Here is a 576716-nt window from a genome sequence, read left to right on the forward strand (position 1 = left end):
TAATGATAAGTTCAGTCAAATATATTCTAAAAAGTTAGAGAATTACATATTAATCTATTTCAACAATGAAATTAAGTATACATACCATTCTTATAAATAGCATAGTAAACAAAGCACCAACATCGACGGTTTCATGCTGAAATGTGGATTAAGATGATGCCAGATTTTTCGAAGAGGTTTAAATTTCTTGTTCTTCGATGATTTTAACGTATTTTTTGTTGAATTTAAAATTATATACGAAGTTAAGCGATCACAAAAGGACATTTGAGCAATAAGCTAAGAACAATCAATCATTGAGAGATTATGAAAAGCAAACTCTTTGCTCCGTAGAGCGTAGATTAATAGGATTATCGTTAAATTAATCTTTCTTTAGTTCCCTAATTTTAGTCCGGCTAAGACATGTGGAGTTGCTTTCTTCAGAAGCGAAGCAAATGGGTCTAGTAGGGAACGAAGGCAAGACGAAATATCTCCTGTCGATAAAACGATGAGCTGCACGAGATGTATGACTACATTTACATAATTCTGTTATGTCATGTCGTCTGAAGAGATGAAAACATTCCAACTTTGACAGTGTTCGAAGCAGTACCCACCGGGGAGGAAGAAGACGGGGAAAACCTCTACTTTGTTATAAGGTCAGGTGAAGAAGAATCTGGCTACACTTGGTGATAAACAGCGAATAGGAAGAACGATTGGCGCACTGTTGTAAACTCAGCCATAATCGCGCAAACTGTGAATACGTCAATAAAGAACACATGTGAAGTGCAAATTCTTAACTTTAGTTAAATGTTTTAACATAGAAAAGGTAAAACGTTCTTAGTAAAATATATGACAAATTGATTTAGTATACCTATGTATATTTTCCCAAACTTTTATTCTTTGAAACGATCGATAATGAGAATTCAAAGAGGGAAAATGCTTATTAGAGGTATTAGGATTCATATATGAGATTTTACATATGCATTCTTAAGATGTAGTAATTGAAATTAACACTACTCAACCAAACTGAAAGAAAATATTGGAACTGTTGCACGAAGAGGAGGGATTTGAAATGAAACATTTTGCATCAATTTTAACAACCCATAATAATAAGCAAGAAACAGTCTCTATCATCACAGTCGCCAAATTTAAATTAAAAGTAATTACCTTTATGTTAACCGAAAGAGAAATTATTGATATTGAATTTAGTTTGATCCTGAGAGTGAACGAACCTGCTTTTGTTGAATTGAATTTTATTACACTTTAATCGTCCTCGAGAAAATTTTATTATAGAAATAATTGCTGTGCTAATATCATTCGAGGCTCAACTCAATTTGTAAACTTTAGAAAGCATTCACGGCAAGTTTTAACAGTTGTAATACAATATTTAAAGTTATTTAATACAATAAAAACGAAAATATTTTATAAGTTCGAAGTTGCATTTCGTTGAAGCTTATTGTTCTGAAAACTTTCTATTTCGCAACGAAACTATTATTATTTAATATGTCTCTAAAATTTTAAATAAAGTTATAAAATATTATAATCCATACATGTAAGGATATAACTGCATTTGAATTCGTAATCCTTCCTTTAGAATGTAGAGAGTGTATACGTTTTTATAGAGACCGGCTTTTTCAGTTACTCTCTCAACAGTGCATATGTTTTTGTGAGAGATATTCAAAACAAACCACACACATACCACGACAGCTGTGAGCGAACGTAAGCGTCATAAGAGAGCAAGAGCTCAAGAGTACACATACATTTGCAAATTCCGTCAAACTGATAAGGGAGAACGAAATGGCAACAACAACAAATTATAGAAAAAAAAACAAATGGCACAATCATTAAAAAATACGAATAAAAAAATTATAATTTATGTATTGCTAAAAATAATTTAATTTATTTCAATATACCTACATAAATTATTAAAAAAAATATTAATTTTATATAATTTTTATGGTGACAGACCAAAGAAAACTCATATGTTTTTTTTTCTGCTCTCAACAACTTCCCACTACACCTGTTCGGCCGCTTTGCATACGCCACTCTCGCAGCTGCTTATTCGTTTGGATTTGCGCGCCCGACGAAAGAGTCCGCTATTGCGCTGCTAAACAACCGAATGAATGGATGAATGGGTGGATTTTTGGATTCCGGTTTCAACCACCCTAACCCAACCGACGGAAATGCCGATTATGCGAGTGCGAAAGAGTCAACGGATACACAAGCGCTATTTGATAATGCGTTGTAGTGTTTGCCAAAGTGGCATTGGCAATGGTGGCGGCAGCATTAGCGTTGGCGTTGAAAGTGTCGGGCGTCAATTGTTGTTGCTTTTGTGTTGGCGAAATTCGCGTTGAAGTATTGTAGGTCGACAGCAAAGCGAATGCATACAAAATAAAGCTAAAGCAACACCCACTCCTGCGCACTATTTTTGGTTGTCTCATTTTTCCTTGATGTTCTTTGGCGTACATATGCTTATATGTGTGTATGAGTGTGTTATATATGTGCACGATTTCAGGTTTAGTAGCAATGTGCAATGTAGCTTGTTGGTCCTTTTCCCGATTGTTGTTGCTACAACATTGTTATTGTTGCTTACATTTATTTGCGATTTTGTTATACTTGTTGGTGCTTAGCTTCGTGCGCGTTGTTGTAGTTAAGAGAGCAGATAATGCGCGCGCATTACATGCGATTAGGTGCCGTACGAAGGATTTAGCCAACCAAATACAAAAGCTGCACAGCACATAGCAAGTTGCGTTGGTATGCGAGTGGGTATATAAGCAGACGTATAACTTGACAAAAAATATTGCTATATACTCAGATGAATGGGTTTGCATATACTATAAGGAAAAATGTTCTCAATTTGCTTAACAAATTTAATAAATCATAAATAGCGATGGAAATAATTTTCTACTTTAAATTAACGCTCACATATACATACATACATACTATGTGCAATATTTAATATTTTAAGAAAAGATATTAACCCAAAAATATTTTTTACAGTAAATTGCAAACTAATCAAAAATTGTAATTATTGAATTGTTCAAATTATTTTGTATTGAAGTTAAAAGTATTTTGTACCTATGTACTCGTATACATATGTATGTATATGAACGTGTCATCGTTTTATATCAGATTTTTTTGTGTTGTGAAGCGTTTTTCTTGCAACTCACGTTTTCAAAGCTGACGCCCTTCATCCTCTTGAAATTTCGAACAATATTTATGTACACTATTTACAGGTGCGGATACAGAAATAGTTTTTTGGGGGGATATAAACATTTACGTGAAACATGAAGATTAGTATATTAAATATAGTAGTATATTTATACAGCTTAATATTATGGTGGTAAAATTTCAAATCGACATTCAAATATTCTACTAAATTGAAAAAAAAAAACACATTATAAGTCGTAGACGTTCGGTCAAGTTTTGAGAGTCTTTCGAAAACTTCTTCTGCAGTGACTTCAATGTCATTATGAGTGTGCAACGCCAGGCCGATCAATCTATCTTGAAGCATGTTTGTCCTCAGCCACGTTTACAAGAGGCTAAGTGTCGAAAAAAAGCGTTCAGAGCTCGCATTCGTCAAAACAAATATGCATAATATCGAAGGAAACTGTGAATTGTGGGGTATTGGACTTCATCGAAGTTCTTCAACGTTTGCAAGGCAGTAGTCGGTAACTTGTTGTCTTTTGACTCTTGCTTCTGGCACCAATGTCACTGCCATTGATCAAGTTCACCTTTGAGCTTCAATCGTCGCACGACGTTGTCATTTGAATCTACATATGTATATACATACATATCTATCAAGCAGTCAATAAGATTTTTAATTTCTTTGGTTTTCAAAGCACATACTTTTTCTGGAAGTAGCAAACTTATTTCCCCCCTTTGAAACCGCCACTGCTACTTACGAGGTAACGTCGGATTTTATTAAAAAATTGTTTTTACAATAACAAATTAGCAAAAACTCGTAATTTTTCTTTCAAATGCTATAAAAAAAATAAAAAAAATTTCGAAAAAAAGTCTATGGAAACTATATAATAACGATTTTTTAATGAATGAACCTTAATTTTTGGAATTCACTTGTCCCAGTACCAAGTTATGAGAAACTCCACAATCCTAATTTTTTCGGAGACATGTTCGAATAATTGCTGCGTATGAAATGTATTACAGCTTTGTTTTAGCCGATTGTCTGTACTTATGACTATAATAAGTATGTTACTCTTTTCAGTAAATTAGCACAGTAAAAGAATGAAATAAAAAATCAATATTAAGAAAATTCAAATAGCCACGATTAGCTCAAATACATGACAGATCTCTAGAATATGTTTAAACAAAATTTGAGAAGCAAATATTTGTTTTAATTTCTTGAATTTACATTGATAATTACTAGTCTAATAGAGCAACGATACTTTATAAAAATATTAAACTAATATGCCGTTGTTAAATATTTTTGAGAATATTAAATACCTTTTATAAAAATTGGTTCAAAATCCTTCGGCATATGCAAATTATTTTCACCTACTTGGAAGTTGAGCTCTGTAGTAAAATGAGGAATTTTATATTATTGTGAATAAAAAACCTGTTAGTTGTACTAGAAAACTCGTGCAAATATTACAATAATTATTTACATAACTGATTCATACTTAATTGGGGTATTTTTCAAAAAGCTTCCTGATTTTTACTACCGAGAACTGAAACTAAATAATTATTAACAAAAATATTAATAATAAGAAGAAAGTCGATAATGTACATATGTACATTCATATATGAACCTGCATACATACATCTATATACTATAATGTATATGTTTATGTTTATTCATAAGCGTTATTTTATAAGTAAGTCTATGTGTGGTACAACTCCTCCAATTAATTAAATCCTCCTCGTACAAAACTCGCTCCAACAAAACAAATAAATCAGCGCTTTCTGCTGCCTCACACCTCCCAGTGCATATCAGTGCAGTCAAATGTGTGTATACATTGTATATACATTCATATACATAAAAATCTCTAAGTAGACATGTAAAAGCATGTACTTCGTTAAATTGGCAGGTGTACATGTGTGCGCTGTACGCGATTCACTCATTCGTTCGGCCGCACAACAGTATTTTTCGTGTTCATATAGCGACAAGTATTTTTTGTTGTTTCTACGCAACTGCATTGGCGCAGATTATCGCGCGCATCGTTGGTTTTGTTATTTTTATTCTCACTGCTTTTACTTGCTTTATCCCACCGCCCAAACTAAACAGTACATAAGCGCGAACACGCACACCAACACGACAGTGTTTCGGTGTGTAAGTATATGTGCATGAGTTCCTTTGCGTAAATGAACCATTTCACACAGTTCTAGTTAATGTTGTTGTTGATGGATTATTGTGCGCTCATCGGTAGCAAGAGAGCGCCTGTTTAGCACCTCGTATGCTTTGAATTGGAACCAACAGTGGAGCCAGAGAGGCAGCCGTCGGTGATTTGCTTTTGGTGCGACAGAGTGAGAGCTAAACACGCGATAACCCACCCTACCCCCAAAAACTTAAAGCCAGAGCGACAATAAAAACAGGCAATCGCCAGCTGAGACGAACGCATACACTGAACAAAAACGTAAATAAATAAATTTAAAAAAATAAGTAGAGCAAAAGCACAAAAATACAACAGTACTAATGCTGCTGCTGCTGTATTAATACATGTGCAGCAACAACAACAGCGCTCGTGGTGGGAAAAAATCGAGAAAAACCTGTTTGCCATGACTCCGCCTTCGCTGCAAGCTGATTGGCTTAGCTTGTCTGTATCTCATCGTTTGCATTTTTGTTGCGTTTGTTGGCCATCGTTGCTGCTATTGCCATTTGTGTTGTTGTTGTGTGATGTTATTTCAGCAGTTGTTCGTAACGAGCGCACTGTTGTTGTTGTTCTTATTTATATTTGTGTAAGTAAGCGCCTACACGTCGAGGGGGTAGGGTTTATCTGCGCCTGGCACACTGACGTTGCAGGATTTTTGCTTCGCTAAAATTTCGGGGCCAAAATACTGACAATATGTTTGTGTGTATGTGTGTGTGGGTTGTCAGGCGCCCATACAAACTTTATTTACCAGCAGCGCCGCTGCTTTCGCCATTTTCCCCTATGGATTGTGTGATGCTGCAGTGTAGTGCTGTCATTGCGGTTACTGTTATTATTGTAGTTGGTGTAGTTTTGTTCACTAAACCCCCCCTAATGTTTTTCTGTACTGCTAGATATCATCTTCCGTGCCCCAATCCTTCTCTTTTTCCGCCATTATTTTCTTTTCATTTATTTTGCAATTTATTTCGTTTATCTTAAGTGGTTTTTGTGATAATTTTATATGTTGCTGATGATGTTGGCGGTTTTGTCTTCCCCTATCTACATACATAGTACATATATTCTATGATATATACATACATACATATGTATATTCCGCCCGCATTCTCCCGCCAGCCCTCACACTCTCCTCGCTCTAAGGCATTATAGTTTTCTTTTTTAGTGCAGTTGTTAAGCTTTGCTTTTGCTTGGTTTCTTCATTGCCAGCTTTTATGTATTTTCTCATTTTATTTGTGACGTTCTTAAAACCCCAGCGATTCATTATCGTGGAAAGGCTTTTGGCATTGCATTTTCCATTTGACGCTTAACCAGCGGAAAATTCTCGGAAACGACAGCACACTCAAATGGTTGGGAAGTGTGCGAGGGCGGCGAAATGTGGTGTGCGGTGGCTGCAGTGGCAAGCATTAAGTACCAGCATTAAGTGGTATATTAAATTTAAATATTCCATTTTGGCATTCTTAAGCGCAGAAAGTTTTAATCACTACTTCTCCTGGGTGGTAACACATAATGGAAGTTTGTTTCTGGTGTTCCGGTGTAATGATCATCTTGAGCTTGTCTTTTTAGATATTACATCATAATGAGTAAACGGTTTTCCAATTATATCTATATTATATTTTTCTAAAATATCAGTTTCATGACTATTAATTTTTTTCCGTGAATTATTCATTTACTTTGATGTTTACTGATTTAAAATTCGAGAGAAAGGTTCTGCGGAAAATTTATGGTTCTTTGCGCACTCTTCCCAGCGAATACCGCAATCGATGGAATGATGAGCTGTACGAGATATAGGGCGACTTTGACATAGTTCAGCGAAGTGTAAGACAGCGGCTACGCTGGCTAGGTCATGTTGTCCAAATTAATTAGAGCACTCTAGGTCTGAGAGTATTCGACGTAGTACCTGCCGGGGGAAGCATAAAAGAGGAAGACCTCCACTACGTTGGAAATACTAGGTGGAAAAGGACCTGGGACAATGGAGGAGAATGTTTATAGAAATTAATACATTTCTTTCTTCCAAACAACTTTGAAAAAGAATGCCTATTGGACAAAGAAGAGATGAGAATTTCAGCGTTTCTCTGATACGCCTCTTTTATAAACCACTCCTGCATGAGACTTAGGATGATCTTCGCAGCAATGCACCTGTCGACAATATCAACGGGTACTATTGATGATGTAGTCCGTTGTGCACCGGAGATGCCGGACGCGTTTAAGCTTTTTAGCGACAGTAGCCTTTTCGAATGCTCTCTATCAGATGACTACCACCTTTGACGAGAGTAACCATATCTTCCCTATGACTCCTATATAAAACCTTTCTATCTCCACAATATTTGGACGATACGAAATATATTTAGACGCTTGCCAAAAGAATGAAATTCCATTCAAATTAAGTCGACAAACAAAATAGTACATATTTGAGCAACATAATATCATTCGAACGGTGCTAAATCCTTTAATTAAATACAAAAATAATTAATTTGTTTTTAGTAGGCATTTTTAGTATGTTTTCCTTTGAATCTTTCTATCTCATCTTCTTCCAAGTAACTTATGCAACAGGCGTTCAGAAGAATTTTAATCCTACCACAAGAATCCCGATCGGATAGTGTTCAGCAAGAAGTCCTACAACCACTGAAAGTTGGACTTTTCTGAAGGCAAAAAGCTCAACAGATATCTTACGATTTATCCTGATACCCAATCCATACGCAGCTGGTGTTACTGAACCTCATCAGGCTTACATTTTCCTGCAATAACGCTATGGCCAGGCACCCAAACTATGTAATCTAATCATGCAGTAACTTGACGTTAGAGTAATCTAAATCTGCTCTGTAGAAGAAGATCTGCTTCTGCCCTTATTTACAATAGAAGCGTTATAAGGTGAACCGGAAGTTTATTTAATATAGGGTGGGCCATATAAAATTTTAAATTTCGAAGATAGGGCGTAAAAGATTGAGTGTAGCGTTTGCTGTATGGCACGTAGCGCCATCCTGCTGGAACCAAATGTTGTCCAAGTCTTCCTCTTCAATTTGCTTGAAGAAAAATTCGGTTAACATTGCGCGATATCGCTCACCATTGATGGTTACGGCGGTTCCTTCTTCATTTTCGAAGAAAAATGGGCCGATGATTCCACCACATCAAAATCCCCACCATGGAGTGATTCGTGCTGGGTGCATTGGCTTCTCGACGATTACGTGCGGGTTTTCTGTGCCCCAAATGCGACAATTCTGCTTGTTAACGTAACCATCGAGGTGGAAATGAGCCTCGTCTGAAAAGATGATTTTTCGGTAAGTTTGATCATCCTCGGTCAAACGATCTTCTGCCCAATCTGCGAACTTTAGAATAGTGAATAGCGACCCATTTCGTAAATTTTAGACTCTTTACTGAATATCTGTCACTTTCCGAATGGTGTTTGACGTTTCCAATGTCGAAATATGTATAGATAATTCAAATTTAAAACGTTAGATGGCCCACCCGTTACTTATATTGGACTTATGGAGGCCAAGAGAAGCGATGACACAATTTAACTAATTTTTGGCGCAAGCTATAGTACGATGTCAACAGTTTTGGGCGTAAGACTAAATGCCTTAAGAACAATATATCGCTCATTTGCTGCAAGACCGGCATAAATCAAAAAACGTGATTTTTGAGTTAATGCTGCAAAATTGTTCGTTATATCATACTTCATGTTGAGTGAAAAATTCATATGAATACCTCTTATATGCTCCGCTTGAGAAGAGGTGTAAGGTTGGAGTCACCGTGTAAGGTTGTAGTAAGTTGAAAACTTTAAACGCGTTTTCTGGAGAATCGATTTTTTTGACTTATGCCGGTCTTGCAGCAAATGAGCGATATGTGCAAAGTTTTACTCGAATAACTTTGTTGATATTTGGTTTGTATACTGTTAAATGAAAAAATCAGATTAAATTATAAAGGTTATTATGTCAGAAGTAGGCATCATTGTAATCTCATTTCGTCCATTTACAAAGCGTACAATGCGCGTTTTGTGGCTGATTATGCCCATCCTCGAACTCTTGCTTACTTTTTTGCCACAGAACGCGCATACCAAGTTTCATTAAGATATTTTAATTTTTACTGAAGTTGCAGCTTACATGGACGGACCGGAAGACAGACAGCCACCCGAAATTCAACTCATCTCGATATCTTGATCATTTGTATGTGTAAAATGTGACCCATTTTGAAGTTCCCTACTTATTTTTTAAGAAAAAACACAGAAACTTAATGGCAATATTTATTAACTTTCGAAAGAAAATTCTTTGTTCTTTCGAACGTTTTGTAAACATGTTTCAGGTAAGTCTTTCAATAATGAAATCCCAAACAATCCTGAAAAAAGTTATATGACCGCTTCAAAAAAATGCTTTTGAAAAAATTACCTCTACTTGCACCACCCGTTATAATTACTTCTGTTTTACCAACTTATAAATTCCTTGTATGGGTTGGATACCTTTGTAAGTATTAAAAAAAATAGATGCGAGTAGTTCCATGATTCTTAGAAGAATATAAATTTTGCTTTCTCTGAATTTGAAAGCATTTACATGCTTTTAATAGTGCACTTCTAGTGAAAAAACAGAATCAATAACTCTTTTATTCGTGAATAGAAAAATTATTAAATTCAATGTTATAAAGAGCTAAAATAAAGTATAATAGATCCCATTTTAAAATTATAACTTTATAATTGACTATCAAATATGATAGACTGAGCGTACTGAATTAAAGTAGACAATAAATTTAAAGCGCACGTGTACAAAAAACTCTATTTTATGATTATTAAAGTATAAAAAGTACGAAACTCCTAAATAGTTAGGGCAAAAGTGAGCCTTAATGTTGTTGTACGACGCGTCTGTGTGTTAAAATGAAAAAGTTTTTATGTACATATGTATATATATTTATACTACATAAATATAACAAAAACACGCACTTGTATATGTACATAGTAAGTTCCAATACCGACATTTATGAAACTCGCTCGCACTTTGCTGCCCGTCAGTAGGGGTCTGAGTCCTTTTTTGCCCCACCATTGCGCCGCGACATCAACGTCAGCTCAGTGTCACCCGCCAGCGTTTATACATGCATACATATTTGGATGCCGACCGTCGCAACGAAGTCACCGTCAAGTAAAAAATCAATAAATTTATTAAAGTTTAAAACAAATTTGAACTTTTCCACATTTCCATGCATTTGCTACGTCATCAAATTGTAGCGTTTACTATGAAAACGAGTATATATTGTATCTGAAACTTGGCACACACTTTTCCCTCCTGCTGTGACCGTTGCAGCAAAGTTCAAACACACAGTTTTAGCACAGGATATGCCAAGTGTCTGCCACAGTTATACATCTGCTTGGGTGGTATTCACCTTATTTTATGTTTAGGTATCACTTTTTTCGCTTTCATTATGATTTCTGTCATTTAATATTATCGACTTCAATGCCATCAGCAGCCAGCAGCCAGCATAAAGGCGGTAACCAAGCGATCAGACCGCCAGCGTCAACACATCATCAACTAAGCACTCATACAATCGGGTACTTGTGCTTCAACGGCACAAAAGGACATTCATTAAGTTTTTGATTTCTGATTTTCATTGTTGATTAGCTGCGTAACGGTATAATACGCTGTGCTCCTGCACCAATTCGCAGTTGGGACGTTAGCGTTGACGCGCCGTTATGTGGGCATTATGTGTTTAGCCAGACTAGGTTGTGGTGATGAGCAGCGATTGTCGTACTTCCGCTCGAAAATGTCAAGTTGATGTTTCCGGTTTGGTTGAAAAGCGTTTCATTAAAGGAATTCTTACTTCGACTAAAGAGCAAAGAGGGTGGGTCAAATTATTCGATTTGTAATAGTCGTGTGGTTCTGTTGTTATGAAATAATCTCTTTATTTTTGAGAATTTCAAGTAAAATCAACACAAGGGAGTGCCTTAGCTGTATGACTGGGTGATTCACCCTGATTAATAGGTAACGCTTCACATTACAGGCACTAAAAATTCATAACGAGAGAGTAATTTTGAGAGTGTCAAACATTGTCAAGATATTACAAAACATGTTGTACTGCGCAAGAAAGTGAACCCTAATTCTAAAAATTATTTAGTAAGCAATTTCCGTTAATCCTGTACTATATACCCAGTTCCGCAAAATGAGAAAAAATTAACAAATTAGTCAGCTAAGATACCAAAATGTATTTCTTTTTCTTTCGATTAAAAATATTATTGTGTGATCGCTTTGATCAGCTTACTTCTGAAGTTCTTCAGTTTTTGATATATCAATCCCAAGTTATGCACACGTCCTTTTCTTTTCAAGAAGCTATTAGTTGTCAGAACCTTTTTAAAACCTGACCGATCAAAAAAAAGTGTTTTTTTTTATTTGACCACAAATCTTCATCTAAGGCTCCTCAACATCGCATAAAAGGTATTCGAGCGTATTGTGTGAAAGATTAAAGCTCCCCGTCAACAAATTTATTGGACTTTATCAGTGTAGCTGTAGGCCTGTAATCTGACGTTGAACAATACCAAAAGCTCCGTCAGGATCGGCAAGGACCTCTCCGAGCCGTTCGATACCAAACGAGATTCTAGACAAGGCGACTCCCTATCATGCGACTTCTTCAATCTACTTTTGGAGATAATTATTCCAGCTGCAGAGCTTAATCGAGCAGACACAATCTTCTGTAAGACTGTACAACACAACGTGCCGTAAGTCCCGCTTTCTCCTGACTAGATAAGAAAGCGAAGAAAATGGCTCTGCCAGTGAACGAGGGAAAGAAGAAATATCTCCTGTCATCAAATAAATAGTCCTCGCACTCGTGAGTATTCTCCCACGTCACCCTTTCGTCAGCCTCAGTTGGTACTTCGCGTTCTGCAGGCAAATGAGAAGTAAAGTCCTCTCGAACAAAGACCAAACTCTTCACTCATCATCCCAATCCTCTTAAATGTATCGCATTCGATGGAACGATGAGCTGTACGAGACATAAGATGTCATCGACATAGTTCAGCGAATTAAGGACATCGGTTACGCTGGCTTGGTCATGTCGTCCAAATCATTCAAAACGTTCCTGCTCTGAAAGTATCTGACTCAGTACCCGCCGGGGGAAGCAGAGGAAGAGCAACACCTGCATTCCATTGGAGAGATCAGGTGGAGAAAGACCTAGCTGCACTTGGTATCTCGAATTGGCGCGACATTGCTGATAGAAGAGACGACTGGCGTGTTTTTGTAAGCTCGGCTATAACCGCGTAAGCGGTGTTTTCGCCAATAAAGAAATATATTTTCACGAAATTTGACATAAGTTATAGTCTAAATAAAGATTACAACTTTCGAAGATAGTCTTCCGACCTCAATACTATTGCAAATAGCTGCAGAATAGACTGACCGAACAAAATCAAGGTAAAGATCTTGAAAAAAATACGTTTCCATATTAGTTAACTGTAAAAGAAATGGTCGCTAGACTAACTATGATCAGTGTGGACATTCGTAAGCTGTCTCTAGACGCTCACTTTCCAGGTAAACCTTGCCTGGACTGCGCCTACTTTTCGAGTTTTTTGAATGAGCATCACCTGACATGGGAGATCAACTCTGCTAAAACATTCCAGCCCTCAGGACCAGATGGCATCAGACCAGCGCAACTGTAGAGAGCTGTAAAGCTTTCGTTTTTTTCGTGGCTGTTACCCATCCCCATACAAGAAAATTTTGTTCAATGATGAAGCTAACTTTTGATTGAAGGAATACTTTAATGCAAAAATTGTCGTGTTTGAATTGATGATAATCTACAAGTCGTTGAGACGTCAATAATATTTACATTATCACTGTGTGTTGTGCACTATGGACCGAGGGATCATTGGTCCATATTCCTTCGGAAATGAAGCCGGTAGTCAAGGGCTATAAAGCCATTATTAATAACTTTTTCGTACTTGAATTGGAATATTTTGATTTGGGCGACCGTTTCTTCCAGCAAGACGGCGTTACATGTTATACAGTCAAGGAAACAATAAATTTATTGAAGAAAACTTGCGCATTATCTCGCGTCGTGGGTCTGAGAGTGGTCTCCCAGATCGTGCGATTAACAACACTGAGCTATTTTGTTGGGGTTTCCGCGAAGTTGCTTGTCTAAGCAGATAATAACAAAACAAATTACCCTTTAGAAGAAAATATTCACCGCTCTATTGTTCATGTACGGTCTCTATTGGTGAAAAGGATGACCGAAATAATTTCTGAAATGTAGTGGCACTCCCTTATATTTAAAGTAAATGTTAATTCTTCGCCATAACTTTAAATTAAATGAGTTTTATTTCTTCTTGAAATCTATATGTGCAAAACAAACACTCGTTACTGTTATACAAGAGATATGTTATGTATATACTTATATATGGATTTAAGATTACAAGATTTCAGTAACAGTTCTACAAATATAATAAAAATATGCTATTGCTCGAATTAATTGGTGCTGAGGTTTACACATACAAACTGCATTGGAAAGACAGTGTCAAAAAAAATTTATCGAATTTACCCTAAAACCTTACATTTGCATTTACATGCGTATGAACCAGGACTTAGGATCCTACCACTTGCAAATAAAAAGTGTTCGAGTAGCGAATCTTTTATGAATAGCAATTTCAATGCCAAAACTTCCTAGCAACAGCGGAATTTCAAATTCACGTTACGCAAAGGAAAAATTTTATTAAACGAATATGTACGACTAACTAGCTAAAAATTCCAACACACTCCTATACATATGTACACATATATTGTAATATACGTATATACATTAATAAAAAATGTACAAAGCGATTAACAATTAGTGCAAATACGTGTAAAAGGGACATTAGTATATAAGAAACCACATTTAAATACATGCTTCTTTCTATATACCATACATATACTCATACAATGACAAACAGTTAAACTGTTAGAAGACACAGGAAGGTGTTTGTGGGTTTAATGTGTATTTGCGAATACCCACTCAGCTTCGTATCCCGTTGGCTGTGGCACTCGGTGTGTTGGTTGTGTTGGGCGTGTGGTTGCGTAGGGAGTGCCTAATGCAAAAACAAAGCGTAAGAAAATTTATCCATGTACTTGAGAGCGCTTGCGCTGAATTTGCTTTGGCAATTTGCTCCTTGGCGTTTACACCTACAAATATCTACATTAATGTGTATGTGTGTCGACATGTGACTGTGATTATGAAATATAAGTTTTGTACAGGATTTAGAAAAAACTTTGTTGAAAACGATATAAAAAGTTTAAACGTTTTAATATCATTCTTTATTAGCACTATATTAATAACTACTATATTAGCGAGAGGATCCTTCGTCTGTTTCAATGTTAACTAGATATGTTTTCCTAATTTGATAATAGTTGCTCATATTCTTATGAGAAAATCGTAACAAGCAACAAGGAATAAGAAGATAATTAGAGGATGTACCAAGCGCAACAGTCTCAAAAATTTTGGACTTTTGGGAATCTAAAAACAAAAAAAATAATGCATCAATTCTTTCATTCTTAAAATTAAAAAAAAATTGAATTTCACTAAAATATTTGGTTCTTTTTGGCCTGTCAATATATGGAGTGCTGTAACGAATATGCAGACAAATAGTTGATAATCATACTATTGATATAAGTAAAAATAATTTAAAAGTTTATAATATAATGTCTAATTGGTACGGTAGTAAAAACAAAATTCTCAATATATTAAATTTCAATTTTTTTAAGGGGTTATATACCTTCTTTGTCGAAGAAAAAAGGGAAACTTTGAATTTTTTTTAGGTATATAGCAATATTTCATTACACAAATGTTCACTAGAAATTTCACTAAAAAATTCATTTCGGCGAAAAAAAAGTTTGTGCGGAAAAGTCGATCGTTCAAGCACAGAAAAATTTGAAGAAAATCGGTTCAGTAGTTTTCTGTCAATCCATGTCTCCGCCAAATCATTTTTCAAAAAAACACCATTTCGAGATATTCGACGAGGCGTGGTTAGAAGTGCTGTAACTTTTTTTCTACTGCTCGAATCTTTATGAAAATGTTCTCAATGAGTTGTTCTTTAAGATAAAGCAACAAAAAATTTCGATTTTTTGAAATTAAAAAAGGTATATAACCCCTTAATAGAAAATTCAGAAACCTTATCCAACACAAAACTTTTTTAAAAAAGCTAAGAAAAATAATGATCCAATTGCCAATTAAACAAGAAAAACTAACATAAGTGATACGAGTATATATGTATACCCTTACCATTTTTCCGAATTTTCTCTTAAATAATAAATATCATAAAATTCTTAAGGGTTTACATACAATTGCTTGGCAAAATGGGAATTTAGTGTAATAGAATCACCATTCACTGTGATAAATTTTGGATTCCTTTAAACCTGTAGCCGAGCTTCAGGAGAACCTCCGAAAAAATATTGTTACATTGGATAAATACAAGTAATGATCGAAGTATATTCAATATCTAAATGTATAAAACAATATATGTACGTATAGAAAAATACTAGAAATGCTTTATTTGAGATAAGTTTGAATGAACCAATAATAAAGGGTGATCCATTTCGACGTTGCCATGTTTTTTTAAGAAAATACAGAGACTTCAAACTTAATGAGGAATATTTATTATCATTCGAAAGAACATTCTTTGGTATTTATTTTTTCAAGATTATCTCTTTCAAACGTTGGCCGTGGCTACGTCTCAGATGGTCCACTCGCTGAGTCCAATTTTCGATGACTCATTCGAACACTTCGACTGGAAACTGGCAAATGGCACGCGTGAAAAATGCCTGATTCGAAGCAAGATTGTCCGCGTAGACTTTAGACTTTACATATCCCTACATAAAAAAGTCTACAGGTGTGATATCACACGATCTTAGTGGCTAATCGACTGACCCATAACGTGAGATCACCTAAGTGTTCCCTTAATAAATCCATTGGTTGACGCCATCTATGTCACCGAGATCACGAGCTTCAATTTGAGGAATGAAATAGTCGGTTATCATGGCGCGATAACGGTCGGCTTTGACGATTACGTTCTCACCGGCATCCTTTTCAAAGAAATGTGAGTCGATGATTCCACCGGCCCATAAACCACATCAAACCGTTGTTTTTCCTGGATGAAATGCCGCTCTTCAGGCTATTCCTCGTCCCAAATGTGACAATTTTGCTTGTTTACATACCCATTGAGCCAGAAATGGGCCTCACCGCTAAAAAAAATTTTGCTCGAAAACGTCGGGTTTTCTTTGAACTATTCAAGAGCCCACAGAGCGAAGCGATGTGTCTTCGAAGGTCGAGCGGCAAGAACTAAAGCACAAGCTGTATTCTGTACACGTTCAATTTAAAATCTCGACATAAAGTTCGATAAGTCGACAGTCGCCGAATCGACTCTCCACGGTCTTCGTTCTACCAGTGCTATATTGTCTTCACTGCGTGCTGGACATGGTGTCAAGATAGGTGATGGTGTTGCGAATAGTACGCTCAGTAGGCCGATTATGTTGACTATAAGTTGAGCGAAGCGAGCAAAACACATATTTTACAGAACAATGAATTTTCGTAATAAAGTTGAACGATTTATTGTTCAGGCGTAAGTATTTTAATCATGAAATGCACAACAATTCTGAACAGAAATAAATAGCGGCTTGACACGACTGACACGTGATCTGACAAAAAAGGCCATTGACAAGTGCCTCTACTTGGCTCACCCTATATAATAAATACAACGCAACGTGTTTGCAAAAATGAGTAATAAGGATCACCCAACCCAGTGAGTTCTAATAATAAAAGGAAAAAAGTTCCGTAGTTATAACTGTTATTATGTACAATTGTTATACTAATAAAATTTCTCCCGAATTATGGGCTTCCCATAGCGCCATTTAATGATTATTCATACCTCTATTTGGGTCCGCCTTCTCGAGTAAAGCTTACATCTCAAGTTTTATTGCATGTTTCGAAAGTACGCAGGGAAAAAATTTGTTTCTCGACTATGGTAAAGTATGGGTGGACTTATATTTTTCATTTCTAAGGTTGATTATTCGTAGGGAATTTAATTCAAAAAACCTTTTATTTAAATCTAAAACTTGCTAAAAACAACGTAACCTGAGTTTAAAAGCGACTTAAAATATAAATTGAATTTAAATTTAACCTAAATTTTTTTACAAAAAAAAAATTTGTATAAGGGCTAAAGCAGGATCTGAGAACAACAATTCCTCAAAGCACTTTTAAGAAAAATTTAACATTTCATATGAGTTTCCACTGATCCATGGAGAGCTACTTAGGAAGCACTGAAATCAGCAATAGTCTATCTATAGTGGAAAATATATAATACGATTGAGTATTTATTTGTTTTTTTATGTAAGGAACAATTTCAAGAGCACACAATTGTTTCATAAGCAAAGCAATCAAATTATTATTAAGAGAGCTGCAATTATTAGCAATCCTTAAATTATATAACCCAAACATATATTCTTAAGTGTTATTCACATATATTAGCATTTAATTATATCTCAAGATCAACGTTTTAGTTCATTATCACATTCTTGATCAACACTTGGCGCTGCAGATTGCTAATGTTGTTTATCTCTAGCTGAATCTAATTGCATTTCAGTTTAAGTGCATTTGTATGTATCTAGAATATTGTAAATATGTTCGTATTTACACACAGATAAACACCTACACTTCAACGTTTATTTACCCAAATATATGTACGTATTTGTTGGAGATATGGATATAGTAACGGGTGGGCCATCTAACGTTTTAAATTTGAATTATCTATATGTCGACATTGGAAACGTCAAATTCCATTCGGAAAGTGACAGATATTCAGTAAAAAGTCTAAAATTTACGAAATGGGTCGCTATTCACTGTTCTACAGTTCGCAGATTGGGCAGAAGATCGTTTGACCGAAAAATCATCTTTTCGGACGAGGCTCATTTCCACCTCGATGGTTGCGTTAACAAGCAGAATTGTCACATTTGGGGCACAGAAAACCTGTACGTAATCGTTGAGAAGCCAATGCACCCAGCGCGAATCACTGTATGGTGCGGATTTTTGTCTGGTGGAATCATCTGCCCATTTTTCTTTGAAAATGAAGAAGGAGCCATAACCATCAATGGTGAGCGATATCGCGCAATGTTAACCGAATTTTTCTTCAAGCAAATTGAAGAGGAAGACTTGGACAATATTTGGTTCTAGCAGGACGGCGCTACGTGCCATACAGCAAACGCTACACTCAATCTTTTACGCCCTATTTTCGAAATTTAAAATTTTATATGGCCCACCCTATACATTTCTGCATGCAGGCATTTGAATTTTCTAATTATTCTTCTTTATCATCGCTTGGCAGCGCCGCAAACAGGTGAACACAATAGCTACGCAAATAAAAGTGATTTAAAGTCAACAGTAATCAGCGTAAAAGTAAATCGAAATCTTATCGAAAATCAACCAGCTAACAATTAAACAACTATAACGGCAAAAACAATAACACCGAGGCAAGCTACAAGTCACAATCGTTTTTGTTAGCGATTGTGTAATCACCGAGCGATCTCAAAGTAAAATCACCGTCAGTTTTATAAAGCCCCTTTCGCTACTTTCCGACAGTTTGCGAGTTGATCACGAGCGATTGATCGTCGGTAATTTTGAAGCATTGTTTATTCATTGAATATATCAATAGTGTATAGTGTATTGTTAATGGTTCATGTAATCATCTTGGAAAAATAAAGTTTATGAAAAAAAATTAAATTCATTTCGGTCCTTGATTTTTAATCCAAACCCTTACCCTATTCTCGTTTCAGGCTCTAGTCGAGTGAAATTGAATCTTTAGACTTTTGTGAAGAATGGTGAGATTTTTTATTTATAACCAATTTTTTTTGTAATGTGCGAAGTTTATAAATTTTCAGTTTATAAATCTACAGGGTTTGTCCCGAAAGTAATAGGACTGAGTCGATTTTAAAGGTTAAAGTAATCCTTACAATTCTTTAAAAACTTTTAAAATAGACTCCTTCTGCGTAACTGCAGCGCTGTCAGCGCGGTTTCAAAGCATTGAAGGCGTGACGGATGGCATTTTCCGGAATAGCCTTGAGACCCGAAGAAGAAAATTATTAATTTCCGGACAAACCCTATATATTCGTCAGAAGTTAATCTGACAAGAGATCACGTAACTATTGCTTAAGCCAGTTGAATAAATGTATGTCTATAACTAAGTATGTCTAACATACTTCGTAAGTGATTTTCAATGTCAGGAACTCCCGTTTGAACAATCCGGTTCCAGATCGTTAGATTATATTCTATAGAGAATAAAATCCTATTTTCTTCAGATGGTTAGATCATTTTAAGAATATCTCTATTCAATCTGTGACGAAATACATACATATGTATCACATATGAAGAGTTAGTTATATGGTAATTGCTAAATCATGCAAAATACGCTCCCATGTCAGCCATGTCCTTATTAGCCTTTCTCCACTTACGCTTACGCCGTACTATGCTCGTACATGAGATTTTCACATTTTCCGCGCTGTTTGTATTGGTTTTAAAAACTGTGACGTTTTTTGTTTGTATGCATACTTAAATACAATAACAACAACAGCAACAAAAAGATTGCTTTAACAAAGAGGGCACATCAAACAGTGTGTCACAAAATTGTCCTTTTTGGTCGCAGTTCAACCGCAGCGTTAACCAGTTCCGGGTAGATAAACAACAACGCTGGTCAATGATTGTGTCAACAACGTCAAGTGGGTCACAACGGCCGCCAACGATGCTCATCAATGGCGTAGAACGTATTTTTTGTTGTTTTCCTTATTTTTGTTCAGCGAAATGAGTCGTACATATATGTAACCATGAGTGTGTATGCATTTAAGTACAAATGTATGTATGTACATATATACCTGGCGCCGCTTGGTATTGCTATAGCGCCCCGCAAATCTTCACCATGTCCAAAGCGCGCGATTTACTTTGATTTGATTATTGCTTTGATTAAGTTGGCAAGTCCAAGTGCGTTTTAAAGTTTATTCAACACTTCACTGCCGTAATTAATTTGATGAATTTGCTTTCCAGTTGAAGCTAAATCAAATGCCACTTAAGCGATATGCGACACAGGTGTAAGGATGTGTGTGTGCGTGTGTAAATTCAATTCGATTTATCACAAAAGTAATACAAATAGATTTAATGGTTTCACGTTTTTGTTTTGTGATTCTCAAATGCTGGCTGTTCATTTCGCAACCGTACTTCACCTTCAGAGCGCGTTACATGAGACTGATATTCCCATCGCTGCTTCTCACAAAAACAGTCACTTATTTGTTTTGTTTGTTTGACTTTTGTATTTCATTTCATAAACCAACGAAGAGTTTACCTTTGACGTCAAAAATCAAAGTGATCTTTCTTATCCTCTACAAATATTTATTTTTAAAGGATTCGGATTCAAGTATCTTGTGATTATTTCAGAGAAAGTAAACGATAATATCGTTGTTTTGAATGAAACTAAGCGTGATATAGAGCAAGGAATTTTTTTTTCAGGAAAAGAAATTTTAGATTAGCGAAATTTTTATTTCGTTATTTTTAAATTAGAGAAAATGAAAAGGATCAGGAAATGCTTATATTATATGAAAAATTGTCTCATGCGAGTCATCGATCCACCTCTGTTAATGACGAAAACATAGAAACAGTTAAAGAATCTTCTTCTTCTCTTTACTGACGTAGTCATCGCTTACCGGGTTTCCAATAGCGCACTAGCTTCTTCTTTTCGCTACTTGCCCCCTACAGCTCATTCAGCATTATTCGCCGTTGGCAATACGCAGAGAACTATAAATCTTCCCCAAAACATTTATTTCGAACCCAAACCCATTATCAGATGATGTATTTATCCATGCCTCTGTACCATTTAGCAAGACGGAAACTTTTGTTCGTCTAGGGAGCTCTGCAGCTCGTATACAGCAATAGATTGAAGAAGTCACACGACAGGGAGTCTCCTTGTATGAAACCTCGCTTGATATCGAACGGCTACGTTCAGAGATTTTTCCGGATTCTGACGTAGCTTTTGGCGTTGGTCAACGTCAGCTTACACAACCGTATTACCTTTGAGGGGACACCAAGTTCAGACATGGTGACATAGAGGCTCTTCCGTTTCATGCTGGAAGAGGTGGTGTGTGTCGATCTTCCTTTCTGGTCCATACTAAATTTTCCATGACTTAAGCCACACTTACAATCAATTTGATGACGGTGGGCTTCAACACACTACGCTCGATAAGGCCTTATATGCGATATTAGGGAGGCTTAACCCATGGTAATTGGCGCAGATTGTGGAGTCCCCCTTTCCGCCATTTTTGAGTAGCTTGGCCGTTAATACATACATCTAGGGGTCATAAAACAATTACTTGACAAAGAAACTGTGGACCTACCTTCTTCAAAAGCGTCATCTTTGATGACAAGACCTCAGATTATGAATATGACGAAGAAATTGTCCTACAAACCGAAGGAAATGAAATTCGATGGCGATAATAGTTTTTTTTTTATGCAGCAATCACACTTGTCAGTCCGGGTCAAATTTGATCACATGGTATAGTGCTCTGCAGTGATGAACCTAGGTCTAATTTTTCCCAAATGTTGGAGAAATATACCTCATATATGTTTTGTTGCACCAAACAAGTTGTAAGTTGAAAATGATAAAACACAGATCAAGCGTGGTTTGCGGTTCTTTTTCCTAGCACCATGAGGGCCAGAGTTTGAAAATACAAGGAAAAATTTAATATATATAAAAAACATATTAGTACATTCGTTTTTTTTTCATATAGCTTATCAATTACATACTTCAATATAATAAAGATACAAAGCACACTTTGAGGTTAGTTAAGAGCGAGCTTCTCGATCAAAATAAGTTTCTTTCTCAAAAAATGGAAACCAAACACGCTAAATTTACATTTTGCGTGGCCGGAAGACCAAGACTTCAATAAAAACAAACTTAAAAAAATGTTTTTATTTATTAAATTAGATTTATTCCCAATCCAATTTTGGTATTTGTAAAAATCGCAGATTAAAGTAAAAATTAAAATAAAATAATTACAACTTTTTTTCCATACATATTCAAAAAAGACCTTATGGAGACTCACTGTCTCGGCCTTTCGCAACTGATTACCTCAAGCAAAAATATTAATTAGATGAATGCATCCCAAACTAAGCAGAATAGCCTCAATCATCAGCGTATACTACAGTTAGATGAAATTAAAACTGTTGTCAGCTACACATGTCTGTGTGAAAGCCACGAGCGGTATTTATCTGAGAGACAATACGCGCTTGATAAGCAATAGAGTTCTCGTCAACAATGTTTGGCGGCAACACCAAAGGCATGCACGAGTTGCTATTTAGCTCATTTCTACTTTCCGGTGTGTGTAGCTACAAGAAAAACTCCGCTTATTTCTATTTTCAAAATCAATTGCTTATCACAAACAATGTCAACAACGGCAACGTCGTCGCAGACCCATCACTTTACCGTTTGCACTGAAAGTGGCGTTGAAGTTTTCCTCTTCCACTTTTCTCTAGCTGCCGAATAGCTGCAGTTTCGCTTGGTTTGCTTTGAGCGTGCTGCCACCAACGCGACAGACACTTCACCTGTGCACCGCCAACAATAGCAATAACAATAAGGTGAATCGAGTGTGTTTGTTGTGTGTCTTGTGGTGGCCTTATCGTTGAAATTTACAAATCGATATCGTGTTCGAAAATATGTTTCGTCTATTTTTACTCACAACTTAGTCGCTGACTGCGCAGCGCCGCGCCGTTGCTTGTGATAGCAAATGATTATGATAACGATGATGAACATAATGATTGGTTTGATTGTTAAGATGGTGTGTGGCGGTTTTTTGATACAATATAATATGAAGATGATGATTTCTTAGATTGGCTTGTGTTTTGTGCTGTGCTAACAACAACAATCACAAGCAAAGCGATATGCGATAGGTATTGTCGACATTCGTCTTGACATTCATCAAGTACAGATTCGTATGTATGTAAGTGTGTGTGCGCAGTTCATACGGATATTAAGTTATTCCGCTAGAAATCTTTATGTGTGGTGTATGTATGTAGCAGGAGTAAAATTTTGTAGACACGCAGTCGGCATCACACATTTGATATAAGTTCGCTTATATAACAAAAATAATACATACATTATACATACATACATACATGTATAGTATACATCATACTCTGTGTCGGCTGTTATTGATTTGCGCGTGTTTCCGCTAGTTTGTCCAATTATTATAATTTTTTTCTAGTACATATCACATAAATCAATTATACTTTTAAGTGGAATTTTCATTAATTACATAAAGTGATTTCCATTCAACATACGGAAAACATATACATAAGTGTTTGAGCGGCAGCGACAGAGATAATAGTCATAATGATAATTTCTCTTCACAATATACATTTCGTATATTATATGTATTGATGTTTTTTTTTGTTTTACGGTGAGGAAGCTTCGAAAACTTGAACCACTTGTTAGTGTGGAGTTTTAATCATACGTTTGTCATAGTCCCAATGCGTTCAATTACAAAGTGCACTTACTTCACCCCACCTCTGTTGAATTCTGCTCTCGCCTCCGTCAAATAATCATTCCCATATTATTTAGTTGTTTTGGTTTGCGTTTACTTGTTCCGCGTTCTAGTGGTCGGTTTAGTTTTGAAGCTCTCTTCTCTACTCCTGCGGTCGGGCTCTTAGGGTTTTTATGATTTTGGCGGCTATTTCGTACTACTAGGTCTTCTGGTGATGTGTTCATACCGAATACACGCTTGCCTTTGGCAACTTTTAACGTCTTTGCTCGGACTTTTTCCTTTACCATTCTGGGTGGTAAGTCCGTTATTGGTTTTTTAGTCTCTTTGGTAAGAGATCTAAAGAGAGTAAGCCCGCGTTTACAAGGGCAGCGTCGTCTGACATTGTACGAAATGCGGAGGAACGAAAAAGGCCATGCGGCCGCGATTTTGTTTTGAGTACTTTTTTCTAGGTGTCATGTGTAGAGGTTGATATCAGCCTCAACATCGTTAGTCCTGCTTTCTCCAGACTGGACAAGGAAGCAAAGCAAATGGGTCGAAGTGTCAAGAGTATTCGACGCAGTACTTGTCGGGGTAAGCAGAAGAGGAAGACCACTCCGTTGGAAATACCAGATGGGGAAAGACCTGGCTTCGCTTGGAATATCCAATTGGAAAAGAAGAAACGACTGGCACATTTTTGAAGCCTTTCGCAGGTATAGGCTAGTTGTATAGGTATTTAAGTACTGGTTGTGTAGTGAAACTACTCACTGAATGTAACCTTTCTGCGGGTTTCAAGCCCATCATTAATTAATGATATTGTTCTACTGGTTATCGAAACAATATCTTCAGTGTGTTTGTTACCACAACAGCAATATTATCTGCAACATGCGGATTTTTTTGTCGTAGATTATTTTCCAAAGCAACGATCCGAGTACAGTTGGTACGCCATCGGTAACTTTATATTCTTTGTAGTCTTTGCTTGTGTTGTAGCTTGGATTACAGGTACGGAGGCACAGATAAACTTTTTATAACAGTCAATATGACAATGCCAGGATACTGAGTTGAATACACGTATGTATGTCCGGGGTTACGATCATACAGTATAGCATTGTTTCGCCCTTCCATCGTTTCCCACTAATACCCTTTCGGCCAGTGTCTTTACTGAATCCAAATTTATACGGGGATAAGCCACCAGCGTCATCGATGATTTTATTTAGGCGTTGGTATATAGTATAATTCACCGATCTGGATTGGATCTTTAGATGGCTTTAACCGACAACCTTCTTCCCGAACCTCTTCGTTCGAAACGGTCGGTATATCTGGCGCAAATTCCATAATCCCTTCATAAATTTGGGGTCGGATTGAGAAGAGTACCAATACTATACTGGCCAGGATTGAGGAGGAGGTTGGAATTTGTTCACGAGAACGGAGTTTTTCCATCACCACCTTGTATGCTAGCCCCCATGCATTGATTTCAGCGCTGTCGCAAAGTTTCAGAAAGCATTCTTGTTTGCTTTTCTTAATTTTGTTCTTGAACAGCCTTTGGAGAAGCATATGCTCTGATGTTCTACGTGATCTTTGATACGAACGCTTGGCATTCTTTTCAAAGTTTCGCAATCGTGTCGTTTCACCAATATACAGGGGGTTATGGTTGCGTCATGTATGCTCGGCCATTGATTCGATGCTCTCTTAAGGCGACTTATAATTATGGAGGTGGAACTATTAGCCGAAAGCGGATACTCAGGTAGAGTACTTAGTTTAAAGATATCTTCGAATAATATATGTACATAAGTATATATATATTTTTAAAATCTTTATTTTATAGACAATTTTATTTATTGGAATTTAGAATCCTACACTTGAATTGTGTGTAAAGTGGATATGAATGGATAGAAGAAGTTTGTTGAATCTTTATATTCAGATATTTTAAAATCTATAAGATCCCCGCGGCTGTATTTATATATTTTCTTAAATTTTCCATCTCGTACATACATTTTTGGCACTTTTAGTCAATGGTGGTGGTTGAACCTTTCACCCCTTGATTATAACACAAAAAATCCTACCATATTTGGTTCTAGTAACCCAAAATTAGCAAGAAACAGCCTTTAACATCACAGTCGCAAAATGACTTCTTGGATGTTGCATTAAAAAGTTTTTTAGGGCATTTAATGTGGTTTTAAATCATAGTAATATAAAATGTCATACTAAATATAAAATAAATATTGGTAAATCAAAACAGTTCTTCACAAAATATATTTTCCAGCAACAATTTCTTTGCAGAATTTCTTTTCACCTGCTCTTCCCATGAACTTACCCCCCCTAGTCACAGAGAGGTACATATAATATATAAATTGGTGTAATAAAAAATTATTTCTATCTTCCATTGAATCAAAGTACTCATCAAATGCTGTTCAGTTAAGCAAACAGAATTGCGCAATAAACTCAAATAAACGACCACTACATAATATCCACGCTTAATATCCTTTCATTTGCTATTATATGCGTGTGCATACGAATGATTGTGTAAATATGTATGTATGTATGTGTAACGCCCGACGTCCAATTCAAGGCAATAAACTTTATCATACAATTAAGAACGAATTATACTGCTAATAGAATAATTAATGCAATTTCCCACAACATTAGGCACAGCGAGTGCGTACAAACATACAGAAACACACACACACATACAATTATTGTCGTTATGGGCGCTCCAACTAAACGGCTAAAAATCAAGATGCGTTCTTGCAAATATTGTATGTGGCATTCAAACAAAGCGCGAGGGTAAGCACACACACACTCATACCTACATGCGAAAGCTGCGCATCAACCGCCTTGAAGGGAAAGCAAATGAGTTTAAGACTGAGCAGCTTTAGCCTGAACGAATGGGTAGTGGGACAAATCATCACTGGCACTTAAGTAAACAAACATACGCACATATACACGCGCACACGGCGGCGCACAGCTCATAGACTCACAGTCGCCTTGAGTCATTGCGACAATCACATTTCTCACCCAGACAGCCCAGAACCAGCTAAAGTAAACTCCACTAAACGATGCGCATAAACAACTTGGCCCTTGGGGCGGTTTTCGCACATTTGCCCAACCGCCAACAACAACAAAAACAATAACACAAAAAATATGAGGCAACAACAACAGCAACTTATGGCGCACATTTTGTCGCCACAAGATGTAGAATCGAATTGGTTGTGGGGTGTGTGGTGAGTCTTTCTTGTTGCGGGATACACGCCTTTGTGCAATAGCCACGAGTAGGCAGCTCGAACGCCCACCCCACACACATGGCAGCGCAAGCTACCCCTTCGCCACATGCTTGGTAGTTTAGCGTAGTGCTGCTAATGAAAATGTCAAGGAAATTTCTACTTTCGTCCGGATACCATGGCAGAGATATCGACTTAACTATCTTCTACTCAACCGAATGTATCAAGACTACCTGCCTGCCTGCTTGCCGGTCTGTCTGTCGCTTTGTGCTAGTGAATTGTCAATTTCATTGTCGTTGTTGTAGCTGCAATAGTTCTCGAAGCGTTCGGTGTTGGGGAGGGCGTGAAAGCAAGTCAAGTCAAGCAAACAGTAGCAAGCTTGATATAAAGTTAGTTTCCGTTCCATGTCACTTTTTGTGTATTTCGGTTGAATCCTGCTCATTGCTGTGCTGATTTTTCTTCTTTTTTTCCAACGTCTATCCTTTTCCTTGCCAGTTTATTTATTTACTGTGCTTTTTAATGCAGCATATATGTATGTGTGTCTATAAATTTAAGTAGTCTATTAAAAATGCACTCACCTATGAATTTATTTCACTTTTGTTGTTGCTTCACATTCATTCGAAGATTTATCAAGCTTGTCACAACAGCATCATTTAATTTGTTGCGCTATACTCGTGTCTGTGCATGAATGTGTGGGAGTGTTAACTGTCTTTGCGGTCACAGTGTGTGCTACACTTGCGAGTTGATTTTTAGTATTTGTTGTTGCCCCAAATGGGAATTTTGTGAGTAACATGTGTACCGTTAGCTGTCTGACATGAAAGAAGCAAGAGCTGTTTCCTTTCTTGGCTAAGTACTCCTTCAAAAAAAAAAAAGATTTAACTTCCAGTTCTAAGGACTTCGTGTTGAAAGTTGAATTTCAAGAAAATCTCAGACAGTCAATCTCAGAAATAATGTTCATTATTTGTTATCGGATGACTGAGTGAAATTTTACCTAGAATGTTATATGTACATATATAAATTTTTCTTATGAAATTCTGTATTTCGTCCCACAAACCGCAACAAATCGGAATTTTTTCGAGATGAAATGGTGACTCATGGAGTTCATGTGGATTGCTGCCTGAGCCATAGTACATATTTTGCTTATTGACGAAGCCATTCAGCCTGAAATCAGCTTCATCGCTGAAGATGAAATTGTTGCTCAAACTAATTTTCGAGCATACTTCGATTCTGGTGGTCAATAATATACTTGTATATCGTCACCCGAAATAAAATAACGTATCATCAAAAAATTCGGAGATGAGTGTCTCTTTGATTACTCTTCACTACTTCAAATTACACACATAATATTACATATGTTCAACATTTTCAGGTTCTGCAGTTAGATATACGCCAGTTTTAACCAATATTAAAATTTTGGTTCACTCATGTTCCATTTTATTTCGTGTTTCATTCATGCCACTTTAAATTTCCGAAAATGTTGTTACGTTATTTTGCATTTCAGGTGACGATATGTATAATGAAAATTTCTGATTTCTATCCTTTATATGTTAAGGGGACCTTGCTCTTATGCAACATTTCCTTAAAGAACCTTCGATTTTTCCATGCGAGGTATGAGCATCTTCGCTTTCGGAAAGTCGGGATGCAGCTACGCTCCCCTATCTTCCTTTTCTTCATTCTTCTAACGTTATTTGGTTTCAACAAACAACTGCCTTTTGAACTTAATCTTTGCAGATAAGTCTTTTCTGGCCTTTGACCGCTGCTTTGTATATAGTTTTCGCCTTTATGTAAGGGGGGGTTACTGGATTGGATCGGGCATAGTCGGTGTCGTTGAACCGGCCATTTCGCGGAAAACGTAGAAAAACTTCCACTCCTATTGCGTTTACGTTTCACCAAATTCGACATCCGAGTCTTCATGGACTTTTTAACCTCTACGTTATAATGCGAGTATAGCAGCTGTAAACCAATTCCTTCACAGCAGCGGTATAGCCGATGGCGATCGATATTTTCACCGGGGATAGCAGCCACTTCTCCCACCTACGTGCTGATATTCCAGTCTGTATTTGTTCATTCTTGAACTTCTCTCATATTTTGAAGAGACTTCTATCTTTATCGTTTTATACCTAGCGCCAGGTATCTCATTAGTAATGGCAGGATATACATCTGCACCGCCCGTTTCCACTGGCAAAACCTGCTCTAGAAACTAGCCCAGATGTCAGCAGAATTTTTTCCGATGTTTGAAATACTTTGACAAATTTTGAAATCCTAAAAAATTATCTTCAAAACTTATATTTATATTTCTACCGACGATTGAATAAATGTTTCTTAGTGGTCCTCATAAGGATTATAGCCTTATCGCTGTGAACTGTTGTGAAAAGAATCAAATTTATACAAAATTAAACTGAAAGAAAACCATTACTTCTGGATTTTATTTGCAAAAAAAGTTGTAATTGTATTGTAAATGAGAACGTCTGGTACACAAAATTATTGTATATTGATTCACTTCTATCTCTAGGTCCCATAAGATGAGTCTGCTTGACTTTTCACTATATATTTATGACACAAAGAACAGTATCTTAATGAAACTAAGTACACATATTGCCTGTAATGCCTTACTTCTTCTATTAAATTTTAAAAATTCTTTCTTCGAATATTTTGTAATGTAAAATATTACAACCACATGCATATATGTATGTATGTATATTTAATAAGAACAATAGAAACTACAAAATGGAAAGGATTTATTTTGTGGTTTTAACTCTTTTGTGCATTGACAAAACTTCCCTTAAAAGCTTGGTAAGCACACTTTTGTTACAAATAATTATTATGCCATATATGTATATATGTACATATGTATGTATGATGTTAACAAAAGCATATGTAATTCATGACGTTAAGTGTACCTGACTACAAACATAAGTATAGAAAATAAAGTGTATTCTGATATTTCTAAGGCATTATGTATAATATGAAGTGCTTTCCATTTAAAAAGGTACATTACTTAAGAAAATAATAGAAAGAACAAGAATACTCAAACCGAAAAACGCAAACTATTTACTTATGTATAGAAGGAAAAATAGAAATGAAAAAGAGCTGGAGTGAACTCTAAGAGTACACTAATTAAAAGCTTAGAAATTGTCTTACTTTGAACTCATCATAGAATTCGTGTATAATAAGTTTGCCTGACATAAGTGTGTATGTACATGCATATTCAAAGCTAGATCGAGCGCGCCTAAAAGTATGCAGTAGTTGATTAGTGATTGGATTTATTGAGATCTTCAGACCAAAAGTAAGAAAGTCGCCAAGTTAGTGGATTTTTGATTACTACATTTGCTTGTGCGATGTTTCGGGATGGAACTATACTAGAACTTGATTGGAAACCGGTCACACAAATCAAATATCGAAAAATAAGTCACCAAAAATCGCCTTTTTCAAACTACCAGACTAGGACTACTTTAAGAAAACCTTTAAGGAAAACATATGTCCAAAATATCATGGAAATAATTTTCGATCTTATGTTGCCAATTAAGCTTTTCCATATTTTTTTAAATAATACAATCTACTTTCCAACCCTTTCCTCTAATATTGATTAAATTTACTTTAAGCAATATGAATCGACCCTCAAGGAAACACCTTCCCTTTCTTGTCATTTATTAATAACATTATTTAATTAGCACAATTTATGTAGAGAAGAATCGCATGTACCACTGATAACTTAATATCATATGGCACAAGGCGTTAATGTAAAACTGAAATCAAAACCAAGCATCTCATGGCTTTATCTAATAAACCATCTACAGCACTTTTGCGCCAGTGGCCATCCATAGCTTGAGATGCGCCAAGAGATACGCCCACCTATTAACAAAATTCTTATAGCACCAGCAACAATAACAACTACAAGCCTTGGTATTTAAGAGGAAGTAAACAAAAGGCGCTGTAAATATGTATGCGGATAACTTAGTTTTCGAGCAAATGCCTCCAGTTCGTGCCACAACAATGACATGGGAGGGAAATGTGCCAAACAAGACGTAACATAAGGAAGTACACGCGATAGCATGAAGATAAGTGTATCTGTAGGTGTGTGTGAAAGCACGGAAACAATCCATCGATTGCTTGACTTGACTGTGTGACAACAGCAACCCTTTCGCGATTTTTCGTTACAGACACACAAATACATTTACATAAGCATAAGATATGTTGACATATTAACAGCTCCAACGTGGAAGCTTTAAGTGGCAAAATATAAATGGTACTTACTTGGTGCACCCCTCAGCAGTTGCTGGCTCAAATGATGACAGGCTTTAGCTTGTCACTGGCATCGTCAGCGCCATCATCAGCTCCATCTTGATAAGATTAATCAAATTTCCATAAAATTTTCAACAAAGCAACTGAAAGTAGCAAAAAGAAGCGGCACACTTAGATATTTGGCGTGTTGAAAGGATTTAAACATAATTACAAGCAGTGACATGAATGTGTATGTGTGTGTGTGGCAAGCGTAATAATTATATGTTGGTGTGCGAGAAAGTTAAAAGGTTGATTCAAAGTCTAATAAAATCATAAGGAATAATTAGAAAGAGTTAAGTTATAGTGTGTGTCACGGGCATATTGAAGAGATTTTTGGAGGGGAGGGCCGATTTAATGCAGGATGTAGTCGTTTGGCGAGTATTTTGAAAATCAAGGTGGCAAGAAAGTTATTAAAAATAAATTAGAGGGAGCAAAATATTGCATATTTTTTAACAACTTGTGGTAAGTTGAAATTTAGTCTTCAATATATTGAGACAAGTGTATTCTTCAAGTTTATAGGTATAATTGATTTTCAGCCTCTCTTCGGTTGATCGATATTTATTTCAAAAGATGAGATAATTTATTGTTTCTTGTCTTGTTCCTGACATTTCCAGCAGATATCTCGATCTATCAGCCCCATTCCGCAGGCGCGTGGCACCACAAGGCTTAGTCAGTGAATTTTTGATCTACTGTTTTGCATATGATATTTGCTGTTTTACATCATAATAGATCAATTGATAATAGATTAATTGAATTTAAACCTTCCTTGTCCTTCCTCTTCTCCAGATCATCGTAAAAATATTGCATGGGCTTACCAATGTCGGTGGCAATCTCGTCCACTACTTATTTCATTTGAATTCAAATACATTTCTTTATTTATCATCTAACATTTTGGTCGATTTCTTTTTGTCATTTTTCCGCTAGAGCCATTATTCCATCAGCGTAAAACTTGTCTGGTTTCTCCGCGAAAAACTGCGGCAAGCTTTTTACAGACTTCTTTGTAAGCCAACTTTACTCCAGGTTAGGGGTAGTCAGAAGCACGAAAAATGAGACTTTTCAGTATTTTTTTTTGCTATTAAATCGTGTTATTTTACAAAAGTAGTAACATGGCATTATTATAGAATGTGTTGACTTGAAGTCACGAAGATTTCAAAGAAAAATTTAGTTTCAAAATCGGATCAATGTGAAATTTTCAGAGAATATTTTTAAGATATTACACTTAACGAAAATGCAAAAAAAAATAATTTTTTGAAAATTCTGACTACCCCTAACCCCTTAAGGAAGTTCTACATAGACCGAAACATATGGTAGTATGATGTGTAGGGTCAGAGCTATATGGTGGCTGCATCAAAACTTCCCAGCCAAGCTCTCCCAGTTTTTGCCGAGTCATGAAAGATGTGTGTTTTGGCGCAATTCTAGCGTGGTGCTTTTTTGCCTGTTTTTTTCGAATGCTTGGTTCAGTCTCATCAGTTGTTGACAGTAAAATGTAAAATCGATCATTCGACGAGGCTGGTGCAGCTCATAGTGGATGATTCCTTTCCATTCCCACTAAAAACTCAGCACAACCTTTCGAGGCGTCAGTCCTGGCCTTGGGACCATTTCTTGAGTTTCACCATGTTCTGAGCATGACCTTTTTCGCACGTTATTGACGTGTTTGATCCACTTTTTGTCTTCTGTTACCATTCGCTTCAGAAATGGTTTGATTTCATTTCGTTTCAGCAAATAATCGCTGATGTTAATTCGTTCCGTTAAATTTTTCACAGACAATTCATGTGGTATCCAAACATCGAGCTTCTTTTTATAGCCAGCCTTTTTTAAATGGTTCAAAACCGTTTGATGATGAATGTTAAGTACCTTAGCGGTGGACCGGCTCCTTATGTGACGGTCCTGGTCAATTTTTTCCAAAATTTTACCGTGTTTTTCAACGTTAGGTCAACCAGAGCGAGGTGCATCTTTCACATCATCATCCAGAACGGCAGCGAGCGAACCCTTGTTGTGCTACACGAACTGATACAGCGTCTTCTCCGTCTCCGTAATGTTCACAAATTGCATTGATGGCTTGCGTGGTATTCTTCCCTTTTTATACAAAAATTTCAAATTTCTTAATTATTTGCACTCATTTTTGAACAGCTGTAACTTTTTTTCAACTTCCCCGAATATAATTTTAAAAATTTCACCTTTCCTCTTTGGTATGACACAATGTGATTGGTAGCACTTGAGATATACGACTGCAACAACATCTATTGACAAAATACGAAAATATTTTTTCGACTACACAATAAAACATGAATGCATTCTTATTTTCTTAAAATGACATTTTATATACAAATGTTTTTATATAAATAGATATTTATTATTATTGCTCGAAGATTATTATATAAATATATTTAAATATTTAATCAATGGAATTAGGGCCATTCTTCATTTATTATTGCTACGGATTTTATATAAATGTACGAAGCTTTCTTTTCAAACAAATTATTTATACTTAAAAACACTAAAAAATGTATACTTTTAAGTGCGGATCCATTATTTTGAACCCCCATTTAAATTTCAAACAAAAAAAAATATAAGTTTATTGCCACTGAGACATATTTATAAATGAATTGCTACTCAATTTAACAGCTATGTAACGACTGCAAATGTCCAGCAAGTAGCTTATCTATTTATTTTATTTGCCATAAAAATAAAAAAAAACTATAAGAGCACTTTACTCTGCGGCTTTTATCTAATATTCATATATGTAGCTTAAAGCTGGAAATAAATGTATGCCATTAAAAGCGACTTATGCGTCATGCAACCAACAATAATGTATTAAAAATGTGTAACAGCAAGCAAATAAATGCTAAACGTACTCGTATGCTGGTTATTATCTCGGCGCAACGTCAATTGACCATAACAACTGCAGCGATAAAGTCACACATATTCCCATATGATGGCAAATATCTATGCTACAACAACAACGAAAAAGTTAAATGGGCTCCTTGAAGTCAGCGCCTGGTCGTTTGGCTATTTACGTATGCTAAGTAAGCGTTTGCCCACTCTACAATCTCGCATACTCGCTCTAGTACGCATCCTTTGTGAGCATAGTCCATATATCCTACTTGACCGTTTGGCCAATTGATTTCAATTGCTTATTTTTTCACAATTGCTACTGTCATATTCTTATCTCCATATTTTATTTATGCCGTCTTAGAGTCGGTTTTTTATTTGGGTGCCGTATATCAATACCTAAGTGTATGTGTGTAGTAGGGTTGGCGTAGTCAAGCCCTATCAAGACGGATTTCACTATAACTTTGTATTACGAATTTTCGATTTGTACACAACTGACCATCCTTTTTGCGTATTTGAAGGGGCTTGTCCTATGCCAAGCACTTGCCCAGCATTACAAATACAACATAAGCCGCTTGTATCAATATAAATTCGATTATATTTTTATGCTATGATTTATCATCCATCAGCAAGTCTACATGTTGACTTTATCGTCTAACAACTACCAAATGCGACTTTCACAAATAAAGAAGTCAAATGCCAAGCACATAAAAAAACAACAAAGAGGAAAACAGAAAAAGGGCGCGTTGGTGATTTTTAATGCCACATACCAACAACAATAGACACATTGTTAGTCAATAGCCAATGTAGACTTATTGCTGGTTATAACACATGTGTTGTTTTTCTTGTGCGATTCTCACCGGTAAGAACACGAGGCATTTTGCAAAGTTTATACTGGTTGCAAATTGTCAAGCCTTTATCAACTTCCTTTCCTCAAAAATGTCATGAAAAGTTGTTTGAAAACAATCGCTTCTTCGTTGGATCTTCTAATAGAATAAGAAGCTATCGATATCACATTTATGGACCTTTTCGATATTTGTTTCTTCGTAATGGAGAGTTAACCTCAAAAGTAATTTTATGCTATAGTACTAAATACTTCATAAGGAATTTCGAAGCTGGAATACAGGAATGTTGAATATCGTATACAAAATAGAACGTTGAGAATCTGAACACTTCGAGTGTGTTTCATAGGATATGTAGAAATATAACCAAGTCCTTTAGGTTTGAAAGAATTATGGTAATAAAGAAAGATGGGTGATTATAAATACCAAGGCAAGCAGTTTTATCCCGACTATTGTCTAAATCATTACAAATATATTGAAATATGTCAAAAACTGATAGGTCGCTTTTATTATAAGACTTTACCTGGGTTCACAGTCCGTATAATTTATAGTGGGTTTATAAGGGGTTACATGGGTTTACGAGTTTCAAAAATTCGATTTTTATTAAATTCTACAACGCCTCTAGAATATTGTCCTAAATTTTCAAGTTGATCCGAGTAATAGTTTCGGAGATACAGTTTTGAGAACTTGTGGGCAGGTCTTTGTGTTACAATCCCTAAAGACTGAGACGAAGGTTTTTTTTCGATTACAACTATTTTTCCAATTTTTTGGTCACTACTTTTATATGAACAAACTCTAAGCCGAATGTCATCGTATTTGAATGGCTTGGACGGTTTTGGAATTAAAGACGAAGAATATTTTCAGGCGGCTAAACAAGATGGAAATAAATGAAAATATTACTGGAAGAAAAAGTTGCCAAACACAAGACGGATCGCTTAAAATTTTAATCAAGGAAAATGGTTTTATAAATTTTCAAAATATTCAGCATTAACATATACTTTTGCATTGGTTCGATCCAATTATTGAAACCATTTTGTTTTAGTAGATGTGTCGAGAGCTATCACCCTTCTTCGGCAGGAGGATTTCTTGACTTTTTGAAGGACCACTGGAAAACGAACTATACAGTCGACTGCTGTTTCCTTTTGCGCTGATATGTCATAGACGTGTTTCGAAGAACCGCTATGAAATTTGGTTCACATTTCTCTCGAACGAGCTTTTTTTTGAGCGATTGACAAATTGTGTGAGATCCAATGTGAACAAATGGTTTTTTCAATCAAATGGTCATGCAATATTGAATGTATGCTAGTCCCACTAATTCCCATAGTTGCCTCAAACTCATAGTTGTAAAAAATAATCGGCCAGAAATGTTCTCGAATTAATTTATTTTTTAGTCGAGAAGAATATTTGAATAGATTTGTGATCACTTTGAATAGATTTGTGATCAAAAATTCAAACTTTAGGTTAAGATTTTGAGTTTCCAAATTACAACACTTGTGTTGAAAAATTCAGAAATATTATATAACAGGCGACCTATGTAACGAGAAGTTAAACTTGTGAAGCTTCGGTTGGAAAAGCAGCTGTGTACGAAGTTCTTTTCTTTAAGTCCACACCCACTTGGTGCTTTTCTAAGAAACAGAAAACTTATATGCTCATTAATTACCTATTTTTCTTATCAATTAGCAAATTATCAATGATATTCATAAAAATCTATAAGCTGCTGTGCTCAGTAGAAGACAAAGTAAAAATTAACTGCTCGAATATTGTTTATTCATTAGAAAGAATTAAAAACTTTTTCGCGTCTGAGCAAACCCAAATTTTTTAATTAAATAAACGAGAACGTCTCATTAGTTCGATACTTTTAAGTAAGTAAATAAGTAAGTATATGAGCCAGCTTTCAATATCTTTACTAAGCATGAAGCGCACATAAAAGTTCATTAAACAAATAAAAAGTCCACCTAGAAGAAATTAAGTTGGTCAAAGAAAACATGCAAAGATCAAAGAGATATTTCCCATAAATAATCAAAATTAAATAGACAGATTAAGAAATAAAGAAATGAGGAGAAAAAATGTCAAGCGTAAAAAAGCATAATTAAATAAACGAAAAATTAAGAAGCAGAAAGAAAGCGAGACAGCCGAAAGTATAAGCCGTTTGAAGTGTTGAAGGAGTGGGCAGCCGCGCCTGATATACAAATACAAATATAAATAAAGACAAAAAGCAAAAGAAAACCCACCATATTTTTTCGAATGCACGATTAATACCAATTTTTTTCATGGCACTAATTTCACAGAAGTTTCCTTCCCAGCAAAAATCTTAAATGTACAAAGCAGATGCAAAGTTCGGCGTAAGGATGCACAAAAAGAATCCTTGGCCGTTTTTAAACCACTCATTAAATGTGACGCAGCGTTGGGCAAACAAAACGCTCAGCGCACAAAATGCGGCGTACATTTTAATCCGCAGTTAAGTAGCGCGAGGGGAAGGGAAAACGCGTAGACACAAACCCACTCAGTTGGTCTTACATAAAATCAGTGTAGTTAAAAAAAGGATTTCTAAAAATCGCGCTGCGCTTTCAAAACGTTTCGAGGTTTAAAAGCAAATTTGGAACTGCAACAACAACGGCAATGACAGTATTAATAGCAAACCCGCGATTCGAACATATTTGTGACCCGCGCAAAGGCATACATAAGTCAAGGCGTTTAATTAGTAGGGCGCGTGTAAGAACATGTTCTTGTAAGCCACTAAAAATATTTCGACCATCTTAGAATTGTTGAAAAAATACCCATCTACTTATAAATGCGACACGATTGAGACCATCCTTTTGCACGACGCGGCAATCCTTTTTGCTCCATTTGCTATGCTGCCGCGACTTGCGTTTTCCCATTGGCTGCACTTAATAGTCGCGTAATCGTTTACGAAAATTTATATGTTTTTCAATTTTACGCTATTTTCTCTTTCCTATACCTTCGACCGGCGCGCAGCTACCGACAGCAGTAGCCTGCTTGTTAAAAGCTCGTGAAATCACTTCATTGCCATGCTGTGCTCTTCTCTTTGCTTCGCTTTTATTTTATTTTGCTGTAGTAGTGTTGTACTTTTTTTTGTTCTCATCGAACAGTGAAATTGTCACTGTGTGTCAGTTTCTCATTTAACACCCGTTTGCCAGTTTACCCCTTTTCTCTTGGCGTGAGTGTTTTGGGTTGAAAGCTCGTTCGGATATTCGCGTTGCCGGTCATTTCAATAATGGTCTTAAGTCGTTACTCCAAGTATGAATTCGCTTTTCATGCTTCAGCAGAAATAATGGAATTATTGCTGTTTGCTGGTGTCTTCATGAAAAGGGGGTAAATTACTATTGAACCGTTGTGAAAGTGGCATGGGTAAGACGAAAGAACTGGTATACTTAATGGAACGTGCAGATATGCAAGGATCAGTTGAAGAAAGCCGTAGAAAATGCATGACAAATTTATGTTTAATTAGAAAAGTTGGTTGCGGAATTTTTTTCTGTATGACTCTTAATTTGAAAGAAGAAACAAGAAGATATTAACTCGTGTTCTTAAAGGATGGATTTGAAATATATGAATTCGCTTGCCCAAACGTTGAAAGAATATCTTAAAAAAATATTGGGAAACCCATTGAATACTGCCATGATCTCTAAATTTAGACGTATGCTTTAAAGAAAACCTGTTATGCAGCGGATAGCTGTATGCCATAATGAGGTTTTTAGCTCCTTTATCGAGCTAAAAAAATATAAAAATATTGTATTGCTTTTTGGTTCCGTTCCAAAAGCTTTGATTTTCCAAGTCTCTGCAATATAGTCAAGTACAAAACTTTGTCAATTTCCATTTTTATTTCTCGGTTTCCGGAGTTATGGTTTATAGCGGTCATAAAGGAATATTTTTGTTCCTCAGAAGTGAGTTTGACCCCAACATGGGAGGAAACAATTGTATTAAACATTTTTGCAAATGTATTTGCAATTTGCTTACAGTAATCTCCTATTAAATGCTCTTCAATTTATTTCAACAACATAACAACAGCTCGCCAGTTGTTTCTTCTTTTCACTATTTGGTGCCAATTCGAGAGACCAAGTGCAGCCACGTCCTTCTCCACCTGATCTCTTTAACGGAGTGGAGGTTTTCCTCTTCCTCTGCTTCTACCCGCGGTTACTGAATCGAAAACCTTCAAAGCTGGAATGTTCTCTTCCATCCAGATAACATAATCTAGCCAATAGAGCCGCTGCCTCTCGATAATCAAAAGACCATACATCTTCCGCTAAACCTTTCTCTCGAACACTGTTAAAGTCAACTCATCAGATGATGTCATTGTCTATGCGTCCATACAGCAGGAAAGGAATAATGAGGGAGTTATAGAGTTTGACCTTTGTTTGTCGAGAGAGAACTTTCTTAATTTCACTATTAATAATTAATTGGCTTTCCATTAGTGAATATATTTCGTCAAAATCATCCCCTTCACATGCTTCAATTTGGTAATTATTCACCAAAATCTGAAACAAATTCCCAACCTCAATTAACCGGGGTTTACTGTAGCAGTCATTTTTTACTTAGTGCCTCACAAAAACCCGTAGGGATAGGAGTACGAAATGTTAAACTTTCGACGTTCGATACTTTGTAATAACTGCATTAAAACTACTACTCTGCTGTCAATTACCAATCCCAGTCACCCAATGCTAACGGCTATTGGCCGACACATGGAAAAAAGGGCGGAAGGAGAGAAAACGAAAAGTTGAACTGAAAATGAAAAAGGGTCCATTATAGTTTCTTCATTGAATCCGTTCAAAACTTGTATAACGTTAGCTACATGCCGCACAAATTGACTCAAGTCAAAGAGCGGAAAATCGCTAGAAGCTTTTATATAATTTTTAGTTTCTTCCCAACACTGCACCGCACTGCACTTCGTTACATTTCGTGTTGTAATTTCACTTTCCACTTTTTACTCCTTTTCTGCACTTTCTTTCATTAAGTTGGGTATTAGTTTGAAGTTCTCATTCAAATAATTGCGACTTGAAGTGGTAAGCAAAATCAAAAGAAACTTCATATTGGTGGCATGCAATATCGACGAAATCGTTGTGCTGTCAAATTAGCCATTAACGTCGGTCTGTGCTGTGCCTTATCATTTCTTATTTGTATGTAAGCACACAGTTTTGTAAGTAACGTAGGCTTGTAGGGGAAATTTTTTTTAAATTGTTTGTTAGATTTTCAATAGTACTAGTATTACCCAACATATTTGGAAAAAGTGGAAAAATTACTTTTTTAATTAATCATCACAAATTTTAATTATTGCACCTATTGAACTACCCTTGTATATTTGTAAAATTGCATAACTACTTTGAACTTCTAATGAACTTTCATCAAGGATGCTACTCAACAAACATTTTTCTCAACGCACATATGGATATATTTAAATACAATATGTTAATATACTTGCATGTATATGTATGTATATAGAAAGAACTTATATTAATTAATATAAATTAGTAATTGAAAGTTAGTTCTCCACAGTTTTTTTCTTTGAATGAGCAGCGCTTCAAACAGTTCGGTCTCAATTTAATAATTAGAATGTCTGTGATGTTCCATGTCAAATAACATAGCCAAATAAGGTTTTGAACAAAAACCAAAGAATTTGGTGCAATTAAGTATTTATGAAAATGTCAAAAAAATCACCAGGTGTGTTATAGCTATAACCCAGTTAGTAAATAAAAATGTCTGATTATTATATTGGAGTATTGCATGTCTGCCATGTGATCAAATTTTAAAATTTGCCTCAACCTCAACATCTTTTGAAAAAAAGGGCGCTTGACGGTGTAACTGAAGGCTCCATGAATGAATATGAATATTCCCTTGAAACTATGCTAAAATCAATCGATCGCTCAAAAAATGAGTCGAAATTGAAAAAGAACCATCAAATTCGGTTGAAAGTCAAGGCGATGTCCATGGTTTTTTTGATTGTGGTAGTATGGTTCCGCAGGGTCAAATAATCAAAAATACTACTGGTTCGTCTTGAGTCATCTACGTAAAGCCATTCATCGTAAACGAACGGACTTCAACGGAAATTTCAAGAATTTTTCACCACTATAATGCGCCTTCATTTGTTATTATGATGTAATTGTAATTGACTGCTCTTGAATCGGGACGAAGTCCCTTACGTCTTCTTGAAAGTCGCTCAAAAGCTCTCTCTCTCAGTACCGATTTGTAGGCCATCACCTTCCTTTTCGTGAATCCAAAGTTAATTGCCGTGCCACTTCTCAGCGATTCTACTGATTCTTTTGTTAAGATCAACAGAATCTGAGAATTAAGGCTCATTTCGTCTCCATGCCAGATTCCGCTGCGGGGTCTTTGAAGACCTTGAAGAGTTTCCATCCTTCAATTAGTAGATTCAGGTTGCAGGCTCTAATGTCATCTATTATCTGGTCCGACGGCAATGATGTAGCTCGGATCCAAACCCTTACCTATGGTTGGGACAGAAAATCCTTCCTATGTACAGCTACCAGCCTACTCCGGGGTAAACCTCTTCAACCTTGGCTAATGTGGTCTTGTATAGCTGGACGGATCGCTTGTCATCATAGGCTATCATCTTTGTTTGGCCGTGACACCATCCGGCATCCGCGCATGATAGTGGCGCGAATTTAGATTACGTAATAGCACTTGCATTGGCTTGAAGGAATTTTTTCTTCAGCATCTCCGTCATCCAACACCCCTATGATATTGCGGTTCCGGGTCACATCACCAAATAATTTTGGCTTAGTCTCTTCAGCGGACCTCTGTCGTTTGGATGCCGCTGCTGACGATTCAAGCTGAAAATTAGATAAGACTGCTTTCGTACAATCAATGCCTTATTGAACTCTTTCGTTAGCTCCTTATTGGTTGTCGGTTGCAGCTGCACCCTTCACAACAGGTAAGCAGCACGTCGCTTCTTCGGATAACTTGCCTTCGCTGGCTCTTCGCACTCAAAGTTATGCCATTCCCAATGTAGGGGAAAGTACGCCCGATTGTGCATAGCCACAGGTACGTAAACAAGGGTATCTTATTACGGAGGGTGCCAGATATCCGTAAGCTCCTTTCTGGGACTGAGCTATTTAAAGGCCCCTACATAGGTTGATACTGGGCACGGGTAATTTGACACCTCAGCCTTCGGTATCCGGTGCTATTGAGCAGTATTAAACATCCAGATAAAGAGTCTGACCTTACCTAGATACCCCAAAAGTACAAAACGGGGCCAATTGTTACCTGGCAATTCTTGTATCCGACTTAATACAGTGGTATCTATTTTCAGTCGGCATCTTCGGGGAAGAATCGGCCTGGGATTTTTACTAACCAAATGCTTTACGTAAATAATCAAATCTTTATAACCGCTTCTCCCTCAATGAATAAAAACTTCTTAAATAATAACACTCGTTTATAATAAACCGTATTAAGATATAATCATTATTCCATTTTCAGCACTTCTTTTTACCTCCTTTCATATTTATGAGCTAGACAATGAGAACACATTTTTTATTAAAATTCCGTACACACATTGGTCATAAGCCACATTTCTCTTGTAACTGGCTACCCAATTTCGCTGTCAATTTAACAATGTAATTAACGTCCAGCTTACACCAATAGCAAAATGGTAAAAAGGCTACTTCAAATTAAAAAAATAAAATCATGGTAATTTGCTGAAACGGACAATGAAGTCTAGATTAGATTTCTCCACTATCGCCAAGTGATGCGGTAAATTTTTGGTAAAAACGTTTATCGCTTGCATTTTAGGCGCTCTATTATATTTGCTATTTTTGTGGGTGGTTGCTAAAGGTGTGTCTGTGAAGTCAACGTAGACTTGGTGCTTGGAATATGGGATGCAAGCAATGCACGTACGCTCATTAAGGCGTTTGATAAATTAAGCGTTTAAATTGGAAGTGCCAAGCGATGTTAGAGAGGCAGAGAGCTGGAGAGGAAGGGAGCGTGTAACCTGGATGAGGTAAGTACGAATTATAGCAAAAAATAGCTAAGGTTTCTTGGTGTCGGGCGGTATTTACTAGTATATACTATCTTAATTTGGTGAATCTGCTTTAATTGAGATTTATGATTTTGTATACAACAAAAAAAACATTTATTAGACATATTTTTGTGCAATTTTCGGACAATTGGTTCAATAAATATACCTTTTGAAATTACGTACGTATTTTTAATAAATGGAGTGGATTAACAAGTGTTTTATGAACACTGCGCAAGATATAAGCACCTAAGATCTTGACAATAGCGGATGTCCAACAGAGGTTATTTTGGTCGAAAATATTGGGTTGTCTAAAAAGTCTTTTCGTATGTCTAATAAAATTTTAACTTATTTTTCTTTATATTTAATGTAATGTGTAAAACTTTTCTGATTTCTAGGCGAAAAACTGCGACAAGTAATTTTCACGCTTTTCTTAAAGTCAACATAACTCCATTAAGGGAGTTCTGTATTGGACGAAACAAATGGTACTTCGATGATGCAAAGCTAGGCCTATATGGTGGATGCGTCAAAACTTCCCAGCCAAGCTCTCCCAGTTTTTGCCGAGTCATCAAAAATTTGTGTGGTCTAACGTTGTCCTGATGGAAGACGAAGGCCTTTCTGTTGTTCAGTTCTGAGTGCTTTTTTTTCGATTGCTTCCTTCAATCTCATCATTTGTTGACAGAGTTATAATCTCCGAAAAAATTGTTCAGATCGGATTATTATAGCTTCTATATAAACTGAACACATAGTTACTAAAAGAAATGCACCTGTGGAGGGTATATTAGCTTCGGTGCAGCCCAAGTTAACGTTTCTTCTTGTTTTCAACTTCTTTTTCAAGTAGTTTTTACGAGTACAGCAGCTATACCTTTCCATTGTTCCTACAAATATCTCCGACGTTTTCTTCTAGACGAGGCATAATTATTATATCCTGTTCAAGGTATCTATAAAAGAGAGTGGTTCTAGCGATGCGTCAGTTTCTCGAAAATTTTCAATTTCATTTTCAATAAATTGAAATTGGAACAATTTAAACAAATTTTTTACCTTAACAGAACCCATTGCATTACTTTTTTTATTATTTGTCGGCACTGCTAAATCCTTTAAACTAAGTGACTGCATTATCGAATGCCAACAATACTCGCTGCCTCATTATAAAACCATAGAGCATTTTCGGGTTGAAGAAAAAATCTAAAAGCGGGTTCACAGACAATACCAGGATTACATGCTTGACAAGAGCTACTTGATTTTTGGCTGTATTTTTTTCCATTCGTCAAAACTCATTACCGTACACAATTAATCATTATCCTACAAGCATTGCATGGGCATTGAGGCCCATCATTAGTGGAGGGGAAAAAGCAAAAGCCAAAAAATACGCATCTTAATGAGTTCCCTGCTCAAGTGCGTACATTTTAGAGGGTTGTGTGTCCCATTGCAGAATAAATAGGCAACTGGCAATTCACAAAAATGCCACAACAACAAGAGAAAGTAAATATTACAATAGAAAAAATATAAACCTTTCCTTGCATGCCATTAAAAGGATTTCACGATGGCTTAAGCTCAGAAGGTTGCCGTTGCTGTTATTGTAGTGAGTGTTTGGTGAGCGTTATTTTGGAGCTTTAGCGGCACATAACTGCTTTTATAACGCATTTCTTCAGCGCAAAAATTTATAATTCTTTTGTTTGTTTTGGAAAAAATAAAATAGATTTGAAGCAATGATGATTTCAAGTTTTTTTTTTCGCAGTCAGAGTGAAGGAGTAAGTCTGTGTGTGTGTGTTTAGGTGCGTAAGTTCAAATTTCAGCGTGTATCACCTAAGCAACGCTGCAAATTTCTGTGCGTAAATACAAGCGTTTTGCTCGAAATTCCATTGTTGCACGCCACGAGTAGCTATTGTGTTGCAGGGTTAAGGCACATTATTTATTTTATTTTTCAGTTTTTTTTTTTCTTTTTTAACTCCTTTCTTAACCGCTTTATTTCCCTTTACTTGTTTGCATTTTAATTTGGCTGGATTTAGTTGTTCGGCTGTGGGTTTGTCCTCTTACCAGCATGGGTCACGTTTCCGTTTCGACTTAATTCCGTTATTTTTGCTATCATTTTATAATTCTGCAGCTCAATTACAATCGGTTTGTTGTATCACAACTCGCAGTCTCTTTTCTTTTCGTTAAACTAGAGTGTGGTTCTCGGCTACTTTATTGTGGCAACTCGCGCCCACTTAAATATTCTAAGCTCACCACTTAATCCTACTACTCAGTTAGGTGTGTTGTTGTACAACTCAGCATTTTGGTGGTGGTAATTGTGTTGTTGTTTTTCGATTGTGCGGAAAAATAATGTGAATAAATGTAGGAAAATAAGCATTTTCCCCTCAAGAATTTCATCCCGTTTTTTGGAGCGAAATTTCGTGTAGAACTTCGCCGAAAACAAAACCAAACATCAACCAACTAGAACAATATTTCACACTCACACACCCGCACATACAAACAAACGCTTGTTGTAATATTAGAACCCGCACATGTTCTATTTTAGCGTCCGCGTCTGTCTGTCTATCTGCAACTATGCCAGCCTGTCCGTCCGGCCGTCCCGTTGTTGGTGCTTCTGTTGCTGTGTTCGGGTGTTCGGTACGCGCATATCCTTATAAGCAGCTAATTTAAAAAGCAATTTTAAAAACTTAATTTTTCAGCGATTATGTTTGTAAACAGCCAAGCGCCTCTTATTATTCCTTGAATTATGCTTTCATATTTTGCCTTCTACCTTGTTGTTGTTGTTGTTGTTGTTTGTTGTATAATATTCCACAGTTTTTATTATGTGAAATATGGTTTATTTTGCCGCCTGCTTTTCAACACTCGCCTTTACACGCTGGCTGTCTAACGCTTTGTTTTGTTTGCACGCATTGCCTTAAGTCCTTGGCAAAGTGACCCTTTTAATTTTTCCACTTTACGCTTAGCGTCCATAGCAAATATCGTGTTGATGCTATTTTCCGCTTTTTATGCCCCGTTTTTGTTCCATTAAATCGCTATGATTTTAATATATTCATGAGCATATTTTTCAGCGTTTTGACACGCTCCTTCTGGCGTAAGTTCTTGAGGACAGCTAAGGTTTTGCCCTGTGAACTTTGAAGCAGCATTAGCGCTGGAGTGAACTCAATTGGATATTAGGACATATGGTTTGTAGGATCTTGAGGTATTTATTTTTAGGCTTTTGACTAGCTTCTATGTAGGAGTATTTGTAGATATTTTTCGAGGTAGTGTATATAGGATTTAACTACTCTCATTTGTATTAGTATTTCTTAAGGGTTTACATGGATTTCCTCAGGTAAAAAACAGCCTTTTTCAACAATTTTTTCTCGTATGAATTAATTATTTTATTGCTACAAACATCAACAAAGAAATTCTGAAATTTTTGGAAAATAAGAAATTTCCACAAGCCTGCCTAATATAGATGGTATCAGTTCTACGCTGCAACCTACTTTTGGTTATTTATTTTCTATGGACATACGTACGAAGTATAGGAAAGGCCAAATCACTACAGAGGAGGTGCTATCTTCATCCTAGTAAACCTTTTCACGGATCGTTCGAAGCTCAGGTGTCTGATAAGAGCGGAATCTTCTCGTCAGAACCCTTCAGCAACTTTAGCTTCACCTTATCGGATCATTGGTGAGTGACTGTGCAAACTTCACTTGCTGTTCATTCAAAGCTAACCGGAAAGCCCTTTCATTGGATTAGGATCGTGTCGCTGCTCTGTTGTTCTCTTGCGTTCTAGCACTGGATTACGAAAGTCACTTGAAGTGTGCTGAATATGCGAAGAAAACTATGAATTATGGGATTTAGGTCTACATCGCAGTTCTTCAACGTTTCCAATGCACTAGTCGGTATCTTGTTATCTTTTGACTTTTGCTTCAGCTCCCAATGCCACTGCCACTTATCAAGTTCACCTTTGAGCTTCAATCGTCGTATGACATTGTTATTATCCAAAAGGCTTTTAAATCTATAAACAGATCCCCTCTCTGAATCCGTTACTGTGGTTAACGGTGTACACTTCAACAAATATGAGATTTTCTGCTCCAGAAGGGAGCCCAGAAGGCTTATTAAACACTTGCTCTTATCAAAGTTGTTCCTCGCCGCAACTTTAGGATTTTTAACCAGATACTGCCCAATATGTATACATGCGGCGAAGCTACGCTAGGGTCTTGACGGATGAACGTCCAGCTTTCACTGTAGTCTTAACTTCGATGGAAACGTTGATCAGCTAGGATCCGCCTCAAAAAATTAGTGATGTGTTCAAAGCGCTTCATCGATACATGAGGGTCCAGTTATCCATATTATTTTGTTTTTTTTTTTGGTTTCACAGAGGACTGTTGATTAAGCTATACAGGATGGGCAGCCCAGTTAGTTAACTTAACCTACGATATCAACATCATTATTCTTATTCTCTTTTGAGTGTTTCGAAGAAGAAATAATCATGTGGCCTTTACCTATTCCGAAGAGCTTGAGTATCTTGAGTTTTAGTTATTTTCTTTCTTGTTTCCATATTCCATATTGTATTGTATTTTATTGCATTCCAGGAGTTATAAGATTTCTCCTTAACTTTACTGAACTTTATTAAGAATATACTCTACGAAAAAGGTTCTGGAGTTCTGGAATACCTTTTCTCCTCTCCACAAGTAGTAAAATTAAAAGGAACTGCTATCCTCATCCTACTCAGCCATAATTTCTTGAAAAAGATTCGCCATTATGTTAACCTAATGTTGTTGTTGTTTTCTCCAAGCGCGAAGGATTTTTAAAATGTACTTAACTCTAAGGTATAAGGAGATAAATGTCGACATGAAGATGTCGGAAAACCAGACGAAGTGTAAATAAATAAGCACCGAATAGGCTTAAGCGTAAAGCGTAAAACAAAAGCAAGTGAAAAGTGTAATATAAAGCTTCGCACCAAAGCGATGAGAGCGTGAAAGCGACTTAAGTATGCATGTCAGTTAAACACACATACAAAAACACATACAAACACACATACCCACACAGACGTGTAAAGAAAAGTTTGCTAATAAAATAAGTCGGCAAAAAAAGCGCGCAGCAAAAGAAAACTCAGCGTGTGTTTGCGGTTATTTAAAAGTGATTACTTCCTTTGAAGGAAAAAAACACGCAGCAAGGAAAGTGAAAGGGTGCCGGCAAATGTCATGGGGCAATAAACGGAAAATTAACCCCAATTTCCACGCGCACGCACACATGCCACACATGGCAGTGTCTTTGTGTGAGGGTTACAAGGTTAACAGTTGTGTTGTTGTTAGGAAAAAAAACGCGAAGGAACTCTTTATTGGCTTTCACATATGCCAACTCCCATCGAATAATGTAGACATAGCAATGCCTCATATGTATGTCTGTCAATTCATACATTTGTCTGTATGAGTATGTTGGGTATTTTGCACACACCGCCGCATTAGAATGAAGTTATCTCCGAATCCAAACAAAAATCCCGCAAATTCGTAAACATCTTGACACATTAGCGTGCGAAAAGGGCTGTGTGTGCGATAGCGTTTATATGTATGTATAGCATGGAATTTGCTTAGCGAAACGGAAACACAAACGACGCGTCACCGGAAACGGAAATCACTACAAAGTGATGACAAGCACATGAAAAGTTATATGTGTGAGTGAGCTTTTATTTATTATGTGTAGACTGACAGCTACAAACTCACAGTCACACACACACATTCTCTTGGCATATGAGGTGTTTTAGTGGCTTAAGTTTCGCCAGTAATTTGTGAGCTCAAGCGGTTTTCTTACTAAGTATTTGCAGCTCAACTGTGGTTGCCGTACTTTTGCGTATGCAAATTACAATTGTTCATTTGCGTATAGTATGTATGTTTCTCAGTAGGACTGTAACTGGAAGTTGCCTGAATGACTGAGGCCGCTTAAACTCGCAAAATTTTACGCGTCTAAGAATCGCATATATTTCACCTACATATGTGCTTTACAAGCATTTGCAGATGTGAAGATCTATATAAATACATATATTTTAACACTTATGAAGTGCAACTGCTTGTCTGCTAATAGTGTCAATAAGCTGTTTGTATTATAATATTATGCGTGAAATTCACTTAACTACTCATTTATCCGAATCGTTGAATTAAATTAGACATATACACATATGAAAACTAAAATTAAGCAAGGATATAATGGCATGTGTTCTTAAAAGCATCTATTATATTCAAATAGTATTCTAGGCTGTGTTTTATGTACAGTCACCTATTAGCTTATACGAGTCTGTGTCAATGATATACATATTCCGGGTAATGGCGTGAAAACTTAATGAATTAAGATGTTAGAGGAATTACTATTAAATTTGGGTTACAATCCTGAATAAAGACGTTATTTTGGCCTTCCTTGCATAGTTGACTTAACTAAAACGCTCCTAAAGCTAGGCAGCGTTGTTTTATTTTAAGGAAGTCGCATGCCTAAGATCAGCAAGGTCTATAATGGCCTTTAAGCACAGCCAAATTAATTTAGGACATTATGAATATAATTGAGAAACCAGACTTTGCCTTTCGCACAGCCGATTAGCGATATGTACTTTATTGCTTGTTTCAGGAGTGGATCCAGAAATAGTGCGTGTATTGAATATAAAAAAACACTAGTTGAAACATGTAGATTATTATTTAATACCATGGGTCAAAATCTAAAAGTCTTTGGAGAAATTCTTCTGAATTGAAAAACACATTATAAATCTTAGACGCGCGGGCGACATATGTACTTTATTGAATGTACGCCGAGCCGATCAATCTATCTTGAAGCATGTTCGCGTTTTGTTTGTCGGAATCTGTGATTCTTGGTTTTCTTCGTCAACTTTAATTTTTTTCGCGTCGGAATTAATGGACGAAAATGTTCCTTCGCTTATTGTCTTCGATTTGACGGAACGTTACGAGCAGCGTATCCGACGTACTGAGTACTGATTCTGATTGGATATTCAGTGGTATCTTAGCAGTATTTATTGTATTCAAAATGGAAATAGTCTTTAATTTTGTTTCTGATATGACAAATTTCTTCATTATATTTCTGTTACTTTATATTTTTTCAGAGCAGTAAAATTACTAATAATCCATTTAGCCCTTGGGGAGAAGGAAATTTACCCCCTCCGCCACTGCTTGCTTGCGTTCTCCATTTTGTATTTTTTCTAGTGATTAAAGATCATCATTTTATTGATATTTTATCAATGCTCAAAACCAAATTTACAGTCTGGACAACAACCCGCAGATTTGCATTCCTGTTTCAACTCGATTTTAATTCCTTAAAGAATTAATGTGGTAAAATAGATTTTGTTTGTATGGTAAGTCGATCTTAATTATCACTTTAATCGTGCAAAGGCCGGCTAATCGATCAATTAACTCCTGTCCGGAAAGGCTATAAGCCGCTAAAGGTTTGAATTTTAAATAATATTTCCAAATTGAGTCCATTCTGGTATGTTTGTTCAAAGGATCAGGCCAATTAGGAGCCCTCAAAAAAGACCTAAGTTCAACAATTTTTTGATAGTAAGGAAAAAGGATTCGAACATAGTTTTTTATCAGTAAAAGCGAAACGAAGTTGGATCTCATTGAAAAATGTGGATAAAATAAAAACAAAGCAGCGAAAATATATTCTACGGGCGATCTGAGATTGGGAAGACTAATAAAATATAATATGTAGAAGCTGACTGATCCAAATCGAATCTACAGCGAATTCCATAGTGAAAAAATCTTTTGAATATTTCACCAATTTAGTAAAGTTTTTAGGCCCCTAAATTGTAGTTAAACTAAAACAATTTTCTTTTAAATCATTAAAATCTTTCTAAGATCCCCGTCCAAGAAATATTGTATGCCTCTGTTAATATAATACCATAATTCAGATTATAAAATTGCTAATCAATACAATTTTTAAAATTTTCATAGTTAAATTGGCGCATAGTAATACAGTATATCGAGAGTATACTGTATATGTAATCACAGACAATTTCTTTTTCGAAATTAACTCCCTTTGTAAAAGAACACAAAAAAATTACTTTCCCCATTTAAAAAAAAAGAAATCACTGTTTAACCAACTCACCCCTAACTTGTGCAAATGCTAATGAAGCGGTTAGGAAAACCAAACATTTCACGCTGATAAGCGCGTCACTCAGCATTTCCTGTCATTATTACACGCATTTCACTTCAGTCAGCATATTTATGTATGTATTTGTCTTCGTCTCATTGAAAATAAATTGTTTTCTTTTTTTTGTAGCGCTGAAGATAAAAGCTGCTACGCACTGCCGCGCTGCCAGATTTTTATTATTCACTGTCAATTTTATTGCATGTGATTTGCGAATATTATTTATTGTCAACGCATTGCCTACTTTTAGGCATATCAATGACATATATTATGTACCAGCTACACACAAACATACATTGATATGCAAATGAGCGAATCGCGGCTGATTTTTTTGTTTTCGTGATTCTAAGCAGCAATGTACGAGTCAATATGGAGCGGGTAAGCCGCATATGAATTATTTTGAGAAGGGAGGCGAAGTGTAGGAAAGGAGGCATGTATGCCAATTGGCAGTGCAAAATCCTAGCAATCAGCAAAGTGAATCCATACAAACGGCATTTAAGTACAAATTTTTATACATAAGTGCGTAAGTGTCCCAATAGGAAAATTTTGCGAAAAAAACTTATTTTTTTTTTTAGATTAAATAAAATTATTTGGAATACGAAATATTTATATATTAAGGGAATATGTATCATGAATATACATACTTTATATATAAATATATGTCGGATGTTAACTGTACAGAAGAAACATGAAACTAAACTCCAATTTAAACATATTTTCGAATCGCCTTTCTGTCAAAATACACTTCACTATTTATAGTTGTTTTATGTGTTTCCTGTCACTAAAAATTCTTCCCTGTATTTCTTACCATTCACCAAGGTATTATCTCTCGAACGAAAAAGTCATGAAATGGCATTGCATGAAAGTTCCTCAGTGAAATGTTCACTAAAAGTGTCTTAAAGAGTCATCCTTGGTAGAACATCCACTCCTAAAATGAAAAAAAATTGTAATTTCTCCAGAAACATTTTTCCATTTGGGGTGCTCTTTCTTCATTGACAAAGCAAGTAGAGAATATAAACTCAACGACAAAAGAAATGCGTATTTAAACTCGGGGGAGGAGTTGGCAAAAAGAGCAGCGGAGTTGGCATGAGCGATAAAAATTTTGTAATGCCAATGAAGCAGAAAAATATTGCGAATCTGCATATACACATCGCATCCTAAGCACTACTCATCTACTACCACTAATGTGCAAAAGCCAGCATATCGCCAGGGGGAATATGAAAATCAAATTTTCGCAAACAAATGCGGTCCACCATAATTTTATTGAGGCTGCACGCGTTGGCCTTAGAAGCAAACACACACATTCACTGACAAAATTTGCATATGTTCCACGAACTGGATGCTTTTGTTTTCCACCTTGCTTTTGTTTTTTTTTTTGGTTTTGCTCACACTCCGCTGCGTAAGCGCAGCGCACGCGATAAGAATGTCTTCTAGTATTTTTGGTTTTTGTTGTTTTTTATGTTTCGCACAGCCAAATTTGAGGTCTGGCTTGCAACTGAGCGCGTCTTTAAGGCATTTTATTTATGCTCACCGCTTTTTCAAGCACACAAACAAACAAACACTTGCATGTGTGTAAGGAAATTCGCCACCGCCTTCAAGTATGCTACGAATGTGTTCGCTAACATTGAAGGTTGATTGTGTGCATCATATGTATTTTTGAGGGTGTGTGTGCTGGCAAGCATTTTGTTGTCACCAAATGAAGTTGTTTGCCTGCCTTGCTTGTCCGCCTATTTGTATGCTTGTCGTTTCTCCCACCGTTCACTACCACCACCACTCCATGCGCACATTTGTGTGCCCTTAAAAGGCGTATCATGTGTAGTACTTAAAATCAATGAGCTATGCAAAATACTTGTACAATTGCCTTTCGGTATTATATACTTAAGTTCGCATTTATTTATTTGCTTGTACTTATTCGCTACTTTCCCCCTCTTCGTGAAGAGTTTTGCGGCGTATAGCTACGAAAATGTTCGAAAGTAGATCATAAAATTATGCTTTGATTTTTATTGTCGTACACATATGTCCGCCCCGCCATTATTATTGCTATTTCTTGAAAAGTAGTATTGTTGTTTCTGTAAACAAGAGGCGTGTGTGGGATTTGTCTTCAGATTTCAGTAAAGTTAGAGAGCGAGTGTAGTTGGTATTGCTTTTGTTTTGTGTATTTTGAATGGTGTGGGATTATTGAACATACACATGTACATACACACATGCAATGCAGTAAATTTTAAGAAATTATTTTGTAGCAATTTGAAAAGATTTATTATGCCAACGAATTCTTTGTGGTTTTAGTTAATTTATTTACTGTTTTAAAAAACCCAAAGCACGTAGTATATGATAGAGTAAATAAAATAGTTAAAACAGGTTTCAGAGACCTTATATTTATGTTCAGCGCGACTAGCATCGTCGATTCCGCCATGTTCACAAGTATATTGATCTATCTGTCTTTATATACACGAGCTTAGTTTTCAGTCTTTAAGATATGGAACTAAAATTTTGTATCGGCTATTTCTTTCCAAGATGTGAAACCATCGATGTGGGACCGCTTAAGGATGTAGCTGTCGTATAAACTGAACAGTCAAGCTCAAGTTCTTTATATTTGAAAATATATAATTACGAAATGTGGAACAGATAACTAGGCCGAGAAAGCGTTATAATCTTCGAAAAAAAAGTATTCAGATGGGATCACTATAATATAAATCTGTCGTACCGTCATTTAGTTCTTGTATGGAAAACTTTTTATTTGACAAGATATCTTCATCAAATTTTGTTTCGATTATTGTCCAAGGCAACGCTACAAACTCGGAAGACATTACTCAGATATCACATCGACATCATCTGATGCCAATAATTTAAAGGAATTGTTGCTTGAAATTCGCCGATTCGAGTCAAAAATCTTACTGGCATCGTTGGAATATCAGAAGTATCAAGGAAAACCATTTTAAAAGATCATTTGGGCATAAGAAAAGTAAAGTAAAAGCACGATTGGTTCCAAAAACACTCAATGTCATAAAACATATTATTCAGGATGTTATAAAACATATTATTACTGGCGATGAGTCTTGGATTTATGGTTACGACCCGTAAACAGACGATCAATCTGCCAAATATCCGTGCAAAGGTGAGCCGAAGCCGAAAAAACACGTAAAAGCAGGTCCAAAATCAAAGTTATGTTGACAGTTTTCTTCGGTTATCGAGGTGTGGTCCACTTCGAACTCCTTTTGACCGTCCAAAATGTCAACAAGAAATACTATCTGACGCGAAGCTTTTCGTAAAAAGGTGGGCCGCCAACCCTTGGTTTTTGCACCACGATAACGTACCGTCGCATACTGACTTGATTCTTCGCCAAATTTTCAACCTTGTGTCTTCTAGCTATTCTGCAAACTCAAACGACCGCTCCGTGGAAACCGTTTTGAGTCTTTTGATGACATTAAATGTGATTCGCCACGCTCATTTAAGGCTATTCCGGAAATCGACTTTAACAACTATTTCGAGGATTGGAAAAAACTTTGCCACAAGTGTATTGTGGCCAAGGCGGGTTACGACGGCGGGATGACAAAGATTTTAAAGAATAAAATAAGAATTTTAAAATGATGAACAAAGTCTTATTACTTTTTGCTCATAGTAGTATATACATTTATATATTTATTTTGAGTTACGCGTTTAAATAAATGTACATGCATATTTACATGTGTGTAAGATTTCAGTAGCCTATAAATCAGCTCTAAAGTGTTGTCTGTTCCTTAAATTTAAGCAAATACGAGATACTACATTAGTGATTTAGATATCTGACGCTACGACATTTCAAACTTAATAGGTGTGTTGTGTGCGATCCGGCATCTGAGTGCTGTCTTAAGGCGACAATATGCATTTAGCGGCTTGCGGTTTTTCATGTGAGCATATTAAACCAAATGTACTTACAGATGTGTAGCGTAATAAACCCAATCAAACGTAAGAACAATTGTAGGCATACATACACTTTCATACTTATATGCTTCAAACAAAATCATCAGGTTACAAAAGTTCTGTAAATAATATACATATATACATAAATATATATTATATATATATGTATATATGTAAATTAAAGGAAGTAAGTGTACATCATTTCTTACTATGTTAATTTCTTGTAAACAAGTATATTTGTGTTTTGAGTTGTTTTTAAGTTTCATATATACTTGTATTTACATATAGTATGTATATACTTTCTTCATTTTTGCGCTGCTTCGCTTTAGTTAGGCGCTTTTACATTTGCTTATCATTTAAAATAATGATCTTTGTCTTTTGCTCACCATATCTCTCAACTGTCGCATGCTTGAATGAGTAAAACGTTAACAGACGTTCTGAAGGTTACAATTTAAATGTAACTCAGTGTAACTTTCATTTTAGAGAGAAGCATAGTAACAATATATCAGCGCGACTGGTAATACCTTTTTATTACTAGTCCATCAGTATGTGATAGCACAACTCAGTTGCAAATAAAACAAAGAAGAATTGTATGCTACATTTATTTGACAAATTTTCTTTTCTTTGATTTTTTTGAATAAGGAAAAAAATAACTTTTCTATAAACAAATATTGAATACATAAATACACTATTTTTATTACTCTGCCTATAATGATATTCGTGCGTTGTTTTTTTCTTTTGCAATTTTAACCTTTATTTAATAGAAACATGTACATAATTATTATTCAAAGTATTGCCTATTTGAAGCTATAACATTTTCCTATCTTTTTGGCAACATGTCGATTTCATTTGAAAAGAACTAAACAGGCATGGCGACCAAAAATTAATCAACCCAATTTTTTCTGTTCTGATGTGAACTGTATTCTAGGAGAAAGATCTATATCGGCTCGAGTAAAGCCAGCAAGAGTAGGTCTGATTTATATGGTGGGTTTATAACAGGTCTTGAAACACGAGGTTGAGCATGGTTACGATGGAAAATTATTGCTTCGAGTCGAGTCGAAAATTCCGGGCATTTATCGATAATCGTTTGCTTCAATTTTATGAGCTGTTGTGAGTAGCGTTCCTTATTAATGGTTTCACCGGATTTTAAAAGCTCATAATAAAGTACATGCTTCTAAGCCCACCTACTGGAAAGAATTACCTTGGCGTCATGGATATTCAGCTTTGCACTTTCCTTACTTTTGAATATATTCTGCGTACTCTCCCCTGCGTACTCTCCCCTAAAATACTTTTCTTTCTCTTTTCCTTCTTTCAAATGAATGATACATAGACGCTCAAGGCCTTATGTATTTTGAATGAATGGAATAATAATCAGGTTATGTCATGTCTTGAAAACCAATAGAAAGTTGCAATACAAACTTCCAAATTGACCCACCATACGGAAATCGCAACAACTAGTTTGCTTGAAATTTTGTGTTTACACTGATCATGCCTGCAGAATCGTTAAAAATATGGCGGGATATTTTCTTTATCACGATAAAAAGTATTTTCGTTGCCCAAAGCATTTAATGGTCGTGAAGTTAGCGAAAATTTTAATCATGCAATTGGTTCATCCCCCTCTGTTAGTGATAATAACATCGGAAATGTTAAAAAACGTTCCTTGAAAATCATACTGTTGGTATCAGAGAGATAACAGAGAATATTAGCATCTCTTATGGATGGTTAATGTTTTGGGCACGAAGCATATAAAAGTATAAAGTTTAGAATGACTATATTGACTCAAAAGGAGTCTATTTTTAAGGCGACAAAAACGATTTGTATTAAAATACTTTTTTTTCTGCTGTCCGGGTCAAATTTGATCAGATGTTCTAAACTCAACTCTGGAACAGCACAAAACAGAAATCGGCAATTAAAAAGTGTCAACAGCTTATTCAAAATTGTTTTTCTTTTTAACAGAGAATGAAGTAACTTTAAATTTATGCACAGCTGATTGCATGCTGTGAATTGCAACAGATCCGCGCAGTTAGTAGTAACTATAAGCTGCGTAACTATACATACCTATCAGTAATATACATACATATGTATATGAATTTTTCACTGCGCATGCAAGAGTATAAAAATTAGTTATGGGCTATATACTTAGATAGTATATATAACCATGTTTATGTACGCATACACCCATAGATACAGTTATCGCACATCATCACATGTAAATTCCACAACTGATCGCAATTTCTTTTTATCATATCATTCGCTACTTTCTTGAGCTGCGGCGACGCAACGAGACAAATGTTTGCACACCCACATATTCATTTGCTTATATGCAAGTGTATACTCACATAGATATATACATATATGCAGTTAGAAGATCATCTAAGACAGATCGTTTACGGCGAGTTGAACGAATTAATTTTGAAGGCTCAACTTACAAAGTGTGACTTGGTTTTGCGGCGACAACGCGAATACCTTTGTGGGGGGTTGCTTGATTGCATAGGCGGGGGTGATTGTTGCTGCCCGCCGGGCACTTAAGCAATTGAATTATAAATAAAATTTTTATAAAATACAGTAAGAAATGTGTATACGTTTATATTACCTTTAGGAGGCATTCCATGTACATACATATACATGAACATACATGTGCATGTGTCCATGCATGCCTTACTTATTTAGTGATTGATAGTATTTCCAACCATATAGTTACAAATTCATACATATCTAAATACATAGGCAAGTATATTGTCGTTTGCGACATTTTTAGTCTGAATTGAAAAGAATCAGTAGCAGTTAAGTTAGTCGTTGAGCGCGGCTTAGTTGTGACGGTGAATTATTGTTGGTGAACTTGTGGCGATTCTGGGTCTAGCACAAATATTTAAAACTGTTAAAGTGCAGCCCAAGCGTTGAAATAAATGAAGTGAATATTGGAAAACTAAATGGTGATCAGTGTGCATGTTTCATTTGCTATTAAACTTAATGAAAAGTGAAATTTTAATGAAGTAAATTTAAAAAAAAAAATATAAAGTAACTAAACTAAAAACACAAAAGTGAAAATTATTATGAAATAAGTGCTACAGTGAAAAGCAAAATATTGCTTGGTGTTTATGTTAGTGAAAACCGAGTTATTTTATAAAACCATTGTGATAAAAAAATTAGTTGGATTTTTTTCAAACCAAATGTTCTGAATAAAAAGCATAAAATAACAACAACAACATTGATATAAGTATAAAACATAGTAAAATGTGAAGTCAGCAATAATTTTAAATTCGAAAATTTCACACTTTATATGAAAAATTCCAGAGTGTTCCATCTAATAAGTGATTATATCTACCCGCATGTGAGAAAAAGCGCGGTTTTTATAATTTTATTTAGATAGATATTTTTTTTAATAAGAAAAAAAATAAAAAATGCTTTCAGAATTCAATGTATGCACTTTAGGGGTCACATGGGTTTCCTCGGGTAAAAAACAGCCTTTTTGCAACAATTTTTTTCTCATATTATAATTTTTTTTTTACCAACATACTCTATTAACAAAGAAATTCTGAAATTAAAAAAAAAAATATTTTAAGCTCGGCCATTGGGATGCCATTTCCGGTGACCCTTCAGAAAAAAAATGCGCCCCCATCTAGCTAAAACCTTAACTTAGATCTAGGATGGATAAAAACTGAAAATTGAGTTCTTGGCTGACATTTTTACAAAAAAATTAAAATTTCGTAACATTTTTTTTTCCAAGTCTTTAAGAATTGTATCTGAAAAAAGTGTGTAAAATTTTATGAAGATCAGTTGAGTAGTTCTCGAGAAATTTGCCAACCGATTTTAAAACGTAACTCCGTAAAAGGAATCAGGCTGAGTTCGATATACTACTATGAGCCAAAAATTAGCAAGCCTTTGTTCATAATTTTCAAATTCTTATTTTATTCTTCAAAATTTGTGTCGTTCTCAAAGTAATCCTCCTTGGTCCGAATAAACTTGTGCCAACACGCACTTTTAATAGCCTTCAATGCGTAGCGATACGCGTTTAATGTCTGCAATTGACTCAAAACGGTTTCCCCAGAGTGATCGTTTGAGCTTGTTGAATATCCAGAACTCACACGGAGCTAAATCAATCTAATATGGTGGTTGCAGCGCTACATCGGTTAAAAATTTGGCGAAAAACTCACGAAAAATCAAAGCAGCATGTGACGATGCATTGTGGTGGTGCAAAAACTAAGAGTTGTCGGTCTATAATTCCTGCATAATTTTACAAATAGCTTTACAAAAACGACGCTTAGTACTCAAATAGTATTCTTTGTTGACTGCTGGCCGGTCAGAAGGAGTTCGGAGTGCACCACACCTCGATAATCGAAGAAAACTCTCAAATTAACATTGATTTTTGACCTGCTTTGGTGTGATTTTTTCGGCTTTCGCTCACCTTTGCCACGATATTCGGCCAATTGATCGTATGTGTCCGAGTCGTAAGCATAGATCCCAGACCAATCGTCAGTAATAATAAGTTTCATGACATCCTGGCAGTTGAAAAGCATTGTTTTACAGCGCGACGCTGTTTTAAAAAAAATATGAGTGGTTTGCGAACAAATCGTGCCTTCCCTTTTCTTATACCCAAAATGCTCTTTCAAAATGGTTTTCCCTGATCCTTCCGATATTCCAACGTTGTCAATTAGATCTCTGTTAGTCCTGTTTTTTTTTTTTAATTTCTATGCTTAATTTAAATCAACAAAACAACATTTCTATACAATATATGTGTATTAAATATACAAACACAAGTGACAAAGCACATCAACCGCTCTTTGCTGAACGACAAAAATGTTTGTTTAACACTAAGGCACATGTACATATGTACATATTTAAATAATTAAATTGGACTTAAGAAAGCTTAATCAACAAATACGCAAGGCCACATCTTTCTCCGGGTATTATAATCAACTAAAATTTAAATAAACATTTCTTATTTTATCTTTTAATTTATACGTAAGTGGGAAGAAATGCTTTGGTACATATGAGATGTTTGTATGTTTTTAAGTAATTGTTTCTTGGAATTTTGGACGATGTGGCTATTAAATAAGTGCTATTTTTATACCTTTGCTAAGAGCTATGTGTATAAGTGGGTTGATAAATAAGCAAAAGCTTGTTCGATTGCACCGAAGCTATAATAATACCTTTCACAGGTGAATTTTTAATGGCATAAAATGGTGTTAATCCTTTTTGGATTACTGGGACAATATGTACCAACAATTCTCTGTTCTTAAAATCGTAAAATGATTTTGTTTGGGATATATAATCCCAATCGACATTTCAGATGTCGAAAAAGCTAATTCTACAGTTTATTGTGCTTGATGAATTTCAGATGAAAAGTTTTACGAATTTTGAAGCGAATTTGATTCTAATAGTTCTGAACAAGCAAATTTTGCTTCAGAAACTGACTTGCCATGAATTTAACCCTGACGAGAATAACGGAAACCACATGAATCACAAGGACGCTTCGTCTGAACGGCATCCAGACTTCAAGCCGGAGTACCAATTTCCATTAGAACGTGCAAAAAGGTTTTATTTGACATTACTGATAAATGTATTGAGTTTCAAGTATGAAAGACAGTTTTAGGTGAATTACAAAAACATTTTTTCAGTGCGTTGGATGGTTTCTAAAGAATTGTTTTTTCTTTTAAATTGTCTCGGTCAAGTTTTGAAGTAGTTCAGTGCAAAAAAAGGCGGAACTAAAATGCTTATTGACTGTCTGAAAAATTACAGCATTTATAACAAAAAATAGATGAGGTCGCTCGCTCTGACTAGTGGGCAGGATTCTACGATTTCGACGGTAAATTTCAAAGGTGGTGGAGAAGTCTTCCATAAACTTAACAGTAAATCATTGTAACCCCAAGGGCTGAATGCGATGTACATCGCTTGGATAGGATAAACGAGCAAAAATGATATTTCAATGCTTCGTACCATTCCACAAATAAATAAGCACCACTCTAAGATTCAATGAAATTAATTTTCAACTACTTTATGTATTTTACATTCAATTGGATAATATGTCCGACTGAAAATACATATTGTACTTGTTTCAGGATAAAAACGAGTTTATAATTATTCTCCAACCCGAATACTATGGTGGTCCGATAGTGGCCGTTCCGCCAAATAATAATCTTTTTATGGAGAAATGCAATACAGAGTATAATATTATATAAGTATGTATACAAATATTGCATAGAGAATAAAATTACTTATACGCCGCATCTAACCATTTTCTGGTTTGTGTTTTCATGATGACTAAGCTGTTCTTGAAGCGAGTGGAAAGCTTAGTTCAGATTTCAATCGAAAATTTTGCTAATTCGTTTGGCTATATCACTGGCTTTTAAACTCCTTCAGTAAATTTTCATCGACAAACACTTTATAATCTCTTTCAATTTCATGTTTGTTCTTTTAAAATTTAACTTGATGATTTTCAAATTATTGTTAATCCAGACATTACATTACAAATTATGTTAAACAGATCAACAAGACATAAACAAAAGTAATTACGATTAAGATTAGTACATAAATTTAATTTATTTACTCAATTGGAAGGCAGAAAGGCAAATCAAAATAAGTAAGGAAGAGCTAAGTTCAGATGTAACAGAACATTTTATACCGACAAAATTTTTTTTTTGAAAAAACGAAAATCATTATACATGTGTACTATATGGGAGTTGAGGGTAGTAATTACCCGATTTTATCTACCAATACTACAATAATCAGTATCAGTAAAATACGCTCTCACATTTGTATAGAGATAACTCAAATATTGGCCGATATATGAGATATGAGTCACCTGGAATTCCCAAAATCGCTATGTTAGGTATATGGGAGCTATGAGATGTATTGTCACGTTTCAACCCATTTATGCCCCACATGATCCTGAATTTAAAAATTTATTAACAGTTTAATTGTGGCTAGGTTTCTACGTTCCAAGAGATCGTTTGTAATAATCACAGTAGCAGAATACAATATGTATAATGTGCCACATTGTGAACATAAATAAAAAAAAAAAAAGTTTATTAATTTAAATATGTCAACGGTCGATAAGATTTTAAATGTTTACAAAATGTCCGACAGGAGTCATTAAGTGTATCACATCTATTATTTTTACAGTAATAAACCATTTTACAAACATCGGCTCACATTTGTTTGACTACAGTTGATAGTAGCTATAGAGTAGCACTATGTAATAGAATCATAAAACAATGACCCTGTAGGAAAATATTCCAGAAAAACTTGGAATTTATTTATTCGCCGGATTATTATATTAAAAATAAATATATAAATGCTGTGAATGGTGAAAAATTAAGAACATACAGATCTTTATAAAATATAAAAAAATTTAATATGTATATTAATAGTTCCTGGCTTCCAAAATAAAAGATTTCAATAAAAAAAAGGTGTTTTGATATTTCATTAATCCACAATAAAGTATCTCCATTAATTATTCTACTTTTTTAGCCACTGTCAAAAGATTCATTTAGTGGAAACCCTCATAAAGCGACTAATTTTATCTGAGGACTAATTTCCCCTCAGACAGTTTCGAAACCGCGCGTCTCTCATTTCGTGAATAAGATATGGCTTTACACACATACGATATATGAGCAATCCATTTGCCAAATTTAGTTTGATAACAATTCTTCACCTATAAAATCATTATTTGCTGAAAGCCTTCGGAGTAAGATTGAGTAGATGGCGAAGCGACTAGAAATATAATAGATCTTGAATAGTGGAGATCATGTCTAATGCTTTAGTAATGACTTATTTAATATACTTTCATTTGAATTTATAGCAATTTCGACCCAACTTACCAAGCTCCAAACAGATTTTCGAAAAAATTTGCACTAAAAGTGCTTAGAATCTGATCGAAAAAAATAAGTTAAAAGTTTTCAAAAGTGTATAAAAATCACGAAAATAACGAATATAATATAATTTTATCTGATATTTCCTACATACCTCACTATTACTTAGAAAAGGCACAGTCATTCCTATAGCCATAATTCATAACAGTTGTGCGCCTGTATTTATTTAAATTCTTCGCGGATTAAAATTTAAGATAAATTAACACGCTTATATAGCAAAAACACCAACAACATTTTCATAGTGGTTTTTGCATTCGTAACTGACAGAGTGTTTGAGGCAATTAAATGTGTTGTATGTACATGGGTACATAAGTGTGACAAGCAACAACAATATTTGAAAGATTACTAAACGACAACTAAACGCCAAGATTAACTGTGTATACGATTGTTCGGGTGTATAAACGAACTCACCGTTATCCGCCGTCTTACTATTAAATGTGTATAAACTTGCTTACACACACAAACATATGTGCACACTCATATACATACATATGTGCCAAAGACAATATTTGAAACAAATATGTAATCTTCAGATAGGCAACCGACAATTTGACGATCTACTTGACATTTGCTGCTGAAAATCATCGCCAAGGCGTCATCTCTAATGCAAATTTGTTGCTTTGTGTTTGTTTGTGCGCTTGGATGTTACTGACACTTTATCTCCGAGCATATAGAAGGTGCCGTGGAATCTCTCACCGATTGCAAAGAGTTTATAAAATAGAAAGAGTTTTCACACTTTGTTGCCATTTCATAATTTGCCGCTGATGACGCCTACACAACGGTAGTGAAAAAAGAAAAACGCTTAAGAGTCTAACGAAAGGGTTCAAGATTGTCCGAATAAATTATTAAAAGTGTCCGAAGTAATTTCAAAATTGTAACGGTAAATGTGAAACATCGAGTGTGTGTGTGTGTGTTGGTGCATTCGGAAATTCCTTTGAAGTTTTGGTGTATAAAAAGTGCATTTGCAACCATGGTTGAGCTCGAGAAGGATGCACAGGACAACGGTGGTGATACTTATCGTGAAAATGATGTCGCTTCGCGTTTACTCGATAATGGCAACGTCAAAGCAATTGAAAACAAAAATGGTGTACAAAGTAAAGAAAAACAGGATCCTGATACGGATCCAACAATGAGCGAAGAAATTAATAAGTTATTAAGAGATATGCCGTTAACGGATGATCTGACCTGCGGTTTTTGGATATTTAAGGGACGCTTCTTTCAAAGGTAAACACAAAAAGTTAAAAATAAATTTTTTAAGGTATAAAACTACAATTTTTCTTTTTTGAGGAAATGTTGTATATATACGAAATATTGTCTAAATATAATATGTTCGAAAAAAATACTCAAATGAAATCCAGTTCAGTAGATAAACAGATAGATTTTACGAGGAAGAACATATCAGAAGCGGAAAATTTCTAACGAAAGGCACTATATTTGAGTGTAACTGAACATTTGATACTATTACAACTTGCAATAATCAATGCCAAGAAAATGCCTTAAGGCACAAAATGTCAGCCAGAGGAGCGGAATCCAAGCAATTGTATATAACTCACACACTGATCGCCACATCTGAGTTAATTTTGACGAAAATGTGAAAACCTTATATTAGGCATATAGGAGATAGTATTGCCCCGATTTTATCTATTTTTTCCAATACTATATGCAAATGCAATGCCGCAGGCTAATAAAATGCTCTCAAGGTTTCATCAAGGTTTATCACATACAACCACCTAATACATATATGGAGTAAAGTCCGACGGGTTTACGAAAATTTTAAGGGGTCAGTAGGGTAACATTTTTTTCAATTTTTTTTTTGCATTTTCTGTTCTCTTATATCCTAAGGCTTAATGTAGAAACCCACTTTCCATTGAAAGGTTTCGAAAAAGGCCCAAAAATAATAATACCGCTCGACGTTCGGAGCGCTCTGAGTGCACACCTCAAACTTTAAACCCGTTATTCTCAGAACATACTTTTTAAACTGGTGGACATGAATCCGGTCGAACTACTCAATCGATTTTTTAAATGTTCACAAAACGCCTGGCTATCGTCGGAAAAATTAAAAAACTTTAATTACTTTTTTCATTTATCAACATTTTTTCATGATTATAGTAGAGACGATAACCATTCACGTACTTTTTATGAATAAATTGGGTTTTTGTGTTTCAGATGATCCAAACATGAGAAATCGTGTCCGCCAGTGAAAAAACGCATCTCATTCCCCCAGACATTTCTCCGACAGATGTCATAAATTTCGAAAAAAACTTGTTTATACACTTCACGATATACCTCATGATATGTGAAAAAAGTTCTATTGTAGAATAAAAATTTCTATGAAAAAAATGTCAAAAAAACAGGCCAGATTGCCCTACTGACCCCATAATCTAGGAGGCTCTAAAAGGATTCTCTATGAAATTCAATTTAATATCTCACAAATTGGCCGATATTTTTTGTCAAAATTCAACTATGTATACTGGATCCACATATTCAGTACCTAGGGCCTTGAACACTTTTAGTTCGATTTATGCATTTTTTAGTGGCACATTTCGTTCAAAGTTTTATCCTGATATATTGTATTAATTCATTATTGTTGTGTGGGAAGTAGTCCGATTTTTTTCATTTTCACACCGTAATATAAAATATCGTAACAATATCACGTATCAATCAATCGGATCTCGAGATATGTGATTTCAGCTAAAAGTGGGCGCCCGTCGTCCAATGTTTAGCCCGGCTTTTACAAAGTCCTCTCTTACCTTCTCGGGTGTACATATTAATCTCTCTGGCGTATTTGGTAAATGATTTATTGCTGTTTTAGTAGTGATCGGGGTTATCTTCCGATTTCAACCATTTCCACGCTGGCGGTATGAGTTCTTATATCATTTGTGCGAGGCGAATCCAGTTGCTGTGGTATTGAACCTAGTCTTGGGCAATAATGTCTGACAAATTTCGTGAAGATATCTTGTCAGACAAAACATTCATTACGAAATTTGTTCCTAAATATTGATAACCCATAGTTTAATATGCATTTCTGAATCGTTCATACCACATCTAGACCTTCCAAAAGTCCATACTAAGTATAGACCGCAAAGGAATAATTGTTCTTCCTAAACCACAACTAAGCAAAAAGCATATTCATTATCATTAAAAAATTTTGAAACTATTTCATAGATTTGCGAATCAAACCGCCTATGTATTACTCTATGGCATTGTGGGTTGTGTTTTCTCAATGACATATGCCTATTTCAATGGCACGATCACAACTATTGAGAAGCGCTTTAAAATACCATCCAAAAATACCGGTATCATATCGGTGGGCAATGATATTAGTCAAATGATGGTTTCAGCGGTGCTCAGTTATTATGCGGGTAAAGGACATCGACCGCGTTGGATAGGATTTGGTAAGTGAAACTAGCTGCACAGTTACAATTTTTTATTTACACCATTCTCTCTCAGGTCTCTTAACAATTGTTGTCTTCTGTTTAATGACTGCCTTACCGCATCTACTTTATGGACCTGGTGATGATGCGCTAGCGTTAACTGCAGAGTTCGGCGCGCATCCCGCCGAGAATGCCACACTGGAGGCGATTGAAAAACAAGGCCGGAAGACATTATGTCGCCTGAATGGTGGTGGTGCCGAATGTGAGATAGGTGAAGGTAATTTAGCACCACAACTAGTGCTATTCGTTGCACAATTCATCTCTGGCATTGGTGGTTCGCTATATTATACCTTGGGTGTTTCATATATGGACGACAATACGAAGAAGTCGCGTACACCAGTTTTGCTCAGTAAGTATAATATATGGTAGAAATTCAAGTCTTCTTCCTTAAATTAATATATTAGAAACTTTGGTGTTTGGTTCTGTAAACATAAAATTTGTTATCTTCAAAAATCCTTATCGCGCTTAGCTTCTGCTCAACTAAATTGGATGCTGCAAGTAAACCGCCAAGTCAGTTTGGCGTTAAATAATATTTGAGATATAGAAGCTGATAACGAATTATCGCAAAAACAGTTTTTGATAAACAAAGGCGCTCTTCAAGCGTAAATTTATGGAATAAGTAGCTTGACTTCTAATCTTTATGGCTCGGCTATTTATTTAACTAAATTTAGAGCAAAGGTGTAAAATGTAAAATTTGCACTAACACCTTTTATAACGAGACTATGTATCAAAATGTATAAACTTTATTCTAAAAGATAATCAGAATATGTAAATATTGAAATTGCAACGGTTAGCTGTCTGCATTTCTTTTGAAGTGCATTAGATTCAAGCAAATAAGATAAATTTCTGACAGCTATTGTCAGAATGTGGAACAATTTAATATAATTGTTACTAAAGCACAGTTACTCCATGAATAAATATATACTCGTATTAATGTTCTTCTTTTCAATTTCTCCAACTTTCAGGCTTATCCTACTTTCTACGCATGTTGGGACCAGCATTCGGTTATGCGCTCGCCTCCTTTTGCCTGCGCCTCTATATCGCGCCAAATTTGCGTCCGGTTATTAATAACAAAGATCCACGTTGGCTGGGCGCTTGGTGGTTGGGTTGGCTGGTGATTGGTGGTATGATATTTGTTTCGGGTATCTTTCTTACAATGTTTCCGAAACAATTGCCACGCGCTATGGCAAGACGTATGGTCGAAGAGGAGCGTCGTAAACGTAATGCATTGAAGGAAAATGAAGAGAATGGCATTAAAGAACCAACGGAGAAGCATAAATTAACCGCAGAAACGGAGGAGAAACCGAGTGAGGATGCCAAAGCTTCATTTTGGGATATGTTGACAACTTTCAAACGACTTTTAAAAAATAAAACCTTGATGTGTAACAATTTCTCATCGGTTTTCTATCTTTTCGGTTATACACCGTACTGGATATTCACACCGAAATATATTGAAATACAATATCAGCAATCGGCAGCGACTTCGAGGTGAGTATGAACAAGTGAGATTGCGATTGTTTTTTTTAACTTGGTTGAATAGCGAATTTCTGAAACCCGAGAAGGAAACTTCGTTAACTTTAATTATATATACTAGTATATTAATCTAAAAATCAGCTTCCTAAAATGTTTAATTCTACCCTAGGTTCCTTAGATTTCACATTTCAAAATATTAAAGATCTCTAAAATCAGTTGTGAGCTCATCTTAATCTCTTCTTACAACTTTAAGAATTATTCTTCTGCTGATGTCGATATGAACAGTTTGTTTCCTAATTCTAATTCCTAATTATTCAACTTATCAATTTGTTCCCGTGAGAATAATAGCCTCTAAATTGGTCATTAACAACGATATTCTCCTAGAAATCACTTTTAGTCAATGGACTGATCTGATTCCCTCAGTTAAACAGACAAAATAAATGTTTCCAAAGAATATTGTGGACCTCGGAAACTGAAAATTTACTTCAAAAATCTTTTCAACACACATTCTCACTATATTCTTCCAACTTCTCCACAGTTTGGTGACTGGTACCGTTGCGCTAGCTTTCTCCGCCGCTGGTATTTTACTATCAGGCTTTGTAATATCGCACTATAAGCCCCGAGCACGCTATATGGCCGCATGGAATGTGATTGTGGGTTTCTTGACAGTAGCTGGTATCCTGGCATATGCATTTATCGGTTGCCCTGGTAATGAACAATCGGTTATTGTTAATATACATGACAGGTAACTGCTATATAAAATATATAAATATATTAATATGAAACTAAAAATAAAACATTTTTCTTAAAAATATAGCGCTCTGAACAGCACACCCACCTGCAATTCGGTATGCCATTGTGATTATGTGCGCTACTCACCAGTGTGTGGAGAGAATAATATGACTTATATCTCACCATGCCATGCGGGTTGTAAGAAACAATACAAAACTGCCAGTGGAAGGAAGGTAATAAACGAATTAATTTATTATTATTTTTTTTTTTGAATATTTAATAACTTTTAAACTCATTTTCACTCTCGCTTTCATTTTCAGATTTACTACGACTGTTCTTGTATACCTAATGATAGCCGCAATAAGACTTCGAAACCTCTATTTCAACGTCTCACAGTTATGGATTTGAAATCAGAGGAATTAGAGGATGATGAAAATTTCACCACAACGATGATACCCGAAGAGTGGACCACCACAACAGAAGTGTTAACTTTACCCACAACGCTGAGCACGACATATCCTGATGTGAGTAGACTCGAAGGTTCTAAAACACTATCGACTTACAAAACTAACGCTTACATCCTTTATTATACTTTTAGGTTGCACTCGGCGGTCAGGCCATAACTGGCGCCTGTCCGGTAAACTGTTTCGCTCAATTCGTCACCTTCCTATCGGTGATGTGTTGTCTGAAGTTTGTCGGCGCTACAGGGCGCGCTTCGAACTTCTTGGTGTCAGTACGCTGTGTATCTGAAAAGGATAAAACGGCTGCCATGGGTTTCGGCATGATGATGATGTCGATGTTAGCGTTTATACCCAGTCCAATCTTCTTCGGTTGGGTGCTCGATCGTCTTTGCTTGGTGTGGGGAAAAACGTGTACGAACAAGGGCAATTGCTGGCTTTATGATCCTGAATCGCTAAGGTACTCATCTCTTTTGAATATTAATTAAGTTATCTGAGACAATTGTTTAATCATAAAACTTTTTATTTCTCCAGATACACACTCAATATAACCGCTTCCGTATTTGTTGCTATTGGCGCTCTGTTCGATTGGGGTGTTTGGTATTATGTAAAAGATCTAAAAATCTTCGACGAGGAGGTGAAAGATTTCGAAATGAATGTTGTGCAGCATGAGGAAGAGGTGAATTCAATAAAGGATTTGGAAGCATAATTGTCATTGCGCATAAATATTATGGACCTAGTTCGTTGTATGAGAGTGTGCGTCTGTTTGAGTGCGTCTGTTTTGGTTGTGAGTGTGGCTGACGTATATACTAAGTAGACATGTAAATACAAGTTTTTGATCTTCTATTTTTTTTAATACAAGGTTATACAGTTGCGAGTATACAAGTATATAGTAAATAACTAGCTCATTTTGTATATAAACTGAAGAAATAAAACAAAAATAAGCTAATTTACCAAAGTTTTTGCTAAATAATTTTGTTAATGTTTATATATATTTACATACGCGAATTATTTGTTGTTCTTTATGATTAAAAAATATCCTGTATAGCAGAAATTAATTACAAATTGTAGATTTCTAAGAATGAAGTATTAATAGCTAAGTTTTATGTATCAATCTATGTGTCTAATCTTAGTTTAATTATTGTACATATATACATTCGAAAATACATTTACTTCATTCTCAATAAAATAAGAATTTTAAAACTGTTGATTTATTTGTGTCTAACGGGATCACAATAGTATGATCTGTAATTTTTGGAAAATATATTTATTATAAAATATATATAAATTAAAAATAGGTTATAGTAGGTTGGTCTGGTAGGTCAATGAGCGACGCATAGACCAGTTTTGATCATTCACAATACCAGGTGGAACTCAGTTACTAGGTTCATGAAGAGTAGTCATCCTTTAGAATGCCTGCCCTTGTCGCGAATTTCAACAGACCCACATGATCACAGCTTTCTTTAGACATTTCCTGCAGGCTTCTCGATCTGTCAGCCCGGTTCTGTGGACGTGTGCCAACACCTGGTAGTGACCAATTAGTATTCCAATCGTGTTCCTACAGTCTACTTCTTTCGAGTGCCAGTAGGAATTTTGTGTACTTTCGATGTGTGGCATATACATATTCTTTCTATCAAAATATAATCATACAGAGTGTATTTTTTGACGTCTTTTCTAAGATTTTAAGAATAATAAATAACTCTGTAATAGTCGCCCAAGAATTAATAACATCCAAATATTGGGTAGTCGAAAAAGTCTTTTCGTATTTCGCCAATATATGTCGTTGCAGTCAGTTTATCCGCATTGCTACCAATCACATTGTGTCATACCTAGAAAGTTGAAATTTTAAGCTTAGTTTAACCAAAAAATTAAATTCGGGGAAATTGAAAAAAACTTAGAAGGAATAGAAGTAAACACCTGTTCAAAAATGAGTGAAAATAATGAAGAAATTCGCTATATTTTGAAATTTTTGTATAAAAAAGGGAAGAATACTGCGCAAGCCATCAATGAAATTTGTGAAGTTTACGAAGACGATGATTTATCAGTTCGTGTAGTACAACAATGGTTCGCTCGCTTCCGTTCTGGAAATTTCGATGCGAAAGTTGCACCCCGCTTTAGTCGACCTTTCGAAAAAGTCGATGAAATTATGGAAAAGATTGACCAGGACCGTCACATAAGCGGCCATGACATCGTTAAAGAACTTAACCTTCATATGAAAATTATTTTGAACCATTTAAAAAAGGCTGGCTACAAAAAGTAGTGTGAATTTAATGGACCGAATTAACATCTGCGATTCTTTGATAAAACGAAATAAAATCGAACCATTTCTGAAGCGACAGGAGACGAAAAATAGATCAATAATGTGCAAAAAAGATCATGGTCCAATCGTGGTGAAGCTGAGTAAATGGTTATGCTGAGTGTTTGGTGAGATTTGAATGAACGATTGATTCTACATTTTACTGTGAACAACTGATGAGATTGAAGACTAATCAACGGAAAGGGCTTCGTCTACCATCAGAACAACGCTACACCACACACATCTTTCGGCAAAGACTGAGAGAGCTTACCTGGGAAGTTTTAATGCATCCACCATATAGCCCTGATGCACCATCGGACTATCATTTGTTTCGGTCAATGCATAACTCCCTGTTGCCTAAATTGGTCGAAACTTAACAGTTTATTTACTATCTTTATTTGATTTATCTTTATGCCTATCACTATTTGTTGTAATTTCCGACAAATTCAACCGGTTCCTCAAAATTATAACTGCGGGTAGTTACCCAATTAAATGCCATTGGGAAAATAGACTCATATGGAAATTTGTCAGCTCATCAGCTTTCTAGTTTTCAGAGCGATTTTAATTTGAGCGGGAATCCAAATAAGTTTGAAAAAAAAAACGAAACTTGATGCTATTGATAATGAAGACAGACACCTCTAGACTAACATTGAGCTCACAGTCAGCGAACTCAACGCTGGTATTGCCTTGCCGCTATCGGAGTTAACACCCGTCTCCCAGTCGGAGTACTTTCCGCAGACTTTCCACAGAAGGTACTTAACATAAAGATCAGAATGTAGGTAACCCGTCTAAAATTTTATTAGAAGAACTAAATCCACACATAATAATAACTATTACAATTTATAACTGCACTTTATGTACTTTAAAGCGTGCTCCAGGAAACTGCACAACGCAATTAATAATTAAGATAATGCATTATTTAAGATAATACATATTGAGATATCATCAAATATGATAAATGACATAAGTTTCATACGAAAACAGTAGTCTGTCAATTCACAGCCTCAGTTAGTTCCAGCAGCTGTGTCGACACGCGTCTAGCACTCCAACCCATAATGCAAAAATGGTACAACTTTTGGATGATAAATTGAAAACCGATGCGCGAAAAGATAGTGCTGTTGAACTTAATTTGCTAACTGATTCGAGAATGGAAGCTCCAACGGAAGAGTGTACACAGGAGCAACCTAAAAATGCTGAAGAGGTGAGTGACAGCAATAAAAGAGAGATCGATGCCGTTGAACGGGGTATGCCGCTAACGGATGATGTGAGATGTGGTTTTTGGTTTTTCAAAGGAGCATTCTTTCAGAGGTGAGTAAAAGAAACCCGTTTTTATTAATTCGAAACGTCGATCTGTACTGTCCGTATTTTTATTATTTTTTATTGTGTTGTTGTGACAGATTCGCCAATCAAACAACATATGTAATACTCTATGGATTAGTGGGCTGCGTACTCTCCATGACTTATGCCTACTTCAATGGCACGCTGACCACACTTGAAAAACGCTTCAAGATACCATCAAAGAATACAGGCATAATTTCAATTGGAAATAACCTCACTCAAATGTCTGTATCGGCTATGCTAAGCTACTACGCCAGCAAAGGGCATCGTCCACGTTGGATCGGTTTTGGTGAGTGAAAAACAATAGACGATAAAATATTCAAATTTATTTGTCTTTTAACTATCCACGCAGGTATTATGACATATGTCGGTTTCTGCGTGCTAAATGCCTCGCCGCACTTTCTTTATGGTCCCGGCAAAGACGCCCTCGCACTTACAGCCGAATTTGGTGGCGTTGTTAACGAAAATACCACTCAGGATGTGTTGGAAAAACAACACGCCAAAGAGTTATGTCGTGATCGCAGCAATGAGACCGCTTGTGCACTCGAAGATGGTAATTTCGCACCACAGGCGGTACTTTTTCTGGCGCAAGTCGTATCTGGTATTGGTGGTGGACTTTACTATACGCTCGGTATATCCTACATGGATGACAATACGAAGAAGTCTAAAACGCCGGCGCTATTAAGTAAGTACGTCAAGTTTTTATTATAGTGCAAATTAAAATTCGCAGAAAATGCATTATTTGTTAAGGGCTTAGAGTTGTCATGAAGCGAGATAAGAGAAAAATCTATGATATTGATATTATGATAGCCTTCTTCTAAGAGGTAACGACAACAATAGTTTATTTATTGTGAACTTAACAAGTGAGTCAAGTAAAAAATCGGAGTACTTAGATGTCTTATCTAAGTAGTTGACGAAAACATACAATTGATGCATTTCTGACGTTGCGCTTAGTACACCCATAGAGAGAAAATCGGGGGCTGAGGATGATTTAAATTAATTTTTTGTGCATAAATTATGCAAAAAATTGCCCCGCGGCTTTTGTAATAACAAAGACCTCAGCTTGAAATATACGGCAGTGGCCCGGCAACCTAAAAAGTTGCCTTTTGCCTAACTCTGGACCCTATATTCCCGCACCAACTCCATCGTCCATTTTCGAGCCAAAAAAATATAACAAAGTTGAAAGCAATATTTTTTTAATAACATAGATTTTTCTTCACTTCGTAATTATAGTATATTACAAAATTTATACTTCTATCTTTCTCTCGCTATCTAGGCTTGTCGTATTTCTTCCACATGCTGGGCCCCGCCATCGGCTACTCTTTGGCCTCATTCTGTCTGCGTGTCTATATCGCACCGCAATTGAAACCACTCATTAATAATAAAGATCCGCGTTGGGTAGGCGCCTGGTGGATGGGTTGGCTGCTGCTGGGCTCTGCACTCTTTATATCCGGCTTAATATTCAGCATGTTACCACAAGAACTGCCACGCGCAAAAGCACGCCGACTTGTAGAGGAACGTAAACGAAGAGAGGCAAATGCATCGAAAGCCGGTGCAAGTGAAGAACCCGTAGTGTCCAAGGCTTCTATTCGTGACATGGTGGTCACATTCAAACGTCTCGCCACGAATAAGACGCTGATATGTAATAATATATCTTCAATCTTCTATTATTTCGGTTACACGCCTTATTGGATTTTTACGCCGAAATATATTGAGGTGCAATATCGACAATCGGCTGCGACGTCGAGGTAAGCGATACACTCATCTATGTTTCACAATTTTTTATATGATTATTTATAAATATTTTTTTATTTTCTCCAGCATGGTCACCGGCACCGTTGCGTTAGCTTTCTCCGCTCTTGGCGTACTCATTTCCGGTTTCGTCATATCGAGGTTCAAACCAAGCGCTCGTTATATGGCCGCCTGGAATGTACTCGTTGGTTTGCTTTCCGTTGCCGGTTGCATTGCTTATGCTTTTATTGGTTGCCCGGGGAATGAACAGTCGATGGTTGTCAATATACCGGGGAGGTATGTTTGGAAAATACTCATTATTTTAAAAGTTATATTTACGTGGCTCTGCTGTATTCAATTTCAGTGGTCCTAACAGCGTTGCCACCTGTAATTCCGCATGTTATTGCGATTATGTGCCCTTTTCACCAGTTTGCGGCCAGAATAATATGACTTATATATCACCATGCCACGCCGGTTGCAGGCTTTCAATCACCGATAATAGCGGTGCCAAGGTGAGTAACACGTTTTGATGATCATTTTAGAAGCTATACAAATATAAAATTCGTTTCAGACTTTTACTGATTGCGGCTGTATCTCTACAGCTGGTACAACGCCGAATGCAAAGACTAAGCGCTCATTTTTAGAATCGCTGAATATAACAGAGAGCGAGTTGCTGACCAGCTCCAATAATACAATGATCGAAGCAACAACAACAGAGATGATAACAAATGACGGATCCTTTCTCTCACCTGCTACCACAATAACAAAAGTAGGTGAACAACTGAGTGTAAGTACTTATGTCTTTCTTTCACATTTGTGCTCTAATAAACTTAAATTAAGTTCTCTCCTCATCAACAACAGTCCTCATTCGGTGGTTACGCCACCCCTGGCGCTTGTCCCGTTTACTGTTTTAAGCAATTTGTGCTGTTTTTGTCAGTCATGTGTCTATTAAAGTTCATCGGTGCCACTGGACGCGCCTCGAACTTCTTGGTCACGGTGCGTTGTGTGTCGGAACAGGATAAAGCCGCTGCCATGGGTTTTGGCATGATGTTGGCGTGCATGCTGTCCTTTATACCCGCTCCGATATTCTTCGGCTGGCTGTTGGATAGTATGTGCTTGGTGTGGGGCAAGACGTGCAGCAACAAAGGCAATTGTTGGCTATATGATCCACTCGTTATGAGGTAGGCTGATATTTTTTTCAAAGAAATTAAGTTGATGTTTTGGCATTTTAATAATTTTTAAACTAATTTATGTATGTGATACTATCATTTCAGATACATCCTCAATTTAACGGCTGGTGCATTCATTTTTGTTGGTACTGTTTTCGATGGCGGGGTCTGGTTTTTGGTAAAGGATCTTAAAATATTTGATGAAGAGAAGCAGAACACTGAAGAAGGCACCAAAGAAGAGAAGGATGTTATGCTTTTTGAAGAAAAAGACTAAAAATGTATTAATTTTTTATATATTTTTTTAATGTTTAAACATGTTTTTAAATTTATGCATAATTTTTATGGCTCAAAAGCATATAAAAAGGCTTTATAACCAAATAAATTGATCTTTTAATACAAATTTGAAATCATAGAAAATTTTTAAATTTAAGCCTTAGCTCAGAGAATTCCTCGGGTAGCACACAAGTAGATTCTAATTGATTTAATGTGCACATTCTCACCACAGTCGGGTACACGCAACCGGAATGAGCCTGGATATTTATCCGGCCTAAGGCTGTGTGCTTTGAATAAATCATTTTGATACCAAACTTCCTATTCGCTCAAAGTATATATGTATATCGAATTACTACTGTACTTTGTCTGCCTGGTGCAGTTTGAAGTACAGTGTGATAGTAGTGTGGTCTTCAAAATCTATGGTAAATCCGGTTTGTGCCTTTGCTAAACGAACTTACTCCGCTGTGAAGAAGAGTGAACGCAAACCTTGCGCCTGAAGTTAGACAGCAATGCTAATACATACAATAATGTTTTAATCAGCGTACTGTGTGCAATTTTTTAAATATATAACACAAAATTTTTGGTTTAAGCGTTTTTCTATCATTACTCTACTTTATATGAAAAATGTGCAATCGTATGAGATAAGCAACTCTTGGAAATATATACATACATAGGAATTTAAATAATTGAGCTATACGTTCTATTGTAATATGATTGCAATAAATATTATCTACAAAATATAAAATCGCTTTTAACTCTGTTCGAAATGAAAATTGTGAGACTATATTTAAAAGAATTCCACAGCTTTGTAATTGTGAAAAAATACTTCATAATGAAGATAAGCGGGTTTTTGGTTACATATGAGCATGGAAAGCTTACATACATATGTATGTATATACAGTAGTCACTGTTGAAATGTTAACCTACAAAATTTGTATGGCTAAGCTCGACAAAAGTAGAATTTCTATACATATATGCATACAATTTTTTTATTCAAAATTTTTTAATCTATTTCAAAGGTTTTTAATATAAATTTTTTTTTTTTTTATTTTTTTATTTTTTTTTAATTATTTTTCAAAAATTGTTAATTTTTAGTTTAAAAAAATATATAATTTTTTTCAAAATTTTTTAATTATTTTTTTCGAAATTTTTTAATTTTATTTTTCAAAAATATACAACTTTTTTCAAAATTTTTTAATTCTTTTTTTCAAAATTTTTAATTTTTTTTTTAATTATTAATTTTTATTTTTCAAAAATATATTTTTTTCAAAATTTTGTAATTTTTGTTTCAAAATTTTTAATTTTTTTTCAAAATTTTTATTTTAATTTTTAAATTTTTTTACTCATAATTACAATTACCGTACTATATTTCATTTCAAACATGGTGGCAACACTTTTCATAAAAAATTCAAATTTTAAATCGGTTCAATCTACACCACATGTTATAAAAATTATTGCATAGCTCTTAAGTAAACAGAAAAATTTTCCACAGTTATAAAAAATATGATTTTTATACGAATTCTTCTTATTCCTACAAAAAAATCAAAAGCGACGAATAAAGATAAAAGCGAAAAGGAATGCCTACAATTTTATGTAGATAAGTACACATACAAAGGCGCAGTCAGTCAGCTTCGCAGCTCTTTTCATTTCTTATAGGAATAAATAAAGAATAATCAAACTATGGGAGAGTTCAACAGACGCACCTGAATTTATTTATGGCAAATAAATATGATTATGCCCAACAGTACAACAAGAAAACAAGTTAGCCTAGGTTGCACCTTGTCAAATGAAAATGATATCCACACAAGAGCTTGACTTTGATCGTTCAGTTTGTATGCCAGCTGTATGCTATAGTTGTCCAAAAGCGGGGCTTTGGATTGAGGTGAAAAGGATGTGTAAACAATTTCAGATCAATATCTCAAAAACTACCACTAGTTCACTGACATGCCATACAGAGTGACATGGCTAAATCGTCTCAGCTCTTATATTCATATATTTATAGGGTCTCGGGCATATTCTTCTGGGTGTTACAAATTTCGTGGCATTCTTAAAATACTCTGTGCAGGGTATAATAAAATCAAAATGTACATGCCCCATGTTCGTTTTCGGGTCAAAAGATCGAAAATCATATAAAAAACAAAACTGTTTCCATCTTTTTTCTGCTTTTCTAATATACTTATTGCACTAATGCTATAGAAAACATTTGTCGGACTTACTTTCAAAACATCTCTATAGCAAAATAATAAGCTCTTGCTTAAATCCCTACATTCCTCAATGACATTTTGAAGGGTATAAAATTGATTAAAGCCCAAACACTTTAATTGACGATCATAAGAAACGAATTATTTAGGGAGCAGACTATCTATTTGGGCTTGACGTATCCAAACACCTTTCTATATTGCTGATAAGGTTTCTGCATATGATTTTGTTTTTGTTTTTGATTTTGCGTTGATTAAATCAGTTTGAGTGCTTAAACATGCATATTTTACGCTTACCGTGTGAGATAAGATATCAGCGTCATATTTACCATAATTTGTACACGGAATTCGATGTTCCCTCAATGGTGCCAGCCAAAAGGTGGTTGACATCAATACAAACTATAATAAAGATATTAATTTTTTACTCTTCGTTCGAAATGCGCAACTTAAATATTTGATTTATGAGCTGAAATTAACGGTAAAATTTGAATACGTTCAGTCATGCCTGAATTTATGGTATCTATGGACTCAGCGTATTTAGTTGTAAAATATATGAATATTTAAATTACTTATCTGGTATTAAAGTTGATCGATTTTAAAGCAGTATATTTGCTACATTTTTAAAATAGAGCTAATACTGGAAATGTGATCAATAAAACATACATTCCACCTACCGTTGTTCATAGCAACTAGAAAAAGAATTTGTGGTATCACGGTCGGTTGTAACGATCTCCAATAATACCAAAGGGATTTAATGATCACAACAGATATTTGCTGTCATATTGTATTGTATTAACCACCTTATTTGAGTGAAATATTTCTTCAACCGACCAGTTTGGAACTTTGGAAAGAGACGTTGGACAAATCTGGCGAATTTGGTGGATGGGAGCATAGTTCGTAACACAATTATTTTAATTAATTGGTTTATCACTTTTTCATTTGTGAAAATTTAGGAATTATATGACCCTTGCGTTTTTTTGAGTACCAGTGATGTAACCTATAACTTGAGAATGATTGAATGGAACGTCATGAAACTAGGACAATGTTCAATAGATAAAGTCAATAATCAATAACAGCGTTAGATATTTATTATTCGTGGCATGATCTCCGCAAAGTATCGAACCTTTTCGTATGTAGTTTTAAAATATATGAACTCTGCGCTTGAGGGAAATCATTGAAACACTTAAAATGAGCTGGATTTACAGATAGTTAAAAAATTGGAGCCTTCGGAGGATGGGGCCATGTGTAGAAGTTCACATAAGTTAGGAAAGTTCGCAGAGCGCCACTCACTTGACAGAGGTCATAAACGATTATTTTAAATATGGCTCAAGCAGCTCACGAACTCCGGCCTTAGACCAAAAGTCCTCTGTGTAGTCCAAATACATTCGTTTGAAGGCGAGCTAAAGTGAGAAGACGAAACGTATCTCCCTAAGTTATAACTGCGTAAGCGGCATCTACGCCAATAAAGAAGAAGAAGTTCAAAAACTGAGAAATCATTTATATACAGCGTCTACTAATATAGATTATGTGTGTTTTGACAGCTTGTGGCTGCCATGTTTGTTTACGGATTTGTGTAACATTTTCTGTGTGTTCAGTAAAGTTTGCCATTTCATTGGATTGTCCAAGTTTATCATGCATATTTACGTTCTCGGGTGGCTACTGCAAGAGCTCTTTCGTCGAAAATTCATCTGCTCAGATTAGGCACTTTTCTGACTTAATGACTTTGTCAACAAACAAAATTGTCGCTATTGACATCAATCAAGTCCTGGTGTGGTTTAGCAAACATAATTACATCCCCAAATATTGACAGTTTGTGGAATGACAGCATCATCGGGTCTTATTCCTTTCGAAAAAAGGCTGGAAAGCAGTTGCCATCAATAGCAAGCGGTATAAAGCAATATTGATCGTATTTTTCCCCCGAAATTAGATAAAATTGACGGGAACTGATCTATTTCCTACAAGACGGTGCGCTGCGTAATATTTAACGTCTAAACATGAGCACCTTGCGTTCAAAGTTTGGGTAAGTCTAGTCCAATAGCCGTCAAGATCATGCGATTTAACCTCTCTAGACTATTTTCTCTGATGGTATGTGAAATCAAAGGTTTCCGCTAATCAACAAGCAACGTTCGCGAAGCTCGAAGACAAGATTCAGCGCACTATCTCCGAAACTCTTACCGAATGCTGCACCGCGTTAACAAAAATTCATGTAAACGCGTGGAGAAATGCAAACGGAGCTGGGGTAACCATTTTGTTCAAATCAAAAAGGGCATAAAATTGGCTGCAACAAAAATTGTGTTTAATTTGATATTAACATCATGACATTTTTGTTCGTAAACCTCTTATATATTGTATACAGAACCCTCACATTTAACACCAGCCAGAAAAGGATTACTGATGACCTTCAAAGCAACAACTAAGGCAATTGGAAATTACTCTTTACATTACTTCGAAGTACTCATAGTCAAAATCCCAATCAGAACTATTTACAACAACAAATAATTCTCGCCAAGATTTGTAGGCAAACAGTAGCTTTCCAGTTCCTGCTCTGTCGCGATTAGCCAGGGAGATTGGAGCAACAATAACAATCACAGCAGCGGCAAAACAACAACTGCTGCATGTGTTGCCCTAAGAAACAAATGATAAGCACATTCAAGTGCACATACAGAAATGTAAGCGGTAAAAGTGTTAAAGATAGCAGTCAACACCAGTAGTTGCAAAAACAAAAGTAAACAGTGCTTTACAACAACATGTTTCTATGTTGCTCATAATTTTAATTGCATTTTTCATGTCTTTTTTAATTACACACACTTTTTATGAACATTGGGGGGTGGCTTTGGTAAGGGGAAGACAATTTTGTGGGGTTTGGGGAGATGTGAGGCTTTGAAAAACAATAACAATGTAAGTGACATTGTCACTACCACCTATGTATATGTGCATATTTTGTTTAAATACTGTTTTTGTTATTGTTGGTTTTTCGTATTATTGCTGCTTTTTGGCGCTGCCAGTAGCTGTGGTCATCGCTGTTGTTATTGTTATTACCATATTCATCTGCTATCGGCATTTGCTGCCATAGCCGCTGTCTCTGCTGCTGACGTCGCCGTTGACGCCAGCGTTTTAACTTTCTGTATTTATTGTTGTTGTGCTTTTGCTTTTGCTGTTGCTGTCGCGTTGGCTTGGCTTGTGCGAATTTTCATTGCTGTGTAGTATTTGTTTAAACGTTAAAGCGCACACAACGCCAAGCAGTTCACTGCGGATCAACAGGTGTTGTTAGTTGAATAAATCCTCCAGCAGCGGCGTATTAAAATTCGATTTTATTTTATGTCAATAAGACTTTATGTGAAGACGTGCGTGTGTTTTCTGCGAAGCCTGCAATAAGCCAATAATCGTCGCAAAGGTACAAAGAAAATCCCGTTAACTTGAAATTTTAATTAATTTGCGACAAGTGCTTGAAGCAGTTTAAATTTAAATTGATAAAAAATATTTGTGGAACGAGTGTAATTTTTGTTGGAAATTCTACATAAATATTGAGTGAGAATTATTTTTTATGTTTTTGGAAAATTTAATTTTTTTTATTCTTATTTTTTTTATTATTTTCACACACAGTTTCGTTGCAGTTATGTTTTATGGTATATGCATATATGTACATATACAAACATGCATACATCCATTAAAGCCTATGTAACGATTGCGCTAATAATCCGCTAATCGATCTACAGTTTCTTATTGCCATGCAAATTTTGTATCAAAATTTTAAAATTGAATTTTTGAATTTTTTTTAAGTCATTTTAGACTTTTCAAGTGCTAAATTATTGTTTTATATTAGAAGTCATTCATTTTTGTCACGCGTAATACAGATTCCTATCAATTGTTGTTAACCGATCCCATTCAATAACATTGAAGTGGTTGCTCAAGTACTTTTTTGGCTAGATAATCTCTCTTAACGCTGATAAAAAGCACAACGGTGTTATTTTTGGTAGAATATTGGTATTCCAAGTGCTTCGAAACAATTCTAAGGAATGTTAGGCGAACAAAAAAAAAAAAAAAACACGTCGTTGATTTCGCAAACATTTGACATGTCTTTATTTGAAAAAATCACGTTTACTCCATTCGTTTGTAGATATTTTACATTTTTGTAAATGTTTCAATGTTTGCAATTAACAGAAAGAGATATGTTGCTACAACCAATAAGCAACTAAAAGTTGTAAAAAATTCTTAATGTTTACCCATTAACGGCTGCTGCTGAAAATAATTTTATTTTAGCGAAATTATTTGTGACAAAGTGCCGAATCGCTGCTCTGAGAAGCAGCTCCAAAGTTGCACCTTTATTCTATGTTTTACGGTCCGCTGAACAAGTCTATTGATGGAAGTTGACCAGGCTCGCGTGAGGACAGAACGTGCCCATATAGAACATTCATCAGTAAAAATGACATTTTCAAATTCCCTATCAATACTCTCACGCGCTCAAGCGACTCGCTTTGTCACAAGTTTTTCAGTCAACAGAGGCTATTTCATTGTGTGGCGCCATTTCAGATCATGAGTATGAATCCTTTTGCTATTAATTTTGCTTGTCCTTGCCGCAGTGTTAAAGCAGGTTTCCGAGAAAACAGATTCACTATTTTTTCATATTTTTTGTTCACTGTTTCTATCGAACCACGTTCTGGTAAATCATCGACATTTTCAGCCACTTTATATCACTGTATCCACTTCTGTACAAATACCTTCGACTTTCTCATATATTTATTACATCAAGGACAAAGCTTCCCTCTATCGGCTCGCAATGCAATTAGAGCGAAATCTTTCATTAACTGTCGATAAACTCGACCACGCTCTTACTTGACAGACTGCACTCCTTATTTGAAAAAGACACCAGAATCTATGCATTGTTGCCTGAAGAATTTGTTGAAACAACTGCAACCAAAAGTCCTTACAAATCTTCAACTAATTGTAAACTTTTGGGTCTGGTATAGGAAGATTATAATTAAATAGTTTAGAGTTTTTTTATGACGAAAACATCCTATTGTATGGTTACAAACTTACACTATAAGGAAAGAAATTCTGAAATTTTTGGAAAAAAAAATATTTGAAACTTGGCCATTGCGATTCCGGTGACCCATCGGAAAAAAGATGCGCTCGAGTTGACAGGATAGCACTTTACAGGATCGTCTAAAGTGAAAAAATACGTGTTTTAGATAAAATCTTAACATAGAATTAGAACTTGAAAATTTAGGACAATATTTTAGAGGTGCTGTAGAAGTTAATAAAAAAAATGTTGGAATAAAAAACGATTTTTTGAAAACGGTATACCCATATAATACCTTAAATAGGTAAAAAGCCAAAAATTAAAATAACAATAATTTACAGGCAATCTGAGGTCCTATGGCTATCAACCTACCATTTGTAAATGCTTCTACAATTCCAAAAAAAGTGTGTAAATGCTAAAAATAAATAAATTAAAAATAAATGTTTAAATAACTTAATAAAACTATTAACTACCGCGCTCTGTGCCAAAACTATCTTTTATTAGTTCATAATTATTTCAAATCGCAGCTGTCAATATAATAAAAATTTTTTTAATTAACTAGGCATTTTTCGTAGCAAAAATGTATTTTTAGATCGCACGTTATTATTAAAGCTAATTCAATATTTAACCATTCATATTTGCAAGTAATATTTAGTATTTGTACAATTGCTAAAGAGTTTCTTATCATTCTGGCATGGTTTTCCGTTTCGCATGACGTCTAATCTGTGCACATGCCTACATACATGCAGACGTACATATGTACATATATCTCTGCAGTTGAACAAATTGGATTTTTATTATCAAATAGGTGCAGTTTAAGAGCTTGTTAACCGGTACACATTGTATGGCCCTACACCTATTTGTACACACACTTGTACCATACATATTTATATGCAAGAACGAGTGCGCACTTGTGTTTATATAGAAAATTTATAAAAGCTTATCTTTAAATTTCGCGTGACTACTACCGCTCTTGCTGTAAAGCGGTCAGGTGTAGACGCACTTCTTTGAAGCAACTGTAAATATTGTGCAATATTGGCGGGTGAGTTGCGTAAGTAATTGTCTCAATGAAAGTAAGTGCAGGGAAGAACGTTAACTTCGACTACAAGGAAACTATAATACCCTTTCCAGGAACTTTCCTTACAGCAAAGAGTATATAAAAAGATCTTTTTATTGATTTTGATCGATCAGTTTATAAGGCAGAACAATTTCCTCGAAGATTGTGAAATGAAAACCTTTTTCATACTAGCACTTGAATTTGATCGTTCTGCTTGTGATCCGAGCTGAACATTTTGCTTGGAGATCTCAGCATTGTCTTGAACAACAATCCATCTCAAGAACTTGATTTGAATCGACTAGGTATCGACGATTCCGGCAAATTATCAAATTTTTGGGAGAAATGGACGTGTGCAAAATTTCAGACCGATATCTTAAGAGCTGAGGGACTAGTTCTTGTCCAAAGGGACGAACAAACAGACGTATATGGCTAAACTGACTCAGCTCGTCACGTTGATCATTTATACAATATAGGATCCCCCACGTTTCCAGCTGGCAGTTTCGTGGCAAACTTAATATAAATACTTCAAGGTATACAAAAAACAAAATTTACTGTGTTTAAGAACAAAATGCCACATGGAAAGCTTATGAAACATCAAATACAGAAGTCCTCATATATTTAATAAAAAATGTATGAATAACACTTATAAATCTTGAGAACCATAAAAACCTTTATAACAGATTAGGGCTTCAATTCTTATAATGATAATGATTCCCAATTATTTTCTATGAATAATGATGCATATATCGTCTCTGAAATACCACAAAAAATAATTTAAATTTAATTAAAAATTTATTTTATCATTTATACATAAATATATGCATGTGCATGGCGTCATTATAAATAAATTTAAATTTAAAATTCTTATAAAGACATTATCACTATGGAGAAACGTGTCACGCGTGCCACTATCCATTGCTTAATACTTTGACGTTTGTCGGTTGCTACAAGGCGTAAAAGTGTTAATGAGAACTCAATGAGAACAAATGAGTTTCACAGTCCTCTGCTAATTTGTTTATAAATAAGCAAGCAAGTTCAGAGCGTAGAATTGTGGATTGATATGGCGGCAGTTTAAAGTGAAATTTTTTGTAAAGTTCAACTTAATTCCAGATATGTATGAACAATGTTATATTTATGGACATACGCAGATATGTTTATACGCTAAAATGTTTATTAGCAACCACTAATTTTATTAGCATGCCACAAGATGCATAAAACATTTATTTTTGGCTGAAATGAACGATGCAATGAACTTAAAGAAACCGCTAATTTTGCAGAAATGTAATGTCACCACAAATGGTTGAGGTTTTATTGCTTTTGAAGCTATGATGTATATGTATGCTATATATAAGTATGAATAATTTTGATGAGGGAAGAAATGATGTCAATATATGTACTTACTTATATGAAAGTAGGATATGGCATATGTATGTAGTATCTCAAAATATTTTAAATTAATTGAGTTTTAAATCTTTTCTCAAATGCATAAAAATATTAGAATTTATACATAAAAAGTATGAGTGTTTTGTTTTAGTAAAATATTAAAAATTTGTAAATGTACTATTGCATTTCCCAGGGTATATTAAGTTTTGTTTGTGGGAAAAGTCGGAGACTCTATAAAATATATACATATAAGTATATAAATGATCAACATGACAAGCTGAGTCGATGCCCGTCTGTGCGTATAAACACCAATTAGTCCGTAGTTTTTAAATATCGATCTGATCTGACCTGAAATTTTGCACACGTCCTTTCCACTTCAAGAAGCTGCTCATTTGTCGAAACCGGCGATATCGGATCACTTTAGCTTATAGCTGCCATACAAACTGTTCGATCCGAATCAAGTTCTTGTATGGAAAACTTTTTTATTTGATGAGTTGTCTTCACGATATTCAGTATGGATTAATACCTAAGACAATTATCCAAGCTCCTAAGAAATTGTTTAGATCGGACCACAAAGCATATAGCTGCCATACAAACTGAACATTTAGGAATCAAATTCTTTTAAGAAATCTTTTGTAATTTTGAAGGGTATTATTGCTTTGGTACAGCCGAATTTAACGTTTTTACTTGCTTTTAGTTGAATTACCTTTACATTCTTATCCCATTTATTTCTTATATCTATAATGTTTAAGCGATCACTTCAAAATAAACAATAAAATTTTCTACATGTTTCCAAACTTCCACTTTGAAATGTTGCTACCAATTTGTCACAATGCGTTACTGGATATTGCGCTTTCATGTTTTTATAAATGAGTTATTTAAGGTTATGTATATATGTACATATGGAAATAGCAGGTAAAGACTGAGCTAAGCTCGAGGCTATATTTGCGAGTTTGAAATATTCGTGATCTCATCTAACTCCATTTCTAAATACCAAAAAGAAAGTTGCACATTTAGTGGCAGGGATATTATAGAAGTTTCGAATAGATTTATTAATGAATATTTATATTTTTAGGGACTTGTGTACATAACAGAGCGTATTTAGCTTGATTCTGTTACTAGAATCTAACTATAACTCTACGGCAATACAGAAAAAATAATTTTAGTAAACAATTTTTTTTTTAATAATTTGAAATAAAAAAAATTATTTCAAAATAACTCCGAAGACAGGTTGGAATCTTCTCTTTATATTTTCTTACAAAAAATTCTAAAGTGTGTGATTCGCTGTTAGTCATAAACATTTTAGTCACGTTCTGATGACTTTTATAAACGTAGAAAATTTGCATATAAGTATGTATGTATGTAAGGAAAAGGCAAAATAGTACGGAATTCTAGAAATATGTCGCCATTTCAATAAATAGGTTTCAAATGCGTATAAAACATTTTATATAGGCAATTAGACGCACATAAAACCATATTTGCGGCCATATAAAGAGCACATGCATTATTATACATACCTACATATGTATATGTTTATATAAGGAATTTAAATTTACATACCAACATATGTACATATATCGTACAAATACCAGCCTGCCAAATCAACTAGATACAAACTACTCCAAGGTGTAGTTTTCAAGCAGATAGTTTTTCAGAGTAACATTTGGATGTTTCTATTGGCAGATTTCGATCAGAAATATAATACCAGTTCAAACTATGTAAAAAATTGTGACTTCTTTATAAAGAAAACCCACATATAAAATAATAAATATTATATATGAAGTAGTTATAATATAAAACATGGCACATTTTAGTTTGAAAAACTCAGGTTTTCAAAAGTGAATACCATATAAAAAAAAAAATAATATATGATTAAATCTTTCTATAAATGGTAAAGTCTGATGTTTTTTGAACTGATTCCATTTTATTTAAATATTTCTAAATTTAAACTAGTATATTTATGAACTAGTTTGATACTTTACCTTATAAAATATTTTCGTATCTGCATACTTACTGTACTGGAACGTACTGGTAGTAGGCTCCATGACATCTAACGACTGTCAAAAATAAGTGATTGACTGATCGATTACTCAATAAATGAATACATAATTGAACGTGATTTGTAATTGCCTATAAATATTGCGATGATTGTCACAACAAAGCTATTAATTGTTGTGTAGGGATTCAAAATGGCAAAAAAAAAAGAAAAGCGTGGCCTTAGATTTAAATATGACAAACAATATAGTTTTCAAGTTTTAATGAAACCAAACGCAAATTATAATTTCTAATTTATTAATTTATTTAATAGCAATTTCTTAGATTAACAGCGGAAGTTCTCTAAACTTTAGAGGATGGAATTTTCTCTTTAGCTTTGATAAGTATGAATACTTTTCAAATTCGCTGGTGATATGAGCAACTTATTAATCACCTACTATAATTTTACTAAATCTTATTGGTTTTTCATATTCATTTCAAAGCAACTACTTCTCAGTTTTTTTGGTGTCCTTTGAGTAATCACCGCAGCTCAATTCATTCTCGTTGAAGATTCCCTTGAAAAGAAGACCTACTATTGTTGAAAAAATATATTTAAATTTCAATATCAAATAGCCTCAGCTTTATAAGGGTAATCGGTTTGTGCTTCATACTATTATGAGCAAAACATAGTAAGACTTTGTTCATAAGTTTAAAATTCTTAATTTGTTCTTTTAAATCTATGTCGTCCCCCTCAAAGTAATCCCCATTGACCCTGATCCTCGAAACTGTTGTTAAAGTCAATTTTAGCAATAGCCTTAAATGCGCGTAGCGATTCACGTTTAATATCTTCAATTGATTCAAAACAGTCTCCTCGGAGCTAAATCAGGCGAACACGGTGGTTGCGGAATGATATTGGTTGAAAATTTGGAAAAAAATTCGCGAAGAATCAATGCAGTATGCGATGCTGCATTATCGTGGTGCAAAAGCTAGAAATTGTCGGTCCATAACTCCGACCTTTTTTTTCGAATAGCTTAGCGCAAACGACGCCTAATACTCAAATAATACTCCTTGTTGACAGTTTGGCCGCTCGGAAGGAATTCGGAGTGCACCAGAACTCGGTAATCGAAAATAGTCAATATAATCTTGATTTTTGGTCTGCTTTGACGTATTTTTTAAGGCTTTGGCTCAGCTTTGTCACGATATTCGGCCGATTGTTCGTCTGTTTCTGGGTTTTAAAGTAGATCAAAGTCTAATCGCCTGCAGTAAAACGTTTCATGACATTCTGGTGGTCGGAAAGCATTGTTTCAAAATGTCAACAAGACGCTGTTTTTCGAAAACACTGAGTAATTTTGGAATCAAACATGCTTTCACTTTTCTTAGGCCCAAATGATCTTTCAATATAATTTTCACTGATCATTCCGATATTCCAATCATGGGGTTAAGGCCTCTCATTGTTAGACGTCGATTCTCAAGCACCAATTCCTTTATTTTATTGACACGTTGATTGTTGATATTGATGGCCGTATTGGACATCGTTCGTAGTCAACTATTTTTTGTCCTCAGTGATATATTTATCAAAAGTATCATCAATATTTTTTATAATTTCTACAATCTTTCAGGTATTCCCTCGTAATAAAAAATATATGTCATTAGGCCACCCAAGTGATGAAAAATAAGCTTTTAATACTCTCTGTATAGTGCTTTCCAACCATATTTGTACATATAAAGGCATAAGAGTACTCTCTATCTAAATTAGGCTGAATATAACTTTTTCTTCTCCTCCTACTCAATAGGCTACGGCTAATATCTTTCTCCAATATATTGTTTTCCAAATACATACCTATATATATGCATATACGTATATACAAGTACGCTTGCGCAGCTTAACTCATCGTCGCCTTCATGACGTGTGTACATCGTATGTATATACGCTCAATCGCACTGCTGTGTCACGCTTCAAGTGGCAAATATTTATCTGTAGCAGCTTTTTTGCCTTTATTTACCTTATTTTTACATCCATCACATGAATTGATATGAAATGAGCGACTACTTCCCAATGAGCTAAACTCATAAAGCGCGACACAAATGTCAATTGCGATTGCGTCTTTTGTTGTGCTTCATAGTTCTTAATTACTTTGTAGTAGATACTTTTACTTTTTTTACTTCATAAGTGATAAACAGAATAAACAAATATGTACATACATATATATCAACATATATCTATATACATTTATGTCTATATATTTGTATAGAAGATATTTTTGCTTTAGCTCTTACTTTTGTTCACAAATATATTATATCTGTTGTATCACATATCTATATATGACATTATACCATATATATATGTATACATATGTATATATGTACATTTCTGAGCGTATGTAATAAACATTGATATTGGAAAGCAAATTCAATTGTAGATCATAAAAATTGAAACAATTATCCGCAAAAAAAAACTGAGAGGGAAACAAGTATCTCAAACAAGTCTGGCATTCAATATGTCATTCTCTGTATATACAAACTTTTATGAGCATTACATTGCTTGTTACAAATTAACTTGTGGGGGCAACATTTTTATCATTCTGCGATACATTTTTTGAACAATACAATACAAAAATTCATTAGCAAGCTTACTTACTCGTGCGTTACGATCGCGTGTTTGCAATTTTTAAGCAAATTTCGTTGTACACACACACATACACATTCATAATATATTTAGTACATGTTTGCGCACATTCAATGTTTTTAATTTCACTTTTTTTTATTCGTTTTTTTTAAGTCGCTGTGCTTGCTCATGTAGGTAGGTATGTATGTTGTATCTTCAAGTATATTAAAATGCAATTTGAATAACAAAAAATGGAATGATTTACATATGAATTTAGACTGACAATGCTTTAAAAATATATTTAGTCACAGTCATAATTGCCATGAGATCAGTGCTAAGAATTGTTGATGCAAGTGAATGCGAAAATAATTGCTTCAACTTATTATAAGATTGGCAATGAATGTGCTGTTGGTTGAAAGTGAAACAAATTGCAACATTTTGAAGCGGATAGCGTAGTTTATTGACCTTTTTTCTGCCACGAAGGTCAATTAGTAGCACACTAAGAGCTAATTAAGGGTTCTGGTGGATTAATTTCGTATTCTGATTTGTTTGAATTTCCGTGATTTCTAATTTTATGGTGAAAAAAATCTAAATAATAGTAATATATCGTAACTTAAAGTGCAAAAAAAACTTATCTTCAAAAAAATCGAAATTGAGGTCTTTATTGCTTACGATTCACTGCATTACAATATATATAACATCAGATGTAACCAGTATATAACTAATTATATTACGTTTAATTATAACGTTTTTTGTGATGTTACATTATTTTTCAGTAGGTAGCCAGTATGATTATGAGAGAATTTATGTAGCTCTTGCCCGAAAAACCAGATCGCAACCTACTATAATTTCGATTTTTCTTTCGATTTTCATTTTGACTAAAATTTTAATTTTAATTATAATGTTAAACTTAATTGCATTTAAATTAATTTTGAAAAAAAAGTTCTAGATTTAACATAAATTATTTAAATTTTAATTATAATTTTAAACTCAATCACATTTCAATTTAATTGATTTTTTTTAATTTTAATTGAAATTAAAAAATTTTAATTTAAAGTTAATTAAAAATTAAAAAAATATAAATTAAACATTAATTTTTTTGAATTTTAATTTCATTTGCGTTTTTAGTTTATTTTTAATTTAATTTCAATTTTAACTTAATTTTAGTTTTAATTTTAAACTTAATTTTATCCTCATATTCTTATTCGAATTTAAGGAATTAATTTAAATTTAATTAGTTTTTTGAATTAAAATTTCATTTTGATGTTAATCGTTTTATCTGAATATTAATTTTAATATAATTTTAATTAAATATAATTTTTAATTTTTAATTGCAATTTTTTCACATTTTTAATTCAAATTGTACTTTTAAATTTTATTTTAATTAAATTCTAACTTGAATTAAAGTTTTTATTTTTAACTTAAAAATTTCTTAATTAAAATCTTAATTATTATTCGCTTAATTATATAAATAATTTTTGCCCTACTTTAATTAATTTTTTTTTAATTTCCATAATATTTATATTTCATTATGTTAACTATTTAATTAACTTTAGAAGTAATTTCCGTAAATAAACTATAATTATGTACACTCATTTACCTTTGCAGTACATTTCCGCACCAATTAAAAATGCAAAAAGTCCGCAATATTGGCTTTCTGTAATCCAGCATGCACATGAACTTCACACCACTAATGGACACGATTTTAGCACATTCATTCGATATCGCGAATTTCTTATTACAAATTTTTCGTAATACCCACTTTATTTAATAAACCCGCAGATGTATACTCAATTATAACACTTAGAGCTTCGGCGCAAAGTGTTTTTCTCGAGTGCATTCATTCATAGTTTATAGTATTGCCTGCGCTGAAGCTAATTAATCACGAGTTCTAATTGCGATCATTACAACAATTACGCGCGCATTGACAGCCTGACTCAATAAAAAGGTGAAACAATGTAAATTTGATCTGACATATGCATGCACCCTCGGATTTTTGCCATATTTTTACTTTATTGGTTGTCTACGTGAGATATTTGAATGGCATTTCCACTCTGCTCTACCAGCTTTGTAGTGGTGAGATACTATAATTTAATCGATGATAATACAATTACTGTAATGCAATATGAATCATGTAAAAATGTCGGTGATACTTGAGAATACCTCAGTGGTGTTTTAATTGGAAATAGTTAATACATACATATCTAGATTTGTAGATATTTACTTGCCGGTAAATATCGTCAGTGAGTTTGGAAAATTTCAACAAAATTGAGACTAATATTGAATTATTTACCACACTATAAGCGATAGGAAAAAGTCTTGACGATAAAGCTAGTGAGGGTGGAGTAGAAATGGTCTATGGTATATAGCCTTAACTTTGTTATTGTTTATGTAAAGTTCACGCGAACCAAATGACGTCAGTGGAGTCTTAACAATACATATACGTATAAATAATATACATTTGTTTCTTTAATTAAAATTCTCACAAATTTAATCTTACTGTTATTTAATTCCATGACATCATGAGTACAAACACAAAAGCTTGCGCCATTCTAAGAAAGAGTAATAATAAAAATATGTATGTGGAGGTGCGTTCTAATTATCTTATTAAGTCAAGGTCAGCAATTTCTTTCATCTGCAGCTACAAATCTTAATTTTCAAAAACAAATAAATTATGTTAGGTAAGGAGTGGCTATTAACCAATTCAATAGCGGGAATAATAACTAAGTTCCATTTCAATCCAAGGAACCTTCATAGTCTAACTAACAAAATTAATTAAAAATACCTTTCAAATTTGTTAACGAAAGAGTATTTTTCTTTGGGATGAATAACGTATATTCAAAATGAATTGGTAAAGTGAGTAGCTCTTTGGAGCACCGTTAGCCAGATTTTTGGACAGTTTTAACGTCATATTCATAAACCCACGTCTTGTTACCATTAATGATGTGCTTAGTGAATGTAGGGTCCTCAGGGGTCTTCAGGTCTTTTTTTGTATGAGTCTATCATACCGCTTTATACCAAAATTATCCAAAATGTGTTGAGTCGAACCATAAAAGAGGGATCCTCTACTATTTCTCTGACGTCACCACAACGATTCTCAAACAGTTCTTATTTAACTTTTTCGATGTTATCGTCATTAATAGAGGTGGATGAACAACTCACGTGCGGTAAGTTTTCCACTTCAAGTCGTATTTCGTTTAGGTGGTCCAAAACCACTCGTTTTTCCGGAAATTATTAATGTTTTGGATTTGGTCGGAAGAAATGTAAAAAAAATCGTAAAAGATGATAAAACGTGGATTTAAGCGTATTCGCCCGAACGTAAGAATCAGTCGACTACATGGGTCCTTCAAAGTGAGCCGAATTCAACAAGAAATCGACTGAAGCAACGCATTTTTGGAATTTTTCAATACTCAAAACATCAATTTGATGAGTCCTCCATCGTTAGTACTGACTGGAGACCGAATTACTTCTTTTTATTCTTTTTCGTAAAAGGTCAACTATTATGCCAACGTTTTTTGACACCTGATAAGACGGTTGATACCTTCAGAATGCATGTTTTGGAAATACATCAATCAGAGTGGCAAAAAATGCCTCGAAAATTAATTCCACCGCATGTAAAAGTACATAGATCTGAATCGATAATGTTTTGAAAAGCAATAAGACGATTTTTGATGATTAAATTTTTTTTCTTCTCTAAATCCGAAATATAAAGGCAATCTACGTCCACTGGATTGAGAAAGTCTGTTTAATGTATCATATATTTAGTACTGTAACTTTTTGGAAAAAATGGCTGCCATAAACTTAAAATTGTCTCACATATGTTCACCTATCGCAAAATCATATATCTTAAACAGAAAGTCGTAATAAAGCAAATAAGAAATTTAATTTCACTACACTGACAGAAAGCTCTCTGTATTATCTAACAAAATTGTAGAAACCCGATTATTAATTTTATTATTTGTTAATGTCATAAACGCTGACTTAATATAATATAATTTTATTATTTGTTAATGTTATAAACAATGGCTTAATGTAATTGTCGAAGAACAACAATGACAACACTTTATGAACCAGTAGTTCTATTTATATTGAAATGATCGCTCATAATTTAGTCAACCTATAAATTAACAATAATAGTCATTTTATTTTTATTATCTCTTAACAAGTTTGGCTCAACATTCTTATTTGACGCCTAAATGGGAAAATAGCCTTTTTGGCGCATGCGTACGCGCGCCACAAAACAATAGCGCCATAAGCGGTGGATGTGTGTCAGCAACATTTTTATAAACAAAACAACAACTGCCACTGATACTTCCACTTCTCACATATATTAAGCGTATCAGCAGCAAACCGCTTTTATGGCTTTTAGTTTCGGTTTCATTCATAACAAAAAGAATAAAAGCAAACGAATGACTTGGTAAAATGCCAACAAAAACAAATACTCACTTTAAATTGATTTAATGAATTAAGCTTATGAGCGAGCGAGTGAGGTAAGCTCCAGCTGATGATGTTATAAAATTAGCTTTTTTGTTTATTTATATATATTTTTTAATTATTGCTTAATTTTGAGTGTAAATAGTTTGAACATATACAATATGTAGATGTACAGCCGCCAAAGTGCGGTAAACAGTAAAAGAGGCGGATAAATAAAAGCAAAATAGCAGAAAGCTGACATTTGCGCCTATAAATTTTTGTCAACAAAAAAAAACAAACAACAACAAGAATAAATTTTAAGCCACAAACCAAAATAAAATGCGTATAAATGACGACCACAAACACAAAAATTAATTAATCTTACTTATGTATATGTATGTAAGAGTTGTAAGTCATTAGAAATGACCGAGAGGGTTGTGTTAAAAACTAAAAATAGCCAAACATTTGAGACGAGGAAAACTTGTTTTCTTGTTATTCACTTTTGTTGTGTTGCTCATGAAATGTTGTTCTTGAGATGATTTCATTTTTTCTGTTTCTAATTTATGTCGTTTTGTTTTGACGCCGCGTTGTTGTTACGCCTAAAATGTTGCCTGCCTTATAAAAAGTTTGTGTGGAAATGGAAAAATTGCCTCTGATGTGTTGATTTAAATTAAAATATATGACATAATTCACTCTGTTGCAGCGTTGAAATCTAGTTGAGATCATTAACTCAAATCTTGTGTATTGCATACTAAGAGTAAATGTTGATACATAAATGTGGGTATATATGTAGATTATATGGGTCATTGGCAACGATTTAGTATATTTAAACATATAAAGTATTTTTTAAAACAGTAGTTTTGATTTATGATGCTTGAACTGTAATATCTTACTATAATACATATTATAAAATAATATAATATTTTTTGTTTAAATGACTTTTTATCCACGTTATTCATTTTTTTATTGTTGGTTTTTGAATAATTTAGTATGAAAATATTTCGAAACTTTGTGAACTTTGTTTGCAGGGATTTGTTGTATTATCAGCTATAAAAAATATATGACTTCATTTTAACAATAGTATATAAGTAGTTATAGTAGGGGATAGCAGTTATCTTTCAAATAACTGAATTTAAAAGAGAGGGTACTTTACTTTTTCAATTGGGAATGTTTACTATCATTCGAAAGGACATTCTTTGGCATTTATTTTTTGAAACTTATCTCTTTCAAATGTTGACCGCGGCTACTTTTCAAATGGTCCATCCTTTGATTCCACTTTTCGATGACTTGCTCGAGCAGCCCGACTGGTAACAGGCGAATGACACGCGTGATGTTTTGCTCCTAGCCGTGAATCGATAAGGAATTATTCGCATAAAATAGAGTTTACTCAAACCACACCGCACCCTTGTTTTGTCTGGATGAAATGGCACTCTTGAATCTCTTCAGGTTGCTTTTCGTTCTAAATGCGGCAATTTTGCTTATTTACATACTCATTGAGCCAGAAATGAGCTTCATTGATGAAAAATATTTGGCTTGAAAACGTCGGACCTTCTTGGAACTCCATAAAGCCCATAGAGCGTAGCGATGTCGCTTGGAAAGGTCGAACGGCTTCAGTCCATGCACAATCTATATTTATACGCTTTCAAATTAAGATTCACTGCGTGCTGGACGTGGTCTATTCGGTACCTCTACTTGGATAACCCATTAGTCTCTCACACCTTCGTCGCTCAAAAATGATGTTAAACATTTCGAAGCGATTATTTGATCGAGTTTCTATCGAATCTCAAGCTATGTAATACTGTATACATAGTATAAACGAATATTTTTGAAACTTGGTTTGCCAAGGTTGGGTGACATTTGTGGAATATATTGGAACTTCTAATCACAGAAAAACTCTGAAAATTTTTATGTCTCTGTCGATTATTTATTGAAATTTCATACATAAGTTTGAAATAAGAGACACCCTACCAACTAGGACACTTATTGTCATTCTGCATATAGCATGCATATACATAGCCGGAAGGTGTATGACAATGAAAATTGTTATCAGAACCAGCTGGTTCTAAATGTACATGTATCAGCAATCTTCGTAAGCTTTGATTTTGAGCCAGTTCTTTTGAAAACCTCTGGTGATATTTTCCCAGCTTACATATCTGGGAAGGAGATGTGGGTGTGTAGAAACCGCTGAAGGTAGTAAGCTCCTTTACGGAAGTGTCAAAGCTTGGAAAAAGGGTGGTGGAAGAATATTTGTGGAGAAGTAGGTAGATCTATTAATAATTATTTCAAGTTTTCTGAGGTTTCTATCCAGAGTGCAGCCTCCTTCAGAAAAGTGTATCGGAAAGTAGGGGTCGGAACTTCACGCTCTTCGTGCTCTTATAGTATTTGATATCGGGTTTTGGGGATTTGAAAAGCGCTGAGGTAACATTAGCTAGATCTCTTTGCCCTAAATTTAATCGCCAGTGAGCTATTAGTCGTCAGTAATGTTAGCGGCTATAACCGCGTAAGCGCTGTCTAAGTCAATAAAGAAGAAGAAGAATAATGATAACTTTTCCCTAGTTGTTGCGGTTGTAAATGGTGATTGGTCTTTCGGTGTCCATGCGGTAAGGTAGATGAGCTTACCGTTTGCCAGTTGTAGAAGCTATTTAGAGGCAGATGAGGTAGAAAAATCCCCAAAAACACCTTCTTGATAGTTCAACCTTTGAGAGATTAATGCTTCTGGGACACACTTTCAGTTATCTTCCGAACAAAGGAATGCCTAAGAAGTGTGTCCGGATTGAGCATCTGCATTTCGGGTCATGTCTCTGTCGAGGCTTTCAAATACTGTTATCCGCAACACCTAAACGCTTCTGATAAAGACCAGACTTTTGTATGTAGAAACTTTTCTGTTACTAAGGTTATAAAAGGTTGTTGAAAGTCTTTAAAAGAGAAAATTTTTCAATCCGAAACCAAACTTATCAAGAAACCCAATATTAAATGATAGTTCCATTTTTCCTTATATTGTAGTAGAGTTACCATATTTAATTGAAAAAAAATCCAAACGGCACTACTGTCCATTCCGAACCAAACTCTGTTCAAAATGTTGTATAATTTTTGGTGCAAAAAATGCATACAATTTGAAATTAATATTTTTACGAGCGACTCATAAAAATTGTTACTCGTTGAAAAATCATTTTTCAAGTATAGTTGTCTAGTGAATGCAGTGAAATTCACTTTTGCTACTTATTATTAACTGTACTTTTGATGTGCGACGATCTGCAATGAACGGCAACCTTGTCGAGTGAAAATTGTGCATGCAAATCAAAGTGAACAGTAAAATTTAGACACATTTGCAAAAACAAAAAGAAATTTATGCATTTCTGCAGCTAAACGCGCACAACTGGCACGAGCGTTGGAAGACGACACATCCGCAAAAGTCGTTGAATGCAATAAATATGAATGGGCAAGTGGGCGAAAAGGTGTTTATGTGCGATTTTATGTCGTGCAGACTGGCATACGCCAAACCATAGCGGACCAACAAAGTGACAAAATTGACACGCCTACGAATTGTTGACAGTGACAGTGTTTTGCATAAAATATTCAGCCGCTTGACAGTAGCCTATTTAGATATCGGTAGCTGAACCGCAAAATGTAAGTCACGCCTGGTTATAAGCGTTGCTATAAACACGCGTCTGTCGATATGTCAATATGTATGTATTGAAGGCGTCAAATAGTCTCGTCTTAGTAATTAACACGGCAATAAAAGTTTGTGCATACAAGTTTGGTGATAGGCACTGTATAGAAAATTATAAACAAACTCAACGTGTGTTTTTGTTTGCATGTATGTGTGTATAGTGTATAAAACTATGAAAGCACAGCCTAACAACACTTCTTTATTAGTTTGTTTGCCATTTTAAGTAGCGCTTTTTGAGTTATGCATATTAACGACTCATTAGGAAGCGCTTATGCACAAAATTATTATCAGTTTAACAATTTGTTTACAACTACATAAACAAGTAAAATTGTTTTGCTATTTTAATTTTTTCTTTTTTAAATTTTTACATAAATTTTTATATAATTTTTTCATATTTTTTTAATTACAGTAAGAGAAAATCACTGCCGGAAGTTAACTACATACAAAATAGTACTACGTTCAAGCGCATAACCAGCCATGCCAGCTAAATTTGAATACTCACTGGGCATAGATGAGCTAAAGTCAAAGACGCATCGCCTTTGGCAGGCGCTCATAGCCGAATTTTTAGGTAAATGTGGCTTAGAGAGCTTAAAAAATGCGAATATTTCAATTTTTAAAATTAAATGTAATAATAAAAATATTTTTTCAACGCTGATGATGTAATGTATTAAATATTAAATAATATTCAAATTAATTTCTTTTTAAATAAAATAATTTTTTTTTTTATTTTATTTATTAATTTTTTTTCACTTTTAGGCAATTTCCTCTTGAACTTCTTTGCATGCGGCGCGTGTACCCAACCCGAGGATGGTACGTTTAAGGCGTTCGCTTTTGGCTTGGCGGTTTTCATAGCGATTACGGTAAGCATAGAAATAATGATGACAATCAGCCGGCAATTAAGGCAAATATTAAGGAGTGTGTACGTGTAAAGAGACGCATAAGTAGATATTGATTTTATTACTGTTGATTGTTTGTTTAATTTTTTTCTAAAAAGAAAATACGAAAAGTATACAAAAAACAACCAAGAAATTAAAAAAAAAAACAAATCAACAACAGTATACATATGTACAAATTTGGTCTGCTAGAACTTTTTTGCCGACAAGCACTTGCATATCCTTAAATGGTTTGCTGCCTAGCTATGCACAAAAGTAAATTTGTAATGTATGGCAAATCACATATACATACGTACATAATATACATATGTACATGTATGCACATATCGCCGTAAAAATATGTAAGTACAGTATGTTGTTTGCTTGTTTTCCTTGTTCCAAATTCTTTTTAAGAATAGCAGCATAAATAACTGAAATTGACTATTTTTTTGGTAAGTGCTACCACTTTGGGCTTACATGCTACAATAATATGGCTAAATATATCCGAAAAGAGTTAGACGATTTTTGGAATCTTTTACAAGTTTTTGACTGAAATAATTTTTTAAGCGTATTTACATTTAAAAAAAATATATAATAAATTGCTAAAGTTTTTTTTTTTTGACTTTACATAGAAAACTGTCAAAACTTGGTTTTATATAATTTGTAGTTGGACCGCACACAGTGACCCAGTTTTTTTCGAAAAGCACGTTAAGATCCTAATTCGAAGCAATTTCCTCCGAATTTTAAAGTTGAGTTTTCCTAATTTTACTGATCTTCGAACTTCGAAGTCAAATATTTCGATTTCGAAATTCGAAAGTAGAAAAATAACAATTTCATTTTGAACTTCCAACCAATTTCCTCTGAATTTTAAAGTTGAGTATTCCTCATTTTTCCAAATTTCGAATTTTTCGAACTTGGAAGTCAAATATTTCGCTTTTGAAATTCTTTAATTTCGAACTTCGAAGCTATTTCTAGTGAATTTTTTAGCTGAGTATTCCTCATTTTACTAATCTTCGAACCTCGAAGTCAAATATTTCGAATTCGAAATTCGAAAAATAAAAAAAATAACTCTTTAATTTCAAACTTCGAAGCAATTTCAACTGAATTTTCAAGTTGTGTATTCCATTTACTGATCTTCAAACTTTTAAATCAAATATTTCTATTTCGAAATTCGAAAAAGAGAGAAATAACACATTAATTTCGAGCTTTGATGTTAAATATTTCGATTTCGAAATTCGAAAAATATGGAAATAACTCTTTAAATTCTGACTTTTTGGTTTAGTGCAATAATCACAAAGGAATTCGGATTTCATGTTGAAAAATCTAACACAAAAATACAATTTGCATTTCTATTTTTCTTCAAACTTTATGCAAATTGCTGAAGAGTTGGTGTAGTAACATTTCTTATCCAAACATATGTAAATACCTCTTGGTGCCGTATATAGAACCGTTTAGGGTGAAACCAAGGTTTTCTTTCCATATGCCAGTTCCCTGCGTTTGGAATTTAAGTATATTGAAAGCTATATATTGTATTTAATTGTTATAGGTCATATTACTTAAGAAGAGCTGTAGTAACGATTAGTTCTCGCCAAGTTTTTTTCGACAGTCATCAATATCAAAAGTTTAAACCAAATAGCTAATTGCATTGAAGAGTCTCATGTATCATATACTATCGCTTGAATAACTCTTGCGGATCTAATCCTCTTAACCACTGAAAATTTAGGAATTTTGGCTTTTAGTTCTAATTTAACTTTTTTTTTGCAAATTTATGTACTTGAAAGTGGTGATGACTAGAAATATAGAAATAAAAATCTGTATTTTTGGCGTCGTTTCTCATAAAGTCTGCATAGATATACTATAAGTATTATATGTATATATCTTTGCAATGTCTGTTGTAATTTTTTCCCTTCGCCGGTCGCCAAAACTTGCTGTGGTCCATTTCGGCCACAACGAAAATTACTGCGGGAATAGGTAAATATATACGAATATACCTGTAGTAAAATTTTATATGTATATATACAATATAAATAATATATTTGGCGGAAAATTAGTTTCTCAGATAAATTTTGTTGCATTTCACCATAAATCAGAACTTAGAATGCCACAATTTTCAGTAGCAGTAGTAGTAGTAGAATTTAGACATTAAAATGTATTTAAATGAAAATGAGCGGCGAGTGAATTGCCAAGTTTAACTATATGAAATGCAAAATCACAAGTACAAGTATTATATATGCATACATGTGTGTGTTTTTATTCATTTACAACACGAAAGTGAAAGCATGTCTATGCACAAGCACTATAATTACTTAATATTATTAGCATATACTAAATATTAGTGGAGATTATAAACAAGTATGCACACTCTTACTACAAAAGTACTCTTCTAACTAACATTTAAATATTCACTCCCTCAATTGTAAATCTTTATGATTTCCATAATTTTCAATATTTTCAGGTTATTGGCAATATTAGCGGTGGTCACGTTAATCCTGCCGTGACAGTTGGTTTGTTAGTAGCGGGACGTGTAAGCGTTTTACGTGCCGTGCTCTATATCATATTCCAATGTTTGGGCTCCATCGCCGGCACGGCAGCCATTCGTGTGAGTAAAAGCAAAATTGCTTCCTTTTTTATGCCACGAAAATATTATTTGTAAATTTTTGTTTGATTTAATTATAAATGATCCTTTTGCTGTTTTTCAGACCCTCATCGATGAGGTGTACTACAATGGCTTGGGTCACACACATCTAACCCCAAATATTACCGAGCTACAGGGGCTCGGTATTGAATTCTTTTTGGGTCTAGTGTTGGTGCTAACCGTATTTGGCGCTTGTGATGCTCATAAACCAGGTGAGATGGACTCGAGTTTTTTCATTTAATTTGAGGTTAGGTTTTGATTTTTTTTAATTTATTTATTTTATTTTGTATTTTGAATTTAAGTTACATAACCTTTATTTTCTGCATTACAGACTCCCGCTACACCGCCCCACTCGCTATCGGTCTCTCCGTGACACTCGGTCACTTGGGCACCATTCGTTATACCGGTGCCAGCATGAATCCGGCACGTACTTTGGGCACTGCCTTCGCTGTCGACAATTGGGATGCACACTGGGTGTACTGGGTTGGACCCATACTGGGTGGCATCGCAGCTGCGCTCATCTACACACAAGTGCTGGAGAAACCACTGCTGCAGACCAGCGTCAAAGTGATTGAGGTGTCCGAGAAATATCGGACACACGCTGATGAGCGTGAGGTGAGCGTTGTTAAAACCTGGAAAGACTCAGATTTCTACTAAAAACAACAAAAAAAAAGCAAATCACCAAAAATACAAATAAAAAACAGAAGTTGAATTTCCAGTGTTTGATTGAGCGGATAAGCGAAGAGTTGAGTAGAAAATTTAAAAATGCTGCGTGCTTAATTAATGGCGGTTGAAATGTTATATAAGGCATGCTTAGATTATATAACATGCCATCATGTATATATGTATGTATATAATGCGAGCCGTACAATCGAATGCTGGAAATCCGAAAATATATATATATTTATTACTATATTGTTATAAGCGCTTATATGCTGCTAACACACCACAGTCACATACAAACGTCTCCAATACTAAGCACAGCATCAAGCAACATATAAATTCATACTACATACATATGTAAATATATATTATATATAAAACTTACAAATGCAAAATCATAATACCTTCATAACACACACATACATAAACATACTTTTGTGCATACTCCTTTAACTGCTGATCTCATTTGCTTAATTCGCTTATCTTATTTATTTATATCATAGATTTTTGTCTATTAAAACGTGTCTCACCTTTCTTAAAATACAGATGAGAAAACTGGATAGTGCACGTGATTACGCTTAAATACAAATATACAAATACATACAAACAACACAAATAAATGAAATTAATATGTGTCAAAACAAAAGTAATGATTAAATCGCGCTGAGCTGCGTTCCAATATTTATATATAAATATGTGTGTCCACAGAAAAAAAGAAACATTTTACTCTGTTGCAACATGTTGCGAGAGTATAAAAATGAAAGAAAAGCAATATGGAAAATTTAACGGAAGAACTCTGCACATATTGCATACATATACATACTAATTTTTCATTTGCGCCACAACTTGTTGCATGCCACATATATTTGCAACATTTTGTTGCAAGTAAGAAACAACAAAAAAAGTGAGCAGCAATAAATTGCTACAACAACGAATCAACGTACAACGTCATAAACAACAACAACAACCGGCAACAAAGTGGCAATTCAACACAGTCCGGAACAAAGCATATATAACACCGCAAATATACAAGCATAATGCAGTATTTACATAACTACAATCTGTATTTGTACCTATCGTTAACTTTTTGTATTGTCTACTTCCTCCGCTCTCGCAATTGTACTCAAGCATTCATATAATTATTTATGTGTAAATGGAGGATTTCTGCTAGCTTTTAACAATTTCTACACTCATATATATTTTTGTTGTAATTTTAATTTATGTCTTTACAACTAAACTTTTCAGATTTTTGTCTATTTTATTTGTATATGTATGTAAAAGTTTAAAAGTTTGAAAATTTACAATTTATATAAGTAATACATAAGTGCCTATATACAAAAAGAGTATTTTTGCAACAACATAAAACTGCGATTATATCGATATTCGATCATTTAACAACAAAAAACTAACAAAATAAAATATTATAATTATGATAAAGTACTAATTAAGGCGAAGAAAGAAGTTTGTTGAAGTCAAATTGCTTTCAATAAAAAAAATTATAAAATTTAATAAACTTTTTATTTTTTGATTTTATGTCACATTTCTTAAACGAAAAGGTGTTCTTATGCCTTTGTTAGTCTTCAAAAAAAATTTGTAGCATGGTTTTAGGCGCCAATAGAATGCACGCTGAATATGTCGTCTGTATAGGATGTGTCTTAGCTTAGTATTTGGGCATATGTTGCCTTGGAAATCGAATTTTCTATTCACAGTAGTATCAGAGCAGACGTTGATGTGGTCAACTTTTGCATATTTGGAAGCAAAACGCGCCTTATCATTAAAATGATATCAAATATATTAAGTTTCACACCGTTTGAGCCTTAAAAAGTACCTAACTTTATAAAAGACTTGGCATATATGCGCATTCAAACGAAAATAGGGGCATATACATATATGCAACACACTTTAGAATATAAAAAATTAAAAAAAGTATAAAATTTTTTGCCACCCTGTGAGAGAGCACGTGGTGTGTGTCTGTACTACAAGAACTTGTAAGCACTGTTTCAATACGCAAACCACTATCTCAGCTTTTTCGTTTAAGAGTTTAAGAGGCACTGTTCGTTTGCTTCAAATTCCATAGGAAACTTCGATTTTCAAAAAGTATTACGAAAATACTTAATATGTATGTATATTACAAGAATATTTAAAGCCTGAAACAAAATAAATTACGGCAGAATTTTAAGAAGAAGAAACAAAATAAATTACGGTAGTTTTAATACGGTTTTGGAGGGGGTTTCTTGGCGTCTTACTAAAAATATACATTAGATACTGTTGTGCCTTCTATCTATAATAGGTGTAGTAAAAAGAAATCTATTATTTCGAAGCTATATTTGATGACTTTAGTAATCTGTAAAGCGAGATCAGGTTACGTTAAACGGTGGTATTAAAACTACTTCTCAGATAGGTTTATGAATACTTAACTTAAAGGATGGTTACTGTTGGCAAAAAGTGGGTCACTTCTGACAAAGTAAACTGAAAACGATCGTAGTCGAGTTGTGGTAAGCCAGAGCAAACGACGGTCAAGCCAGGATTGACTACCAAGAAGAGAATGCTACGTGTTTGGCGAGATTGATAGAGAAACGTATACTACAATATTTGCTCTTCCCCTATTCCCAAACTCTTAATTTGGATCTGTACTAAAAACAGTTGGACCGTCTTAAGTAAATAATCACCCAGAAGTGACCAGCTTTGACCAATAGGATTGAAAAATATTTGCCTTGAGGACAGGCCATACAATAGATAATGACTCGCCAGAAACTTCCGGAGCTTAGTTAAAAAGTTTTTATATATAGACCTTATAGTCCGAACGTGAAATCAAGTTATTACTAAGGGTCTGCGTATATGGCGAATGATTTTGCTGTGAAAAAATCGTCTCACGGAATTTTTTGAAAATCATTATGCATAGGGAGTGTATTGGAGTTGGTGTAGTATCGACCCGTTTTATCTGTAAGTATTTTACTTTAATTTGCCAATCCCACATACTTTTACCTCTTACTTTATAATAAAATGGTCCTTAAATGTTTCGCTAAATATAATATTCACTCAATATCGTGTCACAACCACCGTATTCGCTTGATTTATCTTCGTGTGAATTCTGGCTCCGGGGAACCCGTTTTAAGCAACATGAAGACATTAATTGAGCAGTTTAAAATTATGAACAAATTCTTACTATTTTTCGCTAATGGTAGTATATATTGCATTTCTTAAAAAATCTTAAACTGCTATTCCATCAAATAATAAATAAAATATCGTTTTCAAAACGAAAAGAAATTCATTGAGTAATCATAAAACTTGACAACTCTTAACTTTGGTCTGCACAATGTTAATATAACACGTACATACATACATGTACATATATCTAATGACAGTTACAAACCCCAAGCAACAAAAGTCAAAAGTTCGGCAACTGTGAAATGTCACTGAGTATACAAGTAAGCCACTTAAAAGATAATTTACAGTTACAAATTAAGCTATTTATAAATAAAATTGCTGTAAAATCTACTTACAAACATATGGATGCGGCGTACAATGAATATGTAGGAATATGTGGGTATGAAAGTGGCTGTCTCGGCGCTTAGAACTCTATATTTTTGCCTCTAACAAAACATTCTAAGCAAAACCATATGTGACACACAGATATCGATGTACGTATGTACATATATTTGTTTGACATGCTACAGCATCCCATTTAGAACAGCGCGCCCCCACAGCACACACATATTGCCACATGCCACTACGCGCCACTGCCTGTTAATGTAAAGAATTCTAGTAATTTATTAAATATGAATGTCAACGAATTAACTCCGTTGCGACTACGCGATCGTCTGCGAGCACGAACGACAAGTATGAAGTGAATGCATAGACACCCCCGCATACAAATTTCATTTGCTTGCCGCACAGACGAGCTGGCGCAACCGACAACAATGGGCCATTGGGCCTCACAGTGAACCTAGACCACAAACATGCGTAGTTTTATGAAAGCTTGGACCAGTGAGGGGGGGAGGTGAATTTTATGAGCAGCACGAAACGCTATCATCGCCTCATTGCACGCAGCGCTGCGTTGTAGGGCGTGCGTGTGTGTCACTTTAACGACCTGTCTGTCCGCCAGCTTGCCTGACTGTCACAATAATAGCGCCTGAAGGGAGCTGCGCGCCTTTCCATTCACTGAACCATGCCAACAATCATACAGCTAGAAGACTGCGAAGCCACCAACTCATAACAACTTGTGCATTAGCCTAAGTGCATGTGTGTGTGTGGTGCGCTAATGCGCTCGTCTGCAGATCCATCCATCGCGATGGGCATCCACCCACGCGGCAGCCACTCGCTGCGCTGAACTGATGAGGAAGTAACTAGAGCGCATAGTAAGATCGTTTGCATATTTTCCTTACTTCCTACAAACTAATTTTCCTTCTCAACATCCACACACACACACTAATACGTGCTAGCGCGATGGCGTGATCTTCTGTGGTGATGGGTTTGACTTGCTTCCATTTGTCACTCACTCGGTCGGAGGGCACGGAGTGGGCATGTTGCCACATAAACACATACATATAGCGATACAAATACACATTTCGTTGACATGAATTTTTCGATTACATGTAATATGTGAAAAATGCAAATAAAACTGCCGCTTATATTGAAGATCTCTGTCAATAAATCTCTATAATGGAAATGCGCCTCTTGCTTTCGGCCGACATATTGATCGATGAGTCGTTTGCATGTGGCATGCGGCGATTGTGGAAATATTTATGGATTTTGTTTTGTCGAATTTGTCATTGGCGCTTTGTTGTTTCCTGCTTTTGTTTTGTCGATTTTAATTTATGTGTTTACAAAAATTATCTATGTTAATTGGAATTAAATATAATGAGTGCAATAAATAATGAATTATCTTTTCCAAAAAAGTTAAAATTTGTTTTGGTGATTTCTGCCTAGAGAGTATGTAATGCAGTGAGAACTTTATTTTTTCTCGAGAATAAAGTCACATTTCTTTCATCCCATACTCCAAGAAATATTTTGGGCTTGGATTGACATTAACAAATAGAAACACACATAGATTATTATAAAAGTACATAATAAATCAGAAGATGCCATCAAATGTGGGTTCCGTACTATAGTCCAGTCGTTTGTACCAGCGCACATCGATTCTACCGCAACCATTGACGTTGTCGTAAGTGATTTACACTTTATCAACCATACCCATCCGCTTCAGAAATGGATCAATTTTTTTGTGATTCAGCAGAGCTTCACAAATGGAAATTCGAACTATGAGATTTGCTTGCGTTAACTTGTGTATTACCCAGCTATCGAGCTTTATTTAAATGATATGAAAGTATTTTTGTTTTGAGTGATCTTTAACATGAAATGTTGGAATATTTATTATCGAAAGAACATTCTTTGGCATTTGTTTCTTGAATATTATTATTATTATTAATATTTCAATATCCATCCATTGAGTCCAATTTTTGGTTGACTGGTAACAGGTGAATGACACGCGTGATCTTCCGCTCTAACTCAATCGAGGCGAGATTGTCTGCATAGACTTAAGACTTTGAAGTCTTACAATTTTTGATTTGACACGATCTTGGTGTCCAATCGACCGTCCCAAAACTTGAAACTATCTGCTTACCGAAGTGTTATCTCAATAAATCCATTGATTGATGCAATGTGTGGAAATTGGCGCCAAGTTGTTGAAACTAAATGTCGCGGAGATCAGGAGCTTCAATTTCTGGCTAACGGTCGCCATTTACGGTTACGTTCTCAGCGGCATGATTTTTAAAGAAATTAGGAACCGATGATCCCATCGTCCCACAAAACCAAACCAAACTATTTTTTCTGGTTGAAATGACTTCTCTTTTCGCGTTCCTCTTCGGCCCCAATGCGGCAATTTTGCATTTACATAAATATCCATTGAGTCAGAAATGGGCCCCATCGCTGAACAAAATTTGGCGCGAAAATGTCAAATCATCATGGAACTTTTCAAGAGCCCATAGAGCGAAGCGATGTCGCGTGGGAAGTTTTAGCGGTATCAGTTCTTGCAAAATTCAGCTTTTGTACGCCTTCAACTTAAGATCTCGACGTAAAATGCGCCAAGTCGTTCCATATGTCAGTTCGAATTGCTGTGAACGACGCCGAATCGACTCTTCACGGTCTTTGTGTACACTCTTAGCTTGGCTGCTATATTTCTTTCACCGCATGCTGGACGTGGTCTAGTTGGTCCAATATTACCAAATAATGAATGGTGGTTCTCATGATGGGTGATGGTATTGGGAAGTAGTATGTTGACCATAAGTTGGAAGCAGCGCGAGAAACATATTCTCTACAGAACGTGACTTTTCGTAATAAATATAGTGGAACGATTTTTTAAAGTCTTTCAATGATGAAATGTAAAAAAATCTGACCAAACATAACATGACAGCTTGACACGACTCACGCGTGGTCTGTCAAAAAAGGCTATTGAAAAATGTACCTCTACTTGTATCCCCTATTACAGTATAATAGAGGGCTTTTGATACAAACAATTAATGTTCAACGTCACCTTATCGGTCTTCGAACTTGAGAAAATATTTTTAGGATAGATCGAGTTTCGGAATCAAAAATTCAAGGAGAGCAGAGAAGTTGCCGGAATGTTTATCAGCTCTGTCAACTTTGTTTTTTTTTTTTTTTTCGAGAATAAAGCCTCTAAACAAGATTTGAAGTGATATCAAAAGTCTAATTGCGGAATTGAGTAAATATACCGAGGATCATTTACTGTTCCAACGCGTTTACATTAAAAAAGTATATGTGAAATATTTTTAACGACTCCATAAATCAGTTTCATACGCAATTCGCTACCGATCGCCACAGGAATTCACCATAAATTTGTTTATTAAATCAGAATGTAAATATTTCACGAACTGCCAAAGACTAACATAACTTAGCACTTACGAGTGAGATTTTCGCAACCAAAAAGCATTTTAAACAAAGTCACCTGTCAGATGACAATGGAAAATTAAGCAATTTTACGATCGAGAGCCAAAGCAAAGAATAAATTTAAGCAAAACACAACAAAAGAGCGTTTATTTTCTTCTGCTGCCGCCACAGTTTTTGCTTAAAGCATTTTTTAAGCAGAAATGGCACTTTTATTACAGCGACCACGCTTGTGTATGCTTTATTTATGCAGAAAGACATGGAAGAACAACAAAAAATAAACAGCAACGTTGGAGAGCCATTAAAGATGAATCAAAGCATTAGCGAAGTTGGCTGGCTGATCGCTGCGGTGGATCGCACAAATACATACATACATATGTATATTTAAAAAGCTTGTGTGTACATATGTAGATGGCCATCAAAATGAAGGCAATAAAATGAAATTAAGAAGCTGCATTGTGTCCCGCGGAAGCTTTCAATTTTCAATTTCAAGTCAAGCAGCGCATTAATACACACACACAGACGCGCACACAAACAACAAACAATAAAATTTCTGCTTCGGAATCAAAAGTAAGCAAGAATGAATAAGCGAAAGAACAAGAAGATAAGCGGCGCTGGCATGCGCTGCACATAAAAAACCAACACGCGGTGGAGCGCTTGATGGTGCAATGCATTTACGAATACAAAAACACCTACATACCCACTTGCACACACACCTACCTGCATGCATCCAAACATGCGCTTATGTGTAACAAAAGTCATAAAGAGAATGTGGAAAAAAGCAATAATGATAATAATAACAATAGCCCGGCTATATTCTATATCCGCATAATAAGCTATCGGGCGATCTAAGATGAAAAGCTGAAAGGCCGCTGTGACGCGCAGGCGCAAAGGCCGCAGAGCAGGAGCGCGGCGTTCGTTGGATATTTGCTCCATTTCAAATGAATGTCGGCCACTAAAGTCAATGCAACAGCAACAACAACAAACGAATGCCAACACGTATCTACAAAAACACAAATTGACAATGGCATTGACTTTGAATGCCGCGTTGCTGTTGTTGTTGTTCTAAAGTGTGGGCTACGCTGCAACGCTGCGGATTGTAGCTGTGGTGTCCAACAATTGACTCGCATGCTCAGACTTTTCTGTATCGACAGTTGAAACCCACAGTTGCATGCCAAGCCATGTATATGAGTATGTGTGTATGTATGTCTGCATTCGTTTGCAAGTTTTTGTTTGTGGAAATTCCTTTGAATGCGATGCAATGCATTGCTCGGCAGCCGCCAACTTTAATTGTTTGTGCGCTTGTAGCGCTGCTCGAAAATATGGCTCAAACGGGCATTAAAGTCGCGGTCAGATGCCAGTTTTGATTGCTCCGACATACTTACAACCATATATACACACATACAAATGCACACACCCGTAAATAGTGCGTTGTTTTTTTTGGTTCAGTGAATGTTGCATGCTTCTACGGCCGTCACTGCCCGAGAACACATTTTTCGCCTTAATATGGCTCTCTCTTTGACTGTTCGCTGTTTGCCGCCATTGACGGCTTTTTGTTGTTAGCTCTTACTAAAGTCCGGGGAGGAGGTGAAATGCGCTTACAAAAAGGGGTTTATCATTACGATTACTTAGAGGCAATTATTCTCAACTTTCTATGCACATTTGTGCTCACATATGCTGGTCCATTGTTCTGGTAAGCGGAAACTACTGCATGCTGCAGGGTTGAATAATTATGATTTTTCATAAGTGAGCTTGCTGGAATGCACAACGGAGCTTAAGGAATAGTGGTTAGTATTTAGAGCAAGGCAACTCGTACATATTTTTTATTATTCCCATTATATTCTTGCAACATGTTTCTACAGAGTATAATAGTTTTGTTCACCTAACGGTTGTATATATTTACATGATCGGGTTGACGAGGCGTGTTGAAATCCGGGTAACTATCTGTCTGTCCTTCCTCTGAAAGTTGGTACATACATATGTTCCAAAGGGCATCTGTGGGCTGAACATTTTGAAAAAGTGGGCTTGACATCCGTTATATCAATCAAGCCTCCGCAGCTTCTAGGGAGTTACTATTGATGTCTGGTGTTGTACTGATGGAACACAATTCCGCTCCTATTGGCAATTGCTTCCTTCAGACGATCTAATTGTTTACAACTTAGGTCCAGATTATGAGTTTTACCTTAGGGAAGCAGCTCATAGATGTTTTCCTGCCAATCCCACAAAACACATAGCAAAACCTTTCAGACCATCAATCCCGACTTAGCCACTGTTTTCTTTCTCTTCTCATCAGTAACCATCCGATTTAGAAATTGATAGACTTTGTTATGTTTCAACTACGATTCACAGATCCAAATTCGGACTATAAGGTGCATTTATGCTGACTTATGTGGTTCCGTACGATTCTTTGTGCCATGTTTAGGTACTGGGCAATCAGGCTTGGGCATGATAAACTGTTACAGTATCAGTCCCATAAACACTTTCAGCTGCCTGTGTTCAAACAATATCAGGTCAAAAAATCACAAAACTGTCAGAAAAGTGGTTTAGTAACCTAACCACACTCATACAACGCGAGATACGGATTATATTGGTTTTGTGTTTACTATATATTATTTTAACGCTTTGATATACAATATTTTAAATTTTATTTTAGGAAAATGTATCATAGTCTACTATCAAAAATATATAAATATATATATACATATCTAGAACTCAAGTATAACTTCTACTTTTCAACACTTCTTGCATTAACTCATACATAATTCAGTTGGCCCATAAATCTTTTACTGCTCCAGCGTGCCGTTCGCTTAGCTACCACCCAAAAGAACGTAACCCCTCACTATACCAGCATTAAAAAGTAATACGTTAATATGCGGTTCATAAAATTATAAGGAAGTTGCCAGTATGCAAGTGAACTTGTGAGTTTCAAGAATTTGCTCCGCTATGAAAATTCCGCCCTCATTTCCGCAGGTGCATGCCACTTATGCAGTCAGCAGTCAAGTTCAGCGGAGTCAAGTTAAACGTCGTTGCGGCAAGTTAACTGTTGCAACCGTCATTTAAAATGCATACGTACATATATACAAATACCATATATAAGTATATAAATATAATTCTTACAACAACCGAGATGTTTTCTTGAATTTTGTGAAGCTTGTGTTGTTTTAGTACATATCTGATGCCATTGTAAGTATTTGTAAAAAGGACATTTTGTATATAAAAATGTATCCATTACTTAGTTATTTTTGCGAAAATAGCTGCATATAAACTCTCTTTGATTCTCAATGGAGAAAATTATTTCTGAATAAAATCTGAATCTTTGAATATCACTTTTAATGAAGACTGTTTATGTAAACAAGCAAAATTGGCGCATTTGGGACGAAGAGCAACCTGAAGAAATTCAAGAGCTGTCATTTCATCCAGAAAAAACAACGGTTTGGTCCAGTTTGTAGGCCGGTGGAATCATCGGATCATTTTTCTTCAAAGCTGATGCCGGTGGTAACCGTCAATGGGGACCGTTATCGCGGCATAATAACCGGTTATTTGACGACTGAAATTAAAGCTCATAATCTCGGCACAATTGGTTTCAACAAGACGGGGCCACTTTCCACACATCGCATCAATAGTCAATCAAGCAATCAATCAATAGTCTTATGGAGAGAACGCTTCGGTGAGCAGATTATTTCCCGTTTTGAGCCGATCGGTTGGCCATCAAGATCGTGTGATATCACACCGTTAAATTTTTCCTGTGGAGATATGTAAAATCTAAGGTCTATGCAGACAATTCCCCTTAGATTCAGGGCTTGGAGGAAAGTACTACACGTGTCAGATTTATATAGTAAGACCCTCAACCAGCCGATTGAATATCATGTTGGAATATTACGTACCGATTATATTTAATTTAAACTTGACGAATCCAAACGTAAAGCTTTTGAGACTTTTTCGTTACTGCTTGGTATCGGTTTACAAAAATCTGTCAGCGATTGGATAAAAAGCAATTAAACAAAAAAAAAGTGGTTTTTCTCGAAAAATAAAGTAAAAAAAGAAAAAAAGGCACTAAAAGCAAATGATAATAATATTATAGTAAACTAGCGCTAAACCAAATTAGCATTTGATAGTCAAAAACTCTGTATAGCAACTGAAGCAGCACTATTTGTACGACCACTTAAACCACTTCATTAGTATTTAAGAAATTTCTGTGTTATCATATATGAAAACATTTACTGCCATTCTGCAACATGCCTCACCGCTGTTAGCAAAGCCATAAAAATTGCCGCATGAACGTATTGAGTAGTAAATGTAAGCACCGCAGGAATGATTCTCATTAAAAACCACTAAAAGAAAAACAACACACAGATTAGTGCAACGGATAAAATGCCGAGGCACTGCATACATATTAATACAGACATTGATATGCTCATATATGTACGTGTATGTATGGGTGTGTATGTGATCAAAGTTACTTTTCACATTAGTATAAGTGCCATCCATTTTTATATATGGATGTGTGTGTGTTTGCATTTTAGCACATTCATCGCACCAACTAACAAGCGACGCGACGCGACGCGCCTATAGCCTCGATCGCTTCTCCAGTCGGCTGATAAATGAGAAAATCGCACTGCACAGCGGTGAGTTTGCATAATAATTGGAAATCGTACGTCGTCAGCCAATTAACGAACCAATGAAGGAGCGAACGGTGCACAAAAAAGTGGCTACTTAATTTTCGCAGCGCCAATGGCGGGAAGTTAACAGCGGCGCAACGGAAACAAAAAAACGAAAAAAATATCAATGGAAATAAATTACATACATACATACGTACATGAAGACAAAAATTCAGCTGTAACAATTCGAAAGCAATTGCCTTTTCGGGATTGCACGGCAAAACGGTGCGGCATGCCACAGCGTGGTGAACGGTTAATGCACCTACACTTTGTAACAGAGCAGCAAAAAACCAAAGCAGTAGCTACAACAACAACAACAGTGGCAGCAGCACAGCAGTAGTGAAAAGCCATAAATGCTGCAACAACAATTAAAACAACAGGATAATAGCAGCGTGATTCCCGATAATTTGTTGGTGCGAGTGCACTTAGTGATGCGACGAATACTTGCCAGAGTAGGCGAATACGCGAATACAATGTATTTGGGTATATAAATACACAGGGTTTGTCCGGGAAGTAATAGGACCGATTTTCTTCCGCCGCGGCCGTACTTCGGAGCATGCGCGTACCGACTGGATTCGGTAGAGGCCAGCGAACGAGCGGCGCAAGCCGATAAGGCAGCGTTTGTTAGAGCAGAGGTACGCGATTAAATTCTGTGTGAAACTCGGTAAATCTGCGACAGAGATATTTACTATGATCAAGCAGGCTTACCCAGATGTTGATTTAGTGTTTCGGTGGCACCAGGCCTCTTTGAAAGGCCGGGAAGAGGTCGCTGATGAAGACCATGCTGGGAGACCTGCGTCTTCGTTAAACCATCTTCTTTGCCATCAAAGGAATAGTCCATCATGAATTTGTTCCTCCTGAACAAACCGTCAACGCCAAGTTTTACGTGAAACTTCTCAAAGACTCAAACGAAAGGTAAATCGGGTCGGACAAGACATCGCCCCGGCTCCCACCGCCTCTCTAGTGAACAGCTACCTAACCAAGGGCGGCAACCCAACGCTTCCGCAACCGACTTACAGCCCAGATGTGCCCTCCCGGACTTTTTTGTTTCCTTGCCTGAAAAGGCCTATGAAAGGCAAGCACTTTGAGATGTCAGAGGGGATTCAAGCAGCATGCACCTCGGTTCTTAAGGCTATTCTAGAGTATGCCTTCTGTGACGACTTTAATGGTTGGAAATCGCGCTGGCAGCGCGACATCGACGCAGAAGAAGCCTATTTTGAAAGTTTTTAAAGAAATTCATGATTGGTTCAATAAATTCTTTTAAATCGACTAAGTCCTATTACTTTCCGGACAAAACCTCTATATATTTGACCATACTATACATATATTTACGAGGCGAGTTATGACTCATAACCTATTTATGTTCGAACGAGTACTAAACTCAGCGTGAGTAACTAAATTTAGGTTAAATATAGTTGGTTGATTAAATTTGGTAGCAGATGTAATCCTTAAGACCAAGTCGTTATCCAATTGGTCCTTCCAAAGTGCCCTGGCAGCCATTTTCCACCCATACATCTCGAATCGAAGGAGTTTTTCACTAGAATTGCCTAACCCGTGCATTTATTAGAGTTTTACGAGTATGTACCTAACTATTTATATCCATGTCGGTGTAGAGCTCATACAGTTCGTGGTTCCATCTTCATTTCCCATGCAGACGACACCTCAGATCTTGCAGAGGTCATTGCTCTCGAATGTTCCTAGTGTTGTTTATTTCGATTCATCACCGTCCATATTTCTGCGCTGTAAAATAGGGCGGGAATGATGAGGGACTTCGTAATTTCTGTTTGTCGGGACAGGCATCTGCTTCTCAATTGCCTACCGATCCGAAAGAAGCACATATTCTGCCCTTAATTTTCAGACTTAGATTATTGGTGGAATTTTTGTTGGTTCTGAAATATATAGAGATCATAACTTTTAGAAATTTATAGCTGCCAACAGTGACGTACTTCCCAAGGCGTGAGGAACCTTTGTAAGCGGGCTAGGTGTATTTTGGCTTGCCCTCGTTTACCACAATACCATGCTCTTTCGCTTCTTTTTCTAGGTTGGAAAAGGCTGCGCTGACGGCCCTGTTTTTAAGGCCTTTGAAGACAATATCATCAGCGTACGCCAGTAGCATTGTACTTTTAGAGTAGGTAGTGCCACTGCGGTTAAGATTAGTGGCGCTTATCACTTTTTCCAGCATTCAATATGAAGAAGATGGATGATCGTCGCAATTAACCTATGAGTTTCAAGTCCAGGAAACCAAATATATTGCTCAAATTTCTGCCGCATATACTTCGGAATAAACTTTCGACCGAAATCGAGTATATACGCACCAACTGTATTCGGAAACATTGCACATGATAATATTACAACAACAAAAACCACACCATATTCTCGGTCCATTGCTGCAGTGGCCAACGCTGATTATCCGTAATGTTGGATACGTTGCCGCTACTGCAGGCAAATATTTGCGCGCAACGGTTGACGATGCGACACTGGCAATGGCGAAACTGGATGGCGAGCGAATGCAATGAGCGTGCAACGCACGGACAGGGCGCGGACGAGGCTCATAACAAAAGTTGTATTGTACGGGCCATTTCCACTATTTATTAGCAATTGCTGGCTGACTGCGAGCAGCTGGCGTGGCGCAAATAGCCACACATACAGGCGAACACCCACCGGCCGGCGAATGGTGGGCAAACAAAGCGAATAAAACAATAATAACAACAGACAAAAGTGCATATATTTTTAAGTTGAGGACAATAAAAACGTTTTCGTGGCTTTTTACGCGGTTTGGCATACACTTTTGCTGTTGTTGTTGTTGTTGATGTTATTGCCGCTGTTCTTGTTGTTTCGCGCGATTGCTTGTGGTGGCAGAGAGATTCCTGCGTTGGCAGCAAGAAAGTTTTCGCTGACTTTGTAGGTTGGCAGATTTGCAGGTTTTCATGTTTACAACTCTCTTGTTCGCTGTCTCTTTCCCTCTTCATTGCTGTGGAAATATGTTGGCTCGTATGCATGGGCGCGTGTTTGTCCGTGTGATTGCTGCATGTTTGCCGTTTAATTGATTATTTGCTTACTGAAATGTCAATGCAATGACAACTCAGCCACCAGGATTCCGTACACATCGCGCATATTTAAATAATAAAACTGGTTATGACTCAATTTCCCGAGTGGCGTGACAGCATTGCGTGCCTCACAGGCAGCAGAGCGCGCGCACACACACGCTCACATGTGCAAACATAATTAAAAACGAGGAAAAGGAGTAACATAAAAGCAGAGATGTTCGCCTGTGGTTTGGCTTGATATCAGGACTGCAATCGGCAACAAATAAAACTCTAATTTATGACATGATAGTGTGGCTAATTGGTCGTCTTGTAGTATTTTTTTCCTCGACTATGTTTGCTCTTGCGTTTCGAGTCCCGTATTGGCTTCCATATTCATTGCGTCTGCTGTGGAGCCGCAGGCTGCCACATACATATACATATGCATATGAGTGTGCTCTATGTCTTGCGTTGATTAAATTTACCTCCAGTTTGTGCGCATGCGCAGTAAATATTTGATTGCTAGCAATGTGTTATTTGTTAGTTGCAGATGCTAGCAGTTTTCGTTGTTCAGCGTGATTGCTCCGGTGTGGCACATGTGTATACGTATGTATGCGTATGTGTGGTATAGTTTGAAGCAATTTCATTAGGTTTTTGTTCACTGTCTTCTTGTGTCAAGCACGGACTCCTTTCGCTATAATCGCACACTGCACAGCGATGTTGCGCTCTTATCTCCTCAGGCTGGTGGAATAATTACTCTTTTATTCAACTGGCATACGAATCTTTGCTTGTTTTAGTGAATACTTAATTGTATATACGTTCATGAATTTACTCCTTGGATATTATAGATTTGTGAAAAGAGAAAAAACTTAGAAAGATCAAAGACAGGGAAAGACAAGTCGCAAATTAACACATATGTAAACAAATATGGTATAAAGTCAGCTCGCATATCATTATGTTTTGATATATAAAGCTGGTATAAGGTTTATCAATTAAGTTCTTTTTCGGGACAAACTGGAGTAAAATGTCTTCCCTTAAATTCGTTAAGATATCCTTATATATGCTTTATCGTATAACATAAAATCAACCTGAAAACCAGAAAAACATCGGTTTTATTGCTTTCAGCCAGCCTTTCCATAATCCAGCATGGATTATTATGCCTGCATAATGCATAATTCGTCAAATAACGGGTGATTTTTTTGAGGTTAGGATTTTCATGCATTAGTATTTGACAGATCACGTGGGATTTCAGACATGGTGTCAAAGAGAAAGATGCTCAGTATGCTTTGACATTTCATCATGAATAGACTTACTAACGAGCAACGCTTGCAAATCATTGAATTTTATTACCAAAATCAGTGTTCGGTTCGAAATGTGTTTCGCGCGCGTGTTTTGTTCAGCGATGAGGCTCATTTCTGGTTGAATGGCTACGTAAATAAGCAAAATTGCCGCATTTGGGGTGAAGAGCAACCAGAAGCCGTTCAAGAACTGCCCATGCATCCCGAAAAATGCACTGTTTGGTGTGGTTTGTACGCTGGTGGAATCATTGGACCGTATTTTTTCAAAGATGCTGTTGGACGCAACGTTACGGTGAATGGCGATCGCTATCGTTCGATGCTAACAAACTTTTTGTTGCCAAAAATGGAAGAACTGAACTTGGTTGACATGTGGTTTCAACAAGATGGCGCTACATGCCACACAGCTCGCGATTCTATGGCCATTTTGAGGGAAAACTTCGGACAACAATTCATCTCAAGAAATGGACCCGTAAGTTGGCCACCAAGATCATGCGATTTAACGCCTTTAGACTATTTTTTGTGGGGCTACGTCAAGTCTAAAGTCTACAGAAATAAGCCAGCAACTATTCCAGCTTTGGAAGACAACATTTCCGAAGAAATTCGGGCTATTCCGGCCGAAATGCTCGAAAAAGTTGCCCAAAATTGGACTTTCCGAATGGACCACCTAAGACGCAGCCGCGGTCAACATTTAAATGAAATTATCTTCAAAAAGTAAATGTCATGAACCAATCTAACGTTTCAAATAAAGAACCGATGAGATTTTGCAAATTTTATGCGTTTTTTTTTTTTAAAAAGTTATCAAGCTCTTAAAAAATCACCCTTTACATTGCCTTGATTTGGACAGATCAGTAAGCTAGTACTACATGCCATAATGCTTGAAGATAGTGTTCCGATCTAAATAATTTGTTTGAAGATTATTTTCGAATTTTACGATTAGTTTTAGGGTTTGCAAAGAACTTTTAAATTATTGATAATATAGCAGGCTCTATGTCAAAAGAAAAATCCTTCCCACGAGAGTAACCAGAATGCTCCCAGATTTTTATTCGGCAGAGGATTATCAACTCGGCATCATTCCTCTAAAGCACTTCAGATATGTTTTCTGCCGCTACAACAAAATTAAAAAAGCAGTCGTACATATGGTCCAGTCCGGATCAAATTTGATCAGAAGATTTAGGTACATTGTTTGAAAAAAAAATGTTTCAGCAAAGAATTAATCTTTCTTAAGAACAAGATATGGAGTTGGCTATGGGTAGTCACAACTTTTTTTGAAGGTAAGTCGTATGTCATGAATAGCACGTTTAATATTGACATCGAAAGCTTGAAGACAGTCTGGTTTATTGCTAAAGACCAATGACTTCAAATAGTCTAATGGTGTTAAATCAAAACTTCAATTCAATGTCCCAATTTCTTAAAATAATCAAATCTTCAAACTATTCTTGCCATAGTTCGATTGCTCCACGTGCTGTGTGGTACGCAGTCTCGGCTTGTTGGAACCAGAAGTTGGCAAGATCAATATCTTCCAATTGCGGCCATAAAAAGTTGGATATCATCGATCTACCGATGATTCTACCAGACCAAAAACCACACTAAACTGTTAATTTAGGTGAATGAAATGGTTGTTCATGAATAATTTAGAAGAAGAAGATAGTGAGCCGCATCGGAGCAGATGATTTTTACAAAAAAATCCAAGACAAAATCAACAAATTCACGACGTTTAAGGTGGTCCAAAGACAACTTTATACGGATGAAAGCCGCATTCCTCTTTTAAAATCCGCCAGGTTGTGGTTTGGGACAGTCGCAATTCTTGAGAACGTCTTGAAATCGACAAGTTGCGGTATTCAGCAACACTAGCCTAACGGCGGCAATATTTTCATTATTAGCGTGGTTCTTTTCATTTTATTATTGACACTTGAATATTTTTAGAGTCAAATAATGTCAATGTTAGAGAAATTCTAAGGCCACTGTAATTTATGAGTAAATATTCCTCCCGAAGTCGACCAGAAGTTCAAATTCATCGCTGACACAGCCACATGTAATATACATATGTCCAAACATCAAGAGTACGTCAAGTTTCTAATTTATGAAGTTCATAAATGAGTATGCAAATTTAGAAGCATGAGGGTGGTCTATAAACTAACAGTTCGAGAACAAGTAATCAACACATGGAGTATCAACAATCGCTGTAAGGCATAGTTCATTATTGTGTTCAAGAGTCATTTGACAGCTCCATTAAATCTTGATTAGTTTTGATCGGTCCTATCACCCGACTCGATCATTAAAAGCTATTATGAATCATAAATTAAATGGCATAGTTAGATTATTTTCGTAATAGAGGCGCCCGCCTACTCGGCCGCCAGCGACAGCACGTTTAGACTATTGTATATGTACGCATGTACGTATGTGCATGCAAAGGCGGCTGTTGTAAATTGCCTCTTTTAACAATTTAATTATGTTATTAAAGAAGCAAATAGCTCTGGCTGCCAACAATTATACGGTACTCGCATGTGTGTGGCGCTTTTAAGCATTTTAAATTTAGTTGTACAACAAGTGTTCGACGCGCATGCGTACATGCTGCACAGCAATAAACATGGTTATCTATACTTTTATATACATCTTACCTTAAATTCGCTACCGATTGTGGTGCGAGCGTGCATTGCCGGGGTAAGTGAGCGTCAGATGGCAAATAAATTGCATGAATTAGCATTTTATGAATGGAAAAAAGGCGAGCGAAAAGAAGATGTATGAAATAAACAAAATGAAAAAAGAAATGACAACGGCAACTGCCAACGCATTTTTACAACGCACTCGGTCTGGCATTCTGTCAATGAGCCATCAACTGCATCATTTCAATGTAAGTAAGAGAGTAAGCCTTGTGTAAGTCGGTGTAGGAGCGGCGTAAGCCTACTCATGCAGCAGTGCCACAACCTGTTGAAAGTTACCGCATTACCGTGTGGCATGCGTCGTTGCTGAATTTAATGAATATTTTTACGCACAACAGCCAACAGTAGTTAACTGTTTGGTGGTTTTGTTGCATGGAAGAGTGCTCCGTTGAAGTAGCTTTGATTGACTGACTGACTTTTATGCATTTCAATGCGGGCCTTCAAACCGGTAAGTGAAAATGTTTGTAGGAGTGTGTGCGCATGAGCACTCTTGCGGTTTTATGCTGATTTTGCGGTAAATTGTTAAACATTTTTGCTTTGCTTTTGTGCGTGTTGCGTGCCGTTGGTCAAACTCAATCAAAACAGATTTATGACTGAGGTTGCTTTCGCCCATCATTCAATAATGATGCTTAATGGTTTTGTTAGTAAATTAAAACTGCTTTGGTTTTATCTAACGTATGGATGTGTCAGTGTGTTCTCTAATGGTTGGCTTTATTACCCCTGCTGCATGTTGCATATATGTAATACCAGTACTTAGTAAGCCATACAATATGTTGGCGGTAAGTATAAACAGTAGTGATATGGTTTATATGAGTGAATAATTTCTATACAGGAAAGTTAACCAGAGTTTATATTGTATAGAAAATAATATTGATTAACTTATTTGAAATATTTACCTAAATTATTTCTACAATATTCGAATTCGATCAGAACATGTCCCTTAAGCAACCAACAGTGTCAAAATACATGAAATCAGGTGATAACCCCACCTACTCCCAATATAACGGTACTGCTAAAAACTACTAAAAGTGCGACAAATAATTTTTGAAGAAATATGAACCAAAGAAATATGAACCTAAATGCGGCAATTTTGCTTGTTAACATATCCATCGAGGCCATCTAGAATTGGGCCTCATCGATGAAGAAAATTTATCTCGAAAACGCTGGATCATCTTAGAACTTTTTAGGAGCCCATAGAGCGAAGCGATGTCGCTTAGGAACGTCGACCGGCTCAGTTCTTGCAGAAGCTGTATTAGGTACGTTTTCAATTTAAGATCTCTACGTAAAAAATGCCAAGTCGTTCCATATGTCTCCATGAGTCTTCACGGTCTTCATGGCAACTCTCAGCCACGGCTGCTATATTTTCTACACTGTATGATGGACGTGATCTATTCGGTAGAATATTATCCAATAATGAATAGTGGGTTTAAAGATGGGTGATGGTAATGCGAATACGACGCTCAGTAGACCGATTTTGTTGATCATAAGTTGAGAGCAGCGCGTAAAACACATTCTTTACAGAACGTTACCATAATTTTCGTAATAAATATGAACAATTTGTAAACAATGTTCAGGCGTAAGCCTTTCCATGAAGAAATGCCAAACACTACTGAACAAAAATAACGTGATAGCTTAACACAATTCACGAATAATTTGTCAAAAAGAGGCTATTGAAAAAAGTACCTCCACTTGGATCACACGTTATAATGTTACCTTGATATTCTTATGTACCAGTGCAAAAGCTAACAAAAGCGAACTACAATTAGATCTACTTCTCATTTAGCACAGCCTTAAATTTTCTCTTTCACGTTCCAGTATGGAAATCAAACCCCAATGTGGGCATACAACTTTTCTCGAATAGTGCGACTAAAGTAGGCATCTTATGATCAAAAATTGTCAAAATCGGACTAAACCTAGTAAAGTTCCCAGATACCGAATATGTGGATAAAAGTTTTATCAAAAATATCGATCAGTCTTTCAGATATATTGTAAAAATTCTGAGAGAATCCTTTTCAAATGATAGTTTGACTGTATGCCAAACATGTGTTGAATCGGATCAATAATTTCGATAGTCCCCATAAACCCAATATCAAAATTTTCGGACTAACAGTTGACTTTAGACTACTAGATCTCCTATACCTTACAAACCTTATTTCTTTGGCATTGATCTTTGCAAGTTGCAAGAGTATAAAATGATAGTTACGATGAACTTAGTCCTTCCTTATTTGTCTTTAAGTCGATAATTTTTATTTTTTAGGCTTCTTATAAGTAGAAGACCGAAACCACAGCAGCGGTCGAAGATCTTAGTATTAGCTTCGACGTTGATCGCGTGTGACTTGAAAAAAGTATATACTCCTTCTATTAAAAAAATATTACTGTATATTCTGACAATATGTATAAATATATCCCTAAAATTTTAAAACAGTTGCTATGGCAGTTTTCTTTTTATGTTCCCAAAAATCGATTTCTTTAAGCAGACACACTAAATGTGCCCTTATCACTCTGGATCGGTAACGGATTGTTCGTATGACCTCCGTTCAGAAGAACATTCCACTAAACACATTATAGAGTTGGTCACTTATCATAGTCGAGACGTCCGATTACCAAGCTTTGTGCACAAAATGTCAACTGTTTCATTTCAGAATAATTTCAAAGTGAAAATGTTCCGGGGTGCCAACATCATGAAGACTAAGGCAAGACCAAAGTCAAGCCAATCTCACAAATATTAATAAAAGGAGATCTAATAGAGTTCGATACCAAAACTTTCTGTCTTCAAATGAAAATTTGTGAAATCTTCGATTTCTATGTTAACTTTCAAAGGGATATAAAGGGTGATTTTTTAAGAGCTTGATAACTTTTTTTAAAAAAAAAACGCATAAAATTTGCAAAATCTCATCGGTTCTTTATTTGAAACGTTAGATTGGTTCATGACATTTACTTTTTGAAGATAATTTCATTTAAATGTTGACCGCGGCTGCGTCTTAGGTGGTCCATTCGGAAAGTCCAATTTTGGGCAACTTTTTCGAGCATTTCGGCCGGAATAGCCCGAATTTCTTCGGAAATGTTGTCTTCCAAAGCTGGAATAGTTGCTGGCTTATTTCTGTAGACTTTAGACTTGACGTAGCCCCACAAAAAATAGTCTAAAGGCGTTAAATCGCATGATCTTGGTGGCCAACTTACGGGTCCATTTCTTGAGATGAATTGTTGTCCGAAGTTTTCCCTCAAAATGGCCATAGAATCGCGAGCTGTGTGGCATGTAGCGCCATCTTGTTGAAACCACATGTCAACCAAGTTCAGTTCTTCCATTTTTGGCAACAAAAAGTTTGTTAGCATCGAACGATAGCGATCGCCATTCACCGTAACGTTGCGTCCAACAGCATCTTTGAAAAAATACGGTCCAATGATTCCACCAGCGTACAAACCACACCAAACAGTGCATTTTTCGGGATGCATGGGCAGTTCTTGAACGGTTTCTGGTTGCTCTTCACCCCAAATGCGGCAATTTTGCTTATTTACGTAGCCATTCAACCAGAAATGAGCCTCATCGCTGAACAAAATTTGTCGATAAAAAATTTTCGAACCGAACACTGATTTTGGTAATAAAATTCAATGATTTGCAAGCGTTGCTCGTTAGTAAGTCTATTCATGATGAAATGTCAAAGCATACTGAGCATCTTTCTCTTTGACACCATGTCTGAAATCCCACGTGATCTGTCAAATACTAATGCATGAAAATCCTAACCTCAAAAAAATCACCCGTTATATGAGAAACCATAATTATTGCTGTTCTTCCAGATGTTTGTAATTCATAAATTCTTTACTTATATTAAATGCTGTAAAGAGTGGAAGACATACAAAAGAAGTCACCACAGATATGCTAAATTTATATCCAATGAAAGGGAGAAAAACACAAATCAGATGGAAACATGATATAATGATGAACTACAGAACCGATACTCACTAAAATCTAATTTTAAACCCAATTTGGCATAATCGCTTAATAGAAAAGAAAATTGTGAATTCAATAATTCTTCAATAATAAGAAAAGTCATACTCAAATCTTTACACAAAACAAGTAATCTATTCAAAATAATTATTTATTAATTAATTTGAAAATCATTTTATAATAACATCAAAGGGTATGCCCACAACCATTTGATTGCATAACCACCTCATTGAACTTGGTAATAAACGCAATAATCATCACATTCTGATTAATATTGGAAAATCTTTTAATTACAAAATGAAAACAGAAAGCTAAAAATCCAAAATCGAAATTCTTATGGACAATACCAACGCAACAACAGCAAGCTAACAAAGTAAGAATGCAACAACAATACATATTATTGTCGAATTAACGTACTATTTCTTAGTATTCTTTCGAAATGATCGACTTCTGGTCTTCAGCAGGAACAAATACACGCACAATAACCGAACCGATTTCCTTGCCTATTCAACATTGAAAATGGATAAATAATAGGGAAAGCCAAAACCAAAACCCAATCGACCACAACCAACACGATTAATCACTTTGGAATGTTGTATTGCAAGCACCATGTGCAGTTGCTGATGCTCTTTTTGCTGCTGTTGAAAGCAACATGCGCTTTTGGTGCGAGTAAAGGATGTTCTTGTTGTTGCTTATGAGTGCATTGAAGATTGCAAAGGAGAACTAGTTATAAAAAGATAAGCAACAATGTGTGGTAATACTTAACTTATTGTTGCACGGTTACACATTCTGTTGGCTGAAGCTTTGCTCCTTGCCGGTGCCTGATGTTCAATATAGAAATAGTGGCTTTGTGGCAGACGTACATACTTGAGGCGAAGAGTGGCAATAAAATATGTATTTAGTGAAACCTTGGCAAGCTTCATTGGCTAGTAAGTGAAAACGTGGAATAACAAAAGGGGCGCTTGATATAAATATGTACTATATGTATTTGTCTTTATCGTATATTGAATGTAATCATTCGGCAAAGGACAATGCACCCTTCAAATACATTAATTGAATTCTTTTAGAGCTCTAGATGCGAGTGGCCGTTGACACTTGAAGAGGCTTTTTAACTGATTGCCTTCTTCTTCTTTATTGGCGTAGACACCGCTTACGCGGTTATAGTTGAGTTTACAACTGCGACAGTCGTTCTTCCTTTTCGCTGTTTGGCACCATTTGGAGATTCCAAATGAAGGCAGGTCCTATTCTGCTTCCCCAGCGAATACTGTGTCGAATACTTTCAGAGCTGGAGTGGTTTCGTCCATTCGGACGGCATGACCTAGCCAGCGTAGCCTCTGTTTTTTTCATTTGCTGAACTATGTCAATATCCTCGCGTATCTCATACAGCTCATCGTCTGCATCTTATAGCAAGACGTGCAATAGTTATTCTGTGTTGGACTTCGAGGCTGATTTTGTTGTTGCTATTGATACTGGTTCCAAGATAAACGGAATTATCTTCGACTTCGAAGTTATGACTGTCGACAGTGACGTGGTAGCCAAGTCGTGTGAAACCTCGTTTGATTTCGAACGGCTCGGAGAGAACCTTCACGATCCTGACGGATCTGTTGGTATACCTCAACGTCAGTTTACACAGCCTTATTGGTTTTATGGGAATACCAAATTCGGATATCGCGAAATAAAGACAGCTTCTTTTCGTGCTGTCAAAAGCAGCTTTTAAATCGACGACGATGTGGTGCATGTCCATTTTCTTTTCATAGGTATTTTCAAAGATTTTGCACATCGTGAATATCTGGCAAGTTGTTGATTTTCCAGGCCTAAAGCCACACTGATAAGGTTCAATCAGTTTCACACAGTACAATATTTCGACAGGCAATCCATCGGACCCCGCCTTTTTGCTGTTCTTCTATTCGAAATTCTTCATAGTCGGGCAATGGAACGGCTTTCTCATCACTGCACACGGCACTCCTTTCTGTTCTTCTGCATTTTCTGAAAACCAATAGTTTCGGTTGTAGCTGTACGTAAGGAGCTTGAAATGCCATCCTACAGTTCCTTTATACCAAGTTGCTGACGAGAGGTTTCCGAGAGCAAAAGTGCAAGTCGAATAGAAAGTTGAGAATCGTTCGGCTCTCTGTTGTGATATCAGCTTCTCGACGACGAACCTTTCCTTGTGTTTGTTGCGTATCTTGGCTGCAACTAGATAGTGATCCGAGTTTATGTTAGGACACTTGAGAAGATGGAATGCCATGTCTTTAGTGGTGAGTAAAAATGGACAAAAATGAAGAAAGAACGAAAGAGAACTGTCAACTGCTACTCGTTTACGGACAAACAGAAGAGGTCGTACATTTTTTTTCGACTCAACGAGTATAAAATCAAATCGGGTATAGAACTGTTAAAATAATACTAAGTGAATCAAAATTTTAGTTGGTATTGATAAATCGTCAAAAGATAGAAATGTATTATATATTTAATAAGGTGTACTTGAACTAATTAGTAACTCGATATTTGATATATGTATATGCATGTAGTGTCATAACTGGTTGGTTATAATTGGTTCCGGTCATTACTACTTGCTTCTGATCAATAGCGGGAAGCAATTAACATAATGCTTTTAAGATTTTTTTTATTGAAATTTCCAATTTATGTATTTGCCAACAGCACAAGTAAATAAAAAGACTTGACACGCAATAGCTGAATTGAAAGCGCTTCAGCGCCATACCACGCTTAGTTGAGTTGCCAATGCAGCAAAGCATCGCAGAGGTGCAACACAAGTGTTTACATACATCAAAATATATATGTATATCGCACCTATGCATATGTGCTGTAAGGTATATACATATAAGTATTTGGAAATCGGCCACAAAAACGCAGACACAATAAATGCACCCGAAAGACTAACTCCAACCAATCGAAGCAATCATTTAGCTACGCTATTTTAATGTGGAGCAAGGGGAAATATCTTTTTATAGCAAAGCATAACCGAATATGTATACCAGGGATATCCTTTGTGCTTACCTGAAGTCGTTTCTATATACATGTATTGTGAATTGGTAATGCTCATATGGGTTTCCTACACTTTGTGGCACTTATACGCATGTGTAAAATACTTCCCCCTTTCACTACGTAGACATTACTTTTTGCATGCATCACTGAAAGTCATTAGACCGATAAATGAATGAGTAAACTTCCAACGAGTGTCACCATAATAAGCGTCGCCAGCTGGCAACACCAAGTCAGAGCAACAAAGAGAACAATCCAACTAACAGCATCAATGAAAGCAATAAGAAGTACAACAATTACGCTTACTTTACTAATACTTATGTACATATGTGTGTATTGGCTGAGCTCCCCCAATTCACGAGTAAATGTGAAGGTTGGAAGTTTGGCTGAAAGCCTGGGAGTGGCATGCAACCTTCAAATGTCAAGCTAAGCGCAGCTCTTTAAGCAGACTTGCATATCTTTGCATCTGTATAAGTAGATGTACATACATACATATGTACATGCGTGGGTAAGTATGCGCACCCTCCAACACATTTGTATGGGATACCTACATACATGCTCGTGTTGGTCTCGTTGTAGTATTCGGTGTTGAGTGCAATCTTGTGTTCAATTTAACAGCATCTTCAAATCGAATTTCAATTTCCTTTATTGCAACTTAACGTTGCAGCAAGAACGTCCTCCTCTCACACGCCTGCCCTCAAACATTCCGGCGCTTTATTTGTCTATTTTCCTATTCTCCCAGGGTTCTGCGGGCGTAATGTTCGCTTTTATTTTCCTTATGTGCTTCATTTTTTACACAGATTTCTGTATGCTCTTTTCACTGCTTTATTTCTTATTTTCATGGAAATGTTGTGCAACAAACATTGTACAGCAGCGGCAGCAGCATATAAACAGCTCAGCTTGCGCAAGCGTCACGACGCGCTGTTGCATGCTGTTTTGCCACAAATGCTTAGCGAAATTGACATTGACACTATGCGCCTGACTTGTTGGCTGACGACTGCTAGCTCGCTGGCCAGCCATACCCCGCAAGGCCCCACTGTCCGACAGACCACCGCGGTTGAGTGCTCATCCGTCTAACTGACTCCCTGCCGGCCAATTGCGTTGCTCTTATTTTGATGCGGCAGTCGTAGCGATTGCAGTCAGTGGAGAAGGTGGTATGGAGCGTAGTATGGAAACATTATCAATTTATAAAACTTTGTTGCTAATTAACTTGGCATACAGTTAGCTGTGAGTTATATAAAGAATATGTTTACAAACAAATGTGAATGGAGTACTACATACTATATGTACAAGTATGTATACCTGTATGCAACCCAATAGAGAATTGTAAGGTAGTTTAAAGGCGTAAATAATGATTTTTCTCATTGTAATGAGAAGAAGACCTTGACTCGGGAATGGTTAGCAAGCAAAATTGGTTAATACGACCTTCTAGAGATCGTCAGGATTCAAAACAAAAGCGGTAACTTCGGGTGCATCGAAGTGATTTGAGCTCAACAATTTTTTCGGAGATTTCATTAGTTTGTTGGAAAGAAAATGACAGGCGCCAAGTTGCAGATTGACGCCTCAGAAACTGAGGGACTAGTTCACTTATGTATATACAGAGAGACGGATGGAGAGACAGACAGACATGGCTAAATCAACTGATGATGATATGGTATATGTTATGGGTCGCCGACATTTCCTTTTAAGTGTTGTTTCATCCTGTTCAGGGGATAACAATGTAAGTGAATGGACTTCAGTTCCCAAATATGAAATCTTAGAAATTAGGAAAAGTCGTTGAGAGCTAATACAGGGTAGGCCATTTAAAGTTGACCCATTTGTTTCTAAAAAAAAAGAACAAAAGAAAACAATGTTTTTTGTTTATTTCAAAAATAATTTATTTTGGTCCAAGGGGATTTGTTTCAGCTAATATTTAAAAATTAGATCGCGTAAATGGGCACCTTTAGCTTTGACAGCTAAATGCACTCTTTTTTCGACATTTTCCATGACTTTGGCCAATGTTTCGGATGATATGGCGGCTGTTTCACGTCGAATGTTGGCTTTCAGTTGAGCTAAGGTCTTTGGCTTATTAGCGTATACCTTGGATTTCAAATAACCCCACAAATAAAAGTCTGGTGGCGTCAAATCTGGTGATCTCGGTGGCCAGTCAACATCACCATTTTTCGATATCAATCACCCGGGGAAAAATGGTCGCAATAAATTGATTGTTGGTCGAGCTGTATGGCATGTAGCCCCGTCCTGTTGAAACCAGAAGTTATCCATGTCATTTTCGCGAATAATGGGTATCACAAAATCCGTTATCATGGCTCGATAACGCTCACCATTGACTGTTGTCGTGGCTCCATCATCGTCTTCGAAAAAATACGGTCCGATGATCATATTCGCGCAAACACCGCACCAAACTGTTACTTTTTGGTCGTAAAGAGGCTGTTCTTCAATTAATTGAGGATTTTCGGTGGCATAAAATCGGCAATTTTGCTTGTTTACGCCTCCATTCAACGAGAAATGTGCCTCGTCTGACATGATGAGTTTTCGCCAAAAGTCAAGTTCGTTTTCAGCCATTTCGATGGCCCATTTGCCAAAATTAAGGCGTCGCGGATAATCAGCTGGGTTTAGTTTTTGTGCCATTTGAATTTTATATGGAAACATCTTCAAATCTTTATGAATTATGCGTCGGAGAGTGGTGCTAGAGATGTCTAATTCCTGAGAGCGGCGATAACTCGATGTCGATGGAGTCTCCTCAATACTGGCTCGTACAGCTTCGATATTTTCATCAGAACGTCTTGTGCGTTGTCTGGATGCATGACTGGCATTACTGAGATTACCGGTGTTCACAAATTTTGCGTATAAAGACTTAATTGTGTTCTTAACTGGAGCACTTTTCACTTTATTTTTTTTGCGAAACGCACGTTGAGTTAACACAATTGAAAAGTTATTTTGAATATAAAGCTGAACAATTTCAGCGCGTTCTTTTGGAGTGTACTGTTCCATGGTATAAATTGTCTTCGAATGACGCTTCTAACGCGGTATGACATTAGCCGATTTGTCAGCGCTGTTAAAAGTTACAGCGTTGCCAGATGGGTCAATTTTAAATGGCCTACCCTGTACTAGCAAAAGAGGTGGAGACTCTCTGTTGAATCGTTCAAATTCGTTATGGTTTTTATCATATATACTTATACATATATATTTATGTAAAATATACTCATGTCACCGTGATGAGCGCTTCTTCTTAAGAAATATGTATATTGATATTTTTCTCTACTGGGTTGTGCTCGTCTGTTGTGAAGTATTTCGTAACCATCATTATGATTTGTGCTACTTGTGTGGCAGTAACGGCTTAATTTGTTAATATGTGCTAACTGTATGATTATATAACTAAATGTACGCATTAAGTCGTAACTCATAATCCAATTAACGCTAATACTTTTCATACTGAGGTAAGATTATATGGTATGACATAATTTTAACAGGGTGGAACTGATATACTAAAGTTAGTTTTTCTGCAGTAAGCACGTGGCCTATAAGTTACGGATTTATAGATAAAAAGTAAGGAAGAGCTAAGTTCGTGTATAACCGAACATTTCATACTCTTGCCACTTTCAAGAAGTCAGGTTTATAAGGCTTGTTAGTTATATCTGGTCTAGGGCGAGTTTTCACACTATTTTATTCATCCCAAGCACAAAGATGCACCGTTATTAGAAAAAACGCACTTTCTCAATTTTATTCCGATAACTCACATATTGACCGATATATGCAGTATAAGTCACCTTAAAGTTCGAAAATCTTTATATGAGGTATATGGTGCTCAGGGAAGTATTGGCCCGATTCAATCCATTTGGAAAAAACTTACATACCATTTTAAGAAAAGGTTTATACCCGAATTTAGATTATATATCTCGCATTTGTATAGTGAAAGTGGCATATTTAAATGGAATTTAAGACTGTGTCATATGGGAAGTAGCTGAAGGCTTAGCTCGATTTCGCTTTGTTTCGCACTGCTGTAGTGTCAAGGGAATGTTATGTGCCGAGTTTGGCTGAAATCGGTCAACTAGGTTCTGAGATATGTGAGTTTACTTAAAAGTGGGCGGTGCCATGCCCATTGCCTAATTTTGAACCAGTCTCCTTCAAACTCTTGACCTCTTTTGACCCGATGACTCTAGCTACAGCAATCACCTATGCAAAATTGGTGCTTAGTTATGGAGCTTAGTTGTGAGTCTACATACGTTTTCAGTTAATGGTGTTTAGTGGTTGGATTACGTTCATCTACGAACTTTTTACTCAACTTACAGATCGCACGGACCGACAGACACATAGACAGAGAGTCGCCCAGATTTCAACTCATCTCGTCATCCTGATCATTTGTATATTATATATAACCCTATATCTATCTTGTTTAGTTTTAGGCGATACACACATTCTCCTCCGGTGAATCATATATACATGACATACAACACTTACTACATATAAGCAATTTCTGTTACATATTTTTTTGGTGAAATTTTGTATTAAAACACTATCGGCCTAGATTAAAACCATTTTTTATAAATTATTCGAATTTGGGTCAGTTGCACCTTCAACAATTTGTGAATGCTCTCAAAATTAATTGGATCACACTGCAATAACTTCTGGCCACTTGGCCTACAAGTCAACCCAATTTGTCGGAGTAAAAAGTTTGCAGGCTTAAAATGATTTTTTCCCAATTTCCTGATGAAATTACAAAAATTGCATTTCTTTTGTAAGCAATAAATTCACACGTGTTCGCAGTAACTTGCAATCAATTTGCAGCCTGTCGTTGCTTGTGCTTTGTTTTTGTTTGCGGCAACAGATAAAACTGACGGTTGCAGTGACCGCTGAATATAGAATATTTTCATTTTTAATTGGAAAAACATCAACGATATTAGCAAGCAACTAAGAACAAAAGAGAAGTTCTACTGATAAAATATTTAGCAGCAATACGACTAGAGGATGCCAACAGCCAATAAGCCAAACATATTCGAATACAATCACGCCTGAATTGCTGCCAGCGAGCTGTTTGTTTGAGGGCGCACTAACCGGACTTGAAGTGGCTCGGGTGTGAGGGCCATAATAGCTTAGCAAATTTGTGCCGATTGTGTGAAAGTCAAAAAGTCCCAAACTCCTGACTGCAACGCGGCCAGATAGAGAAGATATGAAGTGGCTGCCATGCTCTGTGTACGTCGCCTGCTGAACTATGCAGACGGCATGCCATCAGGTCGCCGTCGCGTCGCGCCACAGCGTCACATCCTAAGTATTTGCAACTGTTGCAGATTGCAGTGCCGCTGCATGCCGATGCAGGCAGATAACCATGGCGAGGTGAGCGCATAGGCCATGGCCGCCAAAGGCCGACTAGCGCAAGCCGTTAGGCAACACTCGAAGTGTGGCAATTACGGTTGAGGTGAGGTAGCGTGCATAAAGTGGGCGGTGCGGAGTTGGGTGTATGCCCATGGCGTTAGTTAGCGCTAAGCACTGGTCTCTATTTTAATTGCCGGCAATGACAATTTGTAGCCAGCGCTTAGCTTTCAAACGAGCCGAAGTAGCTGCATACTTACATATGTACGAGTACATACTTGTAGAAGTATTCTAAAATATTTTGCTTTAATCTGGGAATTTTTTCCCTTCCTGGTATTCCATATTTCAGTTGGCATTTCGGAATCTTAAATGGTTTAAAAACGCTCGCTCATTCAGAGTCTGAGTGTCCCAAATGATGATGTCCTTCGCAGCACATAACCACACTGGCCCAAAGAAACAATTAGCAAGTGCTCGGAAGTATGCCAGTAGGAGCAATTCATTTACTAAATTCGTTATGGAAATTTTTAATCTAAACTAACAACAACAAAGAAGACATAACCATTTACTTTTCTGATTATATGACGCGTCTCCTAGAAATTTCTTTATTCAGCTTAAATCGCCATAATTGAGTTATGGGTTTTATAAGCACCTCCGCTCCAATATTTGACATTGACTACAGACTTTAGATAAGAGGAATTAATTCCCGAAAAATATCTCAACCAATGTTAAACATACGACCTTGCGACGAGATTGGACCTTTATTGACTAGACCTCGCCTGTCCGTATAAGTTTATTTACTTCGGAAGGTACATGCTTCTTCTGACCGACATTGGTAGCAACGATCTGGTATGATAAGGAAGATCAAACCGATCGATCTATCGGGGTGCACAACTGTAAAAGTCATGGGTAAAGCGTTAGATCTAGAATACTTTCTAATCTCAATATAAGGAACTGTAGGAAAACAGTTGGTCTCAGTCTGGACGTTCAAGGTTTGTCCGTAAAGTAATAGAACTGATTTTCTTCCACCGCGACTGTACTTCGGAGCGTTCGCGCACCGATTGGATTCGGTAGAGGGCGTTCCTAGCTAACGAACAAGCTATTGGTCATTTGTCTCGGGCCATCTGGAGAGTCATTTGATATGTCGTTTGATATGATCAAGCAGGCTTACCCAGATGTTTCTTTAGCAAGAAGTGGTGTGTTTCGGTGGCACCAAGCCTTTTTGGAGGGCCGGCAAGAGGTCGCTGATGAAGACCATAGTGGGAGACCTGCGTCCTCGACAAACCGTCTTCTTTGACGTCAAAGGCATCGTCCACCATAAATTTACTTTGCAGTCGCACCATGGTCGGCTCACACCGCCTTTCTTACGAACAGCTACCTAACCAAGGCCGGCATCCCAATGCTTCCTGAAAAGGCCAATGAAAGAACTTTGAGACGACAGAGGGGATCCAAACATCCTAAAAGACGGCCACTCTTCCTTAACATACCAAACTCTCTTATTTGGCTCCTAAACTAACCTTTAAGAGTATATTCTTCCCTTATTCTCATTTTCGAAGCTCTTCTAAATATGAAGTTAACAAATTATTAGAGAGAGCGCAGTGCTTTCGTCACATTAGCGAATTCCATCCATAACTATATAGTAAGCCGTCATGTCCCACATTCAATCTTTCAAAAAAAACAAAAAAAAACATTCGCGCAAACCAATCGCTGCGACATATTGAAGTCAACAGAAGTTCCAATTTTTTAAATTAATTATCTGAGTGCTATGAAATGGTATGAAATTCTCGGCTGAATTAGTATGTCAACGAATATATTCGGCGGAACGTGTGCACAGTCATGCCGGTGCGCATTGTATTCTCAAGCAATGTGTACTCTCTGGAGCAGACATGGCAACATCTATACAATCCATTGCAGCCACTGCTGCACGGAAGCATTCTTGTTATTTTCAATGGTGTCCGTGAGCGTACGTTGCATGTTGCATGCCATGATTTGCTGGCTGCTGCAACAATTGTGTGCCTTGTTGGCTGCTGCACGCTCCAGAATGCCTGACATGCCACATGGTTGCTAAATACACAATGCTGCCATACATACAATGCTATGTTGTGTGTGTTGGAAAGCAGAACCAGGATGCAGTAAGCTACTTAATCCAATTGAAATTCTCAACTATTAAACTATTTTTATAGGTACAAATATTTAATATTTTTTAACATATTATTATTAAGAATGTTGGTGTGGATTCTGCTTGCAAAGTTGTCGTTGACCTAAAAGGGGCAGCTATCAGCAACAGTTTTATGGCGCTTGCTTTGCAATGCTTTAGTGCTTTAGTCTTACTAGTGTACTCTTTCTTTATATTACATATATTTCGAGCGGTGGCACATCATGTCCGCCCAACAGCTGCTGCTGCTGCTGCCACTGGCGTAGATAATTGCCCGAAAGGCCATCACATAGTCGTTGACAGCTGCAGCGTGCCGCAACTGTTGCCGCCGTTATTGCAACATATCGTGAGTTCAATTTATTACAACAAACCGCTTTTGATTCCTTATGAAATTTGCCGCGGCATGCTTGTTGTTGTATTTATATTGCTAATTGCGCCGTCAATGGCATCAGTGCTGACCGTATCTGCGCAATTATCTTAATTTCAAGTTTCCGACACACCTCTCACCAGCAAAGTTCAACAGCTTGCAACATTCTACACCGTTTTTGAAAGCTTTTTACTAATAATTCTTTAGATCGTTATAAGTTCTTTATTGTGTATAGATATTTAGCTTAGGATATACTTTACGGGAAGGAATTATTTCATCTATGATAAGAGGAAATCGATATCTGGAATATTTTTACCTTTACCTTCGGTTTAACTTAGGACTTCAACGATCTCATTTTGTGTATTCTTAAATTATGTACATATATCAAAATCAATATCTTGCACTGAAGGCATGACAATCGTGCTCGCATTCGCTTTCGGGATGTCGCATACTCTAAAATATTGGGTAATCGAAGAAGTCTTTTCGTATTTTGTCAATCTCCAGTGCTAACATTATGTCATACCATATCGTGTTGGAAAGGTGAGATTTAAAGCTACATTCAACCAAAAATAATTAAATTCGGGGAAGTTGAAAAAATTGAAGAAATTCGATATATTTCGAAATTTTTGTATAAAAAAGGAAAGAATACAACGCAAGCCACCAATGAAATAGTTGAAGTTTACGGAGACGATGCTGTATAAGTTCGTATAGCACGACAAGTGTGTCCACCGAGATACATATTTAAATCTATGCTTGGAAAAATCGGTCAGAGGAAGACAAAAAGATGATTGGCAAAGAGAGTCCGACAAATATTTAGACGCTCCGCGTGTAAACCCTTTGGACAGTATTCAGTCAGAACACCCAAAAATCGCAGAGAGATTGACTTTGCTCTGAAGAAGTAATTCGGAGGGCCTCTTACAGTTCACTCTGAGACTGAAGGAACTCGCTGTGGCACAAGATTTGGTTGTAGAGCAGTGCTTGCTGAGCTCAGCGGAGGTTCATCGCTAGATTGCGAGAGTACATCGTAAAACACTCCAGCTCTGAAAGTATTCGGCGCAGTACACGTCAGGGGAAGCAGAGGAAGAGGAAGACCTCCACTCCGTTGGAAAGATCGGGTGGAGAAGGACCTGAATTCGCTTGGAATCTCCAATTGGCGCCACGTTTCGAAAAGGAGAAACGACTGTCACGCAGTTGTTAACTTGGCTATTAGAACACAAAACATTCAGTGAAAATAGTGAATTCAACGAAAACTTGCTTCATGCGACTCCATCTCGGATAATGACGATAACATCAAAAAAGTTAAAAGAATAGTGCTTGAATTGACATCAGAGATATAGCGTATGAACTCAATATCACCTAAAGATTATGAAGACCTTTGTTTAATGCTGCTTCAAAAGTGAGACGAAGAACCAAAATTCTTTAAAGGACTTCAGAGTCGACGCTTGTAAAGGGTGTATGAAAAGCTGGATTTATCATGTATTAGTTCAGGAACCTCTTTTCAAGACGGTACTATTTTTTTTTTATTAAAATATGTGAAAGCACTTTTTTTCAGTCCGGCCAGTGTTGATATAACTATATCTTGAGCAGGCTATATAAGTTTGCATGAAGTTTGTAACACTCTGAAGGAAACGTCGAAGAGCCTATAATGAGCTGAGTCGATTGAGCTATGTCCATCTGGCCTGTCTATTTATACGTCGCACAGGTCCTTTTATACCCAAAATGCTGCTAATTTGGCGGAATCGACGATATCGGACTACTATAGCATATATTAAGACAAACCAGCATTGGTAACTTGTAATTAAATTCCCTGTGTAAACGATATCTCAAAAAAATGTATTTGGCTAAGTTGGTAGCAGTGATCTCAATTATGCCAAATATGAGCGCAATCTGCCGATCAGTTAAGTCGGTATACCTGAGTAGTGCATTGTGATTTTCACAATGGATAAAAATATCGTAAAAAGAATTTGTTTAAAATATTGTACATATATCGAACGAAATGCCGTGTGCGAAATCATTGCGAATGTTGGAAAAGACTTAGTTTTATCAAAAACTCAAGCCTACGAGTGGTACAAAGCCTCCAAAGACGGTCAAGAGATCATTCAAAACATGCCTCGTTCTAGACGATGTGGTGCTTGAAGTGATCAGGTAAGTGTTAAAGAGTCCGTTCGAATGAGTTTGGTGGATATATTGGGTATGAAAAGTGTTTTTTCTCGACTCATTCCGATAAAGCTTAGTTTTTTCGCATCGAGCCACGATTGCGAGCGAGTTTAAAGCCAAAAACGCAATGAATACAATCGATCAACCACCGTATTCAGCAGATTTGGATCCGTGTGACTTTTTCTTGTTCCCCAAACAGAAATTGCTGATCTATGGAAACCGTTTTCAGTAGCTCGAAGAGATAAAACTAAATTCGCTGAAGGTGCTGAAGGCCATCCCAAAAAGTGCTCTTGAAAAATGTTTAGAGGATTGAAAAAAATCGTTTGCACAATTGTATTCAAATTTTCGGGTACTTTTTTGTCATATTGTATGAATACCATAGAAACTAAAAATCATGTCTTAATAATATTATTATTTTTAGCTTCAGTGCAACCGAAGTTAACGTTTCTTCTATATTTTCTACCTCTAGCACTCTTCTTTTACTAAAATAGTTCGCCTTTTCTCAATGTAAAGTTTCATTATTTATTATTTTATCATTAGCTGCAGCATGAAAGTAATAACAAATGAGTTTGTAAGCAAATACTCATATCTAATTATACGTACGATTTAATACCGTCAGCTTTTGATCCCCTACAACACCCATTTTCCAACGCTTAGCATTGCAATACCTTCAGCAACTTTTACAAGGCAACGGAAGTGCCAGCGGAACTCTTCGCAGTAGTTTTAGTTTATTTTCACTGTTTGCTATTTATTTTCCATCTTTTTTGCATTTTTTAATTGAAGTTAATTAAGTTCGTTACGAAACTTCAGTCAAAAACTAAGTAGTGAGTAAGTAAATAAATACATTCCAATCCATTTAATCACATTTTCTGCATCAGCATATTCTAATCTGACGGAATAAGTGAAGATGGAAAGCTCCAGTACCAGTTGCTGGCGACCAATATGCAAAACGTTATATAACACATATATCTAAAGGGTGATTTTTTAAGAGCTTGATAACTTTTTTAAAAAAAAAAACGCATAAAATTTGCAAAATCTCATCGGTTCTTTATTTGAAACGTTAGATTGGTTCATGACATTTACTTTTTGAAGATAATTTCATTTAAATGTTGACCGCGGCTGCGTCTTAGGTGGTCCATTCAGAAAGTCCAATTTTGGGCAACTTTTTCGAGCATTTCGGCCGGAATAGCCCGAATTTCTTCGGAAATGTTGTCTTCCAAAGCTGGAATAGTTGCTGGCTTATTTCTGTAGACTTTAGACTTGACGTAGCCCCACAAAAAATAGTCTAAAGGCGTTAAATCGCATGATCTTGGTGGCCAACTTACGGGTCCATTTCTTGAGATGAATTGTTGTCCGAAGTTTTCCCTCAAAATGGCCATAGAATCGCGAGCTATGTGGCATGTAGCGCCATCTTGTTGAAACCACATGTCAACCAAGTTCAGTTCTTCCATTTTTGGCAACAAAAAGTTTGTTAGCATCGAACGATAGCGATCGCCATTCACCGTAACGTTGCGTCCAACAGCATCTTTGAAAAAATACGGTCCAATGATTCCACCAGCGTACAAACCACACCAAACAGTGCATTTTTCGGGATGCATGGGCAGTTCTTGAACGGCTTCTGGTTGCTCTTCACCCCAAATGCGGCAATTTTGCTTATTTACGTAGCCATTCAACCAGAAATGAGCCTCATCGCTGAACAAAACACGCGCGCGAAACACATTTCGAACCGAACACTGATTTTGGTAATAAAATTCAATGATTTGCAAGCGTTGCTCGTTAGTAAGTCTATTCATGATGAAATGTCAAAGCATACTGAGCATCTTTCTCTTTGACACCATGTCTGAAATCCCACGTGATCTGTCAAATACTAATGCATGAAAATCCTAACCTCAAAAAAATCACCCGTTATGTATGTATGCACATATGCATTTGTGTTTACATATACGTGTACAAACTTAAGTGTGTGGTGAGTGCGTGTGCTCTCGTCTGTGTCACTATGCCACACATCATAGTCTCTTGAAATTGCTGCTTTGACGATATGCAAAAGTTATCATTTGCAGCACACTTAAGGGAATTAAATGCGGTGGAAGTGCAAACGAACTCAGAAATAACTTCAAGTTTGCGTATGTGTATGTATGTTTGTGTTTGTCTTTTACATGTGCGGCAGCAAAGGGAGCAGCAGTGTTTAAGCAAAATCATTGGCAACTCAACGACTGTCACGTTAACACTATATATGCACGCATACACATACATATGGAATATAAATACAGACATACATATATAATATATGTAAATACATACATATTTCTATGCATAATGAGTTGATTATGCCGGCGCTGCTGTTGCCTGCGCAAATAGTTAGTAATTTTAATAATAATATAGACGCGCTACTATGTTTGCATATTGATGTATTTTAGTAGTGTGTGTGTGGCGTATTAGATAGTCGCACTAAACTCCCGCCCATAATCATTCATTCAGCCATTCATTCAATAGCAGCAGACGGCATAGTGACACATCTACTCATTTCTACTCATTTGTTTGCCACTTTCATTTACGTTGCCATTATCGGCATGCATGCATTTGCCAGCCAGTGTCTGTGTGTGTGTGTGCGATTACATACATATGTATGTGTGCATGTGTAGTTGTTTCAGCCGTTCTGTCGGTAATTGGATGAGTTGTGAAAATGTGCCACAGTTGCGACGCATCTCGTTGCACGTTGTTCTGCCGTAATAGCACTTCATTTGCCATGCATTTTCCTTTCTACTGCGCTCGCAAGTTTCTTTTTAACTTATATGTTTATTTGTTGCTTATTTGCTCATTGCAGTTGCAAGTTCTTTCACTTCTTTTCGCACTTACATAGCGACAACAGGCGTGTGACAACACTTGAAAGTGTGTCTCCTCCAGCTCAGTTGTTGTCTACTATGTGTTTGCTCTTAATATTTGCACGTTGCATGTGCGCGTGTGTGTGTGTGCTTAGTTGCATAATTTCCGTCTCACATTATTGATGCAATAAAATTCAGTCATCACTAAATGCTCACTTCCAAACACCGTTATAAATACTTGTATAATTTATACGTGTATATAATATACTCGTATTTTGTGCAGATGCCTCATCCAATGTGCTGGTAGTGGTGTGCATGCTTGCTGTGTCGGTATTTCCACTATGATTGCTCTTATAAAGGTGAAGGAAACGTTAACATTAATTACTTCACCTTGCAATCAGTTCCGCAATTTCAGTTAAAAGTACACTGAGAGAATTTTTGGTTCCAAAACAGAAAGAGTTTAAGAAAAAAAAGTACAAAATTTTTGGCGCAGCTAAACTATACAAGTACTTCTCAGCTACTAGCAGACTCCCGCCATCTAACATTCAAAGATATTCGAAGAACTTGGTAAGCATAATAGAAGTTGACCACTGTTTCTTTGCGATGCGAAAAGTTTGTCTGGCGAGTTTTTCCATGATAAAAAATTGAACAACGACTTTGCTGACTGAAAGCTGAGAACCTTTTATCCGTCAAAGACATTATGACGAGACAGGGACTTATGAACGGCGCTGTAAAAATGAGCTGAAACCAAAAAAAAAAAAACTAAGAGTCGCTATTCCAATTTATGGTCGTCATAATCGCACTGTCAGATCAACAATTGAGCGTCTAGTGGAAAAATTTGAATCCACAGACACAGTACAAAATATTCCCGAGTCAGTGAGACAAAAAGTGTCCGTAGTGTTGAGTATATTGCTGCCGCTAGCCGAACAATTGAGGAAGACCCAAATCAGTCTCTCACACATCATTCTCAAGCGTTGGGCATCTCTGTGACAACGTTGTGGTGAATTTTTTGAAAAGATCTTGGCTTACATCTTCACAAGATCAACGGCAAGGTCGTGGTGAATTTTTCGATAGGATCTTGGCTTACATCTTCACAATATCAAATTGACACTAGAAATGAAACCACTTGACTACCAGAAACATCGTATGTTCGTCAATTGGGCTGAGCAACAACTTGAAAATGATTTTTCATGAAATGAGTGAATTTTCATCGAAAAAACATCTTCTGTGATGAGGCTCATTTCTGGCTGAATGGCTTCATCAATAAGCAAAATATGCGTTATTTGTCAGGCAACAAGCCACACGTACTCACTGGGTCACCATGAGCCAGTGACGTCATTGTGCCGTACTTCGTTCGTGATGATCAAGACCGGCATGCTACTGTGAATAGGAATCGCTACCGCTCAATGTTTCTCGAATACTTTCGGCGCGAATTGGTTGTTGTGGACTTGGACTTGGACAATATATGGTTCCAAGAGGACGCCGCCACAAGCCACACAGCGATTGTCACAATCGATTTATTTAAAATCAAGTTTGGACAACGTGTTATCTCACGAAGTGACCCAATTAATTGGCCGCCTCGGTCGTGCGATATGAAGCCGTTAAACTATTTCCTGTGAGGCTACGTCAAGTATATAGTTCATGCCAATAAGCCACCGGCTACTGGTGAACTTCGTGCGAATATCGAACGTGAAAATTCATCAGTGATTTATGCTTGAAAACCATCGAAAATTGGGTTCAGCGTCTGGAGATTTCGCAAGCGTGCCCGTGGTGGCCATGCAAAAGAAGTCGAATTTCATACATAATGGCTACGAATGTACTTTCCAAGGAATAAAGAATTGATTGATCACACTGAAGTGTTTATATAGAAAACCTTTTTGATTGATATTACATATATGTAGCTTCACCAAAATTGGTGCTGAATTATTTTCCATGCAACTCTACAATATCCGAACAATTCGGATCGCAGATATAAACTTCAGCTGACGTACATACAGACCGAAACAAATTTTTTGTTACCTTTTTACGCAATAAAGGTGAAGGATATTACAGCTTCGCTGCAATCAAAGTTAACATTTTGCTCCTTATACATTTCACAACAGAATTTCTCTCAGTGCATGCATATTCACATGTCCATAGGAGTTTACACTACTGTAACCGCACAATCCTCACCGCCTCAACCACCATGTTATGTTTGCGGAGTACGCGTTGCTGCTGCTGCAAGTGATGTCTTTGCAGTTAAATTCACAAGTTGATGTGATGTATGAGTATATTTGCATAATTTGCCACGTGATGTTTTGTTGTTAATTAATTCTTAAGTTAAGCGCAACCACTTGCAGGTAGACAAATACAACACACGCCCACACACAGTCACACATACCGGCACATATAACTGTACTTACATAAATAACTGCTAATGCGCCTGTCGACGCTAATGGCAACGGCAATGCTGGCGAATTCCGAGGATAAACGACGGAAGCCCAGATTTAAATGAGCATATCTATATATATATATATACATAGTATATATGCATGTATGAGCTTGTGAGATTACTGTTATATATGTAGTCATATATTTATAGATAAAGGCACGGTAGATCATTATAGTGCAGTTGCAAGCGCGTTGTGGAATCGCAGGCAATTTAAACTGATTACCTGAGATATCAATTTGGTGCTGTGAGGCTGGACTTATTTGCTCCATTGGTACAAATTGATATTTTAAGCAAGCATATCTGCTTAACTGCTTGGCGCTCAATATATTTATTTATGGGGAAAAGTACATACGTATATAACTTATTTCGGTAATATTGTAGATTTAGTGGATTATATGTTAGGTTTGTGTTTACTATGGTATTTAGTTACTGTAGATATACCATAAAAGTTTGCGGCCTTTATTTTTCACAGGAAATTTTTTTAGTAATCGAAAAAATAGTTCTAAATTTTGTATTATATAATCTTAATCACAGTTATAAAATCACAATAACGCCCTTGAAGTATTGTGGCTTGAAAAATTAGCTAACACTATATAATATTGCCTCAAACTCGATTAACAGTTAGTGTATAGTATAGCTAGAATGCCTCAGAATACTTACCACATTGATACGTACTTTTTTCAATAGTTCAACTTTATTACCCAAAACCAAGTTCTCTAAAGAATACGTTTCGCGCGCATCGCTCAACTTATGGCCAACATAATCGTCCTACTGATCGTACTATTCGCAACACCATCACCCGTTTTGGGGCCGGGCATTAATTATTAGATAATATGTCGCTCATTTGCTGCAAGACCGGCATAAATCAAAAAACGTGATTTTTGAGTTAATGCTGCAGAATTGTTCGTTATATCATACTTCATGTTGAGTGAAAAATTCATATGAATACCTCTTATATGCTCCGCTTGGGAAGAGGTGTAAGGTTGGAGTCACCGTGTAAGGTTGCAGTCAGTTGAAAACTTTAAACGCGTTTTCTGGAAAATCGATTTTTTTGACTTATGTCGGTCTTGCAGCAAATGAGCGATATATTCGATCGAATAAACCTCATCCGCCACGCAGGGAGGTACATATAGCAGCCGTAGCTGAGAGTGTACACAAAAACCCTGAAGATTCGATTCGGCGCCATTCGCAGCAACTCGGACTGACGTATGGAACGACTTTGTGTATTTTACGTCAAAATCTTAAATTGAAAGCGTACAAAATACCGCCTGTGCAAGAACCGAAGCCGCTCGAGATTCCCAAGCGGCATCGTTTCGCCTTATGGGCTCTTGAAAAGTTCCCAAAAGATCCCACGTTTTCAATGGATATGCAAACAAGTAAAATTACCGCATTTGGGACTAAGAGCAATCCAAAAAGAGGTTCAAGAGCTGCTGTTTCATCCAGAAAAAAACAACTGTTTGGTGTTATTTGTGGGCCGGTGGTATAATTGGTCCACATTTCTCCAAAAATAATGCCGGTGAGAACGTAACTGTTAATGGCGACCGTTATCGCTCCACGATAACCGACTATTTGATGTCTGAAATTGAAGCTCGTGATCGTTGCGACATTTGGTTTCAACAAGGCGGCGTCACTTCCCACAGAACGCATTAATTAAAGGATTTATTGAGAGTACACTTGGATGAGCAGATAATTTCAAGTTTTGGGCCAGTCGATTGGCCACCAAGATCGTGTGATATCCCACCGTCATACTTTTTAGTACGAGGTTATGTAAAGTCTAAAGTCTATGTGGGTAAACCCGCTTTAATTCAGGCCTTGTTACCGCCGGTTACCAGTCAAAAAGGTCGAACAAGTCATCGAAAACCAATGGATGGATCATCGGATTAGTAGCCGCTGTTTAAATTTGAAAGAGATAAACCTCAAAAAATAAATTCAATAGAGTGTTTTTTCGAGTGATAATAAAGATTTCCTACTAAATTTGAAGTTTCTGTGTTTTTGTTTTAAAAGGGTAGGGAAGCTAAACTAGTAAATTGTTGCTTAAAAAATGGGTGCAGCCTGCAGAGAAACACTCCTTAAATGTTTAAATAAAATTTTAGTGAATTAATTCAATTATTTTTATTTTTGTACTAGACAACAATTTTCTTGCGCAATATTTTAAAAATTCGTTTAGAAATAATCATAATTACTATAAAAAAATATTTATCAACGTTTTTCCGTTGGAAATAATATTTTTTATTCATTTATTAAATTAAAGCTCAAAATTTTCCGTTTAAAAAATTCCACAGCCATTTGCAGTTGCATTTATTTTACTGCAACATAAATAGAAAAAATCGAAATACTAGACGTCCAGTATTTAATAGAATTATGCCACCAAAGTTTGCATCATGCACCGCAAACAAGCCCAATTCCACAGCAACTTAATTTGCCGCAATTAATTAATTTGATTGCCTAAGCCACCAACATAGCTGGCAGTTCATTTGAATTCAATTTAAATAATAACAACAATAATAAACATGATTAATCGTACAATATGCGGTAGAGGCAAGTGATTTAAACGCACAAACACGCGCGCACATAACCACACATGCACGCACAGGCACACACACATGCGTAGCGAGCTCGCGTAACTGCTGACTTTTTAATGCTCGGCATTAATTCGAACGCGCAGAGATTAGCCTTTAAGCCATATACACAATATGATTTGCATAAATCGGCTAAACTATAATTCAACATCACAGTGATGAAGTATGACCAACAACAGCGGTGCATTACGAAAAAACAAACAAATTACAGAATTAAATTTAAAAAAATAAAAAGTAAAAAAAATTATAAAAACTGGTAGTAGGTGTTAACATTAGCTTTATATGGCCAACTGCGGCGTAACTGCATATGCATGTCTACTTATATATTTTTATGGTCCATTGGACTTTTGTGAGCTCATAAATTAATAGCTTTTTCTGCTCAAACTGCGCTCTTCACACTCCCTCGCTTCAATACGAGCCTGGAGACTCTCGACCTCGTTGCATTTATGCAAAAGTGCGTATAACCACTTTTTGTAATAAAAATTAACCAAAGGCGATTAATTTTATATTTATATAAAAAATTAGTTTTGATTTCACATGCATCCTCAGCGGCCACAGTACATTGGATTCGTTTGATTTATGTGTGAAAATATGCTGGCAGCGCAGAGGCAAGGAAAAAAGTGAGAGTGCTTTGCTGTAATGCGCGCTCTGACTTTTGCGACTGGTGGTCCACCATTCATTGTGCTTAGCGCTTTTGTGGCAAGTTGGCTTTGGTTGGATTAATTGCTTTCAAATGCGTTTTTCATGTTTCTTCGCAGTTGTTCGGTTTGGGCATTTACACGGACAATTTCTCATCCGGCTGCCGCTGCCGTTAAGCCGTAGTACGCAATAAATCAAGTGGATTAGATGAAGCATGGTATTTAACACCTACTCTGGCAGGGAAGGTGTTGAAAGTTAGTCTTTGAAAAATTTTGTGAAAAGCTGTAAGAATCACCAGTTGAATGATGTATTTATACGACAGAGTTGTAGACTTTCACTTTGTGACTGAAAGATTTATACAAACATTATCAAAAATAACTGTTTTTTTTAAGGTCTAGAAAGTATTTTTTTTTCACTTTTGTTTTGATATTTAGACCACAAATACAACCGTATATGCATTTAGAAGTGATTAATTGTAATTTTCTTTTATTTATCAGGGAAATTTATAGCTTGAACTATATGCGATTTACGACAAAAAATGTCATGCGATAAAAGGGTAAAAAATAAGAACTTCATAGTCTGTTTTTAAATAAAAATAAGGGAAAAAGGCAACTTTTATTATCTAGTATGTCTCTTAGAAATACAAAAGATTCCTTATATTCCTACGTATGCTAAAGTGACTCGAGCTGAACAAATTCTTCGGAAATTGCATTATTGCCTTAGGCCCATGCCAAATTTGGTGAAGATATCAATGAAAAAGTTTGTCATACAAACCGAACGGCCTGATATCTAATCAGCCCATTCAATGAATTTGAGGCTGACTGTGGCTGCTTTGAGAATATGCAACGGTCGTTTTGATCTTTATTTAAGTGTTCTGGATATCACAAAGAACAAGCGTCTCTAGAAATACAAATGGAATTATTCATGGTCTCAGGCTATTTACAAACCTAACCTACCATTAAACCAAAAATAATAAGATTAGAGAGATAGAAAGATTAGATATTCCAAATTGACTTTGTTAAACTTGTTAACTTTTTAACTACTCAATCTTGAGAAAGATATATACATATATATAACATTCAAGTTCAGCGGCTAAAAATATATATCAAGATCAAGTCATTGCCAGTATTTTTCAATAAGCAAGATTTTCGTGAGAAATTCGTTTAAATAATTTGTCCTACGAAGAAATCTCCTAATTTAATCGCTTCTAATAACACTAGAATGACATATAATATTATATGTTGCACTAACTGTAGTCAATCAAAAAATTCGTACTTAACTCAGTCTTGCACGACGAGACTAATCTCTAGAATACCAGTTATCTTCAGAAATGCCAAATTCATTGTTGATTTCTTCACACTACCATAACCGCTGCCAATAAGGATCTTGAGTACCCGGGTTGTCGATCGATTTGATAAAATTTTTATGAATCGTCGGAGACTCTGTATTTTCGATTTAGCAATGTCCGCCTGTCTGTAACCAGTTCCTCAATTTTTCGAAATTTCGCACACGTCTTTTTTGCGCCGCTAATTTGTCAGAACCGTCGATATCAGACCACTATAGTATATAGTTGTTATACAAACCGAGTGGCCAAAATAATGTCCTTGAATGGAAAATTTTATATAGGGTTACATACAGCTGTTGACAGCCCAAAAATTGTTTTGAATGTGCATAAGCATATACAGAATTTTAAAACTGTTTCCAATGTTACACGCAAAGAAAAAACCTTAAAAACTTCCACAGAAATAGACCACTAAATTACTACCATCGCCCGAAGAGTCTCAAAAAAGAGTTCCACTGACATTCTACATAAAACTCAAGACGAATATAATGACCAAATATTCAAGAAAACAATTTCCAGGCGTTTGGTAGATTTTGGACTTCCTGGTAGGGCAGCACGCAGGAAACCCCTTCTGACTAAAATTCAAATTAAAAAACGCGTAGACTTTTCCAACTCTTGGTGATCTTGGACAACAATTCAATGGCAGTACGAGTATATTGTTTAGAGCGATGTAACCAAATTTAATCACATAGATTCTGATGGTCGAAGGTATGTTCGCCGACCAATCTATCAAGAATTTGATCCTCGCCATGTTTCACGCGGATTGAAGCATGGTGGAGGATCAATCATGGTGTGGGAAATTTTTTCCTGGAATGGTATAGGTCCGCTCCATACGACTGATGTAATTTTAAAAAAGGCGAAATACGTCGACATTTTAAAAATTGTCATTCTACCATGGACTAAGAAGGAATTTGCCTGTTATATGGAAATTTCAACAAAATAACAATCCAAAGCTTACGGGAAAGTTGACATAAAAGATTTTTGTTAAAAATTCCATGAATGTTTAGGGGTGGTGTGAAGAGAACATATCTGGGTTGATGTCAAAAAAGCTGTAGATACCAAAAATATCATAAATGTGTTTGTCTTTTTTGATGAAATTAGGACGGCATGGCAAACAACACTACTGGTGCGCTGTCAGAGTCTTATATCGTTAATTCGCAATCGATGTGAAGCAGTATTAAAGTAAAAGGGTTAAGTAACAAAATACTAACTGAAAGTAAGCAATTTTTTTAATAACAGTATTTTTTGCTTATAAAATATTTTCTTTTCTAATTGGTTGTCGCACTCAAATCGCTGATTCTACACATTTTTGTTAAAATCTTCCAAAAAAAGGATATTTAATTAAAATTTTTACTATTAGAGTTTAAGTTTTTGAGTAAAAAAACAGTAAAACAAACTATGTAGCGTTTCTAATTAACTGTCAACAGCTGTATATATAAACGATCAGGATGACGAGTCGAAATCTGAGGGACCATCTGTCTGTCCGTCCGTTCAGCCCTGTAAACTAATACTCTTTAATACAAATTTGTTTGGTATAAGCGGTAAGTTGTAGAAAAATCAAATCTGTCCAGGAAATTTAAGTCCTCAAAGTACTTGAGCTACAATATAATCGTTCAATTAAATTTATGAACTTGCGATATTTAAGTGTACGTATGAAACTCATAGTCCTTTATTAAGGACTTAAAGGCTGATTCATCAAAATACTTCAAAATAATATATTGGTTATCAACCATGCCGAGTAGCAAGTATTTCTGCATGTAAGCAATTAAGTTATCATAAATGCAGGATAATCAAGGATTACTTGAAGCGGGTGTTCACTGAATTAAAAATGCAAGTCATATTGTTGAAATTTACCGGAAAGAATTTCCAGCGAAAATAAAACCAACATTTACCAATCCAATTTTTCGCATTTCACTGCCTGTGAGAATTTCCCTACGAATTTCAGCGTCGCTTAGGACCTGACCTAACCCAATTCAGCCTACATACTAACAGCTAGTGGCATGTAAATATAAAAGACACAACAATTTTTCAAGACATCTCGGCATTATGACAAGCAAGTGTCTTACATATACTTACACACGTCTTAACAAATTCACACACATATACATAAGTGCCGACTCATTCCCTAGACGTGCAACTCGAAAAACACTTGCCACCTGAGCCTGTGATAAATTTTAAGAAACACAGTTTAACATCATTGACGACAGTCGTACAACAGCAATATCAACAGCAACGGCAACAACAACAAGAAGTAACAATAACAGCGTTGCAGAGCAACTTGCAACAGCATGGCTACAAATTTTTTAATACCAACAGCAAACAAAACAAATACTCGAGGACGATTGAAAGTCACGCTGCATAAACCCAGTGACAACAAACGCGCACCGAGCAACACACATTCATACATATAAACAGAGGTTAAAAAACATTTACGTGTTTGTATGTGTGCTTTTGAGTGAGATTGCGCGCATACAAGCAAAATGCCACAATGTCCCACCGACGCGGGGTGATAATCAGTGACAGCAACAGACAGCAGCAGACAGGATAACAACTGCACTCAGCGCATCGCCGATACCAGCGATGTTGGTGATGATAATACATATTTGTTTGCATGGATGTATGTATGTATGTGCTCGAAGTTATGCCTGTGTGGAGTTGCGTTGACGATGACGACGGCATTGTTGTTGTTTTTAGTCTGCATGATAGCTATGATGATATTGTAGTTGTGGCAACGTCATGGACGCTTGCGTTGACGCTGATGACGTCGCTAAAGTCAACTGGAACACACACACACTCTTTTGCTCTGCCTTTACGTGTTGTAGTTGTTGTATTTTTTCAGCGCGTTAAGCAATAAAAATATTATTATATGCGCGGTGAGTAACGGTAAAGTTTTTTTTTTTGTGAATATTATGACTTATCTTGTAGTCACAGCTGATAAGCATTGAAAGTGGAAGCGAAGCGTTGAAAAAGTTTTATTCGTTGGTTGTTCAATGCATCTAGTTGGTTTTGATTTGGTTCAGTAAGTATTTAAGCTCAAATATAGGTTACTGTGATTTGTTCCGCAAAGGATATGCACCACTTAAGATAGCTGATACAGTAGGCATCTTAAAAGGCAGTGTGCGAGCTGATTAAGAGCAATCCGAAGGAGTTTGTGGGTCCCTACGTGAGCATCTATAAAACATTTATTGAGAAATATGTAAATAATAGAGTCCACGGAAGAGTCAAAGCAGTGAACTACATTCGCCGAACATGCTCCGAAGAAGACGAAGTTAGAAATATCGGCAGAAAAAGGACCTGATTCTTCATGCGGTGTATTTTTTCCATTGATGGCGACTGTTAAAAATTTTGTCTAACGGGTTTCAATATGGTCTCACATCAGCTCTAAACCCGGTAACCAGGTAGAAAACTGATTAAAGATGTACGAGATAGTTTCTTACTGCGGATAACAAACGTAACCGTGAGATCATTTTTCAAAATTCCGAAGAAGTTTCAGGATCACTTCGTGACCATCGATGAAGCATGGGTTAACTCATATACACCAAAGACCAAGGAACAATCAGAACAGTGGACCTCAACCGACGACCGAAGTAGAAGAAGATTTTTCTGTTAGTAGAAAAAGGCATGGTCACGGTTTTCTGAATTTCACAAGGGCGATCTACTTCGATTACTTGAGGAAGGGCGAGCTGGTTCTACAATGCCGAATTATTAATCAGCCGATTTACTGAAATATCAGCAAAGAAAAAAATGGTTTTTCACGAAGGCCAATTGTCAATTTTTTCTACTTAATTGATTGATGTTTTCCAGATTTGTACACAAGCGACTCTGTTTCTTATTTCGAAAAGTCGCTTCTTGGATAGAAATTAGTTAAATGAGGAGGTTATCGCCTCCATGACCTACTTTACGGAGCTCTAGAAAACGTATAAATCAGACGGGTTAGAGAAGTCGTTGGGTTAAGGTCTTCTTTATTGGTGTAGACACAGCTTACGTGGATATAGCTGAGTTCTTCCATTTCGCTGTTTGGCGCCAATTGAAAATTCCAAGTTTAGCCAGGTCCTTGTCCACCTGGTCTTTCCAACAGAGTGGAGGTTTCCACTTCTTCTCTTGCCCCGGCGGATACCGCGTCGAATACTTTCAGGGCTGGAGTCTTTTCATTCATTCGGATAAAATGACCTAGCCAGCGTATATATATCTCATAATTCGTAACGTCGACTCATCAGATGTTGTCATCGTCTATCCCTCCACATCATATAGAAGGGCGGTAGTAATGACTGACTAATAGTGTTGGTTTTTGTTCATCGAAGGAGGACTTTATTTCTCAGTTGCCGACTCAGTCCAAAGTAGCACCTGTTGGCAAAAGTTATTCTGTGTAGGATTTCCAAGCTGAAATTGGTGTTGCTGTTAATACTAATCCTTAATGCGTTTGCAGTGGTCGTCATTAAATAGGAACGTGTTTTACGTGGTGGATGAGTGATTCGCCTTCTTACTTCAGCTCGCCTTCAAGGACATGTTTTTTGGCCTACAAAAAGATATTTGGTCTAAGACCGGAAGCCGTGAGCTGTTGGAGCCACATGTAAAAGACCCGTTGCTGGCCATTTCCAAGTGAATGGTGCTCAGAGAACTTCCCTCACTTACGTGAACTTCTACACATGACTTCATCCTCTGCTGGGTTAAGTGTAACGAGCTAAAAGAAGACTAGGTTGAAAACTATGTTCGTTTCCTTACTTTAGGTAGAGTTCTTGGCAGACCCCTAGAGATATTATGTCCGATTGAAGTTTTTATGATCGCATCACCCAATTAAATCCTTTTCAGATTCCTTCTCCAAATAAACAATAAATAAATACCAAACACTATCATTATTGCATAAAAAATTAAGTCCCATTTCAAATTGGACTAAAGGTTCAATGCAACTTTTTCCAATTATACACACATCTACAAAAAAGTATAAATGCATTCTAAAAGAACAGAGTAAACAATTTCGATTTTTTCTCCTAATATGTCAGAGAAAAGCCATTTCGAACCGCCGAGTGTTTATGGCAGCAACAGTAAGGCAAGATCATCAGAGTGGCGATCATCAAACATCAAAGGTGTGAAAGCCGACATCAACGCCAGCGTGGAGGCTGCGACTGAACCCGATATCTTCAACAACTACCACACTTGCATGCAGTGGATGCTCATACACTTAAGTAGTCATTATTTGTTGTTAGAGCTATTGTATTTTTTCCATATATGTGTATGTAAATGTATGTCCAATTGTCTTTACCTGTTATACGGAGAGCTCTGAGCTCTCGTTTCGGTTGATCACAAGTTGAGGCATTAACATTTGGAAGTGAAATGAAATGAAACAAATCAAGCACAAAACAAAAGAATGAAAATATATTAGTCCATTGACCAAGGCCTTAAGGCAAACACACACAACAATTCTAAGGTCATAACGAGCGGTGAAGCGCCGAGTGCCTAGCGCCGAATGCCAACTGCTAAATGCCGCCTGGGAATATGACAAGCGTAAAGGCAAAAAACCTGTCCAATGTTAATAAGATAACTGCTACGACTGCAGGCTCGTAACATCCAAATTTCTACGCTCATATCCTATGCAGCCGATCCGATGTGTGTGTGTGCGAGTGGGTTGCACAGGTAGAGGAGATGTGTAGAACGTGTGTTGGCTGAGCTCCATGCGGAACTCCCTGTAGACATAAGCAAATCAAAAGCACATAAAACAAAAACTTGAAAAAGTACAACAAAAACAGCCACACAGCAACACAAGCTGCTCGGTGGCCGGCCGTTTGAGCCATCAAATGCCCGAGTGCAATGAAATTGATTGCTACCTGTTTTGATGTTGTTGTTGTTTTTTTTTCTTTCTCCGCTCCTCATTTTTATTTGCTCCTTTGGCTCTGTGAATGCACATTTGTGGTCCAGCTGATGGATGGCGTGCCGTCTCGACCAGCCGACCGACAATTCGAACGTCTGAGGACAGCGCAACAAACAGACCACATACACACACACACACATACTGACACTTCATATAGAGAGTAGTGTAGCAGTAGACTATTTTGGCGTTCAGCACACACCGGCGGCAACAATTGACTCGCAAACAGCTGTGTGCAATGGCTGGCTCGGCGGACTGCGCTCACGGTGCTGGCTATGCTGGTCGAGTAGGCCGCAACCAATCAGCCAACTAACCAAGTGAACGTTCAACTAACCAACCAACTGACCAGCTAACAAACCAAAACAGCCAGTTAACCAGCAATGAAGTGCTGCCGAGTTGCATAGAAACACAATGCAGGCATGCACAAATACACTTGTAGGTATGTATAAGTGACACTCGTATGAATGTGTCATATACGTGTGTTTGTGTGTCTAAAGTGGTGCAGTGTTTAGTTCGCTCGCCTATCCTTCGCTCAGGTTGGCTGCTAAGAAGCATATGTGTCGAAATGCTTTCGGCTATGTTGCACCGTCAACTGATGCGCTGTGGTTGCATGCTGCACGCTTATGCTACATTCATTGTTGTTGCTGTTCCATTTGACGTTTTTGTTATGCTATGTTGTTGTTAGCATATCTGCTATATCTTTGCATGTTAATGTGTTTAACATAAATATAGATGAACATAGCAATGTTATTTAACAGTGTGGTGAATTTCAGTACGTGCAACTTATTGCAGCAACATGTAGTCGTATGTTAGTTCTATGTTTCGTTATATGTTTGAGTATAAGTATTACAACAACAAGAAATGAAGTAGGCCTGTGTGGTGGTGATCACCCCCTCATCCAACACAAATTTCCCTCCGATAAGTGATTTTCAAGTTTGCAGAGAGTGGCAAGGAACCAAAACTATGACAGCGCGTCAGGCGTTCTTCCATTTCGTTGCTTGGTGCCAATTGCAGATCCCAAGCGAAGCCAGTTTCTTCTTCATCTGGTCTTTCAACGTAGGGAAGGTCTTCCTCTTCTACTGCTTTTCCCGACGGGTACCGTATCCAATATTTTCAGAGCTGAAGTGATTTTGTCCATTCGGACGACATGACCTAGCCGACATGGCCTAGCCACCACGGCCGCTGTCTTTTAATTCGCTGAACTATGTCAATGTCCTCGTATACAGCTCATCGTTTCATCGAAAGGACCTTAAATCTTCCGCAGAACCATTCTCTCGAGAACTCATAACGCCGACGCATCACATGTTGTCTTCATCCATACCTTTGCACCATATAGCAAGACGGGGATGATGAGTGACTTGTAGAGTGTGGTCTTTATTCGTCGAGAGAGGACTTTACTTCTTTCGTTGGATTTCGAAGCTGGTGTTGTTGTTGCAGTTAATACTGGTTCCAGGATAGACGATATTATTTACGATTTCGAAGTTATGACATTCAGATGGGCCTCGAACCCGACCAAGATGGTCGCTAATCAACGCATTGATTTGATCCGCTGTGCTTTAGAGCACCGTGGAGTAAGCTGTCGTCAGCAGGTACCCACGATAAACACACCGGACGTTGTCAACAGTGACTGGGAGTCAAGTCGCGAGTGTGACGCCGTTTGTTTGCTGACAGGTCTTGCCCTCGTTCACTACCCGACCCATTTGCCTCACTTCCTTATCCAGACTGGAGAAAGCAGAGCGGATGTTGACGCCAGCAGCTGTACTCTCTTATAAAATATTGTGCATTCTTTATTTAGTCTGAAAACTCACTTGGTATCGAACGTTGGGGAGAGGTCCCTTCCAATCCTTACGCAACTTTTGGTATTGCTCAACGTCAAACTTATAAATATTAAATATTATTTATTCTTTGATCCAATTATTGAATTGTAAATGAGAGAAAATTTTGGAGGGCAAAAACGTTAAGAATAAAAAGTGCGGAAAAAGAGGAAAATTAGCAATTATTTGACAGTTAGGTTGAGGGGAAATGTGCTCTTAGACTCTTAGTCCGCATTAGAAGCGATGAGAATAGATTTTTCAACAGGATTATGGTAAAGAATGAAACCTTCAAACAACAAATACAAAATATTTGACTGACACAAGATTTAACGGAAGTCTTTTATTGGAAGCAATAATTCATAAACATGTTTCTTAAAGAGTCTCAAAATATATTGTATAGTAAGAAAACCCCAGAATATGTCCTAAAAAGCAAATTGTACACTACTTCACCTCGCAAGTTCATACAACTTGTTTCACAATCAACATTTATATCAAAGATACGAAACAAGGTTGCCAGCAACATGTTGCAGCGCAAACAGAAAGAAATGTTCCTACAAAAACAAATAAGTAAAAGTAAACAAAAATGCAAATAAAGCAAAATCAAACATCAAAGCAAAGCAAAGCAAATGTAAACAAAGTCTGGCTATCATTTCACCAACTGCAGCAACAAAGCAACACAAACGCACAAACGAAAATTTAAACAAATACGCACACATGCGCAGCGCAACGAGAAATTCACCACTACCAGCAACATCAAACAACAACAGAACCAGAACCGGTGGTGACTGTGTGCCTGTGTTTGCCACTAAAGGCTGGCTGACTGGATGGCTGGCATTGGCGATGCCATGCAGTCAACGAATCAGTTGTTTACAAACAGAGCGCTCGTACGGATCTCGGTAGCGGATGAAAAAGTCGAAAGCGTACGTTCATTTGAATACACGAGTAGGGAAAAGGAAATGTAAATAAATGCATAGGAAGTGAAAAAGTGTGTGAGCAAGTTATTGCTTAAAAGAAAAGAAAAATAATAAAATTAATATACTCAAACAACAACAACAATAATAAGCAGTGGAAGGTGTTGGTGCCGTTCTTTTAAGGTAAAAAGCTGCATTTTTTTATAAGTGCAGTTTAGAGGTTTGCGCAAACTGCCGACTTGTGCAAACAGTCAATTTGTGCAAACTTAATATATCAATTGATTTAGACGCGCGATTGCAACGAAACGCGAGGCGTAAAAAGTGCTAATTACTATTGCTGTACGTTTAAAATTTTTTTTGGCGCGTGTGAATTTCTATTTGTGTGACTGAGTGTGTGTGCTGGCAGACAGGAAAAATGTTTAAGCTGCCGAGCTTACGATATGCCAGACGCGTTGTCGAACAAGATTAATTAATTAAAAGTGTGCATTTAATTTGTGCGCGCCGAGTGCAATCCGCAAATCGTTCACACTTGCGACAAATACTCACACACACATACATACGCAGACAGGGTTAGTAATATGTGTGTACAAATGATTGTGTTGCGTTTTGTAAGTGAGTAAGTTTTTGTACGTGTGGCAAGTGCAACCTATTGCACTGTCTGTAATATTGCACTAATTAGCCAACGGGTATTGTTGCAACAAAAATACCACATATGTATGTGTGTATGTGTTTCTGGCTGCAGTTTGTCGACTTCGGGCAATAAACGTTATGCATCCTTCTGACCATTGACTGCCATCGGAGCGTTGCGTTGCTTACGCTTTCACTCGCTGCGTAATTACATGTGGTGGCGGCTGCATCAGTCGATGATCCGCAACAAGCAGTGCCGCTGTGCAGCGTCATTTGAGGCGCTTATCGCGTGACCAATACTTAACCCAAGCATAAGTCCATGTACATATATGCATTTGGATGTGGGTATGTGTGTGTAAGGCAATGCTCGCCTACAATTAAATTAATTATTTTGTAAAGAGCGAAACGCTTGCAATTCGATAGCGAAGGCACTCTGGCTGTTGCAACAGGGACAGCAGAGCCTTTAAGAATACCGTGTTGCAAAGCGTAAATAAGAATGATTAAGTTACGACAAATTGGTAAAATGTTGTAAGTGCTTAAAAGGTAAAAATTAAAATAGTAAAATAAAATGTCGTCAATATAAATATAAAAAAAATCAATAATAAAAAAATAAAATAAAAAATAAAAAAAAAATAATAATAATAAAATAAAAATCATAACATTGAAGTTTTCCACGTGAAATAACGGTAAATGCAATAAAACAGCAAATAAAAAGCAATAAAATAAAATAAAAGGTTCACATCAGCGTTGTTGCAAGCCTCGAAAGTCCGTCATAAAGCACATCACAGCAACAAATTGTAGAAATTAAAATAATCACCGAAAATTAGCAAGGATCAACTTTCGGCGCGTTGTATTTGCAGCCGCATGCAGCATGCCGCAAGCGGAAAAACACACAAATAAACACAGGCGCACCGTCAAATGCTCGAGCACAGCTAGTCCTCAGCGCGGTGGCATTGAATTCTGAGAAGCTTCTGCGGCCACCCCTTTCACGCTGATCTAACCGTTTATTTTGGTGGTGGCAAAAAAGGATTTTCAGCGCTGGTAATGTTGCAACGGTTGCCGCATGTTGCAGCACACGTTCAAACAAAGGCATACGCACGAACAAAAAACGCACACACTTGCAGCCAGCTGATAGACAGACAGCCATGGCAAGCAGACAGTAAGCGTAATGCATAAAGGATTAATTATATATGTGTATACACATGTATATAAATATAGACATACACACACACACAGCTACATTGCGATGGCTTTCACTGGAAGCGAGAAAAAATGAAATCAAAGCGTAGCATTTGTGTGGCAAGCGTCGAGGATAAAGTAAAATGAAGCAATAATACAACAAAAAAAATATACATACATAATAAAAGGGATATTGCAACATGCACAAGATATTTAAAAACAGTGTTGCACGACAATTTATTTTTTCACATATTTTTTTGTTGCAACATGCCGATAAAAACAGGCAATATAAAAGTTGTACTTACTTGTAGTTTCAACGAAAAAAATCAAAACCGCTGATGTTGTTCGCCATTTTTTGTTTTTATACTGGTCCACCTCACACTTGCTTGCAACATTAACTAGCTATAAATGCATGTACATACACATATATGCAGCTGCCACATATACGTGGTGTTTGCATTGTTGTATTTCATTTAAATTCAATTAATTACAAAACACTCAACAACAACAGTCAAAGCCACAGCAATAACAAACGCCACAACAATAATGACACAGCAAACTCGATACACCTCTTCGCCGCCCTCAACACCACCACCCACTGCATATACCCCTTATTAAAGTGACGCTGACAAAAGGGAGTGAAGCGATGCATAAGCGCCCTTTCACTGGCATAAATTTAATTGCTGCAAAAGTTCTGCGAAAAAAATGTCACAACAAAGCGGTTTTATGTTCGCTAAAAAATAATTCTGCATGTGTAGTAATTTCATTTCTTTTCTGCTAGACTAGTTAATATTAATAATAAATGGACAGCAAATATGGTTGATGGATGTGTGATGGAGCTTGTTTTTAGACGAATGAGACCTTAGTTTCTTAGATTTCGATTCAGAACTATTTTTCTCCACAATGTATAGACTTAGAACCTATTTTCTCATAAAAGGCAAAACGAATGTTAAAACTCTGAAATTAGATAAACACAAAAATTAGTTTAAATTTTCCATGATTCGGACTCGAAATTTGATTGTGGACTCAATGTAAAACAGACTTGGGGCCTTTCACATAACCTCTACAGGGCAAAAATAGAACTAGACACGTCCTTAAATGCTCAACAAGCCCTAATCAATGCTAATTTCTTTATCTAATTCAAAAGAAAGTACTCGATGTACTATACTTGAATCAGATTGTGGACCCAATGTAGAAAAGTCTCAGGGGTCTCTTTCACATAATATTTAAAAGTAAAAGGAACTTAACGCGTCTTAAAATGCCAAAGACTCCCTAATTATTGCTAAGTTCCTAATCAAAAGCAAAGACGTGATGGGAATGTCTTGTAAATTAGATTCGAACAGTTATGATTAGGACTCAGAATAATTGTGGACCCAAAGTAAAAAAGCTAAAGGGACCTTTCACACAGTCTTTACCGAACAAAAAGTAGGACTAAACACGGCCTAAAATGCTAAAGACTCCCTAATTACTGCTAACCTCCTAATCTATTTCATAAGATAATAATCATTGGAGATGCCTTATAAATTCGTTTCGAACTTTCATGATCAGAATCAGATTGAGGACCCAAAGCAAAAAAGCCTCGGGACCTTTCACACAGTCTTTACAGCCCCAAAAGTAGAACTAAACAGGTCTTAAAGACCTCAATACTCTAATCAGTGCTTAGTTTTTAATCTGTTTCAAAAAAAATTGATGAGTATATCTCAAACATACATATTTGAAAAAGTAATAGTTTACAGCCAGCGTATGTTTTGGTCAGAAGTATTATAGGATATAGCATGAAAGAATTTTATATACTTTCAAATTTGTTGAGATGTTTCGAAACTTCTCAAGGATTAGAACTGTTAAACATTCGTAAAATAAAAACCATTATATCCTATCTTATATCACAACCAAAAATCAAACAAGCAACCCGCTAAAATTTCAAGGCCATTGATCGGTTTTAGATTTATTATAGACAAGGGTAACATCCCTTGTCAAGAAATGTCAATCTACGAACTTAAGATATGTACTATCTTTGTTCTTTATGTATTTGAGCCAAAATGTCTTGGAGAATATGTTTCTCTCCTTTTTTTTGTCAGAAAAAGCAAAGAAAATTTTACGGAAATTAAAAAAGAGATACAAGTTCTGAAAATGCTTTCACCAACAACCAAGAAAAATACGGATTAACCGAAATCATGAATCGCAGGCATTACCAAGTATCAAAAAATCCTCTTAAAATATGAGAGTACGAGTATTTACTCAAAGAGTACTAATTTCGAATACATCAGGCATCAGACAGACTAATTGGGATTGTACTATAATTGAGATTTTATGAAATCAGTTGCATCTGAATATCATATTTGAATCATATTATAATAAGTAATAAAATTTACCCAAAAACTGTCAGCTATTTCGTCATAAGTTCTTATTTTCAATATACATTATTTCTTGGGTATCTAGCGAGTTATACCAGAAAATTTCAGAATTTTTGGAATAGATTCTAACTGCTGGATAAAACCTATTTTAATTGTAATGAATAAATTTACTTTCGAGTCACCACTAATATGACATCCATAGGAACCCATAACCATAGTGTACATACAACCTTTAGGCCAACTTTTGCTTTTATGACACATTCTCTCCATTGACATAAAATATTGCTAAGACACAAGCATGAGCTTCGTGACGCGTTCCTATTAAATACCAGTTACTCATGCTTTCCGCCAAAAAGTTATATCAGCCCAGTAAACTTCCTATTGCCCTACCTTTTTCACTTTTTTCTGCAATCAATTTTTTACCCATTTCCGTTAATTCAAGGCACTGAGGTACCAAGCCGTTATGCGTCAAATGTTTTACTCACCTCTGCATGTCGCTTATCTAACTCATGCCCCGTACAATGTTGCAAGTTTGTGGAAAGTGGCAAAGTTTGCACCATGCGCACACGTTGCAATCGCGTAGCACAAAAAAGGCATGCCGCAAATAAGTGACTAACCTAATAGGAAACTAAAACAGGTTTATATAAATAATAATAAAAAATATAAAATAAAAAACATGACGCCACACCAAGCTTGCCACAGCCATTGCACAATGATAATTAAATTTAATAAAGTGCAAACTGGGTGCATAAAAATTAATAAAAGAAACAAATAACTTGCATTACGATTTTTTTTCCTTATAGCTGACTTGCCACTTTGGCGTCAGCGTGTTGCATGTTGACGCGTGATATAATTTTTACTTTGGCTGCCGTCACATAATTACTTCGAGCCAAGTTGGTGAGCGCATGCCGTGAGTTGGTGAGCGCGCGTGTGTGCGTAAGCATGTTGCACAATTACAGCAGTGAAAGGCATAAGAATGAGTACTGTGTACTTTTACAACAATAACAAGCAATATTTAAAACTGTAAGACATGCTTGTAATTATTTACGAAAATTAGTGAAGAAAATTTCAATTAGCGCACGTCACTGCGTGTGCGGAAATAAGTGCTAAAAAATGTTTGTGGCATGCAAATTACATTGCAACATGCAAAGTGTGGCAGTTAAAGGCGGATACATTATGATTTTGCGTGTGAGAATATGTTTTACATATACATATGTATGCATATGTGTTGGTATAAAAATATGTATGGCAAGAAAAGGGTTGAAAATTTCGTGGAAGTAGTGATTAGCGGTTGAAATTGAAGAAAAATCGGTACTTCGACTAGAAAAAAAATCATAAAAAATATAATAACAAAAAAAATTTACATTAAATATAAATTAAATTATTTAATATAAAAAAAAAATAATTAAATTAAATAACAAAAAATTAATTAAAATAAATTTCAAAAATTAAATAAAATCTGTAAAATTATTTCAATTTAATGATATGATTAAATTAAATTTAAAATTAAAATAAAATGTTTATTTAATAATAATATTAACGGAAATTAAAAGAAAAATTATAAAATAAATTTTAATTAAACTAAAAAGTACAAAATTTAATTAAAATAAAATAAAATTATTATTTAAAATAAAACTCAATATTAAAATTAAAACTATAATTAATAAAATTTAAATTATGTAATTTATAATGAATTAAATTTTATTAAAATTTAAATAAATACAATTGAATAAAAATAAATCATATTAAAATAAATTTAAAATTAAAATTAACACTATAATTAATATTAGCGTTAAAAAAAATTTGAAAAAATTATAAAATAAATTTGAATTAAACTGAATAACAAAAAAAAAATAACTAAATAAAAATAAATACAATTAAATATATCTATATTTAATAATAAAATTAAAAGAAATTAAAAAGAATTATAAAACAAATTTTAATTAAACTAAACAATACAAAATTTAATTAAAATAAATTAAATAAAAAAAAAAAATAAAATTCAAAATTAAAATTAAAATTAACAAAAATTAAACTATTAAATTTCTAATGAATTAAATTTAATATAATTAAAAAAGCAAATTGAAAACTAAAATTAAAACTATTATATAATCATTAAAATTTAAATACTTTAACTTTTAATAAATTAAATTTAATTAAGAATAATTAAATAATAAAATATCAAATTAAATTGCATGAAAGAAATAAAGTAAAATTCAATAAAATTAGTTTTCGTAATGTACAGTAAAATAAAATAAAATAATTTCATACACTAAAAAATTTTAAGCCAAAAACAGATGCACCACATGCATATACACGAAATAAATTAAACTAAAAAAAACCTTGTATCAACGATATGTTTTTGCATAAAAAACGCTCTCCAACGCTTAATTGATGCTCATCTCATTCATCAGTGTCTACTCATACGAAAGGACCTGGAAAGCGCAAAACTTGCTAAATAAATTGGTACGTAAACAGCTCACTATTCACATACAAACTACAATTTTTTTCCTCTACACATATTTACCGTTACCGTATGTACATGAAAGGGTTTTTTCATGCTTGCGCTGTTGTTTTGGACGTGTTTTTAATAAACTTGCAGAACTGAGTAATTGTGTGATTGTAATTGAAAAATTTCATACAACTTTTGTTGCTTTCTTTGCTGGAAAATAATTGTATGAAAAGCAATATCTGAAGAGCACCGAAATGAGAAGTACATACATACATATGTATGTATGTTAGGGTGATTCAAAAAAAAAATTTTTTGTTTTTTTTTATTGGTACTCGGAAAAATGGGTTCCTAGACACCTCTAAGAAATCCTCTCCAAATATGAGTTTTTAATTGTAACGGGAAGGTCCTCCGCCTAACGGTTTTCTATTTTTTCTTATTATCAGATAGAAAAATTTATATCTCGCTTCCAACTACTTAAAAAAATATCTTGTTAATTAGGTTTTGTAGGAAATTGAATGCTCTAAAATATGGTCTCTTATGATTTTTTCGTAAACCCAACCGTTTAAAAGATATTAACGGTTGAAATTTGACTATTTTTGGAAAAATTCTTTATTTCTTATTAATTTTATAACTCAATGAAAAAAAATTATTATGAATGATGAAACACATAGTTTTGTAGGAAATTTACTGCTCTATAAAAATGGTCTACTGTGATTTTTCGATTAAGTTAAGCGTTTACGAGATATTCATCGTCAAACATCAATGCATATTAGGGTGGATCAAAAAAAAAATTATTTTTTTTCGTTTGGTTCTGTGAAAAACAGGTTCCTAGACACCTCTAAGAAATCCTCTCCAAAAACCTATTCATAATAATTTTTTTTCATTGAGTTATAAAATTAATAAGAAATAAAGAATTTTTCCAAAAATAGTCAAATTTCAACCGTTAATATCTTTTAAACGGTTGGGTTTACGAAAAAATCATAAGAGACCATATTTTAGAGCATTCAATTTCCTACAAAACCTAATTAACACGATATTTTTTAAAGTAGTTGGAAGCGAGATATAAATTTTTCTATCTGATAATAAGAAAAAATAGAAAACCGTTAGGCGGAGGACCTTCCCGTTACAATTAAAAACTCATATTTGGAGAGGATTTCTTAGAGGTGTCTAGGAACCCATTTTTCCGAGTACCAATAAAAAAAAACAAAAATTTTTTTTTTTGAATCACCCTAATGTATGTGATTTTGATAGAAAGGTATATCGTTGCGGGTATTAGTGCCTATGTTTGGTTGGACATATCGACATATATGTACATACATACATATGTTGGTTGTAGGAGTGTTGTCAATTAAGCTTTGTTTGAGTTTTTGTGATTTGTACTTTTGTTTTTCATCACTTTTTCGTAGTTGAAAACTGCTGCTTTTTGTGTTCCCGACAATTTCGCTGTAATTACAGGAATCATTTTGTTTTTTCACTATGGAAAAGGAAGGCTTTATTGGAAGCAATATTTTTTTTTGATTTTTTGCTTAAGGACGGATTATAAACTCTCGATTTAGCATTTGCATCCGGTCAATTGGTTTTAAACCTAGAAGCGAGTAATCTGAAATTTCTTGGAAGTCTAATTTTTTGTATTTTGTTTTTGATCTTTCAGTTTTTAAAACGGATATATTCTTACTACTGGCATCTGAACAAAATATCATAAATATAAATATTACTTGCCAAATTTCGTCAGTATTATTTGTCAGATAAAAAAGTTTTTATACACAATTCTGAAAAATATGTTCAAAGATTTTAACGTTGCGTTGGGAATTAATCTGAGGAAAATTTTTAGGAGATACATATTTTGACAAATGAAGAAGTTCTACATCACAAGAACTTGATTTTGACCGGTCAGTTAGTCGTAAATATAACCTACTCAAGAAATAATTTATGTTTTCTAACCTCTATCTCTTTCCCGTTCTCTTCATGCTATGATGAATTCTTGAAGTTCACCTTTAATAAATAAGTGCATAAGGCATATTTGTTCGATAACCTACCAGGAAGTTGGTTATTAGAGATTGTAAATAAGCTTTTTTAACAACCGCAAGACAACTAATATCCATTAGTTGTATTTACCTTTCGAAAACCTAAACATCAGAATCTGTTTGCAAGTGTATAAAGAACTTTTCGAAACCATAACACAAAACTCATAAGGAAATCCAAAAATATGTATGAATATTTACAAACATACAAATTCAATTTCCATAACATGTTAACTGTATGTTTAGTTTGCAAGTTCAAGAGAAATGCTGCAAATTAAACAATTATTGGAAACACTCAGTTTGAAACCTAACCATCAAACACAAAAACAAAAACAAGCTGGCATTCACCGTAAAACTGCATTTCTTTTGTTTTTCTAGGAAAGTTATAAATGAAAGCCATATCAACTGCTGTGGCTGTGGCGTGTGTTTTTTTCTTTACTTCACCTCAACTTAAGTGCTGGGCTATAATTTTTGTAAAACAAATAAACCAAGCAAATAAAAGTTACATGCAAGTACACTAAAATTGTATGTGTATATGCATGAAGGCTTGCTTTTGGAAGGGTGTAATAAAATAAATGCATTAGCAACACAAACATTGTACAGGTGCACAGGTGAGAAGACATTGACGAACGCCTAAAGTTGCTGGGCGGAAGTGAAGTGTGTAATTGGAGAATTTTAAAGTAAAATTTTCTAATTGAAAAAATTAGGTGGTCTTCCTGGAAGTAGCGAGTTCCATGCAATTAAAAATTTGAAATATTCGTCATAATATTTTCATATAAGAAAGATTTCGGCAAAGTGTATCCAGTAGTTGGCTGGGTATTTTTGGGATATTTTTGGAGTTATGATAATATTGGGTAGTCGGAAAAGTCTTTTGGTATTTCTAATCAAACTTCAATTTATTATTTTATATTTATTTTTATATCTATATGGTTTTATAATGAACCAAATTTGTACCATTTTTGCCGACCACTTTTTGCCAGGTTTCCATCAGAGACATTATTCCATCAGAGTAACACATTTCTGTTTTCTCGGCGAAAAACCGCGACAAATAATTTTCACAGGCTTTTGTTCAAGCCAACTTTACTCCTTTTAAAGAGTTCTGCATTGACCGAAACAAATGGTAGTCCGCTGATGCAAGGTCAGGGCCATGCGGTGGATGCATCCAAACTTCCCAGCTAAGCTCTCCCAGTTTTTGCTGAGTCATCAAAGATGTGTGTGGTCTAGCGTTGTCCTAATGGAAGACGAAGTCCTTTCTGTTGATCAGTTCTGGTCGTTTTTTCGATTGCTTGCTTGATAAGATTGAAATCAGTGGTTGAATGTGGAACCAATCGTTCGAATAAGCTGGAGCAGGTCATAGTGAATGATTCCTTTCCAATCCCACCAAACACCCAGAATCTTTCAAGGCGTCAATCCTGGCTTTGCGACTATTTATTGAGCTTTACCGAACTTGGACCAGGATTTTTTCGTATATTATTGTCGCATTTGATCTACTTTTCGTCTCCTGTTACCATTCGCTTCAGAAATAGTTCAATTTTATTTCGTTTCAACAAAGAATCGTAGATGTTAATTTGGTCCTATTCATTTTTTATATGTGGTACCCAAACATCGAGCTTCTTTTTGTAGCCAGCCTTTTTAAATAGTTCAAAACTGAATGATGATGAATGTTAAGTTCCTTAGCGATGTCATGGTTGTTTATGTGACAGTCCTGGTGTGTCTTTTCCATAATTTCATCGACTTTTTCAACGATAGGTCCACCAGATAATTTTTTAATCGGGATTTTACGAGTTTCTCCCTAATGAGGCCTGGTACTATTCCTGTTAGAAAATTATAAATGATTCTTATAACTATTTTTATGATCCTTGAGAGAGAATTAAGCTATTTGTTTGCCTCTAAAATGGTATGGCACATAATTTTGGTTATATTCTGAATTTCAAAGCCGTGAAGCTAGAGGAAATTGAGAAAAATTAAGGATTTCTTTTTTTTTCATTTTAAATGAAATACTTACAGCAAAAACAAAAAAATAAATAAATATGAACGCATTGATATATAAATCCTAATATGTTAGCCTGTAGGAATAACTTTAGCCAGAAATTTTTATTTTTTGAAGGGTTACTATAGCATAAACGCAGGCGCAGTGACGGGATGGCACATAATAAACAACAAACAACAAATTTCAATTAATGATTTGCTTTAAGTACACGGAAGAGTGTAAACGGACAGATCAGCTGCTGCTAATAGTATATACATACATATACTCTTATATATAGAGATATCTGCAGCTTGCAGACTATCAGGTCAACTGTCTCGTCAGCAAACAACCGAGAGGCACTAAAAACTTTTCTACCAAAATGGTAGTATGTAAAAATATTTGTATATCGTGATGGCATAAAGGTGGCCAGAGTGCTGAACGGGTTGTAAAGAAAGAGTTCAAATATATAACTATGTCTGCATGTATGTGTGTGTGTGTGCGTGCTTTTGATAGTTGTGAAAAGTAAACAAATTTGAAAAGTACGAGCATAAGCACGTACACACATACAGAAGAAGGCAAACAAATTTCCTACCAAACTGTTTTATTTGCATTAACACACACACATCTACATATATAAATACTATGTGTGCAATCATGCATGCAACAAATGCAGCAGCAGCAACAATGCTAGCTCGCAGCAATGCAGCATTTGTTGCATTTATTCGACAACAAATTGCAGTTGTCTACTGCACTCACGCACACCAACACAGCAGCACACACACAAAAGTTGCTCGATAAACAAATTCGCTAGCACAAACAGCATTGAGTACTGTTACTGTTGCGGCGACGTCGATTGATGCCACTGCAACGGGTGGCACTGTCTTTTATTTCCATTTTATTTGTATATATTTTTTGTTGTTGTTGCTGCCAGCGCTTTATCGCTTGTTGTTGCCTATTAAACTATTTAGTCGCATGTAGTCGTGGCAACTGAACTGCCGTATGCTGTCCCATTGCATTGATTTATTTGCCTTGCAACGCATGCAGCAAGCGCAGCGTGTTGCAACAACAGCAACAACGTGAATTTCCATTTCGATTGTACCTGCTGCCATTGATGATTGCTGTAGCTTTTGCCGCTTTTGTTGTTCAAATGGAAATTTGTCAATAAAAATGTCTGTGTGTGTTTGTTGATGTGTATGTCTGTGTGTGCTTGTTTATGTGCAAGTGTATGTGTTAATGCTGCGTAAGAGCTGTACCTGTACTACAGCGTCTGTTGCCAGCCACAAATTCATTTCAACTCGTTAATTCGAAATGTGGCAAGGTAGGATGTATAAGAAATAAAAATTGATTGCCTCAACTCTTTGCTATTTGCCTTCAATTTCCAGTCATCATTCAAATCATTCACTTCCTGTTTAATTTGTTTAGTCCTCCGTTTAATTTCCAATTTCGTTTTTTTTTTCTTCATCTCTCTGCTTCTTATACTAACGTTTGCCGCATGCATTCTATTTGTGGCACGGTATTATTGCGTATTGTGCATTGCAATTAAGGAGAATTCTCATCAAAGTCGCTTTTCACCAAAGCCGAAACTCACTCAACTTTCATTGCCACACTTTATTACTCCTTCACTCGTCACCACCGTACTATATACAAACCGCACTGACGCATACATAAACACAATCTCATATACACACACATAGCGGCTATTAACTGTTGCTTGTTGCATTTTGTTTACTTTAGCAGAGTTTTATGCTCATAGAAGCAGTCATAAAAATGTTATAAAAATAAAAAGTTAATTATTCCTGCACTTAGGTTGCTTTGTTTATAAAAAATCTCTACATTTATGCCACAAATTAGAGTTGTAATAGTTTTCCTTGCTACTGCTAATGGCGTGCCACCGCGTTTTCGTGCGCCAGACGCGGCTGTGACTATGGCAGCGAGTTGCCAATTAAAACTGACATCTAAATTTTATAGGATATTGGTAGCCGAAAAAACGGGTAATGAAGAAGACGGTGATTTTCCAACTGACGCTGTTATTCGCGCCACTTTTGCTGCGCTAACAATTTATGTTACCTTAACACGCAATGGTTTTGCGGCATCTCGCTTATTTAGCCGATTTCTTACTGAACAAGAAAGGTGACAAAAGTGAAGTTATAAAAGTTAGACTAGTCTAAGAACATACATACTACGTGCATACATATTTTCGAATATTTACTTAGATTTTTATTGATGCGGGAATATAATCTCCAGAATTAGGCATAAGGCAACCTTTTAAGTTGCCGGGTCACTGCAGTATATTTCAAGCTGAGGTCTTTGCTACTGCGAAAACCACGAAGCTGGCCTCTAATGCAACTGCAGGCTATTCCAGAGTAAACATCTACGTAGACTGCCAAGCAGCAATCAAGCCAGTAACCTCGTATCGTATGTCAGTCAGAAGTGTCTTGGGAAGCTGGGCAGCAGTGAAAAGTGTTGCCAGAAGTAAACAACTTCACTTCTACGGGGTGCCAGGTCACAAAGGCGTCGATAGCAATGAAATAGTGGACAGATTGCCAAGAGTGGTATACGTCTTACATCCGAAAACGTGATCAACCCTGGGAAACCCGTGCAATGTCCATACGACGATCTCGACAAAAGCATGGTAAAGAAAATCAAAACCGACCAGGGTGCGAAACTGTAAAAGTCATGTGCCGAACAGTAGATCGGAAGTACACAAAATTCCAATTGGCACTCGATAGAAGAGACTGTAAGGATATGATCGGAATACTAATCGACCACTGTCTGGTGGCGACACACGCCCGCAAGATGGGGCTACTCCTCTAGGGCTTAGCAGGTGAACTCCATCTGGTATGGACAAGGACCAAATTGATCTATGCGTGTCTTATTGGCCTACCAGATTAACCTAACCTAAATGTTTTTGTGTCTCATATACTTGTAAGATACTTGACCGGGTCTTTCTTTCACTCCTTCTCTCACTCTTCACACTACGGTAAATGTTTCGGACACGATTTCTCAAGTTTGGAACATAAAAACCCAATTTATTCTTTAAAAGTACGTGAATGGTTATCGTCCCTTCTAGAATCGGGAAAAAATGTTGATAAATAAAAAAAGTAATTAAAGTTTTGTTGTTTGTCAATAAATTATGAAAAATTTTGAATCTAGTAGGCGATAGCCTACCGAATCTTTAGAAAAAGTTCATACAATATTTTATACATACATACATACTTTAAAGACAGTGGGGCTGGTGAGATTGCTAAAATCGTAAAAATTTGATAAAGGTAAAGTTCTTCCAACACTGCGTATATTGATGGAAAGTCAATGAAATTTTGGTTTTTGAAGAATATAAAGTTTTCCAAATAGGGTGATTAAATTGTATGTTAAAAAGAATAGAATATAGAACTAACTTTATTGATTAAAGCAGACTACTTTATAACACCTCGTTTTATTACTTTCTAACTTCCGACAGTCCAATTTCCACTGCGCTCTCGAGATATTGTGATCACAACTTTACAAAAAGCCTAATATTTTCTCAAAAAATTTCAAATTTTTTTTTTTATCTGATACTACCAATGGCCACATGCTTCTTTACCATATGCTTGAAAGTCTTTTTACAAAATTGTAGAATAGATTAGAATGGAAGTTTACGTTGCAATATCTAATGATATTTGTTAGATGCTTAATATAAGGTGGTCTTTCATGTGAGCTATGCCAGTAAAAGTTACTAAAATTAGTAAGAATATGGTATCGTTGAGGATTTTTTAAAGAGCAGTGATTTGTTACGAACTTAGCAAGTTTTATTATGCACACATATGTATATGTATATCCCCTGGAAACTATAAAAAGTTTCAAAACAAAGCTTCTACGAAAAACTTTAGACACTGATCATCTGTCTCTTCGTATGCCTCAATATCACTTGAGTGAGATTTCAAGTATTTTGCTCTGGATAGTTTTTCCCATATACCAACGAATTTCTAGTAATTGTAAGTATCGATCCACTGTGATTGATTCACTGGTCTTGAATATGATACTTGATCAATATTATTCTTAAAGATTTAAGCAGCTTGTAAGAAAAAATGTATGCAATTAATTGCAAATTTAATTTTAACCATTTTTTAATGTTTTTTTTGAAAAAAAGAAAATAAGTATTGAAAACCAATTCGCTTAACGAACAGAGCGCGTTTATGTAACCGTGCGATTGACAATTTAAAGTGCGGTAGAAAATTATTCACTTTTTAATCATCAATTCAAATGTTTATACATTTATATACATATCCATATGTATAAATATATATGTACATATATATGCATGTATTTGCCTACAATTGTATGGTATAACTATAGTGCTCTTTGACTGCGTTAACCATTTGTCATTTGCATTCATCAATTTGTTGTGCTGACTTTTGTTTATCAACTTTTAATTAATTTTGTTTTGCGCTCTTGTTTACACTGACATCATATAAAATAAATATTATGATACTATTATCCTGCAAATGATATTCTATGTAAATTGATGAGACACATTTGCATAAAATGCCAAGGCGAGCCGCACACATACATAATTATTCCTATTAAATAAACATTTAAGCCGCTGTATGTGTATGCAGGCATTTTTTTATATGTGTGAGTGTGGTTATGCTCTATACAAATACTAAATGTGTCAATAATAATTTTGTAATATTTATAAATGTGTTGCATCAGTAAATATGCTTAATCACTTTGCGAATTGTTAGCACACTTTATAATGATGCAAGGCCCTGTAGGGTTGCTGTTTAAAATATATTTTCTTTAATTGAAGCTTATTGGAATTCGTATTTGATTTAAGTAGAGGTTTAAAGAGGAGTTAGTGTAAATAAAAGAAATATGTATATATTTTTTATATTAAAAAATGCCTATTTTTCTAAATTGTAAAAAAATATCATTGCTTCATTATCTCATATGGACAAATTTTAGTATGAATAGTTTGAAAATTACTTTAATCATCCTTTATTTTATATTTCACTAATGGGTGTCATACATTAGTGAAATATAAATTAACAGTTGAACATCCATAACTCGAACTTCTATAACTCGAAGTTCTCCATAACTTGAATTCTTCAATTGGCAAGAGAAGTCAAATTTCATACCATTATCGTTCCAAAACTCGAAGTTTCTCTAACTGGCAGAGTTTTTTTTTCAAATATGCTGATTCGAGTTATTTACTTTCAATTGTATTTACTTTCACCCATTATTTTCAATTTCTCAATTTCAATTTCGGTCTCAATTTCTTGCACGGTATTTTTGCTCATTTAAAGTTTTTTAGCTACTGTGCCTCATTTGCATTGTATTGCATTAAACATTGTAGTGGTTTTATTATTACTACTATTGTTACATATGTATAATTAAAATAAACATATACATTATTTGCATATTTATTTATTATGCATTTACATTTTTCCTTATTGAGTTAATTAAGCCATAAACATCAATAAGTGAATTTACATAATTTCGGTTAGCATAATCATCTATTTATATGTCATTTGCGTTACCGGAATGAAAACAGCTGCAAATTTTCGCAAAAATAATAGCTTGTGTTCATATAACTGTGACTGTTTTGAATTAATGTGTTTCATTTTAGTTCACAGTTGCTAAGTTTTTGACAAAAAATTACAGCGGCGCTTCAAGAGTTTACGTTTTAGTTTGCAGAGCTAAACAATTGTAGTTTTAGGTTTAGGCCAGCCCAAAGTAGTAGAATTTAGCGTCTTATTAAGAAATTATTTTAATGTAACTGAAAAACGGTAAAAATGTGTGTATTTCGTAAAATAAAATTGCATTGTTGCCTACTTTCAGGCGCATGAACTTATTGCAGATAAGAAGTTGGAAAGTCTTATAAAAGGTATTGGAACTTAAAAATGCAAAATTTTTTGCATACAAATTTATTGTCGAAAGTGAACAAAGTCAAAAATATATATATAGCGGGTACCTAAGAATATGAGTTTATGTTGTATTAATCTTTAAGTATTATACTTATATATAATACTCTATCAGCTATAACTGTAGTCTTCCCTTCAGAGAAAGGAACAGCTAACAAGCACTGCATGTCAAAATCCAAACAGGGAACCACTTGTTGACAACACATGTCCGAATTGCGAGTTTGGCCGCAGGCGAGTAGCTCATAATATATAATTACCTGTCAATTCCAGAAAATACACATCACTTCCTTTAGCCTGCATTGGCTACCGTTTAAATTAGCTGACCACGCTTCATTCTCACCTAACTTAAGTGACCCACTTTTCATCACCAAAACCCAATCGCCTCAGAAATTAATCGATTTTGTTACGATTAAACTGCTACATACATATTTGTAGATGAAATAAGCACTTCATTCGAACCATGAGGTTTTATGCGCTAACTCATGTGGAACCCATACATCGAGCTTCCTTTTATATCCAACCTTACTGAAGTGATTCCTAACAGTCTTGTGTGCCGTGTTTCGCAATTTTAAAAGGGCTCAGATAATGTTGAGACTCTTATGGTGATTCAGCTTTATCAAAAACACAAGCCTACGAGTAGTAAAAAGCCATCAAAGAGGTCGAGAGATCGTTGAAGTCTTACTTCATTCTGGACGACTTTCGACATCTTAAACTGATGAAAATATTGGGTTGTCAAAAAAGTCTTGCGGTATTTTCGCTAGTTGGCGTTGAAAACGCGTAGTTCTAGTTTTATTGGTTGCATCGGGTCATGCTATACCTTTCTGGAAACTTCATTTCACGCGCTAACACGTGTTTGATTGATTGTCGTTTCTTTTAAGTCGTTCGTGAGTTATAGCGTCGCAAACATAGAGCAAAATAAAGAGAAAATACGGTATATTTTACCGTACTACTACGATAAAGGCAAAAATGCATCTCTAGCCGCCAATAAAATTTGTGCAGTTTATGGACCCGATACAGTTTCCATTTCCACCGCACAACGATGGTTTCAACGTTTTCGTTCTGGTGTAGAGGTGGTCGAAATTGCACCACGCTCCGCAAGGCCCGTCGTCGAAAATTGCGATAAAATCGCTGAATTGGTCGAAAGAGACCGGCATAGTAGAAAAAAAAAGAATAAAAAAAAATAAAATTCAATAAAAATACCGCAAGACTTTTTTGACAACCCAATATTAAAAAAGTGAGAAATATCTTCGAAAATAAATATTTCTTGTGAAGATACTGTCCAGAGTTAGGCATAAGGCCACCTTTTACGGTGCCGGACCACTGCAGTACATATATTTCAAGGTCTTTCCTATTGTGAAAGCAGCGGAGCTGACCTCTAATGCACCGGCGTACCACATATCGGCCAGAAGTATCTTGGAAAGCAGGGCTGCAGTAGAAATGTTGCCAGAAGTAAGCAACTTGCCTTCTACTAGGTTCCAAGCCCCAAAGACATCGAGAGCAATAAAATAGTGGATGAGATTCCCAAGAATGGTAAACATTGGGAAGCCCGTGCATTGTCTATACAAAGATCTCGACAGAAGCATGGTAAATAAAATCAAAATACTATGGAACGAACTACCTGGGTGAAAGACTGCAAAAGTCATGTGCAGAACGGTAGATCGGATGTACATAAAATTCCTATTGACACTTGGTAGAAGAGACTGTGGGAAAATTATCAAAATACTAACTGGTCACCGTCTGGTGGGGCACACACCTGCAAAATGATTCTGACAGATCGAGAAGAATGTGGCAAATGTTTAGAGCAGGACACCAGGGAACACTGGAGCATTGGCATTGGTCCCGTATTGGCAAGACTACACTGTAAAGATCAGATATTATACACTGTAGAAGGTATCGATCGGACTGTTGTTGACTCGGCTATAATCGCGTAAGCGGTGTCTACGCCAGTAAAGAAGAAGAAGAAGAAGGTATCGATAGTGAAGCCGCAGGGTCTGCTAAAATTTGCGTCAAGCGCAGGCATCCTAAAGAATAACTACTTCTCTTGGGCCTAGAAATTGAACTTCATCTGGTATCGCAAAGGACCGAAACTGGTCTATGTGTGGCTTATCGGCGTACTAGTTTAACCTCACCTAATCTAGAGTTAAAACTCCAAAATATCTACATACATACATTTTGCGTAGTCTTGGTACATATGTATCTTGTTTTATTTAAAAACGATTTATCATTAAATAATATAATAAAATTAAAACCCGCTGATAGTTTGAAACTTGAAATCTGCATTTATTTAACGATAATTTTTTGTTGCTATTTGTTGCTATGATAGAGTCGTGTACATACATACATATATTTAGTAGCTATTAAATTGCAGCGGTATTTCAAAGCGCCGATAGTGTTAATTTTACCGTCAAATAATAATTAATTATAATAACTGAATTATTATTATGCAATAAACATGAAATCATTGCTTTGGCTAGCCTTTTAAATATGAATCAGATGCCGACAGCAGCAGGTAAGGCTTTAAATACACATACACATGTACATATACATACATATAGTACAGAGCAAAACAACAAAGGCGCGTTAACAGAAAACATATGTGGCAAACTCGAAATTGACTAATTATGGTTTCTGACACTTTTCACACACACTTGACAGCAGCACAGAGCGCGGCACAGAGCGCGGCACAGAGCACAACCAGCGCTCCCAGCAAGTAGCTGTGTTATGTGCCCATACATGTGTGTGTGTATGTATGCACTTTGTAAATGAAGTCGGCAAACAGCAAAGGCGGCCGTCGTTTGGGGCAATTCTTGGCTGTGAGGCACCCCTTGGTCTCAGATTTATCAAAATAATGCGGTAAAATGAGAGTAAAACAGGCGACTGGTAAAATACACACACACACATATATATACACACAAATAATAAATGATATTTTCATGAAAACGCAACACTAACAATAAAACAAACAACACGTGCAACTATGGCAACAAACGCACACACCCACAAACATACATACAAGTATGTTGGCTATCAATGCACAGAGGCATGATTGAGGCATGCAACAGCGCGTACTTAAACTATTTTTAAGCAGTTTCAAAGAAATATGCAACAAAAATGTATCAAATGCAAGTGCGGCGGCAATTACAAATGCGCTTGCATGCAGTACCGTTTGTTCGGCTGCATATACATATGTATGTATGTGTGTGTGTGTTTTGTGGCAAATTCGCCACTGCAGAGGCCAAGAGCGGCAAACTGGCAGCCAGACAAAGCGCATATGTAGGGTGTTGCAATATTTGTTGTGTTCTGCACTGTTGTTGCATTTATTTTATGCCACCGCATACAGCAGTTGGTGCTATGCAATTAGTGTTGGCTTATGTGGTGCACGTTGCAAATAGCATTGCTTTGAAAATGACACAACATGCCGAACAATTAGTGGTGTCGTAATAATTGCTCATCGCGCTAAAGTGCCACAAAAATGTGCAACAACAACAACAACAAATAATAATGTAGTGACAGCAAAGGGAAATTTCAAAAAAAAAATAATAATAAATTAACAGCAACAACAAAGCATGTACTATAGCACATTATACAAATGCCAACGACGGTGAATGAATGGGTGAGTGGCATGCCACTAGAAAAATGGGCAGACAAATGCCATGGCTGCCATTTAGGAGCGCTCAGCGCGTTGACTCTAAAATGATTTTGGCAAGCTGCCGCACAAAACAGCACTACAACACAAATATTGGTGTTGTTGCTATTGTTGTTGTCAACAGCTGCCAACCGCCAGGCGGCATATGCTCGTACGTTGGCGGAAGGGGGGGTATATGTGGTGGCCAGCAAGCGTCTAAGCGTTTATGAATAAAGTTACAGCAGACGCGCCCACTTTGCATTGGACGCAACGGTGCGGCTACTGCCACTGCTACTGTTGTTGTTGTTGTTGTTGTTCTTATTGTGTGTGCAGTTGGTGAATTTTCGGTGCGGGAAATCACGGCGCGGCAGCAGCACGTCAAATTAAAATTTTCCCAGAAATCCAAGCAGACGGCAAACAGAATTTTGAAAATGCGAAGCAGGGAAGGTAGGAAATGAGAAATCACGATAATGAGCGCGCGAATGCGAGCCGGGAAGGTGCATGGCAGCAGTGTGTCAGGAGTGAGCGGTTCATTTACATACACAAAGAAAAAAATATAAATTGAAATATTCCCTTAAACAAATAAACGAAATCGAAAATATGGAAACAAGCACACGGCGGTTTAATGGGAAATATTTTAATAAAAAAAACAACTCCAGCAGCATATACAAAACTGCTATCAAGAAATATTTGAACTTTATAAATACATATTTACACATACATACAGAGATACATAAATATTCCACCACTTTCAGCACAAAACACCGAACTTTCCGAACGCTCCAAATCGTGATCTAAACGCAGAAAACTGCTGTTGTTGCTGTTGTTGCTGTTCTTGTTGTTGTTGCTGCTGTCGAATGCATTATAGCAGCACAAATTAAACGTAACGAATTGAAAATTTATGTGCAACGCAAGCGAGCACAAAAAATCGGCCAGTCAAGTTGTCGAAAAGTCGAGAAATGTGAATTCAAATAAACGTGCCACAACGAGGCACAAAAACAGAATCTCAAGAAAAAGTTGATAATTTTTTATGCGCTGACAGACGTTGCCAAGTCACCGGTGCATGGCTAAGAAAGCGCCTAAAAACATGCAACACATATACATATGTATACCTATAAAAAACACACGTGAGTATAAACATGCATACATATGTATATCCGAGTTCGCTTAACGGTTTGTATGGCTGATTGGTTGGTCGGCAGGTTGTTTCAAATCATCGAAATCCCCAAAACGGCATAAATGTGTATCCGCTCGCTCATATGCATTTGGCCCCCAAGTCGTTTGAAGCACTTGCTCTGCGTATTTATTGATGAAGCGAAGAAATGGAGCAAGGCGTGCGTACATAATACCTAAGAGAGTGTGTATAACCCAGTGAGCCGTTGAAGTATTGCGGTGTTGACTTTCACAAACATTGTGCAGGAAATCACATTGATACATACGGTAAATATGTGATTTGAAAATTATAAACGTGCGGTATCTACTATATGTATGCATAAATATACATATACTAATGTAATATTGTAGTTATGAGTTCGCCTACATGTATGTACGAGTAGTTAGCGAAAACTTCTAAGCTGTGCGTTGTGAAAACTTTACCACTGATATTGAGCGATTACTCTCATGGGCATCACTTTTCTGTTTTTACATGATGGGTACCAAAGTCATACCACAATCTCAATTTGATGACTCAATATCCGAACTCCAGGCTCACTACCCGGCGGAAGTGAAATGGCAACCCAGGAGCACCTACGTGTTGAATATGTGGCAACTTGAATTAAGCAGAGGGTGAGCTGTTGCTCACCAGAACTGTCCCGGTCAGGCACTTAAATTTGCATGCTCTTTCCTCGGACCAAGGAGGCTTGGAACGCTCTCTAAGTAAGCTTGGAATGTTCTCTAGGATTCACTGGCCAGTTTGGAGATCCGACGAGTGATATAATTTTAATAATCGCTGCTATTTGCGGCTTGATAGAATGTAAAATTGGTAGGATGAAAATATCTCTCTTTTCACTTTTCAACAAAAGTGGAAATAATTTTTTATTCTTTCCTCGTAACAACCTTTTTTAAAATATAATTAAGGAAATCAAGCGATTGAGAAAAGGATAGAGAGAGAGAGAGTTTGAAAACGTTTTTCTCAAAATTTTTTTAATTTCGAAGTAGTTTGGAGTCTTTAACTGGTGGAGGGTTATAGAAAAGACCAAACTTGCAAGAAAACTCGAGAGCGGGCGACGTTCATCAGCATGTGTAGTGCACTAAGGTTCACTCCCACTATGTCACCTAACGCCATATTGCACATAGGGCCGGTTGACATCGTCAATAGGTCTTTGACTGCGAAAGTTGCTATCAGACTCAGAAAATCTGGGTTCCTAAAAGAACACACGTCTGAACACTCGAGAATCCTCACACACTTTGATCTCATACCGGATCACTTCGATCATTGAGTTCCCAAACGGAACTCTGGTGGCTCTTTCGCTGCCAATATAGCGGTGAGTGAGTTGTGTGTAGGAAGAAACCGTTGAAGAAGAGGGACAGTGAGCTTCTTTACAAATGGATCTTAGCTTGGAGAAAAGGTTGGTGACGGAGTTTACTGTCAGGAGCTCTCTATCAACTCCAGCTTCAGACTTCCTGACTGTTGCGGTGATTTCGAAGCCTCCATTCACTCAGATATCAGAGCGGCGATACTAGACTCATTAACAGTGCGTTCAGGGTTGGTCAAGGAGTGCCTAATCTCGCTACCAATAGCAGCGCGTGTCTTTGTGATAAGACTGAGATTGGTACCAAGCCATAGCGCAATCTCAAAAAATCGCAAAACTGGCCCTAGAACCGCTATCGGGCGAGCGGGTCGGTTCTCCCGTATTCTCTAGTGTTCTTGTACTAGATAAGTAGTTGGGTTTTGCGGAGGTTTGGCCAGCGCTTGGCCGCAATCGGACGCAAACGCTTTTTGGCCCAAGATCGATTGCGAAGAGATTTCGAAGGCTTTCGATCATTCCCAATCAGTTTATTATCTGATGACTATAACTTATCAAATAGCATGCTTTATATAATCCAACTTTTTCAGAATATATTTAAAACCCTTAAAACTTCAAGACTGTAGTAGTCCAATAGATATTTAGGAAAGCTCAACTATTAACTTTTTCCACATATTTTCTCAGCCCAAACTTAAAATTGTGAATCTGTCCTTAGAAACAATATTCAAATTCATTACAGTTACACATTTATGTATGTATATACGGTTGCAGTGAATTGGATATGTATTTCTGTGATCTACTAAACTACCAACTGAAGATTGTCATGCACAATTGGAACGATTGTGAGAATAAAAAGAAATAGAGACTAGGCTGCAGCTAAAAATACGACAAATGGACTCACTCACACCCTTAACAAACAAAAAGGTGAGCCTGAGAAATGTACGAGCTCCTGGGTGTTTGCGTGTGCATACAGCAGTCAAGTTACACCGCAATAAAAGTACGTCATGCATAATCGCATAATCGAGTGGAACGTATCGGGACAAAAACGCGTTGCAACATCAAATAGGAGGAATAAAGGAAAATTAAAGGTACAAAAGCGTAGTACACCGTAAGAAGCGGCTGCTGCGCTGACGACCACGCGGAGCGGCACTAAACGCAAAACAGGCTTTTACTAAGCGGCGCAAAAGACGGCCGAAAAAAAAAACCAAATTCCAGCAAGTAATACATAAGAGAAGGCATGTGAAAAGAAACAAAGTAAAAAAGAAAAATATATGCAGACCGCATACCAGGATAGTGGAGTATCCTCCAAGCGACCGTAAGATAATCCACGACTGCAGTGCTGGCTTTGACTGCGTGTGCGCTGCGCGCCAAGAGACTGTGTGGATAGTTACGAGTAGTTAAGAAGGCTTTTGCGATTTTGTAGAATTTCGCTGCAGGCCAAATGCGTTATGCGAAAATATGCGAAATCGAAGTATTCTTAAAGGGAGCATTTCTCATTTCTCATGCTTAAATCGCTCGCACACTGTTTTGCGACTCTTGGGATTTCTTCCACCATCTCTGCCTTATGCTCTGTTCTTCCTACAGCTGATCTGCATTTTACATGTACATATTTTATATACATATTACAAGCAGTTGTTGAAATTTGCTACACCTAATTATTTTGCAATGATGAATGGTGGAAACAACAAAGGTGCACGCCAACACATCCACACAATCGCACACACAGGCACCATAGTGGCTGGCTTTGTGGACTACGCCACAGGAATAACAAGACAGCTGAAAAGTGTGGAAACAAATCGTTTTGTTGTGCAAGTGAAATATACACGCTTCATGCTCAAGTACATACTAGATTTATATCTTGTTATAATAAGCAGTAGGGCATAAATGCTCAGCGACCGCAACTGATCAACTTATGTGTGTATAGTATATAGCGCCGAGGGCGCAGCAGCAGCTGCTCCATGTCCAATGTCGAATCTGTCAGCTAATCAGGGAGCTGCTTCCTTTTTCAACGGGCGTACGTCGACTCTTTTTTTAAAGATGGCAAAATTAATGATATGAAAATATATCATCATTCTTTCATATTCCGCTCAACTCTTTTTCCACCTTTTTCTTTATTTTCGTTTCGGACTTTTTGCGTATTACTTGGTCGAGTCATAATGCTTGTTGACCTTCTTAACCAGACAAAGACCGCAGATAAAGAATCCAAAAAAGAAAAATATTTTGTGTTTTTATGAAAAGATTTTAAAGAGTCTGTAAACATGACCGCAAATATGTCATTATGATGGTATTTATGACTGCGTGTGCATATATTTCATGTACCTTTGCATTTTATTTCAACAGTTTTCAATTTTTGTTTTGTTTTCTTTGTGTATTTGCTCTGTCTTGTGTGTGTGTGCTTTTTGTTTCCTGTCACAAAAACAAATAAAGATCCTTAAAAGTCTACGAAAACAAAGCCAAACAGTTACCCTACCAACAATGAGAGAAGCATTGTTTGTTTGCTTACACATTCTCATATCTTACAATCAAACACAGGCTAAATGGAAGCTGAAATAAGCCGAAATGAAGTTCACGCAAATATTTGAAAGCCGTGTTCGTGATTATCGTAAATCCGGATTAATAAAGTACTTAAAAGCCTTCTTCGAGTTCCCGAATTATAGAATATCGTAAATCCGGATTAATAAAGTACTTAAAAGCCTTCTTCGAGATCCCGAATTATAAAATATCGTAAATCGGGATTAATAATAATGTTGCAAATAAGAGTAATTTTAAAAAATTAATGAATTTAATGACAAAATAACGCTTTTCGGGATCTCGAATCACAAGATTTCGTGAATAGGGATTCATTGTCCTAGTTCAATATATTTTTCTAAATATCTAATGCACCTGTTAAAGAAATGCCGTTATTCCGGACATCAGATTTAACGATTCTTTGAATCGGGATTCAATATTATGCTTTATTATTTTCCCCTTTTTTTCAAAATACATATTTTATAAATAAGTTTTTCGGGATCCCGAATGTCGATATATCTTAACTCGGGATTCAATATCGTTTAATATTATTTTTTAGATATTTAATGAGCCTGTTGACAAAATATCGTTGTTCGGGATCCCGAATCATAAGATCTCTTGAATCGGGATTCATTGCCGTGCTTTTTTATTTTTTTTTTCAGAGTACTTATTTTTTGTGAATATGTTGAAAAAAATAACGTTATTCGGGATCCCGAATCTCAATAAATTTTCAAACCGGGATTCATTACCATACCTTAATATTTTTTTTCTGCATGTTTAATGAACTTCTTGACAAAATAATGTCATCTGATCCCGAATTACAATGTATCTGAAATCGAGATTCCTTATAGTTCTTTTATATATTTTTGTTTTTAACGTTTTTTAATGAACCAGATGAGACATTCGGTATTCCGAATCTTAATCTTTCTAGAATCGGGATTCATTATCGTGCTTTAGTTTTTTTGTTCAAGAGATTTAATGTGCCTAATAACAAATAATGCTATTCGGGATCCCGAATTACAACATTAAAACTTCATATTATCAGATTTATGGAACCAAAGTGTATCTGTATTTAAAAAAAAACTCAGTCCCGATAAGCATTCTTCCGAAATTTTCGGGATTTTCATCACTAAACCTGATTAAATGCCTCAGTTCAGACGTATACTTTATATACTCATATCTATGTGTATCTCTCTACGCACATCTTATGAGCACTTCACTTCTAAACAAAAAGTTCCATCATATTTGTATTCGCATGCACAGATCAGGGATCAGTCCATTAGCGCAAAAGGTAGCAGTCATTTGGTCACAAGTAATGACAGAAAAACAGTGGCAGTTAGGAATTTACAATGCGGTTGAAAAGTAGAAGCACCGAAGGAAGACGAAAACAAACAAAAAGGGACGATTACCAGTAGTACAGTCAGAGATTTTAAAATAAAGCACAACAACAACAGTAACACAGTGCAAATAAATTTTTTGTGCACATACATACGTGTGTGTTTGAAAATAGGTAGCGGTCCACACATTGTAGGCCAGTTTCGTGTTCAGTTTGCTAGTCGGTTCTGCCCTTTTATTCTCTTTCCCCTGCATGAGAATTTATGAGCAATGCAATTTGTATGGAATTTTATAAATTAAGTATATTATGAACATGTAATGTGACTGTGTTAACATGCTGCTAGGACATGTGAACCCTTAAAAATAAATAAAGGACTTAATCTGCAACAATATGATGGGCACAGCTATTGTGTAAGGGCAAATTACAGACACACACATGTACGTATTATATTTCGAAATGTGGTGAGCAACTTTTTAATGAGAACCCCCGTGGTGACACATATTATGTACATACTTACATATAGAGGAAACGAAAAAAGAAATAAAAATGCTAAATATAAAGTACGCGCAATATTTTCAAGTGTTAAGGTTGCTTATAATGGAGATAACATAACGGTTGTAGGGTTCAGAAAGTTTTCTAGGAAAAGGCAAAGTAAATTGAGTGCATGTTGTCAGCTAATCATGGAAGTTTAGATATAATATTCAAGTGGCTAATTTAATATTCTTTTTTGAAATAAAAAAACAATGTATGATATTGTCATTTGTTCAATTAGATCCAAAGATATTTTTTGGAAACTTGTTTACTAAAGAATATTCACAATTGGATTTAGTGAGACTTCGTTGAATTGCATAATTATCAAACTTACCAAAAAGTGGTCTCAAGCATGGTGAGGTAATATGAAGAGTTAAGAGAACTAGGGAAGAGAAAATTATGTAACTTACTAGTGATCATCTCGGAACACTTACCCTTGAGATGTCATCTTTAGAAACTTGGTAATATTATTGGCAGAATACAGTGTCTCATCTTTAGAAGCTTGGTAAAGCCGAAACGGCAGAATGTAGAACACTCATTAAGGACAAATAATCTTAAGAATATTACCTTTACGAATATTTAGCGTTCAGCCGATTAAGACGGGTAGTCTGCCATAGATTTTATATGTAGATCTCAGTGCACTGCTTTGAAATAAGCAGCAATGGTGGGAAAAATCACAGAAATTTTATCTAATGCACTGAGTTATTGAATAGTGATTAATCACTGTCACTTTGGAACAAAAAGCGACTAGTGGGGATTGCTTGCGGATAGGTGACCTCCAAATTTAACCAAATAATCTTATGAACTGAAATTTCGGTTCCAATAGAAAGTCACAGATAAACGAGTAGACACTAATCTTGTAAAATATAGGTATTTTTATCTTTCGGCCGAACAACATTTACAAATCATTCTACTTTAATACAAAAATTCACATTCTTCGCTTAAATTATGGCAGCACTATCACCCATCTTGAAACCCAATCACTATTGGACAATATTCGACCGACTCAAGCAAGTAGTGAAGAAAATATAGCAGCTGTAGCTGGGAGTGTAGGCGAAAACCGTGGAGAGTCCATTCGGCACCGTTTGCAGCAACGGATGAAACGGCTCTGCGCATTTCACGTCGAGATCTTAAACTGAAAGTTTAGTTTGTGTAAGAACTGAAGCCGCTCGACTTTCTCAGGTGTCATCGCTTTGCTCCATGGGTTCTTGAAAAGTTCCAAGATCCGACGCTTTCGATCAAAATTTTTTTCAGCGATGAGGCCCATTTCTGGCTCAATGCAAACAGGAAAAATTGCCGCAATTGGGACCAAGAGCAAAAAGAATGGATTCAAGAATTGGTATTTCACCCAGATAAAAGCGGCCTCATGTTAGCCATTATACCTCAAGTTTAGTTTAATTTTTGAGCAAAAGATGAAAGAAGATGATGAGAGGTTCCCGCTATACAGTAGCTCAACTCATCTTATAGTCTCTCATACCGTAACATATCTTCTGGAGTAATATACGAATACCCACAAACCATTCAAATAAATTTTCAACAGTTTGAAGAAAATATACTAAATTCATGGATATTCATAACCTATAAAAATAACAAACAAAAAAATATAAATGTTGACATGACATGCAGCATTGAACAGCTGTTACCGTTAACACTTAAACTAAGTGGCGCCCACTTGCGTTTAACCCAATTTTCGGCGATGGTGCAGAGCAAAGTCATATCGCACAGAGAGGACGAAAAATAATTCAGAAAGCGACGATAGCCGCGACAGCTGCTTGAAATATTTCACTAAGCATTACATAGCGTGCTGGAGTTATGAAATGAATTTGTTGCATGTCAATATGGCGAAGCAACGTCAACAACAGCAGCTAGCCCCAGCCACACCCACAACCTTTCCACAGCTTTTTCGAGTCTAATGCGCGCCTCTGCATTGGCCTCATTAAGGTATTTATGTTGATATTATGGAAATGGGGCTGCAACTCCACCTGTTCGGAAGGCGTTTACACAGCAAAGGAAGAAATGGGAAAATTACATGGTTAGATAGCTAACGGTACAAGACGCGTGCACCTGCGAGTCATGAAGCCAAGCAACATGCACGACAGCGCAACCAAATCGACGACCGCATCTGTTCACACGAAATGCTGTGTGCTTTTGTGCAACTTCCTACTTTGGCGCGGTTTGCAGTCGAAAGAAATTGGATTTGCCAACACGCCCGCCCGCACCAACGCCCATTGGGTGATTTTACCAGGTCATGCATTTGTAATTTCCTCGAAGAAAACTCTTTAAGCCCAAACAGCTAGCAAATACCTGTGTTGCATGTGAACTCTAGTGGCAACATAAAATGTGGCAAGCTATTACGTGTAAATATACATGTACATATGTGTGTTTGTGTTGACTGCACTTAAATATTATTGCTTGCTGTTTATTTTTAAAATTTATCCATAAATTATGATGCAAGCGCGCGTAACCGAGAGTATCATCGCGTCAGCCGAAATTTCAGCATGCCACATGTCACACGCCACGTCGCAACACGTAGCAATTACCCCTGCATGCATGCATATAATCAGTTGGTGAATGCGGTCAATGGTTGTGCGAGCGCGTGAAAATGGAAAATAATTAAAATAACTACAACAACAATGTTGCGGGGTTTATTTTATGTGCGGGCATTTTTGGTGGTCACCTCGTAAGGTGTTGCGCACACTGGCGTAAATCATGTTGCATACACAATAAGCGCTTTATTTACGCATGTATGTGTGCGCGCAACATGCCACGGCGGATGTGGCATGCTTTATGTTTCAGTATATTAATAATTGAATATTTTAATTGTATACAATTAAATTTGACCCAGCGGACTGCGCTGCGTATTTGAGGCATAGAGTAAAGGTGGAGAGTTTTGCTTGACGAGTAACCGCAAAAGTTACTTGTTTGGGTTGATTGTATGAAATATTAACTACTTTAAAAAATATCTCTTGCATTTCAGTGGATCGGGGAGCATTTTGTTGGTGAAGTCAATTTTAATAATCATAAACCTCAGGTTCTTGTACTATCTGCCAGCAGTTTTGGTGTGTAATATAATTAATTTAGGTTGGAGATGTAAAAGCATGATAAATGAATAGACAAGGAAGATAAAAATATCGTTACACATTATTTATTGGTTGTCGAAAAAGTCTTTTCGTATTTTTCAATAGATGTCATTGCAGTCGTATAATTCAAGTGCTACAAATCACATTGAAATTTGATTAGAAATACGAAAAGACTTTTTCGACTACCCAATATTACACAGTTAATTGCAAATGACGATAGCTTGCTCACGATTGCACCGGAGCAATTTAACCTACAATAACTTTGGAGCTATTTCAGTCTATAGAAATCTAGTCTAGGTAAAAGTGAGAAAACTGTATGGAAAATCGTGATCTATGTTCATCTCACCACATCACGCAATTAAAAATAATAATTACGGTTCAGATACAGTTTCCAGTTCCGGTTAATCTAAGGAGCGCTACATCTAAAAAATTAAAATTTTCGCAGCTTTCTATATTTCCGGTTCTGAAATATTTCCTTTTCCGGAAATTTTTTTCACCTCCAGTTTCCGGTACAGTCCAACCTTAGGGGGTTTGCAGCTAAAAAATCCATTTTCCACAGCACCACTTCTTATAAAAGCCTCAAAGCTGCTTTAGCTTCCTTCTCTCACCATATTTCCGGTTCGGAATAATTTCCTTTCCGGAATTTTTTTCACTTCCGGTTTCCGGTTCCGCTAAGTTCCGCCAAAACTTAGGGGTTTTGCTACTAAAAAATCCAATTTCCACAGCAACAGTTCGTTTGAAACCCTCAAAGCTGATTTAACTTTCTTTTTTTCACATTAAAGAGTGGATCATGATTCCCGGATACGCTATTTTGCCACTACCGGGTGAGTTCTTATTAGCCACGATTATAATATGAGCCCAATAACGCCGTATTGACTCGTTTGAAGGTCAGTAATATTTTGATCGTATAGTACTGTGGGGCGTTCTCGACAGTTTGATAGCAACAGATCCTGCCCTTTATAATAGTTCGATATTTTATCCTCATTTAAGGTATACTCGCATGAAAATGGATATGATTAAAGGTAAATAATGCGTTGAACGATTTAAAATATTATAAAAACTGTTGAGGGATGAATTCACTACTATATCACAAGAGAGTTTATGAATGAATTAAAGCAAACTCGGACGAACTTAGAGGGATTTCATGGGATTGGACAAAATGTAATGATATCCAATGAATTGTTTAAAAAAAAATGCATTAAAAATAAAACAACAAAGATTTTATATGAAGATCAGTCTATGATGGCAATAAATTTGACCGTTATGCTGGCTGCGATAGCAAGAACCGCAAAGTAACATTCCATGTGCATTTCCTGCACGAATTAATTACAGTATTTATATCTTCAGAGTATTTTTTTAAATTTACTGCTACCATTGCAAATAGATGCCGTTTTAATCATTTTTTTTTAGTGGAAACTACCATTCGAACAAACTTCAGGTGGCTCAGCAGAGAAATGCATCTTCTCAAACGTTGCTCTCTTCTAAACAACAACTTTGTCAACAGAAGCAAACATTAAATTAATTTTCTCCGCATCCACCCTTTTGTAGTAAAGTATATCCGCCATGTATTACACGGGCGTGCACATTGCTTTAAATTCAATATGATGTACCGCGCAAGCCCCCACAAGAAGCACATGATGTGCTCCAATTTAAACAATCCTGCTGTTGAGGCGGCCACATTGGCTTGTGGGGTTGCTTTGCACTGCCTTTGCGCTTTGCCGACATCGCTTCGACACGCCGCACGTTGTCTAGGAGCTGGTCTTCGGTCTTGCAGTCTTGCTGCGCTTACACTGGCGCTTACAGCCATTGTCTGAGTAGTGTACACTAACTAATAAATTCATAAAGTCCGCACTAATTTATTCATACACATCATTTTCGAGTGCCGACGCTCCGCAAAAGCGCCATGGACCGCTATGGTAGGCGCTTTGCCGCATAGGCTCAGTGGCTCAGAGGCACTGCAGACTTTGAGTTAGCCTCTTTGCTGGCGGTGCTAGTTGCTGCTTGTTGTTGTTGTGAAGCCAGCTATTTCCTTAGCTGCTATTACTTAATATATTTCTCAAAACAACTCTATATTACGGTGAGTGTATAAACATATAAACATGAATATGTATGCGCTTGCAATCAGGCAACGTGAAAAATGAATGCAAGCTACGGGCGTGCAGACAATAAAAGCAAGAAAAACAATTTTTGCATAAATTATCAACAAACGCTAATGGCAGCTATGAATCTAAGCGTTCTTGCCGTGCTTCACAACATAGCAGCGCAACAACTCTTTTACATCATGCTCGCAGTTACCATCTGACTTGGTGGTATTTGCCGACAGCAAGCAAAAAACGACAAGTGGTAAAGGACTAAGCTCGGCCGGAACCGAATATTTTATACTCCTTTTTTATGTTAAAAACGTAAAGAGTTTGTTATATAACATGGCTATACGTAAATCGATGTCAAGCTACCAAGTCATTTTTTGCTAGGGGTTCGTGTATAAAGAGCTGGGTATTTATCATCAGATTTCTTATAAATTATAAGCGTTTGAAAATACTTTCATAAGTGCTATGAACACCTTTGTCTAAATCTTTGCTATTTTTATATCCTTCGTCGGCATAGTTATTGGCCGTCTCCTGAAGGGCTTCCTAACCGTCTTATATAAAATCAGAGGCCTGATTTTTAGATTTGTGGAAGAGTAAGTCCCCTTTTAGGCATAAATGTTATGCTCTAGATCTGAGACCTGAGTTTAAGTTCTGTTAAGGGGCTTGAGACTCTATTGTTCGGTCGAAATTCTTCATTTTTTATTAAAAGAATATTTTAAGGCCATAAAAATGTTATAAAATTGATAGAATAGGACGAAAAAGAAATTCTTCGATCTTCTTTTCGATAAGTGGTTCTGATAAAGTAAATTTTAAATGCGTTTTTCTCGAAATTGCATTCTTCAAATCAGACGGTGATACTCAGAGACGACCGCACATATCCTTGATATTTTCTTTAATTGGCGCGTAGAGCCCTTTTGAAAAATGTGTTTTTGAAGATTAGTTTATCAAAGCCTGGAAAAGGAAATTTAATTCTTATTTTCAGCTTCGGAGAACGTTTAAGATTCTATATTAATTTAGCCACCTCAGATATTTCACATGTCGGTAAGATTGCTTGTTGCACGTGTAGAAAAACCAATGAACGGACCTCCAGGAATCTATTTGTTTTGTAGCTCTGAAGGGCTTAGTATACAGGGTTTATCCGGAAAGTAATTGAAGGCGTCATGGAAGGCATTCTCCGGAGTAGCCTTGAGAGCCGAGTTGCATGCTGATTGAATCCCCTCTGTCGTCTCAAAATGCTTGCCTTTCATCGGCCTTTTCAGGCAAGGAAACAAAAAAGACCGGGGTGACACACTGGGCTGTAGGGTGGCTGCGGAAGCATTGAGATGCCGGCCTTAGTTAGGTAGCTGTTATTGTGGTGCAACCCCCAATCGGCTGCAATGTCTTGTCGAACCCGATTGATCCTTCATTTGAGTCTCTTGAGGATTTTCACGTAAAAATTTGCGTTTTCGGTTTGTCCAGGAGGAACAAATCCATGATTGACGATGCATTTGATGTCAAAAAAGACAATGAGAATCGTTTTCACCTTGAATTAACCCATTCTTCCGATCTTCATCAGCGACCTCTTCTCGACCCTCCAAAGGGGCCTGGTGCCACTGAAAGACCACTTCCTGCTTTAAACAAAACTTGCATACCTTATGCAACATGTTGCAATGGTTGAACGGAATAGCTCAGATCTCAGCCTTGCCACATTGTGCTCTGCGGCAATGTGAAACTTTCGCAAAACAGCATCTGCGCGACGCGATACCAACTCTTCCTCGTAACTCAACCCAGCACTCACCCCACCAATGTTCCCCACCCGCAACTCCGCAAGTTATCCCGCCCTTTGGCATTTAACATGTCATGGCTTATGGCCCGCTTTCGTCACATTCTCGAACCGTGCAAACCGTCACTGTTGTGGCTCCACGCTTAAAGGCTACACTCCATAATATTTTACTGCAGCATGTTGGATGCCTGCGCAGCGGGGCGTGGCATGCTATGTTAGCATGTTGTTTGTTCTAACAACGTTTGTGCGCTCGTCTCTCTATTATGTTGTACAAGTGGCTGGTATGTAGCAGGTAAGTGTGGCTGCTTGAAGAGTCATGTCATGGTGTAAAGTGCAAACACTTTTGCTATCAATGGGGTCGTCATCAACGTCGCCGTCATTGTTGTTGTCCGCGCCATCAACACACCCGTCACACCATTACTTCCACCATGTACGCTTGTGTAAATGTATACTCCTTTGGCGGCTTGCGCGTCCGTGATCCTTACAACTTTGACTTCACCAACATCAACAATATCATGCTAGCTGCTATTGTTGTTCATCGCCAAGCTGGAAGCGAGCAGCAGCTCACCGGTTATTACTGCCATCACCGATACCGCCGCATGCAGTTCCGGCGCTGCCGGCTGTTTACTACCTCGTCGGCTTGAGGCAAGAGAGTGGCGCTGATAATAGGACACTTGCGTGTCAACTATACAACGGCAAATAGTTTGTGTTGCCCTGACTTCGCTACACCGTTGTACATCAGCGATTAATCGCATTTGTTGTTTTTGCTCCGCCACATTGCTGTGACTTTTATGACGCTTATTGTTTTTGTCTGCCATCGTTTACATATACATTAATGCATACAACTGCATGCACACGCTTATACATAAACCAAAAAATTTTCTTCCACCGCAATCACCTCCTACTTTCTATTTTTTCGTTCCTCTCTCACTTGTTGTTGTCTGTTAGCGTTGCCATATCAGTAAATCGCTTTTTTGACGCTACGTTGACTTTATGCTGTTTGTTGTTGCATGTTGACTGTTTGTTGTATTCGGGTGGGTGTCGCTGTTCCTGTTGTTGTTGTGGTGTGCATTGTTTGCATAAAATTAAATGTCATGCCGTCCTTGTTGTCGTTATTGTCGTTATTGCCGTTGTTTTGTTTGTGTGCTCGCTCGCTACACTTGGTCATGTCATCCTGATTAAACTGCTGGCTGCTTGGTTGCGTCGTTGGTAAACACTAACAGCGCCGATAAAGCATCAATGCAAATTGAATATTGCACAAAAACAACAACAAAAACTATATCAATTGGATATTTGCTGATGGCCAGATGATATTTGTTTTTTAATTGGAAATTAATATTCATCAGTTGAAAAGAAAATGTGAAATTTTGCATAGAGATTTTAAACAACGATAAATGCAGCTGTTGGAAAACATTTTTTAGTAGAAGATAGCGGAAAGTAATCTAACTTGATGGCTTCATTGATATGATCATTGATATAATGTAATTGGCAATTTGGTCTAGTAAAAAATATTTCTCTGGAGAATTGTTCACATGTGTGGCTTTAGTGGTGTGTTGAGAAGAGGAGGTATCAGTTATTTGTAAGAGGTGTGACCTACAATAATGTATATTTTTTAATGAGACGAGATCTTAATAAATCTGGTTGAAACATGATTATTCAAAACGTAATTAGACAAATTTCGAAATCTCTTCGAGTTGAGGACTACGGAGAGAAAACTATATTTGTAGCAGCCTGCATGTACTGTGATATTAAAATATTTACAATTTCCAGTAAATTCTATCTTCTTTCACTCTTTTACTCCTTTCCACTAAAATAAGTTCGAAGTGAAAAAGAATGCTCCTAAATAAATTGTTAACTTCGTTTCCTAACAAAACGATAGAAATACCGTTAGAATGCTTCAACAATTTCAATTTCACCGAAATTTTTATTTTGTACTATCTGATCAAAATTGACCCGGACTGACAAAAAATCTTCATTAACTCTGCTGGGAACGCAACATTCCAAAGAAAGTTAATATCAAAAAACTAAAAATAGATAATCTCCGACCAGAGTTATGACGGATAACTATAATAATCCCTTGGATTAGAAATTGCTGCGAAATAATGGGTTAGTGTGAACTTGGGATATCGTTTCACTCAAAATTTAAAGATGTGTATTATATCCCACCGTGGGAGATATAAGTAGATCCGTGACTGAGACCGACTGATTCAAGACTGGTCTCGCTTTAATTTTCTTCTGCTTATATATATATGTAGATAATCTGGCAGACGCCGGTGTTGTAGTATCCAAACCAGACAATTAACTGAGAGTGATTTCAATCATAATATAGTATCAGCAATAACATTACATTACCGTTAGATTATCAACAAAGTTAACATTACATTCCATTCTAACAATATACTATTTTTGAGTAGTTATAAGATTCAAAGGATATCCATTTTTCGCATATTATTGCTTGCGAATACATAAGTACGTATGTACATATGTATGTACGTATGTATGTAAATAAAGCAGCAGTTGTACACTTAGTCCGTATTTCTGATATAACATACATCCACTCACATTAGTATTTCTATTTTTACCGCTTCGTTTGTTCACATGCTACTTAATCCCTTACAAATCTCAAATGGACATGCAAATATTTCAGTCACTTTCCTTTTCATGCAGAACATAAATTCTTACGTCCAATTAGTGTTGAATTTTGACAAATTGTCAGAGGTAGCATGTGCCAAGTGCTAGTCAAGAAGAGAGCAAATTAAGCATACACATATACATATGTACATGCAAATATACATAAGTACGTACAATTGTCACAATGAGGACTTTCATAGAAATACTTAATCTTACTCACTTTCGTATGCACACAAAATGGACACAAGGCAAACAAAGCTACACAAATGCCATTTTTTACATACATTACCTCGGTAGGTAACCACATACATATATACATATGTACATACAGCAGCAACATCCACATACACTTATATATAGTATGTATATGCACTACGTCTGTGTAAGCTACACTAAATGCTCAAGCAACTGTCAAAGACACAATTTAACAAATAATTTTTGGGTAAACCTCATTTTCTGACACTTGTAATGTCACATATGTCAGTTGTAGACATGTCAAATGCATACAAATATTTACAGATATACTTATTTATGTGACACTATCTGCATATGTCTCTAAGCATGCTAATAGAAAGGAAAAAATGTCACATGAAACTACACAGGTACAGGCACTAATGCAAGGTGACGTGCTCATTAGGGGTGTGCTTATTTATTAGGTGTTACTTTTAGAATTTGTTTGTATTTGTAATTGTCGTAATAAACAAACATTACTAGAAAATCGATTTCATTGCAAAATAAACAAATTCTGGAAGTAATGAATTTTTTTGTCTTTTTTAAATTAGTATTTGCTTTAGCAGCAACCATCTGGATAAGAAAATTATTAATTATTTTAGTCTACATTGAAAATTTTACATAAATTTCGTTCTTCATTAGATGCCCACAAATCTGTTATCCATACTTATGGGTTTCATGAGTCGTTATAAATCGAAAATAGATCTAGAAGTATGGCACAGTCTGTAAATATACTCATTTTGAAAAAATACGTGTTTTAGTTAGAACCTTGACTTGGACCTTGGACGAAGGAGAAAAAATTGAAATTGGATTTTTGGAAGACACTTTTACAAAAAAAATTAAAATTTTGCGACACTTTTTTTCAAATACTTGCAATCGAAAAAAAACCCTTTGTCCAAGTCCTTAAGAATTGTATCTCATAATCCTGTGTAAAATTTCATGAAGATCGGTTGAGTATTTCTCGAGAAATCTTGCCGACCGACTTGAAAAACACAGTTAGAAAAACGCGTTTAAAGACGGTGCACTTATCCTAGCTAGCCTCAAGTGCACAAGTTCTAAAGGCTGTATCTCCAAAACTATTACTCAGATCAACTTGAAAATTTAGGACAATTTCTAGAGGTTTTGTAGAATTTAATAAAGCAATAAGAAATTTCATTTTTTTAAACCCGTAAACCCATGTAAACCCTTAAGCAATAAAAATTGAGTACTAAATATCAAAATTGTTAGGCAATTTTGGTAGCTAATTAATCTTATTATTTCTGTTCGGTAATGTATCGTTTTGGAGTTCTCAAAGGGGTTATTCTAGTCAGTTAATCAATTATATACTTTGAAGACACTAAGTTCAAAGAAAATATTTTTCGGACCTCCTTGTTATTTGATATTATTTTTTTGTCTTTCTAAATCTCTTCTTGCAACCTTTTCTTGTAGTACCCCTCACAAGCAAAAAAATGTTTATAAAATGGTTGATTTTGCTCGGTCTGTTTCAATGACAGCTTATATACTTTAGTGGTCCAAACTGAAGAAAATTATTCGGAGATTGCTACGGGTAATAATATATGCCAAATTTGATAAAAATATCTTATCAAAAAAAAATATTTCCCTTACAATGGCAAGGGCATGATTTTGAACGTTCAGTTTGCATCGCAGCTATGTGCTATAAATATCTGATATCGGTGGTTCCGGAAAATAAAGTCTTGGAGGGGAGTTTCACACGATATCTCAAAACTGAGTGACTAGTTTGGGTATAGGGGAGATGGACATGGCTATATGAACTTAGTTCATCGCGCTAGTCATTTATACAATATATATACTTTGTTGGATCTCCGAATTTCCCCTCGGGCTGGTACAAACGTCATGGAAAACTTCATAAACCCTGTTTAGGATATAAAAATTTTGCTTCACTGGCTCATAGCTATAGTAAACAAGGATTCAAGCTTAAATTTCCTTTTGCTTACTAATTTCCGGTTTTTATTTTAAAGGGTTTTTTAAGAGCTTGATAACTTTTTAAAAAAAAAAAACGCATAAAATTTGCAAAATCTCATCGGTTCTTTATTTGAAACGTTAGATTGGTTCATGACATTTACTTTTTGAAGATAATTTCATTTAAATGTTGACCGCGGCTGCGTCTTAGGTGGTCCATTCGGAAAGTCCAATTTTGGGCAACTTTTTCGAGCATTTCGGCCGGAATAGCCCGAATTTCTTCGGAAATGTTGTCTTCCAAAGCTGGAATAGTTGCTGGCTTATTTCTGTAGACTTTAGACTTGACGTAGCCCCACAAAAAATAGTCTAAAGGCGTTAAATCGCATGATCTTGGTGGCCAACTTACGGGTCCATTTCTTGAGATGAATTGTTGTCCGAAGTTTTCCCTCAAAATGGCCATAGAATCGCGAGCTGTGTGGCATGTAGCGCCATCTTGTTGAAACCACATGTCAACCAAGTTCAGTTCTTCCATTTTTGGCAACAAAAAGTTTGTTAGCATCGAACGATAGCGATCGCCATTCACCGTAACGTTGCGTCCAACAGCATCTTTGAAAAAATACGGTCCAATGATTCCACCAGCGTACAAACCACACCAAACAGTGCATTTTTCGGGATGCATGGGCAGTTCTTGAACGGCTTCTGGTTGCTCTTCACCCCAAATGCGGCAATTTTGCTTATTTACGTAGCCATTCAACCAGAAATGAGCCTCATCGCTGAACAAAATTAAAGCGCGAAACACATTTCGAACCGAACACTGATTTTGGTAATAAAATTCAATGATTTGCAAGCGTTGCTCGTTAGTAAGTCTATTCATGATGAAATGTCAAAGCATACTGAGCATCTTTCTCTTTGACACCATGTCTGAAATCCCACGTGATCTGTCAAATACTAATGCATGAAAATCCTAACCTCAAAAAAATCACCCGTTATTATAACTTTTTTTAATTTTTGCGCGAAACAAAAAACTGATGTGAAATTTTCTTGGTTTCAAATATGTCCCACTGTACACAGACCCTTGGAATTCATTAACATATACTCACACACACATATATTCCATGCCACGAAAGCTTGGCTTGTTCTTTTCGTTGTAAGCAAATACATGACTTTTCTTATTAAATATTTAAAGTTGGCGTTTCTGTGCTTAAACAACTACAAAATAGAGCAAACAAAGCGCATAGGAACAACAACAGCAAAAAAGGGGGCAGACATAAACAAAACTAATGCATGTAAGTAGAAACCACAAAGAGCACAAATAACAGTAATAATAACAATAACACCCAACTATTATGAAATGACAGCACCAACAGTGACAACCGACAGCGACAGCAGCAACAACAATAACAACATTTAACAAAAGCAATGACAAGCAAATTGACATTATTAACGCCGCGGGTGGTTTGACGACTTGACTGACTACACATTTACTAAACGCGCTCATTTGTATGCTTGTATGTGTGTGTGTGTAAATGTGAACTAAAATATAGCACGGAGCTCCTACGAAGGCAGGTTGGTCGGTAGTTGGTACTGCCGCGTGCCTCGGTAATATAATAAATTGCCATTGTCATGATATAAGTTTACCCCACACAAACACACACATGCACACATATCTACATACCCATTCATATGCCACGAACCTAGCTAAAGCTACACCTTCACCATGGTGCTAGCATTGTTGGCATTAGTTTTTGTAACTCCATAACGTGCCACAAAATGTGTCGTACAAAGTGTTTATTTAAATGCTCCGCATTCTGTCTGCTGCATATGAATTTCGTTATTAGGCAGATTCCCACTAAAATACTACACACAGATATAAACACAAACACATACACACTTACATATGTATACCTACCTGAAGCATTCTTGGTACGTGAGGAACTGTCAAGCGAGTTTCCTGGGCACGTGCAGTGGCAGCAGCTATGTGACTGCCTGCATACAAACATACTTGAGTGCGTGTGTATACGAAAGTGCTATTTGATGGAGCGCCCACACACATACAGGTGTAGCGCATAAAATTAACTACGAGACTTGGTGATATAATATTATGATTGGCTGATAACAGATATATGTATGTATGTGCGTTGCTGTGGCATACTAAGATTTATGCTTGGTGTATGTGTAAGTGTGTATTTGCTTAAAGTTACTACTTTAGCTGCAGTAGTGGCAGCAACTTGTTCTTGACATTTTCACTATAAAATTTTACTCACATTTTCAATTACCTGCCATAAACATAAATTGCACACGAGTGTATGTGCCAAATACATACATATATGCTCACAAAACATACATACATATGTACATACATACTCTGTTCAAGCGTACAGAAATATACTGTTGCAAGCAGCTCAAAAATTTAGAATTATTGAGTGTTGTATGCTATGGATTTCGAAAGGATTTATTCACCACATGCAACGAATTTTTTTTCTGCTAGAAAAATGGCTTTTGCATGCAGCTTTTTGTATACATATGTATAATATGTACATGCATAAATACATGTATGCATATACTCGTACTTGCAGCCATTTGTCCGCATTCATGTGTTTGCATATGTGGCAGTAACTTTTTCGATTTTTGTGTGTATAAATCCGATATAATACATGGAGTTAATTAACACTGTATTGTTTTCTAATTTAATACAGGGATTTATTACAATTTCCATTGTAAATTTTCTGAAAGTTACTAAATATTATCCTTAATTGGTAGCTCAAAATTAATATGTAAATTCATAAATATACAGAAGTAGCTTGTTTTCGATAATTTTCAAATCAAATGTAGTTAGTTCGACTGCCATTAGCTGGGATACCTTTTTAATATATCTACATATATTCCTACACAATTTTTTTTTTAAATATTTAAATGGCAGATATTTTTCTAAACACGAGCCTAAATCACTAAAAATTAATTTTAATTTCTCAATATATTCTTGATAGAATTTTTGTTTTAGGATTCATCCACGAAGAAGTACGCAATCATTACAGCAGTGGATAACCTACTTTTGAGCGGACGAGGAATGTTTATTTTTTTCTTTGCAAAATTTACTATTTTTTTTCTTAAAATAAGTATTAGTATAGATTTTTTAATGAACACGCTTAATCGCTTTTTTAGGCTGGTGAATGCAAAAGCAACTTCCAACCAAGCTTCTGGAGAGTTACTACCAATGCATTCGTATTAGGATTGGCTTTGTCTAATGTAACACAATTCTTCTCTTACTGCTCGCTTTGGGGCGATGTACTTACATGTATATGTTTCTATTTTTTTCAGCTTGGCTATAGCAGCAACAAACATTTTTTTAACACTTTCGCTTTTTATGATATGTTATGTTTCTATGTTGTTTTGAGTCTTTAGATCTGAAAACTACCTCGTTGATTGGTGAAATTTCTGTAATACAAATAAGAATGTTCTGAAACAGCTGATATCAGTTTCGGCTATTTCGTCTGGTTCGCTTAAGGTAACGTAAGGTGTTTCAGCCTAAGTCTTGCCAAGGCTGGATAGGGGAGGTGTAAGTTCCTAGATGTTTCCACCTCACCCTCATTCATACTACTTTAACGACTGGCAAGATTTTAAGCTTTATCACATGAATGGCTATTGGACTGTGTCCAGTAAGAACTCCTACGACTGCGACTTTTCCAGAGCATATCCTTCTATATTTTGTTATACAACTTTGCTTCCGCCGTTTTCCAATAGATGTCTCTAGGGTCAAGCACTGGTCGATTAAATCGTTTTATATCGATCTTGGACATTTGTGTCAACATTAACCCAACAAAATATTTGAAGAGATCTGTTTGCATCCTAAACTTATTCTCAACTGAGAATGTCACTTTTTGAGCCGAATTCTCGACATTTGCGGGAAATTTTGCTTTTCTTTTTTAATTCCTAGAAAAGTGCGGCTGAGGACCCGTCCACGCTTTACTGAGGCTGATACATACATAGATAATACTATTATTCCACGACTATCATCTATATGATTTCTATTAGGTATTAAAAAAATATAGAATTTTTGTAAAGCAACTTGTGTTAGTTTACAAAAAATGGATCATAAAGCATTTCGTGTGTTAATTAAGCATTGCTTTTTGAGGGAATAAGGGAAAACACTTTTGGACCGTTTTTATGGGGGTACTCTCATGTGAACGCATACATTTTAACACTTTTAGGAATTTTTTTTTATGCGATAACAAAATTCAATCATTTGAATTTTTTAATATATTTTTATTTGTATTTTGAAAATTATCCATTTTTTTTCGTGTTTTACATGTTTAATATATATATTTTTTAAATCAAAGTAGTCCTCAACAAAAAAAGTAGTTCACTGGTTATGGTGATAGCAGCTGTTCATGTTGTCTGAAATAAAAAAAATCGAATGGATTAATATTCAGTAGTTCTTCTGCTATCGTCCCTACCAAATATAGTCAATTTCATTAAAAAAAATTTCGAACTTCAAAAAAAAGTCACGAAAATCTTGTTTTTTTTCGTTAAAAATCGTTTAAAAAATATGAAAAATATTTTCGAAAATAAACATTTCTGGTAGGGACGATAACTATAAATGAGTAGAAGAACATATGTAAGTTTTAAAGCAATCGGTTGAATACTTTTTTTTAGGACCATGACAGTTTCAGAAAATGATGATTCGAGAAAAATGCTTTTAGAAACGTAGCAGCTGCAGACTTGTCATGGCGCCTGGTAGACAGTCGCTTACGACACGTCGGCGACTATGAGCTGTAACTTATCAAATACTATGAATTTCGGTCTGAATTTTTCACAGCATGTTTTCAATAGGGTTTACTGTCAAAATATAAAAAATCGATTTTTCGAAGTGATTACATGAGAATACCCCCTTATACAATAAAGCCTTGAATTTACCAAAAAATGGCGGAAGCAAAGTTGTAGACCTAATATAAGGCTCAATATTGCTTGATTGCCGCATTACTTGTAAATACTATTCAGTTTGTGAAATTTTGTTGAATGTGAAACCTATTTTATCCGTATATGTATATTGCACAATCCTTGTTGATTTCAATTAATTTTAGTATTTCAAATATGCCACTTGAACTTTGTAAAAGTTAATAAAAGCTCCTTTAATTAATAGCGCACCTTTGTTTTATGATAAATACATAATATTGTGTATACAAACAACAACGCAAACACCCACACACTATTTGATTGGCATTCTTCGCAGCTTCCACACAAATCCCGCTTTCGCCGCCAGCTTCAATGCATTTGCGTACTCCTGCCCCAAAAATGTTTGCTTACATCAAATAAATTGAAAATTAAATCTACAGTGGAAACCCCCAAAAGTATTTTCATTTATTCATTATATCCTTAAAACTCCAACAACTACTCGTCTTCCTTATCTCGCCGTCCGGAACAGAGAGTTCAAACAAGCAATTCACAATTAAATAAAGCAACCACAATTCCACAGCGCCGAGAGCTAAACAGATACGAATGCGAATACAACCGAAGCTGGCGCACCAGCGGAGCATGGCATCGCAAGCCATCTGCTGGCACACGTTTTATCTTCCTTCACCGGCTTTTTGCTCCCCCTCTCATAACCAGCGCACAATCTTTCACCGCTCCAACACTTGCATTCCCATTAATTTTCTCACGTTGTTGTCTCTCCTCAACTTTTATTATTAATTTCATATCATAATCGCGCTTTGCCGTTGCTGCTGCGGCTGCTATTGTTTTTGTTTGCACTGTTTTTTGTTGCTTTTGTAGTATTTGTTGCAGCTTCTGTTGCATGGCATGCCAGCTTGTATATAGTTGCTGCGTCTGCGGCTTACTGGTTGAGATCCAGAGCTCTGCCAGCCACTACTCATTGCCACTCGTCGCGCACTTCGTCGTACTTCTGCTGGCTGTCAACTGCTGTCAATTGTGGCAAGTGCCATAAGATTTATTGTCACATTGCTGCTGTAGAATATGTATGTATATATCATTTTTATTTGTTGTTGTTATTGAAATGTCTTATTGTTGTGAACTGTAGTGAAAATTTGTGATTTGTTTGCGTCACTTCACCATAGTTCACCATCATTTGCGGTTTGTCTCTCACTCATAACTGCGCCAAGAGTTCACGACTGTTTTAACTGGTACATATATATATATATATGTGTATGTATATGTTGTGTATGTGTTTGTGACTATTTCAAATAAATGCATTTTACTGTGTGAATATCGAAATGAGTGATGCTTAAACTTTTAGCTGCACTTCAATTTGGGCGCAAAAAAATCTGTGTTGGTGCTCCAAAAACTTTAAGAAACTTTCCATCTGATTAATTGTTCGTGGTGATAATTAGTTTTGAAGAAATTAGAAGAATCCATCTTTCATAAAAAACTTTTACATTTTTCTTAGAATTTATGATGTTTCCATTATTTTTGATACATGAATGGGTTGGGAATTTTGGTAAAATATGAGTAGATGATGTCTAGCTCAGATTTGAAAGAGTCAACCAGCTCGACAGATTTTTTGTTTTTATAATCAAAATTTTCAATGTAAGAGCATTCTTATGTTTCCTGACTACAGTTAGTCCTACAGCGGTTTCCTCTCCATATATTGATCTAATGTTGAATGTGGTATGCTATAGTATAGTATTAGGTCGAAAAAGTTTTTTCGTATTTTGTCAATAGACGTATATCTCAAGTGCTACCAATCACATTGTGTCATACGATAAAGTGTTGAAAATGTGAGATCTTAAGCTTCAGTTAACCAAACTAAAACCAAAATAAATTCGGGAAAGTTGAAAAAAGTTGCAGCTGTTCAAAAATGAGTGAAAATAACGAAAAACTTCGCTATATTTTGAAATTTTTGTATAAAAAGGGAAGAATTCCACGCAAGCCACCAATGAAATTTGAAGTTTACGGAGACCATTCTATATCAGTTCGTGTAGCACTGATTCGCTCGCTTCCGCTCTGGAAGTTTTCATGTGAAAAATGCACCTCGCTCTGGTCGACCTATCGTTGAATGATTCGATGAAATTATGGAAAGGAACTGAACATTCATCATCAAACGGCCAGAAATGATCAACAGAAAGGGCTTCTTCTTCCATCAGCACAACGCTAGACCACACACATTTTTGATGACTCTGCAAAAACTGGTAGAAATTGGCTGGGAAGTTTTGAAGCATCTACCATATAGCCCTAACCTTGCACCATCGGACTATTATTTGTTTCAGTCAATACAGTACTCCCTTAATGGAGTAAAGTTGGCTTCAAGAGAAGCATCTGAAAATTACTTGTCGCAGTTTTTCGCCGAGAAACCAGAAAAGTTTTACTCTGATGGAATAATGTCTCTAGCGGAAAAATGGCAAAAAAAGCGGATATATATTTGATTCATTAAAGTTCATAAATATATAAAAAATCTTGAAGTTTGGTTAGAAATACGAAAAGACTTTTTCGACAACCAATATTTAAATTCGCTTTGAAAAGTGTGGGAATGGCTTGTATTCTCTCTAATTTTTTTGCCGTTATTCAAATATAATTTTCCTCTTTGCCGGATAGAGCTTTTTATTTTTGTAGGTGGCTTTTATTTGCAATACACTCTGTGCCAGTCGGTAGCAGATTTTCCCACAAAGCCGATGCCCACGCATCCGTTAGTAGGTTACACGCTTAAACAGCCAGTCATGCGTACAAAGAAATGCATACAGGCATACATATGTATGTATATAAAAAATAAAGGTAATCACACCTGCGCAAAGCGATTGCAACAGCGCATGCGTCATACTGCAGCAGGCAAGCAGCCAACAAAATTAAAAGATGAAAATATAAATATCTATTTCAGCAGCAAATAATGATTGCAACGAATGCGCGATACAATGGCAAACGACATTGATGTTGAACTGTCAAATTTACGCCAAATCCACTCAAAATCAGCGGTGCAACAAAATGCTGTGACAAACGTAATGTTTCCACCTCACGGCGCTTGTGCGTCTGAATGCCACTGAATGAGCTGAACTGGCGCGTAATTGAATTTGATGGCGGATGTCGGATGGTGTCGAGCGTGGCGCGCTGGTGGGCGACAGACGTCAGGCTTTAAGTGTCAGATTGTGTTGAAGATAGTGTTGCCACTGTGCACGCAACAACACACGCACATACGAACTCTGATTTGAGATAAAAGATTTGAGGGAGAGATATTATAAAAAATATAAATTATTTATGTGGACGTTGAGCGCTTTTCGTTTATTACTATTGTTATTATATACCGTTATTATTATTTTTATTTATTTAGCTTTGCTAAGTTAAAATAATTATTTTATATTATTTTTTCAAAGCTTCACATGTCTGTTGCATGAGATAAGCTGCTTGAGCTTAAAAAATCAATAAATTTCCTAAATTGGAAGTGAGTATGCAAGCGACAACAGCAAAACAACAACAACGACAAATGAGTCTGCAAGCAATTTGTGAAAACTAATGTATACCGTTAACTGCAACAAAATGCAGCTACTTCTACAAAGCACTTAACGCTCTGCTATTTGCGTTGGCCGCTTGGGACAGCGAAGCACAACACTAAATTACAACAAAATGGTGTAAAATAAAACAAAAAGCCAAATCTTAATAGGCCTCTTAAATAAAATGTGAAAACAGCCAGCCTGAGTGCTGTGATTTCTTACGCATATTATAAATTCAACAAAAGTCTGCCTCCGCTGGACAAACACGCTTGCACCCAAACACATATACAAGCACACACATGCACACACATTCACACATCCATCCGTACAGCTGTCTGCGCCAGCAGCTTTAACTACTGTAAATTATTGTCTGCGCATGCGCCTCGTTTTGGGTTGGCCATCGCATTCGTGCGTCTTCACGCCAACTTGACAAGTGACATGACAGGCGTGTTTGCATTTTATTAGTCCATATTTCATTGTGTTGTTGTTAGTGACCATTTAAAGGCAGCACTTGTGGCATGACCTATCCACACTTCAACAAAACGGTATGTTTATGCAAATGCACAGAAATATTTCTGCTCGCACATACCCACACCTACATACATATGTATAAGCAAATGTATGCGTATTATTATAAATTAACTGTATATGAATTATTTCTTTTGTTCTACAGTTAATGACATTGCTCAACTAGGCATAATTGTGAATTTGTGGAGAAGTGCTTACCTTTTTTCAATGTTGCATAATGCAGTAATTGTGTTGAAGTGTTAGTTTTTTGTTTTCTTTTGTAAATAAAATGATATTTTGCCAACTATTCGATAATAATGAAATACTTTTGTATTTTTTACATTTTTGGAGTTGACTGCATTCAAGATTTCCGAATCTAAATAATTTTAGTAATTTTTACCTTCTGTTGTATGTGAGTCAATATGAAGTATTGAAGGTAAGTCATTTCATAATACTTTTTTTTTTAAACCGTCCATTACTTTCAATTAAAATTGGATATTATACTACAACCCTTACGAGCAATAAAATCAAATGGCGGGATTTAAGTGACAAGGAACCAGTTTTTTATTCAAATTTGATTATTTGTATATTTAGAGAAGAAAATTTTGGAAAATTATATAGAACTTTCGAAAGTCGTTAATTTTTTGGCGGTTTTTTAAACCAACAAAATTTATCACAAGAAATTGTTATTTATCGAAAGCTTTGTTAGGGTGCTGCAAAATAAAAGCCACGAGAAGAATTTTTTATTGACTTATGGGGTTATATACAGTTAGAAGGCCGAAAAAAGCGAAATTTCTAGAATTTTACTGAGAAAACTTCTAAATTTATTGATCCAAAAATTTGTACACATACTATATTATCCTTTAACTGTATTTAGTATTAGCAAAAATATTTATTTGGAACGGAACTACAACTGATCTCCCTGAGCTCCTCTCAAAAAGACGTCTTGTGGTGATCACTATATCTCTGAACTGGATCTTCTGAAATCAAAACACCAAACAGATGAAAATTGTTGAAGAATTAGAACGATTTTTAAAAAGATTCGATTAACATTTCCGTTAATTTTCGGTAATACAAAGTATTAGGAACTGCCTTATTCGAACCAAATGTTGTAAGGTAGGAAATGGATAGGACTGTTTTATATTTGCTTAAAAGGTGTCACCTTAAGATATTTCGAGTATGAAAGAAAAAGCAAAATTTTATTGAAAGTTTGTTTAGACGTTGGACCAGTGTAATTTTCGAAGCTTTTAGTAAATAATTTTTTTTTTCAATTTTAATTCAATTTAAAAATAGTTTTTAACTAAAGACGTTTATACGGGAAAATATACATATATATGTATGTATATAAAGATGTTTCAAACATAAAAAAACATTTATTGAAAAATTTTATTGCAATTTTTTTTAGACGTTGAGTAGTCTAATTTTGGAAACTTTTGATAATTCAAGGAATATTTTTTTTTCCAATTTAGAAATAACTTTAAATATCGACTAGTGGAATTTTCGAAATTTTTGATCATTACAAAAATGGTCATGAAAAGAAAAACATTTTCCATGTATTTTTTGATATGTAGACTTATGTAACAGAGCAACTGGAAAATTATATTTCAAAAATTTTTAAAAATGAAAGTAAATTTGAAAACAATTTGATGAGTTGGCTAGTGTAATTTGAAAAGTGGCTTTGCAAAAAAAGTAAAAGTTAATTTTTGAAAACAATTTTAAACGTTTACTAGTGTAATTCTCGAAGTTTTTAATAATAAAAAAATTTTAATTTCAAAAGTAAAATTTCAAAATTTTTGTTCACAAAATAATACACACATAATTATTATTTATCCTTTTGGTGGGAAATTACATTTCAGAAATTAAAAATAATTTTATATGTTGACTAGTGCAATTTTCAACATTTTTATTAAAATAAAATTATTTTAAAATATGTAATTTCGAATATTTTGTAAATGAGAAAAAAAAAAATTTAATTTATTCCTTTCAGGAGTACGTTCATATTGTAATTGGGAAATACAAATAATTTTAGTCGTTGACTAGCGCAATTTTTTAAGCTTCCGACACTGAAAATATCATATTTAATTTAAAAAAAACTAGTTTTAAACCATGACTACTACAATTTTGGATCCGGGAGAATTAAAATTAATTTTATACTTTCATATTAATTTTCGAATTTTTGATCATGCAAAAATATCTTATTAATATAATTTTTTTACAGTTGATAATTATAGTACGAACATTTTTTTAACCTTTAAAATACTCCTCGATTTTAATTAATTTCTGTAACCAGAAAAATAAAATTTAATAATAAATTATTGTTGTTATACATTAAATGCATTGCACTTCAAAAATTGTTTTTTTTTTAATATAAAGAGCAAAACTATTTTATAAAATAAAATAATTACATTCTTCGATAAGAATACAAAGATCCCAAAATTGATCTCCCTATTTGCCATAACAATAAAAGCAGCAAAATAAGCAAACTTGAAATGCTTTTTCATTTAGCTTTTCCCAGCACGTATCCCACGCTTTCACTTTTCATGTAGCGGTTTATTCTTGCCACGCTTTAGCTGCAACAGCCTTGCGAAGCAATTTCTTCAATACACTCAAACAAATGAAGAGAAACACTTTTTGATGTTGGTGCCGACCAAATGGTCTTGAGAAATGCTGAATAATGGCTACACAGTGAAGAGGATATGCATTTTAAGTACAAATTAAAATCTTTTATTGTCTTTATTAATATTTGTACATACACCCATACACAAGTAGGCTTTCAAGCGCCATTGTTTGCACTCACACACAGACACAAAGACATACACATTTGACCATTTGTGAAAATAGGCTAAGAGCCATTACGGCTACGCGATGGCTTTTGTGTCTGTTACAGAAACTCTGCTGCAATGCGAAAACGCTTATAATATAGACTACATATGTACATATATATATGTATTGGCATGAGAGCGAGCAATTCTGAGTTGCCAAAATGACAACAACTGTCACAAACAAAGTGCAAAAGTGCCTGTTGACACTTTAAAGTTGTTGCCAACAAAAAAATTTAGCCGCACACACATACATACGTAACTACATAAATTCATATTTGCAGCATTGAAGTGCACGAAATGTCAGAATGTTTCTTCATATTCTGCCACTTCTGTCTCGGAATTGTGCATTTTGCATTCAAATTCTAACAAACACACACACACACACCCTCACACTTCGTATAAAAACAGTTTTTGTTTTTGCTAGCTGCTCAGCTATCTTTGTGTGGCATTTGTTGCAAAGTTTTGCGCACCCAATGCGACAGCATGTGGCAAACTGATACTTTAAACTAGTTGTTGTTTGCTTCGTCGTCGTCGGTCGGTCGGTTGCTTCGGTTTGGACGTTGTTGCAAGAGCATCCCGTGCGTCGGAAATTTTCAACTTCACCAGACATAAAGTGCTGAATAATTAATGTTTTGTGCAATGTGGATTTTCATAGCTACTTATGGTGAATGGGTTGTAAAAAGGGCGCGCATGCACACATACACCCACACATACATGTACATGTAAGGATGTAAGTGCATAGGGGCTTGCTGCATACACATATCGTATGCAGCATATTCTGGCTTGTGAGTGAGTCATAAAGCAATTTTGTGACAAATGGATTTAGTCGGATTCCACCAGGAAGAATACTTGATGATATTTCGTGCTTTTTTATTTGAAAATTTTATAGGGTGCATGCCATTTTCTTGCATTTATTACATTAATATGTAAGTGGCAATATTTTCCGTTGACTTGGTCTGGGTGGGTGAGTTTGAATCCCTACTTAAAATTGACTTTCGTAATTGTCTTAGTTTACAGACAGAAATAACTTTGCATAAGCTTGGAAAGGGAAGAGAAGCAAAGAGTTTGGTTAATGCAAAAATAATACCTTTTGAAATCTTATAAGAGGTTTAAAATAAACAAAAATATTTTTTTAAGAAGAAAATCCCACAAGCCAGATGTTTTTCTTGTAGCATTAAAGGACATTAAAAGATCTTTATCTTGATTTTGGTGGGTTGGTTTGTATGGTAGCTATATCCTGTGGCGATCCATTGTAAAAAATTTCTTTAGAAAATGCTGCTCTATTTTGGATAGTAATATAGGTAAAATTTCGCGAAGATATCATGTCATGTACAAAAAAATATTTGGATCGGTCAGTCTATATGACCAACATATGCTATAGTAGTGCAATCTGCACAATATACATATGTTCGGAAATTATAGTGTTGCTTTGGACAACAAGCTCCTCAAATTTTGTTGAAATAGCTTGTTAAACAAAATATTTTCCATCCAAGAACTTGATATGGATAGACCAGTTTTTTGGCAGTTATATGTACTATATACTGCAGTGATACGATAATGAGATATCCGGTAGAGAAGCATAGTTTTGAGAAGAAAAGGACAAAATTTTGAGTTTGTAAGGTTTTAGTTCCCGAATATAAAAAACCACTTAGGAGATGGCTAAATCGACTCAGCTCTTCACGCTGATCTAAACGACCCCATATTCGAGTATGCTTTATAGGGTCTCTGACGTTTCTTTCACAATGTTACAAAGAAAGGGTTACTGGTAGAAACAAGTAGTGTTCGTCGTTAAGTTTCAAAAGCTTCATACAAAATGTATTAACAATTCACATGCTGCTCTTCAATATTTTTAAGGCTAAAATCTCATATACCATCTACGGGATTTTTTTGTTCTGAAAAAGTATTTGGGGCTGTATATTACACAAGGTGCGTTCCAAAGAGAACAGGACTTAAAAAAAAGCAAATGTTTTTTTTTTACAAAATCAATTTATTTTATTCACAGTAGTCTCCTTCTGCTTCAAGACAGCTTTTTGCACGATCCAAAAGCATGTCGAATGAGTGTTTTAGCTCGTTGGCTAGTATGGCCGCCAGTTTGCCGGTGTAAGCCTTTTGAATGGCCTCTACGTCTGCATAACGATTTCCTTTCATGGGCAAATGTATTTTCGCGAAAAGGAAGAAGTCGCACGGTGCCACATCAGGTGAAAACAAGAAGTGGTTAATGGTTAAAATGTGATTTTTGGTCAAATAATCGATCACAAGCGTCCTTCGAATGTTGAATTCTGAATTCTGAGCAATTTTTGGTCGTCAGTCAATTTGTGCGGAACAAACCGTGCACACACATTTCGTAAGCGCAAATGTTCAATCAAAATGCAATAAATCGATGTTTTGGGGATGTTCAATTCATTGCCATGAATTTCAATGATGATTTTGGCTGATTTTTGATGGATTCACGCACAGTTTGATGGAATTTCCGGTGATCACGGATTTTGATTGGCCCACATCTTGATCGTCATTTTTGTCCTCACGACCACTTTGAAAACATTGAAACCACTCGTGCACTCTGGTACGGGATAGGCAATCATCGCTATAAACTTGTTTCATCAATTGAAATGTTTCGGTAATAGTTTTACCTATTTTAAAACAAAATTTAATGTTGGCTCTTTGTTCGAAGCTGATTTTCGCATCGATAACACAAACCTACTGACACTTAAAACGCAATAATTTCACTGCCAATCAATGAAATGTCATGAAATTTTCACTGGACAATCGATAAAGATAACAAACGCACCAGTCGACATATAGATGGCGCCACCAGCGGTTGTTAGATTCAAAAAGTACTGTTTACTTTGGAGCGCACCTTGTAATGATAAAACTGAAAATATTTTGTAGTAGGATAGTCGACAGACTTAAGACTTAAGAGACTAAAACACAAATGAATTATAATGAGAAAAACTTCAAAAAATTTCGCTCATCATATAATATATACTGAAATTACAAGATAAAAGACAAACGTGCTTCCCTTAAGAACTCAAACCTTTAAATATTTAAAGACTCCCAAACAGCTTATCAACCTCAGAGGAAACTAGTTACTACGCAGTTCAGAAGCACCACCTGCCGATACTAAAACGAAGCTACTTTAGCTACTTTGGCAGTAATAGCACTTATGGTGGCTTTCATTTCACCGAAAATGTAATAGAAAGGTATTTGCGTGAAGAAAATGTAATTTAATCAAATAAGTGACTAATGAATGAGTGAATAAATAACTGAAAACCAGAACGCATGCGCGCTAATGCCACAACGAAGTATTTGTTAGCGGATTATTTGCATTGTACTTACTAAGTATTCGCTTGTTTATGGGTTGCCAAGGAAGAAAGGAGCTAATTAATTGAATGAAGGAGATGGGGAAGCGCATAGAAACAGAAGCAAAATAAAATATGCATGAATTTTTTCTGCTAAACTTTAAATCTGCAAAATAAATGTAGATCAAATCGGATTCCAAGAGACACACACATATATGTACATATATAAATGAATACACTTGTTGGCTCACCTGGCTTACATTGCTGACTGTGGAAGTAGACAAGCGAAGTAAGTGAAAGTTTCCAACAAGCATACTTTTGGGCTGTGTGGCGATGTGATTGCTTGTACATGTATATGTTTATAGTATGTATGTGTGTATACATATGTATCTTTGTATGTGCATTGCACAAGTAGCTGCTTAGCGGATTTAAATCGCAAAAAAAAAATATTGAAAAATGTGTTCGCGTGGAGTAAAGGGGTAAAACCAAAGCGTTCGCCACACATGCTAGGCACACATATACTTACATACAAATACATTTATACTAGGATATGTTTTGCGAGAGCACATGGTACTTATCCACGTGTATTGGCAACTTGAAAACGACATAAGTCGCTTAGGGAAAGCAGCTAATGTAATATAGGAGTGAGTAGCTGATAAAAGCGTTCGGTAAATACAAGCCAAGCTGCAGTGCAACAGCACAGCAAACATTGGAATTTACATACAAACATACATGTGGGCGGATGTGTGCGCACATTTGTAACCATAACGGAAGGCACAAACGGGCAAACTTCCTCATCCGCACGGCGTAGCCTTGGCTATATGTTTGCATATATATTTTATTTGCCGCCACATATCCCTCACACTCGACGCCGCTTAATCCCTCGCCATGCTGCATACGCTTAGGACGTCAGTCATTCAGTTCTTTTGCCATTTGTAGGTAAAATAACATTTTAAAGGATTTGCACCTGAGCTTAGCAAACACAAGCGAACCACATACACATACACCCACACAAGCGCAATCCACTAATGCTCAACACGAAAGCGCAATAATAATATGAGAATTCGCCATAACAGGCAGGCACGAGGAATCGCAACACATAATGGAAATAACATAAAATATAAATAAATATCCCAATAAAAGCAAAAAAGCGCAAAAAGGTGCAAAAAATAGAAATTTTCAAAGCCCAAAAAAAATAAAAAATAAATAAAATAAAATGGCAAATCAGTTGAGCATATGGAAATGTGGCATGTTGCAGCACGAACAGCAGGGAATTCCCGCCAGTTAGCTGGCGCACACACACAGTTATACTTACAAGTATGTGTGTGTTAGCACATTTTGTATTTATTTTCAAGTTTCTTTCATTTCTAGTATTTTGTGCGAGCATAGAAAATCCTACTAATACTCGAATGCTCAAATACTTAACTTCTAAATGCGCTTGAGGCTCTAGTGTGCGCCAGTGAAAGGGGTTCATAGCTTCAACTTCCCGGTATGCCTCGTGTCTGCGAGCAGAAAGGCAAATATTGCCAAGCTTTGCTATTCCATTTACTTGTGTGCGGTTGTTGATACTTCCCAGCTACATGGCCAAAATGTTGCCAGCGAATGTGTGTACGCATGTTGCTGTCGTTGTTGCGGAGGTAGTGTTGTAGCGTGTGTAGCAAGTAGGTGTGGGTAGGAAGCAAATATTTTACACCACAATTATTGTTGTGTATTGTTGCTGTGGCTTAGCAGCCCAGCTTCCTGTTAAGTCCTTCAACTGCTAGCGAACATTATTTACCTCACACCCACTGTGGCGAGCAAGTGGCATACTTATTTATCCACTTATAACTAGTTACTTCCTTGCTGCTGCCATACATTGATTTATTGATGATAAGCATTTTACACTTGGCCGTTGTTGGATTTGTGCGAATTGTGTGCTCATAATCGATATATTATGTAAACACTCTGTGTGTGAGTTGGACTTGGTTGGTGAGATGTTGTTAGTTATTACATAATGTTTTAGTATGGCGTGTGTAAGCCTTATGAGATGTTAAAGATGCTTACCATATTAATGTTTTTCCACGTACGGGGCTTATTCATCATCATTACGGGATCGCCTCATTAGTAGAGGTGTACTATATAAGGTCAAGATTTAAAAATATATTTACTTTTGTCAAGAGTTTCAGTTAATTTGAGTTTCAGGCTGCTTGAGATAAATTAAATATTGATTTCTTGTATATCTTAACATTAGCTATCTCCTTTTTGAGTTGCACCTTTCCTAAGCTCTATGCGATTTTGAGTGGAAATTCTTGGAAGCGTTCATATTTTATTAATTTTTGGCACTGCGAAATAAAGGGTATTTAGAAGATAAGGTTGTTTAAGTTTTCAGAATTTTCTAAGTTTTTAATTGCTTTTTTCCAAAAAAATATGAGCTTGCTGACTATGGTTCAGGGTGTTGTTCCAGAAGTTTAAGGTCTAGAAAAACGAGTTTGATCCATGTTGTATGTATACACAGTACATATATATTACGTTTTATAGTATATAATATATTAATTTTAAGTCGGAAGTTTATGTGCAGTTCGGTAACAGAAATCCAATTCATCTCCCAGACCCCGATCCGACCCTCCACCAGAGCTATACATATTTTGATTGTAGAAGACTATCCATGTGATAAATATAATCTTATCAGATTTAGTCTAAACTGTCTCATTTAAGCTGGGCGCTCAAATCGAAAAATATTTTTATTTCTTAAATTGGTTCAATTTTTTTTTTTAAGATCATGTGAAGTTTGATCCTCAAAGAATGAAAAAAATAAAAATGTAATAAGGAATTTGCTTGTATGGAATCGCTACGTAGTGGTTTTGGGGTCTACTTTAGCACGAAAACAATTACTGGAGTGACTCTAAGTATTCAGTAAAGGCAATAGTAGTTGGAAACTTTCCTTAAGGGGCTATACCAGTGTGACACTTTCAAAAAAAAAAAAATTATTTACTTTTTCGATAGCTTATATTTCCATAAATATCCTGTGAATGCGAGAAGGTCGTATCTTGAATAGTTTTTGGATGGCAGCGATATAAAGAGCGACCGCTCGCAGGTGCAAAACACGTTTTTCTCGAATACTACCATTTTTTTACCTAAAAAACGATTTTTTTTTTCAAAATTACGCCCGTTTATTAATTTTTGATATTTTTCAAAGATCGTAAGTCATTGTATAGGAAATACCTTTAAGTTTAATAAACTTTTCCATTTTTTTGTTTTAGCTATTAATTCAGCCGGAATTATGCCAGCAGTTAAGGCACTTTTTTTTGGCACCTCCGAAGACAGCCCATAACTCCGTTATTTTTCAAAATTTTTGTAAAAAAGAAATTTTGTATATAGCTGAAAATGTACCTTATTACCTTCAAAGAAATTTGAAATATTTAATCACCTACTTTCTCTTAAAAAAATTCATGAAAATTGCCTAATTTTTCATGTGTCACTCTGGTATAGCCACTTAAGCAAGTCGTCCACGCATCTCTGTTAATGTCGATAACAACGAAGGAAGTTACAGAAAGAAATCATGAAAATTGTGGTGTTTGCATCAGAGAGATAACAGGGGATCTCAATATCTCTTATGGATCGATTTCATAAATTTTGGTTATTTGGCTAAAGTTTCGGTTAATATTTTGTTTAATGTTTCGGTTAATATTTTGGTTAATGTTTTGAGTATGTAGTGTGTCAATACTAGACTTGTACCAAAATATATGAATTTCCTGCAAAATATGTACATGAAAATGTGTTTTTTTTTGACAGTCCGGATCATATTTGAACAGAGATCAGAACTTAATCAAATTATTAGTCATGGTCATGGCTGTAAATAAAATCATAATGGAATTTATTTTTTTAGTGAGTCCTCACTGGAAATTAAATTGAAAGCATAGTTCTTCATATTTAGGCAGAGTCTCGATATATTTATACATTTTGGTGACATTGTAAAAATATAGCTCATTTTTAATTCTTGTAGTTCATGTGTTAAAATCTCTCTAAATCGTTATTAGGAGCATTAAATATATAAAATAGGTTGTTGTTCCTGTAAATTATAAAATGTGTATCTCTTATTTCAGTGTGATTTTATTTTGAGCAGTTTTGTTACAATATTATCAGTTCTTGTTTGATATAGAACCGTACCTGAACATAAATTTTGCTGATTTGGAAAGCTCAGGAGCAAAATCTTAATAAATAAGTTACTTAGTGTGTCCCTTGATTCCATTCCACCGTGAAGCCTTTACACGAACATTAGTAAAAAATCCCTGGAATCCACTCATGCTAATATTCTCAACTTCTTATCTCTTTATATCAAGTTAAGGCCAAAATTCGTTTGCCACCACTTGATGAAAATCAAAGAATGAGAGACTACGTATATTCCAAGTCAGTTACGCATCCTTTTTAAACTCATGAGCAAAATAGATGTCAATCAGTCGTCGAAGACAGAGTATGATGGGTACGAAACCATGAAAACCACTGAAAATTAAATTATCGTAAATAATTTCGCATTCCATATACTACACATACATTATTATGTAGGTCAAAATCGATTTTTAAAATTAAATCAATGTGGTGAAAGCATAATGTACCGCAAAAAAGGTCAGCCCACCGCATGCTATCCTGCATCAACAACGGCCCGACCAGCAGCTAACCGAGATCTAAGAAAATTACTTAATCTCATCCCAATGCTCGGCTCCACACACGCCAACGTCATCAGTTAATGGCGATTGATTCGAATTGACATGAGACTATTTCCAACACATTATGCACGAAAGTTGCTGCTACTTATTGTATACTTATGTGCACAAGTACTTTTCAAATACTTAGAAGCAATGTTGTTAAGATTTCTTTGTTACAATGATTTGAGAAAAATAAATGCGAAAAAGGCACAAGCAAAGCCAACTTGACTTGAATGCCGGAAATAAGCCGAGCAAAGAATGAAACGGAGGAGATAAGAAATAGTTGTGGACATGAAATGTGAAAAGACCTGCAACATATTGTATCTACATGTGAAGGGCTGAGACTTGGGTTTGCGGTTGTGATTGTGCTAGAAATGAGACGCAAGCCGGCACAGCCAACTAGGCAGAAAAGCAGAAAAGTTGACAGGAATGGGAGGGAAAAAGTCAGAGTTGAAGGAAAATAGTCAGAAATTTTGTCAGAGGCTGTCAGGAAAAGTACTTTGTTAGCTCTGTTATTCTCACGGTCGATTGACTATACACAAAGTGGTTAACTTTTGCACCGCCCCGCACGTTGTGGCACACACGTACCTACACACCAATACCGTGAAATACACCTATTAATGGCACGACTGACCTTTTTTCTGCCATCGCCTGACATGCCACCGACTTGACTATTGTGTGACTGCAAGTGGCGTATGAATGAAATAATGAATGAGTCAATGAGTGACTGCAATGTGCGCGCATACGTTTGCTCATTTGTTGTGTAAATGCACACAAGTACCATATGCCCAGTGCATGAATACATATATGTATGTGTGTGCGTGTGCGGCCGTGTCCTTTTTTAATTGGAAATATCAATCACAGTCATGGGATTAAGTGACATTAGCGTGCAAAGTGGCGACGCCGATTTCAGCGCCGGTGACTTGGTGATTGTGTTGCCACGATTAAATCCAGTGTTGCCGGTAGTCAGTCGTCATTTGGCAAAAACGCCACAGTTACTATGTAGCAAATGAGTTTGTTAATTCGTCGCGTTCGGTCTGTTGAGGCGCATTGTTGCCGCTAACGACAGCTAGCCGTGTAGGTGCTAATATACCAAATGACCTGATGCATTATATACACCGGTGTATGTACCGGTATGTGTGCCTGTATGTGTGCGCTAGACTGTCCACTAATGTGCGCTTTCCATGCTTTCCGTCTGCCGTTCAATCTACGCGCCATTTGTTGGCGTATCTGCCGCGTGTCAGTGTGGGTCATTTGCACCATAGTCTCAAGCGCTTCGCTCGCCGATTCGTGTGAATGCTCCAAATGAGCTTTGTTTTGTTGCAATTTCTTTTGTTTTTGCTCCACACGCTTCGGTACGTACTGCATAGCAGCGTTGTGATGTTAATTAGCACCATTAAAGCAGTAACTTCTTCTGCTTTGCTCTATTTTTTCGTGCTAGATGTTTGTTCGCTTGGAAGTAAAGCTTTTTGTTCATTGTTATTCGTCCATTCTGGCGACTTTTTTTTAATTGAAGTGGCACACTTGAGGCGATTCCATCACTAACAAAAAATCGCCAACCGATATGAATGTGCTTAGAGTTGTGCGGAGGAAAATAGCAGTCACTTTTTTATGAAATTTTTTTAAACCTTAAAAATATTGGGTAGTCGAAAAAGTCTTTTCGTATTTCTAAACAAACTTCAACTTTTTTTTATATTTATACTATAAATAAATGAACAAATATGTACCATTCCTGCCGACCACTTTTGGTAAAATATTTTTAATTGGAAAGATATCTTTATGAAAATTTCCATTGATTCATATTCATATCATCGAAGACATTATTGAGTTTGGAACTCCTTAGCCTTTTAGATTTCTTATAAGGAAACCTTTTTGTTTGTGAAGTTTGATATACCTTCGCTTCAACCGATGTCAAAAAGCCCCCCAGGTATATACTTTCGAAATCCACAGTCAAACCACAGATTTTGTTAAAAAATGCTCGTAGTCTCATAAGGATTTCTCGCTCCTCTCCCCAGTCTTCTCATATTAGTATAGACCATCTTCCACTTTTTGAACAACCAATATGCACATACCTAGATTCGGATTCATCCGTAAAAACAACAATTAGCAAAGCTGCAATCATTAAGCTGCAAGCATTAATCTCCACCTAATTAAATTTTTTTCCACACCACTGTTCTTTGCAAAAAACTGTAATAGTATTTGTATGCTGGTTGGACTTGTACTTGTGCGTCTACAGCGCTGCTTGCCACTGATTTTCCATTGTCAAGGTGAAGTGCCGTGAATTTCACAGTGAAGTTTTAATGGACTTTAAATGATTTTCCGCCCTTTTGGCGTGTAAATGATGGCCACACAAATCTGCAGGCTGCGCTTTAACGGTCAGCGTTCGTATAAAGACATCGCCTGTCTGTTTTTGATTTTTACATTCATTCATTATATTATTTTTATTGCTTCTCAAGTAGATTTTCGAAGAATTTTAAACTGAACGTTGTTGTCTGTTTGTAATTATGTTCGTTTGTATATTTATGTTGCACTTTTTGTGGCACACAAGGTTTGTTGCCATTTCGTTGGTTGTTGTAGTGGAAAGACAAAACAAAAGGCAGTATTAAATAAACTGAAGAGCAGCAAAATGATTATTTAGTAGAAACCGTAAACGCCTGTTGAAACTACTCGAATTTCCAATTTAATTGTTTTTGCTTAGTGATTCGTGATTTTAATTTCTTTTTCACTCAACAACAGCAACAAATTTATTTACGTTAGCACTAATTAAAGCAAAGTAAATTCTTATTACGCAAAGTGTATGAAAACAACAAATAATAAAAGAAAAACGCACATACACCCACACACATAAATACATATATGTATATATATAAATATTTTTGTATATTTTACTATTGTATATGTGCTTGTGCATTTATCTGTTGCTGCCACTGCTGCTGACAATGACTTTTATGTGTTTACTTAATTGCCGACACTTTTGTTGCATGCCACCAGCATTTGCTATTGCCCGATGACTCTTTAAAAGGCTACCAAAGGTTTATTGCATTTTGGAAAATAAGCAAAATGAAAACGAAAATATGCCAAGAAATCTCGAAATGAATGCAAAGCGAAATTAAAAAGAAATAAACATTTTGTTGCTGTAAACATGAAGCACTCTTGAACTCAGCAAATCACGAAGCGAACAAAGAACTACAAAAATCAACAACAACATTGAAACTAAAAAAGTCGTAAAAAGGCAGCTTATCAACTTTAAAAGGATTCATAAAAGTTGTGGCAAAGAATTTAAAATCCATTACCATAAAAATCTAGCCACATACGGTGTAAGTAAGTAAACAAAACTACGAATAACTAAACGCACAGGGTCACTATCATCGCAGTTTGAAACTATAACAGTTTAATGGTCGTTCAACGTCAATCTCATATCTGCATAGAGATAAACATTTACATTGGCTCACTTGAAGCGCTCCATTTTACGCACTGACAGCTGTCAGTGCTGTGACTTTTCATCGTCCAGCCAGCAAACCACACAATCAAAAGCAAGCAAGAGGTACACAATGAGAGCAAAAGTACCTGCTACAAAGTAATCGTATTTTTGTTCGTGAGTTTATCTTCGAACTCGTAAGTGCGGAATCTTAACTCTTACGAGTATCTTAGCTGATGACAGTAGGCGACGTACGTCGAAATTACTCTCAAGAGACTCGGCATGATAGTACAACCTTTTTTTAAAGCAAGGCATTCCTTTCTTTTGAGACTATCTAGAGGGTATGAGATATATAAATAAGATTTTTGATATGGTTTTTAGATATGATCTAGTATTTTAACACCTCAATTTGCGATGATATCTGCGAAGGTCTCGAGTTAAAGTAATAACATGTAAAACGTAATAATAATAGTTTATATCCTAAAATTTTCACATCCCAATTTTCATAACAATCGGACGACAGATGAACAATAGACAGACAGACAACACCCTTTACTTCGACTAGGGGAAGATCATTTCTTTCTTCCAAGATGACTGATTCAATCTTAGTTCCCGATAATCTTAACTTGAGTTCTCTCACCAGAAGACCAAACACACTGTGCAGGTTTCAGAGTTTTCTTAATAGGATTTTTCATTAAACTCTTAGAAGACTTCTTATATAAGATTCAAAAGAGTTTTGTAACACCCAAAAGGAAATGTCAGAGACTCTATAAATACATATATCACCAGCGTGATGAGCCAAGTCGACTTAACTATGTCGGTGTATTTTTCCGTCTCTGTTGTTGTTGTAGCGATAGAAAACATTCCTGATGTAATTTCGAGGCATGATGGCGGAGGGACAGTCGTTGACCGGATAAAAATCCAGGTAAGTTCCAGTTACTTAGACCCAACTGTTATGGAAACGGATCTGTCCGTCTCTTTTAATATGCGCTAACAAGACCCTGAGTTTTCGAGATATCGACCAAGCACACGCCTTTTTTCCTCAAAGCCGGAGCCGCCAATATTGGACTAAAGCGATCGGATTCAAGCGCTTATATTGAAAACCTTTTCAGTTGTAGAGATATATTTACCAAACTTTGCATGAGCTATTGTCTGCGCCAATGGTGCAATCTCCAAAGAAATTGTTTAAATCGAGTCACTATAGCATATAGTTCTCATACAAATTATCCGATCAAAATCTTGTTAGGAAATTTCGGAATTGTGAAGGGTATTATAACTTACTTGTAACCGAAGCTATCGCTCTTTTGTTTTTTATTTATTTTTTGTGCGTGTTCTAAAAAAAAATGCATACGAGCAGTTCCTCAGCTATGCACAGTTTTCCCTACAGGGTAGTTTAAGGACACAATTGCTTACAACTTCGTCTATCCTCAAGTCATTACTGCACCTTACAGTTTCAGTTGTCGCACTACAATGTGAGGCACTTAATGCCGCGATAAACTATTACAACCACGAAAGAAAAACATTAAAAATCACTTAAAGATTATTATTATCAACTTTTTTTTTTCTTAAAATAAAAAGCATATACAAAGTGCGTTTGTATAAAAAATATGTGTTTACATTATTGCCACAGTATTTTTTTCTACAAACAAATGTGTTTCTAAGGCAACTTAATAATGGATTAGGAGTGAATAATTTCAGCAATTTGTCACGTTTGTGAGTCATTAAAATTGATTGAGGTTTTTATGTGCGATAACAAAAAACGCACATGTGCTCGTTACATATCCTTTCGTGTCGCATATCCTTTCATGCTATGTGACTAATTGCGTAGGGAATTTGTTGCATTTTTTCTGATTAATATTTCTAATGAGCTAATGTTTTTATTAATACTGTCGTCGGGGCGACGACGTCGTTGTGTGAAACTCATTATTTTTCTCTTTCAATATTTTTCCAAGAAGGTACTGCGATTATTTTTAGATTTTCTATGTCTTAATTAACAGTCTGTACGCGAGAGATCTACTGAACCATTTTCCCTTTGCAAAGTTCTTGCAAAGTTTAGCTTGGGTTCGATCGTTCGGGTTCTTACTAGTTCTTACCATTGCACTTTGTGCAATGGGCATTGTGGTGGTGAGGATGAAAATCTTGACGGACGCAGGTTGTCGAAGTTGTATGGGAGGTTTAGGTGGAAACAGGCACTTTCTCCTCCACTCTCCATACTTTGCAAGACTGCGGTTGAAACATATTGGCAGTCTTGGCTTCGGCGAACCAGAACGACAAATGAAATGTTCAAAGCGCTTTGTCAGTTTGTAAGGGTCTTATGATCTTATATAAGGTTGCATGAGATAACACAATGTACCGATGTTCTAAGCTGTCAAGGTGAGATCCCTGTTAGTATCGAGCTCATAATATAATCTAATTTAACCTATAATGTTCCTCGATTTGGTGAATGTAAAATTCTAGCTCCATTAATTTTATTTTCAAATATAGTTTTGCTAATGTATCCTTTCCTGAATAAAACTCTAAATGTTAAAGTCAAAATTTCGGACATAAGGGAAAATTTCGTCACTTTGTTTGTTTTGAACCGATCTTGTAGCAAAGCTGGATCGAAACTGCAATTATTTTGTTTATCCCTTTTCATTTGTTAAACGAATATTTTGTTCAGATTTCAAGAGAGTCATTAAAGAAAAAATTCTATCATCACTAAACAATGATGTGGGTTCATGTGTATTGGTCCACAATTGATATGGCTGAGAGGAAGCCAAAATTATTTATGTATATAATCATATTAATCAATGCATATTATTAATTAATATAATAAATATATATTATAATAAAGAAATTCTTAAAATTTTTAAATTTAACATTTTACTTACAACTGCCTAAAACCACTCTTCCTCATTCTCTGTCCAATGTCAATAAACACCTTAAGAATCTGTTTGCAATTCGAAACTCTTAACATTCCCTGCAGCTCAATTAAACTAATTCGCCCATAAATCCAAATTGGCCCCAAAAACATTTTCTTGTTCTCTATTTTTTTCTTAACCAACAATAAGAAATGTATCTGCCACAAAATTAATGGCATATTTAGCATCTATTCAGAAGATAAATAAAACGACACAATTGAAAGCATGCAAATAATCCCGTGACAAATAAGATTTCCACATGCAACATTTCTAACAGAAAAGTAAATAAATAAATAAACACAAGCAGAAGTAAACATTTTCGTATAAACTTCGTTTAGCTTTCAACACCCACACAATGTTGCCATTTCCGCTTTTCAAATGTGTGTGACTACACTTCTATGAGTACTTTTGTGTGGCTTCATGGATTTCCTATGACAAAGCAATAAAAATAAAAACAAGTCATAACCACAAAAACCGAAGAATTTATAATTTTCGAACACAAACAAATATTTGTTTGTGCTACCGTATGTGTTGGTAATAAATTGTGTAAACAGACACACAAACGCACAGATGGCTCCTTGTGTGTGTTTGTAATGCCTTTTGATGGATTGCGAAAAGTTGGCTGAATGAAAATTGTGAAAATTGAACAAACCACAATTTTACAAATCTCATAAGCGTCGGCATTCAAAAAGGAGGTGTAAAAGTGAGTCATAAAAGCGCACAGACACACGCACAAGCCGATATAACTGTGTTTTGAGTGCAATATAAAGTTTAGTGATTCATTGTGGAACTACTTTCATATTGGACTGGAAAGTGATTGACTTCTAACTGGTAGCCAAAAATAGGAAATTTTCTAGTTTTAGTTGAAAGCATAACTTGTGCTAGAATGAAAGATGCTATTTGTCGCCAACAAGCTTTTTTAAAAACTGTGGAATAAGAACAAGTTCGCATAATGAAGGTCCCTGTGTACTCAGAAATTTATGCATGATATTCTAAACGTTGAATAAATACTAGAATAAATACTAGCATTTCTAGAAGCCATCTCGAGGAATATTTATTTTTATAGGGAATTTTTCAGAAATTTCAGAAATAAAAAGTGAATAACGCCTAGAAGGCCTTAAGGGGTCAGTAGGGTTATCTTTTTACAAACAAATCTTTTGTTGCATTTTCTGTTCCTTATACCGTTAGAATTAATGTAGAAACCCACTTTACCATTGGAAGGTTTCGCAAAACGCCCATAAATAATAATACCGCTCGACGTTCGGAGCGCTCGGAGTGCCTCACCTGGCAGTACCTCAAACTTTAAACTCGTTACCTACCAAATTTACCTACCAAAATGTCTTGAAAAATGGTAAAAGTTACCGTCTTTAGTTCTTTTGAAGACACCTGTTATCAGTCATAATGTTCACACATTATATTATCTAAACAATATCTCTAGGAACTACTATAAAACAGATGGAATCTATACCACAATCACAAAACGTTTCTTTCCATTATGAAAATGAGGTTTTCACTATCTCTCCATTATCTCTACTATTTCTCCATTATATTTTTTATATCTTCTTTCAATTCTAACTTATTTTGTATAAGTATGTGCCTGGGAGCAGTGTGAATTTGAGTTCTTCATACTTTTTACCGGATAAGACTAGAAGAGCCATTTTCATAAAAACTGCATGTGAAGATTTACAATAAAACCTGGGTCTGATCTTATCGAAGCAAATCAAGGGAAATCGACCAGGACTATAAAACACCTTACTTTGTAATGCCAAACAAATGAGCATGGATCAAGGGCTCCGCATGTATTATCCTCGAAAGGATCTTCTTTTAACGCTCATTTAAAACAGAAATGATTTCTGACCACAATACGTTACAACTAGAACACCACCAAAAATCATCGCTACTCGTTTGTGCGTCTGCAATCGAGAATTTACTGCCAATTTTACAGACCAACAAACACACACACCCTGTAACGGGGCACACATACTTCCATTGGCTTTGATTATTATTGCCATTGCAATGTTTGTTGATATATGAGTATGCTTGTGAAGTGAAAATCCCAAAGATATCATAAAATATTATACACTGACCACCAAGTAGAGCAACAACAACAACAAGCACAACAATAATACGAGCGAAAACAGCAAATAGCAATCTCAGCAATAATAAAGGAGTAACTCACAAGAAGCATGCAAGTATGAATGTTGCATGTTGCATAGTACTTGCAGTACTTTTATCTACTCGAACTGTGGCATCGGCACATGAGTGTGGCAGACACACACTCACACACAGGAAGTTGTTGCAAGTGGCAGTTGAGGTGTGCGAGTTGCAACTCAAAAGTCTTGTGTAACGGTTAATGCGGAGTGTGCGGTGCAGCTGGCGGCGAAGGGAAGTCATTTAATTTATGAACATGCTCATAACTCTTTGACTTGGTGCCACATACGGAGTGCGAGCAGCAGTCAGTGGGCGAAAAGGCAGGAACACATGCACCCCCACATACACACACACATATATGCACAGTTGCGCGCGTGTCGGCATTCACAGATTGTCCATTCAGTTGTAAACTTATATGTATGTATGTTTGTGTGTGCGTGTGAGTATAAGCCCCAGTGACAATTTAAATGGTCTCTGCGGTGCATGGTGTTTTGACTCCAACAAAGTCGGCCGAGTCCGTTGTGACTCAACGAGGATACATTAAAAGAGTGCCGCAGGAGTAAGGGGCAAGTGATTGCACATATCACAAACACATACACACACTCATAGGTTGTTTTTGGTTGAGCGCATGAAAAGCTGGCCAAAACTTTGCCATTACTGTTGTTGCTGTTCTTGGTGTTGTTGTGATTATTGTTTGGGTCTTTTTTCGTGCTTCGGCTTTCGCTTTTGTTTCCAATGACTTTGATGTGTGTAATTTTATTGATTTACTGAGCAAGCGTGACCGACCGAATGCTATTCACATGACAGCGCCGTTTTGTGCATATATTGTGTGCGTTTGTATGTCTGTTGAGTGAATAAAATAAACTTTTCTATAAATGCGAATTGATAATGTGAAGCGTGCATAAAGAAGCCTTTGGGGTTTGTTGTTTGATGTTTTTCATACCACTCGATTTTGTTACTTTTGTTTAATATGGTAAACTTGAGTTGAATAGTGGAGCGGATAGATAGATGTCCGGACATGTTTGAATGCGAATAAAGGATCAAAAACTAAGCTGGGGCCTTTCCATGTGTATTCATATGAACAGTGGTTTTGTTAACTGTTGCTAAAATATAAGTGAAAAATGGAGAGTTCGAACCTTTTCGAAAATTTTACAAGAACTCGTGTACATGCTCTATGTGACTGAGCTGTTTGGTGATAAGTTGATTTATCATTATTTGTGTTATTATTTAGGTTTAGATTGATCACAGGAATGTATCAAAGCATTAGCAATTTAATTGGGATGATCTCGGATTTTAGATATGTACAGTATTTCACACTACTCTTCTCTACATCTTTCTTTACCATAGAAATAAGATCTTTATGGTTATTTGTATCATGAATGTACCATGGCGAACAAGTGACTGTTTTACGCATTTTCGATTCGAACCTTTGCATTATATAAATATTCGTTGTGCAGATCCAAATCGGCTTTATGACCGCATTACATAAAAGTACTTTGTTGTCTAGGCTAAGTTTAGAGTGAGGTTATAAGCCAATTAAATTTCCAGTTGTTATCTTCATGCAAGTTATCTTACTAGATATATGGTTTCTTCACGTAAGTCTTCTATCTGGGTGAATACGAAGATAAGTTACTTCATTCGTTTGGGGCACTAAAACATTGTTTATTTATACTGCCGGGGAGATTTTTGGTCTTAGCGAAAGTACATTCACATTTATATGCTAGTAGGCTAGCCATTCTTCGACAAAACTTAAGTGCTCCGCTAATATTCTTATTGCTTTTATATGGCATTTGTTAGGGCTCACTACGTCACGGCTGTATGTAGTGTTTGCTGTATGGCACGTAGCGCCGTCCTGCTGGAACAAAATGTTGTCCAAGTCTTCCTCTTCAATTTGCTTGAAGAAAAATTCGGTTAACATTGCGCGATATCGCTCACCATTGATGGTTACGGTTCCTTCTTCATTTTCGAAGAAAAATGGGCCGATGACTCCACCAGACCAAAATCCGCACCATACAGTGATTTGTGCTGGGTGCATTGCCTTCTCGACGATTACGTGCGGGTTTTCTGTGCCCCAAATGCGACTATTCTGCTTGTTAACGTAACCATCGAGGTGGAAATGAGCCTCGTCCGAAAAGATGATTTTTCGGTAAAATTGACAATGCTCGGTCAAACGATCTTCTGCCCAATCTGCGAACTGTAGAATAGTGAATAGGGACCCATTTCGTAAATTTTAGACATTTTACTGAATATCTCTCACTTTCCGAATGGTATTTGACGTTTCCAATGTCGAAATATAGATAATTCAAATTTAAAACGTTAGATGGCCCACCCGTTATAATAGGCCTCATGCCATACCTTATCAAACACCTGAGCCATTCTAGAAATATAGCTGAACAGTTCTCTCTATGCTCAAATGCCTTTTTTATTTGGTTAGTTTGTTAGTTCGAGTCTTTTGTTAATAAGTCTGTCCGGGTCATATCCGTGTAAGCCATGAAATCCTAAAAAATAGAGGTCGTTTAAGTCTACTGAACGTCATACAGGAATACCGAATATTTTTTTCACTTCAACTGCCTTCACCTTTCAAATTCCGCCTTTGGACGACCATTGTTATTGCCTTTGCTGAAAATTTGTGAAGGCGCTGAAAACTAATAGTCTTTCGAAAAATAACCCTTAATGCTGTATTTTCAAAGGAAGTTGATTTGACGCTCAAAAGGGGGATCCATTTCGAGTTTCCTTACTTTTTTAAAGAAAACACACAGAAACTTCAAATTTAATGGAAGAACATCCGATAGAACACTTTTGGCATTTTTTCTTGGTGATTACCCTTTTCAAATATTGGTCGTAGCTACGACTCAGATATCCGTTGAGTCCAATTTTCGATGACTCTTTCGAGCATTTCGACTGTAACTGGCGAATGACACGCGGGGTGTTTTGCTAAGAGGCTTGGCTCGAGGCGGGATTGTCCGCATAGACTTTAGACTTTACATGTCCGCACACGAAAAATTCTAACGGCGTGATATCACGCTATCTTAGTGGTTAATTGACACAATCGATACTCACTCACCACTCACCGAAGTGTTCAGGCGTAAGTCTTTCCACGATCAAATATCAAAACTTACTGAACAAAAATAACATGACAACTTTATAGGACTCATGAGTGAACTGTCAAAAAAGAGCTTTTGAAGAAATCATCTCTACTTGGATCACCCGTTATAACTAAATCTAAACGCGTAACCTGTCAAAGGTTTCCATTCAAAAAATGAGCCGCCTCTAGGATTCATCAAGTTTTCAGATCTTAAAAACTGACGGACGTAAGCGTATATTTTATAGTCTCATTTTCTTATGTGTGTTAAGAGCTCCGTGATAAACTTAATATACACTGTTCAGGGTATAATAATGAAAATAACTCTTTTATTACTTTATCGAATATCACAAAATCCCAGTACTCATATACATATCACATATTTAGCCAAAAACTATATTTATTTAATATGCTGAAATCTGCAACCACAAAAACTTAATTCCTCCTAATAATTGCTCTCTTTTCTCTTTTTCTTACAGCTTTCCATGTGTGACAAGTGAACCACAAATCTTAGAAATTGAAGGATTTACAACTTTTTGCACACAAAGTGAATGTGAGACAAGCAAAAGAGCAAAGAGTGACGGATTTTCAAAGGAAAAATATAATTCCGAAGCTAAATGCAAAACAGAACAACAGCAAAAAGCGACATGAAACAAATGAACTGCTGAGAAATAGCTGTCAGTGTTGTGTTTGATGATACTTTAATTATAGCTAAAAATATTAAAACAACAATTGTGTGTGTATGTTTATGTGTGTTTGACTGCGTCTGATAGTGTTGAGGCGGTGCGCTCAAAGGCAGCACTACTTCATTCACTAGCTATTCACGCCGGCAACTGTGTGTGCCGCGGAGCGTCTTGCTTGCTTTAATGTGATTTTTCTTGAATTTCTTTGAGCGCAATACAACCATAATAAAATGTCATTAGTGTCAAGAAATGATGAAAAATTGTGCGCGCAAAATATACTCGACAAGTGCTGCTGTGTAATTTAAAAAGTCACGTAAAAAACGCTGCAGTGAGTCGGTGAAACGAAAGGAAAAGAAAGAGAGAAAATAAAAGTCAAATGAAAAAGGAGTGAAAAGCGCGTCACGACAGCGCAGTGTGGTGTGGCAAGGCGGTGCGCGGCGGTATGTCGGCTTGAGTAGGATAATACAGTGTGATTAATAACCAAAAACAACAGAAAGAGCGGGCAACAATGCGTTGAATGAGCGCCTAGCGTTAATGTGAGCTGACCCGCCGTTCACCGCTTTGCACTTAATACAACCGGAAACGGATGTATATGTTACGTGCAGGGCAAGCAGCCTAAAATGTTATTAATAATAATAATAAATTTTTGTATAAATTTTTTTGTGTAATTACAGGCAAACCAATTTTTTTTTTTAAATAAGAAAAAATACAGTGAAAAAATGTGTCGTGAGTGAATTGCAAAAAATGAAATCAAAGAAAAGTCTTCAAATTCCATTAAAAAAGAAAAGGTAGAAAGGAAGCAAAAAGAATCAAGTGATCAAAACAGGCAGCGGTACACAAAGTGAAGCTGCGAGCGAAAAAAGTGCGTATATAAAAATTACGCGAATCCAATAAAAACGAGCATATATCGTTGAGTCAAAGTGGTATAAAGTAAAAAATATTAATCAAAGAAATATAAAAAAATCGCAACAGTAATAAGAGCACGCAGTTGGCAGCTACCTCGTCGCCACGTAGCACTTCACGGCGTCTCGCAGCATCCTTGCCACTGCGACTCCGCAACAACCAATTCCGAGCAGCGTACGCTTACCAGTGGCTGACGCAAATACAACAACAACAACTGCGTTCATTGCCACGGCGGTAATCTCGCATTCATTCACATCTTTAGCGACTTATTGAGCAGCGACTGCCAGCGACTTCGTCGTCAACTACAACTCCAGCGCCGTCGTCGCTGTTGCTGTCGCCGTCGCTTTAACTCTGACTGCGACTGTGACTCTAAAATGGTCAAAATGGAATTTCTTAAAAGGAAACATTTTTCATTGTGGATTATAACGACATTTGTACTCGTGGCTGGCATTTTGGATGGTTGCGTCGGACTGCAGGGCGTACCAACATGGATGTAAGTTGCACATTTGTATACATATACATATATACATATTTTATTTATATTTCTATTTGTATGCGTACGTGTATATGGTGTCATATTAATTCTCGTTGCTGTTTTCAACCAGCGGCGACGTACTCTCCTTAGCCGTTTTTTATTTTGCGTACGCGACGGAGACTGGTGTTAAATGCACGCAAATCCATATATTACTCTTTATTTTTATTTTGCGCTTTCGCATTAAGCTTTAAGAATGTGCTGCATTTACAGCGAAGTGCGAAAGTATTGTCGAAGACGACAGCAAATTTGTAACTGCTTGTTGAAAATCTGAATAATTGCTTCGCTAATACCCGTTAAAATGCTGAAAATGCGGGAGTTAACGAAGAAAATGGCACAGAAGATGATTACACAACAAACAGAGCGCTGCAGTGTCCGTGGGACAATTAGTAATTTGGCAAGGAAGTGTTGGACTGATGCTGAATATTTATTTTTATTTGGATTCTTAAGGGGTATTCTGGTCTAGAAATTACAAAAAAATCGTTTGCTGATTTGTTCTTCAAAGTTTAACTATTCAGAAAATCTATAAAAGGATTTCTTAAAATTTGAAGTATTTTCGGAGATATTTAGCTGTCAAGGCACTCAAACTGGTTCGGCTTGAACTGAAACTTTCAACGTCTTTTTCTCTATTTTTTACGAAACGATACTCACTATTTCTCAAGTTCTGCTGTACCGTTTTGTTTGAAATATTTAGAGAACCTTGGTAATAGACTTTTTCATGTCTGGAATTAAGCCGTATCTTCCAATTTAAATTTTTACTATTTTTAAAAAATTCGAAACCGTCGAAAAAAGTGGTGTAAATGTTATTGCAAGTTCCAGACATTACGACATTATTTTAGATTAATAACTGGTTTTGTTTTTGATTTCAGATTACTAGCAGAGTTGTAATCGTGGGTATGGTCATATGCCAGTTTTGAGATTAGCAGCTGATAAAGCTAGTTTTTAATTTTATTCTTGTTATTATATTAAATAACGAATAATAAACACCAAAAATAATATTTACATTTTTTACGAGACTTCAAAAATTATCTAAAATACATTTTAACCAAAAGTTAAACTTTGTTGTGCCAATAATATTTTTAAGTTTTTAGTGTATTACTGGAAAACATATAAATGACCCACGTACGGCCAGCATGAGCTAAAGTTTTCTCAAATTTTAATGTCTTTGCTAAAACTTTCTAAAGTGCTAATATTATATTATTATGGTCGCAGTCGACTCATGATGCATTGCTCTAGAGAATTTAATATTTTTGAGTTACCGGAGAACTATTTCTTCTGCTGGTGCATTCGCAGAGACATTTTGTTTGTAACTCACGAACATCGTTGCATGTTGTGACATACTGTACCATAATTACTCTTAAGGAAAATACGACCTATATAAATTTTGGTACACAGGTTATGAAGCAGTAATTTTTCTAGACACAAACTTTCCAGAAAAAAAATGTTGCAAAAAGCGCACGTATATTTTATCTTTAAGAAATGAGGTATCTAAGTCGATCCTCTAAACTTCTACTTTAAGTTTTACCTAACGCTTTTGGGACGAGTTTTTTGTCTTGAGCTCAGGACTGTAAGGAGATTACTTACCATTTGATCTCAATATGTAAATTAGTATGGAAAAATAAAATTCAGGGCTACTGGATAGTTAAAATGCTGCAAAAAAGTTTCGCGAAGTGTACTCTATGACGAACACAACTCTTTGAGTGACAAAAAACATTCAGTGAAGGTCGTGAAGTCATTGAAAATTTGCCCCATGCGAGCTGTCCAATCACTTCTTACGGTTTGACCTAACACAATTTAGTAAATATATCCTAGTTCCATACCAAAAAAACTGGTTCTCTTAAAAGAGGACATCGAGTACAGGTTGCAAAGGCGATTCTTGAAAACATAGCTAAGGACTCTTCCTTCATCAAACACATGATTACTGTTGACGAAATGACAGTTTATGAATACATGTGACGTCGAAACTGTTCAATAAACTAGCGAATGGCTTCAAAAAACGGGGTGATGGTCATCGTTTAATTTGGTTATCGTAATGTGGGTCACAATGAATACGTTCAAAAAGTCAAACGGTCAATAAGGAATACTGGTTGGACTGTTTTGTGGCCTCTACGAGAAGCAGTTCGACCAGTTTTGTGTTCAGCGTCACATGCTAACATGATTAGCACCCTTTTGGCTATGCATGAAACAACAGCCATCGCTGAGTCACCGTATTTGCTAGACTGCGCTGCCGAGCTTTATAACAGGTATATGGAAAATATATGTATATGCGGATTAGCGTGCCTATATTGGTCACAAGAAGAAATTGCTCAAAACGAGGGAATGTTTTGTCAGTACATGTGAAATTAAATGTAATGGTAGCTGGAACATCTTGGAATTAAGAGAAAGAAGCAGACAATACTAATAGGTGTCTTCTCAGTAACGCGCTTTCTTTTTCAACAATTTCATTGAAACATCTTGATGGTTGTAGAACGGTAGGCATATGATCCTTACAATTCGATACAAACAAGTGTTACCAAACAACACTTGTTATTCATAAGTTTTTGATTTAGAACACTTTCATGGGAACTTTCAGAAGTATTTCATAGTTTTGTAACTCGACTCCACACCATCTATGCCACTTATTGCATACTTGTAACCTAACATGAATAATATAATAACACTTTTAATTAACAACTTTAAGCCAGCGTGTAAACCGATTATCCCGGCATACGAATTTGTACATAGCTTCCTTCTAATGCTCTCTTTTCATAGCTACCACACAATTTCCGACTTCGAGCAAAGTGGTGTATCAACCCATAATAAAATATAATACAAAGTAGTAAATGCAATTAATTAACAATTTTATGATTATAAGCTTTTAAAACGTACAAATTTTCTAAATTCCTTTTTATTGCTTATGCGCACACATACAAATAAGCACCGAAGCTTTATACTAAATCGCTGGATATTTATTTCATATCATGCAACAAAGACCATGAGCGTCGGTATGTATGTATATGTGTGCATATAGCAGTCAAGCAACTGCAATGCATTAGAAAAAGACTTTCTTTATTACCCCCATACATTGCCGCTCTGCTTCAACAATGCACACACACACATAGATACAGAAAGAAAAGCGGAGAACTTGCCAGAGCGAAATGGAATGGAGCAGAGCAATCACGCACAGCATTAATTTTCAAATTTTATGATTTTAAACAGCATCCCCTCTATCTCTATCGGAGCTGCAGCGTGCGGTGGACACGGTATGTATGTATGTACATACTTGTATACGTGTGTATGCATTTGTATGCATAGGTATTGCCGCTGGAAGCTACGACTTCGTGACTTGTGAGCGTTAGATGCTAAGTCCATTGCAGTGTTGCAGCTAACTTTTCTGGCGCATTAAAGCGCTTGGGTGCTATTAAACTGCTTGTTGTTGTTGTTGGTTTTGTGGTGCCAAAGCCGAGTGCAGGGCGTAGCTTCAACACATGTTATGCTAGTCTGATATGTGCATATTGCTTGCAGTAGCAGCACATGCAACATAATGGTTGTCAATGATGTTGTTGTTTTTGTTGTAACAATCACACTGTTAAGTGGCATAGTTGAGCGGATCATGACACTAGCTATTATTTTGACTTTGCGCTTTTACATCCTTTTTTGTTGTTTTTATTATTGTTAACATTGCCACAAATGCAGTGTAATGCATTGGTGCCACCAATCGGGTGCTAGCTAAATGCTGTCGGTAACAACAGATTTGTGGGCATAATCATATTTAGTGGTTTATGTGCATACCACATGTGTACAAACATACACACAGACACATGCAACTCTTCACATATAAGTTAATACGAGTATATTAACCATTGGAGGTGTGCTGGTGCACCACATATTTACCATTGGCCACGAGGCATGTGAGCGCACTGCAACGCTGCTAGCCGCTTATATACATATATACATATATGTATCTATTTATATATACTTACATGTATCCACTAAAGCATTTATCGCTGTATCGCTGCTTGTCGCTGGTTTTTATGTGCATGCGTTATGGCTTACGGCTGCTGCAACAAGTGGTTGCACACATGCAGCATGCGCGCATGTGACATTGCGAATGGCAAGGCCGCTTTGAGTGCTTGTTTCTGTTCTCATTACTATTGCTGCGAGCACGCCTGCTGGCAAACGATAATGACACTGTTAATTTGCTTGTTTTGCTGCGATTTTATGCGCTGTTAAATGTTCAATAAATTACTGACGGGCGTTGAGTTTTTGTTTGTGTTGTTAGTACTCAAGTGGGTGGTGATTTTCCACACCTACTACATTTAGATATGTGGTAATTAAGCGAATATTGCAGATCTTTGAATAATTAAGGAATCGCAGTTACTATTTTGTATATTAAGATTATTTAATATTTATATGTGAATTTCCTACAGAATTTTTATTTGGCTGAGGCCGTCGTAATTTTGAATCCATAATTTTATTAAACAGAATAACATTTTCGACGCAAAAGTTCTTTAAACTTTGTTACCTACGAGTAACCGAATGAATTCAAGTTCATATATGTATGTATATTATTATTAATATTTTTTCTCACGCTTTATTTTGTTGATTGCTTTTTGTTTTGTAATTTCTAAGGGCAACACCTAGTGTGACAACCTAACAGCGATTTTTTTTGGAATTAAAACAAAGCTCAATACCAATAATTTTGAAATATTTGAAATATACAATTATATAATATGAAAATATGAAATTTTGCATGAAGAAAATTTTTAGGCACAAGCAATATCACGTAAAAAGGCAGTGCTGCAGTGACTCTGGTCTTCTTCGTTGATAAAACCGAAAACAAATTTTCTAACAGACGCTTTTGTCAGTGACACGATCGCATAAAGATTGAATTTTTCTCAAAATTTTGATTGCTTTTGGCTAAGTATATTTTTATCAGATCATAAACTGGTAGGTCATTGTACGAGAAAAAGTCAAAAATTTTCAACATGACACTTAAAAAAAAAATGTAATTCTATCCAAATTTTTTGTCGCTTTTGGCCTCAGACTGACGCGTTTTTATGTTAAGGACCATACTGAACATGCAGAAAAATTTTTATAGCAATTGGATTATTTGTTTTGAGTAATCATTTAAGGGATCGTCTCAACGTGACCGTCCGAAAAATCACTGATTTTTGCAATTTTTTTATATTAAAATTAACTAATGACGAATACAAAGTGATGCTTTTAATCTAAAACAAAAATTTCAAAAAGATTATTAATCTGTAGGAAAGTCTCTAACTCACTACGGAAGCCTTTTTTGTTTTTTTTTTTTTTTTGAAAATCGACAAAAAGGTGACGGTTTGAACAAAAGGTATCGAATTTGGCCTATTTTCGACAGTGTTTCGTAGAAAAAATATTAAAATTTCAAAAAACATAAAAGCTACCTTTAGTAGATAGCGAATGGAATTAAAAATGTTCTCTCCAAATTGGAACTAGATATCTTTAAAACTCTTCTTTTGAGAGTGGAAAGCGTTTGGTAAAACACCATTCTGAGAAAAACGCGTTTCAAGTTTGGAGTCGCTATGTTCCCTTTCTACAAGAAACGCTGTAGCGACTGTAATAATTTAAATTTCGATTTCAAAATTTGAGAGAATGTTTATTACAGTGTATACTATCCATTAAGCAAAAACCGATTTTTCGAAAGATTCGCATTGAGAGGATCTCTTAAGAAAATTCGACAGTTACTGTTTCGATAAAAATGCGTTTAAAGACAATTTGATGGGGCTGCTTGAACTGAGCAGCTGCACTTGAGAAAGCCATAATTAAAAAAAAAAATATTGAAATATTCTTTCGAAATTTTAGTATACCATTTTTAAACATTTAAAAATATTCGAAAATAAAAAAAAAGGCGAATATTTTCACACTTGAAATATCTTCAAAAACAGTATTCCTTCTAAAAGTTTCGTTCCCTTTGATATTTGAGTTTTGCTCTGAATTGAAATCTAGACAGGAAGTTATGGTATAAATAGTACATATATATACACTATACGTATTACAACAACATCACAATTCAACTTCGAATAATTGTAGTTAAGAATTTCAAGTTTGAAGTTTTTTACAGATGCCGGCATTTTGTAAATGACTTTTTATATAAGAAGTTGGGAAAATGATCGATCTAATTTTTTACCTCCGAACTCGATAACCTCAATTTAAATCTTAATATACATACATATGTATGTGTATATAATACGCAGATATCTACTGTCAAGTCATAGGCAGTGAGAAGAGCAGTCCTTTCGGACAGCCAAGACATACCAATGAATCTTGAACAAAGATTTATCAATGTCAGAGAATCTCGTTCTTCAGTACACAACTTGAGTTTTTCCATCTAGCATTTTGAGGTGATATTTTAGTGATGCTGAACATAAAGTATGCGTAAATTAAGGTATGTGGGTAACATCAATTAAATTATAAATTATTGTTCCTTCAAACTTGCTACTAAGCTCTCTCCATACTCCTGGTATACTGTTTTATCGAGCAGTCTCAATTTTATTGATTCAATATCAGCGCTATTGTGATATTTTTGATGAGTTCGAAAATAATGTTCTGCTCATATTGCTTCCAATATTGTGTCTAACTGTCCAAGTCTTAGAAACTGCCACTTATACATATAATTTATCTAATTGATTTGATATTTGTTAAGTAATATTAATATCTTCTGAGTTATTACCATTATTGAGTAATCTAATCTCTGTACTAAATTAATTTCAATTATTTCAACACTTGAATACATTCCACACAAATTACTTTGTATAATTAGTTGGAGTATTTCATTTCCACATTATAAATGATTATATAATTATAATTTCTTTATTGCAAACTCAACACTTTAGTAGCAGGGAACACGCCTTGAGATTTTGCTCGAGATAAGAACAAAAATTAGGTCAAGCATACTTGAGCTTAATTAGAAATGTTCATGTGCAGGCATATACCATATTCCTCTTAAGCATATGTATATCTGCATACCTATCTACCTACTATAATTAATTTTTGTGTATGACTGCTACTAGCGTCGACTCAGCCAGTGCGCTTACACTTTCAGTGCGTATTAATGAATTCATTAAGTATAATAATATGCCTTCAGTTATGGTGAATATGTTCTTGTACACGTGTGTGTATTTGTGTGCGAGTTGCTATAATTTTCACTAGTCAACAGCACAATATAATGAATGCATTCCTTTTCCATTTAACTAACTCGCACTTGTGTAGATACTCACAATGCGACTAAGCTCTAGCTGCTGACATTAAGTGTAAAATATTGTAAACTAAAATGCCTAGAATGTGTTGTAAGTTGAAAGTTACTACGTAGGTATATAATCACCGGGTATTCAAAGTTGTTGGAACTTACGCAGAGCGCTATATGGACTTGTGAAACGGTACGCACAGCTGCTAATAACCGTATTCATTGTATGTAAGGCTTTGAAAAACCTTAATACTATACGGAATTTCTGTTCTAGCGTTCAGCTTAATTAATTAAACATTTAATTTGCTAAGTTACTAAGCACTACCTTAGCTACAACTTTGATAACTTTTGTATTCACACAATTTCGGGGTTGGCATGCAGTGGGGATTAAAAGCTGCAGGCGTTGCATGCACGCATAGGTTACTATTATATAAAAGGCATGTTATATACTCTCACCGGTATTTATAACAGCAGGTCCGTTCTAGTTTCAAGTTTCTCTATGCATAAGCATGATTCTCCCCTGAGCACCTTAATATGCTTACGTACTTTGCTTACTTTTGTGCAAGAAACTTCGTGAAAACACAAATTTCTAAACGCACAACTATAAGTGCTTAGTATGGAGGGCTTTTCAAGCCGCTTGCCACATTGGCACTTCATTCATAATGACAAAGAAAGCATTAATCATTTGGCAGAAAGACTTTGCATTAGTTATAGAAAATGAAGGCGTCACTCACGTCACTTTTAGTAAAGGGCTTGATATGCTCATATATTCATTTTGGTGTGTCAAATTTTTCATAAAACATATTTTTCAACTTACAATTTTACGGCATAAAAATTCTGCAGAGTCATAGTGTTTAAATGAGTTCAGCCTCCCCCACACTATCTGGGAAAAGCTAGCGCACCCTAGCATAACTCACCTCACCTAATAGGAACCACAAATTCAATATCTGAAAATAACATGCACCAATACACCACACCTGGGGACAAATTGGATTTCACCACAGCAAATAGCCACTTTTTTATACCTAACAAAAGGATTTGATCATCGCTTTTTCACACATTCGTTTCGTACTTTCGAATAGAGACGTTGACCGCACGGTTTCTACGCGCTGGCCTTTTCCGCATTTCAACATTTGTATATGCATATTTGTATAGCATACGACTTGATCGCCAACACCAGCAACTAACTCTTGGAATTGGAATCTCGCCGCCCCTCCTGTGGATTATATTTACAAACCTCATAAAATATTATATTAGTGATGAATGTAAATAAAATTGTTGAAAAAACAAAGTGTATATAAAGACAAAACGGATGTTTCAATTTTAATTAACGTAGTGGTAACTGCACCCCACTATATTGAGTGTACATTAAACATGGTCCTTCGAGCCTTACAGAAAGGCACTATTGGAATAACTAAAATCAAAATAAATATAAAAGTGGTGACAAAAAGTGCGGTACAAAATTCGAAATAAACATACATATGTACATATGTACATTTATACTAAAAGACAAAACTATATTCGGTAACAAAGTGCAGTGACACTAAACAAGAAAACTATATATATGTACATACTTACATACATGTCGGTAAGAGACAAATAAATGCAAAATAAAAGAACAATTATAACAAAAAACAACCAAATCAAAAGACCGCAGTGGGCTAAAATAAAATAAAAAAGTAAAATGAAATAAAGTGGAACTGCTCCCAAAAGCTATGCATACATACAGTATGTCAACTATTTGATCACACCTGGGTATCAGAAAAAGAGGGTATATCCAAATAAAATCTGCGAAAACAGAAACAGAAGGGACAATTAGTTACTATTACAAAATATAAACATAAAAGTGCAGTGCGAAACATAATAACTAACAACAGAAAAGAGAGGCTCAATTCGATAAAAAAGAACTGAGAGAAATATACATAAAACAAAAAAAATACAGTGCAAAACAATAAAACTACAATAAAAGAGCGGGCGCGAAATACAAAACTAAAATAATAATAACCAACAAAATACGTAACTGCAAAAAGCGCGCGCGAATTAACCAAACAGACTCTAAAAACATCAAACAACAACAAAGCACAGTATAGGACTGGAAGAAAAAGGCACAAGCACAATCACACGCACGAACAAATATCCATTTACATGCACTCATAGTCCCCAAAACCCCCTGGCGGAAATTTAGTGAGTTGTATCGATTCCTTTTAATATTTATATATTTGCTTATATGTATGTTTCAAAAGCACAAAATTAAATTTGTGTTTCTAACGAAAATTCCGTTGATATAACGATAAAAAAAAAAAATAATAACCATCACCAAACTGTTTTAGTTCGGTTTATAGTTTGGTAATATATAAGTACATATAACATTTGTTATATGTGATAAGTGCTTACAGTTGTGTTAAAACACACAAAATATTTCCACAGCACAAAAAAGTTCAAGTATTAACTTAACAATAAGCGGGATGACATAAACCAAATAAGCAAAGGCACAAACGTTAAGTTATAACATATAAAACAAAACAAAAAAAAAACATACATACATATATAAAAATTTTCTAATGCGATAATATTTATATATATTTACATACAAAAATATATACAAAGTGCACTCTCTTTGCAGTGCGAACATATGTACATATAGACGGCAAACAATCACCCGGTGCCATTTACCCTACACTGGGTATTAGTACAAAAAAAAAGTACGTAGTCTTAAAGTTAAAAAAAAAAAAAAAAAAAAAAACAGAACGTTTAAAATTTACTGACAACACGGCGGTAAAGTGGAATAAAATTTCCCTAATTTCATCCTTTTTGTTAAAAACAGAATCAAACAGCAGTTAAGCAAAATCTACATAATTTGTGAATACTGTATATACAAACATACATACATATATTAAAACATATAAATCTTCAAAGTCTATATTGGCATCTATCCGGCAATACCTCTTGTTCTTTGAGCAACAAAAACAAGCAGGATTGCATGCAAAAAGCGAATTGATCTCTCTAACGAGCTCTCAATTGCTTACGGATATAAGAAAAAGTATAATCATAAGCACACTAAAACTTCGTGCATACTTATGTACATAGCGAATTGATCTCCTCAGCGAGCTCTCAATTGCACAAAACATAAGTACCTTCATTAGCACATACATACTTACATACACACAAGTCCAAGTATTAGGGTGAACCTAAATACTAACATAAGGACGTAAAAGGTGGTAATAAAGTAAAAGTGCGGATATTTTCAAACTTAAAGCTAAAATAAAATAAATAAATAATATTATTTCACAAAAATGGTTAATAACGAAAAAAATCGTAATACACCTGCAGCAGCTTTACGCTCAAAACAGGCTATTAAATTCATTTCAGAAAGTGACAGTTTAACAAGATACTGCACTAGATTTGCCTCCTCACCGATTCATGAAAACTCTGAATCGTTATTGGAAATCAAAAATCAAAATCTTACAAATTTTTGGACTCGCTTCCAAGCGGCTCATGACGCCATTCTAGATTCTGACGATTCAGATACACACAATTTCAAATCCTCGGCTTACGCAATATACGAAAACTGCTTAGACCAGTACGAAGAAACAAAAGCGATGATCTTCGATCAATTAAAACTCATTAAAGCAATTGCACCTACTCCCCACAGTGGAGTAGAGCTGCCAAAAATAGAAAGTCAAAAGGCAAGTTCCGGCATCCACCTCGAGTTGCCGCCATGTGACACAGAAACATTCTATGGAGGTTATGAAGAATGGCCGTCCTTCCGGGACATGTTTACAGCCGTCTACATCAACCATCCAAAATTATCACAAGCGCAAAAATTGTATCACCTCCGATACAAAACAAAGGGTCAAGCAGGCGTCATAGTAAAACAGTTCGCTCTTAATGACGATAATTTCAATTTGGCTTGGGAAGCTCTAAAAGCAAGATACGAAAATGAAAGAATACTGGTCGATAAACATGTAACGACACTGATGAACTTGCCAAAAATTAAGAAAGAAACAAGTATAGAATTCATCAAACTAGAATCTACTGTTTCTAATTGTTTGTCGGTTCTATCGACATTAAATATTCCCACAGACAGCTGGGACCCAATTCTGGTAAACATTTGCACCGCCGCATTACCAGAAAAGTCGTTACTTCTATGGGAGCAATCGCTCTCATCACGAAAAAAGTGCCCAACGTGGCAACAAATGAAAGATTTTCTCACCACCCAATATGAAATTGCGGAAAGGGTAGATAAAAAAATGGTCAGAACTAAAAATGTTCAACAAGACCTAAATCGAAGTTTTATTAGACCCCAAGCTAGTAACAACCACAATTTAAATAGAAGCTTCTTTAAAAATCAAACGTTCACATCCGAACAATATAAACAAACGTCATGCGAACTGTGTAAAGGAGGGCACAAGCTGAAAGCTTGCGAAAAGTTTAAAAAACTTAATATCAATGAAAGGAACAACTTTGTCAGAGCAAAAAGACTCTGTACAAACTGTTTGTCCCACTCACATAATCTCAATAATTGCGAAAGCAAATTCAATTGCGTATATTGCCACAAGAGGCATCATTCAATGTTGCATTTCAATAACTTTCCTAGCACACCCCAAAGTAGCGCTTTCTCCAAAAGAGCCACGGGTTTAGTTGCAACCGCAACTCCCGAAACACAAAATCCCGAAATTTGCCAAGAGACACCATGTTGCTCAAAGGCTTTAAAAACACAAACGCTTCACAGCGAGAATCAAAGTAGGGTACTACTACCCACAGCAGTTATCTCCATCGAACACCGAGGAGAACTTTTCAAATTGAGAGCCCTAATAGACCAAGGATCACAACGATCATTCATAGCGTCTAGGGCACAAAATAGGCTAAAACTGCCAACAAAACATGCCAATTATGAAATTACGGGAATGGGTGGAAGAGTAGTACAAAACTCAAATAAAATCTGCCCCATTACCCTAATTTCCCCCCAAGCGGATAAGCGCATTCAAGCAGAAGCTATAGTCTTACCGCAACTTACGAACATGCTGCCAAGCTATCATATAAATAGCAAGCATTGGCAAAAGGTTACACACCTAAAGCTAGCAGATCCTAACTGCAATACCCCCGCTCAAATAGATCTTCTATTAGGCAGCGACCTTATTCCTCAAATTATTCTAGAAGGGGTTGAGAAAATTTCAAACACCCTTCTAGCACAAAATACTATATTCGGTTGGATACTAAGTGGACTAGTAACAGAACCAGTTACCGCCATGACAACTCAAGTGGAAGAGATATCCAATGAATTCCTTAATTCACAATTAAGGAAATTTTGGGAATTAGAAGAACTCCCCCCCATTACCATTACAACGCCAGAAGATCAGTATTGTGAAGACTTCTCTAAAGCTACAACTACTCGATCAAATAATGGCCGGTACGTCGTACGACTACCACAAGAGCCACAATTGTCCAATACCTCACATATTGGTAGAAAAAACAAAGTAAGATTTCGGTCTAATAATTTTAAAAACTCTAATATATGTTACGTTTCGACCCCGCAGGATGGCTTTCGCCAATGATGAAAAAAAAAAAAATCCTAGAGCGGTGGCGGGCTACCAAACGCCAAATTAGTGCATAAGCACTTAAACATAAAATATAACAAAAGTGTCTCCAAAAGTAAAAACACAAAAAAAAAAAAAAATCGACACTTTTCATACAATATTCCCCACAGAGGCTTAAATTGTAAAATAGAAAAAAAACTAACAAAAGCAGATATCGCTCTTATCGCCCCTACATAAGCGCTCCTCATAAGGGTAGTTGGTGAGAATCTGTTGTAAAGCATGAATATCCCACTTAAATTTATAATTCTAATGAAGCCGTTCGCAATTACCGGCCACTCTCTCGCAAGATCCCTCTATTGGCACAGCCCTAACACCAGGGCTAGGGAGTACCCATTCTGGCCATATCTGAGCCAGGCGTGGAGTTACTATCCTTCATAAGTCAAGAATAAATTAAATGCAAACAATTGCCGATAATACAGAAAAGGCAAATACTAAGCAACCGGTAACCGCTAGTAAAATAAATAAAATCAAACAATTTTACAAATTTACTATAATAATAAGTCGTCAAAACACGCAAAAGGAAATTACTACCTCAACTTACATAAAACACAATTTTCTATTAAAACCAAAATCGGTTCTTACAGCTAACATTCTGCGGACTCGGCTACTGCACCAACAGTAAGCCGAATAACATCTCTCAGATTATATATAAAAAACTAGGCAAAATATTCGCCTAGGGGGCCCAGTATGTTTAAATGAGTTCAGCCTCCCCCACACTATCTGGGAAAAGCTAGCGCACCCTAGCATAACTCACCTCACCTAATAGGAACAACAAATTCAATATCTGAAAATAACATGCACCAATACACCACACCTGGGGACAAATTGGATTTCACCACAGCAAATAGCCACTTTTTTTTTTATACCTAACAAAAGGATTTGATCATCGCTTTTTCACACATTCGTTTCGTACTTTCGAATAGAGACGTTGACCGCACGGTTCCTACGCGCTGGCCTTTTCCGCATTTCAACTTTTGTATATGCATATTTGTATAGCATACGAATCCGCGTCAATTTGATCGCCAACACCAGCGACTAACTCTCGGAATTGGAATCTCGCCGCCCCTCCTGTGGATTATATTTACAAACCTCATAAAATATTATATTAGTGATGAATATAAATAAAATTGTTGAAAAAACAAAGTGTATATAAAGACAAAACGGATGTTTCAATTTTAATTAACTTAGTGGTAACTGCACCCCACTATATTGAGTGTACATTAAACACATAGTTTTCAAACATATTCATTTATTGTGGGATGTGACCCATCTAACATTAGAATGATGAGAATAAATGAAAGAGCTCACCACAAACATTAAATATTTATCATTTTCTTAGAGCAGATATCATAGCTTTAATGCTATTAAATCAAGTTCTCAACTTTACTTTTTGCTAACACTGTAAAGAATTAATTAGAATAATGTTTTTGAAAATACGAATATCAACGTGTAATTTCAAACAAATATCGGGGTTCACTTTGAACTCTGTTTAGTTCTATTTTGCCAATATGTATCTGCGGGCAAAAAATAATAAGACTTTTGAATATAAATTTCGCGCGAAAGCCCATTCGTCGAAATTTTTTAGGTTAATATGACTATCAATGATATCTGTGCCAAATGTCACATGAATCTGATCATTAGTGTTTAGTAGACGCTTGCCTTTCTGAAGTACAGAAAGTGCAGTCGGCAAATTTTTACGATGAGTGTAATTATTCAACAAGGAAGTTCCATTAAATTTTATGTGCGGCATCAAATTTCTGGTACTGAAACGTTTAAAATGTTGGAAAAAGTCTTTGATGATATATCTTTGTCACGAGCAAGTGTTTTTGATTAATAAAAATTATTCAAATAGTGTCGAGAACGCGCCATGTCCATGATGGCCATAAATCAACTGATGATCAACTCATCGATAAAATAAAGGAATTGGTGTGTGAGAATCGACAATTAATAGTCAGAGACCTTACTGAAATCGTTAGAATATCGGAAATATCAGTGAAAACCATTTTAAAAGATCGTTTGGGCCTAAGAAAAGTGAAGGCACGATTGGACACACTATTTTCTCGAAAAAAGGTAATATCTATGAAAAAATGCTTTCCGGCTACCTGGATGTCACGAAACGTTTTATTACTGGCGATGAGACTTGGATCTATGCTTAGGACTAAGAATCAGTAGCAAAGTTGAGCCGAACCCGAAAGAACCACTTGAAAGCAAAAACGATCAACAAGGAATATGTATTATTTGAATATTGTTTGAGTGTTATGCATCCGCGAAGCTATTCGTAAAAGGAGGCTGGATTGATGGGCCGACACAATAATCTACCGTTGCATACAGCATTAATAGTTTGGTGAGTTTGTAAACAAATTTTCACCCAATATTGTGCGGCAACCACCGTATCCGACTGATTTAGCTGCATGTGACTACTAGCTATTCAGCAAACTCAAACGAACGCTGCACATAGGTTTCTGCTAGTGCATACTGCGGCTAAAAATATAAGGAGTTGTCGCAGGACAATGACATTTGGTACATCATTGTTTTGGATTCCAATCAAGAAAAAAATGAAAAAATTTTTTTAAAAAATTTTATTTTACGCCCACCTCCCATATAAGGTGAAACTTAATTTTTGACCTACAGCACTGATTTTTGGTACATAGCATTTTTATGACATTATATATGTTGGTGTTAAATTTCAATAATATCCGCCCACTTTTACGCCCACCTCCCATACAACTAAATTCTCTTTTATTAAGTCTCTTTTAGCAACTTTTTTATATCTTCGTGACATTCTGACATTGTTTTTTTCAAGGGGGGCAATTTGGGGCAGCTGAATTTTTTTTTATCGTTTAGCTGAGACTTCAGGCTTTAATTCGGTATATGTATGTCGACAGCGGTAGACAGCGCTAAAAAGATGCACCACTTTGAATTTGATGAACCTTGAAATTTTGACGTCCAAATTATGTTGTTCCACAAAATTTTTTGTGCATTATTTTTTTCAATGGATTTTGATGCAAATTTTTTCTTTGATACATATTATAAATGAAAAATAATAACAAAGTTGAATTTCAATAGTTGTTTTATTGTATCAATGATTTGACTTTTGAGTAAATTTTTTGCTAATTTTGATGTTCTCAACATTCACCAACTTTGGGTATTTCTGGACAAAAAACTAATGCAGATAGAATCCTAATACTTTGGGAAAATAATGTATAGATAGTTGGTAACAAACTGTGAAATTTTCATTCAAATCAGACAACATGAAATTTTTGAATTTCGGCCACAGATATCCCAATGTGCGCTGTGGCGAAACCGTTTTGAATCAATTATTGAAGCTTTTCGGAAATTGACTTTAACAACTGTTTCGAGGATTGCAAAGAAATGTTGGAGCAATTGTGTTGGGGCTATTACTTTTAGGTTATCGACAGAGATTTTCAAGAATAAATTAGGAATTTTCAAATTATGAACAAAGTCTACGTATTTTCAACGTAAGAATCTTGCATAGTTATATAGATTAGGTGCATAGATTAGGTACCACCTTTAAAACGTTTCTTCAAATAAAATGATTGAATCTGTAGTAATGCTTTTCCGAACTTTATTTGAAATATCAATGCCAGCTATTTAATGATACACCATTTTTTGTATAGATATCATCAAATCTACTCCTCGTGCTTGTTCTTAAATCTTATGTGCTATATTTGAATTAAACTTTTCTATTAAAATTTCAATATGTTTGTCTACAATTGTACTCATATACAATTGAATGTTAGCCTACTTTCACAAACTTACTTTTTGTGCTCCCAAGTAGAAATACTTGCGGTTTGAGAACCACTGCATATTTAAGTTATTGCATTACGTTGCGTAAGTATCTGTTTATGGTTTTTTATGTGCTTCGAAAAAGATGAGCCGGTAGGAAAAACTTAGCTTTTAGGACTACTCTAGATTTTACTATAATTATTATTTTTCATTAAATTAATTTGTATAGATGGATAACAGATATGGCATATCAATCCAACTAACATAAATAGGGTTACCGTTTGAAATTATTTTACCATCGAAATAATATTTTTTTTTAATAGTACATAGTATGTCAACGTCAACTCAAAAGAGTTTAATCGAAGTATTCATACAATTAGTATACCATGACCAGAATAAATCAAGATTGTATATAAACTTAAAAACTATTATATAAATGATCAGGGTGCTGATTTGATTTAGCCATATCCGTTCGTCTGTTCATCTAATTCTTTGCTTATCCGCGAAATTGATTCCCAGTTTTTGAGATATCGTTATGAATTTCTCCCTTTCTATCGATGAGACTACTAATTTTTCGGAACATTCGATATCGGTCTGGTATAAGAAACAAGTAAAGTTTGATAAAGTTGACGAAAGAACTGACGGATGAAACTCAATAGAAATCTCAACAAAAGGGTATTTTTTCTTTATTAAGTATCTTTATATACATGCATAGATTTGCAGGTAGTTTATATCAAGCACATTGTTCGAAAAAAGCAAATTGGATCCAAACTGTTGGTTAGTAACGTTTTCAAATTTAGTGGGATATAGTTGCTAATTTTATTGAGAAATATAAAAATATTTTTGAGTAAATGGGTTCTAGGCTCGTGAATATTCTTTCTTTGTAAGGAACTTTTCTTGTTTGAAAACTTACTTGGTGAAAAATTATTTTTTTATTATTAAAAACTTGCGGCAATGTCAGCTAAAATGGTGTCACGAACTTCAAAACTTCAGTTGGAGCGCAATACTGATTTTCTTGAGCTTCTTTTCATATTTTTGAATTTTATTAGACATTTTTTCCGACAGAGTCTTCGATATGTCTTCGTACATAAGTATGTTTGACATGGCATCGCATTTCATCTCGGTAAAAGTTTTCAATAAAGAAAGTAAATTAATTAAAATTGTTTTCTGTTGTCTCTTGGAACTAGAACAATCCATTGCAAATACAAACATGCTTTTGCAAATGCACACTTACTATGTATGTGTGTTTGAGTGCACTGACAAGCCAGCACATAAATACCTATTACGTACTTATGGACATGTGTTGGCGCCAATCACAATTACAAAAGTACACACCGGCTCGTAGACGAATTTCCGCTCTGCTACACTAACAGTTTCATTAAGTGCTATCAAATACTGACACAACACACAAATACACTCATACAAGATAAACATGTGTTGCATTTGTATGAGGTGAATAAATAGAGAAGAAGCGCGCAGGGGGCGTGATTGAGTGCACAGGGCGCATGCAAAATATGGCGAATGAGTATCTGTTTAAATTTGCGAACACTGCATACACTTACACACATACACACACACCTACGTATATACAACAGAAAAGTATATTTATGCTCTGCTGGCAATGCAATGATCGGTTGCATGTAGGCGGCATTGTTTGCTTGCCGTTTGCAATTGCAACACTGTTGCTGCTCTGTTAAATATTAATGTGTATGTTTGTATGCATGTGTGTGTACGTGCTTTGGCCACGTGGCGCTAGCAGGCGATAGAGATGTAAGAATCCACAAGCAAAAAGTTTGTGCGCAAATATTTGCAACAAATCAAATACACACAGGCACTGACGCACACACACACATGCTCACACTCGCTTAACTGTACTGCAATGGGCCATGCATTATAACAGGAAGCTGCGGCGCAACAGCAATGAAATTGTTTGCAAAACTTTGCTGCACCTGCTTTGTTGCAAGCAGCAGTTTCGAATATCAGAATGACAAGGCTGCGCACTCGCTCGACGACAAGTTGCAAAAATTCACATAAATAAGTTAAAAAAGCGAATGCAAAGTAAAGGCAAAAGTGTGCTTTTAATGAACTCGTAGCTAACTAACAATTTTCCATTTAATTTTTCACTTTCTTTTGCGCTGCCATTCCATGATTAGTGAGGCAAAGTAATTTAAATATTTGAGGTTATGCAACAAACTGAAAAAAAAAACGCACAAACAACCCAACCGAACTCAACAACTTGTGCTTACAAACATTAATAAAATATTTTCGCAAACGAAACTGAAAATGAGTTCATAAAAAGTTACCATTGAAAAGTACAAAACGCACTCCGCGCATTTACCTTTCGTGAAAACATACGTGAACATAGAAGTACATACAATTTTCTGCCATCAAAAGTAGTTGGAAATCCGTTAAGTGCTTACATGTATGTGTTTGTGCTGGAAAATGGCGAAAATATATGACATTGCGTGTGTTCGTGCCACATATTCCCCTAAAGCAGGTTAAGCGGCCTGAAAGGATTTCGCTTGTAAAGCAGACTCTCTCGCAGTTGTTGTTGTTGCTGTTGTAGTTGCGCATAACTTCAATAGCAGCCACATTTTGCAAAGTAGTTGTGAAAATTTCCAACTTCAACATCATCATTATAATCATCATCGGCTGCCGCAACCACGCCAGCACCAGCGCTAACGGCAGCGGCATCGGCAACATAACCACACAAGCGTGCAACAACATTACTTGACAGTGAAAAAAATGCATTAAAAAAGTAAAAGTGCTTTCCTGCCATGGCAGTCAGTTGCAAATGTCGCTACATGGCAATGTTGTAAGTTCAACTATCAATGTGTAGGCACTTGTAGAGCAACGCAAAGCGCACAACTGTTGCAAGTGATTTACAACATGTCAACGTTGACGAATTGATGACCTTGTAGGGAGTGTACATAGCACATATAACTTGTCTATAGCAGTTGAATGTTTAGAAAATGAAAAAGTTTGTATGTTATTGATAAAATATGAAGGAATAAAATTTGAAAAGAGTTATAAATTTGCGAGAAAATAAAAAGTTGTTATTTATGTGTAACTTTAAAAATTATTATGGAAAAAAATAAATAAATAGAAAATAAGAATAGAGGCGTCAACTTCGGTTGCACTGAAAATACAATATAATTCCCAGGTGTATTTTTTATCGCATAATATATATAAAAGGATCCTTTTCTCGATTTGATAGATCATTTTGTATGACAGATACATATATGGATTAGTTGTTCGATATCAGTGGTTCTAAACAGCCTCTTGATAAGAAAAAGGGGCGTGCGAGATTTCAAATCGATATCTCAAAAAACTGAGGAGTTGGTTGGCGTATATACAGACGGATATGGCTACATCGACTCAAATCGTCAATCTGGTCATTTATATGTACTTTATAACGTATTCGACGTTTCCTTTTGGGTGTCACAAACATCGTGCCGAATTTTATATACCCTGATCAGGATATACTTGTAAATATAAATATCATACCTAATCTTTAAATATTTCTTTGAAATGAATGACTGGGAAGAAAAAATGTATAACATATCTGTAAAAATACCTTCTTTGCCCACCCTAGCGATAAAGTCGCAAAGCACGATTTTGATATCGTGGCTCTCATAGGGGCGTTCCAAGCGCTCCTAGAAGGCATCCTTGGTCACGTCGTCCTAATCTTTCGTTCGTTTTTCGTCATCAAAATAATTCGCCAAAGGTAGGTACGGATAATAATCACTTGGTAACCGATTTGGACTGTAAGGTGAATGCAAGCTATCGGAGCTGCTGGAGAGTCCATATCGATATGTGTGGCCAAACGTTGTCCAGAAGGGTCAAAATTTTTATCCTACAGAGTTGGTCGTTTCTAGACTATTGCTTCCTTCACACGGTACAACTCAATTGTGGCCTTAAAGAAGAAGCTATAATAGATGATTGTCAATCTAAAAATGTACATAGAAAAGTCTTCATGACCCTCAATCCTGACTTCAACACTGTTTGCTTCGATTATACGTAGTATGTACATCCATAATATTGGGTTTCGACTGAGCAGCGAATTTCATATTGAAACGATGTAGACGAGTTTTTTTGCTTTAAATCGTGTGGCATTCATACATCGAGCTTCTTTGTGTATTAAGCCTTTTTTGTAGTTCCTAGATAATCGAAAATGTACCCATATAAGAAGACGACTTCCAAAATTTTCCTGTATTTTCAATAATTCTACAGCCATCTATTTGAAAAAAAAAAAAATTCCATTTACTAGACTTTATATTTAAAACATCGCTCTGATAATAAACTCTCCAGATCTGAGTAATTGCACTATTTTATAAATACGTTAACCAATAAGTCATTAGATCTATTAAAGTAGGGTCCGTCGAAAAATATTAATATTTTAATTATTTGGATTTTGTGGTTTCATTCAAAAGATTATTGAAGTCTTAACTCATAACAATACTTATAATTTCTGCACTTAAATAAACTACTATGATCCATTATGTGATATACTTTGAATTCTAAAAACTCAATACCACTCATATTTTTTCATATATAAATGAACTTGAAGCAACACAAGCAACTTTATATGTGCCTATCAATAAATTTTATATAATCATGACTCACCACAAGCAATCTATATTCATTGTAACTGCTAATATTTGCAACAAAACCCTTTTCGTGCAGGGCATACCGAATGACAAATAGCCGTGCTACTACTTCCGACAGTTGTTCGCAGTTATGCTGTAAAATGCCAACCGACAACAGCTGTAGCAGGAGTTAGTACACATTTGCCAAAGCTATCACCAGCATCTCCTGCGTCATTATCAGTAAGCCCGCTATTTCACTCTACAAAACAAATATTACGTCCTATAGGTATAAGCGCACCCTGTTCGTGCAGCAGCAGCAGAAAAAAACAGCATTCGTTTGCATTGTGATTTGACAGATATGCCCGGATGTGCGCTGATGTGACCTGCCGCTGTCAACATAACGAGGAGCAGTAACTACAGAAATGCCCCTACAGATGTACCTAAAACAGTTTCGTCAGTTGGAAGAGTGAATAAAAATTATGGCGTATCCTTGCGAAGCGCTCAAATGGAAATGCCGCCCTGCCCTGCCGTGTCGGTAGTCGTGCACGTTTTTACACAACTCTTTCGAATTTATGTCTTTCTCCGTGTACTTACAATCCTTTTACTTGGATTTAACCTTTTTGTGCTGTCGCATGTTTTTTCGACGTTGTTGTTGTTCTTAGCCTTGGTTGTCATGTTTTTCTTATTGTTTTGTTGTATTTGTTTTTTTTTTTTTTGTATGAAAGCAATAAGCAGTTGTTATACGAGCATGATCCTAAAGGTTTTTAGGTGAGTTACTTCAGCACGCATGAACTTGCAACATCGCAGCTAAACCCTTTTAACACACTTCAATGAGTGAACCCAGCGTCCCAATGCACAAATTTGGCATAAATTGTGACTTTGTAGTTGGAAAAAATTTAAATGAAATTGTTGAGCACAAGTTTATTAAGAGCTGCAAAAATTGGTTGCATGTACTCGAAGACTTCTGAACATTGAAAATAGTAATGGTTTAATTTTCGATAACAAAATCTAAAAACTCATAAAAATATATCGAAAATTACCGATACTATGTGATTTAAAAATTTAAATCTTAAATGATGAACGAGTAGTTAATGAAATAAAAAATCGATAAAAACCTATCGAAAAGAAAAAATCGAAACTTATCGATATTATAAGATTTAAAGTTTACTTTAAGATATGAATGATGAATGAGTAAGTAATGAAATCAAGAAATCGATAAAAAAAAATATCGAAAATAAAAAATTGAAAATTATCGATATTATAAGATTTCAAATTTACATTAAGATATGAATGATGAATGAGTAGATACTTAAATCAAAAATTGGAAAAAAAAATATCGAAAAGAAATAAATCGATTATTTTCGGTAGTGGTTTCAAATTTAAACATGTAAGGGTTTAATTTTTGATGGAAAAATATGAAAATCAATTAAAAAATATCGAAAAATATAATATTATCGATATTATATGATTTAAAATTTTTATTAAGTTATGAATGATGAATGAGTATGTAATAAAATCAAAAAATCGATCAAATCAAATAACGAAAAGCAAAAATCGAAAATTATCGACAACATATGTATGTTTTAAATTTTTCAATAAAATATGTATTATGAAAAAGTAGACAAGTAGGAAAGCTAAGGAAATTCACGTTAATATATCGTCCCCTCAATATATGTAACAATAGCGTATAATTTTTTTTGGGTTTTGAGAAAATCGAGTTTAAAGTTTTTGTCAAATCAGATGTCTATACACTTATTGAAGGAAATTTTTGAACATGAAATTATACACCATTTTTTCTAATGACATTTTGACCCACTTTGTGGAAGTAGAATTTTATGAAATTTTGACCAGACATAGAATCAATGATGGAGATTCTAAATATGCAATAAAAAAATAATGGCGTATCAGCACATACGCTATTGTTATATTGAGGGGACGATATTATCACTAAATTTTGCATTTCTTAACTCAGGAGTTGAGAGGCTTGTTTTTCTCATTTGAAATATTTTTGACTCTAATTGTCTACAAGGTTTTTTATGCTGGGTTGTATGAAAGATGTTTTCTAACACTTATTCTACATATGTACTAGAGTTTGTAATATTTAGCGCCTGTTAGCATTACTGCCTCCTCTCCTCCCTGAGAAGATTAAAACTTCTCTGTTAGATTGTTACTTAACACGGCAGTACAAAGTATCACTAACGCTTTGTGTAACTAAAAGGATATCAATGAACATATTTTCACACAGACAAACGTGTGCGATCGAGTTACCGTCCATGTGACAATAACTGAGACATCTATCAAACATGAGAAGCAAGCTTACATAAATTAATGAAATCAACACTCGAAACTGTGCGTGTATCGCAAGGAAAAATCACAAAAAACGAAGGGATAACCAAAGTGCAGACAAGCAAAAAAAAGAAGAAGTATTCAATACTACGATTACAGCACACAGAAAGTTCTAGTGGAGACAAAAACGTGTACGACGCACATTTCGCACAAACGTGCCTTGATGCTTCCTACAACACTTTGTTATTTTTGCTATTGTTGCTACTGTCGCTGTTGCTCGCACTGCTGCTGAGGCTGTTGTTGTTGTTGGCAAAGAAAACATAAACAAATGCAAATTTGCGCTATTTATGTGGTAGCAGTTCGTGCCTCATTCTATAGAAATTGACTGCGTTTCCAGAAATCGAGAGGCGGCAGCCAGTGTAGCAGAAGCTGTGGCCGAAAGTATGACGATAATATTGTCTGGTGACTGACTGATTGAATGACACAGCCGTCTGTGTATGTGTGTGTGTGTTTGTGTGAATGGTGGCAACTCCAGCAGGGAGATTGGTAAACTGATGAGTTTGGTTTGTTGAATCGGCATCATGTTTATTATACTTTCGCTTCGTTGACTCTCGCGCACAATATTGCGGTTGAGTGAGCTTTGTGTCCATGTGTGCTGAGCATTGTGCGTTGCGTATATGCAAATGTGGTGCCAATGCCACAACTTGCACTTCACTCCATATAGACGAGTTTTAATGTTCATGCATATAAATATATGTAGGTCCGTGTGAGTGCCGGCAGGCAGCTTTAATCAATAAATAACAACCGGCAGTCAATGGCAAGAAATTGCCGCTTTGCAACATTTTAATACAATCATACTCATTCACTCAGCAATGCGTTTGTTTTACAATTTCTTTTCCCTCCGCGCCATGCACATTAATTCAATCAATTTGTTATGTACTTTTTTGGCGATTTTGCCATTGCCACTTTCGGCTTTCGGCACGCCACTTACCGTGCTACATTACTCGACACATGTTTCGCAATGCTTAATTAACTCGATTAACCCTTTTAGCGATCTTGCAATGGCGCATGCATGCCAGCAATCTCAGAACAGGCCGCTCATGTGCTGGCGGCAAGAAGTCAGCAGTGACTTGCGCCACACTGCACACTGCGTTGCATACGGTATACATACAACGATTGCAACGATTCAGCAATTTTGGTCCAATTTTTTAAAATTTCATTTATTTTGCACTTATTCTTTGCTCGTCGAACCATCGATGCCGCCGTAAGCACTTTTATGACACTTCGTTTTCTCACACTTATGGCGGCGCACACGCCTCCTTCGGCATCCATGCGTTGATAGCGCAATACCAGGCTTGCAATTTGACTCCTGCCTTTCGTCTTCGACTTCTTCGTCGCATTCATGTGTGAACTAATAATGTTTTAGTACTCATAAAACTCCAGATTTTATTGTAGCTTTAGCGTAGACAGCAGCTGCTGGCATATAAATAGGCGTGGCGTCATTGGGTGGCAAGCAGTCAGCTTTAATGTGGCTTTTTTCCCGCTTGCTTGCCATTTCTTTGTTGCCGCGCGGCTAATTTGCATACGTAAATATTATGTCAGTTGGCATGGCAGGCCAGTTGTTGTTGGCGTTGCTACTTTATTTACTGTTGCTATTGCTTTTTACAAAATACAGACGCACTGCTTGCAGCTAATATGGCGTATTTCAGCATACACTTTATCCTCCAATGTTGTTTGATGGCTTCATATCGCAACGCGCGCAGCAGTTTTTGGTTTTGTTTTAGTTGTATTTAATTAATTAGAATTTCACCGACTTGCTGCATAGATTGCGGTTTTTCTAAACTATTTTCTGTTTTGCTCGGAAATAATTTATTTGGCTAAAAATAACAGCATCGTACTCAAGCCTAATGGAAAATAAATAATCGCCGTTGAGCTGTTACATAAATATTTTTTTGACTGATTAGCAATGAAGTCCTTTGTCTAGTTGGAAAACGTTAACATGTGGCATTTTAATATTATTTTGACTTTTTCGCGAGCAGAACAGGAAAATGAATGCTTCTAGGCTTCAACTGCTCCGGATTACATCCTTAAATATTAAAGCAGCTTCATATTATTCGGGACTGTATTAATCTGATTGAAATAAACGGTTATTTTTTATATTAAAATTCAATCCAGCCAACAGATGGCGCGACTGTTGAAGCTGGACGATGCTTTACTATAGTGCTGTCTGACTACAATCTCAATTAGTATTAATATTCGTTACTATAGACATATGATAAATATTTATACATATGTCTCTATAAAGTACCAGAACAGAAAAAAATAACAGTATGAGGTTATGGCAGCATTCCTTTTGATTCACAATGTAAAGGGTCTAGTCAAAAGAAACCCACTACATGCATTAAATATAATGTTTTGTTTAGTATTGTAAGAATGATCTGATTTAGGCTACTGCTTTGACCGGACTATAAATTGAGTTCGGTTTGCAAACTCCCCGAGCTCCTAACGATCTACTGCCGATGTAAATGACAAAGCGTTATCTAAATCGAACATAATTCCTCTCCTATTGGCCAGAACTGGCCTGTTCTGAGCAATTAGATCCTTCAGGCGCTCCAATTGTTAACATCGGGGCTACGCCCATTTTAAAACAAAGATCTGAATATGATATTGTAAATACGTGAAAACATTGGAGAGATGATAATTAATCTTATGATAAAAGTTTCTATTATCCTTAAATATAAGTTAGAAACTATTTAACGTACAGGTATATGCATATATGGATGATTCCGCGTGACGTGCCCAGACGATGTTCGTTTGTCTCTTTGTTTCTACTAGAAAAACTCCCACAGTTCCATACCATCTATTAAAGATGCACCTTTGAAGGGCATTATAGTTTGATTCACCGCACCGGAGTTAACGTTTTTTTTTTTGTTGTATAATAGAATGAGATATATATAGAGTTTGATATTGGGCTACATATGTATAAGTATATGAACAGAATGACGAGACGAGTTGAATTCCGAGTGACTGTCTGTCTGTTCGTTCAGCCGTCTATGCGTCCGTGTAAGCAATAACTTAAGTGAGAAGTCAGATATGTTGACAAAACTTGGTACGCGGGTTTCTTGGTAAAAAGGGAGGACATTCGTGAATTCTATTCCTCATATAACGGTTCTCTTAAAAATAAAAAAATAAAATCGCGATAAATCAAAATACACCAGAGAGATAACATTTTACACCCGGAAAGCTTCGAGAGGACAAATTTGGTACATAATATAATCCTAATATCCATACATTATGGTGTAAAAATGGGCGTAATCGGACTACAAACACCCCTACTTCTCATACAACACCATTTTAAAATCCATTAAAAGTTTACACTTTCCAGTATACAAATCCAGAGCCAAACAATGTATCTGGATAAAAGTTTTCACGAATAGGGCCTTTAAGGTGTGCTTCCTTATGACCAAACATTTTACAAGTTGGAGTAAAACTATTCAAGGTCCCAAATACCAAATATGTGGAACCCAGTTGCTAATACGAACTTCTTATCAAAAGCATCGGCCAACCTGTCAAATATATAGACAGAAATTTTAAAAAATTCCCTGCTTTGAGCCTTGAAAGTTGCGAGAACAAAAAATGTTTGCACAATTTTAATTAAAATATTTTTTCTTCCAATTGTTTTTTAGCTTTAACTAACATTTTAGATTTATTATTTTTCGATTATTTACTAAGCTATTATATTATTGTTATCAATCATTTAATCAATATGTAAGGGGAATCCTGCCAGTATTTAATAAAATATTTTTCCCATAAAAAATTACGTTTTTCAAATACGGATTAACAGTACTTAAACAATTGTTTTTCTAATTGCACAATCATGGCTTCAGCTTGATTTCATCACATCCTTTGTGCCACATTCAATAATGTAAAAATACAATTTGGGAATAAAGAATTCTATTTAATCGAATGCCATGACAATTAAGCGTCTGTTATGCCATTTTAATCACATTTAACATCAAATTTAATAAACGCGAACACAATGAGAAATTAAAACAAATCGACAAACAATTTGTTAACAATTAAATCCACTTAGTGTAAAAAATGGAAAACATTTGTAACGGTTTCCAGCGAACAAGCAGCACGCGTGTGCATGTGCAACAAATATTTGAATTTCGGAGTTCACTCTTTGAGCTCGGCAATTACACACAACATTTTATTAGCCGCCAGCAACAGAGAGATAAACAAAAGTTTTTTCCATTTTCATTATATTTTCAAGCGATTTTTTATACTATATATTTCTGTTGCAACAAATAGCGTTTATCTTGTTGTTGTCAATCGTGTTGCACGCGTACTAATCATAGCTATTTGTCGGCTGCCATGCAAATTGTCAAAATAAGTTTTCAGCTGCGCGTAGTTGCCGTTATTTGTTAAGTTACAAACACACATACACACACCCATCCATTTACATATATACGAACGAAGGTATTCGTTTGTTGCGCCACTGTTAGTGCCTGCAACAAAGTCGCTGTCGTTGAGTGTTTGCTTGCAGTTGACCAAATGGAAAACGAAAAGCTACAACAACACAACTAGCTACAACAAATATTTAAAATAATAATATCTAAAAAGTTGCAAATTACATGAAAAACATTGTGCAGCAAACAAATTGCATGCAAAGCACCGACAACAACGAAAACGCTAACTCGAGCTGTGAACTATAGGTGTGTGTGTGTGAGTGTGCCGAGAGCAAATTTGTATGCAACACTTTTCATGCAACAACAAAGCACTTTGCACACAAAGCAATTTCGCATAGAATGCAGCTAACGGTTTGTGGCGTTAAGGTGGCAGTTGTGAAGCATTAAACAAATTTGCTGCTGCGCTTGATTTTCGTCGATTTGTGGAGGTTATACTTTTTGACATGGCAACTATTGTTTTTGAAATTTTTTCACATTTTCCTCGCGCACATTTTGTTTGTGCGAATTTAAATTGAATTTTTGAAATCAGAGAAAAAAGGTTTCAGCTTTTGTCTGGCTTCATATTTAACACATTGTAAATAGTGTGTATGGGTGTAAGAGTGTTGCGTTTTTTTTGTAGAACATAGCGTGGTAAATGCTCCATTAATACAGTTATAATAAACTAATACAGCTTTATTTGGGTATTTACTTAAAAATAAGTTGGATTAGGTGGCAACTCTGCATACAATTGGGTAAATTTATCAAGGTAGCCAAATAAATTGTTTTCAAAAGAAGGATCTTATACTGATCGCTCAGTTTGTATGACAGCTATGTATATGCTGTAGTGGTCCAATATCCGCGATACCGACAGTTTCTTATGGAGAAAAGAATCGTGAATTCCAGATCGATATCTCAGAACTTGAGGTACTAGTTCGCATCTATAGAAGACGAATAGAAGGACATGGCTTAAGCGGCACAGTATTTCTAATCAAACTTAAACTTATTTTTTTTATATTTAAATGAACCAAATATGTACTATTTAAGTCGACCACTTTTTGTTATTTTTCCGCTATACATAATATTCCATCAATGTAAAACTTTTCTGATTTATCGGCGAAAAACTGCGACAAGTAATGTTCACAGGCTTCTCTTGAAGCCAACTTTACTCCATTAACGTAGTTCTGTATTGACCGAAGCAAATAGTAGTCCGATTGTGCAAGGTCAGGGCTAAATGGTGGATGCATCAAAACCTCCAGCCAAGCTCTCCCAGTTTTTGCCGAGTCCTCAAAGATGTGTGATAGCGTTGTCCTGATGGAAGATGAAGCCTATATGTTGATCAGTTCTGGCCGTTTTTTTCGATTTCTTGCTTCAATCTTATCAGTTATTGACAGTAAAATGTAGAGTCAATCGTTTGACCAGGCTGTAGCAGCTCATAGTGGAAGATTCCTTTCCAGTCCCACCAAACACTCCGAATAATCTTTCAATGTGTCAATCCTGGCCTTTCAAAATATAGCGAATTTCTTTTCTACTGGAATTCAAAATTTGAGCTTAAAAATGTGTAATCTTATTTCCGAAAAAATTACATCCGAAATCCAAAATCAAGAGTTGTGGTTAAAACTGGTATCTATGAATCATAACATAGGTGTTCCATAAAATTCCATTATTATAATCTATACCGCACAACTACTTTTCGAATAAAACATATTTGTTTATCTTAAACATACTCTTTCCAAGGAACCTTGTAGTACATTGGCATCGGGAAAACAAAAAATGAGAATGCGGTACAACAAAATGATCTAAAGCTTCCGAGAATCATCAGCGTAAAATGTTTGGGACGATGCTTATTTGGCGAAGTACATTCGCATTTGCATTTCGCTTGCATCTCTAGTGGCTCACTCTTCATTCAAGCGTTCGCACACTCATTTACTCGCTCACGAAGCTGTTCACACACTTTGTCATTGGTTGAGTAAAAATGCAATAAACCAGGGAAATAAATCACGTGAGAGCTGAGAATGTGTTGTCTGCGTAACACAGCATATTGGGGGAAATCGGCGCTAAAAAGAATAGCGGAAAAGAGGTGAGCAAATGTTGTGGCGTGTGTAAAGTTCTTCCAAATAAGTAAGTGAAGCCACTGTACTACGGTTTAATAACCAGACAATTTGACTACCTGGTGTAGTAGCGGTAACGTTATAATGAGTTGCTGCGCTTCATCTTCAGTATGACTGACGCACTGACTGATTGACTGACAGATAGTTTATCAGCTATAACTCTAGCGAGTTGTTGTGTGTTGAAGACTTATTTCAGCATTTATTATTGGAAAAAGAAGTTTTCTAAATATGATGGATATGTTGCTGGCTGTTGCACGCGAGGTGGGAAAATTGAAATGTTAAACTTAAACTTTCGATAATACTAAACATCCATTTGAGGTTTATAGTTATTCGTTTAGGTTAAAAACAACTTTCTTGACAAAAAAATATTGGTGAAGAGAAGATTTATACTAAAATAGGTAATATGCGTACAAATTTTCAGAGGTCGATCTCTACGGGATCAAAGTTATCTAAATCTTTTGAAAACTAATAGCCGATTGTTAGAAAGATTACCACGAAGTATAACAACAAGCATTCTCCCCTCAACTTTGAGCAATGCTATGCTTTTTGATATCGCTTATTACTGAAAAAACTCTGAAATATATTATGTTCCTCTCCTTATGTTCCTTAACCATCCATCCACCGCAATTCTCACCCAAAAAGCAATTATTTGTACATGAAATCAGACGTGTACTTGCGGCAACTCTCCATCATACACCAATCCAGCACAGCTTTACCCCACTGCATGTCAGCTTACTCGCCTGTCTGTCTGCCTGCCGCTGTCGTGCTGTCTGTGAATGCGAGAAAGCGTAAAAAGTTCATTGGCAGTGCGATGCGTATGACGCGCTATTTTGACATGCCACTTGCAGCGAATGCGTGGCAAATACAAAAATTTCAACTCGACTAAACTAAACTTCAGGGAAGTTGAAGTTTGAACTGATACGCGCACACGTGATGGTGAGGCGGTACAAAACAGTTTGACACAGTTTACTGCATTTGAGCGGTGTGTCATGACAGGCGAATCGCTGACAAGCTGGCGGTTGCATGTCACTACAACTGTCAGTGCATAAAGAGCAATCGTGCAAAAAATGCACGTCTAGCAAGACAATACTTTAGCTGAGTAATATGAAGTTGAAGAGTGAATGAGACAGCGATTTACGCCATGAGTCATTTGAGTCTCTAGTTTATCAATATAGTTTTATTTGTTTGTTAGCAATATTACTACCACTGAGTTCGGCGTTGACAGTTTTTCTTGCAATCAATTCACAAAGTTCAATGGTCAGCAAGCAATTTCTTAAGCGCTGTCAATGTTTTGCTTTCTACAATCTGCATCATTTTACTATTTCCATTTTTACTTTGTACTACTTTTCAGTTCACTCTCTTTCATCCGAATATTTGTGGCATCCTTTGATGCTTTTATCATTTATTATCCACACTAAAGTTTTTTAATGACGAAAACGTTCGCACCAGCACCAGCAGCTGGAGCGAAACGAAGAAATGCAGGGCAATGTAGGGTATAAAACGAAATTCCAACAAAAAGTGAGATGAAATTTGAAACAAAGCAGCAAATGAGATGGCATTGACAGAATATAACTGAAATTTTACTCAATGTAAAGTTCATCAAAGTGAGCGTGATAAATTGTCAGGGCGACCAACGGAAAGCGCTACTACATTGATGGTCCATTAACTGCAAGGAAGAGGAAGAGAGATGGGGTAATTGCAGAAAGAATTTAAAAAACTTTTCGATTTTTTGAAATTCAGAGATATTGAAGACTAAGTGAGATATTGTAAATTTAAGCAGCAGGCAGCAACTTTGAAGGCATTGTTAATCATTAATTAATGCAGCTAACAAAAGCTCCCAGTTACATATTATTTTTGAGAGTATAAAGCGCTATTTATCAACATTTGCTATCACATTTCTGCTGTTTGCGATTGATTAGCTGGTGTTGCCGCTGTCAAATTAAATATAATTATATACATATATGAATTTGTCTGCTCATAGTAGTTTACTTTATGCATATAGAAGAATAAATATATTGCAAAGCATTCTTTGCTCTCGGCAAATGTTACCGTCAACAATTAAATTCCAATTATAAAGTCAATCATTTGATTTCAATTAACTGCGACAGCTGTTCGATGGTTAACGATGTAATCATCAATATCGTAGCTACAACCTGCCATCAATATTGCCAGTCATTGTGCGCACGCACCTAGTATATTTACGCCACAGATGCTTGACTTTCTTTCGAACACCCTGCTGGAAATTCAAATGGCGTTGGTTAGTCTGATGAAACTTGAGGCTTAAAGTTCTTAAACTGCAATAGGAACCTCATAATTGCTAGAAATTTGAATACATAACTCCTTCATCCTAGTTGCTTTTTATAGTAGTTAGATGATGTAGTTTTGTAAGAAAAGCCTGCTAATGTAAAGGTCCATAAATGGGTTTTATGGTGAAAATTTACAGTTTTCGATATATATATTCATACATCCAGCAAAGATATTCGTAATGCGCATTTTTTCAAATATTTTTTAGTTGAAAATGCAATATGAGTTTTAAACCTCTTATACTGCCTTAGAACATTCTGGAATGTTCAGCTTTAAGATGAGTGTCTTACTCCATTTGACAATAATCCATCTAAGTGTGCTCAATCTTTGGAGTTTTCAGTGAAGAGATTCTCATCTAATGGTAATCGAAAAAGTATTTTCGTAACGAAAAAGTATTTTCGACTACTCTGATAATATTGGGTTATTTATTCTCTATTTTTATTAGAACGGTTTTTGAAATTAAATTTTATAAATCGAACTAAATATATTACAGTGTTTGCAACATAATTTCTTTCCTATCGGGCATATTTATATTTACATATCTTCTTTACCTTTTATTATGCCACACAATGCATAAATACTCCACCAATTTGCAGTGCATTCGTGCGAAATATGCAAAATGCAAATAAAATAAAATACAGGACCAACAAAAACAAACAATAACGACAAATACTCATACATACAATACAATTATCATATTATCATAGCTATTGTTATTGGCATTGAATGCGCTGTAATGCTATTAAAATAGTTAATAAGTAGTGTATATTCAGCCATACAAATAAATACAATACTATACATATAAGCAGGAGACGTGCAGCAGTTAGTTGCATGCCACATGTTTCTGTTTCTGTTGCATGTAATGGGCTTAACGGTTGTTTTGTGGCTTTTGGTTGCAATTTACACACTCGCCATGTGCAGCAGCGCTCTCTGTTGTCTGTTGTCTGCTGCTGATTACAATAACTATCGTAATGCAATTACTGTGGAATTGCAGCTGCACATACAATACCAGATTAAGTATCAATAGAAATGTTAGTGGAACTAATTAATTACAAGTCTGTGCATATTGAAAACGAAAAATAATTAAGCTTTTTGAGGCGAACAGAAAACAGTCTTAGTTATTGAGTAATATTTTTTTACACCTAAGTAATTGAATATTGGGCATGGTGTTTTTGGTTTTGTTATTAAGAAACACATTTCAAAACACTGTAACACTGGCAACCTCAGCCGGTGTTTAGCATGTAACTGCATAGTCCGACATAAGCTGTAGCCGTGAAGAACTAAAATACTATAATTTAATGGAATATGTGATGAGAAAAAAGTTCTTAGAAATCAGATGTTCTATCCTTTGAGTCCAATTTTCAATGACTCGTTCGAGCATTTCGACTGGTGATTCTTAAAGTTATTTCTCATCGTAGAAATTTATTTATTGTAGTGCCATTGCCTCAGTTAGAAGTATTCATTCATATAAAATGCTTAACACTTCAATATATCTTAATGTAACATTTCAAGAACAGCATGATTGACATACCGAAGAGTAAAATTTGAGTAAATATTTATCAAAACACATAAGCTTTCATGCCTAACCTCTCTTTCTTGTTTGAAACTTTCCACAGATTTCAAACTAAAATGCAGTATATCATGCTCAGCGCATGTTCTTAATCAAATGGCAAGATTTATTATATCCTCGAGTATATATGGAACTTGAAATGCATACAAAAGTCAATGGCCATCCAAGTTCAGTGCAAATGCCAAACGCCACACGATCAATCAAACAATCAATCCGTCAGATGGTTAAATATTTAGTTTATCTGCAGCGGACATCTGGAAGACATCCACTGGCACTAATGCACTTTAACGATCTGAAATAAATACGAAATACGTGTGTGCGGCGCTTACACCTTCCGCATGCGATCGCTCAATTAACGATCGTGTGAACATAAAAATTTAGAGCGGCAAAACGATGCACGAAATATTCACTTGAACTTTTATTGCCTCCACTACATTTTGCTCGCTGTGGAGAAATTTATTTAAAGTGCGATCTGCATATAGTAATTTCAACAAAGTGGTTGGCGGTTGGCTCATCACGCAAACGATCGTGCAACATGGCCATACTTCAATTCATCACAGCAACAACGGCAGTGAACGTCGAAAGGCGGCCTGTAGATGGTGAAGGCAGTTGGAAAGTGGTGCAAGTGTGGAGTGTTATATGTTTGATGGATGTTATGGTACACGTACTCACTCATAAATGTATAACATATGTTAGTGTGCTTGTGGTGACTGGTGCTATGGAAGGCACAGAAGACTGTTTGCTTTGTTTGACTTCACTTCCTCATGCTTGAACGCAAAAAAATTTGCCTATGCATATCATGCATTTTACGTAGAGGTCTTAAATTGAAAGCGCATAAAATACAGTTTGTACAAGAACTGAAGCCGTTCGACCTTCCCAAAGGACTTCGCTTCGCTCTACGGTCTCTTGAAAAGTTTCAAAAATATGCGACGTTTTCGAATAAAATTTTGTTCAGCGATGAGTACCCAAACAAGCAAAATTGCCGATGAGAACGTAACCGCCAACGGCGACCGTTATTGCACCATGATAACCGACTATTTTTTTGTCTGAAATTGAAGCTTATGATCTCGACGACATTTGGTAATACCAAGACTGCGCTATTTCTCACACATCGCATGAAACAATGGAATTTTGGGAGAACACTTTGGTTGGCAGATAATTTCACATTTTGGGCCGGTCGATTAGCCACCAAGATAGTGTGATATCACACTGTTAGATCTTTTTCTGTTGGGATATGTAAAGTTCAAAGTCTATGCGGACAATCCCGCTCGATTCAGGCCTTGGAGCGAAAACATTACGCTTGTCAGTCGAAATGCTCGAACGAGTCGTCCAATTTGGCTCAAAGGTTATGAATTTTAATGGCTAAAATCAATTAGAGCTTAAGTTAATTTAAAATTATTTCCAATTACACACAGCCTACACATAAGTACTTTCCAAAGACCAATAAAATTTGAATATTTTTTTAAATTTCAGCAGAGCTACCACGCAACCAAAGGTAGGCACTAAGTCACTGAAGTCTACTTGATAAACAGTGTGTAGTTGAAACAATTTGATGCGGCAGCTAGATAAAGCTTAAATTCATTAAAATAAACTGCACCGAAATTTCCACCTTCCACTTAATTCCGTAGAAGTCAATTAACCGAGCGACAGCGCAGAGAAAAGCGAAAAGAGATCAATCGAGCGCGATAAGCTAATCGAATTAATAGCGTAATTAAATAGAGATTAGTGTGGGCAACAAGCAGCCGACTACCAGTATTTTGAAAATTAGCCTCAAAAGCCATTCAAATATTATTTACAAGCAAATATACTTCGCCATAAATACATTTGGGTGCTGTTGTTTTTCGGCTAGCATTTTCAATGTTTTTTGAAATATTACTCCAGGCCAAATACAGTGAACTTCCGTCTCAACGGCAGGCTATTGCCAAACATTTTCGGCCACAATCCTCGTGCTTGAAAAACTGCTGAGTTGCAGCCTATAAACTATATATGGGTTTGTGGGTGTGTGCATGGGTAGTTCTTTGTTAGCTGTCGTGAGTAAATGGAAATATCAGCGCAGGGCATTAACGCTTCAGCGGGAATCCAGCACAGCCATTTACCCGCCCAGCGCGTTTTTGCGATTGATCGCTTGCCAGTTCGCGGTTGTGTACGCTCCGGGCGCATAGATCGCATGCTGTGTTGCAAAAAAGGCTTGAGTTTGAAGTGTTTGCCCTGCTTTCATGCGATTATAATGCGCTTATAGTCTGATCATTTGTGTGGGCGGTATTGGGACGGTGTGTTGCATGCCACGGCGGCTTTGTGTGCCGATAATGAGCCGTTTGTTGTTAGGAAGGTGTGTTTGTGTCCACAAAGTTTATAAGTAGAACGTTGTTCGAGTTGCTGTTACATTCGAAAATTTTCTTTAGGAGTTTGAAGAGAGTTACGTGGTAATAGAGAAGAAAAAAAAATGGGTTAAAGTAGGGATAGAGATCTAGAAAAAGTGGATTTAAAATTGAATGTTCTTTGAGATGATAAAGCAAATGTTGTAAAGATGAAGGTTTGAAAGGAACGGAGGCAAAATTCAAATTTATTCTTTCAGAAAGTATCAAAGAGAAAGAGGTAAATGGAAATAAGACCAAAATCATCTTCATTCCCTTAAAGAGTCTCAGAACTTCAAAACTAATTATTTTATTCATATGACATTGTATTTCTCGATATAGAGTTCGTAGTCAATAAAGAAAGATTTTTCAATATTTGTTTTTATTGTTTCTAAACACACAAATTTTCTCAGTGTAAACGCTCCCAACCGCAACGAAACCGCTATTTGCTCAAAAATGAAGCTGCCAGCCACCATGGAGGCAACTCCCAGTCTGTTGCCACATGCAGTTTGATGGAAAACGATAATTTTTTATATGTTTGCATGATGCGATGAGGTTGGTGTTGAAGTAGAAAAATAATTGGCGGATATTCTAGAATCAAAATAGCGTGTTGATCGGCAACTAGTTCATATTTTCTAACCATACATGCAATATGCAGCTGATATTTATGAAAAAAGTTAATAAAAATAATATCTAAAGACAAATTATTTTTCAAATTAAACATTTAATTTTGAGTTGCACATAATTTTTCCAAATTATTGTGATCATTATTTCATGACTCATACACTTTTTCTTTTCATAGCCTTCTATACCCAAACCTATTTCAATTTTTTTGCTTTCAAAAATGTTTCAACTCGTGCCACAATACTAAATAGCAATCACTGCAATGTCAAATCTGTCTATTGTTGCTTCCAAATAAAATTGCAACCATGCAGGCGAACGAGTATATAAATATCTGTCTTAATATAAATATATAATCAATAGTATTGAAGCCAATCAACCAAATTGAAATACATACAACAATACCAACAACTATAGTTCATACGAGAAAACCGCTTAACTGACAGCATGTGCTCAAAAAACGTGCAACAAGTTTCAGGCAACAAAAGCATTGCGCGCCAGCACAGCTCAATAATAAAATTTAAATTTATTTTATTTTCATTTTATAGCATTTACTTTGCGAATCTGTGAAGTCTGTCGCTAATGCCACACACATGCAGACACAAATGGCAAATGCATGCATACGAGTGTATGCAATTGCGCTTTGTTGTTGCTGCTTTGCGAATCAATCACTTTGAGATCTTTGCGCGTGACTTTGAGTTGAGATGAAAATCAAATCTAAATTTAAGATTAAGTTGGAAAAAATTTAACAAACGAAAGGAGTTTAGCAAATAGCTATTGCCACAAGCTTGTTGCGATATAATATTTACTTGCAACATGCTGGAAAATAGCTGCGATTTGTGAAGGTGATCAACGCTTGAGCTATTGACATTGCATGTAGTTAGCTCTTTTTTGGGAAATTGTCGTCGAACATGCTATGTGCAACTACATTAGCTATACATGCTAGAATTTATAATATAAAGGCTTGGAAATGCGAAAAATGCATGAAATAATTATTTTGCAGATAGTTTTTTTCTTTATCAACCTCTAATATAATAGTATGGTACATGCTGTTGCTTGAGAATTGAGAGTTTCTGAGGGGCACACTGGGTTGTTTTATAAACGAATATAGATAGTCATCGTGAGGATAAAGTAGTTAGTGCAGCATATCCCATACAAAAGATGGCGATTTGACCGATTTTAGTAACATTGTTTCGAATCAAGTCAAAAAGACAGAAGTTGTTGATTTAAAAAAAATTACCATTATGATTTACATATTAGAAGCCATTTTGTATTACCGCCAACAGACTCAGCTCAGTCTCTTGTTTTGGCTGTTGATGTTGTTTCTAAAAGATTTTGTTGACCGATTTTTTATTGAGCTGTTTCTTGAATAAAAAATGGTAAGACTTGATTCATAATTTTAAAATTCTTAATTCATTCTTCAAAATCTATGTCGTTCCTTACAAAGTAATTCCATTTAACCCCTCGCATAACAATCAAAAAGTACTCCTTGGTACCACGCCTCGATAGTCGAAGAGAAGTGTCAATATAACCTATAATCCTCTGCTAAAGGGTCGCAAGCATAGATCCAGGACTCATAGCCAGTAGGAATACGCTTCATGACAACATGTAGTGGGAAAACATTGTTTCACAGACGTTAATGCTACGCGGTTTTTCGAAAAAATTGAGTGATTTTGGAACCAATCGAAAACATTGTTTCACAAACCTTAACGTAACGCTGTTTTAATGATTTGGAGCCAATGATGCTTTCACTTTTCTTAGGTCCAAATGATCTTTAAAAGTGGTTTTCACTGATCCCTCCGATATTGCAACTATGTCCGTAAGATCTCTGACTGTTCATCGTTGATTCTCGAGGGCGATTCTCTGGACGTGAGTTCTCGAGCGAAATTTAAATGAAGAAGTCTTACTATTATATTTTTTCTTTTGCTCACAGTAGCATATCGACTTTTTCGGACCTTGGACAGAATGCAAGTTTGCTATAAACGAATGATATTCGCATTATCTATTGTCTCCTATGAACTCGATTTTGGTTTCAGAAATAATATTATTAAATATAGTAATTATGACTTTAAAAAATTCCGGAAATTTATATATATTGGGTAAACGTCAAACAACACTATTTATAATATTTATATATATATTGTATATGTATATTCTTTTGCAGCTTATCTTTAATTTAACAATATACCACAATTTATCTTCCATACATTCTGCCAGCTATTCACACATTTTTCATTTAATTTCAAAGCATTGTGACGCCTTAATTACAAGAGAGCAATAAATTTTCGTGTTAAGAAGTTCAAACTCAAGTTTGCACTTTCTCTAACACAATTGAGAACACTTAACGATTACTACAAGTATTTACAGAGCTGCAAAAATATACTACACACTTACACAAACATATATTATTAGCAGACATATTTACATATGTATGTTTGAGCAGCATAAGCGTTGTACTACAAATTGTGCATTTTCCGAAGAATCTAAGCGTCTATGCATGTGAAGGCAATTTGAAAACCGCTCATAACTGCGCTTTTGCAGCCAAGCGAGTTATGCACTCCTCCGTATGTATGTATATCTGTACATCTGTAGCAACAAATGCAGCACTTACATATGTATGTATGTATGTATGTGTCTGGTTGTAAGTTATAAGTACTTCCAAGTACTGGCATTGCCAAGAGGCGTCTGTCTGCGCGCTTCATTAAAATTTACTGCATAATTGCCATTGATTGATTTGTGTGCGCTTTGCACAGCCACAAAGGCGAAAATAAATAAGAGAAATAATAGAAAATCATACAATATCATAAAATAGCGATTACATAGTAGTACAACATGCCAGACAAACAGTTATATGTAATATTTTTTTCTGTTATTAACCCAGTCTGGAAGTAACTGGGTTTGAAGAAATTGTGTGGCAGAAGATTTAGTGAGTGAAAGGCGTGCGTTGAGGTTTCTGTTCACGATGTTTTCTGTGAGAGAATCAGAATTTAAGACATTATTCTGAAATAACTTTTCTTTGAAATTATAAGATTGACTCCCTATAATGTAAGATCTCAGCAAATGAGGTCGAATGTCATGATTAGTGATCTTGTTTAATTTAAAATGGTAACCGCCCAACCGAAAATGTTTTGCTAGTTCTTTCTAGCCACGGTAAAGACAACCTTCAAGTAAAATTAAGGTTACTTGCTGAGGAAAAAATATTTTTTATGAAAATCTTTGTTTTGATTTTGATCAATAAGTTTGAGTGGCAGCGATATGCTAGAATGGTCTGATCTGAATAATATATTGGTATTGTAACGTTAACTTGGATAACAATATAAACCCGATTTCTTGAATATATCTTGTCAAATAAAAAAATATCCATACAAAAACTTGATTTTGATTGATCAGTTTGTATGGCAGCCACAACCCATAGTATGTAGTCTGATATCGGCGGTTCCAACAACTGAGAAGTTTCTTGGTTGCGTGCGAAATTTCAGATACATAGGTATCTCAAAAACCTAAGAATCGAAGTAATGGCTGAGTAACTTTCGTTCAGCTCACTTAACCACCCACAAAGATGATCTTAATAGCAAACCAGCCACAACTCAAAAACATTTAATAGACACTAGCAGGCAACTGTCGAACTTTTTACTGAGAGTATAGAATGCATTATATAATAAATACATAAGCAAAATGTGGCTCCCGTATCATCAGTATTCATAACGCCACTGCGAGCATAGTTGGCATACTTTGGAATGCACATGTTGCACGAAGCAAAAAAATTAAATTAATAATTATAAACAAATAGATACTGGCATTGCAAAACGGAAAAAGTGCAACAGAGCCACAAACTCGGGGTTTATTCATATGTGGTTTGTAGACTGAATGGTCACTTTAATTAAAGCAACCATTGCTACATAGGCATGAGTTATGCTCTAGCATTGTTCTACAATTGAAATATTGCGCCTCATTCTCGAATAAAACGTTAACCATGAACCACTTTTGTTTAATATATATATGCTTGTATATACAAATACTAAATAGAGGCTAAACTGATGTAGATGATTTCATGGTAAAGTGTATGTGGGAAAGTAGTTGAAGAAAAAAAGCACGAAGTTTAGAATCATACCAGAATTAATCACTTACACTATACAGCCTTTCTTTCCAGTTAATAGCGATGTCCGCTTAAAAGAGCGTCCATTTAATAGAGCTTTTATTGTATTTTTTATTTATAGGATGTTTTTATTATCTTTTCTTCTAAGTTGGGTCCAACTGGACACAGTGCGATAAACTTCTGTAAAATCGGTTCAGGGGATTAGGAGTCCATCGCGGACAAACAACGCGATGGTGGATTATTTAAAAAACGAAAATATATTTTGGGTTAAGCATACAGGATGAAGCACAGAATAAAGAAGCGTAGTTAATAAGTTATATACACATTGTCCATTGTGCCTTCCCATCTTTCAACAAAACTCTCAGAGACCCAGTGCTCTTAATAATTCCTGGGTGTTTGCTTGGTGCCAACAGGACGATGCACTCTCTGCTAGAATATGCGAACCTCAGGGTCTCATTTCTATATCTACATATTGCCTAGAAACTCCTAAGGTCAGAACCTTTTACCATTCTTCCTTCTAGAATAGATGGCCTCGGTTAGGTTATATTGTCTAGAAACTACTGGGACGAGAACCTTTCTTAATTCTTTCACGGAAAAGGTTATCAATATTTTTATTACCAGTTACTAGATTAGGTAGACTCGCTTGATTAGCTGTTTTTGGTACGCCTGACCAATAGCGATTTAATCTCGTAAAGCGAGATAAGTTGACTATCGCTGAGTATAGCATTTCACTAGTTTCCATGTCGCAAAGATATCTACCTGAAAAAGTCTGGGCACAGAAAGTTCAGTGCGCGTACCGGTAATTTCTGTGCCCATGGCCTCCGAGATTTTCGAGCCATATTTTTGATTTGGATCATAAGGATTGCTTATTCGCTATAGCGCAAGTTAATTGAGCCTCAGACAAATGTTAAATGTAAATGAATTGTGGTTCCCAAAACAAGTTCGGTTAGTAAATGTTAAATTTATCCAACTATAGCATTTCAACTCAAAATAGGTTCATAAAAATGTGTAATTTTAGATCCGACTCAGTCATTTGACTCGCATTTGCAAATGTGGAATTTTTTGTTCTTCACACTTGCTGTTGCGCTCTTCGCCACTTTACTATGTTAACAGCTATTAGCGTGCACACGATTCTGCATGGGTGCTTGCCCAGTCTGACTATGAGTCTGTCAGCCCTTCAACGCCGCAGGCACTTATTACTTGCAACTGCGGCACGGAGCAAATTTATGCATTTTTTACGTTGCAAGTGCGCTACGCAACTGGCAGCCACAACAGTGGGCCGTTTATATGATACGTTGCAACCACAGAGAAATACAAAAAAAGAAAAGCGAATACTACAAATGTTACACGCGTTGCACGTGGCTGTCGTGGTTGCAAGTTCCACTGCAGTTGTGGAAATGCGTGAATACGCGATGAATTGCTGGGGTTTGAGGTGTTGCTCTGCAGGCATACACATACAACCACATATTTACTGTTATGCCGAGTGCATAGGCGTGTAAACAGATATGAGAACATAAAGATTGGTGTAAACTCAGCGATGTTGCACTTTTACCGCGGTGGTAAAAAACACGTTTTCATATTATTGTTGTTGTTTTTGTGACTGCATTTGCTTGTCGCATTTATGTCGTTAATTTTTTCCTAGCACTCATGCGTTTGTTGTCACACTTGTTGTTGTGCTTTTACATATATATCTGCATGCATATTTATAGGCGCTTCAGCATCATTTTGTGTGAGTGTGTGTGCGTGTGTTGGTGACAATTAATTTCTGTCAGTTGTTGAAGATTTATTTTTCGAGGGCTTTAGGTCATTTTGATAGGCGCACTTTGCTTGTCACGCTTGCTCATACATTTGTGTATATATCTATATATAACATATGTATCTTACTTGTTGTTGTGTTTTGTCAACATGCCTTGCTACAAGTAACAATGAAAACGCTTAAGAGTTTTAAAATTAATTCACTTAGCATGTTTGACAGTTGTTTATGTCTTATTATTCGCCTTTGAGTTTTTCATCATTATGCTCTATTAATCAGCTATACACACATACGTATATCTACCATACTGTATGTATGTATGTGTCGCCAGGCGCCATCGTTTGTCTTGCATCTGTTTTGACTGCATTTTAATTGAAGCTATAAAACTTAAGCGAACTTGTGATTACAAAAACAAAAATGTCATAAAAGTAGTCTTTAGCTGAAAACTTTCCACTTTATGGTTTTATGCACATATTTACATACATATGTGTATAGTTTGTTGTTAAAAAGCTAATAAAAGCAAACGAAAATGCTCCTCACCCATTCTCTCTGTAAAAGGTTTTTCTTGTAGTTTTTCTTTGCCATTTTACCTTTTGGCCTTTTGATTTTTCATTTTGACGCTCCGTTATTGCTCTCAGCGTAGCATTCATTTTGCCAGCGTGATCGTCATTGCTAACATTTTATTATTTCGGTCGTAAAAACGCAATCAAGCGATCATCAATGACTAGTATTTTTCATTAAATGCTGAGTCCATAAAACGATAACTTTTCTATTAACTCCCGCGTTTTTATGGTTCGATGAAAAGTGCAGATAGTTGTTTAACTGTATGTAGCGGGACTTAAAAACAATATATCAATGAGCTAAAATGATAATAAATTTTATTGAAATTGCTCGCAAGACCACCATGGGTCGTGGAGATTGGTTGGAAATAACATAAGTGAGTTCAACTCAATTAAAGGCAATACCTAAAATATTTTTGATATTTCTGAAGCTACATTGTTTAATAACCAAGCTCTTCACAACCATCACAGACCCTTGTTACTATTCAAACATATTTTTTTTAAAAGGCAAAATATTGGAATTCTTATACATATTTAATCACTTATTTCTTGTACTTTTTCAGAAAAGCCTTTGTCAGATTATCTGTCTACTTGCTAGTTCGGTTATATCAGTCTATAGTGACGTCACAATAGCATATGCTGATATAATCTAAATACCAAAGAAAGAACTAATCTGCAAAATCATCTCTGTAAGATAATGCTTATCCATTATTTGGTTATTGTTTGAAGAGGAAAGCTGAGAGTCTGAGTCTGATGAAATGCGAAGGGTAAACTGAATAATGCTCTCTTGCCAGCACACTGTTCTCTTGGAATGCTGACGGATTTAATTTTAATACAATTGATAAACTTTTTTATTATCTAAACCGTGCAAGTTAAAGTGCACTAATTTCATAGTTCATTAAAAATAAACATTGTGACAAAAAAGTACCCGGAAATTGTAAATAAAACACAAAATATTTAATATTGTTGCCTTTAGAGTAATCCCTCCAAATGTAATACACTTATGCCAACAATTTTTCCAGTCCTCAAAACACTTTTTGGGATGGCCTTCGGCTCCTTCAGCCAATTTTGATTTATCTCTTAGATCGACTGAAAACAGGTTCCACGGAGCGGAAATTTCAGTTTGAGGAACAAGAAAAAGTCACATGAAGCCAAATCTAGTGAACAAAGTGGTTGTTCGATGGTAGTCATTTTCGGTTTTTTAAATCGTGGCTGTGGCGATGGTGCATTAAAATCGTGTAAAATTCATGAATTGTTCTTCCACAATTCCGATGTTTTGGACGGTTGTTCTCACGCAAACGCCTCTATATGTCGAAATAGAACTCCTTATTGGCCGTCTGTCCCTCCAGAACATATTCATGGTGCAGAAAACCACGAATATCGAAAAAGGAATAAACATGACCTTGATTTTTGAGCGGTTTAACGTGTTTTTTTTTGGTTTCGGCTTATTTTTTTCCCCTCCATTTCAAAGATTGTTGACTTGTTCGCGTGTCAAACTCATAAACCCCTGTCTCAGAGGTAGGTATAATGCTCTCCATGAATGTGGGATCGAAACTCGCACGTTCAAGCATGTGCAAAGAGACCTGTTTAGGGTAATATTTTTGAAGAAAATTCAGCTTTATCGGGAAGAGTCGAGTTTTATACCCCAAATATCTACCAAAACCATTCGAACGGACTCACGATAGATGTGTTGCTCGTTTGCCATCTCTCTAACACTTGCTTGATGATTTTCAAATACCATATACTTTACATTTTTAATATTTTAATCAGTCGAAGAAGTCGTCAAACGAAGCAGGTCTTCAAAGTATATTAATTAAGGACCTACCAACTTAGCAGAATACATTTTTTTGAAATATCATTTACCCGGGGAATTTAGTTACAATTTCCGTGTGCTTTTTTGTCACAATACATACCTATAGGACTCGTAATTTTGCTTATAATGGATTTAAGCCATTTTTAACCTTTATCAAATTTAACCACGTCTCTTCCACTCCACTTACCGATCTCAGGTTGCTCTTAAATTATTAATACATTTTTGTTATTTTATCTTCCTTTTAAATATTTAATACATTTTAGTTTTGTAAAACAAATTTCTTGTTCACTTGCTTCACAGGTCCAAAGAATAGACCTCGAATTGGTTTACAAAAGGTGTTCCTCCTTCAATTTTCATCGATCTTTTCACGATCCGACTATTTTCTCAGAAACATTGTAATTATTTCCAACTCCTAGCTCCGGCTCAACAAACCCAAAGAACTCAACAATAACTACAACACAGTTAATTAAAATGCTTTCACAACTGGATGTTGCATTTATAACACAAATCACATATTCGAATTAAAAAGCTATTATATCCAATTAGTGCGGATGCCGTAGAAAAGAACCAAGTTAATTCAAAACAGTTGCAAGTTACGCTAATCAGAGTTGTTGTTTATTGCCATATAAAAATACACATAAAACCTTGCCACATACACATAACTTGCTTGTAGGCAGCTGATGTTGCATGTGCCATATTACAAAACTAGTTCGCTTTTGCCACACACACTATTATGTCGGTAAATATGTATGTATGTTTGTTTGTATGTATGTACGTAAGCTGCATTTTCTAGCGCAAAGAAGCACGTTTAGCGTTTAGCGTTTGCCATAAATTTCCACAGTTGAGTTAATACCACGATTATATTGACTCTTCAAATTGAGGGAAACAAAACGATAGCCGACACCGCCGGACCAAAGGCTGCTATAAGCGCCGGAGCTGTTGGTAAAACGATCGATAACGAAAATAGCCGAAATGGCACGGGTGTTGGTTTGGCCCTGTAGCGGTGGTAAGGAAAGTGTGGAAGAGAAAACGTTCAGTTATTAGCGGTGTTTACGGCAGTATTTTAGTACCTTTAGCACTCACCGATTTCGGGAAATCCACATTGACACTCTGGTAGCCGTTTTTAAGCGGTGAACGCACAACACTCTCACGTAACAATAATATATCCGTGCTATTACGTGCACCCCACGAGCTATTGGCCGCAATCGCCACACCGGCTAAGGCGACAAGCAAGAAGAGAACGCTGGTGACTGACGGCTTCATGTTGGTGTTTGGTTAATTTCCTTATTAAACTGAGTTTATTATTTGTTCCTATTGCAAGCGCATCAACCGTTGAGTTAATACTGTGATTGTGCAACAGCAATAAGTTGGCCTTTTATAAGCCAATTGATTGGTCATATTTGTTGGAGACACACACATGTGCAACCTTTATCGTTCATAATAAAGATAACAGCTTTTGAGTTGTTGTTGTTGTTGTTGCTCCACCAGCTTTCGTTTGTGTACGCTTGGAAGTGTGAATATGTGAAAGTGAGTTGTTTTGATTCCAAATTTTGACACCCCTTCACACATATGTTAGATGTGCTTATCATTTCTAAGAAAAATTTATATATATTAATATATGTGTGTGTTCTATTGCTATCGCATTTAGTTAGCTACTTATAAGTAGTGAAATGCTGCCTGGTTTGGCTCTTGATAGACTTAAGTGGAAGAAAAAGTTGAACGATCACACGCATACAGTCATATATATATTATATATGGAGATATACTTATAGATAGGTTACGATGGTGCTTCTAAGTTGCTATAATTATTATTATCGGAAATTAATTGAGCTTCACATAGTCTGTTTATTGGACTCGGCTGTCTATGTTTGTTTTTTTCTTGGCTTGCTATTATCTACTTCCTATGTCATGTATATATAAAGCTACGTAATATATAATCTCAGTTGGTTGCCTGATAAGCGAATTATCAAATCAATTTAAATTAGTTATTAAGTAAGTGATTTTCATAAATTAGCAAGTGTATGACTAAAGCCTATTTATAGCTTCTAATGTGTTTACCATGGCGAAGGCCATAGTGGTGCAGAATATGGATGAAACGAACACACCATGGAGCGTTAAGTTTTAGGCATTTTAGCAGCAATAGTGGACCTCAATTATAATTGTTAACTGGTAGAGAATTCTTGAAACAATACGATTCTCACAAAGCTTTGTTAGCTGTTGAAATGAGCTTAAAATTTGTAGGAAACTATCCGCTAACCCACCCTCCACTATCCAAAGTAAAAAAGCTAAGCTTTGTGTAAATTTTTGTTGTTCCAAAGCTCGCTAGAATAGTTTTTAAACAGAATATTGAAAGATCCTAATTCTAGATATTATCAAAAATGTTTTCTAGTTTGAGCGCTCTGAAAAAGTCATTCACAAAGCTTTGAACGAATTTTTTGTTGTACGAAAGCTTTTAAAGCATCGATGTCAGATAAGAATACAGCTGACACTGGGTTTTGATCTCATCATATAAAGAGATAGTCATGTCATTAATCGTACGCAGAAAGCTCGGCTAGACCGTACAGTACATATACCATATTCATATAAACCATACGAGTATACTGTCGTTATCACAAACACATTTTTCTCTTTTTATTTTAATTTGAAATTTTGTTCTTGTAATGATGCTCACAGCATCTAAATTTCTCAGTTTCTGCCTATTTCAGTTTATTGTTCTCGCTGAGCACAATCTCTTTAATCTCTTGTTTCATTCACAATTCTTGCTCATTGCTGATAAGACTTGTGCGACAAAAAATTCATTATCAATTTCTACGTTTCGTTGGTCATATGTTCTTCAAGGAGAAAATGTAAAACGTTTGAGAATTTTTCGAGTACATAATTCAATGGATGCTGGTTAAAGAATATACTTTTTTTCGAAGCAATAGTTTTCTGTATGCATAGAATGATTGAGAGAGTGGGATAAATCAATGCTGTGAAAGCAAGATCGTTTATGACATACATATATTAGGCCAAAAACCCTTTTTTTTACTAAATCATCATCATTTTAATAAATCTATACAAATTTCAGAATTTCGAGACGCATGGGATCATCTATTTCCTTTTTCATTTCTCTTTCTTTCCATAACTTCTATATTTTCCAATTGAAAATCTCAAATCTTCAAATTATGTATGCTGGAAGGTCTTAAGATACGTTTTATCCATTTTTTAAGACATCGTGAACTTTTGAGGTTTTGTAAGCTGCAGTCTTTTACTGTGCTTATAGTACGATAGAAAGAACGGGGCAGTCATTTATTTTACAATTTCGAACCTTCCGGTTTTGGAACTATTCAGTCAACAACATTCGCTCTTTGGAAAACATTTTTGTAAATCTCTTATCATGGAAACTGTAGGGGTTTCAAACAAAATCGAAACAATTTCTCACAGTGTATATTTAGCACTACCAAATGAAAGGTCCGGCTTAGTGGAAATGCTGAAACTGAAACTGGCGGTTCGAGAAAACGAACGGAATTCGCTTGGAACACATCAAAATCGTACAGAATTCACATTCAAATTCAGTTCGAAACACGTTGTGCTCAGCGACAGAACATAATCAGCAAACCGCGCTTCCACAAGTTCAACACAAAATTCAAATGCGAAAATTAAACTGAAATTTATATAAAAAACAAAAATAAATATAATAAAATTTTAAGACTACACTGTTAAATTCTAAATATCTACAATAACAACAACAACACTAAATATTGTTGTTGTGAATATAAAACGTTTTTGTGCGTATTAAGCCACTGATAAGCGAGGAGCAATAACACGAGACCAATAAACCCGATCTACAGCGATTGTTGTAAAAATAGCTTGTGACAAGACGAAGAAATTTTGTTACACAAAAACAAAACCAACAAATAAACGAAAATAGAAGCTATAATCACACAACAATTGGATTGATTTTAAACTTTGAATTTTGATTCCAAAAAAACTAAGACACACGCTTAATGATGAAGCAACAGAGTAATCTATTGAAACTAACGACGGCCTTAACGATTGCGGCCTATGTTATAACGACCACGTACGCCATCTCGAGTACATGGGGCAACATCTCGAATTCTGCGCAGTTGTTGCACGTGGAGAATGTTTTCAATGCGTCATCGCCTGGCAAATATGTGAATCGTGAAATTAAGTTTCCCAAAAATGTAAGCAAGCAGCGGTTATCACGTGCCAGTCACGTTAAGTTTTTCGAGAGCAAAGTGAAGTTAGTTGTGGTGGGGAAATTGTGAAATCTGTGACTGACATTAGTTAATCATTTCAGGCGATGCGTTATTTATTATGCTTTCAAAGTTTCACAATAAAAGGAACTTGCAGTAGGGGATTTTTCGGCTTATCTTTATCAGTGGCGCTTGTCTAATCTCCAAATGAAATCGGGTTGCACCGACTTGCGAAATAGGCATTGCAAAAAGTGGTCTATTGTTTTTCGAACGTTATATATTCTAAAATTGGTGACACAATAATTATCTCACCCTGTGGGCCGAAGTTAAACACCGCTTATCGCACTCCGTTGGTGTTGGCAGAGCAGCAAAACAAAACCGAAAATTAAAACAAGTGCGCTTAGCGAGATTTCGCACGAAAATCCGCATAAGAATGACTGTCCCAAGGTCTAATTTTTTTCTTAAAAAATATAAATGCTTTTTTCAACATCCTTTGATTTACTCTCCAACTTTAACGCTTTCATTTTCTTCAAAACATAATTATATGGAAACTTATATGCTGTTTAAGTATTCTTCTTCTTCGCATATTTTTTGTGGAATTGCGCACCGGAAACGTTTCGCAAAAGTCGGTTGCCCTGATAAGCTACGCAGTGGTGGCGATTCTAAAGCTTGGAGAGCGACTTGTTGCTGATTTTGCACACGCGATTCATAATTCACTATATACTTATATATATTTTACATTCAATTATATTGAAAGTGCAAAACTTAATCGAGCTAAGCGAAAGCCAGCCTTCCCAATGTTGAGCAAAAAGCAAATTTTATGCGAAATACATAAAATTATATTTTATAAAAAGTGAAAAAAAAAATTTGGTGGCGGCTCTTATTAAAAAACATATATCAGAAACTATGCTGATGCTTTTAAATCCGCCTTGACCGCAAGGTCAGCACGTTTTGCGAATTTTTTCATATATACAGATTTTTTGCCAAAAATATAAATAGTTGCTACAGCAAGTGATAAGAATTGTATGCGAGGACAAATCGTAAAATTGCCAGCAAATTATAATTAAAGTTTCGAACGCATTGAAAGCAATAAAATATAAACTTGAAATTATTCTGTTTGTGTTATGAAGCACGCTAGATGATATTAAAAAAAAGAGAAGGTTGTTAGGTGCATCTAATCTAATTTTACAAAACATTTGATTCTATGATTGTCTTATTAGCGACCTCTCTCTGTGATAATCTTGAGAGAGCATAGCAAAACAGCTCAGGTGAAGAGGGGCCTAGCTAGAGCGCTGCGGTTATTGACCCTGAGATTGTAGTGACGAGTTACAGTTTATTTACGTTTCGTTGGTTCTAAATAGTCTTATATGAGGTGAGATTTCAGAAATAATTGTTCAGTATAGTTCCTGGGTTTGTAACTTATAGTTCTAATGTCGAAATAGTCGAAAACTTGTCATCTTAGCAGCTTAAATATTATTTTTTAATGATCTTACTCACGTCACACTGGATCCAACATTTGTCATTAGCAACAGATTTCAACATGTGTTGACTAGATCATTTTTCTAAGCTATTTTAACATGCTTTCCAAGATTTTCTAAACCGTCAGTGTCTTTGGATTTTCTCAAATTTCGTTTCTAGTCGGGTGTGCAACAGTTTTTTGAATATCAATTCATTAGAATTACTTCATAATTTTTATGTTGATGCCTTCTGTTTCTACGGGTTGAAATTTTTGAGAACTTCAGCATTAAGTTTAGAGTTTGTGGGTAGGTTTCCTATAAGACTCCAATGCTTATTCAATCAATCAACTTTTGTTGTTATAATAATTTATTTTATTCAACAAAAGTATTTTCAAAAACATTTTTGAAATGAAAGTTCTTAGGGGTGCACAAAAACTCATCATAAACTTGACTATCTTGGCAATATATTACATTGAACAACACAAGTGAGTCTCCGAGTATTAAGACATCATATCAAAATATTGTCAAAAACATATATGCGAACACCAGACTTAAGTCAAGAAGCTTAGCGGTATAAGACGGTAATAATGGAGTTAAATAATGTTCCGAAAAAGCTATAAAATATAGAAAAACCGAAAAAAAAGTTTTGCATACACTGTACTTCCAAATTTTTCATAACGGTTTCCGTCCAGCAATGAACATAAAACTCAACCTCAATTTACCACAGACTTCACTCTGCTCAAAATATTTTTTTTAAATACTAATAATTAATAATTTATTTCAATTCCAAAAAATGGACTAACAGGGCATTGGCAATGGACGCATTATCACCGGCATACGCGCCTTCGATCAGGTGACAAATGGCACCGGTGGCCACGCCACCATCTACTCGGGTGGACCCGGCTTCAATAATGTCACCATCAAGTTGCAATCACAATACAATTACGGACTAATATTTCGCGTGGAAATCTACGGCCAATAAGCAGTAGCAACACACCCGAATACATGCAAACATTATTCACTAACATACTTACTTTATTTAGTAATAATTGTTGTTTTTTATTAACATGTTTGTTTGTGAACGTTAGTTAGAGTACTTATTCTTTGTAGAACTAAGCAAATTACACAAACAACTTAAATGAAAAGAAAAAAAAAACCAAAAGCGCACAAGAAATTAATGACTTATGTCTTTTAATATTAAACTTTTTAGATAAGAAATTAAACACGTATGTATGTATGTGTATATAATGAAAATAAAAGAAATAAATATTAAATAAGAATATGTTTAATGGAAGTATGCTTTTGAAGTGATTTATTCGTTGTATGGATTTCTATATAATTATGAATTTACTGCGAGATTAATTTGTTGTTGTTGTAGTGAAAGCAAGCATTTTTCAAAATATTTTAAAAATGTTGCCGAGCTTATATTTGTTGGCCGGATAAAGATGCGGGTTCAATGCTTTTATGTCTAAGGTGGTCGAGTGGAAATACAGTTGCCAAACTGAAAAAAAGAGTTCAACCGGGCAATAAAATATACAATATTTATAAACAAATTTTGTAAAGCTTTCATTATATAGAAATGTTTGATTTTGTAGAGCTTTTATATAGTGAAACTTTCATTTGCATACTTGCCGCATACATGCGAAATCGAAGGAGAAAGCTCCATTGAGTGAGCTTTATTTGGATACTTTACGAATTCATGTGAAATCTAAAGAGAAACTAAAATAGTCGAGCAAACAACAAGGAGCAATTGAATTATTTATAAATCTGTGCACCTTTCCTTACAAAGTGAAAAGTTCATTCGCAGTTGAGCATGCGAAATCAAAGCTGAATCTCTCTAAACGTTTATATGGTTGTTGAAAGCCACTTGGTAATAATAACTGGAGCTTATTGCAGCAGCTGATCACCATCACTATTATATTTTATTTATGATATCATCAGCTTCTTTATAAAGTAGAAATCAATTCCCAATAAGTCAGGCTAAAAAGCTTTAAAGTACGAAATCTTCGAGATTAAAATTTGCATGCCTTTAAGCTTTCTTAGGATTGCAAACTGAAGTAAAACTCTTTAATCCAGACAAAACAAATTTGAAATACGTTTTTAATAAAATTGAATATGTGACGGAAAAAGCATTTAGAAAGCTTATTGGTTCAATCAAAACTAAAAAATATATTATATTATCTAATAATATGAAGAGAAACCAGACCACCAGAAAACACAAATCACTTGGAATTATTCACACGAATTTATATTTCTTTCAAAACCAATTAAATAGAAAAAACAGCTCAGAAGAAGCTTCGAGGGAGCAAAAAAATTTAAGAAAAAGCTGACTAAGGACATAAAAGCCACCGCTGAAAAAATCTCTGAGAGAGCCTATATTAATGATCTGTAACCAGCATTCTGTAATCTATAGTGTTAGCATGAGATAAAGGGACTTAGAGGAAACATCGAGAGAGCAAACTATTTTCGAAAAAAGCTGACCAAATCCCGAAATCAACCGCTGAAGAAGTTTCTGATATATGATATACATATTATTGATCTGTAATCAGCATTCCGTGATCTATAAGTCAGCTAAGCCTATATGAAGTTATGATAACTATAAGAAGAGTTCATTATTACTGTAATGTATATCATTCTCAGAGACATTCTAAAATTTATTTTACGTTTAAAAAATAATATTTATGTTATAACAAACCCTGCTGAAACGTAATTGCCTGTGAAGAGCAATAAAAAGAAAAAAGTTGTAACAAACTTTGACTTCGGTTCCTTCCGAGGCTATGATACATTTCATAAATACAAACGATTCCATCTTAGAACTTGATTTTGATCGGCCGGTTTGTATGGTAGTGACATACCATAGCATGTAAAGGGTGATTTTTTAAGAGCTTGATAACTTTAAAAAAAAAAAAAACGCATAAAATTTGCAAAATCTCATCGGTTCTTTATTTGAAACGTTAGATTGGTTCATGACATTTACTTTTTGAAGATAATTTCATTTAAATGTTGACCGCGGCTGCGTCTTAGGTGGTCCATTCGGAAAGTCCAATTTTGGGCAACTTTTTCGAGCATTTCGGCCGGAATAGCCCGAATTTCTTCGGAAATGTTGTCTTCCAAAGCTGGAATAGTTGCTGGCTTATTTCTGTAGACTTTAGACTTGACGTAGCCCCACAAAAAATAGTCTAAAGGCGTTAAATCGCATGATCTTGGTGGCCAACTTACGGGTCCATTTCTTGAGATGAATTGTTGTCCGAAGTTTTCCCTCAAAATGGCCATAGAATCGCGAGCTGTGTGGCATGTAGCGCCATCTTGTTGAAACCACATGTCAACCAAGTTCAGTTCTTCCATTTTTGGCAACAAAAAGTTTGTTAGCATCGAACGATAGCGATCGCCATTCACCGTAACGTTGCGTCCAACAGCATCTTTGAAAAAATACGGTCCAATGATTCCACCAGCGTACAAACCACACCAAACAGTGCATTTTTCGGGATGCATGGGCAGTTCTTGAACGGCTTCTGGTTGCTCTTCACCCCAAATGCGGCAATTTTGCTTATTTACGTAGCCATTCAACCAGAAATGAGCCTCATCGCTGAACAAAATTTGTCGATAAAAAATTTTCGAACCGAACACTGATTTTGGTAATAAAATTCAATGATTTGCAAGCGTTGCTCGTTAGTAAGTCTATTCATGATGAAATGTCAAAGCATACTGAGCATCTTTCTCTTTGACACCATGTCTGAAATCCCACGTGATCTGTCAAATACTAATGCATGAAAATCCTAACCTCAAAAAAATCACCCGTTATGTATGTATAATTACTTCGTAAATTATATCACTGTTATAAAAAATAATCCTTGTCAAATTTCGTGAAGATATCTCGACAAATGAAAAGTTTTCCCATACAAGGACATGCTTTTGATTTGTCAATTTGTATGACAGCTATATGCTTTTGTAGTCCCATGTCGGCGGTTCTAATAAACGACCAGCTTTTTGGAGAATAAAGACTTGAGCACAATTTCAAATCGGTTTCTCAAAATCTGAAGGACTAGTTCGTGTATATATGCGAACTTGACAAAAGCGACTCAGACGTTTTCTTATGGCTGTCATACATTTCACGGCAAACTTTAGGTAACCTGTGCAGGGTAAACATTTTTTGTGCGTCCAGATGAGAAAATAAGAAGCTTTTTATCTTTTCTTTATAGTAGAAATTAAAATCCGTTTTATTTAGTGTATTTCTCATATATTTACAAAAACAAATCAACGCATATGCACAGTCATCAAGACTCAGGTGCATATGTATATGTATACATCAAATTAATCACAGAATTGTTTTATACTTTCAGCTTTTCAGTTTTCTTTTTAACAAGTGTTATTTTTATATTTATAAATAAGTGTGCTTTCCATTTAACAAATTTCTTTCGTCCTTCACTTAAAACAATATTCGTTTAATTGCCGAAAACCTCAACAGTGTAGTTCAGGCCATGGTTGCGGTCGGATTTGATATGCAGGGTTACATTGCGGTAGTTGGGACCACCTTTGCGCAGCTGCGCATAACCGCCATCCTTACGCTTGTGATCGATAGCCACCACCTGGGTGATGTAGTAAGGATTGTAACCGTTCTGCAACACAAAATTTTTGCATTACTAATAAACAAATTCAATAAAATTCTTTCGCTTGTAGTGAGAGAGAAAGAAATTATTTCGCTATTACCTTGCCAGGGAATTCTACATCGACAGATATCACACGCCACAATTCGGATTTCTTGACGACCTGTGTGCGGTAGAGCAGGCGATCGTAGCGTCCACGTTGGCCCCAAGTGCTGTTGGTGGCAATGCTGGTGGCGACCAGCGCGGCCAAGACGCCGAAGGCGATGAGTGCGATTGTTGTGCGTGCTTTCATTCTTATTATTTATTTATTATCGTTAAATAAATTTTAATTTATTAAGTTTTAATTATTTTTGTGACACTTGCGTATAGTTCGACTGTTGGAAACTCACTGTTGCGTTATCTACCAATAACTGTCGCTTTTATATACATATTAACTCACTGATTGTTTTTATCACACGCTCAACCATATACACCAGTCATTTGCACACACGCTTATTTGTTTGGCCACTTGAAGGCTTCTTAAGTTCGGATCTAGTGTGTGATAATAAAGTTGTTTACCTTACCTTATCATTTCCTTGAAAAGTTACGTTAATCATTTGCCAATTTGATTTTCTTTAATTTGTTGTTGCTTTATTAATAAAATTTTATCAAATTAAATTTTGTAGTTTTTATTTATCAAAGTGTTTACAAATATCATGTCTCGTTGGCAGAAAATCAATTTGCTTTAGTGAATCATTTGTCATTGTAATGATTGCAGCGGCGCAAGTTATCTTATCAACCGGCGCTCTTGTGTACATAAATGCTCACATATACAGTATGTACATAGGTATATATATAAAAAAAAAAAAAAAAAAAAAAAAATAATAATAATCTTTTTCTACCTTTGTTGGTAGGGGATTCTTGCATGAAATTCTGAACTGATTTTCTCATCATTATTTTTTTTTATTATTTGAAGCAGCACCCTGTTTAAAACTTCTTTGGTCTTCTTGGTGGCATTTGCGCCTAAAGTTATGTATTGTCAAGAGTTTAGTTATATGTGACAAATGACTCATTTTGTTTTTCTCTTTACAGTGCTTTAAAGAACGGAAATTGTACTTAAGTAGTTCTGATGGTAATAAAGATAGGCGTGTTTTTGAAGTACTTGTTATCGTTCAAGTTTATTTAAATACTTAGATAAAGTTTTTAATACTTTTATAAGCGCATGAAATATTGTGCTAAATACGGAAGCATATTTAAAAAGACATCGACACAAAACAAATCTCAAACTTATATTATATGATTCTTATATTAAGTGAGAGCGTTAATCCTAATAATTCCTAGAGAATCAATTGACTCAGAGGCCATATTGTTTCATATCATCTCTAATAACTAATACACGTACAAATAGGCTATACATTTTAACACATCTTTTCAAGTGTGGACATACAAACATACAAATTGTTGCGATTTATTTCGAAAATATAAAATTTCAACACTTCTATCTTCTTCCGCTGGCAAATCCATCACCATAGATATTTATGATTATTTTATGATTTTCTAGTTCTCATCATTTTGATGCATCTTATCAGTGATTCTGCAAATATTTCGTATTCCGAAACCACAAAATCTATTTGCAAATTGAAATTTTACAAATAACGGTAGCAGATGTTCAGCAATCTGCCCAACCACTTGATACTCTGTATACATTTAGCTGCATTGCAAGCTTTGCACACGTATGTATGTGTGTATTCTTGGCTGTGGAAAAATATTTGCAAATTCACAACAAAGGTTTGTTGGCCGAAACCGCAACATTGTGCCACACCACTTGCAACTACAATATCTATAATATTGCAGCCTGCATGTGAGTGTGTTCGAGGTTGCAGTTGTACGTGCTTCTAGTCAACACCTGCTGACGATTTATTAACAAAATATGTAGGAACAAAGTTTTGTGCATTTTCCAGCTATCATGTCTGTCTACTTAATAAAGAGTGTAGTATGTTTTATGATTACATATATGGAAATAGTATATTTATATATACTCTGCCGATAGGTTGTTGGCTTCTGAAAGAATTGGTTTACACCTTTACAGATCTAAAAGTGATTACTACAATTACAGCAATTACATGGTATAACAATAAAAATTGGATGGCCTCAGGTTATAGCAAGGGCTATGCATTAAACGCAAATAATTTTCAGATTTCAGTACTACTGTGTATTATTTCAAGTACACATATACCCCAATTATGAAAAAAGGACTGCAACTCTTCTAATAAAAAATGCAATGGTTTATTTTGAGGTAAATTCAATACAAGAAGCATAGTTTTGTTTTTGCACGATCTCACTTAAAAGCTAATTATGTATTCGGTAGGAAAAAAATTATGGCGTGCCATAGACAGTAATATTACTGTTGATGCCAAAGTTGCGTTGTGACGTTAGTGTGAGGGTGATAGTGGCTGAATTTAGTGCACCGCTTGTTATCGTAATTGCAGGACTTTTTCTCGCACGCTTTTTGTCGCTTATTCTGATGCCCACGACTCTGGCTGTTGTAGAGGCACCCTAAAAATTAAATTGAAATAAAAATTTACTTTTATATAAAAAAATTTACTTCAAAAAAGAATAATTTAAAATTCAAAGTAAAACTAATTAATTAATATTATAAGTAAAAATAATTAAAATTATAATTAAAAAAAATTTAGAAAAATTAACGAAATTTAAAAAATTTTAGATAATTGAAATTACAATTAATTAACTAACATGTAATAAAAATATGTCTAATTAATGAAAATTATAATTAAAAAATTAGAAAAATTAATCAAATTAAAAAACTTTAATTACATGTTAATTAAATAATTATAATTATGTAATAAGAATTAAAATTATAATATGTTAATTAATTTTGTTCAGATTTCATCACCACCCTATATTCTTTAAAGTGCATATGATGTAATATTTGCAACTATTAAAAAATTACGCCAGAACTTTTTGTTATGAAAAAAATTTAATGATTTATTTTGGAACTGAATATAGTACAAGGAGACATTTTAAAACTCTCCTTTAAAACTAATTATATGTATATTGTATTAACCAAAGATATGTGACGTATTCGTTAGAAAAGTAGAAATTATGGCGTTCCATAGACTGTAATTTGGCTGTTGATACCAAGACCGCGTTGTGACGTTAATGTTAGGGTGATAGTGGCTGAATTTAGTGCACCACTTGTTATTGCTACTGCGGGACTTTTTCTCACAGGCTTGTTGTCACTAATTCTGATGCCTACGACGCTAGCTGTTGTGGAGGCGCCCTAAAAATTAAATTGTTTTTAAAATTTACAGAAAACTACTAAATTCAAGTAATTAGGAAAACATATAATTAGTTAATTAAATACTAAGTAAAAATATTAATAAAAAATGTAATGACATAAAAAAATTAATAGTTAATTAATTAATGAATCTTAATTTTTTAATCTCAATATTTTAATTAAAAAAAAATATTGTTAATTAATTAATTTTAATTTTTTTAAGTTTAATTATATTTCTTTAATAATTTAGTTAATTAATTAATTTTATTTTTTTTAAGTTTAATTATATTTTTTTAACAATTTAATTAATTAAAAACTAAAATTAAACTAAGCATTAAAAATAATGTTTAAATTAAATTTAAAACTGAATTCAATATTGGAACAAAAATTTAAGATATATTTATGCTTATGATCTTAACAATTTCTTCCGTAAATGTGTTAGAAGATATAATTGCAAATTAAAACAACTTTCCTTACAAACAATTTATTCCGATCCTTCAGTTCATTTGGCTGCTCTAGATCGGGTGTTAGATTTCAGATTGATATCTGAAAAAATGAGCAACTAGAGCGTCTAGATACTGACGGAGGATCAGACAGACAGGCTGAAAGACGAAATCGACTTATCTAGCCACGCTGATTATTTATATATGTATATATTTAGTAAGGGTTCTGACGTTTCCTTTTGAGTGGCAAACTTAATATATCCCATTCAGATTATAATTAATTAATTTAAAAGCGGACCTGTCTAATTTAAATTAAATTTTAAAGTTAAACTCAGTTCGCTTACCGTAAATGTATAAGTAGCCGTCACCACTTGCCCCAAACGAAAGCGTCTTTGCACCTGCGTCATGGCTAATATTGAATCAGTTGGCGTAATTACACCAAGCACTTGGTCAATGGCATTCGCTTTGGCGAATATGGCGGCCGCAAATATTAAAAAAGCAAAAACTACTTTCATTTTGTAAAAGCAAAATATTATACTTCAAAAATGTGAAAAAATTCAAAATTAATTCGTGTTATTTAAAATTACGTCGCCCGCACTTTGCTGATTGCACTAAAACACCGGCGATGTGTTGATCTTGCTCTTTTTGCCTTCAACTGTCAACTGTGTCATTTGCCACTAAATGCTGCACATTTTATACCAAAAAAGTTCCTTCCTGATACTTATGGTTGTAAGCATTTCAAGAACTTTTGTTAGATATTTATGACTGTTGGCAATATGACCCAATAACCCATTTATCGCTTATTACACCATCTTACCACATCTACTATCTCGCTACAGCGTGGATGTTGCGAAAAAGTGTAACTATTTGGGTTTTTGTTGCACAAGTCGAGACATTGAAATGTTGCGTCATGACGTTTGGAAAAAATATTTTGATTAGTTCTTTCGTACGAGTATCTTATCTTCTGATTGGTATGCGTTGCTTTCGAACTTTTGATGCTTTTGGTATTTATTCAGCTTCATGTGTTAATTATAGTTCAAAAACTACCTATGTTCTCAAGAATATGCAATGAATTATGAGTTAAGTTTAATTAACACACAATATATTTAATTAAAATTAACAAAGAATAAGCATATAATAAGATGTTTCGAAGGAAAAATGAGAAAATCGTAGTCATCTGATCAGATAGCGAAGAAGCCAATAAATCTATGATATTCTGTAGCAACACTTTGAATTCCAAGTTTAGCAGGGTTCTTTTGCTATCGAGTTGTTAGAAAGGCTATAAATATTCCTAATAGAACGGATAAGAGGTCTGCATATAGATTATATCGTAGGTCGAAGAGCGTCGACGGAGGGACAATATGGTTTGTTGATCACTTTAATGATCATATCAAGACGGAAAATTGACTCCGGCTTACTGACGAAGAGACAAAAGAGTTAGACTTTTGGACAATATCAATGATTATTTCATAAGACGAAGAGGATATGATAACTTTTAGAGATTTAGATTGAATATTGAATAGTTTAGGATCATTTGAATAGTTTAGGTAGACACCCCGTTGGTCGATATTGACTTCCACGAATAAATGAAAACGAGAAGACCTATATTTCGTATGATGAGGAATGCCCTATATCCAGGTTTTCCTATTCATCAGCTATTTATATTATCATCAGGTCCTTATAACTGTTAGACCACACAAAGTTACCCACTTTTGCAAGAGAAGCCTGTGTCAAGAGAAGTGATGCAAAGAATAGCCTTTACTCCTATAAAACCACAGTAATGTTTGTGTAACGATATATACATAGCTTTAAGATTGATAAGATTTATAAAATTAAAAAATATTTCATTCATATATTTTTTCTCCATTTCGGGCGCTATATAAACGCAAATACATATATATTTCGATTCCACTTTTAAAATAATAATATCAATCTCGTCCTATCAGTTTTAATATACATATGATCTATTAAAACTCATCTCAAAATTATTGTAAATTTCGTTCATTGTCCATAGAAATCAATAGTAAAGTGATAACCATGACCACGCTGGCTTTTTAAGTGTATAACTGCAAAATCCATTCCTGGTCCTCCACTTTTCAATGATGCATAGCCACCATCGCCATCAGTATAGATATCTGTGACCACAATTTGCGTAATCGTGCGGGGATGGACAATACTATCAGCCTAAAAAATAATAAAAACATATTTAGTGAATTTTTTTAAATGAAAGTCAAAACAGAAACTCTATTACGAAAACAGAAACAGAAAACAGAAACTATAAAAGTAGAAACAGAAATGAACAGAAACAGAAATTATGAAAATATAATTTTTTGAGCTAGTTTGAATAAAATACATCGAATTCAATTACCAAAAATGAAATAGAAACATTTTTATGTGAAAACAGAATATCATTGATAAACAGAAACAGAAAGTTGAAACAAACTGAACTGAAAATATTGATGAAATGGCAAATATGAGCGTAATATTATTTAATTTAGTTTTTATGCTCATCACTTACAAATTTTAAGGAAACCAAATGAAAGTGAATGGCATAAACGGAGTGGAGACAATAAATAGGTTAAAACAACAAACGGATTTAGCTATAAATAAACCGCTAATTGTATATGTATTGACCTACCTTTTGTCTGAATTCATAATCACTCGACACCACGCGCAACGGCTTGAACGTCTCTTTCACTATTTCACGCTTAATGAGTACGTCACCTGAACCTCGTGCACCCCAAACTTCATTATGACTCTCCGGTATTGTTGCCGGCTCCACGAACACATTCTCGCTCAAACCCATCAAAACGCAAAGCAAAAGCAAAATTTTACGCATATTTTTCTCAGTTATGCGTATTTAATTGATAAATTTGGCAAATTCAAACACAGAAAAAATATTCAAAACCGGTTTAGTTGCTTCATTCAAGCTTAGAGCGATACTAAATCAAGTGTAATTTGCAGCGCCAACTTTGAGCTGCTTCAAAGTCGAATTCGCAAAGCTTATCAAAACAAACTAAGCGAAACTTGGGCGTGCAAAGAATAATAAAAAATCACATTAGAAGCAGCATTGTGTGTGAATTATTTTTGAGAGACTATGCGAATTCCACAGTTAGGCGCGAGAATTGTTACATAAGTGTTGAGCGCTGAAAGCATTCACATATAAATTAGACGCCCACAATTTGTTTGAGAATGAATTTCAATTAGCGCTGGAATTTGTTGCTGCAAACGCTTTATAACAGTATAGATTAGAATATTTACATTTTATTTATATATGTTTATGTGTGGAGAGTGCCCACAATCAAAGCTAAATATAGCAGCCTCTCTCTAAACGGTGAAGAGTGATATGGTACATTAATTTAAAACTATTTTACTTTTTATTTCTATTTCTTTAAATTATTTTATGTGTCAATTAACGATTTCATTTTTAGAATCTATTTCTTTACGCTGAGACACATTTATCATCTTTGCTTCACGAACTTTAACCCACCAGCCATTGCCAGCATGCTTCTAATGACTGTGTTGTCACCTAATACGCCTTGCGTGTGGCCATAAATTCCAGTTTAACATTGATAAATCTGTCCACTTGCAACGCAGCGCCAACGCATCTGTTATCAACGCACATTTAAAAACTCACAAATGCATGCACACATGTACATACGGTGCATAGCACATTTACTGGCGCCACGCCTATCACAGGAAACGATAATGTCAAACATTAATTTAATTTCTCATAGAAGAGACATTTCTTTTGACCCCCGAGCAGCAGTAATTAATTTACATAAAGCAGAAAGCATGAGCAACAAAGCTTTACAAATCTACTTAGATGACCACATGAAAATAAGCAGTCTAAAATTGAAAAAAAAACTATCAACGGCTACGACAATTTGAAAGAAATTTATAAAAATTCATTAACTCTAATCGAATTTATGCTGATAACGTCACAACAGAGAGCAAATTGAAGTGAAAAGTGAATATGAAAAAATTAATCACACGACTATCGGCATACACGCATGAGTATACAAATTTGTATAACCCTGTAGGAAAGTATACTAGCACCTTAAGTCGTATAGCGATTTTTTCGTTCATGCTTTCCTAACCTTTGCTATCTCGTGGTCCGTTTGTCCGTTGTGGACAATCATTCAAGGTTTGGTGCCTAATGGGTTCTTAGTATTATATTTTGTTTTGGTTCGTGTTAGAGCTGTGTATTCACAGTGTCCATATTGTTTTATGGCAAACCCATTTTGAGCACGTTCAGCGCCTCGTTATAGTGGCGTAAGTCTGGGGCCGTTGTTGTTTACATGATGTTATTATGTCAATATGTTCTGTGCTATTTGTACAGAATGAATATACAGCGTTCTCAGCGGGCGTGATAATAACTCCACCTCTGATTCATCCAAAGAGGCCCCTAGCTGTGCCATTTCGTTGCTGAAAACGGGAGCTCAAATTATGCATAAGTCGATTTGACTTGTCAGAGAACTTAAAGCTTATTTGCAATTGTTTACTAATCCTTGGCGTTGACAAGGCTGCTGACTATTCGTATATATGGTTGGTTTCCGTGTCCTCCCGTAGTTATTTAACAGAATTGTGCGGATCTTCTCTATACCTAATATCTTCCCAGGGAGGATACTGCCTGAGTTCGGTAGACGAATAGAAACCGAAATGTTGGGAACTAGTTGATCAGGCTTGATTTTAAGGATGATTTCCGAATTCAAGAGGAAATACAAATCTTTTAAGATGCAAAAACACCTAAAGATGGATATATACATTCATTTATTTACAAAGAGTATTGGAATGATAAAAAAAGTTGCTAGGCGAGGTAATTATGTCTAAGCTCATGATAAACTTAAGGTTAACATTTAGTCCTTCATAAGCGAAACAGGATGTGCAGGGAAGATTCTACTCCGACTTCATGAAAATAGTTTCGACAATTAGGGAAAAGAAAACTTTTCTGAGCAGAAGGAAATTACTGGAGAAGAGATCCGCGAAGAGTAAATGTTCAGTGGTAAATCTACAGTGAATATTCAACTCGTTCCCTAACTCGTTCCTGGTGGTATGAGGACAAGATTGACTTTCTTAGCGAACTCATCTATTTCGCGCGAGCCTGGACAGACGTCCAATCTGGTCTTACTTTGAAATAGCTCGATTTCAATGGGTACGCATTAAGCAAGGTCGTGCGTACGACTCATCCCAAGTTAAACTGACGATATGTTGAAGTGTTGGGATCGTATAAGTATGATACATATAAATTTCATATGCAGCATTTATTCAACATTTTATATTGATTACCCATTCTTTGCTATCAGCGCAGTTGAAATATGTAGCTCGCTGAATTCGAAACATCAATTTCGGATATTTACAGCTAACCTATAACTGCTTTCAATTTCCTACAGGTAAACTAGGCACACTATCAGATATACAATATATATATGTATATGTTCATAGACCTTTTTACTTGGATTACAATCAATTTTATTAGATGCACGTAATACTTAAGACAATTTAATATTTGAGATAACTGAAGTACTCCATATTAAGATATACATACATAATATATATCTCAGAGTATATGTACTTATGCGCTGACAGCTAATTAAAGCGGCTGAGATTGGACATTTAAAAACAAATTTTATAGTCCTTTTGGTGGGAGATATTGAAGGAAATTATTATTGTGTGCTACGTTTCTACTCAACTTATGTTCGATTATTGTTTCTGACCAAGAGAATGAAGAAAATTTGTATCTAATTGCAGTTAGTCTAGCGTAAAGGATCCATTATTCGATTCACATGGGCTTACAATTTCGGATAATACCGATTGGAATACCAGTAAAAAGAGAGAAAGTGAGAGTGCGGTATCTAAATATCTTTCAAAAATATAATAAGTAGCTAAAACTGGGTAAAATATTCACTTTTTCAAAATATAATAAGTGGCTAAAACTGGGTAAATTTTTCACTTTTTTATCAAGTTTTAGCTACTTATTATTTATATTATATTTTTGAAAGATATTTAGTGCGGTATCTCTCACTTTCCCTCAGTTTTTACTTTTTTAAGGGGATTAGTAGTTCGAAAATCCAAAAATTAGAGAATTTGTTTTACTATAATTTTTCGTTGAATGTCAGAAGATATTTTTTTACCTCTTTATATAAATTCTCCTATTTCTTATCAATATTTGTACCTATAACCAAATTGTTTCTGTTAAAAGATGGACTTTTTAGATCACTTATTCTAAGATCTAGCCTAACATTTTGTAGAACTAGAACTTTTTCGATCAAATTATATTGATTCACGTTTATATAATAGTTCTATGACTATATGTACAATATCCTGATAAACAAAATTTTCGATACAACTTTTAACTTGCTTTAACTGCTTCAAGTAATCGTAATGAATCAACATTTCTCTAGCTAATTCTTGTTAATTATGATATAACATTGCTTAGCATAGTTTCTTGTTTGCCACACCACAGCAAAATAGCCACTCTATTATGCCATCAATATCGGTTCGTTTGAAACCTTTCGATAAGTGAGCAATTTATTTACCGCTCACAAATGATAAGCGGCACTTTGTTATTGTTATTGCTTTTATTGCTTTCTCATCTGTAACAAATCAAATCGAACGTCTACGAAGTGCTGCGTACTCACCAACAGAGATGTTTTCCAAGACGATTGTCATCGTCTGCTGCGAATTTTGGCCATTCACAAATGCAACAACAACAAAAGTATGCTTGAAATTTCCGCTTGGTTTAGTTGTCAAATTGTACGTGATTACTTTTTCTGCATTCACGCACAAACATATCTACCTATACTTATATATAGTATGCATGTTTGTATATATTTTCCTTAGATTACATACATATGTACATTTTTTTTAATATTCCGATACGATATGTTTCACTTGACATTTGAAAAATGACATTTACACATTTGAAAACATTTGTCTACATAAGTCTTTGACATGAGTTTTGTGCTTCGGTCTGTCTGCCAACGGGTCTGCCAGCTTTTTTTCCGCTGGTCGCTTTGTCAATTGATTGTTCGGTTCATAATCGGCGCATATTCGTACACACATATGTAAATTTGTAAGAGTGCATGTATTGTCTGTCGTTTACTTGTTCGACTATTGGCCCTGTCACTGCATTTTAGATGTCAATTTTTCACTGCATTTTGGGTTGGCTTTGGTGACAAAGGTCGTGGAATTATATGAGTGGTAAGAAGTGCTTTTTATTTGAAGAATTTTTTTAACGGAAAAAGAATAGTGTCTTACGTATGCATTTACAATTGCTTGGTCATATACATATGTATGTATGTATATTAGATAAAGACTTGTCTTATATGTATAATATATAGTCATGAAAAATTCCGTTTGGAAAGTGTATGCAGAAGAAATCATCTAGGTTCACCTGATCATGATGAAAATGTCTACCAAAGTTTTTTATATTATATTTTAAGCTATGACTTTTACCACAGCAGAATTCTTGAGTTCTTATACGAAGAAAATTTCAAAATAATTCGTTAAAATTTGAAATCCTTATTTCGAGGTTTATGGCGAAAATTTTCATCCACAACTTTAAGAGACCGGTCTCTAAAGCCGATGTCCAATTTTTAGGAGATTTTTTTACTTTAATCGATTATTCTAAAAATAAAGAATTCCCCCTTCAAATAATTTTTAAGTACTGAAATAAGAGGTTGTATGAAATGTCCACTTTTTCCAAAATAAAATATCTCCACATGCAATTTTTTCCTTTTCCTGACTAATTCATTTCCTCTTCTTTTCATCTCTTTGCAGTTGTCTCGGCGTGAAATCACCGTTCATCGAATTCAGCAACGAAGTAGAGGTGCTGGCTAATAGCAGTGTTCCTCTCAATATAACCAAAGATGAGCAGGCGCTCATGCATCAAGAGGGCTTACGTAAGTTGGGCACATTCATCAAGCCCGTCGATTTGCGTGACTCAGCGACGGGTTTCGTCAAAGCCGATTTAACCAAAAAAATACCGAATACCGCAGCGAGCACGAGCAATAACGCACACTATGGCGGCGGTGGTATTGTTATGGCGCAACGACGACGCCATCCGATACAAGAAGAAATGGATCAAAAACAAATTATTTTACTTGATGAGGATACCGACGAGAATGGTTTGCCCACAAGTTTAACAGATGAAGATCGAAAGTTCATTGTGCCGATGGCGCTAAAGAACGCCTCGCCAGATCCGCGTACACTTATGGCTACACAGCGCCTGGTAGGCACCACAACACGTGCCACAACAACGACGACGACTACAAGACGGCCCACAACACCGGCCACACCAGAGTTCGCTTCGAATATTGATGATCTGAAGAAGCATATTTTATTCTTACAAAATTTAACGAAGCACGATAGTAATTTCCAATCGAAATTCGTTGTTTTTCCAAGTCTGCAGAAAGATCGCCAAACACCAGTTTTAGCGACAACAACGACAACCGCGCGTCCCTTTCGCTCGATCTTTCAGTACTCAGCGCCCGTCACACCGCCCACACGCAAATCGGGCTTTCCGAGTGTCGCGAAATTGCCTGGCGGCCAACCTTTTGGTGGCTACTATCACAACGATGATGAAGACGACGGCGGTATGTCTGTATTTCTCTCACAGGCGGGCATGAATGCGCGTGACAAGATCACTATTGTGCCACAAGTCTTATTGTTGAATGATCAAACGATTAAGAATGACACAAGTGGTGGTGATGCGCGAAACCGCAATGCCGATAAGACCGCGGCGGGTATGCCACAAACTGTTGCCAGCACTACACCGACCACACCGGAAACAACAACACCTATGACCAGCACAACACCCCGACGACCTACCAAAAAGCCGTTGTGCATACGCAATCCAGATTCACCAAAATGCATACGTCAGCGTAAACGCGAAGAGCAACAACGGCAGCGGCATCGCGAACAATTGCTACGCGAACAGCGTGAATATTTAAGACCCCACTATGAACCCTACATACAGACCCTGAATAATACAAAACGTTTTGCCGTCTCCATTGAAATACCCGATTCCTTCAAGATACACTACAACGAAAGTGCGGAAGCGACGACGTTACCGACAATTCATGTCGACGAAGGTGAATTGCAAGAGCTTTCACGTTCCAAACGTTCGCATCATAAACGCCGCAATATCGGTGGCGGTCAGCAAGGGCGTCGCGCCGGTAATAATGATAAATTCGCTGCTAAATATAGTACGAGCTATTTTGAGCGTGATACCGTGATAACAGGCGCACGCGATATTGCTGCCGATCAATCTAGTATGCCAGCGATAAATGGTAGCACTCCAAGTCCAACGGTACCGGCCTATTCAGAACCAATTGATTTGAATCCAGATAACTGTTATCAAGTTGACGGCATGACTTATGGCCAGAAGAAACAGTGCGTACTGCATACGAGTGTTATGCCGGCAATAAGTCGCGGTGCGAGAGCGGCTATACAGGTAAGTGTTTGTTCAAAAAGTGGTTAGTCGTGCCTAATTTCATTGCGATATTTAAGAAGTAAGGAGTAGCTAAGTTCGGGTGCAACCTGATAATTTATACTTTCGTTTTCAACAATAAAAGCCGCAACATATTTTCAGATGTTGGCAAAAATTTAAATTAAATATTTTATTCGAAAGAATTCAATTTCATTAATCGACGAAATTATTACAAACCTATTTGGTATCTATCAATAGAATATAGATCATTTACCTACTAAGGACGATCACGTTTCGTTAATATAGCTTGAGTGGTTTAGGATTTATCGCCAATCTGAAATACAAGCCCAAGAGCCTAGTAATACGTACACCAAATTTAATCGAGATATCTTAATTTCTACTGAAGGTATCGCTTTTTTATATTGACGGGTAGTTGAACGGATAAACAGTCAGCCAGAAGTAAACTCGACTCATCATCGTAATAATCTTTATATATATAAAAATTACGGGTCACGTTGTTTGTTCACGATGGTCTCCTAAAAACCGATTTTAGCAAAATTTTGCACACTGTGTCTAGTTTAAAGCAACTTAGAAGATAGGATAGTAAAAACAATCCATTAATCCAATCCATATTAAGCGGACATCTCCATTAACAATGCACATTGGCCGGTCCACAATTTTTTGACGTTTATTAAGTACAATCTATTAAGCGGACTACTCTATTGACAATCCCTTGGATTCTCATACCGGCAAAAACGTTTTCGCCATTATTCGTAAATAGGATTTCTACTGTATTGAATAGTTTATTATATGAATAGTGGTATAAGATCTATACCACAGAAACGCGTGGCCGGATGCGCTAGTATATATAACTCTATCTATCTGGATTAATATTGGGTTGTCAAAAAAGTCTTGCGGTATTTTTATTGAATTTTTTTTATTGAAATTGAAATGAATTTTTGATGACTCATGCTACGGCTGCTACTATGTCGGTCTCTTTCGACCAATTCAGCGATTTTATCGCAATTTTCGACGACAGGCCTTCCGGAGCGTGGCGCATCTTCGACCACCTCTACACCAGTACGAAAACGTTGAAACCATCGTTGTGCGCTGGAAATGGAAACTGTAGCGGGTCCATAAACTGCACAAATTTTATTGGCGGCTTGAGATGCATTTTTGCCTTTATCGTAGTAGTACTGTAAAATATGCCGTATTTTCTCTTTATTTTGCTCCATGTTTGCGACGCTATAACTCACGAACGACTTAAAAGAAACGACAATCAATCAAACACGTGTTAGCGCGTGAAATGAGCTTTCCAAAAAGGTATAGCATGGCCCGATGCGACGAATAAAACTAGAACTACGCGCTTTCAGCGCCAACTAGCGAAAATACCGCAAGACTTTTTTGACAACCCAATATAATTATATACTCTGTAGCAACTTGTTGGGAGTATTTAAAATTTTACTACCCGACCACGTTTATGCTATCGGTCACGATTAAATCCCATCTAAACCAATTCGCTATGTTAGATTATAAATGACCAATCCTTGTTGATCGCCAAGTGAAAAATTTTGCAAAACAAACGTTTTCCATTACTGCGCATAACAAAAAAAATCGCCCTCCACCCATTTGTTTAATATCTCGATCACAGCACCATCTAGTGAGTAAAAATATATTTACACCTTTACTTTAACCATTTTATTATGTTTATCTCTTTATTTAATTGGCATAAACAACATATGTCACATTTAAACCAAGGCCCGTTTGAGTTTTCATTTGTACGGAAGCGTAAGTCCAACCGGGTCCACCATACAACAAAGTATTAGTTGGACCAGAGCTGTTCTGGAATTGGTCTTGCAAGTAAATGGCGCTAATCACTTTGCTGTTGCTCTGATTCTGCAAGTTTGAAAAGCAAATATAAATTTTTCATTAATTACTCTCACAATAGGTCGTCCCAAGAATGGTTCGAATGAAAAAAACTTTACTGAGATCAATTGTAATGTAACTTACCGACTCTGGTACATCGAAATAGACAGTCTGTACAGCATTTCGTACAGCCGGATAGGCCACACGTTTGTTGACAATTATGGTATCGTTAACGCTGCGCACACCCCAGGTGGAGCTCGCGGAATAAGCGACTGCGGCGATGGCCAAGAGCACACAAACTTGCACAATAACTTTCATTTTAATTAATAATTTCAATCTTAGCTATATAATATCAGCTTAAATACCAATTGCACGATTGGCTAATGGTTACTGTTGATTTTGTCCAAAAATTTCTTTGCTTTATATACTTTTAGAAAGTCTCGATAATTGCTGCTTATCAAACGTGATATTTCTAAAAAATCGACTAATCATTAATAGGTGAAATGAGTATTGAATTTGGAATTTATAATCTTTTATGACATATTGCAAATAAAAAAATTTTAAAATTTAATTAGTCAATTGAAGGCGCGGTGGATAAGCTATCAAATGCTACTTTTTCCTTATCACTTATCTGGATTTCCGGAAGAAATCTGAATAGAATTTCTATTTATAAATGATTACGTATTATAACGACTAATCATTGCAAATACTGGACTTATCTCAACATTTTTGAACTTAATTACTTTTGATAAAGCATATATATATGGAAATGATGGTTCTTTATTGGTCATCAAGTGCAAAATTTTGCAAAACAAGCTTCGTTCTATGTTTTCTCATAACAATAAATTCGTTTCCCACAAATTTTTTAATATTTCGATCGTAGCGCCCCCAGCGAGTAAAATAATAGATAGTATGTGTACTCTAGTTTTTTTAAATGATTTTATTATATTTATTTATTGATTTATTTGCCATAAACAACGAACGTTACATTTAAACCAAGACCGGTTTGAGTTCTCATTTGTATAGAAGCGTAAGTCCAACCGGGTCCACCATACACCAAAGTATTAGCGGGACCTGAACTGTTCTGGAATTGATCTTGCAGGTAAATGGCGCTAATTACTTTGTTGTTGCTCTGATACTGTAAATAAAAATTATTTATTAATTAAACGAACAATGGACCAGTTCAAAAATCGATTTGGAATGACAATAAAAACTTCACAGAGTCCTGAAACAGGTCCCACCTAATTTTTTATGTAACTTACCGATTCTGGAATATCGAAGTAGAAAGTCTGCCCAACATTTCGTACTGCTGGATAGGTTACTCGTTTGTTGATAATCACACTATCGGTAACATTGTGCACGCCCCAGGTTGAGCTCGCGGAATAAGCGACTGCGACCAAGGCCAAGAGCACGCAAACTTGCACAATAACTTTCATTTTGATTAATAGTTTTTTAACTTTGCTATTTGATTTCAGCTAATTGCATGAAAAGACAATGGCTACTGTTGATTTTGACCGAAATTTCTTTGCTTTATATACTTTTAGTAAGCGTTGATAATTATTCCTTATCAAACGTAATAATTCTAAGAATTATATTAAGCACTGATAGATACAATTTAATAAGTGAAAATAGTTTATCAGTGCTGTTATTTGATTTTCTTAGGTTTTATGGCATGTCGTAAATAACAAAATTTTAAAATTTATGATCGATTTGACGGCTGTGGACAGACAACTAAGAAGTACTTTCATATTATCACCACTTTGTAGTGCTAATAGAAATTTACACGGAACTACTGATTATAGATTATAACAGATCATATTGATTAACCATGCAAATAGTAGACTTATTTATCTACCTCCTAAGCTATTTTAAGCGTAGATAACATTTGACAATTTGATGAAATTTCGACTTACTTTTGTCGTTATTAAGTCATGGCAATCATATTTCCTGTTATGTTCATAATCTAGGGTTGCTTAGGAAACGTAATTAAAACAATTAGTTAAAATTGTTTGCATCTCTTGAAAAGCTCTTGAAATCACGTCTTTGTGTTTGAAATGTTCTCATTATAATTTCTTTGGGGATTTCTTGAATTATGTACAAGCATTTCTTGAAAGAGTTTTATGCAAGAAAAATTTTAATAATGAGTTTTATTTTTCAGCACAAGTTTTTGTAATACTTGCCAACACCTTTGAAAATTATGTCTTACAGGAATATTTTTGCTCTGTTTATAGGTGCTTTTTAATCCATTATTGGCTCACAAAGAAGGTGATCCAATATTTTTCTTTTTCTGGTGGTTTAATGGTAGTCATTATCCAAATCATAGAAATTTCTCGCCTTTCGAAGGGTTTATATGACGGGAGCAGACTAGAGCTTTGTAGATATAGTGTTGTAAGGAGAAGTGCATCCTAGGATGGGTTAAGTTAGGTTAAAGTAGCTCTCAGTTTAACGGAAGAGATCCCACTTTGACTAATATCAAGAGCCCGTTGTATTTTCAAACGAAAAATCACTTGCATTGAATATCATATAAGAGCAAAAACGCCCTAAACCTATCACAAATCTGCTTTTGTGTTTTATTTGTATTTCAAGGAGGAAGTATTGAGCTTATTCTCTACAGTTGGCACCCGGAAAGATATTCAATACACTTTCAGAATCTCGATCGTTCAGTGTACAGTCAGAACTGAGACAACCACTGAAAGGTTCCATGCACCTCCTGTGATTAACCCAGGGCCAGATGGACCTTGCGACTGCAGAGCTATTGGTAGTCGACTAGTGCTTTCTGATTTGATCTGCGGCCCAACTATCCAGTAGTGAATGTTATTGAGCTCATCAATTTTACAATTTCCTGCAATACCGCTCTGGCCAGGCACCCTAACCAGACTAATTATGAAATAGCTGGATGCTTAGACATTCTTTCATTAGTTTTGATCACACTGTTAGCGAACACAAGGCTATTATCGCGTTCAAGAAGCTTAAAACTGGAGCTGAAAGATAATTACCGATAGTTTACTTCTCCATCAAGTCTCACCACTTCTCTTTTCCAGCGAGTCCTTCCCTTCTATGCCTCCCTCGAAGGTATGTGAGCAGAAAACCGACAGCGAGGGTAGGTCCAGTGACCTGGTAATCCAAGTATTTTGGTATAAAATCAAAGTGCACAATGATTCACCTCTTCTCTCCGCAGATAAATTGACATATATTTAAATTGCCTCAAAGCAAACTTGCTATATTATGACACTGACTTGCTACCGAAGCAACTAAAAGTAGAAGAAAGAAACGGTATAATAATCTCTCCATGAGAATTTATATCACTATTCAAGCTTAAAAGCTTCTATGGCCAATTGCAGTTAACTGAAAAATTCTGAAATTTAATTTAGATTCAACTTTATAATACCCAAAAGCCGAAGAGGAATGAAATAAGCGCACCGACAAATGCACGAAAAATTTTGAAGAATAAAAAGCAGAAAAGGCCAAAAGCAAAAGCAAAGCCGCCAGACAGGTTAAGGTTACAAGCCAATAAAGAAAGCGCAGTATTTTCATATGAATAGAAAGAAGCTGCTGCTGCGGCAGCGCCGCCGACTCGGGCACCTGCGGCCAACAAATGCAGCAGCTAAGCATCCAGGCAGCCAGCCAGCTAGCAGAATGCATAAAGCAAACCGAAAATTTATCAGAAAAACATTTTGCAACCTGCAACCTGAATGCCGCTGGGCGACCAACCGAAAAAACACAAGAAGCCAACGCATATACATACATGCGAGTACACAAACACCCGCACTTGTATGAATGCGAGGAAGTGCTGCTATGCGGTAAAGGAAGACGCCCGTGAAGAAAACAAAATTATTTCAAAAAATGAAATTACTTTTAGTTTTATTACATTAAAAACCGTCAAAGTGGATATTTTATAAACCAACAGAAACAATGCGGGTATGAGGCGCAAGTTTGCGGATGTACAGCTAGCTGCAGCGCGAGGTGGCAAGCGTGGTTCGAGCGTAAAATGGTGGCAGGAAAGTGCACAGATTTACTTTTACTTGCAGCTAAACAAAGAAAACAAAGCGTGGCATGCCACTGTGTGTGTGTGTTTATGTGTGTAAGAAAATTTTTGAATTCATGCAAGAAGAAGCTGAGCTACAGTTTAGTCTTCGCTTTGCACAAGCGTATTTTCATAATTCACTGCACCAGAAAGTAAAGAGAAAAAGCCGCAACAACACAAACATATCTATGTAAGAAAGCCAACGCTGCGGCGTGATAGTTGCGCCACAACGGACGGACGAGTGTGCACAGCTGCAACACGCCTCAAATAAAATATGTGGCAAACAACATAAAAATGCAAACAAAGGAAGCGCACTGAAGGCGACCTGGTGGGTGGGTGGTTTTGAGTTTGATGGTGTGTGCGTGTGTGTGCATGTGTTTGTAGGTGTTGCGGTGCAGGAAAAACTACAAAAGTTCGTATGCGGCGTTTGCGGCGGAAATGAAGCAGAAGTGCTAGTGGTTGCATGTATGGGTGAAGTGAAGCGAGGTGAAGCATAGCAGCGGAAGCATTTCAATGACGGCTGTAGAAAGGATATCCGCTTTTGATGCTACAACCAGGCACATGCATACATGCATACATGCCTACATTAATACTCACCCAAATATATATATGTATGTACATATATCACATACGCATATGAGTGTGTATGCGTGCAGGCAGGCCCGTGTAAATTTGTTTATTCATCACATGTGCTTTGCGTGCCGCAGTGGCATGCATTTTCACTTTTTCGCTACGCCACGTGATAATGTTGCAATCGTCGCAGCTGCAACGCAGCCTTTTGCTTTGCATAAAAAAGCAAATAATGCCGCAACAGAAAGTAGTGATAAGAGGCAACGTGCACGTATATGCGTTTATCCTGCAACACGAACAAATAAATACAGGCGTAAACATTAACGAAACATGTATGAAATTGTTAGGACTAAGTGTATTTTCGGGATCCCGAAATACGAATTCCGAAAATAAAACTTACAATTTCGGGACCTCGTGATTTCAAGGCTGCAACTGATATTATTGCTTTGATAGACTAATAATAATAGGAATGACACTATATGTACTGAAAATCCCGATGCAAATTCTTTATTTCACGGAAGCTATTTGAAGCTCCCGAAATTACAGTTTATGCAATATTTAATATTTTATCTTGCTGCTTATGTTCAAAAATATATACATGCATCAGAATTTTAAACAAATATGCAAAATTATTAACATTATGGGCATTTTCGGGATCCCGAAATATGGATCCCGAAAAGATTTTTTGTACATTCGGAATTTCGGAGCTTGCATTGAACCGACTGAATTAAAAAAAAAAATCAAAAATGGCACTATTTGATTTGAAAATCCAGAGAGTATTTAACATTAAGTACATTTTCGGGATCCCGAAATATGAATCACGAAAATATTACGTACAAATTCGGAACTGGTACTTATATGCTAGCATTAAAAACATAATAATAACGTAACAGTTTCTATCTTTTGATGTCCTGAAAAATGCCGCTATTTCCAGTATGCGACTTCAGGGTCCCGAAACTATGGGCAACCCTGTACTAAATACTTAAGTATGCGTCTATCATGTGTCTGCATACATAGCAAAGCATACATATGAAGTTCTATTCAAGTTTACTTCCTCTTCGCTTTGCCTACTTCGTGGCGCATGCGCTTGCTCTACTTTTAGCAGCACCCATCAACGTCCATTCCAACGTTCATATGTAGATTATGTTACTCATTCCTGTGCGTTTACCAGCTTCACTCCTAACTGATATTTGTTGCATTATGTTTTGCTTGTTTTGTTCTTGTTTATTTTTCAACTCGTTACACACACACGCACACATGAGACTTGAAGATGTTTAGATTTTTTCCTATAAAATCATGCTTTCCTCAGTGTCCTTCAATGCATACTGCACATGCCACATGGGGCACACGCTTTTCATGCAAACATAATTGTGCTGCTTGAATTGCACGTGAGTCGGCATTAACATGCACACTTGCACACATTGGCGCTGGCATATCTGGCAGCGATCTTATCTGAAATTGCACGAGCATTTCAATGCAGCTCAGTTCCGTTTTACACATGTAGGTCGCGCAAAATCATCAACAACGGAGCAGCTGTTGCAGTCAAAAAGCACATATGTCTGAGCAGTGTTTAACTTTTGTGTGAGATCTGAGGCACTTCTTGGACTTACGTTCGTGTGAACCCTGTCTACCATTGGACTTTTCAATTCACTGTTAGCTGTGGGTTGTGTGTTGAAAGAAATTTTTTCTTTGAGAAGAAGATGCAAAGATAAGAATTGTCAAAGCATTAATTGTAGTTGACGCAATTGTTAGCAAGTCTCATATTGGAGCTATGCATTCTATTAAAGTTAGAAACTCATAAGGCAAGAATTCACATCTTTCATTCAGAAGGAGTAGAAAAAATTTTACAGAATAAGGTATGAATCCCAACAGCATTATCATAGAACCAAAGCATATACATATATGAAAGCATGAAATTCTGAATATTATTTTTCTAAGCGTTTGTAAATGAATTGTTGAAGAATTAAAAAAAATAATAATAATGTGATCTCGGTATACCTAGAATGGGCAACGATGTAGAAAAAATAACCCCAAAGAGATTAACAAAAAGAAAGAAGAAGCAGGTTTGTAAAACCATACTCAACCAAGTTACAGATTGAAAATTGTTGAACTAATGCTAGAGAATAATATGAGATGTCACAATGGTAGTCTCGGAAGTCTAACAAATTCAGAATTTTAGTAAGAAAAGTGATTGAAGGAAACAATGAGATCATCGATTCAGATCCCAGATCAAAGTAATGGCATTCCTGCTAGAAAATAGGTATATTATATTGACTCATCTTATTTTGGTGTGTTTGGTAAGTCTAACTTATCCCAGCCAAATACATATACAAGGTTTGTCCGGAAAGTAATAGGACCGCACCGACTGGATTGGGTAGAGGGCGTTACTAGCAAACGAACGAGCGGCTGGTCAGTTGTCTCCGAGCACTTGCAGAGTCAGGACAAACATTTTCGCGCGACGTGATTCTGTGAGTGGTGCAAGCCGAAAATTCAGCGTTCGTTAAAGCAGAGATACGCGATTAAATTCTGTGTGAAACTCAATAAATCTGCGATAGAGACGTTTGAGATGATCAAGCAGGCTTACCCAGATGTTGCTTTAGCAATCAGTGGTGTATTTCGGAAGGAGGCTAGTTTTTAAATAATTGTAGCGATTGATTGAATAATTTTTTTTAAATTTACTCTGTTCTATTACTTTCCGGACAAACCCTGTACCATAAAAAGACTGGTTTTTCTTGAAAAATTATACTTCAAAGAACTTCGAATCAATAGCCAGTTTGGGGCTTTCGTTGCATAAAGCATAATTTGGGGAATGTAGCGAAATTGAGGGCTTTCATTGGTCACGTAGGCCCTACTGTCATGGGATAATTTGAAACCTCCGCAACCACATTTATGTTTCAGGTATGCTGAAGGCATCCCCAGTCATGTGTGACCTAAAGCAAATGTTTCTAAACATTTGAAAGCATTCTCATAGTTAAAATTTTAGTAATACAGTACCAGATTTTTGTCTCAAAGGAGCACTAGCGACCCTGAATATGTAGCCAATTTGTCGGATAGAGGTTTCAAAGTAAAAAAAGCATCAGCTGTTGCAAGTTTATTCACTTAAAGCTATTTTCCATTGACTTTCGCAAATTACGAAATTTCGCTCTATAAAATAGTCTTATTTTCACTTTACAATTTTCCATACTTCGTCAACACACTTTTAATTGCTGTTACTTAATTTTTTCCCCAACGCTCCACTTTATCACATTCTATTTATTTTCAGAGCTATTCATATCATATCCTTCCGCTCCTCTTGTTTATATTTGCACTTTTCTTTACCACTTTCACATTTTTCTTTCACTTGGCATTTTTTCATTGCGATTTCCATGTTTATTCAAAGTGTTTTGTTTTTATTTTTGTTATTGCTTGTGGTTTTTTTTGGCATTGCTGCACCCTTTCCTTCCTGCTTTCATTGCGTTACCGAGAATTTTTTAAATGACGCCATTTAGGTTATGTTGCAGCAGCAATTTACGTCCCATTTGCATTTTGTTCGTTTGCTTTTATTATTGTTTTTGTTGTTGCGCTATACGCTCATTTGCTATACTCCAGTCACACATACAAAGCTTAGCTTACTTGTTCATCCTTCGCTGCTGCTGTCGCTGCCCTCTCTGGGTATTTGCACGCTGTAATTTGTTTTCCCTCGCGTCATTCAGTCCAACGCTGACGGCTGTGCACCAACACGCTCACTAACGAACTAACTAACTAACTGTTTGGTTGGTTATTTGACCGGCTCTGACTTGCTGGCTGGCTGACGGACCGACTTCGTGGCTTTCATTCAGCCAGGACGAATGTTTGTTTATTTGTTTATGTGCTGGCTCTGCAGCAGCGTCTCTGTGGCAATGATATCCGCCAGCGCATAAATTATGCTAACATCGTTGACCACAAAACTTGGCTATGAGCATTTCAATTTCAGTTTTCTCCCTTTTCTATTTGTTCGCAATAACTTTTTTGCGATTATTTCCCCCAGTAGTTGTTCATGTGCGCTTAGTCGAGATCATCAACATTATCTTTGCGCTGGCTTTCGCCTGCATGTACTTCACTTTCGGCCGCCACTGTTGTTGCGTTGCCGTTGCATTTGCACTTTCTTACACGCCGTTTTTTCCTTGCAATTAACCACAAAGTGGCGTATTTAATATTCATAGTTGAGATTTCAGAGTTTTTCCATAAATTTTTTTGCTCTTACAGTGACTGCCGGCTGTCACGTTGCCTTGCCACGTCGCACGCACAGCACTTATCTGTTGCAGCGTGTAGCGCTAGATCTACCTGACCGCCAGCCAATTAGTTGGAGTTGGTGTATCCAATCGCCCAGTGAGGCGAGTTAACGCATTTGCTTTCTATGTGTATGTATGTATGTGTATGTACGTTTCTTCGGCGCTTTGTAATTCTCATCTCGCAATTTCATTTTCTTTGCCTTTGACTTGCTTTTTCAATTAAATATTTGCTCCAAGCATCTCCGCTGTCCGCATTTAATGCCCTTAAATATTTTTTTTTTGGTTCTTATTTCTACTTTTTCTTCACCTTGTATGGTTTGACATTGTGCCGCATTTATTTGTGGCACACCGCTCACTCGTGGGCCATTTGCCGCACGGGCGTATGCATGCAAATCACCTAATTACGAGGACAAGGTAAAATGAATTACATATTTCAGTGGCGCGTAAGGCGGAGTATACTCTAGGGCGGTTCGAAAGTGTTGGAGAAATGTCGCGTGTCTTGAAGCATCGAGTTCCTCCAATTTATTCCCGCTTGACTCAACATAGCTGTCTTTGCCTCATTAACAACGAGACGATTAATGCCTTACGCCACAAATACCTATTGTTCATAGTATTAAAGCCAGTATAGAGAGAGAGAGAGAGAGGAAAGCTAAAAAATAATTCCCTAAAGATGATTTGATGGTCGAAAACCAAATTCCTACAAATTTTTTACGTTTTACTTAACACAAATGTTGATAATATGAACTTTGATCGCTGGTTTGACAGATATCTCTCTATGAAAGACCATAAGAGAGCACCTTTTAAAAACAAGCTCAAAATTCGTTAGGTGCTTATAAGTTTACATGATTTTTGAGGCTTCTTCAACCCTCTACCACCATCATTTGATTCCAATCTGGAGCTTAAAACTAAATACAATCATTAAAATAATATTTACAACCACCTTAGTAAACATTGTTACGTGTTCCAGCAAGTGTAAATTGTGCTTTGTTCTCTCCATGATTTCTGCCATTAAATTAGTCACCATTAACTAAGGGTTCTAATGTAGCCAGCCTGATGGTTGTGATGATAAAAGATTTACACCTGCAAGTGGCATCTTCCTTTAATTAATATTTTCCTTTTCCAATTTGTTTTTTTCATACTTTTTTGTTTTACTTCGTGATAAGGTGAATTTCTTTTCATGATATTTTTTTTCTACATTGCAGAAATTCATTATTCATATTGCGTTCGCATAACTTGAGTGTAATTTTGTACTATATTACAATTAAAATGGAAATTAGTTCAACCGCTCGTGGTCCATTTGTGATAATTTGAGTATTTTCAAAAGCAATTAGCCAAAGCAAGCTGCGGGCAATACATACATACTTAGTAGGGTGTTTGGTGTGAGTGTGGCTGTAAGTCTGAGTTATACTTCACTTTTTATTTAACTTTTGATGGCAATAAATTATATGATACGACTCGTACGGCCAACAGTGTTGGAATTTGTGTGGGGAGGAATGCCTTGCATATTTAATATATTTTAGTCACAGGTGCTTAGTTCATTTCCTTCTGACTTTTCATGTGTTTAATTTCTATTTGTTTGAAAAATGCTTTCTTTTGACTCTCCGACAAGTAAAAATTAATGAAGTGTAGCGTTATACCCTAAGTTGTCTGTTTTTAAAAATACCTATTTTATGTAAAAGCGTTTAGGCTGTGTTAACCACAGATTTGATAATAGTCTTTGCTTCTTGCAGCACCCCCTGCTGAAAATATTTTTGAAAGAATACTAGAAGCACTTTAATGTCTAAATCTCAAAATGAGACTATTCAAAGTATTGTATTTGGAGCATTAGAAGCAATGTGATGAAGGGTCCTGTTGCTTGGCTTCCGATGTTCGGAAATTTTAAATCCCTATTACGAGCTTTTTGTTCCTTAAAATAAGACTTTTGAATATTAGCTATTGATAATTCGGGGTTAGGAATGAAAATTTCCGGAAAACAACTTTATAGATGGAAAGATAGGTTAGGTAAGGTTAGATTAAACTGGTAGGCAATAACCCACGGATAAACCTGTTTTGCGATGTCAGATGGCGTTCAGTTCCTAGCTCCAAGCGAAGTAGTCATCACTTAGAATGCACTTGATGCGAATACCTCTTCCGGTGCTCCTGTGTACAGGTATCGCACCATGGGGACCGCAAATGCTTACAGCGTAGTTTTGCCAAGTCGGAACAAGTGCACAAGGGATGCTCCACTGTTTTCTTGGCGACCTGCTCTAAACATTTGCTGTAACCTTCTCGAACTGTCTGCCCCATAATGCGGGCGTGTGCCGCCACCAGACAGTTACCAGTCTCTTCTATCGATGGCCAATATAAATTTTGTTTACTTCCGATCTACCGTTTTGCATATGAATATTGCAGTCTTGCAACCAGGTAGCTCGTTCCATCGTGTTTTGATTTTCTTCACCATGCTTCTGCCGAGATCGTCGTATAGACAAGGCATAGATTTCCCATGGGTTTGCAATGGCAAATACAACAGCTTGAAATATACTGTAGAAGTCCGGCAACTTAAAAGGTTACCTAACCCTGGACGGTATATAGTATTCCCGGACCAACTCCATTTTCGAGCCATCAGTATGAATGTTTAGAGTATTCCGCTTACATACCTTTACGCCAGCCATCTTTTCCATTGTATGCTTTGAACTTTCTATCCCAGGTGAAAAGTGGAGTCATATAGTCGGAGTTTACCCAACCGGCAGATGGAAAGATAAAGCTTTACGAAGACTTTATGAAGACTTTCTCTTTTGAAATTTGTATAATTTTGTATTCGAAGAAATTAGTTGTTGCAACATCTACTTCATTTCGATTAAGGTAGCTGCATTTCCGATGCTTCTTTATCAGCTTCAAGATATTTTCAAGCATTTTATTTTAATCAAAAAGAGAAAAGAATTTTCGGATTTAATCATAGATCAGAGAAATAATCCAACGTGGACAATATTCAAAAGAAACAATTAGTAAGCTCCACTTTTCTAACTCTCAAAACCGGCAACCATCTACGAAACAAGGAAAATTCACAGAACTTCTTAAATTGGTGAAGAACTTGGCGTGAGTGTAGACTTATTAATGAAAAATTCAGAAACACTATTAATGCGATGCTTCTAACCTGAAACTGCATAAGCAAGTTTATGCCAATACTTTTTGAAGTTTACAGAAAAAGCAGCACCAAAAGAAGTATTCAAAATCAAAAATTTAAATATTAATCTCTACTACTATGTACCTATTGAAACAGTGCCTTGTACTTCATTTATGAAACATTTGCATATGCATTAGCTGCCAAAGCATTGCAAGTCAATTTAAATGCAAAAGCTTAAAAAGAAATAGTCCAGTTACTGGCTACGTGTCTACCGATTTCCACTTTCGAAAATCATAAAGCCATAAAACGCACGTGGGTAATTGAACAAATGCCCAAACAACAACATTGTGTTGCACAAACATATTTATGCAAAAATCGGCATTTGTATGCCAAACAGATGGCAACTACTGCACACCAAATATGAGCGGCAAACAAAGCGCAAATAAATCTCCCGCAAACAATGCAATGACTGCCGACCACCTTCACTAGGACGGACTGTATGCATAAAAGCTGTGGCATATTAGGCGCCATATGAACTTGCCACTGAGTAGGTGTTTGCACGTGTATGTAATTGTATGCACAAATAACTATCAATCGTGAATGCAGTGCACCTATTGCCTTGGGGTATTAAGAGACAACGAACAATGCCTGCGCTCATGCGCGGCTGCGAATTAACCAACATTGTTGCAATTGTACAAGGTAGTTGTGAGTGGATTGAAAAAAGTTTGTTTGAAAACAAAAGTTGATGCAAAAATATTTTTTGAAATTTCTGGTTCTAAAAGTTAAGTGAACTTGGAAACAACTACTGGTCCTACTGTGAGTGAAGTACAGGAAAATACTTGCGGCAGTATTTTAGAGATCGGATATGCTAGATAATTGAGACTCAAGCGAAAGCTGCTCCAAAGCGAAGATTTTCAAGATGACTTAGGTTCAATGTTTAAGCAATAATCCTCGCTGTTTCGAAATTTTAGGATAAGGTACAATTACTTCACTTGTCTATGTTATAAAGAACGATGAAAAGTAGCCGGAAAAAGTATGAAATATATGACTGAAATCTGAGTCATAGAGCTGAAGAGTTTAATGTGCTTTTTTATACCCTGCACATGGTATACAAAGTTTGCGATAAAGTAAATTATCAGCTCACAACTCAGTCAATTTAGACATGGTCATCATCTGCCCGCCTTTCTATATATACGCGAACGAGTCTCTCTGGATGTGAGAAATCGATCCGAAGGATTTTTTTCTCATCTGGAAGCTGTTCATTCGTCCGACCGATATCCGACCACTATAGAATATAGATGTCATACAAACTGACCGATCAAAACAAATTTCGCCAAATACTACCGCTCCCCTTGTGAGAATTTATTTTTCAAATATATCCTACTAAAATTTGGCCTATATTATTCTCGAAGGTAATGGTACAAACTCCGAACATTTTTTTTTAGATCGGACCATTATAGCATATGGCTGGTATTCAAACTGTCCTTTCGAAATGAAGTTAAAGATCTTATTATATTCTTCTATTACTGCTATATCACCGAAAATGCATCTGTTGAGGGAGTCCATAGCTTCATAGCAACTGAGTATTTTCTTTAAAGAGATTTCTTTGTACTTTCAAGTTCATCTTCACACCCCTCTTCAGAAAATCTCTGTTATAACTTTAGTTGATTCTCTAACTTCTATTACTTGAACATTTGCTGTTATTTGTAGTCACAAGAGAATTTTCGGCGCTCTTCGCTTCTATTAATTTTCCATTTCATCGAACTTTTATCAGTCGCCCCCATAGCTGAGGGGCACAGTCGGTCATTCATCACGCGCTTGGCATCGCGAAATTAATTCAATTGAATTGAAGAATTGTACCGACCATAAGCCGTGTGCTGCGTCGGTTGCCGGGTGCCAGCAGAAGGCTACTAATATGCTTAGGTGTACCGGTGCTGCCACCGCGGCCTGCAGCGCAATGACAGCAGCCACTCATCATTTCATTGTTATGAATCATAATTCCGTGCACACAGTTTGTGTAAAGCAAGTTGTGGCGATTTTCATTTGGCAAAATGCATGCATGTCGCTGCGGCTATTAATGCTGGCTGCCTGCCGTCCCTATGTGGTAGCTGTCTGTGCATGTTTTAAGTGCGTTGTTTGCGGTGGCGGTGAAATTTCATTTTTGATAGCTCGCATCAAAGCGAATAAAGGCAAATTATGCAACAACAACAATGCGATTGCAGAGCGCGGTTTGGTTGTCGGTGTGCCAGCACCAAAGGGAAGGTCTAACAAGCTGACGGCAGGCAACGACTCATACACGACAGCACCGTTTGGGGCAGCTATTTACGATCATTGAGGCGCGAATGATGGATTTGTTGCATGCGCACTGCGCCTGCCACGAACGCGCTTACATGCATATAGGTGCATGCAGACACACACATCTGCTGACTGTTGCATCAAATCCTTGCGCCGCTGACAGTCGCGTATGCAGCGCCACTGCGCCGCCATTGGCACATGCGGGTACACAGCGTTGAATTTGGTGATGGACTAATTGAGCAGCCAAGTGAATGAATGAATGAGTGATTTGAAGTGTGGCGCGAGGTGAAAAGGAAGTTAACGTCAGTTGGCGCTGATTGCGGTGGTGGCGGTGGTGAAGGCGTCAAGAGCGTGTTTATGCTGCCCGCTGCCTACGTCAATCACACATGCGGCAACCTATATGCACACATGCAAACGCATTCTGGCTCTGCTGGGTCCATCGACATAGCATTCTGCGCTTGCAACATGTTAGCGCTGCCACGCAACGTTTTGCTTTACTCTTTGGGGGGGTCTCTGCAACTCTATGCATACATAATTAGCCCCATATTTGTGTTTATGGCAATAAAACGGTGGGCCAATGAGAGTTTTTGTTGTTTTCCATACATTTTTGTTGTTGTCGCCAAATTTTTGTTGCTGTTGTAGCTCTCCAGGTATTGCATACTTGACTTGCTTTTGCGGCCTGACTTTAGCCGCCGCAATAACGGACTAAAGACACCTTCTCCACGAAGCACGGGCAGCTGGCAACCGCTGCCACCAAGCTCTCAACTCACATACACCTACTAAGCGCACTAACACATATACATAGATAAGTATGCATATGTACAACATTTTGTGCCCTCTTCCAACCACGATATCTCGGTCGCTACTAAATTTATGTCCGTGCCGCAAGCGTGTCGTGGGTGCAGGGTTGCACGTTCATTGCAATGTGTCACTTGCAGCTTTTGTTATTTTATGTTAATGCGTGTACACTTCGCTTTCGTTGCACTTTGCTGTGATTACATTTTTCGCCATTACCGCCGCTGCTTAACTGCTTGTGCTTGCTGTTGGTGTACTTGTTTTTTCCGTTGCAACAGCTACTGTGAATGATTGATTGGCTAATAGATATTTGCATATGAGATTCACCGCATGACATGTTTCCACCACAATGATTGTCCTTGATTCAACGCCGCACACCATCGGTGCACTCACCCGCAATGCTCTCCTTGCCACACGTAGGCGCGTTTGTGTATGTTGTAAGCAAGCGTTGTGTGTGGGTGTTATTTTTGTTATTTATGTCTTGTGATTTGTTGCCTGCATTACTAAATGCTTGAAAATACACTTGCGTCTGAGTTATGTGCAGTACGAGCGGCGACGTGGCACCCTGTTGATTTTAATATATTCGAAGCGAAGAAAAATAACTGTTTTCTCGACTGAATGCGTTTGCATATCCAATTACAGTGACCATGTGCCGTAAATGGGGTGGGTTGGGTGTTACTTTGGAAGCAAGCGCGTGCTTGTCTTGAAATATGAGTTAATATATTAGAACTCGGATACTTTTGATTTGAGATTTTTCATTCCTTCTCATAAAATTACTATGAGAGATGAGTTTTTTTAGAATGAGCCATATAAACTTAAAAATGCCGTCGACTTTAAATAGATATGGGCATAGAAAATCCTTGAACAACTTTTTGACCTCTAACCCCGGTTTCTAATAGAAAACTAAAGACACCGAAAAACTCACGAAGAATCAATGCATTATCGTGGTACAAAAACCAAGAGTTGACTACGCATAATTCCAGCCTCCACTTACGAATAGCTTCGCAACTCAAAACACTCAAATGGTATTCATTGTAGACAGCTTGGCCAGTCGGAAGAAATTCGGTTATCGATTATCGAGGAAAACTGTCAACATAACCTAGATTTTTGACTTGCTTTTACGTGGTTTTTTCGGCCTCGGCTCACTTTTGGCACGATATTCGGCCGATTGATCGTCAGTTTCAGAGTCGAAAGCATAGACCCCAGTAATAATACGTTTCCTGACAGCCTGGTAGTCGGGAAGCATTGTTTCACAAACATTAATGTGACGCTGTTTATCGAAAAAATTTTGTGATTTTGGTGTCAATCGTGCTTTGACTTTTTTTAAGCCCAAATGATCTGGTTTTCACTGATTCTTCCGATATTCCAACGATGCAAGTAAAATCTCTGACTGTGCTGATTCTCAAGCACCAATTCCTTTACTTTGTGGATGAGTTGATCACCCTGGACGTGGTTCATCGTCAACGCGTTCTCGACCAACTTTGAATACCTTGTACGAATCAAAACCACTTGGAAGGACTTTTCCAATATTCTGAGAACGTTTTGGCACCAGAAATTTGATTATGCACACACAATTTAATGGAACGTCTTTGTTGAATAATTGTGTTTCGACATTGGATCCCAACACTGAATATGGAATTTTTTACCATGAGATTATATAACTATATTCATGCGTTTGTCTTGACATGGTGGATTATGATTATTATTTCATTGTTCCAATATATGTACGTATTTTGAACATAAAATTAAATGTGTGTCCTTGTGGTTCTTTTTCAGTATATGTCATTCATTTATTTCAAGCTTAAATTCACTTTCATTCAAATATGTCAAACTTTATGCTTGAATAAGTATTTTTGTGGAGTTTTTCTGCATTTATTTAACATAAATGGGCTGTGAAGGTTTAACTTACCCTACTTATAGCCCAAACCTTGCCTCTACTGACTACCATTTATTCCGGTCGCTGCCCACGCTCTCACTGGACTATGGTTCAGATCAGAACAGGATATCAAAAATTGGCTTGATTCATTCTTGGCCGCTAGATTAAAACATTCCTTTTGGAATGGAATGCACAAACTCCCAATAAGATGGAAAATGTTAGTTTATATTAATTATATAAAAATTCTTATTTTATTGAAAAAAAAAAACAGCGCGAATATAGTGCTTGAAGAATATGCAAAGATCCCAATTGTTAAATCTAGGCTGAAGTTCATAACCAAACCTCACGAAATTTAGAACTTAATAAAATTATCTTTAGTCTGTCAGACCAATATTTTCAATAAATATATTTTCAATAACAAATCGTGTTTCCAATTTACGGTATATGTAGAAGAAAATTTAAGTTCTTCAAAAAACGTAACTTCAAGGTTTTGGTTAATTTTTCTCCAATCTAATAACAATATTTCCATTCATTTTAAGCCACACAGTATTTCACAATAATACCGTCACACTCCTTTGATAAAATGCGATTACAATTTTTTATAGCCCCCAAAGCAATAAAATGTATTAATTTCGCATTAAAAACCAGAAGTCACTAACTAAAAACAAAACTAATAAACTATACACTGATTGTGAAGTTAAGCTAACTGTGAAACATAAAATACGTTTTTATGACTTGACAACAAAAACTGTGCGTAACTTCGTTTGGGGATCCCGGTTAAAAGGTGCAAACATCAGCGAAATGAAATAAAAGAACACGCGCTTGTTTCTTGCTGGAAGTACGTCATATACCAGAATAACAACAGCAACTTAGTTCGCCGAACATTCAAATTGTGGCAAACTAAGAGTTAAAGTCCACGGACTGTGACAAATCACTTTAAATATACACATATATGTGTTTGTTTGTTTGTATGTGTGCGTGCGTTGAGAAATTATTGTAGGGAGGAGAAAAACTTTTACGCCGCCAGTGAGGTATGGACCTGATAATGGTGCTCATTTGATATATGAGTATGCGGTGGACATTACATTACCAGAATAGTCGGTTAAATTATGGTTATTGTTCGGTCTCATTGTTTGTTTAAATCGTAACAGTACGTACAAACTGTAAAAGAGAAGAAATGGAAAATCGTAAAAAGGGTAAAGCGGTAGTAAAATTAAAAAGGTAGGAAACATAATGAAAAGTATTTAAGCAAGCTGTGCTGCAAAAAATATTATTAGTGGTATTGCCACCTGTTTCCTTTTGTTTTTGAAAAATTAATAATTTGTTGATATTTTAATTAAAATAGCTTCAAAGTTTTCAAAATACATTTTTTAGGTAAAACCAGCGCAAAGTTGCAACAAAGAAAGGATTTTGTAGCGTTGCCAGATGTAATACACTTATGCCAATTATTTTCCAGTCTTCGAAACACGTTTTATAAATACTTTTTTGGGATGGCCTACAGCTCCTTCAGTGAGTTTTGTTTCATCTCTTCGATCGACTGAAAACGGGCTCCACGGATCGGCAATTTCAGTTTCGGGAACAGGAAAAAATCGCACGAAGACTAATCCGGTGAATACGATGGCATTCATTGTGTTCTCTGGCTTTGAATTCGGTCACAATCGTGGTTCGATGAGATGGTGTATTATCATTGTGTAAAAACCATGGATTGTTCTGCCACAATTCCGACCGTTTTGGACGGATGTTCTCACGCAAACACCTCAACACGGTTAAATAGAACTCTTTGTTGACCGTCTGTCCCTCTGGAACAAATTCATGATGCACAAAAATTGAGAAAAATAATGAGCATCACCCTGATTTTTGAGCGGCTTTGGCGAGTTTTTTTTTGCTCGTTTTTTCCCTCCATTCCGCTGATTGGGGACTTGTTTGCATACTTAACTTACAAACCCATGTTTCGTCGTGAGTTGTAATGCTCTCCGTGAATGTGGGATCAGAATTTACAGGATAAAGAATGTCCAAAGAGACATGTTTTCGGTACTCTTTTAAAAAAAATTCAGCTTTATCAGGTTGAGTGGAGCAAGACCGCCTTTCTTATCTACAATATCCACCAAATTCATTCGAACGAGCTCGCGAGTGATATCGAGCTCTCCGGTCATCTCTCTAGCACTTACCTGACGATTTTCCAGCATCATATTCCTCACTTCTTTTAATATATTCATATATTGCAGAGATGTCTTCAACAATCTGTCGATCGTCTTTGAAGGCTTTATTAATTCGTAGGCTTGTGTTTTTGATATAAGACTTTTCCAACATTCACAACTATTGCGCACACGAAATTTGGTTAAAAATACAAAACTTGAAAGAAATTCTTTGTTAAATTAAATTTTATAAATTGCAATTCCCGGAAACTTTTTTGTCGCAATGCAATTAAGTCATTGGATTTTCGTAACTTAAAAACTGTTGTTGATACAATTAATCAGAATATATTCAAGATCACAAAACTTGTTTGAAATTTCTTTTTTTAATTTTGGTTATTTGTTTACTTAAGAACTGACTAGAAGTTTCTTGATTTCATCCTTCAACGCTGGCCTGGTGACTGTTTACCTACACAGTATAATTTTTTCAATAAGATGATGATGGCTATTGAAGATCTGTCAACAAAGTCAGGGCTGTGATTGATGTTTCTTTTTTTTTGAGTTAGTTATAACTAATATATATGTACATACATACATATATGATTATGCAATCGTTCTTCGGATTGGTGTGAATGATTGATCTGCGTCAGATTGCAATGATCAGATTTCAATTTCGAGTGTTTTAGTTTACTTTGAAAAATATTTGTTTATATACCCCCAAATGAGCTGGCTACAACTATCTGAAAAATTATAAACATTGTTTCGGTCGTGTTTACAGTTAGTGGTTTGAATTTATGGTTAAAATTTACTTTTCAAAAGCGATTTACAGAATATTAAATTTTTTGCTTACGCAATTGTATTTTGAGTGAATTTTTTTTTGCTTCATGAACCTCTACTAGACTAACAATTGGCCATAGATTTGTTTCCGGACGCATTACGATTAATTTTGATAATTCTTAAGCATTAATTTATATTATAAGTGTGATCCGGCATTATTCTCTTCTATAGTCCATATATGTACGATTTTATTTTAATCATCCTCCTGAAGGGATATAAACGTATTAAAAATTCCTCCCTGCAAATTTCGTTTATCTTGCAGACAATGCTTCTAACGGGTGATTTTTTTGAGGTTAGGATTTTCATGCATTAGTATTTGACAGATCACGTGGGATTTCAGACATGGTGTCAAAGAGAAAGATGCTCAGTATGCTTTGACATTTCATCATGAATAGACTTACTAACGAGCAACGCTTGCAAATCATTGAATTTTATTACCAAAATCAGTGTTCGTTTTTTTTTTTCGGACAAATTTTGTTCAGCGATGAGGCTCATTTCTGGTTGAATGGCTACGTAAATAAGCAAAATTGCCGCATTTGGGGTGAAGAGCAACCAGAAGCCGTTCAAGAACTGCCATGCATCCCGAAAAATGCACTGTTTGGTGTGGTTTGTACGCTGGTGGAATCATTGGACCGTATTTTTTCAAAGATGCTGTTGGACGCAACGTTACGGTGAATGGCGATCGCTATCGTTCGATGCTAACAAACTTTTTGTTGCCAAAAATGGAAGAACTGAACTTGGTTGACATGTGGTTTCAACAAGATGGCGCTACATGCCACACAGCTCGCGATTCTATGGCCATTTTGAGGGAAAACTTCGGACAACAATTCATCTCAAGAAATGGACCCGTAAGTTGGCCACCAAGATCATGCGATTTAACGCCTTTAGACTATTTTTTGTGGGGCTACGTCAAGTCTAAAGTCTACAGAAATAAGCCAGCAACTATTCCAGCTTTGGAAGACAACATTTTCCGAAGAAATTCGGGCTATTCCGGCCGAAATGCTCGAAAAAGTTGCCCAAAATTGGACTTTCCGAATGGACCACCTAAGACGCAGCCGCGGTCAACATTTAAATGAAATTATCTTCAAAAAGTAAATGTCATGAACCAATCTAACGTTTCAAATAAAGAACCGATGAGATTTTGCAAATTTTATGCGTTTTTTTTTTTTAAAAAGTTATCAAGCTCTTAAAAAATCACCCTTTATAATTGTATAAAAACACTCTGGAAAATGTTTCTATTTTCGACATTAAGGCACTCATTTCGTGCCGGCTTGCCTTAACTTTCACTCCTTACAAACTTTCTGGCTGAAGCTAAGACTAAAGTCACTTGTCAACATTCCAGCGTATAAATTTCGTAGAGAGAAAACAATTTAACGGCAACTTAGCCAGCTTGCTATAACAATTTCAAACTTAAAATAAATGCAACAAACAAATATTTACAAGCGCCCTTTGGATGTATGTGCACACATGAGCTCGAACCCTGCAGGAAATTGAACTTGTATGTATCATGAATAAGAAAAATTTTGTATTAAGGTAGAAATTGTATGAAATTATTTTTTAAAGGTAGGAATACCGTTACAATGTAGAAAAAAATTTAAAAAAATATTAAAATTTTTGAATTGTTGTATAACGAATATAAAGGGTGATTTTTTAAGAGCTTGATAACTTTTAAAAAAAAAAAACGCATAAAATTTGCAAAATCTCATCGGTTCTTTATTTGAAACGTTAGATTGGTTCATGACATTTACTTTTTGAAGATAATTTCATTTAAATGTTGACCGCGGCTGCGTCTTAGGTGGTCCATTCGGAAAGTCCAATTTTGGGCAACTTTTTCGAGCATTTCGGCCGGAATAGCCCGAATTTCTTCGGAAATGTTGTCTTCCAAAGCTGGAATAGTTGCTGGCTTATTTCTGTAGACTTTAGACTTGACGTAGCCCCACAAAAAATAGTCTAAAGGCGTTAAATCGCATGATCTTGGTGGCCAACTTACGGGTCCATTTCTTTTTTTTTCCCTCAAAATGGCCATAGAATCGCGAGCTGTGTGGCATGTAGCGCCATCTTGTTGAAACCACATGTCAACCAAGTTCAGTTCTTCCATTTTTGGCAACAAAAAGTTTGTTAGCATCGAACGATAGCGATCGCCATTCACCGTAACGTTGCGTCCAACAGCATCTTTGAAAAAATACGGTCCAATGATTCCACAGCGTACAAACCACACCAAACAGTGCATTTTTCGGGATGCATGGGCAGTTCTTGAACGGCTTCTGGTTGCTCTTCACCCCAAATGCGGCAATTTTGCTTATTTACGTAGCCATTCAACCAGAAATGAGCATCATCGCTGAACAAAATTTGTCCGAAAAAAAAAAAAAACCGAACACTGATTTTGGTAATAAAATTCAATGATTTGCAAGCGTTGCTCGTTAGTAAGTCTATTCATGATGAAATGTCAAAGCATACTGAGCATCTTTCTCTTTGACACCATGTCTGAAATCCCACGTGATCTGTCAAATACTAATGCATGAAAATCCTAACCTCAAAAAAATCACCCGTTATTAGAAAACAGGCTTATTATAGAGTTAGCCACTTTATTTAAATTCATATTTATTAAGAAAGATAATACTAAAGATGATGATGAATTTAAATTAAGAACTTTTTTTAGAAAAAAATATTTTTGAACCTGAAAAAAATTACATTTTATAAACAAATTTTAAAAAGTGTTCCATTTTTCAATTTTTTTAATAAATGTGACTTTTGAAAATAAAATTTAGCTAGTCTTCTATAAACTAGACACCGAATTTTCTTTTCCAAAATTCAATATCATGCAAAATCCTAAAAACTCGCAACACAGAATTCTACCGAAAATCCCAATTGTATCACCTTCGAAATTCTCCAAACTTAGCTTTGCATCTAATGGTGGAACTAACACTAGTCACACCGGTCTTACTAGGATATACCCGCAGGAGCTCAAGCAATCTGGTTGCCATGTGAGCAGCAGCATGTTGCAAGTGGCAGACATGTGAGCGCCTGCAACAAACACACAAAATCTCAAATTAATTGCAGCACAACAAGTGCAAATGCCGCACATACACACACATTTGCACACAAACATACGCACTTAGCCAGCAGTAAGTGTAGTACTCAAGCATTACATCCCTTAGAAAACCTAATCGTTAGTCCTTGCTGCAGCTCACTACACTTGTTCACTAAACGTTGAGCTGCCAGTATGCAACTCAACCCTTTTGCAGCTTGGCATGCGTGCCGTTAATCCCTGTGCCTTAAACAGCACAAATTCTCAACTAACTGCCGGCAAAGCACGCACACATGCACGCATATTTCTGCACAGTTGTGCGAGGACCCTTTTCTATTAATGCCACTGCTAATAACTAGCCTGATGGATATAGAGCTGCGCATATGTAAACATGTGGGCACATGTGTGTGCGTCCATTATTCACTTTCCCTTTCCAAATTGCTTGCTTTTTATTAGAATTTCTGCAGCAGTTGCATGCAACACAAAACCTTCAGACTGTTAACTGTTGCATGAATGTTGACTTCGCAATTTCGTGTGGCAGTCAACTAAAGGGTGATTTTTTAAGAGCTTGATAACTTTTTTAAAAAAAAAAACGCATAAAATTTGCAAAATCTCATCGGTTCTTTATTTGAAACGTTAGATTGGTTCATGACATTTACTTTTTGAAGATAATTTCATTTAAATGTTGACCGCGGCTGCGTCTTAGGTGGTCCATTCGGAAAGTCCAATTTTGGGCAACTTTTTCGAGCATTTCGGCCGGAATAGCCCGAATTTCTTCGGAAATGTTGTCTTCCAAAGCTGGAATAGTTGCTGGCTTATTTCTGTAGACTTTAGACTTGACGTAGCCGCATGATCTTGGTGGCCAACTTACGGGTCCATTTCTTGAGATGAATTGTTGTCCGAAGTTTTCCCTCAAAATGGCCATAGAATCGCGAGCTGTGTGGCATGTAGCGCCATCTTGTTGAAACCACATGTCAACCAAGTTCAGTTCTTCCATTTTTGGCAACAAAAAGTTTGTTAGCATCGAACGATAGCGATCGCCATTCACCGTAACGTTGCGTCCAACAGCATCTTTGAAAAAATACGGTCCAATGATTCCACCAGCGTACAAACCACACCAAACAGTGCATTTTTCGGGATGCATGGGCAGTTCTTGAACGGCTTCTGGTTGCTCTTCACCCCAAATGCGGCAATTTTGCTCATTTACGTAGCCATTCAACCAGAAATGAGCCTCATCGCTGAACAAAATTAAAGCGCGAAACACATTTCGAACCGAACACTGATTTTGGTAATAAAATTCAATGATTTGCAAGCGTTGCTCGTTAGTAAGTCTATTCATGATGAAATGTCAAAGCATACTGAGCATCTTTCTCTTTGACACCATGTCTGAAATCCCACGTGATCTGTCAAATACTAATGCATGAAAATCCTAACCTCAAAAAAATCACCCGTTACAATTGATTCATGCTGCAGTTGCGTGCCTGCATGTGTGAGTGTGTGTGTGTTTGTTGGTTGATGTGTTGTAATAAGGCATTGCTATCCATTATAATCACATTAAACTTCGCTATGCGACACAAAGTAATTACAATTTCGGGCTTGTAATTGTTTTCGTAATTGCGCACGCCAACTTCCAGTCAACTCTGGTGAAGTCAAGTCTCTGCGAATTTCGGGGCGGTTTGAGTGATTTTTCGCTGGTTAAATTGGCCGTTTGCATGTTTGCTTAGTAGACGCCAATAACGAAATGGTCATATTTGCCGACACATAGTCATTTTACAAGAAATATTAACCCGGTAGTGAAGTGCTAATGTGCTACAAAATCTGCGTAAACTTTGAATGCATTATTTGTAAAATTTCTTTGTTTTTGAATAATTTGTAGACACGATAATTTGATTCGCTGAGTTGATGTCGACGTCGTCCCAAGAAACGTGCTGTTTCGCCGAGGTCGGACCAAAGGGAGAGGGGTGTCAAATGAGTAGGGTTGATGGGGCATGCAAAGAGGTTGACGGTGTCACTGCACGCAGTGAAGTTGTCGGGGTCTATTCTGGATAAGTAAGAGTTTAACCTGCTACAGTGTTCAAAACGATTCACACGACAACCGAATATACGCACCCGGATCATATCTGGTCAAGAGCTGCTTTTTCGGCAATCTAACCCTGTTTGGATCACGCTTTCTCCTTATCCTCCTGACTCGTGCTGGCATTGAGTCCAATTCAGGCCAGTAGGAATTGTTCTGCTGCATACGACTATGCGCCAAAACGCTCCATCCAAACTCCACCTAGGTCAGGTGTAATACATACAATGGATGGAGCCGTCTTAAGACCTGTTCAGGCTTTAAGACACACAGGGAGTGGATCTTAAGTTACGTGGCCCCATGTTGCCTATGCACTACTGCGACTTTGGCCTCTACGGCTGTGCAACCTACACTTAGTTCGCACACTACGCCGCCACTCCACCCGAGTGGCTAACAAAGGACCCCCACGGTCCATAGGAGCTCAAACAGGCAGCATGACTCCCATTCGGTCAATAAAAATCGCAGAAAATCGTTCAACATATGAGGGGCCATAGGCGTTAGTGCTTGCCTTCGATATCTTTATGTTCTTTACAACTTCCTTTTATCTTTCCTCTACTTGTAGCTTGCAATTCTCATCATCTTTACTTAATATATTAAAAATTTAACAGTCTTTCATACTACTGGGTTCATAATATCAATCTATAAGTGCATATTTTGCTGCCGCTGGTAAGTACAAAATTGATTCCTCCATCTTTTCGATGACTCTTTCATTGGCAGTTTGTTTAGATGCTTCGAAAATTGGCAGCATAATTGAATTTTAACCCTTAGCAACACAATTCTACGACAATGACAGCCTGAATATTACACATTACACGCGCTTGCACATTAACATATACATATGTGTATGTATGAAAGTGCAAACACTGATTTTCTTATACATTGTGTTACAGCACTAAACCCAGTGAGCAGTGAGTTGCAGGCGATGCTTCCAAAGTACTAATTTGTCAATGAATTGGAATGAGTGATGGGGAATAGTAGCAGATATTTCTTTCTGCAAATATTGAACACTATTTTATTATGGTGAATTTAATATAAGTTTATTCCATCTAAGGCACTCATATTATCTATATAAATATCATAAAGTTCGAAATGGCCCGCTGGGTAACCACTAAAGCAGTTTCCTCTTCATATATAATAAAATGCTGATAAATGCCAACTGATAGACCAAGTAAAGCGCAGCTATTACACACACATACATACAGGCATCACATCTACGTATGCTTTCGATAAAGTGTTGCCTACATACAGGCGCGTTGGCATGGTGCTTCAGCGCAATGCAGAGAAAGTGACGAAACCACATTTACATATGTAGTTGTGTAAGTACATGTATTTGCATATCAGCAACAACAACAATACTGCATTTGCATTCACATTCACTGCACACGAACAACAGGACACACTCACTCACACAACTTAAAGTCAAGTAATTTCAGTATAATGGGGGTCACAAGCCCCATACCCCGCTTTCCGAAGGCGTTTCATCAAACTCGCATGCATTCATCACTCAACCAAGCAAACGGATACGTCGCTGGAAGTTGATCTTGATTTTCTACTATTGATTAGCCGAGCGCCTATGAACGCACGCACGCACACGTATGCATGTGTGGGAGAAATGTGTGTTATACAATATGTGCTTTCGGTACATACTCTTTGAATTTAGTCGCTTTTGCTTGCCATTGTGTGCAATTTAAATTTAATTTGACGTCGTGTTGCCGGGAAACGCGATAAGACAGGCGTTCTATTCATAACGGAAAACTCCTTTAGTCGCATACATCATTAACCTGATTGGAATTAGGGTTATTTATTGCTGCACAAGTACAAGTATGCGCCACTTTGTTGGTGAGAGCGATAACGGTAGTTCAATGGGTTGAGTGCGTGAATGAAGAACGGTGTATCTTGGGTTCGAATGCTTACTGTGGAAAAATTTTAAGTTGTGGGGAAAAAAAAACAAATAAAATAGCAATATATGTAAAAAAAATTACTACACAGTCTCTTCTGAATACTTATCGCCCCTTTTACAGTGAATTTCAAATTGTAGAGCAGCACGGCCAAGCAATTAACAGGCTTAATAATAATCATATACATATGTATATCCTCTTAGCATATATTGGTGAGCTATACACATACATATATACGTATAGATATAACAAAAACATGCGTCAAAACAAATGTGTAGATATATATGTATCATATTTAATAGTTCTCATAGCAGCTCTCATTAGCTGTGAGTTCGCCTGAAGTTTGCACAAAAAGCATAAAGGTAAAATATAAGTAAATGGCCAATCATTTCCGATTTTATTGTTCGATAATAAAATTCTGAAAGCCTATTCCATTTATGTTAAGTGCATTGAAGAGACGCACAATGAGTTTGCTCTTTATTTGATTTTATTCTTTTATACATGAGTGGTTGTAGGCATGTTCGATTGCTATCTACAAAACATATCTGATCCACTTAGTTATGCGAAAAGAAGTAACTGCAATTAACTGAATGCATTGAGGTCGATATATCCAAAGAAAACAATGAATGCGACTTTTGATGTTATCTTGCAAGCAGAAAACATATATGAAGAGATTAAAACGTCCACTCTCTTTTGCTCCAGGTTTGAAAAATTGAATTTGAATTTTGTAATAGTGATTTGTTTGGGTAAATTTCCCAAACGATAACGGTTACCATTGACGGTTACGTTCTCACCGGCATCCTTTTTTTTAAATATTGACTGATGATTCCGCCGGCTTTCAAACCAAACCAAATCGTTGTTTTTTCTGGATGTAGTAGCAGCTCTTGAATCTTTTCAGGTTGTTCCTTGTTCCAAATGTGGCAATTTTGCTTGTTTACATACCCATTGAGCCAGAAATCGGCTTCATTGCTGAAAGGAATTTAGCTCGAAAACGTCCGATTTTGTTGAAACTTTTCAAGAACCCATGTAGCGAAGCAATGTTACTTGGGCAGGTCGAGCAGCTTTACTTATTGCACAAGCCGAGTTTTTTACGCTTTCAATTTAAGATCTCGACGTAAAATGTGCCAAGTCGTTTTATGCATCAGTCCGAGTTGCAGCGAACTGCGCCTATTATACTGCTATATTTTCTTCACAGCGTGCTGGACGTGGTCTATTCGGTCGAATATCATCCATTAATGAAAGCTGGGTCACAAGTTGAGTGATGGCGTTGCGAATAGTACGCTCAGTAGACCGAATATGTTGGCCATAAGTTGAGCGAAGCGCCTAAAACACATTCTTTAATTATAGTAATAAAGTTGAACGATTTGTAACGAAAAGCCGAACATGAACAAACGCAACATGACAGCTTGGCACGAATCACGCCTAATTTATCAAAAAAAAGGCTATGGAAAAAAATACCTTTACTTGTATTACCAGTTAAATGAGGTATGAGACTGATTCCATAAAAACCGTATATTTGAGAATTATTTTACAACTATGCCATCCCCTTCAAAGTAGACCCCTTGGGCAGATATGCAGCGATTGCAGTGCGTTTTCCATGCTTCGTAACATTTCTGGAAAAAGAGAAAGGGAAGGTCACAACCACAAGCGCGGCAATAAAATCAGTTTCATTACTTAATTGTCAAACCTCGTATAAATGTTCACAATGCCGAAACGAGATAAAATTTGGGTGACTGGTGAGTAAAAATTACGATATCTTTGAATAAATTCTCTTATAAATTCAATTTATGTATTTCCTAAGCAACAACAGCAACCAAATTAGCACAAATATTATATGAACTTCTACCGAAAATCAAATAATATCGGATGATATACTCGCTCACTCCTCATGTAACTGTACAGTTAAAAACTACTAAAATCGCTTTAAATCGATAACTAATCACACCAGTGATATTCAATTTTACCTTTGAAAAGGTTTCTTAAATTTTTCAAAAACTCAGTTTACTCAATTCTCATGCAACATAAGCAGTGTTTCAGCTATAAACTTAAATAAGCAACAAACTTAGTGTGCTTAAAATTTAAGCATATCAGCCACTCATGCATTTAATCTCCAAATTTCCACTGGTTTACTATTTCATTTTAAAATTCGTATGAAACACAATAATTAAACAAATAATATCAAATCAATTTGCAAATATTTCCCAGCTATTCCACAAACAAATGCAAATAAAATGCAAAACACTTTTCAATAATTTGTTGAATTTATTTGGCAATCGTGCAAATAACAGTAAGTGCCTTTAATAAATATGTAAATACAGCAGAGCCGACATATGCACTTTTAAAAGCAAACATATGCAGTGCGGCATGTTTGCTTCCTGCCTGGCTTGCGGCAACATTGCATTAGCACACACACATACACGCACTTTAATACTCATACGCATGCACAGGTTTGTTGCAACTACAACGTAAATGAAATTGAAAAAATATTTTCTCGCAACAACAAAAAGCTCTGAGTAAAATGAGCACATTGTGGCATAAAATGTGTGCAACGCTTCCGCCGAAACGAACTTCTATTTGATAAACTAATTTGAATTTAAATTTAAATTAAAAATTTCTAATTGAACGCACAACGCACCATGTCGCAACGTAACGCAGCGCAGTTGGTGGCTGCCACGGCGGCGTATTTCGCAAGCAGCCTCGAGCTATGTGGCCAAATGCCTAATATATTACGCTGGTGGATGGGTGGTTTGGTGGGTTAGCTGGTGAGTGCAGTCTGCGCGATAGTTAGCGGTAAACGTGCGTATACGGGGGTGCACGCGTCAGCCGAAACAGATACCGTAAATATATAATTGCAAAACGCGGTGCGACGTTAGCGGTTAGAGACCAAGGGGTGGCGCGGAAATGCAGATGCATATTTATGATTCGGTAATGCAGCTGAGTTATTGTTGCTTTGGGGCACATACAGATAATGCGATTGCAATTCATTACAATTGCTGTTGTTGTCGTTGTTGACGCGCTGGCATGTGTCGCCCGTGTGTATGGTTGCGCGCTCTCGCCAGAAAGTAAAATTTTATACGCAAAATAGATTTGTTGTTTGTTCGTTTTGTTATTGTTATTGTTGCTTTTGGTTGCATGCAAAATTTAAGCCTTTGTGTCACAGCGATTTTCATTTTCATTCGGATTTTTATTACATTTCGGGCTTCAGTTTCAGTTTCGATTGCGAGTTGTTGTTTTTTGCGCATTGCGCGGTTCAACCGTCGCTTTTTCTGAATATTGCGGAATTATATATGCATGTTCATATGTTTACATATTTTATACCCTTAAAAATGTATATTAAGTTTTCTGCAAAGTTTGTAGAATTCAAAACTTCGACGATTCGTCGGAGAACCTTTAAAATATTGGTATTAATGGCCAGCAGCTGAGTCGATTTAACTTAGATCCTTCAGTCCCTTGGTTTTAGAAATATCGGTCTAAAATTTTGCGGATTCAAAGAGAGTAGTCATCTTTTAGGATGCCTGCGCTTGACACGAATTTTAACTGACACTGCGTCCTCACTATCAATACTCTTCCATTGTATCATACCGTCGGGATCTTTATTTGATGCTCCATTTTTTCCCTGACACCTTGCTCTAGACACTTCCTTCCGATCTACCGTGTTGCACATGACTTTTGCAGTTTTCAACCAGGTAGCTCGTTCCATTGGGTTTTGATTTTCTTTACCATTATTCTGTCGAGATCGATTCCCAATGTTAATTAGGTTTTCAGATGTTAGCTGTAGGCCTTAGCAATCTCGTTCACTATTTCATAATCGTCGATGCCTTTGTGGCCCAGCGCTCAATAGAAGTGAAGTTGCTTGCTTTTGACAACACTTTCCACTGCCGCCTTGCTTCCCAAGGCACTTCTGGTCGATATGCAATACGAGGTTACTGCCTTCATTGCTGTTTGACTGTCTACGTAGTTGTTGAGCCTGGAATTGCCTGCAGTTGCATTAGAGGCCAGCTTCGTGGTTTTCGCAAAGACCTCAGCTTGAAATAGACTGTAGTGGTCCGACAACTTAAAAGTAGTAGGCACATAAGAAAAGTCGACCCAAAGCCCACCATCGACAGTTCCTTAGAACGCAGCGCAGATAAGCTCTTCACAAATCTTTTGCCCATAAGTTAAGCATACAGAATTGTTGATAGAAAACAGCCTCAGTATCTCATTGAGTCGCCCCAGGTATGTATGTCATCGAGAAATATAAATTATAAATTCCTTAATAATTTTCCATTGTTAGTGATATATGTGTATACAAGTTCTCGTTATTAAGACACAGATTAGAGATGAACAACCGTAAGCTGGAATATTAATCATTGTTCCAGGTATCTAAAAGCTTATCACATCAATTGAAGACCTACGATGTAACTCCGAGTATTATTAAAAAATAATGCCATTAAGCAGGCAGCAAAACAGTAGATAATCTTAAGAAAAATCCGCTCCGAAATGTATGCCTTTAAATCATTGAAGTATAACTTTGGGGGCAATTAAAATTTTCACAAAAATTTAAAAAGCACTTTTGCGCCGAAAAAAAATCTGAACAAAAAAAGCTTTTCATGTGAATGCACGTGCTGCATTTTTGCACTTTATGCCACACCGATACGCCTTCATTTGCATAACACTTGCACATTAATTAAACCGCCTGTTGTTATGCAACGCACCGCCACTCGTTTGCGGCAAAAAAGTAGACACTTCAGAAACTCACTTCAGGCAATTCTGTCACAACTCAATGCTTTTCATTGCATGCGTTTTTATATTGACGGGTGTGAGTGTGTATTTTTTCGGCCTTTGGCAACAGATTTTTTTCGATAACGGTCGCTTTTTGTCTCTTTATGCATTTTCAAAATGCGATTACTTGATACTCAAACCCACTTACCGTTAACATGCGCCAGCGTTCAAGCTTTAAATAAAGCTTTTTTGTTGCCATAGCTATGTTGCTATTGTTTTTGCTGTTGTGTGCAACTCTTAAAAAGGCGCGAGCAGCCACTCATTTGAATACACTCAAGTGTCCACTTCAAGTGTTTGTGATGTGGCAACACATGCAAAAGAAAAAAGCACTGAAATTGAATTGCACTTGCAACAGCTGCAGCGCAATAAGCAGGCAGAACGCCATGCAACATACACGCATATTTCTGGTGGTGACATAAAATGCATTTACTTGCAACAGTTGGGTGGGCTGGGTGCTGCCGTTGCTTTATCAGTAACACAGGCATTCGTACTATTAGTGCTACCGAACTGTACCGATAACTGTAAATTGTTGCAAGCAAAAAGTGCCAAGTGTTTAAAGTGCGAATATTTATGCCACTTTATTTCACAGCAAATTACACAAAAAGGCCGGCATGAAATATGCGCAAACATTTGCACACATTCAGCTAATAAAAGCGCCGTGGGTGTGTGTGTGTAGTTGACAATTAGTATGTTGCAAGCATGTGCATTTTACTACATTTATGGCTGCGTGTGTGTAATGTGAGCTGCCATGCTCATTCGCCCGAAACTATGTACTACATGGCACAACATTTCCGCATGCCGCACGGCTCACGCTAACGGTAATGCGAAGCTTTGTGTGTCAGCTTGCCGCTCTTGGCACTTAAGTAAATAACTTTTCTTTTGCTAGCCTTTTGGCAGTGCCGTCACAGCCATTTAAGTTCGCATACATTTAAAATTCACATACCAACACACATACTCACAAGCACATGTAGGTGCATATTTCCATGCTGGCATGTGTTTGTGTGGCTGCCTTACTTTCTTATGTGTAGGAAGCAATGCAGTAACCCAGGTCCAAAGTAGCCACTACTCATATTCAATATTTGCATTCAAAATTTGAGTACATTAACTGCAGACAATCGCTTTGTCGGTGCGTCAGTGTGTTGGTGCGTTGCTGACTTGGCGATTTCGTCTTTGCCTTTGACTGCCATATTTGCATACGCGTCCGTTCGTTCATTGCATGTAAGTCTAAGGGTTTTTAAGGAATTTGTCATAAATTTAGAAGCTTTTTCACATCTCACAGTGCCTGCATATAAGTATGGGACTGTAAGACTGTAGCTGATTTTGCTGATTTAGCAAAATCGCTTAAACCAGCAAAAAGTTATGCATAATTTGCAATTTGTGCTTGAGATTGAGATTTATTGAATTTATTAGCTAAGTTTTGTGCTGACAGGGGGAAATATTTGATATATTTGTTGACTGCTTTTACTTGAATGAAGTATAGCCACAGTAAATAACCCGAACTCGTATTGAGAAAGTACACGAATTTAATGAAGGAATAAATTAGCGGTGTGTGTTTACACCTATAGAGATGAAGAATAGAATTAGTTCTTTAAACGATTTATGTTCGATGCAAAATAATATTCAGGTGGAAGCCGCAGCAGAATCATCTATATACGTCACTACCACCCAGAAAGTAGAGGGTTCAAATCTCAACTTATACAAAATATAGGATTACCAATAACAAACTTTCTGGTAGATAACTAAGATGAAAATAATAAGAAGGACCAAACGCAAAATCATAAATCTAATAGTTCTTTAGTTTTTCTATTAAGACATATACCTTACTTAAGAAGAGAGGACGCAATATCTTTATCCAGATGAAAAACTATATTTCATAAGAAACATAAATCTATAATTAAACGAGTTCGTTTCAATACTACAGTCACGGCAGGCTTAAATGACTTTTCTTCAGAAAGGCGTTAGTGATGGGCAGATAACAACTTGAGCGAAAATTTTGATAAACAATTTTCAAGCACCAAGCATAAAGTACCACATTCAACGTGTCAGTCACAGAGTTTAAAAAAGAAAAGAAACTTACGAACAATTTTGGGCTTTTGACTTTGGTTTCCATCTCCTATCACTGTATAAGTTAACCAGAGGTTTAAGAACAGTTTTTTCTAAAAAACATTGAATTATACATCGAGTTTATAATTACTTATACATTCCAGCGATTTTTATTAAACATTTTTTACACTTTATTTAAGGAAAATGTACACAATAGTTATAACCAAAGTTGCCCATCTGAAGTTATAACATTTTCTCACCTCTCTGACAATTTGTGGTCTGAACAAACTGTAACAGCTTGACGTCTAAGAATGAATAAAGCCAATTATAGGCACTCTCTTTTGTTGTGAACCGATTTTCAATAAGGGCGTTCTACATCGACCGTAATAAATGTTAGTCAGGCTGGACAAGAGCTGGGCTATAGGTTGGTCAGGTAAAACTTTCCAAAAAGTTGTTAACCGCTCTTAGAACATGAGGCCAAATATTGTCATGATCCGAGCGTTTATCGGCAATCGTTTCAAGATGAGTTATTGTTGTCAGAAGTGTTCTTCATTTATTGTTTCACCCGGCTTAAGCAGTTCATAATACAGTCCGGTCTACTGATCCTATCAAATACAGAACATTAACATTATCCATAGATATTTGAGTATTCTTTCGATTTATTTTGGCTTCAAATTCATACGACAAGTAATTTCCTTGATATTGACTATATTCGGCTGCTTTTAAGCATTCTGAAATCTCCGTTTGCTTTCCTTCCGAGCTTTTCTTGCGTTTGGCAACAATCTTCATCAAGAATGTTTTCAGTTTCCTAAAAGCTCCCATTAAAATACCTTGACCTTGAAGGGACTGAATCCTTTTGAACATAAAAAATGCTCTAGGACTTTAACTTTTCAACATATTTTCGAATATTGGAGGAATGCAAGAATAATCCAAATATGCCATTTCCCTGCAAAACGCACGAATATAATTATAGACCCAATATCTTAACAATTAATTGTCCGGAAAGTAATAGGACTGAGTCGATTTAAAAAAATTATTGAACTAATCGTTACAATTCTTTAAAAGCTTTCAAAATATGCTTCTTCTGAGTCGATGCAACACTGCAAGCGCGATCTCCAAGCATTAAAGGCGTTACGGAAGGCATTCTCCGGAATAGCATTGAGAGCCGAGGAGCATTGGTTATGTAGCTGTTCACAAGAAAAGCGGTGAGAGCCGGGATGTTGTTGTGGTGGAACTTCCCATTGGCTGCGATGTCTTGTCGGAGCCGGCGCACCCATCATTTGGGCCATTTTCGGCTTGCACCACTCACAGAAGAAGAATGAAAGTTGAGGAATGCACTGCGACCTTTGGTCTATTGAAGTCCCATCACTCACAGAAACACGTGGCACGAAAATGTTTGTCCTGACTCTCCAGGTAATCGGAGACAACTGACCAGAAGTTCGTTCGTTAGCTAGAAATGCCCTCTACCGAATCCAGTCGGTGCGAGCACGCTCCGAAGTACACGCGCGGCGAAAGAAAAATAGTCCTATTACTTTCCCTGTATACGACTTTTTTAAATTTTGTCAGTTTTATAAAGTACCATATATTTTTTCTCAATTTTTTACATGGAACATTATTTTAACCCCAAAATGAAACACATAAAACTTAATAATTATTATTTTAAGGTATTATTATAGGCAGTGAAATGACAAAAAAAATTACTTCATAACAACATTACGAAACTCACATTATGTTAAAATTTAGTGCCTAATGCTTACTAATTATTATGAATATTATCTTAATAGTCTTTTTTTCGTTTCCTTACAGGAATGTCAATTTCAATTCAAAAACCTTCGCTGGAATTGCAGCACAACAGACGATAATACCGTCTTCGGTCCGGTAACAGGATTGGGTAAGCCGAAAATCATTACTTATTATAACTGTAGAACGTAAAACATTCAAAATGAACCGAAATAAATCAAAGATAATCGTCCTGGACCACTTATCCCTTTTGAAAAGCTAAACTCTTACAACCATTTAATGCCACAAACCGTTCTTGCTGCACAACTTTGACCCGAAACACAACAATTTATCAAATTAAATTATTATGATCAACTCATCAAAAGGCAAAATACCTAAATTATTCTAATCAATTTTAATTTCATTAACCAACAAAGAGATTCACTGCTACCTGTGCGCGTGAATTAGTGTGCACGTGTTTGTTGTTGCTGTTGTTGCGTTTGTATCCACGCTCGTTTGTCGGCTCGTTCGTTTGGCTTCTAAGTTTGACTTAATTAAATGATGAATATTATTTCCTGTCTGCAAAGTTACGCTCAAAACAATCAACAAGCGAAAAGGCAACAACAACGACAACAACAATAAGAGGATAACAAGCAGTCACAAGAGGCAACACAGCAACAACAAGGCTTTCGTTTGGTGGATAAGTACAACACAAAGCGGCGGCACAAGCACAAAATCTGCATTGTTTGCCCTTTTCGGGCAGCCGCCAGTAACTGGAGAGAACTTTGCGCCAAGCTCCGGGTCTGGTGGGTTAGCGTTTTAAAATAAACTTCCAAATACTTACACCGGCCGGGAGTGAGCATAGCTTATCTAACATTATGATCTCGCAAGATGGGACGGCGTGTGTTTGATAGTGCCGCAGAGTAGCTTCATCGAGTTGAAAGGATAATGAAATGGAGCTTTGGAGCAGGGAGTGCAAAAATTTCACAGTACAGCAGTAAAGTGTGCTTCTACAGGTATGCTGCGTTGTGGGGCTGCATCCTGTGCAGATTGTCAAGAAAAGTCGAAGTTTTCGCTGTGTACACACGCGCTCCGGTGTTATTTGCAACTAATATTGCTCCTTGAGCTGCCGCTCTTTCTCTCTCTTAATGACTTTGTTTGGCTTTGTGCGTACCTGCTGTTGTTTGCCTGAGACCTCGTGCCTAACTGTGTTCCTTAGACTTGTTTGTCTGTCCATTTTGCTTGTTTTCGGTTTATTGTGTTGCCTTAATTGATTTGACGCTATTATATTGTTGTTCATTGTGTTGTTGCTGTTCTTAGCTGCTTCTGTCTATTCAACTTTCCGCAGTTGTTTTCAGCCGGCCACTTTAATAAATTAATTAAAAGTTGAGATTTTAAAGACTCTAGTTGACATTGTCAACGTATTTAGTGCGGCACACTAATACAATCACAAATATGACAGACATTTGCACAACAACTACTGTAAGGTGCGCAATTTCATTTAGTTGGTGGGAAAGTTGATTTAGTTCGTCGCAAATTTGAGTGGAAATTAAGTTGGCTTAGAAGCTTTATAATTGAAATTTGAAAGGTCTTGAGCGCTTAATATAAAATATGCTGTTGCTATATTTGTGCTGGGTTGCGGTAAAAGTTTTGTCGCGCTAAGTAAATTATAATTGATTTGATACAAGATTTGGTTTTGAGGTTCAAGAGCTGAGTGTATGGATTTGGCTCGGTAAGTTTCGGAACTGAGTGCATATCTTTGTCTTGCGTAGCAGAGATGGTTATTTAGAACTGGTAGTGCTCTTTTCTTATAAGAATATATATATTTGATATATAAGGCTGGCTTACGGTTAGTTTCTACTAACTGGCTGCCACGCCACACTATGGAGATTCAGTATAACACCCGTTAAAGTTTTCGTCATATCGATTTGAACTTTGTGAAGTTATAAAAAGACTTCATATTCAATATTTATACTTCACCTTTACCCCTGAACTGAGTAGCTGCTAGATAACCAAGGCATATTCTAGATAAGACCGGACAAAAGCAGAGGAGGTGTATCAACGTCCCTCTGATAACTATGTTACTAATGCCCAGTTGGCTCGCATATGTTGCCACTAAGTTGAGGCCTATCACTAGGCCAACAATCATCCTGCAGTTTTTCGAGACCGTGTGAGCAAAAAGCTTACGTGTCTTCCTTCGGTACCCTTGCATTTGATCTTGACGATCTTGTTTATCCCTAATTTATTCCACCTCACTCAGATCCGTCTGCCAGCTCCATCCGAAATTTCATTCGTATCGTTTTTAGCGACTTGCCTATTTCCTATATTTGGCGATCTCATCAGCTAAGATCAGGTTCCGTATACTGAATTCTAAACCACATGAATATTCTATGCAGGCACTTTCTAGCAGAAACTATATTCACGGTCTTCCTGCTTCTAAGGACATTTTCTGATATAGCGCGTTGTAAGATTATTTCCTTAATTGCCGCTTGGCTATGGACTTATTTATTGATGTTATATATGTATGTTATTTCTTGAGTTCTTCGATATTAGAGAAGCCTTCCTGACTGCAAAGTCTCCCGCATAGAAAATACCGTAGTATTTCGGATCTCACTCAATTTACCCGCCAATCCTTTCGACCAATCTTGTTCAGATTTCTGCTAATAACTTATTAGATTACCCCACCGATATACATAGGTATAAATCTTTGCTTAAAAAGGTAAACGACGCATAAATGTAGGCAACGTTCTCAATAAATTTTGTAGTTTAACGTATCAGTATTAAAACTTTGCATAAATTTAGGCGTTATTGAATATACAAGTAGTTACAACTATGTCAAGATACTGATGTATTGTATGTAAATATGTTTGAATTACTTTACACTTAACAACACTTTGAAGCTATACTGACTATGCCACAGATCAAATTGGAAAAGTTGAAGCAAACTCTGTAAATTAATTAATTGCATTCAATGCTACATTTAATACAATTTATGAGCAGATAATTTTTCATTCACTGGCACACCGATATGCTTACGAGCAGTATGTATGTATGTGCTGCAGCAAAAATTCAGACAGCTTCCAAAGTCATTAGGATGAATGCCACAAAACTTGCTTAAAAGCAAAACAATTTCGCACAACAAAAGAGAAAGAGGTCATTAAAGAAGGTACCATTTAAACATTAAATAGGGTACGCACTTAAATTACATTTATTCATATGACTGCTGGCCGACAGACAAAGCAACGGACTGGTCGTTGGCGGCAGACCGTGTTACGCACGTGTAAACTTGCCACAATACAAACCTAAAATACTTTACAATAGAATTTAAAGTGAATGGACGATGCGGAAATGGATATTGTGTGCAGACATACATATGTACACATATATATGTAATGTATGCCTATATAACCCTCGCTATTGTAATTATTTCGTATGCAATAAAATAAATGGTGGCAGGCCATGAAATAACTCATACCAATGATGCGTTTGCAAATTTAATGCTTTGAAAGTTCATTTAAGCCTTTCACAAAAACATTTCACCGAAAAACGTTTCGTAAAGTAAACGCAAATGCACCGTGAAAATGAGCGTGCACTGGCGGAGGGGGTGCGATAACCAAACATATAAATAAATGCCTAATCGCCATGGCGATACGCTGGAACGCAACAAACAAGTGTATTTTTGTATGGCTGTGTGGCTGTGTGGCAGCTATTGTGTTTGCAACACAGAAAGTTTAAATTAATTATTCAAACATTTACCCAACAACCCTTCGCGGCACTATTCCATTCGCTTGCTACTATTGTTCTAACTGTAGTTAACCGTTCGCACGCCGACAGTCACATAAACATTACCATTAAAAGAGATAAAAATCATGACATGATAACGCATCCCTAGTGGCAGCAGCGCTGCTGATGGTGGTCGCGGTCGCGGTCGCCTTGTACCCACATGTATTGCCGTTATTGCTGGTTTGTGTGGTGGTGGTGGTGTGAGTGCTGCACAATTCCCCAGCCGCAAGTTTAGACTGCCACCGTCAAACGTGCAACATTGTGGCAAATTTGTGTGACGTGCACGCCACTGCTTGTGCTGGCAAGGCACGGGTTAACGCCACGCCACCGCCATTGCCGAAAATCTCGAAATCTCAGCTAAGAAGCCAACGTAAATGTTTCACTAAATAATAAAATTCATATTAATTCGTTCCTGTGGCACGCAACCAAGCACACAGCTCACACACACACGTATTTCTTAACTTACCGGCAGTTAGTTGAAATTGTTGCAAAGATGCCATAGCAGTGTAGTAAGTGCTCGCAATTTACGCACTACACAGCGCTTGCAACTTGTGGTCGCTGCTGCTGTAGCTGCCACAGCGCCACTTGTTCGAACGGCTGCTGCCTTTTGTTGCTTGCCACTTGGCACTCGCTGTCGTCAGTGCCGCTGTTACTTTGCTTGCTTCGCTACTTCCTATTCCTGTTCCGTTTTCCTGCCTGGCTGCCTCGCTGCTTGGCAGTTAGTTGGTTTCTTCTGTGTATGAAGTTCGCTACCCCCGGCAGTCCGGGTCGTCAGCGTCGTAGTTGCTATGTTGGAGTGGCGCGTTGCACGTTTGTCTGCCTTTGGCAACTTCTTACCTCAGTTGAACACTTTCGCTGTAATTCTGTGTATTTTTGTGTCTGCCCTTTCCATTGGCGCTGTGCGTCGTCTCTCCGTTGGCCTCTGTTAGCTAACTCTACCACTATCACTTATTAGTATCATACGCTTCGCCTGACACGGAATTAAATTTAAAGCGCATAAATCCCTTTGCGGTATGACTACAAACAAATACTCATATAAATGCACAAATATTGAGTTGGTGGATAAGTGGCAACCCAGCGGTAAAAATATGAAGTCTGTTTCATCTTCTTTTTCATTATTGGCGTAGAAAAAGGACCATAAATCTGCCGCAGAATCTTTCTCTCGAAAACTCCTAACGTCGACTCATCAGATGTTGTCATCCTCCATGCCTCTAATAATGAGTGTGGACTTTACTTCTCATTTGCCTACTCAGTCCGAAGTAGTACCTGTTGGCAAGAGTTAATCTGCGTTAGATTTCGAGGCTGACAGTTTTGTTGGTGCTAGTACTGGTTCCAAGATAGTCGAAATTATCTACGATGTCGAAGTTATGAGTGTACATAACTCAAGCATCTCAGTCTTAGATCAAGTATCCTCTAGGCAGTCAAAAAACCTCCCTTTGAACGTGAGCTAAAGTGATAAGGCGAACTATCCCTACCAGGGTTGTGAGCTGGGTTTTTGACCCGCCACGTAAAAAATACTACCAAAGAAAAAGAAAACAGACTCGCATGAGAGAGTCCCCCTACTTCATTTAACCTATGGAAATTATGGAAAAGCAGAATACGATGAAACGTGGAGATAGGTTAGGTTAGGTTAGGTAAGATGGCTGATCAAAGATCCCACGTAGACTAACAGTTAGTCCTTTGTGATGCCAATGAAAAGGAACTCCCGTGTTCGGACTTAAAGATTTGCGAAACGCTTTGTAGCCAATACAAAGTTACACAGACGCTTAACTTCAACACCCGCCAGTTCGGTGGGGTGTCCAAAGGTATGCGTCCCCAAGTGCGGGACAGTCAAGCAGGAAGTGCTGGCTTGTTTCTACCGCATCTTCTTCTCAACAGCTTCCGCAGTCGGCATCCGGTAAGATTCCCACGTGGAGATAAGTATGTCCAGATTTTTATAACTCAGATATCCCAAATATCAAGAGATACAGTTATTAACCTTTTCAAACAGATTGAGCCTTGAACAAGAGCTTAGAGACCTGAGCGTTATGCACTTAAGAAGATAACCAAATATATTTTAGCATAGTTCGGAACCATTTTGCTTACAGGAGTTTCCAACCTTTAAAACGACTTCACTGTTTCGAGAAAAAGGCGTTTAAGAACGACAAGTTCTCAAAGCCGTATCTCCGATACTATTACTCTGATAAACTTGAAAATTTACTACAGTATTCTAGAGGTGTTGCAGAATTTAATAAAACAACAAAAAAATTAATTTTTTTGAAACCCGTAAACCCATGTAACCCCTTTTTATATTTCTGTAATGGAGAGTGCACCCTTTTATTATTATTTTTTATAGAAAAGGAATAGTCTAAAGATCTTTCCCCCAAAGTAAATAAAGTTTACAACTCTTGAATAGTTACCATGGCAAAATGGAATATTATCAGAGTACCATGTTAAATAGCTGATATTCCACAAACCACCACTGGGTTCAGCTACGCCGTTGGACGGCAGTGCGCAACCATCAGCCGTGTCGAGTTTATTAGTCCAATGTGCGCTTTTCTATTAAATTTGTCCTTGCTGAGATTTCAATGTGCACTTTTCGGCATAATGCAATACCATGAAATCCAACGACAACAAGGGCGCTTATATTGCCACCGCTACTGCCACCACCACCGCCACCAGCAACACCGCAATTTATGGAATATCTTGAAATTTGCAGCGCACAACAAAAAAAGGAACAACATGTGCACATGAACTACCTTTTGTCTTACGCACAATTGTAATCCCGAAAAAGGCCAACATGCAACAACAGCAGCAACAAGAATAACAGCAGCATAGTAATAACAATAACAACAATTTGTAAGTTATCTCTAAGCTTTTGTAAGCGAATGAGCATTGCTGCGTCATTCATTCATACATTCACGCACTCATGCAAAAACAGCAGCAAGTGTGGGGCGGGGGATGGTGTGGTGGGCGAGATGTAAGTGAGGAGGCAAGTGAGCAGCAGTCAAGTGTATGTTGGCGAAAGGACATCTAAACGCAAGCACTTTTGCTTGTAATGATAAACAAAATTTTGCTGTTGTTGTGTCAGAGGTTGTATGGCAGTTTGTGTTGGGTGTGGCTGTGTGTGATGGCTATCATTGTATGTACGTGAAGTATTTATATTGAAAATCTCGTATGCCAGGCACTTCATAACCTGAACATTCCGCTTTGGTCCTTTTAAATATTTTACTTTGCTTTATTGCTATTAATACGCACACAAACACACATGCAGTAAGCTCGGCTGTATACTCGTACTATGCACTTTGGCCTTCGTGTGTATATAAGTATGTATGTATATTTAGAGTTGTGTATGGCGGTGTGGCATGGAATTTTGTAATAAATGCGCGCACTAATTTAACAATTTGTTGCGGTTTTAAGTTATGATGCCGATTGCTGTATTTATGTGCGCGCACACATAGACATACACACATATTCTTATACATACATACACGTGTTCTTATACTCTTAGTAAAATAATGCCTTGATTGTGCATTACGCTCGCTGCGTGGTAATTTAAGCTACTTTCAAAGTAATCTGACAGCGAAAGGGTGGTTTTCATACGCTGCCCTGCCAGACGCAGCATATTATTATGCCTCATATTTATGGTTTTACGTATGTGTGTGTAGTTGTGTTAGTATGTTTTTGCCGATATTATTTTGAAGTTTGATGTGCCTGAAAATCCCTTCGCGTTTACGCCACTACGTGTTTATTTCTACCCAAATTTGTTCCGCTCGTAAAAATATCCAATTTTTTTAGCTAATGCATTTGGTTATATGCTTAGATTGTCCTCTTTTTGCGCATTGAAAAGAGGCATTTTATGGGCAAAACGCAATTTTCCAGATATTTCGAGCCTTTCATCAGCTGAGTGCAGATTATTGTACTTTATGGCAGACACATTTGCTGCAATTATTAATATTTTGCAATTTTTTTAATGCTTTTCGTACATTGACCTTAGCTGAAGAAGTACTCTGTTCGAAAAATATACATATTTTGAACAGAAATAATCGTTAGAATTTTTTAGATTTTTTTCAAATTTTTATGAAGTTGTTAATAAGAATAAAAAACTGCGTTGACAATTTGTTAAAAGATTTTTGCAAAGAACTCATTCAAACATGTAAGAAAATATAATTTTATGGTTTTTGATTCTAATAGAGTAAGAACTAGAGCAATAAAACTGCTGCCTGACCAAAAGGCATATTTTGCTTATAGATGAAGCCGTTCAGCCTAAAATGAGCCTCAGCGATGAAAATCCGGAACATTTTCAATTCGCCATGCGTTTTCACAGAGATCCCAGATGTGTGAGAGACCGATTTGGGCCCTCCTCAATTGATGCGACAGCGGGCAGCAATATTCTCGGCCCTACGGTCACTTCTTTGTCTCACTGTCACGGGAACATTTTGTACTATGCTTGTGTATTCAAATTTTTCACTAGACGCTCAATGGTTGATCTGACAGGATGATTATGAGGATGATTAAGGTTGAGGCCACTTACTTTAAATTTCGGTAGTAAATTTTAATAATATCGACCCTTTGTTGTATGGTATATCTTTCCATAATAAAATGGTAAGCCTTACTGAAGAGAAATATCAAAAGGGCTGGAAAAAATATGGCGTCCTTTGCTGTTTCTATCGGGCTATTTGTAGCGTCCAAATTTATTTATTTATTTAATTGAAAAACCTATTATAATACTATATTGGTAAAGCCTCGTATCGTTTAGAACTCTATTTTAAAGAAATAGTTGTTCTGTACTACAAACTCCTCGATATTATGGACAACTGATAGGGATACCGTCGATTTAAATGTTTTTTCTCGAATGTCGAAAAAGTTGTAAATTAAAATGCGTGGCAAAGAAAAACTGTTTACTCTGTTGTTAGAATTGAATGAATGTGAGTGAAGGTGAGATATAAGGTTCTGAATGGCAACTGATTTTCTTTCTCTTTTCTTTTACAGAACTCATAAGAGTCACGTGTTCCTCAATACGAATACAGGCTTATATAGATTATCCTTATAAAAAAAATCCGAAAAATAAGATCACTTTCTAAATGTGGTAATTGTGAAAATCCCTAAAACACCACCACTTAGACTTTAGTTCACAACATAATATGTTCCAAAAATCTAGAAAAATAGAATTTGTAAGTAACTCCTTTAAAGATCATAACAGAATTACTGAAAAGTAAAATTTTATAAAAACTGTAAGTCATCAAGTTTATCATTAAAAATTTTCAAGTTTAAAGATTATTTGCTTCAAGCTGTATTAAAAGAATAACCAAACCTACAAACATATTTTGAAATATTATAAATACTTTTGGAACCAAAATTTTTAAAGCAAACACTTGTTTAGAATTTCTAAAAATTTTCGTACTGAGTATGTGACTATTTTTAACAAAATTAAATTTCTATAAAACAAAAAACAATATCTCGAAATTTATTTCCTTAATTGAATTCAGTAAGCAACATACTACAGTGCAATATTTGCTGGGTTTTACTTTTTCTTGTATAAAAGTCAATATTTAACAGTACTGGCATTGATTTCTTATCGAATTTTGTATGGTTTTGTGAATATGAATCCATCATCGTACGCCCAATCACCGACAAGTGTCAACAATCGCCCTATGCCGTGCACTTTAACATCTGCCGCCTTTGTACTGCCAACGTAAGCAATCTCCTTCGACCCCTCAACTCACTTACTGCCAGATTTTTGCTTTGTTTGATGCACCAGCTGCTGTCGTTCAGTGATTTAGTTTACGATTACGATTTGATATGCAAAATCCATCAAATACACAAAACCTTTCATTGAAAAATATCAAATTAACACACAAAACAAACAAAAGCCAAACCGAACAAGGAAAACCAGTAACTGCAATGGAACCCTCCGATTTCCAAGTGGAGGAACACCCGCATCGATGAATGACTTAGATATCGCTATATATGCATATGATGTGTGTATGTAAGTATGTACGAGTATGAATGTTTGTGTGTGTGGCAATAATTTAAGCTTCAAGAAGGAGATGTGCCAGCGGCATTTAGTATGCGTGTGTGTGTACTTTTGTAACGATCTAAATAAGAGTGGGTGAAAGTAAGCAGACGGCAATGGTTTACAGTATGCGTCAGCTGCCAGAGGCTGTAATAGAACTAGCATTAAAAAGGAGAAATTAATAAAACAGAAACAAAAAACAATACCGAAATTGAAATGAGCATAGAAAATCGCCATCAACGAAGGCTCTGGCGCAAAATTACGCGCATTCGACAATTGTGGCGTTTCCACAGTCATATGACAACCACTTGTATATGTACACATACGAGAAATAAATATTCTGTCAATATTTACAGTTTCATATTTGAATTTACACATATATAGTATATCGTCACCTGAAATGCAAAATAACGTAACAACATTTTCAGAAATTTACAGTGGCATGAATGAAACACGAAACAAAATCGAACATGAGTGAAACAAAATATTAATATTGGTTTAAGACTGGTTTATATATGACCGCAGAACCAGAAAATGTTGAACATATGTAATATTATGTATATAATTTGAAGTAGTGAAGCGTAATCAATAAGACACTCAATTTCGATTTTTTTGATGATACGTTATTTTGCATTTCAGGTGACGATATACATATATAGAAAAATATATACGAATTAAATCCGAATGGGCTAGGGGCAACCAATTCAAATCACCAGCGTTGGTTCTGCAACATCCTCAATATAAACTCAAGTACAATGATACCCGCACACTCGCACATATGTATGTGTGTATACTCATTTACTCGCCCATACATACATATATTCATTCACACACAGAGTTGTGTATAAACATAAATGCCGAGTGATAGTCCATCATAGCGTTGACAGTCGCAATGATCGAGTGCACACATGCAACTGTTGTGTATTTAATGAACACACGCACACATACACACACATACGCATACCCATCATGTGCATATAAATGCCATTGTTTAATATTCTATTACCCATATCATATGAATTTCCCTTTGGCCAATCTCGTGTGTCGAATATTTCTCTCTTGACTTTTGCTGGCTTTTGATTTGATTATTTGACAGCTCGTTGATAGCTGGCCGGTGCTTTCGATTTCTGGGGATATCATATATCACTGTGGGTTTATATATTGCCAGAGTAAACATTTGAATTCTTTATTTTGAAAAATGAAATTTTATTCAGGGTCCTGCTTTTATTAAGGAAATATGTTGTAGAAAAATATACTGTTTGGCAGTTTTGAGTTTGATATAGCATTTATTGTAGCCTTTTACATTTTTATTAAAAAATGTCGCTTTGCTTAGAAAATAGTTATGAAATTTTTCGGTCGGTGAATAAAATTATTGAATGCGAGTGAGATTGCAATGTTTGAATTCTAACCCAAAGGCTTTAACCGTCTGACAGCTCTCATATTCGAATGAGCAGTTAGGTGTATGAAAAGAGTCGTTTGCTTCCTCAATCGCACACGGTCTCCATTCCATCGAATGTAGTTTTTAAAAACGAGAATTTATCAATAGGAGAGTTTATCGAATGAGTGATGGCTCTTACAGATGTCCGTCAATGCCATCGCATTTTATATTTGTTTGATCTTTTCTCGTGTTGTTGTTGTTGTATCGACAGGAAACATGTCTAAAAAATTCAAAAGTCGATACAAATTTTCTTGAAATTTAATTTTTCAAGAACTAAATTAATTGCGTGACAGAAGGCAGCCAGTGAAGGTCATAACAATGAAATTAGGTAATAATTGAATCACCCATCCAACTCGGTTAATGTCTATATCATCGGAAAATATTAAAAACATTGCTTGAAAATGGGCCGTTTAGCATTAAAGATATAACAGAATATTCCAACATCTCTTATGTATCCACTCCATAAATTGTGTTCCCACAATATTTTGGGTATGAAGTGTGTCAGTACTCGACTTGTACAAAAATATATAAATTTTTTTCAAAAATGAAGTCGAGAAATATGCTTCACAACGTAGCTGAGAGCCCTACATTTATCAGCCGCATCATTACTGTCGTTAAGACGCTGCTTTATGATTATGACAGCCCAGCGAATGGCGCTCCAAAAATCCGTCTAAACTGCAAAACAAAAATAACCCGAAGGTACTGAAGGTCATTCGAAGATTACAATGATGTACGTATGAACTTAGTTTTTTGTCAGTCAAAGCCTTATTAGACCAGAATTGTTACAGAAGAAAGAATATTGTTTTTATAAATCAACGGAAATTCAAAGATTTTTTGACTATGATCATTTGTAATATAAATGTAAGCTTTCCTCTTAAAAAGCTCTTGGCAGATTTTAGTAAAATTTTGAAACAAAATTGTAGATGAAAGAAAGAAAAAGCAATTTTATAAGTTAATAAATTTCATTGTTAGCTTAACATTTTTTAAATTGAAAAATAATAACAAACAATTCCAATAAATTAAGTAAGCTACTAACGAACACGAATATTACAATTATACCAGAATAAAATACCAAACAAACCAAAAATACTAAACCGTAAGCAATTCATCTCTCTGTTTACTCACACTCGTCCCCAAATTGCAAACTCTTCGATCTCCGCGAGGAACTGCCCACGAGTCTACATCAAAATTGGGAAAACATTAAAAACCATTACAACAAACACACCGTGAGTTGCTATTTTTTTCAAGTTAACTACATTTCATAATCCGCTTAGCGCCACATTACATTAAAATTTACTCAAACGCAAAAATTTAAGTCAAAATCAATATTATTATGGCAAAGCATACCGGAGCTGTCACGACATATCGACGTTAAAAGACAGCAACGATAATAAAAATATAAAAGTAAAAGACGCTTGTCAGACAGAGACAATTTGTCGCAGCTTGCAGCCAACTCAGTTTGATTAGCAAGCGTCGTTTTGCTTTGAATTTGCACAAAAATGTAAAAGATCATGCTGTGCGCTGATAGTGTGTCCTTTGTGGCGTGTTCTTTCATGTACTACAGACTCATTGAAATTTTATTTCAATTAAAAGAATGAAGTCATGCTGACGCATTTTATTTGCCAAAATCCCGATAAAGGCATACAAAACCACATGCCTCAGTGGATACATATACATACTTTTATGGCCAATATAGTTATGTAATTCGCATTAAGGTCAACAAAGTTGCCAACTTCGGTATGAAAGTAAGGAAGTCGTAAGTTATTGTTGTATGTGTGCTGTTTGCGTTAGTTACATTTTCCTTGTCTACTTAATACACATTTATTCCGACCGTTACCTTTTTGGCAATGCAGCGGAGCTTTGGTTGTGTAATGTCGTGAAGCGCAATTAATGCTTAACTAAGCGGAGAGCGGAAACAACTGTGTATGTGTGGTGGTGTATGAGATCAAAGCCACATCCGGTTGTCATGCGCTACAAATGCAGTATATATTATATATATATAAACGTATATAAGTATATATAAGTAGATTTACATAGCTGTCAGAACACCGGACTAAATTAAATACCGAATGAAAATACTAGAGCACAAATTATTCGGTCAAAAATTACTTTTTTTTGTAAACTTTATAAAGCCTTCTTACCGAAGAGCAGCTTTCTAGCTACAATAAACCCAGCTTTTCATATACATACATATATCTAATACTCTGTGTAATCATGCCTATTTGTACATTACTTCCTATTACCCTATATTCGCATACACAGGCAGGGCATTGATGTGACATTTGGCTGACGACACGTATACGCACCGTTGCACCCGTTTGTCAATCTCCCTGTATTATCTGCCTTTTGCTCTGCCGTTACACTTGGCACGTATTAATTTCGCCTATGTGGCGGAAATGTACAGTTTACTTGGTTGACTGACTGATTTCCAGCGAATGGGTCAATAAGGATTATGGTGGTGAATACACAGCTAGATGGTTGAAATGAGTACAGGGTGTGGTAAATATATAAATTTATTTGAAATTGAGATACCTTTATGACATGTGCTCTCTGGCACTTGAGAGTGGTTGGTATTGTATATAGATGGAATCAGATTATTGAACTAGTTACGAAAAATGATTGTGATCCATTCTTAGTTTCGTTGAAAACGAATTTGAAATTCTTTTTTTTTAATTTTGAATTAGAGTAAATGCATACCGATTAAAAACTTTTTAAATAAACTATATATTTACTCTTTGTCAATACTGCTCAAATTTGTGGAAATAGGACTTGAACTTAGATTCATAGATTACGCAACACCCTGTAGCTTCATTAAGCCTAAAAGGTGTCTCACAGAGCATGCAACTACATGAGTCGCTTTGACAAGAATAAATATACTTATGTACATATTTACATTAGAGCGGGTCACTTTTTTGTCTTTCAAATCGCTATACTGGATATGTTCTCCGAATCATTCTGACTAACTTTGGCACATAGACTAAGGGTTTAAAGCCGCCAGCAAGCGATTTTTAAGACGAAGTGTAAAATGTCTGATTAATCAATTATATGGCAGATCGGTAATATGGCAGATAGTTGTCCAATGTGGTCGATTCCGACAAATTATCAATAGAATCTCAAAATACACCCACGTATTAAATTTTATTCGAATATCTCAAAAACTGGCGAACAAAGTTTTATAGTCCCTAAAAAACTTCACCATAAAAATTGTTCAATCAAAACCGTTCTTAGATCCATAATGTCTTAGGAAAAGTTGTTCAAAATGACTTGTAGCACATTTCCGTCTTTTAGGATTTTTCCGTGTTTTTTGTTTCATTTAAATCGACCCCCTCTAATATACTTATAGGTATATATAAACATACATATATGCGTGGTATTTGCGTCGGTGTGCTATGCATTAATATTGGCATTATTAATTTGGCATTAAACTTGAATGGTATGGAAGTTGATTAGTGTCATAGGCAGCCGTTGCTGATGGAACACTATACTGTTGACAGGTCACACACACACACACAGTCAAATACAAGCATACAAGCTAATATACAAAATAGTTTTTCGAAACTCTGGTTAACTGTGCTAGCATTGCGCTGTCAAATGCCTTTCAACGTGTCACTCAGAGCGACAAATGCTGCTTTCGGCACAGTGCGCTTCGATGGGCATATCGATTTAAGGAGCGTTAAATTAATTGCATTTCGCTTAATGTGCGCCAATGTGTTAAATACAACTTGTTATTTTGGGCAAACTTTCATTTTCATATTTGAAAGAGTCTAAGTTTGACAAAACCATAATAAAATGCAATGTGGAGGGTTGTCATTAATATTATATATTATAAACACTATACCTCAGTCGAAGCTGTAAACAAATGTTTTTAGCTCATTATACGGCACGAAAATGGGAGAAAACCCAGCTACTTTTCATAACGGTTATGTTGAAAACTAGTAAATGAGCGATAACTTGTGAAATAAATACCTTAGAAGCACACAAATCACTTTCAACAATGAGGTGAAAATCGATCTCTATAAATTTCTTCAATATTTCGCTCACCCAACGAGTAAAATAATAAATTCCTTATACACTATCACCCTTACTTTTAACATTTTATTTTATTTATTCATAGTTTTATCTGCCATAAACAGCAAATGTTACATTTAAACCAAAGCCGGCTTGAGTTCTCATGTGTATAGAAGCGTAAGTCCAACCCGGTCCACCATACAACAAAGTATTAACGGGACCTGAACTGTTCTGGAATTGGTCTCGCAAGTAAATGGCGCTAATCACTTTGTTATTGCTCTGATACTGCAAATAAAAAGCAGTTATTAATTAATGTTACAATGGACCGGTGCAAAAATGAGTCGTATAGCAATAAAAACTTTATTGGGTTTAGAAGTATTTACTAGGTCTCAGATACCTTCTTATGTAACTTACCGATTCTGGAATATCGAAGTAGAAAGCCTGCGCAACATTTCGTACTGCTGGATAGGTTACTTGTTTGCTGATAAGTAGATAATCGGTAGCATTTTGCGCACCCCAAGTTGAGCTCGCCGAATAAGCGACTGCGACCAAGGCCAAGAACACGCAAACTTGCACAATAATTTTCATTTTGTTTGATAGTTTTTTCACTTTGCGATTTGATTTCAGCTAATCACATAAATAGACAATGAGTACTGTTGATGTTGACAGAAATGTCTTTGCTTTATATACTTGTAAAGCGTTTAGATTATTACTCCTTATCAAATGTAATATTTCTAAGAACTCTACTAAGCACCGATAGATACAATTTAATTAGTGCAAATAGTTCTTAGTGCAAATAGTTATCAGTGCTGATACTGGATTTTGTAATGTTTTATGGCGTGTGGTAATTCATAAAATTTTCTATTTTATTATTGATTTGACGGCTGTACTTTTTCCTTATCTCTCACTTGAAGCGCCGGAAGAAATTTATATGTAACTGCTATTTACAAATTATTGCATACCCCATACCCATCTACCTATTTCATAGTTTGATCTTTGTTAAGTTGGATAACATTTGCTCTTTTGCTGAATATGATTTGTCAACATGAATTAATGATATTAAATTGAAGAAGCAACAGTAAAATCGATTATTTTATTCGAAATATAGTCTGCAACCATTTGTTTTTGACAATAGCAATCAGATCAAATCAATAAAAGCTTGAGTGTAGGCTTAACGAGGCCGGAGACTACAAAAGTTTTGTTGTAAAGGTTTCAACTTATCTTCCGCTAAATAGGTTCTGTAATCAACAGATAGCAAATATTTTCTTTTAACCAAGTATTGGCATATGAATATAGCAATAAATTTGAGTCTTTGTGAATAGACCTAAGGTCGCAGTGTATTTCTCATTTATCACTCAACAAATTCTAACACACTCCCAAATAATTTTACGGAAGGACAAACACCAACATAGGAGAATGTAGTAGGACATCCGTAACACACTTCTTTGTCATCTCAGAAATCATATTTTTCTTTGAAATAATATCTTTGTAACAAATGTTTTCAAAGAAAATTTTATAGAATAAAAATTGCTATATACTCGATACAGGAAAAGATAAAGCTAAGGGTGAACATAAATAACCTTAATTCGACTGGACTGATGTTTATATGACATATTGTGGCGCGAAAGGACCAGAAAAATGTTTTTACTGCGATGCAAACCTATCTTCTCTGTTTAATTATGGCACCGTTACGCTGTCAAATGGGTTTCAACGTGTTACTCAGAGCGACAAATGCTACTTTCGACACAGTGCATTTTGACGAGCGTATCGATTAAAGAGCGTTAAATTAATCAAAGCCACAAATGCGCGCCAAAACTTTCATTTTCATATTTGAACATACAGCCAAGCGAGTTCTAAGTTTGCCAAGGCATTACTGCATAAACCCATATTAAATATAATTTTGAGCGTCATTATTAATATGTTATGAACACCTAAACTACCCCCGTCACACACTTATAATTTCGTTGAACTAAAACAAATTTACACCATTTTCATTACAGGCTCACCGGAAATGGCTTTCATTCACGCGCTGGCCGCTGCTATGGTGACCAGTTTTATAGCCCGTGCCTGCCGCGATGGCCAATTGGCGTCATGTGGTTGTTCGCGTGGGTCGCGCCCTAAGCAATTGCACGATGATTGGACGTGGGGTGGCTGTGGCGATAATTTGGAGTTTGCTTACAAGTAAGTATAGGCAGAAAATTCGCAAAAAAAGTATATTTTTAAAGCAACTAAATAGAATAAGACCTAATAAATTCAAAAAATTCGTAGTTTGTTTTGTTGCTAAATCTTATGTACTATTTCCTGAAACTAAAGTATCCTATAGCAATTATTATTTGAAGCAAACAGTACAAATAGTTGTACCAAAAATTAGACATATAGTTAGTATAAGGCAGAGTAAGCTGGAGACGATTTGAGAGGCTAATTGCATAAATAATATCGATAACAAATCCGCCTGATGGTTTTAACTATGATTTTATATAATTCGTAACTGGAATCGTCAACTCAACTTATTTCGGTTAATGTTTTGGGTATAAATATGGTTAAAGTTTTGGGTATCATGCATATCAATGTTAGACTAGGCCTTCGTGTTTGCGAAAACGGCATTTAGTAGATGTCGCAAAAGTTATTCTTAACAATTTATCTGGGAACCTTTCATTCTTCAAAGTCGTCATAAGTGAGTTTTTGAATATTTTGTCGAAACGGTTCCACAATCTAGCGAATGGCGCAACAAAAATGAGCCGAGTTCGAAAAACCCCAAAACTTGCTGGGAAGAAAGACCATCCCAGTTGAGACGCTTAAACATAAGGAAGAATTGCATTAATAATTGACATGCTTGGTTTAGACCATGAGCTCATTTCAAAGGGGAGTAATTAAAGTTTGTAAAAATATATAAGAATATGTATTTTGTGTCAGTCCAAGTCAATTCTGGTATGAAATGATATAATGAACAGCCATCCCTTTTTATTCTTTCTGTCATTGCAAGCGCATTTTACTTTGTCGATAATCCAAAGCTTTTAACAAATTATTAGTTTTTATACAAGTTCCTTCAGTAGCTTATTATCAACTTTAACTGCAGACCACTTGATTTAAGTACCCCGAATTACAAATTATTTCTTAAATATCAGAAAGAAGCTTTAAATTTGTATTCTCCAACTTCATAACTCGCTTTAAGTTCGAGTTGTACACCTTTTTTGTATTTTCAACAACCGTTAATTGACCGCAATTTGCCATAGAGGGCATATTTCATAATTTCAAGTGAGAACAAAATAAAAGTTGCACGCAAAAACTGCGCAGCGCACATCCAAAGGTTGACCAATCAAATTAAGTGACATCGAAAAAAGCGACTTTAAAAAGGTTTGCACGCATAATCAAAAAAAAATCTGATGAACCCATAAAATATACTTGAGCCACATAAAAAGTATGAAAACGCTAAAAAGAGCCAAACAACAAGAAACAAGAACAAAAAGCGGTACACCAAAAGAAAAAGTAACTTACGCGCACACATTACAACAAACAACAAACCTTTTACGCACACACACGCAAACACTTTTATGCGGCAATATTTATTTGCCTGTGGCAACTGTGTCGGTGCCGCACTAATGTTATTGGCAGCGCTTTATCTCCACCGTTTGTTATTTTTGTTGTGGCTGCTGCTGCTGTACTCAAACGCAGATTTCTCTTCGCACTAGCTACATATACACTGTTATTGCTATTGTTTTTGTATGCAAAATTGCCCATAACTGCAAATGTCGTTTGGGGAATTTTCGAAATGCGCATACTTTCAACCTTTAAGCCCCGAACTCCGCAGCATAGCCGCTTGTGCGTCTGCCACTTTCACCTCGCACCGGCGTGTCTGCCGAATTCGATCGATGTGAGCTGGCGTATGTTCCCATGCGTGTGTATGTGTGTGTGGTATGCAACTTTGGCTGTTGGAAGTGTGTAATAATTTATTGTTTTTGCCGAGTTCACATACTTTTACAAACCGCCATAACATTCTGTTGCGCGCGTTGTGCCCACACACACACACACACACGCCGCGTTATTGAAGCGCGAGTCGCGTCCATGTACCGCTTGTGGCCATTTTTAATGCACAAATTTGACGCTTTTCCACTGGGGTGCATAAATTATCACGGTATATTGCTCATCTGCTGCAACTCAGCTGCAACCACCACCTCCCGCCTCTGCGCCCACACCATGCGCCTTGACACACATAATATTTGCCGCAAATTTCCGCGTCGCTTTAATTTTTATTTTTGTTTTTGATTTTTTTGTGTTTTGTTTTTATGTCCGTTTACTGCGCAGTTAGTTTCCAACTACACCAACAACAAGCGATTGCAATTTTGTATGAAAATTTATTTGCATATACTCATATGCCACAATCAACCGAAACGCTGCTATGGCCGTGGCTGCGCGCCTGCAAATAGGCTTGTAGTTCTTCCCCGCTTCATACAAGCAGCAAATTTTGTCTTCCTTCGCCCGCCACCCCTCGTAATAACACTTATTTGCGATGTCAGTTTACCCGCCAAATTGTATCAATCATTTCATGGCACTCCACTTCTTGTTGTTGTTGCTGATTGTTTTTGTCGATTTCGTTGTTACAACAACTCGCTTGCTCTTTGATTTATGCACTGAAATCGAGTTGCGTTTATTTTTCATTTTCCCCTTTTTTTGTTTTTGTTGTTTGTGGTTTTTTGTTTGGGTTAAGTTTGTGCTTTCATACCCATCCATTTATGGTTAACGGGTTTTTGTTGGCGGCACATAATTCAAATTGATTTGCTTTTATTGTAGATAAACGCAGTTATTTGTTGCATAATGATAGGCAATTTGTTGCTGCATTACTTTTTTACACATTGTCTGCTGTTTCTGTAGTTGTTTTGGTAGGACATCAATCGTGGCAAAGAAAAGTATTATATTTCCAGGTGAATGGCTGCAAAATGGGCATTTAATGTTGCTTTAAGCTAAGGGGCTAACTGTTTCGCTTTTGAGTGCAATTGTTAACATTTAAAGTGGAAATTGTGAAAGTTTAAATTTGAAGTTTAAAGCGTAAAGCTTAAATGCCTCAAAAACCCGAAATGTGCCAATGAATGGGAATTTGAGTCGCATAATCGGTAAATGGAAGGACATATTTGACTACCTGGGAGTAGAATTTACATGAATATTATAAAAATTTGTTTATGAAATTTATTAGATTTTATGAAAAGTTTATTAAATTAAAAAAAAAAATTAGAAACAAAAAAATTTTACCAAATCCATATAGGTACATACATATATACTATATGTATAAAAGTTAATTTTAATCTTTTTTATTTCAAAATATATTACATGAAATGTTGAATGGCTAAAATTTTGCAATTATCGATCGGTTCTTTTCTAAACCACGTTTTTTCTAGCCTTTACAATTTAAATATTAACTGTGAAAAATAGAAATTTTAAGGAGCAAAATTTTTTTTTGGAAAAATAAGTTTTAAATTTTCTGTGCCAATAGTCTCAGAACAAGACCTAATAATCGATAATCTCTTATTACCAAACTCTTTATATTAAATTAGCTGTCATAGCTTTGCCATTTCTATGCTCGCCGTACCATATTTGAACGCTGCCATCTTGTCACGCCTTTAACATGAGAAGAAAACAATAAAGCTAACGAGCTGAATTCGATATAAGAGATTATTCTGATGATTAAAGATGCCTCACTGTTATAAACTTTTATTGTACAGATTTTAGCTTAGTTTCGCCATTATGAATGGCTGGTTTATAGTCAGAAATGAAAAAGGAATTTTTTTCTTTGGATTCGAAAACTTAACTCATATCACTGTTTGTGGAAAATATAATCCAGCGACGTTATTCGAACTCTTATTTGACATGAAAACAAATAAGGAAGAGCTAAGTTTGGGTATAACCGAACATTTCATACTATTGAAAGGAATGAAGCCAGGAGAGTACCTTCAGGTACATAGGGCTTCTTAGTTATATGGAGTCAATGGTGTTCCGCTCTCTCAATTTAATCAAGAGAACACACATATTGGCCGATATATGAGGTATAAAGTCACTCGGAGGTTCGAAAGTCTTGATCTTAGGTATATGGGGGCTAAAGACAGTTTTGCCTCGTTTCAACCCATTTGCAGCATACAGACATACCACAATTAGGAAAAGATTCTCTATGAGTTTCTTTATATATCTCACACATTGACCGATATTTTCGGTAAAAAGTTAAAAAAACTAAAACTACTAAGCCCACATATTCAGTACCTAAAGACTTGAAGGTTTCTGGTTCGATTTATGCAGTATTTAGTCATAAGGTGGCACATTTCAAATGCAAAAAATGTAAAATTTTATCCCGAAATATTAATCCTACTTAATCACACTGTAACATGAAATTCTCAGAGGAATGTGGCGTAACAAATTTGGTTGAAATCGGTCGGCAAGTCTCGAGATCTCTTTGACCAATTTTAACAGCTTTAATCAAGTTAATTGATACAGGTTTCAGGTGATACATACAGCGTGAGGTGAACGAAACTATCATACTATTTATCGTCGTGTTACAGGAGTATAAAGAGGATTTCTCTACAAAAAAGAGGAGTGAAACTCTATTTGATTCTGCCGTTATTGTTTGATATGCCAGGGATAAAAAGCTCAACTAGTCTGCTGATTATGAGAAGATTGCCAAATTTCGAAAAAATGCCAAATTTTTTCTATAATAATTTATATATCAACTCTAAAATGTTGAAAATTAAATATATTTTACGAACATCGCTTCTGAAGAGACAGAGACTTTCTATTGTTGTAATTTCCAGCTGTTATGTTGCGCAAATTTCGAAACCCTTGATTAATAAGTTTAAGAATTGCAAGAAAATTATTAGGGCGATTTTTTTTCAAAAACCTTAAGTATGAAACTCCTTATATTTTTCCTTCCTCAAATTTACCTTTGCACATTTTTGATCTTCGTAGAAAGAAGCAGTGTATTTGTTTTATATAAAGGGTGATTTTTTAAGAGCTTGATAACTTTTTTTAAAAAAAAAACGCATAAAATTTGCAAAATCTCATCGGTTCTTTATTTGAAACGTTAGATTGGTTCATGACATTTACTTTTTGAAGATAATTTCATTTAAATGTTGACCGCGGCTGCGTCTTAGGTGGTCCATTCGGAAAGTCCAATTTTGGGCAACTTTTTCGAGCATTTCGGCCGGAATAGCCCGAATTTCTTCGGAAATGTTGTCTTCCAAAGCTGGAATAGTTGCTGGCTTATTTCTGTAGACTTTAGACTTGACGTAGCCCCACAAAAAATAGTCTAAAGGCGTTAAATCGCATGATCTTGGTGGCCAACTTACGGGTCCATTTCTTGAGATGAATTGTTGTCCGAAGTTTTCCCTCAAAATGGCCATAGAATCGCGAGCTGTGTGGCATGTAGCGCCATCTTGTTGAAACCACATGTCAACCAAGTTCAGTTCTTCTATTTTTGGCAACAAAAAGTTTGTTAGCATCGAACGATAGCGATCGCCATTCACCGTAACGTTGCGTCCAACAGCATCTTTGAAAAAATACGGTCCAATGATTCCACCAGCGTACAAACCACACCAAACAGTGCATTTTTCGGGATGCATGGGCAGTTCTTGAACGGCTTCTGGTTGCTCTTCACCCCAAATGCGGCAATTTTGCTTATTTACGTAGCCATTCAACCAGAAATGAGCCTCATCGCTGAACAAAATTTGTCGATAAAAAAGCGGATTTTCACATTTCGAACCGAACACTGATTTTGGTAATAAAATTCAATGATTTGCAAGCGTTGCTCGTTAGTAAGTCTATTCATGATGAAATGTCAAAGCATACTGAGCATCTTTCTCTTTGACACCATGTCTGAAATCCCACGTGATCTGTCAAATACTAATGCATGAAAATCCTAACCTCAAAAAAATCACCCGTTATCTGAGATCTTACTAGAAACACTTGCTCCAAAACCTTATTTTTGAAACTCCGTTTTTTTTTCATTTTCTCAACATTTCTAAACTTAATAGATACTAAAAGTAGACATATTTTTAGCGTAATTGGAATGATTTACGTAATGTGATATCGTGTAGATATATTGAGAAATTTGTTGAGATTTGATTGAAGCTAGCTATAGCTAGGGTAATATCGAAAGTTTTACATAACCGAACGGAAATTACAATGGGATCTTAAATTAAAAGTATTGCTTGACAAATGTCTCATAAATCTAAGTAAATATTAACTCAGAAATGACACTATAACTGCTATATAAATACGCCAATACACAAATAAAAATATGAATGTCACTTTACGAACACAATCAAATAAGATTGCATTGCTACAAATCAACTACTTCAATGAAAGAGTAAAAAGTGGTCAATAACCGCACAAAGTGGCGTGCGTAAACAACAATAAAGGAAAAGGAAGTCGTCACTTGTATATGAGGGCAGCATATAACTTAGCATGCTACATATGCACAAATAATGCTCGAAAGAAAAGCAGACAGCAGCGATGTGAAATAACAAAGATATTATTTGATTTTGTGTTTTGTACAATACAATTTTCCTGAAATCCGCTTCCACTCGGCAACAAAACAACCCCATTATATGCGCTGCGAGTGAACTAAGTGAGTCCACATGGAGTCTAGTGAAACGCTTATGGCACAACCGCCAGCAGAAGGCAACAATAATGCCGCAGCGACCCCACAAAAGCGCAACGACAACAAAAACTGAGCTGCAGGGATATTACTTTATATGCACATGTATGTATATACTATAAGTCTCCGTAAGTGTGTGTGGGCTGAAGCGTTTACCCGCTGTGGTGTGGAAAACGAGTTTGCGTGGCGTCGACAAAGCTTAGAAATATTTGAACTCAAACAAACTGGTGCAGGAAGACACATGCATATGTGTAAGTGTGTTTGTTGGCGGTCTCCATGTGGCAGGACAAACAAGTGTTGGGACGTGCCGCACTGTGCTGGTTGATAGTCAAGGGCGCCGCCAGCAGACAGGCACACATACAAACATACATACGAGCAAACAATAGCGAGTGATATTTATAGAGAGCGTTGTAAGGAACTTTGTTGAAAAATGGACAGAACCCGTGTGTATGCTTTGTGGCGGCAACAGGATGTAAAAGTTACTAGCAAGCTGGCAACTTGCTGCCACAGCTGGTCGCCCATTGTAGTTGAAGTGAGAAAACGAAAGTTTAGATAGGCAAAAAAATAACAATGTTAGTGTAGAAAAGAGAAAAGGCAATGCGTGCTTACTTACCACTGCACGCACAGACACACGCACATACAAATATGATTGTGCTTAGAAAAGTGGGAAACACAAAACATGGAATAGAAATTGTGCGGTGTTGGTCACTGCTGGGCATACAAGACACCAGCCATCAACGGACTGACCAGTTGGTGGATAGCAATGCCAACACAAGTAAAGTAAAGGTTTTGAACACACAGCATCGGAAGCAAGCATTTTCAAAGGAAATTCAGGTGCATGTGTGAATAGCAACCACTATACGTCCAAGCGCCGTGGTGTATGCTTCTAAAACGCATACAACAAATAGTTTCGTTTTATTTTCGGTAACTTTGATATTCGCTTGCTGCATGAAGCTGTTCGCCTGACCCACTAATTTGCCAATAAGGATAAAAATCAACTAAATTTAACGAAGCTTCCGCTAAAAACGGAAATAAACATAAAAGTACCGCTAAAGACTGTCGCGTGCGCGGCACATTTTCGCGGGTTTTCACCGCAACGGTACTCGTTATCGCATGCAAATGCGTAAACTGTGCATGAGGCGGGCATATTTAATTTCTACTGCAAAGAAATGGAACACATCGGCGGTAGCAGCGTTAGAGAGCGAGTCGAAGTAGTTTTCGAGTGAATGCTGAGGGCATTGGAGTACATAAAATGGCTGGTATGCGAATTCGCTTAGTGAGATGTGGTATTGTGCAAGTCAGTGTGGCATTTTTTTGTAATAGACGACGCGTGCCATGTCCTTTTCGAATAGCTTCACAGCAATCGACTTTGGTAAGCAACAAACTGTGTGGACGTAGAAAATTTCAATGGCGGCAAAATATTGAAAAATTACGGTGTAATGTTTGGTGTAGTGAGAAGACTCATTCACTTCAACTGGTACGTGAGTAAAAGTGTGGTAAACTTGGCTCTTTACGACCTTTTTGGATTTGGCACAATTCAACCTATGAGTTTTTGATGTGCGATACCAGCAAAAGGGCAGCAGTGTGCTTTTAAATGATTTTAGAATATTTTTGAACTAGTTACAAACTAGTTATAAATGTTTTTTTCTTGTTTTTTTTATGATAGTTCATGATTCAGTAGTTTTGTTTTTTTAAGATATTGTAATGTCGTTGATTTTCAGCTCATTTCAGTCATAATTTAGTATGATGTTAGTTTTTATTTTTTCTATACTATAAACAATACTTAAAATTTATTCTACAATGAAGTCTCAATCTTCAAGTAGTTCTTGGTATTTATTATTTGCCTTTCATTTGACAAGCGTTAGAGAGTATCGAAATGAACAAAGTACACCGCTTTTCAAACAGACAGCAGGACCTCGTTGTATCCCTGTGCGGTAGGCCATTTAATTTCTTCTCTAAAAACCATCAAAACTGGCCTTAACAGTTAGTCCACATATATTGAATACTTGTTGAAAATATCGGTTAATCTATGAGATAAAAAGGCTGATCCATTTCGAGGTTCTCTACATTTTTAAAGAAAAACCACAGAAACTTTAAATTAAATGGGGGATGCTTAGCATCATTCTAATGAACATTCTTTGGCATTTATTTTTTGACGTTTGATGCTGGCCGCGGCTACGTCTCAGATAATCCATCCGTCGAGCCCAAGTTTCAATGACTCATTCGGGCATTTCGACTAGTGGCGAATGACACGCGCGATTTTTACTCCAAGGCCTGAATCGAAGTGTGATCGTCCGCATAGACTTTAGACTTTACATATCCCCACAGAAAAAAGTCGAACGGTATGATATCACACAAATAGTTGGTTATCATAACCCGATAACAGTTGGCGGTTACGTTCTCACCGGCATCATTTTTAGAGAAATATGGATCGATAATACCACTGGCCCACAAATCACACAAAACCATTTTCTGAAGTAAACGGCAGCTTTTGAATCTCTTCAGGTTGCTCTTCACCGAATGCGCCAATTTTGCTTGTTTATATACCAGTGAGCCAGAAATGGGTCTCATCGCGGAACAAAATTTAGCTTGAAAACGTTGGTTCTTCTTGGAACTTTTCAAGAGCCCATAGAGCGAAGCGATGCCGGCTGGAAAGTTCGAGTGGCATCAGTTCTTGCGCAAGCTGTATTTTGTACGCTTTAATTTTAAGATCTCAACCATGATTTGATAATAACATACCCTTGAGTCCAAAATAGGTTGAATCAGGTCAATACTTATCTTAGCCCTAAACTACTTAACATAAAGATTTTCAACACCTTAAGGTATTTACCCCGTTTTGATTCTTGCATATTTTAAGATTATAAAATATTCGGTTATACCCAAACTTAGCTCTTCCTTACTAGTTATAATTGAATAAATGCATCAATATAAATATAAATTTTAAAGTCCTCAGAGATAATAACAGGCTCCTTCATAGAAATGGTTGCCAGCTGTAGAATTACAAAAATATCCATCAGTGTTATTTCTTTCCAATGCTGCAGTTTTGGCGCCATTTTCTTATAGTTCTTCATATCGCATTGTAGTGCTTTTGCTTGTGGCACATTGCTGAGCGCCTATGCCATATGACACGCAAGTGTATCGAATTTTCGATTTTTTATGTCAAGTAGTTTGTGGCAGCTGATGTCATGCGAGAGAAAATATGTGGAAAATATATAAACATGCATATTCCAAGAACTAAAATGAAAAACGAAAAACAAAAATATTAGAAATTCAATCTTTGAAAGACCACTTGACACTTGGAGAGCGACTCTAAGATGTTTAAAATTGGCTGCAGTGCAAATACCATATTTAACGTCTTTTGATGTGCGATCGAGAGTGACACCTAAATTTCATTTAATTTATTGGGATTAGTGGGAAATTATTGTGGTAATTACCTGTTATTCACAGGATGTGCTCCAACTTCCGGGTTGTATGTGCGTGTGCGTTTTAAGTACTACCAGGCTAAGTACCGTACAAAGGCAGCCGACAATTGCTTGTTGCTGCCATAAAAACCACACATTAAACAGAAGCGTGCAAATAAAAGATGACTCTAACGAGTGTATCTTCCCCGAGCGACTGGGTTAGCTGGCAAGGGCGGTGAGCGCGTGGTGCGTGTCTTAAGCAACACAAGTGCCAACAGCAGGTAGCAACATGCTGACGGAAGTGTGTGTATGTGCCACGGTAGACAACATTTGGCAGTAGATAACAACAAAAGTCGTGCCACAAACAGTTTAAAACAGAGCGTATTAATGGCTGTCTCCACAACTTGGCATAGCTGCCACAAGTCCGCAACAACAAGAAATCGTATGAAAAAAGTATGTGCTTGTGTTTAATGTGCTTGCTTTTTGTGATGTGGCAGGCAATCAGTTGTATGTGCCGCTGCTATTGACATTCGTCTCAATTCGTGGCAAAGGTGACTGTTTACGATTTGTGCCTCCGTCTCACACAAAGTGAGGGCTCCGTTGCATTTCAAACGTTTGCTGTGGTTGCTTCTACACTGCTGCACATAAGTGGCATGACATCTACAGTGGCTTTGTGGTTTAAATTGCCGGTATTAGGGGAGTGCGCACATGAACATTTATCTTCTATTTTAGTGCCAAGACACACATCTGTCGATCTATTCTATCTATCTGTCGTAGAATAATGTCGCAGGCATTGTTTAGTCGCACATTTTTGCTCGCAAATTTTATTGCCCACATTTCGATTTATGTGTGTTCAACGAGCCCCCCGGTAACATATTGCAACTATTACTAATCAGTCTGCAACACTCTCTCCCCATCTAACCTTCACTGTCAATATTTATTGCTCACGTTTTTCCCACCCACTAATAGATTGGGTAAACAACCCACAATCACTTACAGTTAACCGCATATTGTTTGCCCGAACTTCAGTTGCAATATCTTTTGTAGACAAATCATAGTCCTGCATGCTTAGGCCTTAAGCAGCCACTTACGCACTCTCCTGCGCCATAAATATGTATGTTAGTATTACATTACGATTTCTGTTCTTGCTGGCTGGGCCGTTGGGTGGGTGTCGCATTTGTTGAGTGTCCAATCAATTTTGCTTATGAAATGCGTTGCATATTGCGGTGGCTCAATACTTCTTAATACATACTTGTACAAAAGACTATAAATATGCTTTAGTGGGCTTCCTTACATTCACCTTTGTACACTGATAATGCAATAAAATAAAATAAATTGTGGAGATCGTCCGAAATTGATTTCGTTCGGTTTGCATGGGTCAGATTTAAGCCAAAGCAAAAGTGTGGTTTGGGTTAGGCTTAATCAAATTCTTAAGTGCCCATATTATATGTTTTATTTTCTCTCATAAAACATGAACGAAGAAAAAAAAATAATATGTAAAAAATACTTAAAAAATCCCTTTGCCATTATATTGCTATAATAATCATACACCTGTGCTCGTTATTCGTCGAATTGTCAAAAATTTCTAGCATACATTTTCTTAACATAATGCTCAATTGCCAATATGACAAAGAAAAGCTCGAAGTAATGAAAATATTGCTGCCATTCAAGCAAATGTTGCTGAAGACTGCAATTAGTCGATTCCATAATCCTTTCAAGAATTGGAACTGTCTTAAACCACAACTTGGCGGATTTCGAGAAAGTATTTAGACTTGCATCCCGCGCTAAATATACGAAACTATATATTCTAGTGCATAGAAAATCCAAAAATTATTCCTAAACAACCATCACATTTACTTACTTACATTGAGAGTTTGGTGGAATCATCGGTCTTTACTTTTTCGAAATAAAACTCTTGATACCGCTACTGTCAATGGAGAGCGGTATAGATCGATGATAACCGACTTTTTATGGCCACTTTTGACAGAACTTGATCTTGACAACATCGGGTTTCAACAAGATAGGACTATGTACCACAAAGTCATCAACAGAATTATTGCGAGAGAAGCAACAACTGAATTGTAGAGAGAAAAGTTTGAAGATTCGATGATTTGAAGAAATTGTGACATTTTATGGTATCCAAGAAGTTCTGATTTAACACCATTAGACTACTTCTTGTGGGGTTATTTGAAGTCATTGTTCTTTAGCAGTAAACCAGACTCTCCTCAAGTTTTAGAATTTACTATCTCATAACATACGACTTGTTAAGTGGACGAAGTACTCGAAAATTGCGTTTATCGAATTCATCTCTGCAAAAGAAATCGTTGACGCCATTTGAATTATGTTATATTCAGAACTTAATTGTTTCGATTATCGATTCACATTAAAAAAAAAACATTTAAGTTTCCTTAACAGTGTGTTTTTTTGAAGAAATCATATCACTCTTATTGGAAAACCCTGAATTATTATCCTTTTTGTTATATTATTATAAACACATATTGTGGCTTTGCTCTTCGGGGTTCCATCTTCAAGTATTTACGAAGTATACATTTTTTTATATATAAAAAGTTTTAGGGAGTATGTAAACCGTACTCTTGAATGAGAGTACCAACACTGGTCCTTAGCAGTACATATCCGATAAGAAGAGGTTGTATTTAAGGTTAAGACGGATATCTTGTTTTTTTTTTGAAGAATCTCGACCATGCTCTTTCAAAATTATTGTCTTTGTAAATCTGAAATAATTGAAAGTCGTATGAAAAAAGTCAAAAACTTTATAGCTAGCGTCATTTTGCCCATTTACCTTTACAAGGGTTTTTGACCCCCGCAGGTAAACAGAAGGGCCAGTGAACTTAAGAAGGATTATTGTATTTGTTAAGGTAAACAAAAGGTACATTGAGAAGTATCAAGCTAGATTTAATCAATATCAAATTAGTGCTCACTGTGTATATAAATCATTGTAAAATAAATGAGATAATTTCCACTTACAACAAAGTACTAAAGAAATCGCATAACTGAACATAAATTGTGCCTCTAATATACCAAATGTTTTTTGGTATCAAAAATGAACTAAAACAGAACTTATTTTTTAAGCTTTTTCCTGAACAAAATGTACCTAATAAATCTAGACTCAAAACAGTATTTTCAAGGCAATAAGGATCTTGCCCTCACTTTTTAAAACTGTTTTATGATTATCAAATAGATTAGTCTTATGATATGTTTTTCTGAATATCTGGTAATGAAAACTCAATTAAGTAAGCACTATTTTTTATTTAATAATAATTTCTTTGTCCATAAACCACAAAAGTAACGTTTAGACCAACACTAGTATATGTTCTCATCTGTATAGAGGCATAAGTCCAACCAGGTCCACCGTAATATAAGTTGTTCGACGGACCTGAACTATTTTTGAACTGGTCTTGCAAATATATGGCACTGATAACGCTGTTATTGCTTTCCAACTGAAGTGAGTAAAAAAAGTAAAAGTTAAACATGTTGCAAATAAAGACATTTAAGAAAAATATAGTCCTCTCTCATAAGTTACTTACCGTTTCGGGTATGTCAAAATAAATGTACTGTACTTGATTGACTATAGCTGGTTTAAATACGTTCTTACTGAATAAGAGTACATCAGTGGCATTGCGTACACCCCAAGTCGAGCTCCAAGCAAAGGCGACTGCGAAAAGTGCGAAGAGCACACAAATTTGCACGGTAGTCTTCATTTTCGAGCGCTATTATGTTAAGTAATAAAGTTTTGTCTAGCTCTTCTGCTTTTTATACTTATTTAGAATATTGCGATAACTACAAATTGATTCGAGCGTTTTTAGAGATAATAATCTGATAAGCCGTAGAGGCTTTCTAATAATATCCTTATCTATTTTCTTTGTAACTTTTGATTTGAGCGTAAGCACACAGAACTAATTGTTTATGGTTGTTAGATAAATGGCCAATCAATTAATTTGATAAGCATATACGTATGTATATATATAAAGATAATTATAAATATTTAACAAAATTATTGGCTAATTTATAACATATGTATATATTAAAGCACTTTCTGTTTCATTTTCCAAGAAAGTATGCCACTTGAAATACTCGTATGATATAAATATGGTTGAAGTTAACATTTCATATACAGTTAATAGGTATAATTGTAATATATCACGACCGATAAGTACCATTTGTTGACCAAAACAAACAAATATCTTTCGGCTAGTGGTTTTAACAGCAACTGTCTAAGTAAGTAGTTTGCAATCAGTCACATTCCAACTTCAAAATTATTTTTCAAGGTTCCAAGTTACTTCTAAGAAGTGATGACTTCTGAGAAAATGTGTGCTATAACTAAGGTTCGTCGTGCCTGATATATTATTTCCGAAGGAAAAAATTCCGAAAATTTTCGAATATCCAAAAAAAAATTTACTTATAATTAACCAGTGAGTTTAAATTTCAGATTAAAGCTAATAAATTTAATAATATTAATTATTATTTAAAAAATTTCCGAAAATATTAAGTTTTTTTATATAAATACTTCCCGCTAAATACTTTCACATAAACGGTTTATTTTATTCTCCGAATATTAAAATGGATCACAAATTAATTGTGGCTTATATTTCAGTGAGCAAAGCTGAACAAATTCTAAATATCCGAATATTTTGGAGTTCCAAGGTGGCATATACATACAAACATATGTACATATGTATGTATATGTATTTTGTAAATTTGAAAATATTTTTTAATAAAAGTTTTTTTTTTCAATATAAAACTGGTAGCTAATAATTCTGAAATGTTTTTTCGAAAAAAATTACTCCGAAATTTTCGGAATTAAAAAAATTTTTGTATTTTATATCTCCATAAATTTAAAATAAGTTTGATTATGAGTTTATACTAATAATAGATACTCCGAAAATATGTTTTGTAGTTATTTGATAACCCCGAAATATTTCAGTATCCTCACAAGCTGACATTGAACAGAAATTTACAGAATATCAAAAGAAATGTATACGTCTTTAAGTTCAAATTCGGAGTTCCAAAGTGGCGTATGTATGTACATATGATTATGAAAATATGAAAATAGTTTTAAATAAGAACTTTTTTCATATAAAAATGACAGTCGCCGAAATTCTAAAATATAATTTCCGAAGGAAATCAACTCCGAAAAATTCGGAGTTAATAAATACTAAATTTTATATCTCCATACTTTTAAAATACGTTTGATTATGAATTTATAAAAATAACAGAGATCTCGAAAATACGGTTTGTTTCCTTTTGACAACTCCGAAATATTTCATTATCATGATAAACTAACTTAGTAGAAATTTGAATATTAAAAATAACATGATGCGTATTTATATTCAAGGAAATTATAATTTCGAAATGAGAGATGGGTTTCCACTACTCCGAAATTAAGCTGTTCATATGAAAAAAGTTTAAAATCAGCAGGAGAAATTTGAGAATCGCAATACCTGCGTGCATATGCACACATCTGGTACATTTAGTAATTCTAACTATTTCTTATTAAATCTAACTTCAACAACAATGGCATAAATCTTTTCCAACAAATTAAAGCCGCTCAGTTACCCCAACTAAATCCGGCAGTCGAAATTCGCAACTTCGAGTGTTTGCCTTTTCGGTGGAAAAACAGCTACTCAACGCTAAACTATGCAGATCGCAATACTAATCTGAGAGAAAATCGAAAACCAACTTTTTACAATGAAGGGATTTACACATACATAGACACATACCCTTGAATGCATGCAAACAAATCAACTACCTATAAAAGAAGTTGCATCAAACGATATCCACTTTGGAAATCCAATTTGCCTCATGTCAAGAATTGCTTCCACTAATGCCATGCAAGGAAAGCGATAAGCTTTTGCAACTTATAAGTTGCAAGTTAGCCCATATACACATACATAAACTCAAATACATACATACATGCTACATTAATAGAAATATAAATATGTATGTATGTGTGACTACTTGGCGCCATTTAAAGTGTGTAGTACTAAAAAATAGTTACTCATACATTATTACAAGTTTATTTGTGTGTATGTGTGTTTGCGCTCCTTAGCAGCTAGCGTTGTTATACGAACGACTTGCAACAAAGTTCTGCTTGCCTGTGCCGGCTCAGATGCCAATGCAAAATGGCGCCGGCGACAAACTTTGCCAACAGATGACTACGAAGGAATGCATGAGGCGCCTGTTTGTGTGTTTGCCTCAAAATTGCTCTATATCGCTAGCGGCTATTACGTCAGCCAGTATTGGCATGAAAAATAAGCGCTGCTGCTGTTGGAGCTCCTTGTGTAAGTAGTTGTTGATAAACGTTGCATGAAAAGTTGCATGCAACTATTTAGTCTTATCTGGAAATGCGCATACGACAATTTGTAATCGTAGCTATATCTGTCTTAAACTGTTTTCTTCTGCTCTTGGCTTTTTGCAACGCACTATTGGATTATTTATTACCGGAAAATTGCAGTTGCACGACAATGTCTTGCAACAATCGATGCTGTGGAGTGCGTGCAACATAATGTTGTATAGCTGTAATGGCAGTTCACTTGTTGATTATATAACTTTTTAGTGGTTTTCTTAGTTCAATTAAACGCTCTCCTTAACTTGCTTTCAAGAAAATTGTTTCTCAATTATTAAGTGTTGCCAATATTTAATTTTTATTATTGCAATTTCATTTTCACTTTCGTTTTAAGATTTATTTTGAGCCTCGCAAGCATTTTGGTCGACCGCAAAGCTTTTAAAGGTAGCATTGAAGGATCTTTGTATATGAAGTGCAGTAAGTATAAGTATGTGCGTGTATAAAAATCCGTCTGCGGCTTAAAGCAGCTTTAATTACCATTTATATGCACACATATATATTTCTTACCACACTTGCAACAATTGTTTATATTCATTTGCGCCGAATTGCTGCCAATTGCAGTGTAGCTGCTAAAAGTCTCTGCCCCACAGAGCTTTCCACTTGTGCTCCTCTCCACTCCGACGCTGTTTTTGTAATAATTTTATTGCAACAACGCCTGTAGCTGCGTGCGCCTTTTTTGTTTACCGTTTGTTTTTGAGTTTTTTTTTATACCCTCAGCTTCGTATTATCAACAGTTGTTGTTATTGTCTTTCGCACACTTTTTCCTTATTTTACTTTATTATTCGTGCTTCGGCAACAACAAGTCATTGCCAGATAAGCCTCGGGTGTGCAACAATGAGAACATATGCGTGTAATGTTATTGCCGAGACGTTCTGTCTCTCATATCCTCACCGCCTCCAACGCCTTTCAATTCAGTGTTATTTACTTGAGTTAAAGCTTTTTGTTTTTTACTTACAACACTTGTGGCCGTTGGTGTAAAACAAGCTTACCCGAGCTCGCAATCTCTCTGCCACATAAGCCATTCATAATCTTTGCAACAGCTTCAAACACTGGTGGCGGCAATTGCTTTGAAATCCTAAATGAACTATGTACCTACGAATATTTCTCATTGAAGCGAATGAAAGCGAAGGCGTTTATTTGAAATGTGCTAAATGGAAGGGCGGGAGGAAAGGCGTTATTGCAGGGGTGCCCGAGTTCATTGAGAAGTATTCGCATAGAGCAGCGGAAGCTGTTTGACATTTTGTTTTAAGGCTATTTTCATTATTTTACCCAATATTGTGTAAGGATGCGAATCTTTACGTTACTTGTGTATTTGAAACCCTAACTTATAAAACTAATTTATATAAAAATTATTTTTTCTTACATTGCGAAGTCAAATTTATTTAAAAATGTATAATTTTAGCTTCTCCTTTAGATTGAAGTTATTTTTTTTTTTTTTTTGAAATCATGTTATTAATTATGAAACAGTTTTGTGAAAGTTTCGTTGTTTCTGAAACATAACTATAAGCCTAATATTTCTTAATAAATTTCTGAAAAGCTTTTTCCAAAAAGCTAACCATTTTTCGAAATCTTTCCCAAATCCAATATCTTTATTTCTATCTGAGCAAATTTCTTCGATAAATCGACCTTCACCTTCTCGCTTAGAATTATAATTATGCAGGCCAATTCGACTCAGTACATGAAATCCATCATTATTTTTACATTTCACAAGTTTTAGAGACTTAAAGTCTAGAAAGAAAGGAGCCTTTTCTTTAGTTTTAGTTCGTAACAAATATTAGAAGACATGATACTCTTTCGAATGTCAAATTTCGGTGTCGTGGTCAATGGAGTTCAATTCCTTAACTTATATATGATAGGATTCACTAGAAATTATTGAATTCCCAATACGTGTAGGGTTCGTACGATCTTAACCCAATTAAGGTATTGTTTCCAAAAAAGTTAACGGTATCATAACCGGTCAGCAACCAGATAGTTAACGGTTATAATTGAACTTTTAAATGGATTCAGGTTTTTTGAATGAATATACATTTTTTTTTTGAACTATTCATTTTTTTCAATCCCATCATGAAATTTTCTTGGAAAAATCCTAAAAAAATTCCCTGAAAATTTTCAAGATATATACAAAAATACGCGAATTTCGTGGAAAAATCAGGTTTAGAGACCTGTGTAGTAGTAGTCGCCGATCTGAATTTCGACTTTGTCGCAATGGGCACTTTTGGAGAGTGTTCAATTCTGAGGAATATGTGTCTAAAGTCAAAGCGATGCCATAAAATGCCTCTGAGCTAAAGAAATTTAAAGATAAAAAGTCACGATTGTAGTGTATTTTCAATGGAAAAATTTTACATGACGTGGGCCAGCCCTTAATGTTAATATTAAGGGCACAAATTTTCAGGAAATTTTTTTAGGGTATTCCCAAGGAAATTAATGACGAGATTGAAAAACATGAATAGTTCAAAAAAAAAACTCTAATATACACATATAGAATAAGAGGACAGGATTTTTCAAGTGCTATGAAGGTATTGTTTCCCAAAACGTGAACGGTAACATAACCGGTAGGCAACCAGATAGTTATCGGTTATAACTGAACTTTTAAACTTGAAACTATTTTCTTCCATACGGTGGCATGAATATCCTTCAAATATTTGTTTTATATTAATCACGAAAAAAATATGAAAAAAAGTATCTTTGTAATATCAAATTTTCGCAGTAGCAAAAAATTCCACAAAATGCGGCATCACTGTTCTATTACTTTTTTACTTATTTTTCCTTATTTTACACACTTTTATTTACTCATTCTTTATTATTATTTATTTGGCTCTCTTTTGATTGTGTACCTCGCCGTTGCGATACAAGTGTGTGCGTGTGTGTATGCCAAACACATTTAGGGTAAAGTGTAAGTAATGTTGCATAGAAGCAAATCCCGGCACTTAACCTGATGTTACCACTACTTCCGTTTGCAGCGTTGCGGCATGTGGCACAATTGCAAATAAATAGCTATGTGTAATATGTAGTAACGAGTATTTCCTTAATGCTTACTGCTATTTGTGCGGGTGGCGTGGGTAGGCAGTGGGTGGTGAGTGGGGGTGTTAATTTGTTGGAGTGATTGGAGCAGTTCTTTGCACTGTAAGTAGTAAATGTGGGTAATGGATGAGTCTCTGCCATGCTGGCAGGCAGCAAGGCAGGCGTGCGGAAATGTTGATAAGCCATTAGTGTGAGTGTTGAAATCTGTTGTGGCGGCACAAGTGTAAAATTGCAATTGTCCTTTTTCTTAAAAACAACAAAAGGCACAAAAGGAGCAAAGAAAACCGACGACCTTTCTTCTCGCATTGTTTCCAACGCCATTCCTGCGTGTCAAATTGTTTGTGATTTGCGTTGAAACAAAGCAAAGTTGCAGCTTAAAAGTTGTGCGAAGACAAGTTGTGTGGTTACCAAACTTAGTTGAACTAGTTTGATGTTATCTCTGCGCTTTTCGGGCTTGTTTTGCAAAGTTTTAAGGTTGATTTGATCTTCGGCTTGGGGGGGTAGAAAACTAATTTTAGTTTTATTATTCTTTAAATTCTTTTTGAGTTGAAGCGTGTTTGAATAATTTATGATGATCTCAAATAGATTAGTTCAGCTATTATAAATGTAAATCTTGTGTGATAAGAATGTGATTATAAATTCGGTTTCATTTCAATAATTGGTAGTTCTAATTTTGCAATCCAACTATTTGGATTTGATTAGATATGTATATGAGTCGAACCAGAAGCATTACTACTAATATTCGTGTGTCTCTGCTTAAATATGTAAATGTTTTGTGGTTCAAATTGTATATTGTTATGCTCTATACTTGTGAGAAATATAGTTCTATTGAATCCGCACTGTCTTGTAGAGTAGTGATCGAAATATCAACTCTTTTAGCAATCAAGGTAAAATGTTTTCTGACCAAGACATAAAGCTACCAAAAGCCGCCGATAATGAAAATTTAGGGCCTTACATTATCAACTGATAGTTCGAAGCTGAAAGCACAGTGGTATGAGATATGCGTACTAATATAACAACACCTATTTGTATTGACAATAGTTCTTGATAGATCAATCTTTATGTATCAAAGGCTAACCATAAGACTTCTTCCTGAGCATGAATTTATTCTGGCGTAATTGTGTTGTGATACCAAGAATCATAAAGTGAACTAGAGAATCAAGCTTTATAAAGAAGTATATACAGCTCAGTAAACAACACTTTTAACCACACTTTAAACCTGAATAACATATTATAAAAACACAGTAGTTATATCTGATGAAATTTGACTCGGATTAGCCTACATAACCTGCTCGTAAACAGATTCGATAAATATTTTCTCAAAGATTGGTACAACCATGTTTAATATTCTTGTGAAGTTGGGATCGGAGAGATGATAGAGGATCTCAACGTTTCTTTTTGATCAACTATACACATTTTGGTTAATGTTTAATGTTTTTAGTATGAAGAGTGTCAATGTTCGAAGGAGCTGAATCTGTAATAAAAACGAGTCGCAAACGAAGCTTGACTACTATATAGCTATGGATCCTACAATCATCAGGCACATCGTTATTGGAGTATTTTAAACTCATCCATTATGACGCCTTTTCCGGTTACCCCTCGGAAAAAAGATGCATCCGCGTAGAACTTGGCCGAGAGAAAAACTGAAAATTAGTTTTTGGCCAGACATTTTTACAAAAAAATTAAAAAGCAACAAAAATTTCCCGACAATTTTTTTTCAAATAGTTGTAATTGAAAAAAAAAATCCTTCGTAGTCTTTAAAAATGGTATCTCAAAGACCTGTGTAAAATTTTATGAAGATAAGTTGAGTGGTTCTCAAGAAATCTTTCCAACTGACTTTAAAAACACAGTTTCGAGAAAATCGCGTTTAAAGACGGCGCATTCAGCCTTGCTACCCTCGTGCGCACAAGTTCTCAAGACTGTATCTCCGAAACTGTTACTCAGATCAACTTGAAAATTTAGCACAATATATTAGAAGTGTTGTAGAATTTAATAAAATAAAAAGCAAACCCCTTAAAATACGCGAAAGTGTAATTGTTTTCTTAGTCCGGATCAATTTTGATCAGATAGTATATATTTAAGCATGTTAATAACTATTGCTCGGGCATCATTCAATACAATTTTGCAAAATTTTAGCTCACAGCTAGAATGACAGCAATATAGTTTGCGAGAGATTCGGTCTTTTACTTACCTTTAAAAGCGTTTGACAGAAAACTGTTCGTGACGTCATAAACTCACGAGAGAAAAGGCCTTGTTTTGTGTTCATATAAAAATTGGACAGTTCGCTTCATTTATGGCATAGCATGCTGTTATCTTGTACTCTCTTATTTTTGCCGATTGACTTGTGAGCATGTAGCAAATTAAATTCGATTAAACCATGGATAGATAGGTTCATAGTTGAGCTGAAAGTACGGAGCTTCTAAAAACATTTTATATTTGGTCATGCTTCATTAAATTTTTAGATAGTTTGCGACACCATAAAAAAAAACTTCATTAAATAACCGTCTCGTTAGAGTAACTATAATACATTTTCGAATATTTATATGGGTCTGTGTACTATAAAATGTTAATTTATTTGATGAAGCTTGTCTGCGTTTACAATGAAAATTATGCTGCTGTTCTTTCGGACTTTTCTTTCTGAAACTAAGATCCAAGTGTTGAGGGAATGGTTTAAAAAAATATATTGAGCGAACTGAAGGTTTGAAGACCTCCATATCGTCACCTAAAATCCAAAATAACGTAACATCACTTTTCATAAGTTTACAGGCGAAGGAAAAACGGTATGAAGAAACCGCTCATATTGAAACAAAATTTGAGTTTCGGTTATAAAGTGGTTATATATCGGTTATTTATTGGTTATATCTGACACCCGAAGCTGATTTTCTACATAACTATATGTATGTAATATGAAGTTGTGAATCATAAGCAATAAAAAACTCAATTTCGATTTTTGATGATACGTTGTTTTGCATTTTAGGTGACGACATACTCGTATTTCCAATCAAATAGTAACCTATGTTCAATACAACAAAATGGCAAAGTTCATAAATTTTTGAAAAGGCAGTATATTAAATAATGAAATTTTATTTAAAAAAAAAATATTTTTTCTATAGAGTTCAATGTACAAATGTGAAAATAATATCCCTTGAGTATGCTAATCATCTTTTTCTCACACAAGATTCTTGCCACACAATGCATTTGCGTCTAATTGTTGAAATAACAAAAACTTTTTAATGGAAAATCAGTCATTTTAATTCATATCCGGTAATATGATTACCCCTTGCGTATAAATCGCATGGTTGGGTATAAATACAATATGTTTAATGTAAGCAACGCCCGGAACATTGAACTTTGTGCCAACAGCAACACCGCCGTCGCGCCTTGACGTCATGCATAGTTACTGTTGTGTCTGTTGTTGCTGCCGCTAACAAGTATTAATATCAACACCCCCAAATTGGCACTTAGTAGCGGCGTTGCCCAAACACAGACGCGTGTACGCATGTGTGGATGCCACTGAGGGATGCACGCAACGGGCTTTTAAACGCCGCCTGTGGCAATATGTAAATGTGGGCGCGGGTAAACACAACAAAGTGCAATAAGAAAAACAAATGCAATTAAGCGTAAAGCGCGCACCGTTATCCTTAGAGGGCGTGCCACAACACACTCATATGTTATATGTATATTTATATATATGACGATGGTGGGTGTGTGTTTATGTGTGAGCGCAGTGTATTCGCACTTCCAGCTGCGTCTTCGGCGTGTGGGGTTAACGCTGCGTCGCGCTGTGTGGTGGGGGCCTTAAAATTCGTTGAATTTATTATGCAAGCTTATGCCACAACGTGACGCAAAAGGTCGTGCCACAATGCGTCCCTAAGGGCTTTTCATGATTTTCATGACTCTTAAATGCTATGCGCCGCTCCCCTCCTCTCGTGCCTTATGCGCGCCCTCCGGCTGATGAAACACAACAACTTTGCAACAAAATTAAATCGAATTTTAAAGTTGTCGACAGCAAATGAGGTCGAGGAGTTGATAAACACTCAAGTACACTTACACATACACATATGTGTGTAGGTATGTGTGTTTGCACATAAGCAATTGTAGGCGTAAGTCAGGCGTAAATGGCTGCAGCGGCGCGCAAGTTGTTTGGATTTTCACATAAACTAATTCGTTTGTTTTGTTCTCTCTTCGTTGCAGATTTGCCGTCGACTTCATTGATGTGCGCGAAAAGGAGACGCGTCGCGGCACACGCGGCGCTGGCAATCCGGAGCGCAAACGCGGCCGCTTCCATCAGCGGCGCAATCAGCAAATGCAACAAACAATGCAGGCTGATGACGCGTCAGCAGCTGGGTTGGCGCTGTCGGCAGCAACGACACTAAAAACGATTGCAACAACAACAACGACGACTACGACAACAACTGCAGCGACACCAGTAGCACAATTAGAGGCGTTCGCCAGCGAAAATGAATATATCAGCAGCGACAAGGAAAACATGCAACAACAAAAGCAACTGTTCCAACAACAACAACAGCAGCAGCAACAAATATCCAATAAAACTGTCAGTGTTGATGGCAATAAACACAGCAACGGCAAGAATGACGCGCAGGCGGCGGGAAATAATACCAACATGTCAACAGCAACGCTAACCAACTCTAAGGACACCGTCAACACACAAGCAACAACGCGAACAGCGGCAATGGCAACAGCACAAAAATCAGCGCCGAGCCGTGGCAGCAGCAGCAGTAGTGGCAATAACAACAGGCAGCAATCAAACCGCGACGCTAATGCTGACTTCTCCTCCGAAGAAGAAGCGGCGGCTAGACGCATCAAACCGGAAGATTTATTAGAGTTGCAGGAGCGTATCACAAAGGAAATACTCAATTCGAAATTGCAGGGCAAGGAAATGCAGGAATTGCAGGTAAGTCGACAGCAAGCAGTGAAGCAAACAGTAGAAGCTCATAAACAAGCGAACCGGTGTCGTTGAAGGCGCCGCCATCGTGGCAAGAATACGGGTCAGGTAGTACAGTTGCCAACGAGGCGTGTGCTCTGCTACTAATCCAAGTGGCATGTTCATAGTGCATTCGTTGAGTAGATATATACAACGGCTGCATGCTTGTTGGACAACAATGTCGCTGCTCATGCATTCCGCTGGGGTTCGATTTCACCTGGTAGTTAGGCGTTACGGCGCTCTTATGTACATACATATATATGTAGGTGGTTAGGATCGGGGCGACAATGATGAGTGCACTCGGGTAATTCGTTTAGCAGTGACACGCCGCCTTGTGAGCTTACATAATTGCTGTCACAGAAGGCCCAGCTGCGCGCGGAAAAGTTCATTAGTGCAGAAACAGCAGGTGCATATGGCAAGGAGCAAAATAGTTAGCAGGCGGTATTTATGCAAGGGGACCATGTAGCGCTTAGTGGAGTTTAGCAAGTTTAAGGCATCGCAAAGTTTCATTGTTTTTTCAAAAGTTTAGTTCAAGTAAAGGTGGCATGAAATCAAATACAGGGTGTGGGTGCGTTATGAGTATCTTCAATTTAAGAAAATTTCTAAGTGAGGAAGGAGTTTTTCTAAGAAAATGTTGCCTTGGATAATAATTCACGCTGAGTTTCGTCCATATACTTTCAAAATGAGAAAGCTTGTCTTGCAAAGGCTTGATTTTAATATTTTTATCGAACAGTTCGCATAGCAGCTATATCATATAATTTCAGATCGATGTCTCAAAAACTTGAGGGTAGAGTTCGCGTATATATAGACAGACATGGCAGAATCGACTCAGCTCATACTGATTTATTGGGTAGTCGAAAAAGTCCTTTCGTATTTCTAATCAAACTTCAACTTATTTTTGTTTTTATATTCATAATGAACTTTAATAAACCAAATATATACCATTTTGGTAAACCACTTTTTGTCATTTTTCTGCTAGAGACATTATTCCATCAGTGTAAAACTTTTCTGGTTACTCGGCGAAAAACTGCGACAAGTAATTTTCACAGATTTCTCTTCAAGCCAACTTTACTCCATTAAGGGAGTTCTGCTTTGTTTGATACAAATGTTAGTCGGTGGTGCAAGGTCAGAATTATATGGTGAATGCATCAAAACTTCCTAGCCAAGCTCTTCCAGTTTTTCCAGAGATCAAAGATGTGTGTGGCCTAGCGTTGTCGTGATGGAAGACGAAGCCGTTTCTGTTGATCAGTTCTGGACGTCTTTTTCGATTGCTTGCTCATGAGTTGTTGACAGTAAAATGTAGAATCCTTCGACCAGACTGAAGCAGCTCATAGTGGAGGATTCCTTTCTAATCCCACCAAACACTCAGCATAACCTTTCGAGGCGTTAATCTTGGCTTTGCGACCAATTGTTGAGGTTCACCACGCTTGGACCATGATTTTTTCAGACATTATTGTCGAATTTGATCCCTGTTTTTGTACCCTGTTACTATTTGCTTCAGAAATGGTTCGATTTCATTTCGTTTCAGCAAATAATTGTAGATGTTAATTCGTTTCACTAAATTTTTCACAGACAATTTATGTGGTACCCAAACATCGAGCTTATTTTTGCAGCCAACTTCTTTTAAATGGTTCAAAACCGTTTGATGATGAATATTAAATTCCTTAGTGATGTCATGTCTGCTTTTGTGACGGTCCTGGTCAATCTTTTCCATAATTTCATCGACTTTTTCAACGATAGGTCGACCAAAACGAGGTACATTTTTCTTCGTAAATTTCAAAAATTTCATTGTCAAATTTCTTTCAAAATACATATAGTGAATTTCTGCATTATTTTCAAATTTAATGAGTGATCCAACTTCAACGCTGCATTTAATAATGAGTTATGTGCTCCTTAATAGCTTTCAACTAAATATTATTATACTATGCCCCAACTATTTTTATAGCAATAACACTTGCCGGGGCCAAGTTAATATTAGTAGACTCCTTTATTGACGTCGCGCGACCGGACACAGCTTTGTTGTAGATAAATTCTCAAACTTACCTACGTCCGTAAGATTTTATTATTAGCTTTTTATGTGCTTCTACCTTAACATCGCCGCCATTACACACCAACACACTTGAATATTTCACTTTTTCACAACATATTTCATTTTCTCTTTACACACTTTTTTATAACGCTGGATGGTATTTTCATGCGCCACTTGGATGTTGTTGCCGATGTTTATATCACTTTATATCACCTCCTCGTGCTGCGCATCATCGCCTCTGCGCTTGTGTCCTGCCCATGTTGCATGGCATAACTTGCAACTCCCTACGCGGTGTATTAATATTGACGTTGCTGTTGTTGTTGTTGTCGCTAGGAGAAAATCAATCGCGAAATTCTAAACACAAAGGTGTTCAATATGGATGCTGGTGGCGGCGGCGGCGGCAAGCGCAAGCGAAGACGTAAAAATCAACGCGCCATCAACGGTATGCCAAACGATCAGCAAGCAGACGCCACAGCGAACGGCGCGGCCGGCGCTGGTGACGGTGCCGAGGGTGCGGGCAAATGGAAGAACAGCATTGCGGCCAAGGCACGTAGTCTAATGAATTTGCACAACAACGAAGCGGGCCGGCGGGTGAGTACCTTTGTTGTATATGTTTTATTAAAAGTTTTTTACAAGTCAGCGCACTTGCCTCATGCATCAAATTGTTGCAAATAAGTGGCGAACACATTTATTAATTTCGAAAAAAATAATTACAAAACTTTGCGTTTTTCTTTTGTGCACTGAACGTGCAACAATTTGAGGGGCAACATAAAAAAGTTTTCCTTTTCATCATAAAAAGCAATAACAGCGAATATGTTGCAGCCATAAAGAACAGGTTATTGAATGTACTCATGGTAGATATGTGTGCACGTGTGTGTGTGTGTGCTGCTTTGTGCGCTGGCTACGCTTGCAGTTGACAGTTGCGAGTCGATTAAACTATTTTCTGTTTACGCTTTATTAATTTGCCCGAGGCGCGCGGGGGAAATTGCGAATTAAAAACGGAATTCATTGGACGTCCACTTATGGTCGATTTTGAAATGAACAAATGTTGGCTGCAAACCAAGGCAACAAGTGCCACAAACACAAACACAAACACACCCATACAAGAACAAGAAATTTAATAAAAAATTTTATCAGTCGTTGAGCAACGGTGATTTTGTTAGCTATTGTTGTTGTTGTTCTAGTGCAGATTGACTTACAGTAGCCAATTGGCAATTTCAAACACAAACTGCTTGATACAGACATATATACACACACATATATACATATACATATAAAATGTTGCATTCTTATCTCTTCTGGCCTTTCCGCAAATCTGGCCAATCAAGAGCAATATGCCTGAGGCAATTAGAGTCTACGTTGATTTCCTGTGTAGTAAATTGAAAGCGTGAAACCAACGGCAACGGCCACCGTGGGCGCTTATGTTGCACTTAGTTACTTACTACAATATCTATGAAGAACGTCCGACGACATTGCTGCTGATGACACTGTTACTATGCTTCATTTATATATTTTTGGTTTTTTTAGTTTTTAATAAATAGTAATCAGTGAAATTGTTGAGGACAGACAGCGATGGTGAAAGTTCATTATTTTTTCATAAATTTCACTCCTACAAATTTGTATATGATTTAATTTAATTATTATTATTTTTTTTTATAAATGTTGAAAAGTTTGGTCTATACTGAACTTTTATGAAATTTCATAATTTCTTACTGTTTTCTGTTTACCGCACCTCTCTTAATAATATTTGTTGCTAAGCATATTTCAATTCATATCAGAAGAAAGAGCAAAGAAAGCGAACCAACTTGGAAAAGTTTACTTAAACTTGACCTAACTTTCAATTTATTTACTTTTTGTACTTCGCTACCTCCGTCAACTTAGCAAAGATTATTTTGAATCTTAAATTATGTTGAATTTAAAAGGGATTCTTTAGAATATAAAGCTTGGATGTTTTTTGCTGTAATCGATATTATCTAATATATAAAGGAGACCGAAAATCTTGAAAACTTATGTGCGATTTTTTTCTTGTTCAACATAGGCCCCGTTGAGGATCAGACCTTGGATACAATGATCTGCCAACTTATTTATGCCACTTTTTTTGTACGATTTGGCTTTTTCTTTTAAATTGGTCCCAATGCCGGACAAGTGCACAAGAGATACGCCATTGTTTCCCTTGTGCCTGCTTTAGACATTTCCTGCCATCTTCTCGATCTGTCAGCCCCATCCTGCGGCCGTGTGGCGGCACCAGACATTGGTCATTTAGTATTCCTATCATGTTCCTACAGTCTCTTCTATCAAGAGCGAATAGGAGTTTTATGTAGTTCCGATATACCGCTTTGTACATGACTTTTGCAGTTTTGCACCCAGGTAGCTCGTTCCATCGGGTTTTGATTTTCTTTACCATGCTTCTGTCAAGATCGTCGTATAGACAATGCATGGGTTTCCCAATGTTGATCACGTTTTCGGATGTTAGCCGTACACCATTCTTGGCAATCTCGTCCACTATTTCATTGCCCTCGATGCCTTTGTGGCCTGGCACCCAGTAGAAGTGAAGTTTCTTACTTCTGTCAATACTTTCCACTGTTGCCCTGTTTCCCACGACACTTCTTTCCGATACGCGATACGAGGTTACTGCCTTGATTTGATAACACATTCATTGTCATTAAATTTATTTTGTGGCAAACATTCTCTTGAGGTTAAAAAATTCTAAAAAATCTCAAAATACGGTTTATACTCATCAAGATGCTCCGAATTCTCAGAATCATCAATTCGTTGTGCTTTTCATCACAAAACAATATTTCCTGCGGAACATTGCTTTGCTATATATAGAGTATCAGTTATCGCGATAAATTTAATTTTGGGGTTATCCATAACAATTTTTTGAGTTTTTTTTTAATTTCATCAGTTTGAGCCCATTTTGGATATATTTCGTCTTCCATGATCATACGGTCAAAAAGAGAATTCAGATAAATTTCTTCAAATCGCATTTTGATATCATCAGCAGGTGATAATTTTTGAAGATTCTTATATGGTATAAAGAGGTCAGTAGAACAGATTACTAACGACGCACATACCTCTTTAGGAAGCCACTGTGAAGCCACCAGGGTTAAAATCCTCTTATTCTTTATATATTCCTCCTCAACCACCTTGTGCTCTTCATGAAGTTCATTAAATCAAAAAGTTGTATATGCCCAACTTCAGAGACATCGTCAAGAAACCTTTGTATTCGCATAGAAGATGTTCTGTAGTCTCTACGTCTTGATAACCTTCATGATAGTCATTATTTGGTGTTTGCAGTCTGCTGACACATCCTCCAATTAAATAATGACCTGTTAGCACTCATACCAGGGTTCTTATGTCATTCCTTTTGAATTCTAATAGTTGGCGTGCGGTGCCCATATTCCATTCATGCCACGTTTGCCTGCTTGTGGAGCAAGTTAGTGATTGACTCCATCGAGACTCAGTTATATTTACGAGTATATCATGTTTATTGATTAAGTATCAACAAGTAACCAGAGGCATATACATATGTCTATTCCCTCTTTATCGAATCCAATTATAGTGAGGTGCCTGCTCGACCTAGTTCATATGTTTCTCAGTTGTCAGGAACCCATTGCAGGTTTATTGTGAAATAGAACATTCTTTTAATATTTCTACTGAAACCCTCAGGGACTTTGGTGATTTCAAAAATGTTTGGCCATCTATACCTGTATATACGTACAAGCACATTTCTTCTACTAGACACTCTTTTTATCAGATCAAGAAGACTTCCTTTCATTACTGTGATTTCCAAATTCGCTGAGTATCTTAGAATGCCACTTATTACAGTCTAAGACTTGACTTCGCTGCCAGAAAAGTCAGTAAAGCACAAGAACACGGCCTTCCAAAATAAATTTTCTACAACTTTTTAATTTATGTCTCCATAAATTCTACACAATTTGAGTGATTGAATTCCATAAGTAATGCGTAGAGGTTGCGTGACTCGAACCAAGCCTTAAACTCGTTGCTATCAATAAATTCTTATAAATAATATAAATCTTATACAAGTTCCACCAATTAATATGCAAAATATTGCGACACAAACGCCTCAAGAGCAAAGAAACCACAACTCTTCCAAACCATTTACCAATTAAGTATGTGCTTGTAACGGGTGATTTTTTTTGAGGTTAGGATTTTCATGCATTAGTATTTGACAGATCACGTGGGATTTCAGACATGGTGTCAAAGAGAAAGATGCTCAGTATGCTTTGACATTTCATCATGAATAGACTTACTAACGAGCAACGCTTGCAAATCATTGAATTTTATTACCAAAATCAGTGTTCGGTTCGAAATGTTTTTATCGACAAATTTTGTTCAGCGATGACGCTCATTTCTGGTTGAATGGCTACGTAAATAAGCAAAATTGCCGCATTTGGGTGAAGAGCACCAGAAGCCGTTCAAGAACTGCCCATGCATCCCGAAAAATGCACTGTTTGGTGTGGTTTGTACGCTGGTGGAATCATTGGACCGTATTTTTTCAAAGATGCTGTTGGACGCAACGTTACGGTGAATGGCGATCGCTATCGTTCGATGCTAACAAACTTTTTGTTGCCAAAATGGAAGAACTGAACTTGGTTGACATGTGGTTTCAACAAGATGGCGCTACATGCCACACAGCTCGCGATTCTATGGCCATTTTGAGGGAAAACTTCGGACAACAATTCATCTCAAGAAATGGACCCGTAAGTTGGCCACCAAGATCATGCGATTTAACGCCTTTAGACTATTTTTTGTGGGGCTACGTCAAGTCTAAAGTCTACAGAAATAAGCCAGCAACTATTCCAGCTTTGGAAGACAACATTTCCGAAGAAATTCGGGCTATTCCGGCCGAAATGCTCGAAAAAGTTGCCCAAAATTGGACTTTACCGAATGGACCACCTAAGACGCAGCCGCGGTCAACATTTAAATGAAATTATCTTCAAAAAGTAAATGTCATGAACCAATCTAACGTTTCAAATAAAGAACCGATGAGATTTTGCAAATTTTATGCGTTTTTTTTTTTTTAAAAGTTATCAAGCTCTTAAAAAAACACCCTTTATATATGAGCATGTGCGCACCGACAATTAGACACAAAATATATTGCCAATAGCTAATGGACAGCTGATCGCTGATTGTTAATGGTTGCCACTTATAACCAAAGCAAATTATGCGTGAATAAACTTCGGCAAACGATCGTTACGAAGCACTTAGACAAATTGAGGCGCAGTTGCATTTCAGCCATTCCGTTTGGTTTACTCGTTTTGATGCGGGCACCAGTATTTATATATATTTGCCACTGAAACACACACACACTTAGCTGCATAGATTTATTAATAAATGTTGACGTTTTCGTAGGAATGCCTGCTCTAACTACTGCACACCCCCTCCCACCCTTCAATTGGTGGCACAATTAATGCTTGGTTAGTTGGCTAATGTGGCACACACAGTATGTGTTGCACGCTCAGCGCTGCTTGTGGCCATGGGGTGCGGCAAAATAGCATTTGAGATTTTTCACGCCAACTGTGACAGTGGCAATTAACAGTTCATGCAACACTTAGTGGCGTTGAGTTTTAGAGTGGGTATGGGTATAAAAATTATTGCTACGAAATAATTGTTTTCAATAAATTAATGTCCCGCTTGACATTCACATAATGTTTTTTTATGATAAAATCAGCTGAAATTTATTCTTTGAAAACATACATTTGTATGTTGGCGGGCGTGTATGTGTGTGATTTTTGGCAAACAAAGTGGCATAATATTCAAGCATAAATCAGTGTAATCTCGTGTTAATAATCTATAAATACAAATATAAATGTCATAGACATGAATTCATTAAAAAAATGTTGCGATAAAATCGAAGCGTGAATTTTTGCATAAAAAAATATTTATTTCTCTCGTTATTGATTTCAATAAAAAAAATCGCAATTTGTTCAAATTTATTGTAGCAATAAATATGATACATCTGTGAACGCCTTTGAAGTTGGAGGTTGGGTCAGCTGCAATAATTGTTATTTAATTAAAATAAGTTTGAAAATTAAAAACGAATTAAGTTAATTAAATTCTTATCATTCTACAAATCATTTTTTTTAATAGCAAGTAGAAAATAACAAAAATGCTATTCTGCATTTTAAATTTATCTTTTTTCAATACATTAAGATAGTTTATGCCGCTAATACTTGTTTTATCAAGGGAGTCATTCACCTTTGCGCTCCTGGCGACTATTTTGAACGATGGTTTGTAAAAAAATATGTGTGATATTTGCATATTTTTTATATTAAATTAATAAGTTTATAAACTTGGATATATAAAAACTTTGACTTTGAAACGTTCTTGAATACAACATTGTCGGTGCGACGTATTTGACATCTTTGTAATAGTTTTCAATTTTTGATACTTTAAAGCAAAGAATTATTAAATATTACTTAATGTTTTTAGAACCACAAGCTTCTCTGAATATTTATTTGAAAGTTTGAAAATATGGCAGCAACATGTTTTTTAATTCAAAAACAGTAAAAAATCCGAAAAAGCTCATTCCTGTGAATCAGTAACAATTTAATGATTTTTCATAATTTTGTCAGAGCCTTGTCAAAACTTAACAGACTCCCTTCACTACGTGGTTTCGGGCTCGATGTCTTATAAACCCACAAGCATGTTTCTGGTTATGTACATTAAAACTCTGCAAACATACAGTGAATTTTTTCAAACCACTAAGGTGGATAACCCTCTTTAAGGTTACATGGGTTTCCTCGGGTAAAACGCAGCCTTTATTAAACTTTTTTTTTCATAAAAAATGAAATATCTTATTATATGTATATATATAAGACAATATTCTACAGGTGTTCTGGAATTGTTGTCGTAGATAATAAAAAAATCAAATTTTTGAAACCCGTAAACCCAGGTAACCCCTGAAATGAAAAATATCCACATTTCATCGCTGAGAATGTTGATTGGTCTACTAAGTATATTGACACATTGTCAGGTGTTGTAAGCAAATAATTACATTATCGCAAACATACTTGTTATACAGGGTGAATGGGGCGGAGTCACTGGAAAAGAGGCGAAGAGAGTTTTTCACAGAAGAATCGAAGAGCGTAAGAAGAAGGTTGGAGGGACTTTGAACTCGGTGACTGTGACCTCACTGACTATTTAAAGAGTAAAATTACCTCACTAGCTATAGCATAAAACTACTTTCAAATTAAATTTGTATACATGCCTGACCACAGAGGAATCCTCAGAAACTGCAAAGCCGATGAGCTCGCTAGAAAAGGCATCCTTACCCAAATCCCATTAGGATGGTATTCGCGCGAGCTTAGTAAGCTTGGTCAGGAACCAGCACTTATGGGGTTGCGAAAACGTTGCGGTCCAGATTGGTGATTGGTGTCCTACTGGATATTGTCGTAACTGGACATTGTTCCATTGGCACTCACGTGGTGTGGCTAAAGATTTTAAAGAACGCAACTTATAAAAGTTGCAGGGAAGATGATGAGGTGGAAACATCTAAACACTTTCTCCTTCACTCTCCAGCTTGCGCCAGATTTAAATTTAAATTAACAATTTAACAAAGTAACTCGAAAAGTAACCGTCAAAGTAATTCAATGTTGTTTAATTATTTTTTGCTTCCAATTAATTTCTATCAAGGTAGTATAGACCTAGTCGACTACCCAATATTTTAATAGTCACTCCTGTTTATAGTACACCATATTTTATAGTTTAATATTAAATCCCAGCTGTATTCAAATAAGTGGTTTTTATGTGCATACAAAACTTTGCTCTCATCCATATTTCACTAAAATATTAAATTCTGCAACATATTCCACCACTTCCACTTTGCATTCACGCCTCTCTATAAAACGCAATTTCCATAGCGTGGCAAAATTTCGCCACAAATAGCCTAAACCACAAAGGTGAGTGAGTCGGTGCAACACAGCAAAAAAGAAAATGCAAAAACAAGCAAATCCATATCTGTAAAATAATAAAAAATTCAATTTTTCACTAACAATAGTGTTGCCAAGATTTTTACCTTTTTTTTTGGGGGAATAAAAAATGGATGTGCAACAACAAACTGCGCTTGAGCTGGATTGTTTGAAAACCATTTGTGGCACTAGTTGTGTGGCAGCAAGCCAAAAAACACGCACGCACACACACGCAAACAGCGTTGAAAATGCAAACGCCAAATGAAAAATTCAGCTGCAAAAAAGGCAGAGGCGACCAAGTTTGTCAAAAAGGTTTGCAAAGTTCACAGCGAGCCAACATCACTCATTACCAGCCACAATAAGAGCCAACATGGGAGCAGCGACTAAAGTGACAGCAGTAACAACACTAACAAAATAGCCGTTACTAAAGGCTAAACTAAAAACAAAAAAATTAAAGTAACAAATAGCGGTGCATATATTTTGCGCAGGGCGGGAAAATATCACAATATTTTTGGTTTCATACATTTACAGTAGTGGGCGCAAATATTGGGTGCAGTTTGGTTATTATGTTTTTAATTGGTGGAGGAGAGGTGGAAGGAGACAGACTATAATTCTTAAATAATTACGATTTAGGGAAATAGTGTTTTAAACTTTCTTGTGTGTAAAACTGTTCAATTTCAGCCAAGCTAACCTTACTGGGCAAGTTGCGCTCAAATCAAATCTAGACGTATCGTTCGCAGCTTTGTTGTTGGCGATTTACTGCCAATAGTTGACTAAAAGCACAATTTTCCCGGCATTAGATTGCTTCAAAGCTTTTATACCCTGATCAGGGTTAAAAGGCTTGCCACGAAGGCTGTTTATACGAGCCTCAGATTTTGAGCTATCGACCTGAAATATTGCACACGACGTTTTCTTTCCAAGAAAATGCTCACTTAGCGGAGTCCTTGATATCGAACCACTATAGCATATAGATGCCACACAATTTTACCGATCAAAATCAAATACTTGCATGAAAACTTTCTTAATTAACGATCAATGTAGCAAGTAGCTGTCATACAAACTGACCGATCAAAATCTGGAAAAGGAACTTTTTATAAACTTTTTTGCTTCGAGAGATGCATCTATGTATGAAGGGTATTATGTTTTTGGTGCCACCGAAGTTAACTTTTTTTCTTCCTTCTTTCACAACACACTCGCTTTGAGACAATTAAAGGAACTCAATAACATTTCTCAAACAGTATTTTTGATCGTTGCGATTTTTTGCTATGTACGGTACTTTTTTTGTTTGCGACTATTAATTTTTTCCAATGCATGTCAATTTTCTTTGCTAAATGCTTGTTCATCAACATTTGGCACTGGCAAAAATACTGCTCAGATCCCAAACGTATACGAACATTTGTGCAATATTTTTTCAGCACATATAAACATATACATATATATATAGCGGTACATATGAGCGCCGAATGTGGCAGACACTTCAATTGACCAAGTCGCAAACAAAACAGCGAAAAAAGCAAAGAAATTCTAATAAAAACTGGGTGCATTGCGGGTATTGTTCCTTTGGAGGTGTTGTCTTTGCCCACAAAGTTCGATTTTTTCCTGAAACCATATACATGTGTATGTAATAAACTGCTTGTAATAGTTGTTGTTGCTGCTGCACTTGCTGTTTTTGATAGCGTTGTGATGCTCCACTGAGCTTGTGTGTTTGGACGTGTTCTTTTGGCAGCCGCTCACACAGTGAGTGAGACACGAGACAATCAACTTCGGACAAGATCGTTTGTATTTTTTTTTTTTTTTTTGTTGTCTCGTGAAACGAAAGCAAATAAAGTTGCATGTTGGTGCCGTGATGCACGTAGTGATGGCTGCAGACGGCTTGTGTGGCAGTGTAAAAATGTAATATACCGCATGTCGCCAGCAACAACGCTGCAGCGTAACAGTAACAAACAAGTGTTATGAACAGCAACAACAAATGACATAAGCTGCTTCCGTTTCCGCAGCAGCAATTGCCGTTAGTCGGAGTGACAAAGTCAGCGCTTTCGTCGCATATTGCTGCCTTATATATGTATGTTCGAGGCGTATACAAAAAGAGATCAATTGCTGAGCTGTACTTCTCAAATGAAAAGGATACCCGAACTAGTTCCTCAGTTCTGGAGATATTGCTCGAAATCTTGCATCCATCCTTTTCTCCATAAGGAGCTTTTGATTTGTGGGAACCGCCGATATTATTCTACTACAGTATATAGCTACCATACAAACTGAGCGATCGAAATCAAGTGCTTGTAAGGAAACATTTTTTTTTACGAGAAATATTCACGAAATTTGGTATAGAACATTCTTTAAAGCAACAATATAATTTCCGAAGAAATTGTTTAGATCGGCACACTACAGCATATAGCTGCCATACAAACCGAACAATCGGAATCAAGGGTTTGTAAGGAAAACTTTCGCATTTGACCTGGTTTCTTCAGGAAATTTGACATGGATTACTGCTTAAGGTAAAAATATAATCTCCGAAAACATTGTTCAGATCGGATTACTAAAAAATACAGCTTCCATACAAACTGAACACAGAAATGCACCTGTGAAGGATATTTAGCTTCGGTGCAACCGAAGTTAACTTTTTTCTTGTTATACAAAAATTTCAGAATTTAGCGAATTTCTGCATTATTTTCACTCATTTTTGAACAGATGTAACTGTTCGTCTACAAAATACGAAAAGACTTCTTCGACTACCTAATATATTGCACAAGAAGCTCAAAAGCTAATGGTGTCACCCTGTACTTGCCTATTTGTGTTTACAAAATCAAGCCTAACTAATAGACAGTTTTGCGTTTCACAGCGCTATCAGTCGATTGGTGATTTCTTTCATTCTTTTCCAGTACCTTTTATCAGTGGCAATATTCTTGCAACGAACTTTATTGCCACTGCTTGCTTTATGCTTCACTATTGGCGACTGAAATAATGACAACAAATATCGATTGTATTTCACTGCGCGTTTCCTGGCTCTGATGCACTTGTTGTTGTTGTACACCGCGCGCCGCACACCGAATATTCTTCAGATATTGTTGTTTGGTTGTTGTTGCTGCCATTACTATTGCTGCCGCTAAAAATTGCATATTTGCGTGCTTGCTGTGTTCTTATAAAGTTTCTTTGCAACCAAAGCTGGTTGCACGCAGACAGCAAGCAAAGCAATAGATGTTGCTATTGTTGCGCCGTCCTTGTTTTTTGTTTTTACTAAGCGTTCGTCTGTCTGCTTTGTTTGACATTTGATATGCCACACAATTGTAATGTTGCATCAATTTAAGTTCGTTTTTTGCCGACAGCCACGGCCACATGACTTTGCAGCTTCACTTGTGTCGCTGCTTGTAGGCAGCCATGTTGCCACATGCACACATACATGCTAACTAACTACCGCGAGGAGGTGCTTTCTGCAACATTTTATGTGCAATTCTTCTTATCATTTGTCGTCGTCCGCTTTCATATGTGACAGAAGCACACACACACACACACACTTGCATACAAATGCTGTTGACTACGCTTAGTTCCACAAGCAACGCCGGCAGTTAGCTGGAAATCCTCGTATAAATGTGTAAGGAAGTCAACAACGTCTGTGGCAGCTGCAGTGGCGCTGTGGCAGCAATAAGTGGTTGTTTACGTTGCCAAATGCCAACACACAAATCGCAAATTCAATTCATTTTTTATATTTCACAGATATTTATACACAAGCATATCCAAACACATAACACCGCATTATCCCACACATACATATGCATTTGTGTCCAACGCTCTTTTGAACTTTTTTATTTTTTTTTTATTTTTTTTTTCAATATTTCTCGCTCGTTTTTTTCTTATGTTTACCACTCTTGTGTCAGGATTATTTTTCACAACTGTGTGTGTCAGTTCATATTTGTACACCCATCAGTCTGCTGATGCTTGTGTGTGTGTGTGAGTGGACAGCAGCAAGTCTTCGTATTTGTATTGTGGCAAGGTTTCAAATTATTTCGCTAAGTAGCAGGAAATATGAGCAATTCTTTTGTATGAATGAATGCCAGCGCAACCGGAAAACGCTGCAGCAGACCCACATACTCACTAGAACATATACATATGTGTGTAGGTATGTATTTTTATCAATGGTCAAGATATAAAGTAATTGCTGTGTCACTGAGGTTTCAATTTGTGCTTAAAGGAGTATCAAAGATTTCTGGCTGTTCAGATTTGTGGGTCAAATTGTCCTTTGCTCGATTTTAAAAGCTTTAAGCATTCAACTTGTATTATGCACTCATATTTTTTAAATCTTTCTGCGTAATTTTTGAAAATTTAAATTTTCAAAAAAATTTTGTAAAAATTATCCATATCTACAGTATATATTTTTTAGTCCTTAGGTGGCCATGCTTAATCTTCGAGTATGTTTTCCACATAAAAAAGCATCCAGCGTAGCATTTCCTAAACAACTCGAGGCTAAAAAACAAGTAACCTTTAACAGTGCTTGCATCAAAGATATAATAGCCTTGCCCAGTAAATAATACTTCCCTAGATGAAGTTGAATTTAATCGGTCAGCTTGAACTACAGCTATATACTATGATGATTTGAATAATATATTTGGAGATTGTAACATTGATATGGACAAAAACCCATACTACATTTCTTTAAGATCTATCTTCAAATGAAAAAGTTTTCCATATAAGCACTTGATTCCTTGCTTGCTTGCGGAGGGAATAACGTGTACAAAATTTCAGATCGATACCGAAGATTTTTGCTTTATCTCTTCGATCGACTGAAAACGGGTTTCACGGAGCGACAATTGCAGTTCAGGGAACAGGAAAAAATCACACGGAGCCAAATCTGGTGAATGCGGTGGTTGATTGATGGTGATCATTGCGTTAGTGGCCTTAAATTAGGTCACAATCGTAATCTTTTTGACAAAAAATCAGCTTTATCGGGACGAGTCTAGCCAGAGTACGTTTCATACGCAAAATATTGGCTAAAATCATTCGAGCGGATTCTCTAAAGATGTCCAATTCTTTTGCGATCGCTTTACCATTTGCCTGATGAATTTCAAATACCATTTCTTCACTTTTTAATAGTTTCATCAGTTGAACTGGTCGGCGGTCGTCCAGAATAAGGCATCTTTTCAACGATCTCTTGACCGTAAGGTTTGTACCACTCGTAGGCTTGTGTTTTTGATAAAAAATGAATCACTGTAAGCCTTTTCCAACATTTGTAACGATTTCGCGCACGAAATTTGGTTTGAAATAAAAAATCTGAGACAAATTCTTTATTCGATATTTTTTTCCATTGTAAAATTCGCCTCGCACTATTGAGGTGTACCGACTTAAGCAGCAGCTGTAAACAAACTGGTTGACAGATCGCGCTTATATTGTATTATATTTGGCACAATAATTAAAGACAGCCCTATCGACTTAGTAAAATACATTATTTTGTCTTCCATATAATGAACAATTCGCAAGAAAAAATTTAATATTTGAACTTTATTTTATTCAAGAAGAAAATATAAAAAATCAGAAAATATAAAATCATTCAAAATAATATTTTTTCATTTCAGGCTGTCCTCAAGAAAACGCGCATCACCTGCAAATGTCATGGTGTCTCTGGTTCATGCAGTTTGATCACCTGTTGGCAGCAGCTCTCATCGATCAGAGAGATCGGTATGTTATTTAAGTTTAACTAGTTTTAGTCATACTGAGACAAATAAACCTTCATATATAAAGTATTTTAGAAAAACGCCAGTGAATGCCAGAATAAGAGTTCCCAACTTAATGTTTGGTAACTTCAAAAGCTAAGTATTAGCGAAAATAAAAATCATTCTGTAATTGTATACTAGCTCCGGCATTAAATTTCTTGCATGATGCCGTCACAAATTGACAAGAAATAATATTAACACAATATTTAGCATTTTTTAATGTAACCATCTAACAATTTCTTACACTGTTATTAACAACATCATGTTTCTCACGTCTAACAGCTATGTTAATAACATAATGCACTGCACATTTTGTTAACATTTCTGGTTCAGAACTTCGCTGTAAAAACCGCTTTATCGACTTACAGCACGATTCGGTAGATGACTAGATGGCGCACAGCATCGCTGGCAAAAGTGAAGTTCATATCCAAATAACATATACAGTAATCATTTGATATATGTGCCATATAAACTTGTCAAAACTTAGAAGAAAATCGGATGTAAAAATGTAGATGAAAGAACTATTTTATTATATTTTGTAAATTATAAATATTTTTACTAATATATCCAACTGGGCAATTTTACTAATACCATGATTACTGCTTTTTTTTACAGGCGACTATTTGCGTGAAAAGTATGAAGAGGCTACGGTTGTGAAATTGAATAAACGTGGTCGTTTGCAAGTGAAAGACACGCAGTATAAAATGCCAACGTCGCACGATTTGGTGTATCTGGATGAGAGCCCAGATTGGTGTCGCAATAGCCGGCAGTTGCAGTGGCCAGGTGAGTGAAATGAAAATTAAATCAGTTTGCAGATATGTACTTATGTATGTATGTATGTAGATAAAACAAAAGGCATAGAAGTCTAACAGAGAAATGTTAAAGAAAGAAACTTAAAATTAAAGTTGAAGAAACTGATTTTAAATAGTAGAAGTATGTATGTATATGGAAATCGAATTCAAGTCACTTAGTGAATCCCGAGATTTCGGGATTGGAGGAAACCTATTTCGGGATCCTGAAAATTTTTGAAGCTAAAGATTTGATTGCCTTACAAAATTAACTTAAATAAAATCTGTACGTTTGGAATATTACAACAGTCTTTAAGCAATGATTTCGGGATTATCAAAAATAGCTGTTTAGAGATACCCAAAAATTTCAAAGGCTAAAATATGATTGTTATTCTTTGGGACTCCGATATAATTGAAATTTTGTTGCACTTTAAGATTTAGTTCCAGTCATATTCTTACATTTAGGAAATTACAGCATTTTTTGAGTGCTTTTGGGGATTTCGGGATTCGCAGACAACCATTTCGGGATCCCAAAGAATAGATTAATGAAAAATGACTCGATTTGCATTCTTATATTAAAATGCTTTCAAAGAGTTCGGAATTGATGAGCAACCAATTCGGGATCCCGAAAAATTTTAAACATTGAAAAATGATTGGCAATTTGTTGAAGTCATATAAACAATAATTGCAGTTTTTGAGGGGTTTTTGAGTTTTCGGGATTGGCAGAAAACCATTTCGGGATCCCGACAAAAAAATTTTAGTAAAATATAACTCAAACTGCATTCTTATACTTAAATATATTGATGAGCAACCAATTCAGGATCCTGAAAAATCGAACAATTTTAAACATTGAAATATGATTCCCAATTTTATTGCACGCATAAAAAACCGCAAATAAAGTTCTGATATAGAAAAATTCCTTGCATGCCTTCAAGGATATAATTTTTCTATAGTGTTTGCTCTTTTTCTGCCAACCCAAAATTATTGATGAATTTACGCTAATTATTTTCCACTTACAGGCACACATGGTCGCGTTTGCAATAAAACATCCGCCGGCTTGGATGGTTGCGGCATCTTATGCTGCGGTCGAGGCTACAACACCAAAAACATTGTGGTGCGCGAACGCTGCAATTGCAAATTCCACTGGTGCTGCCAGGTCAAATGTGATGTCTGTGTGAAAGTGCTCGAGGAACACACCTGTAAATAAGTAAATAATTATAAAAAAGCAAATGTAATAACAAACATACGAAAATAAATAACTAAAAAGCAAATGATAAAAGTGAAACTACTCAACAACACATGGCGACGGCGGCAAGGAGGCGATAAACGCGATAAAAAAAATAGTAAATAAAGCTAAAAATACATGAAATTATAACACCGAATAAAAAAACGAGTATTCTCCAAAACAGTTGCTGTGCTCCCCTCCGATAATCCCTTCGTTTGGCCGCTGCATTATAAGTATGCGTGTTTGACTGCGCAGACGGATATGCATACATACAAGTATATAAAGTTAAGCAGTATGTATGTATGTATGTATGCATCAGTTATAAATAAAATATGAAACAATTAACTGTAAATTAAAACAGCTAAGTAACTGCACAAATGAAATGATATGAAACACAAAATAAAAACGCTGAGTTGTCCAGCACACACACATACATATACATACTAATACAAAGAATTGTATATGCAAAATGAAATTAGTTCTTAAGTCTGATTAAATGTATGTAATTAAATGTTATGTGCGATGATGTGCTGAAATTTGATACCCTCCGTGTAATTGTATGTGTGTATATTTAGTAGTAGGTGCGCAGACAGCTCCCGTCAAGCACCACATTTGTATGTAGAAAGCAAATTCCATAAATATAAGCAACATTTATTTGATTTGACAGAAAAAAAAATCAATTAATTACTATATAAGCATTTGAAGTTACTGTAATGAATTTTCAATTACCATCCGCTAAATTTAGAGTTATAAAATGTATGTAGTTCCATATTGTAATCTATAGTGTAAGTGCGTGCGTGTATATGTGTGTGTGTAAAATATATGTAGCTAAGTGAAGCGTGCTTTTAATTTTCCTACGCGGTACTAACACTTTTCTTACGCACTGTATTTGTGTAGTCGGCTTAATTAGTTCGTAGATTTACTCATTAAAATACATATATACAAATATATAAGCCTAACTACGCATAACTTACAACTCTAGTTTAGTGTGAAGCCTACTTTAACTTACGTAATTTTAGTTGTAAACATCACTTATTTAAAGAAAAATTGAAGCAAATCAGAGCATATTGTTGACAGCTACTGATATGAGAATAATAATGTGAAGAATGCTAGATACCTTTTTTTATACATACATTTGTATGCGATAACTTTCTTTTTTGTGACTTATGAGATTTTTGCAGGCGATATTATGACATAAAGTGAAAACATAGTTTGATCCTATTATAAATTTGTAACTATCTTTCGAATTGGCAAAAATATTTATCAGCTCATCATGAAAGTGGCACTGAAGTCCAATGGGTTAATAAAGCGATATTCCGCCTTACAAAAATGATTGATATCAAACTTAATTCAATTTAGTTGAATCTAGTAATCTATGCTAGAAAGATATGTCATACTCAAAAACATTTGAAACGAGCATTTATAAATAAAAAAAATGGCAACTACATAAAGTTAGCAACATCATTTCCTGTATCTCCCATTGAAACATATGACCTCTTTCGATGACTATTTTCTGCGGTAAAACTCGTGTTAGCATTACATGAATTTTACATCCCCAAATCCAGCCCGAAGCAGTGGGATTTCTCGATACACGGTTACCTCTTAGAGGCCTCTCAATTTGGACTTTTTGATCCATGTTGAAATTAACTCTTATTGGAGTTGTTAAACTTACCGCGATACGTTTAAACATAAAGCGGGAGCTATGTAGGAAAAAGGTTTCATGGCTTAAACTATATTAGTAGTAGACTTCACCGTAGTCTCTGGACGTTACTGTGGCTCACTGGGAGCTCCTCCATTGCTGTCCTGATAACATAAGCTTACCGACTCAAGTGAGCCTACCTTTGACTTATGCGGGTGTTGAATGGCGACAAAATGGTACTGCTTAGTGTTTATTGGCACCAAAATGACTTGCACCATCCGCAACTCGTCCGATTGCCTACAGTTCGGCACTCGTAGATCCGCGACCAAATTATTTCCACAACCTTACCAACATAAAGTTATTAATTTCAATAAAAAAATCTTGAATAGAAATAATTTTAAAATCATGTCTGTCTTGAGTTTACATTATAAAAGATTGACAACTACGTCCTGTCTTTTTTCACCAAAGTGGCTCTATATATGAATAAAAATTCAAAAGATGTTGCCTACATCTAGGCGTTCAAAGTGTATGGGAAGTTTACCAATTGCCGAACACAGCAACTAAAAAAGTAGACTCTGTCAAGATCTCCTCTGTGGCTCCGACGAATGTGACTCAAGTTTATGGCTTTATTTTTTGGAAATATCTAATATTGGCCGAAATGATGTTTTCAGCAGCATTTTCGAAAAATATTGGTTAAATGTAATGGCCTCTTCGGGATTACCTTTAAATTTTCCAATCTTTTTTCATACTGAAGCTTAGCTTTTCAACATCGCCATCGTATGAAAAATTTATTTCATCGATAAAGAAAATATTTTGCGTAAAATCATACGGATTTTGAGCTACCCTACCATAATCAAGTGATTAACCATATCTTTCACTTCGTAGAGATATTATACTTAGCTAACATTTAAGCGCTTATGTGGGTGAAGCTTTACTTGAACTACCCTTTAGATGAAACATAAATTTGGATTAGCTCTTATTTTAATAATTATTAAATTAATTATTTTAAATTATGTCAAACATTTTATTTGAGCGCTGTACGCATTCACAGTATCCTTGGTCGAATTAAAGTCCATTTGCAAGTACATTTTCGCATTCTTGATTATACTCAATTACGAGTAAAAAATTAATATTTGTACATATGTATGTGTGAAGGAAATACTAAATATTTATCGCTTTAAATAAAAAAAAATAAAATAATACTTGCGAGTAATAATTTCTAAAAACATTAAAGAAGGTGTGCTTAAAATTAAAAGTTACATAGAAACTTAGAAGATACAGTGTTGAGTTCTTAGGCAGCAGAGACCCAAACTCAAATCGCAGACTTCTGCGGATCAAAGTCACACATATGTATTTATGTAAGTATTCGTGCACAAAGAATATAAATACTTCAAAAGAAGAGCTAAAATAGTGATTAAATAGAACAAAAGCGGAAAAATATATATGTATGTATATGACACTCATTGCATTTTGAATATGTGAAATATTTGAGATTATAAATATGAAATATTCGCGACGCAACAAAATGAAAAGCAGCATTGTATGTATGTATTGTAATTTATGAAACGCATAATAAGAGTAAACGAAATACATATACAATTAAATTTAAAATGAAAATAAAACAGTGTAAAAAATTTAATATATAAGTTTTAGCGATTACAAGAAATGCGATAGTAATATATTTAACTAATATAGATGGCGCAAAACACAAATGATTGAAAATGATTAGAAAAAAAACAACAGATAAAACGTATTAAATGATGAAAAACAAAATGTTGAAAAAATTGTGTGTTTGATTTCAAAAATGGTCTCAATAAGGGAAGGAATTTACTGGAGTAAGATGGCTTAACAATATTTCGAAAATTAGTTTCGAAAAAGTTATGAGATTGGTTTGGCTTAGTGATTTTATTTATGAATCAATTAATATTATGTATGTGCAGGGAGTACTGCGTCGAATTATTTCAGATCTGGAGTGTTTTCATTCATTCGGACGACACGACCCATCCAGCGTAGCCGCTGTCTTTAATTCGCTGTACTCTGTCAATGCCGTAGTATATCTGATACAGTTCATCGTTCTATCGACTGCGCAAAAAACCATAAATCTTCTACAGGATCTTTTTCTCGATTACTCGTAACGTCGACTCATCAGATGTTGTCATTCTACATGCCTCTGGACCATAAAGCAGGACGGTGATGTTGAGCGACTTGTAGAACTTTGTCTTTGTTCGACGAGAGGACTTTACTTCTCAATTACCTACTCAGTCCGAAGAGACAAAAGTTATTCTGTGATGGATTTTGACACTGACGTTGTTGTTGGTATTAATGTTGATGCCGAGATAGACGAAATTATCTACAACTTTGAAGTTATAACTGTCAACAGTGTCAAGCGAGCCAAGTGGCGAATGCGACGACTGATTATTTGATGACAGGAGATATTTTGTCTTGCCCTCGTTCACCACCACACCCATTTGCTTCGCTTCTTTGTGAAACTTGGAGAAAGCAGAACTAGTGGCGTGATTTTTATGGCCTATGATATCGATGTCATCGGCGTCCGGAGTCCATTTTATCTTCTCTATTCAGATCTGAAGCTCGAGTTATTTTCTTCAGCAGTAGATTAAAAAGTCGTATAAGATGGACTAGCCTTTTGTGAAACCTCGTTTGGTATCAAACGGCTCGAAAAAGTCCTTCCCGATCTTGACGGAGATATTCCCCATACGCCAAATCTTGGAAAGGACCCGCCACAAACCATTTCTTCGTCGATTTTTAAGCTGCTTTTGATAGACTATATTTTGAATTTAGTTAGGTTTAAAAAGGAAGCTTTCTCAGGATAAGCTATTACTTTGAAAATTACTTTCGAAAAGATTTTGAATTAAATTAAGTTATGGAAGGTACCATAGTGTCTCGATAATTAGCTGTTGATTTTACAATCTTTTCCAAAATAACTTAGACCCTTTTCAAATTATTTATATTACAAGAAAAATCTACCTTTTTGCAGAGCGGTCGTTTTGAAAACAACTTTCGACTAAGTCTTGCATTAAGTTAGTTTATGCGGTCTGATAACTCCGAACCATAGGTGCATATGATTTATGATATTTTTAACATAGTTATTTCAAGGTATTGAGAGCATCAATAATCTGTTTAGCTATCCACGAAGATAAAGCCTGAATTATCTACTGTGCTGCCTGTAATTACAATTTTACAACCGGTTACCTCACGTAATTGTTTTATGCAACCGAAATAGTCCGTTTATTATACAGCACTGATATCAAGCATTATCAGTTTGATAAATAGCGCAAGGATGGTAGCCAGTTTTTTCCAGACTATCCAATGCATGGAATAGAATAAATTCGAATTTAGAATAAATAAAATTTTCCAATTCATGAGGATTGGGTTGTTGGAGTTAGATATCTCAGATAGTCCCTTGGCAGTTATAGTATGTATTTTTCGAATCAAAAGAGGTACCTTGAACCCAAGAAGCCTTGCCTTTGTAGACAGGCGATATTGGTTTTATAAGGTATCACCAATTTGAATTTAATTTGTATATCATATTTTAAAAATGTTTGATCTTAGTTCATTTGTCAAGAATTATGGAAAAGGTTTCAGTTTCTAAAAGTCAAAGTTCTAGAATAAAGAACAAAAAATCATCCAGCTGTCTGCTCTAAAAGACATAATACTATTTGCTTTTTACTAAATTTCATTTCGGTGCCAAAATACCTGTTCCTACATTAACCCACTCACACGATCACATACTACTAAACAAGTGTCACGTCCATTTTATTAGTTGCTGTAATCGGTAAGCTTATCAGTTGGCTTTGCTCCCGAAAAACCGTACTCATTCATTGTTTATCATTTATCCCCAGTATTATAGCTTTTATTAATATTTTTTGTCAATGCACAGCTAGGCGTTTCTCACGCCGCAAAGTGGATCTATTTGATGCATTTTGGGGAAAAAATATTATAAAATAATTTATTTCAAGAGGCAGATTGCAGTTGTTCGTCACTTAGAAGACAACGCTTTAAACATTTTACAGAATGAAGAACTCAAAAGGTGTTGATGGTGAGACCGCTGAACCTATTGAAATCCACGTCAAAAGCAGGCATCCTGAAGAAATACGACTTGTCTTCAACTATGTAACAGCTCTCCATCTGGCTTCGCTAAAAACGAAAACTGGTCTATGCGTGGCTTACCTGCTTATCAGATTAACCTAGCCTAACCTTATGCTATATTGAACCGACCTGAGCGATTTCTTCGAAGATTGTAGCGTTGCCTTTGAAACTAAACCATTTCGTGAAAATATCTTTTAAAATAAAAAAGTTTTCCCTACAAAGATTGAATTTTGATAGTTTCGTTTGTGTGGCAATTAGATCCTTTAGTGGTACGATATTTGCGGTTCCAACAAAATGATCAGCCTCTTGAGGAAAAAAGTCGTGTGAGAAATTTCAGATCTTTGACTCAAAAACTAAGTTCGCTTATATACAGACAGAGAGTCGGACATAACGAAATGGAGTCCACCCTTTCCCCCTTGTCTTGCATATAAGTATACTCTGTTCAGAGTATAATAAGGGAACTGAAAACTGAAATTTTGCCTACATTTAGGGGCACTGATAAAAAATGAAAATTTTTTCAGCGAAGACACAAACCGAATTTGATAATTCTTGTATCGATACTGCAATTGTCATGTATTAAAAAATATTGCCTTCAATTAGGCGTAATATTAAAAATGGTACTATCAAGTATTTGAGCATGCCTAAAACTATGCGGGCTTAAAATACGGCTGCTATTTACTCACGCTAATTGCTAGACATAATAGTGATGTAAGAGCTTGAATTCGATGTACAAGCTTGTATCATACACCTTAGCCACGTTTGCATCGAGATTTTTAGAAAAAATTAAAGTTTTTCCATAGCGATCCAGACTTTCGGAAGCATTTGAACGCTCAATCAGCCGAGCAGGTGCGCCTGCAGCTATATTTCACATAACATTAAGAATTAGCATAAAGTATATAAAAATATTACTTCTTAGCCATCGAAATTGCTGCACTGTGCAATGATAGGCCAGTCTGTAGCATGGGATTTCAGGTCCTTATACGCCGCTTACATGTCACTCATACGCTCAGTAGTACTTTGGCGCTTGTCAGGCTGAGTTGCACGCCGCTAAGTGGAACGCGCGGAAAATAAACTAAATCCGATGGTGCAAAATACAAATAATAGACGCGTGTGTTAGTTGGTATCATAAAAAAGCATACTTGCATATATGTGAGTCCACCGTAATTGTGTGTGTGTATAGATGAGTGCGCCGAATTCACTTTAATCCATCACTTCCTACGCCTTAGGATTATTTGTAGTTGTGTCAATGGCCAACCAGCGGCAAACCAATGTAATTAAATTCGCTCACATATACTATCACACTGTGAAATACCGTTATCATAAACGAATAAATAGAAAGTACCAAAAATTAATAATTAGTGATTATTTTGACACATTTTTGCAATATTCTGGCAAAGTTGTGACACCTGTAAACGTTTTGGCTGTGTGAAAGTTTCCTCTCCGTTTGAAATGTCTAAAGTTTTCGTATGCTACTTAAAAATATTAACTCTACTTGTGCTCTTGTGTGAAAGTTGTGCGGCTGTGGATGTGAACCGACAGCAAAATATAACGGAAGCGGCGAATAGCTGGCAATATTTGATTAAACATGGAGAGTCGGCATTGAAATTTTTGTGAGTATACCAATTAATGTTAATTAAGCTGCAAGTGTGCGGCATGGAATTTCAAAATTTGTAACTTTCAGACGGTTTATGTAGAGTGTGATTAAAGATTGAGTTAATATTTATCTTCTCCTCTGATTATATATTTTAGGACCTTGTCCAAAACAGATATTTACTAACTGAGGCAGCCTTCATTTGATTTCATTAACTATTTTTGGAGGTTAAAAAGCTAGTCAGAGCTACCAAGTACATTAATTTAGCACAAAATATTTTTTCTTACCTAATTTCTCCTCAATTTTAATTTACATTCCTATTATGAATGGATGGTAGCCTGGGTATAGTAACCGCTGATAAATTTGCATTAAGCATGGCTACTGTCTACTGATTATGGCACGCCTTTTTTTAGTTAGTGGACGGTTTTATGTCTTTTGTCCAATTTTTTAAATAACCATACTGTGAGTTTGAGCGATGAAAATATAACCTAAAAAATTCAATATTCATTTTCCCCAAATATATTTGTAAAGCCTCATTAAATTTCATATGAAATACTCTACTCTCACGATTCAAAACAAAATGTTTCTGAGCCTATTAAATACGTAAGTTGCCTTTTATACTTCTGAATTTAGCATTCCTGATGTTTGAACTGGCAACTCACAACTTAATCGTAAAATACGGTATTTTTTATGTCATGCATACTCAGAACGTTTTGACACGTGAGCGCTATATGTTTACAGTAACTTAAAATATTCTTCTCGACAAAAAATTTAACTGAATCGCAAATATTTTCACGCGATTTTTTTTTATAATTTTCGAAGTGGGTTAACTCATCAAGGGTGCATAGATGAAGTAAATTTAAGTTTTGACGATGAAACTCCATCAATGGAAAGTGTTTAATGTTGATACGGTGAATCCCATCGAGGTCGTGGATCACACACTTGTGAATAACTGTCGAAGACGGATCACTTTTAACCAAGACAACGCGATTACTCATACATCAATTAAGAAACTACATGTTTGCGCACCCAGCAAATCAATTTGATGAGTCAGCCAAGGTATAGTCCTGACTTGGCACCGAATGCCTTCTTTTTTTCGTAAAAAACTAGGAGGTCAACGTTCTTCTACACTTGAAAAGGCACTTTATTCGTTAAGAACGCATATTTTCGAGAGAGCTCTGTCAAAGTAGCAAAAGAGCTTCGAAAATTGGTTCAAACGCATCTAAAAGTATGCAGTTCTTAATCCAGAACATTTTGACAAACAATAAACCGATTTTCGATGATTAATATTAATTCTAATTCAAAAATATAAAAGCAACCCTGGTAAGAGTTCAAGTACTTGCCTCTTGCCTCTGGCATTACAAATATTCCAAATACCCTTGTCTGCAACTATTGATAACCTAAATTTACTAGAAGCTTATGGCATAAGCCTGTGCGTGAAAACGCCGTTACACGTTTCATCCTCAACTAAATAGCGTGTAGATATTTTCTTCTGATTTACATTATCATTATCGAGCAAATACATATTATGATTACTGTTTGTTTTTGGAAACAACAGATGATAATGCGACGTAACTTGTCTAACGATAACTTTATCTGTTACCGTAAATGATAAGCTTTTCCCTCAAATTATGGTATTTGTTCTAATCAAATAAAAAATTGTGTTCTGCTTCAGATTTCATGTTCGTTATTACTTTGTTGTACTTTTCCGCGCAATCAAATTATTCGTTAAATAAATTATTTATTAAATTATTATTTATTTAATTATAAGTCAAAAAAGTCTTTTCGTATTTTGTTGGAAAGGTGAGATTTTAAGCTTCATTTACCAAAAAAAAAATTAAATTATGCCACTACTAACTTTTACATATCTCTTATTTATAGAAAAAACTACGTCAATGTCACCATCAACGGAAGCGTACCTGAATGCATGGAGTATCAGTGTAAAGTTTATTGCGGGAATACTCGTGCAGACCAACTGAATAAAAGTATCGAAAATGCCTTGTCAGTTAATGTGGGTAGAAATGAAATTAATTAATACGTAAATAAAAAAATATAAACTTTATAAATATTAACTTTTTCAGAGCTCCAACTGTTCAGCCATCCTAGAGCTGCGTCTGTATAATGTTGAATTTCCGAAACAGAGAATTTCATTTGGATTTCTCGGTGAATATTTCAATAAGGTGCGTATGCTTTACATTGGCTCATCCAATGTCACCGCCATTGCTGCGGGCGCTTTTAAAGAAGGCATCTTCAAGGAGATTCAGTTGGAGAACTTAGAATTGGAGGAATTAAACAAGAAAATGTTCAAGAATATTACTACCATTTTCACAATACTTTCCATCATACAACGGAATAAACCAATAGAATTAGTTTGTGACGATTTTCTGGGTTATATTAAATACCAAATAAAAAACTTTACACTACAAGGCAACATCAAGCACATAACTAATACGACAGCATCGAGTAGTTTGCTCAACAGCTTGAGATATCTGGATTTGAGTTACAACAACTTTACCAATACATTTACCGAAGAGACGTTCGAAAAGTTGTGGGTGGTAGAATATTTGGACTTATCACACTCGAATATACAATACTTACCCGATTATGTGTTTTCCAAAATCACTGACACACTGTTATACCTCAATTTATCATATAATCAGCTGACCACAATAAATTATTTGATTTTCGGCAGACATGCAATTTATGATGATTTAACTATCGATTTGAATTATAACCCCTGGAATTGTACGTGTGACTTGCTCACGGAAATGAAATTATTACTGATGTTTCAAAGCAATCCTCCGACATGTGACGAGCCCATCGAGTTAGAGAACGTATCGGTATTGGATGAGCGTGTATGTCACAGCGTAACGAATATAACTGCAAATTCGACTGCAGTAATGGCATCTACAACACAGTATACAAAACAAACCACACTGAAACCGATCACTACAATAGGAGATTACGACAACGTGTACATTACCCCAACACGAGAGAATTCATCATCGCTTACAACTAACCCGACTTCAATCACAACTAGTGCTGTTGTTGATGGCGATGACGACACAATATTGGTACGTTGCCTGGTACCTGGTGAGGCGACCATGGTGACTTGGCACACCGTTTTGTGGCCCGAAACACAGATTCGTCTGACAGAACTGCCGAACTTGCGTGTTGAAGTGCTTTTAGAAATAACCGATTCGAAAGAATCATATGGTTTGATTTGGTTTAGTAGCGTTGTGGATGATTACTATAGCATGACAGTTAACTACAATCAATATGGGCTGGGTTGTGTGGGACCCATCACTTATACAACCATTGTGTCCAATCTGTTGCCAAATACTGCTTACACATTTTGTTTGATGCCCAACGATGATTTAAAGATTTCTCCATATAACTGTGATTCACTGCACATGAATTCGAACCTGCAAGTAGTATATAATACATGGTTGTCGCATGACATGCGGTTCACGGGCATATCGCTGACCGTGCTTGGTGTGTTACTTACTTGCTTCTTGGGCATTGCCAGCGTTTACATGCTGCTAAAACATAAGCCAACACTGCTGAAGGGCAGTAAACGTGTGAAAACCACAAGCGCCAATTCAATGGATATAGTCATCTTTCCAAAGCAGCGCTCATTGGAGAATTTGAAGCGCAAGGAACAGACGCTGGCGCAGCGCACTTCTCACAGGTGTGTATTAAAAGTTTATAAGAAAACGCGTTGCTTCTGCGCAATGAAGCTATGCATATACATAAGTAAAGGGTGATTTTTTAAGAGCTTGATAACTTTTTAAAAAAAAAAAACGCATAAAATTTGCAAAATCTCATCGGTTCTTTATTTGAAACGTTAGATTGGTTCATGACATTTACTTTTTGAGGATAATTTCATTTAAATGTTGACCGCGGCTGCGTCTTAGGTGGTCCATTCGGAAAGTCCAATTTTGGGCAACTTTTTCGAGCATTTCGGCCGGAATAGCCCGAATTTCTTCGGAAATGTTGTCTTCCAAAGCTGGAATAGTTGCTGGCTTATTTCTGTAGACTTTAGACTTGACGTAGCCCCACAAAAAATAGTCTAAAGGCGTTAAATCGCATGATCTTGGTGGCCAACTTACGGGTCCATTTCTTGAGATGAATTGTTGTCCGAAGTTTTCCCTCAAAATGGCCATAGAATCGCGAGCTGTGTGGCATGTAGCGCCATCTTGTTGAAACCACATGTCAACCAAGTTCAGTTCTTCCATTTTTGGCAACAAAAAGTTTGTTAGCATCGAACGATAGCGATCGCCATTCACCGTAACGTTGCGTCCAACAGCATCTTTGAAAAAATACGGTCCAATGATTCCACCAGCGTACAAACCACACCAAACAGTGCATTTTTCGGGATGCATGGGCAGTTCTTGAACGGCTTCTGGTTGCTCTTCACCCCAAATGCGGCAATTTTGCTTATTTACGTAGCCATTCAACCAGAAATGAGCCTCATCGCTGAACAAAACACGCGCGCGAAACACATTTCGAACCGAACACTGATTTTGGTAATAAAATTCAATGATTTGCAAGCGTTGCTCGTTAGTAAGTCTATTCATGATGAAATGTCAAAGCATACTGAGCATCTTTCTCTTTGACACCATGTCTGAAATCCCACGTGATCTGTCAAATACTAATGCATGAAAATCCTAACCTCAAAAAAATCACCCGTTATATTAGGTATCTCTCTTCCGCTTTTTTGCTCTTTATCCAATGTTTTATAAAAAGTGTTACAGTGATCGGATTTAGTTCAAATATGCGCCGTTTTGTTCGATAATCTGTTTCCATCTAGACGGCAACTTCATAATACCCACATTGTAGAAGCCCTCCTTCTTACTCGGACTGCCAAAACCTTTCTAGCCGTCAATACCGGCTTAGCCACTGCTTGGGATGATTCACCGGTCTTTGACCCCGACCGTTTTCGCTTGATATTGTCGTATATGATCGATTTTTCGTCGCCAGTTACCATGCTTCAAAAATGCGTCGAATCGTTCCCTTTTAGAAGCATATCGCAGGCGTCGATTCGGTCCAAAACGTTTTTTTTGCGTCAAATCACACGGCACCCAAACATCAACCTTTTTTGTGTATCCAGCCTTCTGCAGATGGTTATTAAATGGTTTGGTGACTGACTTCCAACTTCTGGGCGATGTCACGAGATACCACATGCCGGTCTAACTCGATGTTTTCCATGATTTGATCGGTACTCGTCGTCATAGGTCCTCCGCCGGCTGGCTTATCCATGGTGTCGTTTTCGCCCCTCTGAATCGTCGAAACCATTCCTAAATACCACATCCCAAAACACCATTAATTTCACGGAACGTGTCTCTTGCTTTTAATGAAGGAAAACTTTAAAATAGAGTTGAGAAAAATACAATTACGGTCGTTTGAAGATTACCATAAGCTAATATTTATTTAGCGAAGGCACCACTTACTTTTAGTCGCATTTTGAACAGCGCGTTATCGTTCCTCGTTCTCGCTGCTTGGAGCCAATTGGAGAATCCACGTGCAGCTAGGGCCTTCTCGAAACTCGTAGCACGGACTCATCAGATATTGTCATCGTCCATGCCTCTGTACCACTTAGTAGGACGAGGATGATGAGTGACTTGTAGAGTCAAGAGACTAAAGCCTTTGTTCGTAAATTGCCCACTCCGTTCGAAGCAGCCTCTGTTGGCAAGAGTTATTCTGCGTTGAGTTATCATGATAAAACTTTGTACACGTATTTCTTGGCTCCATAAGAAGGTTAAGTTCGAAGATGGGCAAAATCGGCCCACTGCCACGCCCACAAAATGGCGGAAACCGAAAATCTACAAAGTGTCATAACTAAGCCATAAATAAAGATATTAAAGTGAAATTTGGCACAAAGGATCACATTAGGGAGGGGCATATTTGGACGTAATTTTTTTTGGAAAAGTGGGCGTGGCCCCGCCCCCTACTAAGTTCTTTGTACATATCTCGGAAACTACTATAACTATGTCAACCAAACTCTATAGAGTCGTTTCCTTCAAGCATTTCCATATTCAGTTCAAAAATGAATGGAAGAAATCGGATGATAACCACGCCCACCTCCCATACAAAGGTTATGTTGAAAATTACTAAAAGTGCGTTAACCGACTAACAAAAAACGTCAGAAACACTAAATTTTACGGAAGAAATGGCAGAAGGAAGCTGCACCCAGGCTTTTTTTAAAAATTGAAAATGGGCGTGATGTCGCCCACTTATGGACCAAAAATCATTCCTCAGGAACTACTCGACCGATTTCAATGAAAATCGGTATATAATATTTTCTTAACCCTGATGACATGTACGAAATATGGGTGAAATCGGTTTACAACCACACCTTCTTCCAATATAACGCTATTTTGAATTCCATCTGATGCCTTCTCTCTATACTATATACATTAGGAACCAATGATGATAGCGGAATAAAACTTTACACAAATACGGTATTTGAGCTGAGGTATCCCTTGTGGAAAAATTGTCGTGATCGGACTATAACTCAGTGCCTGACCTAACCTAACCTAATTTTTCACCGAAAATCTCGGTAAATCTCACGGATAATGAAATCTCGATTATCACTTTATCATGCGAGAGTATAAAATGTTCGGTGACACCCGAACTTAGCCCTTCCTTACTTGTTTTTATTGAATTTTTACTATATCACTTGATTTTATATTTTCTAATACTTTTTACATATTAACACTTCCGAATCATATTTCAGCACCTACGACACTTCCAATAGTAGTCCTACCTCCAACAATCACATAATACGTCGCGATTCCGTTGTTAGTGTTGAGAGTAATCAAAGTTATATGAATGCCAACTTATATGAAGTAATACCGGCTTATCTTCGTCTACAAGATGTCGCTTCCGATTATGAGAAGAAGTCATTAGAATTGGAATCTATTGACAGTTACATGTCAACGTTGGCGCCCAAATATGAATGCACTTCAGTCAGTTATGCAGAAGTTTTGCCACGCAACAAACGTGCCTCAAATGATCCACTGCCGGCATTACCAACAGCACGGGCGTCTAGTACAACTACTCTAGCACTTGAGCCTCCTGCATCAATGCCAGAAAGTATGGCCTATATAACTGTGACGGAAGCGAATGAGAATGCAGGGAGCTGAGATAATAAAATGTAGGGAGCGTGGCGAGTTAAGTAGCGTGGTGATGTTCACAAATATGAGAACTCGAACAATATCAGTAAATTAAAACTATATACGTGTAGAATATGTAAATCTATGTATGTTGTGTTAACGATGTAATAAAGGAGGGAGGACTGAGAAAAGAAATGTTTTTTCATTCATGAAAACGTGCTTGGAATTGTAGCTCTGTCAGTTTGCAAAATCTCTAGAATAAATCTTTATTCATATAGCCGAAGTCAGCTTCGTTTATACTCAACTTTTTCGATATTTAGTGAAAAAATTATCGATTAATCGATTAAAAAATCGATATATAAAATGATAAAAGTTTACAACCACAATTTACCCAGCAAAAATATTTTGTTGCTGTTACATTAATGTAAACATTATCAAATCACTATATTTATTACCTTTTACGCCAACACATGCCTTTTGTCATATTTATTTGTATAATTTACCAACTAGAACTTACTACTTTTGTTAGCGTCGAATATTGATAAATGAATACAGGGTGGTCTAGAGATTATTGTGTGATCCTTTTGATAAAGGTTTGATATAAGCAACTTGTGGCTGAAATATGCGAGCATATAGTATTTCTAATATACAAACTGATCAAATTTTACCCAGGCTGTCCATTTATAGTAAACTGGACGCTCAAAGCGAATAATTTACTAGATTAGTTTCGTGCCAAATTTTGTTCAGCGATGAGGTCCAACGGTATATGAACAGGCAAAATTGCCGCATTTGTGGCAAAGAGCAACCTGAAGAGATTCAAGAACTGCCATTTCATCAAAAAACAAAACACCGTTTTACTGTGGATTCTTGATCGGTGGAATCATTGGTCCATATTTCAATAATTTCACGTTTTTGGTCGGTCGATTGGTTACCAAGATCGTGTGATATCACACCGTTAGACTTTTTCCTGTGCGGATAGGTAAAGCCTAAAGTCTATACGGACAATCCCGCTTTAATTCTAGCCTAGTAGCGACACATCACTAGTGTCATACGCCAGTTACCAATAGAAATGCTTAAACGAGTCAACGAAAATTGAACTCAATGAATGGACAACCTGATAAAAAATAATCTTTAAAAAATAAATGCTGACGCAGGTTTTTGCGAATGATGATAAACATTTCCCAATAAATTTGAAGCTTCTCTATTTTTTCTTTAAAAAATGTAACGAACCTTGAAACGGATCACCCTTAAGTTCGATTTCGGAAGCAATAATGCTTTGACCGTATTTATTATTCTTTTTATTTCTATTTTATTTGAAATGGTGTCACATATCTTAAATCCTCCTTTTATCATCAAAAAACTTTCCGTAAGATTATGATTTATTGGTTACGCCCTATAAAAGCATAAGTTAGAGCATGCCGTTAGGCGTATTAACCCATTTACATAATAAAACGTTAATAGCAGTCTAGGAAAATAAGATGAAATATTGCTATACTGTAGTTATTGCCTCTGAGATGTAACAAAGTGTATGGATCCTTTGGTGTGCGGTACTCAGACCTACAAAAATATTTGCATCCAAATTCCAAAAAGTATATTTGTATCACTTCAGTTGAAAAATGTTAAAATTAATCATTTTGGATAGGGTTAACGGAAATCACTTCCATTACCGTCAATACACAAATATTGTGCTTAGTCATTTCCATGTAAAGAAGTCACCACCCATTGATAGAACTCCCGCATGCGTTACACGATCACATCCACCGGCAGGCAATTGGCTGCTTTATCAAATCAAATAATCATATATTTATTAGTGCACCGATAAGCAAATCGTATTTAATTGTTTACTAAATAAATTAAGCATGAAAAATCGTCGATAGAGAGATATGCTAAATGCGTTTGAAAATCGTATATGGAAAATCAGTTTGTTGAGAGTTGTTGAGTGCGAAAGAGTGGACAGAAAATCACGGCAATCGAGGCGTCACGGTCTTTATACTTACATATATAGATATAAATGAGCTTGCGTGTGTATATGTAAATATAACATTGATTTGATTATGAAAAAATGTTTAAATCGAAATCCTTTCGTATTAATCATGAAATAGACAAAAAGCCGAAAGTACATGACCTTTGCTATGAGTCCAAACGAATACGGTGAGATTCATACTGATTTTAATTTTGTATAAAATTTCATGCTTATTGGTATCCTTGTTCACTTCTCAGCTGGATGAAATTTTTGATTGTACCACTAATCATCGCTTTCTCATTGCTTTTGGTGCTGAGCAATGTGAATTTCTCGGGCGTGTCATATGAGCACACTGTGACACCTTCCAGTGGAAGCCATACAAAAGTAACACAAACGCCAACGAAGGAAGTAGTAACCGTAGCTAACATCGACCAAGGCATAACGACGGAGGAAGCTGGACTTGTTACTATAAAAAGTTACGATGAAGAGGAGAAAAGGGGTGGTGCAGTGGAAGTAGCAGTGCAGTACTTGAAAGAGTCTCAGGCAGTACAGGCAGCCCCGTAAGCAAAATAAAAAGAATTACATTGTTTAGTTATTAAAAAGAGAAAATTTACTAAACTTGATTAATTAAGGAGGCATTGCTAGAAATTTTGAGAACATCATTTAGATAAATAACTGAGTCGGATGAAAGAGTGACAGCAAAGTAAAAACTCTGAAAACACACAGTGTAAAAGAATATTTCTTCTAAAGAAGATCATTTTTTGTAGGTCAACGTCAAAAAATCACAAGTTAGTTTTAGACAACTTAGTTACAAAAATTTATACCTTTCGTCTTTTTTTTTACTTTAGGGGTTTTCGCTGCACAGACAACAACACGTGTAAGACAGTAATTTGTGAGGGTGGACCCATATTGGATCTCCAATATGAATTCGATTACATTTTGAAGTGGTGCGAAAATAAACCGTTTGATGTCATCATAGAGAATTGCACATTCAACCAAAGTACTATTAGCAGATCCACATTCTCAGGAAAGTTCAAGATGTCCACTTTAACAATACGAAATTGCACACTCGATACGATCGTCGACAATGCTTTTAACTACCAAACGCTGAATATGTTGACGAATTTAACATTTCTTGGTACGCAATTGAAAGCCTTGAACGCGCAAACGTTTCTTGGTTTGGAAACTGTGAAAAATTTCCAACTGTTCAATGTGCTCAGTCAGGAAACTCTGCCTTTGAACGCTAGTAATTTCTTGCAACCAATGGCTACGAATCTCAGCAATTTAGTGTTGCAACAAACAGAGGAATCATGCTGTTCCAACGCCATCTATGATTCCACTGAGTGGTTGGGTGATAACAGCGCCACCGTCTACAGTAAATTATTGTATGTCGACTTGAGCGGCACGAATTTTAACGACACACTTAACGGTGATACATTCTCAAAACTATCAGCAGTGCAGGAACTTCGGCTGGCCAATTGTAGTTTGAGCACTATCGCCGAAAACGTTTTCACTGGTATTATGTCGACACTAAAATCGCTCGATTTGCGATATAATCGTTTACAGACGCTGGACGGTGAACTCCTAGCCGCTGCTATTCCTAAAGGAATTAACATGGAATTGGGGTGGAATATGTGGAGATGCGATTGTGACAATATGGAAACCATAGAGTACATGAAGCAAGTAAAAAATAATTCCGCGACCGATACGGTATGTGCAACACCAACAGATTTAGCAGGCACACCGGTTAGTTCGTCGCAAATAAGCTGCTACAGTGAGCAATTCATATATGAGATGATAATGCATAAATAACAAACTACCGTTTCAGTCACGACCATACCTACAACAATTTTAACAACGATAACAACCACAGCAGCCACTACAACCACAACACCAACAATCACAACTATTACGGATGAAACCACATTAGCAACGAAAGAGACTAGTGCAAACTCTATACCAACATCTTCTACAATTGCAATCGACAACTCAACCTTAATGACGTCAGCTATAACGGAAGGAACAGATGTAAGCAGCTCTGGTAAGTACCTTAGAGATTTCTGACAAAATCACTATCATTATTTAAGAGAGGAAATGGATTAGAGATTTGGATAGTTTCGCTAGAGTATCACTAGTTTGATTCTTGTCTGTATCTGTTATCATGCAAAGATCCGTTGTATTTTCGGAAAACTTCGAAGTATAAATTTTATATTATTGCAACATTACAGAGTATAATAGCTTTGTTCACTTAATGGCTATTTGTATCACCTAAAATCTATAAATTAAAATGAGCAGATGAGTTGACTAATATAAAAGGTCAATATGTAAGAAATAGAAATGAAAATCTCTTTCTAATATTAGTATATCCTCTTGCCTAAAAGGGATGAAATCGGGGCAATACTTCTACTAGCCTCATATTCTTCGTTTCTTCTTTTCACAAGGTGGTGCCAATTGAAGACTCCAAGCGAAGCCAGGTTCTCCTCCACCTGCTCTTTCCAACGGAGTGCAGGTCTTCCTCTTCCTCTGCTTACCCCATTGGGTCGTCGGACATGATCCCTGGAGAATAGTTCCCTCCATAATTTCTTCGACGAAAATGATTCGTTCTCGCTCAAACCCAAACTCACATTAGAAATATTTCTAAAATACAGGGTTTGTCCGAAAAGTAATAGGACTGATTTTTTTCCACCGCGACTGTACTTTGATGAGTGTGCGCACCGAATGGATTCTGTAGAGGGCGTTCCTGGCTATCGAACGGCCGGCTGGGCAGTTGTCTGCGAGCACCTGTATAGTCAGAACAAACATTTTCACGCGACGTGTTTCTGTGAGGGGTGCAAGCACCGCCAAAAATGCAGCGTTCGTTAGAACAAAGGTACGCGATTAAATTCTCTTGAAACTCGGTAAATCTGCGACATAGACGTTTGATAAAGCAGACTTACCCAGATGTTGCTTTCGCAAGAAGTGGTGTGTTTCGGTGACACCATATCTTTTTTGAGGGCCGGGAAGAGGTCGCTAATGAAGACCGGAAGAAGGACCAAATCCAAAGTGAAAACGATGCTCATTGCCTTTGTTCACATCAACAGCATCGTCCGCAATGAATTTGCTCCTCCTGGACAAACCATTAACGCCAAGTTTTACGTGGAAGTCCTCAAGAGACTCAAACCAAGGACCAATCGGGTCCGACAAGACATCGCAGCCGATTAGAAGTTGCATCACGATAATGCCTCGGCTCACAGCGCCTTTCTTGTGAACAGCTACCTAACCAAGGCCGGCATCGCAACGCTTCTGCAGCCACCCTACAGCCCAGATGTGGCCCCCTGGACTTTGTTTTGTTTCCTCGCCTGAAAAGGCCGATGAAAGGGGATCCAAGCAGCATGCACCTCGGCTCTCAAGGCTATTCCACAGAATAACTTCCGGGACGCGTTCAATGCCTGGAAATCGCGATGGCAGCGCCGCATTAACACAGAAATGGCCTATTTTGAATGTTTTTAAAGAATTTTAACCATAGGTTCAATAAAGTTTTTTTAATCGACGCAGTCCTATTACTTTCTAGGAAACTCTGTACAACTTGGCTTTCGACGTCTACAACAGGGTACAATATAAAAACTACAAGTTTTACCACAACGATCCTTCTTAGTACATTATTTGATATCGCAGTAATAACGACTCCTTTCGCTTCATTACCATATCTCAAGAAATAGTGTTGCGCACATACGAGTAATTGAAACAACTTCTGGATCTAGCTGGTATGTAATCCCAACCCAACAAGTCTGAAAACCGCGAATTCCTTTTGTTCAAGAGCGGTCCTAATGGTAGCTAAGGCTTTGCTAAAATTGTGTTCACAAAGGACAAGCGGCATTTTCAAAATATTTTTTTCAGAAAACTCGCAAATATGGCTGAAATTGTGTTTAAAAATAGTACTGCTACGTTTATAGTCTTTATTAAAACAAGATGAAAACACTCAGGGCGTGGCTTAAATAACAATTTCAGAAAAAAGTATTATAGTTTGATAGAGAAGGGTATATATTTCCTTAAAGGTTAGCAATATTTCAGATACAACTTTAGTGTCAACAATAGTTACAACGATATCTCCAACAACACCCAAATATACTACTATCAATACATCAGCAGGAACAACTAGTGAGACTGTCACGCCACCTTCATCACTTATGACGTCCACGATTGAAGACAACTCAACCAAAGAAACATCTGAACCCATATCGACAACAACAAACGACAATACGACCTTAACTTTTATTACGGGAACAATAACAATACCAATAGCAACTGATGATACTACGGAAGGAACCGACACAACAAACGACAATACGACCTTAACTTTTATTACAGGAACAATAACAATACCAATCGCAACTGAAGATACTACGGAAGGAACACCAAATGGAACTGCTAACCCTGAAAATACAACGGAAACTGTTACCAGTAAGTAGTAGACGTATTAATTCTTATTTCAAAATTTATGTATTTCAATTAATTCACTGTATAAAAACTCTCTTCTAATCATACGGTTTTCACACGTTTTTACCTATTTCAATTGCAAAGGTACGACCATGACCTGGAGCACCTTCGTTCCAACGACGATCATACCACCAACGGCGATTATACCACCAACGAATTCTTGCTTTGGAAATAAAGCTTCAAAGTATTTACCTTGCAGCGATATCGTAGCCTTTAAGCTATGTGACTATGACGTCACTTTCAATGTGGCCCCGATATCATCGCGAAGTGTGCAATTGCAAATCGGTGGTGGTGCGACTGGTTTACACATAATCTACTTTCAGGTGACGGACAACAGTATAAGTAAAGAAGTCGAGATCGAGAATAATAGCGAAATCGTTATAGATAATTTAGCGCCGAATGGCAGTTATACCTTCTGCCTCATACCGAAGAATGAAACGAGTACCTCACCATTTAATTGCCGATCAGCGCACTTGCCACAACTTGAAGCTTGGTTGGATTATAACGATGTAGCGCTGTTTTGCACGATTGCCATACTCGTAACTGTTATTTGCGTAGTTATAGGGGGGACAGCAATATATTTTCTACTCCGTTGGCGGCCAACTTTATTGTATGGCAATAAACGTTTGCATCGTATTGCTTCGACAACGCACGAAGTTCTACTACTACCGAAACCGAATCGCACATCTGTAGATTCGAAAACATACGCGCTCAGTGAACTCTCCAAAATGCATTCATCGGTCAGTGATTCATTGACACCAGAGAATTATTTAAATATTAATTCATACGATTATATGCAGTACGTCAAAGATATTGAGTTGAAGAAACAACGAAGAGTGCCACATATTTCCACGAATCAGCCTCCTGTACATCGAGCCCCTCCTACACCGGATCAGAATATTAATTCATACGATTATATGCAGTATGTCAGAGACATCGAGAAAACAAGAAAAGTGGCACATATTTCCATGAATCAGCCTCCCATACATCGTGCCCCTGCATTGCCACCAAATGTTGGTGGCGCTGCAACGAATAGCTACACCAGTGGTTATATACCAATTCGTCATCCCTCACAGCTCACGCCACAGCAGCAGAGTATACGTAGGGGTGCACCGGCGAAGTTACCGCCAGAGCCAGTAGATGTCGAGGAAAACGAATATGAAAGCTTGGATTATTATCAGGAAATTTATTAAATGATTGTGTCAAGCTTAAATTTTAGAAATATTTCAGTCTTTGGTTGTTAATTGAGATTATATAATAATAAAAATAATACATAATATAATATAATTGTGTAGTCAAGAAGTATGTAGCTGTGTAGCATGACTCTCTTCATTTAACCATTTATTCCATGGTCTCTACTATTTGGTGTGCGACTTTGCTTTGAAGCATTTTATAGTGCGAAATGAACAATTAATTTAGTCTCAATTTCAACTTAATTGTCATTACATTTACCAAAATTTTCTTCAGTAGTAAGGGAATATTGGGTAGTCGAAAAAGTCATTTCGTATTTTGTCAATAGATGCCGTTGCAGTCTTATATCTCCACTGATACCAATCACAATGTGTCATACCATGTAGTGTTAGAAAGGGAAAAGGGAAAGGGTAAAAGAGACACAGCAGACAATTCTTGTGATTGGGTTGAAGTGGCTGATTTGGAAAGAGTAAGTGGTGTGAAAGATGATAAAGAGATAGATCATTGACATTGCTAATATACATTATTCAGCCGGATCTTTCAATCTAACAGAAGTTGGTTTTTATCGAATACAGCGAACTGTTGAACGGCGGATGTGACCGCCTGTGCTCAGGCGTGCTTTCAACCTAGCTTTTCAGTCAACCAACTAATTAGTAATGTAAATTTAAGATAAAAAATTAAAATAGAATAATTTTTCGGTGGTTTCTAATACATTTACATTTGCTCTCGAAACTCATGAGATATGCGAATTTCCATGAAATCAAGCTTTCTTTCTTTCGATTAGAAAAAATATGAATTTATTTTTTGTCTACTGGTTCACTGAATTCTATTTATCAGCCAATTGTCAGCTATAATTCAAACAATAGTCACTTGATTAGCACGCAGATAAGCAAATCATATTTAATTGTTCATCAAATAAATTAAATATGCAAAACTGTTGGTACTTGCAATATGGAAATTGAATATTGAAAATCAGTTTGTTAAAAGTGGTTGAAATGATATGGTCAAGTGAAAATCTAAGCGGAACTGAAAATTAAAATCCCAAGAATAAATCAACAAGTGCGGCTAAAAAAAAAACGTGAACAAGAAATACTGTATAAGACCAAACAAATACATTGACGTTTACAGTGACTTTTAATTTGTATACATTTTACGCTTACTTATATCCTTTTCACTTCTCAGCTAGATGAAAGTTTTCATTATGCCACTACTAATCGTTTTCTTATTGCTTTTGGTGTTGGGTAATACGAGCCTTTCGATTGAGTCATATGAGTTAACACCTTCAGCCGAAGTCGATACAGTTGCAGCACCAAGCCAAATGAAGAACGTAATCACTGTCGCTAGTATTCGCAACGGTAAACTGTTAGAGGGTTATGAGCTTAGTAGTGCGGAAAATGATGACGAAGAGGAAAAAGGTCGTGAAACAGCAGATGTTTCAGTACAGCTCTTAAAAGAGGTTCAGCCAAAAACGACGGCCATGTAAGCAAGCACTTAAGAACTCAAACGACTTAAAACTTAAAATTAGTTATAATTTTTAGGATTTGTTTTTACTAAAACTTCAAACAACTTTCAGAATACAGTTACACTAACAGTTAATTGTTAGCCACTTACTTTGTAACTGGCTGAGGGTAGCTTTATATCGCTTCAAGATAAGCGATATAATTGTAATTTTATATAATTAAATTTCTAGGAATCTATCAAATGTTTGGTGAGGTCATTAGTTCTTGTTTATTCCTTAACTGAGATGGTAAAAAATATCTAATATAACTAAAATTTAAGTGGGACACATTGTACTCTTGTACGGGTAACGCTCCTAAAACATATAGAAGTGACAATAACGGCCTGTACTTGAATTTTGTTTCGCATGTCCAGTTGTAATCAACCTTCACATTCATATAGCTACAAATTGAATTGATTTAATTAGTTCAAACTTATTGATTAATTAATTAGTTTAAAGAACTTTCATGTACTAGAAACTTGCTATGACACTTCTAATAATTTCCGTTAAAATATTGTTGTTTTCACAGTTATATAGTAGTTCATTTTCCTCAATACTACTACATACATTATGAATATATATTTTTTAGGGGTTTTGTTTGTACAGACAATAACTCGTGTCAGACATTAATTTGTGTGGGTGGACCCATATATGATCTACGATTTGAATTCGATTACATTTTGGAGTGGTGCGGAAATAAACCGTTTGATGTCATCATAGAGAATTGCACATTCAACCAAAATACTATTAGCAGATCCACATTCTCAGGGAATTTCAAGATGTCCACTTTAACAATACGAAATTGCACACTCGATACGATCGTCGACAATGCTTTTAACTACCAAACGGTGAATAAATTGACGAACTTAACATTTGTTGGTACGCAATTGAAAGCCTTGAACGCGCAAACGTTTCTTGGTTTAGAAACTGTAGACAATTTCCAACTGTTTAATGTGCTCAAGCAGGAAGCTCTGCCCTTCAGCGCTAGTAATTTCTTGCAACCAATGGCTGCGAGTCTCAGCAATTTAGTGTTGCAACAAAGAGAGGAATCATGTTGTTCCAACGCCATCTATGATCCCACTGAGTGGTTGGGTGGTAACAGCGGCACCGTCTACAGTAAATTATTGTATGTCGACTTGAGCGGCACGAATTTTAACGACACACTTAACGGTGATACATTCGCTAAACTATCAGCAGTGCAGGAACTTCGGTTGGCCAATTGCAGTTTGAGCATAATTGCCGAAAATGTTTTCACTGGTATTATGTCGACACTAAAATCGCTCGATTTGCGATATAATCGTTTACAGACGCTGGACGGTGAACTCCTAGCCGCTGCTATTCCAAGAGGAATTAACATGGAATTGGGATGGAATATGTGGAGATGCGATTGTGACAATATGGAAACCATTGAGTACATGAAGCAAATAAAAAATAATTCCGCGGCCGATACGGTATGTGCAACGCCAAAAGAACTGCAAGGCACACAAATCCGTTTTGCGCAACTAACATGTGATGGTAAGAAATTCATATATTAGATGAGAATTAGTGAACAATCGTATTTTACTAAAATATTTAAATTTATTTTCACTTCATCGATTGTTTCAGACACAACCACGCTTACAACAATTATGACGACCTTAACTTCAATAGGAGCCACTACAACTATAGCTGTGGAAACGACAACAATAAAGGTCACAACCACAGATTATAACACGAGGGAACCGACAAGACCTACAAGTCAAGAAACTTCACCTTCTTCTACAAATACAATCGCTAACTCAACGTCTTCTACAACTATAAGCGCCGATTCAACCTTTCAGACTTCAACCTCTATCACATGTATAACGCCGACAACTACTGTTGATAGGACTGAGAAAACCACAGAGTCTAACTCAGAAACTCCATCAACTTCTTCTACGACTACAAACATCAACGCAACCTTGTCAACTTCATCCTCTACAACAAGTATAATGTCGACCACTACAGATTCCACTATCATTAACACAACAGAGTCTCACTCAGAAACTTCATCAACGTTTTTTACAACTGCAAACGACAACTCAACCTTACCGACTTTGTCGACTTCTTCGTCGACCACAATTATGATACCAACAACTTCAGATGATAGTGATGAGGATACAACTGTATCGACTTCTTCGGGTGCAGCAAGTATTCATCGATGGTAACAACATAACTCATAGCACTTCGCTGGAAGTTTCTCATTTTAAACATGTTTTCCCGAAACGTTATTAAAAATCCTCCTCCCTCATATTAGTCGACTTGATCTATTCTACAAAAATGTATACATACGTAAAAAGAAATAAAAATATATGCATTATTCAAATCTGTTCTTTTTTTCTTTTTTGTTTTTTTTTTTTTTGAATGGAAAATATTGGGGAGTGAAGAGTTCAGGTGGAACTCTATAGCAGAAATCATTTGAAATCATTCTTCAACAAATCTACTTTGTACGTCTAATATAAGAAAGTGGTGACGTTGACTTTTCATCCAGATCTCCTGACTCGACTCGGAATTACCTTTACAGTTATGATATTTAAAGAGCAAAGTGGTCCATTAAAAAGCTCAAGGCTCAAACAAAATTGTTTGTTTTGGCAAAAAGCCGGGTGTACGTTGTTGGGTTCCAGCGGTAGTCGAAATAAATTTTGAAAAGCTGTAATAATAGAAATACCACTTCTAATATATTTTGTACAGGTAGATTTACATGGTATATTATACAATTGCTTTGTTCACCTAATGATAAGTTGATTCTTCGAATGTCTATCTGTAAATCTGTCGGTCTATTGATGAAACCTTGTATACGCTCTACATACTCAAAAATTCGTTGGAAGTTTTCACTTTCTACTCTAAAATCGTACTCTAGCAGTTCTATGGCTATTGATTCACAGGATCCTACTTAAAGTCAGTTTTGACACAAATTCGAGAAAAATCCTTTACTGCTTTGAACAGACATGATGAGTAACTATTATATATATCTCAGAGTACACAATGTTTATCAAATGCAAATTTAATATATTCTTTATATGGTTATCAGTTCGATATGAAGGAAAGATAACGAAGCACTGATAAAAAACCAATAGACAATTAAATGCCGAAAGTAAATACTCATATAGACGGGTAATCAGCTCCTGCGAGATAATCAAATAATCGTGTGTACACAATATTTAATATCGCCGATTTTCTAGTGTTAGTTCAGTATTAAATAGCTACGCGACCGGGCAATGTCATCAGCCGAAAACAAAGATGCGCCTGTTAAACCTAAACGTGCTACACAAGCGAGGAATGTGCATAAAAGTGGCAAAGAGGAGAAACCGAAAAAATGGTAGACATTGAGTATTAAATATATTTACGACTAACATACTAATAATTTACCGAAATTTCTCATAACAGCTGCTGGAAAGCATACTTTCTGAGCGATATCTGCATACAGGTCACCGCCTGGTTGCTCTTCACCGCCGGCTTGTGCATTATAGCGTGCACCGTTTATGTGGGCATTCTGATGGGAAATAACCACGATAAATATGCGGATTACAATGAAACTGAAGAATTTGATTACGTAACAGAGCACACTGACGCGTATGAGGAGACAACGACAGAGAATTTGAACAAAAGCGTCAGGTAGGCTTAAAACAAATTTACTTATACTTAGCGAAATAAAGCTTTTGTACTTTTACATTAAAAAAGTAATCAATAAACTAATAAAAAAACAGTTATCCCAGGACGCTTTCTCTACCGCTTTTGGATGTTGCGGAAGACAGAAACGGATGTAGAGAAATTAATTGCAGGATCTCTTGTATGGACGCGCTTTATTTCTACGAAATGCTTTACGAGGCTGCCACGGTAAGTATTAGTGATGAAATATAGCCAAGTTAACAAATCATATTAACATCATAATGATAACTTTTTAACATGAAAACTCAAAGCTAAACACTTGTTGCTTTGATCTATACTACCCTTAGCAGCTCTGATAGCATAAATTGGTATAAAACAATCTTGCCTATATCTGGTCAGTTTGTATGGCAGCCATATGTTAGAGTAGTCCGATCTAAACAATTTCTTCGCAGATTGTATAGTTATTTTACGCAATAATACATGGAAAATTTCGTTAAAATATCTCATCGAAATAAAAAATGTTTCCATACATGAACATGAATTTAATATTTTGTATCGCAGCTATATGCTATATTGATCCGATATCGTCTATTCCGACAAATAAGCATTATCTTGAAGAGGAAAGGACGTATGCGAAATTTCAGATCGATATCTCGAAAACTGAGAGACTTTTTTATTGTATGAAAATTATGTTAATACATATGTGGAGTAATAGTGGAATTTGTAGCTTTTATCGCCTGCTTTTAGGCGCCAACATAATAACTGTGATATTGAAATCATTTTTTATCGATAATAATATGTTGATTGTGGTGTCAATTCACGGCTTCGTTTAATGATAGATATAGGATGATAGATAAACCAGCAACACTCTTTTGTCAAAGCAAAATAGGCAAAAGTTGCTTAATTGATTTTGTATTCGATAACTGAAGAAACAGAAGGGAAATTTACCAGTATTCATAATATTTGGGGAAAAAAATATTCGAACAAATGAACTACAAATAATAGATGGCAAGAGAGAAAGAGAGAATGAAGAGCATATTATTTTTGGAAAATGTTTCGAAAGATCATCACAAATCTCTTCATCTCTACATTCGGTCATTTGTCTATAAATCAAATAATCAACTCGAGCATAGCAAATGTATTGTGAATCTTTATTTATTGTTAACCGAACATTTTAAACTCTTGCAACTTACAGGAATCAAAGCTGACGAAAGTCAATCAGATGCATACGGTTTATTATCAAAGAAACATTTTCTCCGTATTTCATGAGCATAACTGATAGATCGACGATATTTTTGATGATTTGGTAGTATGCGGGGAGTCGGCGAGGTTTCCATCCGATTTCATCTATTTCCACACTGTCGCAGCGCTGCAGCGACGCAGAAGGAGCCTATATTGAAAGTTTTTAAAGAATTGTAGCGATTGATTCAATAATTTTTTTAATCGGCTCAGTCATATTACTTTCCGGACAAACCCTGTTTATACTTGATGTACAGTGATTCACTTTAATTTTTCGAGCGTGTCTATTATCCTATCCCTTGGTGGGTTTACTGTAACCGTAGTAAAATCTCTTTGTTTCCAACGTACTCCTGTTTAGGTTGATACGAGACTAATTCTTAGCCATCACATTACATTGGATCATATTAGAGAGCTTAAAAGTGTACATAACATATTCCAACTTTTTCCAAATTTTCAAAAAAAAAAAAAAACAATTTATGTTTGAAGTTACGAAGAAATATTCTAATTTCATAATTCAAATAATTTGCAGTTTTTAGCATATTAGTATCCTTTCCAATCGCTAAACACAAATTACTAACCTAACACTTTCTTTACTCACCCAAAGGCTGCCCCTTGCACCGTTATCGACGTGCTACTAATCAGAGAGCAGAGTTTTGTAAATGGTGTTTTACAAAATTCCTGGATTGATTGCAACCGGCCCATCTATGAGCTGGTGGTGAGTGATAGCAACATTACACGCATTAGAAGTGGCGCCTTCAATTCACCGCTTTTCGTGGACACATATCTCTTGACGTTAACTGGTCTGCAATTGACTAGAGTTGGTAGTGGTACCTTGCTAGGTTTGCGCTCCCTGAGTTACCTAATCATCGACACACCACTTACCGAGATAAATCGCGCTTTCTTCCAGCCAGTTCAATCGACACTGATGCATTTGCGCATGAATTGCGGTTTGACTATATTACCAGAGGCTTTATTCGGTGTGAGTACGTTGGAGAAATTAGAATACGCCGACCTAAGCAAAAATTTCTTTTACGGCCCACTAACACGACAAATGTTTCGGGCCACGCCCAATTTACGCTATCTACACATGACGCAATCGAGAGTCACCGCTATCGAAGCGGATGCATTTGACGACCTGAGTGGGGTGCTGGAAGTACTTGATCTATCGGAAAATTTAATCACCACTATTTCAAGCACTGCGCTAAACCCGTTATTGTTGGGTTCGAAGCGTACGCTGATCAGTTTGGCGCACAACAAGTGGAATTGTGTGTGTGAATTGCTGGAATTAGCTAAACTCTATCGGCAATACCGTAAGGCATTTTTAAGCAGCATCTTCTGTGAGTCTCCTGAACTTCAACATGGTAAGCCGTTGAATGAATTGATTTCTAAAGATGGTAATTGTACGATAAATGAGCAGAGCGAGACTTACGAACCGCTAGTCACCACAATTTATAATAGAGTAACTAGCACTAGCACGAAACCAACTAGACCAAGTGCAACAACTAAGAGGACAATATCTACGACTACAATGCACCAAACAACACCCACAACAATTAGCACAACAACTACCCTAAACAACACCACAATCGCAACGTCAAACGCGAGTAGCAATGGCATATTGACACCAATAGATAGTGATGGCTCTAGCAGTCGTTCCAGTGCAGAGGATTTAAATACAATACAATTGCGATGCTTGCACATTTTGACAAGTGGAAACCAGAGTGAAGCGGTATCTAATACGGCAGTTTTCAAGCACTCGATAGCAGCTATTGCGCCGGAATCTAAGAACTTGTCTGAACTTAACCAAACCAACACAAGCCAAGACATTGTAGCGAATTCCGTCGAGCTAGAGCAAAGCCCAACGGTAGAACCAACTGTCACGCAATATCCAAGCAAAACTACTTCGGTAGACGTCAGGATTACGAATATAACGAAGTTACGGAGCAAACGCACAATCCACAATCCATCGATGGCCTATTATAAATTTGAGGTCCCAACTTATAGTTTTAAGTTGACTTTGTTGGCGAATAATTCAGTGCAAGTGGTGATCAACGATTACACTGGACAACCGAAAATTAATATGATATGGTTTAGCCGCCAGAAAGAAGTGGCTAGTAGTGAGAATGTCGATGAGGCAGCACAAAATATCGATTATCATTGCGAGATGTATCAAGAACCATATTTATTGGTTAGCAAACTTAGTGAGAACACTACTTATACCTTCTGCATGTTAGAAATACCGCAAACAACGATTTCTCCCTTCAATTGTCTGCCATTATATGTGCCGAATTTGATAATGGAACCTGATAATACCTGGATTACGCAAGAGGATAAACAATTCACTCTGGGCATGTTGTCATTGATTTTTACACTCTCGGCATTGTTTGGCGGAATCATTGCCTATTTCGGCATCAAAACGTATCCGGAACTGTTGGAGGGATCGAAGAATGTTTTGGTTGTAAAGCGTTCGGAACAAGAGTCTGAATACTTGCAGAGTATGGGTTCCATTAAAAAGGAACCGCTTAGTAGACGATCAACAACAAAGTAAGTATGATATATTTACGCAATATTACCACTTTTGCAGTCAGAAAGAGTAGACGGTAGATAGAAGATGCAACTTTAAGGATTATAATAATTATTGATTTCAAAAAAATAATATAAAATAAAGCTATATACTTAAATTTTATATTCCACTTTAATCGCAAATACTTTATCTGCAATTTTATGTTTTGCAGGCATACACTAGCAGCTTCGGAAATGCCACCGTTGTCCTTGCCACCACCACCGCCATTCAGCGTATCGAATTATAATTTGGAGCGTTTATCGAGCATCAAATCGTCTTCTACATTATTTGAGAGTTCTTTCTGTCCGCCGCCATTTTCCGTTATAGACGATCAATATGAGTTGCCCAAGCAATATAGTCGAAATGTCGAAGAGGAGCGTTGCGTGCCCAATCCATATGCCATGAGCCCGTGTTCGCCACCACCCTTACCAAAGCGGAATCCGAGCATTACCTCGTCCATTGCGACAAATCGTTTCTCCAAAATCAACTAGTTGCAGGCATTTCAGAAAAGATTTTTGAAATTATACAGTACAGTATGGTTATAGCTTATATGATATAGAAACTAAATACTGTGAAAATTAGATTCAAGAAAATCAATCAAATTGTAATCTATATAAATATGTGTACGTATGTATCTCTAACAATTTCTAATAAAATATAACTGTAACAAATATAATTCATAAAATTTCTCTCTAAATATTTTATGTGAAGAAGTTTCTGTAGATTTCTTTCATTCCATATTAAACGTTTCGTAATTATTCCGAGCACCATCACATAAGAGACTATCATACCATATACAGAGTTTGTCCGGAAAGTAATAGGACTGAGTCGATTTAAATAATACCAATCGTTACAATTCTTTAAACACTTTCAAAATAGTCTCCTTCTGTGTCGATGCAGCGCTGCCAGCGCGATTTCCAAGCATTGAAGGTGTCACGGAAGGAATAGCCTTGAGAGCCGAGGTGGATGCCTGCTTGGATCCCCTCTGTAGTCTCAAAGTGCTTGCCTTTCATCGGCCCTTTAGGCAAGGAAACCAAAAAAGTTTGAAGGGGCCACATCTGGGTTGCAACATATACTCGTATTGCCGAATGTGTCGAACGAAAGCGGAGCTGAATATTGAGACCTACGCAAACCCCTAGTTCCAAGATAAGACTTCATCCTTTCAACTGTCTCAATTTTTACTAGCAACAAGAAATTTTTTCCATAAAACTTTTGTTTAAAAAAACAGGTAAAACTCATAAAAAGCGAATATTTTCAATATTTTTGAATACTTCAGAAAGATTATCATATTATCATATTTTTTCTACAAATTTTAATTAAGAAACTAGGAACGAAATGGTACGAAGCTTAACAAAGAAACCTTTAATATTTACCTTACTTATAAAAACCACGAAATTATCTCTCTCAACCAGGCAACGGAGGATTCAATCGACGTATTCTCTGACAGTTGGATTCAAATCGGTGCACTAATGCCGGCGACAAGCCCTACTGAACCGAAAATGCGCATACAGCCGATGCAAAGACCTTATCTCAAACAACGTGCGGTAGCATCGAAAACAATGGTAAAAACGGCTATTAAAACACTAACGCGTAATCCACGTATTGGCGTCTCGTTTATGGCAATCAAAAAATTTATTGAAGAAAACTATTCCTTTACGCATACGAACAAGCGATTTTACTTCGTCAAGCGTTACATTAGGAACTCGCTCGAAAAGGGTGAACTTATACGCACAAAGGGCTTTGGCGTGAGCGGTTCATTTCGTTTACCGTTCACAAAGCGCGTTCTTAAAAAGAAACCGAACAAAAAGAAGCTAAATGTCAATAAACAAAAAAGTAAAGTCGGGAAGGCAAATATCAATAAACGAAAACATAAAGTCAGGAACGCAAAAGATATTCGAAGAAAAGTTAGAAAACAAATGAAAGAGATGGAATTGAATGGTAGATCACGTGACGGACAATTGGGCGGCGCCATTGATGCAACAGCTTGTAACACTGAGGAGCCGAAGCAAGAAATGAGTAATGTTGTGAGAAAACAGAATGACGCTTGAAAAGCAACACATCGCCGAAGTGATTGTGGCTCCAAGACATACAAACACGGCGTTAAAAAAAACAAAAAGAATATATATTTTTTATAAAAATAAACCATTTTTTCTACCAAATTTGAGTAAATTTTTTCGAAACTAGTTACAGAATAGGGCTTCTGGACTTAGGGTTTTTTGGATGGCAGCTATATGCTATAGATAATGATTTGATATCGATCTTTTCGACGTGTAGCTTCTTTGAAGAAAAGAACGTGAGCAAAATGTCTGGTCAATATCTCGAAAACTGGGACTGGTTCGCGTATATACAGGCAGGCACTAAGACACATGGACATGGCTAAATTGACTCAGTTCGTCACGCAATTTTTTACGTTTTTTTGTTGTGTGTGTTTTTAGATGAAACCTTATAACATTTCCGAAAGTTATCATACCTACCGATAGTATTGGACCATCCTGCTTAAAACTTATACTTTTAGCCAATATTTTCTTTTTTAGACAAATGTGGTTCTGTTGCGATTATGTGCTGCAGAAAGGAATTCATGTTTGCTGGGTTACGGACGATAAGAACAAGTGTCTTATGTATTTAGATATTTAAGTATGTATACATATGTTGGTGTTTTGGTTGTTGGCACAGTCTGTCGCTTCAGCTATTTGCGGCTGTAGCTCGGCAATAATCTAAGAGAAACGCGCCTGTGAATATTCTATTTTTATTACATACTCATACATATAAACACACATAAATCTGCTTCGAAATCGACTAGATTATTGCCACAAGTACTCATTCACTTAAAAGTACATGAACATAAAAACTCTCATGCTAAGGTACATGCCATGTCTTCGGTATGTATACTTATACAATAGTACAGAATATATACATTCATAAGATTTATTTGTTTTATGTATTAATGAGTCGCGTGAATTTCATCGCGTGCCACAAGTGCTTATGCATATGCTTGCTTTTACTATTATTTGAGGCGTCTTTGTACCTCATATAGCACATAAGTGAGGTAAGACTTCCGCTGAATAAGTGAGAAGTATTTTCATGTTTGACAGAAAATTGCTGAAAAGTATTTTGGTTCCATGCACTATATTTACATACATATATGTCTGAGATGTTGGATTAAATATATTTGAAAATAATTATCTAAATTTTCTTTCTGTTCTGAGTCTTCACCTTATTCCATAAAGTGAGTGCCTTATCACATTTTAACAGTGAATGGACATATAATAATAAAAATCGTTTTGACTTTTCCAAAACACACTTAGAAGGTTCAGTTGGTTTACCGCGGATTTTTCTATTGAGCACACATTTACTTAACCTTCTTCCATCTTTTTAGCTTAGTTGCACCTACAAAAAAGTATTAAGCTATTATCCAAATTGAATTATAATCCATAGTTGTGCTTTTTACATTTCAAAATTTTGTTGTGAAATAATCATAATAAACACTTTTTAATTAACATTTACACAATCGTTTACACAATCTTCGCGTAAATCATATGTGTGACCACCGATGACATTACATCCACTCTCTTGCCACTCCTCACACGCATTTTGATCGGCATTGTAGTAGAAACCACTGATGAGCATATCGCAAAGACCCTGACCTTGTGGATGCGGTTGTAAGCAGTGTGCTGAATATATGATAATACAATAACAGTAAATGTTTTTTATAAGATTACCAAAAAAACCAACCTGGTCTTTCGGCCGCACTGCAACTGCAGAGAGCGCAAATAATCATTATAATTAATAAGCTGACTTTTGTCTTCATTTCTTGATGTTTAATGAGAAGTTTTCTATATTTAAATCTGAAAACTAGAGTTTTTAGTTACAGTCTTAAATTTTCCAGCAGTAAAGTTAGTATTCCGACCACTTGTAGCGCTTATTTTCAACTGAGGCAAGCTTAATCGCTACTCAACCGTGAAAGCGAAAATAATTAAAAGATTAAAAGATATTTGATATTTGTATATTTGTTTATAAATAATATAAATTATCAACTGCTGGCGAGGTTTTTGATAAAACAATAATACAGCAGTGATAAAACAACAGACACATATGTGGTTCTACATTCCGGTTAATTAACCAGGTCTGTTTTTATACAGCGCATCATATCTTTTCCATAACAGAGCAAATAAACATATGGATACAAGTGGGGTCTGACTGAATGAAATGAATCGAATAAGAGGTGCTTTTGGAAGTGGATTACAGTATAATTGATATATGGTAATTTGGGTGATATATGTATGTATGGATTTCATCCACTTATGGGTTTTGGTTTGGCACGCTTTTTATCAAAGCAAACATTTGGTTTTATGAAAATAAATCTTTTGCAGATCGATTTGGGATACGAAATAAACTAATTTTCGATATGTTCATTTATTTGTGTACTACGAGGGCTGCTATATATATTTCTGGCCTAATAATGAAAATAGGAATCTTTATCAACGAAAATGGTTTTATTGTTTTTCAAAATATTCTCCATCAAGACTTATACACTTTTGCATGCGCTCAAACCAATTTTCGAAGCACTTTTTCCACTCCGATTGAGACACCTCCAAAACATGGTTTTTGAATGCTTCAACAGCATCTTCTGGCGACGAAAGTCGTTGACCACGCATTATTTTCTTGGCAAACAAATGGTGTACCACTCAGAATTGACCGTCCTACGTTGCTCAAGCGGAACAGTCGCCACATGACCAGTTTTACCGAAGAAACAGGCGACCATTTGCTTCGAAGTGCTTCTTCCACGAACAACTTTCGTTGGATTTGGCTCGCCTTGGAAGACCCACACGGTCGATTGCTGTTTTGTTTCGGGCTCATACGCATAGATCCATGATTCGTCACCTGTGACGATCTTATAAACTTCTTTTGAAGCACCGCGATCGTATTTTTTCAGCATTTCTTTACACCAATCCACACGAGCCTTTTTTTGAGCGATTGTCAAATTGTGCGGGATCCAACGAGAACAAACCTTTACGGCCAGGTGTTCATGCAATATCGAATGTATGCTGGTGGGAGAAATGCATAGGCATACCTCTATCTGAAGGTATGTTACATGACGGTCTTGCATATGAAAATGTTCACGTGTTAATTCCATTTTTTGATCGAGAGGTTTTTTTTAATTCTCTGTAAATAAAACAATTCACTATTAAATGACAAAACGTTCTGAGTGATGTTATGCTAAAAATTTCAAACTTTCCAATGGAAATGTCAGATTGCACCTGGCAACACTTAGTGTTGCCTAGGCCAGAAATATATCTAGCAACCCTCGTACAATTACAAGTCATATTATGTAATACTATTTAAAAACAAGAAAAAACGTTAACTTCGCCTTCACCGAAGCTAATATAATATATTTCTTTTGATAACTATGTGTTCAGTTTGTATGGAAGTTATATGCTATAGTAATCTGATCTCAATAATTTTTTCGAAGATTATATTATTACCTAAAGCAATAATCCTTGTCAAATTTCGTGAAGATAACACGTCAAATGCGAAAGTTTTCCATACAAGGCCTTGATTACGATCGTTCAGTTTGCAGGCAGCAAAGATATCAAAAGTGAGCTTAACTTTCTAAAGGAAACAAGCGACGCTGAAGCTATACTACTCAAGAGCAGAACACTACCTTCTTAATTCATTTTTAAAATTTATAAAAAATATGTTTACTTTTAACTTTTGCTCTTTGATTTATGACTAGTTTCAAGTTATTTATTTCATTGCATTCTAGTAGTGACTTTGTTTTCATAGAATTTCGCAAATTCTGTCAACATTTTGATTAACCGCCACAGAGTGTTTGCCAATTCGAATACATAACGGTAAAGTGGTCAAGTGTTTGTTTTCAAAATGGCGATGCGCGCGCACAAATGAGACAATCCAGCGAAATAATATTATGATAAGTAAATTAAAAACACACAAATTAAAAAATAAAAATAAAAAAATTAAGACACTTAAGTGAGAGCAGAATACTTATATTGACGCATGAAAATGCTCAAAACGTTTAGAATAACAAATTGGCATGTCAGCACGTTTTGCCAAGAATTCTACCAGCGTAGAGACACTGTGATATTCTAACTTGTGTCTACATTAGTTTCAGAGTAGTTCAGGAAGTAGTTACCGGAGAGGAAGAACTAGTTGTACACTGAACAGGGTATATTAAGCATAACACGAAGCTTATAACCCAAAAGGAAACCTAGGAAATTTTATAAAATATGCTTATAAATGATCAGTGTGACTATCAATTTAGCCATGTCTGTCTGTCTGTCCGTTAGCCAGTATATGCCCGAAGCAGTTACTCAGTTATTGGGATGGCTATCTGAAAATTTGCGCCCATCTTATTTTCTCAAATAAGCTGCTCATTTCTCGGAACCACTAGACTATAAAGCAAATTTACTAGATATTTGGCATGGATTATTGTCCAAGGCAAGAGAGCAATCTTCAAAGTAATTGCGTCTTCTATTAACAGGGATTAAAGAAAATATTTTGATGAAGAAATGATATTTTGATAGAAGAAACTAAAAATTATTGGCCTTAAATTTAATATTCTTTTTAATATTTCGCTTTTTTGACATCAGCCTTTCAGATCTTGTCATCTATCCTGTCTGAATTCTCGTGTAAGAATGTCAAAAGTAACAAACTCGAGTATAGTTAATGGTTGCATACAGCGGTGGGATCTTTAGTAAATTTGTTCCGAGTTTTGAAATATGGTAAATCTAGTCATTTTGCTTCGCCTTAGAAGAGCGCACCACAGACAGTGTTTCGATTTATAAAGGTTTTTTTAAAATAAATATTTTTTGGTTATTCCAGAGCTGTACTGGCTTGAAATTCATTGAGTCAAGATTCACTTCTCCGAAAGGGTTCCGTAAACGCTTGGCAAAAGGTATGTGATGAGGATTTTATTGCTCTTTTTTTCATATTTTCATAAAAAGTTTCCTGATTTCTTTACATTAGAAGAACCCTCTTACTACGTGGTTACTAAATTCAAACGCTGCGCACCTGACACTACATCTCTAGTCGTAGCGCTTTTCGCCTATGTCTATGCTTGTATAAATTTCACTGACATAAATTAATATTTACGAAAATTGTTTAAATATTTTAAGTTTGATTTCAATGTCAGCACTTGACGAATTTACCAAAGTGCAGAATTCTCTTTCATGCTATGTCTATGTGTATGTATGATTTTTTCGGTTTTGCAAATATAGTCGATTGCCTACACAAATTTCTAGTAGCTTTCGCTTCATACTTTAGGCAGTAAAGCAAACACACACAAACACAATATCAGCCGACTACATAGAGATTTTAAATATTGCTCCAACAGCAGACCAACTAATTAGTAGAAACCGCTAAAACCACAAAAATTATTTTGAAAAATATCATAAAGGTTAACCATTGTTTTGTGTATGAAAGAAATTTTCGAATTTTCAAAATTCAAAATTAAATTTGCACTTGACCGATGGCAGCGGCAGAGATCGTTAACGAATGCCCAGTAACCCAGAGACCCAGAAATGCATAAAAACGAGGAGTCAATATATTGCAAAATGCACATGCACATGCCAAAGCATTTATTGTTTCAGTTCGTTGGTCTGGCTAATTTTAAAACAAAACTGGTTGTATGTTTGTATGTACTGTTAGCTTGATCTGCTGTGTACATTGCACTTTTGGCAGCAGAAGCCCTCTAATTTGCAACGCTGTCTTATCTGCGCTATGCTCAGACGATCTAGTAGTTTATATGCACTTATATACTAGTCTATGTACATGACAGTTGTTTCTTGTTTTCTAGCTGTTGTTCAGAGTTTGTAGCTTTTTTCAAAATACCTTCACATTGTTTAAGGCATTTCTTGCCTTTTTCTATTGTTTTGTTAGACGCGTTCTTGGCAATGCCTACGAGTGAAAATAAAACTGAAAATAAGATGAAGAAGAAGAGCGACTTTTTGTTTGCAACCATATAATATATTTTTCGTTTGTTTCTACTAAATTTTGTTAACTGACCTTTCAAGAATCCAAATTATTGATCGCACATACTATGGTTGACAGAAAGTTCTCTCGATAACAAAGCAAAACACAGGTTAGTTTGTAGGAGCGCTAATTCTTCATAGAAAACATAAACTCTATACCCTAGAGCATATTTTTCTTTATTCCACGATTTTAACCATTTCTAACATGTTTAGATAACATTAAGAAGTAGCCCACAAAAGCTCGAGGCCTTAGCGTTCGCTTTCATTCAGAATTAATTCTGGTACAAATTTTTTAGTCCTCACCGGCACTTCCAGTCCGCATTTCCAAAACTTTGTAACTGCGCTGATAACTCATCTAGCACGGAAAACCTAAAATCCCTCAGATTACAAGATAAGCGATCTTCCACTTGTACTTTTCATTCATTCGGGTTTCTTTTCTCTTTTCCCGTGCTCATACAGTTCGTGTTATTGTTTGCCGGCAATCGTCACCCACTAAATCAACAGCATTTTCCAATGTGTGGGTGCTGAAAAATTATTTAAATGTTTTTCGTCTTTCAAATGACGGAAATGTGTAATAAATAAACGCTTGTCAAGCGTTTACAACAAAAATGCTTCGCCACAGATTTTCCCACAGCTAATGGAGCTATAGTATTACTTAAGCATAAATTAAGATGCATATAAATTTAAATATTATTGTGGAATGACAAAGCCCATAAGAACTACTTACAACATTAATAATCGCATTTGTGTGATAGTTAAGATTAAAGGGATCCAAGCTGTCATGTGGTGCTTTTAGAATTATTACTGCATCCGCCACAAGTGATATTTATGTATGTAATACTCGTATGTGTCAATCAGTTGAAAAGTTTGCCAGAACATAACTAAATTCTATTATTAGAAGAATAGTTTCGGATTTAAAAAAAAAAGGTTATATAGGTTGAATTAAAATGCTAATAGACTTCTAAAAACAGACAAATAGAGGAAAAGAATTTTCGCTGCAGAGTCAAAGCGTTTGGGCCAGTCAACTCCACCACGTTGAACCTTAAGGGGGTATTCTAGTCTAGAAATTTGAAAAAATCGAAAAATTTTTTTTTCATATTTCGATAGTTTTGATATTCAAAAATATCTCCCTAAAAGGATTTTTCAAAACTTGAATTATTTTCAAAGTTATAGCCATTTTAGTGAGCGAATATCGTATAACGGTTGAGCGAATATCGTATAACGCAAACTTTTAATCGCGTTTTTCTCGAAACTACTATTTTCAACACTTCTGACATGATTTCTCAAGTTCTAATGAACCGATTAACTTGAAATTTGGTGTGGACCTTTTCTATATATCTCTCAATGGTTGGAACTAGGATTATTAAAAAATTTTGATTTTTACTATTTTTAAAAAATTTTGATCTTTGCCAAAAAACGGGCAAAAAAATCAAACAGTCGCCATTTACTGATTTTTTTTTTTATCCTAGTTCAGACGATAGCGGCATTTGTACTGATTAAAATTTTTTTTCTTTTTTTTTCCGATCACCCAAAGTGTTGGAATCGTGTCAGGAAGGGTGCACCCTTATTTTCAACCCCCGCAACGCCACCACGCCACCACGCCACCACGCCGCAATTAATCAAATTATCACAAAAATTTTTTTTATTTTTTTTTTGTATTATTAAAATATCAATAAATATATGATAAAAAATTGGATAATAAAAATGTTCTTAGTTTTTTTTTATTGGACTTTAAAAAATGTCGTTAAATAGCATTTCTAGACTAGAATACCCCCTTAATGGTGTCTTACTCGAAGCCGTATTTTTCAAATCGAACTACAAACTAATTCTTTGTGCTACCTGCTCTTAGCAAATTCAATCTCGTTAGAAATGCTTTCGACAAACCTAGCGATGTGAATAGTATTGATATTATAATAATACCCAACGAATACTCTCCTCAAAACTGATCAAAACAAAACTGAGCTTTGCATGACGATTAAAATGGAGCTTGTGGTCCATAGCTACGCCCAGATCTACAAAACTGCATACTTGCTCCAAGCTAAATTTTTGTATTACGTATGAAGTAGATCTATGGAAAAAGCACATCGTTTTACATTTTAAAGTTCAAAGGCATATCATTCCTAATACACCAAGAAACTAAAGTACTACTGTGATCAAATCGAAAAGTGAATTGCGTTCATCTCAGCTCCTTCAAAGTAATCCCTTCCCGCTACAATACACTTATGTTAACGAATTTTCTACTCATCATAGCACCTGGAAAAATACTCCGTCGTGATGGCCATCAGAGCCTTCTTAGATTCAGCTTTTATATCCTCAATTGAGTCAAAATGGTGTCCTCGGAGTGGTCATATGAATTTGCTGAATATCCAGAAATTACACCAAGGTAAATCAGGCGAATGCGGGGGTTGCGGCACGATATTAGATGAAAATGTGGCGAAATGATAACGAATAACCAATGCAGTAAGAGATGGTGCATTATCGCACTTCTTTTTTCAATAAATTCTGACATAGTAGAAATAACTTTTAGAGCCTCACAAAACGACGCGTATCTCAAATACTAATAAACATTTTGTCTTGAAATTTAGTATAGATGTCACTAACAGTACTACTAACTTAAATAATGAAAAAAATTTTCCGATTCGAAAAACACGCGAAGTATAAATTAACCTTTCAATTTGATCACAGTAGTATTTCCACGTTTTGGGACGGTCGATTGGCTACCATGATCGTGTAATATCACATCGTTTGACTTTTCCCGTAGGCATATGTAAAGTAGAAGTCTATGCGGATAATCCCGCTTCGATTCAGACCATTAACATCACGCGTGTCTTTCGGCAGTTACCACCGCGGCAATATGTTGGAGAGATAATCTTCAAAAAATAAATGCAAAAAAATATTTGAAGTTTCTGTGTTTTTTCTTTAAAAAAGTAAGGAACCTCGAAATTGATCAACCTGTAACATATCTGTAACATCGAAAAGAGAATTCACTCGCAAACTGTATGGAAGGGACCAGAAGAGCCAGAAAAAAACAGCAACGCTGGAAGTGGTTAGCAGGTTAGGTTATATTTATACGAGGGAGATCTTTTTGACAAAATATCCAGAATACCAGAAAAAATTAAATTATTTTGATAAAAGTAGAAAATGTCTAATAATTCAGAACCGAACCCATTTAAATTTTTAGAACACCAATATCTCACTGAAACCATCCCTTTACACATTTTCTACTTATCGACCTATTTAAACAATTTATAATACCTATAATACATAAGACACATATTTCAGATTATGCCTGTTCTCATTTTACGAAGTAAATCCAAGGAAACGTAAGATTGCTTAGTAATTGGGCAATTTTTAAAAATTTCGAAGATATGAGTACTAAAATTTATAATTATATTTTTCATCACCTAAGTACTTACCATACATTTACACACGTACAAATGTACACATGCCTTTACTCGTGTACGTTCGGTTTTACTTTCCTCCATAAACATGCAAACAAATGTGTATATTTAGGTATACAGTCAAGTACCAATAATGATTTATACTATATTATACATACATACATACATGCTGTATACATTTTTCTTTCATACCAATTTGTTGTTGTATTTTGAGGTTTCTAGCTTCCGTTAAATATTTTTATTGCTGTTGTAAACACTTTGAGCTGATTTGTTTTTGCTTTTTTTCGAAATATTTATACCGTCAAATTATTAGTGTTGTTACTGTTGTTATTGTCGGAGCTTAGCCAAGATGAACGATATTTTAATGAGATTTATAGTAGATTTCCAAAAGAAAACATTTCAAATGTCAGACGCGGCAATCCGATCAGCGGCGGGTAGTGCCATCGGCCACCAGCCAGCAGGCCAGCAGGCAACCTGTCAGCATGGCAAAAAACCATGCACACACACATGAACTCATATGTGTACATATAGAGACGAAAGGGGCATTAGTGACTGTCGGTCTAAACATGAATTTAGTGGGTGAAATTGTTGTTGTCGGCTTTTCTTAAACAAATATGTATATATGACACATGTGTATGCATGTATTTGTGTGCGCCTAACTGTGCTTTGACGTGGACAATTGTCTCAATGCCTCCATCGTCCAGTTCAGTTTTGTCACTGAGTCAAAACGGGAAGAATTCAAATTCATTCACGCCAAACACCGAGCGTCCATCACACGCGCCATTGCTCCTGTCGCTGACTCAAGTGAAAGACAAATCCAACATCGCTGCAGAAGACTCATTGCGATTTATACTAAATAAATACTATTTCCCGTTAGTATAAGCGAGGGCGTTCTCGCATTTCATTCCTTGCATTTACGCGTTTTTCGTTTCCAGTTTACGTGCGCGTGTGTGTGTTCATTGCATTTGATCGCTAATTAGTGCCTGACAAGTGCATTTCAAGTGTAACGCTTCATTTCGTTTACAGAAGAGAAAGAAGAAAAACAAAACCAACACAATGGGCAACTCAACAATGGTAAAGATTGATATACATATGTATAAAGTTATATAATATTTTAGAAATATAATAAATGATCTTCGAAGAGAAATTTGTAATGACAAAGTAATTATTTAGTTTAGCGCTGCTTGCGAACGAGAATTTCCTCATTATTATTTCTTTAGTAGAAAGTAATTTATTTTAGATTTCCGGGTATCTGGGAAAGCATAAATTCTTTAAAAAGTTTTTTTTTAGCCAAAAACCTTCCATATTAATAATTTTAGTCAATATCATAGAGTTCAGTTATTTAGATGATGAAACAAAAAATATATTTTTGAAATCTATCAATTGCTAGATAATAAAAATATTAAGCAGCTCCTCAGCAGTAACGATATTTTCTGCATAACGGGGAACAATATTTAATTAAAGGTCCGTAAAGATTCTGAACGCAGCTCAAATGTCCTACTTAACCTGATCAAGAAATTTACTCACTTTGTTGGAGGTGTGTGTACGAGTATGCGACTAATTGGATTTAGCTATAAAATAAGTTCCTATAAAACTCATAAATGCTCACGGCCGATATAACTTGATTCCGCTGAATTAAACGCAACAAATTACAGCATTTGAACTTAGTACCATGAGCAAAAAATAGTAAAACATTATTCATAATTTTAAAAATTTTTATTTTATTCTTCAAAATCTATGTCGTCCTCCTCAGAGTAATCCCTCTTGGCCCCAATACGCGTGTGCCATTTTTTTTTCAAACCTCGAACAGTTGTTAAAGTCAATATCCGGAATAGCATTCAATGCGCTTCGCGATTCAGATTTAATGTCTCCAATTGAGTCAGAACGGTTTCCCCGGAGCAGTCATTTGAGTTTGCTGAATAGGCAGAAAACGGTGTTTGCGGCACGATATTGGTTGAAAATTTAGCGAAAAACTTAGGAAGAATCAATAAAGTATGCGACGATGCATTACCGTTGGGCAAAAAGAAAGAGTTGTCGGTCCATAATTCCGGCCTCTTTTTACGAATAGCTTCCAGCAAACGACACATAATATATACTTAAATAGTATTTCTTGTTGACAGTTTGGTTGGTTGGAAGGAATTCGGAGTGCACCACAACTCGATAATCGAAGAAAACTGTCAACATAACCTTGATTTTGAACACCTTTGCCACGATATTCTGCCAAATCATCGTTTGTTTGCGGGTCGTCAGCATAGATCCAAGACGCATCGCCAATAATAATACGCTGGAAGTCGGAAAGTATTGTTTCACAGACTTTAACGTTATGATGTTTTTCGAAATTATTGAGAGATTTAGATCCAATCCTGCTTTGACTTTTCTTGGGCCAAAATTATCTTTCAAATAGGGTTACACTGAGCTTTATGATATTTCTACCATTCCAGTAAGCACCAATTCTGTTATTTTACAGACGTGTTGATCATCAGTTGATGTTGTGGCAGCCGTCCTGCACATGCTTCGTCGTCAACGAACCTCTTTCAATAATTTTTACCAATAAAATTACTTGCTTGCTACAAACAATTATCACCGAAAGCACTTCATTGAATAATTTCACTCATCGTAAATATCGCTGAATGTACTTTGTGTGCTTAAGAAAGATAATTTTCGTGTGACATTTGGCACCGATGAAAAAGTTTAAATATTTTTTGCCCTCAGTAGTATAAAGCCCTTTAAAGACAAGCTTCTTACCATTTGTGCTCTTTCTCAAGTCTAACAATTAACTTAGTTCGGTTTTTAAAAATATCATGCTACACTGATTCAATTAGCGTTGTCCGTCAATTGGAAGATCCCATGAATTTGAAGCCGAGTTCATAAAGTTTATGATTTGGTATCGAGCTCAGGACCTACTCAATCAACTATTATTACTATCGAGTTAGTTCATGAAAAAGGTTAAATTTATTTATGGCGAACCAAACAGTTTTCATATTTGAAGCATTTGATGCTATAATCGTTATAAATATGTAAGTAAAAATTCGTCTTCACTGAACTAAACACTGAATACCGAGAATTTATGGCTAAAGCATTTCAGTTGCCACTCCTTTTATGAAATTCCGTCAGATAAATGATCTCAACATTTCGGAAAATCATTCCTGTTAGAATTCCAATAAAAGAAAATTTTTTTGCGCAAAATTATTAGCAGATAATACGAGGTGTGTTCAAAAAGTATCGCGAATCGTAACTGACAGTTTTCTTCGATTGGTCAATAGGAATATTACCTGCAAGTTATGCGCAATTTGGAAGAACAAAAATTGGCTTTTGCACTACGATAACGTCCCTGCTCACACATGACATGACATTTTGCATGACATTTTGGCTAAAAACAACACAGTAATGATGCCGCAGCCACCGTATTCCCCAGATCTGGCCCCCTGTGACTTTTTCTTGTTCCCTAAACTGAAGACGTTTCTCTTGACGAGATAAAGACGGCATCGAAGGAGGAGCTGAAGAAGATAAAAAAAAAATAATTTTTTGAAGTGCTTCGAAGATAAGAAAAACCGTTGGCACAAGTGTATAATATCTCATAGGATTACTTTGAAGCGGACAAAATAGATATTCATGAATAAATAAATAATTTTTGAAAAAACACAAAATTCGCGATACTTTTTGAACACACCTCGTACATCAAAAATTTCTATTGCAACATTTAAAAAATTTCAATATTTACGGCAGATCCTTGCTTGACTGATTATCGTTTCTTTTTACAACTCAACGTACGTAGTCCATACGTTAGTATTATTACTGGAATAGTATTTAAAATGTGGTTTGAACTTTAACGATGATAGAAATTCTTTCGATGAACACAACTAACTTATCATAAGCCTGAGAGGCTGAAACCTAGGAAGACTTTTTGACCTGCACATTAGCCATTGCAGTAGGGGCAGGTGAGTGCACGAAGATAGTGTTGACATTGGCAAATATCAAGCGAATTCAAAATCAGGTGTTGGGAAGATATAGAAAATACGCACAAAGGCGAATGAAGGTTCTATCCCCGGAAGTGTGCATGGTGTTACCAGCAAATGGTATCAGAAAAAGTTTCCAGTTACGTAAGGAAAATTACTTCTTGGTCCTTATTATTTTAAGTTGGTGTCGACTTCTGAAGCGAAACTTTCAAAAGCACTTTGACGCGGATCGGACCGACGGTTCTACTCGGTGTGGCTTCAAAACCAAAATATTTCTACTTTCTATGTTCACTAGGTGTAAAGGTGATCTCCTGATTACAGTTGATTGACTACTAAAATTTATTTAATTGTATTAGGAATTCAGTTAGGGACTAATTGAAAGTCTAAAAGTACCTTCATAAGTTGAGAAGACTAATTCAAATAGAACCTGAGTAAATCAGTAACAGTTTACCAAAAACTATTTAGTTTGGGTTTTGAAATTGTAAATAGTCTACATAAATCGTGTCTTTATTTCTAATGAATATACAAGGGATAAGTTGGAAGATTTTGGGTTCGAAAAATGCATATGGCACATCTCTATCGACGATAGCTGAGTAATTGTGTTATTAATTTTTTTAAGAAAATGTTAGGCGTGGGTTTCAAAAGATAGAAAAAGAAAAAAATAAAAATAAAACAAAATGGAACGCCAGATTTAACTTCCTTTTAATTTTTAACTTGAAAATTTAACGAGAGACGCCCACTTATGAACAGAGGACATAAAACAAATAATAGAAAGTGGATCCTTTCCAGACTTGTAAAAAGTAAATGGAATGACCCAATTAGACTCAAAATTCGGAGAAATATAAATTTGTTCACTTTCGAATAATGCAAATTAATCGTTCAAATATTTGGCAGTTTGTGTGTTTCTCAAAAACAAAAAATCTTAATAATTATTCTCTTCTTATTTCAGCTGAATATACATTATCGTCTGTTTTCCTCCTTTCTATGCACTTTACCTGCCAACAAAATACCTGTTGATTCCGATTTGGGAACTTTATTAACACATTCATACAAATATTACAAATTTTCTTTATGTCAGCGTTGGCAGACGTGGTCACACATGTACGAGTAAGCAACCTAGTAGGCATACAAGATAAAAGATTTGTGTATAGATGTTTCTGTCGTAATATAGTTGTAGCATTTGCCGAGGTTCGAGGCCATGCGATGAAGGGTGCCTTAGACACTTTATAAGTGTTTTCCGCAGAAAGCAGCAATAATTCAATTCAAAATGCAATTTTGTCGGCCGTCAACAAATATGCAAACAAGATATTCTAACAAAATACATATGTAAAGGGTGATTTTTTAAGAGCTTGATAACTTTTTTTAAAAAAAAAACTCATAAAATTTGCAAAATCTCATCGGTTCTTTATTTGAAACGTTAGATTGGTTCATGACATTTACTTTTTGAAGATAATTTCATTTAAATGTTGACCGCGGCTGCGTCTTAGGTGGTCCATTCGGAAAGTCCAATTTTGGGCAACTTTTTCGAGCATTTCGGCCGGAATAGCCCGAATTTCTTCGGAAATGTTGTCTTCCAAAGCTGGAATAGTTGCTGGCTTATTTCTGTAGACTTTAGACTTGACGTAGCCCCACAAAAAATAGTCTAAAGGCGTTAAATCGCATGATCTTGGTGGCCAACTTACGGGTCCATTTCTTGAGATGAATTGTTGTCCGAAGTTTTCCCTCAAAATGGCCATAGAATCGCGAGCTGTGTGGCATGTAGCGCCATCTTGTTGAAACCACATGTCAACCAAGTTCAGTTCTTCCATTTTTGGCAACAAAAAGTTTGTTAGCATCGAACGATAGCGATCGCCATTCACCGTAACGTTGCGTCCAACAGCATCTTTGAAAAAATACGGTCCAATGATTCCACCAGCGTACAAACCACACCAAACAGTGCATTTTTCGGGATGCATGGGCAGTTCTTGAACGGCTTCTGGTTGCTCTTCACCCCAAATGCGGCAATTTTGCTTATTTACGTAGCCATTCAACCAGAAATGAGCCTCATCGCTGAACAAAATTTGTCGATAAAACACATTTCGAACCGAACACTGATTTTGGTAATAAAATTCAATGATTTGCAAGCGTTGCTCGTTAGTAAGTCTATTCATGATGAAATGTCAAAGCATACTGAGCATCTTTCTCTTTGACACCATGTCTGAAATCCCACGTGATCTGTCAAATACTAATGCATGAAAATCCTAACCTCAAAAAAATCACCCGTTATATGTACATACTCGTATATACATGTGTGTGTATGTATGTTGCTGCCTATGTAAGTTATGTTGTGTGTAAAGACAATTTTACAAAGATCACTTGCAGCTGACAAACACCTCAATCGAGGATCCATTAAGAGCAGCTACAAAGTGCACGTTTTTTATTTTTTCTAAAAGTTTTTGTATATATATGTATATTTAATGTACGTATATGTGTGTCTGTGATCATATGTGTGCACGTATGCACTCGTATGCGTGCTTGTTTGCAATTTCACAGGTGAATGTATTTAAATGCTTTTGTCGGCAAACCACAGCAAAGAACAAGAAACAACTATAAATTGCGACACAACTTAAAAATATCATAAATGTATGTGATGAATTTTAAAAATAAACACTTTGAAAAGATTAATTAATTTAAAAAATATATTTTCAATGCAATTTTCAATACGCTAAAGACAGCTCCCATTGTCCACAGAATGCAAGCATCGTTGCTAATGTGCGGTAAAAATGCAATGTGGCGTGCATTAGGATGCAAATATACACATACACATATATATATATATGCATACACACACATAACAACACAAATTTGCATAGGCAAAGTGCTTAGAAATTTAAGAAAGCATTGTAAGTACACATGTTCGCCGAAAGTCATGTTGTAGAAAATATTTTCTAAAATCCTAGCCAAGAAAGCTAAATTTGCATCTTCTATATGTATATATAAATAAAACATATACATATCTGCATATGAATATACATATAAACACATAGACTTTAAGGAAATGGCATGTTGCAACAACTTTCGTCATATGCTGCATTCGACACCCAGCGCATACAAGCACTTGCTGGGCTCAAGTGGGTGCAAGCATTTATGTATTTTTAATTTGTGCCTATACATATGTTTATACATTTGTAAATATGTATATGCACGCATCAGTGCATGTGGCACGACGCGTCAACTCACTGATGCGGCAATAAATTTCTAAATATTGCCATTACATATTAGGTGGGCATTGCTAGGGCAACAAAAAGTGCCTACTCTGCGGTGCGCGTTGAATGGGCAGAGAAAATTTACATTTGTATAATTCGTTTTGACATTTACATGGCGCAAATAAATGCGGCTCGAGGCGATTTCCGAGGCGTGAATGATGCGTTGAATTGGTGAAAATTCAGACGGCAGTTCTATTGGTGAGTGTAAATGAAAATTTTTTACCCAACGCGTGACTTATTGGATTTGGTCGGAGTTTGTGATCAGCTGCTACTTCAAATGCGGTAGAAAGTTTTCGTTTATATGATTAATTATAGTTTTTATAGAATGAAAAGCGCCTACTAACAGATAAAAGATTTTTGAGGTAAACTTAATAAGCCCAAGATCCTTTTTTGGTTTAAAAAGAAAAAATGTAGCTATGACGCAAAATTTTTTGCTATTAATATCGAGGTACATGTAAAAGGCCACTTTTTTCAACTCAGCCGCTATTAGGTGATCAATATGGCAGCCACTCGATCACTACCCGGAGCAAGGTTCGACTTTCTGTATTAATTGCAACCTCTAAAATGACTAGTACAACTTCAGAATAAATTTCTTCGTTTTTACTGAATTCGTTCAGATCTTGCCAAGATCAACTTCTTCCAATTGTAGCTATAAATAATTTGTTATCATCGATCTATACCGCTCTCCATTGACAGTAACGATGTGCGATGAAGTACGGACCGATGATTCCACCAGACCAAAAACCACACCAAACTGTCAATTTAGTTGAATATAAATATTTATCAGATTTTGTGGATTTTCTTCGCACCAGAATCAACAGTTTTATTTGTTTAACGCACCAGTCAGATGAAAGTGAGCCTCAATGGAGAAGATGATTTTCTTCAAAAAATCGTTATCGTTTTCAAAGCGTTTCAAAGCAAAATCAGCAATTTCACGACGTTTACGGTGATCCAATGGCTTCAGTTCTTGAGTGAGAACAATTTTATGCGGCTGCAAGGCTAAATTTTTTCTCAAAATCTCTCAGATTGTGGCTTAAGACAGTCGCAATTCTTAAGAACGTCTTGGCATCGACAAATTTCTGTCGCCAGCAACGCTTGCCTGAACGGCAGCAATATTTTCATTCAAAATAAAATGAAAAAATCACAGATCATGACATATAAAAAATATTTTCATTCAAAATAAAATGAAAAAATCACAGATCATGACATATTAAAAATGGCCGAAACGACGCTTAAAAATCATATCATCACCATTCGAAAACTCAGCATAAGGACCAAGTAGTTTTAAAATTGATTCCGTCAACTAAATTAATAAACCTCATGCATCAATTATTCAGGGGGTACAAAATTTGTGAAAAATGTCATTATTTGGCACAAAAGAAATTCTGAGTGCCACTCATAAGCGGCAGAGCTGTCTGCTATACCCTGCAATATGCGAATTTTGCCTTCCCTTCGCAAACTCATCTACACTTCGCCGACACATATCTAATACATATAAGCATAGCGCCCTCTGAGAGTGCGTTGACAGTGGCCATTGTAGCCGCTGCCCTATTGCAACTTTAGTGCCGTTTACCGCGGCTTGGCCTGCTCAGTCGTAATCGTTGTCGTCGTCGTCGTGGTCGTGGTGTCGTCCTCACACATTTCGCTCCCAGCCGCCAACCGCCAGCCTTTAGCCTGGCCCATGGCGGGCGAGGTTGTGCGGCATTAGGCTGGGCCAAGCGGTCATTAGTCGCAAATTATTAACGTTATTATGTATTGCATCTTCCAACGTAACGGCCGGAGGCGGTGTATTTTCGGCGTTCAGGTGTAAGCGCGTTGGCGGCAGCAACAACTACTAACACCACCACTAACTGCTGTTCTATAAAGCAGCTATATATTAATTTTGAAAAAAAAAAACAGCTACAACAACCACTTCACTCGGTCTGCTGCTGTTGCTGCTTGGTGTGCCTTCCACACCAACAACATCAATTTGCATAGCATTTAGCGATTTAGCGTTTAGTTGGTTCCAAAGAAAGCGCCGCAAATGACACCCAACCACAAACGCCCAACGATCGGTGCGCCGCATTGCTAAACGTACGCGCATCCAACGCAAACACGCTCCGCGCCACAATACTACAAGTTTGCAATCACAATTTATTATTGCATTGTCCTTAGCGAGTTGTCATTGTCGTAGTCGTTGTTGTGTGTCTTGTCGTGCCGTGTCGTGTTGCCACGTCTTGTGTCGTCTCTTGTTATCCTTATTTGTGAATTTATCTACGATTTCACACGCTTGTGTTTTTATTTAACTGAGCAGGCAGCAACACAATGGTGAGTATCCTGGCAGGATATTGCGACGATCAATATACACAAGCGACAAAATATTGAAAAATATCTCATCTATAAGAGGACTAATAAACATTTCGTTTAATAACATACCAAAATTAATTTGTATTTTTAACGAAACCCATCTTCGGTTTCAAATGAAAATCGTCGTAGTAAACCATTAAATTTCGTTAATGGCCAATTGTTAATTTTGCGAATTAGTTGTCTGTAATAATCATTATATTTTACAACTTAAGTACAGAAATTTTTTGAGAAATTATTTTTTATGAGCTGCTGTATGCAAATTTGCAAAGTTTTGCGATTCAAATTGCACGATAGAATGGGAGGTAGAAAAATATATTGGGTAGTCAAAAAAGTCTTTTCGTATTTCTACTCAAACTTCAACTAATTTATTTTATACATTTATTAGGATGATTAAAAAAGATATTTTTTTTTCGTTTGGTACTCGGAAAAATAGGTTTCTAGACACCTCTTAGAAAGCCTCTCCAAAAACTATGAGTTTCATCATTCATAATGATGTTTTTCATTGAGTTATAAAATTCATAAGAAATAAAATATTTTCCAAAAAATAATCAAACTTCAACCGTTAACATCTTTTAAAGGGTTGGGTTTACGAAAAAAAATTTTTTAGAGCATTCAATTTCCTACAAAATCCAAGGAACAAGATACTTTTTCAAGTAGTTGGAAGCGAGATATACATTTTTCTATCTGATAATAAGAAAAAATAGAAATAAAAAACTGTATGTAGGAGAAGCTTCCCGTTACAACTAAAAACTCATGCTTGGAGAGCCTTTCTTAGAGGTGTCTAGGAATCTACTTTTCCGAGTACCAAACGAAAAAAACAATTTTTTTTTTTGAATCACCCTAATATTTATACATATATTTATAATAATAAATAAATAAACAAATACAATATGTACCATTTCGGTCATGCAGTGGAGTGTAAGTATAAATTTCGAAATTTCCAGAACGAAAGCGAGCGAACCGCTGTTGTGCTACCCGAGCTGATACAGCATTATCTCCATAAACTTCACAAATTTCATTGGTGACTTGCGAGATATACAACTGCAACGACATCGACCGAACAGATTTTTTCGACTACCAAATATTTAACGCGTTTTACTTAGTTTCGACTACATGGAGATGACGAAAGTTATAATATTATTTCATATTTTTGGAAGGAAAATACACTTTATTATTCAGTATAATCTCCCTGAAAAATAATACACTTGCTCCAACCATCCTCCAATTTGTGGATACCATCTCTGAAGTGAGAATCCGGAAGGTCTGCAAAATGCCCTTCAACAGCCGTTATGACCTCTTCGTTTGGAGAAAAACGTCTTCCACGCATACAGTTTTTGAGTTCTGGGAACAAATTGAAGTCGCTGTTGGTCAAATCTGGTGAATACGGTCGATGCTCCAACAATTCGAACTTTAATTCATGGATTTTAGTGATTTTAGTGATGAAAAAGAATTTTTTTCTTCTGCAAACCGGATTTTTTTTCACCAATTTTTTACTTCAACTGGCCCAAAATGTTGCAATAATATTCTCGATTAATTGTTTTACTAGCCTTGTTTTCATTCTGAACCATAGTGATAGACCCAAGTCTCATTCATAGTGATAATCGACTCATAAAATTCACCTCATCCATTTTAAAATGCTCCAAATGTTGCTGAGAAAGTCGTATTTGAATGTGTTTTTGTTCCATTGTTAGCGAATGCGGCACTCCATGTGTGTAAAACCTAAAATTTCACTTAAAGTATGGCTCACACTACCTCATGAGATGTGTAGAGCCTAAACTAAATCTTTCTCAGTCAATGTTGATGCACTTTTTGGACGTCCTTCAGGTGGATCGGCGTCAAGGCTTGTACGACCACGTTTAAATTCAGCAACCAAAATATAGATTTATATATATTTTATTTATTATTTAAGGAAATCTTTTCTCCATCTAATTGCCATAGTTAGTTCTAAAATTAATAAAATATTTTTCCCTTAATTTCAGGATGAACTCTCCAAAGACCAAATCGAGCGTAAGTATCGCCCTTGTATGGCTGCAAAGCCCATACAGACACCTACTTTACGCCCCACTCATACGCCGCTGCCATAAAGTTAATCCACAGCTTAAAGCATTTCAAAACATCAACACCTGTTCAAAAGAGTGCAGTAATTTCAAAAGACACAGCATAATTTTAAATGCCCACACACCGCTTGGCACCGACTCTTTTGTTTGACGAACGCTATTTTATTGTGCTGGTGCGCTGGCGCCGCGCTGTTGAATCGCGATAATGGCAAACAAGTAGCGCATAATCTTAAAGCGGCTGACAAAACTGCCAACACACGCGAGCATTGCAATACCCAATATTTCCGCCTAGGTTGCACGAGGTGGGTTGGCAGTAAACAGTCACCGGCGCCGCATGACGTTTGCCACATGCCACAAAATGTGTCAGTAAACGCCTACGCACGTGATTAGAAAAATTTTATGATGAAAGCCCAACCGAAAGTGCTCTCTCACAAAAGCATAAGCAAAGCCAATATTGGAAAGGAAAACATAAATGTATTTGTACTCTGTTTATTGGCGGCTCCATGCTGTGTTTGCTTGGAAGGAAAACAAATTTTCATGCAAATACTTAGCGATTGTCGAGAAGTAGTTCGGCTTTTGATATGCTTAACTAGTTGCTAATGCAATGGGTGCAATATTTGCTTAGGCATTGCGTGTCTGGCGTTTTCATTTGCATATATAATTGCATAAAAATATACATAGATACCCTAAAAGCCAGCAAAAGTGGACTTTCAAATTTATGTCATAGCATTAAACTTTCAATTCTCGCCACAAAAATGAATGAGACAGCATTATTTAGCTAATGTTCAGGGCCTTCGGTGATACTTAAATTGTTATAATTATGTTAAAATTCCATAATGAAAATTTCGTGATGTAATATGCACTTAGTTAAAGCTTTTATTTATTGAAAGACCAATTAGAAAGGTTCTTTTCCAGCTCTCTTTAGAAGTATTTCTCACTTAGTGGAAAAGCTTCATATACATATATGGAGTCATTTTTAATAATTTCCTAAAAGAATAACTATGAAACCAGATGTTTCAGCCATCCAAACGGCATCTCCGTTTTTACCGTTGTGGGGCTCGGCTTCGAAACATATGGGGTTACATGGGTTTCCTCGGGTAAAAAACCGCTTTTTTCAACAATTTTTTTCCTTCATCCAAGTCTTTAAAAATTGTATCTCAAAGACCTGTGCAAAATTTCATGAAAATCGGTTGAGTCGTTCTCGGGAAATCTTGCCAACAGACTTCAAAAACACGGTTTCGAGGTAAACGCGCCTAAAAATAGCGCATTTAGCATAGCTTGCCTCGAATGCACATGTTCTGAAGAGTTTATCTCCGAAACTATTATTCGGATCAACTTCAAAATTTAGGGTCCCCTTAACCTAACTGTCAAACCAACTGTCATAATCCAAGTTTGTGTCTGCCATATATTTTTTAGCAAAGTATTCTATTATTATACTTCTACCCTCAACCCATCTTCAGCAAGGCGCATTTCTTCGTAAATATCCAAAATCGACAGAGGATCTTTAGGCTCTCTTGCAATGATAAAAAATTGCTCGTTGATGATTGGTGTTTCTTGATTCCCGAAGCTAAATACATATACAGGGGCGGATCCAGAGTAGAACTTTGTGAGGGACCTCTCCGTAGATTCGCGCCTATACATATAAAGGGTGATTTTTTAAGAGCTTGATAACTTTTTTTAAAAAAAAAACGCATAAAATTTGCAAAATCTCATCGGTTCTTTATTTGAAACGTTAGATTGGTTCATGACATTTACTTTTTGAAGATAATTTCATTTAAATGTTGACCGCGGCTGCGTCTTAGGTGGTCCATTCGGAAAGTCCAATTTTGGGCAACTTTTTCGAGCATTTCGGCCGGAATAGCCCGAATTTCTTCGGAAATGTTGTCTTCCAAAGCTGGAATAGTTGCTGGCTTATTTCTGTAGACTTTAGACTTGACGTAGCCCCACAAAAAATAGTCTAAAGGCGTTAAATCGCATGATCTTGGTGGCCAACTTACGGGTCCATTTCTTGAGATGAATTGTTGTCCGAAGTTTTCCCTCAAAATGGCCATAGAATCGCGAGCTGTGTGGCATGTAGCGCCATCTTGTTGAAACCACATGTCAACCAAGTTCAGTTCTTCTATTTTTGGCAACAAAAAGTTTGTTAGCATCGAACGATAGCGATCGCCATTCACCGTAACGTTGCGTCCAACAGCATCTTTGAAAAAATACGGTCCAATGATTCCACCAGCGTACAAACCACACCAAACAGTGCATTTTTCGGGATGCATGGGCAGTTCTTGAACGGCTTGTGGTTGCTCTTCACCCCAAATGCGGCAATTTTGCTTATTTACGTAGCCATTCAACCAGAAATGAGCCTCATCGCTGAACAAAACACGCGCGAGTTAATTCATATACTTATGAATGGTTTCAAAAACTATATATTCTTTTGCTGAATATGAACTTTATTCTTTTGAATTACATAGTTAAAATGAACATGTTTTTGTATTATCCTATGTCTTATATACTATTCGTTAAGTTGATAACATATCCATGTTTTGTGGCTTAGGTCTAAAGTCTAATCTTATTATTTATTATAAACAAGTGCTTATCATGCGGCTTATCTTGTGGCCTATGCATGTCTTGTATTCAGATATGAGTTCAAAGTCTTGTTTTGATACTCTTGTTTATTTGTTTAGGCAGAGCTGGCTTTATCAGCGTTTCTCATATACTTGTGTATAAATGTCGTTGATACTGGTATTAACTCTCCTCCCTCTTAAAAAAAAACAAAATGTCCTCATTTTTATAATGTAAAGTTGGTTGTGAGTTTTTGGAGTTCGTGTAGTTTCTTTCTTTCTTGAGTAACTTGTCGTAGTTTGATTAATTTGAGTAGTGTCCAAATTATCAGGATTATAATTCCAAATGTTGTAATTGTGTAGCAAAAAGTTTGGATCGGGTGATCTTCGATTGGAATGAGTAGTTTATGTAACTTCCGGATATTCGTAAATTTAGTTTCTTCATTGGAGTTGATTACTTCATCAATTGTTATGGTGCCTTCATGTTGGATTATCTGTTTTATTGTATCCTGTATGTTTATGTACTTTCGTCCATTTATTTTAATGGTGTCATTGAACTGGATCAAGTTTACTCCTGAGATAGTTTCGTTATTAATTTCATATTTTCCATCTAATATTATATTACCATAATCTAATATTGTGATATTTGCATTTGTTTCTTCAATAGTTTTACAATTTGCTTTTTCTTTTAGCACTAATTTCGAAATACATTCATTATCCTTGTTGGTTTTACATATAAAAGTATTTAGTGATTGTTTACATTCTTTTACTCTTGAATAATTATTTATATTACATTGAGCTATATATTTGTCTAATATATATTTGCCATGCAGATAGCTTAATGATGTTATTTTAAATAATTTACATTTTTGCGTTATTAAAGGATATTTATAAATGATTACATATGTATCCTTAATTCTAATTACATTTATTGTAGAGTATTCCATTACATTTAAAACTGGAATATCTAACTTTTCGTTTTTTATTATTTGTTTTATATCATTTAAATTTAAAGACTTAGACAAGTAATTTCCTGTCTTTACAGAATTTATAGTTTCGAATAGGGTTTCTAATTCCTTCAAAGTTTCTGATATGACCAGGCTTGTTGAGATTGATTGAGGATCAACCTTTGAGATTGACCGTTCAAAGTGTGAGTTAATGACTCTCTGTTGATTATTATTTTCTATTATTTCATTTAAATGTGTTTTTATTTCAATAAGATCGTCATGATCTGGAATCCCAGTTATAAATTTTATTATAGTCCCTAAAATGTTTATTGATCTTTTTTGTATTGAGTGTGAAATAGTTTGTTCAATTAAATTTGAGATTCTATTTTCGTTTATAATATCCTGTTGTGTCCTGCCAATTGATCTATATTCTATCTGTTTGTATCTTTCCATTATTGTCGTTAAATTAAATAAATGATATAAAAATTCGGTATCTTCATATAGGTATGCGTCGTCAGTTTCGGTGAATATAAATTTTTTATTTTTTAGATTGCTCACTGTGTATGCTTTTATGTTTATTATTAAATTCAATAGGAGTATTACGAATGTTATCTTTATGTAAGACATGTTGTCTTCCTCCTCTCTCTACTAAAACTGTGTCCTCACGGTTTTCTATAACTATGTATTTTAGATATTTTTGTTCAGTTTTTGTACGTCGTTTTGATAGTGCGTAAATTATTTGTTTTGGTTCATAAACTTTTTGTGTTCTTTTCTTATTATGGTATTCTAAAACTTTGTCTTTGTTTTTTTCAATCAATTGTTTTATTTCTGGATAATTCTTCCTATTAAAAAATACTTCTACCGGTTTTTGTTTGGTCACCGAGTGTATTGTCCTATTATACTCGTATGCTGCGTTAAATATTTCCGTAACTGGATCGGTGTTATTTTGTTTAGCTAATGTTGCTGCGATTTCTATCAGTGTGCTATGCAAGCGTTCAACTGAACCGTTTGATGTCGAATGAGCTGTTGGCGTACGATTATGTGTTATATGAAGTCGTCGGTATAGTGACAAACAAGATATCGATGTGAATATACTCTCATTGTCGGTTTGTAGGTTTCTACAATATGGGTATGTAAGTGTGAGAATTTCTTCTAGTTTGTCTACGGTGTTGACTTTATCTGCTATTTCTCTCATTAATAAATATTTTGAGTACCTACACATACTAGTTATATATGTTCTATTTCCTATGTGGAATATATCCATACTTATAGATTCTCCTGGTAGATTTGTTGCTGGTGTTCTCCCTATCAGTTGTTTTGTTGGTCTACGCTCGTATTTTTGTTCATAACAATTTGAACAGTTTCGTGCAAAGTTTTTGATTTGTTTCGCCATATCGGGCCAAAAATATTGTTGTCTAATTTCCATCGCGTTATTTTTCTCATTTCTATGCGCTCGGTTATGTGTATTTGTTATAATTTCCAATTGCCTGTTTTTGTCTGTTATGTCTTCGACTAGATTTTGTGCTATAAAGAGCTTGTAGTTTAGAAAATGTTTACTTAGTAGTGATTTTATTGAGAATAGTTCTTGTTCATCGATTTTAATCGCGTTATTGAAATTAGGTGTAAAAATTTCTTTTAAGGTTTTTGTTAGATATTCAGTGTTTTGGTATTCAATAATGTGTCTGTGATACTTTGGAAAGGTCGTTTGTGTTTCTTTTTTATTTCGTTCAGTTTTCTTCAATATGATTTGATTCTTAAATGAATTTATCGTTTGTTTTGCGTATGTATAGTTTTCGTTTGGTGAACTACGTGTCGAGTGCATCGATTCTATTGTTGAAGTGTTAATTTTTTGTCTTGATAATGCATCTGCTACTACGTTTTGATTTCCTGGTTTGTATACTATTTTTGCTCCAGATTCTTGTATAAAATGTTTCCATCTTTTTAGTTTTATATTTGGATTTTTGTCCGAAATAGAAAATATCAAAGCCTGGTGATCAGTGTGTATAGTTAAATCTGCTATACCGTAAATATAATTCCTAAGTTTTCCAATAGCCCATACTATTGCTAATAATTCTTTTTCCGTTGTACAATAATTTTCTTCTGTTTTTGTTAATGTTCTTGATATAAAAAATATAGGTTTCTTTTCTTGTGATAAGACTCCTCCTATGGCAAAATTACTCGCATCTGTAGTTAAATCAAAAGGTTTTGAGAAATCTGGTTGAAATAGTTCAACTTGTTCTTTTAATTTTGTTTTAATTATTTGTATAGCTTTTATGGCTTCTTTATCTAATTTAATTTCTTTCTTAGCTGACATTTTTTTACTTGTTATACCATTTTCTCCTTGTAGATGTATGGTTAGTGGTTTTGTTATTTTGCTATATCCTTGTATAAATTTCCTATAATATCCCGCCATACCTAAAAATGACCTTAATTCTTTCAGGGTTTGAGGTATCGGATACTTGTCTAATGTTTCTACTTTCTTAGGATCTACCGTTATCCTATTTTGTGTTATTATATGTCCTAAATATTCGACTTGATTTTTAAAGAAGTGTGATTTTTCATCGGAGATTTTCATATTTGCTTTATGTAATGCGCTTACTATTATTTGGATGTGTTTAATATGTTCTTCAGGTGTCGAGGAATATATTAACACGTCGTCGATATATACAAACGCAAATTTATTTATATATTCTCGTAGAATATCATCAACACATCTTTGAAATATTGAGGGTGCATTTCTTAATCCGAAGGGCATTCGTATGAATTCATATTTAGCTCCATTTATGGAAAATGCTGTTTTTTCCCTATCTTCTTTTTTTATCATAATTTGGTGAAATCCTGCTTCTAAATCTATCGTAGAAAAATATTTAGCTTTACCTAACGCTTGTATTGTCATGTTTATGTCCGGAATAGGATATCTATCTGTTATAGTTTTTGAATTTAATTTTTGAAAATCTATCACTAATCTTTTCTTGGGTTTTCCATTTTCATCTATACCCTTTTTTGGTACTGTCCAAACTGGTGAGTTATAAGGACTTCTACTAGGTTGTATTATATTATTCTTTAATAATTTTTTTATTTCTGAATTGACAAAATCGTTATCTGCGTACGGATATTGGTATTGTTTCGTCCAAACAGGTTCATTATTTTCTGTCCTAATGGTTGCTTCTATCGCTGTGGTAAATGGTAACTTTTCTGTTTTATTATTTCTCCTAATTATTTCTCTAATCTCCTCTTCATAATCTTTATTATCATTTGTGTAATTTATTTTTTGATTTTTGTTTTTATTTTTATATTTTAATTGTAGTGACGTGAAATCTATTTCTGCGTTTAATTTTTTTAATCCACAAAATCCTATTATCATATCAAAATCTTTGATATCTTCTAGTTCAAAAAATGGTAAATCATGGTTTAACAGATGTATTATTTTTTTACTAGTCATGATGGAATATCCATGCATTGATTTTGTCCATACAGGATCTATTGATATACTCTTACCTATTCTGCATTTTTTTGATATGTAGTTGTTTGTAGCGCCTGAGTCGATCATGATATTCACTTCTTGTTGTGTCGGACCATCCTTGAGTGTAAGGCAAGGCAGTCCATTCTTTAGCCTAAAAAAGTACTCGATGTATCGTCAGCTTCTTCCATGTGTCTGAAGGTTTGTTCTGGCTGAGGTTCAGGTTGTTGCTGTGTGTTGATCCTTTGTATCTTTTGCGGAATGATGTTTCTGTTAGAGTGATTTCGTTTGCACCCACTGTTTCTTTGAGGTTCGTCAACATCCATGCGTTCTTGTGGTGGTTGATATGTATTAAATCCTCTTTGAGGTTGTGTATAATTGTAATTGTTCCTCATTTGTTGCCTTGGTTGGAATTGATTTTGCCTGAAGTTGTTATTATTATGATTATTATGATTAGGTTGATTATATTGGTTTCTTGACCATTGATTTAAATTATTATTTTGCCATTGTGGTGGATTAAAATTAAAAAGGTTTGTCTTTTCCGGTATTATTCTATGTTGATTAGTTGGTCTTTGCCAAAAGTTATTTAAATTTTGTTTTTGGATTTCGATAGGTCGTCTTAGATTTTTATTTTCACTAGTTTGTTGTAATCGTATTTCGATTTGTTTAGCACTTGTATAGGTTTGCATTAAACTTTGATATTGATTTGATGCTAAGGCTGTTGCCAAATTTTTATTTTTTAATCCTTTAATAAATTGTGTTATAGATTCTTGTTCAATATATTTGTTATTTATTTCTGTTTTTAGAAGGTCCACTGTATTTTTAATCAGCTTCCTGTGCAATGTCAATGTGTATTGGAAATAAGTGTCCAAGTCTTCTGTTGGTTGTTGTGCCAAGTTCTTCATGTGTTCTTGTATTTCATACAGTGCGTTTGGGTCGTGATATAGTGCGTCCAAAGCTTCCATGATACTGTAGAAGTTGAGAGGTGTGTTGTTGCATTCAAGTAACATATCTGCATGCCCCGTGATTCTTCTTCTGAAGGTTGTAATGATATTGTAGAATTGAGGTGTATTCTGGAATACTTGGAGTGGTTCCATGACTTTCATTACATGTGACTTCCATATCGTATACTCTTCTTTGTTTCCTTGGAAAATAGGTAATTCCTTTATGACTTCGATTTGTACATCTGTTACATTCTGGTATTGCATCGTGGCTTCTTGGTATATTGTTGGAGTAGAAGTTTCGCTAGTATTAGGATTTGTAGTTTGGAACATCCGTAATATTAACTCCTTGTCCTTTCTCCTTTCTTCGTCCAATTTCGAGAACTGATTCTGAATGTAGGACATTATGTAGTTTTCAGGAGTGGTAGGGACTGTAGCTGAAGGATTTATGTCCTCGTTAGGCATTGTCCGTTTTGCTCCTTGACTCATTTTTTGAGTGTCTGTCTTCGTTAAGGAAGATTTAAAGATTTTGGCTTTCTTTACTAAAGATTTCAGCTTGAGGATTTAGATGTCCTTCTTTATGCGCTTCGAAGATTCTTAAGGATGCCGATGTCCTGTTGTGCGATCTCCTCCTTCCCAGTAAAGAGCGGTTGAGCCCCCAGTTAATTCATATACTTATGAATGGTTTCAAAAACTATATATTCTTTTGCTGAATATGAACTTTATTCTTTTGAATTACATAGTTAAAATGAACATGTTTTTGTATTATCCTATGTCTTATATACTATTCGTTAAGTTGATAACATATCCATGTTTTGTGGCTTAGGTCTAAAGTCTAATCTTATTATTTATTATAAACAAGTGCTTATCATGCGGCTTATCTTGTGGCCTATGCATGTCTTGTATTCAGATATGAGTTCAAAGTCTTGTTTTGATACTCTTGTTTATTTGTTTAGGCAGAGCTGGCTTTATCAGCGTTTCTCATATACTTGTGTATAAATGTCGTTGATACTGGTATTAACTCGCGCGAAACACATTTCGAACCGAACACTGATTTTGGTAATAAAATTCAATGATTTGCAAGCGTTGCTCGTTAGTAAGTCTATTCATGATGAAATGTCAAAGCATACTGAGCATCTTTCTCTTTGACACCATGTCTGAAATCCCACGTGATCTGTCAAATACTAATGCATGAAAATCCTAACCTCAAAAAAATCACCCGTTACAATGATATAATGCCATAAATAGATAAATGTAGACTAAGGACCCATTATGTAAAGGTCCTAAGTCTTGAACTTAATTTCACAACAAAACATCTTTCATCTATCAGTCCTACCCCCGCAGTACTTAGATTTCCTATACTTGTACTATACTAAAATTACCTCGAATATCTTCCCACAGTCTTGCGTAATGCTTTCAACGCATTCGATGCCGAAAAGAATGGCTACATCAACACCACCATGGTGGGCACCATTCTAAGCATGTTGGGCCATCAATTGGACGATGCTATGTTGGCCGAAATTATCGCCGAAGTCGATGAGGATGGTTCGGGACAAATTGAGTTCGAAGAATTCACCACATTGGCGGCGCGTTTCCTCGTTGAGGAGGACGCCGAAGCGATGCAAGCCGAACTAAAAGAGGCATTCCGTCTGTACGATAAGGAGGGTAACGGTTACATTACCACCGGTGTGCTGCGCGAGATTCTGCGTGAATTGGACGATAAATTGACCAATGACGATTTGGACATGATGATTGAGGAAATCGATTCTGATGGCTCAGGAACGGTTGATTTCGATGGTGAGCTGGAAACGCAAACAAATGACAATTTATTGGTTTTCTTGACATAATTATTAGAAAATTTATTAACAAAATTTTTATTTTTGTTCGTTTGCTTAGAATTCATGGAGGTCATGACCGGCGAGTAAGCGGTAAATACTACGCAGGCGCTGCACCATTTATATGGCCGCAAATCTTTACCTACGGAATATGTAGTATTTTACAAAAACCAAAAATGCCAACAACAATGGAACAACACTCACACACACAAACACACGCTCGTCAAACAGAATTATTATTAAACTTTGTTATAATTTTTGTTAAAATATTTAAAACACATATATATATTTAAATCAACAAAAGAAAAGCAACCATTAAAAGTAAAGTCCATTAAGTTATTGTTTAATAAAAAAGTACATATATATATAATACAACTTAACTGTTTTGTCCTTATGTTATAGTGAAAATTGTTAAATACATTAATGTTTTCGTCCCTTTTCGTGCAACTATCAAACCACTTTTGTATGTACACATTGCATACCAAGTCAAGGGCTTGTGACTCAACACCCAATACTCACATAAGTCATGAACATAAATAAAAGTAACATGCATGCATTATAAATACAAACATTTTTATTGTTTTTATTTTACAAAATTACCAAAAATTATTAAAAATATTTTATCAACTGTGTCGGCACATTGCGCGGCAACAATTGCTTACTGGGTTGTGCGCCATGCCATGTGCAACTATGACGCGGAGTAAAAAGTTTCTAAACAATTATTGTTAAATACATTTATGTTAAAAAATTATATATACAAGTATGTATATTACTCAAGTTAAAGTTAAATTAAATATAAATTAATTATTTGCAATGCTCGTCGTAATTGAACCAAACAAGAAAGAAAGTCTACTAAGTTTAAACTAAGTTTTACAACAACAACGCGTATATATATTTACGTATATGCATTTTAATACATACTTATATATTTACGTAGCCAAAAAAATGTGTTTTTTTTCAAGAAAGTCTCTAAATTATTGTTAAATTATTTGTTTTTCTGTTCAAATGTTAATGTTGTTATGTGAAAAAAATTATTATCCATTGTTCAATTGTTCGTGAAATTTTATTATTATTATTATTATTCAAAACACTATCATATTATGCAATATGTATGTATATGCCAATACACTTAGAGGAAATATATACATATAAATGAAGTAAATACTCGTGTAAGTACACATTTACTACAACACACACACTTAAATCGCAAGGATATGCCGTTATTGATACAAAGGTTTCCTATAAAACTCCTTTTTTTAGTAATTTAAGCTATAAACTACACGTTATTTAATGAAAACATACTTGACTCCACCAACTACAAATAAAAATGTTCAAATAAAACCACAAAAACAAAGCAAATTTACAAAAATAAATTCGAAAATCAAGTAATTCAATTTCAACCTCGAATTACAACAACAAAAAACAAACAAAAACACAACAATTGTTTTATAAACAAAAAGCAACTAAACAAAATAAGCATAGCTTATAAATAAAACAACAAAACCAATGAACCATGAATGTCAACAGCAACAACGAATTTTAGAATCACAAAACCAAAATAAAAAAATTTAAACAAACTAAATTCAAATTTACACAATGAAAAAAAAACACATTCAACCAACAACAAAAAGAAATGAATGAAAATTGTAAAATATGTATTCAATGGATGTTTTGGGAGTTCCGTAAAAAAAAATAAAGTAAATAAAAGCCAAATAAAATCTGGTAAAACTAAAATGATTAGTGGTTTGGCACTAAGTTGTTTGATTTTCGAAAACTGATTGAGAAAATGGATATCCATATGATAGGAATTAAAATTCCAGACGCAGCTTTTACTACTAATACTTCCAACTTGTAAAATGAACTTCCGACTTGTACTAGAAGTAAAAGCTTTAATTTGACGAAAGCTCCGATAAGCGCAAATCACTTATAAGCAGAGATATTTTGATATTTTTGGAGCGTAATAAATATACGTCCTCAATTCGGCTTCAAAGATATCGCTCCCAAAATCGTATTTTCTATATAATTTTAGAGGAATCCAAAGAATCCTTCATTTTTTAACTATCTATCGTGCGGCTCAAAAAAATTTAATTTTGTGTTTATCATAAAAATAATAAAAACATATTTATTTATTTTAGATTCCGAATTTCTAAAGCTGTTCAGAATAAAGTTTTATTTTTCCAACGAATATTTTAAGTAAATCTGACATGCCACTTTGAGCCAGAAATGTGTAAAAGACATTTCGTTTCGGATTATGTCTGTCAGGTAAAGAGTGCCTTTCAAGTCAAAAACATTATTAGCGATTAAAATACTGACAGACCGTACCCACAATGTACTCATGAATACTGGGACGCCGGTCAAATCAGCCTTGAGATAAGTATGAAGTAGATTCCTCTAACTTATAAACAATTCTACTTCGAAAAAGTTGTAGTAATGGTAACCCGTATTCTTTGGAATGACGAATTTAGATTTCCATGATGAAATGCCAAACAATACTGAACAAAAATAACGTGGCAGCTGAATAACAACTAACGCATAAACTGTCAAAAAAGGCTATTGAAAAAGTACCTTTACTCGCATCACTCGTTATAAGCAAACCAATGCCAACGAAAGAATTCGACCAACTTTCCCACGACGTTCGATGAAAAAAGTAAGTCATAAAGACTCGTGATTATGCTTTGACCACAATATTTTTCTTATATGATCGTTAAAGCATCTAACTAATGCCAGAAAAAAATTCTCATATTTTAATACAAAACTTTATTATCGGGTTCAAAGGATACCCTTTTTCAGCCAATGGTACAAGTATGCCAAAAATTATTCAAATTTTCAATACACTTATTATAAGCCTTGGGTGCCTTCAGCTAACGAATTTTTGCTTCAATAGACTAAGTTTTTCGTTCTAAAACCCGAAAATTGTAACAAGAAGCCAAATCGTATTTGGAAACAAATTAGGGAGGATAATGATGGCATGCGACGGTGAATCTTCGTGGTAAAAATTTATGAATTTTCTGTCCGCAACTCGGGTTGTTTTCGATTGCTTCACGTAAGCACTTCAAAGCAGGCAACCAGTATTCATTATTGAAAATTTCACCATGTAGAACAAATTCATGGCAAATCACACCACGGTAATCATTGAAAATGCTGAACATATCATTTACCTTTAACCAATCTTGACGCGTTTGTTTTTCGGTTTCGGCTAATTTTCGAATTGCCATTGGATAAGGTATTGTACAGTTCCGTCGTAATCTTCATAACTCCGCGCCACATCAACAGTGATGCGTTTGATGAATATATGCTCCTCACCTATGTTATCAGCATGTCTTTTGCGACGTCAACTCCATGTCCTTTTTGCAAAAGATTAAGAATTTTTAGTAATAGTTTACTAATGACACGCCTCATACCCAAAACATTAACCAAAATGTGTTGAGTTGAGGAGTTAATCCAAAGAGATGTTAATGATTTTTAAGTACATTTTTTATAACTTTACAGAAGTGGATAGACGACTTACAAGTTTTTGATGACAAATTTGCTAAGATGGGAAAATGATTTATTAACTGATGTTGTCATTTCAAAAAGACTTGTATGGTATTTTATTTATCACGTGAAAATTTATCGAATTTTGGCGGATCTGCACATTACCTTTCTTACAAATGTCGTTACTTGACAAATAGCTCCAGGGGTATCAGAAGTTGTTTGAAATACACTAAGATGTGGCAATCATTGTAAAAATATTATTGCACCTCGACTCATCAAGTTTAATCGCCTTTTTACGGTTTTGTTCATTCCAATGAGTATGATTCCCCATACACAAGGCACAGATAACGATCTAATTTTTTTCCTTTCGCCTTAACGTTCCACTAATAGTTCCGAATATTGTTTAATTCCATATACGCTGTGAACTCTGCCAGAAGTTCAGAAATGAGGAGAATCAGTTGAAAACCACGCCTATTTCCTGTACTATCTCTAATTTGAAATTAGAATATAAAAAACCTTAATAACCGATTTTTTCAAATAATTTGCAGTTAACAGGAATGATCTTGAAGTCATTGTCAGCATGCTCGTATTTTATTAATGTTGATGCAACATGATGCCAAAAGCTAACTGGCTAGTCATAACAACAAAAGCAGTGCGACATTCTTCCACTAATGTGCCTTGCAGCAGTGATTTACAAGCTTTCTGCTTTATTAGCTGCAAATACCAAAAGACATACACACACATAACATACATACAAACACACATATATGCATACATGAATGTGCATATACTATATATGGGCCAAATACATGACTACCACCACACATGCGCAATGAACGCGAGTGCATTTATTTGATTGCAGTGCGAAGAATATTTCTTGCGGCCATAATTCAGTGACGCGCGAGTGCAATGTTGCTATTTGGTAGTGTTTTCTACAGAACGCTTTGTGACACACACATTTCTTCGATTTCCGCCACTATTGCTGTTGGTCAATGTGAGGTAGTCTTCGCTTAACTGGCGTGGCAACATCATAAATATTTTTTATGAGAATTTTAATTTTGAAAATCGGCATGACAAATTGCCCACGATCACTTGGCGTTTTCAATAAGCCATGTTGGAACTTTTATACGAGGAATATGCAAATTTTTCGTATAATTGCATATATATGTATGTATGCATATATATTATTTTTTTACTAAGGTATGGTAGAAAAAAGATTTCTTGAACCTCATTTAATTGTTCTTGGTATTACTGAAGGATGCGCTGAAGGAGGTATTGAACAGTATTTAATTTTGAAAGCGTAAAGCTATTTCCAATGAGGTATTTTTTAGAGGTTTTCTATTCTTCTGTACATCCATTCTTCTTTCGTTATTTTGGAGTAACATTAGTCTTCAAAGAAAAGAGAGGCCTATAGCCTTAGTCCATTGAAATCCATAAATGTTTGCCCAATACAAATTGGTGGTCGAATTAGTTCCTGAATTATTCCCTACCTACCCACTATAAGCAGATAATTTTGTACAAAAGATCTGAAAAAAATAACTTTAAATCATGGAGATTCATCATAAGCGAATGGTTGGTCGACAGAACCAACGTCTTTTAAACATTTTACGAAAGAACTCATAAACTATTTCAAGTAAAGTGAGTGTTTCGGTAATCTCATTATAAATCGGCCTCATTTTGTAAAACCATACGACAACAGGAACAATTCATTAGTTTTTATTCAGTAAGTGTTTAACAGGACACAACGACGACCTTTATTCCACACATGCCTTGTTATCAAATTTGACACGGACTGACCCATTTACAGTTAACACACTGTATCTATGAATATTTCTACCATAAACAACGACTGTTGTGTTTTTATCTTAATACCTGCCGACGGCGGCCCACAGACATGCTTTTTGCAAATAGAAAAAAAGAGAAAGACGTTAAGATGTCGAAAAAGTTAATGAAAAGTGTTTAAAAATCGGCCCGTTGAGATCAGAGAGATAGCAAAGGAACTCAACACACATTGTGAATTGGCTCAACAGACTACAGGCTATTAGTTTTAGGTGCTTGACGACGTAGCTGAGGACCCTATATTTATCACGAAGGGACGTAGGCTTATGGATATGTCGTCGAAACTGTTCAATAAATGGGAGTGACGTTCCAAAAATTTGGATTTTAGTCAACCTGTGTCATCTTTGATCAGGTGGTATTTGTAGAATTTCCAAACGTTGTATTACTCAAGAAGCAAAAGAATCAAATAAATTTGTTCAGAAATCAGCATTTATTCTTTATTTTATAGCACGTATTTACCATAAACAACGACAGTAACATTAAGACCATAACTACGTTGTGTTACCATTTGCACAATACCAAAAGTCCAAGAAGGTCCACCAGAAATCAAGGTATTAGTTGGACCGGTGGTATTTTTAAATTCATCATCCAGACGTATAGAGCTAATTACGCGGTTATTACTTTGGTACTGCAAGTACAAGAAGAAAACGAAAATCCAAACAATTAGAACAAAAGTAAATGCTATTAACTTCACTCAACCCACCGACACTGGTATGCTGAAGAAAAATGTCTGCACAACATTCGGCACACCGGGGTGAACTATATTCTTCTGGTATATAACGGCGTCTGTGCTATTTGCCGTACCCCAAACAGAACTCGCCGCATATGCGACACTGATAACGGCAGAGAGCAAAAAAACCCACGGTATAATTCTCATTTTCGAATTTTAATTAATTAACGCACTACCGATTGATGGCTACACGATACTATTTGCTTTGAAGAAAGTTTCTTTGGTTTTATACATTCTGAGCGTGCTGAGATATGAAATAATATATTTTATCAATTTTCTAAGAACTACATATATATATACATATATTTGTGTATATGTATATACATTTTACATATCAATAATTGTTGCTTATGACTCAAAGAAAACAATAACAAAAGATTTTGCACATTTTCTTATCACTTAAAACGCTGGGAGATAGTGCTAATATTATAAAATACACTCGGGTTTTTAGTAGCGTTCTTATCTAATCCGAAACGGAAGAAATTATTTTCGATTATGGTATATTTTAACATTCAACTTACAGATTGCCAGGGTATGGCAAAGCAATCGAAATTTTTAAAATTAATAAAATTCATTAACGATAGGTGTACTTAAGTATTTAGACATCTTTGAGGACAATTTAAGAACTCTGAAGCCCGATAATTAAATGTAAAATTAGTATCAAAAATTGTTTCTTGTTATTGGTCGGCCATAGAAAGCTGCACGTGAATTTCTACCTTCAATAAAGTTATCACACGAAACTAATGGTATGTTGTAGTTTGCTTAAAGTCATTGGTCTCTACGTGTTGTGAGAGCCTTTATCAGATTTCGATAACATTTTCACAGATTAATGCTTGATAATCTATTCAAAATCTTAATATATGTAGTATATATCATAAGATTCGGCATTTAAAGTCATATTTATGATCAATTATTTCCGGATGAAATAATACTGTCAACAGTGAAGTGTAAACGCAAAAATTTCTATATTCCAACTCTTCGGGAAAACAATACACATGATAAAAAAAAACAACAAAACCTTCTTCTAGTAAGACTATCAGTGTTGAAAATCATTTTCGCCATTAAAGAATATATATTTGTCTTTTGTTCCTGCAAAAGTGATCATTAGAAATTGCGCAATATTGCAAGCTTATAAAATTTCTTCAGTGCAGAATAACATTGGCTTTCATGCTCAACCATTTCCTTCCCCTGTCTCATTTTTTACGAAGTTAAAAGTTTTTTAAATTAGTCTTCTCTATTTTGTCCCATTCGCCGCTCTCTAAGCTATGATGAATCGAATACAGCTCTCTGGAGATATATACGTTTTACTAAAAGAGTTTTTTAATGTTTGATTAACAGGCTTATAATTTCTTTATTTCCCGGAGCGGTCGTTTGAGTTTGCTGAATAGCGAGTAGTCACAAGGAGCTAAATCAGTCGAATACGACGGTTGCAGCACGATATTGGTTGAAAATTTGGTGAAAAAATCACGTAGAATCAACGCAGCATGCGACGGTGCATTATTGTTGTACAAAAATCAAGAGTTATCGGCTCATAACTCCATCCTCTTTTTACGAATAGCTTCGCGCAAATGACGCGTAACACTCAAATAGTATTCCTTGTTCTTAGTTTGGCTGGTCGGAAGGAACGCGGACTGCACCGCACTTCTTTAATCGAAGAAAACTGTCAACATAACCTTTATTCGATTATCGGAGCTGCTCGAGCTGCTTTGGCGTGGTTTTTCAGCTCCGGCTCACCTTCGGCACAATATTCGGCCGATTGATCGTCTGTTTCCAGATCGTAAGTGTAGATTCAACACTCTTCGACAGTAATAATACGTTTCAGGACATTTTGGTAGTCGAAAAGCACTGTTTCGCAGACGCTGTTTTTCGAAAAAATTTCGCGATTTTGGAACTAAACGTGTTTTCACATTTTTTAAGGCAAAATGATGTTTCAAAACGGTTTTTGCTGTTCCTTTCGGTATTCCAACGATGCCAGTAAGATCTCTGACTGTTAAGCGTCGATTCTAAAGCAATTAAAATAGACATTAATGATTATTTTGATGTGAGATTTTGCACAGATGCCACTGACAGTCAACCTTGAGAAGAATACAAATGGATCTTCGCGCAAAACTTAAATTAAAAAGTAAGGTAGATATGGTAGTCAGAAGCCGATATTTTCCAAATAGTCTTTAAGCGCTCTTATATCATGAGGCCTAGCATTGTTCTGACCAAACATATTGTATTAATGTTTTTACCCATTTTCCGAAGCTCATAATACTGTACACTCTTCTGATACACATCAAGTACAGAGAGTTACCTTGGCGTCATGGTTATTTGGTTGATTCGTTAGCTTGGAACCATTTTTCATCAGCAATCGCAACGCGATAAAAAAGTGATTTCTTTCTTTAGCGCTCAAGCAGCAATTTTCAATTCAAACCATTTGGAAAGGATCCAAAGTGTGGAAAATTAATCCAATCAAAGTACTTGGCTTGGAGCTGCTGCCTCAACCGCCGTATTCCCTTCCGAAGCTTTTTTCTCAAAACTACTTTTTTTGAAAATTTTTTTTTTGGCTTTTTATTTTCAAATAATTTCCAACCGTATATTTAAGAAATAAATTCGAAAAAAAGTATATTTTTTACCTGAAACCCTAACCCCCCTTAAAAATCTTTAACAACCAAGTGCTACATATTAAAATTTCGGTTGTAATAGCTCTAGATATGTTTAGGAGAGCCATATATTCATGACTATAATCTATAGGTAGACCGAAGTTTATTAAAAAAGCACTTACTTCTATTTTAAATTTAAGAACTTTAAGTTATAATTTCGCTTTTTTATCTCAGTAAATTTTTTTACGACTTTTATCTAACAACAGCCCCAAAAAAGGAAGCTTTCCAAAAATATATAACAAATAAAATAAATTCACCTTCGAAATTTATAAAAGACATTCCACATCTCTGAGTGTCTACTTGAAATAATTCAATAAGGAATTGCAAACAACTAAACCTGAAAAGGAAAAAAAACTTTTATTATAAAATTTTGAGCATTGAATTCGCAATGAAAGAAGAGGTATGAACATATTCCGGAAATAACTGATTGGCATATAACAAGTAATCAAAATAAAACTGGACTAAAAATAGAAATTACACCGCAACAGATTGGCAGCTAACAATTAGAGTAATTAAATCAAAATAGGCAACCAGAAAAATGTAGAGTGAGTAATGGCCAAATTAATGAATAAAGAATTTAAGAAGAATCGCAATATATTTGTTAAAAATTTTTTAATGAAAATGTGGCACAAAAAGCAAATCGACGGCACCCTAAAGGCGCCACATGTCTATGGGGGCTGTGACGAGTGTTCGATGGGCGAATCAAATACGCTAATTAATCTCAACAATTCGAACAAAACGCAATTTTTTTTTCAGAGCAAATAGCAGCAAAATTCTAACACCATTGTAAGTAGAGCGTTTACAAAAACAAAAGCAAAAAAATAAGTAAAACTAGCGCAAAAATTTAAGTGAAGCACCGAAAATTTCACACACCTAAAATTTACTGCTGTTGGCTAAAACTTATGTATATGGGCGTATGTGTGTTGCGACAGTGAGCGCAACATGCTGCAGCAACATTTACTCTACGTATATGTGAGTGATCGATGCATGTGTATGAAGATGTCCACTGCGAAAGAGTTTTTTTGATTAAAAAAATTTGAAATTGCCTAAAGCAACAACAAAAACGAAAAAAGTAAATCAAAAAAGTCAAGTTAATAGCGCCGCAACAAATCAGCAAAATTGTCACCTTTTCTGGCTTGCATACGCCACATGGTTTGTTGGTGCTGCTAATCGTGTTTTTGTTGTTGTTAGTATTCAACAGCGCAAGTGCTGATGTGTCGTTGAATTCCCAACGTAATTAGAAGAATTTGGAAAAAAAAACAAAAAAAAAATCATCTAACTGCCAGACTGTGCAGCACAAAGCGCACACCGACACACCTGTAAACGAAAAAAATAATTGTCACTTTCAATATGTATGCACACACATATACATATATGCCCATTATATCTAACAATCTATGTATTTTTTCAAATATGTCTGTATGTTTGTGGTTTTGCATGTTTTCCTGTCACTTCTCTGATCGGTTCCGCCGCCCAGTCGCAACGAGTTCAATTCAAAGCCAATCCAATTCAATTCAATTCGAGTTGATCCAATTCGATGTGATGCGCGCTGGCTGCCAGCAAAAGCCTTTTTCTTGTGGTTGTTGTTTGTTGTTCGCTACTTGTTGCTGCTATTTTGGCAATACAAATGTTGTTGTTGTTGCTAATGCTGCTGAATTGAATGTTGCCAGCAATTATGTATACAACCATATACTTACATATTTGGCCTGTGTTGACAAACTCACACTCACACACGCATATAACAAGGCATATACTGTACATGTTGCACACACTAGCATAGCAAATTGTTGTATTTGTTGCTCTTTGCTCAGCGCCAACATTGTGTCTACATAAAAGCTCATACATGCATTCATACATACACATGCACACATATACACACATATACACAAACATATTTACAAATACCTACACATACATCCATACAAATACACATCCATTCATACATACACATACACATACAAAATGCTTGCAGTACTTATTGCCACTTGGTGCTCCCCAATTTGTAGGGCGTGCGTTGTCGTTTTGTTGCCATCGCTGTCGTCGTTTAGTTTGTTTAGTCGGCGACGGCGCGCATTCGCCAATATAAGTGCCTTAATTCGATCTGATCGAAAGGTAGATTTTTAATTGATGCAAATCACAACTCTTGAGTGATTATCGAAATTCGGAAGCGTGAACACATCGATCGTTTGCCGTTCGCAGCGTAACGGGTATTACTATTTATCCATTCATTAATTATAATATATGTATATAAATTTTTTTTTATCCCTTGGTTATCACAAGTGGCTAAAATGTGTGGCCTTTCAAGTGAATTCAGCGTATTCGTGCGAAAAAAATAAAATAAAGAAAGTGTTTTTAGAAGGATTAAGTAATCATTGCGCGTGTAACGTTATTTAATCAGTTTTATATGTGTAATATTTAGATAATTTAAGGATATACTCCTACTCGGGCATATTAACTTAAAAATAGCAAGTTCGTAATTATTTGTGTTCAATCGATTTCAACGTTCTTTGTTTCAGTTTACTCTCAAGGATAATCAACTCAACTCCTAAATATTTGGATTAATTTATATTTGGCAGAAATTTGATTAAATAATTAGTGAAAATGGTAAGTCAAAAGCACTTATATAGAATATGCATGCATAAATGTATAATGCAGGTGTAAATATATGAATATGTGTATACAGACACATGTTATATATATAAAAAGTACATAGGTATGTATGTATAACCTTTCACGTTGACACATTTGGAAAGATCGTTTGAAATTAATATTTTTTACAAATAATTGCTTAAATTTTCTAAAATAATACATTGCTAATAGTATCAAAATGTATAAAAATGCATTGCAAAAATCTTCACTTTTATCGGTTAATTTGTATGACAGCTTTGCGTTGTAGTGATGAAAGATCATAACGTTGCTTTGGATAGCAATCTATGCAAAAATGTCTGAAGATAGTTTCACATAAAAGGCTTAGATTTTGATCGATCATAATTCATGCCAAATTTCGTGAATATATTGATGTATATACATTGGAACAAAAAAGTACCCGGAAATTGTAAATAAAACGCAAAATATTTAATTAAACATCAAAGTTATTTTGTTGCATTCAAAGTAGTTCTCACTAGATGTAATACATACACTTACGCCAACTATTTTTTCAGTCTTCGAAAATACTTTTTATCGTTTTGATCGACTGAAAACGGGTTCCACGGAACGGCCATTTCCCTTTCAAAACAAGAAAAAATCACACGGAGCCAAATCTGCTAAATACGGTGGTTGATCGATAGTATTTATTGCATTTTTGGCTTTAATTCAGTCACAATCGTACTCTTCTTGGAAAAAAAACTTCAGTTTTATCGGAATGAGATGAGCAAGAACGCGTTTCGTACCCAAAATATTCACCAAAATCGTTCGAACGGACTCTCGAGAGACGTCGTGCTCTCTTGGCATCTCTCTAACATTTCCTAGACAATTTTGAAGCACCATATTTTTCACATTTTTAATATTTTCATGAGTTTTAGGAGTCACTCAGCTTGTCAAACTGATGATTTATATATATATACGCTTTATAAGGCTTCCTATTATCTATCCTATATTATTCTCAAACTCTTAAGCAGGACGATCTTCAATCACCTATTTCTCTTCTACCTTCCTTACAGAATAGATATCAGATGGTATTATTAGTGTAAACAGAAATGTTTTTTCTGACCTTACCGTTCATCTTAAGTGAAAATATTCATTGACCTTTGTATCGATATTTTAAAAGCTTTCTTTTTCATCATACAAAGAGCTGAACTTGCTTCTTCAATATTTTTCAGTATCAAGAATTTTTGCATGATAACTTCATCACGAATTGGTATACTTAACATAGACCGTTGGAAATAGCCGATAATAAACACATTTCAAAACTTCAATTTAAAATTTATACCGGGATTGGAGTAAGGACTGCTTAAGCGGCTAGTCAACAAACTTCTTCAGCGCCTTGAATTACCTTTTTTGAAAAAATATTAACCGACAATTTCAAATGTTTATCAAGATATGCTTGTCAGAACACTGTTTGCATTTTTCTATCAGATTTTTGGCGAAAAAGCTTTATGGTATAGTAGATCTTAAAGGAAAAAAGAAAAAAAGTTTAAAATCCCTTTTAGAACAAAAAAAGATGGTTTTGACAAAGACATGAAACAAGATATGCCGGATAACTAAAAAATCTTACATTTCTTCAGTCAAATAAGCTTACTCAGTTTTGCAACCAGTTAATGCATTAAGTGGAATTTAAAACTTTATAACTTATGAGCCTAAAGCTACATTACATTACTTTTGTAAAGAAATGCAAAATAATTAAGCTCAAAATGTATCATGCTGATTCGGTATTAGAGTTAACATACACTCGTCTTCGTTATTTATAATAATAAAGAGGTTTTCGTTTTTTTATATAGAGTATTTATCTATCCGTAAGGTCAAACCACCGGTATAGACAATCGTTTTCTCAAATTAAAATGTATATTCAGCATAAAGTAAATATATAATACCCTGCAACATTCCCTATACCCTATATGACCCTTTAACCGATACTTTTTTTCTCTTTTTTCCAATGAAGTTAGATTGAATCGCTTGATTCTCAGCTAGAGCCATACCTCTATGGTGACCAACACTACTTGTATTTATGCTTCTCGTATAGGACAAAATAAAAATCGTTAAGAAAAAGGAGGATTTTCTCTCTTTAATTAGTAAAATCTTAATAGATTATATCTTTGCTGGTACACTCCTTGGTTTTATTATTATATTATATTATATATTTATGTATATACATACATACATATATCTTGCTATTCGATATAAACAGAATTTCGCTATCACTTTAGACCTAATAACCACATGAAATATGCCTTATATGTTTTCTGGCAAATGTGTTGCAACAGAGAATGAAAGAGGCAAAAATGGCGTTGCAAAATGCCACATTTGTACGCAGGTACCTTGTCGTAAATCTTGAACGCCAATTGGGTCATTTTACTCGCCAACGGCCATAAGCGCTTCACATATGAATACTATTCAATAATAAACACATGGATGTGTTGTTGTTGTTGGTTGTGTTTGCCTTTATGATCAAATGTTTGCATGCATATAGGAATAATAATAAATAAAACACGCGTAATTTAACGAGCTGACAAATTTTGTATGCCACTAATTAACAAATAAACAAAGCGGAATGAGTGTAATATACAAGTAATCAAAAATATAGAGGTATTTACGTATGCAATCATGTATATATTTATTTCTTTTCTACTTTCATACACTTCTGTGGAAATTATTGTAGAAAAAGTTTCGAAAAGTCCAAAATAAATAATTAAAATCTGTATACATTGATTTATACTGCAGCCTAAAATCTTGAGCGGGAAAGAAAGTTTGGACTATTTAAAAGTTAGTTTTACCTGAGAAAAGAGTAAAAATGTTTCTCTTTACTTTTTCAAAAAAGTCTAATTGCGGTCTAGTTGTTTTTTTTTCTGAAGGAAGGATGATTCATTCTCTTTCCCATTATTTTCACTAACTCATCGCTTTTAATTTGCTTCTTTGACGTAAAAAATAGAACAATTCTTAGTTCTTCTTATTCTTCCATTACACTTACTTTTACAGAATATCCTAACGCATAAACAACCCAAAAGCTAACCTGAAATGTAACCTTCCATTGGATCAGACCCGCAGAAAACCCGTTAAATAAATTTCTATATTATAATGTCGAGTTGATAGTTCTTAGCGAGCTGCGAGGACCCTTCCGTTTACCTTTTTTAAACCTATTTTTAATTGGACACACAATTCAACATTCAGATACTATTTTTCTTAAGGAAAAGTATGAAGCCATATGTAGAAGTTCACGCAAATGGGGAAGTTCTCTGAGCGCCATTCACTTGGGAGTGACCAGAAACGATGCTATATATGCGTATGGCTCAAGCAGCTCACGGCTTCTGTTCTTAAACCAAGTATAATTGAATGAACCCAAAAACATCTGTTTGAAGACGAGAGTGAGACGGTGAAATATACCTCTATAGGGTTGGGCGTTTGGAACCCACCATGTTAAAAACTCCAATAAAAAGGAGATGTGTTACAAATTCTAATTGAAAATTAAGCACTGGCGACCGGCTTTTTTCTTATTCGGGTTATGTTACATACATACATAATTCTGTTAAAAATAAATCCATTAATTTTTGGTTAAATTAAATGTTTTATTTATCGTAAATGGTCCAATTTAAGGCAAATATACACCGTTTTGTTCGATAACTTCTTGCCATTCCTAAGGCGATTTCATAATGCCGCTCTCATAGATTCCCTCGATCCTATTAGTAAAACACTGGAACAGTAAAATCAAGACGTAAAAATCACTTGGTGTCAGATCTGGAGATTAAGGTGGATGCATAAGAAACTCTCAACTAAGCTCCCGGAGCTTCTGGCCACTAACTAATGATGTGTGGCCTGGCGTTTTCCTGATAGAACACAATTCCTCCCCTATTTGCAATAACCGGCCGCTTCTGACAGTACACGTCCGAATTAAGATATCCCATCAAGCACATAGCAATATCTTCCAAACCGTCAGTTCTAGACTGGCCACAATTTGTGAAGGCTCACCAAGATTCCGTTTATCAATAGTAACCATCCGCTTTAGAAATGGAGAGATTTTATTGCCATTCAGCAGCAATTCATATAATATCGGGTTTTGTTTTGCATTAAGTCGTGTGTTGTTTTTTTACCCAGTCTTATTTAAAGGTTAGTTCCTTTCCTCTTGCATTCGAAATGATGATCAATCTCGAGTATTACCATTATTTGATAGATATTTTCCATAATTGAACTTCCAGACTTGGTTTACATTATCAAGATTGTAAAAGCTAATCACATTTCCAGACGCCTGGCTTGAATTTTTGGGTTTATCTAAGCAAAACTGTAAGATATGGAGTATTTTCTCTTCTTTGGTAGAGCAATTTTCTAAACACATCTATTGAAAATTTCACAGACTTTTTTCACTAATACCTATGATTTAATAAATCTAGGATATCAAACAAAATTTTCCTTTTTAACTCGAAGTAAGACTGGAAACATCGGAAATCATTTATTAGCTTTTGATAACAGATTAAGAGTCTTTCGAAACACCTACGTTGCTCACTAACTGGGAATAATTCACATAAATTATTTTTACATTTTTTTAACACTTACATATCTATATTTATATATACATACTTATATTATAGACTTTATTATATATAATTCTATAGAAATTAATATGTTACCTTTCCTTTTACTATATTTCTATAGACGGAGGCAGAATACGACAAAGAACAGCTGCGAAGTAAGCACTTAATGATCTCAACTTTTATCTTTAAATCTTGTTATAACTTTATACAAAATTCTCTTAAAAAACAGTTATGCGCAACGCTTTCAAAGCGTTCGATCATGATGAGCGTGGCTACATTGAATACAATGATGTACAGACCATTCTCGAGATACTCGGTCAAAAACTGGACGACAAAGCTATAAAAGCGCTAATCAAGGAGGTCGACAAGTCGAACTCGGGCAAACTGGATTTCTCACAATTCTGCAAATTGGCTGCACGCTTTGTGGAAGTCGAAGAGGACACGCCGGCATTGGCCAGCGAGTTGAAGGAAGCGTTTCGCGTTTACGATAAGGAGGGTAAAGGCTATCTGACGGTGCAAGTACTTCGTGACATTCTGCGTGAATTGGATGATAAACTATCGGCCAGCGATTTGGATATGATTATCGAGGAAATTGATGCGGACGGCTCAGGCACTGTCGATTTCGATGGTGAGACTGCTATTTATTATTTTTACACCCAAATTACCGTTAAAATAATATCACTTTCTATTTTAGAATTCATGCAAGTGATGACAGGTAAAAATTTCTATGATCTGACATTCAAACGGCATTTTGTGTTCGCTTCCGACGCTGTGCCCCGTCACTGTTGGACACCTGCATGCAGAGCACACGATTGTCCCTCACGTCGCTTGCGCTTACATCGTCGCATCGAGTGGCATTTTGAACGTTTGTTCGAGCAAATGTGTCGCCCCTTGCATGTCTGGCATAAACCGCTAACCTCGCTTGCAAGCATCTCCACCACATGCCCCGCTATACCCGCGGCACATTCCTCTATATGTACTACAAGCAAACATACAGTGAATATACAAAACAAAACAAAAAGCACGGACCACAAGGGAAATGCCAAATTTACACAGACAACAAATATTGAGGAAACCGAAATTATGCCACGCAAGCACTGTTCGGGTTGCTATCACTCGGTATTTCGTCCACGCTTCCCAAAATGGGTACCCATCTTAACCCTGTATCGTGAATTAGTGCAGAATCCCTTCCGCCGTCGTACACGCCTCATGATTACCCATAACTGAAACGCTTGAGTCCTAACCACAACCTCACATTTCTCACTAACTTGTTTATTTACCTCGCCACTGCCGTTTTCACTGCCAAAATGTTGTTTATTTCATATTTGTTTAATAAGTTATTATCACTTTCTCTAATCTATAGGTTAAGCTACGATTCTAGTTATTGAAGTACAAAAAGTCTTAAGTGTCACCGTTGTATTGCAGCAATGAAGTAAATTTTCTTATTCTAATTACTTTGAACAAGCGAAATATTTGTTTTTAAACATCTAATTTATTGTTGGATTTGAGTTGAACACTTTTTTCCTTAAATTAATATAATAAAAAGTAAATGCTAAAATAAAACACATAATGTTTTTTTTTCTCAAATACTGGTTTAGAGAGGTTTGATACTACAGTCTTATATCTATCAATGGAAGAGTTCAAGTTTAGTATTGAAAGAGCTGTAGTGAAATGTTCTAGGTGCCTCGCACCAAAACCCCAAAGCATGGTAGCGTCAAGTATAAATCTCAACTCGGAATCCGCGCTCACTGAAAAAAAACTCAATGAAACTAGTAGGTCACAGCAGCTGTGCTACACGGCGATTGTAATATCAATTCCGCTTTATGGTGCAGTAGTGTGAAGGATAGGCTTTCGGAAATCTACCAACCGAAAGCCAACAGAAACGGTTCAACGAATAGCTGTGCTGTAGATAAAGAGTGCTTCAACGTCCTTCCCAGCTGCGGCTCTTGAACAAGTGCGAGTCCTGTCACCAAATAGACATCTTCGTTGAAAAGCGCGTGGCATTGTCTCGTGGGTAATGGAGGTTTTGGCAAGCGCCGACTACATAATTTCACTCCTTATTTGAAAACGAAGGTTCTGAGCAAACATAAAAAGAGATAGTTGGCTTAAAGGTATATTAGCTGCTAACAACACATTGAACATTTATACGGATTGATCAATATGGCGATCAATATGGAGTGATATATTGTCTGGAGTTAAGTATAAGGCAGGCTTTTAAGCTGGATCACTGCGGTATATTTAAATTCGAGTTTTTTTGCTATTACTACCCTCTAATGCATCAGCAAACAACTCCACGGTTAACTTCTGCTTGGCTGTCCACAGCAGCAATCAAGCTCATACATTTCGGCGAAAAGTGTGTTGAGAAGGTGGGCTGATGTGGTGGAGAGTGTCACAAAAGCATAGAGGGAAATGATTTAGATTGATATATACAAGTAATATGGCAAAAACTTAAATTTACTTTATGTGGTTAACTTTACTTAAAAACAAACGAAAATACCTTACCATAACCAATGGTTGGTGTAATCCTAAATGTATGCAACGTTTATAAGTACTTCGAAATATAAAGTAAAATTGTATAAATTTTGCGAGGCTTAAAAATATTATTGAAAATAAACAAGCTTAAAATATGATAATTCGTTTTTGCAGAAATTATCTGCCGAAACTTTTAAACCCATGATATAGTAGTCTTTTTAGAGATTAGAAGAAGTCAATAGTTAATATTACATAGTTTGTCAAATATCTCCCTTCCGCCTTTTTATCTTTTGAATTTCGTAGCTATGTATAAAGCGCTATAGAGGTTGCATCTGGCCTAACCTATAAAACGACGCTATGCATGATTAGTTTGGATATTGCGTTCAACAGTTATAGACGTGTAAACATGGACGCGGAAATTCGCGCGAACAACTGGACCGCTTGAAGCAGGCGATCGACCAGAAGCGTTCAGGATTGGCCAACAGGAAGGGTGTGGTGTTCCACTAGGACATCGCCAGACCACACACTTCGTTGATGACTCGTCAGAAGCTACGGGAGTTCGGATGGGAGCTTATATCGCATCCACCATATAGTCCGGACATAGCCCAAGTGATTACTACCTGTTCCTGTCCATGGTGAATGCCCTTGTTGGAGTAAAGTTGAACTCAAAAGAGGCTTGTGAAAATTGGCTATCCGAGTCCTTCGCAAATATCGAGGGGGGCTTCTAAGAGGGGGTACTATGAAGTTGCCGTTTAGATGGAAACAGATTATCAAATGAAACGGCGCATATTTGAACTAAATCCGATCACTGTAACACTTTTTAAAAAGCATTGTTAAAGAGCAAAAAAGCGAGAGGGAGATATATCACAACCTAATATATTACATATAACCTTATTTCTATCTCGATTTGTTTTCGGTGATACGTACAACCGTTAGGTGGACTAAATTATAATACTCTGTAACAACAGGTTGCAAGAGTATAAAAAGTACATATATCTACTTGGATGATCCGTTATTATAAATGTTGTTGTTGTTTTGAAAAAATAAGTGAGTCTTATAACCATTATGGTTTATTCTTTACGGAATTATTGTAAATCTTGAACATATTGCCAAAAATAGATGTTGACTCATTGACATATAGCATGTATGCTTATACACTTTCAAGTACAAGTATGTATTCATGTATACCATACATATATACATATGTGAGTAGCAATTCATATGTTTATTGCTATTAATGTTTGCGTTTTGCATATTTTTGAAAATCCAATTAATTTTCTTAACAAAATGTTGGCAAAAATAGTGCAAAGAATGTCATTGAACAGCGTTCATTAGTCGTCGGATATCGTGATTAGCGTGAAAAATTCACCAATCGACATTGCATTCAATTGTCATGTACTCAGGTAAGTATGTGTATATGTATATTTGCAAATGATTTGTTTGTCTGCAAAGCTTTTATGGAGCATAGCAACTCTATTTGATATTTGCAGCAGGACAAAAAATGTGAATGGAACGAACAACAAACAGAAGAAAAAAATATAAGTCGTAGCAAAATTAATTTGCAGCCACTTTTGCATGCAAATGTTTAGATGTGTGTGTGCGAAGTGTGTTTGTGCAGCAAATCACGCGCTGGGTAATTAAAAATCAATTTTAAATATATTGGAGCATATTTTCTTCATATTAATGTATTTTGAAAAGCGACTTTCGGCCCGTCGATTTATTTATATGAAAATAGAGGGTGATACAATAGGAGCGGCTGCATAAAAGGTACTTTACTCGTGCTAAGTCGGTTAATAAAATTAAGATAATATTTTTTGTGGCACATATAACATGCAGCGCGAACATTTTGCTTTCGAAGCACCCTGTATGAAGCATACAGCGCTAATATAGAGCTACCTTTTACGTGACTTGCAATTCGCATTCTTTTCATTGAGATATTTGATTTATACAAATATGCTCTTTTGTGTACACACACTTCCATATACATATGTACATATATGTATGTATGATATACTATATATGGTACATTTAACAATTACTTTTTATGTTAATGCCTAGATCTGCATACGCACATAAATTATGCCTGTCATAAGCAATTTAGTTCCTATATGCGTACACATATTGGCATAACAGCGGCAACTCTCATTTCTAACTGTCATTAAACCACAATTTAATTGTGCCAATAATCTAACGGCGCTTTTTGTTTTCTTTTTGCCCAAACAACGTCCTTGAAATGGCTACAAAATGCCGTTAGTGCATAAAATTTTCATTACTCACAGCTTTTTGGCGTGTTTTGTGCAAATAACGGTGTTTCTGCTACTTTTATCACCCATTCGTTGTGCTGTTATTGAAATGTAAAGTCATCTTTGTCTCGAATTCACAGGTTGAACTCTTTACAGTGCGTAATCAAGCACTTGCTCTCCGTGGTGTTTTACGGTTGTCGCAATAAACTGTTTTATTAATGGCATTACACTTAACTGCGTGAGTTCAAGCATGTCGTATATTTAGTGCTAAACAAGTGCACAAACTCAGCTATGCTTTGGTGTCCTTAATTGTCAATAGCTTGATGCCACATTAACCCTTAGGTGGTAGTTGACATTACAATAATTGAAATTATAGTCATATGTTGTTGTTATAGTGGCAGAAAATATTCCGCATATAATTTTGAAGAATGCTTCAGCTTATCTGTCTTTGAAACGATGAAAATCCAGATCCGTTCCAGGGAAAGTAAACCCAACTGTCGGAGCGGAAGCGAAAAAGCACTAACAGTTCATCACAGATGTTGTTTTCTAGTTGAATTTACTATTAAATTTAATGGTACGAGTATTCGAGTTCATCAGAGAGATAGATTTAGATGAAGAATATCATAGAGTTGCTAAACCAAACTCTGGCTGCTCCTTCTCTACCCATATACTGACGAGCGAGTTGTAGGTGGGAAAAAGAAGTTGGAAGAGAGAAAAGGCACCCTAGAACCGCTATCGGTAGAATGATAGCGAGCCGGTGCTCCCATATCCTCTTGTGTTCTGCCACTAGATAGCTTTTTTGGCCCAAGTAGTCCAGTCATTTAAGATTAAATTAGGTAAGAATTTCGGAATTCGAGATACCCAGCTGTAAGTCTCATTTTCTTCCATACAGCTTCTTCAGATAGCGTTTGGTAAGATTCCCAACCTTAACTGTCTGAAACTGTCTAACAATCTATCGATCTAAAAATGAGCCATAGCCGAAAAATGCAATATTCGCTAAAGGCACTGAAGACTATCCCAGCTGAGACTTAATCGTTGCACAAGGAAATTCTAGTAAACCAAAAGTAATTAACGCCTTGGAAGGGTTAAGACTGTTCTAGTTATTAACGAATTTTTATTCTACTGTAATTTTTGTTCTCAAATTCTCGAAAGTGTTAGTTTTATAGTGGTATTACCCGCTGATTTTATATATTTCTTTGCTCGTTAAGCAGCGTGCTATAGTTGGTTAAATTGAAGTTTTTTCGTGATTTCTGTCGCCATTACTACGTTAAACACTGTTTTGATTTCACATATCTGTATGTTACGAGTTTACTTTTTCAGAAAAATTGAACTGCCGCCAGCTGTGATAACAGTTCTTTTAGTTAGCCTAATCAAAAACTACTCTACTTAAGCTCTTAATTAAGAAATGCCCGCGGCTGTGGATTTTAGTAAAAAGAATTATGTGAAATAAAGCTATAAATAACTCTTTAAAATCCATAAACGCAAATCTCGTCGATAATAGTTACTATGAAATATAGTGAGAAGAACTTACAAATTTGGAGTTAGTGGCATATTCATGATTCTTAGATTATTTTAGAAGTTTTTATTAGACTTATAATTTCCTGAAAATTTCTGAATTTGTTAAGCTGCTTAATGTCTCCAAAATATTAAAAATCAATAAAAATAAAATTTACTTATTAAACAAACTTTTATTTAATATTTTCCGCATTGCAATGCGCGCAATTAAACACTTTTAAACCGTCAGACTTTTCTCACATTAACACAAATGTTGGCATTTTAGGCAGCTAACGGCGGCACTTGTTTTCCCCACAGACGGACCGCGCAAAACACAAAATGAACTGAGCAATACAACTAATGCAACCTTTCTGGTCACTATGAGTGGTGCAAAAGGAACAAATAATGCATAAATAAATACTGTAAAGTGTAAGCACTGACCATATGTGAGCCCCCCCAGAAGGCGGCGGTCAATTTAGCACTTGTTCGTTGGCCGTAATACACTTGTTAACCCGAAATAGGCATAATTTGTAGTAAATTCCAATTGGAATTCAAACGATTCTGAAACGATGTGAACAATTGAAAAACGAGCAGTCGGAAATGATAAGCGCCAACACTGCGATGGGGAATTTAAACTGTGAAAAGCGTCTAACTAATTAAGAGACTATTTTCGTAAATAGTAAGATATTTAATGTTTTATTGATTAGATTTTGGTTATGGGTAAATGAATGTGTAATCGTTGCTTTGCTTTATAATGGTATTTTATTAGCATACGGTTATGGGTAATTAATATAATATGATATCGAAAATATGAAAATATTAGATAATAATTTCTAAGCAATAACTAGAATTTGCGCCCCATCATCATAACTGAAACAAAGGAGATTAAACGAATCCCTAGGTTAGTAAAAAATACTTTGAAATTAGCTAGGATTTTCCCTTGAACCTTTAAGCACTTGACTAAGCTTTCTTTTTATGTTGCTTATACTTAAAATACTAAAAAACAGCATCGTTTCCAAGGACGTTTGCTAGGCATAGTAGTAACCATTTTATCGGGTAACCGCGAAGCATTAATTCAATCGTTTCGGATTAAGCGTTTCACCGCCTTTTCGATGTACTTGTCGGTTTCAGGAGGTTCTCAAGTAATGGGACTGTCTCAAACAAAAACCTGTCGAATTTTGAGAAACGATTTGGACTTAGTGGAATCATCGATTCACTTTTCTTTCGAAATGAAGCACCATTACTGTCATAGAGGGCGGTATAGATCGATGATGACCAACTTTTTAATGCCTTATTTTTCATCATATCACTCTTACTGGATAACAAATTGACATTATATCAAATTGATAAATATTCTCAGAGAGGTTAGAATTAAACCAGGGCGGTGGCGATTTGGAAGATATTCTGTTATGATTCCAGCTTTTTGTTTGATGTTACTCGACATATTTTCTTAACTTTTTTTATAGTAGAAGGAAGCAACATTAAAAGCCGCAGTGCGGGACTTTACTCCGATAAACCTAACCTACTTCCATCTCATATCTTTCCCACGGGACCACTGGACAAAGTATTACTTCATGGGAGAGAAGAAGACATTTAAGCATCCTCTATTGCACGGACTGCCTGATGCCTAATTTGTTGTAAATGTCTCAGTCTTGTCATAATTAGTGCTGCCGCTTCGCTAACAACTTTCCATTTTACATGGGACTCAAACATAAGTGCAGTCAAATTTTCCACCGTGAAACTACCTTCTAGTGTGGTTTTCAGCTTTTTCCTTTAATTGAAAACCTAGGGCAATTAAAGAGTACATGTTCAGAGTCTTCTGCACTACAGTCATGACGATATTTATGTACATAGGTAGCTTCTAAAGCACCCATGGGCACTGACTATTTGGGTGAGGTGGATATCCAGGTCCCCATGTTGTCTGTCTATCCACGATTGTATGTCCGGAACCAGTCTGTGGGTCCACCGCCCTTTGGATGAAGTTTGCCAACGCTGCTGCCACATTGTGATGCTTTTGATTCTCTTCTCTCCTTTTGCTGCGGTAAATGCATCAGGTATGCTTGCGGGAATTCGTCATCCTGGAAGTCAACCGATACCATACTGACTAATACCTCAGCAGCGGCATTTGATATGGTTCAGAAAGAACCATATTGTAGACCAACCAATTGTAGAAAGCAAACATATGATTTTATGTCTAGCGCCTGTATCCATATTAGAGAGACTTTTAAAGAGGGTAAATTAAAATTAAATATATGTATATATCTATTTTTCTAATTACTTTAGAAATACATAGCCACATAGTTCTTAGTATATATCAAAGGTTTCATATATGTACATATGTATTTGTTAAGCACTATCCGGATACTTTCAAAGCCAAATGTGTATTTTTATCACATTCACTCCCAATTCACATATACACGCCCACTGAGAAACTAAAGGCTATAGAAACAAAAGTACATATGGAATATATATAATATTAATGGATGTTAGCATACTTGTAGTTAGTCAACAAAACCAGGTATTATAGAGCAATATGTTGATTGCTAATGCCCATTAATATTGGAAGGCTTAGTAAGATATTCGAGTCTAACTCTGAACATACACCCATACACACTAGAATAAATGTTTTAAGTTAAAGTCACAGAAACCGCAATACTGCAAGCTTCATTACTGAAATATAAAGCAAAAAAACATCTGTAAACTCTTTTATAGACGTCAGCGACTGGCAGCATATAAATCGTGGCAGTGGAACACCCAAATTTGTAGCAATCACGATTTTATGCAAAATTCTGTTCGAATACAGAAATCGAAGCAAAAAGCCCAAAAAACGGTTATGCAAAGCAGTAATAAATTAAAAAAAACGCCACAGGACCGAAAAGATTGTTGACCAGATTCTATTTTCTATGTGAATTGTGCGCTGAGTTCGAGCTTTTGTGGCCTGTAATTGTTTCATTTGGCAAGTATTTAACGCAAATTTGCGCAAATGTTGTTATCAACGAGCCACGATCCGGTGCAGCAGGGCGCAACGAGTGAGTAAGCCACCAAAAACTTTGGTTTAGTTTGAGCTAATTTTGAGCCTTTACCGTAAAATGTCGCATGCAAGTGTTCGCAGTGCTGGCGCTTGTTGCAGGAAGCGCATGCAGATCTACTTTGAGTTAACATTGCTATTTTTTTCATCTTACTATACGACTTTTAGCATGACATATAGGTATTGCACACGGCCGCTGGCATTATTCTACCCTTTTTGCCCTCTTTTTATTGCCAAATTTTTATTGCTATTGATATTCATGCTTTAACGCTCGTCATTTATGGCTCGCACACCATTTACTAATGAACTCGTTGCCCGAAATTCGCTGACTCGCTAACTGATTTGGTCGGCTTACACCCTCGCATGGTCAACCGAAACCAAAAGTAAGCGCTGCTCAGCGTCCATGCCCCACATTGTTTTTGTCAGCAGATGCCTGCGGCCAGCACGAGTTGCCTGTCCGCCATTCGCTGCTGAAAACTTGCACTGTGCAAACTTGCTCGTTGCACTTTTATCTTCCTCCACCAATTTTAGACGAATTACTTGGTGGTTCGCTTATTCACTGACTCGCTGAGGTCAGAAGCTTGCAAAATCATGGTGATGGGCGCTGATTGGAGTTTTGGCACGCAAAATTCTGTTGGAGGTCATTCCGTCAGCGGCTAAATTTTCGCGTCTTACTTCGCACAACAACAAAATGTTGTTCTTGTTTGGGTTTACTAAATACACAATTTTTCATACAGCGTGCGGGTTGGTTAATGTGAATGCACTCGAGGGCTCATGTTGTCAACATTAATTCTGTGAGACAACTATATTTCCCAGAATATTTAATTAACATTGTTATTAGGTAAAAGTTTGGGAATTAAATTTGGTGGGGAGTTCTTCTTCTGAAAGCAATGCTCGAAGCAGACTGTTGGCAAGCATCAGAAAAGTTCACAAAGTCTTTGAGAGTCAATCAAGCAGCCATTTTCAAACCTTTAAAAGCAGACGGATACAGTGAAAATCAAGAAAATTGGGTGTCTATGAATGGAAGCCATATTGCTTGAACGTTCTAAAAAGAAGTGGATCCGGCTATGGACTATGACTGATGATTAAAAATGGACTCAATATGATAACCTTAAACGTGAAAAATCATTTGTGAAATCCGACCATCATGGCAACACTCGGCCTCATATCGCAAAACCTGAACTATAAAACCAGAAAATAGCGACTGGAAGTTCTGTCATAACCGCCTTATAGCATAAACCTTGCCTCTACTGACTAACTGTTTTTCTGGACGACTCAGGAATACTATTTTCTTCAGAACAAGGCTTTAAAACATAGCTTGATTCAATACTGGCGGTAGGTGCAGTTCCCTTGAAATGGAATGACAGACAGATGTATCAAATACTTTGAGTAATACTAGTATATACATATATATTGGCTAGTTGAAAGAGTCATTTATATCTCCAGTGCTACCAATCGCATTGTGTCATGTCATATAGCATTGGAAAGGTGAGATTTTAGTTTTTGTTTACGGAGGTGATGCTGTATCAGTTCGTGTAGCACACCTCGCTCGGGTTGACCTATCGATGAAAATGTCGACGCAACTATGGAAAATATTGACCAAGTCCTTGATATAAGCAGCCATGGCATCGCTAAAAAACTTAACATTCATCATCAAATGGTTTTGAATCATATAAAAAAGGCTGGCTGCAAAAAAGAGCTCGATGTTTGGGTACCACATGAAATGTCTGTAAAAAATTGAATGGACCGAATTAACAACTGCGATCCTTTGTTGAAACGAAATGAAAACGAACCATTTTTGAAGTTAATGGTAACAGGAGACGAAAAGTGGATCAAATACGACAATAATGCGTGAAAAATCATAGTCCAAACGAAGTGAAACTCAAAAAATGGTCGTAAAGCCAGGAATGATGCCTCGAAAGGTTATGCTGAGTGCTGGGTGGGATCCGAAAGGAATCATCCACTATGAGTGGCTCCAGCCTGGTCGAACGATTGATTCTACATTTCGCTGTCAACAACTGATGAGATTCAAGCAAGCAATCGAAAAAACGGCCAAAACTGATCAAGGGAAAGGGCTTCGTCTTCCATCAGGACAACGCGAGGCCATACACATTTTTGATGACACTGTAAAAACTGGAAAAGCTTAGCTGGGAAGTTTTGATGCAGCCACCATATAGTCCTGTTCTTGCACCATCGAACTATCATTTGTTTCGAACAATGCAGAACTCCCTTAATGAAATAATATTGGCATCAAGAGGAGCCTGTTAAAATTACTTGTTGCAGTCTTTCGACGAGAAACCAGAAAAGTTTTACACTGATGGAATAATGTCCCTTGCGGAAAAATGGTACAAAGTGGTCTAGCAAAATGATGCATATTTGGTACATTAAAGTTAATTATAAATTTTAAATCGTTGAAGCATGTCCGTCCCATTTATTGCATTCAACAAATATTCGTCCAAATCACTTTCATTTCTTCATTAATTTATCATTTTTGAAATCTTTTTTTGCTAATAAAACATGATTTTATACTCTTAATTGTTACCAAATCTGCACCAAAGATAAGCAAATCATAACAAACCAATGTTGAAATAAGACAACATGTTGGTCTTAGTTTAAGTTTATTGCTGTTTGATCAGATAAGCTCAAACTAACAGTTTAAATCACATTAAAGCAATAAAAAGCATGACCTTCACGATGAATTGATTAAGCACTAAAACAAGTAAGCGCAATCGTATTACATACATATTAGCAAAAGCTGTGTTTAATTCGCCAAATATTGAGCAGTGGCGAATCGAACATAAAACTGGTATAAATCATATAAAATAGCATAATCAAGCAGAGAACGGTTATACCCTTTTTAATTAGACTTGAAAGGAAATTAGCTCAATATTTTTGTTGTTGTATTTTGACGAGCTGTCATTGGGAGCTAATTAAAAATGCATTGACATCTAGAAATTACAAATATGTTTAAAGTTAGCACTAGATAATACAATTTATTATTTCATATTTTATTTATGCTTTTTAAGCCTTTTGACAAATGTTTCCACATTTAAGGCGACACTAATGCTCAATATTTTTAATAACACAGTTCTCAATGTCATAGCTTCTATACTGTCTCTTTCCGCCATTGTTTTGTATATCTTAATTATATGTGACATTTTGTTAAATGGTGATTAATCATCGCTAGAATTAGTGTCGCTTCAAATGGAACCAATTCATTTATAGACATTGTTATTGAGACATCAATGGTGCATCTCATTTATTATGAAATATTGTGTCGACTGCTTCAAAAATAATATAAACAATATATTTTTGTATATTGTACAATAAATCAAGCATACAATTTCTGAACAGTTATTTATGTATATAATGTATTTTATTAATGCAATAGTTGTGTTTGTTCGGAGGTGTTAAATTATTTAATTGCCATTCTATGGCATCCGCTTTAAGAATTTTAATAGCGCGTCTTTCTCCGATAAGTTTAAGGTGGTCAGCTAATGACTGTTGTGTTCTGTTGTGTCTCTTCTTTGTTGTGGAAGCAACAACATATTTGTGGGAACCACTGTTGTGTCTCAATTGAAGATCAATTTTTCACAAACAATTTATCAATTTAAATTAAAACAAACAATGATTTGCAATATGAGAAATCTGTTTTTTGAATGAATAATGGCACTTTTTAAGTTTGTCGCACATCTTTATTTATAAAAAGTACGTGTCACGTTGTTTGTGCGCGATGGACGCCTAAACTACTGAAACGATTTCAGTAGAATATAGCTCACTTTGTCCACCTCAAGCCAACTTAGAACATAGGATAGTAAAAACACTTCATTAATAAAAAAACCGACAGTAAAAGCTCTATTCAATGATCGCTCTATTAAGCGGACATCTCCATTAACCATGCAAATTGAAACAGAGAACCTTATTCGTCGAAGATTTTGTTATGGGCCAAATTGGGAATCACAAAGTGTGAACTGTATCACCTGAAGAAGGACTGAACGGTCTTAGGGTTCGAATTTGCCGAACTATTGAGCTGATTCCAAGCTGAGTTGCAGATTTTGTGAAAAGTCCTCTTCCACTTTGAAATAGTAGTGGCTCATTCCTCCACTGTTGCCGCAGTCAAACTAACTCAATTAGGACTCAAAGTGTTGTCCCAGCGGTATTCTATATATAGATTAACAGATTAGGGTCTGTTTGGCAAATTTTTGTTTCCAAACTTGAAAAAGTCTGGCATAAATTTAGACATCGTCGCTAGAGAACCGTACTATGTAAAACTCCAGATGAGGAATCTTTCGGAACGCATCTTTTGTAGGATAAATATTTATCGGACAGTCCTTCCGTATAGTATAAATATTTTTCTGGCTGTGCCGACAATATTTCACAGCTCGAAATATACACGGATGGTATGACCCCTTAAAGCACCTATAATCATAACCGAAAAATGTTAAGATGTTATAAGATTCAAAGAAGATTCACTTTTACATTACTCAGTTACATAATTAAATTGAATACTTAAAACAAATTCAAAACGTGAGCCAAAAGTGCGCCTTGAAGGATTCTTAATCGGTATTCAAAACATGTTTCGTTTATAAAAGGAAATATTTCACTAATTTACAAAATATAATGGCAACAAACTCGCGATTTCACAATCTTTACTCGGCCATTCTCATCTTTGCAACTTGAAGGTTTCGCACCCACAGCTCTTGCAAAACATTCCGTGCAATGCCAAGTTGAAAGTTGTAGTTTTTCTTGCAACCAAAAAAAGTAAAATCAAAATTGCTTGCAACAACTTTATTTATATGCCGGCAATTGCCGAAAATTACATGTTGCAAATGAGCGGGTAAGTAAACATTAAGCCGTGCAGCAAATTTGCGGCACATAGCCGACTATGTTTGGAGCGCAGCATGTGCACATACTATATACTTACATACATATATACAAGTATAAATAAACGATATACATTAACTATTTTTTAAAAGCAAAAACAACTGCAACAAAAGCGCGAAACGTAATCGGCCATAAATCAAAAAGAACACTACAAATGGTAGTTGCAATACCGTTAGTGCCGCAGCTGTGCAACAAATAGCAACAGCCAATGCAGCTATGGTAAAAACAACAAACAACACAGTGCTGCAACATGTTGCAACTATACAATTAGTTCACGTTTGTTTCCATTTTCCATTGATAAATGTCCAATATATTGGTCGCTTGCCTTTTGTCAACTTGTTGTTGTTGTTGTTTTTGCTTTTGTGGTCACCGCTAAATATAGACACGTCAAGTGAGGTATATGAGTTTGCCGCTACAAAGTTGCTTCCGAAATGTCCTTCACTCTGCTTCCTCGCAAAGCAGTTGTTGCAAACTCTAATGCATTTTGTTCTACTTTTTGTTCTCACATTTTGTGTTTTCTTTTTGTTTTTGCTTTAACTTCTATTTTGGTTTATTCATACATAACTCTTGTTTAATTTCTTAATTTGCGCGCTCCACCGTTTGACGTAATGAATAGTTTTCTGCTATTTTGGTTGAAGTGTTGTTGAGTTTCTTAAATATTTTTTCAGTGCTTTGTTGTTGTAGCTGTTGATTACTTTATAACGGCTGTCACAATGTTGCCTTCCCCAAGGCTTATTAATTTATGTCGGTGCACGTTTGAATTAAGGCGACAAATGTCGGTCTGTAGGGAAGTATATATGGATGTTTAAGTGGTGTATTTCGAAATTGTAAGCCATTAATTTTGCTACTGATATTCGATGACGAAATTCGAAGAAAGATTTATTTATTTCAGAAATGCATATAGTTTATATAACAAAAATTTCGAAGCCAAAAAAAATATTACTCTTCAGAGTTATTTTAAAGACTCCGACCACTAATAAATTTAAAGCAATATCACCCAAATTTGCTAAAGATAAATATTTTTGGCCTCTCCTCTCACAAGATAAGAATGGTTAAGCTCTTATAATCACCGCGCCCACCACACCATATAATCATAGTGTTGAAAAAAAATTAATAAAATAAATTTTTTAATTTAAACTTTACATCCGACTGGGAACAAAAGAGCTAGGTATCAAAGTTAGATATTGGCACTATCGACCTTTAGGTGAAATACTACATACATCTTAAGAACTGCTCGATTCAACCAAATTTGGTAAATAGCATTATTCCGACAATCATATGTTACAGCGCAAAGATTGCCGAAATCTACGGACTACGACCACTGGTGCTTCCCATATAGAATAATTTAAATCCCATCTGATTCTTTTAGACGACGGTAGATAATTCTTGAAAGCTGAAAACATTGTACGGATGATCTGATGATGTCGGATAGAGGAAGTGGACGGGCGTGGTTAAATTTTTTTATAGTTAAAAACTGTTTTTCTCGACTTACGTCAAAACTACGGGTTATATGGAACAGTGATTGATAAAATCTTCAACTTATCTCACATATCCGCAAAATTTTTGTGAAAAATTCGGCAGGAACTATTTTGGGAGTAATTTTCCAGAACAACTGATAAAATTTTCGATATTATTTTGTGTGAAACCACCAACAAACTCCTCCAAAATTCATCTTTATTCAGATCTTCATAAGTAGGCTTTATTGCAATCAACACATCATCTGGTGTGGAGTATACTCGTGTTTGAACGTTGAAAGGGTATTCGTTGCCAATGCTCGCTGCCAAGCGCACCACGAGTCTGAAACTTTCTGACAATTTTCGTGTTGAGGGTTTTTGTTTGTAGAACTGTAATGATAGTAAGTGGCCATAATAAGTTTTTAATTCTTTCTACTGAAACACAGTTTCACTTTATCGCCAAACCATAGTATATAGTAAAGTTGTCAGTTAATTTACCGGTCCATCTATCTTTTGAGTTTTTTTACCTTTGACAATTTTTTTCTCAATTGTTTTCTTCACTAAATCACGTAAACGAGAGTCCATCCTGTTTTGTACATGCCCAACGCAATCTTTTTTACTGACAACAAAATCATCACGGTTTGGCTTTGAGAATACATGAATATATTTTGGAATCCCAATCCCCTATATAATTTAGGAACCTCAATCCATATTTTACAATAGATCGTTTACTTCCATGTTCCTAGAAGCTGCCCTGTGATTGGCGGTATATTCATTTGTTGAAGTGTGCTCTTTTTTCCACTCTTCATACTCTGCCGTATTAAATTTTTTCGAAGTCTCACATAATTTACAGTAAGAACTTTTCACAATCACATCCAAAACTTCAGCCGAATAATAACCGATTAGAACAGACACCATAGAGTGATGAGGAGCCACGCTTTTTCCAAATCCCATTAGCCCAGCTAGCCTGGAGCGCACAAGTTCTCAAGGCTGCACCTACGAAACTATTACTCGGAACAACTAGAAAATATAGGGTAATATTATAGAGGTGTTGTAAAATTTAATGCGACAATAAAAAATGTGATTTTTTAAAACTCGTAAACCCATATAATCTTTTAAAAGTTGCCGAAATCGGACCAATACTTTTCAAACTTCTGGAAGCCGAATATATGGATTCCAGTGACTATCTCTGACTTTATATGAAAAATATGATTAATGTTTGAGTTTTTATAAGTGAAATTCAGAGAATATATTTTCCTGACTATAATATGCCATTTCCTTGAAGATAACCATCCAATGTTCCGGAAGACCTCGAAAGCAAATATTTGCGCAGCAGCGCACACTTAATGAAACTATTCATTGAAATCAAGAAAAAAAAGTCATTCACAAGTCAAAATAGACAAAATTGCAATCACTAAATCTATTGACAACACTTCTGTTCTGCAAACAATGTTGCTTTAATGTGGCACACTGGCAGCAACGTGCAACAAGTTGCTAATTCGTACGCTTAACTTCGTTGATAAAATTCACATAAAACGCATAAATCTTAACAAAGTGGTTAATTTGTATGTGATGACTGATGTGCATTGTGTGTGTATGTATGTGTGTTTGTAACAAAAATCAGCTTAACTGCCAATACAGTTCAACAACAATTACATGCATTGAGAGAAATGCCAACAGCAAATAACGTTATGTGAGTACAAGCTGCAAATACAAAGTGGATGTATGCGCCTCCACAAAAGGAGCCAAATTCAGGGGACAAGGCACATAAATCAGACAAATTTTATACGCCCCATTAAAATGCAGCACTGCTTCCGCATTTTTTGCGCCAATAAAGTAAGAGTAAAATGTATTTTGGTTTATTGTATTTACTATACATTTATTGATATAAAAGAAATACTTCGGGAAAACAGTTTCAAAAAGAGTACAGTACATTTATATTGCTATTTCAATTGAGCAATTTGCGGAAGACATACTGGAATCTCTGTAGTACGTGTCCTTAATTACTCTAAATTGATGCCAGCTTATTTTCGCATTGTTCGCCATTAATGACTTTGAAGCTACCGTTACCCATTATACAAGGTTTAGTATAAAGTAATACATTGTATTCCCAACAGAGGGACTTTGTCATTTGTATCTCGAGTTGTATGAGTGCGATCGAGTTAAGACTTAAGGTGTGACTTATGGAAAGATAAGACACGGTATTAAAAAAAATCTCACACAGTTTAGTGATTGCTTTACTCAGTACTCTTCGAGCACTCATCAAAAATGGACACCACCAAAGAAAAATATACCATATCTAACTGGTTTTCTTCGATAAAGGCGAAAACGCAGGTCAGGTAGCTGAAAAAGTGGTATTGGTACTATGGCAGTCAATGCTGCTCAATTTTGGTTTTGTTGATTCCGTTCCGGTAATTTTGATGTCAAAATAAGACTGGATATAAAAATAATATCAACAGAGAACGAGGTAACGTAAAAAATCATCGTAGACCAAAAATCCATCTGCGAATTGCTGCTATGAAAGCTATACATTTCTGAACTAACGGGTGATTTTTTTGAGGTTAGGATTTTCATGCATTAGTATTTGACAGATCACGTGGGATTTCAGACATGGTGTCAAAGAGAAAGATGCTCAGTATGCTTTGACATTTCATCATGAATAGACTTACTAACGAGCAACGCTTGCAAATCATTGAATTTTATTACCAAAATCAGTGTTCGGTTCGAAATGTGTTTCGAGCTTTTTTATCGACAAATTTTGTTCAGCGATGAGGCTCATTTCTGGTTGAATGGCTACGTAAATAAGCAAAATTGCCGCATTTGGGGTGAAGAGCAACCAGAAGCCGTTCAAGAACTGCCCATGCATCCCGAAAAATGCACTGTTTGGTGTGGTTTGTACGCTGGTGGAATCATTGACCCGTATTTTTTCAAAGATGCTGTTGGACGCAACGTTACGGTGAATGGCGATCGCTATCGTTCGATGCTAACAAACTTTTTGTTGCCAAAAATGGAAGAACTGAACTTGGTTGACATGTGGTTTCAACAAGATGGCGCTACATGCCACACAGCTCGCGATTCTATGGCCATTTTGAGGGAAAACTTCGGACAACAATTCATCTCAAGAAATGGACCCGTAAGTTGGCCACCAAGATCATGCGATTTAACGCCTTTAGACTATTTTTTGTGGGGCTACGTCAAGTCTAAAGTCTACAGAAATAAGCCAGCAACTATTCCAGCTTTGGAAGACAACATTTCCGAAGAAATTCGGGCTATTCCGGCCGAAATGCTCGAAAAAGTTGCCCAAAATTGGACTTTCCGAATGGACCACCTAAGACGCAGCCGCGGTCAACATTTAAATGAAATTATCTTCAAAAAGTAAATGTCATGAACCAATCTAACGTTTCAAATAAAGAACCGATGAGATTTTGCAAATTTTATGCGTTTTTTTTTTTTAAAAAAAGTTATCAAGCTCTTAAAAAATCACCCTTTAGTTACAGGAAGTGAAAAGTTAGTTTTACTGAAAGCTTTACGTGAAAACAGTAGTTGCCGAATTGCGGTGCGTCTCAAAGCTCAAACCGTGGTCAAGTCGGGATTGGTTAAGATTTTGCTACATGTTTGAAATTGGAATCATCTGCTATGAGCTAGCTCAGTAAACGTTGGTCAGTAATCAGCACCTGTACGTGGTTGCGACCTACTGAGCTGCTATCTCTTGGCAAGGCTCTCTTAGTCACAATGAGAGACGTCCTAACTGAACACTGTCCCCTTGTCCCCATGTGGCACTTTCTTGATGTCAACGGTCGTTTTGATTCATACCTATGATTTCTGGACATCAAAGCAGACAAGCATCTACATATAGAGCAGTCTAACTTTCCTTCTTTCCTCGATTGATATCACTTCTTGATACGCCTATAAATTCAATGAATAAGTTGACTGCACAAATGAATTTCCTGTTCTTACATAATCATGAAACATAATTATATGCGAACAAGCCTGTTTCAATACACATGGCGACGGGGCATACAAAAAATTGAAAAATATATGGCGGAAGCACTGTATTGAGAAATCGCCAAAGAAGACGAAAACCACAAATCAAACTAACAACAGCAAAGCGCTTTCAAGCTAAGAAAAGCCAAACAACATGTAAAATACTTTCAACGCACAACTTCTACTTAAAGCAATATGTACATACTTATGTATATAACTTCACCCAAACATATAAGGACAATAATTGAGGTGTGATCAATGCATTGCACGATCAGGTGAAATTATGATGTAAAATGTGGCATGCGACAAGGCAGCAAATTACATAGCAATATGTAATGAGGGAAATAAGAAGAAAACTAACGGCAAACCTAAGAAAGCATTAGGTGGCAATGTAAATATTTAAATTGCCGCAGTAAATGTGGACAAATTTACATAAGCATGTACTTCATATGTATGTATGTGTATGTATGGGTGTACCTATATTCAAAGTAGGCGCATGCAGTCATTTCTGCCACACAAAGTACCGCCTTAACATTTTCCTGCCACATGCCACTGTGGTAGCGGCGCCTAATACTTTCGCGTACAACAACAAGCATTGCAGGCGTCGTTATTAACCGCGAAAAGAAAAACAAAACAGAACAACAAAATTGGCAAATTCGACATACAACATATTGCAGCATAACGGCACACACTCCCAACAACATATTACACAGTGTTTTCTTTGAAGTGGTAATTTAGTGGCAAGCAGAAAGGATAGTGAACCAGCGAGTGAAATTACAATGTAATTGCTGCTTTTGTTGTTGTTGTTATTGTTGTTGCTGCTGTGTGATTGTTATGTGTGAATAATTTCCAGCTGCTGTGGCGGCCATAAAAATGCCAAACTAAATGTGCTCAAGCGCTGCAATTGCACTCACACACACACACACACTCACAGATATATATACATATGTACATACATATATAAAATTTGTGTGTGTGTGCTTGTAGGTGTTGCGAACTTTAAATCTCAGCGCATGCGGTAACTGCTGCCACCGACACTTGCCACTTTACATGCCTCGTTGCACTACATCAACGCCTCCTCACCGCCAAGCCGACACTTCGCAGCTAAAACGGTCAAATATAAATTATTTATGTAGCCGCACACACAAGCGCAGGTGATTTGGACCGTGGAAGTAAAAGTGCAACAGCAGCACAGTTTTTTTGTAGTATTTTGTAGTGCCGTTACTGCAGGCCACAGCGGTGTCAAAAACAAAACTGTAAACCAGCATGATGCACCACCTACGCTGACCAACTGTTACCGGCTGGCTACCGGTGTACCCAGCATACTTGAATGTATGTATGTATGTCCAGTGGCTTCCGTCGGCTGTGAAGGTACTTACATTTTTTGCGGTAATGCCTTGGCCGTCCGAGTTCCGGGCCAACGCGTGCCAATGAAAGTAAATAAAAGATCCATATTTTATGGGTGTGCTGTCTTTCGTCTGAATGATGTATGTAAGTAGGTGCAGGTGAGTGTAGGTGAATACACAAGTTCATGCAGCATATTCGAAAATGTTATGGACCACTAAATTTGAGTGAGTATGACGGTTTTTAGTGGCAAAACGTAAGGGCCAAAAACCTGGAAGTGCATAAGCCCTCTGATAGCATACTCTAGCGAAGCCATAAACTTGAGTTTATTGGCTCATAAACGCGATGTTTATTGTTCAAAATTTTTCATATGCATGTTTACCTTAAAAACCCCATTTTCAAGTACAACAACGTTTTACAAATATTTTTGAATACTTCGCTTCCAAGTGCAGCCAAGTTCTTCTTCACCTTGTCTTTCCAACAGATTGGAGATCTTCCACTTCCACTGCTAGCCCCAAAGGTACTGCGTCATATGCTTTCAGAGCTGGAGTGTTTTCGTCCATTCCGTCACTATATCACGTCTGTTGGTTCTAAGAGAGTATGGTACGCACTCCTCATCGTACCAGCTGTTCTTTTGCATTTTCCGAAAACCAATATTTGCAGCTGGACGGCAGTGTTGTCACCCTTTACTTTTACGATGACATCAACCAGCTGGGCAGCGGCACCTTCCCAATTTAGGAACAAGATATTCCAGGTGGTCGTCATCAAAAGGGGGTCTTTCATCCGAGGCTGATGTTTCCTTTTCATTAGGGCCCTTTATTACGTGGCGGGTCCCAAGCCCAACGTACAACCCTTAGGAGGGATGGTTCGTCTTCTCACTTTAGCTCGCTTTCAAACTGTTGTTCTTTACCTAAACGGAGGATACTTCGTCTAAGACCGGAAAACGTGAGCAGCTTGAACCATTTGTAAAAGAATCGTTTCTGAATGAAAATTACAAAACATTTCTCACTTGCGTAAACTTTTACACATGTCTCCATCCTCTCGAAAAACTCTTCATGCCATAAAAAAGCTGGAGCATCCCACCCGCTCGAAGACCATCTTCGAAACTCAAGGAGCGCACTTAAAACAATTTATTTTTGTCTGGCAAAAGCTGGAGGAGAAATTGCATGGATATGTCTACCTCACCCTCCAACATGCAAATTTCACAATTTGCTTCCGACAAGATTTTTAACATAACCCCTTTAATACCTATTGGATAATGTGTAGAAGGAACTCCTATGATTGTTACAAGCTGAACTTTGCAAAGGGAATGTAGTCCCGAGTTATAACCTAAGCCAGAAGGATCTAACCGATCGTTGACCTGAACCTTCTAAGCAGCACGAGAAGTCTATAAATTCAGGGCAAGAGCGCAAGAGGACAACCAAGATGCAACTCATTCTAATTCCAATGTGGATGGACGAAGTGTTCCTCTTGTTAGCCTATGGATTTTGTAGTTATCAGCTATTCCGCTATAATCAGTTACAGTTAAAGTAATCTGTTAGACTAGAGCTAAGCTTGGCGGAGAGTTCCTTACAGAAAAATTTTCATACAACGTTTTCTTCTACCGTTGACTTTACCGTGAAAAATCTCATTGCACATCTTCTCCAGCAACTTAAACCCGTCCACATATCCCTCATCGATATTTGAGCAGAGAAAGAGGAGGTCAGAAGCAGACTTGCAGTGGCCCAAGTTTTGTGGTATCCAGTTGAAAGAAAGAAAAAATTCAGCAATAGTTAAAAAGCATATCGCTCATTTGCTGCAAGACCGGCATAAGTCAAAAAACTCGATTCTCCAGAAAACGCGTTTAAAGTTTTCAACTGACTACAACCTTACACCTCTTCTCAAGCGGAGCATATAAGAGGTATTCATATGAATTTTTCTCAACATAAAGTATGATATAACGAACAATTCTGCAGCATTAACTCAAAAATAACATTTTTTGTTTTATGCCAGTCTTGCAGCAAATGAGCGATATGTTTTAAAAACTTGTACTTGTATATTAATCATTGTTATGGTTTCCGAAGCCAAATTTCATGGATCGTAATTGCATTCATAATTGTATTAAAGGATGATATTTATTTTAATTTTCGATCTACTATAGATAACAAGATAGGAGAGGAAAGGAATCACGTAACATCTACCAAGAAAGTGACGACAAAGATATTGTTCTCCCTTTTGAGAAGAAACCAGTTCCCGGTATTCCCGGTCTAAGAAAACACATTCAGAAAAACATGAACCGTGATTGGAACAATATAATATTTACATATCAGTCGACTTTTATTTTATTCAATAAGAAATTGTTTTACGTTCTCTGGTTCAGTCTCTTGAGACATGTTTGATTAAGAAGTGAATAAACATTCTGTCAAAGGAATGTTAAGTAAACCCAAAAGGTGCATATTTATGGATGCTGCTCTGTTGATGGATTTGGGGTTTTGTTATGCTTCACAGAAAACCTGAATGATTAAAAAAAGGGAATGTCTTTACTTTATTCATCCGAAATGCTTTACGGCACAAAATAATCATGATTGGATACTCAAAGAAGACAATAGTCTGAAACATAAGACCAGACTCTGTATTCAATGAAAACAAGATAACCAAATTGTTACTTTAAATTGCTTATCACAGTTACGAGACGAATGATTCAGCTTTAATGAAAGCTTAAATATCAAGAAAACATTTAACGTAAGCAAAAAAGTTCATTCACAACCGAAAGTAGTTTCCTTTGGAATTATGCCATCAAATGACTGCGCTTTACACTTTGAAAATCGAAAACCCTATTAAACTCACTTTACTTGTATGTTGTATTAATATTGTGAATGTTGCTTTGTTAATGAACTTAAGCCGAGTTGTTGGAGCTGAATTAGTTTTTCAGGCTAAGAGAATAGTTTTGGAACTTTAACGACGATAGCGATAACTCGCTATCGATAAACTCGGCGCTGCTCTGCTTAAACGAAAGTATTCCAATCATCTCAGTGAATTCTAGAAATCATCGTTTAATTGCCGTGCGGGGTTCATGCAAGAAGGTGTAATTACTTCGAAAACGATTAAATATTTTAATGTCTTTTAAGCTTGCTCGTTAACTTGAATTGTAAATAATATACTTGAGGTATATATGTACATATGTACCTATACTAGAGCATTACAAATTTTTTCCATAAAATCGCATATGCGTCAAACGTACGTGTTGTACGTATCATTCTGACCTACGGTATTCTAAAAATTGGAAACGTTTCATGGCTCACTGTAAATAGGCCCGCTCTAATATACATGTACGCGCACTCGTCGTTACAACAACATTATCAATAATGCTTATCTGGAAACATGACAATGTTACTTTTACGATCTAGCGCCCCCTGTTCTATTAATAAAAAGAAACAATAAAAATTATAGAATAAATCGATTATACATTGTGCAAAGTCACGATGCAACATTAATATTCCCTCGCATTTCAATAAAAGTATACATACATATGTATTTACATACATACATACATTTATTTATCTCTGTAGATTGATTTACTAATTCTTTGATCGCCCCAAAGGTAAATATAATAATTGCAAGTCATAGATAGATAAGAGTATCTCTGCAAAAATCCTACTCTTTTCATCTTTTTAATAAAATTTATACGTATTTATAACATTGCTCGGCCAATTTGTTAAAACAATGTGATGAAATTATATTCAATATTCATGACTGAACTTGAGCAGTTTTGTTTACAGATAAGCTCACTATGTAAGTATGTAATAATGTGAGCTACATATTTGTAAATATTTGTAGCGAAAGGGTGTCCAAATAGGTGCATTGAAATATTTTTATGGTTAGACTCTTCTTTTCGCGACGAAAAAAACACTCTTAGTTTCGATCCTTACTTTTACTATATTCGACTATATGTACATTATTTGATGTCTTAAGTTTCGAGAATAAAATAAATTATTTTATATACGTAATTTGTCATTTGAGTCATTAAGAACAGTAAAACTAGTCTTAAAAAAGAAGATAGCATTTATAACACTTTACTGAGGTATCCGCATACTCTCTCTTTACATGAAATTTTGTTCAAAAAAGAGAGCAGTACGAAAACATAACGAGCTGATTTGAAGCCTGCTAGACCTATATATGTATATTAAATAAAGTTATTATTGTAGTATTAATATAATTTAATATTTTTTACAACTACTTTACGTCACTACAAAATATTTAGTCTGAACCGCGCGATACTCCAGACTGTTACACCCATTACACACAAGTTTATTGACTTAAGTACATAAGCACCTAAGTACATACTCATAAATGAGCACACTATAATTATCTTATCACTGCAGGTGAGCAAATAAATTTTGAAAGGGTTCGAACTTGAACTAAGCAGATCCAAATACATATGTATATACTTATTTTAGAAGCTACTAAAATACATACTAAAATAGGAAAAGCCAGTAATTTCAATTCTAGATGGTTAATATAATTTAAATCGAGTTTTCACGATCCATGAGTATCGATTTTCCTTGGAAAGTTACTTAACTAACTGAATTACTTCCCTTTTTATTCTATTTTCAAGCGAAAAGTGGAACTTAAAGAGCTAACTTCAGATTATTTAGAATTTTATTTTAATGTGCTCTTGCTCACAAGTAAAATGTTTACATGAGAACTAAGTATATATCCCATACTTAACAATGAAAAATACTCCAAAAAGCAAACAACTTTCCTAATCATTTTCAAATACTTGTAATCTAATCATTCTCTCGTACCCCTCCTCAACTCTAAGGCACTGTCATCATTGTTTTCTTTATTAATTGCATACACCAGTGTCAGCTACTTTATTTCACTTTTCAGTTTTATGGCGTAAGTCAAGCGCAACACTTCCAACTTTATTCTAAAAGTGCGAAATATTTACATTTCGACCGAGTCTTTATGCAAATCTGAGTTTTCGTGAAAATCGTTTTGAGAATGTCAACAATTTTGAATGTTCGTTGTGCCGGCACAACTATTACGCGTTTGTTTATACACAATGAAAAGCAACAACAGTTACAAAAATGCCAAGTCGCATTTCAATCAACAGTCAGCAATGTCAAGGTGGGTAAATAAGTGCATTAGGGTGGCTCATAGTTTATATTTTATTATATTTCCTGCATAATTATTCTATTTTTCTACTTTTAAATAATTAAAAAGTTTTACTTTAATACAAATTATTATTACAATGCGCATTTATTATTGCCTCAGGTTGAAAATATTGACAGCAAATCAGCGGACGTGGAATGGCAGCAGGCCTTACCTTATAAATCTATGCCGAGACTGACTAGATATCAATTGTTACGTGGCTTCTTAAAAGGAGGTCGGTTGCAGTTACTAACTTTACTTCGTATTCTTTTCATAAAAGGTTTTTTTTCGAACTCTTTCTCTATTTTACAGGTGAATTCGCCGATCTTTCTTTAAATGATTTCGTTTTTAAATGCCGTGAACGCCTCGGCGACATTTACCGTTTGCCTGGTGTAATTGGGCAGCCTGACTCTGTTGTACTCTTCAATGTGGACGATTTTGAAAAGGTCTATCGTACGGAAGGTATTTGGCCAAAGCGTCCTGGTACTGACGCGTTGAGATACTATCGGGAAAACCGCAAGGACGGATTCTTCAAGGAAACTATGGGTCTGAATGATAAGTAAGAGTGTGTTCTAACTATTTTTAATATGAAACTTTTATATTTCGGCTGTTGGGCTAAATATTTCATATACAGTAATATGCCTTATATTTGGAGACATAGCATTTCGTAAAGAAACTAGCTGTTCGAGTAATCCAACCACCTTATACGATACATTACTTAGACTTGTATAAAAATTTGATACCACTGTTCGAGAAATCAGAAACATGATTTGCTACTTTGTACTTATATTAGATAACCACTGAGTATAATTGAACGGACATGACTGGCTTTTTCTTAGTGCTTTTTATTTTAATTTGGCAACTCTTTGAAACTCTTCAGATTCATTTCAGAATCAAAGTACATTGATTTACAAAAACAACAGGTGCATTCTTGCAATATTCCTGCAATTTCACGTTCTATATTCGTACGAAGTTCATCATTTGTCACTGGCTTCTTGGCATAGACCATAGACTTGACGTACATACATTCGCTGTGTGGCGCCGTCCTTTTGGAGCCACATATTGTCCCAGTGCATAAAATACAATTCGGGCCGATTCACAGTAACATGTTGGTCTTGATCATCACGGAAGAAGTGCGATTATGACGACCATGAATTGAAAGTAGCGATCTTAAAGTTGAGGCCACTGACTCCGAAATCGGTAGTAAATTTTAATAACTTCGACTAGTTGTTGGATCGCCTATCTTTCCATGATGAAATGACAAACGTTTCAGAAGAGAAATGTGAAAAGAGCGGGGAAAAATATGGCGTCGTTTGCTGTCCCTATCGATCTACTTTTGTATCGTTTCTATTGAAAAACTCGTTAGTATTCTCTGTGCTCTGGCGGATGGGCATATTTTTACTCTTTACGGATACTTATGAACATATTATATACAAAACAGATTAGATTGTATTTAACATATGTGTAAATAATTCTACTTTTATCTATTCAAAATAGCGATGAAAAATGGGCAAAGTTCCGACATGTAGTAAATCCCATTTTGATGCAGCCCAAAAATGCTAAACTCTATTTGGAGCCACTACAAAAAGTGAACTTAGAGTTTGTAGAAAGGTAAGCTTTCAGAATTCTAGATAAAGAAAGGGAGTTTTTTTGGACATGTGATTTTCAATGAGGCAATACCTTTTTTGGTGAGGTTGTGTGAAGTCGCTGGTATACGCGGAAAAGCCCGATCCGATTGTCGCCTTGAAAGAGAGTATTCGGCGAAAATTGAACCTCTCGTGCGGAATTTATTACAACCAGCGCCGACGGTCACTTGCCTGTAGTCATTTTTAAAACACAATGGCAAATCATTACCTTTAAAATAAAGCATGGCCATTGCGGAGGATGGGGTCATGTGTAGAAGTTCACGCAAATGAGGAAAGTTCTCTGATCGCCATTCACTTGGGAGTGGCCAGAAACGATTCTTTTACATATGGCTCAAGCAGCTCACGACTTCCGGTCTTTGGCAAAGTATCCTCTGGGTAGCCTAAGAACATCCGTTTTAAGGCGAGCTAAAGTGAGAAAGCGAAACAACTCCTACATAGGGTTGTGCGCTAGGTTTGGGACCCGCCACGTAAAAAAAAAACACCCAATGAAAACTCCGGCTATAATCGCGTAAGCGGTGTCTACGCCAATTAAGAAAAGAAGATTGCAGTAAATTATGTACCTTATTTCCTCTAGAAAACCACATGTCTAAAAGAACACCTTTTTTTAAAGTAAAACTTTAAATTTAAAGAGTAAAATAATTTTAGAAAAGTACTTTGAACTAATACTTTTTTAATTATGAACTTTTAATTGAATAATTGCACTTTTCCAGAATACGTGAAATACGCGATCCACACACACTGGAAGTACCCAACAATTTCCTTGTTGACATTAATCATCTCGCTTTTGATTCTGTTGGAGTAGTTGCTTTAGATCATGATTTCGGTTTGATTCGTAGGAATCCCGACTTGGAAGAAGTCAGAGTACTTTGTGAGCACATGAGCGCATTTCTAAAGTCCATTTATGACTTGGGCATTAAGCCATCATTTTATAAATACATTACCACACCGTCATACCGGCGTTTCGCTAAATCAATGGATCTAACGTTCGATATAACCAATCACTATGTAAATGAAGCATTGGCGCGTCTGGAAGAAAGCCCCTCAAAGGATGGTGAAGAACGCAGTGTTTTGGAAAAACTATTGAAAATCAATCGGAAGACAGCTATAGTAATGGCAATGGATATGATGATAGCTGGTGTAGATGGGGTAAGTATTATTAAAAACAATTTGGAACGCAAATACAATAAAATTATTTGACTATTTTATGTAGACATCCAGTGCGATCACTGCCATACTGCTCTGCATCGCTAAGAACCCCGAAAAGCAACAGAAGCTACGTGAAGAGCTACTTGCCGTGCTGCCACACCGCAATGACCCGTTCACTATTGAAAATATGAAGCAATTGCCATACTTACGTGCCTGCATCAAGGAAGCGCTGCGTTTCTACCCCCTCGCTTTCGGTAATGTGCGCGAAATCGGTGCCGACCTTGTACTAAGTGGTTATCAGGTGCCTAAGGGCACCGGTGCTTTGCTTAGCACAAATATGCTAGCCAATGAAGAGCTATTCTATCCACGACCCCGTGAGTTCATACCGGAGCGTTGGCTGCGCAAGTCGGATACCACGCTAACCGATGGACAGCGCCTAGTTGCTGAGAATGTGAATAAATTTATCAATTTGCCTTTCGGTTTTGGACCGCGCAGTTGCGTCGGCAGGCGCATTGTTGAAATAGAAATGGAATTAACGCTGGCGAATTTAGTGCGCAATTTCAATATCGAGTACAACCATTCGGTAGAAAAACCGTTTAGTTATCACTTAATTAGTACTCCCGCCATTCCGCTGACGTTTAAGTTTACCGATTTGAAGTAAGAATGGAACACTTATTTTTAAATAAAGATCTGAGATGTGATTTGTTATGTGAAATTAATTTTAATGTCTTTCTTTGAGGACGTACCCAAATGTAATCGAATACTTAATATTCTAAAATATCGGCCAACAAAAATTTAAATACCCCGAAGAATTTCTGAGGTGCACAATATGAACGAAACCAGGGGTAACAATGTAAGGGTTTATGAGACTTGGAGAATTGTTCCTTTTCCTCATAAGTTCCATGCACGTGAATATAAAGGGTGCTCCATTTCGAGGTTCCCCTTTTTTTTAAAGAAAAAACACAGAAACTTTAAATTTAATATTATTCAAAAGACATTCTTTGGCATTTATTTTTTTAAGAATATATCTTTCAAATGTTGGCCGTGACTACGTCTCGGATGGTCAATCTATTGAGTCCATGTTTCCATGACACGTTCGAGCATTTCGACTGATAACTGGCAAATGAAGACTTTACATATCCCATAGCCAAAAGTATAGCGGTGTATTATCACGCGATCTTGGTGGCCAATTGACCGGCCCAAAACATGAAATTATCTGCTCATTGAAGTGTTCTCTCAATAAGTCCATTGATTTATGTGTGGGAAGTGTCGTTGTGTTGTTGAACCAAATGTCACCGAGATCGTGAACTTCAATTTCAGGCATCAAATAGTCGGTTATCATGGCGTGATAATGGTCGCCAATGAAGGTATATTGACCATAGCACATTACAGAACGTTAATTTTCGATACAAATTTGAATGATTTGTAATGTTTGTTCAGGCGTAAGTCTTTCCAAGATGAAATGCCAAACAACGCATAAAAAACATGTCAGCTTGACTCGACACACGCGTTATCTGTCAAAAAAAGTCTATTGAAAAAAGTACATCTACTTGGATTACCTAGTATAACTAAGGCAATTGATGGTGAAACGTGAAAAATTCCGGTGATAAAAACTCTCTCATAACTCTGTCTATCCAACATGGATCTGATGTTATTCTGTTTAAAAATTTGTAGTTGGTCAGTGCCACTGTTGTTCATTAAAAACTGATTTATACCAAATTTGGTTTCTATTTGCCGGTAGTGAATCGAAGAAACTACTTCAAAGGGTCCTCTGATACTTGCACATCTTTTGGGTGTAAGGTTGAATCCAGAGTAAGCGGATTTACTTATTTTCACGAAGGTTCCACACGGTAATAGTACGACCTATTCTGCTCTAAGGTGCAATAGTCTGGCGGACAGACATTCGCTGCGCTGTGCTTAATGACAACTCTAAAAACCGCCTCAATACGGGTCTTCATTTAGTGCTAAATCAGCCACCTATAGATCGCTTCGCTGTTAATTGTGTAACAAAATTGGCGGGATGACTACTGGCGGGAAGGGAATTTACATATAGAAACCTCGAGTATACATATCTCAATGAATAATGACGGAGTATAATTTCCAGAGAAAGACATAAGTTCAAATCATTGCAGTATATTTAAAGTAGAGGTTTTTGCTATTGGAAAAGCTATCTTGCAGCATGAGCAGGCAACTCCGGAGTTGACATCTATATAGATGGTCGAGCAGCAATTAAGTTTATAACCTTGTTTCGCATACCAGCCGGAAGTGTCTTGGGAAGCAGCGCAGTAGTGGAGAGTGTCGTCAGGAACAAGCGCCTTCCCTTCTACTGGCTGCCGGGTACTGAAGGTATCAACTGTCAATTCGGCATCATCCTCGAAATTACTTCTGGAATGTTTTCTGCCTTCGTTTACTTAAACCGAACTAGAGGATATTCAATTGCATTTATATTGTATTTTACTTTTATTGGACATATTGGCTATAATGACGGAACCTTGCGATAAAAATCGTTTTCAAACGGCGACTTCCGAAAAAGAAATTCCAAAGTTCGTTAAAGTCGTAAGTGAAAACAAAGCAGTCTAAAATAAATGGCAGTTAAAACATAACAAAAGTGATTGTCATCCATATAAAAACCAGTAAAATAACAGATATTGCTTAAAATTTGCTAGACAGCAATAGCTTACCTATCTGATATCAAAACTGCTGAGAGCATAACAAATATGAATGAGCTTTCTTGGCATATATAAAACCAATCTACTATATTTTCGTGCAGGTCTTAATGTAAGACGAATGTGGAAGTATTTAAGTGAAGTGTGGTTCGACGAGTATTGTTATATAGTATATTGAGTAGATGAGCTTAACACTTTAACGGCAGTTGCATTGTCTTCAGCTGTCACTACGCTTTACGTGCACCTCAGCTTTACTTGGCATATGGAAGTGTACTGACTGACATTCCTGACAAATTTCAAATTAATTGTCACCCAACTGCGTTGGCTTCGATCAGTTTCTGTCATTAACTTGTATGTTGGTATGGTAGTATGTAACTATGCACACAATAAATTGTTCATTTTAACTGTAAACCATTTTGGCACTGTAAGTTTGGCATTTGCCATTTCATGCTTCACACGCTTTTCATGCTGTGACAGTTTGGACAGTTTGTGGTCTTTCATTTTACAATTTCTTTGTCAAGGTTTGACGTTGGACACATAAAATGTTCATATGGCAATATGCTTTTTCAGATCTGTGGAGTGCAAAATTTATTAATATATCATATAAGTCCAGAGCGGTAACGAATTCCATTCACAGTAACGTGCTGGTCTTGATCATTTCAGAAAAAATACGGCCCAATGACGCTACCGGACCTTAAACCACACCAAACCGTAATTTTTTCGGAATGCATGGACTACGTGTGGATTGCTGCTTGAAATGTGCCTCATCGCTGAAGATGATGACTTGAAGTTGTTGCTCGGCCCAATTCACGACGTTTCTGGTGGTCAAGTAGCTTCAGTTCTTGCATCAATTTGATCTTGTAAGGATGTAGGCCAAGTTCTTTTTGCAAAGTTCGCCACAACATCTTCGGCTAACGCTTGAGAACGACGTGTGAGAGACTAATTTGGGTCTTCCTCAATTGATGCGTTAGCGGCAGCAAATTTCTCGAGACTACGGGTAATTCTTTGTCTCAGTGGCACGGGAATATTTCGTACTGTGCCTGTGTATTCAAATTTTCCCAGTACCCACTCAATTGTTGATCTAACAAGACGATTATGACTACTGTAAATCTGACTTAGCGCTTTTAAAGTTGAGGCCACTGACTCGGTAGTAAATTTTAATAGCTTTGAGTCGTTGTTGGATTGTATATCTTTCCATGATGAAATGGCAAACCTTACTAGAGAGAAGTTTTAAGAGAGGGGAAAAAATATAGCGGCTTTTGCCGTTCCTATCGATTTACTTTTGTAGCGTCTCAATTGTAAAGCCCATTATATTCGACTCCAACTTTAGTCCTTTCAGAGCTTTGGTAAAGGAAAGTGCATAAATTATCTCATTATAAACAGAAGAAGAAACACGAGAAACCATCCATTAAAACAATTCTATAATTAAGTACATTATATAATATTATAAATTTTTTGCCACCAAACTTCTTGTGAAAGTTTTCGATCTTCTTTATGCGAGTAAGTGCCAATATTTTACATTCCAATGAAGTTATTATTATTATCAGTTGTTCAAAGAGCATCGTTCAGAAATAAGCTGATGGGCTTTTAAACCTAAAGTTGTAACTATTATTAGTTAAACCAGTACTTAAATATGACCCAATTTCCTTCCTACTGAACACCTAACATACAATACATAAATATGTTGATATTGATTTGTATCCAACGCACTAAAAGAGGTGTGATCAGATGGTTGAAAGAAGTAAATGCGGAAAAAGCCAAGCGTGGTGAAAGTACTTTCCGGCATATCGCGTCAGTTTGGTTAGCGGCATAAGCAATATTACTCTTTAATAGACATACACACAGAAATACCACACGCTCCTGGCCTATATGAGTTTATGGGCGGAACAGTTAACTCGCTTAGAAAGTGAAACAGAAAGGGTACTTATGCAAAGCAAAACAAAAAAACTATCGATTTTCGGTGCTCACTGCACTTGTTTGAGTATCTGCCCCTTACAGCTGCAATAATTTGGATAACTATCGCTCTTTTCTAGCTCAATTTTAATTACAAGCGAGTAGATAACAAAATTACGCAGTGAGTTTCGAAATTACCCAAACAGCGCAGATAGCGGCGCAACAGCACTTAAGCCAAAAGTATTTACAGCTAACATGCTCACGGTCATATCAACTTAATTAGTTGCGAAAATGCCACAAAATTCGCGAATAGAGTATGTCTGCTGCCTCGAGCGCGCACAGCAGAGCTGTTAAGTGTTAAATTGATTACACGCTTGCAATGCGCGGCGGGTACTTTTACGCTTAACTAGCTAATTTGCACTTGTAAAATAAAACTGCAGCGCCGCTGGCAGAGGCGCTCGAGCTATTAGCAGCCAGAGCGAAATGGCTAAAACAAACAGTAAGAAAATCAAAAAAAAGCTGCCACAAGTAAAGATCAAAATTGAAAATAAAACAGCAAACTCCGAATCGAAATTGCAAATTTACAAAAAAAAACCTAATTAAAGCGCCAACAATTGCTATTGCATGGCGCACCAAGTTGTTCAAAACAGCCAATGAGCTGCTGACGACACAAACAACGCAGTTGCGTATGTGGCCCCACACGCAATGTACAGTTAGCCGGCAAATAAATACTAATAACTCACTTTAAAGCCAAAAGCGTGGGTTAAGCAGCGGGCGCGGCGTAAAACTCTTGCCGGCTCTCGTTAGTCCAGAAAGTAGTGTGTGCGTGAAAATTGCGTCCGATTCATTATTGTCAATTGTGGCACTCCAAAGCGGTATAAGCACATACATACATATGTATATACAGACACTTTAAATTACTGACATATATATTTTTACTTTCACATATGCACACACACAAACATGTATTGAGCACCTATTTTGTCAACAATTGACTTTGGTCATCTAACCCATTTCTCAGCAGCACCAGCTGCCACTCTGCCACTCTCAAGGGCAACGCAGTCGTAAACTACACATGTCCACATATATTGTGGCAGTTAGACTCGCCTTCGGCGTTTGTTTATTGACATTCGCACTACTGTGCGCAGGCGCGTTGAATTTGCTGTTGGACAAGCGCTGATTGGCACTGGCGTTTGTTGCACGCACCCTGATTTTTATTGTCTGAATTAAAAGCGTTTTCCTTTCTTTTGCCATTGCTTTTTCTATTTTTGTATTATTTGAGCTTTTATATTTATTTATTGCTTACATGTGTGTGTGTGTTGTATCGCCGTTGGGGTGTGTAGGCAATTTTGTTTAACAAACTTATGCGCTGCATCATTGCTACACGCATGTGCACGTGCCACAGCTACGGACAGCTTCAGCCGGTCTTTAAAATTATAAATATGTAAATATATATGTATATTTGTCAGCATATTTTTTGTAACGATGCTATTGTTATATTGCCAACTAGCATACGTATGTATGTGTGCCTTCATATGTACATATGTTATGCCTCGTTTTCTTGGTCACTCAATGGCAAGGTAATTTATATTGCTTTCTGTAATGACTCAGCTAGCCTTGAAAGGTTTCTCTACAAGGTTAAATAGTTCTTTGTAAAACTTTTTTATTTGCATATTACATATTAAACTGATATTACGAGTATAATAAGCTTTTGGGGTAATATATGGGCTCTTGATTTTTAGGAGAAACTTTTATGTGTCCAAATTCCTTTCCGACTTTCATAAAAAAATGTTTGCTCAGCTGTCATAGTTTAATATCGTTTTATATACAATAGATAGATACCGAGAGTTGAAGAGGAATGCGTTGCACTTGCTGATAAAAAAGGAGAGAGGCCGAAATGAGCGAGTACGGAGAGCATGACAAGCTGGCCGATAAGGGTAAAAACCGAACACCAGGAGATGGGAAACCGGATTCTCTAATCGTTGATGATGGTGCGGATGTTCCATTGCCCAACCAAGAAGAAGTTCGAATAGCAATTACCTGTCTGAAGAACAAAAAAGCGGCAGGGGCCGATGGATTGTCGGTCGAGCTATTCAAAGCAAAGGGCCTCTCCGAGCTGTTCATACCAAACGAGACTTCAGACTCCCTTTCATGGGACTTCATCAGTCTACTCCTGGAGAAACTAATTCAAGCTGCAGAGTTTAAATAAAGCTACAAGCTTGGCGTGCGCCGATATTATTGACCTCAACAACCGCGCCCTTAGTTCGGCTTACTCCAGACTGGATAAGAAAGCGAAGAAAATGAGTCTGGTAGTGAACAAGGGTAAGACGAAATATCTCCTGTCATCAAACAAACAGTCGTCGCAATCACGACTTAGCTCCCACGTCATTGCTAACAATCGGAGTCGAAGTCGTAGATAATTTCGTCTAACTTGGAACCAGCATTAACACCAATGAAAACGTCTGCCTCGATTTCCAACGCAGAATAACTCTTGCCAACAGATGCTACTTCGAACTGAGTAGACAACTGAGAATTAAAGTCCTTTCTTGACGAACGAAAACCAAACTCTATAATTCACTCATTATTCCCGTTCTGCTATATGGTGCAGAAGCATGGACGATGACAACATCTGTTGAGTCGACGTTGCGGATTTTCGAGAGAAAGTTCTGCAAAATATTTATGGTCCTTCGCACTTTGGCCACGGCGAATATCGCATTCGATGGAACGATGAGCTGGATGAGATATACGACGACATTGACATAGTTCATTGACTACATTGACATAGAATTAAGAGACAGCAGCTGCGTTGGCTAGGTTATGTCGTCCGAAAGGTTGAAAACACTCCAACTTTGAAAGTATTCTATGCAATACCGGCCGGGGGAAGCAGAGGAAGAAGAAGACCTCCACTTCTTTGGAAAGACTAGGTGGAGAAGGACCTGGCTTTGCTTAGAATTTCCAATGGGCGCCACGCTGCGAAAAGAAGAAACCACTGGTACTCTGTTGTAAACTCAGCTATAATCGCGTAAGCGGTGTCTACGCCAATTAAGAAGAAGAAGATATGTACTATAACTTCAAATAGATTATATTGCTAAAATCATCATTGAAAAAAAAGAAACTATACAAATCCGTAAAAAAATTATACAACTTTAAACCAGTTTGCCTTTGCTTTACACTTTCAGACTGAAATCAAATCAGAGTTGCAAAATCTGCTGAAATCTACAAAATTTCTAGTAATACGCATAAAATTGTCCAATTTAGTGCTGAATAAGAAAAAATATTAATACAGTTTAGGCCAAAGTGGCACGCAGTTACTTGTCTGCAGTTCCAAACATGCAGTCAGATCTAAAGATTAGAATTAAACATTAAGCTTTCTTAAAATTCGACACTTATACACAACTTATTACGCCAAAATGCTTCTAGCCGACGCATTCGCTGTGTCTTTCAGGCAAAAATTAACTACACGGTACCGCAATATTCGCGACGCTTACGAGTGCTCATTTGAATAAGCTTTTGGACAGCCCAAACAGCCACTAGTCACCAACAGTCCCTCTTAATAGCATGCGTTACCTAATAACCCAACATTAACTGCACCGCTAACTGTACCGGTATGTATGTTTATATATAAATACTTTTGTGCAAGTGATACAACAAATCGTGTAAGCTGATATTTAAGCCAACGACTTAATAACAACTGCGAAACTGTTAATTGGACAGTTGAATGATCGTCAAATCGCCAGAAAAGCGCCGAGTACGCGCAACACACGCTGGAACACCGAAAGGCATACGCATGCGCCAAAAACTGCAGCACTGAACAAAATCAAATAAAACGAAAACAAAAGTATGAATTAGATATAAAAGTAGTAATTAAAAATAAAAGAACGAATTAAAAAAAAAACGAATTTAAAAATAAAAGAGTGAATTAAAAAATAAAAGCCAAATATGCGCAAAAAGGCGGTTTTGAGTTGAAGCTCATAAAATCTCTGAAAATCGCAACAAATGCAAGCAAGGCGTGGTGGAATTGGAAAAATATTTGATAATAAATGCAGTTGCTACCTCAACGGTAAACGAATTATTGCATTAGGCTGTGTGTGTATGTGTGCGTACGCACACCAACAGCCAGATTATTGGGATTTGCGTAATTATTTATCTTTGTGATTGCGGTCGCGGTTGTTGGCTTTGTCTCCACGCTTGTTTTAATAAATTGCACACACCTGTCAATATTTTTCCATTTCTTCTCCTTTCGGTTGTGGCAAATTTCATACACTGCACATAAATCGCAAAAAGGTGCAATACTTCTCGTCTGGGCGGTTTATGTTGTTGTTTTTGCTACATAGTACATATGTAGGTACAAGCTATGCTACATTCCGATTTATATTAATGATTTGCAATTTGTTATGCATTTTAGGCATTTTCATTATTAATAAAATGCTGCACTTAAAATGTTTACATTCTTAATGTCAGCCTCACAGCAGGCAGAACGTGGTGAGACTAACAATATGTTTGTTGCAATTATCTCGCTATTAGGTGGTATTATGTTATGTGACATTAATGCCAGCGTTTTCACAAAATTAATTCCGACTCTTGCGACTCTGTTTTGTAAAGTATTGGTGACGATTAAAAGAATAGGCTGATGGGGTTAGAAGGTAATGTTCTTACCATATGACAGTTTCAGGTCAGATGCTTTAGAAGACAGATAATTGAAGGCTATACATCGTTTCTAAGAAAGATCGCCTCAAAATTATAAATGGTTCGCAGTTATAACGGGTGATCCAAGAAGAGGTCATTTTTTCGGAGCTAATCGGTCTGATGTATGAAATGTACTAGCGCATTTTACGTCGGGATCTTAAATTGAAAGCACACAAAATACAAATTATGCAAGAACTGAAGTGGCTCGATTTTCCCAAGCGACATCGCTTCGCTCTAAGGGCTCTTGAAAAGTTCTAAGAAAATCCGACGTCCGGATGGACCATTTGAAATGGTCCCTTTATACGACAGCTATATGCCATAGTTTTCCGATTTATTTTCGAATAATATATTCGGAGACTCTCTTATTATACTTGTATAAAAAGGAAGGTTTTGAATGTACCGCTCATTAATAGTTGGGTAAGCGAAAAAGCAATACAAAATGGGTCCAGTGAGAGCTTACAATGAACCCAACACTACAACGCGCTGCGGATTCTGCACAGAGTCAATTGAAGAAGCCCGGAATTTTTCCCAATGGGCTGTCATTTGAGAGGGCTGTGGTGAATCCGTTATTTACTATTACCAACAAAGTCTAATCAGTCGTTACCATCGAATATATTGACAAGTAAAAAACATGGAAAAGGAATCTTTGTAAGCAGCGTATTTCCGATATTCTATGGTTCGACTTTCATCTTAATCTAATATCTTAAGAAAATGCATGTTGGAATGCGATCCCTATTTGTTAAAATGGATCCAAGGGTCTTTATCATACGTCTGCTGAGTGCCATGCAATCAATTAGCAGGTCTTCTGGAGTTTCAGGCTACCTGTCAAAAATCGGCAATTTGCAGAAGAAGCTAGGCCCATGTTATATACAATAAATGCTTCTTGAGCTTACAATGTTGAATACCTAAGTTTACTCCTAGGGTAGTTGATTACATATTTAAATCTGCTGAGGTTATAACCTCTCATTAGCAACTTGGCATGGCGGATCACGCTATCATTTTCGATATTTTCAGCCTGGTTGAACTTGAGGCCGTTCCAGACTACTTTAGTTCCATAGGTCGTACTATCTCTTAGGTATGTCGTTTCAATCAAAGTATCATCTAGTTCAACCATGATTTTTCTTTTAACTCCAAATCCAAAAAATCCACTTCAACACTAGTGATCAGAAAATAGGGTGTTAAGGTCGTGTCTGTGTGGAAAAGATCTTATTGAAAAGGTAGTTTTATATTGAACCAATAAAATAATCAACCAATCATTAACAAAGTGTTCAACCCGGGAAGCTCATAAGTGTTTGAAGGCTGATTTTCTTTATCAATGAAATGTAGGCTAAAAAAATTTGAAAGAAACATTAATAAGCAATTGGAATTTAAAAAAAAACTTAATGGGTTTTATACAGTTAGAAGACCGAAAAAAACGAATTTTCCATAAATTTTTTTTGAGACAACTTTTAAATTTATTGATCCAAAAACTTGTACACACATTATGTTCTCCTTTAACTGTATTTTTAGACTTATGGTACTTAATAAAAATTTATTTGAAAAGGAAATACAGCTGATCTCCGGGAGTTCCTCTTAAAAAAGATGTTTTGCGGAGACCACTACATCTCTGAACTGAATTCTCTGAAATTAAAAAAAAAAACAGATTTCGTTAAAGTAATGCTAAATCTAGTAAGTAATTGAAGGAATAAGCAAAACTCTGAAACACCTTATCAAATTTGCGTGTAACTTCGAAAATATTCACCAGAGCTTAATTAAAAAATAAATAAAATAAAAACAATAGATTTTCTGAAAATTCTAACTGTATATAACCCTTAAAATTAAATTTTTTCTTCCATGTAATATAAATGTTCTCATAAACAATCATTTCTAGAATGATCGCAATGAAACTAATTACAGTTTACGCTGCTAAGAATAATATTAAGTAAATGAATACATAATCTGGAAAACAACCATGAGAAATAAATATTAAAATATGTATGAAAAAGTTGCCTTTTAATAAACCAAATCTACATATATGCAAAAATATTTTTTATCGGCATCCTAAAACTTTCCACCAATGCTATGCTCGCATTACAACCTCAACTCAGTACACACCACATTCTTCCAAGCATATGTCTGCCAATAAATGTATGCGTATCACATAGACATAGTATTTCTAATTAACTTAAACCACCTGTACGTACATATTTAATTGACACTAAATACTGGAATATTGAAAATATGTAACAGCATAGACTTGTGTATTAATGTGCCGTTGTAAAACATAAATTGTTGATTAATTTCTGCGAGCACAGGATATTGTGCAAAGTACCACTCGATATATACACATGTTTTATACAGACAGTATGAATGTTGAATATGATTGCTGTGATAATTACTACGCAAATAAAAACGCCGACTGCGTAAGTGATATATAGTATGCATTTAGAGGTGTAATTTTTTTGCAGACACACTTGAATGCGACACCTCAAGCACCTGAATTCATAAAACACCTAAACATACTCGCATAAAAAGCATATCAAGGCAAATAAGTGACCGACCGGGACTGGCTAAAAAAAAGTAGATTTGTAAAAGTTGAATTTGCAACAAGAAATTGCTGAAATTGAAACGGACTGGAAACGGTGTTGGCAAATTAAAAGTGTGATTGACGATTGTGAATGCAAATGCCGTTTCAGGTATGTAAATCCATTATGCTAAAAGCGGAAAGCTTACACTGAAGGTGTCGGCATTTCTAACCTGAGGGCCGACGTGTTGCAGCTTCTGAAAACCGCGTCGTTTGAGGAAGTTAGTGGAGTATAGTATGTTCACACGAGTCTTACATAATAATCTGCCGACTGTTTGGCATATTCACTCATATTTTCATTTCTGAAGGATGGTGGGAAGGCTGAAATGGTGGATAGGAGCTCTGAAATCAGCTACTCGTTAAAAAACCTCTGCTTAGAGGACATGGAACACTAACTAATTCAATAAAAGAAAGAAAGCCGTTTCCTTTATGGGTGCTGTACAATGTTCAGGAAAGAAGTTATATGTTTTGAACTAGCTCTACTCTTTAAGTAGTCTGAAGTGGAGTTAGGCATGAAAAGTGGTCCCCAATTTATGTTAGATGAAATTTTTAATATTCGAGGAAAAAAAGTGGGAAACATTTGTAGACTGTAGGCTCAACTATAAGGAACAATAATAGCTCAGTGAAATAGAATCCAACGTTATCGCTGTGTCTAATTGTGTCCTATCCCGTCAAGAGAAAGAGTTTTTCGAAAGCTATCCTCTAATATTTAGTTGCCAGGGAGGACAAAACAATCCATTTTCTCAAATCAAATAAAAATCTTTCAAAACAAACACTAAATGCTTCGTCAGAAAGCACGGAATAATCACGACTCTATACAGGAAGCGTCACATAACTGAGTGCCCGCGAACGCATTACGTTGCATGTTGTGTTTTGTAATGCACGTGGAACTTTCCGTTGAACTTATTTGTCAGTTTATGACAGTTAAATTGTCCAAATATGATTAAATAATGCACACAGTCGCTGCAACTAGCTGCAGGCTATTGACGATAAGCTGCAAAACAAGAACATTGAAATGGAATGTTGTCTTTTAGCGGTTAATTTTTGATTTTTGATGGTTGTTGGCAACTAGCACTAAGCCATGTTGTTCACTCATTGTGTAATGTAGCGTAAACATGGACAAATATCAATCAACTAACTGCAACACAATATAAATTTGTAGACGTCAAATTGTATGTATGTCAATCAACCCGCGAATTTCGTATGGCAGCGTATAAAAGAATTATTTCTATATAATTATTAAAAATGTGGGCAAAAGAGGCAAGGAAAGTCGCTAAGTTTGTAGAGACAAAGTCTGAGATATTAAATTATGAAATTTATGTACATACAGTGTGCGACAAAAGTCGGTAAATCATATTTTTCTAAGCATTTACTAGAAGTAAAATTAGACGACGTATGGTTGTGGTTTAATTATTTAATTATAAGTAAGTTGTTTTAAAGAGTTACATAGGCTTACAGGTTTAAAAAATATATTTTTTTTTTGTCTTATTAAAACCAATAGAATATTGTCCCATTTTTTCAAGTTGATCGGAGTAATAGTTTCTCTCTACACCACTCTAGATGATCCTGTAAGAAGTTATCCTGTACACCCGGGCCCATCTTTTTTCTGAGAGGTCGCCGGAAATGGCGGCTCAAGGACAGACTTAAATTTTTTTTTCAAAAATCTAGGAATGGAAGAAACTAGTTTTGAAACCGCCTTCCGTTTCATACTAGATATAACTGTGAAGACAGGTGAATAAGAAAGACAGGACGAATTTTAATGTTATGAAACGTGAAAATGAGGTACTCTTTCATGATACGGAATTTTTATGAAGAAATTCTCTCAAAAATCTTAGCCAATAATACTGTTCCAATCAAAAATCATTACTTTCGAGAAATACCTTCATCAAATGTAAGCGATTTTATAAAAAAAAACTTAATTAGATATTCTCCATCACTAGTCAATAATATTGGCTCAATAACTAACGGATCCGAGTAGAGGTACTTAGCCTTTGTTTGACAGATCACGCGTGGGCCGTTATTTTTGTACAGTATTATTATTTAGCATTTTGTTTAGTTTACAAGTCGTTCAACGTTATTACAAAAACTCATGTTCTGTTAGGTATGTATTTCGCGCGCCTCGCTCAACTTATGGTCAACATAATCGGCCTAGTGAGCGTACTATTCGTAAAACCATCATCCATCTCCCAGCAGTCATTATTGGATAATATTCGACCAAATAGATCAGGTTCAGCACGCAGTTATGAAATTATAGCAGCCGTAGTTGAGAGTGTACACGAAGACCGTGAAGAGTCGACTCATTGCCGTTCGCAGAAACTCGGACTGACGTATGGAACGACTAGACGCATCGCTTAGCTCTGTAGGCTCTTGGAAAGGTTTAAGAATATTTTGTTCAGGAATGAGCCTTACTGGCTCAATGGGTATGTAAACAAGCAAAATTGGCGCATTTGAGACGAAGAGCAACCTAAAGAGATTCAAGAGCCATTTCATCCAGAAGAAACAACGATTTGGTGTTGTTTTCTGCAGGCCGGTGGAGTCATCGGTTCATATTTCTTGAAAAATGAAGTTCGTAGTCTCGGCGGCATTTGGTTTCAACAAGAAGACACCACGTCCCACATTGCATTAATCAATGGATTTATTGACAGAACTCTTCGATGAGCAGATAATTTCACGTTTTATCTGGGTGATTGGCCACTAAGATCGTGTGATATCATACCATCAGACCTTTTCCTGTTGAGAAATGTAAAGTCTATGCGGTCAATTCGCTTCGATTCCGGCTTTGGAGCAAAACATCACGCGTATCTTACGCCAGTCACCAGTCGAAATACTCGAACAAATCATCGAAAATTAAAACTCAACAGATGGACCATTTGAGACGTAACTGCAGCCAAAATTTTAAAGAGATAATCTTCAATAAATAAATGCCAAATAATGTTCTTTCGAATGGTTATAAATATTCCCCATCAGATTTAAAGTGTTGGTGTTTTTCCCTTTATTAAATTGATAACTATATTTATGTGCATATTTTTTCAAAATGGTATTAGTTAATAATGAAAAACTTATGATATTGTTTTTGACGCTTAAAAATTATTGTCCACCTGAAGCTAAAACATTTTCCCACCTTTCAGCCAATTTGTGGATTCGATCCCAAAAGGCGCAACCAAAAACGATTTCAGTCAACTTTTGATACCCTGTTCTGAAGTGATCGGTATTATGTCGCCTGGAAGAAATAGTAACGACGGTTCCTTAGAGTGGGGGTTTTTAGTGACCTGCAAGTGGCACATACCGCTGCTGTGACGATAGCAGCGCTGATGCGGAAGGCATTTTCCACCCCCTCACCAACACAAAAAAAAACAGCCAGGTTTTATATGTCGTCACCTAAAATTCAAGACAAGGTTTCATCGAGAAAATGGAAGTTTACATTTTTATTGCCTATGGGTCACTACATTACATTACATATACATATAGACCAATATATAACCATGTTATAATCAAAACTCAAATTTTGTTTCAATATGAGGTTTCTATTATATCGTTTTTCCTTAGCCTGTAAATTTATAAAAAGTGATGTTATGCTATTTTGCATTTTAGGTGACGATAGAATTTTATAATAACAGGGTTGTCGTAATGGATTCATTCTTCAACACCAGTCATATCCGATATTGTAACTAAATCAAAAGCTTTAATTTTATTCTAAAACAATTTTAGATGCATCAAACCGCCTGGCGTACGCATACTTTTGCCATCCACTGTATGCAGATTAAGCAATTGTACGATAAACCGCATTTAGTCAACCTCAAAAGGTTTTATGGAAAATTTTCCAAAAATAATTGTATCATTATACTTGCCAACACGAAGTTACATATAGCATAAGTAAGCACAAGAAGTACGGTTGCACTTAAAATAACTGTAGTGTGGGTGCAAGCGTATCGAAAGAGAACAAAGAAAATTGTTACTCTAGTTTTGAAAGTTTTCAGAGTCCCACGCATAATCAACAATTTTACAAAAAAAAAACATATTTATTGTTAATAATTTTGAAAGCACAGCTTGGTGCAGTGAATTTCTTACTTTTCACAATATTTACAAATACACATTCACATATATTAATTTACGTATATATGTATATGTGTTTATGGTACACACTGCTGTTTATGTATTTCTAAATATGTTGTGCCACAAATGGTGGCTCCATTATGGTCTGACAGCATCTAGCCAGACAAACTGTCTCAACGTCATTCGATTGCATGCAAGTGATTAGATTTTTCACAGCCAAACAATAAACTACAAGAAATTGCCAGGCGACACCTCTGCAACTGCAATTGTGGCAAGCTACTGACAGACGAGAAATTATGAGTAAAGCACAATTTTATGACCAAATGACAGACTAATGCCATTCACAACATAATGTAGTTGAAGAAAAAAAAGAAAAAAAAACATATTATTGCCACATTGGCACATTGAGACAATATAAATTCCGTTTTATGACCAAACACCGTCTGCGCATAACAATAACAGCCGGCATAGTTTCGCGTTGAATTGTTCTACAAACAACTCAATTACAATCAAAATTCTATGGATTTTCAAATGCATACTTGCATATGATTTTTGTTTTTACATAGTGCTCGAGTTGATTTGCAGCCGCGGGCGACCAATCAACATTTCTCGCTGTGACTGTTCGTGCCTTTCGTTGGTTTAAGTGGCGCGTGGTTGAGTTCTCAGTTGATTTAATTTGATTCGTTGTCGCAATCATATCGATATAACATTCTTAACGTTGTAATTCATATTTCGCACTTCGCTCATTGTAGCTGGAATTGCATAATTACGCATGTTCGACTGCAGCGTTTGGCGTGCTGTAAGAGAGCGCGATCGAACAAGATTTGGTATCTGGTAAGTCTTTCGGTTGTCAATTCAATAAAGCGCCACATTAAATCTGATCTACGTTGTTGATTGCTCTGCTGAGTGAGTTCTGAGTATTACTTATGTTCTTTAAATGCACTTTTCAGCCGACATGTCATTTATGTCTCTTTATATCCACTGCTTTATAACCGTTTTGCATTTGCATATTTGCGTTCGCTCGCAACCTTCGCATTGAGTAGGCAGCAATTGAAAAGAATTTGGAAATAAACGCGTGCCACAGCCAACCACTCAAGGACAAATTGAGTGCCGCACAGTGGTAGAAGCTTTTCAAATATTGTATCAAAAGCTAACTACTAAAATTATTTCTAGAACATTTATTTTTTTCCTTCACCGAGATCTGTTCCCTAACAAAATAAATTACAGTAGAGGATTTATAATATTTTTATAAGAACAATGTCGAGTTGATAGTACTTGGCCGGATAAAAATTCGAGTCCGTTTCGGTTACGTAGACCCGACTGCCGTGGGAACGGCCGTAACTCCAGTCTGTAGTAACGATAAAGTTAAGTAACCCTTTAAAACGATATTTTCCTGGAAGTCAATATCTAGATTTCAACTCGCTGGCTTTAAAATATTCCTAGTTTTCAGTCAGCAACCGAAAAAGCATTTAATTAGATTCATATGAATTCCAGCATACCGGATCATCAGATCATGAGGACGTCAAACCGAACTCTGGCGGCTCCTTCTCTTCCCATATACCGACGAGGAAACTATGGGGTGGAAGAAGCCGTTGGAGGAGAGAGGCAGTGAGCTTCTTTACGGATGGGTCAAAGCTTGGTGGGGAAGGTTGATGGAGGGGTTTACTGTCGGGATCTCTCTATCAACTCCAGTTTCAGACTGCCTGACTATTGCAGTGTCTTCCAAGCCGAGGTTGCAGTCATCAAGGTAACAATAATTATGCTGCTCCGGATTGCAGCTTCCTTCAGGGAAATGACCATTCACTCAGGTAGCAGAGCGGCGATACTAGCTTTGAACTCATTTACAGTGTGTTCAAGGTTGGTCGTGCCTAACCTCGCTATCAATAGCATCTAGTGTCTTTGTGATAAGACTGGTATGGGTGCCGAGACATAGCGGCATCGCAAGAAATTGTAAAGCTGATGAGCTAGCAAGGAAAGGCACCCTAGAACCGCTATCGGAAAAATGGGAGCGGGTGGGTGCTGCCGTATCCTCATGTGTTCTACTACTGGGTAGATTGGCTTCGCGAAAAGTGGCGCCAGCGCTAGATCACCGTCTGTACTTGCGCAGTCGCAAACGCCTTTTGGCTCAAGATTGATCGCAGGAGATCTAGCGATCTCTTTGCTCTCGCTAAGACTAGCCTTTAACTAGCTGTGGGGCTTTTATTCGATCATTGGCCAGTTTGCGTTCATGATGGAAGGCAGGGAATCTTACCTGATGCCATTTGTAGAAGCTGTTTAAAAGAAGATGAGATAGAAGCATCTCAAATTTACTTTGAAATTCCAACGTTTAATAGAAGTCAACGGTAATTGGCTGAAAGTTTGTGAAAAGACCTCACACAGTCCCTTCAGAATTAGGTACAAACCTTAAACACATTTGCAGTGGTCGTCATTAAAAAAGAGGCCTCTTATCTGAGGCTGCTTTAATCTTTTTATTGGGGGTGTTTTTTACGTGACGAGTCCCAAACCCAGCGCACAACCCTCGGGAAGAACCTTCTCACTTTAGCTTACCTTCAAACGTATGGTTTTCCGCTACCCAGAGGATACTTGGTCTAAGACCGGAAGTCCTGTGCTGCTTGAACGATATATAAAAGATTTTTTTCTGGCCACTCCCAAGTAAATGACGCTCAGAGAATTCCTCAATTGCGTAAACTTCTACACATGGCTCCATCGTCAAAAAAATTATAAAAGAGAACCCTTAAAATAAATATTCCATCTCTGCCATATAAAACAGCGGATTGCTGGTATTTCTATTTTTTCCATATGTAAATTTATTATTTTTGACTTGACCTTTATAAATGAAAAACAAAAACAATGACGCCTAAAAATACAAACATTCACCAAAACTGTCAGCAATGTCGACAATTCTTTCGGTTAGAACATTGCCACCGCATGCCACTGTTTGCCACAAGCATATACGAAATATGCAAATCTACTCTATTATATAATATAATCCAGTCATTTGCATTTTTTCAAATAGTGCTGTACTACAAATATCCCAGCATTTGTTGCTACCAATTCGACTGCCGCGCAACTGCGCATGCGCGACACCCAACTGAAATGTTGTTGCTCTTGTGCTGTTTCTTATTAATGTTTATCAATTTAAAGTAGAGCACACTAAACTACTTGCTGCTCACTGCTACAATGCCACAACTTTAAATAAACATTTGTGAATTTCCAAAAGCATGTTTTTGCATAAGCCGCAAACACCAAAAATACAGTTTTGTACGACAGTAAACTTAAGTAGTGTTGATTTTCAAGTAAATGTCGATTTTCATCAAATTCTTCAGCGCGTTGAGCCGATCGATACCAAAATACTTGAAACGGCGATTAATAGCCGAATCCTAAACAAAAAACAAAAAACTAAATCCAATGCAACTCTGTTCTAACAAAACTGCAGAACTTAATAAAATATATGCGTGAGTGTGTTTTATGCATTAAAGTGGAAACCAGCCCAATATCGCGGATAATTTACTTGTGCTCATATAAATCTTAGTTTAAATCCAACGCACGTCGTCGTTAGCATCAGCGGGTGTCTGTCGCACGTTCGCTATGCCTGTCCCACTTTTTGGTCAGCAGCTGTGATCAGGTGGCAAGCACCTACCCACGAAGTTATGTATGTATGCTTGCAGGTTTAGTAAGAGTTGACAATACTTGTTGGTATTTATGCTATGCTTTTCAATTAGTACATAATTTGTGTTTTGACTTGATTGTACTTACAACTGTACTTACACGAATAGCAACAAATTTCGAGCGGCTTAAGTATTCTTAAGCTCAAACGTTCGACTTAGAATGGCTTATATTAACGGATTTCATACCGCCAAGTCATGCAAATAATTTGCATAATTCATTAGGCGTTAAGTAAACGTTAAGTAAACAACTAAAAGCGCTCTCAAAAGCTGCTTACTGGCAAACATTCTCTAAATGCAATGCTAAAGACTGGCTTTTCTTTACCGACTCAAAAGCTTTAATATGAAACTTGAAGTGTTTTTGAAATACATAAATGAAGTAAAATTAGTGCTTATGTAGTATGAGTAATAAAGATTTTCAAAGATTTGTTTACTAACCTCGTTAATATTTTGTAAAAATTTCGGACCGTACATCAAGTAGGATAAGTACAGGAACAGCCCACCGAGTTTATGGTTGTATTAAAATTATAAAAGAAGTATTTAAGGAAACGCAGTCGTTAGTAGGAGAGGCAATCCTCCTATATTCAAGTGAACAACTCAACGAAAATATTGAAAACTTCTTCATAAGTAAATAAACTCCGAATATCAATAACTCGGTTTAATGGTTGCAGTTAAAATTAGAGTGGAAATAACCTAACAGCTCATATCAAGTATTTGCTCGCCACTTTTAAAAAATTCAGAGTGAAAGATAATATAGTCCGAAAATGTGAAATCTTTCATTTTAAATAAATACATTTGTAGAAAAAAGTATATTTATCCTTTTTTTCATAAATAAGATATATTTTTTTCGTCCATATAAAAAAAATTAAACAGTTCAAGACCTCAAAACATGCGCTACATCAGCCAAACCTTCCTGGTCAACGCCTGTTCGCAAATTATTTGACAGTTAGTATCCCATAAACTCTTGCCTGACGAAATGCTCCCTCAACTTCAATATCGAAACGATTGCAGCTACTGCCAACCGATGCTATTGTAAACTGAGTAAGTAACACCACTCTCAACGAAAAAAATTAAGCCGAAGAGAGTCGAATATAGCATTAAATGATAGAATGAGTTGAGTGCACCTATGTTTTTAATTGTGGCCTCAGTCAAAAAGTTCCAAGCTCTGGATGAATATTAATTTATATTTGATGATCAGTTCAAACTCGTGACACAGTGCATGAAAAATGTCAACAAAATTCCCGGTATATAAACGGTGATTAATTTCGAGGTTACCTACTCTTTTTATGAAAAAACATAGAAACTTCAAATTTAATGGGGAAAGTGTGTAATGGTGTGATATCACATGATCTTGGTGGCGAAATATGGACCGATGATTTGATTGGCCCACAAGCCACACCAAACCGATGGCAGCTGTTGAATCTTTTAAGGTTGCTCTTCGTCATCGCTGAACAAAATTTGGCTCGAAAACGACGGATTTTCTTGGAACTTGCAACAGGGCGAAGTGATGTCGCTTGGGAATGGCAAGCCGGTGGGTGGGTGATGATTTGCGAATAGTACGCTCAGTATGCAGATTATGTTGGCCATAAGTTGAACGACTTGTAAACGTTGTTCAGGCGTAAGTTTTTTCATGATGAAATACTAAACAATACGATTCACGCGTGATGTGTCAATAAAAGGCTATTGAAGTGCCTCTTTATTACAATTCACTGAAATATCGATTATTTTCTGCGAAAGAAAGTGGAAATATTTCGAATGTGTCCAAGAAATTTATGCAAGATTATATGAGTTAATATTCATCGGTCGGTGGGAAGCCATTAATGTCATATTTCACAACACCGTTAGGTGTCTGCTTAAAACTTATAAACCCCTTCGTTTGTTGGATAAGACTGAGGCGTAAATTCCTTATGAAAGCAGAAGTTCGACTAACCTTCTTGCAATGTTGAGGAAAGCCTAGAGCTAACAAATTATTAAATTAAAAAGAATTTATTTTCTTGAGTGGAAACAGAATTTATGTCCGAATTATTGCTTATAAACATTTAACCAAAAACGATGAGAAAATATACGGTTGCCTTATATATTATGAAATATAAGATTTACAAATAAACTTGTAGGGTTGCCATTTTGTTATTACTAAATTACTAAATATTGATTTATGTTAATTTTTTTTATTTGACAACTTTTTTACATAAATTACTTGAGTTAATTTCCTGCCTACCATTATAAAAGATCAGTTGACATTAAAGTCAAATAAAACAAAAAAAAAGTTTCACGTTTGTTGCTAAAGTGAATTAAGCCTTGAAAATCAATCCATGACACCAAGTGCACCTTACATAGGTAAAATTAGCTCAGGTTATGAAAATAAATTATTCAATAAAAAAAAGGAATTTAACGAATAAGTGTGCAAGTTTATGGCTAATATATTATATTTTATGCACACATATGTATATATTGTATTGGATATGATCGTGCCTTCGTATCACTTTCATTTTCTGAAAGTACTCCATTAAAAAAGCTAATCAGTTCGAAAGCACTTTCATTGAAAACGAGAGTGTGTTCATACATAATAATACAATATATGCTTGAGTGTTTATTGATCAGCGTACTTAAAAATAAATAATTATGGGTAAAAAAATCGGGCAAGACTCATTTAACAGGAAATGTCTCTCACAACAGTCGATTTGTAAGTAACAACAACAAATTGCGCGTGTCGAAAAATATCTACAGAATTGACGAAATGACAAACATGTCAAATACACAGGCATTCATATTGGTACATACATATATATATGTATATGTACATATGTAAATAGAGTGAAGTGTTTGAAAAGCACACGCTTTAGGCCATAAAAGCGAAGTGTTATTGAATGTGGCAACAATATGACAGTAAAAGTGACAGTGAGATTACGAAAGTCTAATCCACATATTCATGTAAATAATAATTTTTTAATAGCCCACAAATAATATGCAAAAACCGATTTGCAATATTAGGTAATTTGTTGAATGAAAGCTTTATGAAAAGTATTTTGATAACTCTTTTAAGCTTTCATTATAGCTATAAATATTTTTATAATATATACATATGTACTTGTAAGTTTTAATAAATTATAATTGTTTTTTTTTTTATTCTGATATATTTTGCTTTTTGTAGATTAGTCCCAATAAAAAATAATGCAAGATTTGAGTAAAAAAATGTTCGTTGGTATGTAAACAAATAAATCATTTTCAACGTTATTTAAATTCTTTTGCCCTTAATCGCTTAAGTTTTCATGTCAATGTGTGTGTTTTAGTAAAAAAAAAAACATAATTGGACGCTGGAAATTCTTTGAAGTTAACATCTTCCGGTTACACGCTTTACTGCTATAATACGTTATAATGGGTGTACATACCCTGTAGGAAAAAAATGGAATCTTTCAAATTATGTGCTAAGATTTTTTTAACCAACCATCGGCGAAGCCAAGCTATTTAGTCGAAGAACCCAATAGGTTACTCCATAATCCGATAGCGGTTCTATTTCTTGCGATTCTGCTGCGGCCTGGCACATATACTAGTCTTATCACAAAGACACTCGGTGCTATTGAAAGCGAGTTTAGACATTCCTTAACCAACCCTGAACGCACTATTAATAAGTTCAAGGCTATTATGGCCGTTCTGCTTTCTGAGTGGATGGTCACTTCTCTGAAGGAAGCTGCACTCCGAAGCAGTAAATCTACTGCAGGCTTAATGACTGCAACTTTGGCTTGGAAAATACTGCAATAGTCAAGAAGTCTTACACTAGAGTTTATAGAGAGCTTCTAACAGTAAAACCCTCTAAAAACCTTCACCCAAGCTTGGACATGTTCGTAAAGATGCTTACTGCCCCTCTCCTCTAACGGCTTCTTTCCACCCACAACTCTGTCGCCGGTATGTGGGCAGGGAAGGAGACGCCAGAGTACGGTTTAGGGACTCCATGACACAAGTGATACGGTATGAAGTCAAAATATAATGAGCGCCGCCTATTGAACGCTCTCGAGATTTTTTGCAAGAGTGGTATTTTCTAGAGCCCTCCACCACATAAAGTCTCCATATCTCTGTTCGATTTTGGGCTTCCATGAAAGTTTCATATCCTTTATACCACTGTAACTGCCAGTTGCATACGGATATCTCCCATTTGCGGCAGTGGTTCCACCGAGACCTTGTATTTTTTAGTAAATAAAACCACAAGCGCTACATCGTCTGCATAGACAATCACCCAGCTGCCACGATCTTCAAGTTTTTAAGCAGTTCGTTTACGACTAGGATCCATTGAAGAGAAGAGAGAACTCTACGTTATGGGGTTCTCCTACTCACATTTCGTCCAGCACGTGCGTTACCTCATTTTGTTTCAATCACTCTTTCGCACAGAAAACTGAAAATGAGGTGTTTGAGGTTTCATTCAAATACTTGCGTTTAAAGATAAACCTCCATCAGTTGAACCGAACGTATACACTTTCAAAGGCTGTAACTTTAAAACTACCCAAATAAATTTATAAAGCCTGAATGTTTTTTAGGTCAAGTTATGAAGTGTGAAGTAAATTTAACTCCAACAGATATTTACGTTCCTTTTAACAGGGTTAAAAAAAAAACAACCCAACATAATGATGAAATAATAAATTCCACAAATTTTCCTGCAGGGCATGTACCCACTTTAAGCACCAAATAATTACATACTCTAGCATCGATTTTCAAATATTTATAAACATATTTATTTATATTTGTATATATACAATATTAAAACAGAATATACTCGTATATTTATATTTTCATCAAGGTACTTAATGAATTGGCCAAACTTCAACTGGACCATTCACCATTTGCCACATTCTTTTCTCAATTCAAGGCACAGCACGCACACACATATCTTTATGGGTAGGTTTGTGTGAACCTTAGCAGTTAATTGTGCGCATATTTAATAAGCACGGATGTGTGTATGTATCAAATTATTTCCGTTCAAATTTAATTTGCGTCAATGCGAATACTGGCGTTCGAGAAAACCATTTATTTAATTAATTTTCCCTTCTGCAGACAAGCTTTTTTTACTTCGTAAATTAGAGCTCAAATTAAAAACGAGAATTAACAAATTCACAACCCAGCTGTGCTATTCATTTGTCTAAGGGTATACCTGCCAGCGTATAGCTAATACCAAATCATAGCAAGAACAGCAAATTAGTTATGCGCAATTGGCTAAAGTGGAGATCAGCGGAGATCAGTCAATGGCTGAATTTGTATCATGAACATTGAGAAACATAAAACAATAGGCGTCATATATTACGCTCGTATATGTATGGGTAAATATGTAAATATGAATTTTGGTTTAATAAGTCCGCTATTGTAATAGCTGCAGTGACTATGTTCGATTGTAGGTAGTTGGTGATTACGTGACCGCGCCACAAAAGCGAAATATGTTTTAATTAATCGATTTTTTAATTTGAATACGCAAGAATTTCATGATCATTTGGCTTGAAAAACACTGAACTGAAGGGAAGTTTGACTTCATGAGACAATAAAGTAGAGCTTGAACTTGAAAAAAAAATAGGAGACCGAACTCCAGAACTGTTACACAGCCCTTAGCCATACCTGGTCAGGATATATATTCCTACATATGATGGATAATCTTCCTTCGAAGAAATCACAACTTTTTAAATAGTACTAGACTGAGACGCAAATTAAAAAGCTATGAAGAGCAGAGAAGTTTTCGAGATACACACATGCTGAAGTAACGGGGTTTTCAATAAGAACGCTACGGTTTGGGATATCAATGAAATTATTTATTCATTTTTGTATAGAACTCGGATTTCTTTTGCATGGCCACCAAGGGCACGCTTGCAGAAGTCCAGAAGCTGAACCCAATTTTCGACGGTTTTCAAGCATAAATCGGCTGCAATTTCGCCTTTGATATTAGGACGAAGTTCATCAATCGTTGCTGGCTTGTTGACATAGACCGTAGACTTGACGTAGCCCCACAGAAAATAGTCTAACAGCGTCAAATTAAATGACCGATGCGGCCAATTGACTGGGCTATTTCGTGAGATACCTCGTTCACCTAGCTTGGTTTTTAATAAATCGACTGTGACATTCGCTGTGTGGCGTGTGCCGCCGTCCTGTTGGAATCACATTTTGTACCAAGTCCATATCATCCAATATTCCTTTATCATTGAGCGTTAGTGATTACCAATGACATCGCCTGCACACAAACCGCAACAACCGTAATTTTTTCGGGATGCAATGGTGAGTTATACTGCCCTTATTTTGCTTATTGACGGAGCCATTCGGCCAAAAATGCGCCTCTTCGCTGAAGATAATTTTTCGATGAAAATCTGGATCATTTTCTAGTTGTTGTTCAGCCCTATTCACGAACATACGACGACTCTAGTGGTCAAGTGGTTTCAGCTCTTGCTTCAATTTGATCTTGTCAGAATGTAGGTCAAGATCTTTTTGCAAAATTCGCCATAATTTCCTCACAGAGATGCCCAACGTTTGACAACGACGTGTCAGAGACTGATTTGGGTCTTCCTCAATTAACGCGCTAGCGACAGCAATATTAGCGACACTACAGGCACTTTTTTATCACACTGGCACGGGATCATTTTATACTGCGAACGTGGATTAAAATTGTTCCTTTAGATGCTCAATTGTTGACCTGACAGGACTATGAAGATGGCCATAAATTGGACGCAGCGCTCCTAAAGTTATGGTCACTGACTTCAAATTTCGGCAGTAAATGTTGATAGTTTCGACTTCTTATTGGATCATATATCTTTTCATGATGACATGGCAAACCTTACTGAAGAGAAATGTCAAAAGAGAGCCAAATAATATGACGTCGTTTACTGTCCCATCGGTATACTGTTGTATCGTCGTTTTGAAAAAAAAAACCGTTATATAAACATTGATTACATTGCAGCAATATTCTGGAACATTTCTGGCAATAGTAATAAGCTAACGAGCCTTATTCATTAATTCAAGAAAGTAAATATTAAAGGTCACGTTTCCACTGATTTCTTATAAATATTATGAGCGCGGAATAAGCGCTTTTCACGAAAAGTTAATTAGATTTGTTTTAAAACTATGAATATTTATAGGAAATTAAGGGAAAGATATTATTTTTAATGAAAAAATTCAATTACCTTTTTCAATTAATAACAACAATTAAAGAATATAATTTTTTTTTTCAAAAAATTTTACCTCAAACAAGAGAGAGCTTTAAATCATAAGAGATCGACCACAAAAAACTAAACTCAAAGCTCAATTAATATTGACCAAAATGCAATATAAGCCTTTATAATATTGAACAAAAATAAATCCAAGAAAAACTTTAACTTCGGTGATAGCTGAGCTAATAATACCCTTCATAAACAAAAATTATTCCATACAAGAGTTTGATATTGGTCGCTCAACTTATATAAGATATATTATATGCTATAGTGGTCCGATCTGAATCAATTTGTATACAGTTTATACCCTTGCCTTGGAAAATATGCCATGTGAAATTTCGTAAAGACAAATGCGGAGCTCCTTGGAGAGGGTATGATGTGTGTAAAATTGCAAATTGATAACTCAAACTGAGCGACTAATTCACGTATATCCTGACAACGGCTAAATCGACTCAGTTCGTCACCTATTTTAAAGTGTATCCAACTTTTCTTTTAGGTGTTACAAACTTCCCGGCAAACTGAATATAGCCTGCATAAACCAATCTCCATCTCTGCAAACATTTTTTCAAACCAGCAAAGCTTTCCTCTTCTGGATATCATTCCATGCATGAGAAAATTTTAAACAAGGAACTTAAAAATTGTATCCAATTGTATCCGGTATTTTCGCATATCCCGTAACTTCCCAAACAGTAATAGAACTACCCACAGTGAACAATTAAGGTAATTTTTAAAGAAAAACCCAATTGCTCAGCGAAAACTTGGCCAAGAATTAGAGCGGCTTCGAGCATGCACGCCGAAGACAAGAATTTATCGTGCGCACACGACTTCCATCATATGTTACACTACATTTATGTATATATATGTATACACATAGTACATACTTATATACTATATATGACTACATACAAATAAGGTATATGTTGAGCTCGTATATCATTGAGCGTCGATCATAAATTAATTTATGCAAACGGAAAACCAAATAAACACGCAAAGCGTTAAACAATCGAAACGGGAATTCAGTGCGCTAATTTGAACTAACTCTAGAAATAGAAACAAAAACACCATTAATTTAAATTGGAAGTAAAATTCGCCAACAAAGGGGCAAACTCTAAATGTCTGGCCGGTCACATACGCCCTGGCTGACTGTGTTCTGTATGCCGTGGCCGGCAGCTGTTGGTTTGCCAAAAACAAAAGCAACATTAGGAATATGATTTTAAAGCATTTGCTAGCAGCAAGTTGTTGAGGTCAATTCTTTATCTGCAAGACATGACGACGTTGACTAAATAAAATAAATACTCGCCACATTGCCAGTATTTCGCCTTCACATCCTTATCGCGACGCTAGCAAATCACGAAGCTGGCTAACAAAAAACAAAAGAAAAACTCTTTATATGAACTGATTTTCGTTCAAACAATTGATTTTGCTATATAACTGTTTAGAGTCTTATTTATGCTTGTATAAGTCGACATTTATACATACATATTTATATTTAACGATGTACATATGTATGTACCTTACAACCGAAAGTCCATTAGTTCACGTTTTACTTTCAATTTTCATTTCAATTGAGTCGGATGTGGTGCATAAAGCAAATAATAGCTCGTGAGTTCATCAAAAGGTAATCCAAGGCATGTTGCCACCTGGCCAAAATACAGGGTGTAGCTACATATACATACATAAGTAGATTCCGCCAACAATTGTTAGGCATGGAAAACGAAAACGTAATAGACAACAAAACAACTGTAAAAGCCGAACATGAGAAAAAGTAAAAAAAAGGCAACGGTACAAATTTCATTCAAATTGCACGCGGCTGCGGCTGTCTTTTGGGCCAACGGCACCCCTCCTTCCTCAAATATTAGTTCAAGTTCAATGCAAGGTGTGGCCGAACACCAATTCTATGTAAGCGTATGATCGGCAATCGATCGCTTGATCCATTGATTCGATGTGCGATACATATAACTTGCCAAGTAATACACGGTGCTGCGCTTATTACATTTGCTTTGTTCAATTGATCCACTTTTTGGTGGCGCCCTGCTGTGACTGAACCATATGAAATAAGGACTGAACCATATAATATAGTAAAAAAAATAAATATATATATATATGAATATATGTATGTCTATATATATATATACAAACACCCACATACTTCTGTATTCCCATACAAAAAAATTAACCTAAACGCCTCCCGGCTATTGCCAGCCAGAAGTTCTTGATCTTTGCCTGAAAATTCGCACGGCAAGTGATCTTGTTTATTATGAATTAAAATAAGTAAATATATCTATGTATATATATATATATCTTTTATATATAAAAATATATCTATAAATATAATTTGTATATATATTCATATATGTATGTATAAGTGTTCGCCATTCGCACCAATCTGCATCGTATAGCAACTGTCAAGGTTTATTACCGACAATTTGCAGTTGCATGTTCGTAATTGACCAACAATATTTGATCAATTGTCATTCTGAAATGTGGTAGCAACACTATTATTTTATTAAATTATAGACTGCCACATTTTAGTTTTATTTATCAATCAGCGGGCGTGTATACTGTTTGCTTTTGTGGGAGTGTTGGCAAGGTCTTTACGTTTATGTTTGTATTTGTATCTGCTTGTTGTTTAAAATTTATATTCAGGAGACAGACATTACAAAAAAATTGGTTATATTAACTGGTAGTGTGGACTATTTTCTGGTTAAAATATGATGGGAACTAGCTTTGGCAAAAACTGAAGCCTCTCGACTTTCCCAAGCGATAACAGAGGTGCTCTCTTGAAAAGTTCCAAGAAGATTCGACATTTCCGAGCCGAATCTTGTTCAGCGATGAGGCCCTTTTCTGGCTCAATGGGTATGTGTAAACAAACAAAATTGCCGCATTCGGAACGAAGAGCAACCTAAAGAAATTTGAAAGCTGCCATTTCATCCAGAAAAATACGGTTTGGTGTGGTTTGTGGGCTGGTAGAAACATCGGTCCATATTTCTTCAAGAAGGTGAACGTAAACGTCAATGGCCACCATTATCGCGTCACGATAACCGACTATTTAATGACCTAAAACCTATAAACCTATCCGCTACTTCTCTTCAGTAACATAAGCTTAACGCCCACACATTTGCTCAAATAGAGGCATTATATTGGTACAGAATATGTATACATACATATGTATGTGAATTTTTCAAGGTGTCTTCTGTTTATATTCTTTCTCACTTTTTGCAGATTTAAATTTCGTTGCCATCGGTGTGTAGTCACTCGTGTCTGCATAATTGCATTAGCGCATCTAATACGAGTATAAGTATGGTCAGTTGACAAAATGTTTATTTCTTTATTTTTATTGTCAACTAAAGTATGGTCATTGAAGCTCACTTTGTCAACCACTAATTAGCGCTGTTTTGCATTTTTATTAGCTAATGAATTAAATAATAAAAGTAATGTGACAAATACACGCGAAGACTAATGAATCTCAAAGCTTATTGTCGTGGGGCAAAAAATATCTTCACACGGTCAAAAAGAATCCGCAAACAAAAACAGAATCATTAAAAAATGTTTAACTCGGCTCTAAAATGACAAATTCAGAGGTCATAAAGTTGACTTTGACATTTTGTAATTTTTATTATATACATATGTACTTCTATTTTATGAAAAAAAAAATTGAGCGTAGATTTTTTACAAAAAAAATAAAATAATGCATGTTGTATGAATTTAAATATTAAAATACAAGGATGTAATAAAATTATTTATTTTTTAATATTTTTTTTAATTATGTGATTCACTTGCACATCTAATGCTTTCGAGCTGTTTGCTTTACCCTGCAAATGAAAGCTTTTACTATTTATTTTCAAGTGTTTTCGCCAGCAAACTTTGAATCACTTCCGAGTAACACACCCACACCATTTTATTAATTCACATATAAATAAATATTTTAAAACAAAAAAAAATATCACTTTGTCAGCGAAATATTCCCATCGTTCGTGCGACTCCCAAGCACACAGCTACGTAATATTGGTCACCTGAAGGCTTGCCTCTCGGCTAACTGTCACAGCTGCATTGTTGCTATTGTTGTTCCATTGTATGACTCATAGACGAAATGAAAATAAATATTTGTGCCGTGGGTTGATTTAATTAAGTGGCTAAAAATTAAATTCATGCGCTTTTATGAACGACTTAAACCAATAAATATTTTTGTAGCACAAAAAAAAAAGAGAGCGAAAAAAATCCCCACGACTTGTAGGAAACAGTCGAGACGAAATCACTCGCAAAAATCGACATGAAAGACGAATGAGCTGAGTGGACAGACTGTCGTTCATTAATTTGATTGGCAATGGATTGAAAAAAGTGACGCCAAAGGCGTTTGTTCAACAACACCAACAACAACAGCGTGGCGACAAGGCGAGAGAACAAATGCAACGAGCGATTGGCGCCATGGGGTGTGTGAAATAGCGACATGCTTACAGGCATACAAAGCAAATTTTCATCTTTGACCACAAATGGTATGTGTGCAAAATTCGGAATTTGAAATATTTAAGAAATTGCAAAGAAAAATGTTAATGAAATTTTTAAATTAAATGTACTGGGTGATCAGATAGAAATCATTACAGATCGAATGCTGTCAAAGACTATCCAGGAGTTTATCAATTTATTATAATAACTTCATACTTGCTGAGAACTCATAGCTTAGCAAAATTTAGAATAGGAATTATTGATCTGATTCAAACCATAAGAAAAGCTTCTTTCCGAATAATAGGCAGAAAAATAAATATCTCAGATTGGCCGATATTTTCGATAAAAAAAAATCGTTATAGGAATTGTAATCCTCATAATCGTTATCTAGGATCTGAATAGTTTTGGTTCGATTCGGACAATTTTTGATCGCAAGGTCATTGGTGGCTTAATTTGCATTTTGAAGTAAAAGAATCAGATGGAATTTAAAATAGGCGTGGTTGTAGTCCGATCCCGTTTGGTTTCGCACTGAAAATAGGAATCTCAAGGTATCATTATACACAAAATTGGACGGTATTGGTCCAGTATATACTGAGATATGGCTTTTCAGCGAAATATGGGCGAAACTACGCCCATCATCTGTTTTTGACCCCGGCATCTATGTATATTATACTCTTGTATCACATCAGCTGTAAAATTTATTGCCTCTTGAGAATTTATTTATAGCGCTTTCATCAAATTTTAGAGTGTCGATTGAGGTGCTCAAGTGATATGTCGTGGACTAATTTGGGTATTGTACCTTAAGAGGCTTAGGATATATATACATACATTGAAGCTCTTACAGGGTGTGGCACCGCTCTTTTTTAATTTTTAGCCCACAGCTACCACTTGGTACTGCGATCTCATATGCCAAACTACAGTGGTATATCTTAATTTAGTGCTTAGTTATGGCACTTTATAGATTTCCGGTTAATGAAGTCTTGTGTACGTGGCGGTGGTTGGATTACAATGATCTACGAACTCGTCCTCTTTTTTTCGAAGGAACACGTTTACCAAGTTTCATTAAAATTAATTTCATTAAGAATTTTTGCTCTAGTTGTCGCTTGGACGGACGGACAGACAGTTACTCGGATTTTAACTAACGGGTGATTTTTTTGAGGTTAGGATTTTCATGCATTAGTATTTGACAGATCACGTGGGATTTCAGACATGGTGTCAAAGAGAAAGATGCTCAGTATGCTTTGACATTTCATCATGAATAGACTTACTAACGAGCAACGCTTGCAAATCATTGAATTTTATTACCAAAATCAGTGTTCGGTTCGAAATGTGTTTATCGACAAATTTTGTTCAGCGATGAGGCTCATTTCTGGTTGAATGGCTACGTAAATAAGCAAAATTGCCGCATTTGGGGTGAAGAGCAACCAGAAGCCGTTCAAGAACTGCCCATGCATCCCGAAAAATGCACTGTTTGGTGTGGTTTGTACGCTGGTGGAATCATTGGACCGTATTTTTTCAAAGATGCTGTTGGACGCAACGTTACGGTGAATGGCGATCGCTATCGTTCGATGCTAACAAACTTTTTGTTGCCAAAAATGGAAGAACTGAACTTGGTTGACATGTGGTTTCAACAAGATGGCGCTACATGCCACACAGCTCGCGATTCTATGGCCATTTTGAGGGAAAACTTCGGACAACAATTCATCTCAAGAAATGGACCCGTAAGTTGGCCACCAAGATCATGCGATTTAACGCCTTTAGACTATTTTTTGTGGGGCTACGTCAAGTCTAAAGTCTACAGAAATAAGCCAGCAACTATTCCAGCTTTGGAAGACAACATTTCCGAAGAAATTCGGGCTATTCCGGCCGAAATGCTCGAAAAAGTTGCCCAAAATTGGACTTTCCGAATGGACCACCTAAGACGCAGCCGCGGTCAACATTTAAATGAAATTATCTTCATAAAGTAAATGTCATGAACCAATCTAACGTTTCAAATAAAGAACCGATGAGATTTTGCAAATTTTATGCGTTTTTTTTTTTTTAAAAGTTATCAAGCTCTTAAAAAATCACCCTTTAGTCTCATCATCTTGATCATTTTTATATGTAAAGGTTTCATCGGCTCACAACACACACACCAAACAGTTGTTTTTTCTGAATAAAATGGCAACTCTTCAATCTCTACAGGGTGTTTCTTCGTATAAAATGTGGTAATTCCTTTTACATACTTATTGAGCCAGAATTTGGCAAGGCCTCATTACTGAACAAAATTTGGCTCGACAACATCGGATCTTCTTGGAACTTTTCAAGAGCCCATAGGGCAAAGAGATGTCGCTTGGGAAGGTCGACCGGCATGTGTTGTTGCACAAGCTGTATTTTATATGCTTTCAATTTAAGACCTCGACGTTAAATCACTAATTAATATTTAATTTGGATAACACGTGTAATATCTTGAATATACCCGTTCAAGGTTAAAGATGAGAACTATGATAAGAGTTAATAACAGGTATATTCTAGGTATTACACGTGTATAGTTCTCATCTTTATTGGTTCAAGATCTTAATGGGAAATTAGTATTTTTTATGATGCTATTTCAAAAAAGATGTTAAGACAAAGATAATACGTCCTTAAAGTGTTTATTATAATTAGGGAAAGTTACGAAAATAATTAAAATACGAAGATAAGAAGGTGCTTAACTTCTGCACGTGCCAAAATCGCCTTGCCATCAATCAGTACACGACACATATTAAATTATTATATTGACTACGAGGCATTGGCCTAGGCATTCGACAAATTATAACAAATTGCACAGTGGCTAATTTATTGCTTTGTCATAAACGCTGACACTTTTTAATTTAAACCAGCATTTCATATTTATAATAACAACTTCAAAACACAAACAAGCATATTTGTGTAAATATATTTTCTGCTTATTCCTTTCCCGTAAAAATCAGCACAAATTTGAAACAGAGAATATATAGGCAAATGAATTGTGACAGAAAGTTGCAACATATCAATCAGAGCGTCATTAATTTCAGCCGACAAACATGCCACAAGAATTGATTTCTTTGCCTGTACCTATACTCACTTAAGTTGATTTGTATTAATTTCAACGTGTTGGCGTTATATACTCGTACGCAACGTCTGATTTGATCAGGCAGCTGTAGGCGCAGCAAAGCAATGTGATAAGTGCGTTCGAGTGCAAGTCACACGCTGGGCTACGCACGTACTCCGCTATTTTTTGCTGTTCACATGCTGCAAGAACAGGTAATTGCATGCATTTAGGTGATTCAATTAGAAAATTTATTCAATTTCTTCATTGGGATGTGAATTACTTAAACTTCAATTGGAAAAATGAAAATTAAGTTTTAATAAGATTTTGTGGCATGAAGATAGTGGCAGTTAAGTTGTAGTTAAGTGAAGTTGAGGGAAGCCGTGGTACCCCGTCGGTGGAAGCTAAGGAAGAGGAAGATCTCCACTCCGTTGGTGGAGAAAGACTTGACTATAACCGCGTAAACGGTGAATACGCCAGTAAATAAGAAGAAGAAGAAGGATAAATTCATCCAATTCATTTTCAAAATATAAGTACATCCGGAATTGCTTCTCAAAGCGTCTTCCACATTAAAGGACTAGACCAGTTTACAATTGGATATTTTACTTTATAAGGACATTTATTAACTGCCTACAGCATATTTAGTGGTCGGATGCAGTAAACTCTAAATAAATTACTGAATATTTGTAAAACCCTTTGACAACGGTTTGAAAGAACATAAAGTATGGTTCCTCCTGCTCAACTTTTAGCACATTTCGCTTACCGAAATAAGTCTCAGCCTATTGAGTCAGCAACTTTGTTGCGAAATTGCGAAATATATCCAATAAACGTCACCTATCTCAAGATATTACCTCAGAAATTAGGCACACATTTACAAATGTATAAAATATATGAACATTCAATCGGTATTCAAATGCCAAATATTATCCATTGCAATGCAATCAAATCGCCAATAAACACTCAGCTCATAGCAGCTATGAAATTTCATAAACTCGGTGCAAATTACCGCAAACTACCGACCAAGATACCGACTTAAGGCTATCATTAGCTGCCATATAAATACCGCTAAAGTGGCGTTGCAGCATAACATCCGTCAACTTGGCTGCTGTGCAGCTTGCAACAGCGTGCCACATGACCAATGTACTGCAAGCGGCAAAAGACAGCAACTTTATAATTACTTCATATTTCGCTAGTTCCCAACCTGTGTCTGTGCTTGCACTGGACGCAAGTAAGTGCGGCACAATTCATGCGAGTGTGGCAATATCATAGCGCAGGTTAGGGTTGTATCGAATTTTGCTCCCTTACATGCTTTTGGTCTTAATTTTTTTTCTACTTATAAAAGTGATTCCAGTGCAATCCTAACTGGTGTCGGTTGTTGAAGTTGACATTATTAAAACTCCTTAATTGGTTACATGGGTTTCCTCGGGTAAAAACCAGCCTTTTTTCAAAAATTTTTTTTTGTCATACAAAAATTAAAATTGAATTTATGGCAGACATTTTTACAATAAAATGAAAATTTCGAGATTTTTTTTTTCAAAATGGAAAAAAATACTTCGTCCAAGTCTTTAAGAATTATATCCTTAAGATTGTGTAAAATTTCTTGAAGATCGGTTCAGTAGTTCTCGAGAAATCTTGCCAATCGACTTCAAAAACACAGTTTCGAGAAAAACGTGTTTAAAGACGGCCCACTTAGCCTAGCTAGCCTCAAGCGCACAAGTTTTCTTCTCGGATCGACTTGAAATGTTAGGAAAATATTATAAAGTTTAATTAGATAATATAAAAATTCGAATTTTGAAACCCGTAAACCCATGGAACCTCTTAATTTAATGGCCGAAGCGGAGAGAGGTTTTGATAGATCCTCATACTAACAAAGAACTTTGATTTCTTGGGTTTCTCAAACCATCTTTTTGATAATGCAATATATTTTAACTTATCGTAGAATATCATTTTTTAGAATGATTGATTTATTTGTTGAAGAAGATAGCGTGTTATTAGTATACTAAACCTGAGGTATTTCTCTAGCTTCCATAGCTTCAACCTATCTTTAAATGAGCGAAATGGTCCAGAGTTCTTTAGAGAACTACATTTCCAGTCTGCCTTTCCGTTTTACTCTATTCCTATATATATATACGACCTACTTTTATTTTACCGTCGTTCCCACTGAAAATCTAGACAGTATCTCCTTACATATTTATCCTAAGCCAGAGGTATTTCGTGGTAGCGCTATGGATAGTGCTATGTGGTAATTTGGATACCACGATAAACTTAATGGACTTGTTAGTAAGATCCATCGGTCAATATTTTGCCATTAGTACTGCGGATCACCGAACCAATGCTCAATTATTCTCTACAGGACAAGAAAACCATTGTGTTTAACTCTTTCTGAAACTCTTTTTCCAAATGCGATTATTATTACCAATCTAGTTCGAGTTCTCTAACAAGATGAATTGTAATACCATGCCCGCAATGATCTATGAACATAATCAGGTACTCGACTTGCCAGTTTTTGAGCTCCAGAAGCCCAAGAGCAAGCGGCTACCCTAACCTCTGCTAACAACCTGCAGAACATAGATGACTGACCCAGTTAACAACAACTATGTAGATCGCACTCGTCGACCTCGTTTGCGATGCTGTTGTTAACGTCGATTTTGCTGTTACATTGTCATCGTCAACGTAACCACCACCAACGCCACTCGCGACAACGTCATTAAAATCGTCTGCTACCACAAAAGCTGGCGGTCTGGTCAGCCTTATCAATGACCATATAAGTACAATGTATGTGTGCAGCTATGCGGGAATGTGTGCTTCAGAAAAACTTGTCGTCTTTTGAGAAAAATAAATTACACACGAAATATGCATAACTAAAAAAACAAACAATAAGAATGTGTAGAGAAAAAGAAAAGTTAAAAGAATCTAAGCTTACAAAAAAAAATTAAACAATAAAATTTTTAAATTAAAAAATAAAAGCAAAAAGTCGGCTACCCAAAGTCCCTTGTTACTTTTAATTATCCGACATGTATCAAGTGCTTGTAACCTGGTTATTTTCTGTCGGTTTGTTTCAGCTGCGGCTGCTGTTCAAATTGCCATTGTTGTTGTTGGCAAGCTGAAGGTGTGTTTTTGTCTATCAATTCATTCATGACTCCTATATTGTGCCTTCTAGCCCACGGCACTGCAATATGTCTCCTTATGGCCATAGAGACACGAGCATTTAACATACATGAAGACCAGCCATTGTTTACTTTGCACACATATACATATGCACGCAAGGATTAGCCAATACTATATATCATACACATGTAGAAAAATACATATTGTTGTTGTGGAGTTTCGCTTGCAGTGTCGTTCGTCATGAATCAATCAACTTCTCTTTACACACATACAAACACACATTATATCAACATTGTTTTAAGCGTTTGTGTGCTTTTATTTCACCGTGGTTATTCGGTTAGATTGTTGTTTGTCACGTTAACAATTCGTTACACTTTCGCTGATGACGTAAACTCGTAAATTTATGCTCTCTATGCTTTATTTTGTATCTAACCTGCAAACACATAGTAGCGATCGACATATATCCATACCTACCTAAGCACATAAATATATGCTGAGTATATTATGAACTTTTAGTTATTCCAGTTTTAGTTTCCAATTTTGGTAATGTATTCGACGCTCCTTCTAAAACACATATTTCTATCGCTGCATACTCTTCGTGGAATATTATATGGGACTTGTGAGAAAATTTCTGTTAATTAATTACTATCTTTATTTCAATCTTTTAAGTCCATAATTTAAAATGTCAAGCTAATTACAAATTTTTTTTATCTACATATTTCCTCATTCTTACTCAAGCATTTATCAATTACTCGCAATACTTTGCGTCAAATGAATACCTCTCGTACACTATTTACCGCCGCATTTACCCCTACAAAAAGTATTTTGCTACATTTGCGTTTGACAAACGCATAGATAACCAAGATTTATTTATTACAACACACACACACTGTAAGAACACGAGCTTATAACCGACAATATCTGTTAACTTGACGACATTCCTTCTATTACAGCAATGTTTTCTCTCGCTACAACAACCCTACTGATTGCCATTTATGATTTGAATAAAGTGGCCAATAGAGCTCCGTTTGCATAACAGGTCGATGACCCGGTGCAGCATTTCGGCTGTAATGCGCTCAATATTGGATTTGAGTTCCTCGAGCTTGGCTGTGTGATTGGCGTAAACCTTTGATTCGACATACCCATAGAGAAAATAATCCGGAGGTGTTAAATCGCATTTCTTGGGGGCAATTTGACTGAGCTATTTCTCGAAATTAAGCAGTCGCCAAACTTTGCTAACACTGTGTTCATGTTTTGATGTGTTGCTAGTAATGAAGATCGTCCGCGTCCATTTGATTAAATTTCGTTAAAAAAAACTGTCAAAGTCGTGTTCTAACGCTCGGTATTGATGGTAATGGAATTTCGTGTCTCATGCTAATTTGAGAAGATGATTTTTTGCTGGAGCAAGTTTTCGCTGCCCTATTTGAATAGCTCGGCTGGCCTACACTACAACATGACAGGTCTCATCATGCCATAGTTCCCTTATACCTAATTGCTGATGAGTGCTCTCAGCGAGCAAGTCAAGTAGACAACCGTTTAAATGATTCTAGCTTCTCGTACCTTCTCTGAGTTTCTGGATGGACGTTGCTTTGTACAGTGAAAGGAGCATACGCACATCAATGACACTGGAGACATGTCGACCAGTTATCACAACTTGATCGATTTGGTTTTGAACTTTTCGATCCGGAGACAGCCAAATAGCCTGATGAATTACTCTGTCCTGCACAAAAACATATTTCGAGCTTCTGCGAAGTCGATCAGCCTTAACCCTTATGGGGAATTTTCGCCATGGAGGCTGAATTTTCCAACTATTGTACCAAGGATGCTCTCTTTGCCCTTCTGGCATTAAAATCGCTAAGCAAAATTTCTATATTGTGGCGGAAGCAATCGTCATAAAGTGCGTTCCAGCCGCTCTTAAAAGACATATTTGGTCATATCATCCTTCTCTTCCGTCGGGCGAGTGCGCAAGAAGCTCAACCATCGAATTGAATGCCAGAACTCGATGACCTAGTCTTTCTCCCACCACGAATCCCACACCGGATTTGCGCTCCTTTATAAGACCGCTATGGTAAATGTCAACAAGACCTATTCGTGCCCGTCCTTTTCCCGTCCATCGCATTTCTCGGACGGCGGTGATGTCATTCTTTACTTTTGGGAATACATCAACCAGCTGGGCAGCGACACCTTCCCAATTTAGGTGCTGGATGTTCCAGGTCTATACACTAAAAGTGGAGTTTTTCATCCGAGGCTATTTTCTAAAAAATTTCTACACATTTATACATCAAGCCGTTTCTTTCAAAACCGAGACTTGCTCCCAGCCGCACCTCTGGTGAACATACTCTGCAATTAGACTTCAGCGGACCTTTAAACAGAATATGTCGAAGAAGCTCCGTTGAAGCTTCCTTTCCTTTAAGCTTGACCCCAGGCTCTACGCGGATTGGCTACTTCAGCTAACACAAGGGTTGCTCACGTTTTCAGAGTGCGAGGTGAGGACGCAAGAGTAGGAACTGCAACTGTAATTTACAAATATTTCTGTTTCGAGAAAAACTGGTTTACTTCAACGAAGTTGACTAACATTATTTCACTTTCAGTCTCATGATATTTTAAGGACTCTAAAATGCACTCTAAGCCTAAAACATTTTGAAAATCCCAGGTTAGACTAACCTTTTAAGAAGTTATTAAAAAATAATATTCTTCAAGAAGACAAAAAAGATTTCTCACCAATCTTTAAAAAAAAGTTTGTCTTAAAGACTGGTGAGAAATCTTTCTTTTTAAAAAGGAAAATGCTCACATCGCTTGAAAAGCTGTATATTTTAACAATTTCCTCCTATATAGAAAAAAATCCCATGTTACCTCATAAACCTAACCTCTCAATTGGCCCCAATAATAGCACTTAACATGCATATAACATAAATACCAGTAACAATTATTATTATAACCAAATATTTACATAAATAGGCTACCGATAATTAAAGCGCTGGAAGCCGCTCTCGATATTATATATTATTAAAAGCTTTACAGCCCGAAATACATTCAATGGCTTTCATGTAAAATTACGCAGCACTTTTTGCTAATTTCGCATTTCTATTATCCATTTTTTACGTTCAACTAAACCTTTTTGCAAACGCCTATTAAACGCTTAGCAAACTTTTGCATTTACATATGCAAGCGCTTGAGCATTTAGCTCCGCCGCATAATCACTACCTTTCATTTTGCTTTTCTTTTTTGCTTTGGCAAATTGGAAATTTGAAATTTGGTTCATCGAATCGCACCAAGAAAAAGGTAACAACACAAAAAATAGCACAACCTGACAGATCTGGCGCAAATGCATGTGCTACGTGACCCCGAGGCGGTATTTGCTGTGCTAGCCAGCAGTGTCTACTGTCACTTTGCCTTCATAACAACAAATAAGAAAATACCAGACAGCAAAGGTGGTAAGCAAACAAGCCATAACCGTTAGCATTTAAGCGAGAGAAAAAAATTCATTCACAAAATCATAAATGCTGCACAAGCGACCCAAAGGCCTTTGGCTACTACTAATGCCTCCAACTATTGTAAGTTTATTCAGTGAGTAGACACTACAGACAATGCAGTCTCGTATGGCGTGCAACTAATTCCATGTAGCATTGTGACAACACTGTATTAATCACTACATGCCAAATATGCAAAAGTTGCTCATAAGCTGGCAGACGAGAGCAACAAAAGCAATGCAGTTTAGTTTACATAGTTGTGCCGGTTTGGGACAAGAAGTACACATACTAGATTCTCACCAAAAGATACCGCCATAACGCTTTAGTTAATGTGCGCATGCGTAAACGCAAAGCAAGCCCATTGCGGGAGCAAGCTTTCGGAGTTTTAACCTTCGTCAAGGCGGGCGCAAACAGTAACTCTCGTTAAATTTGCTGACCATCCAGCTTAATTTCCAACGCAATCAAATACTTTGGCGCGTTCAACGGCATTCATATACCACACACACATACCTATATGCAAACATACATATATGTTATATGAATGCAGTCACTGGCTTGGCCGCCTCTTTGTCTGCCGCGTTATTGCTGTCCGACTAACGGTATTCACATCATTCCATTAACCACAAATTCGAAATCAACTTCCGTTTCCATTGAAGTGACTTGCACGCTTTGTCTGCGCGGACTCTGCACGCTTGTTTAGCTGCCAATAAGCTGTCATATATGTACCAACAACAACAAACGCATGCGTGTTAGATGCGAATGGACACACGATTAGGGTAGTACCGCCATAGTAAATAGTTGTTGAACCGCCTTTAAATAGCATAGTTTTGGTTTAAGTGATTTAGGAAACGTATCAGTTCAATTAAATTGATTTTTCAACTTCTCTGAAATTGGCTACATTTGTTTCGTAAAAATTGTATTCTAAGCTTATGAAGGCATTTACAAATTTAATGAATATTTTATACAAGTTCAATTGGACATTGGTAAACTATTTCGTTTTCAAGTTATCAGAAAATTAAAATTTACTTTAAGATACTATATATTGCATGAAGGTATGGCATTTTATAGAAAAGCTGCACTTAGTGGGTAAGAAAACGGATCCATATATATATACATACATATATAGGGTGGGCCATATAAAAATTTAAATTTCGAAGATAGGGCGTAAAAGATTGAGTGTAGCGTTTGCTGTATGGCACGTAGCGCCATCCTGTTGGAACCAAATGTTGTCCAAGTCTTCCTCTTCAATTTCTTTCAATTTGCTTGAAGAAAAATTCGGTTAACATTGCGCGATATCGCTCACCTTTGATGGTTACGGCGCTTCCTTCTTCATTTTCGAAGAAAAATGGGCCGATGATTCCACCAGACCAAAATCCGCACCATACAGTGCTTCGTGCTGGGTGCATTGGCTTCTCGACGATTACGAGCGGGTTTTCTGTGCCCCAAATGCGACAATTCTGCTTGTTAACGTAACCATCGAGGTGGAAATGAGCCTCGTCCGAAAAGATGATTTTTCGGTAAAATTGACCATCCTCGGTCAAACGATTTTCTGCCCAATCTGCAAACTCTAGAATAGTAAATAGCGACACATTTCGTAAATTTTAGACTTTTTACTGAATATCTGTCACTTTCCGAATGGTATTTAACGTTTCCAATGTCGAAATATTTATAATTCAAATTTAAAACTTTAGATGCCCCACCCTATATTTGGCATAGCATTTTGTATTGGCAAATATTTAAGCATCGGGCCGATACCATTCCTACATACTATATTTAGTATAATCATTTTCCTTTTTCTAACAAACCTTATGTCGAATATGTCGTTCAGTGCTTGAGTTGTACAACTTTCTTGAGTGTAAATCGAAATTTGCAGAACGGATGCGAGGGAACCATTGCTGTGCTACACGAACTGATACAGCATCGGTTCCGTAAACTTCGCAAATTTCATTGGTGGCTTGCGTGGCATTCTTCACTTTTTTTATTTTAAAATATAGCACAGCTGTAACTTTTTTTTTCAACTTCCTCGAATTTCATTTTAGTTAAAAGAAGCGTAAAATCTCACCTTTCCAACACTTCTCGATATGGCACAATGTGATTGGTAGCACTGGAAATATACGACTGCAATGACATCTATTGTCAAAATACCTCCTCTGGTTGACGTTTCACTCCTCATGGTATTGCTCTGACTTTGATTCCTGCAAGTTTTAAGAGTATAAAATGTTCAGTTGCACCCGAATTTAGCACTTCCTTACTTGTGTGTCCCGATATTTGTTTGCTTAAATATAACATTAACATATGTACATAATTTTATAATTTTTTTCTGTGCCATAAGATCTCGTTCGCTACAAAGCAAGGAAAAATCCCCGTCTGTGGAATATTTGAAATCCCTGACAACCGTATTTGTAATTATTAATGTCAAATTCACCAATTAAAATCGAATGCGATACATTTTTGTATTACTTTCATGTAAGATTAAACTTCTTGTCTTGTCTTATTTAGATTCAATTTTGACAATGCAATTCAAAACCAGGGACAAGCTGTTTACAAAATTACTCAAATGTGATTCCCATTATAATTAACAATGCCAAATATACATAGAATTACACTATATTGTATAGAACAGTAAGATTATGTTGCCACCTCTCCATCTAATAAATTCAATATCTGGACAGCAACAAATGAAAATATTTAAGGTAGTAGTCTGGTAACTTATGCCTATTTTTAAGACTTCTTTGGTGGGTGATTTTTTATAGGAAAATAAAAATGAATTATCTTGAATATTGAAAATTAAAAAAAAAAATTATTTGAAAAAATATAATACTTTATTACTATTATTATTGTCACTCGAAGTTGAAACCTCAAAAAAAAATGCACGTTGGTGGCCCGGGTGATTTTGGCTCTTGATGTTATCTGAAATCAAATATTCTTGATTATTCTTAATCTATAGACATGCCATTCTGATCGGAACTACTGAAGTTAAATTTCAAGGGTAAATAATAAAATGGAGGACTTTGAAATAAAGTCCTTTTATTTTAGCAAAGGAAGGGTTGTAAAATAAAAAGTTAGAGGTGCAAATTCACGTTAGTACCGACGAGAACTATAAGTGTGTAGAACAGTGTGTTAAAATTTGAAAGCAATCCAGAAAACATTGTTTTGAGAAAAACGCGTTTAAAGTTCAACAACTCCGAGAGAAAGGACTCGGAGGCGCTCTAGAGAACTCGTTATAACTCCCGAAATATTTCATTTTCTGTCTGAAATTTTCACTGTATATTCTCAAGTCATTGTACTTTCATAGTAAGCAAAAAAAAAATCGACTTTTTAAACCCAAGTTACCAGACTACTATTTACCTTAAAACAGGTGACATTGGTTTAAAGTAAGATACTTAACTTCCGTGCCTTCTTATTACTTTGAGTTCAATAAAGGTAACCGAATCTTTTAATAGAGCCCTAATTAACTTATATACACAGGTAATTTACTGGAGTTACACAAAATATTTTTTTATTTGATTTGTGTTCGCTCAGAATTTACCATTCCAATTCAATCGGCGGCTGGGCTTCGAGTCGTCGATATTTTTTCTGCGAAAGTTTCACAACTCAAACCACAAGAATTCGCTTCAAAACTGAGATATTTTTGGTTTTAGTGGTATATCGGGACTGAAAGAATTGAAAAGAAGAATTCAAATTAAAAATATAGACTTTTATGGGAACTTCTCCACCAGCAGTGTGCACAAGCATTTGTGGTATTATTGCGGTCAGCAATGGAATTCTATAAATGAAGCCAATTGAACTTTAATTCTAACAATAAATCTACCACATATACGTATATTGAGTACAAATATCGGCTTCTAATTTATTGAGCAACACCCTTTTCAATTATCACCAACTTATGTATATGTGTGTGTTTATTTAGCGGCTAATATGCGCATTATTTTAATGCCAACAATCAAATTAACACTTTGAGGCGACGAGTGAAACGCCCCTTTTACCCTTCAAAAGAAAACCACGTATTCGCATTGGCTAAAACTTGGAAATTAGAATGTGTCGAGCACACAAAGAGCAAGCATATACGGCAAGTTCTCAGCCAACTGGCCGCCCAGTCAATAAGTCAATCAGGCATATCCATAAGCATAAACCGGATGAACAAGTGTTAAATTCTATGTAAACTAAATTGAATTACGACAGCGGCGAATGGACACCAACGTTGGAGAGTTTATTATTTATAGTGCACAGAAGTAAAGGCGTTCGAGCAAACGCAGAGCTAAGTAAGACTGACCAATGAGCTGGTTTCAATATGCATATGCTTTGCTTATGTTATTATATTTTTATATGTGCGTTAAAGTATTAAAGAACTGTTGGTATAAAAATGTATCTATTTAAATAGCGGCACAATTAGATTAAATTGAACAATATGCTATGTTGCCATAGTTCTGTTATTGCACTTGTCAGTTTTTCAATGGACATGCCGGCAGGCCTGTTGACAAAGGGAACCAAAGTATGTAGGCATTGTTTTTACGAAACTTCGCTAGGTACTGCCTTAACGACAATACATTTTCGAATAGATTGCTCCAGATAATTGTCCGTCATTTGTAGCTTTTTTGTGCGGCATTTGCCACACAAAGTCTTCAAGTACCGTACAAGCGATTTTTCATACTTCTCTATTATGATTTTTTATTAATTTGCCTTTTCGGCGTTATTTTGTACACTTTGGATCATTTAGCAGTCAACACTTGCGATTAGCCCACATGTGAGAATACCAATAAATCTCTTTCATGCCACTTTTGCAGCACATTTGCTGTGTTCGGTGTGTTTTGCTATTAATGCTGCGCGATAACGAGCGTTTTATGCGCCACATTACGCGCCATGGACACATACACACCATATGTATAATATGTATGGTCCCGTTGATTTACATTATTATATATCAATTGTTTATATGTCTAATAATATGTATTGTATGTAATTTTCGCGTCCGGTAATTGACAACCGTAAAGCCAGTGCTTTGTTTTTGTTTGCTTTTACGGCTAACTACCTAATCGGTCATGTAAATGGCTGTAGTGGCGGTGAGTTGTTGGCAGTTGGCCGGGCATTTGGTCATTCAATAATAGCATCAATCATTTTTATTATATTTCGCCTGTATTCATAAATGCTTTGTTTGTCGATATAAGAAAAGCCGAAAGGAAAAGTGAAGAAAAGCTGTGTGGTTAAAAGTTCATGGCATGCTATTACAAACACTGACGCATGTACAGTGGCAAACGTCTACTATAAAATATATATGTATAAACATATTTTTATATGGACAGAGGCGGTTAACGTTATTTATATGCGTTGAAATATGCAAATTATGATCTTTATCGACTCATACAAGTCATTGCAGATATTGTTTCAGCACAATTATTGTGATCTGGGTGTTTAGCCAAATAACTTATAGTATCTAGCGGTGCTTTTGCGAATATTTGTAGTAAATTTATGTAAATAAATAACAACTTGATAATTTGATGCAAGAAGTGTTAACGGAGTCACGACTATGATTATGTATACATATTTATATAAATATAATATATTTATTTTCTTTAGTCTTAAAATGCTTAGTCCATGAAACCGAGACCCATATCTTCTATTTCTGATCTCTATACTTATATACTTATATATAGAAAATTCTTACGGTAATTCAGCTTCATCAAAAGCTCAAGCCTACGAGTGGTACAAAGCCTTCAAAGACGAGAGACCGTTAAAGACATGCCTCATTCTGGGCGACCTTCGGCCTCTTCAGCTCATGAAAATATTAAGAATTAAGGATGAGGTGCTTGAAAATCGTCAGGCAATTATTAGAAAGATAGAGAGATGGAGCTCGACATCTCTCGCGAGTCCGTTCGAATGAGTTTGCTGGGCGATTTGGGTATGAAAGCAGAATTTTTTTCAAAAAGAGTGCCATAAACAGACTCCTTAGTACATGCTTGATCATGCGAATTCTGATTCCGCATTCAAAAAATTATTATAGCTGCCGACATGGGTTTATGAGTTTGACATGCAAACAAGTCAACGTCATCGAAAGCGAAGAAAAAAAAAGCCGAAACCAAAAAAAACCACGCTAAAGCCGCTCAAAAATCAAAGTAAATCTCATTTGTCTTTTTCGAGATTCGTGGTTTGGTGCATCATGAACTAGTTCCAGAGGGACAGACGGTCACTATGGAGTTCTATTTAGCCGTATTTAGGAGTTTGCGTGAGAACATCTATCGAAAACGGCCGGTTTTGTGGAAGAACAAACCATGTATTTTACGCGATGATAATGCACCATCGCTCGAGCCACGACTAGGACCGAATTTGAAGCCAAAAATGCAATAAATACTATCAATCACCGTATTCACCAGATTTGGCATCGTGTGATTTTTTCTTACATCCCAAGCAGAAATCGTCGCTACGTAGAACCCTTTTTCACTCGATTGGAGAAATAATTAAGACCATCCCAAAAACTGTTTTTGAGAACTGTTTCGAGAACTGGAATAATCATTGGCATCTGGTGTGGATTACTTTGAAAGCGACTTAACGTATATTGATGATTAATTAAATATTTTTTTAATATACAATACATACATACTTTGTAGTTTTCTTCTGTGTATCAAAAACTACGATGAAAATTTAATACACCCTGTATAGCAAATATTTATATCTGTATAACTTAACGATATTGACTTAACAACTCTCTACATAACTGTCTGCAAATATCTAACATATAGAATTGAAATAATTAGCATATCAATCAGATGTAAGGCGTACTTGACCAATCAAATAATCAGTCAATTAAGTGCTGCCAGTCAAAATATTTATTGTGCGCCAAGCAGGTGGGTATAAACACAGCAGTAGAGAAAAGAAGTAGAATATAATTTTATAAGCATAAGTATGGACATGAATTTGCAAAAATTATAAAGTGAATTAAAAATATTTCTTGACATTGATGTCTGAAAATAACCGACACTAATAAGTTTAGAAAAAAATATTTCGATAATAATTTTTTAATTTAATTGAATATGTCATTAAAAGCAGAAGGAAAAAACATTTATACATTAAAATATTTTTTAATTCATCATAAATGTTCTTGTATATATAACTATAATATTTTCAAACTCTATTTATTAAATACATAAATATTACGTTAGATTCTCTCAAAAAAGCCAAAATATTATTTAAATATGTATTTATCTTGTACAGTTTTGTTATTAACTGAAGCGCTGCGAGGTTGTGTACATAATACATAAATGTTATATTAACATGCATTACAGTGATTTTTAAACTGTACCCCTGCAAGCGCATCTCTTCTCAAGCACATCTATACATATCCACACGTGAATTTACATACAAACATATGTAAGATTGTAGTTGCATGTCAAAACTCATCATCTATACACAGAATAAAAGCTCTGTTAGAGCAGAAACTCCACGCGTTGTTTTGGAACCAGGAATTTAGGAAAGATTTTATGCTTTACACGCAACCAAGGTTATTTTGATTATGCTTTAAAACATTTCTTTTTAAAATTCCACTAAGCAGTCCTAGTCCCCACAAATATTTTTCTATGGAGCAGTATACAATGGTACATTTGTTCACCATTTTGAAGTCAAATTTTTTTATAGCGTTTTCTTTTCTCGCAAAAATGTTCTATTTATGCTGTCCTATGTCCGGGCTGTCAAAGTTGCGTTGTCTTCTCTCAACATATTTTCATGTTCGATTGTTCTTTTCTCAAAGTGTTGTCTTGTAACCAGGCAAAAGCGCAACATTTTCTTCTCAAAACGTAAGAGTGACAGTTGCCCCGTCAATTCTTATTTGTAATTTTTGAAAGTTTCAAAGTACTTTATTAAAATCATTATTGAAAATTACAAATAAGTTGGCGCGAAGCGCGAACGTGAGCGGAAGCAGGTAGTCGTTGAGCTGAGTGTTTTATCCGTTGAAATGGGAAGGAAGCGGAAGCCACCACAGAAGGTTGAACGAGCAGATAAGGTGATTTTACGTCGAGATCTTAAATTGCAAGCATATAAATTACAGGTTGTATAAGAACAAACGGCATCGCTTCGTTCTTTGGTCTCTTGAAAAGTTCCAAAAAGATCCGATGTTTTCAAGCCAAATTTTGTACAGCGATGAGGACCACTTCTGGCTCAAGGGGTATGTAAAGAAGCAAAATTGCCACATTTGGGACGAAGTAAACCGGAAGAGATTCAAGAGCAGTCACTTCATCCAGAAAAAAAAACGTTTTAGTATGGAATCATCAGTCCCTATTTTTTCAATAGCGATGTCTGTAAGAACGTAACCGTCAATGGCGGCCACCGGCTATTTGATGTCTGAAATTGAAGCTCGTGATTTCGGTGACATTTGGTTTCAACATGACAGCGCCATTTCCCATACTTCACATCAATCAATGGGTTTATTGAGAGAACACTTCAGTGAGCAAATAATTTCCGGTTTGGACCGTTCGATTAGCCACCAAGTCCATGTGATACCACACCGTTAGACTTTTTCCTGTGGAGATATGTAAAGTCTAAAGTCTATGCGAACATCAACGAATGGACCATCTGAGTGAAGTTCTTTCGAATGATAATAAACATTCCCCATTAAATTTGAGGTTTCTGCGTTTTTTCTTACCAACCAATGTCACCTCTTTTTGACATCAGACTTCAAAAGTTTTGTGTTGTGAGAACTGAATAATACAGTAACCATCAAGATCTTTTACAAGGTTTGCAGTCAGATATAATGATCTACATATATATGGTTAACAAGTATGTTATTATAACTATTTTTTTCGATTAATTTTTGGTGTTGTTCTGAATTTAGTTTTCTCAGGCCTTTCCTTAAAATTCAATCAGTTAGTTAACCTCAAAATGGCGCACCCTATATTAGAATTAATTCAATAGAAAGTGTTCGACAAAATGGCGTAATAAAATGCAAACATAATGTGATTTCTAGAACTAATGTGTTTAAGTACCAAATAATATCTGTTAACTAGCTAATGTTGTCATAAACCTTAGTAATGCTAATGCTCAGTGCAAGTGAGTGTCTCGAATTAGAATGGGTTAATTTGTCATTCAATTTACACTCTCTTAAGCTTTATTCATTTCTCATAGTAAAATACATTTGTTTCGATTTCAAAGCTTTATCGATTGACATATGAATAGCAATTGCTTAAGATAAAGCAATTAGTAGATAATACCCTCGAGCATAATTGAAAGTAAGTACTCTCATATTGTATAAATGGTCGAATGAACACTTGCGCAAGAACAATAACAAAATGCCTGCTATTCATTCACCTGCTTAGCATAGCTTATCACAGCTCTGCGATCAGTTCTAATTGAATATATAAAGTCAGGCTGGTGTCTTTTATGTTTTAATCGTTTTTGGAAACGTGAGTGAGTGTCTTTGCGAAAATAAAATAAGACAAGACTACGTATGTCTAAAAACAGGTGTTTTCGACAGACGGAGCTCAGTTATTAGCTTTTTTCAATGTTTATGTATGTATTATACATTTTTACTTCTTTTAACTCTTGTTACTTAGAATCACATGTGTCGCTGTTGCATGTTGCGTGTCAATCTGTGTTTTTTCTGTTTGAAATTACTGTATGCGTTTCATGATTTAATTGCCTTTTATGTCGCTTTTTGTTGTGTGGTGAGTTTGAGACGGAAATTATTTTATGTATCAAAAATGCAACGTTGAATAGCTGTAGTAAAAATATTTTTAATAATTAATACCAAACTAATAATTGCTCTAAACTCAGAATACTTTTTAACGCAGCAATCACAGTTTTATACAGTACGTCCTCGGTAATATGAACCAAAGCAATATTCTCTTCTTCTTCTTTATTGGCGTAGACACCGCTTATACGATTATAGCCGAGTTAACAACAGCTCGCCAGTTGTTTCTTCTTTTCGCTACATGACGCCAATTGGATATTCCAAGCGCAGCCAAGTCCTTCTCCACTTGGTCCTCCCAACGGAGTGGAAATCTTCCTCTTCCTCTACTTCCCCCGGCGGGTACAGCGTCGAATACTTTCAGAGCTGGAGTATTTTCGTTCATTCGGACGACATAACCTAGCGAGCGTAGCCGCTGACTTTTAATTCGCTGAACTATATACGATATTCGCCGTGGCCAACGCGCAAAGGACCATAAATCTTTCGCAAAAATTTTCTCTCGAAAAGCAATGTTGGAACGTTTAAATTCTAACCGAGAGAACCTATTTCCGACCACTTTTTGCAGCGATTTGATCCGTATGAAAGCAATAATGTGCTGAATATTCTCTTCCAAGGCGTCAATCATGTCGGATTCAAAAAAAGAGCATCTTCGCCAAATTCTTTAAAAAAGTCCAACATCTTGAAGGCAACACTACAGGTTCAAGACGCAAGACAATGTGCTCACCAATAGTTTTCTAAAATAAATTAATTGTTTCGGTAACTGTGGGATGTCTCGTTTGAACCAATGGTCGTCCACATCAACAACCTCCGATTCAGGCACGAAAAAGTCTTAATAATAGTTTTATAACGTTCCCCTTTAACCATGACATAATGGCTGGCTTCATTTTTGAAGAAATATGGCCCAATGACTCTTTCCGTCATAGAACACACCAAATAGTGAGGTTTTGAGAATGTAACGGCTTCTCAACAAGGGGTGTGAATTATTATCAGTCCAAATGCAACAATTTTTTTTAGTAATGTACCCATTTAACGCTGCACAAAATTTTAATGTGAAAATCGGGATCGGTGGTCATCTCTTTTTGGATATATTTACCGAACGAGCAATGCATTTGATATTCGTTCGACTTTAATTCCTGCACGTCTTGCATTTTGTAAGGCCTCAAACCAAGATCCTTTCCCAAAATGTTCAATAACTTGGCACATCTTCAATTGTTGAGCGTGATGGCGGATGGAATTCCGGTCTTCTTCGATACTCTACTCCTCAGCAGAAACTGCGTCTTCAGAGAGCACTGTAGAGATGCGCACTATCCCTTAGAGTAAACTTGCTCGAGTCCATGGTTACTCGACTTACTGACTCTGCTTGGCTATTATTTGGGCCAATTACTGAATGAAACTGATGATGTCAACCAGTCTGTAGGAAATTTTACACAGGACTTTGAGATTCAAATATTTAAGGCTTAGACGAAAAATTGGTTTCCGTTTTTTTTCCTTCGCCCAAGTTTTAAGTGAAACTAGAAAACTTTTTTTTCACTTTAAATGATCCTGAAAGGAGTTATTCTACCAACACAGGCGTATCTTTTTTCCAAGAGGTCACCGGAAATGTCATCGCAATGACCGAGTTTAAAATATTTTTTTCCAAAAATTTCACCAATAAAAATATCAAATAACATATTTCGTTTTTAAATTAAATTTGTTATTAGAATTGTTGAAAAAATCCTATTTTTTCACAATGAAACCCCTAAACTATGTTTATCAGTCTTTCTTTACATACGCGAAGTAGTCCCTCACATGTCTTTTTCTCCTCAATAAGCTGATAATTTGTCGCAATCAACTTTAGTTTTTCTAGTTTTATTAAAGTTTTTCCAAATCTCTTCGATTTAAGGATTTCTAAGGAGTACTTAGCCTTTGCTGCCTCTAAAATCACCAATAAAAATATTATCCTTATAGCGAAACTTTTCATAGTTACTCTATAAGAGTTAAAAAAAGGTATGCGAATTGACCCGAGTTACATATTCGCGCTGTCCAATGATTTAGAAACATTTCCCTTACAAAACAAAGACATATTACAAACACCAGTATGTATACATTCAGACTCAGAGCTACGTTCAAGCAACATGTGGTCCATAAGACATAATGTCGAGACAAATGTACGCGCTGTGTGGCGCATGTGCAACACCGCGACAAACCTGCCGATTGGCGGAAAAGGCCAACTGTGTCGTTAAAGTACACAAATTACAACAAAAACAAAAGGCTGAAAAATGAAAAAATAAAATGTGTGAACAAGAACAAAAATTTCGTGTTACACAATTCGTGCAAAAAATTTAATCGACTTTCACACACACACACACATCCAACGTAAATATGAAAAACTGACATATGTGCAAAAAAAATCAGCAGTGAGTCTAACAGTCTGACCCTATTACAGCTAGAAAACACCAACAACTGGAGCAGCAATGTTGCAAGTCAAGACATTTTGACTGCCACCACATTCGTTCGCCGGCTACCTGGCTTAATCTGCTGCGCTGTGCTTTGGTGCAGCTTTTTCCACGCTGTTTGTTTTTGTGGTCTTTCCTGCCGACACACGATTTGACTACACGACAAGAACAACAGCATGCACCGAATGCTGGTACTCGTACATAACCGCAGACATACACACATATTCATTCTCAAGCAGCATGGACGTGGTCTCAAGCTGCAGACTACAATGTTTGATACATATTGGCATTCCCGACTATGGTCCACCGATATTATTATGCAATAAATAAAAGATCACTGCGATGGGAGTGAATTCGGAATTGCGACGACTGTTCAATAGTTCGCGGTTGGTCAATTGTGTGCCGCATGGTGTCGCCGTGGCTGGCGGCTGGCGGCAGCGCCAAAGTGCAGCGAGAATCGTGTAAATCAAAATGCAGCACCACGGAACAATAATAACAACAAACACAACAACAAAAAGAATAAAAGCAGTAACAGCGAACAACCTTGAGTTCTGTCCTGGCCGCCTGTGGCCTATAAATGCCGCATGACCAGCAATCGTTGGTCGTCGTTTTCTTATTAATTATTGTTGGTTTGTAAGCTTTAGATTAGCTAGCTAAACTTCTAAATGCATGATTAACGTTTATTTATTAAATTATTCACACAGCGCAGAATTAGCAGTAGCTGGTCTCAAAAGTTTCATTTATTATACATTTTATCTTATCTGCCTTTTAAACACACAATTAATTCAAATTGAATTAAATAATTCTTAATAAATACGAAAATTCAACTTGTCTTTCTCATTGAAAGATTATTACAGATTATTTTGGTATTGAAAGAAAAACTGAGTCAGTTGGATTTATATTGTAGGTCAGCTTTTGTAAAGCAGCTTTGTACGTGAAAAGAAAATAGAGCTCCAGTGTAAATTATCGAAACTATCAGCTATAATACCCTTCACGTATGAAAAAGTTTCCCATATAAAGACTTGGTTCGATCATTTAGAGTATCCCAAAATGGTCCGATATCAGTGGTTCCAGCAAATATCTTTTCCAGCAGACTTTTGAAGCAAAGTGCAAAATTTCGGATCCATATCTCTAAAACAGTGGAACTGAGTATTCGAAAACAAATTTTGGTTACGTTGTATGGAAAATTCAGGAAACGATGTTGATACTATCGGCCAACTCGAATAATGTATACCCCTAAAAATTATACCTGAAGATTTGTGTCTGCTTATAGTTAGACCAAAGTCTATATTAAACATATTTGACTCTTGAAGTCAGATAAAGTACTACTACAAAGTAGATATTTGGAATAATTTTATGTAGCCTTCGACAGGAAGGTAGGACTGATTAATATCGGTCCCATTGAACCATATCTAGGAGTTTGGGGCAGCCTACCACGCCTGACAGAAAGGTATTCCAGTTCTTTTGTCTAACGATAATTATTATTTCCTTGCAGTCATTCTTCTTTCCTGACCTTCTTCTTCTTCTTTATAGCCAAGGTAACCACAGCGCGCCAGTCGTTTCGCAAGGTGGCACCAAATGGAGATTCCATGCGAAATCAGGTCCTTTTCAACCTAGTCTTTCCAACGGAGTGGAGGTCTTCCTCTTTCTCTGCTTCCCCGGTGGGAGCTGTGTCGAATACTTTCAAAGCTGGAGTGATTTCGCCCCTTCCCACAACATGACCAAGCCAGCGCAGCCGCTGTCTTTTAATTCGCTCAACTAAGTCAATGTCGTCGTATATCTGATACAGCTCATCGTTCCATCGAATGCGATATTCGCCAATGCGCAAAAGACAACAATTCTTTCGTAGAACCTTTCTCTCGAAAACTCGTAAAGTCGACTCATTAAATGTTGTCATCATCCATGCCTCTGCTCTGACTTATATAGTTTTGTGTTTGTTCGTCGAAAGAGGACTTTCCTTCTCAATTTCCTACTTAGTCCGAAGTTCCATGACCTTGCATAGCATCAATAATTTCTTAACTTCCTTGACCCTTGTGCTATTTGGTTCTAGATATTGCAGTAGGTTAAATTCCTATCTAACAAGGATCGATACTGAAATAGTAAAAATAAGTTCCGTGCCCCAACAAACCACCTCTCTTAATATCTTCTTCCCTATAGTTCGACTACGTCGTGGCTGATCGTTTTCTGGGACTACCTTTAAATATCTTTCATAACAATTAATTTTGCCCTTTCCTCCGAGCCAAGGCATTAGGTAGCAGTAGATCTACTGCTCCGGAGTGCGGCCTCCCTCAGAGAAATGATCATTCACAGATAGCAGAACGGCGATATTAGTCTTGAACTCATTAACAGTGCGTGCAAAATTAGTCGAGGAGTGTCTAACCTCGCTAGCAATAGGATCGAGTATCTTTGTGATAATACTGTTATGGATGCCAGGCCATAGCGGATAATTAGGAAATTCCGAAGCTGATGAGTTAGCAAGGAAAGGCTCCCTAGAACTACTATCGATTACATTATTTTAAGAATAAATAGAAAACTTTTCACAGCAAGCAAGTTACTTAAGCTGGGGCCATTTGGCTCAGGATGGCTTTCTCGAAACTATCGAGATTTTTCTGTCAACCTGGAACAATGTTATTATAATATTATATATGTTGTTGTACTATGACTCCTAAATTTAATTTTTTGGTTACCTTTGAACTCAACAAAACTTTCAACTGTGGATTTGATTTGTTTTTGTAGAATTCTCAACATTGTTGTATATTGGAACTATCGATAAAAAAAGCAGATGGAACTACAAAGTAATCGCCCAAAGAGCTCACGAAGAGAACAATTATTAATGTCAAATATCGTGAGTACATAAAAGAAACATTGTGAGACTTTAGAAAAATATAATAATACAAACTATAACGACAAATGACAAGACTTCTGTAAACAAACAAAAAACCTATAATTACAAAGTCACGAAAACATGCTCTTCCCGACAAATGCACAGCCCGGGTAGCGGCTTAGCGACGTTGGTGGCACTAATTTTACCTCAATGACAATAATAATTGATTCCAAAAAAAAAAAACAGTAGATAACAAAAGTACTCAACCGAAATCGAATTTTTTATTCAGATTGTAGCACAGTGGCACAGAAAATGTCCGGCCACCGGAATGACAAAGGACACTGGCGCAGCACCAGCAGCAGCGTCTTAACAGCGAATGCACAAATTTAATAATGAATAGTGCAGGCGCTTCGTGACCGAATCATCGAATATTAAAGTGCCATAATAACAGTATTGGCTTTCTTCAATGCGTCGTTTAGTGCACAGTTTCTGCTAGCCTTGTCCATTGCCAGCTGTCTGTCCGCTGCGTTGTTCATATTCCATTGAGAATGCAAACGCTGCAGTCTGGGTGGTGTGGCGGTGCGCTGGTTTGGGGGAAGTGTCGTTCGTGGTGCCACCGAGCATTTGCGCAGCCACATTGGTTTGACCCCCGCTTTATGGCATGACGACCCAAGAGCGGCGTTGAATTTGGCGCAGCGCTGATGTTTAAGGCGGACGCTTAACGGGTGTATGGTCCATTGGTTGTTGTTAGTTAGCTGAGTGTTTTGGCTACTCTTTGATTGCCGATTTTGCTATAAAATCAGTTATGCTAACAGCAGACTCTTAGCTGCGCAACGGCTACAACAACAGCAATGCAGCAGTAGCAGTAAGCAGTCAAAATCAATAATATTGCCATTATGTGAGCATTGGTTTTGCCTAAACTCTTGAAAAGCACTATGTCTACCATTCGCTGTTTATGTGTATATGTGTGTGTGTGTATGGTCACTTATCTAAGCTCTGACTACATTTTGGGCGAATTATTGGCTTGATTAGGTGCGCTGTAGTTTCGACGTTTATTGGAATATTTTATTGCTTTGAGTAGCTAATGGCGATCAACGCAATGAAGTAATCTAAGCACGTGACTGCCACTCAGCTGGTCGATAGTTTAAAACCCAGCAATATTAGTTTCAATAATATTTTTTTAATAGTGAGAGTTTATTAATTATTTAGCTACAGCCTTAAACTTACGATACACTTTATAAGTAGTATTATACGAGAACATGCGGCGAGTCACGGCCTGCCTTCTGCCAAGCTACTTGTTGCTATAATTAGTTTTAGGAAATATTTGGTATACATTTATCTGCTATTTGTAGTTATTATTGCCACCATTTTGGTACATGCTTATTGTTAATGTTCGCGCTATTACTTTCTATTTTTTGGCTCTTTCTCGTTTGCAGGTATTTAAACAAATGGAAAGTATTGAACTTTTAACCCAAAGTGCGCGTGTGAATGTAATTACATATGTATATTGAGCAGTATTATTGTAGTATTGAGTAGTTACATAATTCTATTACTAAACATTTCTTAGTATGCCGATAATCACTGAAAGGTGTTTTAATAACTCTACAATTTAACTGCGTGATAAGTCGAAAGTCTAATTGTTTTATCGCTAAAATGATTTTTTCGCTGAGGAAGAGGAAGAAAGGTCTTTTCTTGCTGAATAAAAGTTGCTGTTTTTTTTTATTAAAATCTCAGCAAAATTATTTAAGTCTCCAATTTTCCAATATTTCAATTAAGTCATTAAGTTCTTAGTTATAATTTACAAAGGAGGATAAGACTGTAGTATTTTGTCTCAACAAATCAATCGTCTCCATTTCCTGCAATTCATAAGAACCATAAACACTTTATTACGAGGTATGACAATTAAGTAATGAGACTGATTCCATAAAAACCGTATATTTAAAAATTATTCTACAACTCTGCCATCCCCTTCAAAGTAGTCCCCTTGGGCAGCTATACAGCGATTCCAGCTCGTTTTCCATGCTTCGTAACATTTCTGGAACGCTTCGACTGGGATGTCGATGACGCATGGAATAAGGAAGGTTTTTCTATATTTTTGGTGTGTTTGGCATGGAATATTCTACCATGAGCTGCTTCAAGGCCCTAGGATCATTCTACGTGGACAGGGATCACATTACTTCCATCGCTGCCAACAAGCTCCTGGAATTATTCAGAGCCCTAAACCTTTATGACCATATGTGATATAGGAGAGGCCACAATAGACAATAAGTCGCTGCGCAAAACCTCAGTTACTTGATCTATGAATTACTTCCCTACGGAAAAACACTGAACTCATACCTGTAAGGACAAGAATTGGACCGCTTGATGGTAGCAATTGCCAAAAGGGAGAGGAGTACTTGTAGTGTGCCATCAGAACAATGCCAGACCACACACATCGACAGTGACTCGCCAAAAGTTCTCTGAGCTTGGTTGGGAGTTCTTATGCATCCAACTTATATTTCAGATATGGCACCAAGTGATTTTTACTGGTTTGTGTCTGTGATGAATGATTTTGCTGGTAAACTTTCTTTTGCCGAAAGTTAAACATACATAGTTTTACATACATATGTAAATTGTATCATGCTATATCATCAATTATGAATAAAACCATTAATTTAATATAAAATAATCGATTAATTTTTACTAGATTTTATATAGGTATAGTGTTTACATTAGAGCGGGTCGATTTTTATCCATAAATTCGCTTATAGGAGAACGATCCATAGGTTCTGAATCACTTTGTCAAAGGGCCTAAGAGTCTTAAGCAAAGTTTTAGCCAGCAAGTTTTAAATCTAAGTTGAAGTTTAAAAGTCCGAGTAATCGGTTGTATAAAAGATATGTGAAAGAGTTGCCCAATGTGACTGATTCCGACAAATAAGTATTAAATTTCGTTCGGATAGCTGAAAAGCTGAGGAAAATTTTTTTTAATCCCTTAAAAATTTCACCTAAAAAGTCCTGTCCAGTTTTAGACTCATAGTCTCTCAGACAAAGTTGTTCAGAATGATCCATAGAACATATCTAGTATACGCATTTTTTTCATTTTTTGGCTCCCTATAAATCGACCAGCTACATTATACATTCATATATAAATATGTGTGTACATAAGTATATATAAATTAAAGCAATTTAAAACGCGCAAGATCAATGGGTAACTGAGCAACGGAAATTCGAATGAAATGACTTTCATTTATTTATATTTCCTATTTACTTTTCAAACAGACTCACCGTCAATAATTGAATCACAATTTCGCAGCATTTACATTTATTTTTAGCGCTTTAGATGCTTTAATTGAGATTTCAAACCATCACACATACACACTTACACACCAGGTGCAAGCGTCCCATAAGTACAAACAATGGTGTTTATAAATATTTTGGTGCATAACTTGCAGCGCTCTAGCTTTTGATTGATCATTTCATGTGATTTCTGATTTTCTTCAATGCGATCAAAGTCAGCGGGTTGCCCTCCAAATGAAAGTTAAGGAATGCCAATGCTTTGTTGGCAAAGGTCTCGCCAATACCGCACTAGCGGCTCTATACGGCTCTAACAACTAACGGAAAGCAAAAGGCGTGTGGCATTTTCGTTCATGCCGCACTTCGCTTTGCTGCCCAACGCCACTCGCTCGTGTGAATGCGTAACTAATAAAGCGAAAGATGAGAGCAGGCCAGCGTTAAATGTCTGAAGTCTAGCGGAAAGGCGTGAGCGAATGCCTGAGTGACGGAGTGATTGAATGCAGGAATGAGTGCGCGTCAAGTGAACGTGCAGTTATGTAAAATAGTGAAATTTTCCAATTTCAAACACCTTCAACCAATGCCAAGATTTTTGATTTAGATAAGACGCCCGCTTGACGATCGGAACAGGCACAAAACAAAATGTAACTTTCTTGCAACATTTGCAATATTTACCGGCATAATAGAGGCGTTAGCATGCAAAACGTATTTCTTGCTTTGTATGTGTCCATTGCTCTTTAGAAAATGGGAATGAAAATGCGAAAAACCCAAATGTCATATTTAACAACGTCAGGAAGCAATAAATCAACACACATTTTATTTGTCCCCAAGGCGGGTAAATTTCATAATATTATGACTGCATTTGCTGTTTGCTTTGACATCTGCATGGCAGGTCAACTATGTGAGTTTTGGATGTGTTCGTTGACATGAGAGTGGCTCAACATCTTTACTACTATTTTATTACTAAAGTTGGCAAGGGAGAAGCTTGCAGCGTTTGCGCTTCATTTATGTAATTTATGTTGACTTTTAATAGCAATTATTATACCCTGAACAGGGTAAATCAACTTTACCACCAAGTTTGTAACACCGAGAGGAAAGCGGAAGATCTCGCCTAGGAAGTTTTTTTAATAAAACGAAAACGGTTTGGGATATCAATGCAATTGTTTATTACTGTGAAAACTCATTTGATGCCATTATGTAGGATTCCTTTTGCATAGCCACCATAAGCACGCTTGCAGAAGTCAGACGCTGAACCCAATTTTCGACGGTTTCCAAGCATAAATCGGCAGATAATGCTGCAATTTCACGCTCGATATTCATACGAAGTCCATAAAACGTCGCTGGCTTGCTGGCATATACCATTGAATTAACGTACCCCCACTGAAAATAGTCGAAGAACGTCAAATCGCACAATCGCGGCGACCAATTAACTGGGCCATTTCGTGACATAACACGTTCACCAAACATGGTTTTCAATAAATCGATTATGACATTCACTTTATGGCTTTTGGCGCCGTTAGAACCACATATTGTCCAAGTCCATACCATCCAATTCGGGTCAAAAATATTCGGTTATCATTGGGTATTAGCGATTCCCAGTCACAGTAACGTGCCAGTCTTGATCACCATGGAGGAAGTGCGGCACTTTGATGGCGCCGGCTCATAAACCGCACCAAACCGAAATTTTTCGAGATGCAATGGTGGATTCATGGACTTCGCGTGGATTGCTGCCTGACCAATAATGCATATTTTGTTTATTGACGAAGCCATTCAGCCAGAAATAAGCCTCATCGCTGAAGATTATTTTTAATGACAATCCAGATCATTTTCAAGTTGTTTCTCGGCCCAATTCACGAACATATGACGGCTCTGGTGGTCAAGCAGCTTCAGTTCCTGTGCCAATTTGATCTTGTAAGGATATAGGTCAAGATCTTTTCGCAAAATTCGCCACAAGACGTTACAGAGACACTCAACGCTTGAGAACGGCGTGTGAGAGACTGATTATGACGACCATAAATTGGACGTAGCACTCTTAAAGTTGAGGCGTTGTAGGATTGTATATATTTCCATGATGAAATGGCCAGCCTTACTGAAGAGAAATGTCTAAAAAGTGGGAAAAATATAGCGTCATTTACTGTCGCTATCGGTCATTTTTTAATGAGTGCTCAAAAACATTTTCAATTTTAAGCTTTTTTAAAAAAATTATCGGCTTTTCCCCTTTGAGTTTCAAAACTCTCTTTCTTTCATTGCCAGTCAAATAAAATACTAGACATATTTTTCACTTATTGTGATCTCGTCGTCACCCAACACATTGTTGCAATAATTTTTGCCCATTTGACCAACTTGTTGCGGCATACTCCATTAAAGAAATCGCTACCAAAAACAAAGCGCAATTAAATTTAATTAAAATTCCATTACTTCTGACTCACTTACATAATCCTGCCATAATTGACAATTTCATAACGGTGCTTTAAAGATAGTGACACATTAAACAAATTTGCAAAGGACTTACTGCACATTCCACAGCGCACATTTATGGCATATGGAAATACATAATGGGTGATGTCATAAACCAATTTACCGTTAATTGCGCGACAATATCTATGCTAAATGCTTACGGATATAAAAGTGAAAAGTAGAGCAAACAAACTAAAGTCCATAAAAGACATAACTCCAGACAACAGTTGTTATGACAGTGACGCATTGTGGACGCTGTGCAGCAAATTTTGAACATAACGGTACTCGTAAATAAATTAATGGGCATTTGCTTTTTATTGCGCTCAAAATTTTGTTCACACATAAATACATTTGTCAACCTGTTCGGAGTAAACGCAATCATTCCTAGGGTATGAAAATGTGAACCTACCTGGAACTGGCATAGTTGGTAAATAACTAATTAGTTGAGAGGTGAGTAGCACGATTAATACTTTTGTAGGACGATTTACGCCAAAAAGGCCTCGATGTCGACGATTTTGTTTTCAATGTAATTAAATTTCTTTCCGACGAACATTCTCTTGAGGTCTGAGTTCCGGTAAGCGTCATTGAGTCCTGATTCCGAGATCACGAAGAATACGGAAACAATTCAAGCTGCCATTTTAAGCAATTTTATTATCTTGATAATTATTGAAGAGTTCGTTGAGGTCTTCTTATTGTAATCGCATATCTTTCAAAGCCTATATGCATATATATGCAAGTAACAACCACCTCTTCACATATGTGCCACTGATCAAATTTGACCCGGACTGCCAAAATACAAAAAAACTTTTTTCACGTATTTGTATATAAATCTTTATTATCGCCCACAAAATAGCCAAAATACATGCTTGGCAGCTTAATCCAATTTTCCATAAAAGTTTTGTAAGCGGCAGGGATGTCCTTCAGCGAATTATTTTTTTTTCTTTTGGATTTTGGTTCAATTTTGAAGCACTATTCGCTAGATTGCTGAATACTTTCGACGCCATATTCCTACAGCCAAACCCTGTTTTGATGCGTTTGATGATTATAGAGTCCTCAGCTACTTTTTCAAGCATATCTTTTAAGACCTCTACATTACGTCAGTTTCCCATAAGATTCGGGTGTTTTCGTTCATACCCAAAATATTAACCAAAACATATTTAAAGGATCTATACGAGGCGTTGAGATTCTTGTTACCTTTCTGATGTCAAAAGACTAATTCGATTCGTTTTCGACTGCAATTTAAACGTACCAGTCCGATGCGAATCAGATCAGATGATATCTATCGTAGAAGTCCATGATTGCATAGATCGAATAAGAGCATATCAAATCATGAAACCCACTTCTTAAGAACTCTCAAAAAAGTAATCCTCGTTATAACTAGCACAGTCATTGTCCATTCATTTGTAAACCAATTAAATTGCAAGCCGTTTCTATATATAACTACGGATTTTATTCCTGTTTAATCACTCAAGCCGAATTATTATATTTATATTTCCAATCAAAACTTATGACTGCAAATATTTGGAATTTTCAAGAATATTTTAACAGGTACTACAACCCAAACAGAATTATAAAAACGGCTAACACTAATCTAATCCAAACGCTGGTGATAATGTGGAAATATTATTACTATAAATTCATTTTATTTTTTTCTAACTACATTCATGGTTCACATACATATATGTATGTATGTATGTATGCTGTGCGACTTGCACTTGTTGGACGAATAAAATAACTCAATGTGGAGTAAAAACAAAAACAAAAAAATTAGTGCAAATTTATGTATTTTCGCAATATTAGCGACGCAACGCAATGATCGCTGCTATCAAATGATCGAATATTCACCAGTTAATTTATAAATATGTATGCTATGTATGCATGTAATAAGCAAACTGGTCCAATAGAGCGAACTACATTTCGCAAGCGAAAGAAATCCGCGCTTTAAACGCGCAGAGCTGCTATCAGCTACGGCGCAGCAGCGACAGAAATCGCGACGGCATTGCGAAATGTGCAAAATGCTTGCGAATTCACACATACCCACATACATAAGTACATATGGTATGTACCGGTGACCACTGCTGGTGCTGCTGCCACTGTGTCGATTTGCATGGGCAGCCAGACGGCAGCAGCTGCTCCAACGCGCGTGCGCACAGCGTCGAGCGCTAGGATAACCACGCAAACGCAGTGGGGTAACGAGCCATCAATGCAATGCCTCTTTGGTATTCCTTTAATGGCCATGAGTAAGGTTGCTACTGCAATTGAACTGTGTGGTATGTATGTATGTATATCAGTTGGTTAGTAATGCGCTGCGCGTTTCTATAACTGGAGCACACATAAAACATTATTCGGGGTTTTGGCAATTTATATTCGATTTTTGGGTTACTCGGCTTTGATTTTTTTATAACTCTGTTGAACAATAGATATTTTTTGTCGAAACGAATCGAATGGAAATATGCAAAGCAATATGACTTACCGCATCGCCGTGGCAGCCGTGGAGAAACGAAGCAGATCAATGGCGTTCGCGCATACATATAAAAATCTCATTAATTCAGTTCAAGTGATTTCGCAAAGCAAAAAAGGAGCAAAACGTTCAACTGGAATATAAATGAGGCATTTGCAAAATCGCATAACAACCACCTTCTTTTTTTTGCAAATTTCCAAAATCCATTAAATAAAACTAATGGCTAATTTAAAGAAGAAATGCATGAATAGCAAAAGAAAACCTACGCACAAATTGGCTAGGAAATTAGCATTTCAAAGTAAGCAAGCAGGCGCATAAATTTTAGTCTGCTTTTATTTGCATTGTAAGAAAATTATAAATTCGAATTTTCGGAGAAAGCATAAACATTTCATCCCGCAAAATTCAAAGTAATAACCATAAATAATACATATTATAAGCATAATGTGCCTTAGTATCTTAGTTATGCGGAGACTTGATAAAAAAGTACTGAGGTTAGTACTATATACAAGGTGTGTTCCAAAGCAAACAGAACTTCAAAATATAAAAAACAGAAAAAAATAGTTTTTTCGGCAAAATCAATTTATTTTAAATTTATTCCAAATAGTCTTCTACTGCTTCAATACAGCTTTTTGCACGGTCCAAAAGCATGTCGAACGGGTGTTTTAGCTCATTGGCCGGTATGGCCGCCAGTATGCCGGTGCAAGCTCTTTGAATGTCCTCTACGTCTGCAAAACGCTTTCCTTCATGGGCAAAGAAAGGAGTCGCACGGTGCCATATCAGTCGAATACAGAGAGTGGTTAATGGTTCAAATGTGATTTTTGGTCAAAGAATCGGTCACAAGCGTCGATCGAATGTTGAATTCTGAGCAATTTTTGCCCGTCAGTCAATTTGTTTCGCACAAACCGATGTTTTGGAAATGTTCAATTCCATTTCCATGAATTTCAATGATGATTTCGACTGATTTTTGATGAATTCACACACAGTTTTGATGAATTTCCACCACTTTGAAAACGTTGAAACCACTCGTGCACTCTGCTACGGGATAGGCAATCATCGCCAAAAACTTAATTCATCAATTGCAACGTTTAGGTAAAAGATTAACCAATTTTAAAACAAAATTTAATGTTGGCTCTTTGTTCGAAGCTAATTTTTGCATTTCCAATAACTCAAACATACTGACACTTAAAACGCAATAACTTCATTACCAATCAATGAGATATCATGAAACTCTCACTGAACAATCGATAAAAATAGCAGATTCTAATGCATCAGTCTAGGTATAGATAGCGCCACCAGGGAGCGCTAGATTCAGAAAGACTTTCAAACAACTTTCAAACCCAACTAGTATACTCCATATCTATTTCGATAAGCTTTAGGTTATACGAACGAACGTCTGGTAAACAAAATTAATGGGTGATCCAAGCAGAGGCAGTTTTTTATAATTTTTTACAGATCGCTCGTGAGTTGTGCCAAGCTGTCATGTTAGTTTTGTTCAGTACTGTCTTGTAAAGAATTAAGGTCCGTATCCAGCTCTTAAGTAATTGCTCAAGAAAAAAACTTCTTCATTCTTGAGCTGTAGTTAAGTAATTTTGAGAGCTGGTTACGCATTGTGAATGATCCACATTAGAAAAGCAAATAAACAAAGAAAATAAATTTATGTGTGTACAATCTATCAAGTAAGAGCGTGGTTGCGTTAATTTATAAAAAAAAATTAAAAAATTATAGTTGACCAGGCTTGCGTGAGAACAGTACGTGCCCATATAGGACATTCATCAGTAAAAATGACATTTTCAAAATCTCTATCAACATTCTTATGCGCCCAAATGAGTCGCTTTGTCAAAAGTTTTTCAGTCAACAGAGACTTCTTCATTGTGTTGTGCCATTTCAGATCATGAGTATGAAGAAGGGTTTGGATAGTTTCGTAGGACATATCTAAACCATTTGCCATTAATTTAGCTTGTCCTTGCCGCAGAGTTAAAGTAGGATTCCGCAAAAACAGATTCACTATTATTTTTTCATCTTTTTTGTTCACTTTTCCTATCGAATCACGTTCTTGTAAATCATCGACATTTTTAGCCACTTTATATCGCTGTATCTTCTTCTGTACAAATGCCTTCGACTTTCTCATATATTTAGCAGTCGCTGATTGCGACATTTTGGGACCTTTCGGGTGGATTCAAAAGAACACAGCCTCGTTGCGCGACGCGTACTTAGCACTCATAGCGTTTAACGTGATTCTCTTTCAAAAGATCAACGACAACTGAACCTTTGTTGACAATGCATCAAGGACAAAGCGAAATCTTTCATTAACTGTCGATAAAGTCGACCACGCTCTTACTTGACAGACTGTAAGTACATAAATATTTTCATTGCGATTTAAGGAATGTGGACGAAGATTGGTAGGTTTTATACAGAATTTCAACATTAACTATATTTCATAATAATAATTATAACCAATTGTAGGATGAATTTAATAATAACTTTGAACATCCTTCAAGAAACAATTGTTGATTTCTCATTTTATTGAAAAAATATATTGAAAATTAAATTTCAGAACTGCATACTAGCTGAAGAAAATTTATCGCAGAAAATTTTCTTGACCGTTTCTTAAGAGTTTTTTCACATGAAGTTTTTACATTTCTTGAGCGCTGGATACTAAGCTTTAAGGTCAACGTAGGCCTATTTCTGGCTCCCGTTCCGTGTTTTTAATTGCCTTTCTTTTGTAGGAAATTATATAAGCAACTATCCTGCGGCTTCCTAGTAAGCTCGCTGAAATTAAATTAAAAGTTGTATGCGGTTCGCTTGCACGCACTTTTGTTACAATCCGCTTAAACATATAATACATGATAATTATATTAAGTATATATTTTTAAATGTGTGCATAGAAAAACCAACCAACCAAAAATGTATTTAAAACATAATTAATTGCAGTATTTTGACTGCAGTATTTAGTACGTTCATACACACACACCGATAAAAAATCTATGCACAATTTGGCAATTTTGTTTTGTTTTTCATAAAAACATACATCAATCATGCTAATCACACGTCAACTTACAGACTTTTAAAGGCAATGCACTCCGGCTTATATAAAGAAAATTTTATGTTTTTCTTTGGTAAAAGTTGTTAAAGAAAGATAAATTTTCAGCTTTGTAAATCTACGCATAAATGCGCATATCTGTGAACATAAAAGCAGGCAATCAAACATGCGCATACATAAGCGCTAACATATTCCATATTTACTGCATTTTGCGCTGGAACGCACGACTGCTTGCGCATGCGCATGCGCACCGTCCTTTGTGTGCATTGCGTGCGAACGTCGCACTGATGCGCCACATTTTTGAGATGTGTGGTGGAAATTGTGGCAATTAACAGTCATGCAGTACAGTTATTTGGCAAAAAGAAATCAAAATACAAGCATAATTAGATTAGGAAAAGAAAAACATGACAGGTGCAGCAATAAATATCTGCATTTCAGCAACTGGAACTAAAAGATGCATGGAATAAAAATTGCAATTAATTAAGAAAACAGATTTCCCTGTTATTTTGAGGTAATATATTTATTACGAAAATATTTCATAAGTTGCAGCGTGGGCGTGAATTTTATAAATCAACAAAATGAATTATAAATATTCCAAAAAGCCCCAGTGAGCTTTTAGCTTCAATTAGATGAGGTTGCACTTTTTCTCAGAAAAGCTTTTTTTCTGTTTTTGTTTTTTTTTTACAAAAGTTAGATGCGCATATATTACCTTTTAAAGGCGTTTTGGATTTGGCATATGCTATCGCCAATTATTTATTTGCTTGACAGCTGGGCGTTGATGCCAGGTGTTACTTGGCACGTCAGTTTACTTCCTTCCTCTTTGATTTTTTATAAACTTTGCAGCACGCATATTAATTGTTTATATCTAGAGTTTGCTATGAGCGTAATTTATATGTCCATTACAGTTATTTATTATATTTTTTACGCCTTTTAACAGCCAAGTAAGCAAAAACAAATAGTGGGTAAGGAGGGCTCAGATTGAGATTGAGTGAAGTTTAAACACACTAGGAAAGCTTACAGGTATGAGATGTATACTTAGTTCTGCCATAAGTTATGTTACAAACTCAGGTTGTTATGAAAAGTAAACTATACAAAAATTATAAAGTTAATTTTATTTAATAAAACATATACTAAATGGGCGGTGCACCAAATGAAAATTTTATTCAAAATGATCAACTTTTGCTTTCCCATAGGCCCTCAAAAGGCAAAAGAACAGCAGGCATGATGAGGAGTGTCGTGTCGCAGTGGAGAGAAAACAGACAACCTACTTTACAACGTTACAGTCGACCACAACACGTGCGAAATGAGCTGGATACCGAAAGCTGAAAAGAGAAGCGAGGCGCTTTTGCAGACAAAAATGGAGAGAGGCCGATGATAATAGTACGTGAGTACGGAGAGCTTGACAAGATGGCGGACAGGGGCAATGCTCGAAAATTCTACGAAAAGATGCCGCGACTGGCAGAAGGCTTCAAGGATCATACTTTTGTAAAACCTCCAAAAGTGATTTAGTGCCAAATGCCCAGAGCATGCTGAAAATATAGAGGGAACATCCTCCAGCCTGCTGAATGGCCTCCTGAACATCGCATATAATGTTTTATCGAGCGTATTTTGTGAAATGATTGGACCTTATCAGTATGGCTTTAGACCTGACAAATCAACAATCAACCAGATATTCACCATCCGCCAAGTCTTGGAAAAGACCTGTAAAAAGATAATCGATACTCACCATCTCTTCGTTGATTTCAAAGCTGCTTTTCACAGCACGAAAAGGAACTGCCTTTATGCCACGATGTCTGAATTTGGTATCCCCGGAAAACTAATACGGCTGTGTAAACTAAAGTTGAGCAATACCACAAGCTCCGTCAAGATCGGGAAGGACCTCTCCAAGCCGTTCGATATCAAACGAGGTTGCAGACAAAGCGATTCTGTTTCGTGCGACTTCTTCAATATACTATTGAATAAAATAATTCGAGCTGCAGAAATGAATCGAAAAGGCACCATTTACCTCAAGAGTGTACAGATGCTGGCGTACGATGTTGATATTGATACCAGTGGCTTCAACAATCGCTCCGCCAGTTCTGCTTTCTTCAGACTCGATAAGGAAGCGAAAAAATTGGGTCTGGTCGTGAGCGAAGGCAAGATATAATATCTCCTACCATCAAACACACACCCGTCGCACTCGCTACTTGGCTCCCACGTCGCTGTTGACAGTGAAAACTTCGAAGTCGAAGACAATATCGTCTATCTTGGAACCAGTATTAATACCAACAACAACATCAACATCGAAATCCAATGCGGAATAACTCTTGCCAGAAGGTGCTTCTTCAGACTTAGTAGGCAATTAAGAAGTAAAGTCCTCTCTCGACGAACAAAAACCAAACTCTACAAGTCACTCATCATCCCCGTCCCCCAGTCAAAGGGACGATGAGCCGTATAAGATATACGACGACGAGCGGTTACGCTGGCTAAGTTAAGTCGTCCGAATGAACGAAAATACTCCAGCTCTGAAAGTATTCGAGTATCCGCCGGACCGGAGCAAGCAGAGAAAGAGGAAGACCTCCATTCCTTTAGAAATACCAGGTGGAAAAGAACTTGGCCTCACTTCGAATCTCCAATTGGTGTCAAACAGCGAAAAGGAAGAACGAGTATCGCGCTGTGAGAAACTAGCGGTGTCTATGCCAACAAAAAAAAAATAACCGGTAATAAATGCTGTTAGAAGTTCTCTTGTTTTAAAAGCTGTTCACTTACGCTGATTCGAAAATTAGCATTCATTATCAAAAATCGAATATTTACATACTTTTATTTCCGCCAGCTTTCAACACTACTTCATGCTTCCTTATGTCAAAATTGTTGACATTCGTTCATTGACAGCTTTTTGTTATTCAAATGAAACGCATTTTTACTACCCAACATTTGATAAACTTCGACTTGGCAGCATTAGCGTTTATGATGTTTTTGAAATTCAATACGCACCAAAGTTCATTGGCAATATTATGAGATTTTCCCGCTTCATAAATTGCATCATTTACCATTAAAAAACATGTAAAGAAGACAAAAAAAGTCGATAGCACATGGGAAAACTCAATGGTATGTGACACAACGCATAGTGTATTTGCATACACAGCAGGATCAGTTTTCGATTGTTTTTAAAGATGATAATAGTCTCGCCGATTTTTCCTTTTATCTTGCGTTTTTCATTCATATAAGCTGCAAGTGCCATTCATATCTCTTACACTCCACTAATATCCGCTTTAATTACTGTCTATTATCACCCACTTATGCTGCCACCACACACCTCTAAGCAAACATATACACTCTCGTGCAGTAATTCACTTAAGTATATGTACATAAATATGAGTATCCGCCAACAGTGCCACCTGTACGCCTCAGCGCTTACACAAACAACTTGTCATGCAGTTCACTTGCTGATGTTAATGCACTCATTTACATTTTCATATTTCCATCAGCAGACCGCCAATTGAAAGAGTTTGTTGGCTCTGGCGGGTTTTCTTTCACAAACATACAAGCATAGGCGATATATGCCAATATACTCGTATACCGTTATAATCATTATTTTTATACCCTGACCTTGGGTAATGATCAGCGTGTTGGGTTGAGTTGATTTAGTCCTCGGTTTTAGAGATAGCGATCTGAAATTTTGCACACGTTCTTTTCTCACCCAGAAGCCGCTTACTTATCAGAATCGCCGATATCGGATCACTATAGCGTATATCTGCCATACGCCCTGACCGATCAAAATCAAATTCTAGTATGAAAAACGTCTTTATTTGACAATGTATCTTCACAAAATTTGGGACAGACTATTGTCCGAGATAAGGCTACAACTTCCGAAGATCTTGTTTAGATCGGTGCACTATAGCATATAGCTGCCATACAAACTGATCGATTTAAATCCAGTTCGTATATGAAAAACTTTTTTATTTGAGAAGCTATCTTCATGAAATTTGGCATAAATTATTATTCAAAGCAACGGTACAATCTCATATAAAATTGTGCAGATCGAAGCACTATAGCATATAGCGGTCATACAAACTGAAAGAACAAAATCAAGTTAAAGACCTTTTTACATACTTTAATGCTATAAAAAGTGCACATGTGAATGGTATTATAGACTTTAGTTTTCCTGTTGTTATTTTTTATTGTTATTTTTGTTGTTGTTATACATAATTTTGTGTCACCATTGTTTGAAGCGTTACAATTAATAAAATGTATACATTTGCATTGCATTAAAAAAGCGCGCAAAAACCTACAAACACACATACTGCACACATGTACATTTATGTATGCGTTAACACACGTGCGTCTGTATGTGCCTGAACATTATGCATTCGCTGAAAATGTTAAACTGAAACTGAACCGAACTTATCTAAACAAAGACTTTCCTTGCGAATTCTTTTTTACCTTCAATTCATGGCTCTGCAAAAATTCGCATTTTTATTGCCTTGTTGTTGTTGGTTATAATTGTTTCAAGTGTTTTTGTTGTTGTTACCAATTCATTACATTTTGGTTTTTTTGCTACGAGCAAGCAAACGGATTTGCAAGTTAATTTTTTGCAAAAAACCCGCTGCCAACTCCCTTGCTTTTAAGCACATCGCTACATACATACACATACACATTTACCTATAAACAAAGATATACTCTTACTATAATTTTGCACTAAGCATAATCGCATGTGTCCATAATTTAATTTTATTTGTGTAATATCTAAATCTTTAACTACTCTGCTCTGCATTTATATTTCTTTTATTTGGCAAAAAATGCTGCTCCGTAGTCTATTTACATATAACAACAACAAGAGCAACTCGTACACGCTTTTGGCTTGAGTTTCGATATTCCGATTCATACAAATTGCTGATTTAATCTTAAATGGCTGGTCAAAAGTTTATTTTATTTTTTGCCAATTTCACATCTCCACCTTAAATTGACATTAGTGGCCGTACTTTATGACTCCACCGAATTTGAATTTCATTTCTCCTCTGCTCCGCGCTGCTTACTTTCAGTCTTTTAATATTGCTAATTTTGTGCGAAATTTTTTGGTGCCAAAGTTTAAGCACTTCGAGTATACCGTTTTGTTTTAAAAAAGTATAATTTTTGCACAGTTTCAACAGCGACTTAATTAGGTATGAGAAATAAGGCAATGATTCACCTACTTTATGGAGAAATATTTTCATTTTCATTAGAAAGTTATAATTTTTAAATATATTTTCAATTTCATTTCATTAATAGTATTTAACTTACCGCTTCATTCTTAATTGGCCTTTGGTCCACAAGATCATTTCATTACCTTCAAGAAAATGCTGAACGCTCAAATTAAAATAGATTTTTTTGTTAAATCAAATTTTGACAGACATTCTGACAACTTATTTATTGAAATAATTAGAGCTAATGAACTAAATTAAACGGTTTCTATATGGCTTCAATTAACGTTAATTAACTCAATTATAGGACTACTTAATTGAGTAAATTAAAGTAAAATTGTCTAAAAAATGTTTCTGTCAGTATCTTAATTGAGTTAACTAGAGCTAATAAATTCAATTAAAAAGTTTTTAATTGATCAATTTAAAATTAATTATAAGCCCCTTTAACTTAGTAAACTAAAGATTATAAACAAAATTTTAGAATCCCTAAATTAAGTCAATTAATTTTAATGAAGTTATTTAAGAAAAAAGTCAATTAACCTCACTAATTGAGTCAATTAATAATACAATAAGAGAAATTGATAACTGTCTTAATTAAAAATATGTGGAATTGAATAAAAAAAATTAGTAAATATTATAGGACCCTATAATTTAGAGAAGTAAAGTAAATCTGTCTAAAAGGTGCTTCTTTCAGCGCTTAAATTGAGCTTATGAATTCAATTAAAGGGTCTCTTAATTGCGTGAAATAAATTTAATGAATTTAAATATAAGAAATTTTGTTAAACTAAAGCTAATAAACAAAGTTATAGAACCTCTTAAATGTGTCAAATTATGTTAATGAATTTACTCATAAGACACTTTAATTGTATCAAATAAAATGAATATACCATATATAGTAGTATATGGGATCAGCCTTTAACAGAAATATTATATGTATCATATATATACGATATTTTAATCCCCTCTATTAAATGGAAATATTGTGAAGTCAGCTGCCAAGAATTAAATCAGCCTCACTCACATTAGCTCAGGTATTTTACTTCATTTTTCTGCCTCCTGAAGCTTTGATTGAACAATTTTTCGTCGAACAAAGATAGAAAAATATTTTTATTATTTTTTAAGAGGACATATGGTTATTCCTAAAACTTTGTAAGCCTCTATAAGCATACGACTCCCCTTGATTTGTTTCTTCGAATAAAATGAAAATCATATATATATGAGATTTAACTCTTCTTCTGGCGTAGACACTGCTTACACGGTTATAGCCGAATTAATAACAGCGCACCAGGAGTTCTACATTTTCGCAATTTAAAGCCCATTCGAGATAACAAGTGCGACCAGGTCCTTCTCCGCCTGATGTCCCCAAAGGAGCGGAGGTCTTTCTCTCCCTCTGCTTCCCTACAAGGGTACTGCGTTGAATACTTACAGAGCTGGAGTGGTTTCATCCATACGGACAACATGATCAATGTCGTCGTATAACTCGTACAGCTCAATATTTTATCAAATTTTCTCTTGAAAACTTGTAATGTCGACTCATCAGATGTTGTCAATGGCCATGCCTCGACACCATATAACAAGACTAAAATAATGAGTGACTTATTGAGTTTGGTCTTTGCTCGTCGAGAGAGGACTTTACTTCTCAATCGCCTATTCAATCCGAAGTAACACCGGTTAGTAAAAGATATTCTGCGTAGAATTTCTAGGCTGACATTGTTGTTGGTGTTAATACTGGTTCCAAGATAGACGAAGACGAGAGCAAAGTTGCGAGTGCGACGACTGCTGGTTGATGGCAGGAGATACTCCGTCTTGTCCACTTTCAGTACCAGACCCATTTGCTTCACTTTCTTACTAAGTCTGGAAAAAGCAGAACTAACGGCGCGGATGTAGTCGAGTGTACACCGGCTGTTGTATACTCTTATAAAAGATTGTGTTTTCTTGATTTAGCTCTGCAGCTCGAATTGTTCTCTCCAGCAGTAGAAAAGTCGCACGATAGGGTGTCGCTTTGTCTGAAACCTCGTTTGATATCCAAATTTGCTGCAGTTATAACTCGAAGACATGTAATCCCATTGCTTCAATGTTTTTCCTGTTTCTTTTGTATACTTTTCTCTAGAACCTTTCAGTTTTTCGATTGTTTGATGTCATCTTAACTTTTAACAAAGATATTTTTTAATGTCACCCATTTTGTTAATTGTAAAAATATTATTTTTTTTTTAATTTTTGTTGAATTCACTAACTATGAGTCTCAAAATGTTAACAGTGGTCATACAGTTGTTTTCTTAAAAATAAGTTCCACGCACTTACCAATTTATGGAGTCACACTAGGCGGGTTATGATGTCAAAATTTATGAGCTTCTCTATACAGTTTGGTGGAAAGCCTTACGGGCAAATACAGGCAAATATGAGGCTGTAATTTTATTACGGTACTCGAAATATTATATCAGCAAGTCATTAAACGGTCTATACTTAAACAAAAAATGCAAGTCAATCAAGGTCCCTTATACCCCACCGGGCAAAACAAGGGTTAAGCGCTGAGTCACTTTCAGTTTTCGCTCATAAAATTGACCATTAAAGTTTAATTAACAAAATATTTCTGCTAATTTGAGGAAAAAGTACTTGAAGGACAAATTGACCTTATTTTGCAAAAAGCAATTAAAACCTAGTAAACCACTTTAAATTTCATTTAGAGCAATATAACATTTACAACATAACTAATAACATAACATAAATACCGACAAACATACGAAAGTTTCGGTCGTTTTTTAAATTAGCGGAAAGCACTAACATTTTCAAGCTGTCAACTGAGCGTTGCTTTGCTAAGCATACTAACGGACAATAAGCTGTAATTATGTGTTGTTGTATTAAGTATTATGTTTGTATATGTAACAAGCATATTTGTATGCATAACGGTATGTTCGTAATACGGTTCACTGCTTTATTATTTACAATGTTGCCGTTATCGCCACTGGTTATGCGGCGGTTATGTGTGTGTATGCGCCCATGTCTGACTGTGTGTGTGTGTAATTTTTGATTGTTTGCC

At 36.1% G+C, this 576716-nt stretch overlaps 22 protein-coding genes across 35 annotated transcripts; 13 read left to right on the plus strand and 9 right to left on the minus strand.

Annotated features, from left to right (window-relative positions):
• The first annotated feature begins 18751 nt into the window (after window positions 1–18751).
• On the plus strand, window positions 18752–70107 carry LOC105229340 (solute carrier organic anion transporter family member 4A1). Its single transcript, XM_049450744.1, has 11 exons — window positions 18752–18892; window positions 19055–19099; window positions 63341–64031; window positions 65973–66202; window positions 66258–66590; window positions 67207–67729; window positions 68253–68459; window positions 68532–68679; window positions 68767–68970; window positions 69045–69364; window positions 69439–70107. Exons 3-11 carry the CDS (start codon window positions 63778–63780, stop codon window positions 69611–69613), a joined length of 2394 nt encoding a protein of 797 aa, XP_049306701.1. The 5' UTR covers window positions 18752–18892; window positions 19055–19099; window positions 63341–63777; the 3' UTR covers window positions 69614–70107.
• Window positions 70108–72188: 2081 nt separating this feature from the next.
• Window positions 72189–75845, plus strand: LOC105229346 (solute carrier organic anion transporter family member 74D). 3 transcript variants are annotated; one of them, XM_011209587.4, is made up of 9 exons: window positions 72189–72508; window positions 72598–72827; window positions 72891–73223; window positions 73815–74286; window positions 74360–74566; window positions 74634–74781; window positions 74841–75056; window positions 75110–75450; window positions 75544–75845. In XM_011209587.4, the coding sequence occupies exons 1-9, from the start codon at window positions 72264–72266 to the stop codon at window positions 75710–75712; spliced, it is 2361 nt and encodes a 786-aa protein (XP_011207889.2). In that variant the 5' UTR covers window positions 72189–72263; the 3' UTR covers window positions 75713–75845. The 3 variants fall into 3 exon arrangements, with proteins under 3 accessions (XP_011207889.2, XP_049306704.1, XP_011207898.2); XM_049450747.1 differs by having other exon boundaries at window positions 74841–75038; window positions 75131–75450; XM_011209596.4 differs by having other exon boundaries at window positions 72190–72508; window positions 75131–75450.
• A 5258-nt stretch (window positions 75846–81103) lies between these two features.
• LOC105229354 (aquaporin AQPAe.a) lies at window positions 81104–103671 on the plus strand. 6 transcript variants are annotated; one of them, XM_029552702.2, is made up of 7 exons: window positions 81104–81303; window positions 98441–98599; window positions 98788–98891; window positions 101359–101502; window positions 101603–101750; window positions 101870–102153; window positions 102705–103671. In XM_029552702.2, the coding sequence occupies exons 2-7, from the start codon at window positions 98509–98511 to the stop codon at window positions 102717–102719; spliced, it is 786 nt and encodes a 261-aa protein (XP_029408562.1). In that variant the 5' UTR covers window positions 81104–81303; window positions 98441–98508; the 3' UTR covers window positions 102720–103671. The 6 variants fall into 6 exon arrangements, with proteins under 6 accessions (XP_029408562.1, XP_049306713.1, XP_011207912.1 ...); XM_029552696.2 differs by having other exon boundaries at window positions 81105–81437; window positions 102748–103671; XM_011209619.4 differs by having other exon boundaries at window positions 81105–81303; window positions 102748–103671.
• Window positions 103672–155992: 52321 nt separating this feature from the next.
• On the plus strand, window positions 155993–396599 carry LOC105226202 (protein Wnt-5). Its single transcript, XM_049450738.1, has 10 exons — window positions 155993–156253; window positions 227399–228120; window positions 294972–296646; window positions 333978–334062; window positions 351115–351295; window positions 374730–375450; window positions 377843–378100; window positions 391008–391110; window positions 391761–391928; window positions 392953–396599. Exons 2-10 carry the CDS (start codon window positions 228002–228004, stop codon window positions 393138–393140), a joined length of 3498 nt encoding a protein of 1165 aa, XP_049306695.1. The 5' UTR covers window positions 155993–156253; window positions 227399–228001; the 3' UTR covers window positions 393141–396599.
• On the minus strand, window positions 273806–274568 carry LOC105226201 (probable salivary secreted peptide). Its single transcript, XM_011205020.4, has 2 exons — window positions 274296–274568; window positions 273806–274207 (listed from the first exon to the last, which is right to left on the minus strand). Exons 1-2 carry the CDS (start codon window positions 274473–274475, stop codon window positions 274028–274030), a joined length of 360 nt encoding a protein of 119 aa, XP_011203322.2. The 5' UTR covers window positions 274476–274568; the 3' UTR covers window positions 273806–274027.
• Window positions 276755–280159, plus strand: LOC105226200 (probable salivary secreted peptide). Its single transcript, XM_011205019.4, has 2 exons — window positions 276755–277396; window positions 279671–280159. The coding sequence occupies exons 1-2, from the start codon at window positions 277199–277201 to the stop codon at window positions 279845–279847; spliced, it is 375 nt and encodes a 124-aa protein (XP_011203321.2). The 5' UTR covers window positions 276755–277198; the 3' UTR covers window positions 279848–280159.
• On the minus strand, window positions 283214–283867 carry LOC105226199 (uncharacterized). The gene is made up of 2 exons (XM_011205018.3): window positions 283573–283867; window positions 283214–283481 (listed from the first exon to the last, which is right to left on the minus strand). Exons 1-2 carry the CDS (start codon window positions 283759–283761, stop codon window positions 283308–283310), a joined length of 363 nt encoding a protein of 120 aa, XP_011203320.2. The 5' UTR covers window positions 283762–283867; the 3' UTR covers window positions 283214–283307.
• Window positions 285729–287918, minus strand: LOC105226197 (uncharacterized). 2 transcript variants are annotated; one of them, XM_011205017.4, is made up of 2 exons: window positions 287534–287918; window positions 285729–286004 (listed from the first exon to the last, which is right to left on the minus strand). In XM_011205017.4, the coding sequence occupies exons 1-2, from the start codon at window positions 287702–287704 to the stop codon at window positions 285825–285827; spliced, it is 351 nt and encodes a 116-aa protein (XP_011203319.1). In that variant the 5' UTR covers window positions 287705–287918; the 3' UTR covers window positions 285729–285824. The 2 variants fall into 2 exon arrangements, with proteins under 2 accessions (XP_011203319.1, XP_011203318.2); XM_011205016.4 differs by lacking the exon at window positions 285729–286004 and adding an exon at window positions 286434–286749 and having other exon boundaries at window positions 287534–287890.
• Window positions 289008–290202, minus strand: LOC105226196 (probable salivary secreted peptide). Its single transcript, XM_011205015.4, has 2 exons — window positions 289828–290202; window positions 289008–289373 (listed from the first exon to the last, which is right to left on the minus strand). The coding sequence occupies exons 1-2, from the start codon at window positions 290026–290028 to the stop codon at window positions 289191–289193; spliced, it is 384 nt and encodes a 127-aa protein (XP_011203317.1). The 5' UTR covers window positions 290029–290202; the 3' UTR covers window positions 289008–289190.
• On the minus strand, window positions 298306–298889 carry LOC105226195 (uncharacterized). The gene is made up of 2 exons (XM_011205014.4): window positions 298633–298889; window positions 298306–298518 (listed from the first exon to the last, which is right to left on the minus strand). Exons 1-2 carry the CDS (start codon window positions 298804–298806, stop codon window positions 298342–298344), a joined length of 351 nt encoding a protein of 116 aa, XP_011203316.2. The 5' UTR covers window positions 298807–298889; the 3' UTR covers window positions 298306–298341.
• On the minus strand, window positions 299448–349780 carry LOC105226194 (uncharacterized). 3 transcript variants are annotated; one of them, XM_049450760.1, is made up of 2 exons: window positions 349529–349780; window positions 299448–299626 (listed from the first exon to the last, which is right to left on the minus strand). In XM_049450760.1, the coding sequence occupies exons 1-2, from the start codon at window positions 349700–349702 to the stop codon at window positions 299450–299452; spliced, it is 351 nt and encodes a 116-aa protein (XP_049306717.1). In that variant the 5' UTR covers window positions 349703–349780; the 3' UTR covers window positions 299448–299449. The 3 variants fall into 3 exon arrangements, with proteins under 3 accessions (XP_049306717.1, XP_011203315.2, XP_011203314.2); XM_011205013.4 differs by lacking the exon at window positions 349529–349780 and adding an exon at window positions 299751–299999; XM_011205012.4 differs by lacking the exon at window positions 299448–299626 and adding an exon at window positions 349178–349399 and having other exon boundaries at window positions 349529–349775.
• On the minus strand, window positions 364403–364906 carry LOC105226192 (uncharacterized). Its single transcript, XM_011205011.4, has 2 exons — window positions 364696–364906; window positions 364403–364608 (listed from the first exon to the last, which is right to left on the minus strand). Exons 1-2 carry the CDS (start codon window positions 364867–364869, stop codon window positions 364420–364422), a joined length of 363 nt encoding a protein of 120 aa, XP_011203313.2. The 5' UTR covers window positions 364870–364906; the 3' UTR covers window positions 364403–364419.
• Window positions 396600–399822: 3223 nt separating the features above from the next.
• On the plus strand, window positions 399823–407795 carry LOC105226203 (uncharacterized). Its single transcript, XM_011205022.4, has 4 exons — window positions 399823–400514; window positions 402377–402506; window positions 402577–404186; window positions 407235–407795. Exons 1-4 carry the CDS (start codon window positions 400354–400356, stop codon window positions 407641–407643), a joined length of 2310 nt encoding a protein of 769 aa, XP_011203324.4. The 5' UTR covers window positions 399823–400353; the 3' UTR covers window positions 407644–407795.
• A 1755-nt stretch (window positions 407796–409550) lies between these two features.
• Window positions 409551–415298, plus strand: LOC115066152 (uncharacterized). Its single transcript, XM_049452419.1, has 6 exons — window positions 409551–409764; window positions 409834–410136; window positions 410425–411350; window positions 411405–411617; window positions 413627–414016; window positions 414137–415298. The coding sequence occupies exons 1-6, from the start codon at window positions 409676–409678 to the stop codon at window positions 415243–415245; spliced, it is 3030 nt and encodes a 1009-aa protein (XP_049308376.1). The 5' UTR covers window positions 409551–409675; the 3' UTR covers window positions 415246–415298.
• An 888-nt stretch (window positions 415299–416186) lies between these two features.
• Window positions 416187–419079, plus strand: LOC115066156 (uncharacterized). Of its 2 annotated transcripts, XM_049452272.1 has the most exons (4): window positions 416187–416302; window positions 416426–416722; window positions 417331–418256; window positions 418347–419079. In XM_049452272.1, the coding sequence occupies exons 2-4, from the start codon at window positions 416430–416432 to the stop codon at window positions 418925–418927; spliced, it is 1800 nt and encodes a 599-aa protein (XP_049308229.1). In that variant the 5' UTR covers window positions 416187–416302; window positions 416426–416429; the 3' UTR covers window positions 418928–419079. The 2 variants fall into 2 exon arrangements, with proteins under 2 accessions (XP_049308229.1, XP_049308228.1); XM_049452271.1 differs by having other exon boundaries at window positions 416216–416722.
• Window positions 419080–419883: 804 nt separating this feature from the next.
• Window positions 419884–424879, plus strand: LOC105226263 (uncharacterized). 2 transcript variants are annotated; one of them, XM_049452269.1, is made up of 5 exons: window positions 419884–420078; window positions 420147–420374; window positions 420476–420596; window positions 422212–424151; window positions 424343–424879. In XM_049452269.1, the coding sequence occupies exons 1-5, from the start codon at window positions 419978–419980 to the stop codon at window positions 424659–424661; spliced, it is 2709 nt and encodes a 902-aa protein (XP_049308226.1). In that variant the 5' UTR covers window positions 419884–419977; the 3' UTR covers window positions 424662–424879. The 2 variants fall into 2 exon arrangements, with proteins under 2 accessions (XP_049308226.1, XP_011203392.2); XM_011205090.4 differs by having other exon boundaries at window positions 419888–420078; window positions 420467–420596; window positions 424343–424878.
• A 479-nt stretch (window positions 424880–425358) lies between these two features.
• Window positions 425359–426329, plus strand: LOC105226204 (histone H1). The gene is made up of 2 exons (XM_011205023.4): window positions 425359–425508; window positions 425583–426329. Exons 1-2 carry the CDS (start codon window positions 425506–425508, stop codon window positions 426216–426218), a joined length of 639 nt encoding a protein of 212 aa, XP_011203325.2. The 5' UTR covers window positions 425359–425505; the 3' UTR covers window positions 426219–426329.
• Window positions 426330–427576: 1247 nt separating this feature from the next.
• Window positions 427577–428105, minus strand: LOC125777100 (early lactation protein-like). Its single transcript, XM_049451015.1, has 2 exons — window positions 427903–428105; window positions 427577–427841 (listed from the first exon to the last, which is right to left on the minus strand). Exons 1-2 carry the CDS (start codon window positions 427976–427978, stop codon window positions 427660–427662), a joined length of 258 nt encoding a protein of 85 aa, XP_049306972.1. The 5' UTR covers window positions 427979–428105; the 3' UTR covers window positions 427577–427659.
• An 8161-nt stretch (window positions 428106–436266) lies between these two features.
• LOC105226206 (troponin C) lies at window positions 436267–458635 on the plus strand. 2 transcript variants are annotated; one of them, XM_011205024.4, is made up of 4 exons: window positions 436267–436633; window positions 447086–447113; window positions 456468–456863; window positions 456963–458635. In XM_011205024.4, the coding sequence occupies exons 1-4, from the start codon at window positions 436616–436618 to the stop codon at window positions 456989–456991; spliced, it is 471 nt and encodes a 156-aa protein (XP_011203326.1). In that variant the 5' UTR covers window positions 436267–436615; the 3' UTR covers window positions 456992–458635. The 2 variants fall into 2 exon arrangements, with proteins under 2 accessions (XP_011203326.1, XP_029406039.1); XM_029550179.2 differs by lacking the exon at window positions 436267–436633 and adding an exon at window positions 444356–445067.
• Window positions 458636–462647: 4012 nt separating this feature from the next.
• Window positions 462648–463150, minus strand: LOC105226207 (uncharacterized). Its single transcript, XM_011205025.4, has 2 exons — window positions 462918–463150; window positions 462648–462842 (listed from the first exon to the last, which is right to left on the minus strand). The coding sequence occupies exons 1-2, from the start codon at window positions 463089–463091 to the stop codon at window positions 462657–462659; spliced, it is 360 nt and encodes a 119-aa protein (XP_011203327.2). The 5' UTR covers window positions 463092–463150; the 3' UTR covers window positions 462648–462656.
• A 4469-nt stretch (window positions 463151–467619) lies between these two features.
• LOC105226208 (troponin C) lies at window positions 467620–474329 on the plus strand. The gene is made up of 6 exons (XM_011205026.3): window positions 467620–467796; window positions 468106–468193; window positions 472889–472922; window positions 472997–473395; window positions 473462–473482; window positions 474131–474329. The coding sequence occupies exons 2-6, from the start codon at window positions 468191–468193 to the stop codon at window positions 474133–474135; spliced, it is 462 nt and encodes a 153-aa protein (XP_011203328.1). The 5' UTR covers window positions 467620–467796; window positions 468106–468190; the 3' UTR covers window positions 474136–474329.
• Window positions 474330–498524: 24195 nt separating this feature from the next.
• Window positions 498525–502314, plus strand: LOC105226210 (probable cytochrome P450 12c1, mitochondrial). The gene is made up of 6 exons (XM_049451949.1): window positions 498525–498779; window positions 498927–499038; window positions 499116–499362; window positions 500301–500414; window positions 501160–501595; window positions 501660–502314. Exons 1-6 carry the CDS (start codon window positions 498654–498656, stop codon window positions 502254–502256), a joined length of 1632 nt encoding a protein of 543 aa, XP_049307906.1. The 5' UTR covers window positions 498525–498653; the 3' UTR covers window positions 502257–502314.
• The last annotated feature ends 74402 nt before the right edge of the window (window positions 502315–576716 follow it).

The sequence above is a fragment of the Bactrocera dorsalis genome, chromosome 3 (genome assembly GCF_023373825.1).
Source record: "Bactrocera dorsalis isolate Fly_Bdor chromosome 3, ASM2337382v1, whole genome shotgun sequence".
Taxonomy (NCBI): domain Eukaryota; kingdom Metazoa; phylum Arthropoda; class Insecta; order Diptera; family Tephritidae; genus Bactrocera; species Bactrocera dorsalis.

Excerpts from the sequence above, each read along its gene's own strand:
- LOC115066152 (XM_049452419.1), top strand. The coding sequence starts at position 409,676 with ATGTTTAAATCGAAATCCTTTCGTATTAATCATGAAATAGACAAAAAG. Across the intron at positions 410,137-410,424 it reads CAGGCAGTACAGGCAGCCCC|GGGTTTTCGCTGCACAGACA; the intron begins GTAAGCAAAATA and ends TTTTTACTTTAG. Across the intron at positions 411,618-413,626 it reads AACAGATGTAAGCAGCTCTG|ATACAACTTTAGTGTCAACA; the intron begins GTAAGTACCTTA and ends GCAATATTTCAG.
- LOC125777100 (XM_049451015.1), bottom strand. The coding sequence starts at position 427,978 with ATGAAGACAAAAGTCAGCTTATTAATTATAATGATTATTTGCGCTCTC. Across the intron at positions 427,842-427,902 it reads CAGTGCGGCCGAAAGACCAG|CACACTGCTTACAACCGCAT; the intron begins GTTGGTTTTTTT and ends TCATATATTCAG.
- LOC105229354 (XM_049450756.1), top strand. The coding sequence starts at position 98,509 with ATGCCAGCTAAATTTGAATACTCACTGGGCATAGATGAGCTAAAGTCA. Across the intron at positions 98,600-98,787 it reads GCTCATAGCCGAATTTTTAG|GCAATTTCCTCTTGAACTTC; the intron begins GTAAATGTGGCT and ends TTTCACTTTTAG. Across the intron at positions 98,892-101,358 it reads CGGTTTTCATAGCGATTACG|GTTATTGGCAATATTAGCGG; the intron begins GTAAGCATAGAA and ends CAATATTTTCAG.
- LOC115066156 (XM_049452272.1), top strand. The coding sequence starts at position 416,430 with ATGAAAGTTTTCATTATGCCACTACTAATCGTTTTCTTATTGCTTTTG. Across the intron at positions 416,723-417,330 it reads CAGCCAAAAACGACGGCCAT|GGGTTTTGTTTGTACAGACA; the intron begins GTAAGCAAGCAC and ends TATATTTTTTAG. Across the intron at positions 418,257-418,346 it reads TGCGCAACTAACATGTGATG|ACACAACCACGCTTACAACA; the intron begins GTAAGAAATTCA and ends CGATTGTTTCAG.
- LOC105226196 (XM_011205015.4), bottom strand. The coding sequence starts at position 290,028 with ATGCGTAAAATTTTGCTTTTGCTTTGCGTTTTGATGGGTTTGAGCGAG. Across the intron at positions 289,374-289,827 it reads ATTATGAATTCAGACAAAAG|GCTGATAGTATTGTCCATCC; the intron begins GTAGGTCAATAC and ends ATTATTTTTTAG.
- LOC105226195 (XM_011205014.4), bottom strand. The coding sequence starts at position 298,806 with ATGAAAGTTATTGTGCAAGTTTGTGTGCTCTTGGCCATCGCCGCAGTC. Across the intron at positions 298,519-298,632 it reads ATTTCGATGTACCAGAGTCG|AATCAGAGCAACAGCAAAGT; the intron begins GTAAGTTACATT and ends TCAAACTTGCAG.
- LOC105226203 (XM_011205022.4), top strand. The coding sequence starts at position 400,354 with ATGTCTAAAGTTTTCGTATGCTACTTAAAAATATTAACTCTACTTGTG. Across the intron at positions 402,507-402,576 it reads AAAATGCCTTGTCAGTTAAT|AGCTCCAACTGTTCAGCCAT; the intron begins GTGGGTAGAAAT and ends TAACTTTTTCAG. Across the intron at positions 404,187-407,234 it reads GCGCAGCGCACTTCTCACAG|CACCTACGACACTTCCAATA; the intron begins GTGTGTATTAAA and ends ATCATATTTCAG.
- LOC105226207 (XM_011205025.4), bottom strand. The coding sequence starts at position 463,091 with ATGAGAATTATACCGTGGGTTTTTTTGCTCTCTGCCGTTATCAGTGTC. Across the intron at positions 462,843-462,917 it reads TCTTCAGCATACCAGTGTCG|TACCAAAGTAATAACCGCGT; the intron begins GTGGGTTGAGTG and ends TTGTACTTGCAG.
- LOC105229340 (XM_049450744.1), top strand. The coding sequence starts at position 63,778 with ATGGTTGAGCTCGAGAAGGATGCACAGGACAACGGTGGTGATACTTAT. Across the intron at positions 66,203-66,257 it reads ACCGCGTTGGATAGGATTTG|GTCTCTTAACAATTGTTGTC; the intron begins GTAAGTGAAACT and ends ATTCTCTCTCAG. Across the intron at positions 68,680-68,766 it reads AAACTGCCAGTGGAAGGAAG|ATTTACTACGACTGTTCTTG; the intron begins GTAATAAACGAA and ends TTTCATTTTCAG.
- LOC105229346 (XM_011209587.4), top strand. The coding sequence starts at position 72,264 with ATGGTACAACTTTTGGATGATAAATTGAAAACCGATGCGCGAAAAGAT. Across the intron at positions 74,567-74,633 it reads GTTGTCAATATACCGGGGAG|TGGTCCTAACAGCGTTGCCA; the intron begins GTATGTTTGGAA and ends ATTCAATTTCAG. Across the intron at positions 74,782-74,840 it reads CCGATAATAGCGGTGCCAAG|ACTTTTACTGATTGCGGCTG; the intron begins GTGAGTAACACG and ends AATTCGTTTCAG.
- LOC105226192 (XM_011205011.4), bottom strand. The coding sequence starts at position 364,869 with ATGAAGACTACCGTGCAAATTTGTGTGCTCTTCGCACTTTTCGCAGTC. Across the intron at positions 364,609-364,695 it reads ATTTTGACATACCCGAAACG|TTGGAAAGCAATAACAGCGT; the intron begins GTAAGTAACTTA and ends TACTCACTTCAG.
- LOC105226208 (XM_011205026.3), top strand. Across the intron at positions 472,923-472,996 it reads CGACAAAGAACAGCTGCGAA|TTATGCGCAACGCTTTCAAA; the intron begins GTAAGCACTTAA and ends CTTAAAAAACAG. Across the intron at positions 473,396-473,461 it reads AGGCACTGTCGATTTCGATG|AATTCATGCAAGTGATGACA; the intron begins GTGAGACTGCTA and ends TTTCTATTTTAG.
- LOC105226194 (XM_049450760.1), bottom strand. The coding sequence starts at position 349,702 with ATGAAAATTATTGTGCAAGTTTGCGTGTTCTTGGCCTTGGTCGCAGTC. Across the intron at positions 299,627-349,528 it reads ACTTCGATATTCCAGAATCG|TATCAGAGCAACAACAAAGT; the intron begins GTAAGTTACATA and ends TTTTATTTACAG.
- LOC105226197 (XM_011205017.4), bottom strand. The coding sequence starts at position 287,704 with ATGAAAGTAGTTTTTGCTTTTTTAATATTTGCGGCCGCCATATTCGCC. Across the intron at positions 286,005-287,533 it reads CGGCTACTTATACATTTACG|GGTGCCTCTACAACAGCCAG; the intron begins GTAAGCGAACTG and ends TTTAATTTTTAG.
- LOC105226210 (XM_049451949.1), top strand. The coding sequence starts at position 498,654 with ATGTCAACAATTTTGAATGTTCGTTGTGCCGGCACAACTATTACGCGT. Across the intron at positions 498,780-498,926 it reads CAACAGTCAGCAATGTCAAG|GTTGAAAATATTGACAGCAA; the intron begins GTGGGTAAATAA and ends TTATTGCCTCAG. Across the intron at positions 500,415-501,159 it reads AACTTAGAGTTTGTAGAAAG|AATACGTGAAATACGCGATC; the intron begins GTAAGCTTTCAG and ends GCACTTTTCCAG.
- LOC105226263 (XM_011205090.4), top strand. The coding sequence starts at position 419,978 with ATGTCATCAGCCGAAAACAAAGATGCGCCTGTTAAACCTAAACGTGCT. Across the intron at positions 420,375-420,466 it reads AATTTGAACAAAAGCGTCAG|TTATCCCAGGACGCTTTCTC; the intron begins GTAGGCTTAAAA and ends ATAAAAAAACAG. Across the intron at positions 424,152-424,342 it reads AGTAGACGATCAACAACAAA|GCATACACTAGCAGCTTCGG; the intron begins GTAAGTATGATA and ends TATGTTTTGCAG.
- LOC105226202 (XM_049450738.1), top strand. The coding sequence starts at position 228,002 with ATGGTCAAAATGGAATTTCTTAAAAGGAAACATTTTTCATTGTGGATT. Across the intron at positions 296,647-333,977 it reads GTGCGAGAGCGGCTATACAG|GAATGTCAATTTCAATTCAA; the intron begins GTAAGTGTTTGT and ends GTTTCCTTACAG. Across the intron at positions 391,929-392,952 it reads CCGGCAGTTGCAGTGGCCAG|GCACACATGGTCGCGTTTGC; the intron begins GTGAGTGAAATG and ends TTCCACTTACAG.
- LOC105226206 (XM_011205024.4), top strand. Across the intron at positions 447,114-456,467 it reads CTCCAAAGACCAAATCGAGC|TCTTGCGTAATGCTTTCAAC; the intron begins GTAAGTATCGCC and ends ATCTTCCCACAG. Across the intron at positions 456,864-456,962 it reads AGGAACGGTTGATTTCGATG|AATTCATGGAGGTCATGACC; the intron begins GTGAGCTGGAAA and ends TCGTTTGCTTAG.
- LOC105226200 (XM_011205019.4), top strand. The coding sequence starts at position 277,199 with ATGATGAAGCAACAGAGTAATCTATTGAAACTAACGACGGCCTTAACG. Across the intron at positions 277,397-279,670 it reads AAATTAAGTTTCCCAAAAAT|GGCATTGGCAATGGACGCAT; the intron begins GTAAGCAAGCAG and ends ATGGACTAACAG.
- LOC105226201 (XM_011205020.4), bottom strand. The coding sequence starts at position 274,475 with ATGAAGCCGTCAGTCACCAGCGTTCTCTTCTTGCTTGTCGCCTTAGCC. Across the intron at positions 274,208-274,295 it reads ATGTGGATTTCCCGAAATCG|GGCCAAACCAACACCCGTGC; the intron begins GTGAGTGCTAAA and ends CCACCGCTACAG.
- LOC105226199 (XM_011205018.3), bottom strand. The coding sequence starts at position 283,761 with ATGAAAGCACGCACAACAATCGCACTCATCGCCTTCGGCGTCTTGGCC. Across the intron at positions 283,482-283,572 it reads ATGTAGAATTCCCTGGCAAG|AACGGTTACAATCCTTACTA; the intron begins GTAATAGCGAAA and ends TTTGTGTTGCAG.